Source organism: Ranitomeya imitator, chromosome 10, assembly GCF_032444005.1.
Source record: "Ranitomeya imitator isolate aRanImi1 chromosome 10, aRanImi1.pri, whole genome shotgun sequence".
Taxonomy (NCBI): Eukaryota; Metazoa; Chordata; class Amphibia; order Anura; family Dendrobatidae; genus Ranitomeya; species Ranitomeya imitator.
This window is the reverse complement of record NC_091291.1, coordinates 73,668,762-74,245,477: the sequence shown is the minus strand read 5'-3', so window position 1 is coordinate 74,245,477 and position 576,716 is coordinate 73,668,762. Positions and strand designations below refer to the sequence as shown.

At 44.6% G+C, this 576,716-nt stretch overlaps 6 protein-coding genes across 13 annotated transcripts in view; 3 read left to right on the top strand and 3 right to left on the bottom strand.

Annotated features, from left to right (window-relative positions):
- Positions 1-50,312, top strand: part of LOC138651574 (NXPE family member 1-like) — a 474,026-nt gene extending 423,714 nt beyond the window's left edge. For all 5 annotated transcript variants that reach the window (XM_069741869.1, XM_069741868.1, XM_069741870.1 and 2 more), the window contains one exon: positions 47,918-50,312. In XM_069741869.1, coding sequence (XP_069597970.1) covers positions 47,918-48,456 — 539 coding nt within the window. In that variant the 3' untranslated portion in view covers positions 48,457-50,312. The remainder of the gene's footprint in view (positions 1-47,917) is intronic.
- Positions 50,313-165,162: 114,850 nt separating this feature from the next.
- On the top strand, positions 165,163-230,767 carry DRC12 (dynein regulatory complex subunit 12 homolog). Of its 2 annotated transcripts, XM_069741393.1 has the most exons (9): positions 165,163-165,290; positions 181,895-181,962; positions 182,210-182,296; positions 187,427-187,495; positions 198,438-198,500; positions 204,051-204,170; positions 209,359-209,451; positions 226,381-226,511; positions 229,553-230,767. In XM_069741393.1, the coding sequence occupies exons 4-9, from the start codon at positions 187,429-187,431 to the stop codon at positions 229,679-229,681; spliced, it is 603 nt and encodes a 200-aa protein (XP_069597494.1). In that variant the 5' UTR covers positions 165,163-165,290; positions 181,895-181,962; positions 182,210-182,296; positions 187,427-187,428; the 3' UTR covers positions 229,682-230,767. The 2 variants fall into 2 exon arrangements, with proteins under 2 accessions (XP_069597494.1, XP_069597495.1); XM_069741394.1 differs by lacking the exon at positions 182,210-182,296.
- Positions 230,768-306,141: 75,374 nt separating this feature from the next.
- Positions 306,142-416,959, bottom strand: NHERF4 (NHERF family PDZ scaffold protein 4). 3 transcript variants are annotated; one of them, XM_069741198.1, is made up of 11 exons: positions 415,453-416,959; positions 377,851-377,878; positions 370,356-370,420; positions 354,062-354,273; positions 332,356-332,557; positions 330,997-331,133; positions 329,077-329,278; positions 323,333-323,529; positions 319,585-319,689; positions 316,533-316,628; positions 306,459-308,398 (listed from the first exon to the last, which is right to left on the bottom strand). In XM_069741198.1, the coding sequence occupies exons 1-10, from the start codon at positions 415,544-415,546 to the stop codon at positions 316,548-316,550; spliced, it is 1,323 nt and encodes a 440-aa protein (XP_069597299.1). In that variant the 5' UTR covers positions 415,547-416,959; the 3' UTR covers positions 306,459-308,398; positions 316,533-316,547. The 3 variants fall into 3 exon arrangements, with proteins under 3 accessions (XP_069597300.1, XP_069597299.1, XP_069597302.1); XM_069741199.1 differs by lacking the exon at positions 316,533-316,628 and having other exon boundaries at positions 306,142-308,398; positions 415,453-416,955; XM_069741201.1 differs by lacking the exons at positions 306,459-308,398; positions 316,533-316,628 and adding an exon at positions 309,120-309,504 and having other exon boundaries at positions 415,453-416,957.
- A 27,809-nt stretch (positions 416,960-444,768) lies between these two features.
- NLRX1 (NLR family member X1) lies at positions 444,769-550,534 on the bottom strand. The gene is made up of 8 exons (XM_069742126.1): positions 550,397-550,534; positions 507,207-507,395; positions 507,038-507,126; positions 459,926-460,542; positions 456,769-458,156; positions 456,092-456,178; positions 445,805-446,056; positions 444,769-445,350 (listed from the first exon to the last, which is right to left on the bottom strand). Exons 2-8 carry the CDS (start codon positions 507,353-507,355, stop codon positions 445,044-445,046), a joined length of 2,889 nt encoding a protein of 962 aa, XP_069598227.1. The 5' UTR covers positions 507,356-507,395; positions 550,397-550,534; the 3' UTR covers positions 444,769-445,043.
- LOC138652136 (uncharacterized) lies at positions 463,572-466,887 on the top strand. Its single transcript, XM_069742904.1, has 5 exons — positions 463,572-464,103; positions 464,183-464,257; positions 464,540-464,732; positions 464,903-465,065; positions 465,829-466,887. The coding sequence occupies exons 1-5, from the start codon at positions 464,059-464,061 to the stop codon at positions 466,583-466,585; spliced, it is 1,233 nt and encodes a 410-aa protein (XP_069599005.1). The 5' UTR covers positions 463,572-464,058; the 3' UTR covers positions 466,586-466,887.
- On the bottom strand, positions 467,354-469,111 carry LOC138651710 (uncharacterized). The gene is made up of 2 exons (XM_069742127.1): positions 468,613-469,111; positions 467,354-468,476 (listed from the first exon to the last, which is right to left on the bottom strand). The coding sequence occupies exons 1-2, from the start codon at positions 468,957-468,959 to the stop codon at positions 467,591-467,593; spliced, it is 1,233 nt and encodes a 410-aa protein (XP_069598228.1). The 5' UTR covers positions 468,960-469,111; the 3' UTR covers positions 467,354-467,590.
- Positions 550,535-576,716: the final 26,182 nt, after the last annotated feature.

Below are 576,716 nucleotides of genomic sequence, written 5' to 3'. Positions count from 1 at the left end.
GGAGGACATGCAGAGTGGGGACAGTAACACCAACATGACGGAAGTTGCCAGTCCAACTGATAGGTCTTCCCAAGTCTGGTTATTTTTTAAAGACTCTGTCAATAACCCCAAACACGCCATTTGCAACATCTGTCATGCCAGCATCAGTAGGGGTAGCAAAACTACCAGCCTTACCACCACCAGCATGATCAGTCACATAGCAGCAAAGCACCCGACTTTGTGGGCCCAACCCCAGGCTCCAGGAACAGTGTCTGCAAGTGACACAACTGCTTCCACTGTTGGAAGCCAATCCCCTGTCCACGGTGCATGCAAAGATGCCTCCTGCTCTGCACCTGAAGTTGCCCACACAGAAATAGCACCATCAGCAAACACGTCCACATTCTTGTCCCAGTGCAGCCTTCAGTTGTCCATACCCCAGTCATTGGAATGCAAGCAGAAATACACAGCCAACGCCCCACAGGCCACAGTAATAAATTCACACATTTCTCATCTGCTTGCGCTGGAAATGTTGCCTATTAGGCTCATGGAGATGGAATCTTTCCACAACCTGATGACGGCAGCCATACCAAGGTACTCGGTCCCCAGTCACCATTATTTCTCCCGCTTTGCCATCCTGGCATTACACAAACACATGTCTCACAACATTACCTATGCCCTCAACAATGCAGTTACTGGGAAAGTAGACCTAACCAGGGACACATGGACAAGTTCTTGTGGCCAGGGACGGTACATCTCGCTGACGGCACACTGAGTTAATATAGTGGAAGCCGGGACCCAGTCAGACTTTGGGATGGAACACGTCCTCCCAACACCAAGGATTGCGGGCCCTATGTCAATCAGGATTGCCCCCACACTCGACAGCTCCTGCACCTCCTCCTCTTCAGCCTCCATCTCTGAAATTAGCACATCAGTCCCAAGCTGGAAGCACTGCAGCACTGCCAAATCCAAGCGGCACAGTGTTGTGAATTCAGCTTTTGCCTTGTGTCAATTTGCCTTGCCTCAGCGCCGCTCTGAACTTAATGGACTTAGAATTTGCCAGACATTGTCGTTTTCCCTTGCAGCCTTTGCAGAACCCTATTCCTTTGAGGGGCATTGATGCTACACCGTTGGCTAAAAATAAGCCCCAGTTTTGGACACAGCTGACCATGCGCATGGCGCCAGCCCATCAGGAAGATTGTCGTTTTCTGGTGTTGCATAATTTGCATGATGATATTGTGCTGGGTTTTCCATGGTTGCAGCTACATAATCCGGTGTTAGATTGGAAATCCATGTCTGTGACTAGTTGGGGTTGTCAGGGGGTTCATGATCAGGTTCCTTTGATGTCAATTTCCTCTTCCCCCTCTTCTGAAATTCCTGAGTTTTTGTCAGACTTCCAGGATGTATTCGATGAGCCCAAATCCAGTTCCCTTCCACCGCATAGGGACTGTGATTGTGCTATTGACTTGATTCCAGGTTGTAAATTCCCTAAGGGCCGACTTTTCAACCTGTCTGTGCCTGAACATGCCGCCATGCGAAGCTATATTAAGGAGTATTTGGAGAAAGGGCATATTCGGCCATCTTCTTCACCGTTGGGAGCGGGGTTCTTTTTTGTTGCCAAGAAGGATGGCTCCTTGAGACCCTGTATTGATTATCGCCTCTTGAATAAGATCACGGTCAAATTTCAATATCCTTTGCCTTTGCTTACTCATTTGTTTGCTAGGATCAAGGGGGCTAGCTGGTTTACTAAGATTGACCTTCGAGGGGCATATAATCTTATTCGTATTAAGCAGGGTGACGAATGGAAAACTGCATTTAATACGCCCGAAGGCCATTTTGAATACCTTGTGATGCCATTCGGACTCTCTAATACCCCATCTGTGTTCCAATCCTTCATGCATGATATCTTTCGGAGTTATCTTGATAAATTCATGGCTGTATATTTGGATGATATTTCGATTTTTTCCAATGATTGGGAGTCTCATGTGAAACAGGTCAGGATGGTATTTCAGATCCTCCGTAATAATGCTTTATTTGTGAAGGGGTCAAAGTGCCTCTTTGGAGTGCAGAAGGTTTCTTTTTTGGGTTTCATTTTTTCTCCCTCATCTATAGAAATGGATCCGGTTAAGGTTCATGCCATTCATGATTGGATTCAGCCCACATCTGTGAAGAGCCTTCAGAAATTCTTGGGCTTTGCTAATTTTTATCGTCGTTTCATTGCCAACTTCTCCGCAATTATGATGTCGGCAATCGGGAGTTGTTGGCTATGAAGTGGGCATTTGAGGGGTGGCGACATTGGCTTGAGGGGCCAAGCACCGTATTGTGGTCCTGACCGATCATAGGAATCTGATTTACCTCGTCTACCAAACGGCTGAATCCTAGACAGGCTCGATGGTCCCTGTTTTTCTCCCGTTTTGATTTTGTGGTCTCGTACATTCCTGGTACTAAGAATGTAAAGGCGGATGCCCTCTCTAGGAGTTTTTTCCTGATTCCCCTGGGGTTCTTGAGTCGGTTGGCATTTTGAAGGAAGGGGTGATTCTTTCTGCCATCTTCCCTGATTTACGACGGGTTCTTCAGGAATTTCAGGCTAATAAACCTGATCGCTGTCCTGTGGAGAAACTATTTGTTCCTGATAGATGGACTACTAAAGTGATTTCTGAGGTTCATTGTTCTGTGTTGGCTGGCCATCCTGGGATTTTTGGTACCAGAGATTTGGTTGGTAGGTCCTTTTGGTGGCCTTCTTTGTCGCGGGATGTGCGTTCTTATGTGCAGTCCTGTGGGATTTGTGCGCCGGCTAAGCCTTGCTGTTCCCGCGCTAGTGGGTTGCTTTTGCCATTACCGGTCCCCGAGAGGCCCTGGACACATATTTCTATGGATTTTATTTCCGATCTTCCGGTTTCCCAAAGAATGTCGATTATCTGGGTTGTCTGTGACCGATTTTCTAAGATGGTTCATTTGGTGCCTTTGCCTAAATTGCCTTCTTCTTCTGATTTGGTTCCGTTGTTTTTTCAGCATGTGGTACGTTTGCATGGTATTCCGGAGAATATTGTGTCCGACAGAGGTTCCCAGTTTGTCTCTAGGTTTTGGCGGGCCTTTTGTGCCAAGCTGGGCATTGATTTGTCTTTTTCTTCTGCATTTCATCCTCAGACAAATGGCCAGACTGAGCATACTAATCAGACCTTGGAAACCAATTTGAGATGCTTTGTGTCTGCTGATCAGGATGATTGGGTGGCTTTTTTGCCATTGGCCAAGTTTGCCCTTAATAATCGGGCTAGTTCGGCTACTTTGGTTTCACCTTTTTTTTTGTAATTTTGGTTTTCATCCTCGTTTTTCTTCTGGGCAGGTTGAGCCTTCTGACCTTCCTGGTGTGGATTCTGTGGTCGACAGGTTGCAGCAGATTTGGGCTCATGTGGTGGACAATTTGGTGTTGTCTCAGGAGGAGGCTCAACGTTTTGCTAACCGTCGTCGGTGTGTTGGTTCCCGGCTTCGGGTTAGGGATCTGGTTTGGTTATCTTCCTGTCATGTTCCTATGAAGGTTTCTTCCCCTAAGTTTAAGCCTCGATTTATTGGTCCTCATAGGATTTCTGAGATTATTAATCCGGTGTCCTTTCGCCTGGCGCTTCCGGCCTCTTTTGCTATTCATAATGTCTTCCATAGATCTTTGTTGCGGAAATATGTGGAGCCCGTTGTTCCCTCTGTTGATCCTCCGGCCCCTGTGTTGGTCGATGGGGAGTTGGAATATGTGGTTGAGAAGATTTTGGATTCTCGTTTTTCGAGGCGGAAGCTTCAGTACCTTGTCAAATGGAAGGGTTATGGCCAGGAGGATAATTCTTGGGTTTCTGCCTCTGATGTCCATGCCGCTGATTTGGTTCGTACCTTTCATCGGGCTCATCCTGATGGGCCTGGGGGCTCTGGTGAGGGTTCGGTGACCCCTCCTCAAGGGGGGCGTACTGTTGTGAATTCAGCTTTTGGGCTCCCTCCGGTGGTTGTAGAGGGTAATGCAGTTGTGACTGGACTGCAGGATTGGACAGGTGTATCTACTAATTGCAAAACTGACTGGGGTATATAGCCTTGCTGGCCTACTTAGTCCCTGCCAGTTGTCCATTGTTTTTGAAGGATTCACTTCCCTGCTGGTCTCTCCAGTTTGCTGTGCTTTTCTACAAAGATAAGTCCTGGCTTTGTTTTTGCTGTTCACCTGCTGTGGACCTTAAAGTTTTGTGCATATTCATGTTTTTGTCTTGTTCAGCTTTGTCTGTGAAAGATTTTTTGGAGCTATGCTGTGTCTCTGGAGATGCAGATGTACCCCCCATGTCTTTAGTCAGATGTGGTGATTCGTATTTTCTGTGGTGGATATTTTCTAGTGATTTTATACTGACCGCATAGTACTCTGTTCTATTCTTTCTTTTTAGCTAGTATGGCCTCCTATGCTAAAATCTGATTTCATTTCTGCGTATGTTATTTCCCTCTCCTCTCACCGTCAATATTTGTGGGGGGCTATCTATCCTTTGGGGATTTTCTCTGAGGCAAGATAGGTTTCCTGTTTCTGTCTTTAGGGGAAGTTAGATCTTAGGCTGTGTCGAGGGGTCTAGGGAGTGTCAGGTACCCCCCACGGCTACTTTTAGTTGCGCTGCTAGGTTCAGGGTTTGCGGTCAGTACAGGGACCACCTTCTCCAGAGTCCGTCTCATGCTGCTCCTAGGCCACCAGATCATAACAGCACAGGCTGTGCTGAAACTAATATGCTTAGGTGACAAACCACACAATGCTGAAGAGTTGTGGACAGCTCTGAAAGAGCTGGCAAATCTGTAACTGACACCAGTGAACCTCCAGCCAGGCATGGTTGTGTGTGACAATGGCAGTAACTTGGTGGCGGCGCTGAGGCAAGGCAAATTGACACACGTACCATGCCTGGCCCGTGTCCTTAACCTCGTTGTTCAACGGTTTCAAAAAAGCTACCCGGAGCTGCCGAATCTGCTTGTGAAAGTACGCCACCTGTGTGCCCATTTTAGAAAGTCAGCTACAGCTTCAGCCACCTCTTGCTGTGCTTCAGCAGCGAATGCAGCTTCCGGCTCACAAACTGGTGTGTGATGTCCCCATGCGTTGGAACTCTACACTGCAGATGTTGGAAAGGATTTGTGAGCAGTTGTTGAATACCAGCATCAACAGGGCCGTCGTTATTCAGGTCAGACTCCACACATAAGACCTCAGGAGTGGACATGGATTGTCAGACATATGTATCATTCTCCAAAACTTTGAGGAGTCCACCAAGATGGTGAGCGGCAATGACGCCATAATTAGCGTCACCATCCTGCTTCCCTGCATTCTGAAAAGCTCTCTGCTCACAATGGAAGAGAATGCATTGCAGGTGGAGCAGTAGGACATGGAGCAAGGAACCATACAGTGTGATTGCACACAACTCAGCCTCATGTCATCCCAATGTGGATTGTTTAACAATGAGGAAGAGGAGGAGGAACCGGAGCTACTTTCATGCGCTGTAGACGGTACTACAAGCACAACTGTCATACCGTCTGTTCAGCGTCGATGGCCTGAGGACAGGGAGGAAGAGGAGGAGGAGGAGGAGGAGGTGGACATCTTAGTCAGTCATCCTGTTGGTAAGGACACAGAAGGCTTGCCTGTTACCAGTCTGGCACACATGGCTTACTTTATGTTGTGCTGCCTTTCTCTTGATCCTCAGGATTGTAAATATTTTGGGTGACAGTCATTACTGGATAGTGACACTTTTAGGCCCACAATACAAGGAGAACTTTCAATCTCTTCTTCCAAAAGCAGACAGGTGTACTAAAATGACGCATTACCAAAGGGTCATTGTTGCAGAATAAGTAAAAAAAATTCCCATCTCAAAACGCTGGCGGCAGACATAACAGTTCGTTGGACAATCAAGGAGTACAGGTGAGAGAGACAACTCCAATCCATCAGAGGCAGGGAAACCCTGGCAAAGTTCTGGGACAGTTTTTACAGACCCTCCCATCGCCCTGGCCCTGAGGCGTGGGGTAATGTCACAAGGAATGGAATGTTTTCTAAGATGCTGAGGGAGTACCTTGCTGACCGTACCAACGTCCTCCGTGATTCCTCTGTGCCTTTTAATTATTGGGTATCCAAGCTGGACACATGACATGACCTGTCTCTCTATGCCTTGGAGGTTCTGGCCTGCCCTGCCGTTAGCGTTTTGTCAGAGCGGGTTTTTAGTGCTGCTGGTGGAATTATCACAGATAGGCGCATTCGCCTGTCAACGGAAAATGCAGACAGGCTGACTCTTAAAAAAATGAACAAGGGCTGGATTGGGTCAGACTTCTCTATGCCAACAAATGACAGTGAAACATAACCTCCAATGCAGTGTCTTTTTGGGACGTGTATTCCCATGCACCTCTTCAAACCCACACATGGGTATACTCTTCCTGATTTTGGCTATTTGGTGTACTCCTCCTCCTTGTCCTCATACTCATCATCCACGACCACTGGAACACCAGGATGAACGTGTCAATTTTTTGGCAAGGGTAACTATGATCCTCATAAAAAATTTTAAAAAAATGTACCCCCATGGGGAAATGTTTGTCATTTGTCAGCCCATAAACTTAGTGTATGGGCATTAAAAGTCTAGGAGACCCGCTCCTTTAAATTGGGCCTATTTTTTAATGAGGCCTTCCTCCACGTCTCATCATCCACCACCACTAGATCACGAAGGTTAACGTGTTCCATGCTGCTACAGTCACTCTAGTTTTTTGCAAGGGTGTTTATGATGCCCAAAAAGATTTTTTTTTTAATTAACCCCCATGGGGAAATGTTTGTCAGCCCATAAACTTAGTGTATGGGCATTCCAAGTCTAGAAGACCCGCTCCTTTAAATTGGGCCTATTTTTAATGAGGTCTTCCTCCACGTTTCTTCATCCACCAACTCTACAGCCACAATAGTTTTGTGCAGGTGTGTTTATGATGCCCGTAATAAAAATATTTACATAGTATGTTGATGTGTACCCCCCCCCCCCCCCAGGAGAAAATGTTTGTTAGCCCATGCACATAGTGTACGGGCATTACAAGTCTAGGAGACCCGCTCCATTGTAATGGGACTGTTTTTTTATTATGGTTTGCAGAGAAGACGGTCACAGGATCGTCGGAAAGCGACTCAGACACTGGGATGAGGTTTAGCACAACGCGTTTCGATGGAGGCTCCGTCTTCATCAGGTAAAAAAAGTTCCACCTGATGAAGATGGAGCCTCCGTCGAAACGCATTGTGCTAAACATCATCTCAGTGTCTGAGTCTCTTTCCAGTGCTTCTGTGACCGTCTTCTCCGCAAACCATTGCTTCTATCCTCCCTTGTAGGTTTTCGGCTGGAGCTGCGGTGGGACCCAGCATCTTACAGTAATTATTCCCCAGGCTGCTTCCTGAGCACTCCTTTGTGACCGCTCTTTCACTGACCTTCAGTTTTTTTATGAGGCCCTCCTCCATGTTTCTTTCAAGGGGGGATTGGGGTGCGTAGAAATTTTGGTCAAGGCGGCCCTTGCATTCAATATATAAGGAAACAGTATGGCAGGACCAACTGAAGAATGTGAAGTGGGTTTTCCTATGGTCATCCAGTACTGGGTTCAAAGGCTTATTGGGGTGCATATGACTTGGTAGCAGGGCAGGCCTTGCAGTCAATGCATAAGAAAACAGTATGGGAGTACAAAATAATAAATAATAATAATCTTTATTTATATAGCGCCAACATATTCTGCAGCGTTTTACAGTTTAACAGTTTCAAACACAACAGTCATAAGTAACAACGTTAAAAATACAATAATTAAAGCAAAATAGGATGACCCTGCTCATGAGAGCTTACAATCTACAATGAGGTGGGGGAGATACAAAGTACAGGTGTGTATTTACAATGATGTATTTAAAATGATGGTCCAGCCATCTTCAGGGGGTGGGGGAGAGATGGAGATAGTGAAGGGGCTACACACACAAGCATAAAATTACATTGATTACTTTGATTAGTGAACGTGATAGGCCACTCTGAACAAATGTGTTTTGAGGGAGCACCTAAAACTATGCAAATTGTGGATGTTGCTAATATCTTGGGGTAGAGCATTCCAGAGGATTGGCGCAGCACGGGAGAAGTCTTGAAGTCGGGAGTGGGAGGTACGGATTAGTGCAGAGGTTAGTCAAAAGTCGTTTGCAGAGTGCAGTGGTCGTTTAGGCCAATAGACCGAAATGAGGGAGGAGATGAAAGGGGGTCCTGCACTGTGGAGAGCTTTGTGGGGGAGAACCAATACATTGAATTGGATTCTATAATGAATGGGCAGCCAGTGTAACGACTGGTGAAGAGCAGACACGTCTGAATACCAATTAGCTAAATGGACAACCCTGGCTGCTACATTAAGGATAGACTGGAGAGGGGAAAGTCGAGTAAGGGGAAGGCCAATTAACCCCTTCATGACCCAACCTATTTTGACCTTAATGACAAGGCCATTTTTTGCAATTCTGACCAGTGTCCCTTTATGAGGTAATAACTCAGGAACACTTCAAAGGATCCTAGTGATTCTGAGAATGTTTTTTCGCGACATATTGGGCTTCCTGTTGGCGGTAAATTTTGGTCGCTAATTTTTGTATTTATTTGTGAAAAAATTGGAAATTTGGCAAAAATTTTGAAAATGTTGCAATTTTCAAAATTTTAATTATTATTCTGTTAAACCAGAGAGTCATGTGACAAAAAATAGTTAATAAATAATATTACCCACATGTCTACTTTACATCAGCACAATTTTGGAAACAAATTTTGTTTTTGCTAGGAAGTTATAAGGGTTAGAATTTGACCAGCGATTTCTCATTTTTACAACAAAATTTACAAAACCATTTTTTTTAGGGACCACCTCACATTTGAAGTCAGTTTAAGGGGTCTATATGGTTGAAAATACCTAAAAGTGACACCATTCTAAAAACTACACCCCTTAAGGTGCTCAAAACCACATTCAAGAAGTTTATTAACCCTTCAGGTGTTTCACAGCAGCAGAAGCAAAAAGGAAGGAAAAAATGAACATTTAACCTTTTAGTCACAAAAATGATCTTTTAGCAACAATTTTTTTATTTTCCTAAGGGTAAGAGAAGAAAGTGGACCCTAAAAGTTGTTGTCCAATTTGTCCTGAGTATGCTGAAACCTCATATGTGGGGATAAACCACTGTTTGGGCGCACGGCAGGGCTCGGAAGGGAAGGAGCGCCATTTGACTTTTTGAATGGAAAATTAGCTCCAATCTTTAGTGGACACTATGTCGCGTTTGGAGAGCCCCTGTGTGCCTAAACATTGGAGCTCCTCCACAAGGGACCCCGTATTGGAAGCTAGACCCACCCAAGGAACTTATCTAGATGCATAGTGAGCATTTTGAACCCCAAAGGTGCTTCACAAATCGATCCGTAAAAATGAAAAAAAAGTACTTTTTTTCACAAAATTTTCTTTTAACCTGTTTTTTCATTTTCACATGGGCAACAGTATAAAATGGAACCTAAAATTTGTTGGGTAATTTTTCCTGAGTACACCGATACCTCATATGTGGGGGTAAACCACTGTTTAGGCGCATGGCAAGGCTCGGAAGGGAAGGAGCGCCATTTGACTTTTTGAATGGAAAATTAGTTCCAATCGTTAGCGGACACCATGTCGTGCTTGGAGAGCCCCTGTGTGCCTTAACATTGGAGCTCCCTCACAAGTGACCCCATTTTGGAAACTAGACCCCCCCAAGGATACAATGAGGAATCCAGCTCAACAAAGTGCTGAAAAAACTTTTCTTTATTCACTTAAAAGATGTGTTCGGTGGAGGATAAAAACATCAGCAGTAACAAAAAGTAAACTGCGATATCAACGCATTTCTGGTGACCAAGTACCCTTAGTCATGATCTCCAACATGTAGCTTGTTTTACACTTTTATATTGAGATCCAGTGAACACACTGGTATGATAATTAATGAACATAATTGCTGAACAAAGTGAAAACATGTGAAAGTGAATGCAAATTAAAAACAAGTACTTTGGCTGGATGGAGATACAATGTGAACCATGTATTATTTACAATATTAAACAGTTTTTGGATCCCGGATCCTATTAGATAAAAGTAGCAGCAAAAATATCTAGAATATATGAAATTTCATTTAACATCATTATTTTATAAACACAGAAAATTCACTGTAATTAATGGCACATCCAATATTAAAACAGGTCTGGTTCTAGCGATCAATTTTTATATCCAAGAACCAGACCTGTTTTTATACTGAATGTGCCATTAATTACAGTGAATTTTCTCTGTTTCTAAAATAATGATGTTAAATGAAATTTCATATATTCTAGATATTTTTGCTTCTACTTTTATCTAATAGGATCCGGGATCCAAAAACTGTTTAATGTTGTAAATAAAACATTGTTCACGTTGTATCTCCATCCAGCCAAAGTACTTGTTTTTAGTGTCTTGTTCCTCAGGCTTGCCATGATGTATGACCTGTGACATGAAAAGAGCAGGCTGGTGCGAGCTGCCCCACCCCCTCCCACGGACGGCGTACGAGGAAGCCATCATGACAGGGGGTTTGGAGCCAGGAATAGGTGAAGCGGGGGGGAGGGAATTACTGGAAGAAGGGGGTTATAGTGGTGGTGGGGGATGGAGCCTGTCACTTCCCGCTCAGGAGGCAGTTGAGCAGGACACCTGCACTAACCCAGGATGACTTCAATAGATCATGTGCTGTCACAGCTTCAGGCGGCTGCGGTTACCCAGACCCCCGGCTGGTTGGAGGCGCAGGTGACCGGCATCGTGGGCGGTAGCAGCGGGGATCCCATGGCGGCCGGTTCCTGGCAAGCGGTGATCCAGGCAAGTAAGGCCTCCGGAACGCCTATCCCCCGATTTGCCCCAAGCATCTCAGTGGCGGCGCAGGAGCCCCTCCAGGGACCCTCCGGACCGCGTGCCTGCTCGCAAATGTCCTAGCAGGCCACGGTCTGGGAGGAATCCACCAGCCACGCTGAGGCTTGCGGCGGCAGTCAGGCCTTCTCCCCCATCGCTCCAGGGGGTGGGGCCTGCATGCGCCAGATCCACCAACGGTCAGAGTGATGTCGCGGCGGGCCGCCGCGGTTATGGCCAGGCCGGGCGGCCTGCCACTTCCACCAGCACGGGACGGTGGGGGAGTATTCTGGAGGCAGCGGCAGGCAGTGCCCCAGATCCGGCGGAGCTGCTAGACCCGGCTAGGGATACCAGTTCCCTTCTTATACCTGCGACCGGGTCGGCACCTTTTATTTCGGTGGGAACGGACGGCAGTGGATTGAATGGTGGGCCTGGGTCTGGGGCTCCATTGCACCAGGCTGCACCTGTGGCTGACGGATTCATCATAGTCCCTTCTGCAGGGACCGGGACGGCGGGAGCTGCGTCGAGAGGTGAAATTCACATCCAGGAGGGCCTAAGGTTGGCATCGGGATCAAGAGACGGCTGGATGGCTACAGCATCTGTGGCTGGGTGGTCACAGCTCCCCTGTAGCCTGGTGAGAATCATTCTGTGTTTCGTTTGTCGCCGGCATTTTCGACGCCTACTTCAGTTACTGTAGATCGGGCTGGGGGGTCTGTGGAGCGGGGTGATGGAGTCGTATGCGTGCTGATGTGAGTTGTAAAGGGGTGGGGGAGCTGTTGTCGGGTGTGCGAGAGCTGTTGTCGTGATTGGGCGGTGGTAGGTCAGGGCCGTCCCCTTTGTCAGCCTGGGTGGGCTCTTCGGATGTTGGGTTTGAGTTGTCTGGTAGCGGTTCCATGGTGCAGGACAGGTCGGCCGAGCCAGTCTCTGTATCTGTACAGATGGAGAAGGAGAAGGAAGGGGGCATTAGCTTGGATGACAAGGCACGTGGTGGGGTATATGTCTGTTTTGAGGGGCCATTAGGGGCGCATTTGAAGAAGGAGGTGCGGGAAAAGATTTGGAAAGATGAGTACGTGGAGATATTTTCACTTTTGCCGTTGGAGAAATTTAATTTAGATAAGAGCAAGAAGGAGGATAGTAAGAAGGAGGACGAGGAAAAACAGAGATGGCGTCTTATTCCTCCGACTTTTGTGAATTGGCTTCAGGCATTTGCGATCTTGGCGAGTGTTATTGGTGAGAAGGCCCCCGAGAATTGCTCCGCTTTGTTTTGCTACATGGATTCTATAGGTGAGGTGCATAGGGCCTATGGAGGCCAAGCATGGTTGTGGTACGACGAACAGTTTAGACAGCGGAAGGTGGTTCGTCCTGCAATCCGGTGTGACCAGAACGACATTGGGTTGTAGTTGCGTGTTATGGCGCCAACGACGTTTGGTCATTCCTTTCAAAGTGGGGCCGGAGCTTCCGGCCAAGCCGCTTCGCAAGGTAGCTCCTCAGGTACCGGGGGTCAGTCAGGTCAATCTGGTGGTCAGAAACACGGCATGTGCTGGCAGTTCAATGAGGGCCAGTGTAAGTTTGGAACTGCAACGGTTCTTCCCATGGAGCGTCCAGATGTTTTAAGAAAAAAGGGAAGCCAGAGTGTAATTCCAAAGGGGGTGACACCGGTGAGGCTGGACACGATGGTCCCCTATCTAAATATCTAAATAGGTTCCCTGATATAGAGAGGGCGGAGCTGCTGCGGGCGGGTTTTAGTGTTGGTTTTGGCATACCCGCCCCTGATTTTGTTGTACTACCGAGTTTAAAAAACCTTAGATCGGCTGAGTTGCATGCATCAGTTGTGTCTGAAAAATTAAGTAAAGAGGTGGCTTTAGGTAGGATGTCTGGACCTTTTCCCATTCCTCCTTTGGACGACTTGGTTGTGTCACCTTTGGGTGTGGTTTCCAAGAAGGAGCCTAACAAGTTTAGGCTCATTCAGCATTTATCTTACCCAAAAGGGAGGTCTGTGAATGATGGGATCGATCCTGAGCTTTGTTCCGTGGTTTATACGTCGTTTGATGAGGCATCTAAGTGGATGCGTAGTTGTGGCAAGGGGGCGTTGTTGGCTAAGACCAATATTGAGTCTGCCTTCCGTTTATTGCCGGTTCACCCCGATAGCATGCGGTTGTTAGGCTGTTATTGGGATGGCGGGTTTTATGATGACAGATGTTTGCCGATGGGCTGTTCGTTATCGTGAGCTTATTTTGAGGCCTTTAGTTCCTTTCTTGAATGGACAGTACGGGATGTGTCCGGTTTGGATTCTGTGATTCATTAACTGGATGATTTCTTGTGCATAGGCCCGGATCAGTCTCAATGTTGTGAGGTCCTGTTGAGGACGGTTGTTTGGATAGCTGAGCGGTTCGGGGTCCCGCTGGCATCGGGAAAAACTGAGGGTCAATGTACCAGTCTGTCCCTTTTAGGCATTGTTATTGATTCAGTGAAATGGGAGTTTAGGTTGCCTGTCGACAAGGTGCTTCGTTTGAGGAATGAGGTGGCCTGGGCCAGACGCTTGAAAAAATTGCCGTTGCGCGAAGTGCAGTCGCTCATTGGGAAACTGAATTTTGCATGCAGGATTATCCCAATGGGGAGAGTTTTTTCACGCAGGTTGGCTAGTGCTACGGCTGGGGTTAGCACCCCTCATCATTTTGTTCATTTGTCGGCTGAACACAAGGACAATTTGGAGGTTTGGGACCATTTTTTGGCTTGTTACAATGGGCATTTATTGTTAATGGACGAAGTGGTGGGTAACGCTGATCTGGATCTCTTTACTAACGCGTCGGGCGGTATCGGTTTTGGGGCCTTTTTTGGGGGCCATTGGTGTGCCGCTAGATGGTTCGAAAACAGATTGGTAAGGAACAATACCTTGTTGGAAATTTTCCCGATTTTTGTGGCAGTGCATCTATGGAGCAATGATTTCCAAAATAAAAGGGTTCGTTTTAATTGCGATAATATGGCAGTTGTATGTGCTATTAACAGTTTGACAACATCCTCGCCCCCTGTGATCAGGGTTCTTCATCAACTGGTTCTGTCTTGCTTGTCCATGAATGCTAATGTTACGGCATCTCATGTGCCCCGTGTTCAAAATTGCATTGGCGACTCTTTGTCTCATTTCCAGTGGGAGCGTTTTCGGTCGCTGACTCTGGATGCCGAGGAGATGGGGCTGGAATGCCTGATGGAGCTTTGCAGCGTGGTGTCCAGGCTGCGGAACCTTTGATTCAGGCATCCTTGGCTCCTAGTATGTGGTCGGCTTATCGGTCGGTATGAAGTGATTGGGAGATGTCGTTGGTATCGTGCGGGATTGCTAATACAGGCCAGGATCAAATCGGGGCCTTGTTGTTATGGTTGAGACATGGGGCGGATCATGGATGGTCGACGGCAAAGGTCGACAGGATAATAGCGGCTTTGGCGTTTGGTTTTCGGCTTCGGGGTCTTCAGGATTTGACGAAGTCCTTTTTGGTGAAGCAAGCGGCAAAGGGGTTGAGAAGAGCATGTAGCCGAGGTGATCGTAAGCGCCCGGTGTCTTTTGAGATGTTGGAGCAGTTAGGGGCACGGCTGGATGATATCTGTGATTCCAGTTTCGAGGCTGCCGTATTTCGCCTAGCCTTTTCCCTTGCATTTTTTGGAGCTTTGAGAGTTGGGGAGCTGGTGTCTCCTACTACTGTTCGACAAGGGGAGCTTTGGGCTGGGTACGTCTTCGTTACCGGGGGGTCTTTGCAATTTTGGATTCGGAGGTCTAAGACGGATCAGGCGGGACGGGGTAAAAAGGTGGTATTGGGCGCCGTTCTGGGTTCGGTTATGTGTCCTATCCGTTGTTGGCAGGTTTTTGATAGCTTTCAACCGCGTAGAGATGGGCCTTTGTTGCGTCACGAGGACAGGACTTTTCTTTCCAGATACCAGTTTGTGGCGGTTTTTCGGCAGACATTAGTGGCCATTGGAATAGATGCTTCCAGGTTTGCCTCTCATTCTTTTTGGATTGGGGCTGCCATGGAGGCAGCGCTGGGTGGTTTCACTCCTGCAGTGGTACAGAGGATAGGTCGGTGGGAGTCTGGCCGATATCAGAGTTATGTTAGGCCTTAAGAGGTGTTGGCTGATTGTTGACTCGTTTGTTTTGTCTGCTCTTTTTTAAGTTGTTTATATTTCCAGGTGCAACCTCGCTGTTGGTTTGGATTGTCGGCCACTCCTACATTTATTGGGGCGTGAAGCAGGCAGATAGCTCGATTTTTCCAGGGTCGTGGCCGTTATCAGGTGGTTGGGTTTTCGGGGCTTGAGCTGGAACAGAGTCATGCAGAAGGTGCATAATCGAGTTCGCTTGGACAGGCCGCCTGATATCTTGGTGTTGCACATTGGGGGAAACGACTTGGGAGTCCGCCCTTGTCGCGAGTTGATTCGAGATATCAAGAATGACTTACTTAGATTATGGGTTTCTTTTCGGGAGATGTCCATAGTGTGGTCGGAGATTGTTCCGCGGAAGTCTTGGAGGCATGCTAGGTCGGTGGCCAAGATTAATAGGGCCCGCATCAAGGTGAATCAGGCAGTGTCTGGTTTTGTTGTTCGGAACGGGGGTCTGGCAGTTCATCATTTTGAGTTAGAACATGGGGGTGACTAATTTCTTTTGGGTGATGGTGTCCATTTGAACACCGTGGGCATGGATTTGTGGGCCCTGGGGCTGCAGAATGGAATTGAACGAGCCATAGCGGTTAAGGGTGGTGGCTTGAGGGGGTCAAGTACTCTCGTTGTGGCGGTGGGAGGGGTCCTTGGAGTTGGTGCTAAATTGGCCTGGGGGATCCATCGGGATATGGATTCTTCAGTTGGTATAAGTTTTGGCTTTGGGTCTGGTGATTTGGGGGAATCTAGGCAACGGTGGGCCAGATTCCTAAGTTGGAAGTGGACAATGGTAACCCTCCGGGGTATTTTTGGTGCTCTCGAGCCAGTGAGGTAACGGCTGAGAGTAAACTATGGTTGGTTTTTCTGTCCACTAGTTTATCCTATGGTTAACACCAGATTTTTAGCTTCAAGGACCCCTTCCCAGCTTATTATACTGTTATATGTTTGTTTGTTTATAATAAAGGCCGCTGTGGCCAATTATATCCAATTTGGGAGTCATGTCGTTATTTTAGGTTGGGGGAGAGGGTCAGAGACCCATGGGAGGGTGCTTATTACCTGGGTATCAACAATACCAATGTCATGGTCTTTCACAATCTCACCCAGAGTATGGCTGTTCATCACCCAGTTTTCACCCTCCTGCACAGTTTGTTTAAATTCATGAATATGTTTCAACCTATATATGGTGCTTAAGGCATATTGTTTCTCCTTGTAGAGTATTATAAACCAGCGTAAGGATATTTATAGGCCATTAAGTGCTTTTCTGGTCATTTAAATATGCAAAGATCCTCTTCATAAAGAAAGAGTAGTAGAACTCTATTGCTACCTATAGAAGTTAGCAATCCTAATAGTCAATATCAACTTTTTAATGAGACTTGCCACATGACTTAGGATAGCAAGCCAAATCAGGCATGTGATTCAAGGTGTTCCCCATCATCAGTGCAAAGCAGGAGGTCTAATATGGCTAGATGAGAAAATTCTGACAGGGGATCTAAGGGAGAAAGTTTCACCTTGTGGAGAGGCAAAAGCCGACATAAGGAGTTGTATAGGCCATGTAATTTTCAACGCTAAAGGGTCGATATTGACTTTTAACACCTTAACGACTTATAACTTACTATTTCCATAATAAGTCATCTCCCTACTTTTGATGTGGGCATGCACTAAGTATTTGTCCATCATTTGCCTTTAACCACAGCTGTTAACCTGTTAAATGCTGCTGTCACTCTGTGACAATGGCAATAAAAGTGCGCAGGAAGGGGAATGCGTCATTCTATCCCCTCATCAGCACTCTTGCAACATAATCACAGGACGCTGATGTTTTGCCATGGCAGCCAGGGGTCTACTGAAGACCATTGCTGGCATTTTTAGTAGACAGGGCCACCATCAGAGCATTACTGCCCTTAGTGGTGTTTGAGGCCCGGTGAGCAGAGCGGGCCCGGATCATTTGGCTCCAGCGGCAGGTTTCTGCAAGCTCAGTAACTGAACATGCATCCTCGGAAGCATGTTCAGTTAAAATCTATATTACCTGTTCAGGAAGTCTTCCCGCACAGCAACAGTTAACAGCCGCGAGCCAATCACAGGCCAGCAGCTGACATCAGCGCCCAAGTCACCGGCATATGACACCACTGCCATACGCCGGTGCGTCCGTGCCTCAGATGAATTGGGGAGAGGACACCGATGGAAGTCGAACAGGTGAGGAGAATCTTTTTTCTTTGTAAAGTCTTACTACGGGGGTCAGAATGTGGAGATATGGCGGCAGAATGGGGAGACATGGGGCAGTATGGAAAGACATGGCAGTGTGGAGAGACATGGGGCAGGATGGGGAGACATCAGGGAAGTATTGAGAGACATGGCAGTATGGAGAGACATGGGGCAGAATGTGGAGGCATGGGGCAGAATGTGGAGGCATGGGGCAGTATGGAGAGACATGGGGCAGTATGGGGAGACATGGGGCAGTATGGAGAGACATGGGGCAGTATGGGGAGACATGGGGCAGAATGGAGACACATGGAGACAGTATGGAGAGACATGGAGGCAGTATAGAGAGACATGGGGCAGTACTGAGACACATGGGGCAAAATGGAGACGACATGGGGCAGAATGGAGATGACATGGGACAGAATGGGGAGACATGGGGCAGTATTGAGAGACATGGGGCAGTATGGAGAGACATGGGGCAGTATGGAGAGACATGGGGCAGTGTGGAGAGACATGGGGCAGTATGGAGAGACATGGGGCAGTATGGAGAGACATGGTGGCAGTATGGAGACACATGGGGCAGAATGGAGAGACATGAGGGCAAAATGGAGACATGGGGCAGAATGGGGAGACATGGGGCAGAATGAGGAGACATGTGGCAATATGGAAAGACATGGTGGCAGTATGGAGACATGTTGCAGAATTTAAAGACATGAGGGCAGAATGGAGAGACATGGGGGCAGAATGGGAGAACATATGGGGATAGGAATGAGACACAAATGGCTAGGAGTGAGACACAAAAAGCTAGGAATGAGACACATGGGACCAGGCAATGAGACACATGGGGCCCAGAACGGCGTAAATATGGGAGCAGGATGTGGAACACTATTACTGTAGGAGCTAATTAAGGTATATTATTACTGCTGTGATATATTTTATTTTTGAGGATACTGTTTTCACTGAGGGGATCCTGTTTCTGTGCAGGGCAACACTGTCACTTTTTTCTTCATTTGGCGTAGTGTAGTAGTTGGGGAGAAATTGGGGAATATGCTGTAGATAACTGTGTTATTTTCTGCAGAGACGAGTCCTGGCTGGAAGAAGTGATGGCGGACTGTGCTGTATGAAGATGAAGGACTTCAACTAGAGACATCACTGGTGAGTCAGTGTGTAACCTGTACACTGACACTATATAAAGTACACTGTGTAAAGAACTCCTGTGTATAAAGTCACTGGTGATCCCTGTATTACCTTTACACTGGCAATACACAACGTATATTATGTACAGAGGTCCTGTGTATAATGTCACTGATGATCACTGTATTACCTGTACACTGACACTATATGCAGAGCTCCTACGTATAAAGTCACTGGAGATCCCTGTATTACCTGTACACCATATACAGATATGTGTATAATGTCACTAATGATCACTGTATTACCTATATAATATAGTATATACAGAGCTCCTGTGTACAGTGGGGAAAAAAATATTTAGTCAGCCACCAATTGCGCAAGTTCTCCCACTTAAAAAGATGAGAGAGGTCTGTAATGGACATCATACGTAGATCACAACTATGAGAGTACAAATGAGAAAACAAATCTAGAAATTCACCTTGTCTGATTTGGCAAGATTTGTTTTGCAAATTATGGTGGAAAATACGTAGAGGTTCTTCTCACTAAATTAGAATATCATCAAAAAGTTAATTTATTTCAGTTCTTCAATACAATTAGTGAATCTCATATATTATGTAAAATCATTACAAGAAGAGTGATCTATTTCAAGTTTTTCCTTCTGTTAATGTTGATGGTTATGGCTTACAGCCATTGAAAACCCAAAAGTCACTATGTCAGTAAATTAGAATACTTTATAACACCAGCTTGAAAAATGATTTTCAAATCTGAAATGTTGGCATACAGAAATGTATGCATCAATTACTGCATCAATATGGTATGGCATGTAGTCGATCAGCCTGTGGCACTGCTGAGGTGTTATGAGAGCGCAGGTTACTTTGATAACAGCCTTCAGCTCGTCTGCATTGATGGGTCTGGTGTCTCTCAATTTCCTCTTGACAATACCCCATAGATTCTCTATGGGGTTAAGGTCAGGCGAGTTTGTTGGCCAATCAAGCACAGTGATACTGCTATTTTTAAATCAAGTATTGGTACTTTTGGCAGTGTGGACAGGTGCCAAGTCCTGCTGGAGAATGAAATTTCCATCTCCAAAAAGCTTGTCGGCAGAGGGAAATATGAAATGCTCTAAAATTTTCTGGTAGATGGCTGTGCTGACTTTGGCCTTGATAAAACACAGTGAACCTACACCAGCAGATGACATGGCTCTCCAAACCATCACCGATTGTGGAAACTTCACACTAGACCTCAAGCAGCTTGGATTGTGTGCCTCTCCACTCTTCCTCCAAAAGTCTGATTAGTTCACTCTGCTTGACCATTAGTTTGGGGGTGGTAAGCGGAAGAAAAGTCTAGAGACACCTTCAAGAGTTTGCAAAAAGCCCTCCAAAAGTGAGACGTAAATTGAACTCCTCTGTCAGACACGATATGCTGTGGGAAGCCATGGAGTCTGAAAATGTTCAGGATGAAAATCTTCACCAACTCTGGAGCTGAAGGTAACCCGGGCAGAGAAACAAAATGAGCGATTTTGGAGAATCGATCTACAACCACAAGGATGACTGTACACGATCTCCAATGGTATAATTCCATTCGGATGCCGAAAATGCTTTAGAGTAGAAGCTACAGAGGACCATCCGACCGCTGAAGTCCTTTGAGAGAGCAGCACAGATCCGGCACCCGTGGAAGATGCGTTCACTTCTAGAATGAAAGGTTTGTTAACCTCAGGATGATGCAAGACCGGAGCGGTGGAAAAAGACTGCTTCAGAAATACAAAGGCCCTCTCCGCCTCCGGGGTCCACATTTTCGAGTTGGAACTTTTACGGGTGAGAGATAAAGGAGGTTGGATCACAGAGGAGAAATGAGAAATTAATTGCCTATAATAATTGGTGAGTCCAAGAAATCGTTGGATGGCTTTCACTCCGCAGGGTCGTGGCTAATTGACAATGGCATTCATTTTTTCAGAATCCATTTTAAGACCAGAATCCGAGATGATGTATCCAAGAAAAGGCAATGAGGCCTGCTCGAATAGACATTTCTCATACTTCATACATACATAGGTGATTCTCTCTCAGACGTTGCAGGACCATGCGAACACTTTTTCGATGGGATGGAAGATCAGTCGAAAAAACAAGGATGTCATCCAGGTGTACTACTACACAGGAGTAGAGAAGGTCTCGAAAAACATCATTGACAAATTCTTGGAACACTGCGGAGGAATTGCAGAAGCTGAAGGCATGACCAAATATTCATAGTGGCTGTCCCGGGTGTTAAAGGCGGTCTTCCACTCGTCACCGGAGTGAATTCGGACTAACTTGTAAGCACCCCGCAGGTCAAGTTTAGTGAAGATACGAGCTCCCCGGAGTCAGTCAGAGAGCTCTGGAATGAGAGATAGAGAGTACCTGTTCTTAACTGTGATGTTATTTAACCCTCGGTAATCTATGCAAGGACAAAGGGAACCGACTTCTTTTTAATGAAGAAAAAACCTGCTCCTGCAGGGGAGGAGGATTTTTGGATGAATCCTTTAGCCAGATTCTCCTGGATATACTCGGACATAGCCTGGGTCTCTGCAGGCGATAATGGATAGTTTCTACCCCTTGGCGGTGTGCAACCAGGGAAAAGCTCAATCGGGCAATCGTAGGGACGATCTGGAGGAAGATTCTGAGCCTCTTGGTTTTTGAAGACGTCTGCGAAGGACAAATAAGGAGAGCGTAATCCAACGGGAACAGAAGTGGACAGAGGAGGAATGACCGGACAAACAGACTGTAGGCACCGTTACTGACGAGTAGATCCCCAGCGAAGCACGCCTCCCGAACGCCAATCAAGGGTAGGCTCATGAATCCGGAGCCACGGTAACCCGAGTAATAGGGCATGGGTGAGGGTAGGCAGTATGTAAAAAGCAATCCTCTCGCGATGAAGAGCCCCAATTTGTAGTTCTACCTCTTCAGTTACCATGGTGATGGCCTCTTGCAAAGGTCTGCCGTCCACCGATGCTATAAGGCGAGGAGTGTCCAAAAAGAGAACTGGAATGCGAAGCCTCCAAACCGCCTCAAGACCGACAACATTGCCTGCCGCACCCGAATCCACATACGCAACCTCGGAGAATCGTCTCAGATTGAGAACCAATAAGACTGAGAGGGTCAAGGGTTGAGAGGAAACAGGGACAAGTAGGGAGGCTTTTCTTACCTGTCCTAGGAGGAGGAGTTTTCCTGCCTTTCAGGGCAGCTATGCAGCAAGTGAGCGGCACTCCTGCAGTAAAAACAGAGGCCCTGGGTACGTTTCTCCTTACGACACTGCTCCGCCATCTTTACTCGATCCACTTGCATGGGTTCAGGTGCAGAAGATGTAGAGGAAGCAGGGAGTCAAGGACTACCGGACTGGCGAAAGGGAGGCATAGAAGGATTAGATCTCCTCTCTCTAGCTGACTCACGAGATTGCTCTTGAAAGCGTAGGTCTATGCATGTGGCCAAGGAGATAAGATCCTCTAGGGAAGTCAGAGTGTCTCGTCCAGCAAGCTCATCCTTAATCCAGCTTGACAGACCCCGCCAGAAAGTGCCCACTAGAGCCTCATTGTTCCATTTTAGTTCAGAGGCGAGGGTACGAAAATGAATGGCATACTGACCTACTGACAGAGAACCCTGATGAAGGTTAAAGAGGGACTCCGTAGTAGAGGCAAAACGTCCAGGCTCGCCAAAAACCTTTCGAAAGGTCTCAAGAAAATCCATTAAGTGGGAGACTATGGGATCATCGCACTCCCACAAGGGATTAATCCAGGCCAAAGCCTTCCCCTCCAAATGATACACGACAAAAGCCACTTTAGCCCAATCCGTGGGGTACTGTTGGGGACGAAGCTCAAAGTGGAGACGGCACTGATTTAGGAACCCCCTGCAGAGTTTGGGATCCCCACTGAACCTCGGAGGCTTACCAAGACGAGGTGGAGGATGAGGTATGGAAGACAGACTGGAATCTTGGGAAGGTGCCTGGGCGGAGGCCGCAGGGACAGACTACAAGCTATATAAACGATCATCTATAGAAGTCATATAACTCAGCATGTGAGCCTGAGTATCTCACTGCTGAGAAAGCACCTGCTGAAGGCTTGCTAGTTGGGTAACATTAACCGGATTGGCTGTCTGTACCAACGTCAAGCGAGACTCCATATTCTTCATAAAAGACATTATGCGCTGCTGATTATCACGAAAATGGGCCAACTCCTTCTGGGGCGAGAATGGTGTACCAGTGGGGTCCATAGCCTGATTGTACTATAACGTTCAGAGACTAGGAATGAGAGTGGACCCTCTGGACCATGGAAAGACCTACCCCTGGGCGAGCGGACCTAATGGAAAACTGACCCCTATACATGGACCATCATGAGCAAGCCCAAAGGTCACTAATCCACGGTGGTAGTACCAAGAGGGACGGCTCAGAAGAAAGGAAGGAGACCAGGACAAGGGTGGACAGAGAACTGTGGAACGGAAACCTGGAAGGTAGAGCAAACTGGAGGACCAGGAAGGCGACGTCAGAACTGTACCACAGGAGATCCGGGATGGGAGAGGCTGCGGGAGAAAAGGAAGGGTTAAAGGAAGCACGGAGGAAGAGGCAAAACAAAGCTGAGAAGCAGAACTAGGAATACTTTGGACAAAAACGGACAAGACGTAGCAAAGGCACAGAGTCTCACAGTACTGGAGTACAAGACTCAAAGCACAGGAAAAGCGTATGGGCCAGACGCACAAGCAGTAGCTATGTGACAATCAGGCACCATAATGCAGGAAGGACGGCCTCTTATAGCAGAAGTCTTACCCAGATTGGCTGTAGGAATTCACCTGATCCTAGTGTTCAGGGGAAGGAGGAATGGCGGAGGTGCGCATGCGCCATCTGAAGAGCCCTGCTCGTCTGTGCCAACACCGGACCCCCCTAGGAGAGCGAGACCCCAGAAGTTGAGAGGAGGAGAACTGAGGATGAGCGTGCCGGGACCCAGAAGCAAAGCGGTGGGGACGCGCAGCGGCAGGAGGAGCAGACATCACCACAGCAGAGGAGAAGCCGACGCGTCGGGACCCGTAAGTGGAACGGCGAGGACGCGCACGAACGGTAACACCCATGTCCTGGATACGTCTGTGTGTGGTGGCTCTTGATCAATGACTCCAGCAGCAGTCCACTCATTGTGAATCTCCCAAAAAACTTTGAGTGGCCTTTTCTTAATCCTTTCAAGGCTGCGGTTATCCCGGTTGCTTGTGCACCTTGTTCTACCACATTTTTTCCTCCCACTCAACTTTCCATTAATGTGCTTGGATACAGCACTCTGTGAACAGCCAACTTCTTTAGCAATGACCTTTTGTGGCTTACCCTCCTTGTCGAGTGTGTCAATAACTGCCTCTGGACACCTTTCAAGTCAGCTGTCTTCCCCATGATTGGGAGCAATAATAAGAAAATGGAAGACATACAAGACCACTGATAATCTCCCTAAATCTGGGGCTCCAAGCAAGATCTCACTCCGTGGGGTCAAGATGATCACAAGAACGGTGAGCAAAAATCCCAGAACCACACGGGGGGACCTAGTGAATGACATGCATAAAGCTGGGACCACCGTAACAAAGGCTACCAACAGTAACACACTATGCCACCAGAGACTCAGATCCTGCAGTGCCAAATGTGTCCCCCTGCTTAAGCCAGTGCATGTCCAGGCCCATCTGAAGTTTTCTAGAGAGCACTTGGATTATCCAAAAGAGTATTGGGAGAATGTCATAAGGTCTGATGAAACCAAAGTAGAACTGTTTGGTAGAAGCAAAACTCATTGTGTTTGGAGGACACAGAATGCTGAGTTGCATCCAAAAAACACCATACCTACTGTGAAGCATGGGTGTGACAACATTATCCTTTGGGGCTGTTTCTCTGCAAAGGGGTCAGGATGACTGATCCATGTGCATAAAAGAATGAATGGAGCCATGTATCATGAGATTTTGAGTGCAAACCTCCTTCCATCAGCAAGGGCATTGAAACATGAATGGGTCTCTCAGCATGATAATGATCCCAAGCACACCACCAGGGCAACGAAGGTGTGGCTTTGTAAGAAGCATATGAAGGTCCTGGAGTGGCCTAGCAAGTCTCCAGATCTCAACCCCATAGAAATCCTTTGGAGGGAGTTGAAAGTCCATGTTGCCCAGCGACAGGCACAAAACATCATTGTTCTAGATGAGATCTGCATGGAGGAATGGGCCAACATATCACCAACAGTGTGTGTCATACTTGTAAAGGCTTACAAAAAACATTTGACCTCTGTTATTGCCAACAAAGGATATATAACAAAATATTGAGAGGAGCTTTTGTTAATGACCAAATACTTGTTTTTCACCATAATTTGCAAAAAAAAAATTCTTGTCAAATCAGACAATGTGATTTGTTTTCTCATTTTGATTCTCATAGTTGTGGTCTACCTATGATGTCAATTACAGGCCTCTCTGATCTTTTTAAGCGGGACAACTTGCACAATTGGTGACTGACTAAATACTTTTTTCCCCACTGTACAAGTACAGTAAGCTGCACACACACTGTACTAATTGTATTTGTCACTGACATCTACAGTATATGCAGTGGGTACGGAAAGTATTCAGACCCCTTTACATTTTTCACTCTTTATTTCATTGTAGCCATTTGGTAAATTCAAAAAACTTCCCTTTTTTTTCTCATTCATGTACACTCTGGACCCCATCTTGACTGAAAAAAGCAAAAATGTAGAAATTTTAGCAAATTTATTACAAAAGAAAAACTGCAATATCACGTGGTCATAAGTAGGGTTGAGCGAAACGGGTCGGCCATTTTCAGAAGTCACCGACTTTTGGCAAAGTCGGGTTTCATGAAACCCGACCCGACCCCTGTGTGGGGTCGGCCATGAAGTCGGCGATCTTCTGAACTGGAATCGGAATTCCGATACCGATTCCCGATATGTTTAAGATATCGGGAATTGGTACCGGAATTCAGATTTAAGTGTAAAATAAAGAATAAACATGACATGGGCGCCACGCGACCAATCACAAGCCGCGACGTCATCTAAGGTCCTTCAGGCGCTGATTCTTAGGAAGGAAGGCTGCGGGTTACAACCAGGGCGCGTCCGAGGGTGAGTATATTCCTAATAGGTATATACTCACCCTCGGACGCGCCCTGGTTCTAACCGGCAGCCTTCCTTCCTAAGAATCAGCGCTTGAAGGACCTTAGATGACGTCGCGGCTTGTGATTGGTCGCGTGACGCCCATGTGACCACTCACGCGACCAATCACAAGCCGCGACGTCATCGAAAGGTCCTTCAAGCGCTGATTCTTAGGAAGGAAGGCTCCCGGTTACAACCAGGGCGCGTCCGAGGGTGAGTATAGCATTATTTTTTATTTTGATTCTTTATTTTACACATTAATATGGATCGCAGGGCCTGAAGGAGAGTTTCCTCTCCTTCAGACCCTAGGAACCATTAGAAACCCAATGCACTGCATTGGGTCTCGTGTTTCGGCCGACCCCGACCCCGACTTTTCTATAGGATCAGCCGATTTCACTCGACCCGACTTCTGAAAAAGTCGGGTTTCGTGAAATCCGACCCGATCCTATAAAAACAAAAGTCGCTCAACCCTAGTCATAAGTATTCAAACCCTTTGCTCAGTATTGAGTAGAAGCACCCTTTTGAGATAGTACAGCCATGAGTCTTCTTGGGAATGATGCAACAAGTTTTTCACACCTGGATTTGGGGATCCTCTGCCATTCTTCCTTGCAGATTTTCTCCAGTTCCGTCAGGTTGAATGGTGAAGGTTGGTGGACAGCCATTTTCAGGTCTCTCCAGAGATGCTCAACTGGGTTTAGGCCAGGACTCTGGCAGGGTCTGTCACAAATGGTAACAGAGTTGTTCTAAAGTCACTCCTTTGTTATTTAGCTGTGTGCTTAGGGTCATTGTCTTGTTGGAAGGTGAACCTTCAGCAAAATCTGAGGTCCAGAGCACTCTGGAAGAGATTTTCATCCAAGATATCTCTGTACTTGGCCGCATGCAGGTTTCCTTCAATGACAACCAGTCGTCCTGTTCCTGCAGCTGAAAAACACCCCAATAGCATGATGCTGCCACCACCATGTTTCACTGTTGGGATTGTATTGGGCAGGTGATGAGCAGTGCGTGGTTTTCTCCACACATACCACTTAGAATTATCACCAAAATGGTCTGTCTTTGTCTCATCAAACCAGAGAATCTTATTTCTCATAGTCTGGAAGTCCTTCATGTGTTTTTCACAAACTCTATGTGGCTTTTATATGTTTTTCACTGAGGAGAGGCTTCTGTAGGGCCACTCTGCCATAAAGGCTAGTGGAGGGCTGCAGTGATAGTTGACTTTGTGGAACTTTCTCCAATCTCCCTAATGCATCGCTGGAGCTCAGCCATAGTTATCTTGGGGTTCTTCATTACATCTCTCACCAAGGCTCTTCTCCCATGATTGCTAGTTTGGCTGGACAGCCAGGTCTAGGAAGACTAATGTTAGGAGTCGAGTTTCCTCTGCTGCACAGGGGGAATCTCGATCCGTGTCTGCTGCAATCTCCCATTCTGCTTCGGCCGCAGTGGGCTCTGCTCAGCGGAGGCGTCGCTCCCAGCGTCTTGCTGGGACTGATTCTGTGCAAAGGGTTACTGCTGCCTTTTCTGGCTCTCCTGTTGTACCATGCACTGATCTGCGGCGAGCGGGCTTCTCTGGGACTAAGTCCTTATTTGCACACACTGAGCATTCCCAGGGCAAGATCTCCCATAGGAGATCGAGGGTCACATGCTCAGGTACTGCAGCACATTCCATTGGTCCTCTTGGCAGGTCCTGAAAGGGCAAAACTTCTGGAGCTGCTTCCTGTGCTGCAACTATATAAACTGCGCATGACCGCACGGCCATGCGCTAGTATTGTCTTGTTATAATGTGTGTGTGTAGATGGATGTATGTCGATGGATGAAAGCTCCTAAGTATCCCTTCCTACTGTTGTTGACTGCTCGTGGATGATGGTAGCTATCTAGCGCCCGACTAGCCATCTGCACGTAACACACATCACAGCGTCCAGTTGCTGTGTCCACCAGTACGGCGCCGTGCGCTTCCTCTGCGCTTTTCTTACCCAAGCCTGGGTGGTTAGTGGTGTCCGTCAGTGCGGCACCGCATGCACTCTCGTGCCTTTATTCACTATTTTATTAGTTTCCTTACACACCCAGTTGCGGTGTTGTGCCAGCAAGTGGTCTAATCGGACTTCAATCCTGAGTTGGGGTTGTGTTCGCTGACTTCTTGCTCGCGCTCTATGTGCGGTATCACAGTCCTGTGACTCAACAGGATCGCTTCCTTCACGCAGGGTGAAGTTAACCCGTGCGTGTATACTTATAGTACCGCCATATAGTCCGTCTTAATAGCAGCAGGGTTTTTACCTGCACGGTGGACCTCGGACTGCGAACGCACCTAGTTTCATATCATCTATAATTGGTGCGTTCCCGCCAGTCCTTAACATAATACTAGCGCCAAGGTCTGGCTAGTAATGACGGACGATCAGCGTCTACAGCAGTACGTCCAGCAGCTGGAGGGAAGGTTGGCGGCTCTAGAGCGTTCAACCTCAGCTGTGGACGTTACTGCTGTCGCTGTTCAGGCTGCAAGTGTAGCTGCAGCTACCTTGTCCACTGCCGCCCCTGTACCGACGCTATCTCGCTTCCCGCTACCAGAGAAATTTTCTGGTGACAGTAAGTCCTGTAGGGGTTTCGTGAGTCAGTGCTCAATACATCTCGAGCTTCTGGCTTCTCGTTTCCCTACAGAGCGGCCTAAGGTGGGCTTTATCATATCCTTATTGTCGGACAGGGCGTTGCAGTGGGCTACGCCGCTGTGGGAGCGTGGCGATCATGTGGTGCAGAGTGCTCCGTTATTCCTGAGCACTCTGAAACAGGTTTTCTTAGGACCTAGTGTCACCCATGATACGGTGCTCCAACTGTTGGCATTGACTCAGGGCTCGTCCTTGGTCAGCCTTTTTGCCGTCCACTACCGCACTCTAGCATCTGAGCTGGAGTGGTCGGATAAAGCCCTTATCCCTATATTTTGGAGGGGGCTGGCTGACCACATTAAGGACGCCCTGGCCACTAGGGAGATTCCCGCCACACTGGAAGAATTAATAACAGTATCTACTCGTATTGACCTCCGTTTTCACGAGCGGAGGTTAGAGCGAGCCCAGTGTAGGCAGAAGTTTCGGCTGGCTCCCACCTTCGCCAAACCTTTGGAATCTCCAGTTCAGGCTCTTGAGTCCCATGAACCTATGGTAGTGTCACGAGCGGGATCTAAGTCCCGGACCGCTCGTGCACTCCAGGTTTGCCATGTATGCCAACAGTCAGGACATCTTGCCACCAGATGTCATCAGCGGTCGAGGAAACGTCAGCGTCTAGTGGTAGTAGGTGGAGGTGCACTAGACACTGCGACGTTTGCCTCCAAATTGTCCTTTAAGGGGACAATTACTTTTGGCTCATTCTCCCACTCGGTAGAGCTCTGCGTGGATTCTGGGGCGGAGGGCAATTTTATGTCTTCTGCCTTCGCCCGACGTCTCGCAATACCCCTGGTTATGCTATCTCAACCAGTAACGGTACGAGTGGTGAATGGGTCGACACTCCCCGCACAGATAACACATCAGACCATTCCTTTTACTCTGTCCATGTCACCATCCCATCATGAGATTATATCTCTGCTCATCATTCCTGAGGGGATTGATGAGGTCCTGTTGGGGATACCTTGTTTACGGTACCACTCTCCTCACATCGAGTGGTCCTCTGGCAGAATTCTGGGATGGGGTGAATCATGTGGGGGTAGGTGTCACCGAGAGTGCGTTCAGGTTGCTACTACTGAGGTACCTGCAGATCTATCCTCTCTCCCCAAGCAATATTGGTCTTACGCAGACATGTTCTCCAAAAAGGCGGCGGAGACCCTTCCGCCCCATCGCCCCTATGACTGTCCTATCGATCTCTTGCCTGGTGCGGAGCCTCCCCGGGGTCGAGTTTATCCATTATCTCTCCCGGAGACGGAGGCCATGTCTCAGTACATTCAAGAGAATCTGGCAAGAGAGTTTATCAGGAAGTCAGTGTCACCTGCTGGGGCAGGGTTCTTCTTCGTGCAGAAGAAGAATGGGGAACTACGTCCATGCATAGACTACAGGGGTCTTAACGCTATCACCGTTAAGAACAAGTATCCTTTGCCCTTGATATCCGAGCTCTTCGATAGGCTTCGGGGAGCTAGAGTGTTTACTAAATTAGATCTGCGGGGTGCTTATAACCTGATTCGCATCCGTGAGGGGGACGAATGGAAAACGGCGTTTAACACCAGAGATGAGCACTATGAGTATCTGGTGATGCCCTTTGGGCTCTGTAATGCCCCAGCTGTTTTCCAAGACTTTGTCAACGACATCTTCCGGGATACGCTTTCCACCTGAGTTGTAGTCTATCTGGATGATATTCTCATTTTTTCTCCAGATATTGACTCCCACCGGAGAGATGTTGGCAGAGTCTTCGACCTCCTACGGGCAAACTCTCTTTATGCTAAGTTGGAGAAGTGTATGTTTTAGCAGGAGTCTTTACCGTTCCTGGGCTATATCATCTCCGCCCAGGGATTGGCTATGGATCCTGCCAAACTACAGGCTGTGATGGACTGGCAAGAGCCCCATTCTCTTAAAGCGGTGCAGCGTTTTATGGGGTTCATTAACTATTACCGCCAGTTCATTCCCCACTTCTCAACTCTGGTAGCTCCCTTGGTAGCCCTCACCAAGAAGGGAGCGAATCCCAAATTGTGGTCGGAAGAGGTCTCCAAGGCCTTCACTTCTATTAAGTCCCACTTTGCTAGCGCTCCTATCTTACATCGTCCCGATGTGGATAAGCCATTCCTAATGGAGGTGGATGCCTCATCCGTTGGTGCTGGAGCAGTCCTCTATCAAAAGGATGCTCAAGGTCGGAAGCATCCATGCTTCTTCTTCTCTAAGACCTTCTCGCCAGCGGAGAGAAACTACTCCATCGGGGATAGGGAGTTGCTAGCAATGAAGTTGGCCTTTTCAGAGTGGAGACATCTTCTGGAAGGTGCGCAGTTTCCCTTCCAAGTTTACACGGACCACAAAAATTTGGTCTACTTGCAAACAGCCCAGCGGCTAAATTCTCGCCAAGCCAGATGGTCCTTGTTCTTTTCCCGGTTCCACTTTTCCCTTCATTTTCTCGCCGGGGAGAAGAATATTCATGCTGACTAGTGTTGAGCAATACCGTCCGATACTTGAAAGTATCGATATCGGATAGTATCGGCCGATACCCGAAAAATATCGGATATCGCCGATACCGATATCCGATACCAATACAAGTCAATGGGACACCAAGTATCGGAAGGTATGCTGATGGTTCCCAGGGTCTGAAGGAGAGGAAACTCTCCTTCAGGCCCTGGGATCCATATTAATGTGTAAAATAAAGAATTAAAATAAAAAATATTGATATATTCACTTGTCCGGCGGCCCCTGGACATCACGCTGCTAACCGGCAGGCTTCTTTGTTTAAAATGCGCGCCTTTAGGACCTGAGAATGACCGCCACGCGACCAATCAGAAGCCGTGACGTCATTCGCAGGTCCTCAATTCCTAGAATTAGGAGTTTAGTGAATGAGAATGACGTCGCGGCTTCTGATTGGTCGCGTGGCGGTCACATGAGCAGCACGCGACCAATCAGAAGCCACAACGTCATTCTCATTCACTAAACTCCTAATTCTAGGAATTGAGGACCTGCGAATGACGTCACGGCTTCTGATTGGTCGCGTGGCGGTCACATGGGCGGCACGCGACCAATCAGAAGCCGGGACGTCATTCGCAGGTCCTGAAGGCGCGCATTTTAAACAAAGAAGCCTGCCGGTTAGCAGCGTGATGTCCAGGGGCCGCCGGACAGGTGAATATATCAAAATTTTTTATTTTAATTCTTTATTTTACACATCCCTATGGATCCGATACCGATACCCGATACCACAAAAGTATCGGATCTCGGTATCGGAATTCCGATACCGCAAGTATCGGCCGATACCCGATACTTGCGGTATCAGAATGCTCAACACTAGTGCTGACGCTCTCTCTCGCTCCCTTATGTCAACTGAAGAGGAGGAAGAGGAGCCTCGGCTTATTGTCCCTTCTGAGAGCCTGAGAACCGTAGCGCCGGTTTCGCTGGAGTCTGTGCCACCGGGCAAAACTTTTGTGCCCATTAACCCCTTCATGACCCAGCCTATTTTGACCTTAAAGACCTTGCCGTTTTTTGCAATTCTGACCAGTGTCCCTTTATGAGGTAATAACTCAGGAACGCTTCAACGGATCCTAGCGGTTCTGAGATTGTTTTTTCGTGACATATTGGGCTTCATGTTAGTGGTAAATTTAGGTCAATAAATTCTGCGTTTATTTGTGATAAAAACGGAAATTTGGCGAAAATTTTGAAAATTTCGCAATTTTCACATTTTGAATTTTTATTCTGTTAAACCAGAGAGATATGTGACACAAAATAGTTAATAAATAACATTTCCCACATGTTTACTTTACATCAGCACAATTTTGGAAACAAAATTTTTTTTTGTTAGGAAGTTATAAGGGTTAAAATTTGACCAGCGATTTGTCATTTTTACAACGAAATTTATAAAACCATTTTTTTTAGGGACCACCTCACATTTGAAGTTTGAGGGGTCTATATGGCTGAAAATACCCAAAAGTGACACCATTCTAAAAACTGCACCCCTCAAGGTACTCAAAACCACATTCAAGAAGTTTATTAACCCTTCAGGTGCTTCACAGCAGCAGAAGCAACATGGAAGGAAAAAATGAACATTTAACTTTTTAGTCACAAAAATTATCTTTTAGCAACAATTTTTTTATTTTCCCAATGGTAAAAGGAGAAACTGAACCACGAAAGTTGTTGTCCAATTTGTCCTGAGTACGCTGATACCTCATATGTGGGGGTAAACCACTGTTTGGGCGCACGGCAGGGCTTGGAAGGGAAGGAGCGCCATTTGACTTTTTGAATCAAAAATTGGCTCCACTCTTCAGCGGACACCATGTCACGTTTGGAGAGCCCCCGTGTGCCTAAAAATTGGAGCTCCCCCACAAGTGACCCCATTTTGGAAACTAGACGCCCCAAGGAACTTATCTAGATGCATAGTGAGCACTTTGAACCCCCAGGTGCTTCACAAATTGATCCGTAAAAATGAAAAAGTACTTTTTTTTCGCAAAAAAATTATTTTAGCCTCAATTTTTTCATTTTCACATGGGCAACAGGATAAAATGGATCCTAAAATGTGTTGGGCAATTTCTCCTGAGTACACCAATACCTCACATGTGGGGGTAAACCACTGTTTGGGCACATGGTAAGGCTCGGAAGGGAAGGAGCGCCATTTGACTTTTTGAATGAAAAATTATTTCCATCGTTAGCGGACACCATGTCGCGTTTGGATAGCTCCTGTGTGCCTAAACATTGGCGCTCCCCCACAAGTGACCCCATTTTGGAAACTAGACCCCCCAAGGAACTTATTTAGATGCCTAGTGAGCACTTTAAACCCTCAGGTGCTTCACAAATTGATCTGTAAAAATGAAAAAGTACTTTTTTTTCACAAAAAAATTCTTTTCGCCTCAATTTTTTCATTTTCACATGGGCAGTAGGCTAAAATGGATCATAAAATTTGTTGGGCAATTTCTCCCGAGTACGTCGATACCTCATATGTGGGGGTAAACCACTGTTTGGGCACTCGGCAGGGCTCGGAAGGAAAGGCGCGCCATTTGACTTTTTGAATGGAAAATTAGCTCCAATTGTTAGCGGACACCATGTCGCGTTTGGAGAGCCCCTGTGTGCCTAAACATTGGAGCTCCCCCACAAGTGACCCCATTTTGGAAACTAGACCCCCCAAGGAACTTATCTAGATGCATATTGAGCACTTTAAACCCCCAGGTGCTTCACAGAAGTTTATAACGCAGAGCTATGAAAATAAAAAATAATTTTTCTTTCCTCAAAAATGATTTTTTAGCCTGGAATTTCCTATTTTGCCAAGGATAATAGGAGAAATTGGACCCCAAATATTGTTGTCCAGTTTGTCCTGAGTACGCTGATACCCCATATGTGGGGGTAAACCACTGCTTGGGCGCACGGCAGGGCTCGGAAGGGATGGCACGCCATTTGGCTTTTTAAATGGAAAATTAGCTCCAATCATTAGCGGACACCATGTCACGTTTGGAGAGCCCCTGTGTGCCTAAACATTGGAGATCCCCCAGAAATGACCCCATTTTGGAAACTAGACCCCCAAAGGAACTAATCTAGATGTGTGGTGAGGACTTTGAACCCCCAAGTGCTTCACAGAAGTTTATAACCCAGAGCCATGAAAATAAAAAAAAAAAATTATTTTCTCAAAAATGATATTTTAGCCTGCAATTTTTTATTTTCCCAAGGGTAACAGGAGAAATTTGACCCCAAAATTTGTTGTCCAGTTTCTCCTGAGTACGCTGATACCCCATATGTGGGGGTAAATCACTGTTTGGGCACATGCCGGGGCTCGGAAGTGAAGTAGTGACGTTTTGAAATGCAGACTTTGATGGAATGCTCTGTGGGCGTCACGTTGCGTTTGCAGAGCCCCTGATGTGGCTTAACAGTAGAAACCCCCCACAAGTGACCCCATTTTGGAAACTAGACCCCCAAAGGAACTTATCTAGATGTGTGGTGAGCACTTTGAACCCCCAAGTGCTTCATAGAAGTTTATAATGCAGAGCCGTGAAAATAATAAATACGTTTTCTTTCCTCAAAAATAATTATTTAGCCCAGAATTTTTTATTTTCCCAAGGGTTACAGAAGAAATTGGACCCCAAAAGTTGTTGTCCAGTTTCTCCTGAGTACGCTGATACCCCATGAGTGGGGGTAAACCACTGTTTGGGCACACGTCGGGGCTCAGAAGGGAAGTAGTGACTTTTGAAATGCAGACTTTGATGGAATGGTCTGCGGGTGTCACGTTGCGTTTGCAGAGCCCCTGGTGTGCCTAAACAGTAGAAACCCCCACAAGTGACCCCATTTTAGAAACTAGACCCCCCAAGGAACTTATCTAGATATGTGGTGAGCACTTTGAACCCCCAAGTGCTTCACAGACGTTTACAACGCAGAGCCGTGAAAATAAAAAATCATTTTTCTTTCCTCAAAAATTATGTTTTAGCAAGCATTTTTTTAGATTCACAAGGGTAACAGGAGAAATTGGACCCCAGTAATTGTTGCACAGTTTATCCTGAGTACACTGATACCCCATATGTGGGGGTAAACCACTGTTTGGGCACACGTCAGGGCTCGGAAGTGAGGGAGCACCATTTGACTTTTTGAATACGAGATTGGCTGGAATCAATGGTGGCGCCATGTTGCGTTTGGAGACCCCTGATGTGCCTAAACAGTGGTAACCCCTCAATTCTAACTCCAACACTAACCCCAACACACCCCTAACCCTAATCCCAACTGTAGCCATAACCCTAATCACAACCCTAACCACAACCCTAATTCCAACCCTAACCCTAAGGCTATGTGCCCACGTTGCGGATTCGTGTGAGATATTTCCGCACCATTTTTGAAAAATCCGCGGGTAAAAGGCACTGCGTTTTACCTGCGGATTTTCCGCGGATTTCCAGTGTTTTTTGTGCGGATTTTACCTGCGGATTCCTATTGAGGAACAGGTGTAAAACGCTGCGGAATCCGCACAAAGAATTGACATGCTGCGGAAAATACAACGCAGCGTTTCCGCACGGCATTTTTCGCACCATGGGCACAGCGGATTTGGTTTTTCATATGTTTACATGGTACTGTAAACCTGATGGAACACTGCTGCGAATCCGCAGCGGCCAATCCGCAGCCAAATCCGCACAGTGTGCACATAGCCTAATTCTAAAGGTATGTGCACACGCTGCGGAAAACGCTGCGGATCCGCAGCAGTTTCCCATGAGTTTACAGTTCAATGTAAACCTACGGGAAACAAAAATCGCTGTACACATGCTGCGGAAAAACTGCACGGAAACGCAGCGGTTTACATTCCGCAGCATGTCACTTCTTTGTGCGGATTCCGCAGCGGTTTTACAACTGTTCCAATAGAAAATCACAGTTGTAAAACCGCAGTGAAATGCGCAGAAAAAAACGCGGTAAATCCGCCATAAATCCGCAGCGGTTTAGCACTGCGGATTTATCAAATCCGCAGCGGAAAAATCCGCAGAGGACCAGAATACGTGTGCACATACCGAAACCCTAACCCTAGCCCTACCCCTACCCCTAGCCCTAACCCTACCCCTAACCCTACCCCTACCCCTAACCCTAACCCTAACCCTACCCCTAACCCTAACCCTACCCCTAACCCTACCCCTAACCCTAACCCTAACCCTATTCTAACATTAGTGGAAAAAAAAATGTCTTTATTTTTTTATTGTCCCTACCTATGGGGGTGACAAAGGGGGGCGGTCATTTATTATTTTTTTTATTTTGATCACTGAGATATAATCTATCTCAGTGATCAAAATGCACTTTGGAACGAATCTGCCAGCCGGCAGATTCGGCGGGCGCACTGCGTATGCGCCCGCCATTTTGGAAGATGGCGGCGCCCAGGGAGAAGACGGACGGGACCCCGGCTGGATCGGTAAGTATGATGGGGTGGGGGGGGACCACGGGGGGGGGGGGATCGGAGCACGGGGGGGGAATCGGAGCGCGGGAGGGGTGGAACGAAGCACGGGGGGCGTGGAACGGAGCACGGGGGGGCTGGAATGGAGCACGGGGGGGTGGAACAGAGCACCGGGGGGGTGGATCGGAGTGCAGGGGGGGGTGATTGGAGCACGGGGGGGTGATTGGAGCACGGGGGGAGCGGACAAGAGCATGGGGGGAGCGGAGCACTGGACGGAGGGGAGCCGGAGCAGTGTACCGGCCAGATCGGGGGTCTGGGGGGGCGATCGGTGGGGTGGGGTGGGGGCACATTAGTATTTCCAGCCATGGCCGATGATATTTCAGCATCGGCCATGGCTGGATTGTAATATTTCACCCGTTATAATAGGTGAAATATTACAAATCGCTCTGATTGGCAGTTTCACTTTCAACAGCCAATCAGAGCGATCATAGCCACGAGGGGGTGAAGCCACCCCCCCTGGGCTAAACTACCACTCCCCCTGTCCCTGCAGATCGGGTGAAATGGGAGTTAACCCTTTCACCCGATCTGCAGGGACGCGATCTTTCCATGACGCCACATAGGCGTCATGGGTCGGATTGGCACCGACTTTCATGACGCCTACGTGGCGTCATGGGTCGGGAAGGGGTTAATTTGCGACCGGAGGTTCTCTCTTGGGCTCATTCGTCCAGGGTGGGTGGACACTTTGGGACAAAGAGGACATCTGAGCTACTGGCGAGGACGTACTGGTGGCCGCATATGGTCCGGGATGTCAGGGATTATATTCTGGCGTGTGTCTCCTGCGCCAAAAATAAATCTCCGCGTCAAAGGCCAGCTGGGTTGCTCTATCCCTTGCCGGTGGCAGATAGGCCCTGGGAGATGGTCGGGATGGACTTTGTCATGGGTTTACCCAAATCTCGCGGCTGTACCATCATTTGGGTCATCACCGATCATTTCTCAAAAATGGTGCATTTGGTGCCGCTACCACGGTTACCTTCTGCACGGGCCTTTGCAGCGTTGTTCATTAAACACATCTTCCACCTACATGGTATGCCTGACAAAATTGTCAGTGACCGGGGTCCCCAGTTTGCGTCTCGGTTCTGGAGAGAGCTTTGTCGTCTTCTCAGTATAGAGTTGAATCTCTCTTCCGCTTACCATCCCGAGACGAATGGGTTGGTAGAGAGGGCCAACCAGACCTTGGTCACATACCTGCGACATTTTGTTTCAGGCAGGCAGGATGACTGGGCATCCTTGCTATCATGGGCAGAGTTTGCACTGAACAACGCCGTAGCCGACTCCACTGGACAAACCCCATTCCTCCTCAACTATGGTCAGCATCCTCGGGTACCAGTGCCTATGCCCTTGTCTTCCACCGACTCCAGGGTGTTAGACTGGGCTGTGGAGGCACGGGATATTTGGGACCGCACTCAGGATGCCATTCGGGCCTCTAAGGAGAGAATGAGGTCCTCCGCCGATGCTCATCGGCGCCCCGCTCCGACCTTTGCTCCTGGCGACTTGGTGTGGCTCTCCGCCCGTAACATCAGGCTGCGTGTTGAGTCCACTAAGTTTGCTCCTCGCTACTTGGGTCCCTTCAAGGTCCTCGAACAGGTTAATCCTGTGGTCTACCGTCTGGCCCTTCCTCCACGCCTTGGTATCACCGACACCTTTCATGTGTCCCTCCTTAAGCCCGTATACATGTCCCGGTTTTCTGAGTCATCTGCCGAGACATCGGGTTCGTCTACGGACGATTTCGAGGTGAACGCTATCTTGGGGTGCAAGGTGGTACGTGGCAAAAAGTTTTTTTTGGTGGACTGGAAGGGTTACGGTCCCGAGGATAGGTCCTGGGAGCCTGCTGAGCACATTCGGGCTCCGCAGCTTGTTGCTGCCTTCGAGCGTAGCGAGGCCCAAGGAGGGGGGGGCCCTGGGAGGGGGGGTAATGTTAGGAGTCGAGTTTCCTCTGCTGCACAGGGGGAATCTCGATCCGTGTCTGCTGCGGTCTCCCATTCTGCTTCGGCCGCAGTGGGCTCTGCTCAGCGGAGGCGTCGCTCCCAGCGTCTTGCTGGGACTGATTCTGTGCAAAGGGTTACTGCTGCCTTTTCTGGCTCTCCTGTTGTACCCTGCACTGATCTGCGGCGAGCGGGCTTCTCTGGGACTAAGTCCTTATTTGCACACACTGAGCATGCCCAGGGCAAGATCTCCCATTGGAGATCGAGGGTCACATGCTCAGGTGTTATGAACTGGTGATTCAGAACCACAATGGACCTAGTGGTTAAGAGCACACAAAGTGACCTGACAGTTACCAATAACATAGGACGAGCTCTGAGACGTGGGAACTCTGCTGACCGCAATCCCTAATCCTATCATACCACACTAGAGGTAGCCATGGAGCGCTCCTGACCAGTCCTAGGCGCCTCGGGCACAGCCTGAGAAACTAGCTATCCCTGAAGATAGAAAAATAAGCCTACCTTGCCTCAGAGAAATTCCCCAAACGAAAAGGCAGCCCCCCACATATAATGACTGTGAGTTGAGATGAAAATACAAACACAGAGATGAAATAGATTTTAGCAAAGTGAGGCCCGACTTACTGAACAGACCGAGGATAGGAAAGATAGCTTTGCGGTCAATACAAAACCCTACAAACAACCACGCAGAGGGCGCAAAAAGACCCTCCGCACCGACTAACGGTACGAAGGTGCTCCCTCTGCATCCCAGAGCTTCCAGCAAGCAAGAAAAACCAATATAGCAAGCTGGACAGAAAATATAGCAAACAAAAGTAACACAAGTAAAACTTAGCTTATGCAGGATAGACAGGCCACAAGCACGATCCAGGAGAGAGCAAAACCAATACTGGAACATTGACTGGAGGCCAGGAACAAAGAACTAGGTGGAGTTAAATAGAGCAGCACCTAACGACTGAACCTCGTCACCTGAGGAAGGAAACTCAGAAGCCGTAGCCCCACTCACATCCACCAAAGGAAGCTCATAGACAAAACCAGCCGAAGTACCACTCATGACCACAGGAGAGAGCTTGACCACAGAATTCACAACAGTACCCCCTCTTGAGGAGGGGTCACCGAACCCTCACCAGAGCCCCCAGGCTGACCAGGATGAGCCATATGAAAGGCACGAACCAGATCGGCAGCATGGACATCAGAGGCAAAGACCCAGGAATTATCTTCCTGACCATAACCTTTCCACTTAACCAGATACTAGAGTTTCCATCTCGAAACACGAGAATCCAAAATCTTCTCCACTATATACTCCAACTCCCCCTCAACCAAAACCGGGGCAGGAGGATCAACGGATGGAACCACAGGTGCCACGTATCTCCGCAACAATGACCTATGGAATACGTTATGGATGGAAAAAGACGCTGGAAGGGTCAAACGAAATGACACAGGATTAAGAACCTCAGAAATCCTATATGGACCAATGAAACGAGGCTTAAACTTAGGAGTGGAAACTTTCATAGGAATATAACGATATGACAACCAAACCAAATCCCCAACACGAAGTCGGGGACCCACACAGCGCCTGCGGTTAGCGAAACGTTGAGCCTTCTCCTGGGACAAAGTCAAATTGTCCACTACATGAGTCCAAATCTGCTGCAACCTGTCCACCACAGTATCCACACCAGGACAGTCCGAAGACTCAACCTGCCCTGAAGAGAAACGAGGATGGAACCCAGAATTGCAGAAAAACGGCGAACCAAAGTAGCCGAGCTGGCCCGATTATTAAGGGCGAACTCAGCCAAAGGCAAAAAGGACACCCAATCATCCTGATCAGCAGAAACAAAACATCTCAGATATGTTTCCAAGGTCTGATTGGTTCGTTCAGTCTGGCCATTTGTCTGAGGATGGAAAGCCGAGGAAAAAGACAAATCAATGCCCATCCTAGCACAAAAGGCTCGCCAAAACCTCGAAACAAACTGGGAACCTCTGTGAGAAACGATGTTCTCTGGAATGCCATGTAAACGAACCACATGCTGGAAGAAAAATGGCACCAAATCAGAGGAGGAAGGCAATTTAGACAAGGGTACCAAATGGACCATCTTAGAGAAGCGATCACAAACCACCCAAATGACCGACATTTTTTGAGAGACGGGGAGATCCGAAATAAAATCCATAGAGATATGTGTCCAAGGCCTCTTCGGGACCAGCAAGGGCAAAAGCAACCCACTGGCACAAGAACAGCAGGGCTTAGCCCGAGCACAAATCCCACAGGACTGCACAAAAGAACGCACATCCCGCGACAGAGACGGCCACCAAAAGGATCTACCCACCAAATCTCTGGTACCAAAGATTCCAGGATGACCAGCCAACACCGAACAATGAGCCTCAGAGATAACTCTATTCGTCCACCTATCAGGGACAAACAGTTTCTCCGCTGGGCAACATTCAGGTCTATTAGCCTGAAATTTTTGCAGCACCCACCGCAAATCAGGGGAGATGGCAGACAAAATTACCCCCTCTTTGAGAATACCCGCCGGCTCAGGCAAACACGGAGAGTCGGGCACAAAACTCCTAGACAGGGCATCCGCCTTCACATTTTTAGAGCCCGGAAGGTACGAAACCACAAAAGTCAAAACGGGAGAAAAACAGAGACCAACGAGCCTGTCTAGGATTCAACCGTTTGGCAGACTGGAGATAAGTCAAGTTCTTGTGATCAGTCAAGACCACCACGCGATGCTTAGCTCCTTCAAGCCAATGACGCCACTCCTCAAATGCCCACTTCATGGCTAGCAACTCTCGATTGCCAACATCATAATTTCGCTCAGCAGGCGAAAACTTCCTGGAAATGAAGGCGCATGGTTTCATCACCGAGCAATCAGAACTTCTTTGCGACAAAACAGCCCCTGCTCCAATTTCAGAAGCATCAACCTCGACCTGGAACAGGAGCGAAACATCTGGTTGGCACAACACAGGGGCAGAAGAAAAACGACGCTTCAACTCTTGAAAACCTTCACAGCAGCAGAAGACCAATTGACCACATCAGCACCCTTCTTGGTTAAATCAGTCAACGGTTTAGCAATACTAGAAAAATTATTGATGAAGCGACGATAAAAATTAGCAAAGCCCAGGAACTTTTGCAGACTCTTCAGAGATGGCGGCTGAGTCCAATCATAAATGGCCTGAACCTTAACAGGGACCATCTCGATAGTAGAAGGGGAAAAAATGAACCCCAAAAATGAAACCTTCTGAACACCAAAGAGACACTTTGACCCCTTCACAAACAAAGAATTCGCACGCAGGACCTGGAACACCATTCTGACCTGCTTCACATGAGACTCCCAATCATCCAAGAAGACCAAAATATCATCCAAGTATACAATCAGGAATTTATCCAGGTACTCTCGGAAGATGTCATGCATAAAGGACTGAAACACTGATGGAGCATTAGAAAGCCCGAATGGCATAACCAGGTACTCAAAATGGCCCTCGGGCATATTAAATGCTGTTTTCCATTCATCGCCCCGTTTAATACGCACAAGATTATACGCACCACGAAGATCTATCTTGGTGAACCAACTAGCCCCTTAATCCGAGCAAACAAATGAGACAGCAGCGGCAAGGGGTACTAAAATTTGACCGTGATTTTATTTAGAAGGCGGTAATCAATACAAGGTCTCAGCGAACCATCCTTCTTGGCCACAAAAAAGAACCCTGCTCCCAAGGATTCTTTTACGTAACTCCGCATAGCGGCGTGCTCAGGCACAGATAAATTAAACAGTCGACCTTTAGGAAACTTACTACCAGGAATCAAATCGATAGCACAATCACAATCCCTATGCAGAGGTAGGGCATTGGACTTGGGCTCATCAAATACATCCCGGTAATCTGACAAGAACTCTGGGACCTCAGAAGGGGTGGATGATGAAATAGACAGAAATGGGACATCACCATGTACCCCCTGACAACCCCAGCTGGACACAGACATTGATTTCCAATCCAATACTGGGTTATGGACTTGTAGCCATGGCAACCCCAACACGACCACATCATGCAGATTATGCAACACCAGAAAGCAAATATCCTACTGATGCGCAGGAGCCATGCACATGGTCAGCTGGGTCCAGTACTGAGGCTTATTCTTGGCCAAAGGCGTAGCATCAATTCCTCTCAATGGAATAGGACACTGCAAGGGCTCCAAGAAAAACCCACAGCGCCTAGCATACTCCAAGTCCATCAAATTCAGGGCAGCGCCTGAATCCACAAATGCCATGACAGACTAGGATGATAAAGAGCAGATCAAAGTAACGGACAAAAGAAATTTCGACTGTACCATACCAATGGTGGCAGACCTAGCGAACCGCTTAGTGCGCTTAGGACAATCGGAGATAGCATGAGTGGAATCACTACAGTAGAAACACAGCCCATTCTGACGTCTGTGTTCTTGCCATTCAGCTCTGGTCAAAGTCCTATCGCACTGCATAGGCTCAGGTTTACACTCAGATAATACCGCCAAATGGTGCACAGTTTTACGCTCACGCAAGCGTCGACCGATCTGAATGGCCAAAGACATAGACTCATTCAGACCAGCAGGCATAGGAAATCCCACCATGACATCTTTAAGGGCTTCAGAGAGACCCTTTCTGAAAATTGCTGCCAGCGCACATTCATTCCATTGAGTGAGCACAGACCACTTCCTAAACTTCTGACAATATATCTCTACCTCATCCTGACCCTGACACAGAGCCAGCAAATTTTTCTCTTCCTGATCCATTGAATTAGGTTCATCATAGAGCAATCCGAGCGCCAGAAAAAACGCATCAATATTACATAATGCAGGATCTCCTGGCGCAAGGGAAAATGCCCAGTCCTGAGGGTCGCCACGTAATAAAGAAATAATGATCTTAACTTGTTGAACTGGGTCACCAGAGGAGCGGGGTTTCAAAGCCAGAAACAGTTTACAATTATTTTTAAAACTCAGAAACTTAGCTCTATCTCCAGAAAACAAATCAGGAATAGGAATTCTTGGTTCTAACATAGAATTCTGAACCACAAAGTCTTGAATATTTTGTACTCTTGCAGTGAGATGATCCACACATGAAGACAGACCTTTAATGTCCATCACTACACCTGTGTCCTGAACCACCCAAATGTCTAGGGGAAAAGAAAGACAAAACACAGTGCAAAGAAAAAAAAATGGTCTCAGAACTTCTCTTTTCCCTCTATTGAGAAGCATTAGTACTTTGGGCCTCCAGTACTGTTATGAACTGGTGATTCAGAACCACAATGGACCTAGTGGTTAAGAGCACACAAAGTGACCTGACAGTTACCAATAACATAGGACGAGCTCTGAGACGTGGGAACTCTGCTGACCGCAATCCCTAATCCTATCCAACCACACTAGAGGTAGCCGTGGAGCGCTCCTGACCAGTCCTAGGCGCCTCGGGCACAGCCTGAGAAACTAGCTAGCCCTGAAGATAGAAAAATAAGCCTACCTTGCCTCAGAGAAATTCCCCAAAGGAAAAGGTAGCCCCCCACATATAATGACTGTGAGTTGAGATGAAAATACAAACACAGAGATGAAATAGATTTTAGCAAAGTGAGGCCCGACTTATTGAACAGACCGAGGATAGGAAAGATAGCTTTGCGGTCCACACAGAACCCTACAAACAACCACGCAGAGGGCGCAAAAAGACCCTCCGCACCGACTAACGGTACGGAGGTGCTCCCTCTGCGTCCCAGAGCTTCCAGCAAGCAAGAAAAACCAATATAGCAAGCTGGACTGAAAATATAGCAAACAAAAGTAACACAAGTAAAACTTAGCTTATGCAGGATAGACAGGCCACAAGCACGATCCAGGAGAGAGCAAGACCAATACTGGAACATTGACTGGAGGCCAGGAACAAAGAAATAGGTGGAGTTAAATAGAGCAGCACCTAACGACTGAACCTCGTCACCTGAGGAAGGAAACTCAGAAGCCGTAGCCCCACTCACATCCACCAAAGGAAGCTCATAGACAGAACCAGCCGAAGTACCACTCATGACCACAGGAGGGAGCTTGACCACAGAATTCACAACACTCAGGTACTGCAGCACATTCCATTGGACTTCAATCCTGAGTTGGGGTTGTGTTCGCTGACTTCTTGCTCGCGCTCTATGTGCGGTATCACAGTCCTGTGACTCAACAGGATCACTTCCTTCACGCAGGATGAAGTTAACCCGTGCGTGTATACTTATAGTACCGCCATATAGTCCGTCTTACTAGCAGCAGGGTTTTTACCTGCACGGTGGACCTCGGACTGCGAACGCACCTAGTTTCATATCATCTATACTTGGTGCGTTCCGCCAGTCCTTAACAACTTCTGGTGGTCCCAAACTTCTTCCATTTAAGGATTATGGAGGCCACTGTGTTCTTAGGAACCTTGAGTACTACAGAAATTGTTTTGTAACCTTGGCCAGATCTATGTTTTGCCACAATTCTGTCTCTGAGCTCTGTGGCCAGTTCCTTTGACCTCATGATTCTCATTTGGTCTGACATGCATTGTGAGCTGTGAGGTCTTTTCATCTATCTATCTATGTAATATATTTACATACAAATGTGTGTATATCACTGACATGATATATATATATATATATATATATATATATATACATATATATATATATATATATATATATATATATATATATATATATATATATAATGTGTATGGATGTCTTCCTGGAGCAGAACAATATTGTATCATACAATTATAAGGTTCTGTAGAAGGACGTAGATCTAGGGATTTATTATGATGGAATATAGGCTGAACTGGATGGACAAATGTCTTTTTTCGGCCTTACTAACTATGTTACTATGTTACTATGTTACTATTCTATGTGTATATACCTATTCTAACTTTTCTATTCTAACCTGTCACGCTGTGATTTTACTGAACGCCGCACATGAATTACCGGCTTTTATTCTATCTTTTACCGAATGTTACCGACTTTTTACAATTTTAAGAAAAATGCTCATGTTACCGATCACGAATCCGAATGTACCATATTTGTGCCAAATTTTGTTTGGCAATAGTTTTCTGAACATATTCGCTTATCTCTAGTAAAGAGCTCCTCGGAGTGTCCTAGTATGAAATCACTAGGCTCCTGCGACTCGACATGGTGGGAGGATGGAGGACCAGGGTAAGTACTAAGTGATCCAGATTCTTCGGTGGTGAGACTAGACCGTGTGTTAGACTGGGTGGTGCTTGCAAGCAAGCTGGAAGCATTATCTGATATCCAACCGGCAACCTCTCTGCACTGGTCTGGCTTTAGAAGTAGTGTCCCATGCCTCCCTGCAAAGTGCGACAGGAAATTATATCTTGTGGATGAGCATGTTGCTTGTTCTCCACCTGCACCACTTCCTCGCCAACGACATGAACCATCATCAGCTCTTCCACTTCCCCGCTTCTTACCGCATGCCTTACTTATTTTGGAATTGCACATTTTCTGAAAACCAAAGTTTCCTTGATTAATTGAAACTTTTTTTCTTAAAAAAAACTTAAATTTGGTCGCCTGTAGCAGGCCATGAGGTTTTTCAAACTTTTAAACCATATTAATGGATGACAGTAGTCAATTATTGGAACAAAAAGAAATTGTGAATTGTAGCTGTACAAGCGGTTTATAAAACTTTTAAACCACCACAATTTTACACAAAGTATGATAAACAGTATGGATAACAATACAGTAAATTTTTTCAGCAACACATAAAAACTAAATGTGGTCACCTGCAGCAGCTATACAGGTCCTTCTCAAAAAATTAGCATATAGTGTTAAATTTCATTATTTACCATAATGTAATGATTACAATTAAACTTTCATATATTATAGATTCATTATCCACCAACTGAAATTTGTCAGGTCTTTTATTGTTTTAATACTGATGATTTTGGCATACAACTCCTGATAACCCAAAAAACCTGTCTCAATAAATTAGCATATCAAGAAAAGGTTCTCTAAACGACCTATTACCCTAATCTTCTGAATCAACTAATTAACTCTAAACACATGCAAAAGATACCTGAGGCTTTTATAAACTCCCTGCCTGGTTCATTACTCAAAACCCCCATCGTGGGTAAGACTAGCGACCTGACAGATGTCAAGAAGGCCATCATTGACACCCTCAAGCAAGAGGGTAAGACCCAGAAAGAAATTTCTCAACAAATAGGCTGTTCCCAGAGTGCTGTATCAAGGCACCTCAATGGTAAGTCTGTTGGAAGGAAACAATGTGGCAGAAAACGCTGTACAACGAGAAGAGGAGACCGGACCCTGAGGAAGATTGTGGAGAAGGACCGATTCCAGACCTTGGGGAACCTGAGGAAGCAGTGGACTGAGTCTGGTGTGGAAACATCCAGAGCCACCGTGCACAGGCGTGTGCAGGAAATGGGCTACAGGTGCCGCATTCCCCAGGTAAAGCCACTTTTGAGCTACAGAGAAGCAGCACTGGACTGTTGCTAAGTGGTCCCAAGTACTTTTTTCTGATGAAAGCAAATTTTGCATGTCATTCGGAAATCAAGGTGCCAGAGTCTGGAGGAAGACTGGGGAGAAGGAAATGCCAAAATGCCTGAAGTCCAGTGTCAAGTACCCACAGTCAGTGATGGTGTGGGGTGCCATGTCAGCTGCTGGTGTTGGTCCACTGTGTTTCATCAAGGGCAGGGTCAATGCAGCTAGCTATCAGGAGATTTTGGAGCACTTCATGCTTCCATCGGCTGAAATGCTTTATGGAGATGAAGATTTCATTTTTCAGCACGACCTGGCACCTGCTCACAGTGCCAAAACCACTGGTAAATGGTTTACTGACCATGGTATTACTGTGCTCAATTGGCCTGCCAACTCTCCTGACCTGAACCCCATAGAGAATCTGTGGGATATTGTGAAGAGAAAGTTGAGAGACGCAAGACCCAACACTCTGGATGAGCTTAAGGTCGCTATTGAAGCATCCTGGGCCTCCATAACATCTCAGCAGTGTCACAGGCTGATTGCCTCCATGCCACGCCGCATTGAAGCAGTCATTTCTGCCAAAGGATTCCCGACCAAGTATTGAGTGCATAACTGAACATTATTATTTGTTGTTTTTTTTGTTTGTTATTAAAAAACACTTTTATTTGATTGGATGGGTGAAATATGCTAATTTATTGAGACAGGTTTTTTGGGTTATCAGGAGTTGTATGCCAAAATCATCAGTATTAAAACAATAAAAGACCTGACAAATTTCAGTTGGTGGATAATGAATCTATAATATATGAAAGTTTAATTGTAATCATTACATTATGGCAAATAATGAAATTTAACACTATATGCTAATTTTTTGAGAAGGACCTGTATATATAGCAACGGACTGCAAACCCTAAGCTCTGCCTTGAGGCTGTAGTCAGCCACTCTCTTTGTTTCAGCAGCTGTCCCTAGGCTAAATGTAGAATGTATTGCATAGAAAGAGAAAAAGAAAAAGATTAGCCCTTAGAAGGGCTTTTAGTATGATGGATCAGCATTAGTAGCACTTCTAGAGGACTCTGGTTCATTAAACTGTGCACAGACAAGCATGATGGACTATTCTCTCCCTCCAATCACAACTGACCTTGAGATGCGCAATGGCATCAGTGTGTCGAGCATGGCGGGGGCAGTTTTTTTATAACCTTTAATGAGGTAATGCGGTCAGCCAATCACAGTAATGCCACTACCAAGATGGTTATGGCATTACAGTGACTGGTAGGCAATCCCGCAATGTTTATTGGCTCTGTAACAGATGCCATACATACAGGGTGGGGATTCGAGCATTCGATCCGAGCACCAACCAATGCTCAATGAGTGCCAAACATATCTGAGCACCTAGATACTCGAGTGATATTCGGGTATCATTGAGCATGCTTGCGCATCACTATTTAGCAGTTTTCATGACAGCAAACTGCAAAAAAATATATTTATTATTAACGTGTTTATATTTAATTTGGTAATACGGATTTTCTTTTTACAGCACTTTCTCTTATGGACGTCTATGAAAAAGGGTGGGCACAGAAGCATTTAGGTGTGGACATAGAAAGGAATATACAAGTTATTTGGAAAAGACATGGAAGGCCATTTGTGTACTTGGGATTTGTATCTCTCAGAGAAGAGCGCTCTATCCCACGTGAAATCGACCTTATTGGAGGCAATGAGCATACTGTGATTGCACTAAACATTGGAGTACATTTCAGATTATTCCCTGCTCACCACTACATCCGAAGACTCCTCAACATTCGCCATGCTATAGAGCGTCTCTTCCTTAGAAGCCCAGAAACAAAAGTTATCATTAAGACTGAGAATACAAGTGGAATGGAAACTGAGTATGAAGGAATGACTGACTTCCATGCACATGTTCACTACTTCATAATGGAAATAGTCTTCAAAGATCTCAATGTTGGGTTTGTTAATGGCTGGGACATGACTACAGCATTTAATACAAATGAATTGCATCCGCCAGAACCCTATTTAAGAAACGAGGTGAACATGCTTATGACATATATATGTAGCTAATTTAAAATATATGTGGGAAAAATGTTGTGCCTTGTATACAATTTACAGAGAACTATACATTATTGATTAACTCATAATCTACGTAATCTATTCTTCATACCAAATACTGTAATTTAAGAAAAAGTTATCATAGCCAATATATACACTGCTCAAAAAAATAAAGGGAACACTTAAACAACAGATTATCACTCCAAGTAAATCAAACTTCTGTGAAATCAAACTGTTCACTTAGGAAGCTACACTGTGTGACAATCAATTTCACATGCTGTTGTGCAAATGGAATAGACAACAGATGGAAATTATTGGCAATTATCAAGACACACAATAAAGGAGTGGTTCTGCAGGTGAGGACCACAGACCACATCTCAGTACCAATGCTTCCTGGCAGATGTTTTGGTCACTTTTGAATGTTGGTTGTGCTTTCACACTCGTGGTAGCATGAGACGGACTTTACAAACCACACAAGTGGCTCAGGTAGTGCAGCTCATCCAGGATGGCACATCAATGCGAGCTGTGGCATGAAGGTTTGCTGTGTCTGTCAGTATAGTGTCCAGAGGCTGGAGGCACTACCAGGAGACAGGCCAGTACACCAGGAGACATGGAGGGGGCCGTAGGAAGGTAACAACCCAGCAGCAGGACCACTACCTCAGCCTTTGTGCAAGGAGGAACAGGAGAAGCACTGCCAGAGCCCTGCAAAATGACCTCTAGCAGGCCACAAATGTGCAAGTGTCTTCACAAACAGTTAGAAACTGACTTCATGAGGATGGTCTGAGTGCCTGACATCCACAGATGGGGGTTGTGCTCACAGCCCAACACTGTGCAGGACGATAGGCATTTGCCACAGAACACCAAGATTGACAAATTCACCATTTGTGCCCTGTGCTCTTCACAGATGAAAGCAGGTTCACACTGAGCACATGTAACAGATGTGACAGAGTCTGAAGACGCCGTGGAGAGCGATCTGCCTGCAACATTCTTCAGCATGACCGGTTTGGCAGTGGGTCAGTAATGGTGTGGGATGGCATTCCTTTGGAGGGCCGCACAGCTCGCATGTGCTCGCCAGAGGTAGCCTGACTGCCATTAGGTACCGAGATGAGATCCTCAGACCCCTTGTGAGACCATATGCTGGTGCGGTTGGCCCTGGGTTCCTCCTAATGCAGGACAATGCCAGACCTCATGTGGCTGGAGTGTGTCTCCAGTTCCTGCAAGATGAATGCATGCATTGAAGCTATCGACTGGCCCGCCCATTTCCCAGACCTGAATCTGATTGAACACATCTGGGACATCATGTCTTTCACCATCCACCAACGTAACGTTGCACCACAGACTGTCCAGGAGTTGGTGGATGCTAAAGTCCAGGTATGGGAGGAGATCTCTCAGGAGACCATCCGCCGCCTCATCAGGAGCATGCCCATATGTTCTAGGGAGGTCATATAGGCACGTGGAGGCTACACACACTGCTGAGCATCATTTCCTTGTCTTGAGGCATTTCCACTGAAGTTGGATCAGTCTGTAACTTCATTTTCCACTTTGATTTTGAGCATCATTCCAATTCCAGACCTCCGTGGGATATTAGTTGTGATTTATATTGATAATTTTTAGGTTTTATTGTTGTCAACACATTCCACTATGTAATGAATAAAGATTTGCAACTGGAATATTTCTTTCAGTGATATCTAGGATATGGGATTTTAGTATTCTGTTTATTTTTTTGAGCAGTGTACTATTTTTCAGCTTATTTGACACACGCAGTGGGAATTTCTTTAATGTAGAACTCTTTAATAAATTAATATTTTCTACCAAAATGTCAAACATATACAGTATTAATAAAAAATATTTGAAAGTTTATCAATTGCTAAAAAGATGAAAAACATTTTTTTGCTGGGATATATAGTATGTTCAACACAAACATAATTGTTTCCTTTAACTCCTTTACTCCCAAGCCTGTTTTCACCTTGCTGCCCATTGTGTGTACATATATCCCTTAAAATATAAGCTTAATAATGAACAATAAAAAACACCTAAAAGCATACACTCAGTGCACAACAATATTAAATATATATAACAAATAGTCCTTACTAGGGTTGAGCGAAACGGGTCGGCCAGATTCAGAAGTCGCTGACTTTTGGCAAAATCGGGTTTCATGAAACCCGACCCGACCCTGTGTGGGGTCCGCCATGAGGTCGGCGATCTTCTGAACTGGAATCGGAATTCCGATACCGATTCCCGATATGTTTAAGATATCGGGAATCGGTATCGGAATTCATATTAATGTGTAAAATAAAGAATCAAAATAAAAAATATTGAAATACTTACCCTCGGACGCGCCCTGGTTGTAACCGGGAGCCTTCCTTCCTAAGAATCAGCGCCTGAAGGGCCTTCGATGACGTCGCGGCTTGTGATTGGTCGCGTGAGCGGTCACATGGGCGTCACGCGACCAATCACAAGCCGCGACGTCATCTAAGGTCCTTCAAGCGCTGATTCTTAGGAAGGAAGGCTGCGGGTTAGAACCAGGGCGCGTCCGAGGGTGAGTATATTCCTAATAGGTATATACTCACCCTCGGACGCGCCCTGGTTCTAACCCGCAGCCTTCCTTCCTAAGAATCAGCGCTTGAAGGACCTTAGATGACGTCGCGGCTTGTGATTGGTCGCGTGACGCCCATGTGACCGCTCACGCGACCAATCACAAGCCGCGACGTCATCGAAGGCCCTTCAGGCGCTGATTCTTAGGAAGGAAGGCTCCCGGTTACAACCAGGGCGCGTCCGAGGGTAAGTATTTCAATATTTTTTATTTTGATTCTTTATTTTACACATTAATATGGATCCCAGGGCCTGAAGGAGAGTTTCCTCTCCTTCAGACCCTGGGAACCATTAGAAACCCAATGCACTGCATTGGGTTTCGTGTTTCGGCCGACCCCGACTTTTCTATAGGATCGGCTGATTTCACTCGACCCGACTTTTGAAAAAGTCGGGTTTTGTGAAATCCGACCCGATCCTATAAAAACAAAAGTCGCTCAACCCTAGTCCTTACGTATAAAGGTTGCCCATCACTTATGGGTAGCACTTCTCTGAAACAATATACTACACTATTATTTTTGTATACCCCATTACGCCTTTTGGGGCACAAAAATTAATTGAAGGGACAAGAAAAACATTGTAAAATACTGAAGTTTATTAATTCATCCAAAAAACTTTAAAATACAGGAACATAATGCTACTGGAGAAAATGGAGGTAGGTACAAGTCCTCGTGAATTAATTTCTATGGCAATATATCAATAAAGCTGCTATCACACTTTAATTACTCTTATTATTATTAGACATTAGCTAGGTATAATTCTAAAGTGCATATGCTGCATGGCGGAGAGAAGAGCCATGACATAAAGTATATGTGATTCAGCATATATTAATGAGATATGGTGTATAGAGTACCTGAGTGCCGCAGTCTTATGTATTGGTGCTGTTATCAAGACTTCCTGCCTCCAGTACCATTATGTTCCAGTATTTTTAAAGTTTTTTGGAGGAATTAACCCCTTAACCCCCAAGCGTGGTTTGCACGTTAATGACCGGGACAATTTTTACAATTCTGACCACTAACCCTTTATGAGGTTATAACTCTGGAATGCTTCAACGGATCCTGGTGATTCTGTTTTCTCCAGACATATTGTACTTCATGACAGTGGTAAAATTTATTTGATATTACCTGCGTTTATTTGTGAAAAAAACGGAAATTTGGCAAAAATTTAGAAAATTTCGCAATTTTCCAAATTTGAATTTGTATGCTCTTAAATCACAGAGATATGTCACACAAAATACTTAGTAAGTAACATTTTCCACATGTCAACTTTAGATCAGCATAATTTTGGAGCTAATGTTTTCTTTGTTAGGGAGTTATAAGGGTTAAAAGTTGACCAGCAATTTCTCATTTTTACAACACCATTTTTTTAGGGACCACATCACATTTGAAGTCACTTTGAGGGGTCTATATGATAGAAAATACCCAGGTGTGACACCATTATAAATGCTACACCCCGCAAGGTGCTCAAAACCACATTCAAGAAGTTTATTAACCCTTCAGGTATTTCACAGGAATTTTTGGAATGTTTAAAAAAAATGAACATTCAACTTTTTTTCACAAAAAATTTATTTCAGCTGCAATTAGTTTTATTTTACCAAGGGTAACAGAAGAAATTGGACCTTAAAAGTTGTTGTGCAATTTGTCGTGAGTATGCTGATACCCCATATGTGGGGGTAAACCACTGTTTGGGCGCATGCCAGAGCTCGGAAGGGAAGGAACGCCATTTGACTTGTCAATGCAAAATTGACTAGAATTGAGATGGGACGCCATGTCACCTTTGGAGAGCCCCTGATGTGCCTAAACATTAAAACACCCCACAAGTGACACCATTTTGGAAAGTAGACCCCCTAAGGAACTTATCTAGATGTGTGGTTAGCACTTTGACCCACAAGTTGCTTCACAGAAGTTTATAATGTAGAGCCGTAAAAACAAAAAATCATATTTTTCACAAAAATGATATTTTCGCCCGCAATTTTTATTTTTCCAAGAGCAACAGAAGAAATTGGACCCCAAAATTGTTGTACAATTTGTCCTGAGTACACTGATACTCCATATGTGGGGGTAAACCACTGTTTTAGTGCATGGCAGAGCTTGGAAGGGAAGGAGCACCGTTTGACTTTTCAATGCAAAATTTCACTATAGTTTATAAGGCAGTCATGGAAATAAAAATTCTTTGTTTCCAAAAAAATTAATTACTTTTTAGCCCCCAGTTTTGTATTTTCCCAAGGGTAACAGGAGAAATTAGGCCCTAAAAGTTGTTTTCCAATTGGTCCTCAGTATGCAGATACCCCATATGTGGGGGAGAACCACCATTTGGGTGCATGGCAGAGCTCGGAAGGGAAAGAGAGCCGTTTGGAATGCTGTTGTGAATTCTGTTGTTGAACTCCCTCCTGTGGTCGTGAATGGTACTTCGGCGAGTTCTGTCCATGGACTCCCTCTGGTGGCTGTGAGTGAAGCTGCTGCTTCTGAGGTTCCTTACACAGGTGACGTGGTTTATCCTTTGGTTGGCTGCTCTATTTAACTCCACTCAGATCGTTACTCCATGCCAGCTGTCAATGTTCCTACATTGGTTCAGTTCGCTCTTGGATCTTTCTGGTGACCTGTCTACTCCAGCAGAAGCTAAGTTCCTGCTTGTTATTATTTGTTCATTGTTTCCTTGTCCAGCTGGTTATCATGATTTTGTCTTGCTAGCTGGAAGCTCTGGGATGCAGAGTGGCATCTCCGCACCGTTAGTCGGTGCGGAGGTCTTTTTGCACACTCTGCGTGGTCTTTTGTAGTTTTTGTGCTGACCGCAAAGATACCTTTCCTATCCTCTGTCTGTTTAGTAGGTCTGGCCTCCCTTTGCTGAAACCTGTTTCATTTCTGCGTTTGTGACTTTCATCTTTACTCACAGTCAATATATATGGGGGGCTGCCTTTTCCTTTGGGGAATTTCTCTGAGGCAAGGTAAGCTTTATTTTCTATCTCTAGGGCTAGCTAGCTCTTAGGCTGTGAAGAGGCGTCTAGGGAGAGTCAGGAACGCTCCACGGCTATTTCTAGTTGTTGTGATATGATTAGGGGTTGCGGTCAGCAGAGCTCCCACATCCCAGAGCTTGTCCTGTGTGAGTTTAACTATCAGGTCGTGCCGGGTGCTCCTAACCACCAGGTCCATAACAGTACAGCTGGCCCAAAGTATTAATGCATCTCAATAGAGGGATAAGAGAAGTTCTGAGACCATTTTTTTTTCTTTGCACTGTGTTTTGTCTTTCTTTTCCCCTAAACCTTTGGGTGGTTCAGGACACAGGTGTAGATATGGACATTCAAGGTCTGTCCTCTTGTGTGGATCATCTCACTGCAAGGGTACAAAACATTCAAGATTTTGTGGTTCAGAATCCTATGTTAGAGCCTAGAATTCCTATTCCTGATTTATTTTCTGGGGATAGATCTAAGTTCTTGAATTTCAAAAATAATTGTAAACTGTTTCTAGCTTTGAAACCCCGCTCCTCTGGTGACCCCGTTCAACAAGTAAAAATCATTATTTCTTTTTTTGCGTGGTGACCCTCAAGACTGGCCATTTTCCCTTGCGCCAGGAGATCCTGCATTGCGTGATGTTGATGCGTTTTTTCTGGCGCTTGGATTGCTTTATGATGAACCAAATTCAGTGGATCAGGCAGAGAAAATCTTGCTGGCTTTGTGTCAGGGTCAGGATGAAGCGGAGGTGTACTGTCAGAAGTTTAGAAAGTGGTCTGTGCTTACTCAGTGGAATGAGTGTGCCCTGGCGGCAATTTTCAGAAAGGGTCTTTCTGAAGCCCTTAAGGATGTCATGGTGGGATTTTCCACGCCTGCTGGTCTGAATGAGTCTATGTCCTTGGCCATTCAGATCGATCGGCGCTTGCGTGAGCGCAAAGCTGTGCACCATCTGGCGGTATTCTCTGAGCATAGGCCTGAGCCTATGCAGTGTGATAGGACTTTGACCAGAGCTAAACGGCAAGAACACAGACGTCGGAATGGGCTGTGTTTTTACTGTGGTGAATCCACTCATGCTATCTCCGATTGTCCTAAGCGCACTAAGCGGTTCGCTAGGTCTGCCACCATTGGTAGGGTACAGTCTAAATTTCTTTTGTCCGTTACTCTGATTTGCTCTCTGTCGTCCTATTGTGTTATGGCATTTGTGGATTCAGGCGCTGCCCTGAATTTGATGGACTTGGAGTTTGCCAGGCGCTGTGGTTTTTTCTTGGAGCCCTTGCAGTATCCTATTCCATTGAGAGGAATTGATGCTACGCCTTTGGCCAGGAATAAGCCTCAGTACTGGACTCAATTGACCATGTGCATGGCTCCTGCACAACAGGAGAATATTCGCTTTTTGGTGTTGCATAATCTGCATGATGTGGTTGTTTTGGGGTTGCCATGGCTACAGGTCCATAATCCAGTGTTGGATTGGAAATCTATGTCTGTGTCCGGCTGGGGTTGTCAGGGGGTACATGGTGATGTTCCATTGTTGTCAATTTCGCCTTCCACTCCTTCTGAAGTCCCTGAGTTTTTATCAGATTACCGGGATGTATTTGAAGAGCCCATATCCGGTGCCCTACCTCCTCATAGGGATTGCGATTGTGCTATTAATTTGATTCCTGGTAGTAAGTTTCCTAAGGGCCGTCTGTTTAATTTATCTGTGCCAGAGCACGCCGCTATGCGGAGTTATATAAAGGAATACTTGGAGAAGGGTCATATTCGCCCGTCGTCGTCACCATTGGGAGCAGGGTTCTTTTTTGTGGCCAAGAAGGATGGCTCTTTGAGACCTTGTATTGATTACCGCCTTCTTAATAAGATCACAGTCAAATTTCAGTATCCTTTCCCGCTGCTGTCTGATTTGTTTGCTCGGATTAAGGGGGCTAGTTGGTTCACCAAGATAGATCTTCGAGGGGCGTATAATCTTGTGCGAATTAAACAGGGCGATGAATGGAAAACAGCATTTAATACGCCCGAGGGCCATTTTGAGTACCTGGTTATGCCATTCGGGCTTTCTAATGCTCCATCTGTGTTTCAGTCCTTTATGCATGACATCTTCCGAGAGTACCTGGATAGATTCATGATTGTATATTTGGATGACATTTTGGTCTTTTCGGATGATTGGGAGTCTCATGTGAAGCAGGTCAGAATGGTGTTCCAGGTCCTTTGTGCGAATTCCTTGTTTGTGAAGGGGTCAAAGTGTCTCTTTGGAGTTCAGAAGGTTTCATTTTTGGGTTTCATTTTTTCCCCTTCTACTATCGAGATGGACCCTGTTAAAGTTCAGGCCATTTATGATTGGACTCAGCCGACATCTGTGAAGAGTCTGCAGAAGTTCCTGGGCTTTGCTAATTTTTACCGTCGCTTCATCGCTAATTTTTCTAGTATTGCTAAACCGTTGACTGATTTGACCAAGAAAGGTGCTGATGTGGTCAATTGGTCCTCTGCGGCTGTAGAGGCTTTTCAGGCCTTGAAGCGTCGTTTTGCTTCTGCCCCTGTGTTGTGCCAGCCAGATGTTTCGCTCCCGTTTCAGGTTGAGGTTGATGCTTCTGAGATTGGAGCAGGGCTGTTTTATCGCAAAGAAGTTCTGATGGCTCGGTGATGAAACCATGTGCCTTCTTTTCTAGAAAATTCTCGCCTGCTGAGCGCAATTATGATGTTGGCAATCGAGAGTTGTTGGCCATGAAGTGGGCATTCGAGGAGTGGCGACATTGGCTTGAAGGAGCTAAACATCGCGTGGTGGTCTTGACGGATCACAAGAATTTGACTTATCTTGAGTCTGCCAAACGGTTGAATCCTAGACAGGCTCGATGGTCGCTCTTTTTCTCTTGTTTTGATTTTGTGGTTTCATACCTTCCGGGATCTAAGAATGTGAAGGCTGATGCCCTGTCAAGGAGTTTTGTGCCTGACTCTCCGGGTGTTCCTGAGCCGGCGGGTATTCTCAAACAGGGGGTAATTTTGTCTGCCATCTCCCCTGCTTTGCGGCGGGTGCTGCAGAAGTTTCAGGCTCATAGACCTGACCGTTGTCCTATGGAGAAACTGTTTGTCCCTGATAGATGGACTAGTAGAGTTATCTCTGAGGTTCATTGTTCGGTGTTGGCTGGTCATCCTGGAATCTTTGGTACCAGAGATTTGGTGGCTAGATCCTTTTGGTGGCCTTCTTTGTCACGGGATGTGCGTTCTTTTGTGCAGTCCTGTGGGACTTGTGCTCGGACTAAGCCCTGCTGTTCTCGTGCCAGTGGGTTGCTTTTGCCCTTGCCGGTCCCGAAGAGGCCTTGGACGCATATTTCCATGGATTTTATTTCTGATCTCCCTGTTTCTCAAAGGATGTCGGTCATTTGGGTGGTTTGTGATCGCTTCTCTAAGATGGTCCATTTGGTACCCTTGCCTAAATTGCCTTCCTCCTCTGATTTGGTGCCATTGTTTGTCCAGCATGTGGTTCGTTTGCATGGCATTCCAGAGAACATCGTCTCGGATAGAGGTTCCCAGTTTGTTTCGAGGTTTTGGCGGTCCTTTTGTGCTAAGATGGGAATTGATTTGTCTTTTTCTTCGGCTTTCCATCCTCAGACTAATGGCCAAACCGAACGAACTAATCAGACTTTGGAAACATATCTGAGATGCTTTGCTTCTGCTGATCAGGATGATTGGGTGTCCTTCTTGCCTTTGGCTGAGTTCGCCCTTAATAATCGGGCCAGCTCGGCTACTTTAGTTTCTCCTTTTTTCTGTAATTCTGGTTTCCATCCTCGTTTCTCTTCAGGGCAGGTTGAGCCTTCGGACTGTCCTGGTGTGGATACGGTGGTGGACAGGTTGCAGCAGATTTGGACTCATGTGGTGGACAATTTGACATTGTCCCAGGAGAAGGCTCAACGTTTCGCTAACCGCCATCGCTGTGTTGGTCCCCGACTTCGTGTTGGGGATTTGGTTTGGTTGTCATCTCGTCATGTTCCTATGAAGGTTTCCTCTCCTAAGTTTAAGCCTCGTTTCATGGGGCCATATAAGATTTCTGAAGTTCTTAATCCTGTATCATTTCGTTTGGACCTTCCAGCTTCTTTTTCCATCCATAATGTGTTCCATAGGTCGTTGTTGCGGAGATACGTGGCGCCTATGGTTCCCTCCGTTGATCCTCCTGCCCCGGTGTTGGTCGAGGGGGAGTTGGAGTATGTGGTGGAGAAGATTTTGGATTCTCTTGTTTCGAGACGGAAACTCCAGTACCTGGTCAATTGGAAGGGTTATGGTCAGGAAGATAATTCCTGGGTTTTTGCCTCTGATGTTCATGCTGCCGATCTAGTTCGTGCCTTTCATTTGGCTCATCCTGATCGGCCTGGGGCCTCTGGTGAGGGTTCGGTGACCCCTCCTGTGGTCGTGAATGGTACTTCGGCGAGTTCTGTCCATGGACTCCCTCTGGTGGCTGTGAGTGAAGCTTCTGCTTCTGAGATTCCTTACGCAGGTGACGTGGTTTATCGTTTGGTTGGCTGCTCTATTTAACTCCACTCAGATCGTTACTCCAAGCCAGCTGTCAATGTTCCTGCATTGGTTCTGTTCGCTCTTGGATCTTTCTGGTGACCTGTCTACTCCAGCAGAAGCTAAGTTCCTGCTTGTTATTATTTGTTCATTGTTTCCTTGTCCAGCTGGTTATCATGATTTTGTCTTGCTAGCTGGAAGCTCTGGGATGCAGAGTGGCATCTCCGCACCGTTAGTCGGTGCGGAGGTCTTTTTGCACACTCTGCGTGGTCTTTTGTAGTTTTTGTGCTGACCGCAAAGATACCTTTCCTATCCTCTGTCTGTTTAGTAAGTCTGGCCTCCCTTTGCTGAAACCTGTTTCATTTCTGCGTTTTTGACTTTCATCTTTACTGACAGTCAATATATGTGGGGGGCTGCCTTTTCCTTTGGGGAATTTCTCTGAGGCAAGGTAGGCTTTATTTTCTATCTCTAGGGCTAGCTAGCTCTTAGGCTGTGAAGAGGCGTCTAGGGAGAGTCAGGAACGCTCCACGGCTATTTCTAGTTGTTGTGATAGGATTAGGGGTTGCGGTCAGCAGAGCTCCCACATCCCAGAGCTTGTCCTGTGTGAGTTTAACTATCAGGTCGTGCCGGGTGCTCCTAACCACCAGGTCCATAACAGAATGCAGACTTAGATGGAATGGTCTGCAGGCGTCACATTGCGTTTGCAGAGCCCCTGATGTACCGAAACAGTAGAAACCATCCACAAGGGACCCCATATGGGAAACTAGACCCCCCGAGGAACTTATCTAGATGTGTTGTGAGAACTATGAACCCCCAAGTGTTTCACTACAGTTTATAATGCAGAGCCGTGAAAATAAAAAAACTTTTTTTCCCACTAAAATGATTTTTAGCCCCCAAAATTTTTATTTTCCCAAGGGTTACCAGAGAAATTGGACCCCAAAAGTTGTTGTCCAATTTGTCCTGAGTACGCTGACACCCCATATGCTGGGGTAAACTTGTTTTGGCGCACGGGAGAGCTTCGAAGGGAAGGAGCACTGTTTTACTTTTTCAACGCATAATTGGCTGGAATTGAGATCGGATGCCATGTCGCGTTTGGAGAGCCCCTGATGTGCCTAAACAGTGGAAACCCCCCAATTCTAACTGAAACCCTATCCCAAACACACCTCTAACCCTAATCCCAACCCTAACCATAACCCTAACCACAGCCCTAACCAGAACATGCCCCTAACCCTAATCCCAACCACACGCCTAACCCCAACACACCCCTATTTCTAATCCCAACCCTAACCACGCCGCTAACTCTAACACACCCCTAACCCTAATCCCAACTATAACCCTAGCCACACCCCTAGTCCTGAAGCACCCCTTACCCTAATCCCAACCCTAATCCCAACCGTAAATGTAATCCAAACCATAACCCTAACTTTAGCCCCAACCCTAACTCTAACCTAAACCCTAACCCTAACTTTAGCCCCAACCCTAACCCTAACATTAGCCCCAACCCTATCCCTAACTTTAGCCCCAACCCTAACCCTAACTTTAGCCCCAACCCTAACTCTAACCCCAACCCTAACCCTAACTTTAGCCCCAACCCTAATCCTAACTGTAGCCCAACCTTAACTGTAGCCCCAACCCTAACCGTAACTGTAGACCCAACCCTAACCCTAGCTGTAGCCCCAACCCTAACTTTAGCCCCAACCCTAACTTTAGCCCCAACCCTAACCCTAACTTTAGCCCCAACCCAAACCCTAACTTTAACCCAACCCTAACCCTAATGGGAAAATGGAAATAAATACATTTTTTAAATTTTATTATTTTTCCCTAACTAAAGGGGTGATGAAGGGGGGTTTGATTTACTTTTATAGTGGGTTTTTTAGCAGATTTTTATGATTGGCAGCTGTCACACACTAAAAGACGCTTTTTATTGCAAAAATAGTTTTTTGCGTCTCCACATTTTGAGAGCTATAATTTTTTCATATTTTGGTCCACAGAGTCAAGTGAGGTCTTGTTTTTTTGCGGGAAGAGTTGACGTTTCTATTGGTACCATTTTCGGGCATGTGACCTTTTTTGATCGCTTTTTATTCTGAATTTTGTGAGGCAGAATGACCAACAAATAGCTATTCATGAATTTCTTTTGGGGGGGGTGTTTATACCATTCCACGTTTGGTAAAATTGATAAAGCAGTTTTATTCTTTGGGTCAGTACGATTACAGCGATACCTCATTTATATAATTTTTTTATGTTTTAGCGCTTTTATACGATAAAAACTATTTTATATAAAATATACTTATTTTTGCATAGCTTTATTCTGAGGAATATAACTTTTTTATTTTTTCGCTGATGATGCTGTATGGCAACTCCTTTTTTGTGGGACAAGATGACGTTTTCAGCGGTACCATGGTTGTTTATATCTGTCTTTTTGATCGCGTGTTATTCCACTTTTTGTTCTGCAGTATGATAATAAAGCGTTTTTTGCCTCATTTTTTTTTTACAGTGCTCACTGAAGAGGTTAATTAGTGGGACAGTTTTATAGGTCGGGCCATTACGGATGCGGCGATACTTAATATGTGTACTTTTATTGTTTGTTTTCTATTTAGATTAAGAAATGTATTTATTGGAACAATATTTGTTTTTTTTTCATTATTTAGGAATTATTTTTTTTTTACACATGTAAATATTTTTTTTTTACTTTGTCCCAGTGTGGCACTTCACAGTATAGTGTCAGATTGCTGATCTGACACTTTGCAAAGCACTGTCAGATCAGCGTTCTGACAGGCAGTGCTCCAGGCTTGCCGGCACCTGCTCTGAGCAGGCGCTTGCAAGCCACCTCCCTTCAGGACCCGGAAGGAGCCCCATGACCATGCAGAGAGGAGGCGCTCGGAACAACGCGCATAGTGCCGGATGTCAGCTGTAATAATCAGCTGACACCCACAGCGGCGATTGGCCGCGCTCCCCCCATGAGCGCGGCCGATCGCCTATGACGTACTATCCCATCCCTGGGAACTAAGTCCTAGGTCACCTCGACGGGATAGTACGTCATATGGGATTAAGGGGTTAATAACCTTCAGTAGTTTACAATTTTTTTCTTGTCACTTCAATTAATTTTTGTTCCCCAAAAGGTGTAACGGGGTATACAAAAATAATAGTATAACAATTAAATAGATGTATGATAACAAATTATATTGTGGCACCATGTTAGCCAGAAAAATCGATGGGAATAATTTTCTGCCCAATGACGACAAAAGTATTCTGGGAGTGATACCTTTATTGGCTAACCAGAAAATAATATGTTTTCAAGCTTTCAGAGCACAGTGGCTCCTTCTTCAGGCAGAATTATAAATAGATTAATAAGAAAAAAGCACAACATTTAAAGAATACTACAGTAGGACATTTGTTAAGGGGTGGGAAGTGTGATGAGTCCATAGATAAGCCAAGGAAATCAAATTAGATGAAGTAAAAATGGACCGGTCATATGGAGCGCAAGCGACACAGTTCAGCTGGTATTAAAAAGTCTCCATTTAATATTAAATGGAGACTTTTTAATACCAGCTGAACTGTGTCGCTTGTGCTCCATATGACCGGTCCATTTTTACTTCATCCAGTCTTATCCTCTTCTGAGGCATCCGGCCGGAGCTGCAGCGTGCTATCTGCACTAAAAATCTCCCATCACCAGCTTGGCGCTCCTGTGAAGCCGCCTATTCTGACTCTGTTCACAAGGAAATCAAATTAGGCATTCTCTTAAAAAATGGAGAGGCTGTGGGAATAATGTTCTTAGTTATCTGGAGCCCATCTGGTGGAGGTGTGAATTGTATCCATGTAGTGACTCATAAATCCAAGTGTTAAATTGAGTCCTAGTGTTAAAGAATTGAATATTTTCATTAGTTTGTATTCCCAAATTTTTCTTTCTCTGTCATCCTTAAAATAACCTTTCAGTATTAAGACTTTTAAATCTGTCATACTGTGTCCAGGTCCAGAGAAATGTTTTCCCACAGGAGTGTCCATTTCATTCCTGATTGTGTCTGTGTAGATTCAGCCTAGTTTGTAGTTTTTGCATGGTTTCCCCAATATAGATGCTTCCAGAGCACCTCGTACATTGTATTATGTACACCACGTTGGAGGATGTACATGAAAAAGAGTCCATGACCTTATAGTCCTGATTTGTGTTTGGCACGTGGACTATATTTGTTGGTAATATGTGGGTACACATCTTGCATTTTTTATTGTCACAAGGGAATGTGCCAGTCACTGATGGTGATGAGAGGACTCTTCTGACAAGCAGATTCCTTAAGTTACCGTCAAGCTCTGAGGTATATTCGGATCTGTTCAGACAGTACAGACAGGGAACTACAGCTGTGATCACTGAGGAATACATTCCTACAACATGGATGCCATCCACTGAGAGGGGATAACAACAGGGTGCCTCTGGTGGTCACATCCAACCCCCACATGAGCATCCTAAGGAAAATTGGTGCTGATATCCAACCCATATTCAACAGAGACCAGAAATTAAAAGCCATATTCCCAGAACTACCACTTCTCTGCTATAAACAGCCCCCTAACTTAAGGAATCTGCTTGTCAGAAGTGTCCTCTAATCATCATCAGTGACTGGCACATTCCCTTGTAACAATAAAAAATGCAAGACGTGTACCCACATATTACCAACAAATATAGTCCACGTGCCAAACACAAATTAGGACTATAAGGTCATGGACTCTTTTTCATATACATCATCCAACGTGGTGTACATGATACAATGTACGAGGTGCTCTGGAAGCATCTATATTGGGGAAACCATGCAAAAACTACAAACTAGGATGAATCTACACAGACACAATCAGGAATGAAATGGACACGCCTCTCCATTTGTAAGAGAATGCCTAATTTGATTTCCTTGGCTTATCTATGGACTCATCACACTTCCCACCCCCTAACAAATGTCCTACTATAGTATTCTTTAAATGTTGTGCTTTCTTCTTATTAATCTATTTTTAATCTTGCCTGAAGAAGGAGCCACTGTGCTCTGAAAACTTACAAAAATATATATTAGTTAGGACTGCTCTGATATGGGTATACCTTGACGTTTGGTAGAGCGGCTTAATATACATTTTTTGCAAAAAATGTATCAACCAAATACCCTGTTTTTTCCATCTTTTTACTAGCACTTGCTGTCCACTGTGATTTTTTTGCAACAGTGTGTTTTTGGTTTTACTGTGCTTTTTTGTGTTTTCAAGTCTCTTGGTGGTGTGAACATGTCTCTACGGGCTTGTTCACTGTGCGCGCAGCTCATGTGTTCTGGTTTCATATAATTGTTTTCTTGTGTCCACAAGACTGGGGAGGCCTCCACCCCTCTTTTTTTGAGCTGTGCGCACAGGAGCCGTTCTGTCCAGCGTGTCCACATGGACATTCCTTTTCTGAATCCTGCTCATACAGGTATTGTACATATGACCAGGTTTTAAATACATCAGATAGGGATTACATACATTAGTTAGGACTGCTCTGATATGGGTATACCTTGACGTTTGGTAGAGCGGCTTAATATACATTTTTTGCAAAAAACGTATCAACCAAATACCCTGTTTTTTCCATCTTTTTACTAACACTTGCTGTCCACTGTGATTTTTTTGCAACAGTGTGTTTTTGGTTTTACTGTGCTTTTTTGTGTTTTCAAAAATATATATTTTCAGGTTAGCCAATAAAGGTATCACTCCTAGAATACTTTTGTCGTCATTGGGCAGAAAAGTATTCACATCAATATTAAATAGACATATACACAGTCTCAAATGTAGACCAATAAATCACCGTTATAATTATCTATAAACAGAAACTAGAATGGAATGCAACTCCCTATGTCTCTTCCTTGAAACACTCCAAAGATATCAGAGGAAAAAATGTTTTAAATATCAGGAAGGGCTAGTGTACTAGATAAGTTCCATGGGAGAGGTCCCAAGTACTACCATACCATAGGTGTCCTCTAAAACATCCCTGCCTACCAGCGGAGGTTGGCATCCTAAATACGATCTTAATATACAGTGATTTATTCGTCTTCATTTGAGACCTACAAAAATGTTGCCTAAGACCCATATTTTTCATTTTCACAAAGGTATCGAGAGATACTGGACCAAACAATTTGTTGTGCAATTTCGCAAAAGTACTCCGCCCCACCCCCTCATATGTGGTGGAAAACAAAATTATTTCTCAGTCCACATGTTTTAATTTTCACAAAGGTAACAGGAAAAACTGGAGCAAACAATTTGTTGAACAATTTCTCCTGCGTCCATTGATATCATATATGTGGTGGAAAACTACTGTTTAGGAGCATGACAGGGCTCGGAAGGGAAGGAGCACAATTTCACATTTGAATTGCGAAACTGTCTGGAATAGATTGAAAAATATTTAGAATTGTAAGTCCTCAATGGTTGATACCTTTTAACCCCTTAAGTCCCGAGGGTGGTTTGCACGTTAATGATGGGCCCAATTTTTACAATTCTGACCACTGTCAGGTGTTTCACAGGAATTTTTGGAATGTTTAAATAAAAATTAACATTTAACTTTTTTTCACAAAAAATTTACTTCAGCTTCAATTTGTTTTATTTTACCAAGGGTAACAGGAGAAAATGGACCCCAAACGTTGTTGTACAATTTGTCCTGAGTACGCCGATACCCCATATGTGGAGGTAAACCACTGTTTGGGCGCATGACAGAGCTCGGAAGCGAAGGAGCGCCATTTGACTTTTCAAAGCAAAATTGACTGGAATTGAGATGGGACGCCATGTTGCGTTTGGAGAGCCACTGATGTGCCTAAACATTGAAACCCCCCACAAGTGACACCATTTTGGAAAGTAAACCCCCTAAGGAACTTATCTAGATGTGTGGTGAGCACTTTGACCCACCAAGTGCTTCACAGAAGTTTATAATGCAGAGCCGTAAAAATAAAAAATCATATTTTTTCACAAATATGATATTTTCACCCCCAGTTTTTTTCCCAAGGGTAAGAGAAGAAATTGTACCGCAAAAGTTGTTGTGCCATATGTGCGGAGTATGCCGATACACCACATGTGGGGGTAAACCACTGTTTGGGCGCATGGTAGAGCTCGGAAGGGAAGGAGCGCTGTTTGACTTTTCAATGCAAAATTGACTGGAATTGAGATGGGACACCATGTCACGTTTGGAGAGCCCCTGATGGGCCTAAGCATTGAAACCCCTCACAGTTGACACCATTTTGGAAAGTAGACCCCCTAAGGAACTTGTTTAGCTGTGTTTTGAAAGCTTTGAACCCCCAAGTGTTTCACTACAGTTTATAATGCAGAGCCGTGAATATAAAAAATAAAAATTTTCACAAAAATTATTTTTTAGCCCCCAGTTTTGTATTTTCCCAAGGGTAACAGGAGAAATTTGACCCCAAAAGTTGTTATCCAATTTGTCCTGAGTACGTTGATACCCCATATGTGGGGGGGAACCAGCGTTTGTGTGCATGGCAGAGCTCGGAAGAGAAGGAGCGTTATTTGGAATGCAGACTTAGATGGATTGGTCTGCATTTGTCACGTTGCATTTGCAAGGTCCCTGATGCACCTAAACAGTAGAAACCCCCCAGAAGTGACACCATTTTGGAAACTAAACCCCCCAAGGAACTTATCCAGATGTGATGTGAAAACTTTGAACCCACAAGTATTTCACTACAGTTTTTAACGCAGAGTCGTGAAAATAAAAAAATCATTTTTTTTTCACACAAATTATTTTTTAGCCCCCAGTTTTGTATTTTTCCAAGGGTAACAGGAGACACTGGACCCCAAAAGTTGTTGTCCAATTTGTCCTGAGTACGCTGATATCCCATTTGTGGGGGGAAACCACCGTTTGGGCGCATGGCAGAGCTCGGAAGGGAAGGAGCGCCATTTGGAATGCAGACTTAGATGGATTGGTCTGCAGGCATCACGTTGCATTTGCAGAGCCCCTGATGCACCTAAACAGTAGAAACCCCTCACAAGTGACACCATTTTGGAAACTAGACCCCCCAAGGAACTTATCTAGATGTGTTTTGACAGCTTTGAACCCCCAAGTGTTTCACTACAGTTTATAACGCAGAGTCGTGAAAATAAAAATTATTTTTTTTCCCACAAAAATGTTTTTTTTGTCCCCCAAATTTTTATTTTCCCAAGGGTAACAAGAGAAATTGGACCCCAAAAGTTGTTGTCCAATTTGTCCTGATTATGCTGATACCCCATATGTTGGGGTAAACCCCTGTTTGGGTGCACGGGAGAGCTCGGAAGGGAAGGACCACTGTTTTACTTTTTCAATGCAGAATTGGCTGGAATTGAGATCGGACGCCATGTCGCGTTTTGGAGAGCCCCGATGTACCTAAACAGTGGAAAACCCCAATTCTAACTGACACCCTATGCCAAACACACCCCTAACCCTAATCCCAACCGTAATCCTAACCACACCCCTAAACCTGACACACCCGTAACCCTAATCCCAACTATAACCCTAACCACACCCCTAGTCCTGAAGCACCCCTTACCCTAATCCCAACCCTAATCCCAACCGTAAATGTAATCCAAACCATAACCCTAACTTTAGCCCCAACCCTAACTCTAACCTAACCCTAACCCTAACTTTAGCCCCAACCCTAACCCTAACTTTAGCCCCAACCCTAACTCTAACTTTAGCCCCGACCCTAACCCTGACTTTAGCCCCGACCCTAACCCTGACTTTAGCCCCAACCCTAACTTTAGCCCCAACCTTAACCCTAACTTTAGCCCCAACCCTAACACTAACTTTAGCCCCAACCCTAACTTTAGCCCCAGCCCTAACCCTAACTTTAGCCCCAACCTTAACTGTAGCCCTAAGCCTAGCCACAAAACTAACCCTAGCCCCAACCCTAGCCCCAACCCTAACCCCAACCCTAGCCCTAACCCTAGCCCCAACAATAGCCCCAACCCTAATCGTAGCCCTAACCCTAGCCCTAACCCTAACCCTAGCACCAACCCAAGCCCTAACCCTAGCCCCAACCCTAATCCTAGCCCCAAACCAAACCCTAGCCCTAACCCTAGCCCTAACCCTAGCCCTTACCCTAGCCCTAATCCTAATGGGAAAATGGAAATAAATACATTTTTTACATTTTTTTGTGTTTCCCTAGCTAAGGGGGTGATGAAGGGGGGTTTGATTTACTTTTATAGCGGGTTTTCTAGCGGATTTTTATGATTGGCAGCCGTTGGCCCATTACACCAGCACCTCGCCTCTAACTGGCTGAGTGCCCGCCAAATAACCCCTCTATACTACTTTGGTTGGCGGTTGCACCGGCTTTTCCTTTTTACATCATTGCGAATTTTCTCATGTCTACCGACACTTTTGCATATGATGTGGCCACTAGCTCTGATATACTGTCCCATGTGACAGGTTCTAGCGAATTCCTCCGGACCCCAGTACACGAACTGAGGACCAGGGATTTCGCAAAAGAAAAACGTAGGCTCATTTCCTACGATTTACATTGCACCACTTTAGCCGAGTACCATAGGCAAAACAAGATACCAAGGGGACTCAGGTGCAACTTACATCCCACCCTCTTTTCTGATAATCCAGAATACTGTGAAAAATATAAAAAAATCCTCAACAAGTGCTCTCTGGATATCATCGTACTTACAATAGAATTCCTTCAGAAGGCAATAGCGGAGACTAAACAGAATATTCAGAATATAGAGGCACAGCTTTCTACTACCCTTTCTTCCACGGAGTGGTCTTCTCTTAAGACCAAAATGGATAAGGCACTCGCTGACCATCAAAAGGTCCTGCAGGAACGGAAAAGACTGAAATTTCAACGTGACTCTGAGGACTACGCGAACAACAGGGTCTACAAATGGACCGACTCCTCTACCTCCACCTGGCGCCGATCCCGTTATTCACGCAGAGATGGATCCCAAAGCTCCGAAAGCGATTCCTCGACCAACTCCAGCCGCAAGCGTTTTTTATCCAAGGGACCCAGAGGAGGACACCATCAAGGAGACCCTGTAGGCGAGCAAATCGAAAGAATGGCAACAAGATCACAGGTGAGACCCCTAACCTAGTGATCAATATATCTGATCACCTCCTCTCCCCGGCAGAATTTTCAGTACTCCAGAAGGGACTTTCTTTCTGCCCAACTCCAACTTGGTACGCCTTGCAACTCAAAAAGGACTTGGAGAGGTTTTATCGGTCAATCAGACTTAAGACTCATTTTGGACTAAATAAAGACATTACTCGTATTCCGATACCTCCACCGATGGATGCTATACCACCTACGTTATCCATTACTAACCTTGGGCTCCGTAATCGGAGCAATTTTTGTCCTCCTAAGATCTACCATGCTACGGAAACGTTCATTTCTTTGGTTAACTGGGAGGTCGATTCTCTTATGCATCAACAAGGGTTGGGTCTTTTTCCTTCTCATTCTAACCTCACCTCTACTGAGAAGCAAGCTCTGTCCTCTCTCCACACTAATACATCTATTGTAGTGAAACCAGCTGACAAAGGGGGAGCAATTGTGGTGATGAACCGTACACAGTACATGGGTGAGGTGTATCGTCAACTGGCAGATACTAATACCTATGATACCATATCTAGGGATCCGGTCACAGCCATTAGTCACAAAATCAAAATCGTTATTGACAAGTATCTGACTCGCCATACTATTGATCAAAAAACGGCATCATTTCTCACTAATCCCCATTCGGTAACACCAGTGTTCTATGTATTACCCAAAATCCATAAGTCACTACAAAATCCTCCTGGCAGACCGATAGTTGCCTTGACAGACTCCATCTTGTCTCCCCTATCTGTCTTATTGGAAAAAATCCTCACACCACTGGTCAAAACCACTCGATCTTTTCTGTTGGACACTGGACATTTCCTTGACATCATTAACCGACTTGCCAGGGTACCTTCTAGTAGCACCCTAGTTACACTTGACGTTTGTAGCCTGTACACGTCAATCCAGCACACTAAAGGTATTGAGGCTACTAAACACCTACTATGCCAATATTCAATATTGGAAGATGCCATCCAGTTCTGCCTGGACCTACTTACTCTAGTGCTATATGAAAATTACTTTCTGTTTGAGGACACCTTTTATATACAGAAATGTGGTACCGCTATGGGTTCGAACGTTGCGCCGGCCTATGCCAACGCGTTTATGAACCATTTCGAAATAAATCATGTATTCACGAATAGTCTGTTCTTACAACATGTAACATGTTACCACCGATACATCGATGACATTTTTCTCATCTGGACTGGTACCACTGACACACTCTTATCCTTTCATTCTTATTTAAATTCCATTCTTCCAGAACTTCAATTTACCATTCATCACAGTACCAATTCCGTACCCTTTCTAGACACAATGGTCCTCAAAGACTCTAACGGAGGTCTAACTACTGATATTTATTGCAAATCTACAGACTGTAATAGTCTGCTTCTTTACACTAGCTGTCATCCACGCTCATTGAAAGATAGCCTACCACGCTCCCAGCTTAGTAGAGTAGCACGCATTGTTTCTGACCCCAGAACACTTAATGACAGATTGGATGAAATGACTTCCAAATTCCGAGCTAGACATTATCCTCCAAAACTCCTTATAGAAGAAAAAGCACGTATTCTTTCGCCCCCGTCACCTAGACCTCCGAGAAACACACAAGAAAGGATTCCATTTGTACATGGATTTCATCCATTAGTACCAAAAGTTCATTCCATCATTAGGAAACACTGGCCTCTTTTAAACAAATCATACCCTTCCATCCCTCCTTTCGAAGAACCAGTCCTGATGTGCAATAAAAGACCCCCCAACATTAAGGATAAACTCGTGAGGGCGGATATTGGCAGCAAACGACCCACTACCACGCAGAGACTATTGGGCACTAGACGTAACGGTACCTTTCCTTGCCTCAATTGTGCTAGCTGCTCAAATGTCATCAAAACAGATACCATCACTCACCCAAGGACAGGTAAATCTTATCCAATACGGGGCTTTCATACATGTGACTCGAATTTTGTTGTGTACCTTATAAAATGCCCATGTGGCCTCCTATATATAGGGGAAACCACGCAGCACATCAGGGACAGAATTGCCAGCCACAAGTCTACAATCAGATGCGGCAAAAACTGGCTACCTCTACCAGATCACTTTACAAAATTCAGACACACAGTAGCCCAACTAAAATTTCAAGTCATCGAACATGTCCCTCGCCCCAGAAGAGGGGGCGACCATATCAGACTTCTTAGAGCACGCGAGACCTACTGGATATATAAGCTAGATACCCTGACTCCTAAAGGACTCAACAGAGAGATTGACTGGTCAGCATGAGCCTTGTTGATTGAATTTATCTCACTTTGATATTCCCTCTTTTTCAGACCCGCTAACTCATGACTACACAAGATCTATTACTATATTGGGTGAGTTGCCCTGGGCCCTCTAACTTGTTAATACTTGTAAATAGTTTTCCCCTTATTTTCCCTGATTTTTTCATTTTCTTTCCCTTTAGTTTCTTAATTTTAGTACCGATAGATAATATTATCCCATTGATCATATTATCCTGCAGGTGATAATTCACACTTGGTATGTCCACTACACATTCATTCCCTGTCGGAGCCTTCACCGGGGCTGTATTCTCAGCCACACACAGCACACAGTCAGTCACGGAGGCGGCGCATGCGCTTTAGGACCCTATTCAGTAGCGGTATGTCATTTCCGGTCCGCACCGCTCACTTCCGGTGCGGCGGATATTTACCTCACACACGCCGTCCTAGCGGCAGACCGGACACACGCGGCATTGGAGCACAGCGCGGGAGCGCCGCTCTTTCTCAGGTAAACTACAGACGCCACTAACATCCTCCTTGGCAGGCAGTATACTCATTCTACAAGGATACATCGATATTATTTACTCTATACAGGTCCATACCATCCACCAGTGAAAACGCAGCAATCACATTACTTTAAGGTACTCAGGTAGTTCCTACGGGCACGGCTATCTACACTATCCCATGTACCCTTATGCACTATTCCTTCCTGTATTACTTAAAGGTATCACCAACATACCTTTTACTCTACACAGGTCCACATTTCCATAAGGGAGCCTCTGCTTACTTACTAAAGATATTGCTCAAGGTATATTTTTTCAGATTCTATGGGCACGGCCTTTACAACTTGTCCAAGCTAATTTCCATCTAATGTTTTCTACAGAACTGACACTCCATTGCTGGGATTTTTTCCTGTCTGCACTATATTCCATCATTGGAATAAGATAACTACCTATGCTACTATTTCTGAGTATGGGCTTGAAACCCTTTGGTCTATACTACCACTGTGATATTGTATATCAGCTGCATTTTATCTGGATTTTCTCCTTTCTCCGACGTATGTTAATGTTGAAGTATACTCACTATAATATCCCTACCCGCAGGATACGCAGGACCCTTTTGCACCCTATCCTGACACTCGATCCCTGATCCATCACTTCCATTGACGTCCCTGTATGTCTGTTGGTAGACATGTATCTCTTGATCTCTAGGACGACCCATTGTTTGTTTTGTTATTTTATTCTAGTTATCTTACTTATGTTGTTTATTTTATTGTATTTTTCTTTGCATATTTTTCCACAGCGATACGTGATCAAGGCTTAGGTTAAGCCGAAACGTTGTGTTCATCGCATATACTGCAATATTCTGTTGTGCTCCTAGTTTACACTAATAAATGTACAGAACCTTTGCATAATTAATCAAAAGAGAGTGCGGTGAAATTTGTTACTTTACTGCTATTGGGCCATTGGCCCATTACACCAGCACCTCGCCTCTAACTGGCTGAGTGCCCGCCAAATAACCCCTCTACACACTAAAAGACGCTTTTTATTGCAAAAAATATTTTTTGAGTTACCACGTTTGGAGACCTATAATTTTTCCATATTTTGGTCCACAGAGTGATGTGAGGTCTTGTTTTTTGCGGGACGAGTTGACGTTTTTATTGGTAACATTTTCGGGCATGTGACATTTTTTGATCGCTTTTTATTCCGATTTATGTGAGGCAGAATGACCAAAAACCAGCTATTCATGAATTTCTTTTGGGGGGGGCGTTTATACTGTTCCGCGTTTGGTGAAATGGATAAAGCAGTTTCATTTTTCGGGTCAGTATGATTACAGCGTTACCTCATTTACATCATTTTTTATGTTTTGGCGCTTTTTATACGATATAAACTATTTTATAGAAAAAATAATTATTTTTGCATCGCTTCATTCTGAGGACTGTAACTTTTTTATTTTTTGCTGATGATGCTGTATGGCAGCTCGTTTTTTGCGGGACAAGATTACATTTTCAGCGGTACCATCGATATTTATATCCATCTTTTTGATCGCGTGTTATTCCACTTTTTGTTCGGCAGTATGATAATAAAGTGTTGTTTTTTGCCTCGTTTTCTTTTTTTTTTACGGTGTTCACTGAAGGGGTTAACTAATGAGACAGTTTTATAGGTCGTTACGGATGCGGCAATACTAAATATATGTACTTTTATTTTTTTTTATTATTTAGATAAAGAAATGTATTTATGGGAACACTATATATATTTTTTCTTTATTTAGGAATTTTTTTTTTTTTTTTACACATCTAAAAATGATTTTTTTTTACTTTTTTACTTTGTCCCAGGGGGGACATCACTGTATAGTGACAGATCGCTGATCTGACACTTTGCAGAGCACTGTGTCAGATTAGCGATCTGGCATGCCCTGCTCCTTGCTTACCAGCGCCTGCTCTGGACCCGGAATTAGTCCCTGCAGGACCCGGATGTAGCCCCGTGGCCATTTTGGATCCGGGGCCTGCAGGGAGGAGATGCTCGGTACAAGGTGAGCACATCGCCTTGTACCGATCGTCTCAGGAAGCCTGCAGGGAGACCCCTCCCTGCGTGATGCTTCCCTATGCCCCCGGAACACTGCGATCATGTTTGATCGCGGTGTGTCGGGGGTTAATGTGCCGGGAGTGGTCCGTGACCGCTCCTGGCACATAGTGCCGGATGTTAGCTGTGAAAGTCAGCTGACACCCGGCCCGATCGCATATGACGTACTATCCCGTCACTGGGAATTAAGTCCCATGTCACCTTGACGAGATAGTACGTCATATGGGATTAAGGGGTTAATGGCTAAGTGAAAAGAAAAGAAAAGGTAACAAATTGCAATCTTTCGCGACTACTCAGGTATCTTCATCAGGCAGGGACTAAAAGAAATTCTGGAGAATCACATATTTATGCACAACACATCACAGAAAAAATAACATGGATAAGACAGGTGACATGAAGCAGAATTACCATGAGTGATAAACAGTTATGTCCATAAATTTTTGACCAGTTCTTAGATAAGGAATGTTTTATTGTCCTCTGTTTGGGGTCTGGTTCTGTTGTGATGACCCCACATGGTCTAAGGGGCAAATTCCTTAGTTCCTTAATTGATGTAAAAAGACATAAATCCATGTGACACATTCATTCCTGCACTAAGACTGTCAAAGGTCATCATCAGTTTATATTCCCAGATTCTTCTGTCTCTTTGAGATTTGAAGTTACCTTTTAAAACAAGTAATTTCATGTCCATAATGTTATGATTGGGGAGACTAAAATGTATTGCCACAGGTAGATCCATTCTTTTTTCTCTTATTGTGTGGCGGTGAGAATTCATTCTTGTTCTAAGCTTTTGCCCTGTCTCCCCCATGGGCATAACTGTTTACCACTCATGGTAATTCTGCTTCATGTCACCTGTTTTATCCATGGTTTTTTTTTCTGTGATGTGTTGTGCATAAATATGTGATTCTCCAGAATTTATTTTAGTCTATGCCTGATGAAGAGACCTGAGTAGTCTCGAAAGCTTTTGCAATTTGTTACCATCTTTTCAGTTAGCCATTAAAAGGTATCAACCACTGAGGACTCTCAAATCTAAATATTTTTCTATCTACTGGCTAACACTATACCAAGATATATATCTTTCCTGTATTGGAATAGATTGACGATGCCATATCACTTTAAGAGCTCCTAAAATGCCAAAACAGTAGAAATTTCCACACATGACACCAATTTTGAAACTACACCTCTAAAGGAATTCATCTAGGGGTGTAGTGAGAATTTTTACCCCTCAGGCAACTCACAGAATTGTATAACATTGGGCTGAATAAGTGGAAAATTACCATTTCTCCCACAAAAATGTTGCTTTAGCCACAAGTTTTTCGTTTTCAACAGGAATAGTATAAGAAAATGAACAGTACAATTTATTATGCCCTTTCTTCTGAGTATGCCTGAGTATGTGCAGGAATAGCTACTCTGCAGCGACTGGCATTGGACCAGAAAAACACAATCACAGACTCACTTTCTGCAAGCTACTGCGGCTAGGCAAGTCTTTATGGGCTGGGATATTCTTCACCTGCTACCGAAGTGGAGGGGATCTTTACGCAGCCCTTCCCAGACTGCTGTCACTGGTGACGCAAACGATATGGAGTCAGGTACAGGTGTAAACCCCGGAACAATCTATATATATAATTGTCTAAGGGTTTTTCCGTCTGTCTGTCTGTCTGTCTGTCCTGGAAATCCCGGCTCTCTGATTGGTCGAAGCCGCCAGGCCTCGACCAATCAGAGACCGGCACAGCATCGACGTAGAAATCCCGCGTCTCTGATTGACACTTCTATATTGATCAGTCCTCCTGACACTTCTATATTGATCAGTCCTCCTGACATTCTATATTGATCAGTCCTCCTGATACTTCTATATTGATCAGTCCTCCTGACACTTCTATATTGATCAGTCCTCCTGACACTTCTATATTGATCAGTCCTCCTGATACTTCTATATTGATCAGTCCTCCTGACACCTCTATATTGATCAGTCCTCCTGATACTTCTATATTGATCAGTCCTCCTGACATTCTATATTGATCAGTCCTCCTGACACTTCTATATTGATCAGTCCTCCTGACATTCTATATTGATCAGTCCTCCTGACACTTCTATATTGATCAGTCCTCCTGACACTTCTATATTGATCAGTCCTCCTGACACTTCTATATTGATCAGTCCTCCTGACACTTCTATATTGATCAGTCCTCCTGACACTTCTATATTGATCAGTCCTCCTGACACTTCTATATTGATCAGTCCTCCTGACACTTCTGTATTGATCAGTCCTCCTGATACCTCTATATTGATCAGTCCTCCTGACACTTCTATATTGATCAGTCCTCCTGACACTTCTATATTGATCAGTCCTCCTGACACTTCTATATTGATCAGTCCTCCTGACACTTCTATATTGATCAGTCCTCCTGACACTTCTATATTGATCAGTCCTCCTGACACTTCTATATTGATCAGTCCTCCTGACACCTCTATATTGATCAGTCCTCCTGATACTTCTATATTGATCAGTCCTCCTGACACCTCTATATTGATCAGTCCTCCTGACACTTCTATATTGATCAGTCCTCCTGACACTTCTATATTGATCAGTCCTCCTGACACTTCTATATTGATCAGTCCTCCTGACACTTCTATATTGATCAGTCCTCCTGACACTTCTATATTGATCAGTCCTCCTGACACCTCTATATTGATCAGTCCTCCTGATACTTCTATATTGATCAGTCCTCCTGACACCTCTATATTGATCAGTCCTCCTGACACCTCTATATTGATCAGTCCTCCTGACACTTCTATATTGATCAGTCCTCCTGACACTTCTATATTGATCAGTCCTCCTGACACTTCTATATTGATCAGTCCTCCTGACACCTCTATATTGATCAGTCCTCCTGACACTTCTATATTGATCAGTCCTCCTGACACTTCTATATTGATTAGTCCTCCTGACTCTTCTATATTGATCAGTCCTCCTGACACTTCTATATTGATCAGTCCTCCTGACACCTCTATATTGATCAGTCCTCCTGACACTTCTATATTGATCAGTCCTCCTGACACTTCTATATTGATCAGTCCTCCTGATACCTCTATATTGATCAGTCCTCCTGACACTTCTATATTGATCAGTCCTCCTGACACTTCTATATTGATCAGTCCTCCTGACATTCTATATTGATCAGTCCTCCTGACACTTCTATATTGATCAGTCCTCCTGATACCTCTATATTGATCAGTCCTCCTGACACCTCTGTATTGATCAGTCCTCCTGACACTTCTGTATTGATCAGTCCTCCTGACACTTCTATATTGATCAGTCATCCTGACACTTCTATATTGATCAGTCCTCCTGACACTTCTATATTGATCAGTCCTCCTGACACTTCTATATTGATCAGTCGTCCTGACACTTCTATATTGATCAGTCCTCCTGACACTTCTATATTGATCAGTCCTCCTGATACCTCTATATTGATCAGTCCTCCTGATACCTCTATATTGATCAGTCCTCCTGACACTTCTATATTGATCAGTCCTCCTGACACTTCTATATTGATCAGCCCTCCTGACACTTCTATATTGATCAGTCCTCCTGACACTTCTATATTGATCAGTCCTCCTGACACCTCTATTTTGATCAGTCCTCCTGACTCTTCTATATTGATCTGTCCTCCTTATACCTCTATATTGATCAGTCCTCCTGACACTTCTGTATTGATCAGTCCTCCTGACACCTCTATTTTGATCAGTCCTCCTGACTCTTCTATATTGATCAGTCCTCCTGACACTTCTATATTGATCAGTCCTCCTGACACCTCTATTTTGATCAGTCCTCCTGACTCTTCTATATTGATCAGTCCTCCTGACACTTCTGTATTGATCAGTCCTCCTGACACCTCTATATTGATCTGTCCTCCTGACACTTCTATATTGATCAGTCCTCCTGACATTCTATATTGATCAGTCCTCCTGACACTTCTATATTGATCAGTACTCCTGATACCTCTATATTGATCAGTCCTCCTGACACCTCTATATTGATCAGTCCTCCTGACACTTCTATATTGATCAGTCCTCCTGACACTTCTATATTGATAAATCCTCCTGACACTTCTATATTGATCAGTCCTCCTGACACTTCTATATTGATCAGCCCTCCTGACATTCTATATTGATCAGTCCTCCTGACACCTCTATATTGATCAGTCCTCCTGACACTTCTATATTGATCAGTCCTCCTGACACTTCTGTATTGATCAGTCCTCCTGACACTTCTATATTGATCAGTCCTCCTGACATTCTATATTGATCAGTCCTCCTGACACTTCTATATTGATCAGTCCTCCTGATACCTCTATATTGATCAGTCCTCCTGACACCTCTATATTGATCAGTCCTCCTGACACTTCTGTATTGATCAGTCCTCCTGACACTTCTGTATTGATCAGTCCTCCTGACACTTCTATATTGATCAGTCCTCCTGACACTTCTATATTGATCAGTCCTCCTGACACTTCTATATTGATCAGTCCTCCTGACACTTCTATATTGATCAGTCCTCCTGACACGTCTATATTGATCAGTCCTCCTGACACTTCTGTATTGATCAGTCCTCCTGACACTTCTGTATTGATCAGTCCTCCTGACACTTCTATATTGATCAGTCCTCCTGACATTCTATATTGATCAGTCCTCCTGACACTTCTATATTGATCAGTCCTCCTGACACTTCTATATTGATAAATCCTCCTGACACTTCTATATTGATCAGTCCTCCTGACACTTCTATATTGATCAGCCCTGCTGACATTCTATATTGATCAGTCCTCCTGACACCTCTATATTGATCAGTCCTCCTGACACTTCTATATTGATCAGTCCTCCTGACACTTCTATATTGATAAATCCTCCTGACACTTCTATATTGATCAGTCCTCCTGACACTTCTATATTGATCAGTCCTCCTGACACCTCTATATTGATCAGTCCTCCTGACACCTCTATATTGATCAGTCCTCCTGACACTTCTATATTGATCAGTCCTCCTGACACTTCTATATTGATAAATCCTCCTGACACTTCTATATTGATCAGCCCTCCTGACATTCTATATTGATCAGTCCTCCTGACACCTCTATATTGATCAGTCCTCCTGACACCTCTATATTGATCAGTCCTCCTGACACTTCTATATTGATCAGTCCTCCTGACACTTCTGTATTGATCAGCCCTCCTGACACTTCTATATTGATCAGCCCTCCTGACACTTCTATATTGATCTGTCCTCCTGACTCTTCTATATTGATCAGTCCTCCTGACACTTCTATATTGATCAGTCCTCCTGACACTTCTATATTGATCAGTCCTCCTGACATTCTATATTGATCAGTCCTCCTGACACTTCTATATTGATCAGTCCTCCTGACACTTCTATATTGATCAGTCCTCCTGATACCTCTATATTGATCAGTCCTCCTGACACTTCTATATTGATCAGTCCTCCTGACACTTCTATATTGATCAGTCCTCCTGACACTTCTGTATTGATCAGCCCTCCTGACACTTCTATATTGATCAGCCCTCCTGACACTTCTATATTGATCTGTCCTCCTGACTCTTCTATATTGATTAGTCCTCCTGACACTTCTGTATTGATCAGTCCTCCTGACACTTTTATATTGATCAGTCCTCCTGACATTCTATATTGATCAGTCCTCCTGACACCTCTATATTGATCAGTCCTCCTGACACTTCTATATTGATCAGTCCTCCTGACACTTCTGTATTGATCAGTCCTCCTGACACTTCTATATTGATCAGTCCTCCTGACATTCTATATTGATCAGTCCTCCTGACACCTCTATATTGATCAGTCCTCCTGACACTTCTGTATTGATCAGCCCTCCTGACACTTCTATATTGATCAGCCCTCCTGACACTTCTATATTAATCTGTCCTCCTGACTCTTCTATATTGATCAGTCCTCCTGACATTCTATATTGATCAGTCCTCCTGACACTTCTATATTGATCAGTCCTCCTGACACTTCTATATTGATCAGTCCTCCTGACACTTCTATATTGATCAGTCCTCCTGACACTTCTATATTGATCAGCCCTCCTGACACTTCTATATTGATCAGTCCTCCTGACACTTCTGTATTGATCAGCCCTCCTGATACCTCTATATTGATCAGTCCTCCTGACACTTCTATATTGATCAGTCCTCCTGACACTTCTGTATTGATCAGTCCTCCTGACACTTCTTTATTGATCAGTCCTCCTGACATTCTATATTGATCAGTCCTCCTGACACCTCTATATTGATAAATCCTCCTGACACTTCTATATTGATCAGCCCTCCTGACACTTCTATATTGATCTGTCCTCCTGACTCTTCTATATTGATCAGTCCTCCTGACATTCTATATTGATCAGTCCTCCTGACACTTCTATATTGATCAGTCCTCCTGACACTTCTATATTGATCAGCCCTCCTGACACTTCTATATTGATCAGTCCTCCTGACACTTCTGTATTGATCAGCCCTCCTGACACCTCTATATTGATCAGTCCTCCTGACACTTCTGTATTGATCAGCCCTCCTGACACTTCTATATTGATCAGCCCTCCTGACACTTCTATATTGATCTGTCCTCCTGACTCTTCTATATTGATCAGTCCTCCTGACATTCTATATTGATCAGTCCTCCTGACACTTCTATATTGATTAGTCCTCCTGACACTTCTATATTGATCAGCCCTCCTGACACTTCTATATTGATCAGTCCTCCTGACACTTCTGTATTGATCAGCCCTCCTGATACCTCTATATTGATCAGTCCTCCTGACACTTCTGTATTGATCAGTCCTCCTGACACTTCTGTATTGATCAGTCCTCCTGACACTTCTATATTGATCAGTCCTCCTGACATTCTATATTGATCAGTCCTCCTGACACTTCTATATTGATCAGTCCTCCTGACACTTCTATATTGATCAGTCCTCCTGACACTTCTATATTGATCAGCCCTCCTGACACTTCTATATTGATCTGTCCTCCTGACTCTTCTATATTGATCAGTCCTCCTGACATTCTATATTGATCAGTCCTCCTGACACTTCTATATTGATCAGTCCTCCTGACACTTCTATATTGATCAGCCCTCCTGACACTTCTATATTGATCAGTCCTCCTGATACCTCTATATTGATCAGTCCTCCTGACACTTCTATATTGATCAGTCCTCCTGACACTTCTGTATTGATCAGTCCTCCTGACACTTCTATATTGATCAGTCCTCCTGACATTCTATATTGATCAGTCCTCCTGACACCTCTATATTGATAAATCCTTCTGACACTTCTATATTGATCAGTCCTCCTGACACTTCTATATTGATCAGTCCTCCTGACACTTCTATATTGATCAGTCCTCCTGACACTTCTGTATTGATCAGTCCTCCTGACACTTCTATATTGATCAGTCCTCCTGACATTCTATATTGATCAGTCCTCCTGACACCTCTATATTGATCAGTCCTCCTGACACTTCTATATTGATCAGTCCTCCTGACACTTCTATATTGATCAGTCCTCCTGACACTTCTGTATTGATCAGTCCTCCTGACACTTCTATATTGATCAGTCCTCCTGACACTTCTATATTGATCAGTCCTCTTGACACTTCTATATTGATCAGTCCTCCTGACACTTCTATATTGATCAGTCCTCCTGACACTTCTATATTGATCAGTCCTCCTGACACTTCTGTATTGATCAGTCCTCCTGACACTTCTATATTGATCAGTCCTCCTGACACTTCTATATTGATCAGTCCTCCTGACACTTCTATATTGATCAGTCCTCCTGATACCTCTATATTGATCAGTCCTCCTGATACCTCTATATTGATCAGTCCTCCTGACACTTCTATATTGATCAGTCCTCCTGATACCTCTATATTGATCAGTCCTCCTGACACTTCTGTATTGATCAGTCCTCCTGACACTTTTATATTGATCTGTCCTCCTGACACTTCTATATTGATCAGTCCTCCTGACACTTCTATATTGATCAGTCCTCCTGATACCTCTATATTGATCAGTCCTCCTGATACCTCTATATTGATCAGTCCTCCTGACACTTCTATATTGATCAGTCCTCCTGATACCTCTATATTGATCAGTCCTCCTGACACTTCTGTATTGATCAGTCCTCCTGACACTTCTGTATTGATCAGTCCTCCTGATACCTCTATATTGATCAGTCCTCCTGACACTTCTGTATTGATCAGTCCTCCTGACACCTCTATATTGATCAGTCCTCCTGATACCTCTATATTGATCAGTCCTCCTGACACTTCTATATTGATCAGTCCTCCTGACACCTCTGTATTGATCAGTCCTCCTGACTCTTCTATATTGATTAGTCCTCCTGACACTTCTATATTGATCAGTCCTCCTGACACTTCTATATTGATCAGTCCTCCTGACACTTCTATATTGATCAGTCCTCCTGACACTTCTATATTGATCAGTCCTCCTGACACTTCTATATTGATCAGTCCTCCTGACTCTTCTATATTGATCAGTCCTCCTGACACTTCTGTATTGATCATTCCTCCTGACACTTCTATATTGATCAGTCCTCCTGATACCTCTATATTGATCAGTCCTCCTGACACTTCTATATTGATCAGTCCTCCTGACACTTCTATATTGATCAGTCCTCCTGACACTTCTATATTGATCAGTCCTCCTGACACCTCTATATTGATCAGTCCTCCTGACACTTCTGTATTGATCAGTCCTCCTGACACTTCTGTATTGATCAGTCCTCCTGACACTTCTGTATTGACCAGTCCTCCTGATCTATATATATAATTGTCTAAGGGTTTTTCCGTCTGTCTTTCTGTCTGTCTGTCTGTCTGTCTGGGCACAGCGACGATGATGTCATAAAGGACGTAGACATCTCACGTTTCTGATTCAGCGATGGGCACAGTATCGATGTAGATGTCATAATGGTTGCCATGGCGACGATGATGTCATAAAGGTTGCGTCGACCAATCAGCGACGGGCACAGTCTGCCGCGAATTCTGGAATCATCATTGTCCATATATTACGGGGACATGCATATTCTAGAATACCCGATGCGTCAGAATCGGGCCACAATCTAGTAACTAATAAAGAACTAATAATGACCATTAGCAACTACTGAGAAACAACTAGAGCTCAGCTAGTAAGCACTCACCAAACCACTATGCAAAGGAACTGAATAAACAACACTAAGCTGGATTAGAAGCAGGACTTATACAGCCAGCCCAAATCCAAGAATAACAATCAGGTGATGCATTCCTCCCAGTTATGTCCAGAGAGCCACTCACTGCTCATCTGAACAGCGATTTGCACAAATTCCCAGTATTTCCTAACACCAGTCAAAGCAGCATCCTGCATTGCCTAGTAATCAGGAGACACAGCTTCAAATGCGCAACCAGTGGGAAGTATGGCATCCTGTGTTCCCACATTGCTCACGACTAACACACATGAGGCATCACCATGTGTATTCGCACCACCCAAGTGCGTGCAAGTTGCTCCCCCAGCGTGGACAGTGCAGCGGAGCAGTCTGGAAACTGGAGGAGGACGATTGCGTCCATGACAGGTATTCCTAACAGCAGTCCCTGTTTAAGAGAGACCTACAAACTCTCACTACGCTCCTTATTCTCCTTATTCCTTATGCCCCTAATAGATTTCAGTGATAAGGCGATCAACATGAATTCTGTTTCTTGAGACCCAGAATGTCTCCAACAGACAGTACTCCATCCGTCGGATTAAATTTTGGACAGAGGTCTGAATTTTCAGGGAGTCCTCAATACTCTCTACTAGAGATGAGGGAACCTTTCAAGGTTCTGTTTGGATTTGCCGAATGGATCACTGTTTGCTGAACGGTTCGGTGAACGTACCCGAATCCCATTAGATTCAATGGGAGGCAAAACCAAACGCATAGACATAACCTTAAGGGTGACAAAAAACTTCCCAAACAGCTAAAATTAGGGGCAGACACCATGAAAAGTGGCATCAATTGACCCAAAGTAGAAATTTGCAAATGGCGCAGCAGCAGTCAGCCATGGGCCATGCATGAGGTATCAGGGTCTGGGACAGCATTTACAGCTTAGAATTGAAGTCTCAATGTGGTTAAGGGAGCAGTGTAAGCCTTCTTAGCTGGGAGATATCACACCTCGTGCAACACCTTCAATTTTTTTTAATATTACAGCCACACTCAGATGGAACAAACATCAGTTTCATACAGTAATATTGGTTGAAAAATGTAAGAAAAGTCACACGTAGTTGATTGAAAGTAAGTGCAGGCCTGCCTGTCTGGGAGCCCTACTTACACGGGCAACACACCTGATGGAGACCCATCTTGAGTCTCCACATTTCAAAAAATAATTCTCACACGGCACAAAAGTGCCATCAATTTCCACAGAGTGGAAACAGTATAATAGGCCTCTGACACACCTTCTACTACAGGCAACCTGTCAGATGGAGACCCTTCTTGGAGTCTCCACATTTCAAAAAATTGTTTGGAACATCAGCAGCAGTAAAAACAGCAGACACAGAAGACACCACAAAGATGGCACAGACTGCAATAACGCGAGATCAATAGATTACACTAAAAACTACACCATTGCCTAGACTGTTCAATCTGGAATGGGGTGCAAAAGTCATTGAAAATCCATGACTTGTTCATTTTAATGAAAGTTAGGCAGTCTACACTTTGAGGAGACAGCCGGATGTGCTTATCTGTCAGGACACCACCGGGAGCACCGAAGACACGTTCTGAGAGAACGCTGTCTGCCAGTCATTGCAAAACGTTCAAGACGTTACAGGTGAACTCTTGCCATTCTTCCATTTTTGAAGACTAAATTGTAAAAGGGTGCAAACCCCTTTTATGGCATTGATTTTGAGCTCCAGATACTACTGCACCATCCTCCCCAGTCATTCACAACGTGTCAGACTTGTACTCTGTTCTGCTGATTTATGGGCTGGTCCAAAAAATGTGTTAAACGACTCACAGAAATTGCTTATGCCACTTACACTGCTGCTAAAGTTTTTGCGATGACACCTTGACGTTCCCAGGGTTGGGAGGCACACTGTGTGTCTAACTGCTGTCTTGGGGAAAATCATTCTTATGATTCTCTACAAGCGTGTTTCAATACTCCAGAATGCGTGCATCCCTACCCAAAGCAGGAAGCATCTGGCTAAACGTACTCTTTTACAGTGGGTCACACAGAGAGGCAACCCAGTAGTCACCACTATTTCTAACCCTACGAATATAGGCATTATGTTGAAGATAGTGCAGCATAAAGGCGATCATGTGCCGAGTGCTTCCATGAGGTCCAGGTCCATGGTGTGTTGGTGGCGAGGTAACACTCAAGCTTGATTCCTTCTTCCCCTCCCGCCAACCACAGACAACAGAGAGGGCATCATTATCCTATTCATCTCCTTACTGTTGCGCATCCATCACCCTATTCTCCTCCATTTGTTACTTGGCTCCTGCACCTTCACTAACAGTTTTTCTTGTACCTTGAGCCCCCTCGATCGCTGTAATCTACCCTTGCATGGTACCTGCCTGTGTAAAGACAGTCCGGAACGTTGAGATATATTTATCCCTTACGCATCCTCCCCTGCTTCTACCTCTTCTTCTGGGACCACCAACTCCTCACACAGACTATTCAAAATCTGCTCCAGCATGTATATGACTGGAATAGTGATGCTGATGATGGCATCGTTAGCGCAAACCATGCTAGCAGCCATTTCAAAACTGTGCAGAAGGGTGCAAAGGTTCTGCATCCGTGCCTACTCCGCAATCGTGATTTTCACCACATCCGTACTGTGTCAGCCCAATCTATGCAAGATGTAATGCCCTGGCCCAACTGGGAAACTGGTATTGGGGGACTGCAACGGCCATAAACTTTCAGAAACCATCTGTATTCACCGGGCGTAAAGATAGCATTTCCAAGGCCAACAGCTTGGAGATGGTGAAGTTCAGGCTCTTAGCTTTGGCATGTGTAGGAGTAAACATTATTTTACATGACCACAACTGCAAGACTGAGGACTGGCTGGTGTGCTGAGAGAGGGTGGAGTGGGGTGAACAGGACAAATTGCTGGACTGTGAGTATGAGTGAGGTGCAGATGGAGATGTTATGGTGGATTAAGAAAGATGTGTTGTGCTAGTTGACCAAAAAACAACAGGCATGTCCGTTTCCGTAACAGCTCACACACCTCAACTGTAGGTGGTATACAAGTGGACGCTCTGATGCTGGAGACCTATGTAAGAACACTTGGCATGGTGATGGAGGTGGAAGAAGCAGCAAATTTGGTTGATGGGACAGCCAGTTGTTGGCAAGACCCGCTAGTCAGCATTTTAGTGCAGTGAAATTCCCAGACTAAGGCATATTGATTGCGCATGTGCCGTTTGATGCATGTAGTTGTCAAATTATTGCAGTTTTTGCCTCTACTGTGTTTTTTTTTCTTGCAAATTTTCCAGATAACTTAAGTTGGGTCATCCTTTGCTGTCTCAAAAAACGCCCAGGCTAAGTAACCCTTTCCACTCCTGCAAACTGCTCACTTGCAACTGGTGCTGGCCACAGCCAGAGTTGGGACTGATGATGCAGTGCTTGTCATGTTTGCATCACTTTGTGTCTGTGTGGGAAGCCGCAACTTAACCTCCTTGTCTTCCTCCTCCTATGTCTACTCTGCTGAGCTGCTCAGCTGCATACCTCTGGGTTCGCACCAAGAGGGATCTACAACCTAGTCGTCATCCTCTCTGTTCTCACACTACTCACCCTGAGAGTCACCCTCCTCCTCTTCTTTCACTGACACCACAGTACAGTCCACGTGTGTCTCTGGTATCTGAGACTTATCAAGATCACCTCCACCCCCAGTTGTTAACATCTGGTGACAAGGGTCTGGATGTTGCTCGGACCCTACTTTATCCTGTGACCCGGATCCAACATGAAAACATTTTGGGCATCAGTGCAGATGCTTTCCTCCTCTGGATTCTGTGATTCTTCTGAGCAGACCTCTGATGCCCATGGAATGGAATATGTTAACAGCTCTGCAGAATGGCCCGACTATGGCTCACCTCAGTCAGTTGGATGTTTGGAAATTTGTGGTGCAGGTGGCAAGCGTAATTGGGATGCCAACTCTGAGCATTGTACTGTGTGTGATGTTAATGTAAAGGAAGAGGCAGAGGGAGAGATCACTTGATGTAGCGCTTGCCATCCACTGCAGCACATGCTCTTTCTGAGCCTTATCTGCAAGGCGTAACACTGTGCGGCTGCCAAAGAGAGTTGAGTAGCCCGTCCTGTAACAGTTGTTGTTAGTTGTCTTTGGATAGGATGAGACGGTGTTTGATCAGCTGAGTTTTCATTCACATTAACACCTAACCAACATACACATCGAACACCAAGCCTATTCCCTCTTCCAACACAACCTCGCTTTTTCTCACTCATGTTGTAAGAAGCCTTCCCCTCTTGAAACCTGCTGTTTCACAACCTTAGGCCTACAGCTGTTAGTCACCTGTCACTAAATTAACAATCACTATATATTTTCTTAGATAGTGTGCCTGAACAACACTATTATGCCTAAAGATTTTTAAGTGGAAATCTGGCCTTCTGATTTGCTACTGAAACACGGTTTCATCACAAATGATTTGGAGTAGCTAATTGGCCAGTTTGCTAATCCAAATAGTTAGTGAGAAAACTGTCTGCAGTGAGAAATCAGAAGGCCATATCTCATCTTAAAAAATGTTAGGTAAAACAGTGTTGTTCAGGCACACTATCTAAGAAAATAAATAGTGATTGTTCATTTAGTGACAGGTAAGTAACAGGTGGAGACCTAAGGTTGTGAAACAGCAAGTTACAAAAGGAAAAGGCTACATACAACATGAATAGGAATAGGCTTGGTGTTCGACGTTTATGTGGGCTAGGTATTAATGTTAATGAAAGCTAAACTGAAGAAACACCGTCTCGTCCTATTCAAAAACAATTAACAACATATGGTACTGGACAGTCTATTCCACGCCCTTTCTTTGGCAGCTGCATAGAGGTACGCCTTGTAGATGAAGACCAGAAAGAGCATGTGCTCCAGTGCAGGGGCGGGCACAAGCAGCAATGGGCCCCTGTGCAGGAAATACAATTGGGGCCCCCCTCATGCATGTACACTGTATATAAAATACCTATAATAACATATGTGTATACACAGCAGTATACACACACATACTAGCCCTATACACAGACAGCAGTATACACACAGCAGAAATTACACACACTAGCCCTATATACACACACAGCACTGCAGTATACACACACAGCAGTATACACACACATACTAGCCCTATATATACACACACACAGCAGTATACACACACATACTAGCCCTATACACAGACAGCAGTATACACACAGCAGAAATTACACACACTAGCCCTATATACACACACAGCACTGCAGTATACACACACAGCGGTATACACACACATACTAGCCCTATATACACACACACACATACACAGCAGTATACACACACATACTAGCCCTATATACACACACACACATACACAGCAGTATACACACACATACTAGCCCTATATATACACACACACAGCAGTATACACACACATACTAGCCCTATATATACACACACACACAGCAGTATACACACACATACTAGCCCTATATATATATACACACACACAGCAGTATACACACACAGCAGTACACACATATACTAGCCCTATATATACACACACATACTAGCCCTATATATACACACACAGCAGTATACACACTAGCCCTATATACACACACAACAGTATACACACATACGAACCCTATATATACACACACACAGCAATATACACAAACACACACACACACACCAGCAAAATATATATATATATATATATATATATATATATATATATATATATACACACACAGCAGTATACACACACACACTAGCAATATACAGTCATGGCCAAAAGTATTAACACCCCTGCAATTCTGTCAGATAATACTCAGTTTCTTCCTGAAAATTATTGCAATCACAAATTCTTTGGTATTATTATCTTCATTTAATTTGTCTTAAATGAAAAAAACACAAAAAGAATTGTCTTAAAGCCAAATTGGATATAATTCCACACCAAACATAAAAAAGGGGGTGGACAAAAGTATTGGCACTGTTCGAAAAATCATGTGATGCTTCCCTAATTTGTGTAATTATCAGCACCTGTAACTTATTTGTGGCACCTAACAGGTGTTGGCAATAACTAAATCACACTTGCAGCCAGTTGACATGGATTAAAGTTGACTCAACCTCTGTCCCGTGTCCTTGTGTGTACCACATTGAGCATGGAGAAAAGAAAGAAGACCAAAGAACTGTCTGAGGACTTGAGAAACCAAATTGTGAGGAAGCATGAGCAATCTCAAGGCTACAAGTCCATCTCCAAAGACCTGAATGTTCCTGTGTCTACCGTGCGCAGTGTCATCAAGAAGTTTAAAGCCCATGGCACAGTGGCTAACCTCCCTAGATGTGGATGGAAAAGAAAAATTGACAAGAGATTTCAACGCGAGATTGTGCGGATGTTGGATAAAGAACCTAGACTAACATCCAAACAAGTTCAAGCTGCCCTGCAGTCCGAGGGTACAACAGTGTCAACCCGTACTATCCGTCGGCGTCTGAATGAAAAGGGACTGTATGGTAGGAGACCCAGGAAGACCCCACTTCTTACCCCGAGACATAAAAAAGCCTGGTTGGAGTTTGCCAAAACTTACCTGAAAAAGCCTAAAACGTTTTGGAAGAATGTTCTCTGGTCAGATGAGACAAAAGTAGAGCTTTTTGGGCAAAGGCATCAACATAGTTTACAGGAGAAAAAAGAGGCATTCAAAGAAAAGAACACGGTCCCTACAGTCAAACATGGCGGAAGTTCCCTGATGTTTTGGGGTTGCTTTGCTGCCTCTGGCACTGGACTGCTTGACCGTGTGCATGGCATTATGAAGTCTGAAGACTACCAACAAATTTTGCAGCATAATGTAGGGCCCAGTGTGAGAAAGCTGGGTCTCCCTCAGAGGTCACGGGTCTTCCAGCAGGACAATGACCCAAAACACACTTCAAAAAGCACTAGAAAATGGTTTGAGAGAAACCACTGGAGACTTCTAAGGTGGCCAGCAATGAGTCCAGACCTGAATCCCATAGAACACCTGTGGAGAGATCTAAAAATGGCAGTTTGGAGAAGGCACCCTTCAAATATCAGGGACCTGGAGCAGTTTGCCAAAGAACAATGGTCTAAAATTCCAGCAAAGCTTTGTAAGAAACCGGAAGCGGTTGGTCACAGTTATTTTGGCTAAAGGTTGTGCAACCAAGTATTAGGCTGAGGGTGCCAATACTTTTGTCTGGCCCATTTTTGGAGTTTTGTGTGAAATTATGAATGTTTTGCTTTTTGCTTCATTCTGTTTTGTGTTTTTTCATTTAAGACAAATTAAATGAAGATAATAATACCAAAGAATTTGTGATTGCAATCATTTTCAGGAAGAAACTGAGTATTATCTGACAGAATTGCAGGGGTGTTAATACTTTTGGTCATGACTGTATATACACACACAGCAGTACACACACACTAGCAATATATATACACACAGCAGTATACACACACACTAGCTATATATACACACACACTAGCAATATATATACACATAGCAGTATACACACACACACACACACACTAGATAGATCAACATACATCACATGGAATATGTACAGTACCTACAGAGAGTGCAGTTGCAGGGAGCTGGTCAGGCCCAGAGGAAATGAGCAGGGGAGACATGGAGCCTGTCTAGAATGTCAGCACTCATCCCTGCAGACTCCCGGCGGGCCAGGCCTTCTCCTATCTCCTACCTAGAATAGTAATTCCTCCTCCCCTCCCCCTATTTTCATGTGTATCCACTATCCCAGTCCTGCCGATCACTGTCACTGAGACTCTGGGAAGAATGCGCACCTGAACAGCAGCGAGTCAGAGACTCATCTTCAGTGACTCCCTCACTCCTCTCTTCCAGCGTCTGCCGCCCCTCACCACACTGCACCAGTGACAGCCGGATAGCAGCATAATGTATGCTAACAGGTGAGGTCAGGCAGGGGGCCCCTTTTGACCGTCATATCACGTGTGCAGCAGAGCGGGCCCCCTACTTCTCCTGTTATCAGTAATCCTGCCACCGGCGTTCATTCACCGCCCTGCTTTCTCGGTCCTTCAGGGGCCCCCTCCGGCTCTGGGCCCTGGTGCATTTGCACAGGTCGAACCGGCGGTATGTCCGTCCATGCTCCAGTGGATTGCAATTGTTGCATCAAGTGGACACTCCTCCTCTTCTTCCTCCTTAACATCTCACACACACTACAATTCTCAGAGGTGGCACCCCAATCATACTTGTTTCCCACCACGTTACAAATTTCCAAATGCCCAACTGACTGTTGGGAACCACAGATGAACCATTCTACAGAGGTGTTCACAGATTCTATTCTATTCCATAGGTAACAGAGGTCTGCTTCAAAGATTTAAAAAATCCAGAGGAGGAAAATGTGGCACCCCTAGAGGTATTTGCCACAAATATAGTTACTGACACTGAATACAAATACTAAAATAGCAAGACTGCACTACCTCCTCCGGCCAGAAGGGGGAGCTCCAGAGACTCCCCTTGATCCATTCTGGTCTGAGAGAAGAACTGGCAGTTGGGCAGTTGGGCTAAGGAGCTGAAAGTGAGAGGTCATACAGCTGAATTTCTAACAGCCCTATGACGGTTTCCAGGTCCAAATCACCGGCCTGAGGAGAAGAGGGATAGAGAAAAAGGACATTGTGAGAATCGGGTAGCATTAATCACTACTCAGAACAGGCGCAAAGACGGATACCGGATCCGTGGCTGTATTCATTACATATAATACAGCAACCGGAAAAACGTGAGGTGATATCCGCTTCACTAGGGTCGGACGCAGCAACAGACACAGAGTTCAGCGGTACTCCCGGAGGGGGTAAGCCGATAAAAGGACTCGGGTTGCCCGTCGAACCAGGACCCGGAGGGGACAGATTGGGCCGGCAGCCAGTTCACATACAGCAGCAGGGCCACACAGATATTGCGTACAATAAGAGGCGAAGACCCCGGCAGGGTCAAAGTAACTCAGAGTTCCCATACAGACTCCGGTGACAGGACTGGTTGTAAATCCTTTTATGTTAAAGTAAACTGGTTAAACGTTTCAGTGCCTCAGTCTTTCATTTGGACAATAGCCATCTATCCAGGATTGGGATCATCACCGCTGGGAGAACCTGCTGCTGATCAAGTAAGTGCCTGTTCCCTCACGATACCCTTTACACTGTGCATTGCCTGAGGCCACAGCACCGGGTCAAGCCACCCGTGACATCCCCCTCAAGAGACAGACCCCATTGGTCCGGTGCTGGGTACCCCGGTCTCTCGGGCGTCACAATTGGCGTCACGAACAGGATAAAGCCAGCCCATATACCGGGTATTGTGTGCCGTGATTGGAGCCCAAAACTTTGAAAACTTGGATGAAAAATCGTGAAAATTGACTTTATTAAAGAAAATTCCATTTCCCATTAAAAACTATTGAAAGTGACTTTTCCCCATTGGTTATAATGGAGTAAAGATGGCCGCCATCCCCTGAGGTAATCACCTCATAACCGTTAGGCGCGAGACTGTTAATTGAGCTACGCCATTACCTTGAGCCCCAGTCTAACTGAAAAACTTCAGAATCCGCCATTACAGAGTGCGCTGCGGGCGGGAGCAGCAGGGGGCGTGTCATTGTGGGTGGCACCAAGCTGAGCGCTCTGACGTCAGAGCAAGGGGAAAACCAATCCTGCTGCACAGCAGAATGAATCTACACTATCCCGACGGAAGCGGAGGACCGGAAGGGTCCGGATTAACTAAGGGGGCACAGTATGTCGCAGCACGGAGACGCCGCAGCACCCGGCGGCGCTAATGCAGCTGAAAGACAGAGTGTCGATAGAGCGTCTGGTAGCGCAGCGGTGCAAGGAGTGGCGCCCATCATGCCGGTGCTGATGCCATATACCCCAGGTGGCCCGTGGCTTCCAATGTATGAAGGTGAGCCTAATACCCTTGACGATTTCAGAGAAAAGATGCTGGCCCATTTTAACATGTTCCCCGTGGGTGAAGTTCAGCGTGTTAGTCTCCTGATGATGCAGTTAAGTGGCCATGCTAAGCGAGAAGTCACAGCATGGGCAGCTGATCTAAAAGGCACTGTTGAACGCATATTTGCTGGATTAAAAGCTACATTTGAAACCACTACCAGCAGCAATGCTAAAATACGATTCTTTAATTGCAAACAAAAAGTTAATGAGGGCGTGAGAGACTTTGCCTTAAACCTGCAGGAAGCCCTTAAATCACTTACACTGGCTGAACCCATTTTTAACACCGGAGCGGATAAACTGCTAAGAGATCAATTTATGGAGGGACTCTACACCCCTTCTCACCGGGGGCATGTGAGCATGCTTGTTTTTAAGAACCCTGAATTGACATTTGCTCAATTAAAGGAGAGCGCTATACGTCTCCAGCTGGCAGAGGCACCTCGGGATCAGGATCCTGCGCAACCTATGGCAGAAGCACCTCAACAACAGGGAGTGCCAGTGACATCAGCTATGTCCGGGGCCATTGCTAAGCCCCTGGGGCCCAGTACTAATGAGGCTCTTCAACAAAAGCTTGACTCTTTAACTGATGTTTTTGCTTCAATGGCTAAAACCATGCAGGAGATGAGAGGACCCAAGATAGAGTTCGCAAACCGTAGAGAGGATGTTCCATGGATGAGACCCCGGAGATACCCGACATGGAGAGGACGACCCCGCGACCGCTACCAACCGGATGGACAGCCCATTTGCCGCCGTTGCCAGCAGCCAGGCCACTTTGCACAAGATTGTGATTTAAACGGGAATCCCCTGTGAATGCGGGCCGCTTCGCAGGAATGAACTTTCAAGGCCCAACACCCTGGCACGACAGGTACATCGGAGGACGACCCATTATCCCTATCGTGCTGGACGGAATTCCCCTCAACTCTTTGCTGGACACAGGTTCCCAGATTTCATCTATACCGTATATCCTTTATAAGAGGTACTGGGCTGATGCAGATATTGATAAAGGGCCCTCTGATGTTGAACTAGATATATGGGCCAGTAATGGTAAGTTGGTACCGAAACGAGGATTCAGGGAGATGACCATAAAGATTGGTAAAGTAGAATTGAAGAAACAGGGTATAATTGTTGTTGATGTTGACCGGCGGAAATGTGAACCAACTGTATTGATAGGAATGAATGTGTTAGAGAACTGCTTTTCCGAAGTTATTTCTGTCTTACAGCAAATTGCTGAAACTGCCCAATCCTGCCAGCAGAGAGTTCTCCAAAGGGAAATAAAAGTATTGATGTTAAGGCAACAGGTAGAAGTTGCAGGTGGAGAAATCGGCAGTGTGAGGGTAAGTGATCCAACATCTATTGTAATCCCACCAAAAACAGAAATGCTGGTATGGTGTAGAGCAGCCATTGGTACTAAGGGACGAGATTATCAAGCCTTAATAGAACCAGTGTACACCGACAGCAGGCCCACTATACTCACAGCACGAGGGGTAGTCGAGGTACACCGGGGACGAGTGCCGGTACGACTTTTGAACTGTGGAGAGGAAGAGGTCACTTTGCCAAGGTATGCTACAGTGGCAAAGCTATATACTGTTGACAACAATGCCATCACAACCATTGAGCCCTTAGAACCAACCTGTCAGGTGGAAGGCAACGGCTCAGACGGAGAATTGGAGGATTGGTGTCAACAGCTACACGTGGGCATAAATTCAACACCTACCCATCAAAAACAAGGGGTGTATAGGCTAGTGACGGAATATGAACAAGTCTTCAGTAAACACCCATTGGACTTCGGACGGATAGAAGGGGTGGAACACACAATCCCCACCAGTGACCATCCCCCAATAAAAGAAAGATATAGACCCATACCGCCCGCTCACTATCAATGTGCAAAAGATATGCTGAGGGAGATGAAACAGGCCGGGGTAATAAGAGACAGCTGTAGCCCCTGGGCGGCCCCTCTAGTGCTTGTCAAAAAAAAGGACGGAACCATGAGAATGTGCGTAGACTACCGGCGGATTAATAACATCACCCATAAAGACGCCTACCCCTTGCCTAGGATAGAAGAGTCCTTGACTGCTTTGAAATCTGCTAATTATTTTTCCACCTTAGACTTAACAAGCGGGTATTGGCAAGTCCCTGTGGCTGAGAGAGATAAGGAAAATACGGCATTCACCACACCAATGGGTCTATGTGAATTTAATCGCATGCCATTCGGACTCTGCAACGCATCCGTACCTTCCAGCGGCTGATGGAATGCTGCCTCGGACACAAGAACTTCGAGACCGTCCTCCTGTACCTAGATGATGTGATCGTCTACTCAAAGACTTACGAACAACACTTAATAGACCTGGCAGAAGTGTTCAAAGCCTTATCCAGGTATGGCATGAAAATCAAGCCATCCAAATGTCACCTTCTCAAGCCAAAGGTACAGTACCTGGGACACATCGTGAGTTCGGAGGGAGTAGCACCGGATCCCGAGAAAATAAGCGCCATAAGGGATTGGCGAAGACCTACCCAGAGACTCCCCTTGATCCTTTCTGGTCTGAGAGAAGAACTGGCAGTTGGGCAGTTGGGCTAAGGAGCTGAAAGTGAGAGGTCATACAGCTGAATTTCTAATAGCCCTATGACAGTTTCCAGGCCCAAATCACCGGCCTGAGGAGAAGAGGGATAGAGAAAAAGGACATTGTGAGAACCGGGTAGCATTAATCACTACCCAGAACAGGCGCAAAGACGGATACCGGATCCGTGGCTGTATTCATTACATATAATACAGCAACCGGAAAAACGTGAGGTGATATCAGCTTCACTAGGGTCGGACGCAGCAACAGACACAGAGTTCAGCGGTACTCCCGGAGGGGGTAAGCCGATAAAAGGACTCGGGTTGCCCGTCGAACCAGGACCCGGAGGGGACAGATTGGGCCGGCAGCCAGTTCACATACAGCAGCAGGGCCACACAGATATTGCGTACAATAAGAGGCGAAGACCCCGGCAGGGTCAAAGTAACTCAGAGTTCCCATACAGACTCCGGTGACAGGACTGGTTGTAAATCCTTTTTTGTTAACCCCTTTCTGACATCGGATGTACTATCCCGTCCATGTGGGGTGGGCCCCTATGACCATGGACGGGATAGTACGTCCAGCGCGATCGGCGGCGCTCACGGGGGGAGCGCCGCCGATCGCAGCCGGGTGTCAGCTGCCTATCGCAGCTGACATCCGGCACTATGTGCCAGGAGCGGTCACGGACCGCCCCCGGCACATTAACCCCTGGCACACCGCGATCAAAGATGATCGCGATGTGCCGGCGGTGCAGGGAAGCACCGCGCAGGGAGGGGGCTCCCTGCGGGCTTCCCTGAGCCCCCCGCAGCAACGCGATGTGATCGCGTTGCTGCGAGGGTCTTACCTCCCTCCCTCCCTGCTCGAGCCCCGGATCCAAGATGGCCGCGGATCCGGGTCCTGCAGGGAGGGAGGTGGCATCACAGAGCCTGCTCAGAGCAGGCACTGTGAAGGCTGCAGCGCTGCATGTCAGATCAGTGATCTGACAGAGTGCTGTGCACACTGTCAGATCACTGATCTGTGATGTCCCCCCCTGGGACAAAGTAAAAAAGTAAAAAAAAAAATTTTTCAAATGTGTAAAAAAAATAAAAAAAAATATTCCAAAATAATGAAAAAAAAAAAATATTATTCCCATAAATACATTTCTTTATCTAAATAAAAAAAACAAAACAATAAAAGTACACATATTTAGTATCACCGCGTCCGTAACGGCCCGACCTATAAAACTGGCCCACTAGTTAACCCCTTCAGTAAACACCGTAAGAAAAAAAAAAAAAAACGAGGCAAAAAACAACGCTTTATTATCATACTGCCGAACAAAAAGTGGAATAACACGCGATCAAAAAGACAGATATAAATAACCATGGTACCACTGAAAACGTCATCTTGTCCCACAAAAAAAGAGCCGCCATACAGCATCATCAGCAAAAAAATAAAAAAGTTATAGTCCTGAGAATAAAGCGATGCCAAAATAATTATTTTTTCTATAAAATAGTTTTTATCGTATAAAAGCGCCAAAACATAAAAAAATGAATAAATGAGGTGTCGCTGTAATCGTACTGACCCGAAGAATAAAACTGCTTTATCAATTTTACCAAACGCGGAACGGTATAAACGCCTCCCCCAAAAGAAATTCATGAATAGCTGGTTTTTGGTCATTCTGCCTCACAAAAATCGGAATAAAAAGCGATCAAAAAATGTCACGTGCCCGAAAATGTTACCAATAAAAACGTCAACTCGTCCCGCAAAAAACAAGACCTCACTTGACTCTGTGGACCAAAATATAGAAAAATTATAGCTCTCAAAATGTGGTAACGCAAAAAATATTTTTTGCAATAAAAAGCGTCTTTCAGTGTGTGACGGCTGCCAATCATAAAAATCCGCTAAAAATCCCGCTATAAAAGTAAATCAAACCCCTCTTCATCACCCCCTTAGTTAGGGAAAAATTAAAAAAATGTATTTATTTCCATTTTCCCATTAGGGCTAGGGTTAGAGTTAGGGCTAGGGTTAGGGCTAGGGTTAGTGCTAGGGTTAGGGCTAGGGCTAGGTTTAGGGTTAGGGCTAGGGTTAGGGTTAGGGTTAGGGTTAGGGCTAGGGCTAGGGTTAGGGCTAGGGTTAGGGTTAGGGCTAGGGTTAGGGCTAGGGTTAGGGTTAGGGCTAGCGTTAGGGCTAGGGTTAGGGCTAGGGCTAGGGTTAGGGCTAGGGTTAGGGCTAGGGTTAGAGCTAGGGCTAGGGTTAGGGCTAGGGTTAGGGCTAGGGTTAGGGCTAGGGCTACAGTTTGGGTTGGGGCTAAAGTTACAGTTAGGGTTTAGATTACATTTACAGTTGGGAATAGGGTTGGGATTAGGGTTAGGGGTGTGTCTGGGTTAGAGGTGTGGTTAGGGTTACTGTTGGGATTAGGGTTAGGGATGTGTTTGGATTAGGGTTTCAGTTATAATTGTGGGGTTTCCACTGTTTAGGCACATCAGGGGCTCTCCAAACGCGACATGGCGTCCGATCTCAATTCCAGCCAATTCTGCGTTGAAAAAGTAAAACAGTGCTTCTTCCCTTCCGAGCTCTCCCGTGTGCCCAAACAGGGGTTTACCCCAACATATGGGGTATCAGCGTACTCAGGACAAATAGGACAACAACTTTTGAGGTCCAATTTCTGCTGTTACCCTTGGGAAAATACAAAACTCGGGGCTAAAACATATTTTTTGTGGGAAAAAAAAAGATTTTTTATTTTCACGGCTCTGCGTTATAAACTGTAGTGAAACACTTGGGGGTTCAAAGTTCTCACAACACATCTAGATTAGTTCCCAGGGGGGTCTAGTTTCCAATATGGGGTCACTTGTGGGGGGTTTCTACTGTTTAGGTACATTAGGGGTTCTGCAAACGCAATGTGACGTCTGCAGACCATTCCATCTAAGTCTGCATTCCAAATGGCGCTCCTTCCCTTCCGAGCTCTGCCATGTGCTCAAACGGTGGTTTCCCCCAACATACAGGGTATCAGCGTACTCAGGACAAATTGGACAACAACTTTTGGGGTCGAATTTCTCCTCTTACCCTCGGGAAAATACAAAACTGGGGGCTAAAAAATAATTTTGGGGGGAAAGATTTTTTTTTTTAATTTTCACGGCTCTGCGTTACAAACTGTAGTGAAACACTTGGGGGTTCAAAGCTATCACAACACATCTAGATGAGTTCCTTAGGGGGTCTAGTTTCCAAAATGGTGTCACTTGTGGGAGGTTTCTACTGTTTAGGTACATTAGGGGCTCTGCAAATGCAATGTGACACCTGCAGACCATTCCATCTAAGTCCTCATTCCAAATGGAGCTCCTTCCCTTCCGAGCCCTCCCATACGCCCAAACAGTGGTTCCCCCCCACATATGGGGTATCAGCGCACTCAGGACAAATTGGACAACAAATTGTGGGGTCGAATTTCTCCTGTTACCCTCGGGAAAATACAAAACTGGGGGCTAAAAAATAATTTTTGTGGGAAAAAATTTTTGTTTTATTTTTACGGCTCTCCATTATAAACTTCTGTGAAGCCCTTGGTGGGTCAAAGCACTCAGCACACATCTAGATAAGTTCCTAAGGGGGTCTACTTTCCAAAATGGTGTCACTTGTGGGGGGTTTCTACTGTTTAGGTACATTAGGGGCTCTGCAAACGCAATGTGACACCTGCAGACCATTCCATCTAAGTCTGCATTCAAATGGCACTCCTTCCCTTCTGAGCCCTCCCATGTGCCCAAACAGTGGTTCCCCCCACATATGGTGTATCATCGCACTCAGGACAAATTGGGCAACAAATTTTGGGGTCCAATTTCTCCTGTTACCCTCAGGAAAATACAAAACTGGGGGCTAAAAAAATAATTTTTGTGGGAAAAAAATTTTGTTTTATTTTTACGGCTCTGCATTATAAACTTCTGTGAAGCACTTAGTGGGTCAAAGTGCTCACCACACCTCTAGATAAGTTCCTTAGGGGGTCTACTTTCCAAAATGGTGTCATTTGTGGGGGGTTTCAATGTTTAGGCACATCAGTGGCTCTTCAAACGCAACATGGCGTTCTATCTCAATTCCTGTCAATTTTGCTTTGAAAAGTCAAACGGCGCTCCTTCCCTTCCGAGCTCTCCCATCCGCCCAGTGGTTCACCCCCACATATGGGGTATCAGCGTACTCAGGACAAATTGTACAACAACTTTTGGGGTCCAATTTCTTCTCTTACCCTTGAGAAAATAAAAAATTGGGGGCGAAAAGATAGTTTTTGTGAAAAAATATGATTTTTTATTTTTACGGTTCTACATTATAAACTTCTGTGAAGCACTTGGTGGGTCAAAGTGCTCACCACACCTCTAGATAAGTTCCTTAGGGGGTCTACTTTCCAAAATGGTGTCACTTGTGGGGGGTTTCAATGTTTAGGCACATCAGTGGCTCTTCAAACGCAACATGGCGTCCCATCTCAATTCCTGTCAATTTTGCATTGAAAAGTCAAACGGCGCTCCTTCCCTTCCGAGCTCTCCCATCCGCCCAAACAGTGGTTTACCCCCACATATCGGCTATCAGCGTACTCAGGACAAATTGTAAAACATCTTTTGGGGTCCAATTTCTTCTCTTACCCTTGGGAAAATAAAAAATTGGGGGCGAAAAGATAATTTTTGTGAAAAAATATGATTTTTTATTTTTACGATTCTACATTATAAACTTCTGTGAAGCACTTGGTGGGTCAAAGTGCTCACCACACCTCTAGATAAGTTCCTTAGGGGGTCTACTTTCCAAAATGGTGTCACTTGTGGGGGGTTTCAATGTTTAGCCACATCAGGGGCTCTCCAAACGAAACATGGCATCCCATCTCAATTCCAGTCAATTTTGCATTGAAAAGTCAAACGGCGCTCCTTCCCTTCCGAGCTCTGCCATGCGCCCAAACAGTGGTTTACCCCCACATGTGGGGTATTGGCATACTCAGGACAAATTGTACAACAATGTTTGGGGGTCCATTTTCTCCTGTTACCCTTGGTAAAATAAAACAAATTGGAGCTGAATTAAATTTTTTGTGAAAAAAAGTTAAATGTTCATTTTTATTTAAACATTCAAAAAATTCCTGTGAAGCACCAGAAGGGTTAATAAACTTCTTGAATATGGTTTTGAGCACCTTGAGGGGTGTAGTTTTTAGAATGGTGTCACACTTGGGTATTTTCTATCATATAGACCCCTCAAAATGACTTCAAATGAGATGTGGTCCCTAAGATAAAATGGTGTTGTAGAAATGAGAAATTGCTGGTCAACTTTTAACCCTTATAACTCCCTAACAAAAAAAAATTTTGGTTCCAAAATTGTGCTGATGTAAAGTAGACATGTGTGAAATGTTACTTTGATAACTCCGTTGGAAAAATGGAACTAAATTCTTGGACACAAAGTGCAGTGCCTTTCCTAGTACCTTCAAGGATAGAACTGTATTAATGGACGCTATTTGAAGTGACTTTTTACAGAACTCTATTTTTGTTTCCTTGAGTGGTTTTTGTAACTTTTCATTTTTAAGACTCTGTACATATTAATTGTTATTTCAAAATGTTATCGTCCCACAGTCCCGGAGTACTGTTCTTAACTAAGGGGGAATGTGGCACCCCTAGAGGTATTTGCCACAAATATAGTTACTGACACTGAATACAAATACTAAAATAGCAAGACTGCACTACCTCCTCCGGCCAGAAGGGGGAGCTCCAGAGACTCCCCTTGATCCATTCTGGTCTGAGAGAAGAACTGGCAGTTGGGCAGTTGGGCTAAGGAGCTGAAAGTGAGAGGTCATACAGCTGAATTTCTAACAGCCCTATGACGGTTTCCAGGTCCAAATCACCGGCCTGAGGAGAAGAGGGATAGTGAAAAAGGACATTGTGAGAACCGGGTAGCATTAATCACTACCCAGAACAGGCGCAAAGACGGATACCGGATCCGTGGCTGTATTCATTACATATAATACAGCAACCGGAAAAACGTGAGGTGATATCCGCTTCACTAGGGTCGGACGCAGCAACAGACACAGAGTTCAGCGGTACTCCCGGAGGGGGTAAGCCGATAAAAGGACTCGGGTTGCCCGTCGAACCAGGACCCGGAGGGGACAGATTGGGCCGGCAGCCAGTTCACATACAGCAGCAGGGCCACACAGATATTGCGTACAATAAGAGGCGAAGACCCCGGCAGGGTCAAAGTAACTCAGAGTTCCCATACAGACTCCGGTGACAGGACTGGTTGTAAATCCTTTTTTGTTAAAGTAAACTGGTTAAACGTTTCAGTGCCTCAGTCTTTCATTTGGACAATAGCCATCTATCCAGGATTGGGATCATCACCGCTGGGAGAACCTGCTGCTGATCAAGTAAGTGCCTGTTCCCTCACGATACCCTTTACACTGTGCATTGCCTGAGGCCACAGCACCGGGTCAAGCCACCCATGACATCCCCCTCAAGAGACAGACCCCATTGGTCCGGTGCTGGGTAGCCTGGTCTCTCGGGCGTCACAATAGCATCTGCACCGATGCCCCAAATTTTTACATGCTGGATCCAGGTCCGGACGAAGTAGGGTCCAAGCAGAATCCAGACCCTTGTCATCAGAGATTAACCACCAGGGGTGAAGGTGAGCCTGATGAGACTCGGATACAAGAGGCGTATGTGGACTCTACTGTGGTGTCAGGGTAGGAAGAGGAGGAAGGTGACTCAAGGTGAGGAGTGTGAGAACAGATAGGATGATGAAGAGGTTGTAGACCACATTTGGTGTAAACCCAGCTTAGTAGCTCAGCAGAGGAGCTGGAGGAGGAGGAAGACGAATAGGTTATGTTGCTGCTTTTCACACAGAAACAAAGTGATGTGTTGTGAATTCTGTTGTTAAGCTCCCTCCTGTGGTCATGAATGGTACTTCGGCTGGTTCTGTCCATGGGCTTCCTCTGGTGGTTGTGAGTGGGGCTGCGGCTTCTGAGTTTCCTTCCACAGGTGACGAGGTTAATTCGTTAGCTGGCTGCTCTATTTAACTCCACTTAGATCATTGCTCCATGCCACCTGTCAATGTTCCAGTATTGGTCTAGTTCGCTCCTGGATCGTTCTTGTGACCTGTCTTCCCAGCAGAAGCTAAGTTCCTGCTTGTTTTTCTCTTGTTTGCTATTTTTCTGTCCAGCTTGCTATTTTGATTTTTGTCTTGCTTGCTGGAAGCTCTGGGACGCAGAGGGAGCGCCTCCGCACCGTGAGTCGGTGCGGAGGGTCTTTTTGCGCCCTCTGCGTGGTCTTTTTGTAGTTTTTGTGCTGACCACAAAGTTACCTTTCCTATCCTCTGTCTGTTCAGTAAGTCGGGCCTCTCTTTGCTATATCTATTTCATCTCTGTGTTTGTAATTTTCATCTTAACTCACAGTCATTATATGTGGGGGGCTGCCTTTTCCTTTAGGGAATTTCTCTGAGGCAAGGTAGGCTTTATTTTTCTATCTTTAGGGCTAGCTAGTTTCTTAGGCTGTGACGAGTTGCATAGGGAGCGTTAGGAGCAATCCACGGCTATTTCTAGTGTGTGTGATAGGATTAGGGATTGCGGTCAGCAGAGTTCCCACGTCCCAGAGCTTGTCTTGTATTATTAGTAACTATCAGGTCATTCCGTGTGCTCTTAACCACCAGGTCCATTATTGTCCTTACCACCAGGTCATAACAGTGATGCAACCACAAAAAGGGTCTGGACAACCACCATCTGTCCAGTCAACCACATCTGCTGCTTCTTCCTCCTTAACCGTTCCAAGTCTTCTCACACAGATCTCTGGCTGCAGAAACTCCACTTGTTTACTCCCTATAGTCAGGTTAAGTGAGAGCCTGTCAACTATTAGGGAAGTGGACATGCATGCTGTTTTTGTGTCACCTAGCGCAACACATCTTTCTCAATCGACCATAACATCTCTGCCTGCACCTCACTTCCAGTTTATCAGTTTCTCCTGTTCTCCATATTCCACCCTCTCTCAGCACATCACCAGCCCTTGATCCCGCAGTTGTGGCAACGGAAAAGAATATTTAATCCTACACATGTTAAAGGCATGAACTTGAACTCCACCATCTCCAATCTGTTGGCCACGGAAATGCAGCCTTTCCATCTGGTATATACAGACGGTTTCTGAATGCTCATGGTCATCGCAGTCCTCCTGTACCCGTAGACCATTACTTCTCTAAGCTGTTCTTGCACTACACCAGTATGTTGCATACAACAACACCCTTTCCCTGAAAAAATCTATGTTTTCCTGGGTGCATTTCACCACTGGCATGTGGATGAGCACACATGGGCAGGAGAGTTACATCTCGCTGACAGTGCATTGGGTGACTTTAGTGGCTATGGTGGCAGGTAGTCAAGGGGCTGTTTAACAAGTCTTTGAACCCCCAAGACTTGTGGGACAAACCTCTGTATCTAACACTTCTGTCACTGCTTCTGGCTCCTCCACCTCCTCAAGCGCCTCCACCTGTGCCCTCAACCTCTCCCTTAATCAGACACATGTCCCAACAGTGCAGATAGAATCCCCCACACCTCCGTACTGTGCACCTATTGTTCACCACAATCAGGCAGTGTTAAAATTAATATGCTTTTGAGATTGCAGTCACACATTTTAAGAGTTGTGGACAACTATCCTGGCTGAGTTAGAGCAATGGCTGCCTCCACTGAGCATGGGGCCAGGGAAGGCCATGTGCTATAAAAGTGCAATCCTGGTGGTGTCCCTATGCCGGTACAACCTCACACACATGCCTTGCACAGCTCATGTCCTCAATCTGGTGGTACAGCAATTTCTCTGACACTATCCTAACCTAGATGCGCTGCTGCAGAAAGCAGTCGCTGTGAGCTCACTTCTGATGATCACACCCAGCAGGTCATCAACTACAGAAGTCGTTTGGCCTACCGGTTAACCCTTTTATTTGCAATGTTCCAACACGGTGGTATGCCACTATGCACATGTTGCAGCAACTGTGGCAGCAATGATGATTCCTTGTGCAGTATGTCTTTTTGCATAGCCTGGGCCAACGCAGTATGGATGTGGTAGAAATCTCGCTTGTGTAGTGGGCACAAATGAAGGACTTCTGCACTCTTCTGCACAGGTTTGAAATGGCTGCTAAGATGGTTAGTGCTGACAATGCAGTCATCAGCATCATTATTCCGGTCATCTACATGCTGGAGCACACTTTGAATAGTCTGCCACTTTGAATAGTCTGCATCAGGAGGTGGTGGTTCCAGATGAAGGGGTAGAAGCAGAGGCAGAAGCGGAAGGGATAACAATATCTCAATGTTCCAGACTGTCATCTCACAGGTGGGTGCCATGGGAGGGTGGCTTACAGCAATCGAGAGGGGCTCATAGTACCAGATAAACTGTTAGTGAAGGTGCAGGAGCCGAGGAACAAATGGATAAGAATGAGAAGAGGTGATCGACGAGCAACAGTCACCAGATAAAGAGGATAATTATCCCCTCTCTGTTGTCTGTGGTTGGCGGGAGGGGACTGAGGAAGCAACTTTGCATGTTAGCCCACCACCAACACACCATAGACTTGGATCTCATGGAAGCGCCCGACTCATGAGCCCATTCTTGCTGCACTATCTACAACATGATGCCGGTATTCTTAGGGTTAGAAATAGTGGCGACTACTGGGTTGCCATTCTGTTAGATCCACGGTACAAGAATACATTTAATCAGTTGCTCCCCCCCCCCCAGAAAGGGACATGCGCATGCTGGAGTATCGAAACACACACTTGTAGACAATCTTAAGAGTGGTTTTCCCCAAGACAGCAGTGAGGCACACAGTTTACATTGTGCATTTTTCTACTAATAGCACTGTATGAAACTGATGATTGTGCCATCTGAGTGTGGCTGGAGACAAAAAGTTTGGAAGTGTTGCATGAGGTTTTAGGGTTCCCAGCTAAGAAGGTTTAAGTCGCTCCCTTAACCATCAGGTCCTCAGTGAAACTTCAATTTAAAGCTGTAAATATTGTCCCAGACCCTGATACCTCATGCATGGCCCATTTCTGACTGCTTCTGTGCCATTAGAAAAGGTTCTACTGGGATAAGTCAACTACCTGTGTTACTTCCCTTACATTTTTCTACCAGTAGTACTGTATAAAACTGATGTTTGTGCCATTTGTGCGTGATTTGAAAAAAAATAGAGGTGTCGCATGAGGTATCAGGGCTCCCATCTAAGAAGGCTTACACCACTCCCTTAACCACAAGGTTCTCAGTGAAATTTCAATTGAAAGCTGTAAATGCTGGCCCAAACTCTGATACCTCATGCATGGCCCATGGCTGACTGCTGCAGTGCCATGTGCAAATTTCTACTGTGGGTCAATTGATGCCACTTTTCATGGTGTCTGCATCTAATTCTAGCTGTTTGGGAAGCTTTTTGTCAACCCTTTAGGCGGTGTGTTTATGTTTGGTTTGGCCTCTCATTGAATTTAATGGGGTACAGGTACATTTGTCGAACTGTTCGGCGAACATTTAGACATTCGTCAAATCGAACCGAAACTAACCTTCCAAGGTTCGCTCATCTCTACTCCTGAGACTCCAACACAATTTTAATACAATCTACTTAGATGCTGGAAGATCGATTTCACACAGTATAGGATCCTATCTAGGTAACTGACAAGTTCACTTGAAGCAGTAGCAGGAGTGACCTCTCTGCACTGACACTGAAAAAATGGCACCAGCAAAACAATCTGTCCGCTTTTTATATGGACAGGGACATGTGATTTCGGCAGCCAATCACAGAAGACTTTGTGTCATGACATTGTGGATGGTTTCTGCACCCTGATTGACTGCCAGAATGTACAGCCATTAAGTTATTAACCCCTCTCCGACATTGGGCATAACAGTATCCCCATGTCAGACTCCCCGTTTGGTTCGGGCTCCAGCACCTTTCTGGGCACATGACAGTTGATTTATACAACTGACATATGTCCACTATAGCCGCGGGTGGAATCGCGATCTACCTGTGGCTATTAAAAAGTTAAATGCCGCTGCCAATCTCTGACAATGTCATTTATCTTGCGCTTACTGGAAGTGTGTCCCTAATCCTGCTCATCAGTGACCCCATCACATGATCGCGGATCACCAATGGGTCGGCATCAGAAGTCTCCAGCAGTCCTTTATTGTTGTCATTGCCAGATTATTATGAACACCACCTAGTGACTATTGAAGCATGCAATAAGTAAAAAAAAATGTTTTTAAAAATATTTAAAAAAAATATAAAAGTTCAAATCATCCCCCTTTCGCCCCATTCAAAATAAAACAATAAAGGAAAATAAAAATAAACACATATTTGGCAACGCAGGGTTCAGAATCGCCCAATCTATCAATATAAGAAAATAATTAACCCAATCGCTAAACAGAGTAACGAGAAAAAATTAAAAACGCCAGAATTATTTTTTGGGTCGCCGCTACATTACAATAAAATGCTATAGCGGGCAATCAAAAGATCATATCTACACTAAAATGTTATCATTAAAAATGTTAGCTCAACATGCAAAAAATAAGCCCTCAGCCAACCCAAGATCACGAAGAACTGAGATGCTACATGTCTCAGAAAATGGCGCCTTTTTAAAAAAAAAATTTGGAATTTGTTTTCACCATTCAAATAAAAAAGAACCTAGACATGTTTGGTGTCTGTAAACTCGTAATGATCTGGAGAATCATAATGGCAGGCCAGTTTTAGCATTTAGCGAACATGGTAAAAAAAAAAAAACAACTGTGGAATTGCACTTTTTGCAATTTCGCCACACTTGGAATTTGTTTTCATTTTCTAGTACACGATATGTTAAAACTAATGGTGTCATTCACAATTACAACTTGTCCCACAAAAAAGAAGTACTAACATGGCCACATTGACTGAAAAATAAAAAAGTTATGGCTCTGGGAAGAAGGTGAGCAAAAAATAGAAATTCAAAAACTGAAATAATCCTGGTCAATAAGGGGTTAAAGATAAAAAAAGGAAAAGAAAATTACACTCTCCTCCTCTCCTCTGACCTAGGCACACTTCTCCCCTCATCAATCACGTCCTCTGTCCCCACCACTCAAACAGCACCACTATCCTAGCAAAGGTAATAACAAAAGCATTAGTGGAAATGATTTACTGAACTATGACCAAATTTTGCCGACTTTGAGTACAACAACGAACACGAATCCAAATGAGCTATGAATTTGAGCTTGCCGAATGTTTTTCGAACAAGCTCACTCATCTAGTCTAGAGTACCTCTTCCTTGGAAAACAATCCTCAAAAAACTTCTTCAAAATGTATTGGTATTAGATTGCTCATCCATAGGGTATTATATCAAGTTGGGTAAATTTTGTGGCTATAAAAGCGTCAGAAAACTGTTTAAAATGTATCGGTACTATATTGCTCATCCATAGGGTGTATTCTTGGGTAAATTTTGTTGGTATATAACCCTCAAAAAATATTCAAAACTTTAAGCTGTGTACACATTTCAATGCAAAAATTCCCAGACTTATATTGTTCAGTATGCCAAGCAATTGATGCCTAGCTACTTACATACCACTCCATCATAATTATATTCAAAAGGGAGAAACATTGGAGTTTTTGGCAAAATTCTATAACAACCTTTATTGAAACAGACCATCAAACATATATTAACAAACAAGATTTAAAAGATGTGATTAAAAAGGACACCAACACTGGCCGCACTCAGTACTAAATGTAATACTAAAGGGCTTCAATCAACATGATATTTTAAGAGGAAAAATCCGTATGCACTACCAGGAGTGGTGCCCAAGAAGGGTCCAAAACCATATATAGTGTAACATAAATTTAGGCACTCAACTTAAGTGTAGTTTTTTGCCATTTATTGTAGTCATCAAATAAACGTTTTGGCCTTAATGTACGGCCTTCTTCAGTAACAATAACTTCAGGAAATAAGAGTGCTTTCATGAACGTAGAGAAGCATCAGCGGCACAATTGCAGTAGCTGCTGCAGATAGATATTATGTCCACGTTGGAGTGTCCAATATAAAGTGGGAGGCCCTGAGAGAACTTTTATTTGATGACTACAATAAATGGCAAAAAACTACACTTAAGTTGACTGCCTAAGTTTATCTTACACATGATATTTTAAGGACCCCATCACCTACAATGTTCATCCACCTGCTCACAAAGGTTAATGGAGGGAGGACATTAATCAATATAGCCCAGTGGCTGTTGTAGAATCTTTTCTGGGGATTCTTCTCCCATACTGCCCCCTTAATACATATGGTCACAAAATTCAACCTATGTTAAGTTGAATAAAAGGGACATCTTGCCCAGACTGAGTCACACCGCTGGACGCACCCTGATGCACGTTTCTCCGCTCTATACGAACCACATGCTGGAAAAAATAATGGCACCAAATCAGAGGAGGAAGGCAATTTAGACAAAGGTACCAAATGGACCATCTTAGAAAAGCGATCACAAACCACCCAAATGACCAACATCTTTTGAGAGACGGGAAGATCCGAAATAAAATCCACAGAAATATGCGTCCAGGGCCTCTTCGGGACCGGCAAGGGCAAAAGCAACCCACTGGCACGAGAACAGCAGGGCTTAGCCCGAGCACAAGTCCCACAGGACTGCACAAAAGAACGCACATCCCGTGACAAAGACGGCAACCAAAAGGATATAGCCACCAAATCTCTGGTACCAAAGATTCCAGGATGCCCAGCCAACACTGAACAATGAATCTCAGAGATAACTCTACTAGTCCATCTATCAGGGACAAACAGTTTCTCCGCTGGGCAATGGTCAGGTCTATCAGCCTGAAATTTTTGCAGCACCCGCCGCAAATCAGGGGAGATGGCAGACAAAATTACCCCCTCTTTATGAATACCCGCCGGCTCAAGAACACCCGGAGAGTCAGGCACAAAACTCCTTGACAGGGCATCAGCCTTCACATTCTTAGAGCCCGGAAGGTACGAAACCTCAAAATCAAAACGGGAGAAAAATAACGACCATCGAGCCTGTCTCGGATTCAACCGTTTGGCAGACTCAAGATAAGTCAAATTCTTGTGATCCGTCAAGACCACCACGCGATGCTTAGCTCCTTCAAGCCAATGACGCCACTCCTCGAATGCCCACTTCATGGCCAACAACTCACGATTACCAACATCATAATTACGCTCAGCAGGCAAAAACTTTCTAGAAAAGAAAGCACATGGCTTCATCACCGAGCCATCAGAACTTCTTTGCGACAAAACAGCCCCTGCTCCAATCTCAGAAGCATCAACCTCAACCTGAAACGGGAGCGAAACATCTGGCTGGCACAACACAGGGGCAGAAGAAAAACGACGCTTCAACTCCTGAAAAGCCTCTACAGCTGCAGAAGACCAATTGACCACATCAGCACCCTTCTTGGTCAAATCAGTCAACGGTTTAGCAACAGTAGAAAAATTAGCGATGAAGCGCCGATAAAAATTAGCAAAGCCCAGGAACTTTTGCAGGCTCTTCACAGATGTCGGCTGAGTCCAATCGTAAATGGCCTGGACTTTAACAGGGTCCATCTCGATAGTAGAAAGGGAAAAAATGAACCCTAAAAATGAAACCTTCTGAACTCCAAAGAGACACTTTGACCCCTTCACAAACAAGGAATTCGCACAAAGGACCTGGAACACCATTCTGACCTGCTTCACATGAGACTCCCAATCATCCGAAAAGACCAAAATATCATCCAAATACACAATCAGGAGTTTATCCAGGTACTCTCGGAAGATGTCATGCATAAAGGACTGAAATACTGATGGAGCATTGGAAAGCCCGAATGGCATAACCAGGTACTCAAAATGGCCCTCGGGCGTATTAAATGCTGTTTTCCATTCATCGCCTTGTTTAATACGCACAAGATTATACGCCCCTCGAAGATCTATCTTGGTGAACCAACTAGCCCCTTTAATACGAGCAAACAAATCAGACAGCAACGGCAAAGGATACTGAAATTTGACTGTAATTTTATTAAGAAGGCAGTAATCAATACAAGGTCTCAAAGAACCATCCTTTTTGGCCACAAAAAAGAACCCTGCTCCTAACGGTGATGACGACGGGCGAATATGGCCTTTCTCCAAGGATTCCTTTATATAACTCCGCATAGCGGCGTGTTCTGGCACAGATAAATTGAACAATCGGCCCTTAGGAAACTTACTACCAGGAATCAAATTAATTGCACAATCACAATCCCTATGAGGAGGTAGGGCACTGGCTTTGGGCTCATCAAATACATCCCGATAATCCGACAAAAACTCTGGAACTTCAGAAGGAGTGGAAGACGAAATAGACAAAAATGGAACATCACCATGTACCCCCTGGCAACCCCAGCTGGACACAGACATAGATTTCCAGTCCAATACTGGATTATGAACCTGTAGCCATGGCAACCCCAAACCGACCACATCATGCAAATTATGCAACACCAGAAAGCGGATATCCTCCTGATGTGCAGGAGCCATGCACATGGTCAATTGGGTCCAGTACTGAGGCTTATTCTTGGCCAAAGGCATAGCATCAATTCCTCTCAATGGAATAGGATACTGCAAGGGCTCCAAGAAAAAACCACAGCGCCTAGCATACTCCAAGTCCATCAAATTCAGGGCAGCGCCTGAATCCACAAATGCCATAACAGAATAGGAAGACAAAGAGCAAATCAGAGTAACGGACAATAGAAATTTAGACTGTACCATACCAATGGTGGCAGACCTAGCGAACCGCTTAGTGCGCTTAGGACAATCGGAGATAGCATGAGTGGAATCACCACAGTAAAAACATAGCCCATTCCGACGTCTGTGTTCTTGCCGTTCAGCTCTGGTCAAAGTCCTATCACATTGCATAGGCTCAGGCCCATGCTCAGATAGTACCGCCAAATGGTGCACAGCTTTACGCTCACGCAAGCGTCGATCGATCTGAATGGCCAAGGACATAGACTCATTCAGACCAGCAGGCATGGGAAATCCCACCATGACATCCTTAAGGGCTTCAGAGAGACCCTTTCTGAAGATTGCTGCCAGGGCACATTCATTCCACTGAGTGAGCACAGACCACTTTCTAAACTTCTGACAACATATCTCCGCTTCATCCTGACCCTGACACAGAGCCAGCAAGATTTTCTCTGCCTGATCCACTGAATTAGGTTCGTCATAAAGCAATCCAAGCGCCAGGAAAAATGCATCAACATCACGCAATGCCGGATCTCCTGGCGCAAGGGAAAATGCCCAGTCTTGAGGGTCACCACGTAACAAAGAAATAATAATCTTTACTTGTTGAACAGGGTCACCTGAGGAGCGAGGTTTCAAGGCAAGAAACAATTTACAATTATTTTTGAAATTCAAGAACTTAGATCTATCACCAAAAAACAAATCAGGAATTGGAATCCTAGGCTCTGACATCGGATTCTGAACCACAAAATCTTGAATGTTTTGTACCCTTGTAGTGAGATTATCCATCCAAGAGGACAGACCTTGAATGTCCATGTTTACACCTGTGTCCTGAACCACCCAGAGGTAAAGGGGAACAGAGAGACAAAACACACTGCAAAGAAAAAAAATGGTCTCAGAACTTCTCTTATCCCTCTATTGAGATGCATTAGTACTTTGGGCCACCTGTACTGTTATGACCTGGTGGTCAGGACAATAATGGACCTGGTGGTTAAGAGCACACGGAATTACCTGATAGTTACTGATAATAAAGGACGAGCTCTGGGATGTGGGAACTCTGCTGACCGCAATCCCTAATCCTATAAAACACACTAGAAATAGCCGTGGATTGCGCCTAACGCTAGTTATGCAACTCGGCACAGCCTAAGGAACTAGCTAGCCCTGAAGATAGAAAAATAAAGCCTACCTTGCCTCAGAGAAATTCCCCAAAGGAAAAGGCAGCCCCCCACATATAATGACTGTGAGTAAAGATGAAAATACAAACACAGAGATGAAATAGATTTAGCAAAGTGAGGCCCGACTTACTGAACGGTCTTTGAGGATAGGAAAGGTTACTTTGCGGTCAGTACAAAAACCTACAAAAAGACCACGCAGAGGGCGCAAAAAGACCCTCCGCACCGACTCACGGTGCGGAGGCGCTCCCTCTGGGTCCCAGAGCTTCCAGCAAGCAAGAAAACAATAAAAAATAGCAAGCTGGACAGAAAAATAGCAAACCAAAGAAATACATGCTGGAACTTAGCTTCTGCTGGGAAGACAGGTAACAAGAACGATCCAGGAGTGAACTGGACCAATACTGGAACATTGACAGGTGGCATGGAGCAAAGATCTAAGTGGAGTTAAATAGAGCAGCCAGCTAACGAATTAACCTCTATATGCTCTATAGCCTTGCTTTCTCAAAGGGAGGTGTGTTAATGGTCTCCTAACAGGACCTTTTATATCCATGGTAACCGGTTATGTGTGTATCACATGACCGGCCACTGCTGGGCTGTGTATACACGGCGCATGCGCCCGGGGCTGGCAGCATCATACCCACGTGACCCAGCACATCGCCGTACAACATCCGAGTGGAGACCAAACCCCCAGACAGACGATAGCGACGACAGAACGCTGAATGACACGGGGCAGCAACAGACCGCAAGCCGGTGCATGCGCACCACAACCACAGTGGTCATATAGAAAAAACACATAATCCGATAAAGATATTGTAATGTGCATGCATCAAATAAATATTACATTTTTTTTACAATTTTTTTTTTTTTTACATGCTTTTAAGATCATTGCAACAGTAGATGAGAATACAAGAAATGGGATTTTTTTCCATATCTTTGTGGTCCCATTCCGCAAAAGAATGATTTCTTCATAGGGCATTCCAGGGAAATAACGAGGTCAGCGATATGACAATCAGGTAAAGTCCATCATACTGCAGAAAAGAGACTAAAATTTAAAACTATACAAGAAAAAAACAATAATTAAAATCAAAATCAAGACACACAAAATCCAGTTAAAATATACAGTCAGAAGGGATTGGATGCAGGAGAAATATGAATTATATACAGTATAAATCCTTTTACAATTTATAAAAACGGCGCGAAGTTCAAAGAGTCATTTAGCCCAAATGGTTTCATGGTCCCCAATGTAATGATCCACTAAAGTTCTCGTTGTGCCATCAATTTTTTAACATTGCCTCCCCTTACGCCTGTGTGGACAACATCAATCCCCCTTATCATAAGTCCTCTAGGGTCACAATTGTGAGCCAACCTAAAGTGCCTTGGGATTGTTTTTAATTCCGAAGGATCCTCCACCGACCGGACTGCACCAATGTCCTGCACGTGTTCCCTGTTATGACCTGGTGGTCAGGACAATAATGGACCTGGTGGTTATGAGCACACGGAATGACCTGATAGTTACTGATAATAAAGGACGAGCTCTGGGACGTGGGAACTCTGCTGACCGCAATCCCTAATCCTATAAAACACACTAGCAGCCAGCTAACGAATTAGCCTCGTCACCTGAGGAAGGAAACTCAGAAACACCCACCAGAGGAAGTCCATGGACAGAACCAGCCGAAGTACCATTCATGACCACAGGAGGGAGCCCGACAACAGAATTCACAACAGTTCCCTCACTCTTATCCTTAGTTCTCTCAATGTCAACCCTATGTAAACCAATGAGCACCTACATGTGGCATAATATATCACATTAACACTACCACAGTTGATATATTCTAATTTTAGTTAGATCATATCTATTTGTCAATCTGATGATATAACAATTGGAATTCAACACAGTCATAAAATCCTCAAGCTGCTGCACCGTCCCACACCAAACTAAAAAAATATCATCTATATAGTGCATAAAGCTTAGCACATGGTCTGCGGCCCCCGCTCCCGTGTCACCAAAAACCAACCTCTCCCCGTACCCTATAAAGAGGTTGGTGTATGCGGACGTACAGGGCGCACCCATGGCCGCGCCGCCCTTTTGATGATAAAAATTATCTTTAAATGTAAAAAATTATGTGTTAGGACGAAGTGCAGCAGCTCGAGGATAAACTCATACAGAGGGCCGTCCAGATCGGAGGCCTCAAGGAAGAAGCGAACCGCCCGCAGCTTATCCGTATGATTGATGCAAGTATACAGCGTCTCCACATCTGCAGTGACCAGCAGTGTCTCAACCTCCACACAGACGCCGTCAACCCTAGTTAGGACATCCGTCGTGTCTTTCACATAGGATGGCAAAATTTCCATCAATGTTTTTAAATAGTGGTCGATAAATTTACATATTGGGTCAGATAATCCGCCCATTCCTGACAAGATCAGACGCCCCGGTGGGTTGACTGCGTCCTTGTGTACCTTCAGAAGTAAGTAGAAGGTTGGGACTTTACAGAATGGTACTGTCAGACCCTCTAACACCTTTTTGTCAATTATCCCTTGGTCAAATGCCTTCTGGAGGATTATCTGAAGTTCAGCTGAGAAGGAGGCCATCGGGCTATGGCTTAATTTGTCATACACCGAATCATCACGTAACTGACGAAATGCCTCTCGTTCGTATTTAACTGGGCAGAGTGACAAAGGGGGGAACTTCATAGATCTGGGAAAAAATTGATTTTGGAAACCCACCTTCTCTTGTTGGAGCTTGCTCCTCCAATCAATCCTCCAACACCCGAATGGCATCTGTCTCTGCCAAACTCCACTTTTCTTGTTCATGTCCACCCTTAGAATGCATTTTTTTAAGAATTAATTTGTGTGAAAACAGATGGAGATCTTTTAACGCTGAAAAATATTTAAACCCATTAGTGGGAGAGAAAGATAATCCTTTACTTAACACCTCTAACTGGGTGACAGAAAGCACATGACTAGAAAGATTGATTACCTGTAACCCTCCCTGGGACATGATCTCAGATTGAGAGCGTGACACATTTTTATAAAAAGGGCGGGATCTCTTGCTTGAATTTCTCCATTTGTATGTTTTATTAGTATGCTTATCATTCACATCCCATTGGAATTTTTTCGACTTACCTAATTGTATATCATTGGCCCATTTCTGCACATCCTCATCTATTTCAGCATTGAATTTCCTCAGGACCTCATTTGACAATTCCTTTTTAATGATGCTCTGTAACCCTTCGATTTCCGCTTCCATTTCTCTCAGTGAATTCGCGTTCATTTCTTTGAGGATTTCCATGAAACCCCTTGAACATAAATTTGCACATCCCTCCCATCTTTCACGAATACTTGCATTATCAACTGGAAATGACGGGAACACCTGCACCCTTAGTCCCCTCGGGATTAACCCTTTTTGTAAATATCTATCCAAAAATGCATGATTCTGCAGCGCCCCAGAGTCCTGGTTCGTTGCAGTAATGTTATTCTTCCACCAGGGGGAGTGATGTTACATCTGAAGGCAATGAAGGAGATCTTCTTTCCAGGTATCACAGCCACACACACACTTCACACACCAGTCCACCAGGGGGAGCAAAGGTTTCTATCTAATAGGCCACTCCTCACATAGGGTAAAACTGGTGGGTTGGGGAAGAAGTGAGAGAGAGTTCCTGGCTGGGGTATGACAAGGAAAGGTCTCCAGGTCGAGCTGGCTGGAGTGATCTCCAGTCAAATCCAGACTAAGGTCTGAGGAGGACGAGGGTACACGGAGCTGCGCCTGCACCCCATGCGGTAGCATCCTAGGAAATGACTCAAAGAGAATTGTGCTGTAGTGAGTGAGAAGAGAAGTCATAGCAACAGGAGTGAAACATCAGTGGGAGACCAGCTAGAAGCAGGCTGCCTCCATCTGAAGCGCAGATCCGGTGGCCAGAACACCGAGGGAGTAAAGAGCTCTATGCCGTTACTTCAGAGACTGGCAAGACAGTTAATTTCACGTTAGCTGCCCGACCTTAATACCTAAGAAGACACTGTGGCAACTTGTGGAGGCCGGGCGTCTCTAGGGTCCCTATAAAAAGCCTCAGGCCATCAGTCATACGGGTTTGTTCTATCCGACTATGGGGAACAGTGAGAGGAGTAATAACAGTGAGGACCTTATTGGAACTTATGCAAGTAGGGACCTACTGTGTTACTGTGCGCTAGGGAAAGGCTATTGAATTCCTCCTGGATAAGGGAACTCTGGATTTGCCTTCAGACCGGCCAGACTCTGCCTACCCTGTGGTCCCTACCCTGGACTGTGGATGCTGAAGCCTTCAGTAAAGGTAAAGAGACTGCACCCTTGTGTCCTTGTTATTCACTGCGCCTTGCACCATCCACCATCTACACGCTGGGAAGCCCTGGGGACATACTTCACCTGTGGGAAGGTATACCATCTAGCTGCCATAACATCACCCCAGTGGACCCCTAAGCAGCGTCAGTCACCCTGACCGAATACCACAGGTGGCGTCACGAACACTATCTCTTTTAAAGACATTTCCCCATTTCTCTATGGATGTCCCCAGGGCCACGGACCGGGTCAGCCACCGTGACATCCCCATTGACTACAGAAAGACCCGGTACCGAGGACCCCATGGCCCATGGGGGCGCTCCAAACTTTGGCATCACAAACAGGATCTACTTAAGCCTGAAAAATCGGGTCATGTGCGCCTAGGAACTGTGCCAGAATCGTATTTGAACTGCTTGTGCTTAAGGACTGAGTATTGCCATTTGCTGCCCAAATTCCCGCCAAAACCACCGCCATTACTGCACCACGAGGAGCGCTGGAGAAGAAGAAGGGCGTGGAGTTGTGGGCGTGAACGAACTGTGAAGTGCGAAAAACAATGGCCGCCCAGTCTAAATATTTCTGTACTTTGTTGATGTGTGCGTCAGCAGCCGAGATACGCCTCCTGATCCTCAATGGCGGGCGGAGACAAAGAAAGCGGAACCGCCCTGGGAGAAGAGAGCGAGAAAAAGACAAGGAAGTGAGCCACGCGGAGGACGCCATGGCCAGCACTCCGGAGCCAGAGCGTGGGATCAGAGCAGAGGACTCCCCCAGCTACCCGGGAGGGCACCGCAGCCAAACCTTCACTGCTGACGCTGACTCGCTACAGATTGGGATGGAGGAGCTGATAGACCAACTCCTGCAGCTGCAGGTGAAGACCAAGGCCTCATACCAGGTGTGGCCTGTAGAAGATCCACTGGCGCTGACATCACTCCCTGCACCGCTACCGGAGCCACTACCGACACCATCGTGGACACCGCCGCCGGCAGAGCCAGTTGACACTCAGGACACCATGGTGGCAGGTAAGGATGCTGACCCTGCCCCAGTGACTAAGGACCTACTAGTGGGCCCTGTCGCAGCACCACCTCCCCGTGGTACTCACCGCCTCCAGCGTCTCGATCCCTGGGACCAGGCCACGGGCATGGAGCAATTCCTGAAGGCCCCAATTTCGCCCACCACCCTACCGGGTGAGGTCAATGCGGAGCAGACTGTATACCGCTGGGTAAATCCCGGATCGGATTTCATGGGGTTTCCTGGGGCAGAATGGCAAGAGGGAGAGACAGTGGAAGTACTCAGTTGGGAAGAATACCAGGCCCAACTTGCCCGAAAGTGGGAGGAGAAAGAGGTGGAATACCAGGCCCACCGCCAGGCTCATGACCAAAAAGACCTAGCGGTCAAGGCCAAGGCCCGCAAGGACCGCAGCACCCACCAGGCCCCGCGTAAGCAGGGCAAAGTCATAACCTTCAAACTCCGGGGAGGTTGGGGCTTCATTAAAGAGCCCGGACTGTACGCGGAGGTGTTTGTTAACCGCCGGGGCGTGGAGTCGCATCTCTTGGAGGGACACCCTGATCGAGACCTTTACTCGGGAGACACCGTTACCTACACCAGTCACTTTGGTGAGAAGGGCTGGTTTGCGTTAAACATGCACAAAAACAGAGACCCTGCGGTGCACCATGCTAAAGCTCCAGCCCAATCGTCTCCTGTGGCAACAGTGCCACCTTGCGTCCAGGCTACTGCCATTACCAAGACCACAACTGTTACCCCGACATGTACCATCACCAGGACCACAACGTGCACCGTCGCCACTACGACAACTGTGGTAGCAAAAGAGATGACTTCAGTGATGGTCTGTACCCCAGCTGCTCCTAAGGCCAGTCTCACACGTCCAGATAATTCCGGTACCGGAAAAATCGGTACCGGAATTATCTATGTCCGTGTGTCCGTGAGCTCACATAGGCCATCCGTGTGGCACACGTGCGGCACACGTGTGCCGCCCGTGTGCCGACTGGGTACCACACGGAGCGTGCAGGAGACAGCGCTAGAGATAAGCGCTGTCCCCTGCATCTGGTGCCATTCATATCTTCTTTCCAGCAGCGTTCACTGGAGAGAAGATATGAGAAATCCTTTTTTTTCTCGTGTTCAAAATAAAGATCCCTGTCCCCACCCTCCTCCCACCCCCTGTGCGCCCCCCCGCTGTTAAAAAAATACTCACCCGGCTCCCTCGCAGCGTCCTGTCCTCGCCGCAGCTTCTCCTGTATGAGCGGTCACGTGCGGCTGCCCATTACAGTCATGAATATGCGGCTCCACCCCTATGGGAGGTGGAGCCGCATATTCATGACTGTAATCGGTGTCAGCACCACGTGGGGGGGACAGCGCTTACTGTAGCGCTGTCTCCTGCACAGCACACAGACTGCACACGACAGTGTTCGTGTGCGGTACGTGTTTTACACGGACCCATTGAATTTAATGGGTCCGTGTAATCCATGCGCTCCCACGAACACTGACATGTCTCCGCGTTTTGCACACGGACACACGATCCGTGAAAACACGCTGACATGTGCAGAGACACATTGATTTTAATGTGTCTACGTGAGTCAGTGTCTCCGGTACGTGAGGAAACTGTCACCTCATGTACCGGAGCCACTGACGTGTGAAACCGGCCTAAACAGAAGACTGTGGGTACACAAACCCCCATCTGGAGTGAGGGAGCCCCTATGTAACACCTGGTAGCCGCCAGTATCCGGCTGGGCTACCTTGACCATTGCTACCGCCAGAACTTGAATAAACCTTGGAAAACCGCAACATGTAAATAGTTAACTGGTTATCTTTTGCTGCTTTAATACCCGTCTAGGGTTAACACTCAAAGGGATCCCTTTGTTTACCCGGGATCCCTATTGTTTCCAGTTAATCATTGTTTCCAAAGAACATTGGAATCATGGACTGTGAATGGTTCACAAACTGTCCCCTGTACATAGTTTACACCTTCTTAAAGGTGCTCTCTACTGGTTTTACAAGAAGAAGACTTTGCGAAGAAACTGTTCCTGATGATGACGTGAAAGTTTCTATTGTCTTAACCCTTATCCGGCTGAATAGGTACAATTGTAACTATTCCGTTTTAAAATTGCAATAACTTTTTTTTGAAAAGACGTAGAGGGCTGAAATTTCGTGACATCTCTACATTTTTGGTCCAGAATATATTGGCCAAATTTCAATAAAATATCTCCACCCGCTTCCGAGATAAGGGGTCGAGATCTTTTTGCATCCATAACAAGCTGCATAGGTACAAATGTACCTCATATATTTTGAATGAAGATAATGCAAGGGAAAAAGCATAAATTTTTTTTTAATGATAATGCTATTTAACTATTATAAACAAGTAAAAAACTGTTCATTTACATTATAAAAGAAAATGTAAGAAACTTTTTTTTATTGATTTTCTTTGCAAGTAATGCATGTTGGCTTTGCTACAGAGTGTTCATCGCAAATGGGTTTCACACAAACCACACAAGACTTTCTAGTCTTGCGTTGTTTTCGCCTCAGGTCTCTGCAGACATAGCAACTACCAACAACAGGGGAGGGTCCACGACTACCATGAGGTATTTTGGGGCCAGCTGCTGGCTGCGATGCTACCACAATGCATCGTCCAAGCACCATTTCTACTGCACCTCGAAGAAAATGGTTTCTCATTATCATTTTGTTTGTACTACGATCTTCAATTGCAATCATACACAGCTGATTTGCGAGATCTTTCAGGAACTTTCTTCGTTGATCCTTTGCCCTGAAGCTTGGATTGTGTTCTCTGTAGATGATGTAGGATGCTAACCCACTGACATCAATCATATTGTAGAAAAATGCCAAAGTCCAACGTGATGTTCGTCGTTTCACAGTGTACTCTCCCAACATTTTATCCATAACATTAACGCCACCTTTTGTTATGTTGTAGTATTTTATTATCTCTGGCTTGGCTGCTAGTGTCTCTTCAACTTCTCCCGTCATGTGCATAGATGATAGAAGCACGACTGATTTGTTCTTCTTTGGTACATATGAACAGACTGTTGCATCATGATTGTAGGCAAAATTTGTCGAGTATACAGGCCTTTCTTTGGCAGGCTGCATGTTGTTAGGTAGGAACCTTTTGTTTTTTCTCACTGTACCAACTAGTGTCATGTTCCAGGAGTTCAATACCTTAGCTAGTTCCATGGTTGTAAAGAAGTTATCGGTGGTGACATTTCTTCCAGAGCCTTTATACGAGCTCACTAGGTCCAATACTGTTCGTTCTCCAATGTTTACTTGTCGAGGACCATCAGTTGGTTTCCCAGTGTAGAGCTGACCTTGTAAAGGGTAGGCATTTGATGAGTCACAAGCCCAGAAAATCTTTATGCCATATTTAGCTGGTTTTGAAGGTATATACTGGGTAAATTTAGTATGACCTCTAAATGGAAATAATTGCTCGTCGACGGTGATACAATGATATGGCTTGTAGGCTCTCTCCAGATTACTGTTCAGCATTGTCCAGATGTCCCGTATTGGTGCAGCTTTATCTGTTTGCACACGTTCTGCACGTGTATTTTCGTTGTCAAACCTGATAAATCTGAGTATCATCTTGAAGCGGTCACGAGACATGGCTGCACGTATAAGAGGCAGAGCAGCAACATTCCACATTTCCTCCAGATTCTCTTTGTTGGCTCTGTGCACACCAGCAGCAATCAGTATGCCCAAAAATGCATGAAGTTCAGTTTCAGTAAATTGCTTGAATGTTTTTTGTGGTGGCCGTTTGGAAGAATCAGGAAAACGTTGTACCAGTTCGTTGTTGTAAGCATCACAAACTCTCTTGGCCTTTCGATTCGTTTCCCGTAATATGATGTCACACATCTCGGGAGTCATGATGGACTTGAATAGCTCTTTTGCTGTATATAGGTTGCTGATTGCTGCAGGGCCACCTCTTTGTCGTAGGACATTACGAGATTTTGTTTGTGCATTTGGCAGTGGATTACTGCACCATTGAGTTTCATCCTTAGCAGTCCAAATGTCGCCTGCACTTTGAGGCACAGAATCATCCTCAACACTTTCGTCTGATTCGTATTCATTTTCATGCTCTATGACCATTTCTTGTTCAATGTCTGAATCTTCTTCAGTAACATCCACTTGTGGTACATAGTTTTCATCATCAGATGGAACATATGGTTCATCCTCATGCTCAGAATCAGATTCTTCTAGCATTCGCATTATTTCGTCAGACGTAAATCTGTAAATATGAAAAAATGTAAAATAAATAATTTTCCGAAATACTACATTATTGGCTTTTCACAAAATTATACTAACCTGCAAACACGTTTTCTTGGATTATGGCGGAAACTAGATCCAGCATTACTATCACTCATGATGACTTGCTAGATGAATTTTGGCTTCGTATTTTGTGCTGAATATAAATAAAACATCGTAAAACAATATGTAGATACTAATTATTATCCATTTTTCGTATAAAAATTATACCTATAGTGATAAGTTTCATACAAAATATATGTAAGCCAAGTCCAGGCTGAAAGACAATTTGACTGTTCTGTCCCCACATAATGAGAATAAAGGTATAACTGGCTGTTAGATGCTGTGAGACTTTCCTACCTTCGTTTCCAAGAAATTGAAGACTTCACAAGCCTAGAAATGTGTGCTCACAGCAATGAGATGAACAGCAAAATGGCTAATAAGAGGAGGGAGGCAGGAAGACAAGTAGAAGCCACTCCCAGTTTGAATTAACTTAATTGACAGCAACATAAGTGACCAGTAACAACACTGAACAATAGATATCAGCATAACATTTGTAGCTGAATGAACGTTAGTTTCTGAAACCAAGTAAAGTCTTCCCACAGTGGAGGTATATGTGAAGGTACAATTGTACCTATGCAGCCTGTTAAGGTTGTAAAATTATGCAGCCTGACAAGGGTTAAAGTTTATAAGTGACTTGCATATTGGTTGTTTGCACTACCTCAGAGAAAGACTTGAGTTTCCCTCTTAAAGGGAATGTTTACTTGTTGCACTTTTACTAAAGAAAGTAACAATGTTCACATAGCAGATATGTAGTTAAAATGTTAAACTGATGTACTTTAAATAAAATGATAGGTTTTAAGAAAGAAATGCAGTAGGCCCGTGGGGGTAGACAGATAGACAGATATCGACAGATATGTAGAAGAAAGATAAGGAAAATGTTGATTAGCACCTTAAGGGTTAATGATAGTATACCCTTAGAGGGTACTTGCACTTAGTAAGATAGAATACTTGTATGGGTAATTGTGTTTCATAGATAGAAAGTAATTGTTTTTCAATTTGCCTTTGAAAGTTGTACGCACAATGTAAATATGTTATTGTTTGCAACGTTCAAGTGTTCTCACCTCCCATAAAGGGAAGCTTAATATATATTAATTTGTTTTATTAGCATTTCAAAAATTTTGCATGTCTTTTGCTGATGTATTGTTGTTTTCTTTTTCCCAGTCCGGGAGTACTGGATTTAACAGGGGGGGTGGGGCAGCGCCCCAGAGTCCTGGTTCATTGCAGTAATGTTATTCTTCCACCAGGGGGAGTGATGTTACGTCTGAAGGCTATGAAGGAGATCTTCTGTCCAAGTATCACAACCACACACACACTTCACACACCAATCCACCAGGGGGAGCAAAGGGTTCTATCTATTAGGCCACTCCTCACATAGGGTAAAACTGGTGGGTTGGGGAGGAAGTGAGAGAGAGTTCCTGGCTGGGGACCGACAAGGAAAGGTCTCCAGGTCGAGCTGGCTGGAGTGATCTCCAGTCAGATCCAGACTAAGGTCTGAGGAGGAATAAGGTACACGGAGCTGCGCCTGCACCCCATGCGGCAGCATCCTAGAAAAGGACAAGAAGAGAATTGTGCTGTAGTGAGTGAGAAGAGAAGTCATAGCAACAGGAGTGAAACATCAGTGAGAGACCAGCTAGAAGCAGGCTGCCTCCATCTGAAGTGCAGATCCGGTGGCCAGAACACTGAGGGAGTAAAGAGCTCTATGCCGTTACTTCAGAGACTGGCAGGACAGTTAATTCCACGTTAGCTGCCCGACCTTAATACCTAAGAAGACACGGTGGCAACTTGTGGAGGCCGGGATGTCTCTAGGGTCCCTATAAAAAGCCTCAGGCCATCAGTCATACGGGTTTGTTCTATCCGACTACGGGGAACAGTGAGAGGAGTAATAACAGTGAGGACCTTATTGGAGCTAATGCAAGAAGGGACCTACTGTGTTACTGTGCACTAGGGGAAGGCTATTGAATTCCTCCTGGATAAGGGGACTCTGGATTTGCCTTCAGACCGGCCGGACTCTGCCTACCCTGTGGTCCCTACCCTGGACTGTGGATGCTGAAGCCTTCAGTAAAGGTAAAGAGACTGCACCCTTGTGTCCTCGTTATTCACTGCCCCTTGCACCATCCACACGCTGGGAAGCCCTGAGGACATACTGCACCTGTGGGAAGGTATACCATCTAGCTGCCATAACATCACCTCAGTGGACCCCTAAGCAGCGTCGGTCACCCTGACTGAATACCACAGGTGGCATCACAAACACTATCCCTTTTAAAGACCTTTCCCCCTTTCTCTACGGACGTCCCGAGGGCCACGGACCGGGTCAGCCACCGTGACATCCCCATTGACTACAGAAGGACCCGGTACCGAGTACCCCACGGCCCACAGGGGTGCTCCAATTCCACCACACTTTTGTCCTTTTCCTCAGGAAATCTTTAAACCTCATCATTGTCTGCTGTACATCTTTTGTGTTCCCTTCCGTACTTGTATCATTAGTGTCTTTAAACACATCATTTATTTGGGTGAGCCATGCACTCATTGTAGATTTGGTGTGTTTTTGCCACTTTTTTTCTGCGCAGATTTGTGACAAAACCTCAAGCAAAACTTGATGCCAGCAAACTGAATAAGAAACTTGAAATGTCATGCACACGTTGAGAATTTTTGACTTGCAGATTTGGCACAGAAAATAATCTATAACGCCTATAAATATGAAACAACAACCAAAGATTTTTTACTAAAATATAAATTTTATTATAAACATAATGATCACAATATTAAAATTAGGGAAAGGACCACCAGGTGGCAATAGAGTGCAGATTATCATCAAAGAGTATGTCTAGTAAATTATGTTCTCCAATTTAATATTAATTAAATTCTAGGGTAAACAAAAATCAAATCATACCATGGATATAAAAACCTCACCATAAATAAGCAAATTAATAAAGGTTGAGGTATATTTTCTTTCATTACACTGTTCACATTTCATAGTATATTACATATAGCAAAATAGAAAATAAAGTGAACGTTGTGCATGTATCAAGATTAATGTTACAGGTGAGTACTCAAATCAAAAATAGATACAGTGTTAAGATCAAAATAAAGTTTACCCAAAAAAATCTAGGGGCCCCGGCACTTGCGATACTTACCTCTCCCCACTCCACTGCTGTGGCATCATTCGGCTCTTTGCCCTCTGACGTCCAGGTCAGAGGGCGCGATGACATTACTACTGTGTACCCTCTGCCTGAACAATCACAGTGCAGGGACCTGGAAGAAGCCGACGCCGAGCAGTCCAAGGCAGAGCAGCAGCTAGCAAGGAGAGGGGAGTATTTCATTTTTTCTTTTAACGTTTGGAGCAATATATGGGACTCATTATACACTGAAGTACCATATATGGGGCCCATTATAGACTATATCATCAAATATGGGGCCCATTATATACAGAGCATTATATATGGGGCCCATTATACACTGGAGCATCATATATGGGGCCCATTACATATGGAGCATTATATGGGGCCCATCATACACTGGAGCATCATATATGGGGCCCATCAAATACTGAAGCATCATATGGGGCTCATTATATATGGATCATCATATGGGGACCATTATATATGGAGCATCATATGGGGCCCATTATATATGGGGCCTATTCTCTATAGAGCATTATATGGGGATCACTATTTTGTATGGAGCACTATGTGGTCCCCATAATACTGTATGGAAGACTATACTGTCCAGTTTCTGAGCTATTGCAATGTAAGAATTGAAATCTTTGACATTGTACTACTGTCATGATTAGAGTTGAGCGACCTTGACCTTTTTAGAGTCGAGCCGGGTTTTGCGAAACCCGACTATGTCCAAAGTCGGGTCGAGTGAAATCGGCCGATTATGACGTAAAGTCGGGATCGACCGAAACACGAAACCCAATGCAAGTCAATGGGGCAGCATAGTCGGCAGTGAGTGGGGGCCAGGAAAACACCTAGAGTGCCCATTTTAATGTCAAAACCATCCATTCTTCTTAATGAAGCTTGTCAAGCGTAATTTACCTTAAAATAATTGGAAGGCATTTGAAATTGGGGGTCATTTGGCTAAAGTTGTGGGGGGTAGGGCTGGTTCAAGTAATTAGTGGGCCCAGGAAATCTGGACCACGTCACGGCAGTGGAGCAGGGAGAGGTAAGTATTTCAACTTTGCAAGTGCTGTGATCCTGAGCAAGCAGGGGGGGCCCACTCGTTGGCATTGGCACTGGCACAGGGCCCCTCAAAGTACAGCGGTGTGTTTGCACGGCGGGGGCGCCTCCCACCGGCAGCAACACTTTTGCGTACTATGAGAGGCCCTGTGCCAGTGACGTCGCCAACTAGTATTCCTCCCCCCACCTGATGAAGGAACCTGCACTTTCATCTGCACCTTCCTCTTTGTCCCCGTGTAAGGTGGTATGGTATGCGGGAAGAGCAACCTGACTTTCAGCAGGGTCACAATGTTGTTGTGTAGCGTGCACGGGGAATGTTGCGTTATGGGTCAATGTACCAGCAGACTCATCTATCACTGGCTGGGCAATGGGCACGATGAAGTGGAAACACAGATATAGGCCCAAAGAAGAAAGTGGGCTAAATGCAGTTCAAAATTGGTAACACAGGAATAACCAGGGGGCATTGCAGTGGAGGACAACTGGAATGAGAGGCTGACACAGAGAGTAGGGCCAAATCAGTAAGTAGTCGAAATGCAGTTCAAAATTGGCAACCGTAGTAAACAGGCGGCACAGCTTTGTTCAGTGGAGGAGAACAGCAAGGAGTGGCAGACACCGATAGTAGGCCCCAACCCAACTAGTAGGCCAAATGCAGTCTAACATTAACAACTACTTAACGAGAGGCTGAAAATGGAATTTCAGGACAGGAAACCAGGAGAACAGCAAGGAGTGGCAGACACCGATAGTAGGCCCCAAACCAACTAGTACGCCAAATGCAGTTGTTCCATTTAACCACAATTTAATGAGAGCCTGAAGATAGAAGCTCAGGAAAGGCAACCTGGGGAACACCTTGGAGTCTAACACACCATCTCTCTCCACCCCATACCCATTTTGTAGGCCTAATGCTGTGTACTTTTCTACAACTACTAAACGAGAGTCGGAAGACCGAAGCAATGGCAAGGAAACCTGGGGAACACCTTGGAGTGTAACACACCATCTCTCTCCACCCGATACCCATTTTGTAGGCCTAATGCAGTGTAGTTTTCTACAACTACTAAACGAGAGTCGGAAGATCGAAGCAATGGCGAGGAAACCTGGAGAACACCTTGGAGTGTAACACACCATCTCTCTCCATCCCATTCCCCATTTTTTAGGCCTAATGCAGCCTACTTTCCGACACCTACTAAACGAGAGCATGAAGATCGAAGCTCAGGAAAGGCAACCTGGGGAACACCTTGGAGTGTAACACACCATCTCTCTCCACCCCATACCCATTTTGTAGGCCTAATGCTGTGTACTTTTCTACAACTACTAAACGAGAGTCGGAAGACCGAAGCAATGGCAAGGAAACCTGGGGAACACCTTGGAGTGTAACACACCATCTCTCTCCACCCCATACCCAATTTGTAGGCCTAATGCAGCCTACTTTCCGACACCTACTAAACGAGAGCATGAAGATCGAAGCTCAGGAAAGGCAACCTGGTGAAAACCTTGGAGTGTAACACAACCTGTCTCTACACCCCATACACAATTAGTAGGCCTAATGCAGCGTAGTTTCCAACAGCTACTAAACGAGAGCCGGAAGATCGAAGCTCAGGAAAGGCAACCTGGGGAACACCTTGGAGTGTAACACACCATCTCTCTCCACCCCATACCCATTTTGTAGGCCTAATGCTGTGTACTTTTCTACAACTACTAAACGAGAGTCGGAAGACCGAAGCAATGGCAAGGAAACCTGGGGAACACCTTGGAGTGTAACACACCATCTCTCTCCACCCGATACCCATTTTGTAGGCCTAATGCAGTGTAGTTTTCTACAACTACTAAACGAGAGTCGGAAGATCGAAGCAATGGCGAGGAAACCTGGAGAACACCTTGGAGTGTAACACACCATCTCTCTCCACCCCATTCCCCATTTTTTAGGCCTAATGCAGCCTACTTTCCGACACCTACTAAACGAGAGCATGAAGATCGAAGCTCAGGAAAGGCAACCTGGGGAACACCTTGGAGTGTAACACACCATCTCTCTCCACCCCATACCCATTTTGTAGGCCTAATGCTGTGTACTTTTCTACAACTACTAAACGAGAGTCGGAAGACCGAAGCAATGGCAAGGAAACCTGGGGAACACCTTGGAGTGTAACACACCATCTCTCTCCACCCGATACCCATTTTGTAGGCCTAATGCAGTGTAGTTTTCTACAACTACTAAACGAGAGTCGGAAGATCGAAGCAATGGCGAGGAAACCTGGAGAACACCTTGGAGTGTAACACACCATCTCTCTCCACCCCATTCCCCATTTTTTAGGCCTAATGCAGCCTACTTTCCGACACCTACTAAACGAGAGCATGAAGATCGAAGCTCAGGAAAGGCAACCTGGGGAACACCTTGGAGTGTAACACACCATCTCTCTCCACCCCATACCCATTTTGTAGGCCTAATGCTGTGTACTTTTCTACAACTACTAAACGAGAGTCGGAAGACCGAAGCAATGGCAAGGAAACCTGGGGAACACCTTGGAGTGTAACACACCATCTCTCTCCACCCCATACCCAATTTGTAGGCCTAATGCAGCCTACTTTCCGACACCTACTAAACGAGAGCATGAAGATCGAAGCTCAGGAAAGGCAACCTGGTGAAAACCTTGGAGTGTAACACAACCTGTCTCTACACCCCATACACAATTAGTAGGCCTAATGCAGCGTAGTTTCCAACAGCTACTAAACGAGAGCCGGAAGATCGAAGCTCAGGAAAGGCAACCTGGGGAACACCTTGGAGTGTAACACAACCTCTCTCTACACCACGGAAGGGCTGATTCTTAGGAAGGAAGGCTGTTGTAAATAAGCATTGCGCGTCCGAGGGTGATTATATTCTTATTCGGTATCTACTCACCCTCGGACGCGCCATGCTTCTTGATTTGTAATTAATGTTTATTTGCAATGTGCTTTTGACTTACTCAATTATTTTTTTAATTATTGATTTTATTAAATTAATAGTTTAACATCTTATTGGAAATAATTTAAAGGAGACGCGACAGGACAACACTCGGTGGATGCCATATCTGTGTTAACAACTCCAAAAAACTTTCAGTTAACTTCTTGCAGGAGAAAGAAATTGTAGCTGTTGGACCTTTGTAGTACAGTTCCAGATATTTGTTGTGTGTTTGTTTTGATTGTTAAAATGTCTGCATTTGAGATCTCAACACGATCTTATTTTTTATAATCAAATTAATTTTTTAAATATTTTATTAGGTTGGTTCAAGGGGTACACGGGCCGCAGTAGACAGGTCAGTGGAGGCCTAGTGGAAGGAGGGACCGCAGATGCGCCACTGTTTCACCCATACACAATTAGTAGGCCTAATGCAGCGTAGTTTCCAACAGCTACTAAACGAGAGCCGGAAGATTGAAGCTCAGGAAAGGCAACCTGGGGAACACCTTGGAGTGTAACAACAACCTCTCTCTACACCACGGAAGGGCTGATTCTTAGGAAGGAAGGCTGTTGTAAATAAGCATTGCGCGTCCGAGGGTGATTATATTCTTATTCGGTATCTACTCACCCTCGGACGCGCCATGCTTCTTGATTTGTAATTAATGTTTATTTGCAATGTGCTTTTGACTTACTCAATTATTTTTTTAATTATTGATTTTAGTAAATTAATAGTTTAACATCTTATTGGAAATAATTTAAAGGAGACGCGACAGGACAACACTCGGTGGATGCCATATCTGTGTTAACAACTCCAAAAAACTTTCAGTTAACTTCTTGCAGGAGAAAGAAATTGTAGCTGTTGGACCTTTGTAGTACAGTTCCAGATATTTGTTGTGTGTTTGTTTTGATTGTTAAAATGTCTGCATTTGAGATCTCAACACGATCTTATTTTTTATAATCAAATTAATTTTTTAAATATTTTATTAGGTTGGTTCAAGGGGTACACGGGCCGCAGTAGACAGGTCAGTGGAGGCCTAGTGGAAGGAGGGACCGCAGACAGGCATCGAAGGCCTAAAATAATCACACATGGCTGTAGGCAATTTTAAATTGGTTCCAGGGGTACACGGGCAGCAGTGGTGTGGTCAGTGGAGGCCTAGTGGAAGGAGTGACCACAGACAGGCATCGAAGGCCTAAAATATTAACACATGGCTGTAGGCAATTTTAAATTGGTTCCAGGGGTACTTGGGCAGCAGTGCCCTGGTCAGTGTAGTAGTAGTTGAAAGAATGGACCGCAGACAGGCATCGAAGGCCTAAAATAAAAAAATTGGGCTGGCTGTAGGCAATTTTAAATTGGTTCCAGGGGTACACGGGCAGCAGTGGTGTGGTCAGTGGAGGCCTAGTGGAAGGAGTGACCGCAGACAGGCATCGAAGGCCTAAAATAATAACACATGGCTGTAGGCAATTTTAAATTGGTTCCAGGGTTACACGGGCAGCAGTGGTGTGGTCAGTGGAGGCCTAGTGGAAGGAGTGACCGCAGACAGGCATCGAAGGCCTAAAATAATCACACATGGCTGTAGGCAATTTTAAATTGGTTCCAGGGGTACACGGGCAGCAGTGGTGTGGTCAGTGGAGGCCTAGTGGAAGGAGTGACCACAGACAGGCATCGAAGGCCTAAAATATTAACACATGGCTGTAGGCAATTTTAAATTGGTTCCAGGGGTACTTGGGCAGCAGTGCCCTGGTCAGTGTAGTAGTAGTTGAAAGAATGGACCGCAGACAGGCATCGAAGGCCTAAAATAAAAAAATTGGCCTGGCTGTAGGCAATTTTAAATTGGTTCCAGGGGTACACGGGCAGCAGTGGTGTGGTCAGTGGAGGCCTAGTGGAAGGAGTGACCGCAGACAGGCTTCGAAGGCCTAACATAATAACATAGGGCTGGCTGTAGGCAATTTTACATTGGTTCCAGGGGTACACGGGCAGCAGTGGTGTGGTCAGTGGAGGCCTAGTGGAAGGAGTGACCACAGACAGGCATCGAAGGCCTAAAATATTAACACATGGCTGTAGGCAATTTTAAATTGGTTCCAGGGGTACTTGGGCAGCAGTGCCCTGGTCAGTGTAGTAGTAGTTGAAAGAATGGACCGCAGACAGGCATCGAAGGCCTAAAATAAAAAAATTGGGCTGGCTGTAGGCAATTTTAAATTGGTTCCAGGGGTACACGGGCAGCAGTGGTGTGGTCAGTGGAGGCCTAGTGGAAGGAGTGACCGCAGACAGGCATCGAAGGCCTAAAATAATAACACATGGCTGTAGGCAATTTTAAATTGGTTCCAGGGTTACACGGGCAGCAGTGGTGTGGTCAGTGGAGGCCTAGTGGAAGGAGTGACCGCAGACAGGCATCGAAGGCCTAAAATAATAACACATGGCTGTAGGCAATTTTAAATTGGTTCCAGGGGTACACGGGCAGCAGTGGTCTGGTCAGTGGAAGTCTAGTGGAAGGAGTGACCGCAGACAGGCTTCCAAGGCCTAACATAACAAAATTGGGCTGGCTGTAGGCACTTTAAATTGGTTCCAGGGGTACATGGGCAGCAGTGGTCTGGTCAGTGGAAGTCTAGTGGAAGGAGTGACCGCAGACAGGCTTCCAAGGCCTAACATAACAAAATTGGGCTGGCTGTAGGCACTTTAAATTGGTTCCAGGGGTACATGGGCAGCAGTGGTCTGGTCAGTGGAAGTCTAGTGGAAGGAGTGACCGCAGACAGGCTTCCAAGGCCTAACATAACAAAATTGGGCTGGCTGTAGGCACTTTAAATTGGTTCCAGGGGTACATGGGCAGCAGTGTATGGTCAGTGGAAGTCTAGTGGAAGGAGTGACGGCAGACAGTCTTCGAAGGCCTAACATAACAAAATTGGGCTGGCTGTAGGCACTTTAAATTGGTTCCAGGGGTACATGGGCAGCAGTGTATGGTCAGTGGAAGTCTAGTGGAAGGAGTGACCGCAGACAGTCTTCGAAGGCCTAACATAACAAAAATGTCAAAACAATGGTATTGTCAGTGCCAGGCATTGAAGGATGTCAGCGCCTAGACTACACATTGGTGAAGCTGTGAGAGATAATTTTGCTAGTGGTAGAGCACTGTTTGAGCTGGGGGGGGGGGAACTGGCTTGTGGCCGGCGGTACAGGCACAGGGCCCCTCATATTACAACGGTGTGTCTGACGTTGGGTGCGCACCACCACCGCCAGAGACACTTTATTGTACTATGAGGGACCCAGTGGCAGTGCCGTCGACCAAAAGCGGCCACACCCACCTCTTCAGACAAACAGCACTCTCAAGGGTCCAAGCGCAAAGTGGCGATAGCACGACCCCGTGTGGGGAGTTTGGCCATTTCGTGAGGTGGAAACATGTCGTATGCTGGACAATCAGGTGAAGAAAATTACGAGATTGGAAAAGTCATTCAGAATAGTCCACAGGCAAGACCTTTTCATAGGAAAGCTAGGTGTCAGCCGGGCAGGGTGGGGCAAAAGATTTTGAAATCCAGTTGTGGTTCATTTTAATGAAGGTTAGATCATCTACATTTTGGGTAGCCAGACGAGTCCTTTTTTCTGTTAGTATTGAACCTGCAGCACTGAATACTCTTTCTGATAGGACACTAGCTGCCGGGCAAGCAAGCTCCTGCAATGCATATTCTGCCAATTCTGGCCAGGTGTCTAATTTGGATGCCCAGTAATCAAATGGGAATGACGGTTGAGGGAGAACGTCGATAAGGGATGAAAAATAGTTTGTAACCATACTGGACAAATGTTGTCTCCTGTCACTTTGAATTGATGCTGCAGTACCTGTCCTGTCTGCGGTCATAGAAAAATCACTCCACAACCTGGTCAGAAAACCCCTCTGGCCAACGCCACTTCTGATTTCTGCCCCTCTAACACCTCTGGTCTGCTGGCCCCTGGAGCTCGTGTGAGAACGATCACGGGCGCTGTGTGCAGGGAATGCCAGAAGCAAACGGTCAACAAGAGTTGATTGTTTTGTTGCTAATATTAGTTCCAAGTTCTCATGTGGCATAATATTTTGCAATTTGCCTTTATAGCGAGGATCAAGGAGGCAGGCCAACCAGTAATCGTCATCGTTCATCATTTTTGTAATGCGTGTGTCCCTTTTGAGGATACGCAAGGCATAATCCGCCATGTGGGCCAAAGTTCCCATTGTCAAATCTGCGGTTGTGCTTGGTTGAGGGGCAGTTGCAGGCAAATCTACGTCACTTGTGTCCCTCAAAAAACCAGAACCCGGCCTTGCCACGCCACCAATTTCCCGTGCCCCCGGGAAAGCTTCCTCATTAAAAATATACTCATCCCCATCATCCTCCTCATCCTCCACCTCCTCTTCGCCCGGTACCTCGTCATGTACACTGCCCTGACCAGACAATCGCTGACTGTCATCAAGGCTTTCCTCTTCCTCTGGTGCAGACGCCTGATCCTTTATGTGCGTCAAACTTTGCATCAGCAGACGCATTAGGGGGATGCTCATGCTTATTATGGCGTTGTCTGCACTAACCAGCCGTGTGCATTCCTCAAAACACTGAAGGACTTGACACATGTCTTGAATCTTCGACCACTGCACACCTGACAACTCCATGTCTGCCATCCTACTGCCTGCCCGTGTATGTGTATCCTCCCACAAAAACATAACAGCCCGCCTCTGTTCGCACAGTCTCTGAAGCATGTGCAGTGTTGAGTTCCACCTTGTTGCAACGTCTATGATTAGGCGATGCTGGGGAAGGTTCAAAGAACGCTGATAGGTCTGCATACGGCTGGAGTGTACAGGCGAACGGCGGATATGTGCGCAAAGTCCACGCACTTTGAGGAGCAGGTCGGATAACCCCGGATAACTTTTCAGGAAGCACTGCACCACCAGGTTTAAGGTGTGAGCCAGGCAAGGAATGTGTTTCAGTTGGGAAAGGGAGATGGCAGCCATGAAATTCCTTCCGTTATCACTCACTACCTTGCCTGCCTCAAGATCTACAGTGCCCAGCCACGACTGCGTTTCTTGCTGCAAGAACTCGGACAGAACTTCCGCGGTGTGTCTATTGTCGCCCAAACACTTCATAGCCAATACAGCCTGCTGACGTATGCCAGTAGCTGCCCCATAATGGGAGACCTGGTGTGCAACAGTGGCAGGTGCGGATGGAGTGTTTGTGCGACTGCGGTCTGTGGACGAGCTCTTGCTTCTGCAGGAGGACGAGGAGGAGGAGGAGGAGGAGGGGGTGCGAACGGCTACAGACAACTGTTTACTAGACCGTGGGCTAGGCAGAACTGTCCCAAACTTGCTGTCCCCTGTGGACCCTGAATCCACCACATTTACCCAGTGTGCCGTGATGGACACGTAACGTCCCTGGCCATGCCTACTGGTCCATGCATCTGTTGTCAGGTGCACCTTTGTGCTCACAGATTGCCTGAGTGCATGGACGATGCGCTCTTTAACATGCTGGTGGAGGGCTGGGATGGCTTTTCTGGAAAAAAAGTGTCGACTGGGTAGCTCGTAGCGTGGTACAGCGTAGTCCATCAGGTCTTTGAAAGCTTCGCTTTCAACTAACCGGTAGGGCATCATCTCTAACGAGATTAGTCTAGCTATGTGGGCGTTCAAACCCTGTGTACGCGGATGCGAGGCTAAGTACTTCCTTTTTCTAACCATAGTCTCATGTAGGGTGAGCTGGACTGGAGAGATGGAGATCGTGGAACTAGCGGGGGTGCCGGTGGACATGGCAGACTGAGAGACGGTGGGAGATGGTATTGTTGCCGCCGGTGCCCTAGATGCAGTGTTTCCTACTACGAAACTGGTGATTCCCTGACCCTGACTGCTTTGGCCTGGCAAAGATACCTGCACAGATACAGCAGGTGGTGCGCTAAATGGTGGTCCTACACTGCCGGAAGGGATGTTGCGTTGATGACTAGCTTCATTGGCCGAGGGTGCAACAACCTTAAGGGACGTTTGGTAGTTAGTCCAAGCTTTCAAATGCATGGTGGTTAAATGTCTATGCATGCAACTAGTATTGAGACTTTTCAGATTCTGACCTCTGCTTAAGGAAGTAGAACATTTTTGACAGATGACTTTGCGCTGATCAATTGGATGTTGTTTAAAAAAATGCCAGACTGCACTCTTTCTAGCATCGGATACCTTTTCAGGCATTGCAGACTGAGCTTTAACCGGATGGCCACGCTGTCCTCCACCAGGTTTTGGCTTTGCCACGCGTTTTGGGCAAGATACGGGCCCGGCAGATGGAACCTGTGGCGATGTTGATGCCTGCTGCGGCCCCTCCTCCTCCTCTGCTTCAGAACTGCTGCCGCCTGCACCCTGTTCCCCCAATGGCTGCCAATCGGGGTCAAGAACTGGGTCATCTAATAACTCTTCTTGTACCTCCTGCGCAACTTCGTCTGTGTCACCGTGTCGTTCAGTGGTATAGCGTTCGTGATGGGGCAACATAGTCTCATCAGGGTCTGATTCTTGATCAGCACCCTGCGAGGGCAATGTTGTGGTCTGAGTCAAAGGACCAGCATAGTAGTCTGGCTGTGGCTGTGCGTCAGTGCACTCCATGTCAGATTCAATTTGTAATGGGCATGGACTGTTAACTGCTTCACTTTCTAAGCCAGGGACGGTATGTGTAAAGAGCTCCATGGAGTAACCCGTTGTGTCGCCTGCTGCATTCTTCTCTGTTGTTGTTTTTGCTGAAGAGGACAAGGAAGTGACTTGTCCCTGACCGTGAACATCCACTAACGACGCGCTGCTTTTACTTTTACCAGTTTCACGAGAGGAGGCAAAAGAGCTAGAGGCTGAGTCAGCAAGATAAGCCAAAACTTGCTCTTGCTGCTCCGGCTTTAAAAGCGGTTTTCCTAATCCCAGAAAAGGGAGCGTTCGAGGCCTTGTGTAGCCGGACGACGAACCTGGCTCCACAGCTCCAGACTTAGGTGCAATATTTTTTTCCCCACGACCACCTGATGCTCCACCACTACCACTACCCTCATTACCAGCTGACAATGAACGCCCCCGGCCACGACCTCTTCCACTAGACTTCCTCATTGTTTTAAAAACGTAACCAAACTAACGTTATTTGTTGCAGTCACACAACTTACACGGTGAGCTATAACTTCAGTATGATTTAGCTACCCCTTTACAGGTTGGTGAGACCACCGCGAAAATCAGGCACAATGTTACACACTCTTTTTTTGGTGGCTGCAAATTAGAGAGATGCCCCACACGCAGGACTGTCACTGAAGCACAAATGTTAATATTAATGTCACACTATTATTTGTTTTTTATTTTTATTTTTTTCAGGAACACTTTAGAAACCCCCCCAAAAAAAAAAATTTGATTTTTGCAGGGAGAATTTAGAAAACAAATGTAACAAACTATATGCTTTCTATGGGCCACTGAGTGAGAGATGACGCACACAGGAATCAGGAGTGGCACACAAGCCCAGAGGCCAATATTTTTCTACCAATGATTGATGGAGTTATTTTCTCTGGTAGATTTTGGAACCCAAATCAAGGAAAAAAAATATAGGCTTTCTATGGACCACAATTGGAGAGAGAGAGAGAGAGAGAGAGAGAGAGAGAGATGGCACACCCAGGAGTCAAGACTGGCACACAAGCAGAAAGGCCAATATTAATCTCCCACTGTTTTTTTTTTTTTTTTTTTTTTTTCAGGGAGACTTTAGAAAAAAAAATAATAAAAAAAATATGATTTTATCATGAAGAATTTAGAAACCAAATAAAATAAAATGATTTTTTCAGGGAGAATTTAGAAAACAAATAAAACCAAAAATAGGCGTTCTATGGCCCACTGACTGAGAGATGACGCACACAGGAATCAGGAGTGGCACACAAGCCCAGAGGCCAATATTTTTCTACCAATGATTGATGGAGTTATTTTCTCTGGTAGATTTTGGAACCCAAATCAAGGAAAAAAAATATAGGCTTTCTATGGACCACAATTGGAGAGAGAGAGAGAGAGAGAGAGAGAGAGAGATGGCACACCCAGGAGTCAAGACTGGCACACAAGCAGAAAGGCCAATATTAATCTCCCACTGTTTTTTTTTTTTTCAGGGAGACTTTAGAAAAAAAAAATAATAAAAAAATTTTTATCAGGAAGAATTTAGAAACCAAATAAAATAAAATGATTTTTTCAGGGAGAATTTAGAAAACAAATAAACCAAAAATAGGCGTTCTATGGCCCACTGACTAAGAGAGAGAGAGAGAGATGGAACGCTTAGTACTGGCACACAAGCCCAAACGGCAATATTAATCTCCCTTTTTTTTTCCAGGGAGAATTTCTAAAACCCCCCCCAAAAAAAAAATAGGCTTTCTATGGCCCACTATTTGTGAGAGAGATGGGACGCTCAGGACTGGCACAGATGGCACACTCAGGACTGGCACAGAAGCCCAGAGGCCAATATTAATCTCCCTTTTTTTCTGGGAGAATTTATAAAACCAAAAAAATATTTAAATAGGCTTTCTATGGCCCACTATTTGTGAGAGAGATGGCACGCTCAGGACTGGCACAGATGGCACGCTCACAACTGGCACACAAGCCCAGAGGCCAATATTAATCTCCCTTTTTTCAGGGAAAATTTATAAAACCAAAAAAAAAATTAAATAGGCTTTCTATGGCCCACTATTTGTGAGAGAGATGGCACGCTCAGGACTGGCACAGATGGCACGCTCACAACTGGCACACAAGCCCAGAGGCCAATATTAATCTCCCTTTTTTCAGGGAAAATTTATAAAACCAAAAAAAAAATTAAATAGGCTTTCTATGGCCCACTATTTGTGAGAGAGATGGGACGCTCAGGACTGGCACAGATGGCACGCTCAGGACTGGCACAGAAGCCCAGAGGCCAATATTAATCTCCCTTTTTTTCTGGGAGAATTTATAAAACCCAAAAAAAAATAAAATAGGCTTTCTATGGCCCACTATTTGTGAGAGAGATGGCACGCTCAGGACTGGCACAGATGGCACGCTCACAACTGGCACACAAGCCCAGAGGCCAATATTAATCTCCCTTTTTTCAGGGAAAATTTATAAAACCAAAAAAAAAATTAAATAGGCTTTCTATGGCCCACTATTTGTGAGAGAGATGGCACGCTCAGGACTGGCACAGATGGCACGCTCAGGACTGGCACACAAGCCCAGAGGCCAATATTAATCTCCCTTTTTTTCTGGGAGAATTTATAAAACCCAAAAAAAAATAAAATAGGCTTTCTATGGCCCACTATTTGTGAGAGAGATGGCACGCTCAGGACTGGCACAGATGGCACGCTCACAACTGGCACACAAGCCCAGAGGCCAATATTAATCTCCCTTTTTTCAGGGAAAATTTATAAAACCAAAAAAAAAATTAAATAGGCTTTCTATGGCCCACTATTTGTGAGAGAGATGGCACGCTCAGGACTGGCACAGATGGCACGCTCACAACTGGCACACAAGCCCAGAGGCCAATATTAATCTCCCTTTTTTCAGGGAAAATTTATAAAACCAAAAAAAAAATTAAATAGGCTTTCTATGGCCCACTATTTGTGAGAGAGATGGGACGCTCAGGACTGGCACAGATGGCACGCTCAGGACTGGCACAGAAGCCCAGAGGCCAATATTAATCTCCCTTTTTTTCTGGGAGAATTTATAAAACCCAAAAAAAAATAAAATAGGCTTTCTATGGCCCACTATTTGTGAGAGAGATGGCACGCTCAGGACTGGCACAGATGGCACGCTCACAACTGGCACACAAGCCCAGAGGCCAATATTAATCTCCCTTTTTTCAGGGAAAATTTATAAAACCAAAAAAAAAATTAAATAGGCTTTCTATGGCCCACTATTTGTGAGAGAGATGGGACGCTCAGGACTGGCACAGATGGCACGCTCAGGACTGGCACAGAAGCCCAGAGGCCAATATTAATCTCCCTTTTTTTCTGGGAGAATTTATAAAACCCAAAAAAAAATAAAATAGGCTTTCTATGGCCCACTATTTGTGAGAGAGATGGCACACTCAGGACTGGCACACAAGCCCAAAGGCCAATATTAATCTCCCACTGTATTTTTATCAGGGAGAATTTATACACCCCACAAAAAAAAATACAGAAAAATGAAAAGGCTTTCTATGGCCCACTATGTGAGAGAGATGGCACACACAGGGATGGCACTCTAGCAGAAATGCCAAATTGCCAATCTTAATCTCCCACCAAAAAAAAAAAAAAAAACAGGGAATGTCCTACAATTACTATCTCCCTGCCTGCAGTAATCTCAGCCAGGTATGGCAGGCAGCTACTATCTCCCTGCCTGCAGTAATCTCAGCCAGGTATGGCAGGCAGCTACTATCTCCCTGCCTGCAGTAATCTCAGCCAGGTATGGCAGGCAGCAATAAGGAGTGGACTGATGCACAAATGAAATAAAAAGTGTGGACAAACAAAAAAGATAGCTGTGCAGAAAGGAAGGAACAAGAGGATTTGTGCTTTGAAAAAAGCAGTTGGTTTGCACAGCGGCGTACACACAGCAATGCAGCTATCAGGGAGCCTTCTAGGGCAGCCCAATGAGCTACAGCGCTGAGGGGAAAAAAAAAAAAAAAAAACTTCCACTGTCCCTGCACACCGAGGGTGGTGTTGGACAGTGCAAATCGCTGCAGCACAAGCGGTTTTGTGGTTAATGGACCCTGCCTAACGCTATCCCTGCTTCTGACAAAGCGGCAGCAACCTCTCCCTAAGCTCAGATCAGCAGCAGTAAGATGGCGGTCGGCGGGAACGCCTCTTTATAGCCCCTGTGACGTTGCAGACAGCAAGCCAATCACTGCAATGCCCTTCTCTAAGATGGTGGGGACCAGGACCTATGTCATCACGCTGCCCACACTCTGCGTTTACCTTCATTGGCTGAGATATGGCGCTTTTCGCGTCATTGAAACGCGACTTTGGCGCGAAAGTCGCGTACCGCATGGCCGACCCCGCACAGGGGTCGGATCGGGTTTCATGAAACCCCGACTTAGCCAAAAGTCGGCGACTTTTGAAAATGTTCGACCCGTTTCGCTCAACCCTAGTCATGATATGTACTTTTGCCCTGTCCTGTATTTGAATAATATGCCATTTGATGTATGTAACTGTTCTCTGGTTTCTTTTAGCTGTAATTTATGTATTTTCTTGTGCTGGGAGTTCACCTGTAATAATATGTCTCCTTCCCCCAATACCTGCAGCCCTCAGCTCTAATGTAATTAAGCTTTGTCAACATCACTAGTGGAGGAATAGCCATTCTTCCTCACAGCGGGTGGCTAGTCAAATGTACATACTACATAGACTACATGGAGCCCACCAGTCTAGAATCTTCTGGTGGACCCAACCATTGAATAGAAGGTGTGACCCCTACCCCCCTTCATGGGCAGATCCCAGGAGCTCAGACAATCCATTCTTATTTTGAGATCAGATGTGAGTTTATCTTTAAAGGAGAAGGAGTGGGGATTCTTAGCTGAGGCAAGACCCCAAGCCCATGTGGGACTGCGGAAGCGAACGGGGCGAGACTTGAGCTGAGGACATATCTCATTGTTCGTGAGATTGTTTTGGGATCCCTTGGACTCGTGTGGACTATTGCTTTGTTAGCTGGCACAAGGATTATCGGGAGGTGCCCCCGAACCTGTTCCATTGGACTAATTGTGGACTATTGCTTTGTTACCTGGCACAAAGATTATCGGGAGGTGCCCCCGAACCTGTTCCGTTGGACTAATTGTGGACTCTGTAGATCTACCTGCATGTGTTGTTCCAGCGTTCTTGATAATAAATCTGTGGAATCATCCGATGGCCTGTTGTCCCTTCTTGCTCTGCCGTACACCCCGTCACAAACTGGTTGGCAGCAGAGGGACCAGAGCAGAAGGAATGGAGGACAAAGGCCCATCAACATCGGGAACCAACACCGCAGAGTACAAGAACTGGACTTTGGGGAGCCTACAATCAAAGGCCCGTGAAGTAGGAGTCCGTTTTAAGGGACTCTCCAAGGAGCAGCTTATTGAGGCTTTGGAAGGAGTTCGCCTGCAAGATGACGCTGAGGAAGGATCCTCACAGCAAATGGAGGAAAGACTGCAGCCGGAGGTAAATACCCAAAAAAGTCAGTGGGTTATGTGGTACGAGGAGGAGTTGGCATTGCTGGGAGAAGAGGCCACCATAGACTATAAGCAAGAGGCCATTCACCGAGCTCAAGAGAGGGAGAGGGAGGCCATTCACAGAGCTGAGGAGAGGGAGAGGGAGGCCATTCACAGAGCTGAGGAGAGGGAGAGGGAGGCCATTCACAGAGCCGAGGAGAGGGAGGCCATTCACAGAGCCGAGGAGAGGGAGGCCATTCACAGAGCCGAGGACAGAGCTCAGGAGATGGCATTGCTGGAGAGGCAGATCACTTTGGAAGCAGCTGGAAGCTCCAGACAGACTCTAACCCCAGCACCCACCATGAATGAACTCCCCAGAGTGTCTCGCAAAGACTTCAAGCCCTTTCATGAGGCTGCAGGCAACATTGAGGGCTTCTTCCAGGACTTTGAGCATCAGTGTCGATTAATGGAAGTCCCAGAAAGGGACCGAGTCCGACATCTGGTGGGGCTCTTAGAGGGTGGAGCTGCCGCAGCCTATAGAGCTATGGACCCTCAAGGGAACTGTGAGTATGCGGAGATTAAACGGACTATTCTAGAACATTATGCTGTTACGCCAGACACTTACAGGACTCAGTTCCGTACTTTAGCCTGTGATGAGGAAGTGTCTTTCAAGATGTATGCCCACAGACTCAAACAGATATGTCGTCGCTGGCTGGAGGCAGAGGGGGCCTTAACCTGGGAGACCTTCCTCCAGGTTATCCTAAAAGAGCAGTTTTACTTCAAGTGCCCTGCTGAGATCCGGGAATGGGTGCGTGAAAGGAGACCAGCCACTGTGGAGGAAGCTGCAGCTCTAGCTGATGAGGCTCTCACCATCAAGCCTCAGTGGAGGATTCTGTTGGAGGATGGAGAGAGGCCTACCAGCTCCACAACACCGGTGGCCCCCTGTTCTTCTGTCCCCATTGTTCCCCGTTCCTCTAAGCCACCACCTCATGCTGATACCCGTGTAAATGTGCCTCCAGTTGCTTCTACTGCGTTTTCTGGAATACGACGAGGAGAGGAAGTAGCAGAGCGCAGGTGTTATGGTTGTGGGCATCTGGGGCATCTGCAGGCCTCATGCCCAGCCAGCCCATGGAGGAGTCGTCCTCAAAACCCTACAGCACCTTCAGGTGGGGGCCGGCCTCCAGATTCCCTTACCCCTCGCCCAAGAGGACGCCTTGGATGGAGTGAGACCCAGCACAGATGCTATCGATGTGGACAGCCGGGGCATCTGCAAGCCTCCTGCCCAGCTGTTCAAATGAGGATTGATCCTGTACCCAGTCGTATTATTAATTATGTACAGCCAAGTGCCATGGAGGACGACGTGTCACCACTACGGGAGGACTGGCCTTGTGCCTCACCCACCCATGTTGCACCACTAGGAGTTTATGGTGTGCGACCTGCAGCTATGACGACTTCTGCTCATCGAGGTAAGCACTTGCAGGAGGTCGTGCTGGATGGACAGAGACTTATTGGATTTTGTGACTCAGGGGCTTTCCTCACACTGGCTGATCCCCGAGTGGTTCGGCCTGAGGCAATCCATCGAGGTCCTGGGATTGTCATTGAACTGGCTGGTGGACAATGGAGGACTATTCCCACAGCCACTGTGGATCTGAACTTTGGTTTTGGGGTCAGGCGATGTGTGGTTGGGGTGATGGGTGGTCTGCCTGCAGATGTTCTCCTGGGCAATGATGTGGGAGAGCTACGATGCCAATTCGTGGCTGCATGAAGTCACATGTAAGTTACGCTCTGCCTGTGTGTACTTAACCAGCGACCTGTAGAGGTCCCTGGTACGTACACAAATTGGGAGGGGAAGGGATTGTCATGATATGTACTTTTGCCCTGTCCTGTATTTGAATAATATGCCATTTGATGTATGTAACTGTTCTCTGGTTTCTATTAGCTGTAATTTATGTATTTTCTTGTGCTGGGAGTTCACCTGTAACAATATGTCTCCTTCCCCCAATACTTGCAGCCCTCAGCTCTAATGTAATTAAGCTTTGTCAACATCACTAGTGGAGGAATAGCCATTCTTCCTCACAGCGGGTGGCTAGTCAAATGTACATACTACATAAACTACGTGGAGCCCACCAGTCTAGAATCTTCTGGTGGACCCAACCATTGAATAGAAGGTGTGACCCCTACCCCCCTTCATGGGCAGATCCCAGGAGCTCAGACAATCCATTCTTATTTTGAGATCAGATGTGAGTTGATCTTTGAAGAAGGAGTGGGGATTCTTAGCTGAGGCAAGACCCCAAGCCCATCTGGGACTGCGGAAGCGAACGGGGCGAGACTTGAGCTGAGGACATATCTCGTTGTTCGTGAGATTGTTTTGGGATCCCTTGGACTCGTGTGGACTATTGCTTTGTTAGCTGGCACAAGGATTATCGGGAGGTGCCCCCGAACCTGTTCCATTGGACTAATTGTGGACTATTGCTTTGTTACCTGGCACAAGGATTATCGGGAGGTGCCCCCGAACCTGTTCCGTGGGACTAATTGTGGACTCTGTAGATCTACCTGCATGTGTTGTTCCAGCGTTCTTGATAATAAATCTGTGGAATCATCCCTTGGCCTGTTGTCCCTTCTTGCTCTACCGTTCACCCCGTCACAACTACACCTATAGTTCTCTGGCGTATCTGTGCATCATGAATTGTGGTGTGTGTTAGAGGGGCCCACTGAGACTCTTTCGCCCGGGTCCCATGAAAACCTGGAGCTGGCCCAAGTCATTATGTTAGGAGCATGACCTGTATTTTGTTTTCTGCTCATTTCAATCTTTTCCTTGCCATAGTGAGCCAACACCAGACAATCTAACGGGTGAGTTCAATTTTGAGATCTCAGCCTCAGAATTATGAGTAGTGCCCCTTTCCATTATTGATAATTACCATTCATGTTCTTTATAGATGGGATGTCATTGTTTTCTTGATGTTCACATTTAGTAACAGGGTTCTCTACATCTTCAATCATGTGAGATTTAGGGTTCGCTCACACGGCCATCAAAAGAATTGGTCCGATTATGGTAATGTCACTCGGCTCAAATTCTCCTTGCACTGTAGCAAAGTTTAACTGTATCGGCACGCTGTACTCACCGATACAGTTAGTTGTAGAGTAGCTCCAGGTGGGCTCCTCAGAGCACGAGGCCCGGGGCGACAGCACCCTCTGCCCCCAATGGTAGCTACACTACTGCACGCACCTATAGACTTGTATGGTTACATATGATCCGAATATCGAATACACTTGTACCATGCTGCCATTGTTTTAATAATTGCACACCTGCACTGCCCCATAGTATAACAATGGGCCGAGTGCAATCTGATGCAACATCACATAGCTCTCAGCTGTGTTATTTTCTTGTGTGAGTGAACCCATAAAATATAGTTCCTGGTCTGTGTGGTGAGCTGCTTATTAGGCCTCATCTGCACTGCCATATTTTCGTCAATATTTTGAAGAATAAATGTCAATCTTATGTCCCATGTGGTGTAGCATATAGAGGATGTGTCCCGTGTGTTGTTGTATAAAGAGCAGGACTCCCTAACCTGTAGCTCGGGAGCTACATGTGGCTCGCGGCACCATGAATTGTGGCTCGCGACTGTCAGCTTGATGCATTAGGTCCAGGTGTAGCAAACAGCTATGAAAAACACATCTCAAAATGGTGAATTTTGTGAGTAGCCCTGCACAGAATTGCAGATCTGGATGCACATTTACTGGTCTTAGGGGTTTAGAGATGTTTTATGTACGCTGGGGGTTTGTACTACCTGTTAGAGGAGGTGCTCAAAACTGGATGTGACAGTGTGTTTGGAGAATACTGAATGGAGGTATTGTGGGAACCCCCGGATCTCTGTGTACTGCTCTGGAGTGATTTCTGTGGAAAAGCTTTGGTTATGATTATACCTGTAATGGGGCGTTGGTTGACACTACTTTGAAGGGGGTGGGAGCTGGATGTGGCTCGCGACCCTCTCAGTGCTGAATGTGGCTCGCAACCCTCTCTCTAAGCTAAATGTGGCTCTCAAGGTCAGAAAGGTTGGGGACCACTGATATAGAGGATGTGTCCTGTGCGGTGTAGTATTATTATTATTATACATTTTTATAGCGCCATTTATTCCATGGCGCTTTACATGTGAATACGAGGCAAATATAGACAAATGCATTAAACATGAGCAGATAACAAGGCACACGGGTACATAAGGAGGGAGGAGGGAGTATATAGAGGACGTGTCCTGTGTGGTGTAGTATATAGAGGATGTGTCCCGTGTGGTGTAGTTGTGACACCCCAGGGTCCTGGTCATCACAGTGGCAAGGCTTTCCTAATGGGGAGAGTGATGTCACGCTTGGAAGCGATGAAAGATCTCTTTTATCAGGTAATCACATACACACAACATTGTTATGATCTGGTGGCCTAGGAGCAGCATGAGACGGACTCTGGAGAAGGTGGTCCCTGTACTGACCGCAAATCCTGAACATAGCAGCGCAACTAGAAGTAGCCGTGGGGGGTACCTAACACTCCCTAGACCCCTCGGCACAGCCTCAGAACTAACTTCCCCTAAAGACAGAAACAGGAAACCTATCTTGCCTCAGAGAAAATCCCCAAAGGATAGATAGCCCCCCACAAATATTGACGGTGAGAGGAGAGGGAAATAACATACGCAGACATGAAATCAGAATTTAGCATAGGAGGCCATACTAGCTAAAAAGAAAGAATAGAACAGTACTATGCGGTCAGTAAAAAACACTAGAAAATATCCACCACAGAAAATACAAATTACCACACCTGACTAAAGACATGGAGGGTGTATCTGCATCTCCAGAGACACAGCTTGGCTGCAAAAATCCTTCACAGACAAAGCTGGACAACACAAACATGAAAATGCACAGAACTATAAGGTCCACAGCAGGTGGACAGCAAAAACAAAGCCAGAAAAGCACAGCAAACTGGAGTGACCAGCAGGGAAGTGAATCCTCCAAAAACAATGGACAACTGGCAGGGACTAAAGAGTCCTGCAAAGCTATATACCCCAGTCAGTCTTGCAATTAGTAGATACACCTGTCCAATCCTGCAGTCCAGGCACAACTGCATTACCCTCTACAACCACCGGAGGGAGCCCAAAAGCTGAATTCACAACAGTACCCCCCCTTGAGGAGGGATCACCGAACCCTCACCAGAGCCCCCAGGACGATCAGGATGAGCCCGACGAAAGGAACGAACCAAATCAGCGGCATGGACATCAGAGGCAGAAACCCAAGAATGATCCTCCTGGCCATAACCCTTCCATTTGACAAGGTACTGAAGCTTCCGCCTCAAAAAACGAGAATCCAAAATTTTCTCAACAACATATTCCAACTCCCCATCGACCAACACAGGGGCCGGAGGATCAACAGAGGGAACAACGGGCTCCACATATTTCCGCAACAAAGATCTATGGAAGGCATTATGAATAGCAAAAGAGGCCGGAAGCGCCAGGCGAAAGGACACCGGATTAATAATCTCAGAAATCCTATAAGGACCAATAAATCGAGGCTTAAACTTAGGGGAAGAAACCTTCATAGGAACATGACGGGAAGATAACCAAACCAGATCCCCAACCCGAAGCCGGGAACTAACAAACCGACGATTAGCAAAACGTTGAGCCTCCTCCTGAGACAGCACCAAATTGTCCACCAAATGAGCCCAAATCTGCTGCAACCTGTCGACCACAGAATCCACACCAGGAAGGTCAGAAGGCTCAACCTGCCCAGAAGAAAAACGAGGATGAAAACCAAAATTACAAAAAAAAGGCGAAACCAAAATAGCCGAACTGGCCCGATTATTAAGGGCAAACTCGGCCAATGGCAAAAAAGCCACCCAATCATCCTGATAGGCAGACACAAAGCATCTCAAATAGGTCTCCAAGGTCTGATTAGTTCGCTCAGTCTGGCCATTTGTCTGAGGATGAAATGCAGAAGAAAAAGACAAATCAATGTCCAGCTTGGCACAAAAGGCCCACCAAAACCTAGAAACAAACTGGGAACCTCTGTCGGACACAATATTCTCCAGAATACCATGCAAACGTACCACATGCTGAAAAAACAACGGAACCAAATCAGAAGAAGAAGGCAATTTAGGCAAAGGCACCAAATGAACCATCTTAGAAAATCGGTCACAGACAACCCAGATAACCGACATTCTTTGGGAAACAGGAAGATCGGAAATAAAATCCATAGAAATATGTGTCCAGGGCCTCTCGGGGACCGGTAATGGCAAAAGCAACCCACTAGCGCGGGAACAGCAAGGCTTAGCCCGCGCACAAATCCCACAGGACTGCACAAAAGAACGCACGTCCCGCGACAAAGAAGGCCACCAAAAGGACCTACCAACCAAATCTCTGGTACCAAAAATCCCAGGATGGCTAGCCAACACAGAACAATGAACCTCAGAAATCACTTTACTAGTTCATCTATCAGGAACAAACAGTTTCCCCACAGGACAGCGGTCAGGTTTATTAGCCTGAAATTCCTGAAGAACCCGTCGTAAATCAGTGGAGATGGCAGAAAGAATCACCCCTTCCTTTAGAATGCCGACCGGCTCAAGAACCCCAGGGGAATCAGGAAAAAAACTCCTAGAGAGGGCATCCGCCTTAACATTCTTAGTACCAGGAATGTACGAGACCACAAAATCAAAACGGGAGAAAAACAGGGACCATCGAGCCTGTCTAGGATTCAGCCGTTTGGCAGACTCGAGGTAAATCAGATTCTTATGATCGGTCAGGACCACAATACGGTGCTTGGCCCCCTCAAGCCAATGTCGCCACTCCTCAAATGCCCACTTCATAGCCAACAACTCCCGATTGCCGACATCATAATTGCATTCCGCAGGCGAAAATTTCCGAGAAAAGAAGGCACACAGTTTCATCAAGGAACCATCAGAATTCCTCTGAGACAAAACGGCCCCTGCCCCAATCTCAGATGCGTCAACCTCAACCTGAAATGGAAGAGAAACATCTGGCTGACGCAACACAGGGGCAGAAGTAAATCGGCATTTAAGCTCCTGAAAGGCAGAAACAGCCGCGGAGGACTAATTCGTCACATCAGCACCTTTCTTTGTCAAATCGGTCAGAGGTTTAACCACACTGGAGAAGTTGGCAATGAAACGACGATAAAAATTAGCAAAGCCCAAGAATTTCTGAAGGCTTTTCACATATGTGGGCTGAATCCAATCATGAATGGCCTGAACCTTAACCGGATCCATTTCTATAGATGAGAGAGAAAAAATGAAACCCAAAAAAGAAACCTTCTGCACTCCAAAGAGGCACTTTGACCCCTTCACAAATAAAGCATTATTATGGAGGATCTGAAATACCATCCTGACCTGTTTCACATGAGACTCCCAATTATTGGAAAAAATCAAAATATCATCCAAATATACAACCATGAATTTATCAAGATAACTCCGAAAGATATCATGCATGAAGGACTGGAACACAGATGGGGCATTAGAGAGTCCGAATGGCATCACCAGGTATTCAAAATGGCCTTTGGGCGTATTAAATGCAGTTTTCCATTCGTCACCCTGCTTAATACGAATAAGATTATATGCCCCTCGAAGGTCAATCTTAGTAAACCAGCTAGCCCCCTTAATCCTAGCAAACAAATCAGTAAGCAAAGGCAAAGGGTATTGAAATTTGACCGTGATCTTATTCAAGAGGAGATAATCAATACAGGGTCTCAAGGAGCCATCCTTCTTGGCAACAAAAAAGAACCCTGCTCCCAACGGTGAAGAAGATGGCCGAATATGCCCCTTCTCCAAAGACTCCTTAATATAGCTCCGCATGGCGGCATGTTCTGGCACAGACAGGTTGAAAAGTCGGCCCTTAGGGAACTTACAACCTGGAATCAAGTCAATAGCACAATCACAGTGCCTATGCGGTGGAAGGGAACTGGATTTGGGCTCATCGAATACATCCTGGAAGTCTGACAAAAACTCAGGAATTTCAGAAGAGGGGGAAGAGGAAATTGACATCAAAGGAACATGATCATGAACCCCCTGACAACCCCAACTAGTCACAGACATGGATTTCCAATCTAACACCGGATTATGTAGCTGCAACCAAGGAAAACCCAGCACAATATCATCATGCAAATTATGCAACACCAGAAAACGACAATCTTCCTGATGGGCTAGCGCCATGCACATGGTCAGCTGTGTCCAAAACTGAGGTTTATTTTTAGCCAACGGTGTAGCATCAATGCCCCTCAAAGGAATAGGGTTCTGCAAGAGCTTCAAGGGAAAACCACAACGTCTGGCAAATTCTAAGTCCATTAAGTTCAGAGCGGCGTCTGAATCCACAAATGCCATGACAGAAAATGATGATAATGAGCAGATCAAGGTCACAGATAACAGAAATTTAGGTTGTATAGTACTGATGGTAACAGAACTAGCGATTCTCTTTGTACGCTTAGGGCAATCAGAAATAACATGAGCAGAATCGCCGCAGTAAAAACACAACCTATTCTGACGCCTGAATCTTTGACGTTCAGCTCTAGACAAAATCCTATCACACTGCATAGGCTCAGGGCTCCGCTCAGAGGAAAACCCCACAGTGTGCACAACTCTGCGCTTGCGCAAGTGCCGATCAATCTGAATGGCCAGAGACATAGAATCACTCAGACCAGCAGGTATGGGGAACCCCACCATAACATCTTTAACGGATTCAGAAAGACCCTTTCTGAAAATTGCCGCCAAGGCATCCTCATTCCATTTAGTCAGTACAGACTATTTTCTAAATTTCTGGCAATACGATTCTGCCGCTTCTTGACCTTGACACAGGGCCAACAAGATTTTCTCAGCCTGATCCACAGAATTAGGCTCATCATACAATAACCCCAATGCTTGAAAGAAAGAAAGAATCAACATTAAGCAAAGCAGGATTGCCAGTTTCCAGGGAAAATGCCCAATCTTGTGGATCACCACGCAGCAGAGATATGTTGATTATAACCTGCTGAATAGGATCACCAGAAGACCGGGGTCTTAATGCAAAAAACAGTTTACAGTTATTTTTGAAACTCAAAAATTTGGATCTGTCACCAAAGAATACATCAGGAGTGAGAATCTGAGGTTCTAAGGCAGGAGTCTGCACAATATAATCTGAAATACCCTGTACCCTAGCAGCAAGCTGATCCACCTGAGAAACTAACTCCTGAACATTCATGTTAATACTAGATTCCGTAGCCACCCAGAGATTAAGAGGGAGGATAATACAAAACAGGCTAAGGAAAAAAAATGGCTCAAAAGTTTCCCTCCCTTCTTCTGAGATGGAATTAACTCATTGTTGGCCAGTTGTACTGTTATGATCTGGTGGCCTAGGAGCAGCATAAGACAGACTCTGGAGAAGGTGGTCCCTGTACTGACCGCAAACCCTGAACCTAGCAGCGCAACTAGAAGTAGCCGTGGGGGGTACCTAACACTCCCTAGACCCCTCAGCACAGCCTCAGAACTAACTTCCCCTAAAGACAGAAACAGGAAACCTATTTTGCCTCAGAGAAAATCCCCAAAGGATAGATAGCCCCCCACAAATATTGACGGTGAGAGGAGAGGGAAATAACATACGCAGACATGAAATCAGAATTTAGCATACTAGCTAAAAAGAAAGAATAGAACAGAGTACTATGCGGTCAGTAAAAAACACTAGAAAATATCCACCACAGAAAATACAAATTACCACATCTGACTAAAGACATGGAGGGTATATCTGCATCTCCAGAGACACAGCTTGGCTGCAAAAAATCCTTCACAGACAAAGCTGGACAAGACAAACATGAAAATGCACAGAACTATAAGGTCCACAGCAGGTGGACAGCAAAAACAAAGCCAGGACTTATCTTTGTAGAAAAGCACAGCAAACTGGAGAGACCAGCAAGGAAGTGAATCCTCCAAAAACAATGGACAACTGGCAGGGACTAAAGAGTCCTGCAAAGCTATATACCCCAGTCAGTCTTGCAATTAGTAGATACACCTGTCCAATCCTGCAGTCCAGGCACAACTGCATTACCCTCTACAACCACCGGAGGGAGCCGAAAAGCTGAATTCACAACACAACATGTTCATACTCCAGGCCAGAAGGGGGAGCTCTGACCCCGGATTGCCGGGAACTTCCTTGATATATTCTGGCTGGAGGGGAAGTGAGTAGTCAGTCTGTCGGAGGACAGAGAAGAAAGCAGTCGGACAGTGAGTCTCAGAGAGACTGAAGGGGCAGTGTAGCCAGAGTTGCTACAGCTCCTGTAGAACGAGAACAGCTCCTGTAGAACGAGAACTTAGCAGGAAAGGTCAGTTTATGGAAAGTGTGCAGGAGAGAAAAGGCACAGGAGAGTGACACCAGGGGAGCAGAGCAGTGACCCGGCTACCTCCCTGGCTGAGCGCAGGTTCCGGTAGCCGGAAGACTGAGGTCATGTTGGACTTTAAGAGGCACAGCAGAAACAGGCAGAACAGCTGAACTTTAAGTTACCTGTCTGCCTTTATACCCAGGAGGCACAGTGACACATAGAGCCCGGGTTGTGATTGAGACCCTGTAAAAAGGCTCGGGTCACCTGTCATACGGGTCTATGTCGTAACCCATATGGGGGACAGAGAGGAACTGTGAGGACCTTATCAGAAGCCATAGGAAGTAAGGGACTACAACACCACCATGCTTTGAGGAAGGCTTTTATCTCCACCTGGTAAAGCTGACTTTGGATTTGTTTCCAAGCTGGCCAGACCCTACCTGTACCTGTGATCTGGTGCCCTGGACTGCAGTTGCCTGAAGCTACAGTAAACCAGGTAAAGAGACTGCAAACCTGTGTCCTCGTTTCTTACTGCACCACTCACCATCTTCATCTAAAAAACTGGGAGCCCTGGGGATCCAACTTCACCTGTGGGAAGTTATACCATCTAGCTGCCATAACATCACCCCAGAGGACCCCTTTAAGCAGCGTCGGTCCCCACTGACCGAATACCACAGGTGGCGTCACGAACACGAACTTTATTCATAAAACCCACAAAATCTTTCCCTTTAATTGGCGCCCAGGGCCACGAACCGGGTCGCAGCCACAGTGACATCCCCTTTAAGTACCGAACCGGGTACCGGCACCCCACGGCCCTGGCGGGCGACTCATAGTATATAAAGGGTGCATCCCACGTGGTGTAGTATTTAGAGGATGTGTCCCATGTGGTGTAGTATATAGATGATGTGTCCCATGTGGTGTAGTATATAGAGGATGTGTCCCATGTGGTGTAGTATATAGAGGATGTGTCCAGTGTGGTGTAATATGTAGAGGATATGTCCCATGTGGTGCAGTATATAGAGGATGTGTCAAGTGTGGTGCAGTATATAGAGGATGTGTCCCGTGTGGTGTAATATATAGAGGATGTGTCCTGTGTGGTGTAGTATATAGAGGATGTGTCCCGTGTGGTGTAGTATATAGAGAAAATTGGTTTTCGTTGTGTCAATTGTTTTTATTGTACATATTCTTTTGTTTGTTTTTAATTATCTTACTTTATATCTCTATAGTTGCCAGTTTTTGAACTCCTCGCCATGCTGTCGATTTTGTCTGGATATGAAAGAAGTTTCCTTGTACACATGCTTTTTGCACTCAAATCAAGAATTCTTGTTATATATTTATTGTATACAATTTTATGTATTTTTGTATAATTACAGTATATACTCGAGTATAAGCCGAGATGTTCAGCCCATTTTTTTAGGCTGAAAGTGCTCCACATGGCTTGTCTCGAGTCATTGTCCCAGGGGGTCAGTGGGGGAGCGGCATGCTGTCACATCATACTCAAACTCCCAGCGTGGTCTCTGCAAGTCCCTGCTTCTCAGATTGTCTCCGGTGCTGGCAACTCTTCCTGTGTTCAGCGGTCACGTGGTACCGCTCATTAAAGTAATGAATATGGACGCAACTTCACTCCCATAGGTGTGGAGCGCATATTTATTACTTTAATGAGTGGTACTATGTGACCGCTCAGCACTGGAAGTAGCTGCCGGCCCAGGACGAAGGAGAAGCAGAGATGTGCCAGGAGGGGATGAGTATGATGGGGGAGGGTGAGCCATGCGCTATTCACCTGTCCCCGCTCCACCGCCGGGCTTGGTCTTCCGTGTCCTCTAGCTGTGATGTTCAGGTCAAAGGGCAAGATGACATAGTTAGTGTGCGCCCTCTGCATGAACAGTCACTGCAGAGACCCGGAAGACACAGGGGCGCACGGCAGTGGAACGGGGACAGGTGAATATCGCAAGTGCGGGGGCCTGAGCCAGCGACGACTCTGGCACCTGACCCCCATAGCGTGGCTGGGTCCCCTCCTGCTCAGGCCCCCGACACTCAGTGCCCAGCGATGAGAGGTGAGTCGCATGTATTTTTTTTTTTAATCACAGCAGCAGCATACGGGGCATATTATGCTATGGAGCATCTTATGGGGCCATCAACCTTTATGGAGAAGCATATGGAGCATATTATGCCATGGAGCATCTTATGGGGCCATCATTAACCTTTGTACTGCATTATATGGGGTATATTTTTGTATGGATGATATAGACAAAAAGAGGACCGAGTCAATGCTAGTTTAACATGCACAATGAACAATATTTTAATATAAACCCATAAATCACACAAAAGTCAATTTGGTACAAAAGTTAAAAAAGCAACGTATAGAGCAGTGTAGGAAAGAAGTATATATACTGGGTCAATGATAAAAATCCAAGATGATGAGTGCCGCTAACAATGCAGAGCACCGTGGGTAAGTTTAAAGAAAATAGAGTTACGGCTATAAGTACTATATCACTAGTGGCTAATGAATTGGCTCAGCTGAGAGGCCTATAGCGGTCATAATGGAAATCTCATCGGTGCAACCAGCTACCAACCAAAAGTCCAAAAAGGACCTCTTAACCCTGAAAAAATATATAATGGGCACATATGCTAAATATCACACAGTATTATTTGGTCCCAGTTACCTCCTCTAATCGGGGGTTTAATTCTATCGATCCCTATGAAGGAAATTTTTTTGATATTCCCCTCATGATGTCTATTAATGTGGTTAGCCACTGACATGTCCCTCTTATTCTTGATGTCTCGTACGTGCTCTCCTACTCTTTTACAAAACTCTCTTTTAGTCTTTCCTACGTACTCTAGTCCACACCCCTTGTTTGGCAGTTGATAAAATGCCTGATTTGATAAGCCCTGCCTGTGTTATTTCCCATAAATGTTTTACTTGTTTGTATGGAGGCACATGCTTTGCACCTCCCACACTTATAACAGCCAGCCGGCTGCGTGCCTAGCCATGAGTGGTTTTGTTGGCCTTGATAGTGGCTATGGACGAGTCTGTCTTTGATGGTTTGCCCCTGCGAAAAGTAATCTGGGGTGCCAAGTTAATGGTATCCTTGATGTCTGGGTCCATATACAGGACTGGCCAGTGTCTTTTTAGAATTTTTCGGATCTCATTAGCCCCATTGGAGAAACGAGTTATGAATCGTGTGATACCTTCTTCCGCCTTTTGAGGTTTCTGTACAATCAGATCACTACGTTCTCTCCCGAGCGATGATCTGTACGCCTCTTTAAGTGTATGGTCAGGGTACCCTCTATCCCGGAACCTTCCTCTCAAATCATCAGCTTGTTCTTTGAAATTAACTAATTCGGAACAATTCCGGCGAAGTCTTAAATACTGTCCTTTAGGTATATCCTGCTTCAAAGGTCTGGGGTGGACCAACTTTCTTTTGCTTCCTTCCTCTAATATAGGGAGCAATAGGGTACCCAGAGAGGGATAGCCGTCGTCGAGAGGGGGCGCCACGGCGTAGGTTTGTAGGGTAAGGTAGAATAGGGCACCCTAGGTTCATAACAGGATTTCATTTTGTAATCTCTTTTCCATCTGCGTCTATCTCTTCCATGCCCCCTCCCTCCTGAGTATATGGGTATCTCATTTTATTCTATATATTATAAACAATGATTGGATCTTTTGGCCAAGTGTCCCCGAGGCAGTAAATGTACTAGATCTGCACATTCATCTGTCCAAGAATAGCAAAAGCTGTTATAGAAGTGTCTCACCATAAGAGAAATTATCCTGTACATATAACAGTGGTAAAATATGGATGTATGGTGTACATGCCTTTTGTCTAGTAGCATCCAGGCCATACGGCCATGTCCATACTAAGCGCAGTGTAATTATATTAGAACATGCTTTGCAAAAAGGAAAAAAAAAGAGCATGAACCGCACATCCCAAAATCATACGTTGATCTAAAGCCGCTAGGCAAAAATTAATATAACTGAATATGAGGTTTTCAGTTTAACATTCTGATCAGACTGTATGAAGCCCACTGCCACTTCACGGCAAACCTCGTAGTGGGTCCTATCGCCCTAACGGAGCGGAGCCGTGCGGCGCCCACCGCCACAGCGGCCATGCACCAGCAGGGCGGACGGCCTGTTGCCCCACAGCACCCATGCTGCGAGACTGAGCCCCCATGACTCCAGACTGCGCCGCCCCACCAGCACAAAGCCACAGCAACAATGGCCGCCACACAGCACCAACACCAAAATGAAGGGAGCACTTAAACTCACCTTCCTCATATTCAGTTATATTAATTTTTGCCTAGCGGCTTTAGATCAACGTATGATTTTGGGATGTGCGGTTCATGCTCTTTTTTTTTCTTTTTTGCAAAGCATGTTCTTGTCTTCTTCTTGGACCAGCACTCCTCCCATTTGGCACAGGTGATTTTAATTAGCAGGAGACTGCAAAGTAAGGGGTCTAGCCCATTTTGGCTCTCACTGAAGAGCTGGAGGAAGGTGAGTTTAAGTGCTCCTTTCATTTTGGTGTTGGTGCAGTGTGGCGGCCATTGTTGCTGTGGCTTTGTGCTGGTGGGGCGGCGCGGTCTGGAGTCTTGGGGACTCAGTCTTGCAGCATGGGTGCTGTGGGGCAACAGGCCGTCCGCCCTGCTGGTGCATGGCCGCTGTGGCGGTGGGCGCCGCACGGCTCCGCTCCGTTAGGGTGATAGGACCCACTACGAGGTTTGCCGTGAAGTGGCAGTGGGCTTCATACAGTCTGATCAGAATGTTAAACTGAAAACCTCATATTCAGTTATATTAATTTTTGCCTAGCGGCTTTAGATCAACGTATGATTTTGGGATGTGCGGTTCATGCTCTTTTTTTTTTCTTTTTTGCAAAGCATGTTCTAGTCTTCTTCTTGGACCAGCACTCCTCCCATTTGGCACAGGTGATTTTAATTAGCAGGAGACTGCAAAGTAAGGGGTCTAGCCCATTTTGGCTCTCACTGAAGAGCTGTAGGAAGGTGAGTTTAAGTGCTCCTTTCATTTTGGTGTTGGTGCTGTGTGGCGGCCATTGTTGCTGTGGCTTTGTGCTGGTGGGGCGGCGCGGTCTGCAGTCTTGGGGACTCAGTCTTGCAGCATGGTTGCTGTGGGGCAACAGGCCGTCCGCCCTGCTGGTGCATGGCCGCTGTGGCGGTGGGCGCCGCACGGCTCCGCTCCGTTAGGGCGATAGGACCCACTACGAGGTTTGCCGTGAAGTGGCAGTGGGCTTCATACAGTCTGATCAGAATGTTAAACTGAAAACCTCATATTCAGTTATATTAATTTTTGCCTAGCGGCTTTAGATCAACGTATGATTTTGGGATGTGCGGTTCATGCTCTTTTTTTTTTCTTTTTTGCAAAGCATGTTCTAGTCTTCTTCTTGGACCAGCACTCCTCCCATTTGGCACAGGTGATTTTAATTAGCAGGAGACTGCAAAGTAAGGGGTCTAGCCCATTTTGGCTCTCACTGAAGAGCTGTAGGAAGGTGAGTTTAAGTGCTCCTTTCATTTTGGTGTTGGTGCTGTGTGGCGGCCATTGTTGCTGTGGCTTTGTGCTGGTGGGGCGGCGCGGTCTGCAGTCTTGGGGACTCAGTCTTGCAGCATGGTTGCTGTGGGGCAACAGGACGTCCGCCCTGCTGGTGCATGGCCTCTGTGGCGGTGGGCGCCGCACGGCTCCGCTCCGTTAGGGCGATAGGACCCACTACGAGGTTTGCCGTGAAGTGGCAGTGGGCTTCATACAGTCTGATCAGAATGTTAAACTGAAAACCTCATATTCAGTTATATTAATTTTTGCCTAGCGGCTTTAGATCAACGTATGATTTTGGGATGTGCGGTTCATGCTCTCTTTTTTTTTTCTCTCTCTCTCTTTTTTTTTCTTTTTTGCAAAGTAATTATATTAGAGACAAACTTATGGCTAGGGTCTTTAAACATTGCGCTCGGATCACCCCGATTGGCGTGTGCGCGGAAGGATTGTTTACATTCAGGGAGAAGTGCACTGCATGGCTGACGTAATCTCCAGTCGGCTGAGCGGTCCGATGATCTCACATCCGGTCAGGCGGCCGGCTGAGCGCAGCACACAGACCGGATGCCGATAAGCAAGGCGCCAGATACAATAAAAAGCAAGCGGACATGCCGCACACCACGCGCATGGATGGCAGCGTCGGCTGGACGGTCATGAACACGCAACCCCAAAGTTCATCCCCTGATGAGTGGTAAACGAAACGCATTGGGACGAGAGGGGAGGACGCTCACCGCCATCAGCTGGGCTGAGTACCCACGACATAATATGGTCGGAGGCGGGTGAGATCGTTCTATAATTTTATATTCCAGCCACAGCTATTGAATATGCTGTAATAGAGGCATGCACAGTCTCAGGTGGACTGAAATACGGTGCAATATCAGCAATTCTTTGGGAGAATTATTTACTTTAAGTGCAGTGTATTAATATATGAGTGTACTGCACGAGGGTTATAATTCTACAGTGGTGTTATAGGTATCTGTACCTGAGTGGTGAGGACAACTGTTTCTCTGCACCCAATCAATCAAGTACAGGTTCCTGTAGTAGGGTTTGCGCATACATATCCTAATATAGTGCTTTAATGATACGCTGGTAAACTGATAGTTTGTATGCAGCAGCAATTTAACGCTATATAAACCGGTCTGGATAGCGCAACCTACACATCCATGTGTATGTATGTTCGTTTGTTCTTTTGTGTATGCACTTTGCACTTTTGTTGGGCTGTTTTTAATAATATTCAGTAAAAGTTATATTTTATCCCACAACGTATACTAGTGAGTATATCCATATTTATTATTTTTATTCTTTATTTTTTACATTAATATGGATCCCTGGGAACGACACACACCGCACACGCCGAAGATGACTAGGAACTTCCGATTCCGATATCACAAAAATATCGGAACTCGGTATCGGAATTCCGATACAGCAAATATCGGCCAATACCCGATACTTGCAGTATCGGAATGCTCAACACTAGTCATGATTCTCTTCTCCTGTATCCATTGGACACAAACTGAAGAGACAATCACTGTCACACTATCTATACTCATCAAGTCAGGTGTCAGAAATAATGAATTCATGATAAACATATACAGGCTCATGAATTCACTATTTCTGACACCTGTGCAGGTGAGCATAGATATGTAGCGTGTGACCACCATTGTCCCCTCAATTTGTGTGTAATAGATTATGTATAAAGAAGAGAAAATGGTGGTTATGCAAGGCAGTTCTCTACTCAACAGGTCAGGTGTCATAAGTAATGAGTTTTTTGACACCTGACCTGTTCAGTAGAGGTCTGCACTGTATTTCCACCATTTTCTCTTCAGACTGCCACACTAGGCACAGACAACAAGAGATTATGGAGATACATGTAATATTTTTTGGCCGACCTCATATCTGTATACTAAAGACACACAAAGCTGCAGTCTTTTTATTTTTAACTACTGGAGATATGATGTGGCCCAAAAAGTAAGTGTGCGGCGACGTTTCTTGGCGCACGGTGTGTGTTGCCGGCGGCAGAAGACACAATAAACCAAACATAATTGTGGCAAATCAAACTTTTTTATTTTGTTAACAACTCAAAAAAATTTTTTTAACTGCGCCGGCTTGGGGTAGAGTGATGTAAACGGGGGGTGTGAAGAACTGAGGCCTGGCTAACCGTGGACGACACAGAGGTGGCAGGAGAAGGGGCAATGAAACTAGAAGGGTCTGGAAGTTCGGGGATGGGCCTTGACACATGAGAGGCTTGAGACGCACTGGAAGGGTGAGACAAACCTGACATTACAGACACATTGGTAGGTGAAGGGGGAGGAATGCTAAGAGTCTTCTGTTTTTTGACGCAGGTCCTTGTTGAAGCGGTCCTTCATCGAACGCCAACGTGTTTTGACTTTGCCCACTGTTAAAAAAAAAACATTATGGTAAGAAAATGGACTTTTTGCCGTGCTCACACAACTGTGTGTGATGAGAGAAACTCCTGAGAGTTTCTTTCATCACACACAGACGAGTGAGCACTGCCAAGGCCTCTGCTGCTTCACACTGCAGTGCAATACTTACCAAATACAGTTCGGACCCGTGTCGGGGCGTTGTCCCAACCATCCCACATTGCTTGGGCCACCACATTCCATAACCGCCGGATCGTGATGTTGTTCGTGTGCAGTGGATCCCGGCTGTCCCACAACGGGACTCGCTCCTGGACCAGGGTGATAAGAAGGTCATTCTCTATCAGATCATCGTCCCGTTGTGAAACCTAAAAATTAAAGAAAGTCATAAAAGTTTGCTCAATTACATAAGGAAAAGAAAGAAAAAAGATGCTGAGAAATGGCATGAATAGGAAAGACAACATACAAAAGGATTCCAGAAGAAAAAAGTAAAGAAATACGAGTGGAAAGAAAGGAAGATTCAAGAATATTACACTGAGGACAGTCAGCCTTGTATACGTACCCGCTGCCGTCTTCCCACCGGACCTTGACTCCGCTGCTCCTGCCCTGTCTCTGCCGCAGTAGAAGAGCTCTAAAAAAAAGGAAAAATCAAATTGTCACATGTGTCGATGTGACAGTGAATACTTACCGATCTGACGAGGCAAATACTCACCTCACTGACATGCTCCACTTCCGACTGTCCTGGCCGAAACTCCTCACCAGATGAAGAATCCGAAGAAGACATTCTGATGCATGTAGAAAGAAAGACATGGCAGAAATTAGGACATGTAGAGACAGAAAATAGAAAAGAAAGGCATTGGCTAAGATATACTCACATTGTTCAGGGTCTTGTTATCCTCCAAGATGTAGCCTGTCTGTGTCTCGTCTGCTTCAGAGTCTGGTGAGAAGTGACCTGCAACTGTCCACACCCTCCCTTTTATCACCTTGATGATGGGGGGTGGCTTATCAGTGTCTAGACATGGTTTTCTCAATTGAAACGCATGCGTTCAAAAACGCAACCAAACGCATGTGCTTAAAAATGCATGCGTTTACATAGACAGCAATGCATTTTTTTGATGCAAACCTTGCGCAATCAACCGCATGCGTTTCCTGGCGGCAAATAGACGCCTCTAGACATTACTACATGTTGCATTTCCACGCCAAGCCGCAAACGACTAAACAACGCATGCGCCGTCAAACGCGGCAAAACGCAAACAAAAAAAACGCATGCGTTTTTAATGTTAAATATAGGAATACACGACGCATGCGTTTATATGCGGTACAAACGCTGCGGGAACAACCGCAAATGTGAAATCAGCCTAACCTACTGTTGTCTCAATTAATTTTACTTTTATTGGTATCTATTTTTATTTTTGAAATTTACCAGTAGCTGCTGCATTTCCCACCCTAGGCTTATACTCGAGTCAATAAGCTTTCCCAGTTTTTGTGGCAAAATTAGGGGTCTTGGATTATACTCCGATCGGCTTATACTCAAGTATATACGGTACTAATCTGGTATTGCCGTGGGGTCTCTTCGGACCGGAGGCCGGGACATGAATCCTCCATCGGAAATGGCACATGCGTATAGCTCACTTCAGGCACAATTTTGTAAGTTACGCATCTGGGGATGAGGGTTGTGTCCCCTGGAATCGGCGCCTGCGCAGTTCAAGCTTTTTGGCGCCATTTTTATACTGAATCTATATATAAAATATGTCAGTGGAGCAATCCAGCCACTTTCTACTGAATATATATAGAAAATACATAAGCGCAGCAAGCCAGTGACTTTTTACTGCATATGACAGAATGGGGGCAGCACATGACAGAATGGGGGCGCAGAATGAGAGCAGCACATGACAGAATGGGGGCACAGGATGGGAGCAGCACATGACAGAATGGGGGCGCAGGATGGGAGCAGCACATGACAGTATGGGGGCGCAGGATGGGAGCAGCACATGATAGGATGGGGGCGCAGAATGAGGACAGCACATGACAGAATGGGAGTGCAGGATGAGATCACCACATGACAGGATGGGGGCACAGAATTGGAGTAGCACATACCAGGATGGGGGCAGCACGTACCAGAATGGGGGCGCAGGATGGGAGCAGCACATGACAGAATGGGGGCGCAGGATGGGAGCAGCACATGACAGAATGGGGGCGCAGGATGGGAGCAGCACATGACAGGATGGGGGTGCAGGATGGGAGCAGCACATGTCAGAATGGGTTGCAGGATGAGAGCACCACATGTCAGGATGGGGGCACAGAATTGGAGTAGCACATACAAGGATGGCGGCAGCACATACCAGAATGGGGGCGCCGGATGGGAGCAGCACATGACAACATGCGGGTGCAGGATGGGAGCACCACCTGCCATGATAGGGCGCAGGATGGGAGCACCACATGACAGGATTGGGGTGCAGGATGGGAGCACATGAGAGGATTGGGGCTCAGGATGGGAGCACATGACAGGATAAGGGCACAGGAAGAGAGTAGCACATGACAAGATGGAGGCGTACAAAACAGGATGAGGGCGCAGGATGGGGGCTGCACATGACAGGATGGGGGCGCAGGATGGTAGCAGCACATGACAAGGATGGAGACCATATACCAATATAAATGCTCGCCACTTGGGCATAGAACGGGTTCAGTAGCTAGTAGTTGTATAACCTGAGCCCCATACAAGATGTCACACAGTATAATTGTATAACATGAGCCCCATACACGGTGTCACACGGTATAATTGTATAACATGAACCCCATACAGGGTGTCACATGGTATAATTGTATAACATGAGCCCCATACACGGTGTCACACTGTATAATTGTATAACATGAGTCCCATACACGGTGTCACACAGTATAATTGTATAACATGAGCCCCATACACGGTGTCACACTGTATAATTGTATAACCTGTACCTTATACACGGCATCACACAGTATAATGAGCCCCATACAGTGTCACACTGTAATATATAATTGTATAACATGAGCCCCATGCACCGTGTCACACTGTATAATTGTATAACATGAGCCCCATACACGGTGTCACACTGTAATATATAATTGTATAACCTGAGCCCCATACACGGCATCACACAGTATAATGAGCTCCATACAGTGTCACACTGTAATATATAATTGTATAACATGAGCCCCATACACGGTGTCACACTGTAATATATAATTGTATAACATGAGCCCCATACACGGTGTCACACTGTATAATTGTATAACATGAGCCCCATACACGGTGTCACACTGTATAATTGTATAACATGAGCCCCATACACGGTGTCACACTGTATAATTGTATAACATGAGCCCCATACACGGTGTCACACTGTATAATTGTATAACATGAGCCCCATACAGGGTGTCACACGGTATAATTGTATAACATAAGCCTCATACAGGGTGTCACACGGTATAATTGTATAACATGAGCCCCATACACGGTGTCACACTGTATAATTGTATAACATGAGCCCCATACACGGTGTCACACTGTATAATTGTATAACATGAGCCCCATACACGGTGTCACACTGTATAATTGTATAACATGAGCCCCATACAGGGTGTCACACGGTATAATTGTATAACATAAGCCTCATACAGGGTGTCACACGGTATAATTGTATAACATGAGCCCCATACACGGTGTCACACTGTATAATTGTATAACATGAGCCCCATACACGGTGTCACACTGTATAATTGTATAACATGAGCCCCATACACGGTGTCACACTGTATAATTGTATAACATGAGCCCCATACACGGTGTCACACTGTATAATTGTATAACATGAGCCCCATGCAGGGTGTCACACGGTATAATTGTATAACATGAGCCTCATACAGGGTGTCACACGGTATAATTGTATAACATGAGCCCCATACACGGTGTCACACTGTATAATTGCATAACATGAGTCCCATACACGGTGTCACACAGTATAATTGTATAACATGAGCCCCATACACGGTGTCACACTATAATTGTATAACCTGTACCTTATACACGGCATCACACAGTATAATGAGCCCCATACAGTGTCACACTGTAATATATAATTGTATAACATGAGCCCCATACACCGTGTCACACTGTATAATTGTATAACCTGAGCCCCATACACGGTGTCACACTGTAATATATAATTGTATAACATGAGCCCCATACACGGTGTCACACTGTATAATTGTATAACATGAGCCCCATACACGGTGTCACACTGTAATATATAATTGTATAACCTGAGCCCCATACACGGCATCACACAGTATAATGAGCTCCATACAGTGTCACACTGTAATATATAATTGTATAACATGAGCCCCATACACGGTGTCACACTGTATAATTGTATAACATGAGCCCCATACACGGTGTCACACTGTATAATTGTATAACATGAGCCCCATACACGGTGTCACACTGTATAATTGTATAACATGAGCCCCATACACGGTGTCACACTGTATAATTGTATAACATGAGCCCCATACAGGGTGTCACACGGTATAATTGTATAACATAAGCCTCATACAGGGTGTCACACGGTATAATTGTATAACATGAGCCCCATACACGGTGTCACACTGTATAATTGTATAACATGAGCCCCATACACGGTGTCACACTGTATAATTGTATAACATGAGCCCCATACACGGTGTCACACTGTATAATTGTATAACATGAGCCCCATACACGGTGTCACACTGTATAATTGTATAACATGAGCCCCATACAGGGTGTCACATGGTATAATTGTATAACATGAGCCTCATACAGGGTGTCACACGGTATAATTGTATAACATGAGCCCCATACAGGGTGTCACACGGTATAATTGTATAACATGAGCCCCATACACGGTGTCACACTGTATAATTGTATAACATGAGCCCCATACACGGTGTCACACTGTATAATTGTATAACATGAGTCCCATACACGGTGTCACACAGTATAATGAGCCCCATACAGTGTCACACTGTAATATATAATTGTATAACATGAGCCCCATACACGGTGTCACACTGTATAATTGTATAACATGAGCTCCATACACGGTGTCACACTGTCTAATATATAATTGCCTAGAATACTACTTCCTGCAATTTGTGCCAACTTCCGTGGCTTTGTCCGGAGCTAATGTCCGGAGCTAATGTCCGGAGCTAATGTCCGGAGATTAATTGCCTAGAATACTACTTCCTGCAATTTGTGCCAACTTCCGTGGCTTTGTCCGGAGCTAATGTCCGGAGCTAATGTGCGGAGATAATGTCCGGAGCTAATGTCCGGAGCTAATGTCCGGAGATAAGTGACGTCAACAGTGTCCAGTGTCTGATTGGTTGCCGCCTGCTGCGAGCGACCAATCAGAAACGTGCCGTACTGTGACACACTCCGCCCGCCATTTTGGTGTGATTTTTGAATTTTTACCTCACAGCAAGTTTCTACTGCGTGGAGGCGGGCCCAGTGACGTTGCTCTTCAAGCTCCTGCCGAATTTCGTCAAAAAAATGATAATACCATTTACCAAAACTATATATATTTAGTTGTGAAGTGGTTCAGTGACATTTTCACACCAATTTTGAACTTTTGTTTGGTGTTTTCTCCATATACTGCCTATTATTTTTGTTCTTTCTTACTATTATTTATTAATTGTATTATTCTTACATTTGAATAAATAAAGTATATATGGATTCTAGACTCCCGATTCTTTAGAATCGGGCTGCCATCTAGTCTAATATATAATTGTATAACATGAGCCCCATACAGGGTGTCACACTGTAATATATAATTGTATAACATGAGCCCCATACAGGGTGTCACACTGTAATATATAATTGTATAACATGAGCCCCATACAGGGTGTCACACTGTAATATATAATTGTATAACATGAGCCCCATACACGGTGTCACACATTCACATGTCCTGACAGGAATCAGATTGAGAACTCACAGGCTGAGTGCCTATAGATATTAGTCCAGGACACTGTCCTCACAGCACAGGAGATATGTGCTACCTCTCCTCACCCTCCTATGTCTGCACAGGGCGCCACCCCATGCCCTTTATAACAATGAGCTTGTATGTTTTCAGAGTCCTCTGTCGCCATGGTTGTGTTCCCTTATACACCGCGTCCTCACAGTCTTCACAGCAGCTTTATGAAGGGAGAGACAGCTAACAGGACATGGTGACCGGGCACAACACCAGGCCCTGCCCTCAGTGGAACGTGAGGTAATTTTGCAGCCTTATACGGGCTGTTTTGTGAAGTATACAGTGTGGCGAGGGCAGTATATAGTGTATATCCTTATTTGTGCGTGATTATAATGATTATATCCCTGCAGTGTAATCCCACAGCTAGTTTATGCAAAATATAATCTCTGAATGGACCAGAGATGAAAGGTGAGAAGATTCCAGCAAACCAGTGCAATAGTGCAGGGTTTCTGTGGGGTTATGCAGATTTTTTTAATTTATTTATTAATCCACATCACAGAACAAGTGTCTGAGAGGTCAGAGAGCGGGTCGTAACAAGTCCGCCACTAACACTGGTTTCCATATAGACTCCACTTTTCAGAAGCAGGAACAGACATATAAAACCTCTCTGCAAGAACAATATATGGGCCCTTTGCAGTCTAATTGCTCGTTATAATGCACAATTCCACCGCTTTGTATGTAAAAGTGCCCCCTTACTTCCTGGGCCCCTGTGTGGATGCATAGGTTGCATCAATATTTAGAATTGAAAGTCCTCAGTGGTTGATACCTTTTAATGGCTAACTGAAAAGATGGTAACAAATTGCAAGCTTTCGACACTACACAGGTCTCTTCATCAGGCAAAGACTAAAACAAATTCTGAAGAATCACATATTTATGCACAACATAGCACAGAAAGAAAAAAAAAAAAAAAGGGGGAAAACAATGGATAAGACAGACCATGGATAAGACAAGTGACATGAAGCAGAATTACGTACCATGAGTGATAAACAGTTATGTCCATAAATATTGGGCCAGTTCTTAGATAAAGATTGTTTTATTGGGGTCTGGTTCTGTTGTGATGACCCCTCATAGTCTGAGGAGCAAGTTCCTTAGTTGATGTAAAAAGACATAAATCCATGCGACACATTCATTCCTGCAGTGAGAATGTCAAATGTCGTCATCAGTTTATATTCCCAGATTCTTCTGTCTCTCTTAGATTTGAAGCTACCTTTTAACACAAGTAATTTCATATCCATAATGTTATGATTTGGGAGACAAAAATTTATTGCCACAGGTAAATCCATTCTTATTTCTCTTATTGTGTGGCGGTGAGAATTCATTCTTGTTCTCAGTTTCTGCCCTGTCTCCCCCACATACAGACCCCCAGTTGGACATTTAGTACAAATTATTAGGTACACAACATTAGAAGTGACGCAGCTGAATGTACCTGGTATCTTGTAGTCCTGATGTGAATTGAGGATCTTTATCTTGTCCGTGGTCATTATAAATGGACAGGTTTTACATTTTTTCTGGTTGCAAGGAAAGGTACCTGCAGCTGTTGGAGAGGACAGGGAGCTCTTGACAATGATGCTTCTTAGATTTGGGGGCTGCCTAAAACACAGTAGTGGGGGGTCTGTAAAAATGGATTGTAAGCGGGCATCTTTTTGCAGTAAAGGTTGTAATTTCCGTGCAGCTCCCCTTAGCACCTCCAGATTTGGATTGCAGGTAACTACTAGAGACACCCGGTTATTTTCTTCTTTAGCTTTGTAATGTAGCAGGTGATTCCTTGATATTCTGGTTACTCTTGTAACATAGTAACATAGTAACATAGTTAGTAAGGCCGAAAAAAGACATTTGTCCATCCAGTTCAGCCTATATTCCATTATAATAAATACCCAGATCTACGTCCTTCTACAGAACCTAATAATTGTATGATACAATATTGTTCTGCTCCAGGAAGACATCCAGGCCTCTCTTGAACCCCTCGACTGAGTTCGCCATCACCACCTCCTCAGGCAAGCAATTCCAGGATCTCACTGCCCTAACAGTAAAGAATCCTCTTCTATGTTGGTGGAAAAACCTTCTCTCCTCCAGACGCAAAGAATGCCCCCTTGTGCCCGTCACCTTCCTTGGTATAAACAGATCCTCAGCGAGATATTTGTATTGTCCCCTTATATACTTATACATGGTTATTAGATCGCCCCTCAGTCGTCTTTTTTCTAGACTAAATAATCCTAATTTCGCTAATCTATCTGGGTATTGTAGTTCTCCCATCCCCTTTATTAATTTTGTTGCCCTCCTTTGTACTCTCTCTAGTTCCATTATATCCTTCCTGAGCACCGGTGCCCAAAACTGGACACAGTACTCCATGTGCGGTCTAACTAGGGATTTGTACAGAGGCAGTATAATGCTCTCATCATGTGTATCCAGACCTCTTTTAATGCACCCCATGATCCTGTTTGCCTTGGCAGCTGCTGCCTGGCACTGGCTGCTCCAGGTAAGTTTATCATTAACTAGGATCCCCAAGTCCTTCTCCCTGTCAGATTTACCCAGTGGTTTCCCGTTCAGTGTGTAATGGTGATATTGATTCCCTCTTCCCATGTGTATAACCTTACATTTATCATTGTTAAACCTCATCTGCCACCTTTCAGCCCAAGTTTCCAACTTATCCAGATCCATCTGTAGCAGAATACTATCTTCTCTTGTATTAACTGCTTTACATAGTTTTGTATCATCTGCAAATATCGATATTTTACTGTGTAAACCTTCTACCAGATCATTAATGAATATGTTGAAGAGAACAGGTCCCAATACTGACCCCTGCGGTACCCCACTGGTCACAGCGACCCAGTTAGAGACTATACCATTTATAACCACCCTCTGCTTTCTATCACTAAGCCAGTTACTAACCCATTTACACACATTTTCCCCCAGACCAAGCATTCTCATTTTGTGTACCAACCTCTTGTGCGGCACGGTATCAAACGCTTTGGAAAAATCGAGATATACCACGTCCAATGACTAACCGTGGTCCAGCCTATAGCTTACCTCTTCATAAAAACTGATTAGATTGGTTTGACAGGAGCGATTTCTCATAAACCCATGCTGATATGGAGTTAAACAGTTATTCTCATTGAGATAATCCAGAATAACATCCCTCAGAAACCCTTCAAATATTTTACCAACAATAGAGGTTAGACTTACTGGCCTATAATTTCCAGGTTCACTTTTAGAGCCCTTTTTGAATATTGGCACCACATTTGCTATGCGCCAGTCCTGCGGAACAGACCCTGTCGCTATAGAGTCACTAAAAATAAGAAATAATGGTTTATCTATTACATTACTTAGTTCTCTTAGTACTCGTGGGTGTATGCCATCCGGACCCGGAGATTTATCTATTTTAATCTTATTTAGCCGGTTTCGCACCTCTTCTTGGGTTAGATTGGTGACCCTTAATATAGGGTTTTCATTGTTTCTTGGGATTTCACCGAGCATTTCATTTTCCACCGTGAATACCGTGATCTGCTTTTCAATTGTTCTTGGATGGTAGCCCTGGTTCAAAAAGGTCTTTCTGAGGCGACCAAGGTGTTCATCCCTATCCATTGGGTTGGAACATATACGATTATATCTGATGGCTTGGCTGTAGACAATAGAGTTTTTTATGTGTTTTGGATGGAAACTGTCCCATTTAAGGTATGTTGGACGGTCGATTGGCTTCTGATACAGGGATGTCTCTATTATATTGTTCTGCAGCCTAATGATGGTGTCCAAAAAGTTTATTTCAGTGCAGGAGTAGTTGAGTGTCAAGTTGATGGTAGGATGAAATTGATTGAACTGTTCATGGAACATCTTTATCTGTGGCTCAGACTCTGTCCAGATGATTAAAATGTCATCAATGTAGCGGTAGTACGCCAGAGACATCACAGATTAGGCCCCTTTCACACATCAGTTTCTTGCTATCAGTCGCAATCCGTCAAATTTAGAAAAAAACAGATCTGGCAACTGATGCTGCCGGATCCATTTTTTCCTCATAGACTTGTTTTAGCGACGCATGGCCTCACGTTTCATCCGTCGTTCGCCGGATCTGTTGAAAATTATTTGTCTGGTGGCCTGAGACAATGGACAAAGTAAAGTTTTTTGTCTCCATCGAAAAAACGGACAGCGACGGATCCGTCCCGTCCAGTCGTTTGCTAGAATGGAAGACTATGGGCGCCAGATCCATCAAATGACGGAATACGGAGATGGATTCCGTTTTTTTTTAACTGAGCATGCTCCGCTTTTTCGGATCCAATTAGCCAGCCCCCCTAGTCGGATCCGTCGAAAAAGACAAACCCGTTGCATCGGTTTTTCACATTCTGCGACGGATCCGTCTAGCCAACGGATTGTGACTGATGGCAAAAAACTGGTGTGTGAAAGGGGCCTTAAGACTATGTTCCTACTTTGAGTTTGTGCAGCATTTTTAATTCAAATTAAATTGATTGTGCCACCTGGTTACTGTCTACTTTGGATTTCCGAATTTGGCAACCACTTTCTTCTCCATATACAAAGAAACTGCTTTTTACATTTTTACAGTCCCAGCAAAAGCTATGAGATTTCAGAAATGTAATAGATAGTCTTGGGTTTTCTACTCTTGAGAACCGCAGTGTTTTGGAAATTAGCAGCATGTTAGGCCGGCATCACACTCAGCGTATGAAAATACGGTCCGTTTTTTACAGCCGTAATACGCAGAAATGTTCCCCAAATTATGATCCGTATGTCATCCATAGGCAGGGTGTGTCAGCGTATTTTGCGCATGTCATCCTCCGTATGTAATCCGTATGGCATCCGGACATACAATGGATCCATAGGCTCAAATATTCATTAAAACATATATACTGTCAATATATATATATATTTATATTAATATTTCATACAGTGCTAGATAGCAAAAGCCGGCAATTGAATTACTGGCTTTTATGCTATCTCCTTCCAAAACCCGACATGACGACATGATATGAGACATGGTTTACATACAGTAAACCATCTCATATCCCTTCTTTTATTACATATCATATTCCTCGTTAGTAATGTAAGAAGTGTCTTTGTGTAAAATTTGGGCACTCTAGCTATTAAATTAAAGGGTTAAATCGCGGAAAAAATTGGCGTGGGCTCCCGCGCAATTTTCTCTGCCAGAGTGGGAAAGCCAGTGACTGAGGGCAGATTTAATATCTGCCCTCAGTCACTGGCTTTCCCACTCTGGCGGAGAAAATTGCACGGGAGAGGGTCCATGGTTATTGCCCCCCCCCCCTGGCTAAAAACATCTGCCCCGAGCCCCCCCAGAAAAGGCACATCTGGAAGATGCGCCTATTCTGGCACTTAGCCTCTCTCTTCCCACTCCCCTGTTGTGGTGGGATATGGGGTACTGAAGGGTTAATGTGACCTTGCTATTGTAAGGTGACATTAAGCCAGATTAATAATGGAGAGGCGTTAATTATGACACCTATCCATTATTAATCCAATAGTACGAAATGGTTAATAAAACACACACACATTATTACAAAGTATTTTAATGAAATAAAGACACAGGGTGTTTTAATATTTTATTAGACTCTTAATCCAACTGAAGACCCTTGTCACCTGAAACAAAGTTAAACAAAACAAACAACAATATTCCATACCTCTTCGATGCTCAGTCATGTCCCACGCTGTAAATCCATCTGAAGGGGTTAAATCATTTTACACCCAGGAGCTCTGCTAATGCAGCTGTGCTCGTGGCTGTAAAATCCCACGCAATGAATGGAATGCAGGGGAATGACCTGTAGTTACCTCGAGTTGCGGTGATGCGCCTTCTGCTCGATGTCCTCATATGAACTCGAGCCTGGGAAAATATTCAGAAAAGTTCCAAGGCTCAAGTTCATATGAGTACATCCAGCAGAGGGCGCATCACGGCAACTCGAGGTATCTACAGGTCATTCCCCTGCATTCCATTCATTCCCCGGGATTTTACAGCCACCAGCACAGCTGCATTAGCAGATCTCCTGGGTGTAAACTAATATACAACATGATTGGGATGAGCAGGACATCTTTTAACGTAAGCAGTGTTTCTGTGTGTATCAAATTTTAGTCAGGTGTGTGTTTGAGTGTTTGGGCTCCTTTCCACTTGTGAGATAAACGTCCGTGTCTCGCATGTGAAAACCAAGTTGTGGCACCGGCACTCCAGAGCGGAGAGTGCGACTGCATAGCAATACATGCAGCCGCACGCTCCACTCCTAAGTGCCGGCGCCAAAGCTTGGTTTTCACATGCGAGACACGTACGTTTATCTCACAAGTGGAAAGGAGCCCAAACACTCAAACACACACCTGACTAAAACTAATTACTACAGTATATTTTTACTGTTTCTAATATAAACTATTTTTTATTCAATTCTTTTTTTTCAAACACACAAAAAAACCTCACACATGAAAAACAACAACCGGAGGATGTGGTGCAAAAAGAGTGCTAAAAAAAATAGGAAGAAAATAAGTCCTGGCCAAAAGTGAGTACGGGTGCCAATCAGTGATGTGCGTCTGGTCACTGTCTCGGCAGCTGTAGGTACGCAAAGTGGAATGGGAGAAAGATTAAAAAAAGTCAGAGAAAAAAGCAGAGATGTTTTACCTGCTGAAGCCTCCAACTGAATGCACCAGCAGGGCGCAGCGGACCAGATAAATGATGGCAAACACACAGGTGCAAAAAATACCGATGAAACATCCACTTTCAATACAGTGTTGGCTGTTTGGCATTAGTGCACAAAAAGATAAGAGATACTAGTCTGTATATGGCGTTGTTCACACAGGCAATGCAGAGCATCTGGTTTGCAGCCTATTAGTAACGCACATACAGGCGGGCTGCCCAGTGCTACAAAATGCATGCTGTGTGAATAGAGGCCTACAGTTTACAGAGCCATCTTGGTCCGACTGCCCCCTGCAAGATAAAGTGCAAAAAGAAAACCACATTTCAATATATGTAAGGTATTAGTTTATATTGGGGCCTCAATACGTAAGCTGGCAACCCGCGTCACGGGTCCTTACAATTTGCCAGTCCTAACGCTAAACATTGAATAAAAGCTCATCGACACAAAAAGAGAACTTAAAAAACCTCCAAAAAATTTTTAAGTCCTCTTTTTGTGTCGGTGAGCTTTTATTCAATGGGAGAAAGATTAGTTGGAAAAAAAGTAATGGGAAACAGCCAGCACGAGTGCCAATCAGTGATTTGTGTCACTGATCAGCACTCAGCGGCTGCAGGACACGTGAAAAAGAAAAAACTGCCAAAAATCGAGCAATCGAATACTGATCAGCGCTCATTGGTAAAAGGGGGTGGTGAGGGGGTGAAGGAGAAGAGGGATTGGGGTGGATTAGGAAAAAGCTAGGGATCAGGATTGTCTTTCTTCTTTAAGGAATTGCTGGAACACCAACAGCAACAATGGCACAGGCTTCAAAACGTCAGTGGCACCAAAAGGCCCAGCACAGCAAGACAGAACAGTAGTATGACCGCTCTGCACATGTCCAAAGCTATCTCTAAATAATGCCAGATTTGCATATTGATTGCATTTAGCTGAAAAACTTCATCACAAAAAGGGGTCATAATTCAATTAAAAATTAACAAACTTTCATTAAATTAAATTAAAACACAACTATTAGCGTTCTGAGACTTATTACTGGTGAAACAGTAATGACAGGGGGTGAACAATGCTATTTCTCAATATAATACTGTACATGTATCAGTTGTGCAGAAAATCACTGATATTAAGTGGTTGATCCTAGTAGCATCTACATCCACATAACAGGTGCGAGCCTGTGTGCATACATATAAAGTATTATTGTTTGTAAGATTATCCACAGACGCACATCTGATGCAAATGTATTAAACATATAAAAAATCACATGATATTAAGTGGATGCACTCAGCAACGTCTACAACCACACAACAGGTGTAGGCCTGTATGTAATATACAGGTCTGCACAAACACTCAGTCTAGGTTCACATTGCATTAGTGCAGTCCATTTAGCGCATACGCTAATGGACTGCGTTAACGCAATGCCCAAAAAGGATCGCGCTAGCGCAGATGCCCGTTCTGTGCTAGCGAGAATGGACCCAAAAACGCTGCAGACAGCGTTCGAGGTCCGTCACAAAATAACGGAACATCGCTAACACATGCCAAAAATGGCATGCGTAAGGGATGCGTTACATACATTGCGGTCAATGGGTGCGCTAACGGATCCGTTACATTGCGTTAGTGGTGCTATGTAACGGATTCCGTTAGCGGATACCCACTAACGCAATGTGAACCTAGCCTAACTTGTCTAAGTTGTTACTTTCTACTTCCTCTTCCAAGGCAGTTCTTGATGCCTGCAAGAGTCCTCCCAACTGAGGGTTTCTACCCAGTTTTCTCCCGCTTGGGCCTCCCCTGGAAACCCCATCAAATCTGTCCCCTGGTGCACCAAACAGATAACCACTCTTTCCCGGTGCACCTCCCAGGGCATGGGCTCAGGCCGAAGCGGAGCCGCCAGTTTATCTCCTATGTTGGCAGGCAAAGTTTTTACACACATGGCTGGGTTTTAGGGCTGGCGGGGGTTTTAAGGGCCCAACTAAGGTCTCCTAGGCCACTGGGGCAACGTTGGTACCTGTTTCCTTTCCGTTGCCGGTCTCCTCCTCCACTGCTTGTCGCGAGGCCACCCTCCGTTCAGACACTTTTTTGATCAGGGCCTCCTTCCACTTTGCAACCGCAGTAAGCTGCATCTCTAGAAGCTGGCAACTCAACTCGTGCACCTCGACTCCGAGGAACTCTGGGTCCACCACGGGCAGCTGGTCCAAGCCCTGCTGTCGGCTGGGGGAGTCCACTGCTTCCACCCCATGCTCCGGAGCCCTCCATCCACCACTCGCCATGGTGCTCACCGGGTAAGTTGTCGCCTCTCCCGCAGCACACTTTCCCGTGCATTCACACACGCTCCCTCCGTTCTCCATTCTTCGTGGGCAGATCCTTCTTCTTTTCCCACCAGCCATACCAGATGGCAGATCCCTCTCACTGACGGATAAGTTCTCTTTGCAATGAAGTCCTTACAGAGGGCGGGTACGGCTTTTCACGCCATTCGGTAACCCGGCCCATGATAGGCACAGAGACCCAGGTTTACTAGGTCAGTCCATCCTGTTGGTGATGCCAAATTGGAATGCCTGCTAGGGCCGAGGGGTACTCAGGCTGGATCCGACGGTTCTTCAGGTGTTGTCACGGTAGCAGTGACCTGGTCCTTGGCCCTGGGCGTCCAATGAAATTAATGAAATGAAGGGGAATAAAATTTATAGGGGATTAGTTCATGACGCCACTCATGGTGTTCGGCAATAGGAAAACGCTGCGATTCAGGTCCACTGGGGCGGTTGGTGACACAGCAGAGATGTTACAGTTCTCCATGGGTAGAGCTAGGCCCCAGGGCAGTTAAAGTGTTAAAGTCAATGATGACCTGGTGTAATGCAGGGTAGGTGATGCACTAATAATTCTGAGGACACAACAGGGTGCAGTTTTCTCACTTTACTCACAGTCAGATGGTTATAGTCTCCAGCCGGGTGCTGTGTCCTCTGGGTTTGTGGTCCAGCACTTGGGTGCACTTTTCTGAGACTCCCTTTCTTGTGTACCTTCCCAGGCCGTCTCACTGCACTGGCTTTGCCCTCCTGCCCTGCGCCTCACACACAGTGTCCCAAGCCAGCAGCCTCGGTTCCTGTTGGACGACCCTCTCCTGGTCCCCTTGATGCTGTATGGCTGCCTTTTCAGCAAATGTGTGTGGATTTGGCTGTAGCACATAGAGATACCACAGCCTCCAGTTTGCTAGCTGAGACTTGCAGTTCCTCCACTAGTCTGGAGTCGGTCCACTCTGCGCCTGGTCCTTCCACCCGACTACAGTCGGTGTGGATTCTGGAGCCACGGGTGGATTCTTCACTTCCCTGGCCCCTCTTCTCTCACTGGAGCTTCTTTCTTCACGTCTGCTCTCATCCACTTCTCCCAACTGACTGACTAACTAACTCCTCCCACACCCTTTACCTAGTTCCCCCTTAAGCCTGAGATGGAGCGAGCTCTGAAGGAAGTGGTAACTGTACTGACCGCAGTCCCTAAGCTCAACACAACACTAGAAGTAGCCGGGGAATGCTCCTAACTCTCCCTAGGCATCTCGTCACAGCCTAAGAGCTAACTACCCCTAAAGACAGAAGCAGGAAAACTATCTTGGCTCAGAGAAAATCCCCAAAGGATAGATTAGCCCCCCACAAATAATGACTGTGAGTGGAGAGGGAAAAGACATACACAGAATGAAACCAGGATGAGCACAGGAGGCCAGTCTAGCTTGATAGATAGGACAGGATGGAATACTGTGCAGTCAGTATAAAACATTACAAAAATCCACGCAGAGTTTACAAAAAAATCTCCACACCTGATTAAAGGTGTGGAGGGTAAATCTACTTCCCAGAGCTTCCAGCAAGACAGAATTAATTCATACTGATAACGCTGGACAAACATAGGAAGCACTGAACGGATAAGTTCACAATCTGTGAACAGAAAAGCGCAAGCAAAAACTTAGCTTTGCAGAACTGGTCAGGATAACAGGGAAATCCAAAGAGATGTGAATCCAACCAGGAACCATTTACAAGTGGCACTGGCTGAAGAAAGAGCCAGGCTTAAATAGTCGAGCAGAAGAGACGATAAGTGGAGGCAGCTGATGACAGCTAACTCCAAGGAGCAGCCATACCACTTGAAACCACAAGAGGGAGCCCAAGAGCAGAACTCACAAAAGTGCCACTTACAACCACCAGAGGGAGCCCAAAAGCGGAATTCACAACAGTACTACCCCCTTGAGGAGGGGTCACCAAACCCTCACCAGAGCCCCCAGGCCGATCAGGACGAGCCAAATGAAAAGCACGAACCAAATCGGTGGCATGGACATCGGAGGCAACAACCCAAGAATTATCCTCCTGGCCATAACCCTTCCACTTGACAAGATACTGAAGCCTCCGCCTCGAAAAACGAGAATCCAAAATCTTCTCAACCTCATATTCCAACTCTCCCTCAACCAACACCGGGGCAGGAGGGTCAACCGAGGGAACAACGGGCACCACATATCTCCGCAACAAAGATCTATGGAAAACATTATGAATGGCAAAAGAGGCTGGAAGAGCCAACCGAAAAGACACCGGATTAATAATTTCAGAAATTCTATAAGGACCAATAAACCAAGGCTTAAACTTAGGGGAAGAAACCTTCATAGGAACATGACGAGAAGACAACCAAACCAAATCCCCCACACGAAGCCGGGGACCAACACACCGACGGCGGTTAGCAAAACTTTGAGCCCTTTCCTGAGACAACGTCAAATTGTCCACCACATGAGTCCAAATCTGCTGCAGCCCGTCCACCACAGAATCAACACCAGGACAATCAGAAGGCTCAACCTGCCCAGAAGAAAAACGAGGATGAAAACCAAATTTACAAAAGAAAGGTGAAACCAAAGTAGCCGAACTAGCCCGATTATTAAGGGCAAACTCGGCCAACGGCAAGAAAGACAACCAATCATCCTGATCAGCAGACACAAAGCATCTCAAATAGGTCTCCAAGGTCTGATTAGTTCGCTCAGTTTGGCCATTAGTCTGAGGATGAAACGCCGCCGAAGAAAAAGACAAATCAATGCCCATCCTAGCACAAAAGGCCCGCCAAAACCTAGAGACAAACTGAGAACCTCTGTCAGACACAATATTCTCCGGAATGCCATGCAAACGAACCACATGCTGAAAAAACAATGGAACCAGATCTGAGGAGGAAGGCAACTTAGGCAAAGGTACCAGATGGACCATTTTAGAGAACCGGTCACAAACAACCCAGATAACAGACATCTTCTGGCAAACAGGAAGATCCGAAATAAAATCCATGGAAATATGCGTCCAGGGCCTCTCAGGGACCGGCAAAGGCAAAAGCAACCCACTAGCGCGGGAACAGCAAGGCTTGGCTCGGGCACAAGTCCCACAGGACTGCACAAAAGCACGGACATCGCGCGACAAGGAAGGCCACCAAAAGGACCTAGCAACCAAATCTCTGGTACCAAAAATCCCAGGATGACCAGCCAACACTGAACAATGAACCTCAGAAATCACCCTACTTGTCCATCCATCAGGAACAAACAGCTTCCCCACTGGACAGCGGTCAGGCCTATCAGCCTGAAATTCCTGAAGCACCCACCGCAAATCAGGGGAGATGGCAGAAAGAATCACCCCTTCCTTAAGAATGCCAACCGGCTCAAGGACTCCAGGAGAATCAGGCAAAAAACTCCTAGAGAGTGCATCAGCCTTAACATTCTTAGATCCCAGAAGATACGAGACCACAAAATCAAAACGGGAGAAAAACAGGGACCATCGAGCCTGTCTAGGATTCAGCCGCTTGGCCGACTCGAGGTAAATCAGATTCTTATGATCGGTCAGGACCACAACCCGGTGCTTAGCTCCCTCAAGCCAATGTCGCCAGTCCTCAAACGCCCACTTCATAGCCAACAACTCCCGATTGCTGACATCATAATTGCGTTCCGCAGGCGAAAACTTTCTGGAAAAAAAAAACACACTTTTTCATCAAAGAACCATCAGACTCCCTCTAAGACAAAACGGCCCCTGCCCCAATCTCAGAAGCGTCGACCTCAACCTGAAAAGGAAGAGAAACATCCGGCTGACGCAACACAGGGGCAGAAGTAAATCTGCGTTTAAGTTCCTGAAAGGCCTCAACAGCCGCAGAGGACCAATTCGTCACATCAGCGCCTTTCTTCGTCAAATCAGTAAGGGGCTTAACCACATTGGAAAAGTTGGCAATGAAACGGCGATAGAAATTAGCAAAGCCCAAAAATTTTTGAAGGCCCTTCACAGATGTGGGTTGAATCCAGTCATGAATAGCTTAGACCTTAACAGGATCCATTTCTATAGACAAGGGAGAAAAAAATAAAACCCAAAAAAGAGACCTTCTGAACTCCAAATAGGCACTTGGACCCCTTCACAAACAAAGCATTATCACGAAGGATCTGGAACACCATCCTGACCTGCTTCACATGAGACTCCCAATCATCGGAAAAAATCAAAATATCATCCAAATATACGACCATGAATTTATCAAGATAATTGCGGAAAATATCATGCATGAAGGACTGGAACACAGATGGAGCATTAGAGAGCCCAAATGGCATCACAAGGTATTCAAAATGGCCTTCGGGCGTATTAAATGCAGTTTTCCATTCGTCACCCTGTTTAATACGAACAAGATTATATGCCCTTCGGAGGTCAATCTTAGTAAACCACCTAGCCCCCTTAATCTGAGCAAACAAATCAGTAAGCAAAGGCAAGGGGTATTGGAATTTGACCGTGATCTTATTAAGAAGACGATAATCTATACAGGGTCTCAAGGAGCCATCCTTCTTAGCAACAAAAAAGAAACCCGCTCCCAATGGTGACGAAGACGGCCGAATATGCCCTTTCTCCAAAGATTCCTTAACATAGCTCCGCATGGCGGCATGCTCTGGCACAGACAGATTGAAAAGTCGGCCTTTAGGGAACTTACAACCTGGAATCAAGTTAATAGCACAATCACAGTCCCTATGAGGAGGAAGGGAACTGGACTTGGGCTCATCAAATACATCCTGGAAATCCGACAAAAACTCAGGGACCTCAGAAGAGGGGGAAGAGGAAATTGACATCAAAGGAACGTCACTATGTACCCCTTGACAACCCCAACTAGTCACAGACAGTTTTCCAATCCAGCACCGGATTATGTTCCTGTAACCATGGAAAACCCAGTACAACAACATCATGCAGGTTATGCAACACCAGAAAACGGCAATTTTCCTGATGTGCAGGAGCCATGTACATGGTCATCTGTGTCCAGTACTGGGGTTTATCCTTGGCCAATGGAGTAGCATCAATGCCCCTCAAAGGAATAGGGCTCTGTAAAGGCTGCAAGGAAAAACCACAGTGCCTGGCGAATTCTAAGTCCATTAGGTTCAGGGCAGCGCCTGAATCCACAAATGCCATGACAGAAAAGGACGACAATGAGCAAATCAGGGTCACAGATAAAAGAAATTTAGACTGTACAGTACTAATGGTAAAACAGACCTAGCGACCCTCCTAGTACGTTTAGGGCAATCAGAAATAACATGAGCAGAATCACCACAGTAAAAACACAGCCTATTCTGACGTCTGAATTCCTGCCGTCCTGTTTTATTCAAAATCCTATCACATTGCATAGGTTCAGGACTCTGCTCAGAGGACACTGCCATATGGTGCACAGCTTTGCGCTCGCGCAAACGCCGATCAATCTGAATGGCTAGAGACATAGATTCGCTCAAACCAGTAGGCGTAGGGAAGCCCACCATTACATCTTTAAGGGCTTCAGAAAGACCCTTTCTGAAAATAGCAGCCAGAGCATCCTCATTCCATTTAGTAAGCACAGACCATTTCCTAAATTTCTGGCAGTATAATTCTGCCGCTTCCTGACCTTGACACAAGGCCAACAGGGTTTTTCCTGCATGATCCACAGAATTAGGTTCGCCATACAATAATCTGAGCGCTTGAAAAAATGCGCCTACATTCAATAATGCCGGATCCCCTGGTTCAAGAGAAAAAGCCCAGTCTTGAGGGTCACCACGCAGCAAGGATATGATGATTTTTACTTGCTGAATGGGATCACCAGAAGAACGGGGTTTCAAAGCAAAAAACAATTTGCAGTTATTTTTAAAGTTCAAAAACTTGGATCTGTCTCCAAAAAACAAATCAGGAGTAGGAATTTTAGGCTCCAAAGCCGGAGTCTGGACAACATAATCTTGAATACTCTGCACTCTTGCAGCAAGTTGATCCACATGAGAAAACAAACCTGAACATCCATGCCAGAGCACAAATCCTGCCCCACCCAAAGGTCAAGAGGAAAAAAAAAAGACAAAAGAGAGCACAGAAAAAAAAATGGCTCAGAATTTTTTCCTTCTTTTGGGATACATTTAATTCATTTTTGGCCACTTGTACTGTTATGATGCGGAGGTTTAGGAGCAACATGGAACGAGCTCTGAAGGAAGTGGTATCTGTACTGACCACAGTCCCTAAGCTCAACACAACACTAGAAGTAGCCGTGGGATGCTCCTAACTCTCCCTAGGCACCTCGTCACAGCCTAAGAGCTAACTACCCCTAAAGATAGAAGCAGGAAAACTATCTTGCCTCAGAGAAAATCCCCAAAGAATAGATTAGCCCCGCACAAATAATGACTGTGAGTGGAGAGGGAAAAGACATACACAGAATGAAACCAGAATGAGCACAGGAGGCCAGTCTAGCTAGATAGATAGGACAGGATGGAATACTGTGCGGTCAGTATAAAACACTACAAAAATCCTCGCAGAGTTTACAAAAATCTCCACACCTGACTAAAGGTGTGGAGGGTAAATCTGCTTCCCAGAGCTTCCAGCAAGACAGAATTAATTCATACTGATAAGCTGGACAAACATAGAAAACACAGAACGGATAAGTCCACAATCTGTGGACAGAAAAGAGCAAGCAAGAACTTAGCTTTGCTGCACTGGTCAGGATAACAGGGAAATCCAAAGAGATGTGAATCCAACCAGAAACCATTTACAAGTGGCACTGGCTGAAGTAAAGAGCCAGGCATAAATAGCCGAGCAGAAAAGACAATCAGTAGCAGCAGCTGCTGACAGCTAAATCCAAGGAGCAGCCATACCACTTGAAACCACAAGAGAAAGCCCAAGAGCAGAACTCACAAAAGTGCCACTTACATTGACCGGAGGGAGTCCAAGAGCGGAATTCACAACAGAAAACCTTTGGAGGGAGTTGAAAGTCCGTGTTGTCCAGCGACAGGCCCAAAACATTACTGCTCTAGAGGAGATCTGCATGGAGGAATGGGCCAACTTACTACCAACAGTGTGTGCCGACCTTGTGAAGACTTACAGAAAACGTTTGACCTCTGGCACTGCCAAAAAAGGATAAACAACAAAATATTGAGATGAACTTTTGTTAATGACCAAATACTTATTTTCCACCATAGTTTGCAAAATAAATCTTGCCAAATCAGACTGACTAAATACTTTTTTCCCCACTGTAGATGATTTAAAAGACGAGAGTATAATCTAAACAGAATGAAGATTTGTCATTTCCTGTGAGGGACGTCTCAGGAGCCATGTGCTGAAGTATATAAAGCAGCTAGGAAGTTATTTGTCTGTCCTGGTGAAGGGGAAACCTGAAACTGGTAGATTTGTCTCTGTTTGTTTATTTGTTATTGGGTTGTAAAAGTTTTTTTATATATTAATTTAATTATGTGAGTCTCTGGATAGATTGGCAATCACTTCCGTATATGGTTTAAACTTCCACTTCATTGTTAAGTGTGCAAGGAGGAGAGGCTCCAAGGGGTAACTTTACTCCTTGTGAAGATTGACATGTCAAGCCTGACATGTTAAGGTGAGAAGACTTTTTAGCCTTGCAATGTTCCTCTGGGAAATTAAATATGCAAATTGTCTCTTCAGAGAGGAAGAGGACTAGAACTCTGGTGCCACATATTGAAAGTAGCAATCCTAAAAGTCAACATCGACCCTTTAGCAATCCTTGTTACATGACTTAAAATAAAAGCCGAAACCAGAATGTCAGTTTGCAGGCATTTCATGGTACTGCCTCTTATCAGTGCAAAGTCTGAGATCTGTTTTTTTTTGTGTGAGAGGTGTCTGTCCAGGATTCAAGGGGTAACGGTTCTCCTTGCAGAGAGTTGCATGTCAAGTCTGACATGTTAAGGTGAGGAGACTTTTAAGCCGCAATGCTCCTCTGGGAAATTAAAAATGCAAATTGTTTCTTCAGAGAGGAAGAGGACTAGAAAAGACAGTCCTGGAAGGAAGTGGGATAAGAATCTTCCTGCCCTTCACGAAGTAAGTGGAACTTCAATCCTTCAACTCCCCAACTCCTTGTGTGAAATCTTCGGCTTGTACTCCTTTTTTGTTTGTTTTTTTCAGTTGTTTAGAAAAATATCTGTTTTACTGCCCATAGCAACCAATCACAGGGCAGCTTTCATTTCTTATAATACTGAAGAAAAATGAAACATATGCTATGATTGGATGCTATGGACTCCACCACACTCTTTGAAAGCTGAGTTAACAATATCTTTTCTGCCCACAGCAGCCAATCGTAGCACAGCGTCCATTAATTTCTAACAAATCTAAAAGCATCAATATCATCCACCAAAGATCACGCAAAGGGATCAAAGTATGTTGCAAGAAAACGCCTATGGAGTCAGTATTTGTGAAAAGATTGTATGTGATGGAATTTTTTCAAAATTTGTAATGAGCTCATGATCGAAAGTATATAAAATCACCCTTTACTTTTCAAACAATATTACCCTTGCAAACCTGTACTGTTATCAATTCCTCATGCTGCTCTTCATAATGATGGAGCCCCACAAACATCATACAGTATGTCGTGAAGGGATTAAGGATAGATTAAACTTACATTTTTCTGCATAAGAATTCCTTTGGTGCCTTTGATTTTCTGGAATTCTAATATATGGATATGTTATAATGTGTTTAAGTTTTGTAAATAAAATCAGTCGGGCACTGTCCCCAATCTCTCTTCCAGTCTACCTATATTTTCTGTAAGCATGACGCCCAAACCCATAACCCCTTAAACGGGGAGTGGGCAACACTTCATATAGATCAAAAACATACCAGGAACACAAAAATTCAATTGTGATCCAAAAAGTGCAGCAGAAATATATTAAAAAACACAATCTTTTATTAACACATTAATAAAATACAAACATACATATAAATACTAAGGTGCCTCTATACAACCTAACAAGAAAAAGTGGACAGCTGGAGGAAGAAAATAATTTCAAGAGCCAATAGATGGGAACATGGGTGTTGAAAATAACAACAAATCAAGGAAAGGCCGGAGCGAACCGTGCCCCCCCCCCCCCCCCCACGGCGTAGGCGAAGGCCTGCATGACAAAAGGGGGGAGAGGGGTAGATAATATGGGAATGAGCAAGGGGAGGATCTAGCTCGGGGGTTTATGGGAGTTTGGGGGTGGGGCCCGTCACTTCCCGCTCTTGGAGGATCGTGAGCAGACATACCTGACATGTCTGGCAGCGACGCGATCCTCGAGGGCCTCGGGGCAGCGGCAGCGCTACATCTCCCTGGGTGGCTGCAGGAGCAGGTGGCCCACATCATGTCGGCGGCTGGGCCGTCCGGCGCTGCAGGTTCGCCGGGCGCTGCAGGATCGTCTGGTGCCGCAGGTTCGTCCGGTGCTGCGGCGCCGCTGGAGCGGCGTTCTCGGAGGACACGGCTCCCTGAGCGTCTTTCCCCGGACTCCGGTCCTCGAGCCCCCCGAAGGTGCAGGAGCCCCTCCCGGGACCCTCCAGGCCGGGCGCCGGTAAGATCAGCAGCGGCGCGGCCCCGGCCTGGGAGGAATCCATCTGCCGGTCGGGGCTCATCGGCGGTTATGAGGCCTACACCTCGCAGTGCAGCGGGGGCGGGGCCTCGGCGCGCCCGGCAACGACTGGGGCCTGTTAGAGCGGGAGGCCGCAGCGGTGTGGCTCCTGCCGCGCGGCTTGCCTCGGCCGCATCTGGTTGGACGGCGGTTCCAGCAAGCAACGTCGGGGCGGGCGGCCCGCGGCTGGACGGACCCGGGCTGGCTCCACCTTCAGCGGCAGGGTCCTTTCCTGCATCTGGGCAACAGGACGGCATAATGGCTGCGGCGGTCGGCGCTGGGACAAATGTGAGCTTGTGCGCTGCCAGCTCGTCCACGCAGGCACCTTTCTCCCCGGGAAGTCAGAGTCTGGACCCCTTATCTGCCATGCCTGTACCTGGACAGGGCACGCAAGTGGACCTCACGGGACTTCAGGGTCGGGCGGATTCGGGCGGATCTTTCGCAGACATGGCGAGTCAGGGACGCCTGAATGCCAGCACTTTGGCTGGGGGGTCCACAGATCCCTTGCAGCCCGGTGAGTATGCGTCTGTGTCAGGTCTTTGTTCACCTAATCTGGCGTCGTAGTGTTGAAAGGGTCGCGGGTGATGCAGGTTCAGCAGGAGTTCGTGAGCTTTTGGGTAGCGTGCAGGATTTGTTATCTAGGTTGGAGCAAGGTATGTCTGCACAGCGGCATTTAGGGGCTTGGTTGAGCCCGCAGGTGGGGACTTTTGGGGCGGTGGTGGCGCCAGTAGCGGCGCCGGCGCCGATAGCGGCGCCGGCGCCGATATCGGTTTCAGTGCAGACGGAGAAGGAAAAAGAGTGTAGGGTGCATTTAGATGACAGGGCCCATGGCGAAGTTTATGTGTGTTTTTAGGGCCCGTTGGGGGCGCATCTAAAAAAGGAAGTTAAGGAAAAGATTGTGAAGGATGAATATGTCGAGATATTCTCGTTACTTCCGTTAGAGAAATTTAATTTGGATAAGAAGAAAAAGGAGGAGGGTAAGAAGGAAGACGAGGAAAAGCGGCGATGGCGCCTGATTCCTCAGACGTTTGGTAACTGGCTGCAGGCTTTTGTCATTCTGGCTAGTGTGATTGGAGAAAAGGCGCCCGAGAATTGCTTGGGTCTGTTCTGTTACTTGGATTCAATTAGCGAGGCTCATCGGGTTTATGGTGGTCAGGCGTGGCTCAGGTATGATGAGCAGTTCAGACAGAGGGAAGCGGTTCAGCTAGCAATTCGCTGGGATCAAAAAGATATTAGGTTATGGTTGCGGGTTATGGCGCAGTACAAGTTCAGCAACCCCTTTCATGGGGGAAGCCGGAAGTTCCGGCCAGGGTTTTCAGTCCAGTACCGCGGGGTCCTCTAGTTCAGGCAGTCAAGCAGGGGGTCAAAAATTGGGTGTCTGTTGGCAGTTTAACGAAGGCCAGTGTAGATTCGGGGCTAACTGCAAGTTTAAACACTTGTGTTCACACTGTAGCGGCTCCACACATGGCGCCGCAAAATGTTTTAAAAAGGGTAGAGGTAAGTCAGGAAGCGGTAATACCCATGGGGGTGACACCAGTGATCTGGGAAAAGATGGTCCCTTATCTAAGTAGATATCCAGATAAGGAAAAAGCAGAGTTATTGTTGGCAGGTTTTCGGGAGGGTTTTGTAATCCCGTCCCCTTCTTATGATGTTCCTTGTGTTAGGAAGAATTTGCGGTCGGCTTTGTTGCATGCCGATGTGGTTTCCGAGAAGTTGCGGAAGGAGGTTGCGTTGGGTCGGATGGCGGGCCCGTTTGAGTCACCGCCTTTTGTGGATTTGGTGGTTTCCCCGTTGGGGGTCGTGCCTAAAAAAGAGGTGGGGAAATTTCGTTTGATTCAGCATCTGTCTTATCCCAGGGGTATGTCAGTTAATGACGGGATTGACCCGGGGCTGTGCTCTGTTGTTTACGCGTCGTTTGACACGGCGGTAGAATGGTTTCAGAAATCCGGGAAAGGGGCCCTAGCTAAGACAGATATAGAATCCGCTTTTCGGTTGTTGCCTGTTCATCCAGATAGCGTTCGGCTGCTGGGTTGTTTTTGGGAGGATCGCTTTTTTGTTGACAGGTGTTTGCCTATGGGGTGTTCGCTATCTTGCGCGTTGTTTGAGGCGTTTAGTTCCTTTTTGGAGTGGGTGGTTCGTGATGTTTCGGGGTGTGATTCTGTCATTCATAATCTGGATGACTTTTTGTGCATCGGCCCGGCGGGGTCTGACCGTTGTAAGACGCTTTTGAGAGCAATTGAATTGGTGGCGCATCGCTTCGGAGTTCCGTTGGCTCCGGGTAAAACGGAAGGGCCGAGCACGTGTTTGTCTTTTCTGGGTATCGTAATCGATACTATTCAGTGGGAGTTCAGGTTGCCCATCGACAAAGTTGTGAGTTTGCGCGAGGAGGTGTTGCGGGCTTGTCGTTTGCAGAAGTTAACATTAAGGGACTTGCAATCGCTCCTCGGAAAGCTTAATTTCGCTTGTCGAGTTATGCCTATGGGCAGAGTTTTTTCTAGGCGATTGGCCATGGCTACGGCAGGAGTTAGTGCTCCTCATCATCTTGTGCGGTTGTCAGCTGACCATAAAGAGGATTTGACGGTGTGGAGTAAGTTTTTGCAGAGCTACAACGGCCGTTGGTTGTTTCAGGAGGGAGTGTTTGATAACGAGTCGTTGGATTTGTTTACGGACGCATCCGGGGGTCAGGCTTCGGGGCGTATTTTCAGGGACAATGGTGCGCAGCTACGTGGCCGCCATCGTGGATTTCTTCTGGCCTGGTTCGGAATATCGCACTTTTGGAAATTTTTCCTATCTTGGTGGCGGTGCATTTGTGGCAGCAGGCTTTTCGGAACAGGCGTGTTCGTTTTTACTGCGACAACATGGGAGTGGTTTGTGCGATAAACAATCTGTCGGCTTCATCGCCTCCTGTTTTGCGGGTGTTGAGACAGCTGGTCTTGTCGTGTTTGAGTTTGAACGCACAGGTGACTGCAACTCATGTTCCTGGTGCTCATAATTCCATTGCTGACGCTCTTTCTCGTTCACAGTTCGAACGTTTTCGGTCGCTGGCTCCGGAGGCGGAGGTCGTTGGGTTGGAATGCCCTGCAGAGCTTTGGCTGGTGGCGTCCGAGACGCGGAGGCGTTGATCAAGTCGTAGTTGGCTCCCAGAACGTGGGAGGCTTACCAGGCTACTTGGGTGGCGTGGATGGAGGTGTTGGGGGCTGCTGGGTGTGGGTCGAGCGGGACAGGGGGCTTATCACGCTTTTTTGTCCGGGGCGTATGGCAGCATTAGCTACAGCGGACATTATATGGCGGTGGTTGCAGGTGAATTTGAATCAATATTGTGAGTAGTATGGGATATATCTTGCTAGTCTTGCACCCGTAATTAGCTACATGTAACTGGGACATTTATGGTGGTCAGGGAACTATTGGCATGGCTTGCTATTACTCTAATTAGATACACTCCCAGTTTTCTCTGCTCCTGTAACCAGCGGTGTTTGAATTCAGTGATTTATACGCATGATTTGTTGTTATTTTCAACACCCATGTTCCCATCTATTGGCTCTTGAATTTATTGTCTTCCTCCAGCTGTCCGCTTTTTCTTGTTAGGTTGTATAAAGGCACCTTAGTATTTATATGTATGTTTGTATTTTATTAATGTGTTAATAAAAGATTGTGTTTTTTAATATATTTCTGCTGTACTTTTTGGATCACAATTGAATTTTTGTGTTCCTGGTATGTTTTTTACCTATATTTTCTAAAGTGTAGAACACTGGATCATTGTTAATCACAAAAAAAGGAAGCTTTATTTTCCATGCCTGTCTCTTTATTATTTTTTTTTCAGAAAAAATATTAAATATATAATGTCGGCAGCACAATTATAATAATAAAGATTTAGTAAAGTAAATATTACTGTGCATCGCTGTCTCTTGTAGACATGCCACCGAAATTAAAGGCAAAGTCACCAAAGAAAAAGAAAGTGAAGAAGTCGAAGGGTGGGACAGGTATGGTACATCCCATGTCATGAATGAGACTGGTAGCGTTAGTTGTGTCATTATACCTAGGTGTATTAAACAGACCATTATTTACTTATTGATGCCTAATAGATAGTATAATTATTATTATTATATTATTACATATTCTGTGCCTAAATAATGGTTTAGTCACATTGCAACATACATTGTAACAATAACAATGATGGTTTTGGTAATGCTTAATAGATGCATGACGTAATCTGTGCCACAATATGTTTATTGTTTGCATAACTGAAAACATCTAGGAAGGCTGATAATTATAGATCTATACTTTTCTAAGTGTGTATGGATAAGTAAAAACAAACCCAACATCACTATGCTTAACCCCTTAGCGACCGCCGATACGCCTTTTAACGGCGGCCGCTAAGGGTACTTAAACCACAGCGCCGTTAATTAATGGCGCTGTGGAAAAAGTCAATAGCGCCCCCCAGAGGCAGATTTTCTCGGGGGTCTCGGCTGCCGAGGGTAGCCGAGACCCCAAAGAACATGATTCGGGGGGTTTTTAACCCACCCCGCATTTGCGATCGCCGGTAATTAACCGTTTACCGGCGATCGCAAAAAAAAAAAGCGATCTCTTTTTAATTTCTCTGTCCTCCGATGTGATCGCACATCGGAGGACAGAGAAAAGGGGTCCCAGGTGGCCCCCCAATACTCACCTAGCTCCCCCGATGCTCCTCGTGTCTCCCGGTGGGCGCCGCCATCTTCAAAATGGCGGGCGCATGCGCAGTGCGCCCGCCGGCCGGCACCGGGAGAATCTTTGGGGTCTCGGCTGCCGGGGGTAGCCGAGACCCCAAAGAGCATGATCGGGGTCGGTATTACCGACCCCTGTTTTGCGATCGCCGGTAATTAACTGTTTACCGGCGACCGCAAAAAAAAAAAAAAAAGTAAAGTGTAATTCTCTGTCCTCTGATGTGATCGCACATCAGAGGACAGAGAAATAGGGGGATTCGGGGACCCTACAATAATCACCTGTGTCCCTGGATCCTCTTGCTGCTCCTCCTGGCCGCCGGCAGAAGAACATGGCGGACGCATGCCCAGTGCGCCCGCCATCTGTCTCCATCTGCCGGCCGGCAGGAGAACAGCAGTTGGGGCTAAAATTAGGGGTAGGGGTAGGGGTAGGGTTAGGGGTAGGGTTAGGGGTAGGGTTAGGGTTAGGGGTAGGGTTAGGGTTAGGGGTAGGGGTAGGGTTAGGGGTAGGGGTAGGGTTAGGGGTAGGGTTAGGGGTAGGGTTAGGGTTAGGGGTAGGGTTAGGGGTAGGGTTAGGGGTAGGGCTAGGGTTAGGGCTAGGGTTAGGGCTAGGGTTAGGGCTAGGGTTAGGGCTAAATTTAGGGTTAGGGTTGGTGCTAAATTTAGGGTTAGGCTTCTTTCACACTTACGTCGGTACGGGGCCGTCGCAATGCGTCGGCCCGACATACCGACGCACGTTGTGAAAATTGTGCACAACGTGGGCAGCAGCTGTAGTTTTTCAACGCATCCGCTGCCCAATCTATGTCCTGGGGAGGAGGGGGCGGAGTTACGGCCACGCATGAAATGGCGGATGCGAGGTATAAAAAAACGTTTCATTGAACGTTTTTTTGTGCCGACGCTCCGCCAAAACACAACTGATCCAGTGCACGACGGACGCGACGTGTGGCCATCCGTCACGATCCGTCGGCAATACAAGTCTATGGGCAAAAAACGCATCCTGCGGGCACATGTGCAGGATCCGTTTCTTGTCCAAAACGACGGATTGCGACGGAATGCCAAACGACGCAAGTGTGAAAGTAGCCTTAGGGCTAGGGTTAGGGTTGGGGCTAAAGTTAGGGCTAGGGTTGGGGCTAAAGTTAGGGTTAGAGCTGGGATTAGGGTTAGGGTTTGGATTAGGGTTGGTATTAGGGTTAGGGTTGGCATTAGGGTTACGCTTGGGATTAGGGTTAGGTTTGGGATTAGGGTTAAGGTTAGGGTTGTGATTAGGGGTGTATTGGGATTAGGGTTAGGTTTGGGATTAGGGTTGAGATTAGGATTAGGGGTGTGTTGGATTTAGGGTTTTGATTAGGGTTATGGTTAGGGTTGACATTAGGGTTGTTTTGGGGTAAGGGTTGTGATTATGGTTAGGGTTAGTGATTAGGATTATGGATCAGGTTGGGATTAGGGTTAGGGGTGTGTTGGGGTTAGGGTTGGAGCTAGAATTGGGGGGTTTCCACTGTTTAGGTACATCTGGGGGTCTCCAAACACGACAGCCAATTTTGCGCTCAAAAAGTCAAATGGTGCTCCCTCCCTTCTGAGCTCTGCCGTGCGCCCAAACAGTGGGTTACCCCCACATATGGGGCATCAGCGTACTCGGGATAAATTGGACAACAACTTCTGGGGTCCAATTTCTCTTGTTACCCTTGTGAAAATAAAAACTTGGGGGCTACAAAATCTTTTTTGTGAAAAAAAAAAATATTTTTTATTTTCACGACTCTGCATTCTAAACTTCTGTGAAGCACTTGGGCATTCAAAGTTCTCACCACACATCTATATAAGTTCCTTGGGGGGTCTAGTTTCCAAAATGGGGTCACTTGTGGGGGGTTACTACAGTTTAGGTATATCAGGGGCTCTGCAATCGCAACATAATGCCCACAGACCATTCTATCAAAGTCTGCATTCCAAAAAGGCGCTCCTTCCCTTCCGAGCTCTGCCGTGCGCCCAAACAGTGGTTTACCCCCACATATGGCACATCAGCGTACTCGGGATAAATTGGACAACAACTATTGCAGTCCAATTTCTCCTGTTACCCTTGTGAAAATAAAAACTTGGGGGCTACAATATCTTTTTTGTGGAAAAAAAAAATATTTTTTATTTTCACGACTCTGCATTCTAAACTTCTGTGAAGCACTTGGGCATTCAAAGTTCTCACCAGACATCTAGATAAGTTCCTTGGGGGGTCTAGTTTCCAAAATGGGGTCACTTGTGGAGGGTTTCTACTGGTTAGGTACATCAGGGGCTCTGCAAACGCAACATAATACCCGCAGACCATTCTATCAGTCTGCATTCCAAAACGGAGCTCCTTCCTTCCGAGCTCTGCCGTGCGCCCAAACAGTGGTTTACCCCCACATATGGGGTACCAGCATACTCAGGACAAATTGGACAACAACTTTTGGGGTCCAATTTATTTTGTTACCCTTGTGAAAATAAAAACTTGGGGGCTAAAAAATCTTTTTTGTGGAAAAAAAAATATTTTTTATTTTCACGGCTCTGCATTATAAACTTCTGTGAAGCACTTGGGCATTCAAGGTTCTCACCACACATCTAGATAAGTTCCATGGGGGGTCTAGTTTCCAAAATGGGGTCACTTGTGGGGGATTTCTACTGTTTAGGCACATCAGGGGCTCTCCAAACGCGACATGGCGTCCGATCTCAATTCCAGCCAATTCTAGATTGAAAAAGTAAAACGGCGCTCCTTCACTTCCAAGCTCTGCGGTGCGCCCAAACAGTGGTTTACCCTCACATATGGGGTATCGACGTATTCAGGAGAAATCGCACAACAATTTTTGTGGTCTAATTTCTCCTGTTACCCTTGTGAAAATAAGAATTTGTGGGCGAAAGATCATTTTTGTGTAAACAAAAGCGATTTTTTATTTTCACGGCTCTACGTTATAAACTTCTGTGAAGCACTTGGGGGTTCAAAGTGCTCACCACACATCTAGATAAGTTCCTTAAGGGGTCTAGTTTCCAAAATTGTGTCACTTGTGGGGAGTTTCCACTGTTTAGGCACATCAGGGGCTCTCTAAACGTGACATGGCGTCCGATCTCAATTCCAGCCAATTCTGCTTTGAAAAAGTCAAACGGCGCTCCTTCACTTCTAAGTTCTGCGGTGCGCCCTAACAGTGGTTTACCCCCACATATGGGGTATTGGCGTATTCAGGAGAAATTGCATAACAAAATTTATGGTTACATTTCTGTTTTTACACTTGTGAAAATAAAAAAAATGGTTCTGAATTAAGATGTTTGCAAAAAAAAGTTAAATGTTCATTTTTTCCTTCCACATTGTTTCAGTTCCTGTGAAGCACGTAAAGGGTTAATAAACTTCTTGAATGTGGTTTTGAGAACCTTGAGGGGTGTAGTTTTTAGAATGGTGTCACACTTCATTATTTTCTATCATATAGACCCCTCAAAATGACTTCAAATGTGATGTGGTCCCTAAAAAAAAAATGGTGTTGTAAAAATGAGAAATTGCTGGTCAACTTTTAACCCTTATAACTCCCTAACAAAAAAAAATTTTGTTTCCAAAATTGTGCTGATGTAAAGTAGACATGTGGGAAATGTTATTTATTAACTATTTTTCGTGACATATCTCTCTGATTTAAGGGCATAAAAATACAAAGTTTGAAAATTGCTAAATTTTAAAAATTTTCGCCATATTTCCGTTTTTTTCATAAATAATCGCAAGTAATATCGAAGAAATGTTACCACTAACATGAAGTACAATATGTCACGAAAAAACAGTCTCAGAATCAGCGGGATCCGTTGAAGCGTTCCAGAGTTATAACCTCATAAAGGGACAGTGGTCAGAATTGCAAAAATTGGCCTGGTCATTAAGTACCAAATTGGCTCTGTCACTAAGGGGTTAAAGAAGCTCTCTCATAAATATTTTTATTTGTTTGCAAGTTGCATAGTGTAAGTGTGTTAAAATACTCACTTACTGCTGCTCTCTCTGACATCCATCATAGTTCTGCTCCTCTTCTCAGTGACATCACTGCTCAGCATGACCGGGAAGTGGCTTTTTATAATGGAGTGTCAGGATGAAGCTCCCTAGAATTACATTGTAAAAGAGACTTAAGGCTCATACATAGACCATAGAGTGAAGCAGAGAGTCTGAAGGGTGGTGACATTACTGAGAAGAGGAGTGGGACAGTGCTGGATCTCAGAGAAAGTGGCGGTAGATGAGTATATTAATACACTCACACTACACTACATGCAAATATACAATTGTGTGAAAAAGTGTTTTCTCCCTTCCTGATTTCCTATTCTTTTGCATGTTTATCACACTTAAAGGGAACCTGTCACCCCCAAATTCGAAGATGAGCTAAGCTCACTGGCATCAGGGGCTTATCTGCAGTATTCTGTAATGCTGTAGATAAGCCCCCAATGTATCTTGAAAGATGAGAAAAAGAAGTTAGATTATACTCACCCAGGGGCGGTCCTGCTGTGGTCCCAATCCGATGGGTGTTGCAGTCCGGTTCGGGGCCTCTCATCTTCTTACGATGACGTCCTCTTCTTGTCTTCACACTGCGGCTCCGGCGCAGGCGTACTTTATCTGCCCTGTTGAGGGCAGAGCAAAGTACTGCAGTGCGCAAGGGCTGGGAAAGGTCACAGAGGCCCAGCACCTGCGCACTGCAGTACTTTGCTCTACACTCAACAGGACAGATAAAGTACGCCGGAGCCGCAGCGTGAAGACAAGAAGAGGACATCATCTTATGAAGATGGGAGGCCCCGGACCGGACTGCGACGCCCATCGGACCCAGACCGCAGCGGGACCGACCCTGGGTGAGTATAATCTAACCTCTTTTTCTCATCTTTCAGGTTACATTGGGGGCTTATCTACAGCATTACAGAATGCTGTAGATAAGCCCCTGATGCCGGTGGGCTTAGCTCATCTTCGATTTTGGGGGTGACAGGTTCCCTTTAAATGTTTCGGATCACCAAACAAATGTAAATATTAGAGAAAGATAACACAAGTAATCACAAACTGCTGTTTTTAAATGAAGGTATTTATTATTAAGGAAAAACGAAATCCAAAAGGGCCCTGTCTGAAAAAGTGATTGCCCCGTAAACCTAATAACTGGTCGGTTCACCCTTAGCAGCAACAACTAATCAAGTGTTTGCTCTAAATAAAGTGCAATGAGTATTGTAAGTTTCTGGAGGAATTGCAAGTCTCTGGGGGGTAATCACTTTTTCCCACAGGGACCTATAGGTTTGGATTTATTTTCCCTTAATAATAAAGACCTTCCTTTAGAAACTGAATTTTGTGTTTACTTGTGTTATCTTTGTCTAATATTTAAATTTGTTTGGTGATCTGGAACATTTAAAGGGAACCTGTCAGCAGGATTGTGCTGAATAGCCTACAGACAGTGTCAGGTCGGCGCTGTTATACTGATTAGAAAGATACCTTGGCTGATGAAATCCGTTTTGGGGGTTGTTGTGTAATCTTTATTTTCAGTTTTGAGTTAAATGATATGCCCGTACTCCGGGGCGGCCTGTGGGGGTCTGTATGTGGTTCTCTGTTTAGCTATTCATCTGTATGGCTTCTGACAGGTCACGGATCCCTAAGTGACCTGCCTCCTATTTTACATAATGAATATTAAATATGTTAAAAAAGAAAACAAAATCACCTGCAGCCGGCAGATGGTGTAAAAGGTGCATATGGTAATTATTATATTTCATGCTATAAATAAATTCATTAATAAAATGTGTCTCAAAATGGCATCGGCCTCACCTGCGCAGTAGCATCTATTGGCGATCGCCGATGGCTACTACTGTGCAGGCAATGGCGGAGCCATCTTGGAGAATGCAATTTTTTTTAATGAATATAGGTTTAGCATGAAATAAAATAATTATATGCACATTTTACATGCGATTATGCTGCAGCGCAGGCAACGGCACCAGAGCCTGCCTGCTGCAAGTGATTTTTTTCTTCTTTTCAATATATATAACTAGATGGTGGCCCAATTCTAACGCATCAGGTATTCTAGAATATGCATGTCCACGTAGTATATTGCCCAGCCACATAGTATATTGCCCAGCCATGTAGTATATTGCACAGCCACGTAGTATATTGCCCAGCTCACGTAGTATATTGCCCAGCCACGTGGTATATTGCCCAGCCACGTAGTATATTGCACAGCCACGTAGTATATTGCACAGCCCACGTAGTATATTGCCCAGCCACATAGTATATTGCCCAGCCACATAGTATATTGCCCAGCCACGTAATATATTGCCCAGCCACGTAATATATTGCCCAGCCACGTAGTATATTGACGAGTGACGTATTATATTGCCCAGCCACATAGTATATTGCCCAGCCACGTAATATATTGCCCAGCCACTTAGTATATTGCCCAGTGACGTAGTATATTGCGCAGCCACGTAGTATATTGGCCAGTTACGTAGTATATTGCCCAGTCACGTAGTATATTGCCCAGCCACGTAGTATATTGCCCAGACACGTAGTATATTGCCCAGCCACGTAGTATATTGCCCAGACACGTAGTATATTGCCCAGTGATGTAGTATATTGCCCAGCCATGTAGTATATTGCCCAGCCACGTAGTATATTGCCCAGCCACGTAATATATTGCCCAGCCACGTAGTATATTGCCCAGTGACATAGTATATTGCGCAGACACGAAGTATATTGGCCAGTTACATAGTATATTGCCCAGTCATGTAGTATATTGCCCAGCCACGTAGTATATTGCCCAGACACGTAGTATATTGCCCAGTGATGTAGTATATTGCCCAGCCACATAGTATATTGCCCAGCCACATAGTTTATTGCACAGCCCGCAAAGTATATTGCCCAGCCACGTAGTATATTGCCCAGACACATAGTATATTGCCCAGTGACGTAGTATATTGCCCAGCCACGTAGTATATTGCCCAGCCACGTAGTATATTGCCCAGTGACGTAGTATATTGCCCAGACACGTAGTATATTGCCCAGCCACGCAGTATATTGCCCAGACACGTAGTATATTGCCCAGTGATGTAGTATATTGCCCAGCCATGTAGTATATTGCCCAGTCACGTAGTATATTGCCCAGCCACGTAGTATATTGCCCAGTGACATAGTATATTGCGCAGCCACGTAGTATATTGGCCAGTTACATAGTATATTGCACAACCACGTAGTATATTGCCCAGCCACATAGTATATTGCACAGCCCACAAAGTATATTGCCCAGCCTCGTATTATATTGCCCAGACACGTAGTATATTGCCCAGTGACGTAGTATATTGCCCAGCCATGTAGTATATTGACCAGCCACGTAGTATATTGCACAGCCCACGTAGTATATTGCCCAGCCACGTAATATATTGCCCAGCCACGTAATATATTGCCCAGCCACGTAATATATTGCCCAGCCACGTAGTATATTGCCCAGTTATGTAGTATATTGCCTAGTGACGTAGTATATTGCCCAGCCACATAGTATATTGCCCAGCCACATAGTATATTGCCCAGCCACGTAGTATATTGCCCAGACACATAGTATATTGCCCAACCACGTAGTATATTGCCCAGACACGTAGTATATTGCCCAGTGATGTAGTATATTGCCCAGCCATGTAGTATATTGCCCAGCCACGTAGTATATTGCCCAGCCACGTAGTATATTGCCCAGCCACGTAATATATTGCCCAGCCACGTAGTATATTGCCCAGTGACATAGTATATTGCGCAGCCACGTAGTATATTGGCCAGTTACATAGTATATTGCCCAGTCATGTAGTATATTGCCCAGCCACGTAGTATATTGCCCAGACACATAGTATATTGCCCAGTGATGTAGTATATTGCCCAGCCACGTAGTATATTGCCCAGCCACGTAGTATATTGCCCAGCCACGTAGTATATTGCCCAGACACGTAGTATATTGCACAGCCATGTAGTATATTGCCCAGACACGTAGTATATTGCCCAGTGATGTAGTATATTGCCCAGCCACGTAGTATATTGCCCAGCCACATATATTATGTGGCTGGGCAATATACTACGTGGCTGGGCAATATACTATACTATACTATAATAATAATACTATAATATTGCCCAGCCACGTAGTATATTGCCTAGTTACGTAGTATATTGCCTAGTGACGTAGTATATTGCCCAGCCACGTAGTATATTGCCCAGCCACGTAGTATATTGCCCAGCCACGTAGTATATTGCCCAGCCACGTAATATATTGCGCAGCCACGTAGTATATTGCCCAGTGACGTAGTATATTGCGCAGCCACGTAGTATATTGCCCAGCCACGTAGTATATTGCCCAGACACGTAGTATATTGCCCAGTGACGTAGTATATTGGCCAGTTACATAGTATATTGCCCAGTCACATAGTATATTGCCCAGCCACGTGGTATATTGCCCAGACACGAAGTATATTGCCCAGACACGTAATATATTGCCCAGTGATGTAGTATATTGCCCAGCCATGTAGTATATTGCCCAGCCACGTAGTATATTGCCCAGCCACGTAATATATTGCCCAGCCACGTAGTATATTGCCCAGTCATGTAGTATATTGCCCAGCCACGTAGTATATTGCCCAGTTACATAGTATATTGCCTAGTGACGTAGTATATTGCGCAGTCACGTAGTATATTGGCCAGTTACGTAGTATATTGCCCAGTCACGTAATATATTGCCCAGTCACGTAATATATTGCCCAGTCACATAGTATATTGCCCAGTGACATAGTATATCGCACAGCAATGTAGTATACAGCACAGAGCCACGTAATATATTGGCCAGTAACGTAGTATATTGCCCAGTGACATAGTATATTGCACAGCAAAGTAGTATACAGCACAGAGCCACATAGTATATTGGCCAGTCACGTAGTATATTGCCCAGTTACGTAGTATATTACCCAGCCAGGTTTGTCACAGGTGAAAAAATGAAAAATAAACATATACTCACCTTTCCGAAGGCCCCTTGTAGTCCACGGCAGCTTCCGGTACCAGCGTTGGTATGGGCGCAGGACCTGTGATGACGTTGTGGTCACATGACCGTGACGTCATGGCAGGTTATTCTAGCGGAGGCGCGCAGGGCCTATGATGACGTCGCGGACACATGACCGTGATGTCATGGCAGGTCCTTGTCGCGCAGGCGCGCAAGGCCTGTGATGACGTCGCGGTCACATGACTGTGACATCATGGCAGGTCCTTCTGCCATACCATCTTTGCCAACGGAAACTGCAGCGGAAGATGGCGGCCGGCGAGAGCGGCTCAGCGGACTACAGAGGGTGACTATAGCAGGTTTATTTTTCTTTTATTATTTTTAACATTACATTTTTTGCTATTGATGCCGCATAGGCAGCGTCAATAGTAAAAAGTTGGGGACACACAGGGTTAATAGCGGCGGTAACGGAGTGCGTTACCCGCTGCATAACGCGGTCTGTTACCGCCGGCATTAACCCTGTGTTAGCGGTGACCGGAGGGGACTATGCGGGCGACAGGCACTGACTGCGGGGAGTAAGGAGCGGCCATTTTCTTCCGGACTGTGCCCGTCGCTGATTGGTCGCGGCAGCCATGACAGGCAGCTGGCGAGACCAATCAGCGAATGAATAACCCGTGATAAAAGGACAGACAGACAGACGGAAGTGACCCTTAGACAATTATATAGTAGATATTCATTATGTAAAATAGGGGGCAGGTCAGTGAGGGATCAGTGACCTATCAGAAGCCATACTGATGAATACCTAATCAGAGCACCACATGAAGACCCCCCACAAGACCCCCCAGAGCATGAGCATATCATTAATAGAGATGAGGGAATTTGATTGGGTCCCTGCTTATTCGGCAAGCTATAGCGCTTTCCGAATAAGCTGCAGAGGGAATCCGGCTTCCTGGAGCGCTCCTGCTGATTAGCTGTTCGGCCTTTGCAGTTTTTTCTTTCTTTTTTTAAACAATATACGATAAAATTAAAGGTGTATTTTTAACTTATAACTTGGCCCACAAAAACACAAGCCTTCATATAGCTATGTTGATGCAAAATTTAAAAAAAGTTATGGCTCTTGAGAGCATTGGCAGAAAAAAGGAAACACAAAAAAATAAAAATAGCCCAATATGAAGGACAGAAACTCTTATTATTGTTTAGGTGCTTTTTGTCAAATAAAACACGCTACCCTCCTGAAGTCATGTGTTGCTGATCCCTTCTTTTAGGTTCATTGGAAGAACAGTTTCGTAAAGCAACTCTTGAGGTGGATGTTTTGCAAGACCATCTTGGTAAGTCTCTGTGGACTTTCTGTTGTGTTCTCTTTATCTTCTGTACCGATAGCACACTTACCACGGTCACTCATGATCAACTAACACCTTCGGGATCAGCCATCTTTAGTGGTCTGTTAGGCCATCTAGTTCAAGTTCTAACTCCTACCTTGCTGGCGTGATACTATGTTTTGCAGAGCATTAGACCAGTGATCAGACTAATGTTTCTGATACTTCGACTAAAGAGCAAATGTGAACAATTCGTATGGGTACATAGAAGGTATTTTAGGTATAAATATTAGTAAATAAATTTGTACTCAAAGAATTAGACAAATGGGAGGTCATGCACTAAAAATCGTTCAGGGATCATATAGAAAAAGAGGTGCAAAGAAGGACCATATAGCAGGATAGTAATCAAATACACAGTAGGTCTTTATTAAACAAATTGAAAATACAGCTGGACCAAAGATTAAAAAGCACCAGTACCAGCAATTGGTACAATAGTAAATAAATATGAATTGCTTGACACGATGTGCAAATTGAGCAGAGAGTTGATTATATAAACATGCATAAGCAGAGGAGGGCAAGTGCAAATAGTACCAGACAGTGGTATTGCAGAAGATTAATGGACATCCTATACAGAATCAAACTTACTATGCACAGTATCTATGCTAGCAAAGTAGAAATAGAGGTAAAAGTGAAGCAATAACAGGTATTATCATAAGTTCAATTACCAGAGCTGGGAGTGTGCCAGGTCCCCTACACACGTTTCGACCCATGCCTTATTCAGGGAGAAGAGGTCATCCTGCTATATGGTGCTTTTTTGCTTCGACTAAGGGTTAGCTCACACTTTCGTGTAAAAATCAGCCCCATTCTCATCCAGGAGAGTGGGATGATTTTTTCTCACTTATCTGTGTGCTCTCCGTATACAATCTGTTTTTTTACTCAGCTGCTATTAATCTTTGAGAAGATAATTTACAGTTTTCTATACTACAGAATTGTAATTTTTCCGTAAATTCGGATGCCATATGGTCAGTATGGCATGTAATTTTTTTTCTCATGCTAAATACAGCTGAGAAGAAATGGGCAGATCAACACTGTCTCATTGAATAACATTAGTCCGAGTACAATCCGATTTTTTGGGGGATTGCACTCGTTCGGTTTAGAAGTGTGAGCAAAGTAAAAAAATTGCACTCATTACTTACATCAGAGCAGGAGGCAGAGGCTGCGGTCACTGTTACAGCCCCTGCCAGTCCCTAGTGACACCGCTCTGTTCCCTGCTTATAACAATTCATATAAGCAGACAACAAAGCGCACACTGGAAAGACTGCGCACATCGCACAGGGGAGACAGTACACGGGGAAACACAGCAGGGACAGCACTACCTCTTGAAACAAGCATCACTGATGACACTTTGTTTCAGGGAGGAGATAGAGGCTGTGACAGTGACCACAGCCACTGCCTCCTGCTTTGATGATGCTTTGTTTGAGTATCCAAGCATGCACTGGTATACTGAAACGAATTGTCATCACACAGGAAGTAGAGAAAAAAAATAGGGAACTTTTTAAACAAGTATGACATATTAGAAAATAGCCTATATAATAGAGTGGGGGAAACAAGTATTTGATCCCTTGCTGATTTCGCAAGTTTGCCCACTGACAAAAATATGAACAGTCTATAATTTTAAGGGTAGGTTAATTTTAACCTTGAGAGATAGAAATTAAAAATAAAATCCAGAAATCACATTGTATGAATTATATAGATTTATTTTCATTTTGCAGTGAGAAATAAGTATTTGATCCCCTATCAACCACTAAGAGTTCTGGCTCCTACAGACCAGTTAAACCAGTGTTCCCCAACTCGAGGCCTCAAGGCCCACCAACAGGTCATGTTTTCAGGATTTCCTTAGTATTGCCAGGTGATAATTGCATCACCTGCACAGGCAATAATTCCACCACCTGTGCAATACAAAGGAAATCCTGAAAACACGACCTGTTGGTAGGCCTTGAGGACTGGAGTTGGGGAACACTGAGTTAGATGCTCCTAATCAACTTGTTACCTGCATTAAAGACAGCTGTCTTACATAGTCACCTTTATAAAAGACTCCTGTCCACAGACTCAATTAATCAGTCAGACTCTAACCTCTACAACTTGGGCAAGACCAAAGACCTTTATAAAGATGTCAGGAACAAGATCATAGACCTGCACAAAGCTGGAAAGGGCTAAAAACCATAAGTAAGATGCTGGGTGAGAAGGAGACAACTGTTGGTGCAATAGTAAGAAAATGGAAGAATTACAAAATGACTGTCAATCAACATCGATCTGGGGCACCATGCAAAATCTCACCTTGCGAGGTATCCTTGATAATGAGGAAGGTGAGAGGTCAGCCTAAAACTACACAGGGGGTGTTAGGAGTCGAGTTCCCATCGCTGTCCAGGGGGAATCTTGAACTATGTCCGCTGAGGTTTCCCATTCTGCATCAGCCGCAGTGGAACCTGTTCAGCGGAGACGTCGGTCCCAGCGTCTTGCTCAGTCTCACTCTGTGCAAAGGATTACTGCTGCTTTTCCAGCTTCTGCCATTGAAGCCAGTGCTGGGCAGCGGCGAGCAGACGCTTTTGGGACTAAGTCCTGCTTTTCCCCTTCTGAGCATGACCAGGGCAAGATCTCCTGTTGGAGATCGAGGGTCACATGCTCAGATACTGCAGCAGATCCCATTGGTCCTCCAGAAAGGTCATGAAGGTGCTCAAATTCTGTGGCAGCCTCCCATTGGTCCTTCTGGGAAGGTCCTGTACATGCTGCAGCTATAAAAGGTTTGCATGACTGCACGGCCATGCGCTAGTGTAAACTATGTATGTGTTCAGCACCAGTGTGGTCGTGTGTGTGCAGTCAGGGACCCGGCTGAAATAAGCCCCTAGAATGCTGGCACCTCCAGCGAGGAGTTTCATGTGTGTGGATTCAGGGCTGGCTAATAGCCATTAGAATTCTGGCTCCACCGGAAAGGAGTTGCGTGTTTGCATTTGACTGCATGACCTGTTATGATGTGGTGGTTTAGGAGCCACATGGAACGAGCTTTGAAGGAAGTGGTATCTGTACTGACCACAGTCCCTAAGCTCAACACAACACTAGAAGTAGCCGTGGGATGCTCCTAACTCTCCCTAGGCACCTCGTCACGGCCTAAGGGCTAACTACCCCTAAAGATAGAAGCAGGAAAACTATCTTGCCTCAGAGAAAATCCCCAAAGGATAGATTAGCCCCCCACAAATAATGACTGTGAGTGGAGAGGGAAAAGACATACACAGAATGAAACCAGAATGAGCACAGGAGGCCAGTCTAGCTAGATAGATAGGACAGGATGGAATACTGTGCGGTCAGTATAAAACACTACAAAAATCCACGCAGAGTTTACAAAAATCTCCACACCTGACTAAAGGTGTGGAGGGTAAATCTGCTTCCCAGAGCTGCCAGCAAGACAGAATTAATTCATACAGATAAGCTGGACAAACATAGAAAGCACAGAACGGAAAAGTCCACAATCTGTGGACAGAAAAGAGCAAGCAAGAACTTAGCTTTGCTGAACTGGTCAGGATAACAGGGAAATCCAAAGAGATGTGAATCCAACCAGTAACCATTTACAAGTGGCACTGGCTGAAGGAAAGAGCCAGGCAGAAATAGCCGAGCAGAAAAGACAATCAGTGGAAGCAGCTGAAGACAGCTAAATCCAAGGAGCAGCCATACCACTTGAAACCACAAGAGGGAGCCCAAGAGCAGAACTCACAAAAGTGCCACTTACAACCACCGGAGGGAGCCCAAGAGCGGAATTCACAACAATGACCACTGTTGGCTCTACTAAGTAGCTGTGTTTCCCTGTGAGCTAAACAGGGCACAGCGTTCTCTTTGCTAATGGACCCTGTGAAGTAACAGAGTTCGTTTATACTAATATACTTCACCGCCTTATTTAGCAGCAGGTTCTTTCCTGCACGGTGGATCCCAGATTGCGAACACACCTATTGCTACTAATAAATATATTCGGTGCGTTCCGCCAACCCTAACAGGGGGACTTGTTAATGATCTCAAGACAGCTGGGACCACACTCACCAAGAAAATCATTGGTAACACATTACGTCATAAAAGTTTAAAATCCTGCAGTGCCCGCAATGTCCTACTGCTCAAGAAGGCACATGTGCAGGTCCATCCCCAGAAACCTGGATGATTCTGCGAGTGATTGGGAGTGCTGCGGTCAGATGAGACAAAAATTGAGGTCTTTGGCATTAACTCAACTCGCCATGTTTGGTGGAAGAGAAATGCTGCCTATGACCCAAAGAACACTGTCCCCACTGTCAAGCATGGAGGTGGAAACATTATGTTTTGGGGTGCTTCTCTGCTAAGGGCACAGGGCTACTTCACAGCATCAATGGGAGAATGGATGGAGCCATGTACCGTACAATCCTTAGCGACAACCTCCTTCCCTCCGCCAGGACATTAAAAATGGGTCTTGGCTGGGTCTTCCAGCAAGACAATGACCCAAAACATACAGCCAAGGCAACAAAGAAGTGGCTGAAAAAGAAGCACATTAAGGTCATGGAGTGGCCTAGCCAGTCTTCAGATCTGTATCCCATAGAAAACTTATGGAGGGCGTTGAAGCTCCAAGTTGCCAAGCGACAGCCTCAAAATCTTAATGATTTAGAGATGATCTGCAAAGAGGAGTGGACCAAAATTGCTCCTGACATGTGCGCAAACCTCAGCATCAACTACAAAAACGTCTGATTGCTGTGCTTGCCAACAAGCATTTTTTCCACCAAGTATTAAGTCTTGTTTGCCAGAGGGATCAAATACTTATTTCTCACAGCAAAATGCAAATAAATGTATATAATTTATACAATGTGATTTTCTGAATTTTATTTTTTATATTCTGTCTCTCAGTGTTAAAATTAACCTACCCTTAATGGGACTCTGTCACCTGAATTTGGAGGGAACAATTTTCAGCCATAGAGGCGGGGTTTTCAGGTGTTTGATTCACCCTTTCCTTACCCGCTGGCTGCATGCTGGCTGCAATATTGGATTGAAGTTCATTCTCTGTCCTCCGTAGTACATGCCTGCACAAGGCAATCTTGCCATGCGCAGGCGTGTACTATGGAGGACAGAGAATGAACTTCAATCCAATATTGCAGCCAGCATACAGCCAGCGGGTAAGGAAAGGGTGAATCAAACACCCAAAAACCCCGCCCCTATGGCTGAAGATAGTTCCCTCCAAATTCAGGTGACAGGGTCCCTTTAAAATTATAGACTGTTCATGTCTTTCTTTGTCAGTGGGCAAACTTATATCATTTATAGTTGGTAAATGTACAACTTATTGAATCCCCTTAATGATGAATTCTTCCTTACAATTGCTTCCCAACAAAGCAAGTAGAGCAGCACAACCTGCAGTACAAAGCGTAAGGCCTCATGTAAAGTAATTGCTAACTACTTGCATCAGTTTATGGTATAATTTGATCAATTTGTGGTATTTTGATTGCTTATTAACATTCACGGTCTGCCATTGGAACCACGTGTGTTAATAGTCTAAATCATTAGCATTACAGAGGCAAGTGACACGGCAGGCTCAACAGCGCAAATATGAAATACATGGGAAACTCCAAGAATTGCATGAAGATATACAAGATGAAAGAGATGAAAAACAGGCCATATATAATGGTATGAGCTGGTGAAAGAAACTGGGTGGAAGTGCAGGTAGTAATTTCAACTGTTGTAATCTTAGAATGTCTTTTATCTGAAACTAGCTGCACAACACCTCGTCTATTAACACCTATCTATCATTAGTTTCTACAAGCAAATACGATGATTTTATTCTAAGTTTCTTGTAGTCTACATGCCCATTTACAAGGACAGATAATCTGCAAATAAGCATTCATAAGAACGCTCAATCACGATCAGTGATCAATGTAAAGGCGCTTCCGATCAGCTAAAGAAAGAGCAAAAGACTCCAAAACTGATTGGATTAAATGATAGTTGTAGACAATTCTTCATCTGATAACTGATGCATGGGTGGCAAAACAATCATTTAAAAGCGACCCTCCGTCCTGAGACTGAATGATGACTTCTTTCATTGCTCATCTATAATAGTCCTACTTCGTTCCCTCCGTTTGCCTCATAATTCCTCTTCTGTTGATACTCCTCTTGGTATCTATTATGTACTGTGTTTTTGTTACGCTGTAATGTCTATTGTCTGTACAAATCCCCTCTATAATTTGTAAAACGCTGCGGAATATGTTGGCGCTATATAAATAAAATTATTATTATTATTATATTGGCATTCCGTACCTTCTGCTTCCAGGATGGCCATCACAGTGGTATAATTAGCTGAGTGCTCCCCAAGGCCAATGTGTGAGCCATCATGGAGGCATTAGGAACAGAGTAGTGATGAGCGAATATACTCGTTACTCGAGATTTCCCGAGCACGCTCGGGGGTCCTCCGAATATTTTTTAGTGCTCTGAAATTTAGTTTCTTGCCGCAGCTGAATTATTTACATCTGTTAGCCAGGCTGAGTACATGTGGGGATTCCCTAGCAACCAGGCAACCCCCACATGTACTTATGCTGGCTAACAGATGTAAATCATTCAGCTGCGGCAAGAAAAACTAAATCTCCAAGCACTAAAAAATACTCAGAGGACCCCGAGCATGCTCGAGAAATCTCGAGTAACGAGTATATTCACTAATCACTAGAACAGGGCGTTGATCTGAGCAGATGTAGCGGGAGGCAAATGGTGAGTACCAGGTAGTGTGACTACACATGAGCAATGTATGGTCACATTTTAGTCCCAGAGTGGTGGATTGTTTTGATTATTGTTCTTTCTCCACACCATATACAGTATATCTGCCCATGTGAATGGGCTATAAATGAGCGATCATCAATCAGAAATACACACTTCAACATATACAGTGGGTACGGATAGTATTCAGACTCCTTTAAATTTTTCACTCTTTGTTTCATTGCAGCCATTTGGTAAATTCAAAAAAGTTCATTTTTTTCAGGTTAATGTAAACTCTGCACCCCATCTTGACTGAAAAAAACAGAAATGTAGACATTTTTGCGAATTTTATAAAAAAGCAAAACTTAAATATCACATGGTCATAAGTATTCAGACCCTTTGCTCAAACACTCATATTTAAGTCACATGCTATCCATTTACTTGTGATCCTACTTGAGATGGTTCTACTCCTTCACTGGAGGCCAGCTGTGTTTAATTAAACTGATAGGACTTGATTTGGAAAGGTACACACCTGTCTATATAAGACCTCACAGCGCATGTCAGACCAAATGAGAATCATGAGGTCAAAGGAACTGGCCAAGGAGCTCAGAGACAGAATTGTGGCAAGGCACAGATCTGGCCAAGGTTACAACAGAATTTCTGCAGTACTCAAGGTTCCTAAGAGCACAGTGGCCTCCATAATCCTTAAATGGAAGAAGTTTGGGACCACCAGAAGTCTTCCTAGACCTGGCTGTCCAGCCAAACTGAGCAATCGTGGGAGAAGAGCCTTAGTGAGAGAGGTAAAGAAGAACCCCAAGATCACTGTGGCTGAGCTCCAGAGATGCAGTAGGGAGATGGGAGAAAGTTCCACAAAGTCATCACTGCAGTCCTCCACCAGTCAGGCTTTTATGGCATAGTGGTCTGCAATTCCTGACCTCCTTCTCTCCTCCATGCTTATTTGCTCCTCACCCAATCGCCTCCAAGACTTCTCCCGAATATCCCCCATCCTCTGGAATCATGTTCCCCAACACGTCCGGTTATCCACCACATTTGGATCCTCAAAAGTATCCTGAAAACCCACCTCTTCAAAGAAGCTTACAGCCTGTAATGACCAAACGGCCACCTCAACACTATCGGAGCTACTGCAATCCCCGACCTACTGTCTCCTTCCCCATAACCCTATAGAATGTAAGCCCGAAAGGGCAGGGTCCTCTTCCCTCTTTACCAATCTGTCATTGTTAGTTTGTTTACTGTAAGTGATATTTGTATTTTGATGTAACCCCTTCTCATGTACAGCACCATGGAATTAATGGTGCTATATAAATAATAATAATAGTGGCCCAACGGAAGTCTCTCCTCAGTGCAAGACATTTGAAAGCCCGCATACAGTTTGCTAAAAAACACACGAAGGACTCCCAGACTATGAGAAATAAGATTCCCTGGTCTGATGAGATGAAGATAGACCTTTTTGATGATAATTTTAAGCAGTATGTTTGGAGAAACCAGGCACTGCTCATCACCTGCCCAATACAATCCCAACAGTGAGACATGGTGGCAGCATCATGCTATGGGGGTGTCTTTCAGCTACTGCAATCCCCGACCTACTGTCTCCTTCCCCATAACCCTATAGAATGTAAGCCCGAAAGGGCAGGGTCCTCTTCCCTCTTTACCAATCTGTCATTGTTAGTTTGTTTACTATAAGTGATATTTGTATTTTGATGTAACCCCTTCTCATGTACAGCACCATGGAATTAATGGTGCTATATAAATAATAATAATAGTGGCCCAACGGAAGTCTCTCCTCAGTGCAAGACATTTGAAAGCCCGCATACAGTTTGCTAAAAAACACAAGAAGGACTCCCAGACTATGAGAAATAAGATTCCCTGGTCTGATGAGATGAAGATAGACCTTTTTGATGATAATTTTAAGCAGTATGTTTGGAGAAACCAGGCACTGCTCATCACCTGCCCAATACAATCCCAACAGTGAGGCATGGTGGCAGCATCATGCTATGGGGGTGTTTTTCAGCTGCAGGGACAGGACAACTGCTTTTCATTGAAGGAAATATGAATGCGGCCAAGTTCAGAGATATCCTGGATGAAAACCTTTTCCAGCGTGCTCTGGACCTCAGACTTGGCTGAAGTTTCACCTTCCAACAAGACAATGACCCTAAGCACACAGCTAAAATAACAAAGAAGTGGCTTCAGAACAACTCTGTGACCATTCTTGACTGGCCCACCCAGAGCCCGGACCCAAACCCAATTGAGTATCTCTGGAGAGACCTGAAAATGGCTGTCCATCAATATTCACCATCCAACCTGACGGGACTGGAGACGACCAGCAAGGCAAAGTGGCAGAGGATCCCCAAATCCAGGTGTGAAAAACTTGTTGCATCATTCCCAAGAGGACTCATGGCTGTACTAGATCAAAACGGTGCTTCTACTCATTACTGCGTAAAAGGTCTGAATACTTATCACCATGTGATATTTATTTTTTTAATTTAATACATTTGTAAAAATTACAAAATTTCTGGGGGGTTTTTCAGTAAAGATGGGGTGCAGAGTGTACATTAATGAGAAAAAAATGAACTTTTTGAATTTACCAACTGGCTGCAACGAAACAAAGAGTAAAAAATTAAAGGAGTATGAATACTTTCCGTACCCACTGTACATGTTAAAACAAGCTCCCAGAGGCTGATACTGTGCACATAGAGATATGGAAAATCTATAGGTAGATAGACCAAATTTATATCAGAAGGATACTCCATTGTCATATGTCTGTGTAATACAAGCATTGCGTTATACATCTAAAATAGAAGGAGTGTTTAGCTTACTGAACACTAAATTCTGAAGTCATAGGTAGCTATGAGTCAATACTGTAGCTATATGTTCCTTCAATTACGATTCAATTCGATTACTGCAACATTTTTTCAAACTGAGTGTTTTTGGTTTTACTATTCTCTTTTGTGTCTTCAGGTTTCTTGGTGGTGTGTGAACATGATCATACAGACTTGTTCACTGTGCAAGTAGCCCATGTGTTCCTGTTTCCATAATTGTTCTCTTGTGTCTACAAGACTGGGGAGTTCCACCACTCCTCTTGGGCTATCTGCACAAAAGCGTTCTACCCTGTATGCACACATGGATTTTTCCTCTCTGAACCCTGTTCACACAGGTTATATACAGATGATCAGGTTTTTAAATACATCAGATAGGGATTGCATACATTAGTTAGGACTGCTCTGATAAGGGTATACCGTGAAGATTGGTAGAGCAGCTTAGTATACATTTTTGGCAAAAAACGTACCAACCAAATACCCTGTTTTTTACATCTTTTACTAGCACTTGCGGATTACTGCAACATTTTTTCAAACTGAGTGTTTTTGGTTTTACTATTCTCTTTTGTGTCTTCAGGTTTCTTGGTGGTGTGTGAACATGATCATACAGACTTGTTCACTGTGCAAGTAGCCCATGTGTTCCTGTCTCCATAATTGTTCTCTTGTGTCTACAAGACTGGGGAGTTCCACCACTCCTCTTGGGCTATCTGCACAAAAGCGTTCTACCCTGTATGCACACATGGATTTTTCCTCTCTGAACCCTGTTCACACAGGTTATATACAGATGATCAGGTTTTTAAATACATCAGATAGGGATTGCATACATTAGTTAGGACTGCTCTGATAAGGGTATACCGTGAAGATTGGTAGAGCAGCTTAGTATACATTTTTTGCAAAAAACGTATCAACCAAATACCCTGTTTTTTACATCTTTTACTAGCACTTGCGGATTACTGCAACATTTTTTCAAACTGAGTGTTTTTGGTTTTACTATTCTCTTTTGTGTCTTCATGTTCCTTCAATTGTATATAGAGGCACAAACAGTACTAGATGACTTACATCTCAGAAAACCGGTGACATGCAGCATCATGTATTGTAGTGCTACCTCCTACAGGGGACACTTGAGCACCAGTGTTCTTCCTCTTGGAGGGAAGATAATTTACATTACTTTCCTATAGCTACTCCATCTGCCATGGTATAAAGACTATGCACTCTAATATCGCACCCATACATGTTATGTGGGGGAACATTGACATCTAATATTCAGAGAGCTTTTCACATTGTTTGTTGCACCACAGAAATGACACGGCAGCATCAAGATTTGGAGCAGCGGAACTCAGCCCTTATACAGCACTTGGAGGAAGAGGTAGCAGAACTAAATCTGCAGTTAAGTGAGTATACTTCTCATGTACAGAGGTGAATTTTGACTACATATGCAGTTAGGTCCAGAAATATTTGAACAGTGATTGAATCTCTGTGATTTGGGCTCTGCATGCCACTATGATTTGAAATGAAACAAACTGAGATGCAATTGAAGTAAAGACTTTCAGGTGTTCGTCCTTTATAGTCGAATATGACCATGACTTCAGGCTTAGAACGGAGTTAGTAGTTATGGGTCCGGAGGTGGCTGTTGAGTCCAATCCAGGCCCTGAAGGTTTGCCCACATACTTGACGTAAGGAAGCAGATGTGGTCAGTACACCAGATTCTACTTGTGCCTTGCAGACAGCGCGCTTTCTTTTTGTGTCAAAGATTTTCCTATCTTCTGCTGCACGTGCTCCTGAGGTGATCCTGCCCCACCAACCTAGACGATCCAGGGCAAGCTGTTCCCATTCATTGGTGTTGACTTCCAGGTTTTTGAGAGACACCTTAAGGCAGTCTTTATAGCGCTTCTTGTGCTCACTAACTGCTCACTTTCCTTGGCACAGTTCTCCGTACAGCAGTTGTTTTGGTAGTTGGCTGTCAGGCATTCTAAACACGTATCCAGCCCACCTAATGTGGAGGAGTCTGCAGCGGCAACTCATGTGGAAATGATTAAGCTGTTTGGCATGCCGGCTGTACACTGTCCAGGTCTCGCTAGCATAGAGAAGTGTGGTGAGGACCACCGCGCAATAGACCTTCAGCTTGGTGGTAAGGCTGAGTCCCCTTCGCTCCCAGACGTTCTTATGCAGTCTCCCGAAGGCAGCACTGGCTTTGGCAATTCTGTTATTAACCTCAGCATCTATGGTTACTTCACGGGAAAGTGTGCTGCCTAAGTAGGTGAAGTTATCAACTGCTTTGAGTTTTTTTTCCTTCACCATGATACGTGGCTCCTTTGTTTAGTTTTCCTGGAACCGGTTGATACATGACTTCGGTTTTTCCAATGTTGATCTCGAGACCAAAACTGTGGTAAGCTTGCGAAAAACAGTCCATTTCATGCTGCATCTGCTGTTCCGTGCTAGCATTAAGTGCACAGTCCTCAGCAAATAGTAATTCACGGATAACAGTCTCATGCACTTTCGTAACCACCTTCAGGCGTTTTGGGTTGAATAGCTTGCCATCAGTCCTGTACCTAAACTGGATTCCAGCTTCACAGTTGTTAAAAGGCATCACTTAACATTGTAGAGAATAGCATACAGCCTTGTTTTACACCGTTTGTTAGTGGGAAAGCCTCAGATTCGTCTTTATCGTTCAGAACCTTCATCATCATGCCATCATGGAACTGCCGGACGATTGAGATGAACTTGCTCGGGCAGCCGAATATTGCCATGATCTTCCACAGGCCGTCTCTACTGACTGTGTCGAAAGCCTTGGTCAAATCAACAAAAGTTACATAAAGGTCACGGTGTTGCTCCTGGCACTTTTCCTGAAGTTGACATGCTGAAAAGACCATATCTACTGTTCCACGTTTAGCAACGAAACAGAGGCGTAGCTAGAGCTTTTGCCGCCCGGGGCTGTTCCCGAGTTTGGCGCCCCCCCCCCCCTCCCCCGGCTCAATACACACAAAGGTTACCAAAAATGGTTTTCCTGTTTTGTAGAACTTAAACTGGGCCTAATGGTGTCACCCCCACATGCCAAACCTGTGACTTAATACCACCACACCGTGACCAGACCACATAGTGACCGAATAATACTACATACAAGGGACAAATACCACAACACCATTTCCAGACCACATATTACCACCACATAGTGACTGAATACTACAATACTGATCAGTAATAAAAAAAAAAAAACACAATACTATCACTATAAGTGCCAGTATTCACAGGAGATCTGTACTTAGTATGCAGTGTCTGTGTAGAGGTAATACAGAGATCACTGGTGACATTGTACACAGGACCGCTGTATATAGTATACAGTGTATAGTGTCAGTGTATAGGTAACACTGACTCACCAGTGACGTCTCTAGGTGAAGTCCTTCATCTTTCATCCAGCACAGACAGCCATCATTCCTTCCAGCCAGGACTCGTTTCTGCAGGAAATAACACAGTAATCTCGAGCTCCGCTTGCAGAACACATTACTTAATTTTTCACAACTTCTACATTACACCACATGAAGACAAAAAGGCGATATAGTGTCACTCTGCACAATAACAGTACCGCCCCCCCATTTAAAACAGTATACTCAAAAAATAAAATAAATACATCACTGCAGTAATAATATCCCTTAATTAGCCCCTATGGTAACACTATTCCCCACCCTGGCCCCGTTTATCTCATTCCTGGCTCCAGCCATATGTTCTCGTATCCTGCCCTCATGACTATCCATTCTACACCATATGATCTCCCCATCCTGCCCCATATGATCTCCCCATCCTGCCCCACCAGCCTCCATCGTATCCGTCCTGCCCCATGATCCAATCCTGCCCCGTGTCTCCAATCATGCCCCATGTCTCCAATCATGCCCCAAGTCCTGCCCCCAGTGTGTCCAGCAATCTGCCCCAGTGTGTCCAGCATATTACCCCCATGTTGTCCAGCAATCTGCCCCAGTGTGTCCAGCATATTACCCCCATTGTGTCCAGCATATTACCCCCAGTGTGTCCAGCATATTACCCCCAGTGTGTCCAGCAATCTGCCCCAGTGTGTCCAGCAATCTGCCCCATGGTCTCCTGTATTGCCCCAGTGTGTCCAGCATTCTGCCCCATGGTCTCCAGTATTGCCCCAGTGTGTCCAGCATTCTGCCCCATGGTCTTCAGTATTGCCCCAGTGTGTCCAGCAATCTGCCCCATGGTCTCCAGTATTGCCCCGGTGTGTCCAGCATTCTGCCCCATGGTCTCCAGTATTGCCCCAGTGTGTCCAGCAATCTGCCCCATGGTCTCCAGTATTGCCCCGGTGTGTCCAGCATTCTGCCCCATGGTCTCCAGTATTGCCCCAGTGTGTCCAGCATTCTGCCCCATGGTCTCCAGTATTGCCCCAGTGTGTCCAGCAATCTGCCCCATGGTCTCCAGTATTGCCCCAGTGTGTCCAGCAATCTGCCCCATGGTCTCCAGTATTGCCCCAGTGTGTCCAGCAATCTGCCCCATGGTCTCCAGTATTGCCCCAGTGTGTCCAGCAATCTGCCCCATGGTCTCCAGTATTGCCCCGGTGTGTCCAGCAATCTGCCCAATGGTCTCCAGCATTGCCCCCAGAGTCAGACATAAAGAAAAAAAAAAAGTAAAATCCTCACCTCTCCCGTTCCTAGTGCAGGTCCGGTGCAGTCAGCGTCTCTCCGGCTCTGCGACGCTCAGGATAGAGAGGCAGAGCGGCGCGCACAGTAGTGACGTCATCGCGCCCTCTGCTCTGAGACGTCGCAGAGTCAGAGGACGCTGTAGCTGCCGGCGCCGCAGGAACCAGGAGAGGTGAGTATAGAGCGGGGGGCGGGGGCCCAGGGGCGGGGGGAGCCTGGTCGTGGCGGCGGACGGCGCCGCCCGAAGATTTAAAGGGGCGTCTTTTTTTTTTTTTTTCCTTTCTCCTGCAGCGCCGGCCGCCCCCCGCATTGTGCTGCCCGGGGCGGGCGGACCGCCCCCCCCGCACCCCTCTTCCTACGCCACTGCACGGAAACCACACTGGCTTTCGGGTAATATGCCTTGCTCAAGGTGATGTAAAAGGCGGTTGAGCACGAGACAAGCCAATATCTTGCATGCAGTGGACAGAAGGGAGATGCCTCGATGGTTGTCACAAGATTGGCGATTACCTTTCCTCTTGTATATGTGAATTATGCTGGCATCTTTCATCTCATCTGTTGCGGAACCTGTTCCTTTTTCCACATATACTGGAATAGTTTGGTCACCGTTTGCATTAGAGCAGGGCCGCCAGCTTTATATACCTCAGCAGGTATAGCATCATTTCCGGGTGCTTTTCCACAAGAAAGTTGTTTTACTGCTTTTCTGACTTCAGCTCCACTTGGAAGAACTTCAAGGTCCTTGTTGATTTCTACCTGGAGCAAGCAAGCAATAGCCTCATTATTGATATTGGCAGGGCGATTAAGAATATTATTAAAGTTATTATTAAAGTTCTCAGCCCACCGTTCCAGAATTTGTTTATTTTCTGTCAGTAGCTTAGTTCCATCTGCGTTAAGCAGAGATGAAGAGCTTGATGACTGGGGTCCATATACAGCTTTGAGCACATCGTAGAAGCGTTTCTGGTCATGGGTATCTGCATAGCCCAGAATTTCATTGGCCGAACCAGTCTTGATTATTTCTGGCTGCTGATCCGAGATGCTCCAGAGCAGTATTATAAACAGCATCTCTCAGAATTGTCCACTGTTCCTCAATGCCAATCTCCTCTGCCTACAGTATATTTAACAGTCTGCCATCAAGGTCATTGGCAAATTCCCTTGCAATTCTTTTATTTTGCAGCTTATAGATATTCAGCCTCTTTGTCATTTTCTGCCATTGGGGTCTCCTCATAGGCAGGATGCGGAGCCTGCACTTAGACACAATGAGGCGATGGTCAGTCCAGCAGTCTGCACCACACATGGCCCTCGTCACTCTAAAGTCCATCTCATCCCTTTTCCTGTCAATGATGTAGTCAATGAGATGCCAATGCCTCGAGCGTGGGTGCATCCATGATGTCTTCTTGCGTGTGGTTAAGCGGAATAAAGTGTTGGTGATGACAAGGTCATGTGTGGCACACATCTTGAGGAGCAGCAGGACATTACTGTTACACTTGCCAGTGCCATATCTCCCAATGACCCCTTCCCAGTTTTGATGGTCTGTTCCCACTCTGGCATTAAAGTCTCCAAGTATAATGAGCTTGCTCCCGAGCAACCAATGCCGTTCTTCTCTCTGGTCTGTCTGTCTTAGTATTATCCAGCAGAGTTCTCACATTCCATGTGCCAAGGTTGAGTACCATCATTTTCTTTTTCTTTATTGTGTTGACTGCTGGGAAACCCGCCTGCTGCGGTAGGCTGGCCAGGTGAAATGAAGCAGACTATGTTTGAGGCACCTTTTCTAGCCCAGTCCTCAATTGAGGTGAGCAGAGTGATCCTGAACAGGACTGCTCAGACACCCAGGAGGCTGCCGAACTCCACTACTGCTTTGGTCCAGTGGGGAGCTGTTGTGAATTCCGCTCTTGTGCTCCCTCCGGTGGTTTTAAGTGGAATGGCTGCTCCTTGGATTTAGCAGTCTGCAGCTGCATCCACTGATTGTCTCTCTGCTCGGCTATTTATGCCTGGCTCTTCTTTTCAGCCAGTGCCACTTGTCAATGGTTCCTGGTTGGATTCACATCTCTCTTGGATTTCCCTGATATCCTGACCAGTTCAGCAAAGATAAGTCCTTTCTTTGCTCTTTTCTGCCCACATGTTGTGGACTTATTCGTTCTGTGCATTCTATGTTTTCTCCAGCTTGTCAGTATGGATTAATTCAGTTAAGCTGGAAGCTCTGGGAAGCAGATTTACCCTCCACACCTTTAGTCAGGTGTGGAGATTTTTGTAAACTCTGTGTGGATTTTTGTAGTTTTTAATACTGACCGCACAGTATTCCGTCCTGTCCTATCTATCTAGCTAGACTGGCCTTCTGTGCTACATCCTGGTTTCATTCTACGTATGTCTTTTCCCTCTCCACTCACAGTCATTACTTGTGGGGGGCTATCTATCCTTTGGGGATTTTCTCTGAGGCAAGATAGTTTTCCTGTTTCTATCTTTAGGGGTAGTTAGTTCTCAGGCTGTGACGAGGTGCCTAGGGAGTGACAGGAGCATCCCACGGCTACTTCTAGTGTTGTGTCGAGCTTAGGGACTGCGGTCAGTACAGATACCACCTCCTTCAGAGCTCGTTCCATGTTGCTCCTAAACCACCAGATCATAACAGGGAGCGACCATATGGCCTGGTGTTGTGAATTCTGTTGGCAAGCTCCCTCCTGTGGTCATGAATGGTACTTCGGCTGGTTCTGTCCATGGGCTTCCTCTGGTGGTTGTGAGTGGAGCTGCGGCTTCTGAGTTTCCTTCCACAGGTGACGAGGTTAATTCGTTAGCTGGCTGCTCTATTTAACTCCACTTAGATCATTGCTCCATGCCACCTGTCAATGTTCCAGTATTGGTCTAGTTCTCTCCTGGATCGTTCTTGTGACCTGTCTTCCCAGCAGAAGCTAAGTTCCTGCTTGTTTTTCTCTGGTTTGCTATTTTTCTGTCCAGCTTGCTATTTTGATTTTTTGTCTTGCTTGCTGGAAGCTCTGGGACGCAGAGGGAGCGCCTCCGCACCGTGAGTCGGTGCGGAGGGTCTTTTTGCGCCCTCTGCGTGGTCTTTTTGTAGTTTTTTTGTGCTGACCGCAAAGTTACCTTTCCTATCCTCTGTCTGTTCAGTAAGTCGGGCCTCACTTTGCTAAATTTATTTCATCTCTGTGTTTGTAATTTTCATCTTTACTCACAGTCATTATATGTGGGGGGCTGCCTTTTCCTTTGGGGAATTTCTCTGAGGCAAGGTAGGCTTTATTTTTCTATCTCTAGGGCTAGCTAGTTTCTTAGGCTGTGTCGAGTTGCATAGGGAGCGTTAGGAGCAATCCACGGCTATTTCTAGTGTGTGTGATAGGATTAGGGATTGCGGTCAGCAGAGTTCCCACGTCCCAGAGCTCGTCCTATATTATCAGTAACTATCAGGTCATTCCGTGTGCTCTTAACCACCAGGTCCATTATTGTCCTTACCACCAGGTCGTAACAGTACAGGTGGCCCAAAGTATTAATGCATCTCAAAAGAGGGATAAGAGAAGTTCTGAGACCATTTTTTTTTCTTTGCAGTGTGTTTTGTCTCTCTTTTCCCCTTTACATCTGGGTGGTTCAGGATACAGATGTAGATATGGACATTCAAGGTCTGTCCTCTTGTATGGATAATCTCACTGCAAGGGTACAAAACATTCAAGATTTTGTGGTTCAGAATCCGATGTTAGAGCCTAGGATTCCAATTCCTGATTTGTTTTTTGGGGATAGATCTAAGTTTCTGAATTTCAAAAATAATTGTAAATTGTTTCTTGCTTTGAAACCTCGCTCCTCAGGTGACCCTGTCCAACAAGTGAAAATCATTATTTCTTTGTTACGTGGCGACCCTCAAGACTGGGCATTTTCCCTTGCGCCAGGAGATCCGGCATTGCGTGATGTTGATGCATTTTTTCTGGCGCTCGGATTGCTTTATGATGAACCTAATTCAGTGGATCAGGCAGAGAAAATCTTGCTGGCTCTGTGTCAGGGTCAGGATGAGGTAGAAATATATTGTCAGAAGTTTAGGAAGTGGTCTGTACTCACTCAGTGGAATGAATGTGCCCTGGCAGCAATTTTCAGAAAGGGTCTCTCTGAAGCCCTTAAGGATTTCATGGTGGGAATTCCCATGCCTGCTGGTCTGAATGAGTCTATGTCTTTGGCCATTCAGATCGATCGACGCTTGCGTGAGCGTAAAGCTGTGCACCATTTGGCGGTATTATCTGAGCATAGACCTGAGCCTATGCAATGTGATAGGACTTTGACCAGAGCTGAACGGCAAGAACACAGACGTCGGAATGGGCTGTGTTTTTACTGTGGTGATTCCACTCATGCTATCTCCGATTGTCCTAAGCGTACTAAGCGTTTCGCTAGGTCTGCTACCATTGGTACGGTACAGTCGAAATTTTTTTTGTCCGTTACTCTGATTTGCTGTTTGTCATCCTATTAGAATGTAAGCCCGCAAGGGCAGGGTCCTCGCCCCTCTGTATCAGTCCGTCATTGTTAGTTTGTTTACTGTATGTGATATTTGTAACTTGTATGTAACCCCTTCTCATGTACAGCACCATGGAATCAATGGTGCTATATAAATAATAATAATAATAATAATAATTCTGTTATGGCATTTGTGGATTCAGGCGCTGCCCTGAATTTGATGAACTTGGAGTTTGCTAGGCGCTGTGGTTTTTTCTTCGAGCCCTTGCAGTATCCTATTCCATTGAGAGGAATTGATGCTACGCCTTTGGCCAAGAATAAGCCTCAGTACTGGACCCAATTGACCATGTGCATGGCTCCTGCACATCAGGAGGATATTCGCTTTTTGGTGTTGCATAATCTGCATGATGTGGTCGTTTTGGGGTTGCCATGGCTACAGGTCCATAATCCAGTATTGGATTGGAAATCTATGTCTGTGTCCAGCTGGGGTTGTCAGGGAGTACATGGTGATGTTCCATTTCTGTCTATTTAGTCATCCACCCCTTCTGAAGTCCCGGAGTTTTTGTCGGATTACCGGGATGTATTTGATGAGCCCAAATCCAGTGCCCTACCTCCTCATAGGGATTGTGATTGTGCTATCAATTTGATTCCTGGTAGTAAGTTTCCTAAGGGCCGACTGTTCAATTTATCTGTGCCAGAGCACGCCGCTATGCGGAGTTATGTAAAGGAATCCTTGGAGAAGGGTCATATTCGCCCGTCGTCGTCACCATTGGGAGCAGGGTTCTTTTTTGTGGCCAAGAAGGATGCTTCTTTGAGACCTTGTATTTATTACCGCCTTCTTAATAAGATCACAGTCAAATTTCAGTACCCTTTGCCGCTGCTGTCGGATTTATTTGCTCTGATTAAGGGGGCTAGTTGGTTCACCAAGATAGATCTTCGTGGTGCGTATAATCTTGTGCGTATTAAACAGGGTGATGAATGGAAAACAGCATTTAATACGCCCGAGGGCCATTTTGAGTACCTGGTTATGCCATTCGGGCTTTCCAATGCTCCATCAGTATTTCAGTTCTTTATGCATGACATCTTCCGAGAGTACCTGGATAAATTCCTGATTGTATATTTGGATGATATTTTGGTCTTCTCGGATGATTGGGAGTCTCACGTGAAGCAGGTCAGAATGGTGTTCCAGGTCCTTCGTGCGAATTCTTTGTTTGTGAAGGGGTCAAAGTGTCTCTTTGGAGTTCAGAAGGTTTCATTTTTGGGTTTCATTTTTTCCCCTTCTACTATCGAGATGGACCCTGTTAAAGTCCAAGCCATTTATGATTGGACTCAGCCGACATCTGTGAAGCGTCTGCAAAAGTTCCTGGGCTTTGCTAATTTGTATCGTCGCTTCATCAGTAATTTTTATAGTGTTGCTAAACCGTTGACTGATTTGACCAAGAAGGGTGCTGATGTGGTCAATTGGTCTTCTGCGGCTGTGGAAGCTTTTCAGGAGTTGAAGCGTCGTTTTTCTTCTGCCCCTGTGTTGTGCCAGCCAGATGTTTCGCTTCCATTTCAGGTCGAGGTTGATGCTTCTGAGATTGGAGCAGGGGCTGTTTTGTTGCAAAGAAGTTCTGATGGCTCGGTGATGAAACCATGTGCCTTCTTTTCTAGAAAGTTTTCGCCTGCTGAGCGCAATTATGATGTTGGCAATCGAGAGTTGTTGGCCATGAAGTGGGCATTCGAGGAGTGGCGGCATTGGCTTGAAGCAGCCAAGCATCGCGTGGTGGTCTTGACGGATCACAAGAATTTGACTTATCTCGAGTCTGCCAAACGGTTGAATCCTAGACAGGCTCGTTGGTCGCTATTTTTCTCCCATTTTGATTTTGTGGTTTCGTACCTTCCAGGCTCTAAGAATGTGAAGGCTGATGCCCTGTCAAGGAGTTTTGTGCCCGAATCTCCGGGTGTTCCTGAGCCGGCGGGTATTCTCAAGGAGGGGGTGATTTTGTCTGCCATCTCCCCTGATTTGCGGCGGGTGCTGCAAAAATTTCAGGCTGATAGACCTGACCGTTGCCCAGCGGAGAAACTGTTTGTCCCTGATAAATGGACTAGTAGAGTTATCTCTGAGGTTCATTGTTCGGTGTTGGCTGGTCATCCTGGAATCTTTGGTACCAGAGATTTGGTGGCTAGATCCTTTTGGTGGCCATTTTTGTCGCGGGATGTGCGTTCTTTTGTGCAGTCCTGTGGTACTTGTGCTCGGGTTAAGCCCTGCTGTTCTCGTGCCAGTGGGTTGCTTTTGCCCTTGCCGGTCCCGAAGAGGCCCTGGACGCATATCTCTATGGATTTTATTTCGGATCTCCCTGTCTCTCAAAAGATGTCGGTCATTTGGGTGGTTTGTGATCGCTTCTCTAAGATGGTCCATTTGGTACCCTTGTCTAAATTGCCTTCCTCCTCTGATTTGGTGCCATTGTTTTTTCAGCATGTGGTTCGTTTACATGGCATTCCGGAGAACATCGTTTCGGACAGAGGTTCCCAGTTTGTTTCGAGGTTTTGGCGAGCCTTTTGTGCTAGTATTGGCATTGATTTGTCTTTTTCCTCGGCTTTCCATCCTCAGACATGGTCAAACCGAACGAACTAATCAGACTTTGGAAACATATCTGAGATGCTTTGTTTCTGCTGATCAGGATGATTGGGTGTCCTTTTTGCCTTTGGCTGAGTTCGCCCTTAATAATCGGGCCAGCTCGGCTACTTTGGTTTCGCCTTTTTTCTGCAATTCTGGTTTCCATCCTCGTTTCTCTTCAGGGCAGGTTGAGTCTTCGGACTGTCCTGGTGTAGATACTGTGGTGGATAGGTTGCAGCAGATTTGGACTCATGTGGTGGACAATTTGACATTGTCCCAGGAGAAGGCTCAACGTTTCGCTAACCGCCGGCGCTGTGTGGGTCCCCGACTTCGTGTTGGGGATTTGGTTTGGTTGTCGTCTCGTTATGTTCCTATGAAGGTTTCCTCTCCTAAGTTTAAGCCTCGTTTCATTGGTCCGTATAAGATTTCTGAGGTTCTCAATCCTGTGTCGTTTCGTTTGACCCTTCCAGCTTCTTTTGCCATCCATAATGTATTCCATAGGTCATTGTTGCGGAGATACGTGGCGCCTGTGGTTCCATCCGTTGATCCTCCTGCCCCGGTGTTGGTTGAGGGGGAGTTGGAGTATGTGGTGGAGAAGATTTTGGATTCTCGTATTTCGAGACGGAAACTCCAGTACCTGGTCAAGTGGAAGGGTTATGGTAAGGAAGATAATTCCTGGGTCTTTGCCTCCGATGTTCATGCTGCCGATCTGGTTCGTGCCTTTCATTTGGCTCGTCCTGGTCGGCCTGGGGGCTCTGGTGAGGGTTCGGTGACCCCTCCTCAAGGGGGGTACTGTTGTGAATTCTGTTGGCAAGCTCCCTCCTGTGGTCATGAATGGTACTTCGGCTGGTTCTGTCCATGGGCTTCCTCTGGTGGTTGTGAGTGGAGCTGCGGCTTCTGAGTTTCCTTCCACAGGTGACGAGGTTAATTCGTTAGCTGGCTGCTCTATTTAACTCCACTTAGATCATTGATCATTGCTCCATGCCACCTGTCAATGTTCCAGTATTGGTCTAGTTCTCTCCTGGATCGTTCTTGTGACCTGTCTTCCCAGCAGAAGCTAAGTTCCTACTTAGTTTTTCTGGTTTGCTATTTTTCTGTCCAGCTTGCTATTTTGATTTTTTGTCTTGCTTGCTGGAAGCTCTGGGACGCAGAGGGAGCGCCTCCGCACCGTGAGTCGGTGCGGAGGGTCTTTTTGCGCCCTCTGCGTGGTCTTTTTGTAGTTTTTTGTGCTGACCGCAAAGTTACCTTTCCTATCCTCTGTCTGTTCAGTAAGTCGGGCCTCACTTTGCTAAATCTATTTCATCTCTGTGTTTGTAATTTTCATCTTTACTCACAGTCATTATATGTGGGGGGCTGCCTTTTCCTTTGGGGAATTTCTCTGAGGCAAGGTAGGCTTTATTTTTCTATCTCTAGGGCTAGCTAGTTTCTTAGGCTGTGTCGAGTTGCATAGGGAGCGTTAGGAGCAATCCACGGCTATTTCTAGTGTGTGTGATAGGATTAGGGATTGCGGTCAGCAGAGTTCCCACGTCTCAGAGCTCGTCCTATATTATTAGTATCTATCAGGTCATTCCGTGTGCTCTTAACCACCAGGTCCATTATTGTCCTTACCACCAGGTCGTAACAGCCTGGGCCGCCTGCGTGCAGGTTCATGACTACAGCTTCCAGTGACTCCACACCTGCTGCTTTGCCACACTTCCATCGCCACAGGACTTTAGAGATGCTGTAGTTGAAGTCATGACTTGCGCTTGACTTGGATTAAAGTGAGGGAGAGTTGCGCAGTTGTCTGCCTCACTCTCTCACCCGTACCTATCGAGCCCCAGTGGCAAGAACTAGGCGAGACAACTAGAGATAAGTCAGGGTGCAGTGGATGGTCAGCAGTGTCCTATATGTGTCTCGCTGCACCCTCTCAGTGCTCCACAACGCTGCGCTGGGAATCACTTGTCTGTCCGTTGAATCTTGGTTTCTTCCGCACAGTCTGCCATATCCAGTCTTCACATGCAAGGGTAGGTAAACCCTTGAAGATCACCGTAGGTCTCAAAGAAACCCAACAGCTACCCTCGCCTGTTTGGCCCACGTGACGAGGTGGTGTTCCGGGGAGAACTCACTGCCGCATGCTAGCAGCTACTTGGAGGTACAGGTGAGAGTTGAGCATCAGATGAGGATCAAAGATGCATGAGCTGTCCAGAAAGGGCACGGCAAGCCCTCCACCAGAGGTGCTACCTCTATCTAGATACCCCATATACTGGTGCAATAATATGCTCACGTTGGACTCCCTCACGTTAGAGTCCAACGTGAGCAGGTGCAATAATATGCTCAAGTTGGACTCCCTTCCTTTGATGTGGGCTCTGGGCTGAGCCCACATCTTTCCAGGCATATGTCAGCTGTTTTGAACAGCTGACATGTGCCTCTAACAATCTCTGACAGTAGCATTTAACTCGCGCTTCCATGCAGCACGCCAGAAATCCCGCCTATCGGTGACCCATTCACATGATCATGGGTCACCAACGGGTTGGCATGATAACCAGAGGTCTCCAGCAGACCTCTTCGGTTGTCATAGCCAGATTGCTAAGAGCGCTGCCCGTTGGTTGGCGCTCATGGCAAGTGAGCATTTCTGCTACCTACATGCATTCTAATCATCGTCTGTATGTAGCAGAGCCGATTGGACAACTGCAGCTTCGAGTCTTCCATGGAGACTATTGAAGCATATCAAAAAAAAAAAAAAAGTTTAAATCACCCCCCTTTCGCCCTATTCAAAATAAAACAATGGAAAAAAAAATCAAACATACACATATTTGGTATCGCCGCTTTCAGAATTTCCCAGTCTATCAAAATTAAACAGGAATTAACCCGATCGCTAAATGGCGTAACGAGAAAAAAAGTCAAAACACCAGAAATATGTTTTTTTGGTCAACGCAACATTACATTAAAATGCTATAATGGGCGATCAAAAGATTGTATGTGTACCAAAATTGTATCATTAAAAATGTCAGCTTGTTATGCAAAAAATAATCCTCAGCCAGTTTCAAATCAAGTCAAATAGAGACGCTATGGATCTTGGAAAATGGCGCCATTTTTTTTTACAAAGTTTGGAATTTTTTTACCACTTACATAAAAAAGAACCTAAACATGCTTGGTGTCTATGAACTCGTAATGACATGGAGAATCATAATGGCAGGTCAGTTTTAGCATTTCGTGAACATGGTAAAAAGAGAAAAACTGTAGGATTGCACTTGTTTTGCAATTTCACCGCACTTGGAATTTTTTCCAGTACACGATATATTAAAACCAATGGAGTCGTTAAAAAGTACAACTCGTCCCGCAAAAACAAGCCCTCACATGGCCATTTTTACCCAAAAAAATTAAAAAGTTATGGCTCTGGGAAGAAGGGGAGCAAAAAATGAAAATACAAAACCATAAATACCTGTGGTCATTAAGGGGTTAAAAGGGTTAAGCAAAAATAGCCTATGAAACTTTTAGGTATTGCAAAAGTTTTTTAAACAAAGCAGTAATTAATTTTATGAAAAATAAAATGTTAATTTTTACTTAAAAAAAAAAACCTCAGCCAGGCTCTGGACGATACAAGTACAAGATGCACAGAATCGGATGAAAATACAGTGAAAGAAGAATCGATCTAGCTTGAAGGAACTTAGCAAAAATTTACTGGAGAGAGTAAAAAAGTGCAAAGAAGCTATTTACTGAGAAAGCATAGCAGCAATAACCACACAACATTTAAATGAGCCCACACCAATAGAAAAACATACACAGCATCACACGATCAACATTAAAATCAATACAATCACAAGGTGTCAATAAAATACAGGAAAAAGGAAATTATGTAGAACCCACTAAATGCATAACAGGATAATTCCTAAAGCATGGAAAGCACAAAGGTGCATAGATATTTTAATAATGAAGCATCAGCTTATTGCATACATTCAACCCATTTGGGCTGCAAGTGTCGAGATGACACATCCAATAGGCTTCACGATCACGGGACCACTTGCTGCTATCTCTGCCCCTCTGAGTAAAGAAAGCTTTTTCTATCGCAAATGGAGTCAAAATAATCACTACAACTGTAGATAAATTCACAAAGGGGTATAATTTCCAAAATGTGGTCACTTGAGGGCAGATTTTCCTCTTCTAGCACTTATGGGCTGTTTATATGGAGTCTGCAAACTATTTTTGGAAAATCTTCACTTGACAAGTCACATAGCTCTATGTCCCTCTCGAATCACACTGTATGGCTAAGCAGTACTGTACAGGCACATATGGGGTATTTCTACATTCAGCAGACATTTTGGTGCCATTTTTACCTATTTCCCAGTGTGAAAATGTAAAATCTGAGGCTAAAACTAAATTTGGGTGGTAAAAATGTAATTATTTTTCTTCACTGCCCAATGGTATAAAATTCTGTGACCCACATGTGGGGTAAGTATGATCACTGCACCCCTTGATGACTTAATTGAGTGGTGTAGTTTGTAAAATGGAGTCTATTATGGGGGTTTGGGGGTTCTGCTCTTCTAGCACCTCAGGGGCTCCTCCAATGTGACTTGGCACTCTCAAACGAGTCCAACAAAATCTAGACTCCAATAAGGCGCTTCTTCCCTTCTGAGCGTTGCACTGTGCCTCAAATTAGTTTTCGAGCACATATCAATGAACTCAGGAAAAATTGCGCAATAAATATTGGGGTCCTTTTTCTTCTGCTATGCTTGTAAAAATGAAAACATTTGGGGGCTAAAAGAAAATTTTTGTGGAAATTTTTTGTTTCATTTTTACATACCAATGTTGTAAAATTCTGAGAAGTACCTGTGGGTTTGTTCAGTGTGCTCACCCCACATCTAAATAAATTCCTTGAGGGGTCTAGTTTGCAAAATGGGGTCACTTGTGGGAGGTTTTCCACTGTTTAGGCACATCAGGCGCTTTCCAAATGCGACATTACTCCCCCAGACCATTTCAATAAAAACTCTGCATTCCAAAAATGTCACTCTTTCTTTTCTGAACCCTGCTGTGCCCAAAAATTTACTCCCACATATGGAGTATCTGCATACTCAGGAGAAATTGTACAACACATTTTGGGTTTCATTTTCCCCTGTTACCCATGTGAAAATAAAAAAAAATGGGGCTAAGAAAACATTTTTGGGTGAAAAATTTGATTTTTTTTTCATTTTCACTGCTTAATGTTATAAACTTCTGTGAATCACCTTTCACATTCAAACATTCAAATGGAGCTCCTCTCCTTCCGAGCTCTGCCATGTGCCCAAACAGTGGTTTTCCCCCATATAAGGGATATAGGCATGCTCAGGAGAAAATGCACAACAAATTTTGGGGTCCATTTTTTCCTATTACCCTTGCAAAAAAAAAAAAAATGGGTCTAAAGGAATATTTTTGTGACAACATATTAAATGTTCATATTTCCCTTCCACATTCCATTAAGTTATGTGCAGCATCTGAAGGGTTAACAAACTTTTTGAATGTGGTTTTGAGCACATTAAGGGGTGAAGTTTTTTGGAATGGTGTCATTTTTCTATATTTTCTGTCATATAGGTTCCTCAAAGTCATCTCAAATGTGATATTGTCCCTAAAAAATGGTTTTGGAAATTTTGTTGGAAAAAAGAGAAATTGCTGGTCAAGTTAAAAAAATTATGCTGAAGTAAAGTAGACATGTGAGAAATGTTATTTATTAACTATTTTGTGTAACACAACTTTCTGATTTAAGGGTATAGGAATTGAAAGTTTGAAAATTGCAAAATGTTCGCCAAATTTCTGTTATGCTCATAAATAAACGCATGTCATGTCGAAGGAATTTTACCACAAGCATGAGGTACAATATGTCACGAAAAACATTTGAAAATCAGTGGGATCTGTTGAAACGTTCCAGAGTTACAACCTCAAAAAGTGACAGTGATCAGAATTGTAAAATTTGGCCAGTTCAGGAGTTCAGGACGGTGAAAACAGGCTCAGGGCTGAAGGGGTTAAAGAGCTGTAATTCCTAAACCTTTACTCCAATTAGGATGTGAATATGCTCAAATTAAAACTGTGAGTCTGCACATTAACTGCATATTGATTATATATCTGTATCTTGAATATGTTTTGGTAAATAGTAGTGATGAACTAATATACTTGTTACTCGAGATTTCCCGAGCACACTCCGGTGCCCTTCAGGTATTTTTTTAGTGCTCGGAGATTTAGTTTTTCTTACCGCAGCTGAATGATTTACATCTGATAGCCAGCATAATTACATGTGGGGGTTGCCTGGTTGCTAGGGAGTAACAAGTATATTAGCTCATCACTAGTAAACAGCTAAAATGCCAAAACTTGTGTCACTGTCCAAATATTTCAGCACCTAAAGGATATTATACTCACAATTACTAATATGTAGCACTGTTTTTATCAGATGAACAATAACAGTGAAATTAAACTCTATAAAATATATTCTTAGCCATTTGTTTGTATTTTGAGCATTGATTCTATTGGATATCCAGCAATGGTTCTTGATAAGTCAAAGAAATATTGAATGTCAGCACAAATGCAATCATAGCCCAGACCATTAAAGTGTCAGATCCAGGGCTGATGTGCATAATATTCCTGTTATATAATATCCTGGGCATCTAAGATTTTCATCTGTTTTCTTCCTGGAAGCACAGACGACTCCCAGCAAGCCTTTCAGCTACTTACTGAGGAATCACTGCGCATAGCCAAAGAGAAAGAGACAGAAATTGAAGAGTTAAAGAAACAAGTAGAAAACATGGAGACAGAATATGAGAAGATCCTTCATGTAAGCTATTTTTTATATTCATCAACTTTATTAAAGGGAACCTGTCATGAGATTTTGCTGCTATAAGATGCGGCCACTGCCTTCCAGGGCTTATCTACAGTGTAATGCTATAGATAAGCCCCCGGTCCAACCTGCAAGTGAAGAAAAATAAGTTTTATTATACTGAACCCGGGGGGGGCGGTCGGGTGCGGGGCGGTCCGATTGGTGTCACAGGTCTGGGTCCGGTGGCTCCCATTTTCTTGAGAAGACGCCCTCCTGCTTTCTTCATGGCTCCCTGGCATCGCACTCCTGCACTCCACCCATCAGACCGGACGGCCCACCGGGTGAGTATAATATAACTTATTTTTCTTCACTTTCAGGTCAGATCGGAGCTTATCTACAGCATTACAGAATGTATATCAGCCCTGAAAGGCAGTGGTCGCATCTTATAGCGGCAAAATCTGCTGACAGGTTCCCTTTAAAAATGTTTAAAGTAAAATTCCAAGTGGGGGAAATTGCGAGAAAAAAAACGCAATTTAGTTTTGTGGTTGACGGAGCTGTGTGTTTTTTCCAGGGTGACCTGATGTTTTTATATAATCTATTTTGGGGTTGCTGCAACATTTTGATCACTTCTTATTGCATTTTTTTTAAGAGCTGTGGCAATAAAAAAGAAGCCATTCTGGCATTTCATTTTGTTCTATTATATTGAGGGCTAATTAATTATATATTTTGAAAGAAATGAATTTTATGGCTCAACCACATATGTATATGTATATATGTATATATATATATACATACATACAGTACAGACCAAAAGTTTGGACACACCTGTCATTTAAAGATTTTTCTGTGTTTTCATGACTATGAAAATTGTACATTCACACTGAAGGCATCAAAACTATGAATTAACACATGTGGAATTATATACTAAACCAAAAAGTGTGAAACAACTGAAATTATGTCTTATATTTTAGGTTCTTCAAAGTAGTCACCTTTTCCTTTGATGACTGCTTTGCACACTCTTTGCATTCTCTTGATGAGCTTCAAGAGGTAGTCACCGGGAATGGTCTTCCAACAATCTTGAAGGAGTTCCGAGAGATGCTTAGCACTTGTTGGCCCTTTTTCCTTCACTCTGCGGTCCAGCTCGCCCCAAACCATCTCGATTGGGTTCAGGTCTGGTGACTGTGGAGGTCAGGTTATCTGGTGTAGTACCCCATCACTCTCCTTCTTGGTCAAATAGCCCTTACACAGCCTTTAGGTGTGTTTGGGGTCATTGTCCTGTTGAAATATAAATGATGGTCCAAATAAACGCAAACCTGATGGAATACCATGCCGCTGCAAGATGCTGTGGTAGCCATGCTGGTTCAGTATGCCTTCAACTTTGAATAAATCCCCAACAGTGTCACCAGAAAAGCACCCCCACACCACCACACCTCCTCCTCCATGCTACACGGTGGGAACCAGGCATGTAGCGTCCATCCATTCACCTTTTCTGCGTCGCACAAAGACACGGTGGTTGGAACCAAAGATCTCAAATTTGGACTCATCAGACCAAAGCACAGATTTCCACTGGTCTAATGTCCATTCATTGTGTTCTTTAGCCCAAACAAGTCTCTTCTACTTGTTGCCTGTCCTTAGCAGTGGTTTCCTAGCAGCTATTTTACCATGAAGGCCTGCTGCACAAAGTCTCCTCTTAACAGTTGTTGTAGAGATGTGTCTGCTGCTAGAACTCTGTGTGGCATTGACCTGGTCTCTAATCTGAGCTGCTGTTAACCTGCGATTTCTGAGGCTGGTGACTCGGATAAACTTATCATCAGAAGCTAGGTGACTCTTCGTCTTCCTTTCCTGGGGCGGTCCTCATGTGAGCCAATTTCTTTGTAGGGCTTGATGGCTGTTGCCACTGCACTTGGGGACACTTTCAAAGTTTTCCCAATTTTTCGGACTGACTGATCTTCATTTCTTATAGTAATGATGCCCCCTCATTTTTCTTTACTTAGCTGCTTTTTTCTTGCCATAATACAAATTCTATTCAGTAGGACAATCAGCTGTGTATCCACCAGACTTCTGCACAACACAACTGATGGTCCCAACCCCATTTATAAGGCAAGAAATCCCACTTATTAATCCTGACAGGGCACACCTGCGAATTGAAAACCATTCCTGGTGACTACCTCTTGAAGCTCATGTAGAGAATTCCAGGAGTGTGCAAAGCAGTCATCAAAGCAAAAGGTGACTACTTTGAATGACATAGAATATAAGACATAATTTCAGTTGTTTCACACATTTTTGTTAAGTATATAATTCCACATGTGTTAATGTTAATTCATAGTTTTGATGCCTTCAGTGTGAATGTACAATTTTCATAGTCATGAAAATACAGAAAAATCTCTAAAGGAGAAGATTTGTCCAAACTTTTGGTCTGTACGCTATATATATATATATATATATATATATATATATATATATATACATACAGCTCTGCTAAAAATTAAAGAGACCACCAAACAAAACCCTTCCATGGGCCGCCCAATCTCCAGACCTGAACCCCATTGAAAACCTCTGGAATGTAATCAAGAGGACGATGGATACTCACAAGCCATCAAACAATGAAGAACTGCTTAAATGTTTGTGCCAAACGCAGTGTAAATGACTGGTGGAAAGCATGCCAAGACGCATGAAAACTGTGATTAAAAATCATGGTTATTCCACAAAATATTGATTTCTGAACTCTTCCTGAGTTAAAACATTAGTATTGTTGTTTCTAAATGATTATGAACTTGTTTTCTTTCCATTATTTGAGGTCTGAAACCACAGGTTTTTTTGACCCTTTCTCCTTTTCAGAAAAAAATGCAAAATTTATTGATTGGAAATTCGGAGACATGTTGTCAGAAGTTTATAGAATAAAAGAACAATTTACATTTTACTCAAAAATATATCTATAAAGAAAAAAATCCAATAAACTGAACATTTTGCAGTGGTCTCTTAATTTTTGCCACAGCTGTAGATGTTAAACCAGTTTTATTCTCATGTTTAGAAAAGCTTCTGTTGTATCTCCCCAATAGTCCTCTCTGGATAGGATACTGTCTAAACTCACTCTAACTGGACAACAATGGGAAAAAGAATCCTTAACCATTCATCAGCAACACAAACATATGCTTCAAGAATGTGGCCTAAACCCTTTGGACATCTGAGTTTGGTCAGTTTGTCTTACCGTCAGAGACTGGTCGGAGTTCCAGCAGTATTTGGGTATGTGCAGATAATGTCTTTTTCAGATTGGACTCGCTGGAAAAAAAAAAAAAACAGAAACCACTAAAATGAATGCATTTCTATATAAATACGACTTGCTGTGCTTATGTTAAGGCTTTTGAATGCTCTTTAACCTTCAGGTTTTTAAAAACTCCAAGTAGTTAAGAGAAGTGATCTGTATTCTTCTGGCATTTTCTGCTCAGAAGATTCTCTGTATTTTACAATAAAATTAAATAGGAAAACTCAAAAATGCCAAGAAGACACTCAGACATTTGTCGAGCATTTTGCCATTGTTTTGCATAAGAAACACCAGCAGTTTCTTCATTATTCAACGGAGTGGGAAAAAACAACCAGAAGACAACAGTAAAGCAACACATTACAAAAGCCATCAGAAAACCCTCCAAACTGACCAAAACTGTCAAAAAATGCTCAGGAAACAAATGACGCTTCAGAAAAAGAATGTCAGTTTCCTGAAGGGTCATCTGCTCTTAAAACTGGGTGGGTTTGCCTAAGTTTAAAAGATGCCCTGTGCTCAGAGGAAAAAGAAACTGATGGAGTTTTTAAGGACCCATAGATTTGCAATGGCAAGTTTGATCCAAGACTGGAATTAAAACCGGACCTGTCTCAATGATTTTGCATGGACCACTCTGGCTTCAAAAATACATGGACATGTGAACAGTCTCAAAGCCTATAATACATTCTATCTGTGAACATTATGGATAGAAATCATACAAAAAAAAACGATGTCTCAATGAGGCCTTAGTGAAGTTACCTTAGCAGTATGGCTAAGAGTGTTGGTGCTGCAATTTATACTTGCTTGCTCTTTTAATAATTTATCCATCTAATAACCTGAATAAATTGTATGTCTTGTTATAACTTGGGTCTCACACCAACATCTACAAGCAAGCAAGCAATTATAAACAGGTTGGATGACAGATACAGAGAAGACCAGATAGATTATGAACAATGGAGTGCCAATTATGTTTAGAATAGCTTTGTTTGTTATTATAATAAAGTTTGTTTTGAGGTGGAAAAAAAGTGATTTTTGTGATTTTTCCTTTTTATATATATATTTACAATATTTATTATTCCCACCAGATTATTATTATTATTATTTATTATTATTATAGCGCCATTTATTCCATGGCGCTTTACATGTGAGGAGGGGTATACATAATAAAAACAGGTACAATAATCTTGAACAATACAAGTCACAACTGGTACAGGAGGAGAGAGATGATTTGAATATTCAATTTTTGACAAATTAGCTCTACTAATGGAATACTGTGTACAATTTTTGGGTTCTAAATGGAAATATCTGAATTAGGGTGCAAAGAAGATTAACCAAGATTAACTAAGAGGAGCATGGAGATTTATGAGTTCTAATGGAGTTTGGCGTAAAGAGCCTCAAAGTCATTACATTTAACTATTTTTTTTTGTTTCATCCTTGAATGTGTGTTTTTCTACGCGGTATGATGTTATCATGTATACGCCCTTTTTGCTGCAAGGTATAGCTTTCTTTGTCTGTATCATATATAAAAATCCCCTGTTACTGTTGTTCGGGGCCATTACATCGCCAACCAGCTGCCATGTCACAACATGAACATTACATCAAAGTATAATAGAAGAGAAGAAAAAATGCGGCACTCACCCCGAGATAGCTGTGAAGATTGTGGTCTTTATTGGAGAACAAATGAAAATAACATCCGTCAGGACATCAGGTATGTATGAGGGTGCGGTATAGGAGCTCGGACGACGGCCGTTTCGCACACGCAGGTGCTTCGACGGGTCCGGACCATCGCCAGATGTCCCAGCGTCACTTTGTCTCTCTGGACCCCTGTTCATGCTCGCATGTTTTATTTGTCTGAGTATCCATGTGCTGTCCTGCTGCGAAATCTCTGAATAAACCTCGGTCTTGGCTTGATAAAAGGTGTTGTCGACATATTTTTCCCGGCTCTTCCAGCTCTCAGTAAGGACTTTCTTACAGTGTGACACATAAGCAGACACATCTTGTTTCATTTATGAAGGAGGGACTCTTAAAGTCACAGAGCCTATTTTTAAAGGGCATCAGGCGGCATTAATCTTCTTAAAGGGCCATTAAACAGTGGGTCTCCTATACTGGTATTGCCTATGCAGTGAGTGGCTGGGCTGCCAAAAAATAGGACGCACCCCAATACCTCTTTCACGAGACGTACAGGAGGGCCTCCTAAAAAATGTTGCATTGAATGCAAGGCCTGGCCTGCCCCAAAGTTACATGCAGCCCAATAACCGTTTCAGCAGACGTACCTGAGGGCTGACAAAATTATTCCCATTGAAAGAAATTGTGCCTCACATACTGTTTGCTTATGCACTAAATGCAAGGCCTGCCCTGCAACAATGTTACATGCACCCCAATAACCCTTTCAGCAGACGTACTTGAGGGCCTCAGGACAAAATTTGTCCCATTAGAAAAAAGTGTGTCTACCATACTGTTTGTTTATGCATTGAATGCAAGGCCTGCCCTGCACCAATGTTACATCCACTGCAATAACCCTTTGAAACCACGTATTGGATAGCCACATGAAACAAAAGTTCCCATTATTTTATTTTATTTTATTACCATAAATTTTGTCCATGAAGTGAATTTAAGGCCTGGCCATAATTTGCACACACCACGATCCCCCTTGGAAGAAACGTGGAGGAGGGTCTCATAAAAAAAGTTTCACATTACAAAGGCGCGCTTCACCTATACTCCATGTCCTCATGCTCCGCCTGCATTGCGTCCTCTTTCATTATGAGCAGGAGCTTTTTAGAATGCAGAGAAGAGGGATGGTGACACTAATTATGGCGTCATCACTGCTCACCATCTTGGTGAACTCCTCAAAGATTTGCAGGATGGTACAGATGTCTGACATCCATGTCCACTCCTGAGGTCTTATGTGTGGAGTCTGAACTGAATAATGATGGCCTTGTTGATGCTGGTAGTCAACAACTGCCCTCTTCTGCTCACAAATTCTTGCCAACATATGCAGTGTAGAGGTCCAATGCGTGGGGACATTACAGAAGCTGCAAACGCTGCTGAAGCACAGCAAGGGTGGCTAAAGCTGTAGCTGACTTTCTAGAATGGGCACACAGTCGGCGTACTTTCATAAGCAGATTCGGCAGCTCTGGATAGGCTTTGAGAAAGTGCTGAACCACAAGGTTAAGCACAAGGGGCCAGGCAAGGCACATGTGTGAGCTCGCCTCGCATCAGAGCCGCCACCAGGTTCCGGCTATTGTCACATGCCTGGCTGTAGATTCAGCTGTGTCAGCCAAAGATCTGATTGCTCTTTCAGAGCTGTCCACAACTCTTCAGCATTGTGCGGTTTGTCACCTAAGCAGATTAGCTTCAGCACAGCCTGTTGGCACTTGGCTGAGGCAGTGCTGCAGTCCTTACAGCTTGTGACTAATGTGCTACTTTCAGAAATGGAAGCTGAAGAGGAGGTTGAAGAGGAGGTGCAGGAGATGTAGACAGTGAGGGCCACCCAGATTGATGTAGGGCCTGCAATCCTTGACCCATCGCAAGGTCCGAATGGGTCCCGGCTTCCACTATGTTAACCAGTGTGCCATCAGCGAGATGTACCATCCCTGCCCACAAGCACTTGTCCACATGTCTGAGGTTAGGTGGACTTTCCCAGTAACAGCATTGTTGAGGGCATGGCTAATGTTGTGGGACACGTGCTTGTGTCATGTCAGGATGGCACATCGTGAGAAATATTGGCGGCTGGGGACTGAATTCCTTGGGACGGCCACTGCCATCAGGTTGAGAAAGCTTCCGTCTCCACGAGCCTAAAAGGCATCATTTCGAGAGCAAGCAGGCGAGAAATTTGTCCATTTAGTACTGTGGCCTGTGGGGCGTTGGAGGCGTACTTCCGCTTGCGTTCCAATGACTGTTGTATGGACAACTGGAGCCTGCGCTGGGACAAGGACATGGAATTGCTCGATGATGGTGCTAGTTGAGTCTGGGTAATGGCAGGTGCAGGGCAGGAGGCATCTTCGCATGCACTGTGGACAGGGGATTGGCTTTCACGCACAATAGTGGAAGAATGATTGGTGTTACCAGCAGACACTCTTCCTGGTGCCTGTGGTTCGGCCCACAAAGTCGGGTGCTTTGTTGCCATGTGCCTGATCATGCTGGTGGTGGTTAGGCTGGTAGTTTTGATACCCCTGCTGATGCGGGCATGGCAGGTGTTGCAAAAAACAACCAAACTCAGGAAGACTTTACAGTTGGACTGGCAACTTCCGTCATGTTGGTGTTGCGTGGAACGGTTGCCTTCCTTCTGTCTGCAGACAACAAACAGCGTCTTCCTGTCTGTTGGGGTGCTTATGCCTTCATCCCCCTGGGTGCTGCTTTCCTCGCTCTGCATGTCCTCCTGCCAGGTTGGGTCAGTTATCCACCACCTCTTCTTCCACTTTCGCACCCTGGTCCTCCTCCTGAGTTTCTGGCAATTGTGTCTCATCATCGTCCACCTCTTGTGACACGTTAACACCGTAGCCTTCGTGTGAATGTGGCTGCTCAAATATATGGGCATCGCTACATGGAATCTCATCTTGCCTCGCTTCAAGTGGACCCGGAGAGAGGCACAAATCGATAAATGAACACTCCGAATAGTTGTTCCCTTTTGCACGTGTTGGATCAGTTGTCTCAGGGCACTCAGCATAGTGGGAGGAAGGAGGATCAGGGTGAGGAATATGCGGTTCAGAGTCATGGCTACTCAGAATTGACCATGTGGAAGACAGGGTGCTTTTGGTGGTGGCAAAAGTGACTGGAAGCATTATCCGCCATCCAACCAACTACCTTTTCACGCTGCTCTGCTGTCAAGAGTGCTATTCTGCCGTGCCATATGAACTCTGACAGGAATCTGTTGCGAGAAGATGTGTGTGTTTGTTGTAGCCCACTTTCAGCTTGCCCACGGCCTCAACCTCTGCATGCACCATAACCATCATGTCCACTTCCCCGTCCCTTGCCCCTTGCCTTGCCCATTTTAATAAAATGGGCCTAACCCTGAGTAGGCTGATCCCCGCCACCATAAAAACTGTGCTTTGTGATTAGTGATGAGCCAATTTGTTCAGAAAATGATCGTCAAACATAAATTCAGCACGAATATAGAACATTTGAATTCGTGATCGGAAACACGAGCAAAATTTTATAAAATCGGAAAAAATCGGTAATATTCGGTAAAAGTGCGGGAAAATATTTGCGTTGCCACAAAAGTATTTTCAGCACTTTAGCAATGATAATGGTGTTGTATCATGAGCGTTTGAGGAGAAGGGGTTTGCTGAGCTCAGAGGCGTTCTTTAAACAGTCATTTTTTCCCTAACTTTGTGTGCAGATTACGGATAGCCAATCAGGGCGCAGGAAACACCCACAATGTCCTGACACAACGGCTTGTGTCATTGGCTGCTGAAATCACATGTCCCTCTCCATATAAATAGCGGACATCTTGTTTTAGTGCCATTTTGACACTGTAACAGCGCAGAGAGGCTGCTCCTGACGCTGGCACTGTAAGCAGCAAGATTTTAGCTAGTTAGCTAGGCGGTTGTGTATCAGTCAGATGGCATAGCTGGCTAGTATCCAGTGTGGTTGCTAAATTTACCTTTCAACAATTTTTTTGCCATTACTGAGGTCCGCAGACAAAACCAGCAGGGCATATTTCATACAAGTGTGTTGTGCACTGCTTCTATTGTGCTCCATGCACAAGTATCCTATTCTAAATAATATTTTTTCACTATCTAAATGTGAAACAGCCTGCTGTGTCCCATGTTCTCATTTTGTGGCAGTGATATGAACCTGCCTGCAGACCTAACGCGCATTAAAAAAAGTTTTAATTTTTTCTGTTGCTGAATATGATACAGCCAGCCGTGTCCCACGTTGTCATTTAGAGCTGTGGTGATAGAATACTCTCTGCAGACCTAAGGCACATTAAAAAAATATAATTTTTCAGTTGCAAAAAGTTAGACAGCCCGCCGTATCACACTTTCTCATTTTCTTGGGTTGAAATTACGCTGTAGAGGCCTGATCCAGAGGCCACCAAATAATCCTTATGTTCCTAGTGTCAGACAGTAGGGGACCTGACTTTAAAATAGTTTGTAGCATCTAGTGTGTTATATAGGCCTGATCCAGAGGCCACCAAAATCCTTCTGTTCCTAGTGTCAGACAGTAGGGAACCTGACTTTAAAACAGTTTGTAGCATCTAGTGTGTTATAGAAGCTTGATCCAGAGGCTATAAAAATTGTTCTGTTCCTAGTGTCATACAGTAGGGGACCTGACTTTAAAATAGTTTGTAGCATCTAGTGTGTTATAGAAGCCTTATTCAGAGGCCACCAAGAATCCTTCTGTCACTAGTGTCATACAGTAGGGGACTTGACTTTAACCTCTTTACCCCCGAGGATGGTTTGCACGTTAATGACCAGGCCAATTTTTACAATTCTGACCACTGTCCATTTATGAGGTAATAACTCTGGGACGCTAAAGTAGGTCCTGGTGATTCTGAGAAAGTTTTCTCGAGACATATTGTAATTCCTGATAGTGGTAAAATTTATTTCATATAACTTGCATTTATTTGTTAAAAAAAACGGAAATTTGGTGAAAATTTTGAAAATTTCGCAATTTTGCAAATTTGAATTTTCATGCCCTTAAATCAGAGATATGTCACACAAAATACTTAATAAGCAACACGTCCCACATGTCTACTTTACATCAGCACAATTTTGGAACCAAAATTTTTTTTTGTTAGCAAGTTAGAAGGGTTAAAATTTAGAGATGAGCAAATATGTTTGGAAAACGATCGCCAGACATAAATTCGTCACGAATATGGTACATTCAGATTCATGATCGGTAACACAAGCATTTTTCTTAAAATAGAACAGCGATTTCTCATTTTTACAACACCATTTTTTTTTAGGGACCACATGACATTTGAAGATACTTTGAGGGGTCAATATGATAGAAAATACCCAAAAGTGATACTACTCTAAAAACTGCACCCCTCAAGGTGCTCGAAACCACATTCAAGAAGTTTATTAACCCTTCAGGTATTTCACAGGAATTTTTGGAATGTTTGAAAAAAATGAACATTTAACTTTTTTTCACAAAAAAATTGACTTCAGCTCCAATTTGTTTTATTTTACCAAAGGTAACAGAAGAAATTGGACCCCAAAAGATGTTGTGCAATTTGTCCTGAGTACGCCTATACTCCATATGTGGGGATAAACCACTGTTTGGGTGCATGGCAGAGCTCGGAAGGGAAGGAGCACCGTTTGACTTTTCAATGCAAAATTGACAGGAATTGAGATGGGACGCCATGTTGCGTTTGGAGAGCCCCTGATGTGCCTAAACATTGAAACCCCCCACAAGTGACACCATTTTGGAAACTAGACTCCCCCAGGAATTTATCTAGATGTGAGTTGAGCACTTTGAACCCCCTAGTGCTTCACAGAAGTTTATACCATAGAGCCGTAAAAATAAAAAATCATATTTTTATCTAGATGTGTGGTAAGCACTGTGAGCCCCAAAGTGTTTCACAGAGGTTTATACCATAGAGCCGTAAAAGTAAAAGTTTTTGGAAATAGACCCCCCCAGGAACTTATTTAGATGTGAGTAGAGCACTTTAAACCCCCAAGTGCTTCACAGAAGTATATAACGTATAGCCATGAAAATAAAAAATCATATTTTTTCCACAAAAATAATCTTTTTGCCCCCAATTTTAAACCTAACCAAGGGTAACAGGAAAAATTGGACGCCAAAAGTTGTTGTGCAATTTCTCTTGAGCATGCCGATACCTCATATGTAGGGGAATACTACTTTTGAGGCACAGTACAAAGCTCAGAAGGGCAGAGGCACCATATTGGAGTTCAGATTTTGCTGTAATGGTTCGAGGGTGCCACGTCACATTGGCAGAGCCGCTAAGGTACCAGAACAACAGAAACACCCTATAGGGTGTTCATAGGGTCATTTTACAAACTCCACTCCCTAATAAATTCATATTGAGGTGCAGTGATTATATTAACACCACATGTGCCTTACAGAATTTTATACAACTGAGCGATGAAGAAAGAATAAATTACATTTTACCACTAAAATGTTGTTTAAGCCTCAGGTTTTTAATTTTTCTAAAGGCTAATGGGAAATTTTTTTACAACAAATTGAGGTCCTTTTTTCCTGAGTGTGCCAATACCCTACATATTATCGGGAAATATTTTTTAGGCACAGTGCAAAGCTCAGAAGGAAAGGAGCGCCAGATTTTACTGTTAAGCTATCTGCCCACGTTGCAGTATCTAAGCAGAATTTGCCTCATCAAAACCGGACTCACTTGCCAGAAAATCGGCTTGCATTTTTCTAGCGTTTTTTATGTGTTTTTATCACGTGTTTGTCAAGTTTTTCTTGCATTTTTAATGCGTTTTTTTCCATGCATCCCAATACAATTATATAGTGGCAAAATCGCTGTGATTCTGCAAAATTAATGAACATGCTACATTTTTTTATGCATTTCCGCTGCGGGAAAAAAACGCAGCATGGGCAGAACAATGCGGAATTCCATTAAGAATAATGTGATGCGTTTTTTAAGCGGAAAAAACGTGGGAAAAATGCTTAAAAACGCAACATGGGTACATAGCCTTATGGTTTTCAGGTGCCATGACCCACTGGGAGAGCCCATGAGGTGCCAGAACAGCAGAACCCCCTATACGTGACCCCATTTTATGAACTACACCTATCAATGAATTATCTAGGGGTGCAGTGAGCATATTGACACCATGGGTGTGTCACAGAATTTTATACCATTGGGCAGTGAAGACAAAATAGCTACGTTTTTAACATCAAAATTTTTGTTTTAGCCAAAGATTTTACATTTTCACATAAGTGGGTAAAAATGGCACCAAAATTTGTCCCACAATTTCTACTGAACGTGGCAATACCCCATATGTGGCTGTACAGTACTACTTAGCCATACGTAGAGACTCGGGAGGAATGGAACCCTATTTGCCTACTCAAGTGAATGGGTCTGTGCACATATTAGTGTGTTTCCATGGACCGTGTGTCCATGGGCAAAACACGCTGACATGTCTGTTTTTTATGTCAGTACGGGCCACAAAACGTCCCCCACACGTGTATATGCATAACACACACGTATGTCATCCATGTGACACACATCGGCGATGGAGAAAAAGCGTTACAGTAAGGGATGTTCCCGGTGCCGGGTGCTGAACATGGCTCTCATCATTCTCCCCTGCTCTGCCGACGATCGGCATAAGCAGGCGTGAATGATGAGAGTTACATTTAAGTGATAAAAGAGACAGCAGGCGGCGGCTGGTGGGATTATTGCTCCTACCAGCCTACCCCTGCTGCTGCTAATAACAGTGACAGCAGGACTGGCTGATGGGGGTACTCATCAGCCACTGCCTGCGCTATGAATAAATAAATGAAAAAAAAACGTCATGTGTTCCCTTGTATTTTCTATAACCAGTCAGGCAAAACTTTAGTAATGGAAAACCGTCTATAAGACACCTATCCTACTAAACCTATAGTTACATGGTAAATTAAGACACAGCCATAATAAATTCTTTTAATAGAAATAAAACTAAACAGTTTTACTTTTTTATTTAAACATAACAAGCACAGTTATACTTACCTAACACGAATTGCACCAAAGCCCTCGTTCTCCTGTAAAAAAAACAAAAATAAAAAAAATCAATATACTGTACCATACCTCTCGGTCGTTCTGTCCCACACCGTAATCCATGTCTGGGGGATAATTAGTTTTCAACCTGTGGTGAGATCCCCCGGTGAGCGCTTATGGTGCTAGCGGGGATCTCACCGAAGTCACCGCAGTTCATCCCGGCTGGGAATAGAGCCTCAGTGACCGGAAGTAACCTCTATGACGTCACCCCTGGTCACTGACACTGCGTTCCCAGTAGCTCATTCACCAGTGGTTCTCAGCCTCAACGGTCGCATCTTAGCACAGTCCAGGTAGAAAAATAATTATCCTCCAGACATGGATTACGGCATGGGACAGAACGACCAGTAGCTATGGTATATTGTTGTTTTTTTATTTTTGTCTTTTTATGGAGATTGAAGGCTTCGGTGGAATAGGCATTAGGTGAGTATAACTATGGTTTTTATTTTTAAATAAAAAAGTAAAACTGTAATTTATTTTAATTCTAATACAAGACTTTATTCTGGCTGTGTCTTTATTTACTATGTAACTATAGGATTAGTAATGGATAGGTGTATTTTAGACGCTTCTCCATTACTAAGCTGTGGGCTTTATGTCACCTGACATTACAAAGGTGGCACCAACCCCAGAAATATGAACCCCATTTGCCATCGCTAAAGGGCAAGTGAGAAGAGCCAGGCAAAGTGCCAGAATTGGTGTATCTAATAGATGTGCCTTTTCTGAGCAGCTGCGGGCTGCTATCTTTAGGCTGAGGGGGTCAATATCCATGGCCCCTTCACAGCCTAAGAATACCAGCACCCAGCTGTGAGCTTTAGTAAGACTGGTTGTTAAAAATGGGGGGGGCCCAATGCCGTTTTTAAAATTATATATTTAAATAATTTTAAAAAAACAGCGTGCTGACCCCTCTATTCTTGATAACCAACCTTGCTGAAGCAGTCAGCTGAATGTTACAGCCCCCAGCAGTGAGTTTTGCCTGGCTGGTTATACAAAATACAGGTAAACCCATGGCTTTATGCTGCGCCCCCTGGTAGCATAAACTTATATGAACTCTAGCGTGGAAATTTTTCTGAATATTTTCTCACGCTAGAGTTCATATGAGTTTATGCCACCAGGGGGTGCGGCACCACAAGTCAACGGAGCTGCATTCCATTCATTCCCCAGTTATTACGCCAGGGGTGGCTGCATTAGCAGGCTCCTGGTTGTATATTTATTTAACCCCTTCCGATGGATTTACATCGTGGGACATGACTGTACAGCGGACAGGTATGGGATATTGTTGTTTTTTTATTTTTCCTTTTTTTTTCAGAAGAACGAGGGTCGTCAGTTGGATTGAGCATGCAATAAAGATATTAAAACCCAATGTGTTTATTTATTTCATTAAAATACTTTATTCATAATGTGTGCATGTTTTTTTAACCTTTTATTAATATTGGATTAATATCAGATAGGTGTCTTATTGACATCTCTTCATTATTAACCTGGCTTAATGTCACCTTACATTAGCAAGGTGACATTAACCCTTTATTACCCCATATCCCACCGCTACTCGGGAGTGGGAAGAGAGTGGCTAAGTGCCAGATTAGGCGCATTTTACAGATGTGCCTTTTCAGGGGTGGCTGGGGGCAGATGTTTTTAGCCGGGGGGAGGGGGGGCAATAACCATGGTCCCTCTCTAGGCTATTAATATCTGCCTCACTGGCTTTCCCACTCTGGCGGAGAAAATTGCGAGGTAGCCCATGCCAGTTTTTTCCATGATTTAACCCTTTATTTTAACACCTAGAGCTCCCAAATTTTGCACACACAATTAGCATTATTAGTGAGGAATATGTAAAAATATAACGGATAAATGGTTTACTGTATGTAAACTATGTCTCATATCCTGTCGGGTTTGGTAACGAGATAGCAAAAGCCGGCAATTAAATTACCAGCTTTTCTGCTATCTATCGCTGTATGAAATATATATATATATATACACTGTGTGCAGAATTATTAGGCAAGTTGTATTTTGATCACATGATACTTTTTATACAGTAAAGACTAAAAAAGTTGGACACACCTTCTCATTTAAAGATTTTTCTGTATTTTCATGACTAAGAAAATTGTACATTAATACTGAAGGCATCAAAACTATGAATTAACACATGTGGAATTATATACTTAACAAAAAAGTGTGAAACAACTGAAATTATGTCTTATATTCTAGGTTCTTCAAAGTAGCCACCTTTTGCTTTGATGACTGCTTTGCACGCTCTTGGCATTCTCTTGATGAGCTTCAAGAGGTAGTCACCGGGAATGGTCTTCCAACAATCTTGAAGGAGTTCCCAGAGATGCATAGCACTTGTTGGCCCTTTTGCCTTCACTCTGCGGTCCAACTCACACCAAACCATCTCGATTGGGTTCAGATCTGGTGACCGGTGGAGGCCAGGTCATTTGGTGCAGCAACCGATCATTCTCCTTCTTGGTTAAATAGCCCTTACACAGCCTGGAGGTGTGTTTGGGGTCATTGTCCTGTTGAAAAATAAATGATGATCCAACTAAACGCAAACCGGATGGAATAGCATGCCTCTGCAAGATGCTGTGGTAGCCTGTTATGAAAGGTAATTCAGTACCACAATGGACATAGAGGTCAGTGCACATACAGTGACCTGGCAATAACCCAAAAAACAAGAACGAGCTCTGAGACGTGGGAACTCTGTTGACCGCAATCCCTAATCCTAACCAACCACACTAGAGGCAGCCGTGGATTGCGCCTAACGCTGCCTATGCAACTCGGCACGGCCTGAGAAACTAGCTAGCCTGAAGAAAGAAAATAAGCCTACCTTGCCTCAGAGAAATACCCCAAAGGAAAAGGCAGCCCCCACATATAATGACTGTGAGTTAAGATGAAAAGACAAATGTAGAGATGAAATAGACTTAGCAAAGTGAGGCCCAACTTTCTGAACAGAGCGAGGATAGGAAAGGTAACTTTGCGGTCAACACAAAACCCTACAAAAACCACGCAAAGGGGGCAAAAAGACCCTCCGTACCGAACTAACGGCACGGAGGTACACCCTCTGCGTTCCAGAGCTTCCAGCAAGCAGAAAAAACAAATTGACAAGCTGGACAGAAAAAAAACAGCAAACAAATAGCAAAGAAGAACTTAGCTATGCAGAGCAGCAGGCCACAGGAACGATCCAGGAGGAAACAGGTCCAATACTAGAACATTGACTGGAAGCCAGGATCAAAGCACTAGGTGGAGTTAAATAGGGTAGCACCTAACGACTTCACCATATCACCTGAGGAAGGAAACTCAGAAGCCGCATACCACTTTCCTCCACCAACGGAAGCTCACAGAGAGAACCAGCCAAAGTACCACTTGTGACCACAAGAGGGAGCTCTGCCACAGAATTCACAACAGTAGCCATGCTGGTTCAGTATGCCTTCAATTTTGAATAAACCCCCAACAGTGTCACCAGCAAAGCACCCCCACACCATTACACCTCCTCCTCCATGCTTCACGGTGGGAACCAGGCATGTAGAATCCATCCGTTCACCTTTTCTGCGTCGCACAAAGACACGGTGGTTGGAACCAAAGATCTCAAATGTGGACTCATCAGACCAAAGCACAGATTTCCACTGGTCTAATGTCCATTCCTTGTGTTCTTTAGCTCAAACAAGTCTCTTCTGCTTGTTGCCTGTCCTAAGCAGTGGCTTCCTAGCAGCTATTTTACCATGAAGGGCTGCTGCACAAAGTCTCCTCTTAACAGTTGTTGTAGAGATGTGTCCGCTGCTAGAACTCTGTGTGGCATTGACCTGGTCTCTAATCTGACCTGCTGTTAACCTGCGATTTCTGAGGCTGGTGACTTGGATAAACTTATCCTCAGAAGCAGAGGTGACTCTTGGTTTTCCTTTCCTGGGGTGGTCCTCATGTGAGCCAGTTTCTTTGTAGCGCTTGATGGTTCTTCTCTGCGCCTCTCACCATCCACCATCTACACACTGGGAAGCCCTGGGGACATACTTCACCTGTGGGAAGGTATACATCTAGCTGCCATACCATCACCCTAGTGGACCCATAAGCAGCATCGGTCACCCTGACCGAATACCACAGGTGGCGTCATGAACATTAGCCCTTTAAAGGCCCTTTTTTGCAACGGACACCTCTAGGGCCACAAACCGGGTCAGCCACCATGACATCCCCCTTGAGAACCGAAGGGCCTGGCTCCGAGTATCCCACTGCCCTTACGGGGGCGATGCACATGGAGAAAAGAAAGAAGACCAAAGAACTGTCTGAGGACTTGAGAAACCAAATTGTGAGGAAGCATGAGCAATCTCAAGGCTACAAGTCCATCTCCAAAGACCTGAATGTTCCTGTGTCTACTGTGCGCAGTGTCATCAAGAAGTTTAAAGCCCATGGCACTGTGGCTAACCTCACTAGATGTGGACGGAAAAGAAAAATTGACAAGAAATTTCAACGCAAGGTTGTGCGGATGTTGGATAAAAAACCTCGACTAACATCCAAACAAGTTAAAGCTGCCCTGCAGTCTGAGGGTACAACAGTGTCAACCCGTACTATCCGTCGGCATCTGAATGAAAAGGGACTGTATGGTTGGAGACCCAGGAAGACCCCACTTCTTACTCGAGACATAAAAAAGCCAGGCTGGAGTTTGCCAAAACTTACCTGAAAAAGCCTAAAACGTTTTGGAAGAATGTTCTCTGGTCAGATGAGACAAAAGTAGAGCTTTTTGGGCAAAGGCATCAACATAGAGTTTACAGGAGAAGAAAAGAACATGGTCCCTACAGTCAAACATGGCGGAGGTTCCCTGATGTTTTGAGGTTACTTTGCTGCCTCTGGCACTGGACTGCTTGACTGTGTGCATGGCATTGTGAAGTCTGAAGACTACCAACAAATTTTGCAGCATAATGTAGGGCCCAGTGTGAGAAAGCTGGGTCTCCCTTAGAGGTCATGGGTCTTCCAGCAGGACAATGACCCAAAACACACTTCAAAAAGCACTAGAAAATGGTTTGAGAGAAAGCACTGGAGACTTCTAAGGTGGCCAGCAATGAGTCCAGACCTGAATCCCATAGAACACCTGTGGAGAGATCTAAAACTGGCAGTTTGGAGAAGGCACCCTTAAAATATTAGGGACCTGGAGCAGTTTGCCAAAGAAGAATGGTCTAAAATTCCAGCAGAGCATTGTAAGAAACTCATTGATGGTTACCGGAAGCGGTTGGTCACAGTTATTTTGTCTAAAGGTTGTACAACCAAGTATTAGGCTGAGGGTGCCAATACTTTTGTCTGGCCCATTTTTGGAGTTTTGTGTGAAATGATCAATGTTTTGCTTTTTGCTTCATTCTCTTTTGTGTTTTTTCATTTAAGACAAATTAAATGAAGATAATAATACCAAAGAATTTGTGATTGCAATCATTTTCAGGAAGAAACTGAGTATTATCTGACAGAATTGCAGGGGTGTCAATACTTTTGGCCACAACTGTAATTCCACATGTGTTAATTCATAATTTTAATGCCTTCAGTGTGAATGTACAATTTTCATAGTCATGAAAATACAGAAACATCTTTAAATGAGAAGATGTGTCCAAACTTTTGGTCTGTACTGTACATGTTGTCCTACTCCAAGCTGTTCAGGCTTGAGAGCCAACTACCAATTAAGTAAATCAGGTGATGTGCATCTCTGTAATGAGGAGGGGTGTCGTCTGATGACATCAAAACCTTATATAAGGTGTGCTTAATTATTAGGCAACTTACTTTCCTTTGGCAAAATGGGTCAGAAGAGAAATTTGACGTGCTCTGAAAAGTCCAAAAGTGTGAGATATCTTGCAGAGGGATGTAGCAGTCTTGAAATTGCCAAACTTTTGAAGTGTGATCAACGAACAATCAAGCGTTTCATGGCAAATAGCCAACAGGGTCGCAAGAAGCGTATTGGGCAAAAAAGGTGCAAAATAACTGCCTATGAATTGAGGAAAATCAAGCGTGAAGCTGCCAAGATGCCATTTTCCACCAGTTGTGCCATATTTCAGAGCTGCAATGTTTCTGGAGTACCAAAAAGCACAAGGCGTGTGATACTCAGGGACACGGCCAAGGTAAGGAAGGCTGTAAAGCGACCACCTTTGAACAAGAAACATGAGATAAAATGTCAAGACTGGGCCAAGAAATATCTTAAGACTGACTATTCAAAGGTTTTATGGACTGATGAAATGAGAGTGACTCTTGATGGGCCAGAGGCTGGATCAGTAAAGGGCAGAGAGCTCCACTCCGACTCAGACGCCAGCAAGGTGGAGGTGGGGTACTGGTATGGGCTGGTATCATCAAAGATGAACTTGTGGGACCTTTTCGGGTTGAGGATGGAGTGAAGCTCAACTCCCAGACCTACTGCCAGTTTCTGGAAGACAACTTCTTCAAGCAGTAGTACAGGAAGAAGTCAGTATCGTTCAAGAAAAACATGATTTTCATGCAGGACAATGCTCCATCACATGCCTCCAACTACTCCATAGCGTGGGTGGCCAGGAAACGTCTTAAAGAAGAAAAAATAGTGACTGATGACCCCCTTGTTCACCTGATCTGAACCCCATAGACAACCCGTGGTCCCTCATAAAATGTAAGATCTACAGGGAGGGAAAACAGTCCACCTCTCGGAACAGTGTCTGGGAGGCTGTGGTGGCTGCTGCACGCAATGTTGATCGTAAACAGATCAAGCAACTGACAGAATCTATGGATGGAAGGCTGTTGAGTGTCATCATAAAGAAAGGTGGCTATATTGGTCACTAATTTTGGGGGGTTTTGTTTTTGCATGTCAGAAACGTTTATTTCTAAATTTTGTGCAGTTATATTGGTTTACCTGGTGAAAATAAACAAGTGAGATGGGAATATATTTGTTTTTTATTAAGTTGCCTAATAATTCTGCACAATAATAGTTACCTGCACAAACAGATATCCTCCTAAGATAGCCAAATCTAAAAAAAAAAATCACTCCAACTTCCAAAAATATTAAGCTTTGATATTTGTGAGTCTTTTGGGTTGATTGAGAACATAGTTGATGATCAATAATAAAATTAATCCTCTTAAATACAACTTGCCTAATAATTCTGCACACAGTGTATATCTAATATATAAAGCTGAATGTGTATATGTGTGTGTGTGTGTATGTATGTCCGGGATTTGCATCTGCACCGTCGCAGCTACAGCCACAAAATTTTGCACAGTCACACGTCTGGACCCCGAGAGCGTCATAGGCTATGTTGTGAGGCGAAATTTTAACCCCGCGCGTTCCAATTCACCAAACAATTTTGCCCCTATCTACATAATGGGGAAAAAGTGAAATGAAAAGTGTTGGAGGCGTCGCAGCTACAGCCACAAAATTTTGCACAGTCACAGGTCTGGACCCCGAGAGCGTCATAGGCTATGTTGTGAGGTGAGATTTTAACTCCGCGCTTTCCAATTCACCAAACTATTTTTGCCCTATCTACATAATGGGGAAAAGTGAAAGGAAAAGTGTTGGAGGCAAATTGACAGCTGCCAGATGTGAACAAGGGGGACTTAAAGAATGAGAGCGATGGCGCCAAAGAGTATATACCGATCAGTTGCTAAGGTGGGGCCCCGACATGAGATACTCACCACACATGGGGATATGAACACACACACAAAATGCGCCACACACTACCACGTGCTTGAACACATATACCACCCTCAGCACACATTTCACCACACATACACCAACCTCGCCACATAAAAGTCGAAACACAAAAGTCGCCGCTCAAAACTCGCCACGTGCAAAACTCGCCACATGCAAAAACTAGGCTCACACAAAAATCACCACAAGTGCAAAACTCACCTCATGGAAAACTCGCCACACGCAAAACTTGCACACACGCAAAAATTGCCACATGCACAAAAGTTTCAACACATGCAAAAGTTGTCTCACACAAAACTTGCACATACTCAGAAGGCACCACACATAAAACTCGCAACGTACAAAACTCGCCATGCGCAAAACTTGCTGCACACAACTTGCTACACTAACCTGTCACATGCAACTCGACACACAAAAAGTTGCTACACGCATGTTGCCACACAAAACTCATCTCACAAAAGTCGCTACATGCATGTCGCCACACGCAACTCAACACACACAACTTGACAAACGAAACTCGCCCTAAAACACACACAAGTCTGGTATTATCCTTCAAAAATAAAAATCTGATTAATAAGCAGACAAACTACAAGAGCAACAAATGTAACATATAGGAAATACGGCAGCTGTCAGTCACATGACCTGTCTATTATGTGTACTGTATGTGTGAGCTAATATATACTGCCAGGGGGGAGGGCTTCCTGTTGCCTGGGGATTTATCAGGCTGCCAATTTAGCTTACAAATACTGAGGTAAAAATACTGAGCAAATAACGTGTGAACGAGGTCTAATACAGGAGGAGATGACACACAGGTATATACTATATACAGGGGAGATGACACACAGGTATATAATATATACAGGAGGAGATGACATACAGGTATATGCTATATATAGAAGATGACATACAGGTATATACTATATACAGGAGGAGATTACACACAGATATATACTATATGCAGGGGAGATGACACACAGGTATATACTATATAGAGGAGGAGATGACATACAGGTACATACTATACAGGAGGAGATGACATACAGGTATATAATATATACAGGAGGAGATGACATACAGGCATATGCTATATATAGAAGATGACATACAGGTATATACTATATACAGGAGGAGATTACACACAGATATATACTATATGCAGGGGAGATGACACACAGGTATATACTATATATAGGAGGAGATGACATACAGGTATATACTATATACAGGGGAGATGACACACAGCAGGTATATACTATATACAGGGGAGATCACATACAGGTATATACTATATACAGGAGATGACATACAGGTGTATACTATATATAAGGGAGATGACAAACATGTATATACTGAGGTGAAAATGAAAAGGTGTGAGTGCAAAATGAGAGGAGTGAGGGAAAATAGTGGAGTGATTGGAAAATGACATGTGAGGTCGAAATGACAAGTGTTAGGGGGGAATGAGAGGAGTGAGGGAGAAAATGAGAGGTGTGAGGGAGACAATGAGAGATGTGAGGGGGAAAATGAAAGATGTGATTGGGAAAATGAGGCGTGATGGGAAAATAAGAGAAGTGAGGTGCTATAACTAACCACAGATATTTACTATGCCCAGGCAACGCCGGGCTCTTCAGCTAGTCTAGTATATAAAGCTGAATGTGTGTGTGTGTGTATGTGTGTGTGTGTATGTCCGGGATTGGCATCTGCACCGTCGCAGCTACAGCCACAAAATTTTGCACAGTCACACTTCTGGACCCCGAGAGCGTCATAGGCTATGTTGTGAGGCAAAATTTTAACCCCGCGCGTTCCAATTCACCAAACAATTTTGCCCCTATCTACATAATGGGGAAAAAGTGAAAGGAAACGTGTTGGAGGCAAATTGACAGCCAGGAGGAGATGGCATACAGGTATATACTATATACAGGGGAGATGATATACAGCTATATATTATATACAGGAGGAGATGACATGCAGGTATATACTATATACAGGGGAGATGATGGAGCACCCCCAGACACAAGGCCGTGGGGTACTCGGTCCTGGGTTGTCACGGTGGCTAGACCCGGTCCGTGACCCTGCTAAGGGGCGTCCAATAAAAGGTGATAGTGCGTAGTGCAGAACGCGAGGAATAACAAGGACACAGGGTTGCAGTTTCTTTACCTTTTTACTGAAGGTTTCGGGATCCGCAATCCAGGGCACTGCTAATAGGGCTGGCTGAAACCGGCCGGTCCGAAAGCACATCCAGAGTTCCCTTTGCAGGCGGAAATCAGTGTCTACCTTCTAGCGCCTGTGTGTTGTAGTCCTTCCCTGCTGAGCACCATGAGATAGTCCTCACAACTCTCGTATCTGTCCTCTCTCCTCTCACCGTCCCCCAGTATGATATGGCTAGGACGCACCCGTATGACAGGTAGGCCTGGAGTTATTCTGGGACCCTAGCGATGCCCCTCTCCCACGATTGCCTCCTATGTCCGTTCAGGTGATTTAAGTTAGACAGCCAACCTGTAGTTAACTGTCCTGCCACTGTTTGAAGTAATGCGTAGAGTCTGTTACTTCCTTGGTGCTCCGGCCACCGGCTACGCGCTTCAGTAGGATGTTGCCGTTCTCGGGGCATGACTCCTACTGGCTCTATCTCCTTTGTACTCTGATCCCGTTTCTAACTGCTCCACAGTATCCTTCTCTCCGTGTCCTTTCTAAGATGCCGCCGCAAGGTAGTGCAGGTGCGGCTCTGTAACAATCGGTCCTTTCTGCTAGGTCCCTGTCAGGAACAGACCTCTGACAGGTCCTCCCTGGAGCTCTCCCAGGTCACTTTCTGTCCTAACTTCCTATCCGACCCCTAGTTTTAGCAGTGTGAGGAGTGACCTAGTAAATAGTGCCTTTTGCTCCCCCTAGTGGCCGGAGTGTGAAGTGTAATGTGTGCTTGTGATACTTGGTCAGATGAACTCCTTTAGTGCAATCCGACATAACATCACTCCCCTTAGCGGCAGAGCGACATTACTGCAACGACCAGGACTCTGGGGCGCTGCACTTCCCCCCGGTTAAATCCAGTACTCCCGGACTGGGAAAAGAAGAATAACAAGACATGTTAGTAGAAAACATACAAAAATTTCCAAATACTATGAACAAGTAAATATAACAGTGCTTCCCGTTATGGGAGGTTAGGACGCTTGGACGTTGCAAAAGGTTGGCCATGCATAGTTCATGACTCTCAGTTCAGTAGGTGCAACCTTGAAGTAGCAGGGACCCCGGGTAAACAAAGGGGCCCCTGAAAGTTTTGGAGCGATTCACTGTCCATCACACCATTGTCCATTCTTAAACCATAACAAAGATATTTACACAAACATTTTCAACCAAATAGCAACTATCGTTAATATCTCCAAGTTTTATAGCGAAGTGGAGTCTGATTCTTAGTGCTACGCGTGGACCTCCGCAGCGCAGGGGTTGCTACTGGCCTAACAGGGTCCGCTACGCTTGCTATCGCTAGTGTAGTGCACTGTCTTCTAGCTACACTTCTAGTGAGTCTGGGCAGCACTGGCATGCTGGAGTCCTCAGAGCTGTCACTACTAATGGTGGGCATGGCAGATCCACCGATAGCAGAGGGAGGGCTTGCTGGTTCGACTGTTGGCATCGCATCTTCTGGTGGGGTCGGCTGCGCTTGCGGGTCCGGATGCCCTGGCACCACGTCTAGCTCTGGCGGTTTCAGTTGACGAAACGTTAAGACAGGTACCACAATGGCCTGATTTATTTGAGTCCACGACTGGGTAAAATCGCCAAGGACAGTGTGTATCATCTCCTCTTCCATGGGCGGAGAAGTCTCGGGATCTGTTTCCCCATCTCTCAGCTTATCAGGGCATATTTTGAGGTGGTCTCTGGATATGGCCGTTGAGGTTTCCCCTCCGTCTTTACTGATGAGAAAGACCTTCGTATTGTCGAAATCGGAGGGCAGAATGGTATACGGTTCTGCTTCCCATTGGTCATCAAGCTTGTGTAGTCTCCTCTTTCGTTTGAGTACCTGCTCACCGGGTGACAATGGAGCCGTGGGAGCATACTGATTGTAGTCCCTTTCTTGTTTTTGTCTGGCTTGGGTGAGACTTCTTTCTACACATTCCTGTACTTCGCTGTACCGTTGCTGCCTCTCAGTATCCCAATCCGCATCTGGCGATATATCTTCGGGGGTCAGGACCCACATGTCCAGATCGACGGGCAACTTGCTAGACCTTCCTCGCATCAGGTACGCTGGGGTGCAGTTGGTGGAATTCACCGGGATGTGGTTGTACATGTCTACCAAGTCTGGTAACTTTGTGGGCCACAAGTTCTGCTCCTCTACCGGTAAGGTCTTCAGTAAGTCGATCACCACTTGGTTCATCTTCTCACACATCCCGTTGGTTTGTGGATGGTACAGCGTGGTTCTGATCTTCTTACACCCGTACAAATTGCAGAACTCCTAGAACATCTCCGCTTCAAATACTGATCCCTGATCGGTTAGCACCTTCTCCGGGTACCCATGGGGTCTACAGAAGTACTGCTGGAAGGTTTTGGCAGCTGTCCTAGCCGTTAAATCTTTGACCGGTACGACTACCAGGAATCTGGAGTAGTGGTCCACAATGGTGAGAGCGTAGAGATAACCTGACCAGCTAGGTGTTAGCTTCACGTGATCCAGCGCGACCAATTCAAGCGGCCGTTTCGTGATGATGGGCCGCAAGGGAGCCTGTTGGCTGTCACGATCCTTCCAGCGTAGGCTACAGGGGCCACACTCTCGACACCACTTCTCGATGGCTTTCTTCATGCCAATCCAGTAGAACCTCCCACGGAGTAGCCGCTCCAGTTTTCTCCACCCGAAGTGTCCTGCCCCATCGTGGTACGCTCCCAGGACCATTGGCACATCTTGTCTTGGGACTGCGATCTGCCATACCAATTCATGAGTGCGTGGGTCGATGCTCCTCCGGCACAGCTTGCCATCGTGGATAAACAGTTTGCCCCTCTCCTTCCACAACTGTAATGCCTCTGGTGGATCATCCGGGCCGCGATGCAAACCTGCCTGCGTCAGGAGCTCTTTCACTCGACGGACCGCAGGGTCGCCATCCTGGTTCTCTGTCCACCTATGATGGGGCAGGGGATCCAACGGGGCGCCTTGGTGATTCCTGCGCCTGTTCTTCACTTGATGAGAACACTGGGTTGCCTTGGGGCGATGGAAAGCGGGCAGCTCTACCTCTTCAAATGCTTCTGGATCCTCTTCCGTTTCAGGCAACTGAGGCATCCGGGACAATGCATCGGCATTCGCATTCTTGTGCCCCGCCCGGTACTTGATGGTGAAATCGTAATTGGACAACCGGGCCATCCACCGCTGCTCCAAGGCACCGAGTTTTGCTGTGTCCAAGTGCGTTAGCGGATTATTATCCATGAAGATGGTGAATTTTGCTGAGGCTAGGTAGTGCTTGAACCTCTCCGTCACGGCCCAAACGACAGCGAGGAACTCCAGCTTAAAGGAACTGTAGTTGTCAGGGTTTCTTTCAGTGGGGCGAAGTTTCCTGCTGGCATAGGCAATCACTCTTTCCTTGCTCTTCTGGACCTGGGACAGCACAGCTCCCAGCCCCACGTTGCTGGCATCCGTATACAATACAAACGGCTGGTCATATTCAGGGCAGGCTAGTACCTCCTCTCCCGTCAGCGCAGACTTTAAGCAGGTGAACGATTCTTCCAGTCCGTCGTTCCAATCAAATGGGGTATTCTTGCCCTTGGGCTTCTTGGGTTGGCCCACCAACAGGTCTTGCAACGGTGTGGCCTTCTTGGTTTAATCTTTGATAAACCTCCGGTAGTAACCTACCAACCCAAGGAACTGTCGGACTTCGTGGAGGTTACCGGGCTGCGGCCATTCCCTTATCACCGTGACCTTGTCGGGGTCTGGGGCCACTCCTTCGGCACTCACCACATGCCCCAGGTACTGCACTTTGGGTTTCAGCAGATGGCATTTGGACGGTTTCACCTTTAAGCCAAAGTTGGACAGGGCTTCAAACACCTCGGCCAGGTGCTTCAAATGGTCTTCATAGGTCTTGGAGAAGACAATGACATCGTCCAAATATAGCAACACGGTCTCAAAGTTCTTATGTCCCAGGCAGCACTCCATCATCCTCTGGAACTTCCCTGGGGCGTTACACAATCCGAAGGGCATGTAGTTGAACTCGCAGAGACCCATTGGCGTCATGAAGGCCGTCTTTTCCTTGTCCGCCTCTGCCATGGGAACCTGCCAGTACCCACTGGTGAGATCCAAGGTAGAGAAGTAGTTAGCAGACTTTAAGGCAGCCAAGGACTCCTCTATCCTAGGCAGGGGGTATGCATCCTTATGTGTAATGCAGTTTAGTTGCCTATAATCCACACACATCCTCATGGTGCCATCTTTCTTCCTAACGAGAACTAATGGAGCTGCCCAGGGGCTACAGCTGTCTCTCACTACCCCAGCCTCCTTCATCTCTCGTAACATGTCCTTGGCACACTGATAATGAGCTGGGGGTACAGGACGGTACCTCTCTTTTATGGATGGGTGATCTCCTGTGGGAATATGGTGTTGAATCCCTTTTACCCGCCCAAAATCAAGGGGGTACTTGCTGAATACCCGCTCATACTCGTGAACCACCCTGTAGGCCCCCTGTATCTGGTGAGGTGGAGTAGAATCAGTGCCCACATGTAATTCTTGACACCAATCCTTCAATTGCCTTCCAGAGCCATTGTCCTCTGCCGGATTGGACGGGACCAAGGGCCCAGATGCCTGTATCACGCTGTTATTAACAGTAAACAGCTTGGCAAGTGTGACATATTTGGTTAGGTAGACTTCTTCCTCCCCACAGTTAAGGACACGTACTGGCACCCTCCCCTTGCGGACGTCAACCACCCCTCTGGCTGTCAGGAGGGTAGGCCTATTCTCCGAATACACAGGTTCTACTAGGGCCTGATAGTCTTTGCCTCCGAGACCTATGGCTGCCCGACACCATATTAACATTTCACTCCTGGGGGGGTACTGCAATGGGGTTCGAATCACTCACTGTGACCCGGCCAATTTCACCACCAGTCAGCTCCACCTGCTGTCTCCGCATTAGGGCTCTGATTTCTTTCTGCAGGGCACGTTGTTCACTGTAACCGGCTGTCTCTGCTACCTGCTGCAACAAGACAATAACTTCTGCAAGACAATTTTCTATGACATTAGTATCGATGGTCATCATGGGGTTACATTCACGTCGGTCAATATCAACAATGACAATTCCCTGGGCCTTCAATTCTACCCACCCCAAATTAATGGAGACCTCTTTATACCCCACTTGCGGCAGTGGCTGACCATTACTAGCTATTATAGTAAAATCATCATAGGGCCACGGGAAATGTCGGTGTTCTCCCAATAACGTCTATAGAGGATGTAGGGCATAGTTGTCACCTGGGAACCAGTGTCCAGCAAAGCGTTCATGGGGATACCATCGATCACGATGGGGAGAACTGGTCGCCCTCCGATGTATTTAGCTCTCCAATTCTGCGGGCCTGACCGTCCTACTCCTGGGGGTTGGCCCTCTGCCTCAGGGGTTGCTCGTTTAAATTACAGTACCTTGCAAGATGGCCCACCTGGTGGCAGCAGCGGCAGATGGGTCGTCCATCCCATGAAAGCGATCGTCGTCTCTGCCTCTGGTCGACGGGACTCTCCTTGGTCGCTGCCAGGGGACGTCTTCCGGTCTGGAAGCCAACTGGATCTTCTCCTTGGGGGCCTCCTTTAGGGATTGGACGGTCCGGGCTAGGGCAGCAACGCTCCTGGTCAACTCCTGTATCTGGAGGCGCAGTCCTGCAGGGGAGTCGTCTTCCAGGGTCTGGGCATCGGCCTCGGCAGAGACGAGTGTGTCCGGCGCCACTTCCTGGTGGTACGTGAGGGCTTGACGCCTGGGAAGTGTGGCACGGCTGGGCTGTCGCTCTGGTAGTGCCTGGATGGCTTTATCTTTAAATTGCGCAAAAGTCAGATCTGGATTCTGCATGGCCAGGAAGTGTAGCTGGGCCCTTTGGTTACTGCACAGGAGTCCTTCGACGAACCGCTCCTTCAGGAGTTTATCTTCATCTTGCATGCTGTTTGGGTCACTTTGCTTGATGGCCCACATTGCCTCCTGCAGATTAAGGGCATAGTCCCGTAAGCTATCCTCCGGCCGCTGCTTGCACCCATAGAACGTCAATTTAATTTCCGTAGCGGTGCGGGTGTCAAAGGTGGTTTTAAGCTTTGCAAATACCTGTTGCGCAGTTCTCTTATAAGCAACGGGCCAGGACTTCACTTCCCTCAATGCCGCTCCAAAGAGTTGGCCGATTATCATATGAACTTTCTGAGGCTCTGTCAAGGGATAAAACTCGAGCAGGCTACAAATCCCCTCTTTAAAGTCAGTTAACGTATGGGCTTCTCCGGAGTATAGCGGAAGCCAGGCGGCTCCTGGTAGGTACGGCATAGAGAAGGGCATTATGGCTGTCGTAGCTGCGGCAGTGTCCGGCTGGCTGATGGGAGCCGCAAGCCCCGCGGCATCTAGCGGTGATACCGTGTTGCTGGCTGCGTCCATCACGGAATCTGGAAGTGCCCCTGAGTCTGCAGCGGTGGCCGCTGCCTCCGCTCCCCCGGGATCCGACATGACCGTTCCTCCCCTTGCTAAACTGCCGGGGTTGGGATTCTTCTTCCGGGATCGGCGCCGGGGTCGGGGTTCCTCTTCCGGGATCGACACCTCACTGCGACTTCTCGCTCCGCGCTCTTTTCCAGCCGGCTCCACCCACAAAGCTATGGCTCCTCCCCTCTCGTTCCACACGGCGCGGCAATGGTGGATTTTTGGCGGCAAATAGCGATACACAGTCTTTGCAATAAGTCGCAGCTCAATCACAGTTCCACGGCACACATGACCTGATCCTTCAGGCTTAAGTAGATCCTGTTCATGACGCCAAGATGTAGCGCCCTCAGACACAGGGCCGCGGGGTAGTCGGTCCTGGGATGTCACGGTGGCTAGACCCGGTCCGTGAGCCTGCTAAGGGGCGTCCAATAAAAGGTGATAGTGGGTAGTGCAGAACACGAGGAATAACAAGGACACAGGGTTGCAGTTTCTTTACCTTTTTACTGCACTGCTAACAGGGCTGGCTGAGACCGGCCGGTCCGAAGGCACATCCAGAGTTCTCTTTGCAGGTGGAAATCAGTGTCTACCTTCTAGCGCCTGTGTGTTGTAGTCCTTGGCTGCTGAGCACCACAGGATAGTCCTCACAACTCTCGTATCTGTCCTCTCTCCTCTCTCCATCCCCCAGTATGATATGGCTAGGACGCACCCGTATAACAGGTAGGCCTGGAGTTATTCTGGGACCCTAGCGATACCCCTCTCCCACGATTGCCTCCTATGTCCGTTCAGGTGATTTAAGTTAGACAGCCAACCTGTAGTTAACTGTCCTGCCGCTGTTTGAAGTAATGCGTAGAGTCTGTTACTTCCTCGGTGCTCCGGCCACCAGCTACGCGCTTCAGTAGGATGTTGCAGTTCTCAGGGCACGACTCCTACTGGCTCTATCTCCTTTGTACTCTGATCCCGTTTCTCACTGCTCCACAGTATCCTCTCCGTGTCCTTTCTAAGATGCCGCCGCAAGGTAGTGCAGGTGCGGCTCTGTAACAATCGGTCCTTTCTGCTAGGCCCCTGTCAGGAACCCACCTCTGACAGGTCCTCCCTGGAGCTCTCCCAGGTCACTTTCTGTCCTAACTTCCTATCTGACCCCTAGTTTTACCAGTGTGAGGAGTGACCTAGTAAATAGTGCCTTTTGCTCCTCCTAGTGGCCGGAGTGTGACGTGTAATGTGTGCTTATGATACCTGGTCAGATGAACTCCTTTAGTGCAATCCGACATAACGTCACTCCCCTAAGCGGCAGAGCGACATTACTGCAACGACCAGGACTCTGGGGCGCTGCAATGACATACAGGTATATACTATATTCAGGGGAGATGACTTACAGGTATATCTAATATATAAAGCTGAATGTGTGTGTGTATGTCCGGGATTGGCATCTGCACTGTCGCAGCTACAGCCACAAAATTTTGCACAATCCTCGGACCCCGAGAGTGTCATAGGCTATGCTGTGAGGCGAAATTTTATCCCCGCGCATTCCAATTCACCAAACAATTTTGCCCCTATCTACATAATGGGGAAAAACTGAAAGGAAAAGTGTTGGAGGCAAATTGACAGCTACCAGATGTGAAGAAGGGGGACTTAAAGAGTGAGAGCGATTGTGCCAAAGAGTATATATACGGTGGGGCCCCGACATGGGATACTCACCACACACGGGGATATGAACACACACACACAAAATGCGCCACACACTACCACGTGCTTGAACACATATACCACCCTCAGCACACATTTCACCACACAACCTCGCCACATAAAAGTCGAAACACAAAAGTCGCCGCTCAAAACTCACCACGCGCAAAACACGCCACGTGCAAAACTAGGCTCACGCAAAACTCGCCACAAGTGCAAAACTCACCTCATGGAAAACTCGCCACACGCGGTAAAATTGCCACATGCACAAAAGTTGTAACACATGCAAAAGTTGCCTCACACAAAACTTGCACATACTCAAAACGCACCACACATAAAACTCGCCACGCGCAAAACTCGCCATGCGCAAAACTTGCTGCACACAACTTGCTACACAAACCTGTCACATGCAACTCGACACAAAAAGTTGCTACACGCATGTCGCCACACAAAACTCATCTCACAAAAGTTGCTACATGCATGTCGCCACACGCAACTCAACACACACAACATGACACATGAAACTCGCCCTAAAACACACACAAGTCTGGTATTATCCTTCAAAAATAAAAATCCGATTAATAAGCAGACAAACTACAAGAGCAACAACTGTACCATATAGGAAATACGGCAGCTGTCAGTCACATGACCTGTCTATTATGTGTATGTGTGAGGTAATATATACTACCAGGGGGGAGGGCTTCCTGTTGCCTGGGGATTTATCAGGCTGCCAATTTAGCTTACAAATAATGAGGTAAAAATACTGAGCAAATAACGTGTGAACGAGGTCTAATACAGGAGGAGATGACACACAGATATACAGTATACTATATACAGGAGGAGATGACACACAGGTATATACTATATACAGGGGAGATGACACACACATATATACTATATACAGGGGAGATGACACAGGTATATACTATATACAGGAGGAGATGACATACAGGTATGTGCTATATACAGGAGGAGATGACACACACATATATACTATATACTGGAGGAGATGACACACTGGTATATACTATATACAGGGGAGATGACGTACAGGTACATACTATATGCAGGGGAGATGACACACAGGTATATACAATATACAGGGGAGATGACACACAGGTATATACTATATACAGGGGAGATGACACACAGGTATATACTATATACAGGAGGAGATGACACACAGGTATATACTATATACAGGAGCAGATGACACACAGGTATATACTATATACAGGAGGAGATAACTTACAGGTATATACTATATACAGGAGGAGGAGATGACACACGTATATACTATACTTGGCGATTGGTGGAGCAGCTTAACATACTTTTTTTGCAAAAAAAAATATTAACTAAATACCCTGTATTTTTTCATTTTTTGACTAGCACTTGCTTATTTACTGTGACTTTTTTACAACAGAGTATTTTTTTACCTCTCTCTGCGCTTTTGTGTTTTCAAGTTCTTTGGTGGTGTGAACAGGTTTCTACAGACTTGTTCGCTATGCAGGTGGCCCATGTGTTTTTGGTTTTATAATTGTTCTCTTGTTTCTACAAGACTGGGGAGTTCACCACTCCTCTGTGGGTCATTTGCTTTGTAGCTGTTCCATCTCGCATGTTCAACGTGGATATTTTCTCTCTGAGCCCTGTTCATACAGGTACTATATGGATGATCAGGTTTTTAAATACATCAGATAGGGATTATATACATTAGACAGGACTGCTCTATTATGGGTATATCTTGGCGATTGGTGGAGCAGCTTAACATACTTTTTTGGCAAAAAAACGTATTAACTAAATACCCTGTATTTTTTAATTTTTTGACTAGCACTTGCTTATTTACTGTGACTTTTTTACAACAGAGTATTTTTTTACCTCTCTGTGCGCTTTTGTGTTTTCAAGTTCTTTGGTGGTGTGAACAGGTTCCTACAGACTTGTTCGCTATGCAGGTGGCCCATGTGTTTTTAGTTTTATAATTGTTCTCTTGTTTCTGCAAGACTGGGGAGTTCACCACTCCTCTGTGGGTCATTTGCATTGTAGCTGTTCCATCTCGCATGTTCAACGTGGATATTTTCTCTCTGAGCCCTGTTCATACAGGTACTATATGGATGATCAGGTTTTTAAATACATCAGATAGGGATTATATACATTAGACAGGACTGCTCTATTATGGGTATACCTTGGCGATTGGTGGAGCAGCTTAACATACTTTTTTTGAAAAAAAACGTATTAACTAAATACCCTGTATTTTTTCATTTTTTGACTAGCACTTGCTTATTTACTGTGACTTTTTTACAACAGAGAATTTTTTTACCTCTCTGTGCGCTTTTGTGTTTTCAACTTGCTACACAAACCTGTCACATGCAACTCGACATAAAAAGTTGCTACACGCATGTCGCCACACAAAACTCATCTCACAAAAGTCGCTACATGCATGTCGCCACACGCAACTCAACACACACAACATGACACATGAAACTCGCCCTAAAACACACACAAGTCTGGTATTATCCTTCAAAAATAAAAATCCGATTAATACGCAGACAAACTACAAGAGCAACAAATGCACCATATAGGAAATACGGCAGCTGTCAGTCACATGACCTGTCTATTATTTGTAGGTGTGAGCTAATATATACTGCCAGGGGGGAGGGCTTCCTGTTGCCTGGGGATTTATCAGGCTGCCAATTTAGCTGACAAATACTGAGGTAAAAATACTGAGCAAATAACGTGTGAACGAGGTCTAATACAGGAGGAGATGACACACAGATATACAGTATACTATATACAGGAGGAGATGACACACAGGTATATACTATATACAGGGGAGATGACACACACATATATACTATATACAGGGGAGATGACACAGGTATATACTATATACAGGAGGCGATGACATACAGGTATGTACTATATACAGGAGGAGATGACACACACATATATACTATATACAGGGGAGATGACACACAGGTATATACTATATACAGGAGGAGATGACACACTGGTATATTCTATATACAGGGGAGATGACATACAGGTACATACTATATGCAGGGGAGATGACACACAGGTATATACTATATACAGGAGGAGGAGATGACACACGTATATACTATATACAGGAGGAGATGACATACAGGTATATACTTTATGAACGAGGAGATGACATATAGCAGGTATATACTATATACAAGGGAGATGACATACAGGTATATGCTTGTAGATTGTGAGCCTTCGTGGGCAGGGTCCTCTCTCCTCCTGTACCAGTTATGACTTGTATTGTTTAAGATTATTGTACTTGTTTTTATTATGTATACCCCTCCTTACATGTAAAGCGCCATGGAATAAATGGCGCTATAACAATAAATAATAATAATAATAATATACTATATATAGGAGATGACATACAGGTATATAGTATATATAGGAGGAGATGACACACACATATATACTATATACAGGGGAGATGACACACAGGTATATACTATATACAGGAGGAGATGACATACATGTATATACTATATACAGGGGGAGATGACACATATATACTATATACAGGGGAGATGACACACAGGTATATACTATACACAGGAGGAGATGAGACACAGGTATATACTATATACAGGAGGAGATGACTTACAGGTATATACTATATACAGGAGGAGATGACACACAGCAGGTATATACTATATACAAGGGAGATGACGTACAGGTATATACTTGTAGATTGTGAGCCTTCGTGGGCAGGGTCCTCTCTCCTCCTGTTCCAGTTATGACTTGTATTGTTTAAGATTATTCTTACTTGTTTTTATTATGTATACCCCTCCTTACATGTAAAGCGCCATGGAATAAATGGCGCTATAACAATAAATAATAATAATAATATACTATATACAGGAGATGACATACAGGTATATACTATATATAGGAGGAGATGACATACAGGTATATAGTATATACAGAAGAGATGACATACATGTATACACTATATACAGGAGGAGATGACACATAGGTATATACAAATACAGGAGTAGATGACATACAGCAGGTATATACTATTTACAGGGGAGATGACATACAGGTATATACTATATACAGGAGATGACATAGAGGTATATACTATATATAAGGGAGATGACAAACATGTATATACTGAGGGGAAAATGAGAGGTGTGAGGTGAAAATGAGGGGTGTGAGGTGAAAATGAAAAGGTGTGAGTGCAAAATGAGAGGAGTGAGGGAAAATAGTGGAGTGATCGGAAAATGACAGATGTGAGGTCGAAATGACAAGTGTTAGGGGGGAAAGAGAGGAGTGAGGGGGAAAATAAGAGGAGTGAGGGGGAAAATGAGAGGTGTAAGGGACAAAATGAGAGATGCAAGGGGGAAAATGAGAGTTGTGATGGGAAAATAAGAGAAGTGAGGTGCCATAACTAACCACAGATATTTACTATGCCCAGGCAACGCCGGGCTCTTCAGCTAGTATATGTGTATATATATATATATATATATATATATATATATATATATATATATATATATATAGAAAAAAAGACCACAGCAGCACATGTACATGAATCGGCCATGTGAAAACACAGACAAATATACATTTCACAAAAATATTTTTTCATAAAAATTTTCTCAAAGAATTTTTTTTTCATAAAACTTACAGTTAAGTTTGGTGGTGGTAATCAACTCTACCTGCCCATAAATTGTAGGTTTAGCCCAGAGTGACATGTTTGTCCGAAGTTGTAGGCTGGTGGCCCAAGAGTGGCATGTACAGTAGAGTAGGACCCATCAGGGGGAGATCACCTTGCCGTGGTTGATGGGCACACATGAATTGGCCAATTTATGCGCTAAGAATCTCCATTTTAACTGTAAGTTTTATGAAAAAAAAAAATTTTGAGAAAATTTTTATGAAAAAATATTTTTGTGAAATGTATATTTGTCTGTGTTTTCACATGGCCGATTCATGTACATGTGCTGCTGTGGTCTTTTTTTCTGTGTGTTGCAGTTTGCAGCTTGCACGTGTTCACATTGGGAATGCTGATTTGTTTTTTTTTCCTCTATTTGTATGGATGTGGCAACATCCAGACTTATCTTGCACTCCCCCTATTGACCTTGCAGGTGGTGGTAATCAACTCTACCTGCCCATAAATTGTAGGTTTAGCCCAGAGTGACATGTTTGTCCGAAGTTGTAGGCTGGTGGCCCAAGAGTGGCATGTACAGTAGAGTAGGACCCATCAGGGGGAGATCACCTTGCCGTGGTTGATGGGCACACATGAATTGGCCAATTTATGCGGTAAGAATCTCCATTTTAACTGTAAGTTTTATGAAAAAAAAATTTTAAAAAAATTTTTTTATGAAAAAATATTTTTGTGAAATGTATATTTGTCTGTGTTTTCACATGGCCGATTCATGTACATGTGCTGCTGTGGTCTTTTTTTCTGTGTGTTGCAGTTTGCAGCTTGCACGTGTTCACATTGGGAGTGCTGATTTGGTTTTTTTTTCCTATATATATATATATATATATATATATATATATATATGTGTGTGTGTGTGTGTCTCTCTGACATATAAATATATATAGAGACTGTATATATGTTTTCACGAATATTTGAGCCCATGGATCCATTATATGTCCATTTTGCAAGCCGCGTATGGATGCCATACAGATGACACACGGATAATTTTTGGAGAAAAAAGTCGCATCCTCACATTGAATTCGGATCACTGTTCAGGAACTTTTCCGCGTATTTCGGCCATAAAAAACGGACCGTACTTTGATACGTTCATCTGACCCTGGTCTAATAGTCTCATCAGCTGCCACCTGCTGTCTTTTTTATCACTTAAATATAACTCTCATCTTTCTCCCCTGCTCGCGCCAATCGCCGGCAGAGCAGGGGAGAATGATGTGAGCCAAGTTCCGTACCCTGCGCAGTGGAACAGCGCTTAATGTAACGCCTCTTCTCAGGCGCCAGTCTATGTGGTACTGATGTGGCACACAGGCGGCACATGGATGCCATACTTGTGCCACAAGTATTACACACACGGACACCGCATGTCCGGTACTGGAAATATCGGGACGTGTAACAGAAGCTTTACAGCGGGTTTTTATGTTTGGCTACTGTCACACATTAAAAGACGCTTTTTATTGCAAAAAATAGTTTTTGTATCACCACATTTTGAGAGATATAATTTTTCCATATTTTAGCCCACAGAATCATGGAAGGTTTTATTTTTTGCGGGACGCTTTGACAATTTTATTTGTACCATTTTCGGACACATGACATTTTTTTGCTTTCTATTTTGATTTTTGGAAGGCAGAATGAACAAAAACCTACAATTCATGAATTTCTTTTGGAGGGGTTTATGCCACTCTGTGTGTGGTAACATTGGTAAGGCAGTTTTCTTCTTCGGGTCAAAGCGATTACAGCGATACCTCATTTATATATTTTTTTATGTTTTGGCGCTTTAACAGAAAAAAACTATTTTATAGAAAAAAATATTTATTTTTGCATCACTCTACTCTGAGACCTAGAACTTTTTATTTTTCCACTGATGGAGCTGTATGGTGGGTTATTTTTTTGCTGGACAAGATGACATTTTCAGCGGTACCATGTTTATTTATATCAGTCTTTTTGATCGCGTCTTATTTCACTTTTTGTTCCTCGGTATGATGATAAAGCATTGTTTTTTGCCTTGTTTTTTTAATGGTATTCACTAAAGGGGTTAACTAGTGGGACAGTTTTATAGGTCGGGTCGTTGCGGATGCGGCGATACCAAATATGACTACTTTTATTGTTTATATTTGTTTCATTCAAACATATATTTAGAGATATAATATACTGTATATTTATTTTTTTATTATTATTTTTGTTTTAAAATATTTTTACAATTATTTAAAACATTTTTTTTTTACTTTTTACTAACTTTTTTACTTTCTCCCACTATGGGACAATCATTTTTTGCAGGCTGACCGCTTCTATAGCATATACTGTAGATGAAGCAGCATCTGCATGTTACAGAAGCTGTCAGCTCAGAGAGACTTGCTGATCATGCACTGCGCATGATCAACGAGTTTCCTAGCTCTGATGACTCAGATGTCGTCATGACGACATTAGGTCACCATTTAAATTATCGGGACCCTGTGTCACGCCGCGGGGTCTCCGATCCAAAGGCAGGGGGGCTGTCAGCGATCTGTTGGCATCCAGAATGCTGCGATCATGTTCAATCACAGTATTTGGGGGGTTAAAGTGCCAGGAGTGGTCTTTGATCACTTAGTCTGATCTGTCCATGGTCTCATAGGACCAGGGCATATGGACAATTATTACATCCATTGTCCGAAAGATGTTAAAATAGTTTTTAGTATCTAGTGTGTTATAGAAGCCTGATCCAGAGGACACCAAAAATCCTTCTGTTCCTAGTGTCATACAGTAGGGATTCTGACTTTAAAATAGTTTTTAGCATCTAGTCAAGTGTGTTATAGACGCCTGATCCAGAAGCCACCAAAAAATTATTGTGTTCCTAATGTCATAGAAATTGTTTGTAGCATATCTTCTTTGTCTTACAGGCCTCATTCACACTCAAACAATTCTTTCTTCAGTGACTAACACGATACAGCATGCCATATTTCACCTTGGAATTTACTGTCGCTGAGATTCATCTGTTTGCAGAGGTGGTGCAGAGTTTAAAATCTAATTTTTTGTTTCTAATACTGTGCTCCTACCACACTATCTGTGCAACATGACAGGGAAAAAGTGAGGCCGTGGTGGAAAAGGAATTAGGCTTGATGTTCAAATTTTATGTGGGTGTAGGTGGTAATGATTGTGAAAGCACTAGTGAACCAACATCACGTCCTATGCAAAGACAACTGCCAACTTCTGTTACTGGATGGGCTACTCCACTACCTTTCTTTGGCAGATGCACAGCGGTACACCTTGTTGATGAGACCCAGAAAGAGTATGTTGTCGAGTGGATGACAAGCTCAGCTTCAAGTGGCCTCTCCTCCTCTTCCTCCACCTCAACATTACTACACCAGTACAGTCTACAGAGGTGGCACCCAAATTCCCCTTGCTTCTCCCACGTCCCAACTCTCCAACTGTAAAACTGACTGTACGGAACCACAGATGGGTGAGTCTGAAGAGCTGTTCACAGATTCTGTGCCAGGGTCATCAGAAGTGTACTCAAAAGATTCACAGAGGCAAGATGAGGAAATCTGCACTGATGCCCAAAATTATTTTAGCTTGGATCAGGGGCAGGATGAAGTAGAGTCGGAACAGCTTCCGGACCCTCGTCATCAGACATTAACTCCTGGGGGTGAGGTGATCCTGATGAGACTCAAATATCTTAGGCTCACACTGACTGTACTGTGCTGTCAGGGAAGGAAGAGGAGGAGGGTAGTTATGGACCTGGTGGTTAGGACTGTTATGGACCTAGTGGTTAGGAGCACCAGGAACGACCTGATAGTTAAAACAATACAGGACAAGCTCTGGGAAGTGGGAACTCTGCTGACCGCAACCCCTAAACCTATCACACACACTAGAAATAGCCGTGGATTGCTCCTAACGCTCCCTATGCAACTCGTCACAGCCTCAGAGCTACCTAGCCCTAAAGGTAGAAAATAAAGCCTAACTTGCCTCAGAGAAATTCCCCAAAGGAAAAGGCAGCCCCCCACATATATTGACTGTGAGTTAAGATGAAAGTCACAAACACAGAGATGAAATAGATTTCAGCAAAGAGAGGCCCGACTTACTAAACAGACAGAGGATAGGAAAGGAATCTTTGCGGTCAGCACAAAAAACTACAAAAACCACGCAGAGTGTGCAAAAAAGACCTCCGCACCGACTGACAGTGTCACCAGAAAGATCCAGGAGTGAACTAAACCAGTACTAGAACATTGACAGCTGACATGGAGTAACGATCTAAGTGGAGTTAAATAGAGCAGCAGCTAAAGAACAACTTAAGTCACCTGTGGAAGGAACCTCAGAAGCAGCAGCTCCACTCACAGCCACCAGAGGGAGTCCATGAACAGAACTCGCCGAAATACCATTCATGACCACAGGAGGGAGCTCAATAACAGAATTCACAACAGTACCCCCCCCCCTTGAGGAGGGGTCACCGAACCCTCACCAGAGCCCCCAGGCCGACCAGGATGAGCCAAATGAAAGGCACGAACTAGATCGGCAGCATGAACATCAGAGGCAAAAACCCAGGAATTATCTTCCTGACCATAACCCTTCCACGGATCAACGGAGAGAGAAAATGGCATTGGAGGATTTGAGACAAAATACAGATATAGTAATAAGGCAAGCTGATAAAGGAGGGGGAGTAGTTGTGCAAAACAGATCTGACTATATTGAGGAAGCTTTGAACATATTGTCTGATATGAGATATTACAAAATTCTAAAAGAAGATCCTACACAATCCTTTGTTCGGGACTATCACCATATGATTAAGGAAGCCTATGAGAGGAACATTCTCAATAAAACAGAAAAAAGGTTTTTATCAAATCCTGCACCAACCATGGCGTTATTTTATCATCTACCAAAAGTGCATAAGAACTGTGAAAAACCACCTGGTAGACCAATTATATCAGGAATAGGGTCTTTAACTTGTCATCTTTCTCATTATATTGACCTGTTTCTACAAGATCTAGTAAAGTCTCTTCCTTCATATTTGAGAGATTCCACACAATTAATCGAGGAGCTGAGGGATATTGAATGGGAAGATAATTATTCCTTTATCTCATTGGATGTTAATTCATTATATTCCAACATAGATCACGAAATGGGGGTAAATGCAGTGGGTTTTTATTTAGCAAAGACAGAGATGCTCCCCGAACAAAGAGATTTTCTGTTAAAGGGTCTGAAATTCATTCTTGAACACAATGTGTTCATTTTTGAAGGCGTACTGTACTTACAGTTGCTCGGCACCGCGATGGGGACTCGGGTCGCGCCAAGTTTCGCAAACTTATTCATGGGGCGATTCGAGTCCTCATCGTCACTTTCTAAGCCTGTTTTCTATGACAAAATAAGGCTTTATAAGCGCTTCATAGATGATCTGATTATCATATGGAAGGGGACAGAGGAGGAAGCGGCACAATTCATAAAGGAGCTCAATAATAACACCTGGGGGATTACCTTTACATCACAAATTAATAAAGAAAAAATGGTATTTCTTGATTTAGAGATCAGCCATAGTGGTAAAAAAATCATCACGAAATCCCACTTCAAAATAGTGGATTCAAATGGCTTTTTAGATTTCAATAGTGCACATTACAAGAAGTGGAAGGTTAATATACCCCACAGCCAATTTTATCGCATCAGAAAGAATTGTACGAGAGAATCTGATTATGTAGCTCAGTCTAAAATTCTAAAAAGAAAATTTAAAGAAAAAAGATACCCGAAAAATTTGATAAATGGTGCATATAGGGACAACAAAATAAAAACACAGGAAGAATGTTTAAAAGGAAAAACCAGGAAGGGGGACATTTTGACTACTGGTAAGGAAAAAAGTGATGATCGCTGGAAATTGAATTTTGTGACAACATTCAATAGGGGCAATAAAATCATAAGAACTGTGCTTTCTAAATATTGGTACATCTTGAAGCGTGACCCTGTCTTGGGAAAACATCTCCCTGATAAACCAGGGATTACATATAGAAGGGGGAAAACTTTGAAAAATTTGGTGGCCCCCAGTAAATTAAAAAAACAGTTGGATCCAAAAAGAAAAAACATTTATAAAAATAAGGATCAAACTTTATGTGGAGTTCTTCAAGGCACCGGAGTTTTTAAATGTAACTCCAAAAAATGTTGCACCTGTGGGATCCTAGATCATGGGGCTAAAACTATTAAATGCAATAATACTGGTGATGTCTTTGAAATCTCACAAAGACTCACCTGTAGTAGTGATCATGTTGTATATGTCATCACATGCAGTTGTGGCTTGCAGTATGTGGGACGCACTGTACAGACACTGCGGTCCCGCATTAATGGCCACAGAAATAGAGCAAAAAATGGCTTTTTAAAACATAGTCTCTCAAGGCATCTACTACTTAAACATAATAAAATTTTTAACATAAAAGTAACTCCAGTGGAGCAGATACCCTCTGGAGTTGCAAACAGGAATGCTCTTTTAAACAGGAAAGAAACGTTTTGGATATATCGTTTGGGAACATTATTTCCAAATGGATTGAATGATATCATAGAGAGAGTTTAAAGGATTTTTTTTTTTTTTTTTTTTCTTGTGATTTTTTTTCCTTCTTCTTGTGTGTTTTTTTTTTTTTTTTTTTTTTTTCCCCTTTGATATATATTTTTTTATTTTTTATTTTTTTAATTTTTTTTTCTCTCTTCCTTGCATCAATGTTAACAAGGCTGTATCAATCAGTGGGTGTTTTCCTGAACTTGGTCCACACCCCAAATCAAGTTTCTGAGACTGGGATAAAAGGTGTGATACTATATATAAGTGTAATTGAATTTTATACTAGTAGGATTTGTACTGTGTTTTTATGAAACCTGAAGAAGGATATATACTGTATCCGAAACGCGTTGTATCTCTTCTATTTTAAGTTATGAAATAAAAAAATATGAAATATCATCTTTGAATGTGAGTCCTGGGAAGCGCTGCCATTCATGGGCTGGATGTGCTTTTCTTGAACTACTCATCCTGTGTGAGCCTTACTCTGGCTCTCTCACTTGGATCCACCCGAGGCAAGCTGCAAGCCCTGTATATTGAAAAGTATCTCAGAGGGAATTTGGAGGATACACGATCTAAAGCCATTTTAGTCTTTTATCAGGTGAGTGCATAAAATTGTGCACCCTTTAAAGACTATAATATTGTGTTTACGCACTTAGGGCGCCGCGATTTGTCTGTTCTTCTCTCCCAAACAGGGTTTTTTTGTATATTGTTACCGAAAGGAGTTCTTCCTAATCGGTTGAAGATCGACACCCCAGACAGCAAAGGGGAGCGAGCAGCCTAGAGTGAAAATGGAGTATTATAACAACAGAATTGAGAGGAGAAAGGAGCTGTTATCATCCATTAAGAACATGACTAATACAAGGTTGGATAATTCTTGTACTGAACCTGTGATTGATATTGAGACAAAAAGGACCATCACTGGTCTTTTTTTGGACTTTGAAAAACATATGAAGATGGAAATAAGACATCAGATTGATGCAGAATTTCTAGGTATTTGTATTCATCAAAAAATTGTTCCAAATGGTTTGAAGATACATTTTAATAGTACTTTTTCAGATGACAGTAATTTTACCAATAATTGGAATAATATTTTAAATGATTGTTCTTATAGTCTTATGAGTTTGTTAGTGGAAAAGCGTTCTGAGCTAGCCAGTAAAGCCACAATGATTTGTGAAAAGAAATTACTTGAACTTGAAAAGTTTAAAAGTTTACATTTTTTTAATTTGGTGAATGATGACATTACCAGGAAACTCAAAGTATTTGAAAATGATCTAGTAGATGTAAAAATAAAAAAATTTCGTAGGGATACTGTTAAAACTAAACCAATGTCAAAAGAACCAATCAGGAATAAAAACCTGATAGGTATCAATGGACCAACAAAGAAAAAACCTACTAATTTAAGAACAGAAGTCCTGGTCCCACAGGAATTAGGTTTAAAACAAACAAGGACTATAATCAATTCAAATATAAAAAATATACATGATATTGAAACAACTATATCTCAAATTAAATTACCTCTAAATACATCTACCCCAGAGAACATTCACACCATATTGAATAAAAATGCAAAAAAGAAAAAACCTCCACCCATTGAAAAAAACATTCCATTAGAGCCCAGGATCATTATAATGAAAAATGCTCCAACATTACCTCTCCCTAATCCTGGACTTCCCCCATTGGAAATTCCTACTGCTTCCCACAGGTTGGAAATTTCCAATGTTGAATTTGATATAAATGAACTAACTATCCATGATCATACAGAATCCCCATCTACATTCACCACAGTATTACAAGCGCCCACTCCATCACCATCTTCAGTAGTATCCAACATCTCTTTTTTAGAGATAGGTCCCACACGTCCAAGTGTTTCAGAAATAATTTTACCACCACTAATCAGTTCTTCACAAACAGCTCAAATTTTCAGTCCAATACAAAAGAATCATATTACAAATTACTTCGCACCAACTGTAATATCAAGATCCAAAAAAAGAAAAGTAGAGCAAGAGGAAAAAGAGGAAAGGGATCTAATAGAAATCTGAGAATATGTAAAAAAACAAGGAACCCTGAAACTTATAAACAACTAAATCCGCCTCTGGTTAAAATATTTAATTTGTCGTCCCATATTTTATCCTCCTCAGAAATGGAAATTTTAAGTAGGGGACTAAATTTCTGCCCTGCTCAAGATATGAATGCATTCGATCTTTTTCTCGATTTAAATGCATACACTCGTAAACTCACTCTTAAAAGGCATTTCTTGTTGAACGAAAAAAATGGGGACATTGGGGATCCCCCAAAAATACTGATCCCAATAGAGACAAACAAAGAAAGGGAATATATCCATAAGGAGGTACACCCAAAATCTCTATTTAATCCTCATCAACACCGAGGACCAAATATAGATACCTTTTTTTCATTAGTATCTGAAGAATTTAGGAAATGGGAAAATAATAATAATAAACATAAAATCCAAAAGCATGGAACTGGAAAAAACAAGATAAAAAAGGAGAACAATATCTCTAAAAGAGAGAAAATGGCATTGGAGGATTTGAGACAAAATACAGATATAGTAATAAGGCAAGCTGATAAAGGAGGGGGAGTAGTTGTGCAAAACAGATCTGACTATATTGAGGAAGCTTTGAACATATTGTCTGATATGAGATATTACAAAATTCTAAAAGAAGATCCTACACAATCCTTTGTTCGGGACTATCACCATATGATTAAGGAAGCCTATGAGAGGAACATTCTCAATAAAACAGAAAAAAGGTTTTTATCAAATCCTGCGCCAACCATGGCGTTATTTTATCATCTACCAAAAGTGCATAAGAACTGTGAAAAACCACCTGGTAGACCAATTATATCAGGAATAGGGTCTTTAACTTGTCATCTTTCTCATTATATTGACCTGTTTCTACAAGATCTAGTAAAGTCTCTTCCTTCATATTTGAGAGATTCCACACAATTAATCGAGGAGCTGAGGGATATTGAATGGGAAGATAATTATTCCTTTATCTCATTGGATGTTAATTCATTATATTCCAACATAGATCACGAAATGGGGGTAAATGCAGTGGGTTTTTATTTAGCAAAGACAGAGATGCTCCCCGAACAAAGAGATTTTCTGTTAAAGGGTCTGAAATTCATTCTTGAACACAATGTGTTCATTTTTGAAGGCGTACTGTACTTACAGTTGCTCGGCACCGCGATGGGGACTCGGGTCGCGCCAAGTTTCGCAAACTTATTCATGGGGCGATTCGAGTCCTCATCGTCACTTTCTAAGCCTGTTTTCTATGACAAAATAAGGCTTTATAAGCGCTTCATAGATGATCTGATTATCATATGGAAGGGGACAGAGGAGGAAGCGGCACAATTCATAAAGGAGCTCAATAATAACACCTGGGGGATTACCTTTACATCACAAATTAATAAAGAAAAAATGGTATTTCTTGATTTAGAGATCAGCCATAGTGGTAAAAAAATCATCACGAAATCCCACTTCAAAATAGTGGATTCAAATGGCTTTTTAGATTTCAATAGTGCACATTACAAGAAGTGGAAGGTTAATATACCCCACAGCCAATTTTATCGCATCAGAAAGAATTGTACGAGAGAATCTGATTATGTAGCTCAGTCTAAAATTCTAAAAAGAAAATTTAAAGAAAAAAGATACCCGAAAAATTTGATAAATGGTGCATATAGGGACAACAAAATAAAAACACAGGAAGAATGTTTAAAAGGAAAAACCAGGAAGGGGGACACTTTGACTACTGGTAAGGAAAAAAGTGATGATCGCTGGAAATTGAATTTTGTGACAACATTCAATAGGGGCAATAAAATCATAAGAACTGTGCTTTCTAAATATTGGTACATCTTGAAGCGTGACCCTGTCTTGGGAAAACATCTCCCTGATAAACCAGGGATTACATATAGAAGGGGGAAAACTTTGAAAAATTTGGTGGCCCCCAGTAAATTAAAAAAACAGTTGGATCCAAAAAGAAAAAACATTTATAAAAATAAGGATCAAACTTTATGTGGAGTTCTTCAAGGCACCGGAGTTTTTAAATGTAACTCCAAAAAATGTTGCACCTGTGGGATCCTAGATCATGGGGCTAAAACTATTAAATGCAATAATACTGGTGATGTCTTTGAAATCTCACAAAGACTCACCTGTAGTAGTGATCATGTTGTATATGTCATCACATGCAGTTGTGGCTTGCAGTATGTGGGACGCACTGTACAGACACTGCGGTCCCGCATTAATGGCCACAGAAATAGAGCAAAAAATGGCTTTTTAAAACATAGTCTCTCAAGGCATCTACTACTTAAACATAATAAAATTTTTAACATAAAAGTAACTCCAGTGGAGCAGATACCCTCTGGAGTTGCAAACAGGAATGCTCTTTTAAACAGGAAAGAAACGTTTTGGATATATCGTTTGGGAAAATTATTTCCAAATGGATTGAATGATATCATAGAGAGAGTTTAAAGGATTTTTTTTTTTTTAAGTTTTTTTTTTTTTTTTTTTTCTTGTGATTTTTTTTCCTTCTTCTTGTGTGTTTTTTTTTTTTTTTCTCCCCTTTGATATATATTTTTTTATTTTTTATTTTTTTAATTTTTTTTTCTCTCTTCCTTGCATCAATGTTAACAAGGCTGTATCAATCAGTGGGTGTTTTCCTGAACTTGGTCCACACCCCAAATCAAGTTTCTGAGACTGGGATAAAAGGTGTGATACTATATATAAGTGTAATTGAATTTTATACTAGTAGGATTTGTACTGTGTTTTTATGATACCTGAAGAAGGATATATACTGTATCCGAAACGCGTTGTATCTCTTCTATTTTAAGTTATGAAATAAAAAAATATGAAATATCATCTTTGAATGTGAGTCCTGGGAAGCGCTGCCATTCATGGGCTGGATGTGCTTTTCTTGAACGGATCAACGGAGGGAACCATAGGCGCCATGTATCTCCGCAATAACGACCTATGGAACACATTATGGATGGCAAAAGAAGCTGGAAGGGCCAAACGAAATGACACAGGATTGAGAACTTCAGAAATCTTATACAGACCAATGAAACGAGGCTTAAACTTAGGAGAGGAAACCTTCATAGGAACATAACGAGACGACAACCAAACCAAATCCCCAACACGAAGCCGGGGACCAGCACAGCGCCAGCGGTTAGCGAAACGTTGAGCCTTCTCCTGGGACAATGTCAAATTGTCCACCACCTGAGTCCAAATCTGCTGCAACCTGTCCACCACAGTATCCACACCAGGACAGTACGAAGGCTCCACCTACCCTGAAGAGAAACGAGGATGGAAACCAGAATTACAGAAAAAAGGCAAAACCAAAGTAGCCGAGCTGGCCCGATTATTAAGGGCGAACTCAGCCAAAGGCAAAAAGGACACCCAATCATCCTGATCAGCAGAAACAAAGCATCTTAGATATGTTTCCAAAGTCTGATTAGTTTGTTCGGTTTGGCCATTTGTCTGAGGTTGGAAAGCCGAAGAAAAAGACAAATCAATGCCCATCCTAGCACAAAAGGACCGCCAAAACCTCGAAACAAACTGGGAACCTCTGTCCGAGACGATGTTCTCCGGAATGCCATGCAAACGAACCACATGCTGGAAAAACAATGGCACCAAATCAGAGGAGGAAGGCAATTTAGACAAGGGTACCAAATGGACCATCTTAGAGAAGCGATCACAAACCACCCAAATGACCGACATCCTTTGAGAAACAGGGAGATCTGAAATAAAATCCATAGAAATATGCGTCCAGGGCCTCTTCGGGACTGGCTAGGGCAAAAGCAACCCACTGGCACGAGAACAGCAGGGCTTAGCCTGAGCACAAGTCCCACAGGACTGCACAAAAGAATGCACATCCCGTGACAAAGAAGGCCACCAAAAGGATCTAGCCACCAAATCTCTGGTACCAAAGATTCCAGGATGACCAGCCAACACCGAACAATGAACCTCAGAGATAACTCTACTAGTCCATCTATCAGGGACAAGCAGTTTCTCCGCTGGACAACGGTCAGGTCTATCAGCCTGAAACTTCTGCAGCACCCGCCGCAAATCAGGGGAGATGGCAGACAAAATTACCCCCTCTTTGAGAATACCCGCCGGCTCAGGAACACTCGGAGTCAGGCACAAAACTCCTTGACAGGGCATCAGCCTTCACATTCTTAGAGCCCGGAAGGTACGAAACCACAATCAAAACGGGAGAAAAACAGCGACCAACGAGCCTGTCTAGGATTCAACCGTTTGGCAGACTTGAAATAAGTCAAATTATTGTGATCCATCAAGACCACCACGCGATGCTTGGCTCCTTCCAGCCAATGTCACCACTCCTCGAATGCCCACTTCATGGCCAACAACTCTCGATTGCCAACATCATAATTGCGCTCAGCAGGCGAGAACTTTCTAGAAAAGAATGCACATGGTTTCATCACCGAGCCATCAGAACTTCTCTGCGACAAAACAGCCCCTGCTCCAATTTCAGAAGCATCAACCTCGACCTGAAACGGAAGCGAAACATCTGGCTGGCACAACACAGGGGCAGAAGAAAAACGACGCTTCAACTCCTGAAAAGCCTCCACAGCCGCAGAAGACCAATTGACCACATCAGCACCTTTCTTGGTCAAATCAGTCAACGGTTTAGCAACACTAGGAAAATTAGCGATGAAGCGACGATAAAAATTAGCAAAGCCCAGGAACTTCTGCAGGCTCTTCACAGATGTCGGCTGAGTCCAATCATAAATGGCCTGAACTTTAACAGGGTCCATCTCGATAGTAGAAGGGGAAAAAATGAAACCCAAAAATGAAACCTTCTGAACACCAAAGAGACACTTTGACCCCTTCACAAACAAAGAATTCGCACGAAGGACCTGGAACACCATTCTGACCTGCTTTACATGAGACTCCCAATCATCCGAAAAGACCAAAATATCATCCAAATATACAATCCGGAATCTATCCAGGTACTCTCGGAAGATGTCATGCATAAAGGACTGAAATACTGATGGAGCATTAGAAAACACGAATGGCATAACCAGGTACTCAAAATGGCCCTCGGGCGTATTAAATGCTGTTTTGCATTCATCGCCCTGTTTAATACGCACAAGATTATACGCCCCTCGAAGATCTATCTTGGTGAACCAACTAGCCCCCTTAATTCGAGCAAACAAATCAGACAGCAGCGGCAAAGGATACTGAAATTTGACTGTGATCTTATTAAGAAGGCGGTAATCAATACAAGGTCTCAAAGAACCATCCTTCTTGGCCACAAAAAAGAACCCTGCTCTGTTGTGAATTCTGTGGCAGAGCTCCCTCCTGTGGTCACAAGTGGTACTTCGGCTGGTTCTCTCTGTGAGCTTCCGTTGGTGGAGGAAAGTGGTACTGCGGCTTCTGAGTTTCCTTCCTCAGGTGATGTGGTGAAGTCGTTAGGTGCTGCTCTATTTAAGTCCACCTAGTGCTTTGATCCTGGCCTCCAGTTAATGTTCTAGTATTGAACCTGTTTTCTCCTGGATCGTTCCTGTGGCCTGCTGCTCTGCATAGCTAAGTTCCTCTTTGCTATTTGTTTGCTGTTTTTTCTGTCCAGCTTGTCAATTTGTTTTTTTCTGCTTGCTGGAAGCTCTGGGACGCAGAGGGTGTACCTCCGTGCTGTTAGTTCGGTACGGAGGGTCTTTTTGCCCCCTTTGCGTGGTTTTTGTAGGGTTTTGTGTTGACCGCAAAGTTACCTTTCCTATCCTCGCTCTGTTCAGAAAGTTGGGCCTCACTTTGCTAAATCTATTTCATCTCTACGTTTGTCTTTTCATCTTAACTCACAGTCATTATATGTGGGGGCTGCCTTTTCCTTTGGGGTATTTCTCTGAGGCAAGGTAGGCTTATTTTCTATCTTCAGGCTAGCTAGTTTCTCATGCCGTGCCGAGTTGCATAGGGAGCGTTAGGCGCAATCCACGGCTGCCTTTAGTGTGGTTGGAGAGGATTAGGGATTGCGGTCAACAGAGTTCCCACGTCTCAGAACTCGTTCTTGTTTTTTGGGTTATTGCCAGGTCACTGTATGTGCGCTGACCTCTATGTCCATTGTGGTACTGAATTACCTTTCATAACACTGCTCCCAACGGTGATGACGACGGGCGAATATGACCTTTCTCCAAGGATTCCTTTATATAATTCCGCATAGCGGCGTGCTCTGGCACAGATAAATTGAACAGTCGGCCCTTAGGAAACTTACTACCAGGAATCAAATTAATTGCACAATCGCAATCCCTATGAGGAGGTAGGGCACTGGATTTGGGCTCATCAAATACATCCCGGTAATCTGACAAAAACTCAGGGACTTCAGAAGGATTGGAAGACGAAATTGACAGCAATGGAACATCACCATGTACCCCCTGACAACCCCAGCTGGACACAGACATAGATTTCCAATCCAATACTGGATTATGGACCTGTAGCCATGGCAACCCCAAAACGACCACATCATGCAGATTATGCAACATCAAAAAGCGAATCTCCTCCTGATGTGCAGGAGTCATGCACATGGTCAATTGGGTCCAGTACTGAGGCTTATTCTTGGCCAAAGGCGTAGCATCAATTCCTCTCAATGGAATAGGATACTGCAAGGGCTCCAAGAAAAAAACACAGCGCCTAGCAAACTCCAAGTCCATCAAATTCAGGGCAGCACCTGAATCCACAAATGCCATAACAGAATAGGATGACAAAGAGCAAATCAGAGTAACGGATAAAAGAAATTTAGACTGTACCATACCAATGGTGGCAGACCTAGCGAACCACTTAGTGCGCTTAGGACAATCGGAGATAGCATGAGTGGAATCACCACAGTAAAAACACAGCCCATTCCGACGTCTGTGTTCTTGCCGTTCGGCTCTGGTCATAGTCCTATCACATTGCATACCGACAAATGGTGCACAGCTTTGCGCTCACGCAAGCGCCGATCGATCTGAATGGCCAAGGACATAGACTCATTCAGACCAGCAGGCATGGGAAATCCCACCATGACATCCTTAAGGGCTTCAGAAAGACCCTTTCTGAAAATTGCCGCCAGGGCACACTCATTCCACTGAGTAAGCACAGTCCACTTTCTAAACTTCTGACAATATACTTCCGCTTCATCCTGACCCTGACACAAAGCCAGCAAGATTTTCTCTGCCTGATCCACTGAATTTGGTTCATCATAAAGCATCCAAGCGCCAGAAAAAACGCATCAACATCACGCAATGCAGGATCTCCTGGCGCAAGGGAAAATGCCCAGTCTTGAGGGTCGCCACGTAACAAAGAAATAATGATTTTTACTTGTTGACCAGGGTCACCTGAGGAGCGAGGTTTCAAAGCAAGAAACGGTTTACAATTATTTTTGAAACTTTTTTTCAGGAACTTAGATCTATCCCCAGAAAACAAATCAGGAATTGGAATCCTAGGCTCTGACATCGGATTCTGAACCACAAAATCTTTAATGTTTTGTACCCTTGCAGTGAGATGATCCACACAAGAGTACAGACCTTGAATGTCCATATCTACACCTGTGTCCTGAACCACCCCGGGGTTAAGGGGAAAAGAAAGACAAAACACACTGCAGAGGGAAAAAAATGGTCTCAGAACTTCTCTTATCTGTTATGAACTGGTGATTCAGAAACACAATGGACCTGGTGGTTAAGAGCACACAAAGTGACCTGATAGTTACTAATAACAGAATTCACAACAGAGGGTGACTCCAAGGTCGAGGAATGTGATAACACAAAGGATGATGATAATGAGGTGTTAGATCCCAGTTGGCGTGAACATAAAGGCACACAGCTGAGTAGGTCATCTGAGGAGGAAGACGAGGAGGTTACGTTGCGCCGTACTTTGCAGACACGTAGTGATGCAACCATGGCGAGCAATCCATTCTCAGCCACAACTATGCCTGTGACCAGCAGAATTCACGGATTTGCAGCTCACAGGAGTGGCAAGAGTTGCCTAGCCTGGGCCTTTTTTAACACTGCAAAGGATGAGCCAACTCATGTACTTCGCCAACTTTGCAAAAAAAAAATGAGTAGAGGTAAAAAGTGCAATAATTTGACTACTACATGTATAAACCTTAACATGTGTAAACTTGCGTTACTCTGGGAATCTCACTGCACTAAAATGCGGACCAGCGGACTTCAACAACCATCAGCCGCACCATCAGTCGCATGTGCTGCTTCTTTATCCTCCTCTGTTACCGTGCCAACTATTAAGATGCAGGTCTTCGACGGCAAAACCTCGGGTTCTTTACACCAGGGGTCCCCAACTCCAGTCCTCAAGGCCCACCAACATGTCATGTTTTCAGGATTTCCTTAGTCTTGCCCAGGTAATAATTGCATCACCTGTGCAATGCAAAGGAAATCCTGAAAACATGACCTGTTGGTGGGCCTTGAGGACTGGAGTTGGGGACCTCTGCTTTACACGATCCAGTCAAGCTGACTGAGAGACCTCCATCAGCTGTAACGGTTGCGGACATGCCTGCTATTTTTGACTGATGTCAGAGACTGAGCACTCCTCAACTTTCTCAATCCTCCCTAACACTTCTGCCTGCACCTCTCTCACGGTCCAACAGTTTGTCCCATTAATAGTACTCCGCCCTCTCTCAGTACTGCAGCCAGCCCACGGTTCCGCAGTTGTGGTCATGAAAAAGATTGTTTCCTCCTACGCATGACAAAGCTAAGAGGGTGAACTCCACCATCTCCAATCTGTTGGCCACGGAAATGCTGCCTTTCTGCCTGGTAGATACAGATGGTTTCCAAAAGCTGATGGTCGTCGCAGTCCCCCAGTACCAATTGCCCAGTCGCCATTACTTTTTAAGAAAGCTTTGCCTGCGCTACACCAGCATGTCGCAGACAACATCACCAGTTCCTTGACTAAATCTCTGCCTTCAAGGGTTCATGTCACTACAGACACTTGGATGAGTAAGCATGGCCAAAGCATTACATCTCACTGACTGGGCACTCGGTGACCCTGGTGGTTGTGGGGGCAGGCGCTGCTCCACAAGTTTTGGAAACCTCAAGGCTTGCATGACAAACATCTACATTTAACACTTCCTCCACTGCTTCTGCCTCCTCCTCTATCTCCTCTAGGATCTCCACCTGCTCCCTCAACCTCTGCCATAATGAGACATATGTTCCATCAGAGCAGAGCGAATCCGCACCACCTCCGCTCCGTACTGTGCAGCCAGGGCTCACTGCAATCAAGCAGTATTAAAATTTATATGCCTTGGAGATTGCAGTCATACAGCTGAAGAGTTGTGGATAGCTCTCCAGGCTGAGTTTGATCAATGGCTTTCTTTCTTTCTTATCCAGGGAATGGCGTGTCTGATAACGGTGCGAACCTGGTGGTGGCCCTACGGCGAGGCAAGTTCACACACGTGCCGTGCATGGCTCACGTCCTCAACATGGTGGTATAGCATTTTCTCCACCACTATCCTGGCCTGGGTGAGCTGCTCCAGAAAGCACGTAAGCTGTGTGCTCATTCCCGCCGTTCGTACCCCTCTGCTCGTCGACTTGCATTGATCCAGAGGTCTTTGTCCATGACATTTAACAGGTTGATATGCGATGTGCCGACACAGTGGAATTCTACTTAGCACATGCTACAGCCACTCTGGCAGCAGCAATGATCCCTGACGCAGTATGTCATGTCGTATAGCTTGGCCAATGGAGTACGGACGTGGCGCATATCATGTTTACAGAGTGGGCATAGATTAAGGACCTCTGCACCCTTCTGCACAGTTTTGAAATGGCTACTAAGATGGTTAGCGTTGACGACGCCATCATCTGCATCACTATTCCGGTCATCTATATGCTAGAGCAGACTTTGAATAGCCTGCAGAAAGAGATGGTGGTCCCAGAAGAGGAGGAAGCAGAGGAGGATGCGGAAGGGATAACATTGTCTCAAAGTTCCAGACTGTTGTCACACAGGCTTGTGCCAAGGGAAGGTGGATTACTGCGATCAAGGGGGGCTGGTGATAACAGACAAACTGTTATCGAAGATGCAAGATCCGAGGAACAAATGGAGGAGAAAGAGGTGATGGCGTTCAACTGCCAGATGAAGAGGATAAGCCTTCCCTCTCTGTTGTTTGTGGTTGGGAGAAGGGGATGGAGGAAACGAGCCTCATTGTTATCCAGCCACCAACACAGCATGGGCTTGTACCTCATGGTAGAGCCCGACATATGAGTGCCTTCTTGCTGCACTATCTGCAACATGATCCCCCATATTGTTATGATTAGGAATACTGCTAACTACTGGGTTGTCACTCTGCTAGATCCACGTTATAAAACTAAATTTTGCCAAATTCTTCCCGCCCTGGAAAGTGACCCTCGAATGCTGGAGTATCAAAACACGCTTTTACACAACCTTTAGGCAGCATTTCCCCAAGACAGCAGTGAAGCACACAGTTTGGATGGCAGCTCTAGACTTCAAACCTGTGGCACGTCAATTTATCAATGCCAAAACATCAGCAGCAGCAGTTGTGTAAGTGGAAGAAGCAGTTTCTGTGAGTCCTTTGACATTTTTTTAGACCAGCCAGTGCACCCGCACAACAGAGTCCAAGTCTTTCACGTGGCAAATGAATGGAGAGGATGGTGCAGGAGTATCTAAAACTGAATATTAATACCATCAGGGAGGGTTTGGACCCTTTTACAGATTGGTCTTCCAAAATGGATGAGCGGCCTGAGCTCGCCTCACACGCCTTGGAGGTTTTATCATGCCCGGCATCCAGCGTTCTCTCAGAACATGTCTTCAGCACTGCTGGTGGTGTCCTGACAGATAAGCACAGCCAGCTGTTCCCTGAAAGTGTAGACCACCTAACTTTCATCAAGATAAACAAGTCATGAATCTCCAATGACTTTTTCACCCCAATCGCAGACTGTACAGACTAGGTGATATTGCATTTTTTTGTGGGATGCATTAATGTCACGTAACTGCACTCTGTGATATCTTTAGTGTAGCTTCTGTGCCGCTGCTGCTGCTGATGTTAACACAAATTTGTGGAAATGTGAACATTCATGGTTGGTCTACATCTGCTGGGTTAGCTGTAGTGGAAGACGTGTCGGTCCCAATTATACTATTTCTATTTTCGTGCCAGTTATTCCACTTCAGTGGTGTCATTTTTTAAAATGTGAAAACTCCAGGTTGGGTGTCCATCTGCTGGATTGGGTGTAATGGAAGACCTGTCGGTCCCTATTATACTATTTCTACTGTGGTGAAATTGATGCCACTTTGGTGGTGTCTGCCAATAATTTTTGGAAATGTGAACACTCCTGGTTGGGTATCCATCTGCTGGATTGGGTGTAGTGGAAGATCTATCAGTCCCTATTATACTATTTCTACTGTGGTGAAATTGATGCCACTTCTGTGGTGTAAGGCCCATATTTGTTTAAATCTGTACACTCCTGGTTGGGTGTCAATCTGCTGGATTGGGTGTAATGGAAGACCTGTCAGTCCCTATTATACTATCTATACTGTGGTGAAATTGATGCCACTTTGGTATGTCTGCCAATAATTTGTGGAAATGTGAACACTCCTGGTTTGCAGGAAAATGAAGGGCGGTATCACAAATGCGCTGCAGAGATAAAAAAAAAAGTGCTTAAAATCAATTCATTTATTTGAACAGGTTTAAAAGTCGACACGTTTCAAGATCACGCAGGATCTCTTCATCAGGACAAACCTGGTGGAACTGTATAGTATAGCTATCTTTAATACTGTAATTCTTGAAGAAAAAAACGCCAAACCGGGCACATGGTGTGTCAAAGTTCAAATATGCCACGAGGATGAACACCACAGATATCGGAATACATTTGCAATGTCCCAACAGAAATTAGACGATAAAGAAAAATTCATTAATGAACATGGAAAAAAACAATCCATGTATCGCTGGATGCTGCCAAGGCCTTCGACTCCCTTGAGTGGCCCTTTCTATCTGCACGTTTGCAAACATATGGTGATAAATTCTTAAAATGGGTTGGTATACTATATATGAAAGCTAGAGCCTGTGTAATTGCAAATAGCTCCATTTCTAAGCCCTTTTCATTATATAGGGGGACTCATTAGGGGTGTCCCCTTTCTCCGGCCCTTTTCGCCCTTGCGATAGAGGCACTGGCGATACGCATAAGGTCTTTCCCTGACAGAGGTATAGGCGTAGCTGGTCGTGTAGATACCATCACTTATACGCTGATGATATGGTGATATTCATGGACAGGTCAGAGGAAACACTACCTCAAGTGATTGCCACTGTAGATACATTTTTTAATTATTATTATTATTATTTATATAGCACCATTAATTCCATGGTGCTGTACATGAGAAAGGGGTTACATACAGAGTTATAGATAACGTTTACAGTAAACAAGTTTACAGTGACAGACTGGTACAGAGGGGAGAGGACTGTTATGAAAGGTAATTCAGTACCACAATGGACATAGAGGTCAGCGCACATACAGTGACCTGGTAATAACCCAAAAAACAAGAACGAGCTCTGAGACGTGGGAACTCTGTTGACCGCAATCCCTAATCCTCTCCAACCACACTAAAGGCAGCCGTGGATTGCGCCTAACGCTGCCTATGCAACTCGGCACGGCCTGAGAAACTAGCTAGCCTGAAGATAGAAAATAAGCCTACCTTGCCTCAGAGAAATACCCCAAAGGAAAAGGAAGCCCCCACATATAATGACTGTGAGTTAAGATGAAAAGACAAACGTAGAGATGAAATAGATTTAGCAAAGTGAGGCCCAACTTTCTGAACAGAGCGAGGATAGGGAAGGTAACTTTGCGGTCAACACAAAACCCTACAAAAACCACGCAAAGGGGGCAAAAAGACCCTCCGTACCGAACTAACGGCACGGAGGTACACCCTCTGCGTCCCAGAGCTTCCAGCAAGCAGTAAAAAACAAATTGACAAGCTTGACAGAAAAAAACAGCAAACAAATAGCAAAGAGGAACTTTGCTATGCAGAGCAGCAGACCACAGGAACGATCCAGGAGGAAACAGGTCCAATACTAGAACATTGACTGGAAGCCAGGATCAAAGCACTAGGTGGAGTTAAATAGAGAAGCACCTAACGACTTCACCACATAACCTGAGGAAGGAAACTCAGAAGCCACAGTACCACTTTCCTCCACCAACGGAAGCTCACAGAGAGAACCAGCCGAAGTACCACTTGTGACCACAGGAGGGAGCTCTGCCACAGAATTCACAACAGTACCCCCCCCTTGAGGAGGGGTCACCGAACCCTCACCAGAGCTCCCAGGACGACCAGGATGAGCCATATGAAAAGCACGAACAAGATCGGGAGCATGGACATCAGAGGCAAAGACCCAGGAATTATCTTCCTGAGCATAACCCTTCCACTTAACCAGATACTGGAGTTTCCGCCTTGAAACACGAGAATCCAAAATCTTCTCCACAATATACTCCAACTCCCCCTCCACCAAAACCGGGGCAGGAGGATCAACAGATGGAACCATAGGTGCCACGTATCTCCGCAACAATGACCTATGGAATACGTTATGTATGGAAAATGAATCTGGAAGGGTCAGACGAAAAGACACAGGATTAAGAACCTCAGAAATCCTATACGGACCAATAAAACGAGGTTTAAACTTAGGAGAGGAATATGACGAGAAGATAACCAAACCAAGTCCCCAACCCGAAGTCGGGGACCCACATAGCCTTCTCCTGGGACAAAGTCAAATTGTCCACTACATGAGTCCAAATCTGCTGCAACCTGTCCACCACAGTATCCACACCAGGACAGTCCGAAGACTCAACCTGCCCTGAAGAGAAACGAGGATGGAACCCAGAGTTGCAGAAAAACGGTGAAACCAAGGTAGCCGAGCTGGCCCGATTATTAAGGGCGAACTCAGCCAAAGGCAAAAAGGACACCCAGTCATCCTGATCAGCAGAAACAAAGCATCTCAGATATGTTTCCAAGGTCTGATTGGTTCGTTCAGTCTGGCCATTAGTCTGAGGATGGAAAGCCGAGGAAAAAGACAAGTCAATGCCCATCCTACCACAAAAGGCTCGCCAAAACCTCGAAACAAACTGGGAACCTCTGTCAGAAACGATATTCTCTGGAATGCCATGTAAACGAACCACATGCTGGAAAAACAATGGCACCAAATCAGAGGAGGAAGGCAATTTAGACAAGGGTACCAAATGGACCATCTTAGAGAAGCGATCACAGACCACCCAAATGACTGACATCTTTTGAGAGACGGGAAGATCTGAAATAAAATCCATAGAGATATGTGTCCAAGGCCTCTTCGGGACCGGCAAGGGCAAAAGCAACCCACTGGCACGAGAACAGCAGGGCTTAGCCCGAGCACAAATCCCACAGGACTGCACAAAAGTACGCACATCCCGCGACAGAGATGGCCACCAAAAGGATCTAGCCACTAACTCGCTGGTACCAAAGATTCCAGGATGACCAGCCAACACCGAACAATGAACCTCAGAGATAACTTTATTCGTCCACCTATCAGGGACAAACAGTTTCTCCGCTGGGCAACGATCAGGTTTATTAGCCTGAAATTTTTGCAGCACCCGCCGCAAATCAGGGGAAATGGCAGACACAATTACTCCCTCTTTGAGGATACCCGCCGGCTCAGATACACCCGGAGAGTCGGGCACAAAACTCCTAGACAGAGCATCCGCCTTCACATTTTTAGAGCCCGGAAGATACGAAATCACAAAGTCAAAATGGGCAAAAAACAACGACCAACGAGCTTGTCTAGGATTCAACCGCTTGGCGGACTCGAGATAAGTCAAGTTCTTATGATCAGTCAAGACCACCACGCGATGCTTAGCTCCTTCAAGCCAATGACGCCACTCCTCGAATGCCCACTTCATGGCCAGCAACTCTCGATTGCCCACATCATAATTACGCTCAGCAGGCGAAAACTTCCTGGAAAAGAAGGCGCATGGTTTCATCACCGAGCAATCAGAACTTCTCTGCGACAAAACAGCCCCTGCTCCAATCTCAGAAGCATCAACCTCGACCTGGAACGGAAGCGAAACATCTGGTTGACACAACACAGGGGCAGAAGAAAAATGACGCTTCAACTCTTGAAAAGCTTCCACCGCAGCAGAAGACCAATTGACCAAATCAGCACCTTTCTTGGTCAAATCGGTCAATGGTTTAGCAATACTAGAAAAATTGCAGATGAAGCGACGATAAAAATTAGCAAAGCCCAGGAACTTTTGCAGACTTTTCAGAGATGTCGGCTGAGTCCAATTATGGATGGCTTGGACCTTAACAGGATCCATCTCGATAGTAGAAGGGGAAAAGATGAACCCCAAAAATGAAACCTTCTGAACACCAAAGAGACACTTTGATCCCTTCACAAACAAAGAATTAGCACGCAGGACCTGAAACACCGTTCTGACCTGCTTCACATGAGACTCCCAATCATCCGAGAAGATCAAAATGTCATCTAAGTACACAATCAGGAATTTATCCAGGTACTCTCGGAAGATGTCATGCATAAAGGACTGAAACACTGATGGAGCATTGGCAAGTCCGAATGGCATTACTAGATACTCAAAATGGCCCTCGGGCATATTAAATGCAGTTTTCCACTCATCGCCTCGCTTAATACGCACAAGATTATACGCACCACGAAGATCTATCTTGGTGAACCAACTAGCCCCCTTAATCCGAGCAAACAAATCAGATAACAGCGGCAAGGGGTACTGAAATTTAACCGTGATCTTATTTAGAAGGCGGTAATCTATACAAGGTCTCAGCGAACCATCCTTCTTGGCTACAAAAAAGAACCCTGCTCCCAATGGCGACGATGACGGGCGAATATGCCCCTTCTCCAAAGACTCCTTCACATAACTCCGCATAGCGGCGTGCTCAGGCACAGAAAAATTAAACAGTCGACCTTTTGGGAATTTACTACCAGGAATCAAATCGATAGCACAATCACAATCCCTATGCGGAGGTAGGGTATCGGACTTGGTCTCATCAAATAAATCCCGGTAATAAGACAAGAACTCAGGAACCTCAGAAGGGGTGGATGATGAAATAGTCAGAAATGGGACATCACCATGTACCCCCTGACAACCCCAGCTGGACGCAGACATGGATTTCCAAATCTAAAACTGGATTATGGACTTGTAGCCATGGCAACCCCAACACGACCACATCATGCAGATTATGCAACACCAGAAAGCGAATAACCTCCTGATGTGCAGGAGCCATGCACATGGTCAGCTGGGTCCAGTACTGAGGCTTATTCTTGGCCAAAGGCGTAGCATTAATTCCTCTCAATGGAATAGGACACTGCAAGGGCTCCAAGAAAAACCCACAACGCCTAGCATACTCCAAGTCCATCAAATTCAGAGCAGCGCCTGAGTCCACAAATGCCATGACAGAATACGATGACAAAGAGCAGATCAAGGTAACAGACAGAAGAAATTTTGACTGTACCGTACCAATGGTGGCAGACCTAGCGAACCGCTTAGTGCGCTTAGGACAATCAGAGATAGCATGAGTGGAATCACCACAGTAGAAACACAGCCCATTCAGACGTCTGTGTTCTTGCCGTTCAACTCTGGTCAAAGTCCTATCGCACTGCATAGGCTCAGGTTTAAGCTCAGGTAATACCGCCAAATGGTGCACAGATTTACGCTCGCGCAAGTGTCGACCGATCTGAAAGGCCAAAGACATAGACTCATTCAGACCAGCAGGCATAGGAAATCCCACCATGACATCCTTAAGGGCTTCAGAGAGACCTTTTCTGAAAATAGCTGCGAGCGCACCTTCATTCCACTGAGTGAGTACGGACCACTTTCTAAATTTCTGACAATATACCTCTATTTCATCCTGACCCTGACACAGAGCCAGCAAATTCTTCTCTGCCTGATCCACAGAATTAGGCTCATCGTACAGCAATCCGAGCGCCAGGAAAAATGCATCGATATTACTTAATGCAGGATCCCCTGGCACAAGGGAAAATGCCCAGTCCTGAGGATCGCCACACAAAAAAGAAATAACGATCCTAACTTGTTGAACTGGGTCACCAGAGGAGCGAGGTTTCAAAGCCAGAAATAGTTTACAATTATTTTTGAAACTCAGAAATTTAGTTCTATCTCCAAAAAACAAATCAGGAATAGGGATTCTCGGTTCTAACATAGAATTCTGAACCACAAAGTCTTGAATACTTTGTACTCTTGCCGTGAGCTGATCCACACATGAAGACAGACCTTTAATGTCCATTGCTACACCTGTGTCCTGAACCACCCAAATGTCTAGGGGGAAAAAAAGGCAAAACACAGTGCAAAGAAAAAAAAATGGTCTCAGAACTTCTTTTTTCCCTCTATTGAGAATCATTAGTACTTTTGGCTTCCAGTACTGTTATGAAAGGTAATTCAGTACCACAATGGACATAGAGGTCAGCGCACATACAGTGACCTGGCAATAACCCAAAAAACAAGAACGAGCTCTGAGACGTGGGAACTCTGTTGACCGCAATCCCTAATCCTCTCCAACCACACTAAAGGCAGCCGTGGATTGCGCCTAACGCTGCCTATGCAACTCGGCACGGCCTGAGAAACTAGCTAGCCTGAAGATAGAAAATAAGCCTACCTTGCCTCAGAGAAATACCCCAAAGGAAAAGGCAGCCCCCACATATAATGACTGTGAGTTAAGATGAAAAGACAAACGTAGAGATGAAATAGATTTAGCAAAGTGAGGCCCAACTTTCTGAACAGAGCGAGGATAGGAAAGGTAACTTTGCGGTCAACACAAAACCCTACAAAAAACACGCAAAGGGGGCAAAAAGACCCTCCGTACCGAACTAACGGCACGGAGGTACACCCTCTGCGTCCCAGAGCTTCCAGCAAGCAGTAAAAAACAAATTGACAAGCTGGACAGAAAAAAACAGCAAACAAATAGCAAAGAGGAACTTAGCTATGCAGAGCAGCAGGCCACAGGAACGATCCAGGAGGAAACAGGTCCAATACTAGAACATTGACTGGAAGCCAGGATCAAAGCACTAGGTGGAGTTAAATAGAGAAGCACCTAACAACTTCACCACATAACCTGAGGAAGGAAACTCAGAAGCCACAGTACCACTTTCCTCCACCAACGGAAGCTCACAGAGAGAACCAGCCGAAGTACCACTTGTGACCACAGGAGGGAGCTCTGCCACAGAATTCACAACAGAGGACCCTGTCCTTGCGGACTTACATTCTATGGGGTATTGGGGAAGAGGCAGAAGGTAGGGGCGAGGCGATGGCGAGGCGGCGGCTCTGGCGATGGCGAGGCATCAGCTATGGCGAGGCGGCAGAATGGTTACTGCAGGCTGTGTTCTCTCTTGAAGAGATGGGTTTTCAGGTTCCGTCTGAAGGATCCGAGGGTGGTGGATAGTCGGACGTGTTGAGGCATGGAATTCCAGAGGATGGGGGATATTCGGGAGAAATCTTGGATGCGGTTGTGTGAGGAACAAATAAGTGTGGAGGAGAGTAGGAGGTCTTGGGAGGATCAGAGATTACGGGAGGGAAGTTATTGGGAGATTAGTTCAGAGATATAGGGAGGGGACAGGTTGTGGATGGCTTTGTAGATCAATGTTAGTAGTTTGAACTGGATTCGTTGGGGAATTGAGAGCCAGTGGAGGGATTTGCAGAGGGGAGAAGCAGGGGAGTAGCGAGGAGAGAGGTGGATTAGCCGGGCAGCAGAGTTGAGGACAGACTGGAGTGGTGCAAGAGAGTTAGCGGGGAGGCCACAGAGGAGGGTGTTGCAGTAGTCGAGGCGGGAGATGATGAGGGCATGCACAAGAGTTTTGGTAGATTGTGGACTGAGGAAGGAACGGATTCAGGCAATATTTTTGAATTGGAGGTGACAGGAGGTGGCAAGAGGTTGGATGTGCGGTTTGAAGGACAGGGCAGAGTTGAGAGTTAGTATTATTTAGTAAATATTCGGGCTTATACATAAATTGGGACAAATCCGTGCTGATGCCCCTCTCCCACATCCCAATGCTACATCTTGAAACTCTTTCCTCCCTCCCGATTGTAACAAATTTCAAGTATTTGGGCATCCACATATCTCAATATAGTAGATCCGATTTACAACTTAATATATTTCCTGTTGTGAATTCTGCTCTTGGGTTCCCTCCAGTGGTTGTAGGTGGGAATGCAGTTGTCTTTGAGTCACAGGCCTGGCCAGGTGTTTCTGTTAATTGCTGTTCTGACTGGGATATTTAAGTGTGCAGGATTCATTAGCCCTTGCCAGTTGTCAATGTTTCTTTGGAAGTATTGGATCTCTGCCTGGCCTCACCTGCTTAGCTGCCAGTTCAGCAAAGATAAGTGTATGTTCCTTTCTCTGAAGCACACTTGCTGTGTGCTTATTTTCAGTGCTGATCTTTTGTTTCTATTTGTCCAGCTTAGACTGTGTCAGCTGTTTTTTTCAGTCTGGTTGGATTCTCTGGAGTTGCAGTTATACTCTCCACGTCTTTAGTTAGATGGTGGAGTTTTTGTATTTTCTGCTGTGGATATTTTGGAAGGGTTTTAATACTGACCGCACAGAACTCTGTCCTGTCCTTTTCTATTTAGCTAGAAGTGGCCTCCTTTGCTAAGCCTGTTTTCTGCCTGCGTGTGTCTTTTCCTCTCCAACTCACAGTCAATATTTGTGGAGGGCTGCCTATCCTTTGGGGGTCTACTCTGAGGCAAGATAGTTTTCCTATTTCCATTTTTAGGGGTATTTAGTCCTCTGGCTGTGTCGAAGTGTCTAGGTTTTGTTAGGTACACCCCACGGCTACATCTAGTTGCGGTGTTAAGATCAGGGTTTGCGGTCAGTATAAGTTACCACCTACTCCAGAGAAGGTTTTCATGCTGCTCCAAGGCCACCTGATCATAACAGTACAACTGGCCAACAATGAGTTAAATGCATCTCAGAAGAAGGGAGGAAAGGTCTTGAGCCATGTTTTTTTCTTCAGTCTGTTTGGTCTTCTCCTCCCTCTTTATCTCTGGGTGGCTGAAGAGCCTTGTGTTAGCATGAATGTTCAGGAATTAGCTTCTCGTGTAGACCAGCTTGCTGATAGGATACAGGGTATTTCTGATTATATTGTTCAGACTCCTGCTTTAGAACCGAAGATCCCTACTCCTGATTTGTTTTTTGGTGACAGGTCCAAATTTTTGAGTTTTAAAAACAACTGTAAACTGTTTTTTGCATTGAAACCTCGATCCTCTGGTGATTCCATTCAACAAGTTAAAATCATCATCTCCCTGTTGCGTGGTGATCCACAGGATTGGGCATTTTCCCTGGAATCTGGGGATTCTGCTTTGCTTAATGTAGACTCCTTCTTTCAGGCGTTAGGATTATTATATGATGAACCTAATTCGGTGGATCAAGCTGAGAAGACCTTGTTGGCCCTGTCTCAAGGGCAAGAGGCGGCTGAATTGTATTGTCAGAAATTCAGAAAATGGTCTGTGTTGACTAAATGGAATAATGATGCTTTGGCGGCAATTTTCAGAAAGGGTCTTTCTGAATCCGTTAAAGATGTTATGGTGGAGTTTCCCACACCCTCCAATCTGAGTGATTCTATGTCTCTGGCCATTCAGATTGACCGTTGCTTGCGGGAGCGCAGAACTGTGCGCGCTATGGCGTTATCCTCAGAGCAAATTCCTGAGCCTATGCAATGTGATAGAATTCTGTCTAGAACAGAACGACAAGGTTTCAGACGTCAGAATAGGTTGTGTTATTATTGTGGCGACGCTTCTCATGTCATTTCTGTCTGTCCTAAGCGGACAAAGAGGATCGCCAGTTCATTTACCATCAGTACTGTACAACCTAAATTTCTGTTATCTGTGTCCTTGATCTGCTCATTGTCATCATTTTCTGTCATGGAGTTTGTGGATTCAGGCACTGCCTTGAACTTAATGGACTTTGACTTTGCTAGGCGTTGTGGTTTTCCCTTGCAGCCTTTGCAGAACCCAATTCCTTTAAGGGGCATTGATGCTACACCCTTGGCTAAAAATAAGCCCCAGTTTTGGACACAGGTGACCATGCGCATGGCGCCAGCCCATCAGGAAGATTGTCGATTTCTGGTGTTGAATAATTTGCATGATGCTATCGTGCTGGGTTTTCCCTGGTTACAGGTACATAATCCTGTGTTGGATTGGAAGTCCATGTCTGTGACTAGTTGGGGTTGTCAGGGGGTTCATAATGATGTTCCTCTGATGTCTATCGCCCCTTCTTCCTCTTCTGAAATGCCGGAGTTTTTGTCTGATTTTCAGGATGTATTCCATGAGCCCAAGTCCAGTTTCCTTCCACCGCACAGGGACTGCGATTGTGCTATTGACTTGATTCCAGGCTATAAGTTTCCTAAGGGCCGACTTTTCAACCTGTCTGTACCTGAACATACCGCCATGCGGAACTATATTAAGGAGTCTTTGGAGAAAGGGCATATTCGGCCATCTTCTTCACCGATGAGAGCGGGGTTTTTTTGTTGCTAAAAAAGATGGTTCCTTAAGACCCTGTATTGATTATCGCCTCTTGAATAAGATCACGGTCACGTTTCAATATCCTTTACCTTTGCTTTCTGATTTGTTTGCTAGGATTAAGGGAGCTAGTTGGTTTACTAAGATTGACCTTCGGGGGGCTTATAATCTTGTTCGTATTAAACAGGGTGATGAATGGAAAACTGCGTTTAATACGCCCGAAGGCCATTTTGAATACCTTGTGATACCATTCGGACTCTCTAATGCTCCATCTGTTTTTCAGTCCTTCATGCATGATATCTTCCGGGATTATCTTGATAAATTCTTGATTGTATATTTGGACGATATTTAGATTTTTTCCGATGATTGGGAGTCTCATGTGCAGCAGTTCAGGATGGTATTTCAGATCCTTCGTGACAATGCTTTGTTTGTGAAAGGGTCTAAGTGTCTTTTTGGGGTGCAGAAGGTTTCCTTTTTGGGCTTTGTTTTTTCTCCCTCGTCTATAGAGATGGATCCGGTTAAGGTTCAGGCCATTCATGACTGGATTCAGCCCACATCTGTGAAGAGCCTTCAGAAATTTTTGGGTTTTGCTCAATTTTATCGCCGTTTCATTGCTAATTTTTCCAGCGTGGTTAAACCCTTGACTGATTTGACGAAGAAGGGCGTTGATGTGGCGAATTGGTCCCCTGCGGCTGTCTCTGCCTTTCAGGAACTTAAACGTCGTTTTACTTCTGCTCCAGTGTTGCATCAACCGGATGTTTCTCTTCCGTTTCAGGTTGAGGTTGACGCTTCTGAGATTGGGGCAGGGGCTGTTTTGTCTCAGAGGGATCCTGTTGGTTCCTTAATTAAACCGTGTGCCTTCTTTTCCCGTAAGTTTTCGCCTGCTGAACGCAATTATGATGTCGGCAATCGGGAGTTGTTTGCTATGAAGTGGGTGTTTGAGGAGTGGCGACATTGGCTTGAGGGAGCTAAGCACCGTATTGTGGTCCTGACCGATCATAAGAATCTGATTTACCTCGAGTCTGCCAAACGGTTGAATCCTAGACAGGCTCGATGGTCCTTGTTTTTTTCTCGTTTTGATTTCATGGTCTCGTATTTTCCGGGTTCTAAGAATATTAAGGCTGATGCCCTCTCTAGGAGTTTTTTGCCTGATTTTCCTGAGGTCTTAGAGCCGGTCGGTATTCTGAAAGAGGGGGTGGTCCTTTCTGCCATTTCCCCTGATTTACGACGGGTTCTTCAGGAATTTCAGGCTGACAAATCTGACCGCTGTCCTGTGGGGAAACTGTTTGTTCCTGACAAATGGACTAGTAGAGTGATTTCTGAGGTTCACTGTTCCGCGTTGGCTGGTCATCCTGGCATTTTTGGTACCAGAGATTTGGTTGGTAGGTCCTTTTGGTGGCCTTCATTGTCACGTGATGTGCGTGCTTTTGTGCAGTCCTGTGGGACTTGTGCGCGGGCCAAGCCTTGTTGCTCCCGTGCTAGTGGGTTGCTTTTGCCGTTGCCGATCCCTGAGAGGCCCTGGACGCATATTTCTATGGATTTTATTTCCAATCTTCCTGTTTTCCAGAGGATGTCGGTTATCTGGGTTGTTTGTGACCGATTCTCTAAGATGGTTCATTTGGTTCCTTTGCCTAAATTGCCTTCTTCTTCTGATTTGGTTCCGTTGTTCTTTCAGCATGTGGTCCATTTGCACGGTATTCCGGAGAATATTGTGTCTGACAGAGGTTCCCAGTTTGTTTCTAGGTTTTGGCGGTCCTTTTTTGCCAAGCTGGGCATTGATTTGTCTTTTTCCTCTGCATTTCATCCTCAGACAAACAGCCAGACCGAGCATACTAATCAGACTTTGGAGACTTATTTGAGATGCTTTGTGTCTGCTGATCAGGATGATTGGGTGGCTTTTTTGCCATTGGCCGAGTTTGCCCTTAATAATCAGGCTAGTTCGGCTACTTTGGTTTCGCCGTTCTTTTGTAATTTTGGTTTTCATCCTGATTTTTCTTCTGGGCAGGTTGAGCCTTCTGACTGTCCTGGTGTGGATTCTGTGGTTGACAGGTTGCAGCAGATTTGGGCTCATGTGGTGGACAATTTGGTGTTGTCTCAGGAGGAGGCTCAGCGTTTTGCTAACCGTCGTCAGTGTGTTGGTTCCGGCTTCGGCTTGGGGATCTGGTCTGGTTGTCTTCCCGTCATGTTCCTATGAAGATTTCTTCTCCTAAGTTTAAGCCTCGGTTTATTGGTCCTTATAGGATTTCTGAGATTATTAATCTTGTGTCTTTTCGACTAGCGCTTCTGGCCTCTTTTGCTATTCATAATGTCTTCCATAGATCTTTGTTGTGGAAATATGTGGAGCCCGTTGTTCCCTCTGTTGATCCTCCGGCCCCTGTGTTGGTTGATGGAGAGTTGGAATATGTTGTTGAGAAGATTTTGGATTCCCGTTTTTCGAGGCGGAAGCTTCAGTACCTTGTCAAATGGAAGGGTTATGGCCAGGAGGATAATTCTTAGGTTTTTGCCTCTGATGTCCATGCTGCTGATTTGGTCCGTGCCTTTCATCTGGCTCATCCTGATCACCCTGGAGGTCCTGGTGAGGGTTCGGTGACCCCTCCTCAAGGGGGGGGGTACTGTTGTGAATTCTGCTCTTGGGTTCCCTCCAGTGGTTGTAGGTGGGAATGCAGTTGTCTTTGAGTCACAGGCCTGGCCAGGTGTTTTTGCTAATTGCTGTTCTGACTGGGATATTTAAGTGTGCAGGATTCATTAGCCCTTGCCAGTTGTCAATGTTTCTTTGGAAGTATTGGATCTCTGCCTGGCCTCACCTGCTTAGCTGCCAGTTCAGCAAAGTTAAGTGTCTGTTCCTTTCTCTGAAGCACACTTGCTGTGTGCTTATTTTCAGTGCTGATCTTTTGTTTCTATTTGTCCAGCTTAGACTGTGTCAGCTGTTTTTCTCAGTCTGGTTGGATTCTCTGGAGTTGCAGTTATACTCTCCACGTCTTTAGTTAGATGGTGGAGTTTTTGTATTTTCTGCTGTGGATATTTTGGAAGGGTTTTAATACTGACCGCACAGAACTCTGTCCTGTCCTTTTCTATTTAGCTAGAAGTGGCCTCCTTTGCTAAGCCTGTTTTCTGCCTGCGTGTGTCTTTTCCTCTCCAACTCACAGTCAATATTTGTGGGGGGCTGCCTTTGGGGGTCTACTCTGAGGCAAGATAGTTTTCCTATTTCCATCTTTAGGGGTATTTAGTCCTCCGGCTGTGTCGAGGTGGCTAGGTTTTGTTAGGTACACCCCACGGCTACATCTAGTTGCGGTGTTAAGATTAGGGTTTGCGGTCAGTATAAGTTACCACCTACTCCAGAGAAGGTTTTCATGCTGCTCCAAGGCCACCTGATCATAACAATTTCCATTACTAGAATTGGTCAAATCTAAATTTGCAGCTTGGAATAAACTCCCGTTTTCTGTAGCCGGTCGTATTAATCTAATCAAAATGATACTGCTCCCCAAGCTCAGTTATTGTCTTCAACACAGTGCTGTGATAGTGCCTAAATCCTTTTTCGCGAATTTGAATTACCAAATCACATCTTTTATATGGGGGAGGTCTAGACCCAAGCTTAAGTTATCTACTCTGCAGAGACCAAAGCAGAAGGGTGGAGCAGCGCTACTGGATTTTTATCCATATTACTTGGCCGGTCAGGCTAGAGCAATACGTAAATGGATGCCCAATAATTATCTCCCTAACTCTGAAAGTCACTTGCTTCATTCTGCCCAAGTTGACTGTCCACTAAATTTCCTGGAACAGGAGAAAATTAGCGCCCCCCGTTTACTATCTTTACTTCGACTAGCACGATCAGTTTGGAGGCAAATTAAGAAAACTATTGGATTTATTGATATTATAGCAGAAATGCCCTTGTGGAAAAATAATTATTTACCAGTTTTGTTAAATCACCCATCCACGGACTTTTGAATTTTACATGGTGTCTCCTCAATAGGTGATATATACGATGGGGGGATCTTTGTGTCTTTTGAGCAATTGCAAACTAAACATGGTATACCGAGATCCAAATATTTCCGATATTTACAACTAAGATCAGCCTTTCAATCACATATGAGACATACAGGTGCAGGCCGAGCTATCTCATCTCTAACCTTGATAGGAATTCTTAACTTGCAGGGTCCTCAAGGCCTTATCTCCTCTCTATATACTTATATGCTATCATCGGGAGCTGAATCAACCGTAAGATCTATTAAGGGGAAATGGGGGGGACTTCTTACCGATATGCAAGAAGAGGAATGGGAAGAGATTTTAGAATCTCCAATTAAGGTATCCCCATCAGTCAATAATAGGATGACCCAGCTATACATAATACATCAATCGTATTTAACTCCGATATGACTATTTAAAATGGGTCGATTCCAAACACCAGAATGTCTGCGAAGTCACTCACTAGATGCAGACTTTCTTCACATGATATGGAAGTGCCCTACTATTCTTCATTACTGGAAAGAGGTGATGTCACTATTAACATCTCTGCTATCAATTCCTGTTCTCCTTGATCCATTAACTTGTATATTTGGAGTATGGGAAGAGGAGACTTGGGATCATTATATCGGTATTTTCTTACGAGAGACGCTTTTTATGGCACGGAAGGTATTGGCACTGCGATGGATGGGGGGCTCATGTCCAACTCTTAGAACTTGGATTGAACTGGTAAACTCGGTTATTCCGTATGAACGCACACTGAATCAGAATAGAGGTTGTCCGGGCAAATTTGAAAATATTTGGGGTAGATGGAAATCTTTCCATCTAACCCTATAGATACACCATAATCGGGCCTTGATGCCTGTTTTTGGGGGCATCGCATGAGGGACAGATATGATGCAAAGTTTCCTTTCTTCTAGTACGGCGAATTAGTAGTTATTGTAGGTGTAGTTATAACTTAGGATTTATGATTCTATGTTTCTATTTCCATAACACATTGGTGCAAGTGACCTGACATGCACAAATTGTTATGAAAGATAACACTTGTTATAAATAAAGATACGTATTTTTTGTTGTATGTTTAACAATGCATATAATTATATGTACATTAGATTACGTTCAACAATAATGGATACACATGTGCATGTACCATGGTTTATTTTGTTGTTAATAAACGAATGAAAAATAAAATCCATATACCGTATATACTCGAGTATAAGCCGAAATTTTCAGCCCATTTTTTTAGGCTGAAAGTGCTACTCGGCTTATACTCAAGTCATTCCCAGGGAGTCGGCAGGGGAGGGGGAGTGGTGGCTGTCATATCATACTCACCTGCCCCTGATAACGTTCCTGCTTCTCCGATGCGATGGACTCTGGGCGCCGCAGCTTTTCCTGTGTTCAGCGGTCACGTGGTACCGCTCATTAAAGTAATGAATATGGACGCAACTATACTCCCATAGGGGTAGAGTGCATATTCATTACTTTAATGAGCGGTACCAGTGACCACTGAACACAGTAATAAGCTGCCGGCCCGGGACGACGGAGAAGAAGGGACCGCGCCGGGAGGGTGAGTATATTGGGGAGACAACCCAACCCATTAAGGAACGTTTTAGTAAACATAAATCCACCATCAGGCGCAAAAATACATTATTACCACTACCATACCACTTTACTACCCTGGGACATACTATACCACAACTAAAGTTCCAGGTAATCGAGCACATCCCCATACCCAGACGTGGTGGGGACCGCATCCATATTCTCAAGAGAAGGGAGGCCTTTTGGATACATGAATTGGAAACTTTATCACCAAAATGTCTTAAGAGAGAGTACTATTTATTATCCTTCCTTTGAACTAACTTTAATGTTATTGTCTATGTCCTGATTACTTATGTTACTGCATCCTAATGCTCTATAGGTTATGATTCAAGCACCTCATGTTATGGACACTCGCCCTTATGATGTTACTTCAATGTCCTTTGTATTTTGAAATAGATATTCAGTATACTTGTTTATATGTTTGCTTTGTTGAATGTTCAAAAAACATGTATTAATATATTGTCCTTTTTCCACAGAGCCGTCTTTATTGAAATGACATCATGCAATTGTACCTCCTGGTCCTCCTCCCCCTTGGATTTCCCCTGTCCTTCCCTTCTTATACCTGCTATCCTGAATCCACAACACCTAGATCACCTAACCTAATACCGCCCCTTTCCTATTTTATTTACACAAGCAGAGCGTGACGCATCTCTTTCTGCCAGTGGAACGCACACTGAGTGCTACTTCCGGCTATTTCATGAGTGGAACGCATACTCTAGCGCAGAGGTCCCCAACTCCAGTCCTCAAGGCCCACCAACAGGTCATGTTTTCAGGATTTCCTTTGCATTGCACAGGTGATGCAATTATTACCTGGGCAGTGGGCAAGACTAAGGAAATCCTGAAAACATGACATGTTGGTGGGCCTTGAGGACTGGAGTTGGGGACCTCTGCTCTAGCGCAACGTTACATCACTTCTGGCATAGTTCTGGACAAAGCGGGGACACTTAGCCCGCCCCAGACTACAATTTACAAGTGCTCCCCACATGTGCTGCCTGCAAACTACCACCCACCACCGTTAAGACACACTATTTCACTGTTTCATATTAGGACTACCTTATCATGCACTTCATAAGGATACCAATTTCCTCCTTTTAGGTTACCCACCACATGTCTTGGTCCTATTGGTAGCATCAGCTGGTCACTGTACACTAACGGTAGGTTTGGCTTCTTTCACACTTCCGTTTTTAGAATTTCCACAGGATTCGTCAAAATGTTGAAATTACAGATCCTGTGCAGATTGTAAAAAACGGGTGCACTGGGCCCCTTTTTCTGACAGACCCGTCAAGGCTATGTGCACCTGTTGTGTATGCTTCATCGCAGCGGTTTTCCGCTACGAAAACGCATACACAACACAGGTTAAAAATAATTTAAAAAATAAAAAAAATCGCAATATTCTTACCTTTCGGCGTCCCGCACAGTGTTACCGATGCTCGCGATGTTCCCGGCAGCTAGCGTTCCCAGTAATGCCTTGCGTGCAATGATCTCTGATGATGTCGCGGTCTCACGAGACCACGACATCATCAGGTCATTTTGCAATACATTACTGGGAACGCTAGCTGCCGGGAGCCTCGCGAGCATCGGTAACACTGCGCGGGACGCCGGAAGGTAAGAATATTGCGATTTATTTTTTTTCTTATTTTTAACATTATATCTTGTTACTATTGATGCTGCATAGGCAGCATCAATAGTAAAAAAGAGAGAGAGAGCGAGCAACAGAGAATTTCCGTGCATGCTCAGTTTGAAAAGACCGCTTCCGTCGCTGGATTCCTGCTTTTCATAGTCAGCGACGGATCCTGTGCCCATAGGCTTCCATTATAGCCAACGACGGGCAGTGCAGGACCCATCGCTGAGCGATTTTCCTACGTGCAGAAAAAACGATCCTGTTTTTTCAAAAATCAACGGATTTCAATGGGATCTCAAAGACGGAAGTGTGAAGGAGACCTTACTGTATTGCACTGGTATATATTTTCTATTTATCGAGTACTTACCTTATCACATTATTTCATCACCATAGACTCATCCAGTACTCTGGTTTCTGTCGGAGACACACTTACCTGTGGACACAGGTCCTTCACTACTGGCCCTATACTGACAAACCTGAGTGATAGTGATTTTTATTTCTATAAAATGTACGACACATATGGTTTTATAACATTAGCTCATTGCCTTAACATATCTTATTGTACATTCAAGGAAACAGTGCAATGTTATTCCTTTACACGTGACCTGACGACACATGGGACCGGTTACAAATTTTCTTACATCATGCTAGGAGTATTTTTCTGTAAGCTTCCCTTGTGTGAGCTGAAATTTCATTATATCACAACTAGTTCTACGGACGCTTTAATCAGCATACAATTAATATTGTTATAGGCTATTTTAGTCCCAATACGGGTGTTATAGGAGCAGTTTGGTATGTGCCCTTCCTTTCCTTCCCCTACATTTTCCCTCACCATAATTGCACCATGGGTTTGATTATACTGCTTTATTTCAGTATGTCTCTTCATATGACTGTACATGACTGTATATGGTTGTCTTCTATTCTTGATTTGCAATTTTGTTATACTTTGATCATTGCAGTGTATTGATGAAGGTCAATCTACAACCAAAACGTTTACTTTGACTGCAATAAAAAATTCTATTTCATCACACATTCAGAAGTTGAGTGCCAAATTTAATTTATTATTGTTCTGGTGTGGGAACCTATTTGAGCACCAACACGGCTGTGCCACGATATACTTCACACATATCTCTTGGAGATAGTCATCTCGAAATGCCTACAGTAGACCTGGTGTCTCATCTTTTGTATGTGATTTTAATCTCCCCTTCGGAATTTTACATAATATAATAAATGCGACGTTTACATTTACTTATTTTTGAGGCTGCTGGCATTTTTTCTCCTTTCTCATGCTTCAGACATTCAAAAACGAGCCTGAGGCTGCCGTGCACTGCACCCTACTTTAGGATATTTTCCTACCTGTTGAGCTAATGCTTCTGTTTTTTTATTTTTACCAGATCCTTATAGAGCTGAAAGGTCAATTATAATCCGCATAAAGAGATACATGTACTAAATTTAAAATGAACAAACACATGGATCTATAAAAAAAAAAGCGTGAATAGTTCTATAAAACTATGGGTCCATATGTTGCCTACATTAAAAAATAAATACGGTAAATATAAAGGATAGCACATGGATGAGAATGACTGATGTGTAAATTTGTTCTAATCGTGCTATGAAATCAACAGAAACAACAACATGAATGCCATAATGTGAAAAAGGTAATAAAATCTTTCCATTAAAAGCTTTTTATTAACGAATGCAAGTCATTACATATTTCACCTTCATTTTTGCTCATTAATTATAAAGAACCACTTTGTATTTCCAAGAAATCACAAAAATCCATCACATAAAGAATTGGATTGCATGTATTCATTTTATTACAATTCTTTTGAAACCACACAGAATTAATGTTAAGGCATGGATCTTCAGATGGCAGCAGTACTGATGTGTGGTGAGAGGTATAATAACATACTCTCTTGGTAGATTCCTTAAAGACAATCCATCTCCCCCTCAAAACTCAAATTCTACCATTTATGCATTTATATAGGAGACTTAGCCCCTGTAAAATGATACTAATATTGAACATTTTGTCATGTTTAATAATTTTTTTAGATATGTAAATGTTGCGCCTTCGGTGTACTCATGGCTTAACCAAGAGTTCAGTGCACCATTCCGACCCCTAAATTCCCATCATCTTCCCCTACCCTTATAACAATCAACAGCGCTTGATTTGGAGCTCTGCCTGATCTGAATCTCCAGCCTGCATGTACTGACACTAAAAAAGGCCAAGAGCAGCCAGAATGGCAGTGTGTTTTTTCAAAAGGAGTAGAAGAAAAACAGCACTCACCCCATTTGACTATGTATCAGTCTATTTTTATTTTCAGTTAATTCAGGACAACTGCATGAAGTGCAATGGTGCTAGCCACGTGAAGACAGGGGCAGGGATTTCATGAGAGAGACATGACAAACAATGAACATTTCGCACTCAACTTGCGCTTCTATTGGTCCATGAACATGAATAAACATGGACCAGTAGAAGCGCAAGTTTAGCGCAAAACGTTCATTGTCCTTCCTGTCTCTCTGATGAAATGAAGAAAAAACTTGCTCCAGCTCCATATTCGTAAAATTCAGGCTTGATACTTTATTATTCCAATTAAAAACAGTGGATGTGTAGCTCTCCAAAAGCACAACGGGAAAAGAGCGACGCGTTTCGATCACTAAAGATCTTTGTCAAAGCTATATACAAAACGTCAGATCCACAATAAATGGACACCATTGACCAATGAGAAAAAAAAGACAAGAAAATTAAAAACATAATGTACAAATATGTTTTGACACTAAGAGTGATACATCAATTCATTACGTTTGGCGAGACCAACTGGAAACCGGGTGTTAAGATAATAAATCCAAAATGCCTCGCGTGTGAGAAGACGCCGTCTAGCGTTACCCTCACGTAAAGGTCTGTTCACATGTTCTATGCCATGTATGTGAAAATGCTTAGTGCTACGGGCATGTTGTGTGATGAAATGTCTTGAAGCTGCTTAGACGACTTGAATCTCCAGTGTTACCTATGTCATAAAGATGTCCAGTAATGCGTACCTTAAGTTTGCGTGATGTACATCCGATGTAGGATAAATGACATGCAGTACAGTCAATTTTGTAGACCACATAGGTGGTGTTGCAGTTGATATATTGTTTAATATTGAAACTTGCTGAATTGTCAGAATTATTAAAGATTTTGGTAATAAATGCATGTGTTCAAGTTTTACAGTTATTTGAACTGCATCTATAAAAACCAATACAATCTAACCATGTCTTGTTTTTGTTTCTGTTTGCACAAAACATGCTTGGCGAAATTTTATTGCCAATAGTTGGAGCTCTCCTAGCTACTACATTGACTCCTGCTTTCAAAATTCTAGCCAAATTTTCATCCTCATATAAAACTGGGAGAAATTTGTTATCAATTCCCTTGATCTCATAAAATTGAGGACTGAATTGAAAACATACAAAAGGTTTTTTGCCTATGTCAGTTCTAGGATTGGAGGATGCCATTTCTGTTTTGGATGCAATGAGATCTTCGCGTTTTTTATGGGTTAGAATTTTACGTGCTCTATTCAAAGTCCATTGTGGATAATTGCGACGTTTTAACTTGCCGGATACCATGTCGATTTCTCTGTTTAGATCCATGTCATTACTGCAATTGCGTTTGACTCTGGTAAATTCACCTATGGGGACTGACCGGATTGTGTGTCTAGGGTGATCACTATTGGCATGTAGAATGGTGTTACCACTTAATGATTTGTGATGTGTCTTAGCTGAAATTAATTGATTCGCTGTACCACTCAAATTCAGATCCAAAAAATTAATTTGACTGGAATCTTGTCTATAAGTGAAACGAGTATTATAACTATTAGAATTAAGATAATCCACAAAATTTGGTATGGCAGATACATCGGCACCCCAAATTATGAGCAAATCGTCGATGTATCTGTCATACCACACGAGAAAAGGATTGGAGACAGAAAATATGAATTCATGTTCCCAAAATGCCATGACCAGGTTTGCCAAAGAAGGTGAAAATTTGGCACCCATGGCCACACCTGACTTCTGCAAAAAATAATTACCAATTTCCAACAGATTCTCCATGTAGAAAGGAGAAAAACCGAGGCATACATAAGATAAAAAAATGTCCAAAAATTGTTTTTATTAGAAAAATTCTCTTACAAAAATTGATTAACCAACAGGTTAAATCCATACAATGGGAAACTCAATTAAAAACAAGCAACAACGGGCAAGAATAGAAACTGAACCTACTAAGTAGCATGCAAGGTATATAGAAATATTATGATATAATTATGACATTCAATTTACCCTATGATAGATCACATCATTTATAATAATTGTAGTAAAATGCAAAACTTTGCTGCGGACCTATGTCATTCCATGGACATGTGAAATATCAGCAAATACAATTATACAAGAAAAAAGGGGGGAATGATCATAAACAATTTAGAACTGGAATCCAAGCTATGAAAAAATGTACAAAATCGCAAAAAAAGTGCAAAGTGCTGAAAGTCAATAGTCTTCAATAGAACTATTGATCACTTTTTGAGGCAACAATAAGTGTCCATAGTTAAATGAACTTAAGACAAAATGCATTAAATACATATGCAAACATTTCAAGACCTACTCCATAGCTCAGACCCAGTTAAATTTATATGAAGTGAATATAACTTACATGTTAAGTCAGAAAATGAACATATTGTGCCCGTGCCGCCACCCCCAAAATGAAAATTTGGCACTGATGGCCACACCTAACTTCTGCAAAAAATAATTACCACCAAAGGAAAAAAAATTATGTGTCATTAGAAAAATAATAATATAACTATTGATCAATCTTATAATTCCTCAACCAAGAATCCATATTTTTATCCGATCCAAACTAAATCTGAGTGCATGGACAAGTTCCAGGAATTGGTTGAAAGAGAATTAAGGACTTTAAATAATGAAATAACATCTAATGAAAAAAAGACTGCTAATAATTTTTCATATAAACAATGGAAGACACTACAGGAATTAAAGGACATGAAAGACATAGTAATAAAAATGTCTGATAAAGGAGGAATAGTGGTGGTCTTGAATTCTACAGATTACCACTCAAATAGCATGGAATTGCTATCTGACCTATCCACATATGAAAAGTTAAGAACAAATCCTTCAATTAAAATCAAGGACCAAGTGGACAAAATCAGTGAAGAGGGTTACAATTTAGGGGTTCTAACAAAAAAACAAGCGGAATATTTGGTTGTAAAAAGCCCGGTATGCCCGATTTTACACGGGCTCCCAAAAGTTAATAAAAATGAAGCCATTCCTCCTATGAAGCCAATTGTGTCTGGAATTGGCTCGGCCAATGAACATTTGTGTGAATGGGTAAATTCATTATTGCAGCCTCTTGTTTGTAGAATCCCGGGATACATCAAAGATTCTAAGGAGGTGTTAAGAGTTTTTTTGGACAAATTGTGGTTATCCAATTATTCATGGCTCTGCTGTGATGTGATTTTGTTGTACACGTGCATTCCACATAGTTTGGCCATGCAAGCTCTTCAGTTTCATCTTGATAAATTCAGCAATTACTCAGTGTATTTAAGTAATTTTATTTTAAAAGCCACATTTTTTCTGATGACACATAATTTTTTTTCCTTTGACGGTAAATATTTTTTGCAGAAGTCAGGTGTGGCCATGGGTGCCAAATTTTCACCTTCTTTGGCTAACCTGGTCATGGCGTTTTGGGAACATGAATTCATATTTTCCGTCTCCAATCCTTTTCTTTCTTGTGTGGTGTGGTATGGCAGATACATCGACGATTTGCTCATAATTTGGGGTGCCGATGTATCTGCCATACCAAATTTTGTGGATTATCTTAATTCTAATAGTTATAATATTCGTTTCACTTATAGACAAGATTCCAGTCAAATTAATTTTTTGGATCTGAATTTGAGTGGTACAGAGAATCAATTAATTTCAGCTAAGACACATCACAAATCATTAAGTGGTAACACCTTTCTACATGTGATCAATAGTGATAATAGTGATCACCCTAGACACACAATCCGGTCAGTCCCCGTAGGTGAATTTACCAGAGTCAAACGCAATTGCAGTAATGATCTAAACAGAGAAATCGACATGATATCTGGCAAGTTAAAACGCCGCAATTATCCACAATGGACTTTGAATAGAGCACGTAAAATTCTAACCCATAAAAAACGCGAAGATCTCATTGCATCCAAAACAGAAATGGCATCCTCCAATCCTAGAACTGACATAGGCAAAAAACCTTTTGTATGTTTTCAATTCAGTCCTCAATTTTATGAGATCAAGGGAATCGATAACAAATTTCTCCCAGCTTTATATGAGGATGAAAATTTGGCTAGAATTTTGAAAGCAGGAGTCAATGTAGTAGCTAGGAGAGCTCCAACTATTGGCAATAAAATTTCGCCAAGCATGTTTTGTGCAAACAGAAACAAAAACAAGACATGGTTAGATTGTATTGGTTATTATAAATGCGGTTCAAATAACTGTAAAACTTGAACACATGCATTTATTACCAAAATCTTTAATAATTCTGACAATTCAGCAAGTTTCAATATTAAACAATATATCAACTGCAACACCACCTATGTGGTCTACAAAATTGACTGTACTGCATGTCATTTATCCTACATCGGATGTACATCACGCAAACTTAAGGTACGCATTACTGGACATCTTTATGACATAGGTAACACTGGAGATTCAAGTCGTCTAAGCAGCTTCAAGACATTTCATCACACAACATGCCCGTAGCACTAAGCATTTTCACATACATGGCATAGAACATGTGAATAGACCTTTACGTGGGGGTGACGCCAGACGGCGTGTTCTCACACGCGAGGCATTTTGGATTTATTATCTTAACACCCGATTTCCAGTTGGTCTCAACAAACTTAATGAATTGATGTATCACTCTTAGCGTCAAAACATATTTGTACATTATGTTTTTAATTTTATTGTCTTTTTTCTTTTTTCCACTGAAAGTATGTCTGTATATTTGTCTTTAGTCAATTTGTTAATCATTATTGTTTTTTGTACATCCAGGACCTTTGACTTGTCATGTGATTCGTGTTTAGATTCTCATTGGTCAATGGTGTCCATTTATTGTGGATCTGACTTTTTGTATATAGCTTTGACAAAAATCTTTAGTGATCGAAACGCGTCGCTCTTTTCCCGTTGTGCTTTTGGAGAGCTGCACATCCAATGTTTTTAATTGGAACAATAAAGTATCAAGCCTGAATTTTACGATTATGGAGCTGGAACAAGTTTTTTTCTTCCTTTCTCACATATGACTGTGTGGATCAGCGTGGAGTTCCGTGCACCTGCACTGGTTGCTTGGTGAGCTGGCTTTACTCGCTTATTTATGATGAAATCCCTGCACCTGTCTTCACGTTCCTAGAACCATTGCACTTTATGCAGCTGTCCTGAATGAACTGAAAATAAACATGGACTGATACGCCGTGAAATGGGGTGAGTGCTGTTTTTCTTCTACCCTTTTTGAAAAATCACTATGTGTCTTTGAATTTACACCACCATGAAGAAATTTGACAAAGAGGTTGTTACCAAAAGAAGGGTCAGCACACACTGGTGAAAAGCTATAGAATTGGTACCTCAACACTTTTTTGCATAGAATGTCAGTGCGTTCACATGTTCTCATCACTTTCCTGTGTGTAACGGCTGCTCGCTGCACACAGTTTTACACAGCAGTAAACAGCCGATGCTGATAGGAGAGGGAGATAAGAACATGCACACGCGGACACTGTCTGTACTTTTGCCATCGGCAGTGTCAGAACGCGCACGGCTGCGGATTCAGATCAGGCATCGATCCAAAGCAAACACTGTCACTCAACATAATTGGATGTGTGAAGCATTAAAATTGGGGGAGCACAATGGTGTACTGAGCCCATGGCCATGAGAATCACTGAATCCCCTAATTTAATTTACATATCTAATAAAAATGTGTTTTAGATAAACACAATAAGTAAAATCTACATTGCAAGTATTATTTTTATAGGGGCTAAGACCCCTATAATGAATGTACAAATGATTCAATTTGAGTTTTGGAAGTGATAAACTCCATTTAAGAAAATTAACCAACCTATTTGTTAAATTTGGAGAGCAACTAGAGCTTATATCTGCTGTGTAACTATCAGTCTAAAGTCTAAGGTAGAATCCTGAGTCTATATGAAAGATGTCCATAGGAAAATCTCATCTACACGCTGAAGAAAAAGGTGAAATAATTTTGAAATCTACAGCACATTAATTCTTTCGGAGGTTTTTCATTACAAAATCTCCTCTTACAGCGCAAAAGGTGAAATATGTAGCAAGTCCTTGACAAAATCCGCTGTGGATACACTGCAGAAAATCCACAGCAAATTTCTTACGTGAGCAGGTACCCGAACGGCTGATTTGTGAGTAGGTATTAAAGTGCAGCTTTTAAATGACACATTGTGTAGATTATGTAACAATTTGTATCAGCAAAAGCAAATTAATATAAAAATGTCAATAATAAAATCAATATGATATGGTTGTAGGCAGGATCATAGGTCACATTGTGCTGTAGGAATGTAGATTAAGGGTATGTGCACACGTCAGGATTTCTTGCAGAAATTTTACTGACAAAAAACGGACATTTCTGCCAGAAATCTGCATGCGTTTTTACCGCGATTTTAACGCGTTTTTGACGCGTTTTTGATGCGTTTTTTGTGCGTTTTTTCCCAAATGCATAGAATTGTGGGAAAATGCAGAAAATCCGCAAAAATAATGAACATGCTCATTTTTTTACTGCGATGCGTTTTTTTCGCGGAAAAAAACGCATCCATGTGCACAAAACATGCAGAATGCATTCTAAATGATAGATTGCATAATGTATGCGTTTTTAATGAGATTTTATAGCGTTTTTAGCGCGAATGTGTGCACATGGCCTTAGTGTTTCTCTAATGACTATAAGTGATCACATCATCTACTATTGGCAGTGTTTGTAGTGTGTAGCCTTTGGTATAAAGTGCAGGTTCCATCTGTACAAGCCTGGTGCTCATATAATAACTGGAGCAGAGAGAACAAAAACATCATCAAGGACTGGAGTCATCTTCCGTAGTATAAACTCTCATGTTATTCCTCACTGCTCTGAGCAGTTGTACCTTCTCTCCCCATCTGTGCATGAGAGAATGTTTTTTCAACCTGTTTGAAAAATAGCATTATATCAATATCACGCTTTATTTTTTATCAGTCACAATAATCCCAGAGAAAATATAATGCTCGACACTTTGCTATTCATTTAACCGAAACACCTGAGAATAATAAATAACGATTCCAGCACATGAAGAGATTCCAGCAGGAATGATTAAAAAAATTGTACTAAGTAATTACGCAAAATAGAGCACGAAATAAAATGACAGGGAATAAACTTCCAAAATTAGAACACATAAATATCTGCAAAGCTAAAGAAATATAGTATAGATCCAGGTATTGATATTAAAAGTGCCAGTGCTGTGCTACATAGAAGGGTAAATTTACAGTATCCCTACCTCAAAGGCTACTCACATAGTGATCTCAGAAATAAAGCTGCCTCCTGGTGGCATACAGTGGCTTGCAAAAGTATTCAACACCTTGGCTGACCTCATTTTGTTGTAAAATTTTCTCCTGAGTACAACAATACCCTACATGTAATCCGGAAATACAGCTCTGGAAAAAATTAAGAGACCACTGCAAAATGTTCAGTGTGTCTGATTTTTCTCTTTATAGGTATATTTTTGAGTAAAATGTAAATTTTGCTCTTTTACTCTATAAACTTTAGACAACATGTCTCTGAATTTCCAAGCAATAAATTGTGTATTTTTTTCTGACAAAGAAAAATGGTCAATTTAAAAAAAAAAAAAACAGTGCTTTCAGACCTCAAATAATGCAAAGAAAAAAGTTAATAATCATTTAGAAATAACAATAATAATGTTTTAACTCAAGAAGAGTTCAGAAATCAATATTTTATGGAATAACCATGATTTATAATTTGTAAAGCACTGCGGAATATGTTGGCGCTATATAAATAAAAATTATTATTATTATTATTATTTTTAATCACAGCTTTCATGCGTCTTGGCATGCTTTCCACCAGTCTTTCACACTGCGTCTGGCACAAAAATTGAAGCAGGTCTTCTTTGTTCGATGGCTTGTGACTATCCATCATCGTCTTTGATTACATTCCAGAGGTTTTCAATGGGGTTCAGGTCTGGAGATTGGGCTGGCCATCACAGGGATTTGATGTGGTGGTCTCTTAATTTTTGCCAGAGCTGTATATAGGAAACAATAGGGATCTTTTCATACAAGTATATTAGAATATAGCTTAGATTACAGCACCAAATAGAGAGGGATTTAGAATAAAATTTAGTTTGAAGTCAAACCACGCCTGTAATACTATAAATGTCTTTTATATAATAGAATTGAAGCAAGAATGTTAAATATATATAAAGATGTAAAATTTGCCACAATAGAGATATGAGATAGCAAACATGCATGGAGGACTTATAGAGACGAGCTGCCAAGAATTGTAGCCAAGAAAAAAGAAGAAAAATAAGCAGCCATATGGTCCCATAAAATGTAAACTTTATTGAACAGCATTAAAGACCACCAAATCAAATACAATGATACAAACAGGGGAATAAACATGCATTCCAATGACCATAGCTAACGGGCCGGATCACCAACAAAGCCCTGCTATAGCATAGTATTAAGCCTCATTATGATAGATATCCATAGCTGCAAAATAAATATTGGACAAGTGCCACAGCTTTAGTAAAAATGATGTCAGCCATCAGGCATGAATACATACCTAATATGTGCAGGACAAATAGGTGACCGAGCCCGACCCCGACGCGCGTTTTGGAGCAAGCAGCTCCTTCATCAGGGGGCGTGTGTGGTATGTGTGGTGTGCGTATATGGGTGAGTTGCATATTTCCGGTTGGCGGTGTGTATATATACACCCACCATACACACCCCCTGATGAAGGAGCTGCTTGCTCCGAAACGCGTGTCGGGATCGGGCTCGGTCACCTATTTGGCCTGCACATATTAGGTACGTATCCATGCCAGATGGCTGACATCATTTTTAATAAAGCTGTGGCACTTGTTCAATATTTGTTTTGCCTATGGATATCTATCATAATGAGGCTTAATACTATGCTATAGCAGGGCTTTGTTGGTGATCCGGCCCGTTAGCTATGGTCATTGGAACGCATGTTTATTCCCCTGTTTGCATCGTCGTATATGATTTGGTGGTTTTTAATGCTGTTCAATAAAGTTTACATTTTATGGGACCATATGGCTGCTTATTTTTCTTCTTTTTTCTTGGCTATAAATGTCTTTTACAGAACATGGTCTCACTTCCTCTCATTTATGGAATCAGATGACTATGAGCCTATAATTGTTCCTGCGTGATCAGACAGCCTGCTCCTAGTTGACTCTATGTGTGGTTTGCTGTGAGAAAACATTGTGTTGGTTTTCATTTTTCCCTTTTTGTCATCTCATCACTCCACTGCTTAAATATTTTATATTTTGCTCAATTCTCATGGCTTTAGTTTCTTTGACAGCTTAATTTTCTCTTATGGCAAATACAGGTGCTTCTCACTAAATTAGAATATCATCAAAAAGTTAATTAATTTCAGTTCTTCAATACAAAAAGTGAAACGCATATATTATATAGAGTCATTACACACAGAGCGATCTATTTCAAGTGTTTATTTCTGTTATCCCCTTCACCCCAAAGCCTGTTTTCACCTAAGTGACAGGGCCAATTTTTACAATTCTGACCACTGTCACTTTATGAGGTCATAACTCTGAAACGCTTCAACGGATCCTGGTGATTCTGACATTGTTTTCTCGTGACATATTGTACTTTATGATAGTTGTAAAACTTCTTCGGTATGACTTGCATTTATTTGTGAAAAAAACAAAAATATGTCGGAAATTATGAAAATTTAGCAATTTTCAAACTCTTAGTTTATATGCCCTTAAATTAGAGAGTTATATAACATAATATAGTTAATAAACAACATTTCCCACATGTCTGCATTACATCAGCACAATTTTGGAAACATAATTTTTTTTTGTTAGGACGTTATAAGGGTTAAAAGTTGACCAGCAATTTCTCATTTTTGCAACAAAATTTGCAAAACCATTTTTTTACGGACCACCTCACACTTGAAGTGACTTTGAGGGGTCTATATGACAGAAAATGCCCAAAAGTGACACCATTCTAAAAACTGCACCCCTCAAGGTACTCAAAACCACATTCAAAAAGTTTATTAACCCTTCAGGTGCTTCACAGGAATTTTTTGAATGTTTAAAAAAAATTGAACATTTAACTTTTTTTTCACAAAATTTTTACTTCAGGTCCTATTTGTTTCATTTTACCAAGGGTAACAGGAGAAATTGGACCACAAAAGTCGTTGTACAATTTGTCCTGAGTACGCCGATACCCCATATGTTGGGGGGAACCACTGTTTGGGTGCACGGCAGAGCTCGGAAGGGAAGGAGCGCCATTTGAAATGCAGACTTAGATGGATTGGTCTGCAGGCGTCATGTTGCATTTGCAGAGCCCCTGATGTACCTAAACAGTAGAAACCCCCCACAAGTGACCCCATATTGGAAACTAGACCCCCCAAGGAACTTATCTAGATGTGTTGTGAGAGCTTTGAACCAACAAGTGTTTCACTACAGTTTATAACGCAGAGCCGTGAAAATAAAAAATATTTTTTTTTACACGAAAATGATATTTTATCCCCTATGTTTTTATTTTCCCAAGGGTAACAGGACAAATTGGACCACAAAAGTTGTTGTCCAACTTGTCCTGAGAACGCTGATACCCCATATGTTGGGGGGAACCACTGTTTGGGCACACAGGAGAACTCGGAAGGGAAGGAGCCCTGTTTTACTTTTTCAAAGCAGAATTGGCTGGAATTGAGATCGGACGCCATGTCGCGTTTGGAGAGCCCCTGATGTGCCTAAACAGTGGAAACCCCCAATTATAACTGAAACCCTAACCCCAACCCTAACCCTAGCCCTAACCCTAACCCTAACCCTAGCCCTAACCCTAGCCCTAATGGGAAAATGGAAATAAATACATTTTTTTACATTTTATTATTTTTCCCTAACTAAGGGGGTGATGAAGGGGGGTTTGATTTACTTTTACAGCGGGTTTTTTGGCGGATTTTTATGATTGGCAGCCGTCACACACTAAAAGACGCATTTTATTGCAAAAAATAGTTTTTGCATCACCACATTTTGAGAGCTATAATTTATCCATATTTTGGCCCACAGAGTCATTTGAGGTCTTGTTTTTTGCGGGACGAGTTGACGTTTTTATTGGTAACATTTTCGGGCAGATGACATTTTTTGATCGCTTTTTATTCCGATTTTTGGGAGGCGGAATGAACAAAAACCAGCTATTCATGAATTTCTTTTAGGGGGGGCGTTTATACCGTTCCACGTGTGGTAAAATGGATAAAGCAGTTTTATTCTTCGGGTCAGTACGATTACAGCGATACCTCATTTATGTAATTTTTTTATGTTTTGGCGCTTTTACACAATAAAAACTATTTTATATAAAAAAATAATTGTTTTTGCATCGCATTATTCTGAGAGCTATAACTTTTTTATTTTTCTGCTGATGATGCTGTATAGTGGCTTTTTTTTTGCGGGACAAGATGACGTTTTCAGCGGTACCATGGTTATTTATATCCGTCATTTTGATCGCGTGTTATTCCACTTTTTGTTCGCCTGTATGATAATAAAGCGTTGTTTTTTGCCTTGTTTTTTTTTTTTTTTTTTTGCGGTGTTCACTGAAGGGGTTAACTAGTGGGATAGTTTTATCGAGCGGGTCGTTACGGACGCGGCAATACCAAATATGTGTACATTTATTGTTTTTTTTTTTTTTTACATAAATAAATGGATTTATTGGGAAATGTTTTTTTTTTTTATTTGGGGATTTTTTTTTATTTTTTTTTACACATTCTATTTTTTTTTTTTTCACTTTCTAACATTGTCCCGGGTGGGACATCTCTGTATTAGATCAGATCGTTGATCTGACACTGTGCATAGCACAGTGTCAGATCAACGATCTGACAGGTAGTTTAGCTGGCTCTCCAGCGCCTGCTCTCAGCAGGCGCCGGCTAGCCAGGTCACTTCATGACCTGGAAGGAGTCCGGCGGCCATCTTGGATCCGGGGACTCCTTCCGGGTCACCGGAGCAACGCGATCTCATTGCGTTGCTCCGGTGGGAGAGCGCAGGGAGCCCCCGTCCCTGCGCAATCCCCCTCTATGCCGCTGTCACTACTGACAGCGGCATCAGAGGGGTTAAATGCCCGCGATCGGCGATAGCGCCGATCGTGGGCATTGCTGCGGGGTGTCAGCTGTCATATACAGCTGACACCCGCACCCGATCACCGCGGTGCTCAGCGCGAGACCGCGGTGATCGGTGCGCTGTACTAGTACTGCTGCTGGCACTAATGCAGTGCCGGCAGCGCAGTACTAGTACGGCGCATGTCACGAAGGGGTTAATGTTCAGATTATGGCTTACAGCGAATTAAAACCCAAAAGTTATTATCTCAGTAAATTATAATAATTAATAAAAAAAACTCCTGCAAAGCCTTCCTAAGCGTTTAGAAAGGTCCCTTAGTCTGTTTCAGTAGACTCCACAATCATGGGGAAGACTGCTGACTTGACAGATGTCCAGAAGGCAGTCACTGACACACTCCACAATGAGGGTAAGCCACAAAAGGTCATTGCTAAAGAAGCTTGGTGTTCACAGAATGCTGTATCCAAGCATATTAATGGAAAGTTGAGTGGAAGGAAAAAGTGTGGCAGAAAAGGTGCACAAGCAACCGGGATAATCGCAGCCTTGAAAGGATTGTTAAAAAAAGGCCATTCAAAAATTTTTGGGAGATTCACAAGGTGTGGACTGCTACTGGAGTCATTGCTTCAAGAGCCACCACACACAGACGTATCCAGGACATGGGCTACAAGTGTCGCATTCCTTGTGTCAAGCCACTTATGACCAACAGACAACGCCAGAAGCGTCTTACCTGGGCCAAGGAGAAAAAGAACTGGACCAGCGGTCCAGGTGTTGTTTTCAGATGAAAGTAAATTTTGCATTTCATTTCGAAATCAAGGTCCCAGAGTCTGGAGGAACAGTGGAGAGGCCACAATCCAAGCTGCTTGAGGTCTAGTGTGAAGTTTCCACAATCAGTGATGGTTTGGGGAGCCATGTCATCTGCTGGTGTAGGTCCAGTGTGTTTTATCAAGACCAAAGTCAGAGGAGCCGGTGACCATGAAATTATAGAGCACTTCATACTTCCCTCTGCAAATAAGCTTTTTGGAGATGGAAATTTCACTCTCCAGCAGGACTTGGAACCTGTCTACACTGCCAAAAGTACCAATACCTGGTTTAAAAACAACAGTATCACTGTGCTTGACTGGCCAGCAAACTCGTCTGACCATAATCCTATAGAGAATCTATGGAGTATTGTCAAGAGGAAGATGAGAGACACCAGACCCAACAATGCAGACGAGCTGAAGGCTGCTATCAAAGCAACCTGGGCTTCCATAACACCTCAGCAATGTCACAGGCTGATCACCTCCATGGCACGACACATTGATGCAGTAATTGATGTAAAAGGAGTCCCAGCCAAGTATTGAGTGCACAAGATCTTTTTCTGTACTCCTCTCTTATCTCCTCTTCCCACAATTGCATACAAGATTTCTCCCGTGCATCCCCCATACTCTGGAACTCTCTACCCCAACATATCAGACTCTCGCCTACCGTGGAAATCATCAAAAGGAATCTGAAGACCTACCTCTTCCAACAAGCCTACAGTAGATCTACCTCTTCCGACAAGGTTACAACCTGCAGTAACCACCAAACCGCTACACGACCAGCTCTACCCTCACCTACTGTATCCCCAACCATTCCCTTGTAGATTGTGAGCCCTCGCGTGCAGGGTCCTCTCTCCTACTGTACCAGTCGTGACTTTTATTGTTTAAAGGGAACCTGTCACCCCGTTTTTGAAAGATGAGATATAAATAGTGTGAAATAGGGGCAGAGCTGGGCTTTACATTAGTGTCCTTTTGGTGCCTTTATTCCCCCGGGATGCTGCTGAAATACCTTTGAGAAGTGTCCGTTTTGTCCTGTCAGTCAAGTTGGTCAGGTCGAATGGGCGTTGTAAAATAGCGGTTCCTCCCCCTGATTCTCGGCTTGTCTTTCGTAAACGCGATCCGTGAATAGCACAGATCGCGCTTTTTCTTAGCGCCTGCGCAGTGAATTTGCCTCCGGCGCCTGCGCATTATGTTTTGCCCATCTGTGGGCAAAGCATAATTGACATCATTGCGCATGCGCGGGCCTTCACTTTAGCCGGGGTGCCCCGGAAGTTGTCATATCGGCAAAGTGTTATTCTGGATGCCGTATCTCATCCCACACTGCGAGCGTAAGTTTTGTGCCAAGATCGCTCGCCTGCCTTACGCTCGCAGTGTGGGATGAGATACGGCATCCAGAATAACACTTTGCCGATATGACAACTTCCGGGGCACCCCGGCTAAAGTGAAGGCCCGCGCATGCGCAATGATGTCAATTATGCTTTGCCCACAGATGGGCAAAACATAATGCGCAGGCGCCGGAGGCAAATTCACTGCGCAAGCGCTAAACATAACGCCAACGGCGGAACTAAACTTCGCAGGGAATCGCATGAGGTGGGGGAGGAACCGCTATTTTACAACGCCCATTCGACCTGACCAACTTGACTGACAGGACAAAACGGACACTTCACAAAGGTATTTCAGCAGCATCCCGGGGGAATAAAGGCACCAAAAGGACACTAATGTAAAGCCCAGCTCTGCCCCTATTTCACACTATTTATATCTCATCTTTCAAAAACGGGGTGACAGGTTCCCTTTAAGATTATTGTACTTGTTTTGTATTATGTATACCCCTTTTCACATGTAAAGCGCCATGGAATAAATGTTGCTGTAATAATTTCACATTTTGCATTGAAATAAATTAACTTTTTGATGATATTCTAATTTTGTGAGAAGCACCTCTAACTTCTCGTCCCTTACCAATGACAGAGCCTGCCTCCTTTTTTTCTTTGGATTAGCTGTCTTTTCAGTATGGCCTCATTAGACATCTGCTTTTATCTCACTTGTGAAAAAAAGACAATTTTTTCAGAGTGCTGGATCCATTTTTGGTCCATGGTATGAATTTTCTCAATTTGTGTCATCTGTTTTTCTCATATGAAAAAAATCAATAAATAAAGAGGTTTCTTAAATCTTCACCTATCAGCTGCTCAGCTACTTGGATAACACATGGAGGCATATGAATGCTATCCTTTTTTGCCCATTGACCAAATCATTTGAATGAGTGAATTTTATCTGCAAATCAGAACAAAAATGGACATATCTCAATCATTATTTGCAGATCACTTTAATACAATAGGTGCATGTTCCATGCATGAAGAACAAATGGAAATAATGAACTTTCACTCCTGCACAGAGCTAAAACAGGTGAAAGTTGGTCTGTTTTTGCAAAACATAAAAAGCTGATGTCTTATCATACCAGGAAGAATCATTTCAGGACTTGTTCCACCTTTAATGATAATATACTAATCTGTACAAATACATTCAGAAATAAACTGAAATCTTTTTGAGTGGAAAAGGAAATATAAAGAACTAAAATAATATGGCTGCATAAATATGCACACCCTTAAAATAATAATTTGTTGAAGTACCCTTTGAATTTATGACAGCATTCAGTCTTTTTGGTAGTAGTCTATCAGCCTGGCACATCTTAAATTGGAAATCTTTGCCCACTCTTCCTTGCAGTAGCTCCATGCCTGTCAGATTGTGAAGGAATCTTCAAGTACAGCACCCTCTTCAAGCCACCAGATCACTCACTGATTTTCAATTGTATTCAGCTCTGGGCTCTGACTAGACCATTCCAAATTATAGATTTTCTTCTGGTAGAGACATTTTTTGGATGATTTAGAGGTATGCTTACGTTTCTTCTTGTGTTAAAACGTGAAATTTCTCTTCATTTTTAGCTTTTTAGCTCAGGCACGAAGGTTTTGTTGCAAAATTGACTGATATCTGGAATGCTTCATAATTTCCACCACCTTTGCAAAAACCTAGTTGCAGCTGCCAAAAAATAGCCCAAAAGCATAATGCTGCCTCCACCATGCTTCACTGTAGGTATGGTATTTTTGGTAATGTGCAGCGTTGGCTTCGAGTCAAACATAACTTTTAGAATTATGGCCAAAACATTCAACCTTGGTCTCATCAGAATATAACATGTTTTCCCTCATGCATTCAGCAGACTTAGTGTAGGTTGTGACAAAACATAGCTGGGCTTGGATGTTTTTCTTTGCAAGAAAAGGGTTCTGTCTTTACACTCTACCCCACAAACCAAACATATGGGGAATAAGGGAGATTGTTGTCACATACAATACACAACTAAATAGAAAGAGGCGTTCCAGCTCCGTAAAACTTCAATACTTTATTTCTCCATTAAAAGTGGATGCAACATGAAAGCTCCTTGCCTTAGTGCGAGTGTCCTAGTACAGAGTACATGCGACGCGTTTCGCTCGTGCCCGATCTTAGTCAATGCATGGTTACTTGGAGATTGCAGAGATTGTTAAGTGTTCATGAACCAATCCTATGAACAATCAAAGTCACATGACAATTGCCGCAGGTCCTGAACGCACAAACTCCACCGCAGCTGTAAAGAATTACATCTAACTTATGATAAAATAGCCTACAAAATACAAAATATACAGCTAAAAAATACAATGAATAATACATTGAACATGAACTAGAAGCTTTCTGGATCTATAATTTGCGAACTAGATATCCACTCGGTCTAAATCGAAAAAATGAAATTATGTATCATTATCGCTAGTTCACGTTCAATGTATTATTCATTGTATTTTTTAGCTGTATATTTTGTAGGCTATTTTATCATAAGTTAGATGTAATTCTTTACAGCTGCGGTGGAGTTTGTGCGTTCAGGACCTGCGGCAATTGTCATGTGACTTTGATTGTTCGTAGGATTGGTTCATGAACACTTAACAATCTCTGCAATCTCCAAGTAACCATGCATTGACTAAGATCGGGCACGAGCGAAACGCGTCGCATGTACTCTGTACTAGGACACTCGCACTAAGGCAAGGAGCTTTCATGTTGCATCCACTTTTAATGGAGAAATAAAGTATTGAAGTTTTACGGCGCTGGAACGCCTCTTTCTAATTCGTTATATTCACTCATCATGGTCCGAGATGAAGTTCCGTGCACCTGCATGGATCGGTGAGCTGGCTGTGGCTTTTTAGCTTATTTTCTTTGCGTAATACACAACTAGTACTTACCAGAAAATATTGCAGCTCCTGTAATGTTGCTGTTGGTCTCTTGACAGCCTCAGGGATCATTTTTATTCTTGTCTTTCGCTGATTTTTTGAGGGACATCTAGTTCTTGGAGATGTCACTGTTATGCAAAATTAAAGCCACGTCTTGAAAACTGACTTCACAGTGTTCCATGGTGTCTGATTACTTGTAGCATTTTTTGTACTCTTATCTTAACTAATAACTTTCAACAATGATATCCCTTTGCTGTGTTGTAAGCTGTTGACAGACTATGGCTTTAATGTAAAGTGTAAGTATAAGGTCTAAAATTTATATGCAATTAATCAAAATCCCTTTAAATGATGGTACCTGTGTGCTAACTACTATTTAACATGACTGTAAATTTGATTGGCTAATCCTAAACACATCCATATCCCCAATTATAAGAGTGTGCTGACACTTATGCAGCCAAACTATTTTAGTTTTGCTATTTTTATTTTCCGCTCAATATTATTTCAGTTTATTTCTAAAAGGATTTGCTTGGATTATTGGTGGAAAAAGTTCCGAAATTATTCTTCTTGGTACGATTTTTACATCACAAAAATCTGACATTTTAACAGGGGTGTGTTGACTTTTTCTACACACTGTATGCATAGCATTTATCTTGTATTTTTGTAGTTTCTGTTCAGTTTTTACTACATTAGGCCAGTGTTTTCCAAACTCCAGTCCTCATGGCCCCCGATAGGTCATGCTTTCAGGATTTCCATAGTATTGCACAGATGAGAGAATTCCTGATGCCTTGATGATACTTTCATCATCTGTGCAATACTAAGGAAATCCTGAGAACATGACCTGATGGGTGCCGTGAGGACTAGAGTTTGGGAAACACTGCATTAAGCCTTAGATTTCCACTACTGCTTGATACTATTTTGAAAATGCTTTTAGCAAATAATCTAAGAAAATAACATATTTGGGTACAAATAGAAAAATATATCACCTCTGTAACACTGGATGAGAGTGATTCTCTTTGATTTGAGTTATCACCTTCTGAAGCTTTAACTTGGCTGGTATCTTCATAAAAAAGCAGAGGTGAGGTTTCAATCTGATTGAAAGAAAACATGTAGCATAACATAACCAAATCATTTATGCCAAGTTTTTAAATCTACATCTAAATTAGTTTACTTTGATTTTCAGGTAAATAGGTTTTCAGAATCATTAAAACATTCATTAACTGATACATTTTTCCTTTTAAAGGGAATCTGTCAGTAGGAGCAACCCTCCTGAACCGTAACACAACAGTAGAACTGAACTTTGTCTCCTTACAAACACATTAGCAGCTGCAGTTCTCACAGCTCTGCTGTAGTTCAACACTATTGCAACCCTGTCTGCCTGAGAAATGGAAGCTGAGAGGAGCCTGCAGATGTGTCAGGTATAATCACACACAGCTCTGCAGTGAGATCAGGAGAGCAAGAGAGGCCATTACCTATTGTAACATCCCTGCCGGCATCAAAGTAGAGAAGAACAAGAGAACAAAGGAAAATGCCTACAGAATTGGGAACACCAAAATTCAGTAAAAAGTGAATTGTTTTTTTATTATTAGACAGATAACAGCACACACAAAAATCACAGTAAGACTCAATAAAAAACATTTAAAAACAAAAGATGAAAAAATGTCCAGTTATGCCCATGATATGGCAATAACTAACCCACAATAAATCCCCAACATCAATGTGAGTAACCACATATGGCTCCAAACAAAAAAAAACATATTATTTATGATGAGAAACAATATGCTCTGATACCGATGGTGCCAGTAATGTGAATGCAAATAAGCAAGACCGTATGTACATATTCACAGCACCATATTCAAAATAATACATATGTAATCATTATAAGCCAAGGTGGGCTGATCCACCGTATAACCACTAAATCAATAAACAAGATGTAAAGAGTACCGAATAGAAATCAAACCAATTCTTGTAGTATAGCAAAGAGGGGCAGCTCAAAAATTAGACCCAATGGTGGAGGAATGAAGGAAACATGGAGAGAGCCATGGAAGCTGGAGGAGAATAGGGGGATGCAAACCCCACGCGTATCGCCACAAACTAGTGTGGCTTCTTCAGGGGTAGATTCCTGCATGGCTTCCCATCCGGCATCACTGCATGGCTTCCTATCCCCACTATTCAGCTTTCTTTCGCCTACATGCCCATATAGACAGCTTGGGAGGGTAGATCCTAGAACAGATTCCAATTAAAGGGAACGTGTCACCCTCCCGGGCGTTTGTAACTAAAAGAGCCACTTGTGCAGCACTAATGCTGCATTCTGACAAGGTGGCTCTTTTAGTTCAGGGCCCTGGCACTGCTAAAATAATCGTTTTTTAAATGATTAGTGCAGCACAAAGTGGCTCTTTTAGTTACAAACGCTGGGGGGGTGAAAGGGGGGGTATGACAGGTTCCCTTTAATACTATGTATCATAACATATACTAGAGATTAGCAAATTTATTCTAGTTTCATTGAATTCTTCTCACATTTTACAAAAAATTGTATTCTCCAGAACACATATTATTTTGCAATTCTCCTAACACAAATTCAGCAATAAGGTTCCCAGTTGTGGCAGCCGTGTTGCTGAATTGTAGTTGGCAGTTAAAAAACATAATATTAATAATTCTCACTTCCCTGCTCATTTGTCCCTTTGCTGCCATACCTGAGAAGGTGAGCGGTGAGGTGAGTATTAAGAGCATTGCGAAGAACAATCAATTTGCATCCAATTCATTTAATGAGAATCAAACTTCCCTGAAAAATTTGTGTGATTTGCTACATTTGAATCTAGACAGATTCAATCTTGCCTTGCGCAGGCGTGTACTACGGAGGACAGAGAATGAACTTCAATCCAATATTGCGGCCAGCATGCAGCCAGCGGGTAAGGAAAGGGTGAATCAAACACACGAAAACTCCGCCCATATGACCGAAAACCGGTCCCGCCAAATTCAGGTCACAGGTTCCCTTTAACCTCTTTGAGACGAAGCCTGTTTTCATGTTCCTAACCCGGCCAAATTTTACAATTCTGACCACTGTCACTTTATGTGGTAATAACTCTGGAAATTTTCAATGGATCTCACTAATTCTGAGAAAGTTTTCTCATGGCATATTGTTCTTCATGATATTGTTAAAATTTCCTCATCAAAACTTGTGTTTATTTGAATAAAAAACGAATTTGGTGAAAATTTGGAAAATTTAGCAATTTTCCAATTTTTAATTAGAGTTATATAACATAAAATAGTTAATAAATAACATTTCCCACATGTCTACTTTACATCAGCACATTTTTTGAAACGTAATTTTTTTTGTTAGAAAGTTATAAGGGGCAAAAGTTGACCAGCGATTTCTCATTTTTCCAAAAAATTTATAAAACCATTTATTTTAGGGACCACATCACATTTGAAGTGATGTTGAAGGGCCTATATGACAGAAAATACCCAAAACTAACATGATTCTAAAAACGACAACCCTCAAGGCTATCAAATCCATATTCAAAAAATGTATGAACCCTTCAGGTGCTTCATGGGAATTAATGGAATGTGGAAGGAAAAAATTAACAATATTTTTGCAAGGATAATAAGAAGAGATGGGCGAACGCAAACAGTAAAGTTCAGGTCCGTACTGAACACCTACAGTTCGGGCACAGACCCCAAACACGGACTTCATTAGAAGTCCATGTTGCTGTTCAAGTTTGGCACTCCGAACATCAGTTGTTTCTCACGCTGTCATATGCATGACAGCCTGGCAAACACTGCTTCTGATTGGCGGTAAAATCATTACTGCAGGTCAGACAGTCGCGGTTCCCACACTGTCAAATGACAGTGTGAGCTGTTAGCTGTGATAGGAGGTAAAAAGTTTACTTCTGGTCACTGGCGTCGGCTGATGGGGTTACTACTCCCATCAGCCTATGCCTGCTGCTAATAACAGCGAGAGCAGGTGGCGGCTCATGGGAGTATTCATCAGCCAGTGCCTGCACTATGAACAATTTAAAAATAACAAAACAGTGGGGAACCCTGAATTTTTGATAACCAGCCAGGCAGACCTGACAGCTGCGAGCTGCAACCCTCAGCTGTCAGCTTTAGCAAGGTTGATGATCAAGAATAGAAGAGTCCAAGATATAAAAGACAGCTGGGGGCTGGAATTCTCAGGCTGTTAAGGAGCCATGTATATTGGTCCCCCCAGTCTAAAAATAGCAGCCCACAGCCAAACAGAAAAGGTGCATTTATTAAATGTGCCAATTATGGCACTTTGCTTAGCTCTTCCCACTTGCCCTGTGTCACTTGCCCTGTGGGGTTGATGTCACCTTTGTATTGTCTGGCGACATCAAGCCCAAGGCTTAGTAATAGAGAGGCGCCTATAAGATGCCTCTCCAGTTCTAATCCTATAGTTACAGTATGTCTGGACAATGCCATGCAGGGAGAAAAGTGCTCTTCCCAAGAGAAGAATCTCTCCTACCGTGATTGAGAGGCAAATTAGATTAGCAATGTATCAAGCCAATATCTTTGCAACGGAGATGGAAAATATAAAATACATCTTACTCAGCTCTGCCTCCACTATTACATGATGTGGGAAGTTTAACATGCTCATACTGGTTATAGGACCTCTTTAAATATCTGACTGTTTATTTTCACATGGCTGTCAACCTTTTCTCACATTTTTTGACCATTTTATTAATAATTGAAATCCCTTGACAGGCCTTTATTTACCTCACTGTAGAATCTGCCCCCTTCATTGCTGATGACAAGCAGAGTTACTTGTTTTCCACTTTCCTGAATGAGAGTGACAATGTCTTCATGTTCCAATCCCTCCACACTCTGTCCATTCACGCCCAATAGACGGTCTCCTTCACGCATTCCGGAAACTTCTGCTGGAAGTCCTGGATCCAACTCACGCAGAAACTGGCCTGGCAAAAAGAAGCATGATACTATAAAATCTGAAATATAATATTCATAACGACTATGTACATTGGTGCCAATTGAAGACCAGCCATCTTCATGCAAGACACCTTTAAAAAGTAAGATTTCAATCAATATCTTACTGAACACAACAGCAATTTTAAAAGTTTGACAAGACTGAGTTTCACAGAACATTTTTTTAATCTCATAACATGGAAGTAAGGTTTAGAATATACCTTTCCTTTCAAAATCTTCAGTTTTACTCAAAAATGAATGCACCCCACATGAAAAACTACTACATCCAATATTTTGTATCACCTCCATGTGTTTTAAGGAAAGCACCATGTTTTCTAGGCATGGAATGATCAAGTTGGAGACATATTGCAACATTAATGTTTTTTCATTCATCAATGTGACCTCTTTTAGAGCCTTGATACTGGATAGAGGGCGATGCTAATGCAGTAGTTATATAAAAACAAACTGAGTATTACTTACTAGTGATGAGCTAGCACTAAAATGTTTGGGTGCTCGTTGCTCGAATCAAGAAAAAGCGGACTGCTTGGGTGCTTGACTCGAGTAAAGCGGATAATGGAAGACAATGGGAAACCCTAAAAGGATGCCTGGACGGGGCAGGAAAATTGCTGAAATGGCTGCAAACAGCGCTCAAATGGAATGAGATCAGCACACGGAATACGACTGGATGCATCTGACTCCCAGGTCTCTGCTGGGAATAATGTTGTCAGAGTATTACTCCACTTTTACTGACTGGCAATATAAGACACAAAAACAAAGATAAAATGGATTTTACAGGAAAAAATGTGAGGAAATATTATTTAATGTATTATGACTTGTACATAAGGCGAAATTTAAAAAAAAGAAAGAGAAAAAAACACCACCTCCACCCCTTAGTAGCCAGGTCATCTCTCACTATATTTCACCGTCGCCTATAACTACAGTAGATTACATAGTAGAGGGGGAAATAAGAGTATACCCATTTATATATATATATATATATATATATATATATATATATATATATATATATACAAGAGAATTGTAGAGATAGGCCTCATACATATTCTGTAAAAATTATGAAGGAGGGCATCATACACTCCCTGAAAAAATTAAGAGCGAGGGTTGCGTATTGACCCTTTAAAAAATTTTGAGTTAGGGCCACCTGATAACCCTATAAAGATTTTGAGTGAGGGCTGTCTGATGACCCTATAAAGATTTTGAATCAGGGCCACCTGATGACCCAATAAATATTTTTAGTGAAGGCAGCCTGATGACTTTGTAAAAATTTTGAGTGATGGCTACCTGTTTACGTATAAAGAGTTTGAGTGAGGACCGCCTGATGACCCTATGAAGATTTTGAATGAGGGCAGCTTGACAATACTATCAAGATTTTGAGTGAGGGCTGCCTGACAACTCTATGAAGACTTTGAATAAGCGCCTCCTGATGACTCCATAAACATTTTGAGTGAGGGCTGCCTGACGACCCTCTAAAGATTTTGAGTGAGGGCTGACCCTACGAATTGGCTTTGTGTTCCACTGCTGTCATCGGGTGAAATTGAGAAGTCTGGCCTTGTTCATTTTGGTAAGAGTCAGCTTGTTCTCATTTTCAGTTGACAGGTGGATGCGCCTCTGACAAACCCACTCTGACAAAATGCTAGTGGCAGGTCAGCACCTACAAGGCGTAGAGGGACAGTTCATGCCACGTGTCCAACTTTGATACCCAATAGTTATACAGCACAGATGAATTACGGAGCAAGCTGGTACCATCAGCTAGGTACTCCTTCACCATTGTCCACAGCTTTTCCCTCCTTGTCAGACTACCCCGAACATCAGAGCTTGAGTGCTGGGAGGGTCTAATGCAACTTTCCTGGACCTTTAAGTCTATGTGCACACGTTCAGGATTTCTCGCAGAAAATTCCAGAGAAAAAACGGACATTTTCTGCAAGAAATCCGCAAGAATTCTGCATGCAGTTTTGCCACGTTTTCTTCCGGACATCTCCCAATGCAAAATTAATGAACATGCTGCGGTTTTTACCGCGATGCGTTTTTTTCGCGGAAAAAAACGCATCATGTGCACAAAACATGCGGAATTCATTCTAAATGATGGGATGCTTATTGTTTGCGTTTTTTTGCGGTTTTATAGCATTTTTATTGGGAAAAACCGCGAAAAAAACGCAACTTGTGCACACAGCCTTACACTGTTCCCCTGCCTCTGTTGGACCTGGTGTGTGTCTCCTTCCTCTCTCCTCCTTGGTTGCTCAAGGATCTATGACCTCTGCTGCCAGAGTTGTCAGGTGGGATTTTTTGTACTAATTGTCTGACTGGGGCCTTCTGGTATTACACAGTTTTACTAGCCTTCTCTTTCTCAGGAAGGAGAGATTGAAAGGTGTCCTTGTAGCATGGATCGAGAAGGGTTAACAACCAGTAATCGGCGTTGGCCAAAAAGCGCATAATGAGAGGGTCACGGGAATGGCAGTGGGACATAAAGTCATCCATGTGTGTATGCATGTCAGACTCCCAACAGGCAAGACTTCCCTGTCTCCACGAGGAGGACAACTCTCCATCTCCTCCTCCTTCTCCTCTTCAGCCCATGGACGCTGAACAGATGGGATGAAGCTAGTGTGGGTAATACCCTCTGTAGCGCAGGCAACCATCTCCTGTTCCTCCTCCTCAGCCTCCTCCTTCTAATTATCACCCAATCCGGGAATCTGGAACCGAACGATTCCTGCCCGATGTCTGCCGGTGACCCTGGGTCCAGATGTCCTGTCTGTACCCTGTAACCCTGCCTGTGTCCTGATTTCCTGATGTCCTTCCTGTGTCTGATGTCCTTCCTGTGTCCGATGTCCTGATGTAACAGATGCCCTGGGCTGCCACGCCAGTGTCCCAGCCGACTACCTGGGCTGCCACGCCAATGTCCCAGATGTCTATCCGGTATTCCTGATGTCCTGATACCCTGCCTATGTCCTGATGTCCTTAAGGCCCCGTCACACATAGCGACGCTGCAGCGATACCGACAACGATCCGGATCGCTGCAGCGTCGCTGTTTGGTCGCTGGAGAGCTGTCACACAGACAGCTCTCCAGCGACCAACGATCCCGAGGTCCCCGGTAACCAGGGTAAACATCGGGTAACTGAGCGCAGGGTCGCGCTTAGTAACCCGATGTTTACCCTGGTTACCATCGTTAAAGTAAAAAAAAAACAACCGCTACATACTTACCTATCGCTGTCTGTCCTCGGCGCTCTGCTTCTCTGGTCTGGCTGTGAGCACAGTGGCAAGAAAGCAGAGCGGTGACGTCACTGCTCTGCTTTCCGGCTGACCGGCGCTCACAGCCAGACCAGAGAAGCAGAGCGCCGAGGACAGACAGCGATAGGTAAGTATGTAGTGTTTGTTTTTTTTAACTTTTAGGATGGTAACCAGGGTAAACATCGGGTTACTAAGCGCGGCCCTGCGCTTAGTTACCCGATGTTTACCCTGGTTACCAGCGAAGACATCGCTGAATCGGCGTCACACACGCCGATTCAGCGATGTCAGCGGGACCTCAACGATCAAAAAATGGCCCAGGCCATTCCGACACGACCAGCGATCTCACAGCAGGGGCCTGATCGCTGGTACGTGTCACACATAGCGAGATCGCTACTGAGATCGCTGTTGCGTCACAAAACTCAGCGATCTCGCTAGCGATCTCGCTGTGTGTGACGGGGGCTTTACTGTGTCCGATGTCCTGATGTAACTGATGCTCTGGGCTGCCACGCCAGTGTCAATTTTGGAGGAAGTTTATGGAGCGCCCCCAGACTCAGGGCCGCGGGTTACTCGGTACTGGTCCTCTCTGTCTCAGTTCTAGGTTTGTCACGGTGGCTGGACCCGGTCCGTGACCCTGCTAAGGGACGTCCAATGAAAGGGGTGATGAAAGTCGGCTAAGGTTTCGTGACGCCACCTGTGGTATTCGGTCAGGATGACCAACGTTGCTTGGGGTCCGCTTGGGTTATGTGATGGCAGCTAGATGGTATACCTTCCCACAGGTGAAGTATATCCCCAGGGCTTCCCAGTAGTGTAGGTGGTGATGGTGTGAGGCGCAGTTAATAACGAGGACACAGGGTTGCAGTCTCTTTACCTTTTACTAAAGACTTCGGGATCCTCAATCCAGAGCACTGCTAACTGGGCTGTCTGAGAACGGACGGTCCGAAGGCACATCCAGAGTTCCCTTTGCAGGTGGAAATCAGTGCCTACCACTAGCGCCTGTGTGTTGTAGTTCTTCCCTGCTGAGCATTCGGGATGGTCCTCACAACTCTCGTGTTCGTTCTTTCTCTCTCTCTCTCCGTCCCCCAAGTTTATCTGGATAGGATGCACCCGTTTGACGGGAAGGCTCGGAGCTATTCTGGGACCCTAGAGACGCCCCTCTCCACGCTTGCCCCCTATGTCTTCTTAGGTGATGTATGGTAGACAGCCAACCTATAATCAACTGTCCTGCGGTATTTGAAGTAGTGCTTGGAGTCAGTTACTTCCTCGGTGTCCCGGTCACCGGCTACGCGCCTCAGTAGGATGTTGCCGTTCTCGGAGCACAACTCGTACTGGTTCTCCTTGTGCTTTGATCTCGTTTCTCACTTTTCCACAATATCCTTCTCTTCGTGTCCCTTTCTTAGGATACCGCCGCAAGGTAGTGCAGGCGCGGTTCCGTCACTTTCTACTCTTTCTGCTTCTGCTAGGCCCCTGTCAGGAACCCACCCCTGACAGGTCCTCCCTGGAGCTCTCCCAGGCTGCGTTCAGTTCTAACTTCCTATCCGACCCCCAGTTTTACCAGTGTGAGGAGTGGCCTAATACATAGTGCCTTTTGCTCCCCCTGGTGGCCAGAGTGTGAAGTGTAATGTGTGCTTGTGATACCTGGTCAGGTGAACTCCTTTAGTGCAATCAGACATAACATCACTCCCCTTAGTGGCAGAGCGACATTACTGCAACGACCAGGACTCTGGGGCGCTGCATTTACCATGGTCGTCCACTTGTAGGTTTGTCAGCTGTTCCATATCCTTCTTTTTCTTTCCTTATTATACGCGACGCTTGACTTTGAGAATAGTTGAATTCCTTAGCTAACTCTTTTTAGCTTTTGCCTGACTTCACTCTCAGAATAAAAAGCTTTCTCACATCTGGTCATAAAATGTTGAAGACTAACACATAAAGGGATAAAAGAATGTCAAACACAATTTTCATCCTTATAGCTGACAACCATTTGCTTTTAGCTTACTAAAATCACCAGGAAAATGGCATCACACCAACCAGACAGACGTAATCACACTTTTGAAGAAAATGCCAAACTTTTGGTCTCTACTGTACATGTTATGGCGGCGCTGTCACTTGCAACACCTTTTCAGAACATCAAGCTAAAGTGGTACGTGCTAGTGAAACATATGGCCATATTATAACTCAGGCCTAAAAAGTGGAGTCAGTATACATCTTTTCCATTAGTAGGGGCATATACATAATGCAAAAGCTGTGTTTTCCCTGTTGCTTGACTATTTGCAGTTGTTTCATCACATCAAATTGCTTACCATGTCCTCCTAAACACTTCTCTTGCCTTAAAAGGAACCCATATCCCTGTGGGCATCTCACCAAGTGAAGCTTTCGTGGATGGTACGGTAAGGAAGATGTATCAGCAAATGCTATGCTTGGTGTCACTCCATGAGACTCATACATCTCCCATGCAGACGATTCCAGAACTAGGAGGACTACTCGAGAGCCACTTTGATGTAGCTATAAAGAAGAAAACACATTTTTGTACACACATTTAGGCTATGTTCACAATGTCATATCGCAATCATACAACATATGACAACAATAACTTCTGTGTGACACTCCGAACAAAGTCAAATGCACATTAAAAGGCGTCTGTCGTAAATTGCATATTAAATTAATTACATATCTTTATAGTCGCCCTAATAAAAATTGTTCCCTTAGTTTATTAGGAGACTATTTCTGTCTCTCTCTTCTGACTCATAGAGCTTGTATCACCCAGACATGTGCTGTCTATAAAGGAAAGCGCATTCATGCATGTGCTTGCTCGCATACAGTCCTGTCTCCTGACGCTGTGTAGGGAAGACATGACTTGTGTTCAATAGCACACTTAGTTACTGACATAGCTAGCTCAGGCAATGCAAAGCGCTGTCAATCAGAAGACAGGAAGATGGAGGCATGCCACTACTAAGGGCGGAATGGTGCGCTGAGGCGCTAGGCCACGCCAAATATGCATCGGGCACACTAATTTGGATTAAGTTGTTATTCTTAACAAAGAAACAAGCTTTGAATCAATATGAATAAGGGATAAGTTCCTAATATGGATATGTATTTAGTTTACAATGAAATTCTATAAAGTACAAGTATCATTACCAAAACTGCAGCTCTGGTCAATTTTCACTGCAGGTTTTCTCCACAGGATGTGGAAGAGATTGCATAAAATCTGGGGTCCCCAGCAGTCAAAGCCATACTTTGTGGGCAGGAGATAAGATATAATCTTGGAAAAACTCATTGAAATTGAATTGCGACTTTTAATACAAAAGAAAGTTCTCAATGAAAAGGACGACTTAGAAGATATTTACTAAGATCTACAACACCATCCCATAGAGCCCTTGTATACTAATGACTCGTGTGGCTCAGTCCATCCACGAACACCAGGTATCATTAATAGGGTTGTCTGGTCTCAGAAGAAGAGTCTGCAGTTACTAAGTGAGGGGTGGCAAACACTTAACCTCTTCTTTCTTAAAAATAATGATAATCAATCCAAATGAAAAGTAATTTCATTAAACCTAAAATATTGGTTGTGAAGTTGCTAATGTAGGTTCACGACTGGTAACAAATATGTGGCAACAGTGGCATTATGGCTGAGGGGTGTACATTATGTAAAGCCGATTTCACTTTAACAACAATTAAATAAAAAGTAAAAAGCCCAAGTGGGATCCAGGAAATCTAGGTAGAATCAAGTCTCAAAAGCAAGCATGTGCAAATGGCCACTGTTTTCAGGTGGCGTATGTACTCGTCTAATATTAGGCGAGCAATGAAGGAGGCTCTAAACTGATTTTAACCAACGCACACACTCTGGTGGGTAAGCACTTGTGTTTAAGTTACAGAATTAGGGACGATTTCGTTTTTAAAAAGAAAATGACGCATCTCAAAACATAGCCTTGAATTCCGAATTTGGCAAGTATATTGAACAGGCTAGACAAATGCTCCGCATGGCACGTTTGGTACATGTAACAAGTGGAAACCCATTTTGCCCTATACATACAGTATATATACATAGATATTAAGAAATTCTAAGAAGCACCAAAACGATTATGTTTTGGGTATTACATACATTGCTTAGTCCTTAGTGATTAGTGCTATAATGCTGACCACCAGTGCATTACAAACACTGTGCGTAATACCAACAGCATACAGTATTAGTTTTCTGTCTGTCATGTTGTTCAGTATTTTACCTTTTTAGAGAGCTGACTCATTGTGAAGCTCACAATACTTTCACCGTTAACGTCAAGAAGTCGAGCTCCTTGAGGAATACCAGCCTTTTGTGCGGCCCCTCCATCTTCAACTGTGAGCAGGAATGTGCCACGTACACCTTGTACACAACAAGACGGGAATAATGAATAATTATATCAGCTCAACTACTGTGAATTATAGTCTTAGCCTCGGATTACACTTTTTCCAATTTTGTGGGAATTTCAGTTGTATAATTCACACTAAAATTAGAGAAGTACAGTACAATGTACAGTAAGGGAAGGTTTTGCCAAACCCTATTATCTAGCATCACAAAGAAGTAAAATAACCACAGCGAAGTTTAGGTATTGTGGAATTTACGTCTTTGTTATTTACCTCTTATTAGAAAATCATCTCCATTCTGAATAATGGAGGGATTTTAAATTCTATAATGTACAGCTTGTTGCCTAGGTTACCGGCCACCTTGCAGCCTAATAATTGCTGGTTTCCTAGGCAAGGAACCCGCACCACTCAGAAGCTGGCAGGATCAATGGGAAGCTTCCCCTGCTTGTAGAACGGGAGAGCACTTAGTTCGGGCCGGTGGCTCAGTCTCGCCTCTGGTCTGAACTGTCAATTTTTAAAGGCATTTTGCCTGCTAGAAGGCAGGAAGCCGGGAGGCAGAGGCGCGGAGCACTGCTGAAGACAGAAGATTACGCAGCCCCTTACATTTTTGTTAAATATTAGGACAGTAGTCCGTGTTTTTACTCTGGTTTGGAGTGAAAGGATAAACACTTTTTTTTTTAAAAGTAGCCCCAAAATGATTGAACTTATGTAAATTGGTAAAATCAGATAGTATCCACTCGCCCCTGTTCCAGCACAGATTTCCCACAGCTGTTTTTGGAATTTTGACTGCAGCGGTGGACAGCTCACATCACTGCAGCAGCCAATCACAGCTCAATAGCTCTGCCAATGTAGATGGTACAAGCCACTGAGCTTAGTGATTGGCTGCAGCAGTGATGTGAGATGTTGACACAGAATGGCACTGCTGCAGCCAAACACTGAGAAACAGCAGCGAAGAGTCTGTGCTGGACCTGGGGAAGGTGAGTACTATATGATATTAATATTTTAGATGAGTTCAATCGTTTGGGACCAATTTTTTAAAAATGGATATATTTACATATAACTGAAAACCAAGTTAGTGAATTATCAGGGCACAAATCTGTAATTCGGACTGTTTTTAGCAGAAATTAGGGAGGATTCACTGGGTTTTATTCAGACTGGTAAGAAAAATAATATTATGAAATCTGTTACCAGGATAAAGAATAATACATAAGGGCATTGTACATAATAGTGTCATAGCTTACCGCCTGTAGCACTGGCAGTGAACCCAAAGCCTTTTCCCTCATTCCGTACTAGGCACAGTTTGGGTCTGGGACATGACTCCGGGATATTATTAGTAAGGAGGGACAATGGTGAAATTCTATCAGCATGCAACTTTTCATAGCTGGGTTCATCAAGAACTGTTAGTGACAAGCGATGACCACTAGCTTTCACCTTCTGGACCACCTGATGATATATAAAATTCAAGAAAGGGAACTTCATGGAATCATACCACAAACAGAATAACGACATAATATTATATGAAGCTAAAAAATCCACTATGGCCAATATATGGGCTAAGCAGGTGCTGGACCCACTAATAGTAATACATATACAGTATATGTCATGGTTCCACCCCTCAGTGTGTCTGGGGTGCAGTTACTGACAGCTCGACCGTCCAATATTGTACAGGGGTGTGCTAAAGCTGTCAGTGTGTAGACAGCTGGACTATCCAATCTGACGCTGAGAGGCGTCGGCTGTCTCCAAGTGTTTATAATCCCAGGTGATTGCCATGCTACTTAACTGCGCTGTTTCTCCCAGACCACTGCCAGTGGTCTCACTGCTAGTGAGGTTTGTGCTTCCTGTGCCTTGAGTTCTGCATGATTGATCTTTTGTTGCCTGACCTTGGGATGCATTCTGACCATCCGTCTGTTTAACCCCTTCTGCTCTGATCCATTAGGGTAAGTTCACACAGGGCGTTTTTGCTGCGTTGTTTTTGCTGCGTTTTTTATGCTAATTTTCAGCTGCTTTTTACAGTACCAGCAAAGCCTATGAGATTTCAGAAATCTCATACAAACACATTGGGTTTTTGTTTGATCAGTATTTTGTGCTTTGCAGCGTTTTTTTGACATAGGGCACTTCTTTCAGCGTTTTTCCAGTGTTTTCCACCATTGACTTGAATGGATGGTGAAAAAAACGCTGCAAATAGGCAAGGTTGACTTTTCTTGCAGCGTATTTACTGCAGAAAAGTCAAGGAGACCAGGATGTGGTCACAATTGGTTCTGCTACATCTAGATGGCAGGCTGCATGAAGTGTCCATGCAGACTGTCGTCCAGCAGAGCGGACCCGATCCCCATTCACTTGAATGGGGTGTCCGACATTAGTGTTTGCCACTCTGTCATATGCATGACAGCGGGGCAAACACCGCTTTTGATTGGCGGGAAATCATCCCCGACGATCAGAGAGCTGCGGCTCCCATGTTGTCAGAAGACAGCGAGAGCGCTCAGCTGTGATCGGAGATATAAACTTCACCTCTGATCACTGGTGTCAGCTGATGTGACTACTGATCCTATCATCCGACACCTACAGCCGCTATTTACAGTGAGAGCAGGAGCGGCGGATGGGAGTTTTCATCTGCCGCTTCTGCACTATAAATAATTTTTTTTTCAAAACGGCGTGGGTTCCCCCCTAATTTTGATAACCAGCCAGACAAAACTCACAGCTGGGGGCTGCAATCCCCAGCTTCAGCAAGGCTAGTTATCAATAATAGAGGGGTCTTCATGCTTTTTCTAAAAATTATTTAAATTAATAATTTAAAAAAACGGCGTGGGGTCCCCCCCATTTTTGACAACCAGCCTTGCTAAAGCTCACAGCTGGGGGCTGGTATTCTCAGGCTGGTAAGGGGCCATTGATATAGGCCCCCAGCCTAAAAATAGCAGCCCGCAGCTGCCCAGAAAAGGCACATCTATTAGATCCGCCAATTCTGGTGCTTTGCCCGACTCTTCCCACTTGCCCTGTAGCAGTGGCAAGCAAGGTAATGAGGTGATAATGTCACCTTGCTATTGTAAGGTGACATTAAGCCGGCTTAGTAATGGAGAGGTGTCAATAAGACACTTGTCCATTACTAATCCTATACTAGTTAAAGGGTAAAATAAACACACACATGTATAAAAAAAAGTCTTTTAATGAAATAAAACAACACACAGTTTTGACCATTTTTTTTATTGTCCTGCCATTCCAAAGCAAAGCCCTCTTCTGTAATAAAAATAAAAAAATCAAAAGTATACTCCCTGATCCGTCGTAGTCCAATATAACGAGCGTCACAAGCAGTATCTGGAGGAGATAAAGCTTACAACCAGGAGTGCTGCTAATATGAACGCTCCCGGCTGCCAGCTACTGGGGAATTAATGAGACGGAGCATGTGCAGGCTCAGTAACTAGCGGTGACGTCACTGAGCCTGAGCTCCCTCACAGCCTGACCGGAGGTACCCTCTGCACTGTGGGAAAATGCCGGAAAAGAGGATACCGCAGGTAATGTTTCTATTCTATTCTATCAATCTATCTATTCAATCTATTAATTTTATCTATCTACAGGAAGTTGTGTTTTTTCTCTGTGTGCACTCAACTTTATTGGCATGCACAAAGAAAAAAAAACGCATGAAAAAAAGCAACAAAAACGCACCTAAACCTGCATTTTTGGCGCAGCTTCTTTCCTGCCAAGATGATCAGGTTTTGCTGCAGAAAAAAAAATGCAGCAAAAACGCCCTGTCTAAACTTACCCTTATCCTTCTGGTATTCCGACCACGGAAATTTATCAGACCACACTTTTTTCTCTTCCTTCTGTTTACTGTGTACCCGCCTGGCTTCTGACCTTGAACTCCTTGACTAATCTAACTCACGGCTTGGATGTGAGAAGTGACTATTGTGGCAACCCAGGAGTTTGGATACCACAGTGGTGCTGCCTTCCTCTCTCCTTACCGGGAGGGTAATGCCATCCTGGAAACAGGAGGGATCCCTTTGTCAGGTAATCTTACATGCAACATATTCTGACTACAGGCTAGAAGGGGGAGGTCTAAACCCGGTTTAAGGGGAGATTCCCTGATATATTCATCCTGGTCTGGAGGAGGGGTTAAAGAGTCTGGTAGAGACAAGAGACAGTGAAGGAGCAGAGAGGAACAGAGGAGCTTGAGGAGGCTGCAGTTGGGCCCCTCAAAGCTGAGCGCAGAAACCGGGCACCGGGAGCCTGCGGCTGTGTGGAACTCCAAGTCCCACAGCGGATCGGAGGGCAGAGAACTGAAAGTAACCTGCCCACATAAAACCTGAGGTACAGCAGCATTGCAGAGCCTGGAGTCACCATATAAAGAGACCTCAGAGAAACGGCTCAAGTTGCCTACCGTGCAGGTACTGTCCCAGGACAGGAGAGAACAAGGACCTTGTCAGGACACTACAGGCAGCAAGGGACTAATAATCAGTGCAAAGTGGAAGGCTCCCAACCTGACCTGTCAAAGGGGTTTCCACCTGTCTTCAGGCTGCCTGGACTCCATCTACACCTGTTGCTGGTTCCTTGGACTGAGACTGACTACAACAACAGTAAACCAGGTAAAGACTGCAACCCTGTGTCCTATTATTTACCGGCAACCCACCATCCTTGCCCACTACACTGGGAGCCCTGGGGACCCTGCTTCACCTGTAGGAAGCGTCACCATCTATCTGTGGATTCATTTAAGCAGAGTCAGTCCCCTCTTACCGAGAACCACAGGTGGCATCACAAACACAAACTTCATTACTACTCCTTTAAAAGAACTTACACCCTTTACTTGAGCACCCAGGGCCACGGATCAGGTCGCTGCCACCGTGACCACCCCTTTAACTGCGGCCATACCTGGTACCGAGTATCCCTACGGTCCTGGCAGGCAACTCACTAGCATCACAATGTACAGTTGTGCTAAAAAGTGTTCGCCTAATTCCGGATTTCCTATTCTTTTGCATGTTAGTCACACTTAAATGTTTTCAGATCACCAAAGAAATTTGGATATTAGACAAAGAAAACACAAGTGAACACAAAATGCAGTTTTTAAGTGAAGGTCTTTAGTATTAAGGGAAAAAGAAATCCAAACCTACAGTGCCCTGTGTGAAAAAGTGATAGCTCCTAAACCTAATAATTTGCATGGCCTCCCTTAGAAGCAACAAATGCAATGAAGCTTTTGCGATAACTAGCAATTAATCTTTTACAATGCTCTGGAGGAATTTTGGCCCACTCATCTTTGCAGAACTGTTGTAAATTAGCCACCAGCCAGGATCTGTATAAGTGCAGTTACCAAGTGGTATTGGATGCATGGAGGACGTGGAGACAAATGAATAGGAAAGAGCTGATTATGATTAACACTTACAAAGAGGCAACATGGGAGCATTAAGGTACCGTCACACTAGACGATATCGCTAGCGATCCATGACGTTGCAGCGTCCTCGCTAGCGATATCGTCCAGTGTGACAGGCAGCAGCGATCAGGCCCCTGCTGTGCTGTCGCTGGTCGGGGAAGAAAGTCCAGAACTTTATTTGGTCGATGGACTCCCCGCAGACATCGCTGAATCGGCGTGTGTGACACCGATTCAGCGATGTCTTCACTGGTAACCAGGGTAAACATCGGGTAACTAAGCGCAGGGCCGCGCTTAGTAACCCGATGTTTACCCTGGTTACCATCCTAAAAGTAAAAAAAAAACAAACACTACATACTTACCTACCGCTGTCTGTCCCCGGCGCTGTGCTCTGCACTCCTCCTGCTCTGGCTGTGAGCGTCGGTCAGCCGGAAAGCAGAGCGGTGACGTCACCGCTCTGCTTTCCGGCCGCTGTGCTCACAGCCAGTACAGGAGGAGTGCAGAGCACAGCGCTGGAGGACAGACGGCTGTAGGTAAGTATGTAGTGTTTGTTTTTTTTTACTTTTAGGATGGTAGCCAGGGTAAACATCGGGTTACTAAGCGCGGCCCTGCGCTTAGTTACCCGATGTTTACCCTGGTTACCAGCATCGTTGGTCGCTGGAGAGCTGTCTGTGTGACAGCTCTCCAGCGACCAAACAGCGACGCTGCAGCGATCCGGATCGTTGTCGGTATCGCTGCAGCGTCGCTAAGTGTGACGGTACCTTTAGGTTAGTGAGTTGAGGTGATAAGTAGTGATGAGAGAGTGTGCCAGTTGTTCGGGTTTTCCCAAGCACGTTCGGGTGGTCTCTGAGTATTTATGACTGCTCGGAGATTTAGTTTTCCTTGCAGCAGCTACATTATTTGCGGTTACTAGACAGCTTGATTACATGTGGGGATTCCCTAGCAACCAGGCAACCCCCACATGTACTCAGCCTGGCTAGTAGCTATAAATCATTCAGCTGTGGTGATGAAAACTAAACCTCCGAGCAGTCATAAATACTCGGAGACCACCCAAGTGTAATGACAGTTATGCCGGTCGCTGCTTAAGAACAGAATACGGCGCTGCTATGAATGACAATATGATATTAAACCAACTTATCTTTATAACTTATGCAAAAAATGACAGAATTTTCTCTCCCAGCACAATATGGGCCACAGCAGCCACAACTCACAGAATACAAGTTAGGCTACTTTCACACTAGCGTCGTTTTCAATACGTCGCAATGCGTCATTTAGGGGAAAAAATGCATCCTGCAAAGTTGTCTGCAGGATGCGTTTTTCCCCATAGACTAACATTAGTGTCGCATTGTGACGCATTGACACACGTCGCAACCGTCGTGCGACGGTTGCGCCGTGTTGTGGCGAACCGCTGGGAGCAAAAAACGTTACATGTAACTTTTTTTGCTGCCAACGGTCCGCCATTTCTGGCCACGCATGCGCGGACGGAACTCCGCCCCCACCTCCTAGCAACTCACAATGGTGCAGCGGTTGCGCTGGAAAAATGAATACGCTGCCCCCGTTGTGCGGCGCATCACTGCTAGCGTCGGTACGTCGGCCCGACGCACTACAACGGGCCGAGTATGACGCTAGTGTGAAAGTAGCCTTATGCAGCCTGAGAGACCCCAAGTGCCAGCTTCACAGACAGGAATCAGACTACCCCACAACTATACCACTCCCTCCCTTAACTGTAATGGGCCTGCACAGGGTTATACTGTGCCTGTGACACGTGGTCCCCTCAGGAATACAATCTTACACCCGCCTAATTTACAATAAATCACGGGTACCCAGTTTTTCCCAATATATATATATATATATATATATATATATATATATATATATAGATATATCTATATCTATATATATATATCACAGTATACACTCAGTGTATACGCAGTGCACTGTCTGATTGTTGAGTGCTCAGAGTGTACTCTTTTGCAATATATGCTTCAACGGTAAATCACTGAATTTGTTATACAGACGTCCAGCAGCGGATTAAATAGGTATTTGAGCCACCATATCTTCTGATGCAGATCCAGACAAAGTTCACAAATAATTCCAGGAATATCCCACAGCCAGAATCGTGAAGCGCAGGAATCCACACAGTGTCTATTAGTTATCATGCAATTCTTAATACAAGACTGTCCTTAATTAGGCTGTGATTCCTATCTAGGTATCCCTAGCTAACTACACAGTTGGTGACTGGTCACACTTCTCTGTTTACTCACAAGAATAGCTTTCTTGAAATCACACAGTCCCAAAACAGGAATGCCTCAAGATCTGGATTCTCCACTCTCCATCACCGCGCTGCTTCTTCTCAAACGCCCAGAAACTCTGAGGTAACTGTCCTGTTTCCAGAATCATCTTGTCTTTAACTCATGGGTGACCTCCGGTGGCTGAACAAAATTACTGCAACAACATTGTAATTATCCTGTCTATTACTCAAGTGTGACCTCCGGTGGCTGAACACAGTTACTGTATCAACACTGTTTATGATAGAAAAAAAAATCACCATTTTACACAAGCAACGAGCATACTCGCTCATCACTAGTGATAAGCTTTCCTAAAAAGATGTGTTTTTAAAGCATGCTTAAAAACATGGGGGCTAGGTGTCAGTCGGATCATTTGGGGTAGTGCATTCCAGTAGACTGGCGCAGCACGAGAGACAGATGTGCGAGGTTTGAATTATGTATGATGTTAGTCTTAGATCAGTTGCAGAATGGAGGGCACACATAGGGCAATAGACAGAAAAGAGAGAGGAGATATAGGATGGGGCAGAACTGTGGAGAGCTTTGCTGCTGTTATTTGTTGCATGATGAGTTTATATTTGATTCTGTAGCAAATGGGTAACTGGAGTAGTGACTGAAGTGGCATCTGTGTAGTCCACCCTCTCCAGGCTATTAATATCTGCCCTCAGTCACTGACTTTATCATTCTGGCAGAGAAAATTGCGCGGGAGCCCACGCCAATTTTTTCCTCGATTTAACCCTTTAATTTAATAGCTAGAGCACCCAAATTTTGCACATACACACTACTAACATTAGCAGTGTGGAATATGCAAAAAAAGGGATATGAGATGTTTACTGTATGTAAACCATGTCTCATATCACGTCGGGTTTGTGAAGGAGATAGGAAAAGCCGGCAATTGAATTACCGGCTTTTAAGCTATCTAGCTGTCACGGGGCTACCGCGACAGAGAGGTTCCAGAGAACCGCAGCGCTCTGGGCCTTGTTCACACACAGTGAACAGAAGCTCTTCACCTATATTCTGACCTGGCTGCTTTGTGCCAGCAGTGCAGGAGTTAACCTTATTGCTGAGTTGCTGAGAGCTGGGTCTTTCTCAGCTGAAGTGGATTTTGTAATTTGATCCTCTATATAGACCCAGTCCTGACTTCAGCTATTGTAAGTGATCAGTTCTACTGCCTGGCTTGGAGGTTGAAGGAGCGTAGTGTTGGTGGTTTATTTACAGAGATTGGTGTCTGCTGTTTTGGTTGCATGTTTAACCTGTTTTCCTTCCCAGTTTATTCCTTCTCTTCCCTTCTCTGTGTTTTCTCTGTGGTTGTGTGAGCATTTGGTGAGTTTGAGACTTTTAGTTACCTTGTCTGTATACCCTGTTATTTGTTGCATTATTACACTGGTGCAGTCCACCTCCTTTGGGGGGAGAGGGGGCCACTGATGGGGACTGCACAGGAGACAGGGATAAGCTGGCGGCTCGGGCCTCCTAACCATCATAGGTACCCCCGAGATAAGGGAAAGCCAGGGCCCCATTAAAGTGGTAGGGACAGGTGCGGGTCTGTTATGATCTGGTGGCCTAGGAGCAGCATGAGACGGACTCTGGAGAAGGTGGTCCCTGTACTGACCGCAAAGCCTGAACCTAGCAGCGCAACTACAAGTAGCCGTGGGGGGTACCTAACACTCCCTAGACCCCTCGACACAGCCTAAGATCTAACTACCCCTAAAGACAGAAGCAGGAAACCTATCTTGCCTCAGAGAAAATCCCCAAAGGATAGATAGCCCCCCACAAATATTGACTGTGAGAGGAGAGGGAAACAACATACGCAGATATGAAATCAGATTTTAGCATAGGAGGCCACACTAGCTAAAAAGAAAGAATAGAACAGAGTACTGTGCGGTCAGTATAAAAAACACTAGAAAATATCCACCGCAGAAAATACGGATCACCACATCTGACTAAAGACATGGGGGGTATATCTGCATCTCCAGAGAAATAGCTAGGCTGCAAAAAATCCTTCACAGACCAAGCTGGACAAGACACAAACATGAAAATGCACAGAACTGTAAGGTCCACAGCAGGTGGACAGCAAAAACAAAGCCAGGACTTATCTTTGTAGAAAAACACAGCAAACTGGAGAGACCAGCAGGGAAGTGAATCCTTCAAGAACAATGGACAACTGGCACTGACTAAAGGATCCAGCAAAGCTATATACCCCAGTCAGTTTTGCAATTAGTAGATACATCTGTCCACTCCTGTAGTCCAGGCACAACTGCATTACCCTCTACAACCACCGGAGCGAGCCCAAAAGCTGAATTCACAACACGGGTCCCAGTACGCCGTCCTGCCCCTTTAATGCTGCTTACAGCGTGAAAGTATCACTGACCTTAAAAAATTTTCTTGGTCCAATATGGACCCCATTGCTGCTTTAGCTGGACAAATGCAGCAACTCAGTCTAGAGGTGGCTGACCTCCGCTCGGCGGTTGTGCAGCGCACTCCAGTGGCCACTGCAGGGGTTGCTACACCTCCACAAGCTTCACTGGAGCCGAAAATTGCGTTACCTGACAGGTTCTCAGGGGGACGTGACAAATTTGTTACATTCAGGGAGGCCTGTAAATTGTATTTTATGTTGCGTCCTCACACTTCAGATTCAGAGGAGCAGACGGTTGGAATTATAGTATCGCTCCTACAAGGTGACCCTCAGGCCTGGGCATTTTCACTTCCCGCTGACGCTTTGCCGTTACGGACTGTGGAGGAGTTTTTTCAAGCCTTAGGTCAGGTGTATGATGATCCTGACCGCGTCTCCCTCGCTGAGTCCACAATACACCATCTTACACAGGGAGACCGGCCAGTAGAGGAGTATTGCTCTGAGTTTCGGAGATGGGCTACTGACACATTGTGGAATGACCCTACACTCCGCAGTCAATTTTATCAGGGCCTATCTGATAAAATAAAAGATGCCTTCGCCCTACAGGAGACACCAACCACACTGGAGGCAGCTATGTCTCTTGCGATCCGTGTGGACCGCCGCCTGCGCCAGAGACTTAATGAATCGCCGCTATTCAAAGGTAATTCAGATTTGGACTCACCAGAATCTGAGTCTCTAGGAGAACCTATGCAGTTGGGTGGCACTTCTCGTTCTAAGGGGGCTGCAGTAGTACGGCGTAAGGAAGGTGCATGTTTTTTTGTGGCAGAAGGGGTCATTATGTGAATGTGTGTCTTTCTAGAAGACAACCGCCGGAAAACTATTGAGCCTGGGTTGCGGAGAGGTTGGCAACTCGGGTGTACTAATTTCCTCCTTAGGTAAACCTCAATTTTTCCTACCAGCCGAGATTCGTCTTGGTGAAAATAGGTTCAATATCTCTGCCTTTCTGGACTCTGGGGCAGGGTTTAATTTAATTGATGCTGGGTTTGTTCAGGCACATGGCCATTGATTCTGCACCTTTGAGCCAGGGGACTTTCACTCAGATCGTCCGTGGGGTGAGCCTACAAATAGGGGCGTAACACTCTGAGTCATTAGATTGTTATGTGTTGGGGGGTTTGCCGTCACCTGTAGTTCTCGGTTTACCATGGCTGACGTTACACAACCCGGTGTTAGACTGGCAGACTCGGGAGATTACTAGATGGAGTGAGTTTTGTCAGGAACATTGCCTGGGTACTCGGCTGGTCGGATTGAGTTCTCAGGTTTTGCCAGAGTTCATCTCAGATTTTGAGGATGTATTCTCTGAGGAGGGGAGTCGAGAGCTACCTCCACACCGTCCTTATGATTGCACCATACGTCTCATTCCTGGTGCTAAACTGCCTAAGAGTAGGCTGTACAACATCTCTGCTCCAGAGAGACAGGCCATGAAGGACTATATCACGGAGAGTCTGGCCAAGGGTCATATCAGACCCTCATCATCACCCATTGCTGCCGGGTTCTTCTTTGTAAAGAAGGACAGGGGTTTACGCCCATGCTTAGACTTCCGTAAATTAAATCAGATTATGGTCCGGGATTCTTTTCCGCTCCCTCTTATTCCGGACCTCTTTAACCAAAGTGTGGGAGCTAAATGATTCTCCAAATTAGACCTCAGGGGGGCATATAATCTCATTCGGATGAAGGAGGGGATGAATGGAAGACAGTGTTTAATACTCCAGAGGGACATTACGAGAACTTGGTTATGCCTTTTGGGTTAAGTAATGCTCCTGCTGTGTTTCAACACTTTGTCAATGATATACTTAGTCACTTCATAGGTAGGTTTGTGGTGGTATATCTCGATGACATCTTAATTTATTCCCCTGACCTCGAGTCTCATCAGGATCATGTACGGCAGGTCCTTCAGGTACTCAGGGACAATAAACTGTTTGCCAAACTTGAGAAATGCATGTTCACGGTCAAAGAGATTCCGTTTCTGGGTTATTTCTTATCCTCCACAGGTTTTCGTATGGATCCGGCTAAGGTCAGGGCGGTCTTGGAGTGGGATCGTCCTGAGGACCTTAAGGCTTTACAGAGGTTTTTAGGTTTTGCAAATTTCTATCGCAGATTTATTAAAGACTTTTTAGTGGTAGCCAAACCATTGACAGACATGACTAAGAGAGGCACGGATTTCTCCGTATGGTCCAGTGCGGCCAGTAAAGCTTTTGAAACTTTGAAAAAGTGTTTTTCCACTGCACCCATATTAATACAGCCTGACATCACGCAGCCATTTGTGGTAGAGGTGGATGCCTCTGAGGTAGGTGTAGGAGCTGTATTGTCTCAGGGGATTTCTCCGAGTAAGTGGCGTCCGTGTGCATTTTTCTCGAGAAAATTATCTCCTACGGAGAAGAATTATGACATTAGTAACAGGGAGCTGTTGGCAATTAAATGGGCATTTGAGGAATGACGTCATTTTTTGGAGGGAGCACTTCACCCTGTCATGGTGATCACAGATCACAAAAATCTGTTATATATAGAATCTGCAAAGCGTCTTACACCTAGGCAGGCAAGGTGGTCTCTGTTGGGGGCGTATCCTAGCTGGCCATGTGAGCGGACGCAGGGAAGAGCGTTCCTGCTGCCAGAGAGATAAAGATCCTGTTTAAACGCCGATTTTCGGAATTTCTTGCCACATACCGGCTGGCTGACGGTCTGGAGAGCACAGCGGTGCTGAGCGGCGTTACCAGCATCAGAGGCAATGACCAGGCGGCGGCAGAAAGGCGCAGGAACTGAAGATGCAGGAGCCAGCGCCGCGCTTAGTAACCCGATGTTTACCCTGGTTACCATCCTAAAAGTAAAAAAACAAACGCTACATACTTACCTACCGCTGTCTGTCCTCGGCGCTCTGCTTCTCTGGTCGGGCTGTGAGCGCCGGGCAGCCAGAAAGCAGAGCGGTGACGTCACCGCTCTGGTTTCCGGCCGCTGTGCTCACAGCCAGACCAGAGAAGCAGAGCGCCGAGGACAGATAGCGGTAGGTAAGTATGTAGCGGTTGTTTTTTTTTACTTTAACGATGGTAACCAGGGTAAACATCGGGTTACTAAGCGCGGCCCTGCGCTTAGTAACCCGATGTTTACCCTGGTTACCAGCGAAGACATTGCTGAATCGGTGTCACACACGCCGATTCAGCGATGTCTACGGGGAGTCCAGCGACGAAACAAAGTTCTGGACTTTCTTCCCCGACCAGCGACAGCACAGCAGGGGCCTGATCGCTGCTGCCTGTCACACTGGACGATATCGCTAGCGAGGACGCTGCAACGTCACGGATCGCTAGCGATATCGTCTAGTGTGACGGTACCTTTAGAGATGTTGTTACGCTGATCTCCTCGTGCCAGCAATCCCTGAATTCCCTGGCCCTGCAGATGCAGGAGGTTAAAGGGGACACGGCACAGATTAATGCAGCCCTGCAAAAGATGGACAAACGTATGGGAGCAGTGGAGGAGAGGGAGAGCACGGCAGAAGACCACATAGTTAAATTACAAAAAGCGGAGAAGAAATTCGCCCAAGCAATAGCCGAGCTCGCTGCCAAAAATGAGGATCTGGAAAATAGATCCAGAAGGAATAATATGCGTATAGTGGGGCTGCCTGAAAAGACTGAGGGGAGAAACCCCACAGAGTTTGTTGAAAACTGGCTGCTGGAGAAAATTGGGAACACGGTACTGACAAAAGTTTTTGCTGTTGAAAGGGCTCATAGGGTCCCGCCGCAGCCCCCTGCCCCAGGAGCGAATCCCCGTACCATGCTTGCCAAAATACTGAACTACAGGGACAGAGACATTATCCTCAGAAAGGCTAGAGAGATGGAGGATCTGACGGCTGGAGGTCAAAAAATCGCCATTTACCTGGATTATTCCGCTGCGGTTCAGAAGCAATGGCTGAAGTTTACTGGGGTCAAGCGACGACTGAGGGAGCTGGGAGTGCAGTACTCTGTGTTGTTCCCCGCAAAGTTGAGACTGGTGGCTTTTAATAAGACCCATTTTTTTCTGACACCAGAGGACGCTACCCAGTGGATTGATACGAACGAGAAAAAACTTAAGGGAAAGGGTGACTCACATTTCGGCGAGATCCAGATGGGAATTGTTTTCTCTGTCGCTGGAAGAGGGATCTGCGCTTGTTAGCACATTGATTAAAGAGTTGAGCAACTGCTGAGGGTTTGGCTGGGCCATATTGAGTGATTGGCCGGAGGGGGCAGTACCGTCTACTAAGTATGGGGGAGGAGGGTTATGCCGGATACTGTAAATTGGTTTGGTAATTTTTCTACATGTTTATATAAGTTGGAATGTTAGGATAAAACAAAAGTTGTGGGAAATTCTGATTGTTACGGCAGCGGGACGTGAATGGAGAGGGTTAAGTAAGGGAGAGTGTTCGCAGTGGGCGGTGGAGCCCCACTCTTGATAAGAGGTAGAATGTGTTGTATTGGGTGGGTTAGGGGGGCAAGTAGGGGGTGGGAGGGTTTGGACAGCTCATACTTGAGAAACTGGATACTATGAAGGATGATGAGCCACATGATGGGGGATCGCATTAAAATATTGAGTTGGAATGTAAGAGGTCTGGCGGATAAAACCCGGCGGGCGGCAAGTCTGCAGTATGTTCGAGAACAGAGGGTCTCAATGATATGTCTGCTGGAGACACATTTAGTGCTGGAAAAGGTGGATGTATTGAATAGGTGCTGGATACAGAGGGCATATCATTCTACTTTCTCTACGTACTCTAGGGGTGTGTCGGTGCTAGTACCTGTGGGAGTGCAGTATGAAGAGGTAATGGTACAGGAGGATGTGGATGGTCAGTATGTGGTGGTGCAATGTAAAATAAATGGAGTGTTGATGTGTATAGCGGCAATGTATATTCCGCCCCCATACTCAAGTAAGAAAATTAGAGAGATGCTGGAGAGGGTGGAGCGATGGGGTCCGTTACCATTTCTAATTATTGGTGATCTTAATAATATATGTGATGACTTTTAGGATAAAAATAAAAACTCCCAGAATAGGACAGTGGGACACATTACTACGTTTGGGACTTATGTTCGAGAAGTAGGTATGATTGATCTATGGAAAGTTAGACATATTGGGGAAAGGGGGTATTCATGTTACTCGCCAGCTCACGGTACTTTGTCCAGGATTGATTTGGCGCTGGGTAATCGTCTGTTGGATACGATGGCTAATGGAAAGGCGCCTGGTGTAGATGGATTTCCTGCCGAAATTTATAAACATATGGGGGAAGTGCTGATCCCTAGATTAAAGGCGGTCCTGGAGGAGGCTAGGAGTAGAGGGAGTGTCTGCTGGCATCCATGAGAGAGGCCATAATAGCGGTGATTCCTAAGGAGGGGAAAGACTTGAAACAGCCGGATTCATACCGGCCAATCTCCTTGCTCACTATAGATGTCAAACTTCTGGCTAAGGTGTTGGCGATGAGGTTGACGAGTGTCATCTCCGGCCTGGTACACCCAGACCAATCTGGCTTTATGCCTAATAGGTCCACTGCGATCAACCTACGGAGGCTATTTATGAATCTGCAGCTTAAATCAGACAACTGTGGCCAGAGAGTTATTGCATCTTTAGACACCCATAAGATGTTCGATAGTGTGAAGTGGGGATATCTCTGGCAGGTGTTATGGAGTATGGGGTTTGGCCCTCAGTTTGTGTCTTGGATTCGGCTGATGTACTCAATGCCGATGGCCAGGGTCAGGGTGAACGGGGAGTTATCATGGACTATACAATTAGCTAGAGGGATGAGGCAGGGGTGTCCGCTCTCTCCTCTTTTGTTTGCTATGGCCGTGGAACCACTGGCTGCTAAGCTTCGACGGTCTGATGAGGTGTCTGGGTTTAAATATGGGATGACTGAAGAAAGGGTGGCGCTGTATGCGGATGACATTCTGCTATTTCTGGCTGACTCGGTTACTTCCTTGTAGGGGGCCATTGGGATTATTAAACGATTCGGCTCAGTGTCGGGACTAACGATAAACTGGAGTAAGTCTATCTTGTTTAAAGTAGATGACGCTGGGGAGGAGGGCAGTGAGCCGCTGGAGGATGGGCGACTGAAGGTGGTAAGCCAATTTAAATATCTTGGGATATGGGTATCTATGCCTGTTACGGATTACATACATAGGAACCTGACTCCGATCTTAGGCGTTCTTAAGGCAAAAGTGGATGCTTGGCTTAAGCTGCATTTATCTGTGGTAGGTAGGGTGAATCTTATCAAAATGATTTTGATGCTGAAAATACTATATATTCTTCATAATGCGCCAGTTTGGATACCGCGCGGGAAATTTAGGCAGATTAACTCTCTGTTTAGGAATTTGATATGGGGGAGACAACATCCACGTATCAAACTGGAGACACTTCAGCGACCCAAGGAAGATGGGGGCTTGGCATTGCCTAACCCTGAAATATATTTTCTTGCAGCCCAAAGTCAGCATCTAAAGGGCTGGGCGCATGAAGGGTCATCTGGGGCGGTACAGCAATTAATGGAAAAGGTGACAAAAAGAAGGCCAGTGGTACAATGTCTGGAGGATGGATCCCTGGGGGCTCTGGGGAAATTGTATCCGACTGTGTTATTGATATGTAAGCTGTGGGGTAGGCTGATATATATATATATGTGGGATTATGGGCTTGACCAGATTCTCCCCGTTATGGCATAACAATAATTTACAGGAGTTTGGGGCATTGGGAGTACTAACATAATGGCAGGCCAAGGGGATTGAATATGTGTATCAGATAACTGAACGGGATGAGTTGAAATCCTTTTCCCAATTGCAGGCGGAATTTGACCTCGGGCCTGTGGGGGAATATCAGTATTTGCGGATGAGACATGCTTTTGGAGCTCAGAATAGGGACAGAGGTATTAGAATTCAAAGGGATATAGTGTTAGAGTATGTGTGTAATGAAGGGACTACTGGGGGGGGTTATTTCTACTCTGTATAAAGACCTGTTGTACACTTTCCTCTTAGGGTTTCCAATAATGGCGAGACCTAAGTGGGAGAGGGATCTGGGCCCAATCAAGAACGAGACTTGGGAGTCAGTGTTAGAATGGGTCCCACGGCTGTTGCTGAGTGAACCGTATAGGCTGTCACAGCTTTATGTAATACACAGGGTTTACAGGTTTCCGAAAGTGTTGTATAGGGCAGGTTTGCGTGATGATTCTGAGTGCCCGAGGTATAAATCTACAGATGCTGATATTTTTCATATGATGTGGACATGTCCGAGACTGGCTGCTTTTTGGTTGGTTGTTTTGAGTCGTATGGAAGGTGCATATGGATGCACGGTGCCAAGGGACCCGGTGGTGTGCTTGTTGGGGTGCGTGGATGAGATTGGAGTGGATAACAACCTGAAGATAGCTATTGCCAGATTGCTGTACATGGCCAGGAAGGTAATAGCGCGAAATTGGATCAGGGAACAACCGCCTTCAAGAAGAGAATTCCTCCAGTATGTGAAGCAAGGCCTGGCACTGGAAAAGGGGTTTTATAAGAAAAGAGGGAAAATTGAAATGTTCAATAAATTATGGTCTCCGTGGATTGCCATAGGATAGGGGTATTATAGAAATTGAGTGAATTAAAGTCCTAAATTGATGAAAATGTGACATGTGGCCTACAATCTTAACTGAAGGATTAGTCACTCTATAGTTTTAATGATGGAATTGTTAAACAAGGTGAGCTGTCTTGTTGGGAGGGGGTGGGAGACGTTGGGATTGAGGGGGGTTGTTTGAGGGGAAAAACTTTGTATTGAAAACAAGAATGTAACATGTCAATTATAATGTTATTATTAATAAAAATTTATTTGAATTAAAAAAGGTGGTCTCTGTTCTTCGCCAGGTTCAATTTCTACATTACGTACCGGCCAGGAAATAAGAATGTCAAGGCTGATGCATTATCCCGTTGTTTCCCGGAGGGTGGGGATAATTGTGAATCAGGTCCTATACTGCAGAAGGGTGTAGTTGTCGCCGCAATTAATTCTGATCTTGAGAAAGAGGTGGTAGAGGCACAGGGGGACGCCCCAGCAGCCTGTCCGTTAGGTAAACTTTTTGTTCCAGCTAATCTCCGTCTCAGGGTCATAAATGAGCATCATGACTCGGTTTTGGACGGACACCTTGGAAGTAAGGTTACCGCGGACCTACTCACTCTGCGTTTTTGGTGGTCTGGAGTAAGACATGATGTACAGGAATATGTCGCTGCCTGCAGTGTGTGTGCGCATTCCAAGTCCTCTCGTTCTCGCCCGTCTGGGTCTCTCTAACCTTTGGAGATTCCCAATAGACCTTGGACTCATTTCTCAATAGACTTCATCACTGACTTACCGGTTTCGGAGGGTAATACAGTTATTTTAGTCGTAGTTGATAGATTTAGCAAGATGTCTCATTTCATTGCGCTCCCCGCATTACCAAATGCTAAGACTGGCACAGGTCTTTATCAATGAGGTTGTGAGACTGCATGGTATTCCTTCAGATATTGTCTCAGACCGGGGGGTGCAGTTTATTTCTAAGTTTTGGAGGGCTTTCTGCAGCCGGCTGGGGACTCATTTGTCGTTTTCTTCAGCTTTTCATCCTCAATCCAATGGTCAGACTGAACGCGTAAATCAAAATCTTGAGACTTATCTCAGCTGTTTCATCTCAGAGAATCAGGAGGACTGGGTTAAATACTTACCGCTAGCAGAATTTGCTATAAACAATCGTACTCATGAGTCTACTGGTAAGTCCCCGTTTTTCGGGGCATATGGTTTTCATCCTCAATCTAGTTCATTTAATAGGAGGGATTCCTCAGGTGTTCCTGAAGAGGAGAGGTTTTCTTCATCCATCACGTCCGTATGGCAAGGGGTTCTTGATAAATTAAAGAGGATGGGTTCCAGGTATAAGAATGCGGCTGATCGGAGACGTGTGGAAGGTCCGGACCTGTGTGTGGGATTGGGTTTGGTTGTCCTCGAAAAATATTAAGCTGAGAGTTCCCTCGTGGAAATTGGGCCCTAAGTTCATTGGCCCTTATAGGATTGTGGCCGTCGTGAATTCCGTTGCTTTTCGGCTGGCTTTGCCTCAGTCATTTAAGATCCATAATGTCTTTCATCGCTCCTTACTCAAAAAGGTTGTGGCGTCATCCAATCGGTCCCCTTCACCTCCATCTCCGGTCCTTGTTGATGATAATCCCGAGTTCCACATTTCCAGGGTTTTGGCTCGACGGATCCGTCAGATTGTAAAAAACTGATGCGATGGATCCATTTTTTTCAACGGATCTGACTAGGGGGGCTGGCTAAAGTATCCTAAAAAAATCAGAGCATGCTCAGATAAAAAAAAGAGCAAAGACATGAAGTGCACAGGCGCCGGGAAAGGTCAGAGAGGCCCAGCGCCTGCGCACTGCAGTACTTTACACTGCTCTCAACAGGGCAGATAAAGTATGCCTGTGCAGAAGCCATGGAAGGAAGCAAAGAAGAGGATGTCATCGTATGAAGATGGGAGGCCCCGGACCCGGACCACGACGCCCATCGGACTGCACCAGGACCGCCCCTGGGTGAGTATAATCTAACTTGTTTTTCTTAACTTTCAGGTTACACCGGGGGCTTATCTACAGCCTTACAGAATACTGTAGATAAGCCTCTGATAGCGGTGGCCGCAGTTCATAGGGCCAAAATGAGGTGACAGATTCCCTTTAAAATCCTGCAGTGCCCACAAGGTCCCCCTGCTCAAGAAGGCACATGTGTAGGCCCATCTGAAACTTGCCAATAAACACCTGGATGATTCTCTGAGTTATTGGGAGAAGGTGCTGTGGTCACATGAGACAAAAATTAAGATCTTTGGCATTAACTCAACTCGCCATGTTTGGAAGAAAAGAAATGCTGCCTATGACCCAAAGAACACCAACCCCACTGTCAAGCATGGAGGTGGAAACATTATGTTTTGGGGGTGCTTCTCTGCTAAGGGCACAGGACTACTTCACTGCATCAATGGGAGAATGGATGGCGCCATGTACAGTAAAATCCTGAGTGACAACCTCCTTCCCTCCACCAGGACATTAAAAATGGGTTGTGGCTGGGTCTACCAGCAAGACAATAACCCAAAACATACAGCCAAGGCAACAAAGTGGCTCAAAAAGAAGCACATTAAGGTCATGGAGTGACCTAGCCGGTCTCCAGACCTTAATCCCATAGAAAACTTATGGAGGGAGTTGAAGCTCCAAGTTGCCAATTGATAGCCTCAAAATCTTAATGATTTAGAGATGATCTGCAAAGAGGAGTGGACCAAAATTCCTCCTGACATGTGCACAAACGTCTGACTGCTGCGCTTGCCAACAAGAGTTTCGCCACCAAGTATTCAGTCTTCTTTGCCAGAGGGATCAAATACTTATTTCTCACTGCAAAATGCAAATAAATGTATATAATTTATATAATGTGATTTTCTGGATTTTATTTTTGAAATTCTATCTCTCAATCTTAAAATAAACCTACCCTTAAAATTATAGACTGTACATGCCTTTGTCAGTGGGCTAACGTACAAAATCAGCAAGGGATCAAATGCTTATTTCCACCACTGTACTTAGTTCAGGTCAAAGGTATCACATCGGTGGAAGTCGGACACACAGTATCACCACCGATCAGCTGTTACCAGATCTGGCCGATGTAAATAGAGCAGAGCACAGCCAAAGTTGGGGTGCTGGCTGATAGACCCCCTCTGATATGATATTGAGGACATCTTTGGGAAAGGTGATCAGTTTCATAGTAGTGGACAACCCCTTTACTAGAATGCTATACTCTGTAGCCCATTGACATGCAGAGATACATTATTTTGTATTTCCAGTAGGAGCTGTTAAGCCTGGGATTATATTTATCTGTCTGGCAGGGTTATCTTTGCTTTTTGGAGATATTCTATTGTGATGATTTATGTATGACTGTGAATTTGCAGTCCATATTCTAATATGTTGTTTCTTTACAGGCTGTAATATTCTGTTGATGCCATTTGTATTTATAAACTGTGTTCTATTGTGATGATATGAAACTATTTTATAAGTTTACGTTATAGCTTGTATATGACTATTATGTAGGCCAGCGTATTTATAAGTCATACTCTATTGCTATAGTGTCAGCACAGGGTTCCTGCGGACTTGTATGATTATGTAGCATGATTTCAGAATAATACATATGCATGCTGTAATCATAAGGGCTGATGTCACAAGAACTTAATTCTATCAAAATATATTATGGGAGGAGTTTATCATTAGATGTATCTAACAACTAAAAATAACCCAAAAGGCACCAAGTTTCTGGAGCAAATATTATGATAAATTCTCCCCTGTTTATATGCTTTTTCATCATGATATTAACATGTATTTTCCAGCATTTTCAGCCTGCTGTGCATTTGACTAGATAAGCGGCACTTGTCAGAATTTCCTCTGTGTCTGTCGACATACAACCAGGAAAAGTGTATCTTTGTACCATGTTGGGCAGTAAATAAAAACTCAAGAATCCTCAGTGGATGAAATGATATTGTGAGGAAGGGACCTAAGTAAGCTGGAACGTTCGATATTTCCCAGAATCTTTTCAGAAATCCTCTACAAGATGTCAACAACTGTGGACTCGCAATTCTTATTTTTACATGGAATAAGGAAGCAAAACCTTTAGAGAGAGTCAATATCGGAGCAAGGTAGGTGAGATGTCAATTGCATATTTTATTCATTTAACCCATGTTGAACTATCGTTAAAAACAAAATGATCCGTTTTTGATTTTTAATGCTTTTTACGTTGTGCTCTGCGGTCATAATGTCACTACAGTTGCCTATAAGCATGTGTGGATCTATGTGTCATCGCGTTAATCGTTGTATGCACTGATTTGCCAGCAGTTTGAATTTCCGAAATTTTCAGTGGATCTTCTCATTAAAAATGCAAGACATATATAAAACATTAAACTACTTGTTCTTGTTAGTGAGGATAACAAATACAATTGTCATACATCATTCAAGATGTGACAGACAAGCTAATCCCAGCAGAACTGAGAGAAGGTGGGTATAAGCGAATGACGTCTATGGCTAGAAGCTGCCTGTACTCTGCCCGCCATACTTGTACTTTACAGGATTATGTGCTGTTTGTTATAAAAAGGGGGCTTTTTAATATTGTTACAAATACCCAAAATACTGGGAAATAAACAGTGCTTTTTAGGGTATGTTTCCACGGTCAGTATTGGTGGCGGATTGGACCCTGCGTACAGCCACAGCGTCCAATCCGCAGCATCTAGATGTTACAGCATAATGGAGGGGATTTTATGAAATCCCATCTCCACTATGTGTTCAAAGACGCAGGTCTGCGTATACGCACATGCGGCGCGTCTTTATAGACCGCAGCATGTCTATTTATCTTGCGGAGACGCTCAGTCTTCGCAAGATAATTATCACTGTCCTACGTATAGGATGCGGTGATTCCGCACGGTTTAATGAGCACATGCGGAATCACCACGTGTACAAAAGCCGGCAGCACTTTGGACGGAGCACGTATCTGCTGCGTCCAAAGCACTGCCTTTACGGAACGTGGAAACATAACTTTATACTCCTTTCTTATAAGAATCATCACTTAGTTTTTCTTTGGTAGCGGCAAAGATGTCTTCTTATGACAACATAGGACTGGATATTTGGAATATGTCTGCATTATAATGCCCAATTGCTGCTCTGGGGTCTAAGAAGGGATGATAAAATCTGATGTTACACCACGTTCTCATAAATGTACGAGAAATGACTGATGAAAAATTTAAATATATTCTGTAGGACAATAAAACTAATAAAGATATGTGTATTGCATTTCTAGAGCAAAGTAAGGTTTCATTTGTGAAAAAAAAAATGATATACCTTTATCCATTGATACTGTATACAGATAAATTACACCATAGACATTGAATTCTGAACTGAAAATAGTCATGATCTCACCCTAATGTGCGCTTGTTCATGCACATATTCCCCATTGATCTGCAGCACTCGGTCTCCATCTTTAAGTCCTGCAAGATGAGCTGGTCCTCCAGGTACAACTTGACGAATAACATGGCCATCTCGTTCTATCTCCATGCGCAAATGAAATCCAAAAGTGCCGTTCACATCTTTTCTCAGGACACATACTCGAGCTGTCGGCTCAGGATTGGTGCCTTGAAAGAAAGAATGATTTGAATTTAAGGATTAAAAGGAAAATTGACTTAAAGGAAATTTGCCAGGAGAATCAACCCCTCTAATGCCCCTTTCACACATCAGTTTTTGCCATCAGTCGCAATCCTTTGTATTTTGAAAAAATCGGATCCAGCAACTGATGCCACCGCATCCGTTTTTTTCTCATAGACTTGTATTAGCGACGGATTGTGATGGATGGCCTCACGTTTCATTCGTCGTTCGCCGGACCCGTGAAAAATTGTTTGTCCGGCGGCCGGAGACAACGGACAAATTAACGTTTTTTGTGCATGTCAAAAAAACAGACAGCGACGGATCCACCGCCATCCGTCATTTGCTAGAATGGAAGCCTATGGTGCCGGATTCATCAAATGATGGAATCCAACGATGAATTCCATTTTTTCTAACTGAACATGCTCCAAACCAATTAGCTAGATCCGTTAGTCGGATCCATCCAAAAAACGGATCCGTCGCATCAGTTTTTCACAACCTGCGATGGATCAGTCGATCCATCGAGCCAACGGATTGTGACTGATGTCAAAAAACTGATGTGTGAAAGGGACCATCTATTATATACCGTATACACATATATAGGGCACACATGCTGCCCTAGGCACTTTAAGTGGTGAACCCTCTATTGATATTGATAAGTCAGACTAAGAGCTCATACTCACTTGAGCGAGACTCGGATGAGTCTCGCACGGCAATACCCGGCACTGCACCCAGCACTCAGATCGGAGCGTGTGACCGCATAGGAATACATGCAGCCGCACGCTCCGCTCCTCTGTGCCAGGTGCAGGGCTGGGTATTGCCGTGCGAGACTCATCCGAGTCTCACGCAAGCGAGCCCTAAGGGTATATGGACACAACGTCTATTTGAAACGGATCTGCGCCTTAACCTTGCTGAAAAAAAACACTAAATAAAAGCTCAAAAAAATAAATATATGCACCACAGTGTGAAAACGAATTCCTGAGCATATGTTCAGTCTTGTGAGCCACTTCAGGTTTTCAAAGACGCCAAGCAGTTATAAGAAATTATTTATGCCATACAATTTAAAAAATTGTTGCATAAAGATGTCAGAAAAGATGACTGAAAAGAGCAAAAAAAAGTTCTGAATCATTTCCACCTAAAAAACTTGCAGGGTTTGCAGATGAATAAAAGACATTTTGTTCACACAACCTAAAAATACCCATAACTTAGATTGTAGTTAAAACAAGCACACATTAGACAAAAGTTGGCCAAACGCAGAGATATCGACAGGCGATATTTTAATGTGTATGAGTGCCTCTGACTGATGATTGTCAGGGGAGATAACAATCTGGCATGTCCGAATTTGGCCTGTGGGTCCTTTTGTTTTCCAAGGGATAAGCCACAGACAGAGATGTCTAACAACGGCTTTCTCATATAGAGAACACCGACGTACTGGCTAGGGGCCGGACACGGTGCTTTTGCACCCTGCTCCCTCGTTTGCTGTGCAGCTGGATCAGCGTGAACACCACCCCTTCTTCCGAACTGCCCACATCATTCGAATGGCCTTGATTCCATGTAGGGTGTAGGATCTCAGCAATCCCCACTGCATCACTGTACCTCTTAAGTCTGTTCTTAACTCTACTGCCCTACTAATCCACTCCTGAACTCACTACTCCTTTTCTACTTCTCCCGTCTGCAAATCCCTTCATTGTCTCCCAACTCTGCAAAGTATCCACTGCAAGCTACTAACACTGTCCTACAAAGTTGTTCATAATCTGCCGCATCCATATACTGTATCTCTGAACAAATCTCCTGATATCTCAAACCATGTAAGCTCTGGTCCTCCCAAGACCTCCTTCTCTCTTACTCAATTGTATGTTCTTCATCCAACTGCCTGCAAGAATTCTCCCGAGTATCCCCCTTCCTGTAGAATTCTGTGGAATTCTCCCCTACATTTGGAACTTTCAAGCAGAACATGAAAACCAATGACTTTGGAACAGCTTACAGCCTGCAATATCCCAGCTGCCACTTCATGAAACACCGGAACTGGTGCAACTCCTGAACCTACTGTCACCTTCCCCATTATCCTGTAATTTCTTTATTCAACACCACCTTTTTCATGCTGATGCAGTGGCATCATGGGATTAGGGCTTGGTGTCTGTTAGCACAACGTCGGACCCCTGCCCTGACAATCAGGGTCTCCGGCGTGTTTGTTCACTCACCCATGCTACAGACAGTTCTTCCCTTCCACATGCGTGGCATGCTTCCAGCCGGTCCTCTAGCCATGTCCTTAGGGCACACGTGCGTTCTTATAGGGCCAGCGTGTGAACTTGCCATTTCCTCCCTAGCCAATGGCTGTGGGTCATTATGGATATATTGCTTCTTCCCCACTGGGGAGGTGCTTGAGCAACCTTCCTGTTTCGCACTCTAAATTGTGTAAGTTTGAATACCAGTCCCCGCTGCACTCAACTGCAGACCCTGCTTGCTGCACTCTAATGCAGATCCTGCCTGATGCGCACTCTAATGCAGATCCTGCCTGCTGCACTCAACTGCAGACCCTGCTTGCTGCACTCTAATGCAGATCCTGCCTGCTGCACTCTAATGCAGATCCTGCCTGATGCGCACTCTAATGCAGATCCTGCCTGATGCGCACTCTAATGCAGATCCTGCAGGCTGCACTCAACTGGAGATCCTGTCAGCTGCACTCTGATACAAACACTTTCTGCTGCACTCTGATACGAACTCTGTCTGCTGCACTCGGATGCTTACTGTCTGTTGCATTCTAATACAAAGTCTTGCAGCTGCTCCCTCTAGGCTGTCCTCTGGATCCAGCTGCTGCGCGTCGGTTGGCGTGTCCTGGAGTGGCACCTGGCGTTCATCGGGAGCCAGGTTTAACCTCAGCATCAGAGACTCTAGTGAACAGTCAGGTGTTTGTGGAGCGCCCGCTAGGACCATGGGGTACTCGGAACCGGGCCAGTTCATAAAGGGGTGGTCACAGTGGCAGTGACCGGTCCGTGGCCTTGGGTGTCCAGTAAAAGGGGGTTAATGAAAATGGGAATAAAGTCTAATATAGCAAAATTCGTGATGCCACCTATGGTATTCGGCCAGGGGTACCCGACGCTGCTTAAAGGGATCCTCTGGGGCTGATGGTTTTGCAGCTTAGATGGTATAGCTCCCCACAGGTAGAGTTTGGTCACCAGGGCTCTCGATGTAGCTGGTAAAAGGGATGGTTGATGGTGAAGTGCAGGAAAGAATTAGAGGACACAAGGTTGCAGTCTCTTTACCTTTTACTAGGTTCAGGTACATGTTACAGGTGGTCTTTGGAATCTGGGCAGCCTGGAAGCGATTCGGAATCCCCCTAGCCAGGTGAAGATGGAGGCCTTCCTTACTGTGCTGTGTTCTCAGTCCCTTGCTGCCTTAGGCTTCGTACAAGGTCCTCTCTCTTTGTCCCTTTAGACACTACTAGCATGGCAGGCAACTCGAGTCTTTTTACAGGTGTCTCTTCTCATGGTGACTCCGGGCTCTATCTGCTGCTGTGCCTTCGGCTGTAATGGTGGGCAGGAGACTTGGAATCTCCTGCCCACCAATTTCTGCTGTGGAGCATACAGTTATCCTCACAACCTTGGAATTCCGGTCTTCAGTTTCTGCGTTCGATCATGGAGTGAGCCCAATTGCAGCTCCACTCCAGTTTCTCTCTCTCCTCCTTTGCTCCTTCTCCCCTCACTGTCTCCTACAATGTGCCTGACCCTCCTGTCAGGAGCTGCAGAGCAGCAAGTCTGCTCAGCTCCATCTCTCCTTACAGACTCTATTAACTCCTCCTCCAGCCAGAATATATAGGGAATCTACGCTCAAACCGGGTTAATAGCACCCCCTTCTGGCCAGGAGTCAGAACAGTGTTGTATGTATGTGTTACCTGTTAAAGGGATGTTTGTCGCTTCCAGGCATGGCATCACCCTTCCCGTGAGGAAGGCAATACCACTGTAACAACCGAATTCCTGGGGTGTTACATTTGCTTCATCACGCCCCTCCTGGCTCTCAATGGTCCATGTTACAGTGGTTCCACAAACCAAGTCTGTGACAGTGTCAGCAGCTGTCATTGACACCTAGCCCTAGGCCTAGTAATGAAAAGGTGTCAGCCAGACACCCTCAATTCTAAGCCGATAAGTAAAGACAAACGCACACACAAACACACATTGTCACCAGCCTATGTAGGAGCTTTAACAGAACGAACATACATAGGCTGTATCCAAACAGCAACTGTTAATTTTAAAGAAAATAAATGAAAAAAAATGCGTGGGCTCATGTCTAATTTTAATAACCAGCAGAGGGAAAGCCGAGGGCTGGTGTGAATATTCTGGGAAAGAGCAAATAGTCTTAAAGTCATTACTGGCTAGTTTACAGGGGGACCCAAGAAAAAATTGACATAGGGTCCCCCTATAAAATCTGACTAGCAAAGGCTAGGCAGACAGTTGCCGACTGATATTAATATCCTAGGAAGGGACCATGGAGATTGGCCCACTCCCAGACTAAAAACATCAGATCTCAGCCGACCAAGGAAAGGCACATCTATAAGATGCACCAAATCTGGCGCTTAGCCTCGCTCTTCCCACTTGCCCTGAAGTGCTGGCAAGTGGGGTTTATATTTGTGGGGTTGATGCTACCGTGGCATTGTCAGGTGACATCAAGCCCAGAGGTTAGTAACGGAGAGGCGTATATAAGACACCTATCCATTAGTAACCCCATAATGATATTGTATAAAAAAAAACGCACCCAGAATAAAGTCCTTTATTTGAAATACTCCTTTAATAAATCTTAATTAAACAATACTCACTGAACGCCTAATCAACTGATGCCAACGTCTCCTGCAACAAAAATAAAATAATAAACCACAATATTCCCCAGCTGTCCACAGAGAAGATAAACACAACGATCCTGATGATTTTGAGAACATGGGAGCTGATCAGCTGATGAACTCCAGTGAACTCTCTCACGGCAGCTCAGTGATACTCTGCGGGAGCGATTACCTCCTGTCAGTTTATTGCCGGTGGCCGGGTAGAGAAGTCACATCTCTTGATGTGACTATTCTACAAGTGAGATCGCCGTGGGACACTCTGGATTACGTGGACTACGGCGGACAGGTGAGTATATGGCGGTTTATCATTTTACATTTTTTCTAGGAGACAAGGACATCAGGGATTTGGTGTTAGGTGAGTATAATGTTTTTTTTATTTTTATTTGAACATGTATGTAATTTTACTTTTTTTTAACTGAGAGCACAGGTGATGGCTGATGAGACTACATCTCCCACCAGCGGCTCCTGCTGTTACTATTATCAGTGACAGCAGACATAGCCCCGTGGGAGCAGTAGTCTCATCAGCCCATGCCTGCTGACCTGTGGTAAGCATTTTACAACAGGTTACCGCTACGGGTCACATCTGTGGGGACACGCTGACATCGGACAGCATGACCATGCAGCACTCTGACCGACAGTCTTACCGGCAGTAGCGTTACCGCAGGTCACAGTCACAGCTGCGGGGTCATGCTGACATCTGACAGTGTTAGCCCGCAGTGCGCTGACCAATGGTCTTACTGGCGGTAGTGTTATGGTGGGTCACAGTCACAGCTGCGGGGCACGCTGACATCTGACAGCATAACCCCACAGGGCTCTGACCAACGGTCTTACCGGCAGTAGCGTTACCGCAGGTCACAGTCACAGCTGTGGGGGTCACCCTAACATCTGATAGTGTAATCCTGCAGTGCTCTGACAGACAGTCTTAGGCCAGAGTCACACTAGACCGTGATACGGACGAGTGCAATGCGATAAAAAAAAAAAATCGCATAGCACTCGGCCCAATGTTAATCTATGGGGCACCTCCTATTATTCGTTGTTTTCTTGGCCGTATTCAGGATCCAAGTGAAATGGATACGCATGCTGCGATTGTCACCGTATCTCGGCCGAGAATCGCCAATGCAAGTCTATGGGTGCGAGAAAAAGAATCGGATTACACATCACATCAGTGTGACTTGCGAGAAATATGCACCGATGTTCTATAGAAAAGCCGGCAATTCATTGCGGTGTACAGTAAAATCACACTGACAGGTTAGAATAGAACAGATAAAATTAATGTATCCACATAGTATAGGTATATATATCTACTATATAATTGTCTAAGGGGTACTTCCGTCTTTCTGTCTGGCTCTGTCCTTCTGTCTGTCGGCAACTTCTGTCACGGAAATCCCATGTCGCTGATTGGTATCACCAGCTGCCTGTCCTAGCTGCCGTGACCAATCAGCGACGGGAACAGTCCGGACGAGAATTAGTCCCTCCCTACTCCCCTGCAGTCAGTGCCCGGCGCCCGCATACTCCCCTCCAGTCAGCGCTCACACAGGGTTAATGCCACCGTTAACGGACCGCGTTATGCCGCGGGTAACGCACTCCGTTAACGCTGCTATTAACCCTGTGTGTCCCCAACTTTTTACTATTGATGCTGCACAAAAAACCTGCTATTCTCACCTTCCGTAGTCCGCCCAGGCGCGCGCGGCTGCCACCATCTTCCGTTCCCAGAGATGCATTGCGAAATTACCCAGAAGACTTAGCGGTCTAGCGAGACCGCTAAGTCATCTAGGTAATTTCGCAATGCATCCTGGGACCGGAAGATGGCGGCAGCCGCGCGCGCATTGGCACAGCTTCGCTGGATCCCGGTGGGTGAGTATATAACTATTTTTTATTTTAACTATTTTTTTTAACAGGGCTATGGTGCCCACATTGCTATATACTATGTGGGCTGTGTTATATACTGCGTGGTTGCTATATACTACCTGGCCAATGTTAGATACTATATGGGCTGTTTTATATACTGCGTGGGCTGTGCTATATATTACGTGGCCAGTGTTATGTACTGCATGGTCTGTGTTACATACTGTTTGGGCTGTGTTATATACTGCGTGGGCAGTGTTATATACTGGTTGGGCTGTGTTATATACTGCGTGGCCACTGCTATATACTGCGTGGCCTGTATTAACGCATCGGGTATTCTACAATATGTATCTATATAGCAGCCACATAGTACAGGTCCTTCTCAAAAAATTAGCATATAGTGTTAAATTTCATTATTTACCATAATGTAATGATTACAATTAAACTTTCATATATTATAGATTCATTATCCACCAACTGAAATTTGTCAGGTCTTTTATTGTTTTAATACTGATGATTTTGGCATACAACTCCTGATAACCCAAAAAACCTGTCTCAATAAATTAGCATATCAAGAAAAGGTTCTCTAAACGACCTATTACTCTAATCTTCTGAATCAACTAATTAACTCTAAACACATGCAAAAGATACCTGAGGCTTTTATAAACTCCCTGCCTGGTTCATTACTCAAAACCCCCATCATGGGTAAGACTAGCGACCTGACAGATGTCAAGAAGGCCATCATTGACACCCTCAAGCAAGAGGGTAAGACCCAGAAAGAAATTTCTCAACAAATAGGCTGTTCCCAGAGTGCTGTATCAAGGCACCTCAATGGTAAGTCTGTGGGAAGGAAACAATGTGGCAGAAAACGCTGTACAACGAGAAGAGGAGACCAGACCCTGAGGAAGATTGTGGAGAAGGACCGATTCCAGACCTTGGGGAACCTGAGGAAGCAGTGGACTGAGTCTGGTGTGGAAACATCCAGAGCCACCGTGCACAGGCGTGTGCAGGAAATGGGCTACAGGTGCCGCATTCCCCAGGTAAAGCCACTTTTGAGCTACAGAGAAGCAGCACTGGACTGTTTGCTTTTTTCTGATGAAAGCAAATTTTGCATGTCATTCGGAAATCAAGGTGCCAGAGTCTGGAGGAAGACTGGGGAGAAGGAAATGCCAAAATGCCTGAAGTCCAGTGTCAAGCACCCACAGTCAGTGATGGTGTGGGGTGCCATGTCAGCTGCTGGTGTTGGTCCACTGTGTTTCATCAAGGGCAGGGTCAATGCAGCTAGCTATCAGGAGATTTTGGAGCACTTCATGCTTCCATCGGCTGAAATGCTTTATGGAGATGAAGATTTCATTTTTCAGCACGACCTGGCACCTGCTCACAGTGCCAAAACCACTGGTAAATGGTTTACTGACCATGGTATTACTGTGCTCAATTGGCCTGCCAACTCTCCTGACCTGAACCCCATAGAGAATCTGTGGGATATTGTGAAGAGAAAGTTGAGAGACGCAAGACCCAACACTCTGGATGAGCTTAAGGCCGCTATTGAAGCATCCTGGGCCTCCATAACATCTCAGCAGTGTCACAGGCTGATTGCCTCCATGCCACGCCGCATTGAAGCAGTCATTTCTGCCAAAGGATTCCTGACCAAGTATTGAGTGCATAACTGAACATTATTATTTGATGGTTTTTTTGTTTGTTATTAAAAAACACTTTTATTTGATTGGATGGGTGAAATATGCTAATTTATTGAGACAGGTTTTTTGGGTTATCAGGAGTTGTATGCCAAAATCATCAGTATTAAAACAATAAAAGACCTGACAAATTTCAGTTGGTGGATAATGAATCTATAATATATGAAAGTTTAATTGTAATCATTACATTATGGTAAATAATGAAATTTAACACTATATGCTAATTTTTTGAGAAGGACCTGTATATAGCACAGGCCACGTAGTATTTGACTGCTATATACTACATGGCTCTTATATACTACGTGGCCTGTGCTATATTCTATGTGGCTACTATATACATACATACATATTCTAGAATACCCGATGCGTTAGAATCGGGCCACCGATTTTATATATATATATATATATATATATATATATATATATATATATATATATATATATATATATATTATAACGCTGGGAGCGTCACTCTGTCTGAAGCCTTTATAGACTGCGCAAGCGCCGGCGCAGTCTGGACCCCACAGAGTGAGGCAGCCCAGGAGATCGCAGTATGCGTAAGCACTGAACGCACACCGCGATCTCCAACGGAGAAGCAGGGACGTGCCAGGAGGGTGAGTATGCTATACTCACCTGTCCCGTTCTAGTGCTGCGTGCCGCTCCGTCTTCCGGGTCCTCTGCCTGTGACGTTCAGTTCAGAGGGTGCGATGACGCGCTTAATGCGCGCCACCCTCTGACTGAACAGTCACAGCCAGAGGACCCGGAAGACGGAGCGGCACGCAGCACTGGATCAGGGCCAGGTGACTATAGCAAGTGTCGAGGGCCTGAGCTAGCGGCGACTCCGGCACCTGACCCCCCCACAGCGCGGCGGTGTCCCCGCCTGCTCAGGCCCCCCAGCACTCAGCACCCAGCAACGATAGGTGAGCATGTTATTTTTTTTATATATCGCAGCAGCATACGGGGCATATAATACTATGGAGCATCTTATGGGGGCCATAAACCTTTATGGAGCAGCATACGGGGCATATGCTATGGAGCATCTTATGGGGGCCATCAACCATAATGGAGCAGCATATGAGGCATATACTATGGAGCGCATCTTATGGGGGCCATCAACCATAATGGTGCAGCATATGAGGCATATACTATGGAGCATCTTATGGGGGCCATCAACCATAATGGTGCAGCATATGAGGCATATACTATGGAGCATCTTATGGGGGCCATCAACCATAATGGTGCAGCATATGAGGCATATACTATGGAGCATCTTATGGTGACCATCAACCATAATGCAGCAGCATATGAGGCATATACTATGGAGCATCTTATGGGGCATATGGATGGGAGCAGCAAATTACAGAACGGTGGCGCAGGATGGGAGCAGCACATTACAGAACTGTGGCGCAGGATGGGAGCAGCACATGACAGAATAGAGCAGCACATGACAGAATAGGGCAGCACATGACAGTACGGGGTGCAGGATGGCAGCAGCACATGACAGAACGGGGGTGCAGGATGGAAGCAGCACATGACAGAACGGGGGCGCAGGATGGGAGCTGCACATGACAGGATGGAGGCGCAGGATGGGTGCAGCACATGTCAGAATGGGGGCGCAGGATGGGAGCAGCACATGACAGAACTGGGGCGTAGGATGGGAGCAGTACATGACAGAATGGGGGCTCAAGATGGGAGCAGCGCATGACAGCATGAGGGCATTAGCAGGCTCCTGCTTGTAAAATTATTTAACCCCTTCAGATGGATTTACATCGTGGGACATGACTGGTCGCCGGAGAGGTATGGGATATTGATGTTTTTTATTTTAACTTTGTTTCAGGTGACAAGGGTCTTCAATTGGATTGAGCGTTTAATAAACTATTACAACACCCTGTGTTTTTATTTCATTAGAATACTTTTTTCATAATGTGTGTGGTTTTTTTAACCCTTTATGAACATAGGATTAATAATGGATAGGTGTCTTATTGACATCTTTCCATTATTAACCTGGCTTAATGTCATCTTACAATAGCAAGGTGACATTAACCTTTATTACCCCATATCCCACTGCTACTCTGGAGTGGGAAGAGAGCGGCTAAGTGCCAGAATAGACGCATCTTACAGATGTGCCTTTTCTGAGGGTGGCTGGGGGCAGATGTTTTTAGCCAGGGGGGCCAATAACTATGGTCCCTCTCTAGGCTATTAATATCTGCCCTCAGTCACTGGCTTTCCCACTCTGGCGGAGAAAATTGCGCGGGAGCCCATGCCAGTTTTTCCATGATTTAACCCTTTATTTTAACAGCTAGAGCCCCCAAATTTTGCACACACATACACTTCTGACATTACTAGTGAGGAATATGTAAAAAAAAAAAATAAGGGATATGAGATGGTTTACTGTATGTAAAACATGTCTCATATGCTGTCGGGTTTGATAAGGAGATAGCAAAAGACAGCAATTGAATTACCGGCTTTTCTGCTATCTAGCGCTGTAATAAATATAAATATATGCACGTATGTGTCTCACTGATATATATATATATATATATATATATATATATATATATATATATATATATATATATATATATATATATATATATATATATATATATATATATGACTGTATATGTGTTTATACGAATATTTGAGGCCATGGATCCATTCTATGTCCATTTTGCAAGCCGGCGAGAAAATCTCGCTGTACGGATGCCATACGGAAGACACACGGATAATTTTTGGAGAAAAAAATCGCATCCTCGCATTGAATACGGATCACTCTTCAGGAAATTTTCTGCATATCTCGGCCATCAAAAACGGACCGTAGTTTTATAAGTTGTGTGTGACTCCGGTCTTACAGACAGCCTTACCGACAGTAGCGTTACCGCCGATAAGAACCTTTGCGCGTTTCCCACGCTGTAACACAGATGACAGCATGGGAAATACATATACAAGAGAAAGAGTTGAGCGGGCACCACCACGGTATTAAACTGATTATATGCCCGGTGCTACCTATGCGCCTAGAATATCATGCACAGAGAAAGAAAAGAGAAGCGCAAAGAACGGTGCACACTGAGCCACAGTACTATAGGATAATGAAAATTTTATTGAGACCCAAAAAAACACACAGTGCTTGACATTAAAAACATTTATAACCATTTAAAACACAGCATAAAACATATGCCTGTACACATGTGGTAAACGTCCTCTAGATATGGGGACATAATGAACAGACAGACCATTAAGGAAAAATAATCCTAGGAAACATGCCTCCGTGAATATACATGCAAGGTAAGTCTATCTAGTGCAAGCAGATACCAGCAGGAAAGGCTCCGGCCAGATATATTAATAGATGAAATTTAGCATTCTAAAGAGAAATAAAATACAATATATAAATAATGCAAATCTTGCCAAGTGTCCCACTGGAAAATTCACTATGCAATATTCTAATATCAAATTTGAAAGCATAGGTGCGCATTACCATGTGGCGCAATACACTCGCTGTGTAGCGGCAGGTTGCCTGGCAACGTCATGCCAGTGAGCACGTGATCAGTAACTAGACAGCGCTCTCAGCTTAGTCTCTACAGCGCAAGCGCAGTATATAGTCCAGGACTTAGCCATTGCCTTCTAGCGCTTGCGTGGCCTTGCCCTGTCCTGCTATAAGTATTGGTTATATTTGATTTAGTACTCACGCATGGAAGGATTGCCTGTCCAGCCAGTATAGTTGTTAGAGCAGAACTCGCTATGTAGCGGCGGGTTGCCTAGCAACGTTTTGTCAGTTAGCACGTGATAAGCAACTAGACAGCACTCTCAGCTTAGTCTCTTCAGCGCAAGCGCAGTACATAGTCCAGGACTTAGCCATTGCTTTTTAGCGCTTGCGTGGACCTTTAGTACAGAGGCCTGCCCTGTGCAGTACGGCGCAGGTGCGGGGTTATATCGGCTGTGATTGGGCGTATGTCTCACTATCGCTCATTGGCTGGATAGACCTTTTGTGCAGCCGCATCTGTATGGATGGATGGGAGGGCATGTCGGAGGGGGCAAGTGCATACAGGCGCACAGACCAATGGAGGATGGGCTACATGTCGACTCGGGTAACAAATCAGCACAGATCTTTTTGATCCTGGTATAGACTTTTTGACTGTCACGCTGACCAGTAGTCACCGGACACAGGTGCCGGTGCTTACTGGCCAATTAGTAAGTGCACTTACGCTATATATGCCAGATGCAACCAGTAACATAGTAACATAGTTAGTAAGGCCGAAAAAAGACATTTGTCCATCCAGTTCAGCCTATATTCCATCATAATAAATCCCCAGATCTACGTCCTTCTACAGAACCTAATAATTGTATAATACAATATTGTTCTGCTCCAGGAAGACATCCAGGCCTCTCTTGAACCCCTCGACTGAGTTCGCCATCACCACCTCCTCAGGCAAGCAATTCCAGATTCTCACTGCCCTAACAGTAAAGAATCCTCTTCTATGTTGGTGGAAAAACCTTCTCTCCTCCAGACGCAAAGAATGCCCCCTTGTGCCCGTCACCTTCCTTGGTATAAACAGATCCTCAGCGAAATATTTGTATTGTCCCCTTATATACTTATACATGGTTATTAGATCGCCCCTCAGTCGTCTTTTTTCTAGACTAAATAATCCTAATTTCGCTAATCTATCTGGGTATTGTAGTTCTCCCATCCCCTTTATTAATTTTGTTGCCCTCCTTTGTACTCTCTCTAGTTCCATTATATCCTTCATGAGCACCGGTGCCCAAAACTGGACACAGTACTCCATGTGCGGTCTAACTAGGGATTTGTACAGAGGCAGTATAATGCTCTCATCATGTGTATCCAGACCTCTCTTAATGCACCCCATGATCCTGTTTGCCTTGGCAGCTGCTGCCTGGCACTGGCTGCTCCAGGTAAGTTTATCATTAACTAGGATCCCCAAGTCCTTCTCCCTGTCAGATTTACCCAGTGGTTTCCCATTCAGTGTGTAATGGTGATATTGATTCCTTCTTCCCATGTGTATAACCTTACATTTATCATTGTTAAACCTCATCTGCCACCTTTCAGCCCAAGTTTCCAACTTATCCAGATCCATCTGTAGCAGAATACTATCTTCTCTTGTATTAACTGCTTTACATAGTTTTGTATCATCTGCAAATATCGATATTTTACTGTGTAAACCTTCTACCAGATCATTAATGAATATGTTGAAGAGAACAGGTCCCAATACTGACCCCTGCGGTACCCCACTGGTCACAGCGACCCAGTTAGAGACTATACCATTTATAACCACCCTCTGCTTTCTATCACTAAGCCAGTTACTAACCCATTTACACACATTTTCCCCCAGACCAAGCATTCTCATTTTGTGTACCAACCTCTTGTGCGGCACGGTATCAAACGCTTTGGAAAAATCGAGATATGCCACGTCCAATGACTCACCGTGGTCCAGCCTATAGCTTACCTCTTCATAAAAACTGATTAGATTGGTTTGACAGGAGCGATTTCTCATAAACCCATGCTGATATGGAGTTAAACAGTTATTCTCATTGAGATAATCCAGAATAACATCCCTCAGAAACCCTTCAAATATTTTACCAACAATAGAGGTTAGACTTACTGGCCTATAATTTCCAGGTTCACTTTTAGAGCCCTTTTTGAATATTGGCACCACATTTGCTATCACAATTACTTCCCCTGACGAAGCCACCAAGAGCGGCGATACGCGTAGGGAGTTGACAGACCCTACCTCCTGGTGAGTATTAATATATGGTCATTGCATTTTTATATTAGGCAGTACCAGCAGAGATCACTCTGGCGATACTAGTTACCAGCTAAATGTATTGTGCCACATGGTAATGCGCACCTATGCTTTCAAATTTGATATTAGAATATTGCATAGTGAATTTTCCAGTGGGACACTTGGCAGGATTTGCATTATTTATATATTGTATTTTATTTCTCTTTAGAATGCTAAATTTCATCTATTAATATATCTGGCCGGAGCCTTTCCTGCTGGTATCTGCTTGCACTAGATAGACTTACCTTGCATGTATATTCACGGAGGCATGTTTCCTAGGATTATTTTTCCTTAATGGTCTGTCTGTTCATTATGTCCCCATATCTAGAGGACGTGTACCACATGTGTACAGGCATATGTTTTATGCTGTGTTTTAAATGGTTATAAATGTTTTTAAAGTCAAGCACTGTGTGTTTTTTTTGGGTCTCAATAAAATTTTCATTATCCTATAGTACTGTGGCTCAGTGTGCACCGTTCTTTGCGCTTCTCTTTTCTTTCTCTGAGCATGGGAAACACCATAGGACGCCGGTAAAAGGCAAGCAAAAATGCAGTAAATCCGTAAACATTTTCATACCTGCTGAGGATTTGACTGACTCAGTTGAAGTCAATGGGTGAAAAACGCTGCAGAAACGTACAAAGAATTGACATGCTGCAGAAAAAAAAACACACTGCGCCCATTGCCGAGCAGAAAAAAATTGAGAAAATGCATCAAAAACACACTGTGTGCATATAGCCTTACTCCCCTGTACCCATAAAAGTGAATACTGCAGTGTTCTTAAATGCACACTACCCCTTTGTTTATATATTTATCATCTGGTTTGGGGATAAATAAATAACCCCTTTAAGACACAATCTCCATCTCTCACATCTTGGAAGCTGGCATCAGGATTTTGGGAAAGCAATATTTTTGCTGTAAGAAATATATTTAGTCATATTGGAATAATGCTCATTATTGTACTATTTACTACTAATAATCACGGAGAAAATCGAGTCTACATAGCCAATAAAATTAGATCAAAATTTATTTCTACAAAAAATGTAACGCCAATACATAACAAATTGACCAAACATATACTATAGTACAATACATGGGTTTTTAGAATCAATAGGTGATTAAGTCCACAGGTGTGAAAAACTGAGGCTGAAGAAAGGTCAGGACATGGTACATGGCCGAGTTTAAGGCAGGACAAATCACCATTATGGGTAACTATTGCTTTACTTAAATATGTTTTCACATTGATGTTGTGGGCAGCAATGGTGATCGTTGTACCATGTGTCATGGCGGTCAGCTTGAGCACATTTAGTTATATGGATATGATATGCTGCAGTCCATGGTGACATATTATATATTTAGCAGCTGCACCGCACATATGTATATGTCCTGACCTTTCTTCAGCCTCAGTTTTTCACACCTGTGGATTTAATCACCTATTGATTCTAAAAACCCATGTATTGTACTATAGTATATGTTTAGTCAATTTGTTATGTATTGGCGTTACATTTTTTGTATCAATAAATTTTGATCTAATTTTATTGGCTATGTAGACTCGATTTTCTCTGTGATTATTTATAGTATAGCGAGTGGCCTTGTATATGGGTGTACGGCATTATACTAGTGGTATTTCATTTGTGGAACTACTATTTACTACTGTTTATTAGCGCATGGGTTTCTGTCTCCAGCAGTAGTGTTATATTGCCAATAATAAATTGTTAAAAGTTCCTGCTCACTGTGTGTGTGTAGTCGGAGCACATTTAACTTTCACTTTACCAGCTGACAGACAAAATGCTAAGATCCTAAGTTATAAGAAACACCAGTTGTAAGCTGTGTTATCTTTGTTCCTGAATAAATATATATTCACTGCTGAACGCCTGGATGGTGCAGATTAATCCGCTGTCAGCAAGTCACATACCTGGATCTTCCCCGAGGCACAAAGCAGGATTATCAATACCCAATTTTGGGTTGAATGGAAACTTTCTAGAAGAATAAAACATAAAAGTATTATAAATTCCATGATCTATGCATAATGAGGTACAATAAAAACATAGAGAGGCTTTAATAAAGCATTTGTTCAAAGGGGTGTTCCGAAACTAAAATTTACAGAGGCTTGCAAAAGTATCCTCCCCCCCACATGATGAGAATCGTGGGTCCTGATGGTTACCATAGTGCCCTGAGGTCAAGTGATGACCCCAGGGTATGGTGGCCTGTGAGATCCAGCAATAAGCTTGCTATCACAGGCACAGTCAGTGAGACGCTGACAGTCTCATACACTGCTGTACATGTCCCACAGTAAAAAAAAAGTGGAAAAAAGTGGGAACAAAAGTTAAATAAAACACAAAAAACACACACAAATAATGAAAATCCATTTCACCATTCAAAACGCAGCGTTTATGATAAAATAAAAATAAACAAAAAAGCACATATAATTAATATTGCAGTGTCCAGATCGACCCGATCTATAAAACTGGCATGTTATTTATTCAGTTTGGCAAAAAAAAAATTTAATGCTTTTTTTTCCCATCATGCTGACTCACAAAAAAGTGAATAAAACGAGATCAAAAAGTTAAATGTAAAAAAATAAATGGTACAAATGAAAACGCCAAACTGTCCCTCAAAAACAAGCCCCAATATGGCTCATTCGGCAGAACAAAATAAAAAAGGTACAGCTTTCAGAATATGATGATTCAAAAACATATTCATTTTGCTAAAATATTGTTTTTAGTGTGTAAAAGTAGCAAGGCATAAGAAAACATAAATCTGGTATCACTGTAATCGTATAGACCTGATGAACAAATGGGTCTTATCACTTTTACCGCACAATGAACGGTGAAAAAAAATGTAAAATAAAAACAATAACTGAATTCCTGTTTTTGTTCATTCTGTGTCTGAAAAATCTGAATAAAAAGCGATCAAAAAATATTATGTGCCCCAAAATGGTACCAAAACAATTTGCAACTCATCACGCAAAAAATAAGCCCTCGTACAGCTCTGCTTGCTAAAATTTTTTTTAAAAAGTTACTGTTCTCAGAATATGGCGACAAAAAAACCCACTTTTTTATAACAAAGCATTTTTACTGTGTGATAGCAGCAAAACCTAAGGAAAAAAAAAGATATAAATCTGGGATCACTGTAGTCGCACTGACACGAAGATTTAATCCGCCTCATCACTTATACCGCGTGGGGAACCGCACAAAAATAAAAATAAGAACTACTCTTGTACTGCTATCTATTTGTTCCTTCTACCTCCGAAAAATCAGAATGTGGTTCGGCTCACATTTATCTTGATCTCTCCGCTGAGCGGTTACGTCAGGTTTTCCGTATAAATTCCCCAAAACCCCGATTCAGACAAAACCCAGGGTGGAACCACTCAGTTATGAGACCGATAGAGTTACTTTGGACTGGTCTGTGTTCCAGTGGTGTTCCATAACTGTAGGCATCTTTTTAGCGCACAAGTGTGGGTGACCACAGATCTGTGCACGCCTAAAAGATGGATACCACCAGAGTAGATACCAAACGGAGTACGAAGTGTTTCCATCTGCCCCATTATGGTGGGTGGTTCCATTGGGGGTTTTGTCTGAATCGCATTTTTGTGGGATTCATACAGAAACCCAGAGGTAAGTGCTCACCATTGAACACAATAATGTGATCCCAGCCTTATACTGGAAGTGATCAAAAATATCATGTACCCCAAAATGTTATTCATAAAAATCCTGCCGAAAACTAGCCCATACTCAGGTCCCTCAACTGTCATTGGAACTATAGGGGATTACCACGTTACTGCTAGAACAAAGACTCTGGTCGATCCCACACAAAATCAGGCCACCACTCAGGTCCCTCAACTCTCACTGGAACTATAGGGGATTCCCACATTACTGGTAGAACAAAGATTCTGGAAAAGCGACATGACTCCCACCCCATCAAATAAAATCCTGTGAATTCTTTGCTCCCAAATCCAAATGCCGTTTTTGCATTCAAAAAGTCAAACGGTGCTCCTTCCCTTACGAGCCCTGCCGTTTGCTTAAATAGTAGTAACTCCCACATATTGGGTATCTGCGTACTCAGTAGAGATTATACAACAAATTCTGAGGTCCATTTTCTCTGTTACCCTTGTGAAAACAAAGAAATTGGGGCAAAAATACATTTTTGTGGGTAAAATGTGATTTTTTTTTTAATTTTCACAGTACTATGTTATGAACTACTGTGAAGCACCTGGCTCTTCAGGGTGCTTACTTCTCATTCCTTATGGGGTCAAGTTAGAAAATGGGGTCACTTGTGGGGGGTTTCCACTGTTTAGGCACATCAGGGGCTCTCCAAACCCAACATGACATCCGCTCTCAATCCCAGCCATCAGAATCAAATGGCACTCCTTCCCTTCCGAGCCCTGCCATGAGCTCAAAGAGTGATTTTCCCCCACTTATGGGGAATTGGCATACTCAGGAGAAAACATTTTGCTTAAAAAAATTGTGCTGATGTAAAGTAGACATGTGGGAAATGTTATTTATTAACTATTTTGTGTGACATACAGTACAGACCAAAAGTTTGGACACACCTTCTCATTTGAAGATTTTTCTGTATTTTCATAACTATGAAAATTGTACATTCACACTGAAGGCATCAAAACTATGAATTAACACGTGTGTAATTATATACTTAACAAAAAAGTGTGAAACAACTGAAATTATGTCTTATATTCTAGGTTTTTCACAGTAGCCACCTTTTGCTTTGATGACTGCTTTGCACACTCTTGGCATTCTCTTGATGAGCTTCAAGAGGTAGTCACCGGGAATGGTTTTCACGTCACAGGTGTGCCCTGTCAGGTTTAATAAGTGGGATTTCTTGCCCTATAAATGGGATTGGGACCATCAGTTGTGTTGTGCAGAAGTCTGGTGGATACACAGCTGATAGTCCTACTGAATAAACTGTTAGAATTTGTTTTATGGCAAGAAAAAGCAGCTAAGTAAAGAAAAACGAGTGGCCATCATTACTTTAAGAAATGAAGGTCAGTAAGTTTGAAAAATTGGGAACACTTTGAAAGTGTCCCTAAGTGCAGTGGTAAAAACCATAAAGCGCTACAAAGAAATTGGCTCACATGAGGATCGCCCCAGGAAAGGAAGACCAAGAGTCACCTCTGCTTCTGAGGATAAGTTTATCCGAGTCACCAGCCTGAGAAATCACAGGTTAACAGCAGCTCAGATTAGAGACCAGGTCAATGCCACATAGAGTTCTAGCAGCAGGCACATCTCTACAACAACTGCTAAGAGGAGAATTTTTGCAGCAGGCCTTCATGGTAAAATAGCTGCTAGGAAACCACTACTAAGGACAGGCAACAAGCAGAAGAGACTTATTTGGGCTAAAGAACACAAGGAATGGACATTAGACCACTGGAAACCTGTGCTTTGGTCTGATGAGTCCAAATTTGAGATCTTTGGTTCCAACCACCGTGTCTTTGTGCGACGCAGAAAAGGTGAACGGATGGACTCTACATGCCTGGTTCCCACCGTGAAGCATGGAGGAGGAGGTGTGATGGTGTGGGGGTGCTTTGTTGGTGACACTGTTGGGGATTTATTAAAAATTGAAGGCATACTGAACCTGCATGGCTACCACAGCATCTTGCAGCGGCATGCTATTCCATCCGGTTTGCGTTTAGTTGGACCATCATTTATTTTTCAACAGGACAATGACCCCAAACACACCCCCAGGCTGTGAAAGGGCTATTTGACCAAGAAGGAGAGTGATGGGGTGCTACGCCAGATGACCTGGCCTCCACAGTATCCAGACCTGAACCCAATCGAGATGGTTTGGGGTGAGCTGGCCAACAAGTGCTAAGCATCTCTGGGAACTCCTTCAAGATTGTTGGAAGACCATTCCCGGTGACTATGTCTTGAAGCTCATCAAGAGAATGCCAAGAGTGTGCAAAGCAGTCATCAAAGCAAAAGGTGGCTACTTTGAAGAACCTAGAAAATAAGACATAATTTCAGTTGTTTCACACTTTTTTGTTAAGTATATAATTCCACATGTGTTAATTCATAGTTTTGATGCCTTCTGTGTGAATGTACAATTTTCATAGTCATGAAAATACAGAAAAATCTTTAAATGAAAAGGTGTGTCCAAACTTTTGGTCTGTACTGTATCTCTCTGATTTAAGGGCATAAGAATTACGTTTAAAAATTACTAAATGTTCAAAATTTTTGTCAAATTTCCGTATTTTTCACAAATAAACGCAAGTCGCATAGAATACATTTTACCACTAACATGAAGTGCAATATGTCACTAAAAAACATTCTCAGAATCAGTGGGATACGTTGAAGCGTTCTAGAGTTATAACGTCATAAAGTAACAGTGGTCAGAATTGTAAAATTTGGCTTGGTCATTAAAGTCAAAACTGGCTCATTCACTAAGGGGTTATGGGTTGCATCAGTTCATGTAAAGAACTTGCCTACAACTGAACGTTTGATTTCCTTTTTTTGTGAAGCTAACAACAATTAGGACAAAATAGCTTAAAATGAACCTGTCAGCAGGATTGTGCCGAGTAACCTACATACACTTTCAGGTCAGTGCCGTTATACTGATTAATGAGACCTGGTGATGAAATCCGTCTTGTGGTTGTTGTGTAATCTTTACTTGCATTTTTCAGTTAATGATATGCTCGTGCTCCGGGGCGGCCTGTGAGCGGGGCTGTGGGCGAGGCTTCATGTGGAGCTCTTCTAACATATTCATCTGTATGGCTTATGGCAGTCGTTACTGATCCCTCACTAACCTGCCCCCTTTTTTACATATTGCATAAAATTATGGTTTGAAAAAAAATTAAAAAACTTCACATTCATCAGGCAGGCGACGGCAACTATGCTGTAACATGATAAGGTAGATAATACGCCTGTTTTCATTTTATTTAAACTTGCATAGTATTGTTGTAAAATAATCTCTAGCAAAATGGCGCCAGCGGCGGCAAATGCGCAGTAGCATCTATCGGAACATTGATAGATGCAACTGAGCAGTCGCCGGCACCTTTTTGATGAAGATATATATTTTTTTAACAACAAACTACAGTATATGTCTAAATAAAATGAAAACCAGCATATTATCCACCTTATCATGTTACAGCGCAAGAAGCTTCGATCATCTGATCGCCTGTGCTACACAGAGTGGGGCTTCAGTCCCGCTATGTGTTGCTAAAATGCTCATCTCCTATGTGCACTTGCAACAGGGCAGCACTTGTAGCTGTCCAGAAATGACAACCACAGGGGTCTCCTACAGACCCTGAGTTGTCATGCCAACCCATCAGCGACCACGGTCATGTGACTGGGGCACCACTGGGCGAAGCCAATGACGCACTTTATGCAATCATGTTAAATGCGGCTGTCAGAGATTGACAGGAGCATTCAACATGGTAACAGCAGTGGGTGGATCGCCATGCCACCCATGGCTGTTAGGGGCATATGTCAGCTGAGGTGTCATCAGTGTGTTTGTTTTTACCATCATTCATCAGTGTTTTTCACGGATGAATAAAGATGTAAATGACAAAGCTTCTTCTATACTTTGCAATGTTAATCATGGACAGCACACAGATTGTACACTAACGGCATCCATGCGCTGTATGTGTTTTTCACGAGCACAGAGACTTGTATTGGTCCTTGGCATCCACGCTCTTGTAAGAGGTGCACAAAGACTAGCTGTGCCCATTTTCTCTGACCCGCGTTATACGTCCCTGACAAACTGGTGTGTTTAACATGCACTGCTGCTATATTGTATGTAACTGTTGAATGTTGTGTATAGTAAGATTATTGATGCCATGTACACATGTTATTTTCTAGGGATAGTGTAGTATTCAAATTAGCCCACTAGCGGGGGGCACAATAGCATAAGACAGCAATTGGATAAGATGATAGGAACTAGTTAAATTAGGTGGAGTCAACTGGAGTAAGCTAGAAGGATTTCCTGTATTGAGTTAGAAGGGCCTCAGAGCCCGTGCAGGGCAGTTGAGCCACGTAAAGGAGATCAGCTTGTCCAGGGCCTAAGGATAATGTTTGCCAAGAAGCAGAGGAATTCAGAGCAGCTGTGTCATGATGGCGGTCAGTTACTTAGGAAGACGCCTGCGTGTCTGGTGCGAAACGGACCGTGAACTCCTACAGTTAGTCAGACAAGGTGCTGCAGTAGCGGGGACAACGGTGCAACCCGGTGGTATTATTACAGAGAAGAGGGATAGCACAGGGACAGAATATGATGTGTCTTGTGAAGTAACCTGTGCTGTACATAATTGTGAACTGGATGAGCCGAGATTGGAAACAAGTATAAATGTTTGTTTCAAGTTTGAACTTGCCTTTGTCTCTCTTTATCTGGAATCTAAAGAAAGAATCCCCCAGTGGATCACAGAGGACCCAGATGGACAGGAAAGCGAACAAGAAGGTACGTTACCACTGGGACTGGAAGTGCAGTAACTGAGCCATGATGAAATTCAGCTAGAGGTAGGCATGTATATCAAGCTTGAATCAAGGCATTATTTTTGGTAGGTGACATAAACCGAGCCCACCTCACAGACTGTAATGGGTATGTGATCTAATCATGAAAAACAGAAAGGACATGTACGTGCAGCATGGATATCTTTATGAGGCCTAATACTAAGGCCCCTTTCACACTGCACTTTGTCCCACATTCATTGGTCCCATTGGGGCTTACGTCCAAACCCTCCATAAAATGGGATTTGGGCATATACGCCTACTGGAAGCGAACACTCAAACGCAGTCTGTAGTGTCTGAGTGTCCATCTCCAGAAGACGTATATGCCCAAAAATGATGCACGACAGAGCACACAGTGACTCTGTCGGCCCCATTACAGTCAATGTTGCATACTCCCGGAATGGTTTTGCATGGTGTTCGGACGCAAGCCCCGACGGGGCAAAGCACAGTGTGAAAGAGGTCTTAGTATTAGGCCTTACTATGATGTCCGTGCTGCACGTATGCATCCTATCTGTGTTTTTCATGAATAGAACACATACCCATTATAGTCTATGGGGGTGGGCACAACTAATGTCACCTACCAAAAATAATGACTTGACTCAAGCTCAGTATTGAAGCCTGCCTACGGCTGAATTTCATAATGGGGCAGTTACTGCACCCCCTATACATAGCGCAGTGTGAACGCACCCTAAGAAATATAATTAGCAAATATTTCATAATATAGTCTAAATTGCGTTCCAGGTAGCAAGTAAACTTAAAGTTCTGGCAGAGACATCATAGAAACCAATGGAAAACTGTTCCTGAAAAGTTTGGTGAATAGTTCTAGTACATTGGAACATAAATACGGTAATTACCACAGTTACCTTTTTAGTTTGTAACACAGATTTCCACTTCACATTTCTTATGTTTATGTTATCTTAATTATACAATATAAATTCAAGTGAACTGACTTACATGGTTAACTCGAGACCTTCCTCAATGCCTGCAAAAGAACATAGAAATACTTAGGTTACCCGCAATGCTGATATTTGTCAGAAACACAACTTTCACATACTAAAATAACGAAGACATGACAAAATCATTGCAATAAAAAAGTAACGACATAATAATCTCCAGTTTGTAAACCTGCTTCCTTCAGTTTATAAATCCAGCAATCTGCGTCTTATGTCCACTATGCAAACTACGTCACATTTTATATCTAGATTTAATTTAATATAAAACTTTAATCAAACTGTGTTTGATTTAAATCTATTTCTTAACATCATATGAAGTTGCCTTCCGCTTTAACCTCTTAAGGACCAAGCAATTAGACATTTTTGATCTTTCGCTTTTTTATCACCTTTCAACAAGTACCACCATTTTTTTTATCTTTCTACCGACATGGCATGAGGCCTTGCTTTTTGAGGGATGGTTTGTACTTTTGAATAACATCATCGATTTTACTATGTGGTCTACTGAAAAGCAGGAAAAAAAATTCTAGTGCAGGGAAATTACTAAAAAATAAATAAAAAAAAAGAATTCGGCAATAACTTTTGATGTTTTGTTTCTATGATGTTTGTTGTGCTGTAAAGATGAAATGGCGATATGATTCTACAGGTCAGTACGATTACGGCGATGTAAAACTTGTACTTTTTTTTTCATTTAATTTGTGGGAAAAAAAATTGCTTGTGCTGCCATTTTTTTTTCAAGACCCGAAATGTTTTCATTTTTCCGTCACTGGAGCTGTGTGAGGGGCGGGCCATCAATTTAAATGGCAATATATGCTCCTGAATCTACATTCACTAGCACAGCAGAACAGAAGGAGCAGGATAATTCGTTAAAACTTAACTTTTAATGACTATGGTAAAAGCACAGTAAAGAAATAAAGTATATACAATGAGAAAGTGCTCAGTGATACCAGTGCCAGGAATAAAAGTTTAGATCTCACACAGTTCTTGTAAAGGACCAGAGTCATATACCAGACCAGGAGAAGGTGGCCAAAGGTGTGACCGGTAACCTAATGTCCCCTATCATGCCAATATAACGCCTGCCCTGACAAGGGCTGCACCCAAGTGTGACTTATGAATCTGTGAAAAATACCCCAAAAGAATATGACTCTGGTCCATTCAAGAATTGGGTGACATCTAAACTTTTATTCCTGTCACTGGTATCACTGAGCAATTTATTATTGTATAGGGTGGAGCGCGGTAATTTGCTTTTTTGCACTGCATGCTGTGGCGGCACTGTCGGTCGAAGAGAGGGGAGAGTGGGTGTGGCTTACAGTGGCTGATGGGAGATTTGTTTTCCTCTGCCTTTCAGTTGCCATCATGCAGTGGACACGTGAGGAGAGGTCATTTTGTGTTGAAGCGTATTTTTCAAATGCCCACTCGATCATTGCAGTGCAGCGTGCTTTTCGTTTACAATTCGCTGTTCCTCCACACGGACGTGTTCCTGGATGGCAATCAATTGTAAATTGGGTGAATGCATTCAGAACAGCAGGGAATGTGTCATGTGTACGAAGGGGACCTGAGAGAAGGATTACAACACCACAAAACATCGAGAGAGTTAGAGCAGCAGTACTGCAATCTCCGAAACGCTCTGCTCGGAAGCAATCATTTGCTCTTGGCATTTCAAGACGTTCTCTCCACCGGATTCTTCATGATGAACTGAATTTTCACCCGTATAAAATGTGCGTGGTCCAACATTTGTCAGCATGGGACTATTTGACACGGCGGACCTCTTGTGAAGACATGTTAGCAACGATACCCCGTGACGCAATTGTGTTTTTTTTTGATGAGGCACATTTTCACCTCAGTGGGTGTGTAAACAAACAAAATATGCGTTACTGGAGTGAAACAAACCCCAGAGAAGTTCACGAGAGACCTCTGCATTCGGACCGCGTCACTGTGTGGTGCGCCATATCACGAGTAGGCATCATTGGTCCTTACTTTTTTCAGGATAATGGTCGTGCCATAACTGTGAACTCCGAACGGTACTTGTCTATGATACAGGATTATTTTCAGCCGGCTCTTTAGGCAATGGAACTAGAGGATACATGGTTCCAACAGGATGGTGCCACTGCACACACAGCGAGGGTTACCATGAATTGTTTGAGGCAAATGTTTCCTGGACGGCTTATCTCTTTGAGGGGAGATGTGAACTGGCCAGCACGCTCACCAGATTTAGCCCCATGCGATTTTTTCCTTTGGGGTTACCTGAAGTCTAAGGTGTATATCAACCGTCCCAACACCTTGGAAGACCTAAGGAACAATATTGAAGCTGAAATTGGCAGAATACCAGTGGACATGCTTGTTAGAGTTCATGAAAACTTCAGAAAACGTATGCAGCAGTGTGTGGATAGCGAAGGTCGACATTTGCCAGATACACTATTTAAAACCATGTAATTTAAAAATTCCATTACTGTTCAGTATAATTAAAATCTAAAATACATTTTTGTAATGATCATAATTTTTTTATTTCATTCCCAAATCAGCAAATTACCGCGCTCCACCCTGTATATACTTTATTTCTTTATGGTGTTTTTCGAGCATATTCATTAAAAGTAAGGTTTTAACGAATCATACTACTCCGTTTCTTGTGCTGCACTAGCAATCATCTTGTAGTAGACCACAACGTTTTTTGTGGAGTAGAGACGACTGAAAAAAAACACAATTTTGACCTTTTGTTTATTTTTGCCATCACAACTTTTATCGATCAGGTTAATTAATTTTATATTTTGATAGATCAGACTTTTATAGAAGCCTGTATGTTTATTTTGTGTAATATGTTTATTTTTAGTGGGGGACAGGAGGTACAGGCTGGTCTCATAGCTGTAATGTCATAGCAGTCACGGGGTGTTCATTAGACCCCTGGCTGTCATAACAACCCATCTTAAAGGGACACTGTCTCCTGAATTTAGAGGGAACAATCTTCAGCCATGGAGGCGGGGTTTTTGGGTGTTTGATTCACCCTTTCCTTACCCGCTGGCTGCATGCTGGCTGCAATATTTAATTGAAGTTCATTCTCTGTCCTCCGTAGTACATGCCTGCACAAGGCAATCTTGCCTTGCGCAGGCGTGTACTATGGAGGACAGAGAATGAACTTCAATCCAATATTGCAGCCAGCATGCAGCCAGCGGGTAAGGAAAGGGTGAATCAAACACCCAAAAACCCCGCCTCCATGGCTGAAGATTGTTCCCTCCAAATGCAGGTGACAGTGTCCCGTTAACCCCAAAATCATGTTATGTGGGGCTGATTGGTGACTGGAATCAATGGCACTCTAAATGCCACTGTCAGAGGTTTACAGCATTTAACTGTTGTGAATTCCACTCTTGGGCTCCCTCCGGTGGTTGTAAGTGGCACTTTTGTGAGTTCTGCTCTTGGGCTCCCTCCGGTGGTTTTAAGTGGAATGGCTGCTCCTTGGATTTAGCAGTCTGCAGCTGCTTACACTGATTGCCTTTCTGCTCGGCTATTTATGCCTGGCTCTTCCCTTCAGCCAGTGCCACTAGTCAATGGTTCCTGGTTGGACTCACATCTCTCTTGGATTTCCCTGATATCCTGACCAGTTCAGCAAAGATAAGTCCTTGCTTGGCTCTTTTCTGTCCACTTGTTGTGGACTTATTCGTTCTGTGCATTCTATGTTTTGTCCAGCTTGTCAGTATGGATTAATTCAGTTAAGCTGGAAGCTCTGGGAAGCAGATTTACCCTCCACACCTTTAGTCAGGTGTGGAGATTTTTGTAAACTCTGTGTGGATTTTTGTAGTTTTTAATACTGACCGCACAGTATTCTATCCTGTCCTATCTATCTAGCTAGACTGGCCTCCTGTGCTACATCCTGGTTTCATTCTGTGTATGTCTTTTCCCTCTCCACTCACAGTCATTACTTGTGGGGGGCTATCTATCCTTTGGGGATTTTCTCTGAGGCAAGATAGTTTTCCTGTTTCTATCTTTAGGGGTAGTTAATTCTCAGGCTGTGACGAGGTGCCTAGAGAGTGACAGGAGCATCCCACGGCTACTTCTAGTGTTGTGTTGAGCTTAGGGACTGCGGTCAGTACAGGTACCACCTCCTTCAGAGCTCGTCCCATGTTGCTCCTAAACCACCAGTTCATAACATTAACATGTTAACAGTAGCAGGCATCGCTCAGCTTCACCCGCGGATGTTAGAGACAGATGATGGCTGAATAACAGCCATTGTCTGCCGGAAATAGTGTGCGGCCAGCTCCCGAGTCCACTCCATACAACAGATCCAGACGAGCTCAGTACATGTACGGTGCTTGTTGTTAAAGGGTTAAGGGAGTTAAATAGATTTTGAAATATAAATATGGTAAATTGTAAGGGTTAATAACTGAAATTCAGAGTTGGACAGCAGACTCAATGCTTAGGGTTCAATGCCAACCATTCCACTTCTCACAAGTCAGATCTTAGTAATGAAAAAACTATCTAGATACTTTCAGAGTAGTTTAATATGGAAATAACATTGCATATGCAAAACTGAGGATGGCCTTCTAAAAAGTACTAAGCTATTTTCTTTTTGAATCAGATCATTTTTATTACAGAAAACCACTTTACAGACAGTTTTTTGTTTTCTTTTTCCAAACAGGAAGAGGAAACAATAACATAAGATATTGACATAGTTACAGATTAGTTCAATATTTAGGCAATATTTGCATTTTGTGTCTGCGTGTGTCACACTAAGCATGGAGTACAGAAAGAAGAGAACTATGTGAGGACTTAAGAACCAAAATTATTGAAAAATATCAACAATCTCAAGGTTATAAGTTCATATCCAGAGATCTTGATGTTCCTTTGTCCACAGTGCGCAACATAATCAAGAAGTTTACAGCCAATGGCACTGTAGCTAATCTACCTGGATGTGGACTGCAGAGAAAAATTGATGAAAGGTTGCAATGCAGGATAGTCCAGCTCAGGGGTCCCCAACTCCAGGCCTCGAGGGCCGCCAACAGTGCAGGTTTTCAGGATTTCTTTAGTATTGCATCGGTGGTAATGTGATCATCTGCACAGGTGATGATTCCAACCCCTGTGCAATACTAAGGAAATCCTGAAAACCTGCACTGCTGGCGGCCCTCGAGGCCTGGAGTTGGGGACCACTGGTCCAGCTGGTTTATAAGCAGCCCCAATTAAGTTCCAAAGAAATTCAAACTGCCCTGCAGGCTCAGGGTGAATCAGTGTCAGCGCAAACTATCCATCTCCAATTGAATGAAATGAAACTATCTAGCAGGAGACCCGGCCCTCCCCCCCCCCCCCCATTGCTGAATCAGAAACATAAAAAGCTAGACGGAAGTTTGCAAAAATGTACACGAGTAAACTAAAAAACGTTCTGTAAAGCATCTTGTGGACAGGTGAGACCAAGATAGAGCTGTTTGGTAAAACACATCATTCTACTGTTTACCAAAAATGGAATGAGGCCTTCAAAGAAAAGGACACAATACCTACAGTAAAATATGGTGGAAGTTCAAAGATGTTTTGGGGTTGTTTTGCTGCCTCTCCCACTTATGGAGAGATCTTAAAGATGCTGTTGGGAGAAGGCGCCCTTCAAATATGAGAAACCTAGAGGGAATAGCAAAAGAGTGGTCCAAAATTCCAGTTGAGAGGTCTAAGAAGCTTGTTGATGGTTATAGGTAGCAATTGATTGCCGTTATTTATTCCAAAGGGTGTGGAACCAAATATCAAGTTGACAGTGACAACAATTTTTTCCAGCCCTTTTTGAGGTTTTGTGTGAAATGATGTCTAATTTGCCTTTTTTTCTCCCTGTTTTTTGTGTTGTTCCAATACACAGAAAGGAAATAAATGTGTATAACAAAACATGTGTAATTGTAATAATTTTCTGGGAGATCTACTTCATTTTTGGAACTTCAAGGGTGCCAACACTTTCAGCCATGACTGTATTTGTTGTGGGGCTTACTTCTCTTCTTTCGTCTCCACTTTGTGTTTATACATACATCTTTTTCAGGTGGGTCCGCTCTAAAACCTGCCAACTAAAACACTCATTAGAATGAAAATAATAATTTTGATATAAAAATTACATGCTTTTTTCACTGTTTTTCACATGTATGTTCAGACTTCTGAGAAATTATTAACAGCTACACGTTTCAAAAGATGTTAAGTAATAGATATGAGCAAACTTGTTCAGAAAATGGAAAACCTCAAATTCGACTGAAACGTAGCTCATTTGAATTCGGGTTCGGATTCTCGACCATTTCCCTCAAAGTCGGCAAAATTCGGACACAGTTCGGTTAATTATCTTGTTTCCACTAATGTTTTTGTTAAGACTTTGGCTAGGATAGTTGTGCAGTATGATGATCAGAGGAACATGTTTTATGGGAGGTGGGGATGGGTAGAGATTTGAGGAACGGAGGATTGTTATTTATTTATTTTTAATTAGCTTAATGTGTGCAGATTTCGGAAGCCAATCAGGGTGCAGAAACCATCCACAGTGTTGAGACACAAGGGCTTCTGTCATTGCCAAAGTCACATGTCCCTCTCCATATAAAAAGTGGACATTTTGCTTTGTTGGCACATTTTGCCAGTGCAATAGTGCATAGAGGCTGCTCCTGCTGCTGAAGGCTGTCAGATAGCATCCTGTGTGAAATCAACCTTTCAGCATCTAACTAGTTTGTGCTAATAGTGTTGTGCATGCAGGAGTCCACATTTCCTAATCTAAATAGCTTGGTCTAATATTGTGTTGCAGTCAGGAGCTCATATTTCCTAATCAAAATCGTTTGGGCTAATATTCTTGAGCAGGCACCAGGCCACATTTCGCAATCAAAAAACATTTGGGCTAATGTTGTTGTGCAATCAGTAGGCCACATTTCCTAATCAAAATCGTTTGGGCTAATATTGTTGCACAGGTACTAGGCCACATTTCCTAATCAAGAACCATTGGGCTAATGTTGTTGTGCAGGCAGGAGGCCACATTTCCTAATCAAAATCATTTGGGCTAATATTGTTGTGAAGGCAGGAGGCCACATCATCTCTACTAAGCAATAAAAGAAGTGACCCATCCATTCTTTTGCTGTCCCATTTTGAAGACACTTTATACTTTATAATACAAGGAGATGGGAAGGATCAAAAAGCTGCGGACAGCTAAAAATGACGAAAAAGTGCCCAGGAGACAGCAAAAACAAACAAACAAAAGACTCATCAAGAAAAAAAAAACACCACATTTTCCTGAACAGCCTTCTTCTTGGAAAACTAGGCAGGTTAACATGCCTGAAAAAATGTAGCGTGCACATAACCTTCAAATGTTTCTCTTATGTGTGAAAGCTAATGGACAGACATGATCCCTCTTGTACACAGGCAGTGAAGTCATTACAGATGAGAACTAGAATTCTTGACGTGGCCTCTTCAGTCCAACAATAAACACTGGACATTAGAGCGATGTGCTGAGGGACAGCATTGGGTGCTATAACATGTGGAAACTAGTAATATCTAGACGCAGGAACATAAAAATATCAGTTAAAAACTTTGGGTAATTTAACATAGTAAATTAATATTCAAGCATCAGACCAGGTCTGGCACAATATGTCTTGCGTGCCACATCTGGTCCTTTGGCTGTTTGTTTCTCTCCGGCCCATGCACTGGGACAGCAAAACGGCTATATGCCCTCAGATGCCCTTTCCACCTCCGTCCAGATTTCACCAGTATCTGCATCTTCAGTAAGAAGATACTGGTGAATTTAATGGCGGAGGAGAGAACCATCTGCTTCTTCCTCCACCATTCAGTCTATGTAGCTCAGCGTCTCAATGCAGCAGGGTTGATTTTGTCATTAGATTTCACCTGCTGTAGAGCTTCATTTTGCAGAACAAAGACTAGAGCAGTGTGTCTTGGGAAATGGTGGCGGGGTCATAATGCGGGGGGGGGGGGTAGGGAATTATACTGTAGGGGTCATATTCTGTGTTTAGGGACTGTAAGAGCTAATACTGTGGGGATCATCATTCTGTGATTTGGGATCTGTGGAGGTCATCATTCTTCTGTGTTTGGGGACTGTGGGAAATTATACTATGTTGTGGGTTCTATAGGGGTCATCAAATTGAGTTTGGGAGGTGGGGGAGTCATCACTATGTTTGAGGGCCCTGGTGGATAATACTGTGTGGGGAGCAATAGGGACCATCATACTATGTATAGTGGGTTGTGAAGGCCAGCATACTATTTGTGAGCTGTGGTGACCATCATAATGTGTTGGGGCTATGGAGGATCATACTGTGAGGGTAATCACTCTGCATATAGGGAACTGTAGGGGATTATCATTATGTCTATGGGATTAAAGTTCTTTGGGGGCTGTGGGGGTCAACATACTGTGTTGAGAGGCTGTAGTGGCATCAAACCATGTATGGGGGCTGTGGGATTCCAGTATACTGCAGACCTGAGCAAAGTGCGTCCCGATACAGCCGTGGGGCTGGAAACCAGAGGTCCATGTAAGGAGGTGGCGGTGACCCTCACGTGCCTCCTCTCTCCTAGTCACTGTTCACATATTACATGCGGCACACCATGGTGTATTAATGAGAAATGTAACGTTTATTATTATTATTTATTTATACAGCACCATTAGTTCCATGGTGCTGTACATTAGACGGGGTTACATCAAAATACAAATATCACTTACAGTAATCAAAACTAACAATGACAGACTGATACAGAGGGGCGAGGACCCTGCCCTTGCGGGCTTACATCCTACAGGATTATGGGGAAGGAGACAGTAGGTCGGGGGTTGCAGTAGCTCTGATGGTGTTGAGGTGGCTGTGTGGTCATTACAGGCTGTAAGTTTCTTTGAAGAGATGGGTTTTCAGGTTCTGTTTGAAGCATCCAAATGTGGTGGATAACCGGACGTGTTGGGGCACAGAATTCCAGATGATGTTTATACATGTTTACTGATGTTTGTGTATTGTAATGTGATGCATTTGTTATATAATGTGTGTAAGCTAAGGAATGGTATAGGACCATAGGGGAACTAGAATAGAGGAAGGCATCATAGAGGAAAGGAATAGAATAGGATACCATGGAATAGACAGGAGTGTTAGTGAGATACAGGCAGCATAGGGGTTAAGCAGTTGGGAGGAGTTAGAGCAGGGCAGTGCAGAGCCACAGGAATTTCCTGATTAGATGCAGATGCCCGGGCAGCCTTCCCAAGGGCAGGTCGTGAGAGCAGAGTATTACAGGCCATGGGGATAAATCTGTTGTAGCAGTAAGGGGCCCCAGGCTGGGAGTCATGCAGGAGGTCACCAGCAAGAATAGAAGCCAACCCGAAAAAGATCTGGGATCTAAGACCAGGGCAGGATGAGCTGAGATGACGATTCTGGCATCTTTCCCAATTGGAACCGGACCAGGGACTGGTAGGAAGCTGGTGGGCCTGGAGCACAAGTGGCAGAGTGATTGTCCAGAAGAGGGACAGGGATTGTCCAATAGTCGATCAGAAATTGACCAAGAGTGAGACAGAGGCTGCTAGGATATAGACAGAGGCTGCAAAGATATAGACAGAGGCTGCAAGGATATAGACAGAGAGTGCAAGGATGTAGACAGAGTTGACAGGAAGAACCGAGTCTGCCCAGAAGGCAGGGAAAGATAAGAAGATGCCTCTGTGTTTAACTTATGCTGCCTGTGTGATGAATAGACTGCTGTCTACCCTGTTTCCCCGAAAATAAGACATCCTCAGAAAATAACATCTAGCTGTGGTTTTGTAGAACTGCTAAATAGAAGGCCTCCCCTTAAAGTAAGACCTAGCAAAGTTGTTTTTTGGTAGCATGCCCTCTAGAACACTAGAGCGTACAGTTGTGATTCTTTTTAACCCGCCGCCTTTGTCCCCTACCTTCACTGTCCATTGCAGGACATGAAGACCGGCCGCCATCCCCGATGTTCCGTTCTGCGGCCATCATTTGTAAAGGTGCAGACAAGGCATCAAGAGGCCTGCCGCCTTCCTCGTTGTCAACTGTGCCTGTAGTGGGCCGCTCGATCTGTTCCTGCTTCCGGGGCACACCACGCAACTATGGGGTCCCCCTCCTGCAATGACGCCACATGGATATTCCCCTGTACTGTGCATGGAGAGCGGCCATCCTATCCCCACGCAGAAAGGCAGCACCGGCAGCCTCTGCCCGCAGAGCAGGAGCACACCCTCGGGGACCCATGCACAGACAGCTCAGAGTTATGACGTGTGCAGGCGCTGCGGTCACCCGACCACGAGGGGGCAGAAGCGCTCATTATCCCCTACAGCATCAGACAAGTGTGTGAGGGGCCGTGCCCCAATAGTGATTGCAAGACCCCGATGTATAATGTGATGAACTACAGGTACCAGAGAGCCCTGTACATGTGTGGGAAGAAGAGAGTAAACTGTATTACAGTATTGGGTGTTAAAATTCAACATGTGAAAGCCATAATGTGTATTGTATGGGGCCTAATGTGTGTGGAGCCTATTGTGTTTGGAGCCTAATGTGTATGGGTCCTAATGTGTGTGGGGCCTAATGTGTATGGGGCCTAATGTGTATGGGGCCTAATGTGCGTGAGACCTAATGTGCGTGGGGCCTAATGTGCATGGAGCCTAATGTGTGTGGGAGCTCCTAATGTGCATGGGACCCAGCTTCGGACTGGAGCACCTTGGGCCCACCAGAGAAAGTCATTCTTGGGGCCCACTATGTAGCTACATAGAAATAAATACAAGACCACCAAATGTGCGGTAAAACATGCTAATATCAGGGTATAATATAAGGTAGTACACGTCTTAATTATGTAGCAGGGGTTGGGGTAGCCCCCTTATAGGAAATAAAGTAGCCCCCTCATAGGGTTCAATGTATCCCCCTCACAGAATATAATGCAGCCCCCTATAGAATGTAATGTAGCCCCACGTAGAATATAATGCAACCAGCCTCAGAGTATGATGTAGCCCCCTTAGAGTATAGTGCAACCCCCCTCATAAGGTATAATGCAGCCCCTTCATGGAATATAATGTAGCCCCCTCATAGGGTATCATGCTGCCCCCTCTCATAGGGTATCATGCAGCTCACCCTCATAGGGCATCATACAGCTCCCCCCATAGGGTATCATGCAGCTCACCCTCCCCATAGGGTATCAGGCAGCTTATTCCCCCCATAGGGCATCATGCAGCTTATTCCCCCCATAGGGTATCATGCAGCTCACCCTCCCCATAGGGTATCATGCAGCTCACTCCCCCCGAGGGCCGTATTTGCCACTAGACACTTGAGGGCACGTGCCTAGGGCGGGACGATGTGGGGGGCGGCACCTGAGCAAGGTTTTTTTATTTTTTTTATTTATTTAAGTCCTGTGTCACCTCCTGACCGACCGCCTCCCCCCCACCCTCCTTGAAGACTAAATACTCACCCTGCTCCAGTGATGCCTGGTCTCAGCGTCTGCAGCTCGTCCTGAGTGATCGGTCACGTGGTAACGCTCATTAAGGTCATGAATATGGGCATATTCATGACCTTAATGAGCGGTACCACATGATTGCTCACTCAGGAAGAAGGTGCTGCGCCGGGAGTTGGGACAGAGCTAGAGGGATGTTCGGCGCGGCCACGCGGCGTGGGAAAGGGGAGTATGAGGGACGGGGGACAGGGGACGGGGGATGAAGGAGGACGGTAAGCCAAGCCATGCAAGATGGGAGCAGGAGCAGGAGCGGGAGGGTTGAGAGATTATGCATACGGGGGGGAATATGAGCCATGCATACAGGAGGGGTGGGGGAATATGAGCCATGCATACAGGAGGGGGGGGGGAATATGAGCCATGCATACAGGGGGGGAATATGAGCCATGCATACAGGAGGGGGGAATATGAGCCATGCATACAGGAGTGGGGAATATGAGCCATGCATACAGGAGGGGGGGAATATGAGCCATGCATACAGGGGGGGAATATGAGCCATGAATACAGGTGGGGGAACTATGAGCCATGCATATGGGATGGGAGGGAGATGAGCCATGCATACAGGAGGGGGAGGAATATGAGCCATGCATACAGGAGGGAGGGAATATGAGCCATGCATACAGGGGGGGAAGGGAATATGGGCCATGCATACAGGTGGGGGGGAATATGAGCCATGCATATGGGATAAGCCATGAATACAGGGGGGGAATATGATCCATGCACACAGGAGGGGAGAATATGAGCCATGCATATGGGATGGGAGGGAGATGAGCCATGCACACAGGAGGGAGGGTATGAGCCATGCATACAGGAGGGGGGATATGAGCCATGCATATGGGATGGGAGGGAGATGAGCCATGCATACAGGAGGGGGGATATGAGCCTTGCATACAGGAGGGGGGAATATGAGCCATGCATATGGGATGGGAGGGAGATGAGCCATGCATACATGAGAGGGGATATGAGCCATGCATACAGGATGGGGGGAGATGAGCCATGCATACAAGATGGGAGGGGGGCTTTGTACAGTATTGAGCATCATGTGGGGTCAGTATACAGTATGGAGCATCATGTGTGGCCATTATACAGTATGGAGCATCATATATGGCCATTATACAATATGGAGCATCATGTGTGGCCATTATACAGTATGGAGCATCATGTGTGGCCATTATACAGTATTGAGCATCATGTGGAGTCATTATACAGTATGGAGCACTGTGTGGCCATTATACCGTATTGAGCATCATGTGTGGCCATTATACAGTATTGAGCATCATGTGTGGCCATTATACCGTATTGAGCATCATGTGTGGCCATTATACAGCATTGAGCATCATGTGTGGCTATTATACAGTATGGAGTATCATGTGGGACCATTATACAGTATTGAACATCATGTGGGGTCATTATACAGTATGGAGCATCATGTGTGGCCATTACACAGTATAGATCATCATGTGTGGCCAATGGCCATTATACAGTATTGAGCATCATGTGTGGCCATTATACAGTATTGAGCATCATGTGTGGCCATTATGCACTATGGAGCATCATGTGTGGCCATTATACAGTATTGAGCATCATGTGAGATCATTATACAGTATGGAGAACTGTGTGTGGCCCTTATACAGTATGGAGCATCATGTGTGGCTATTATACAGTATTGGGCATCATGTGTGGCCATTATACAGTATTTGGCATCATGTGTGGCCATTCTACAGTATGGAGCATCATGTGTGGCCATTATACAGTATTGAGCATCATGTGTGGCCATTATACAGTATTGAGCATCATGTGGGATCATTATACAGTATGGAGAACTGTGTGAGGCCATTATAGAGTATGGAGCATCATGTGTGGTCATTATACAGTATTGAGCATCATGTGTGGCCATTATACAGTATTGGGCATCATGTGTGGCCATTATACAGTATGGAACATCATGTGTGGCCATTATACAGTATTAAGCATCATGTGTGGCCATTATACAGTATTGAGCATCATGTGGGATCATTATACAGTATGGAGAACGGTGTGTGGCCATTATATAGTATGGAGCATCATGTGTGGCCGTTATACAGTATTGAGCATCATGTGTGACCATTATACAGTATTGGGCATCATGTGTGGCCATTATACAGTATGGAGCATCATGTGTGGCCATTATACAGTATTGAGCATCATGTGTGGCCATTATACAGTATTGAGCATCATGTGTGGCCATTATACAGCATGGAGCACTTTGTGGCCATATTTTTTTGGTTATAATTATTGTATATGAAACAGTGTCATCAGCAGTGCTAAATGGGTGTGGTTGGGATGTGGATATGGGTGTGACTAGTTGTGAAATGGGTGAGGTCAGAGGCATGGCCTAAAATTTGCTGCAGCGCACTACGCGCGCCGCACACTTTATGCCTCTTTTCCTTCTTCAAAAGTTGGGAGGTAGGATACCGCATTTGCCAGATCACGGCAAGTGCCACAAATCCCATAGGGAATGAATGAGGCCAAACGCAGTGTTGCTGTAAGTGATCCGTTACGCGGCAGATGCAGAAAAACTGCCGGATCTGCTGCAAAAGGCGACTTTCACATCAGCGATTTTTGCCAAAGTCACTGCCGATAGTGTCATACTCACCAAAGGGGGAGGCAGCACTAAAAGTGCCTAGGGCAGCAGAAACTCTAAATACGGCCCTGCTCCCCCCATAGGGTATCATGCAGCTCACTCCCCCCATAGGGTATCATGCAGCTCACTACCCATAGGGCATCAGGCAACTCACTCCCCCCATAGGGCATCAGGCAGCTCACTCCCCCCATAGGGTATCAGGCAGCTCACTCCCCCATAGGGCATCATGCAGCTCACTTCGTCCATACGGTATCAGGCAGCTCACTCCCCCATAGGGTATCAGGCAGCTCACTTCCCCATAGGGCATCAGGCAGCTCACTCCCCCATAGGGTAACATGCAGCTCACTCCCCCATAGGGTAACATGTAGCTCACTCCCCCCGTAGGGCATCATGCAGCTCACCCTTGCCCCATATGACATCATGCAGCTCACCCCCCTTGCCCCATTGGGCATCATGCAGATCACCCCCTTGCTCCATAGGGAATTATGAAGCTCACCCCCTTGCCCCATAGGGCATCATGCAGCTCACCCCCATTGCCTTATAGGGCATCATGAAGCTCACACCCCCTTGCCCCATAGGGCATCATGAAGCTCACACCCCCTTGCCCCATAGGGCATCATGCAGCTCACCCCCTTGCCCCATAGGGTATCATGCAGCTCCCCCCTTGCCCCATAGGACATCATGAAGCTCACCCCCCTTGCCCCATAGGGCACCAATGCAGCTCACCCCCCTTGCCCCATAGGGCACCAATGCAGCTCACCCCCTTGCACCATAGGGCATCATGCAGATCACCCCCTTACCCCATAGGGCATCATGCAGCTCACCCCCTTGCCCCATAGGGCATCATGCAGCTCACCCCCCTTGCCCCATAGGGCATCATGCAGATCCCCCCCCTTGCCCCATAGGGCATCATGCAGATCACCCCCCTTGCCCCATAGGGCATCATGCAGCTCACCCCCCCTTGCCCCATAGGGCATCATGCAGATCACCCTCCCTTGCTCCATAGGGCATCATGCAGCTCACCCCCCATACATCCAGGACTCAATAATAAAAAAACACACAAAAAAAAGCACAATACTCACCTCTCCTCCCCGCTCCCACGCTGACTCCAGCAGCGGCTCTGCTCCGATGTCAGGAGCTGCGCTGCTGTCGGCCTCACACACAGCAGGTACGCGATGAAGTGAAGTCATCGTGCACCCGCTTTGTGTCTGCGGCGAGGGGAATCATGGGAGAGGGAGCATCATCTGACGCTCTCTCCCCATTAACGAGAATTGGGGGCGGCGTTGGCGCCGGGACCCGTAGCTTACGGCCCCATAGTGACCGTGTGTGCTGGAGGCCCCTGAGGGTACGGGGAGGCCCTGGCTCTGATAGCGGGTAGTGTTTATCCGCAATTTGCGGCAAACGCTGCCCGCTACTATAGTGAAATGAATTCACTCCTCTCCAAGCCCATGGGGGGTGGGGAAGCATGAATATTCATTTCACCTTAGCAGCGGGGTCAGGCTTAGGCTTCTTGTCACCGGCTGCTCCCCATAGCAGCTGCGTGGTGTGCGCTATTAGCGGCACCCCTCTTGCTGGGGGCCCCTGAAGCAGCGGGGGCCCTAGGCAGCTGCTGGCACTGTATGCCAGCAGGTGTCAGGGCCTGGGCCCACCGGAGAATCCTCCGGTTCTCCAGTGGGCCAGTGTGTGGGGCTCATGCAGTATATATATAAGGAGGCTGTGTGGGGCTCATGCAGTGTACATAGGGAGGCTGTGTGGGGCTCATGCAGTACATAGGGAGGCTGTGTGGTGCTCATGCAGTATATACTGTATAGGAAGGCTGTGTGGGGCTCATGCAGTATATAGGGAGGCTGTGTGGGGCTCATGCAGTATATAGGGAGACTGTGTGGGGCTCATGCAGTATATAGGGAGGCTGGGTGGGGCTCATGCAGTACATAGGGAGGCTGTGTGGGGCTCATGCAGTATATAGGGAGGCTGTGTGGGGCTCATGCAGTATATAGGGAGGCTGTGTGGGGCTCATGCAGTATATAGGGAGGTGTTATGACCTGGTGGTTAGGAGCACCGGCACGACCTGATAGTTAAACTCACACAGGACAAGCTCAGGGATGTGGGAGCTCTGCTGACCGCAGGCCCTAATCCTATCACAACAACTAGAAATAGCCGTGGAGCGTTCCTGACACTCCCTAGACGCCTCTTCACAGCCTAAGAGCTAGCTAGCCCTAGAGATAGAAAATAAAGCCTACCTTGCCTCAGAGAAATTCCCCAAAGGAAAAGGCAGCCCCCCACATATATTGACTGTGAGTAAAGATGAAAGTCACAAACGCAGAAATGAAACAGGTTTCAGCAAAGGGAGGCCAGACTTACTAAACAGACAGAGGATAGGAAAGGTATCTTTGCGGTCAGCACAAAAAACTACAAAAGATCACGCAGAGTGTGCAAAAAGACCTCCGCACCGACTAACGGTGCGGAGATGCCACTCTGCATCCCAGAGCTTCCAGCTAGCAAGACAAAATCATGATAACCAGCTGGACAAGGAAACAATGAACAAATAATAACTATCAGGAACTTAGCTTCTGCTGGAGAAGACAGGTCACCAGAAAGATCCAAGAGCGAACTGAACCAATGCAGGAACATTGACAGCTGGCATGGAGTAACGATCTGAGTGGAGTTAAATAGAGCAGCCAACCAAAGGATAAACCACGTCACCTGTGTAAGGAACCTCAGAAGCAGCAGCTTCACTCACAGCCACCAGAGGGAGTCCATGTACAGAACTCGCCGAAGTACCATTCACGACCACAGGAGGGAGTTCGACAACAGAATTCACAACAGTACCCCCCCCTTGAGGAGGGGTCACCGAACCCTCACCAGAGCCCCCAGGCCGATCAGGATGAGCCAAATGAAAGGCACGAACGAAATCGGCAGCATGAACATCAGAGGCAAAAACCCAGGAATTATCTTCCTGACCATAACCCTTCCACTTGACCAGGTACAGGAGTTTCCGTCTCGAAACACGAGAATCCAAAATCTTCTCCACCACATACTCCAACTCCCCCTCGACCAACACCGGGGCAGGAGGATCAACGGAGGGAACCATAGGCGCCACGTATCTCCGCAACAACGACCTATGGAACACATTATGGATGGCAAAAGAAACTGGAAGGTCCAAACGAAATGACAAAAAGGGAACATCACCATGTACACCCTGACAACCCCAGCCGGACACAGACATAGATTTCCAATCCAACACTGGATTATGGACCTGTAGCCATGGCAACCCCAAAACGACCACATCATGCAGATTATGCAACACCAAAAAGCGAATATCCTCCTGATGTGTAGGAGCCATGCACATGGTCAATTGAGTCCAGTACTGAGGCTTATTCTTGGCCAAAGGCGTAGCATCAATTCCTCTCAATGGAATAGGATACTGCAAGGGCTCCAAGAAAAAACCACAGCGCCTGGCAAACTCCAAGTCCATCAAATTCAGGGCAGCGCCTGAATCCACAAATGCCATAACAGAATAGGACGACAGAGAGCAAATCAGAGTAACGGACAAAAGAAATTTAGACTGTACCATACCAATGGTGGCAGACCTAGCGAACCGCTTAGTGCGCTTAGGACAATCGGAGATAGCATGAGTGGATTCACCACAGTAAAAACACAGCCCATTCCGACGTCTGTGTTCTTGCCGTTCAGCTCTGGTCAAAGTCCTATCACACTGCATAGACTCAGGCCTATGCTCAGAGAATACCGTCAGATGGTGCACAGCTTTGCGCTCACGCAAGCGCCGATCGATCTGAATGGCCAAAGACATAGACTCATTCAGACTAGCAGGCGTGGGAAATCCCACCATGACATCCTTAAGGGCTTCAGAAAGACCCTTTCTGAAAATGGCCGCCAGGGCACACTCATTCCACTGAGTAAGCACAGACCACTTTCTAAACTTCTGACAGTACACCTCCGCTTCATCCTGACCCTGACACAAAGCCAGCAAGATTTTCTCTGCCTGATCCACTGAATTTGGTTCATCATAAAGCAATCCAAGCGCCAGAAAAAACGCATCAACATCACGCAATGCAGGATCTCCTGGCGCAAGGGAAAATGCCCAGTCTTGAGGGTCACCACGCAACAAAGAAATAATGATTTTTACTTGTTGAACGGGGTCACCAGAGGAGCGGGGTTTCAAAGCTAGAAACAGTTTACAATTATTTTTGAAATTCAGGAATTTAGATCTATCCCCAGAAAATAAATCAGGAATAGGAATTCTAGGCTCTAACATAGGATTCTGAACCACAAAATCTTGAATGTTTTGTACCCTTGCAGTGAGATGATCCACACAAGAGGACAGACCTTGAATGTCCACCTCATGGCCAACAACTCTTGAATGCCAACATCATAATTGCGATAAGCAGACGAGAATTTTCTAGAAAAGAAGGCACATGGTTTCATCACCGAGCCATCAGAACTTTTTGCGACAAAACAGCCCCTGCTCCAATCTCAGAAGCATCAACCTCGACCTGAAACGGGAGCGAAACATCTGGCTGGCACAACACAGGGGCAGAAGAAAAACGACGCTTCAACTCCTGAAAAACCTCTACAGCCGCAGAGGACCAATTGACCACATCAGCACCTTTCTTGGTCAAATCAGTCAACGGTTTAGTAATACTAGAAAAATTAGCGATGAAGCGACGGTAAAAATTAGCAAAGCCCAGGAACTTCTGCAGGCTCTTCACAGATGTCGGCTGAGTCCAATCATAAATGGCCTGAACTTTAACAGGGTCCATCTCGATAGTAGAAGGGGAAAAAATGAAACCCAAAAATGAAACCTTCTGAACTCCAAAGAGACACTTTGACCCCTTCACAAACAAGGAATTCGCACAAAGGACCTAGAACACCATTCTGACCTGCTTCACATGAGACTCCCAATCATCCGAAAAGACCAAAATGTCATCCAAATATACAATCATGAATCTATCCAGGTACTCTCGCAAGATGTCATGCATAAAGGACTGAAACACAGATGGAGCATTAGAAAGCCCGAATGGCATAACCAGGTACTCAAAATGGCCCTCGGGCGTATTAAATGCTGTTTTCCATTCATCGCCCTGTTTAATTCGCACAAGATTATACGCCCCTCGAAGATCTATCTTGGTGAACCAACTAGCCCCCTTAATCCGAGCAAACAAATCAGACAGCAGCTGCAAAGGATACTGAAATTTGACTGTGATCTTATTAAGAAGGCGGTAATCAATACAAGGTCTCAAAGAGCCATCCTTCTTGGCCACAAAAAAGAACCCTGCTCCCAATGGTGACGACGACGGGCGAATATGACCCTTCTCCAAGGATTCCTTTATATAACTCCGCATAGCGGCGTGCTCTGGCACAGATAAATTAAACAGACGGCCCTTAGGAAACTTACTACCAGGAATCAAATTAATAGCACAATCGCAATCCCTATGAGGAGGTAGGGCACCGGATTTGGGCTCTTCAAATACATCCCGGTAATCTGATAAAAACTCAGGGACTTCAGAAGGAATGGAAGGCAAAATTGACAACAGTATTCACAACAGTTATCTACACCTGTGTCCTGAACCACCCAAAGGTTTAGGGGAAAAGAAAGACAAAACACAGTGCAAAGAAAAAAAATGGTCTCAGAACTTCTCTTATCCCTCTATTGAGATGCATTAATACTTTGGGCCAGCTGTACTGTTATGACCTGGTGGTTAGGAGCACCGGCACGACCTGATAGTTAAACTCACACAGGACAAGCTCAGGGATGTGGGAGCTCTGCTGACCGCAGGCCCTAATCCTATCACAACAACTAGAAATAGCCGTGGAGCGTGTTGTGAATTCTGTGGCTGAGTTCACTTCTGTGGTCACAAGTGGTATTGCAGTCTCTGGGCTTCCTCCCTCAGGTGTTTTGGTGAGCTCGTTGGCTGCCTTGCTATTTAGCTCCACCTGAGTCTGTCTTCCTTGCTCCTTGTCAATGTTCCAGTGTTGGATCTGAGCTACTGCATCTTTCCTTGGGCCTGCTGCTCTGCTAGATAAGTGCTTCTAGTTTGTTTTCTGTTTTTTCTGTCCAGCTTGTTATTATCTTTTGCTGGAAGCTCTGAGAAGCAAAGGGGTGCACCGCCGTGCTGTTAGTTCGGCACGGTGGGTCTTTTTGCCCCTTTGCGTGGTTTTCGTTTTAGGGTTTTTTGTAGACTGCATAGTTCTCTTTGCTATCCTCGCTCTGTCTAGAATATCGGGCCTCACTTTGCTGAATCTATTTCATTCCTACGTTTGTCTTTTCATCTTGCTAACAGTCATTATATGTGGGGCCTGCCTATTCCTTTGGGGTATTTCTCTGAGGTAAGTCAGGCTTGTATTTCTATCTTCAGGCTAGTCAGCTCCTCAGGCAGTGCCGAGTTGCATAGGTAGTTGATAGGCGCAATCCACTGCTGCTTCCAGTTGTGTGAGGATAGATCAGGTACTGCAGTCTACAGAGATTCCACGTCTCAGAGCTCGTCCTATTGTTTTGGGTTATTGCCAGATCTCTGTATGTGCGCTGATTACTGCACGCTGTGTTGCCTGATTGCCAGCCATAACAGTACAAGGAGCCAACCAATGATTTCCAATAGAGGGAAAAAAGAAATCCTGACATCATTTTTTTTTCTTAGCTCTGTCTTCAGTCTTTTTTTTCCCCTAGACATTAGAGTGCTTCAGGACACAGCTGTGGACATGGATATTCAGGCTCTGTGCTCCTCAATGGATAATCTCGTTGTAAATGTACAAAAGATTCAAGATACTATTGATCAGAAATCGATGCTAGAACCAAGAATTCCGATTCCTGATTTGTTTTTTGGTGACAGAACTAAGTTCCTGAGCTTCAGAAATAATTGTAAGCTATTTTTGGCCTTGAAACCTCATTCTTCTGGTAATCCTATTCAACAGGTTTTGATTATTATTTCTTTTTTGCGCGGCGACCCACAGGACTGGGCGTTTTCTCTTGCACCAGGAGATTCTGCATTGAGTAATGTTGATGCATTTTTCCAGGCGCTGGGATTGCTTTACGATGAGCCTAATTCAGTGGATCAAGCTGAGAAAAATCTGCTGGCTTTATGCCAGGGTCAGGATGATGTAGAAGTATATTGTCAGAAATTTAGAAAATGGTCAGTACTCACTCTGTGGAATGAATCTGCACTAGCGGCTTTGTTCAGAAAGGGTCTCTCTGAAGCTCTTAAGGATGTAATGGTGGGATTTCCTATGCCTGCTGGTTTGAATGAGTCTATGTCCTTGGCCATTCAGATCGGTCGTCGCTTGCGCGAGCGTAAATCTGTGCACCATCTGGCGGTATTGTCTGAGAGTAAGCCTGAGCCTATGCAGTGCGACAGGACTATGACTAAAGTAGAACGGCACGAACACAGACGTCTGAACAGACTGTGTTTCTATTGTGGTGATTCTACTCATGCTATTTCTAATTGTCCTAAACGCACTAGGCGGTTCGATAGCTCTGCCGTTATTGGTACTGTACAGTCCAAATTCCTTTTGTCCATTACCTTAATGTGCTCTTTGTCATCATATTCTGTCATGGCGTTTGTGGATTCAGGCGCTGCCCTGAATCTGATGGATTTGGATTATGCTAAACGTTGTGGATTTTTCTTGGAGCCTTTGCGGTGTCCTATTCCGTTGAGAGGAATTGATGCTACACCTCTGGCCAAGAATAAGCCTCAGTACTGGGCCCAGCTGACCATGTGCATGGCTCCTGCACATCAGGAAGTTATTCGCTTTTTGGTACTGCATAATTTGCATGATGTGGTCGTGTTGGGGTTGCCATGGCTACAAACCCATAATCCAGTATTGGATTGGAACTCTATGTCGGTAACCAGCTGGGGTTGTCAGGGAGTACATGGTGATGTTCCATTTTTGTCTATTTCGTCATCCATTCCTTCTGACATCCCAGAGTTCTTGTCGGACTTTCAGGATGTATTTGAAGAGTCCAAGTCTGATGCCCTTCCTCCGCATAGGAATTGTGATTGTGCTATCGATTTGATTCCTGGTAGTAAATTCCCTAAGGGTCGTTTATTTAATTTGTCCGTACCTGAACACACCGCTATGCGCAGTTATGTGAAGGAGTCCCTGGAGAAGGGACATATTCGCCCATCGTCGTCACCATTGGGAGCAGGGTTCTTTTTTGTAGCCAAGAAGGATGGTTCGCTAAGACCGTGTATTGATTACCGCCTTCTTAATAAGATCACTGTTAAGTTTCAGTATCCCTTGCCATTGATTTCTGACTTGTTTGCTCGGATTAAGGGGGCTAGTTGGTTTACTAAGATTGATCTTCGTGGTGCGTATAATCTGGTGAGAATCAGGCAGGGAGATGAATGGAAAACGGCATTTAATACGCCCGAGGGTCATTTTGAGTATCTGGTGATGCCGTTCGGACTTGCCAATGCTCCATCTGTTTTTCAGTCTTTTATGCATGACATTTTCCGTGAGTATCTGGATAAATTCTTGATTGTTTACTTGGATGACATTTTGATCTTCTCAGATGATTGGGAGTCTCATGTGAAGCAAGTCAGAATGGTTTTCCAGGTACTGCGTGCTAATTCCTTGTTCGTGAAGGGATCAAAGTGTCTCTTCGGTGTGCAGAAAGTTTCATTTTTGGGGTTCATCTTTTCCCCTTCTACTATCGAGATGGATCCGGTTAAGGTTCAGGCCATCCAGGATTGGACTCAGCCGACATCTCTAAAAAGTTTGCAGAAATTCCTGGGCTTTGCTAATTTTTATCGTCGCTTCATCTGTAATTTTTCTAGCATTGCCAGACCATTGACCGATTTGACCAAGAAGGGTGCTGATTTGGTTAATTGGTCTTCTGCTGCCGTGGAAGCTTTTCAGGAGTTGAAGCGTCGTTTTTGCTGTGCCCCTGTGTTGTGTCAACCTGATGTTTCTCTTCCGTTCCAGGTCGAGGTTGATGCTTCTGAGATTGGTGCAGGGGCGGTTTTGTCACAGAGAGGTTCTGGTTGCTCAGTGTTCAAACCATGTGCTTTCTTTTCCAGGAAATTTTCTGCTGCTGAGCGTAATTATGATGTGGGCAACCGAGAGTTGCTGGCCATGAAGTGGGCATTCGAGGAGTGGCGTCATTGGCTTGAGGGTGCTAAGCATCGCGTGGTGGTTTTGACTGATCATAAGAACCTTACTTATCTTGAGTCTGCCAAGCGCTTGAATCCTAGACAGGCCCGTTGGTCGTTATTTTTTGCTCGTTTTGATTTTGTGATTTCATACCTTCCGGGCTCTAAAAATGTGAAGGCGGATGCTCTGTCTAGGAGTTTTGTGCCCGACTCTCCGGGGTTATCTGAGCCGGCGAGTATCCTCAAGGAAGGAGTCATTGTGTCTGCCATCTCCCCTGATTTGCGGAGAGTGTTGCAGAAATTTCAGGCTAATAAACCTGATCGTTGTCCGGCCGAGAAACTGTTCGTCCCTGATAGGTGGACTAGTAAAGTTATCTCTGAACTTCATTGTTCGGTGCTGGCCGGTCATCCAGGAATCTTTGGTACCAGGGAGTTGGTTGCTAGATCCTTCTGGTGGCCATCTCTGTCACGGGATGTGCGTGCTTTTGTGCAGTCCTGTGGAATTTGTGCTAGGGCTAAGCCCTGCTGTTCACGTGCCAGTGGGTTGCTTTTGCCCTTGCCGGTCCCGAAGAGGCCTTGGACACATATTTCGATGGATTTCATTTCTGACCTTCCCGTTTCTCAAAAGATGTCTGTCATTTGGGTGGTCTGTGATCGCTTTTCTAAAATGGTCCATCTGGTGCCCTTGGTTAAATTGCCTTCCTCCTCTGATTTGGTGCCTTTGTTCTTCCAGCATGTGGTTCGTTTACATGGCATTCCTGAGAATATTGTTTCTGACAGAGGTTCCCAGTTTGTCTCGAGGTTCTGGCGAGCCTTTTGTGGTAGGATGGGCATTGACCTATCTTTCTCCTCGGCCTTCCATCCTCAGACTAATGGCCAGACCGAACGAACCAATCAGACCTTGGAAACATATCTGAGATGTTTTGTTTCCGCTGACCAGGATGATTGGGTGTCATTTTTGCCGTTGGCTGAGTTCGCCCTTAATAATCGGGCCAGCTCGGCTACCTTGGTCTCTCCATTTTTCTGCAATTCTGGGTTCCATCCTCGTTTCTCTTCAGGACAGGTTGAGTCTTCGGACTGTCCTGGTGTGGATTATGTGGTGGACAGGTTGCAGCGGATCTGGACTCAGGTAGTGGACAATTTGACCTTGTCCCAGGAGAAGGCTCAGCTTTTCGCTAATCGCAGACGCCGTGTGGGACCCCGACTTCGTGTTGGGGATCTGGTTTGGTTATCTTCTCGTCATATACCTATGAAGGTTTCCTCTCCTAAATTTAAACCTCGTTTTATTGGTCCGTATAGGATTTCTGAGATTCTCAATCCGGTGTCTTTTCGTCTGACCCTCCCAGACTCCTTTTCCATACATAATGTATTCCATAGGTCGTTGTTGAGGAGATACGTGGCACCTATGGTTCCATCTGTGGAGCCTCCTGCCCCTGTTTTGGTGGAGGGGGAATTGGAGTATATTGTGGAGAAGATTTTGGATTCTCGTGTCTCTAGACGGAAACTCCAGTATCTGGTCAAATGGAAGGGTTATGCTCAGGAAGATAATTCCTGGGTTTTTGCCTCTGATGTCCATGCCCCAGATCTTGTTCGTGCCTTTCATGTGGCTCATCCTGGTCGGCCTGGGGGTTCTGGTGAGGGTTCGGTGACCCCTCCTCAAGGGGGGGGGTACTGTTGTGAATTCTGTGGCTGAGTTCACTTCTGTGGTCACAAGTGGTATTGCAGTCTCTGGGCTTCCTCCCTCAGGTGTTTTGGTGAGCTCGTTGGCTGCCTTGCTATTTAGCTCCACCTGAGTCTGTCTTCCTTGCTCCTTGTCAATGTTCCAGTGTTGGATCTGAGCTACTGCATCTTTCCTTGGGCCTGCTGCTCTGCTAGATAAGTGCTTCTAGTTTGTTTTCTGTTTTTTCTGTCCAGCTTGTTATTATCTTTTGCTGGAAGCTCTGAGAAGCAAAGGGGTGCACCGCCGTGCTGTTAGTTCGGCACGGTGGGTCTTTTTGCCCCTTTGCGTGGTTTTCGTTTTAGGGTTTTTTGTAGACTGCATAGTTCTCTTTGCTATCCTCGCTCTGTCTAGAATATCGGGCCTCACTTTGCTGAATCTATTTCATTCCTACGTTTGTCTTTTCATCTTGCTAACAGTCATTATATGTGGGGCCTGCCTATTCCTTTGGGGTATTTCTCTGAGGTAAGTCAGGCTTGTATTTCTATCTTCAGGCTAGTCAGCTCCTCAGGCAGTGCCGAGTTGCATAGGTAGTTGATAGGCGCAATCCACTGCTGCTTCCAGTTGTGTGAGGATAGATCAGGTACTGCAGTCTACAGAGATTCCACGTCTCAGAGCTCGTCCTATTGTTTTGGGTTATTGCCAGATCTCTGTATGTGCGCTGATTACTGCACGCTGTGTTGCCTGATTGCCAGCCATAACAGGAGCGTTCCTGACACTCCCTAGACGCCTCTTCACAGCCTAAGAGCTAGCTAGCCCTAGAGATAGAAAATAAAGCCTACCTTGCCTCAGAGAAATTCCCCAAAGGAAAAGGCAGCCCCCCACATATATTGACTGTGAGTAAAGATGAAAGTCACAAACGCAGAAATGAAACAGGTTTCAGCAAAGGGAGGCCAGACTTACTAAACAGACAGAGGATAGGAAAGGTATCTTTGCGGTCAGCACAAAAAACTACAAAAGATCACGCAGAGTGTGCAAAAAGACCTCCGCACCGACTAACGGTGCGGAGATGCCACTCTGCATCCCAGAGCTTCCAGCTAGCAAGACAAAATCATGATAACCAGCTGGACAAGGAAACAATGAACAAATAATAACTATCAGGAACTTAGCTTCTGCTGGAGAAGACAGGTCACCAGAAAGATCCAAGAGCGAACTGAACCAATGCAGGAACATTGACAGCTGGCATGGAGTAACGATCTGAGTGGAGTTAAATAGAGCAGCCAACCAAAGGATAAACCACGTCACCTGTGTAAGGAACCTCAGAAGCAGCAGCTTCACTCACAGCCACCAGAGGGAGTCCATGTACAGAACTCGCCGAAGTACCATTCACGACCACAGGAGGGAGTTCGACAACAGAATTCACAACAGTACCCCCCCCTTGAGGAGGGGTCACCGAACCCTCACCAGAGCCCCCAGGCCGATCAGGATGAGCCAAATGAAAGGCATGAACGAAATCGGCAGCATGAACATCAGAGGCAAAAACCCAGGAATTATCTTCCTGACCATAACCCTTCCACTTGACCAGGTACAGGAGTTTCCGTCTCGAAACGCGAGAATCCAAAATCTTCTCCACCACATACTCCAACTCCCCCTCAACCAACACCGGGGCAGGAGGATCAACGGAGGGAACCATAGGCGCCACGTATCTCCGCAACAACGACCTATGGAACACATTATGGATGGCAAAAGAAACTGGAAGGTCCAAACGAAATGACAAAAAGGGAACATCACCATGTACACCCTGACAACCCCAGCCGGACACAGACATAGATTTCCAATCCAACACTGGATTATGGACCTGTAGCCATGGCAACCCCAAAACGACCACATCATGCAGATTATGCAACACCAAAAAGCGAATATCCTCCTGATGTGTAGGAGCCATGCACATGGTCAATTGAGTCCAGTACTGAGGCTTATTCTTGGCCAAAGGCGTAGCATCAATTCCTCTCAATGGAATAGGATACTGCAAGGGCTCCAAGAAAAAACCACAGCGCCTGGCAAACTCCAAGTCCATCAAATTCAGGGCAGCGCCTGAATCCACAAATGCCATAACAGAATAGGACGACAGAGAGCAAATCAGAGTAACGGACAAAAGAAATTTAGACTGTACCATACCAATGGTGGCAGACCTAGCGAACCGCTTAGTGCGCTTAGGACAATCGGAGATAGCATGAGTGGATTCACCACAGTAAAAACACAGCCCATTCCGACGTCTGTGTTCTTGCCGTTCAGCTCTGGTCAAAGTCCTATCACACTGCATAGACTCAGGCCTATGCTCAGAGAATACCGTCAGATGGTGCACAGCTTTGCGCTCACGCAAGCGCCGATCGATCTGAATGGCCAAAGACATAGACTCATTCAGACTAGCAGGCGTGGGAAATCCCACCATGACATCCTTAAGGGCTTCAGAAAGACCCTTTCTGAAAATGGCCGCCAGGGCACACTCATTCCACTGAGTAAGCACAGACCACTTTCTAAACTTCTGACAGTACACCTCCGCTTCATCCTGACCCTGACACAAAGCCAGCAAGATTTTCTCTGCCTGATCCACTGAATTTGGTTCATCATAAAGCAATCCAAGCGCCAGAAAAAACGCATCAACATCACGCAATGCAGGATCTCCTGGCGCAAGGGAAAATGCCCAGTCTTGAGGGTCACCACGCAACAAAGAAATAATGATTTTTACTTGTTGAACGGGGTCACCAGAGGAGCGGGGTTTCAAAGCTAGAAACAGTTTACAATTATTTTTGAAATTCAGGAATTTAGATCTATCCCCAGAAAATAAATCAGGAATAGGAATTCTAGGCTCTAACATAGGATTCTGAACCACAAAATCTTGAATGTTTTGTACCCTTGCAGTGAGATGATCCACACAAGAGGACAGACCTTGAATGTCCACCTCATGGCCAACAACTCTCGAATGCCAACATCATAATTGCGATAAGCAGACGAGAATTTTCTAGAAAAGAAGGCACATGGTTTCATCACCGAGCCATCAGAACTTTTTGCGACAAAACAGCCCCTGCTCCAATCTCAGAAGCATCAACCTCGACCTGAAACGGGAGCGAAACATCTGGCTGGCACAACACAGGGGCAGAAGAAAAACGACGCTTCAACTCCTGAAAAGCCTCTACAGCCGCAGAGGACCAATTGACCACATCAGCACCTTTCTTGGTCAAATCAGTCAACGGTTTAGTAATACTAGAAAAATTAGCGATGAAGCGACGGTAAAAATTAGCAAAGCCCAGGAACTTCTGCAGGCTCTTCACAGATGTCGGCTGAGTCCAATCATAAATGGCCTGAACTTTAACAGGGTCCATCTCGATAGTAGAAGGGGAAAAAATGAAACCCAAAAATGAAACCTTCTGAACTCCAAAGAGACACTTTGACCCCTTCACAAACAAGGAATTCGCACAAAGGACCTAGAACACCATTCTGACCTGCTTCACATGAGACTCCCAATCATCCGAAAAGACCAAAATGTCATCCAAATATACAATCATGAATCTATCCAGGTACTCTCGGAAGATGTCATGCATAAAGGACTGAAACACAGATGGAGCATTAGAAAGCCCGAATGGCATAACCAGGTACTCAAAATGGCCCTCGGGCGTATTAAATGCTGTTTTCCATTCATCGCCCTGTTTAATTCGCACAAGATTATACGCCCCTCGAAGATCTATCTTGGTGAACCAACTAGCCCCCTTAATCCGAGCAAACAAATCAGACAGCAGCTGCAAAGGATACTGAAATTTGACTGTGATCTTATTAAGAAGGCGGTAATCAATACAAGGTCTCAAAGAGCCATCCTTCTTGGCCACAAAAAAGAACCCTGCTCCCAATGGTGACGACGACGGGCGAATATGACCCTTCTCCAAGGATTCCTTTATATAACTCCGCATAGCGGCGTGCTCTGGCACAGATAAATTAAACAGACGGCCCTTAGGAAACTTACTACCAGGAATCAAATTAATAGCACAATCGCAATCCCTATGAGGAGGTAGGGCACCGGATTTGGGCTCTTCAAATACATCCCGGTAATCTGATAAAAACTCAGGGACTTCAGAAGGAATGGAAGGCGAAATTGACAACAGTATTCACAACAGTTATCTACACCTGTGTCCTGAACCACCCAAAGGTTTAGGGGAAAAGAAAGACAAAACACAGTGCAAAGAAAAAAAATGGTCTCAGAACTTCTCTTATCCCTCTATTGAGATGCATTAATACTTTGGGCCAGCTGTACTGTTATGACCTGGTGGTTAGGAGCACCGGCACGACCTGATAGTTAAACTCACACAGGACAAGCTCAGGGATGTGGGAGCTCTGCTGACCGCAGGCCCTAATCCTATCACAACAACTAGAAATAGCCGTGGAGCGTTCCTGACACTCCCTAGACGCCTCTTCACAGCCTAAGAGCTAGCTAGCCCTAGAGATAGAAAATAAAGCCTACCTTGCCTCAGAGAAATTCCCCAAACGAAAAGGCAGCCCCCCACATATATTGACTGTGAGTAAAGATGAAAGTCACAAACGCAGAAATGAAACAGGTTTCAGCAAAGGGAGGCCAGACTTACTAAACAGACAGAGGATAGGAAAGGTATCTTTGCGGTCAGCACAAAAAACTACAAAAGATCACGCAGAGTGTGCAAAAAGACCTCCGCACCGACTAACGGTGCGGAGATGCCACTCTGCATCCCAGAGCTTCCAGCTAGCAAGACAAAATCATGATAACCAGCTGGACAAGGAAACAATGAACAAATAATAACTATCAGGAACTTAGCTTCTGCTGGAGAAGACAGGTCACCAGAAAGATCCAAGAGCGAGCTGAACCAATGCAGGAACATTGACAGCTGGCATGGAGTAACGATCTGAGTGGAGTTAAATAGAGCAGCCAACCAAAGGATAAACCACGTCACCTGTGTAAGGAACCTCAGAAGCAGCAGCTTCACTCACAGCCACCAGAGGGAGTCCATGGACAGAACTCGCCGAAGTATTATTCACGACCACAGGAGGGAGTTCGACAACAGAATTCACAACAGGGAGGCTGTGTGGGGCTCATGCTGTACATGGGGAGGCTGTGTGGGGCTCATGCAGTATATAGGGAGGCTGTGTGAGGCTCATGCAGTATATATAGGGAGGCTGTGTGGGGCTCATGCAGTATATATAGGGAGGCTGTGTGGGGCTCATGCAGTATATAGGGAAGCTATGGGGGTATCATGCTGTACATGGGGAGGCTGTGTGGGGCTCATGCAGTATATATAGGAGGGCTGTGTGGGGCTCATGCAGTATATAGGGAGGCTGTGTGGGGCTCATGCAGTATATATAGGGAGGCTGTGTGGGGCTCATGCAGTATATAGGGAAGCTATGGGGGTATCATGCTGTATATAGGGAGGCTGTGTGGGATTCATGCTGTATATAGGGAGGCTGTGTGGGGCTCATGCAGTATATATAGGGAGGCTGTGTGGGGCTCATGCAGTATATAGGGAAGCTATGGGGGTATCATGCTGTACATGGGGAGGCTGTGTGGGGCTCATGCAGTATATATAGGAGGGATGTGTGGGGCTCATGCAGTATATAGGAAGGCTTTGTGGGGCTCATGCAGTATATAGGGAGGCTGTGTGGGGCTCATGCAGTATATATAGGGAGGCTGTGTGGGGCTCATGCAGTATATAGGGAAGCTATGGGGGTATCATGCTGTACATGGGGAGGCTGTGTGGGGCTCATGCAGTATATATAGGAGGGCTGTGTGGGGCTCATGCAGTATATAGGGAGGCTGTGTGGGGCTCATGCAGTATATATAGGGAGGCTGTGTGGGGCTCATGCAGTATATAGGGAAGCTATGGGGGTATCATGCTGTATATAGGGAGGCTGTGTGGGATTCATGCTGTATATAGGGAGGCTGTGTGGGGCTCATGCAGTATATATAGGGAGGCTGTGTGGGGCTCATGCAGTATATAGGGAAGCTATGGGGGTATCATGCAGTATATGGGGAGGCTGTGTGGGGCTCATGCTGGATATGTGCATATATGCCGCATATAAGGGGCTGTTTGGGGGGCTCATACCATATACATAAGTGGCTGTACTTGGGTTTAAATGTTATATAGGGGGTGTCAGTATACTTAATTATGCTCAATATTAATCAATAAAATGATCAATAATATAATAATTATAATATATCAATGTTAATATACAGCAGAATTAATTTTGGCCTATTGGTTCGGCCCTCCACAACAGTCACGGTCTCTCATGTGGCCCCTTGGGAAAACTAATTGCCCACCCCAGGTATACTGTGTGGTGATCTGTGTGTGGGGGCCATGGGGACAGCATATTATTTTTGGGGAGCTGTTGATCATAATACAAAAGCTGAATAACAGGAGCAGTAGGTTGTATTATTTTTTTATAGACTATAAAAATCAGTAAATTATATCATTTTGACCTGCTCAATAATAAACAATAAAAATAATATGTTATTGTTTAATATTGAACAGAATTAATTTCAATGTATTGGTTCGGTCCTCCGCAACAGTCCCAATCTCTCATGTGGCTTATTGGGAAAATTAGTTGCCGACCCCTGCACTAAACTAATAAGGAGGTAACCTATTTTGATACTTTATTACGTAGGCCAGGGATGGACACTGAATGCCAAAAAAGCCTGTGCAGAAAGTGACTAACCCTGCTCCATCATGCCCCTCTAATAATCCTTTTACTGACAGAAATTTTAATATTGTACTTTTCAAGTAGCAAAAATAATTTGTTTTTAACTTCCTATGGTCACATGAGGTTTTAATGTCTATGAGGTGCCATTTTGTCACCACATATCGTATGTAAGAGTTACATTTACATAAACTTTTAGAATGAGTTAAATGCTTGAAAAACAATTGCACCAATTTTTAAATTTATGCCAACTACCAGTCACTATAAGTGTGTTCACTTTATTTGTAAGATATATACTGTGTATATGTATAACCTGTCAGTGCTGCACTGCCCATGATATAACTAACTTCTTAGAGCCTAGTGACCCGCATGTCGGACATCGGGTCACCATGGTAATGATCGGGCCCCCACTATGACGTCGCGGGGGCGCCGATCCAAGGAAGGAGGGGCTTTCTTCCCTCTGCCTGCTATCCACAATGGTCCCTGATCGGCTGCACTTGCTGGATGTTTGCCCCTGACCTACACTAGATGGGCTTCACGTCTCAGGTGAGAACAGGTCTACCTACACTCTTCATTCACTCAAAGGGCCTTGAGCACAAGGAGCAATTGAAATATAAAGTATGTAAATAAAGTTGCAAAACTTTATACAGTAAGTACACTTTAACCCCTTAGGGTACTTTCACACTAGCGTTTTTTGTAAATCCGTCACAATGCGTCGTTTTGCAGAAAAAACGCATCCTGCAAAAGTGCTTAAAGGATGCGTTTTTTCCCCATAGACTTCTATTGGCGACGCATTTGCGACGGATTTGCACACTTCGCATCTGTCTTGCGACGAATGCGTCGTGCTTTGGCGGACCGTCAGGAAAAAAAAACCCTACATGTAACGTTTTTTTCTCCCGACGGACCGCTTTTTCCGACCGCACATGCGCGTCCGGAACTCCGCCCCCACCTCCCCGCACCTTACAATGGGGCAGCGGATGCGCCGGAAAAATGCATCCGCTGCACCCATTGTGCAAAGTGTTAAACGCTAGCATCGGAATCTCTCCCCGACGCATTGCGACGGGGAGATTCCGACGCTAGTGTGAAAGAAGCCTTCGTGACAGAGCCAATTTGGTACTTAATGACCGGGCCAATTTTTGCAATTCTGACCACTGTCCCTTTATGAGGTTATAACTCTGGAACACTTCAACGGATCCCGCTGATTCTGAGATTGTTTTTTCGTGACATATTGTACTTCATGTTAGTGGTAACATTTCTTCGATATTACTTGCGATTATTTATGAAAAAAACGGAAATATGGCGAAAATTTTTAAAATTTTGCAATTTTCAAACTTTGTATTTTTATGCTCTTAAATCAGAGAGATACGTCACGAAAAATAGTTAAAAGATAACATTTCCCACATGTCTACTTTACATCAGCACAATTTTGGAAACAAAATTTTTTTTTGTTAGGGAGTTATAAGGGTTAAAAGTTGACCAGCAATTTCTCATTTTTACAACACCATTTTTTTTTAGGGACCACATCACATTTGAAGTCATTTTGAGGGGTCTATATGACAGAAAATAATGAAGTGTGACACCATTCTAAAAACTACACCCCTCAAGGTTCTCAAAACCACATTCAAGAAGTTTATTAACCCTTTACGTGCTTCACAGGAACTGAAACAATGTGGAAGGAAAAAATGAACATTTAACTTTTTTTTGCAAACATCTTAATTCAGAACCATTTTTTTTATTTTCACAAGTGTAAAAACAGAAATGTAACCATAAATTTTGTTATGCAATTTCTCCTGAATACGCCAATACCCCATATGTGGGGGTAAACCACTTTTTGGGCGCACCGCAGAACTTGGAAGTGAAGGAGCGCCGTTTGACTTTTTCAATGCAGAATTGGCTGGAATTGAGATCGGACGCCATGTCACGTTTAGAGAGCCCCTGATGTGCCTAAACAGTGGAAACCCCCCACAAGTGACACCATTTTGGAAACTAGACCCCTTAAGGAACTTATCTAGATGTGTGGTGAGCACTTTGAACCCCCAAGTGCTTCACAGAAGTTTTTATTTTCACAAGGGTAACAAGAGAAATTGGACCCCAAAAGTTGTTGTCCAATTTGTCCTGAGTATGCTGGTACCCCATATGTGGGGGTAAACCACTGTTTGGGCGCACGGCAGAGCTCGGAAGGAAGGAGCGCCGTTTTGGAATGCAGACTTTGATAGAATGGTCTGCGGGCATTATGTTGCGTTTGCAGAGCCCTGATGTACCTAACCAGTAGAAACCCTCCACAAGTGACCCCATTTTGGAAACTAGACCCCCCAAGGAACTTATCTAGATGTGTGGTGAGAACTTTGAATGCCCAAGTGCTTCACAGAAGTTTAGAATGCAGAGTCGTGAAAATAAAAAAAAATTTTCCACAAAAAAGATATTGTAGCCCCCAAGTTTTTATTTTCACAAGGGTAACAGGAGAAATTGGACTGCAATAGTTGTTGTCCAATTTATCCCGAGTACACTGATGCGCCATATGTGGGGGTAAACCACTGTTTGGGCGCACGGCAGAGCTCGGAAGGGAAGGAGCGCCGTTTTGGAATGCAGACTTTGATAGAATGGTCTGTGGGCATTATGTTGAGATTGCAGAGCCCCTGATGTACCTAAACAGTAGTAACCCCCCACAAGTGACCCCGTTTTGGAAACTAGACCCCCCAAGGAACTTATATAGATGTGTGGTGAGAACTTTGAATGCCCAAGTGCTTCACAGAAGTTTATAATGCAGAGTCATAAAAAAAATATATATATATTTTTAAACAAGAAAGATTTTGTAGCCCCAAAGTTTTTATTTTCACAAGGGTAACAAGAGAAATTGGACCCCAGAAGGTGTTGTCCAATTTATCCCGAGTACGCTGATGCCCCATATGTGGGGGTAACCCACTGTTTGGGTGCACAGCAGAGCTCAGAAGGGAGGGAGCACCATTTGACTTTTTGAGCGCAAAATTGGTTGTCGTGTTTGGAGACCCCCTGATGTACCTAAACAGTGGAAACCCCCCAATTCTAGCTCCAACCCTAACCCCAACACACCCCTAACCCTAATCCCATCCTGATCCATAATCCTAATCATTAACCCTAACCATAATCACAACCCTTACCCCAAAACAACCCTAATGTCAACCCTAACCATAATCAAAACCCTAAATCCAACACACCCCTAATCCTAATCTCAACCCTAACCTCAAACCTAACCCTAATCCCAATACACCCCTAATCACAACCCTAACCTTAACCCTAATCCCAAACCTAACCCTAATCCCAAGCGTAACCCTAATGCCAACCCTAACCCTAATACCAACCCTAAGCCAAACCCTAATCCCAACTCTAACCCTAACTTTAGCCCCAACCCTAGCCCTAACTTTAGCCCCAACCCTAACCCTAGCCCTAAGGCTACTTTCACACTTGCATCGTTTGGCATCCGTCGCAATCCGTCGTTTTGGACAAGAAACGGATCCTGCAAATGTGCCCGCAGGATGCGTTTTTTGCCCATAGACTTGTATTGCCGACGGATCGTGACGGATGGCCAACACGTCGCGTCCGTCATGCACTGGATCAGTTGTGTTTTGGCGGACCGTCGGCACAAAAAAAGTTCAATGAAACGTTTTTTTTGTACGTCGCATCCGCCATTTCTGACCGCGCATGCGTGGCCGTAACTCCGCCCCCTCCTCCCCAGGACATAGATTGGGCAGCGGATGAGTTGAAAAACTACAGCCGCTGCCCACGTTGTGCACAATTTTCACGTGCGTCGGTATGTCAGGCCGACGCATTGCGACGGCCCCGTACCGACATAAGTGTGAAAGAAGCCTAACCCTAAATTTAGCCCCAACCCTAACCCTAAATTTAGCCCCAACCCTAACCCTAAATTTAGCCCCAACCCTAACCCTAAATTTAGCCCCAACCCTAGCCCTAACCCTAACCCTAGCCCTAACCCTAGCCCTAACCCTAGCCCTAATTTTAGCCCCAACTGCTGTTCTCCTGCCGATCAGCAGATGGAGACAGATGGCGGGCGCACTGCGCATGCGCCCGCCATTTTATTTTGCCGGCGGCCAGGAGGAGCAGTAGGAGGACCCAGGGACACAGGTGAGTATGGCAGGGTCCCCGAATCCCCCTATTTCTCTGTCCTCTGATGTGCGATCACATCAGAGGACAGAGAATTACACTTTACTTTTTTTTTTTTTTTTCGATCGCCGGTAAACAGTTAATTACCGGCGATCGCAAAACAGGGGTCGGTAAAACCGACCCCGATCATGCTCTTTGGGTTCTCGGCTACCCCCGGCAGCCGAGACCCCAAAGATTCTCGCGGGGCCGGCCGGCGGGCGCAATGCGCATGCGCCCGCCATTTTCAAGATGGCGGCGCCCACCGGGAGCCACGAGGAGCATCGGGGGAGATAGGTAAGTATTGGGGGGCTACCTGGGACCCCTTTTCTCTGTCCTCCGATGTGCGATCACATCGGAGGACAGAGAAATTTAAAAAAGATCGCGTTTTTTTTTTGCGATCGCCGGTAAACGGTTAATTACCGGTGATCGCAAATGCGGGGTCGGTAAAAAAAACCCCGAATCATGTTCTCTGGGGTCTCGGCTACCCCCGGCAGCCGAGACCCCAGAGAAAATCCGACTCTGGGGGGCGCTATTTACTTTTTCCACAGCGCCGTTAATTAACGGCGCTGTGCTTTAAGTACCCTTAGCGGCCGCCGTTAAAAGGCGTATCGGCGGTCGCTAAGGGGTTAATAGCAAAAACCAGAAACATTATTTTAATTGAGTAAGGACGGTTTTATTTGCTCATATGGCCACATCTTCAATTCCATATAATGACTGCAACACAGCACTGAAAAACTCTATTGTGTTTTAAGCCTCTGTTCATGGCGGATCTGGATACAAAAACTGTATAAATGTTACAAAGCTGGCACATTGCAGTGGTGTGAAACTAGTCTTAATCATTAGTGATGAGCAAGTGTACTCAGTACTCGGGTGTTCTCCTTGGGCGTGCTCGGAGATTATGTTTGAGTCCCCGTAGCTGCATGATTTGTGGCTGTTAGACAACCTGAACACACGTGGGGTTTCCCTAACAAACAGGCAACCCCCACATGTATTCAGGTTGTCTAACAGTCGCAAATCATGTAGCTGCGGGGACTCAAACATAATATACGAGCATGCCCAAGATACTCGGAGAACACCCGAGCATGCTCGGAAAACCCAAGTCCATCACTATTGATCACGACTGCAGCTAATCACCTTATTTAGAATAACACCGTCTGGTGTAATGACAGAACTAAACACAGATACACAATGTATCTGATATTATATGATTTGTCTATTTCCAGATATCAAGAGAAAAGATAAAAGAAAAACGTGAACCTGCAAAACCATTGAGGATACAAGCCACAAACGTCAGTATTAGGCTAGGTAGAGCTCCCCTTTATTACATACAACTCACAGGTCAGTAACCGTGATCACAAGATACAAAGTTCAAGAATAAGATCATAAAATCAGTGGTTTTGTAACACAGACACCAGTGACTATGGAAACTGAAGACCATCAATGACGGCGATGATGGACAACGTACAGAATAACTATTGTACATACAAAACACAACAATGAAAGGTCAAAAACCAAAAGGAAACACATTTCTCCTCCTATGTTACAAAGTGTTTTATGTTAACATCTAGCATTTCCTTAATTGAACGATTCATAAATGATCAATAAAGAACTTTACTTACAACTATTGTCCTGAAATATCTGTAATGTCAAATAACCTCTTTCTATACTCCGTAAATAATCCCAGGATTTCATGTTGGGTACATTTTAACACAAATATTAAAGAAAGTGAAAGGCCATTTTCCCATGGCAAGCAGTATTTTGGTCACTACGTTGTGTCTGCATTGATAAGCCAACATAGAATGGATCCAAATCTTTCCATGAGAGTTTTTCTCTCTTTAGATTCCACTGCCAGATCTAGCTCCAAGTACAGATGCAAGATTCTGACCCAAATACTGCGGGGTAGAAATAGGCGAAGGATAACGAACCAATTATAGGGGTTTTGTGTGTATTCTATACCTGAATGTTTCTTCATTTCTCCTTCAAATCTTCTCAGATCTTCCTTCCAGAAGGTCCAAAGTACATCTTTGTTCAACACCTTCTCTAATCCCATATCCTCTTTTTCCAACAAGACACTCAAGTTAATATTCAATCAAAGAGGAGTTTTCTTCCTGCTGGTTATGTGCAGGTTATGCTCCCTCCCCCCTACTGAGGAGTGTCAATTATGAGGGAAGAGTGTGACCGACACATTTTCCTAGCCTGTGACCAAACTGTTCATTGAGGGGATTTTGATGAGGATAACGACAACAATCCGAGTTTCTCAGTGTAAATTATCTATGTGCAGTGCATGATAGCGCTGAAGTCATTAGTGTAACATCTACAGTGGCTTCACAGTCTTAAGAACATGATGTCAGGGTCATGTTCAAACATAAAACTGGGTGTTTTCTGCAATATACAACAGCTAAGCCTGCCGCACTGTCCTGTTATAGACAGATTAGGAACAGATCTTTTGATCAACAATGAAAGTCAACGGCACATCCATGTTTGGTTTTGTCTAAAGACAACAATGACAAAGACAAAAGAAAAGAAATCTCTACTTTGCTGCCATTGAAAAAAATCCATCAAAATAAATATTTACTTTATAGTATTGAATACTTTTTGGAATCCTCAAAAAAGTATACAGTTGGTATATACCGTTATATTCCACAACTGTTCTTAGCCAGAATATTGCAAGAAGCACTCAACTAAGTAAACAGGAACAACAGCACCATTACTTTATGGCTATGTGCCCACAATTCGGAACTAGCAGCGCTTTGGAAGTGTACAAAGTGCTGCCTTCTACTGAACGCAGGTAAATCCGCATGTGATCACTGAATCATGCGGATTTACCTCATTTAATACATTCTATTGATGTAATTTCTCTTGCGGACACTAGCATCTACGCAAGAAAAATTAACATGCTGCAGTCTGGAGAGATGCACCGCAAGTCAGTGTCCGCGAGTGATCCGCAGGCATCTGTGGACGCATAGTGGACTTGAGATTTCGAGAAATCCCATCCACTAAACTGTCACAGCTGACCGCTACGGATTTGACGCTGTGTGATTACACTGCGTCAAACCCGCGGCAGTTCCTTTTCGTGAGCACATACCCTAAGACATGAATATCAGGTAACCCCTTAACTCCCAGGCCATCTTCGCATTTTCGTTTTTTACATCGTTGGTCTTACCATATCGTGTACTGGAAAATGGGAAAAAATTCAATGTGTGGCGAAATTGAAAAAAAAAGTACAATTCCCCAGTTGTTTTTTTTTTTTTTTTTATTTGATCATGTTCATTAAATGCTAAAACTGACCTGCCATTATGATTCTATGAGGCTCTTTTTTATTTTAGTGGTGAAAAAAAGTCCAAACTTTAGTAAAAAAAAAAAAATGGCGCCATTTACCGAGATCTCCATTTTTCGTGATCTGGGGTTGGCTGAGGGCTTATTTTTTGCGCGCCAAACTGACGTTTTTATTGATTAAATTTTGGTGCAGATATGATCGCCCATTATTGCATTTTATTGCAATGCAACGGCAACCAAAAAAATTTAAATTCTGATGTTTTGACTTTTTTTCTCGTTACGCCGTTTAACACTCGGGTTTTATTTTTTTATATTGATAAGATTGGGTGATTCTGAACGCGGCGATACCAAATATGTCTGTTTGATTTTTTTATTTATAGTTTTATTTTGAATTGGGTGAAAGTGGGTGATTTGATCTTTTACCTGCAGTCTGATTTCCTCTGATTCACTAAGTGGACAAGATGGAGACATTTTGTTCTCCATCTTCTCCTCATAGTGTGTAATTTGCATCATTGCACTGATTCCCTTGGATGAGAATCTATGGCCGTTTGACCGTAACCTAAGACTGACAATTTCAACAGGACAACTTTAGATCTGTACTAACAGGTGATAAAACTAGTTTAGGCATCTGAATTATAGTGACATTTTGCATTAACAAAATCCTTTATGCAGGCTTATCCCTATCAAAGCGATTATTGTAGCTGGGGGTTACTTTCTTTCCCAGAAATCAATTGAGGTTAAAAAACATGCATTTAGTGATCTTTAATCTACTGGAGCCATTAGTTGCAGGATCAAGCTCCTAGGAGCAAGAGTGATGTTTGATAATGGTGTGAACATTACTCCTCTAGCTTTCATTGTACTGCTTCAGTGTGACACTTATCACTACTAGTACTCATGGACAAGCCGTGAGGCTGGCTAATCAAGAGGTCCGTGGTCAAAAGCCAGGAGGGTACATCATAGACAAAGCGGTGAGAAAAAGGTGTAGTCAGATCACTGTCTAGAGTCAGAATTCCAAGAAAGTAGCGCATCACAAGAAAAGTGCTAGGCAAATGCAACATCAAAGGTAAATCCAAGATCGGGCAACAAAGATCAGAATACAAGACTATGAGCAAAGAGCACACACACCTCTTGAGAAAATCTACAAATGGCAGTAAGAGAGCTGACTAAATAGCCAGGTAATTACTCCGAACAGGAGACACATGAAAGAACCTGGAATCATGACATGGTGTAAGCCAGCAAAAAGAGTACACCTGTAAAATAGCAGACTTTTAAGGAAGCTCTCTCTAAAAAAAGAGCTTGAATAACTCAGTAAAAGCTCTGAAACTTACTGACAGGGCAATGATGAAATGCTTTATTGGGAATACCATTACTCCAACCAGCAGCTTCTTCAAAGAAGACTATTATCAACAAGTCCTTCAAGACAGAAAAAAGGCTCTCTTCATCTACACTAATGATTCCAGTAAGTTTCCAGCAAGAAACCTTGTTCTGTGTATTTGGATCTGCAGGATGCCAAAATGCAAATGACTGAAAAGGCAATTCCACCTTTCACTTCTTTCTACCTCCCATTTGGAAAGGAGCTGGCAGGTAAAGGTAGAACACGGCCAATGTTCATTGACTATAAATATGCAATTGAAAGAGGGTGTACAGTACCAACCCACAAAAGCCTAAAACAAGGAGAGTATGTGCATATACATCATAACATAGTAGTAATATGTATTGAGTGGAGAATGGTCTATACACAGAGAAATGAGTGGCTAACCACTCGGAAATAGATGATACACGCCAACCAAAAAAGAACCAAGGATAAATAAAAAATAAATAATAAAAAATAAAAAATAACAAATAATAAAAAATACTCAAATAGAAGGACAAAAATAATATATAAACAGTGCCTTTATTAAAGTATATATGGCAATGGCACCAACACTGTGCCTGTACTTGGAGACAAGAAATATATAAATAAAACACTAAAATTCTTTAAAAAAAAATATATATATACATGTGTTTCCTTGAGGACGGACTAATTAAATAGGAGTTTAACCATAGACTAAGACACATATAAGCCCTAGAAAAAAGCTATCCAAATAACCACCAATACATATGCAAAATACCGGCCAGGGGTATTAATTAAATATGTGCAACTATGCAAGAAAAAAAGTGCATAGTGCATATGAATTCAACAAAATGAATAATCATATCTCCATCATAAAAGGCCCAGCAATAAAACAAAAACAAAGGTGTGCAGATTTATGCAAAAATTATCCAAGCACAACATATAGAGCTGTGCCAAAAAACAGAAAAACGGTGAGAGTGAAATAACTCAAAAAAAGAAAACCAGATTATGTGTAATACATCAAAAAATATAAAATAAGTATATGAACAATAATCAAGAATATATGTGTAATAATGTGAGGTAGGGGCTTAAAAAGATGGAATAATAAAGTGACACAAAAGATAATAATACTAATGGGAGGTATGAAGCATCCAAATAGGGTGGTGGGATCTGCCTATATTATAAATGGGACAACGCTAAGGAACTATATGCGGTGTCAATCTATAGGGCTGTGTGCCAAAGGAAGGTGAGGCTCAAAGTAGCAGGCTATACTAAAAATCAATACTGATACCTGAACCCGTCCGTCCCTCCAAGATACAGAGCACCTGTGCTCTGTATCTTGGAGGGACGGACGGGTTCAGGTATCAGTATTGATTTTTAGTATAGCCTGCTACTTTGAGCCTCACCTTCCTTTGGCACACAGCCCTATACACAGCCCTATATTGATTTTTAGTATATCCTGCTACTTTGAGCCTCACCTTCCTTTGGCACACAGCCCTATAGATTGACACCGCATATAGTTCCTTAGCGTTGTCCCATTTATAATATAGGCAGATCCCACCACCCTATTTGGATGCTTCATACCTCCCATTAGTATTATTATCTTTTGTGTCACTTTATTATTCCATCTTTTTAAGCCCCTACCTCACATTATTACACATATATTCTTGATTATTGTTCATATACTTATTTTATATTTTTTGATGTATTACACATAATCTGGTTTTCTTTTTTTGAGTTATTTCACTCTCACCGTTTTTCTGTTTTTTGGCACAGCTCTATATGTTGTGCTTGGATAATTTTTGCATAAATCTGCACACCTTTGTTTTTGTTTTATTGCTGGGCCTTTTATGATGGAGATATGATTATTCATTTTGTTGAATTCATATGCACTATGCACTTTTTTTCTTGCATAGTTGCACATATTTAATTAATACCCCTGGCCGGTATTTTGCATATGTATTGGTGGTTATTTGGATAGCTTTTTTCTAGGGCTTATATGTGTCTTAGTCTATGGTTAAACTCCTATTTAATTAGTCCGTCCTCAAGGAAACACATGTATATATATATATTTTTTAAAAAATGAGTATTTTTTATTATTTATTATTTGTTATTTTTTATTATTTATTATTTATTATTTATTTATCCTCGGTTCTTTTTTGTTTGGTGTGTATCATATAAATATGCAAATTGCCTCTTCAGTGAGAAAAGAGGACTCTGTAACGGGGTCTACCAAGCTGGGGTACCTCTTTCAGTACCACCCCGTGTTTCAGGAGGTCCACTCTGCTTTTGCTGGATTCTGAATGAAGGACGCTGGCTGGAATTCCTTGATTACGTGAGAGCATATAAAAGCTGACTGCTACTCCACGTATTTCCAGTCTAAAAGAACACACTTTATTTTCAGCAAACAGAATATATAACACAGATACACAGGGCAGGCCAATAGAAAAAGCAGGCCAGACATACATTACAATAGCTGCAGGGGGCCGGAGCCTGCTGATATTTACTGTGGGAATTAGAAAGGTGGGGGAGGACAAAAGGGGAATATCGTGTCCCCTCTGCCCAGGGGCGCAGCCTGTGGACTGATGCATTTCACATGGAACCTATTATACATAATATATACTGCGTAACATATTCTTGGTGCTGGGGGTTCTGTAACACGGCTCCCCTTTTCAGCGACGCGATCGGCATACACAGTCTGATCCTTAACGGATCGGTTTGGGGATGACCGAAGTTTATGGGGTTGGTACAAGTTCCGTTTGTCAACTTAGTCCATCGGCATTACCGTTTTGTTTGCCGAGTCTGTAGTGGATGGTGAAGTCCAGAGGTTGTAGGGCTAAACTCCACCGCAGTAATCTGGCGTGGTCTCCGGAGACCCGATTAGCCAGACTAGGGGATTATGGTCCGTCAGGACGGAAAACTGTCATCCATACAAATACGGTTGTAACTTTTTGAGTGCCCATACTATTGCCAGGCACTCCTTCTCGATGGCCGCATAGCTCACTTCACGGGGCAGTAGTTTCCGACTCAGGTAAGCTACCGGGTGTTCTTGGCCGTCCGGCCCGAATTGGCTTAGTACTGCCCCCAATCCAAACATAGAAGCGCCTGTGTGAACAAGGAAACGTTTAGTTGGATCGGGTGCGGCCAATACAGGGGTATTGGTGAGGGCGTCCTTTAGCTGGCGGAAGGCTTCCTCACACTCTGGGGTCCAGGTTACTCGGCGGGGTTGGTTCTTACGGGTCAGATCAGTGAGGGGCTTGGCCACGCTGCTGTAATTGGGAACGAATTTCCTATAATACCCTACTGTCCCTAGAAACGCCATGACCTGGGTTTTAGTGCGTGGGGTGGGCCATTTGGCTATGACCTCAATCTTGGCTGGTTCTGGTCTCTGTTTCCCACTTCCCACCCAATGCCCTAAATACTGAACCTCTGCTTTGCCCACGTGACACTTGTTTGGGTTCAGGGTGATTCCGGCATTGTGGATCCTGTCTAATACTGTCTCTAGGTTATTTAGATGCTCTTCCCATGTCGCGCTGTAGATGGCGATGTCATCCAGGTAGGCACATGCATAGTCCTGGAGACCATCCAGAAGCCTGTCAGCCAGCCTCTGAAAGGTCGCCGGGGCAGTCTTCAACCCGAATGGCATAACTCGAAACTGGAATAAGCCAAACGGGGTGACAAATGCCGACTTGGGAATAGCATCAGGACTAAGGGGAATCTGCCAGTAGCCTTTGCATAGATCGATGGTGGTTAAATACTTTGCCCCTGCCAGCCGGTCTAACAAGTCATCCACACGCAGCATGGGATACGCATCCGTCACTGTTTTCTCATTGAGCTTACGATAGTCTACACAAAACTGTGTAGTCCCATCCTTCTTGGGCACTAACACTATGGGGGATGCCCAGGGACTATCTCTTCAATGACCCCTAAACGCAACATCTCTTGTATCTCTTGTCGCATCCCTTCTCGTACAGACTCAGGGATGCGGAAGGGGGGTTGTCGCAGGGGGGTCTGATCCTGGGTCTCAACCTTGTGTTGTGCCAGGTGAGTGTACCCGGGTTTCCCCGAAAACATCCTCTGTCACTGCCTCAACAACTTCTCCGCCTGCTGTCTCTCCCGGGGACCTAAGTCTTCACCCCAGTGTACCTGGTCCCATGTTTTAGACTGAGTCCTCTCCCCTAAGACATCAGGCAAGGGAAGTCCAGCTAAATCCTCTGCTTCAGGTGCACAGATGGCCACTACCTCTTCAGGGCGCTCCCGATAGGGCTTCAGCATATTCACGTGGAACATGCGGATAACCCTGGGGTCGTCACAATTGGTGACATTATAGGTGGTGTCGGCTATTTTCCCCACTACCTGGTAGGGCTCCTGCCATGCAGCTTGGAACTTGTTCTGCCTAGCGGGCTCTAACACCAGGACCTTCTGCCCTATTTCCAAGGTGCGCTCTCTGGCCCTCCGATCGTACCATACGCGCTGGCGCCGCTGGGCCACCTGCATGTTCCCACGTACAGCCTGGGTCAGCTCCTGTAGGCGGTCCCGGAATTCCAGCACATAGGGTACAATAGGTACCCCTTCTATGATGCCCTCCCCTTCCCAGTGTTCTAGCACTAAGCCTAGGGGTCCCCTTACCCGTCTCCCATATACCAGTTCGAATGGGGAGAACCCCATGGATTCTTGGGGCACCTCTCGATAGGCAAACAGGAGGTGAGGCAAGAATTTCTCCCAGACCCTGTGGGTCCTGGTAAAAGTCCCAATGAGTTGTTTTAACGTCCCGTTAAAGCGTTCACACAACCCATTGGTTTGTGGGTGGTACGGGGCACTACTAATGGACTTTACGCCGCACAGCTTCCACAGTTGGTTGGTCACCTCTGCTGTAAACTGGGTACCCTGGTCTGAGATAATCTCCCGGGGAAATCCAACACGTGAGAAAGCCTGGAGCAGGGCAGCCGCCACCGTCTCTGCCAGTATGTTAGGTAACGCAACCGCCTCTGGATACCGTGTGGCATAATCTACCACTGTCAATATATACCTTTTCCCTGACAGACAGGGTTTGGCTAAGGGCCCTATCAGATCGACTGCTACTCGGCTAAATGGTTCCTCCACAATGGAGAGGGGGCGTAATTTGGCCGTGCATCGATCTCCCCTCTTGCCAATGCGCTGGCAACTGTCACAGGTCTGGCAGCATGGTGGCGCAGTGGTTAGCACTACAGCCTTGCAGCGCTGGGGTCCTGGGTTCTAATCCCACCCAGGACAACATCTGCAAAGAGTTTGTATGTTCTCTCCGTGTTTGCGTGGGTTTCCTCCGGGCACTCCGGTTTCCTCCCACATTCCAAAGACATACTGATAGGAATTCTAGATTGTGAGCCCAATCGGGGACAGTGATGATAATGTGTGCAAAACTGTAAAGCGCTGCGGAATATGTTAGCGCTATATAAAAATAAAGATTATTATTTATTACTATTATTGACGAACATCATAGGTTACCCCCGGCCAAAAGAAGTTTTGTGTCAGACGATGCCTGGTGCGACTGACGCCGAAGTGCCCGGCGAAGGGTATGTCATGAGAGATTCGCAGTAACTCCTGCCTATACTTCTTGGGAACTACCAGCTGTCGTTTGATAGTAGGGCTCGTCCCTGTGTGGTGCTGCTCTGTGATCCGGCAGAGGAGTCCCTGCTTCCATATAAACTGTTCCCCTTCCAGTACCCCTCTCCCCTCCTGTGCCTTCCCACAATATCCCTCCAATGAAGGATCCTCAAGTAACTCCCTCTTAAATTCATCTGGGGTGGCCCAAGAAATGTGTCTGGCTATGGGAAAACGTGTAGGGCTGGGATGTCTTACCTGGGCCTCCTCTGACTGTGATTCCGCCTCCGCAGCTCGAGCTTGACTGTGGGTGGTCACAGGATATGTCTCAGCCAGAGGAGCAACCGAGAAGGCAGACAACATGGGCCCCAAGTCATTCCCCAGCAAAACGTCTGCAGGCAAATCCTCCATCAAGCCGACCTCAACAAGGCCATCCCCAACTCCCCAGTTCAGGTGAATCCTGGCAGTGGGTAGTCGATGTATGGCTCCCCCTGCTACACGGACTGCCACTGTCCGGTCCGTCTTCTCTTGGTCCCGGACGATATGAGGCTTCACAAGGGTCAAAGTTGCTCCGGAATCTCTTAGTCCCTGCATGCGTTTCCCATTAACCCACACGACCTGTCGATGCTGTTGTCAATTATCTACCCGGGCTGCCTGCACGAGGTCTACTTCATGCAGCACTTCCTCCATGTCTTCCACCCCTTGGTTAGTTGTAGCCCCCAATGCCGGGTCAGCTTCACCTTGGTAGCAGTGTACAGCGGCCCGGCGGAAGGTAGCTGTTCCCACCTTTGGCCACTGGGTATGCTGAGTCCGGTTGGGACATTGTCTTTACAGGTGGCCCAGCTGACGGCAGGTGTGGCATCGCGCCCCAGGGGAACTGTGGTAGGCCGGGTTTCTAGCTGGTCCCCCTACAATCTTCGGTGGTTTGGGGCCCTCCAGGTCCATGGGTGGACCCCTAGTGACCATCTTTGATCCGGACAACTGAGGCCTCCTGGCATCATGATGTTCATCGGCCAGACGAGCGGCTTCCTCAAGAGTCATTGGCCGCCTGTCCCGAAGCCATTCCTGTGTCTCGGGGTTTAGTCCATTAACCCTTATCCGGCTGAATAGGTACAATTGTAACTATTCCGTTTTAAAATTGCAATAACTTTTTTTTGAAAAGACGTAGAGGGCTGAAACTTCGTGACATCTCTACATTTTTGGTCCAGAATATATTGGCCAAATTTCAATAAAATATCTCCACCCGCTTCCGAGATAAGGGGTCGAGATCTTTTTGCATCCATAACAAGCTGCATAGGTACAAATGTACCTCATATATTTTGAATGAAGATAATGCAAGGGAAAAAGCATAAAATTTTTTTTAATGATAATGCTATTTAACTATTATAAACAAGTAAAAAACTGTTCATTTACATTATAAAAGAAAATGTAAGAAACTTTTTTTTATTGATTTTCTTTGCAAGTAATGCATGTTGGCTTTGCTACAGAGTGTTCATCGCAAATGGGTTTCACACAAACCACACAAGACTTTCTAGTCTTGCGTTGTTTTCGCCTCAGGTCTCTGCAGACATAGCAACTACCAACAACAGGGGAGGGTCCACGACTACCATGAGGTATTTTGGGGCCAGCTGCTGGCTGCGATGCTACCACAATGCATCGTCCAAGCACCATTTCTACTGCACCTCGAAGAAAATGGTTTCTCATTATCATTTTGTTTGTACTACGATCTTCAATTGCAATCATACACAGCTGATTTGCGAGATCTTTCAGGAACTTTCTTCGTTGATCCTTTGCCCTGAAGCTTGGATTGTGTTCTCTGTAGATGATGTAGGATGCTAACCCACTGACATCAATCATATTGTAGAAAAATGCCAAAGTCCAACGTGATGTTCGTCGTTTCACAGTGTACTCTCCCAACATTTTATCCATAACATCAACGCCACCTTTTGTTATGTTGTAGTATTTTATTATCTCTGGCTTGGCTGCTAGTGTCTCTTCAACTTCTCCCGTCATGTGCATAGATGATAGAAGCACGACTGATTTGTTCTTCTTTGGTACATATGAACAGACTGTTGCATCATGATTGTAGGCAAAATTTGTCGAGTATACAGGCCTTTCTTTGGCAGGCTGCATGTTGTTAGGTAGGAACCTTTTGTTTTTTCTCACTGTACCAACTAGTGTCATGTTCCAGGAGTTCAATACCTTAGCTAGTTCCATGGTTGTAAAGAAGTTATCGGTGGTGACATTTCTTCCAGAGCCTTTATACGAGCTCACTAGGTCCAATACTGTTCGTTCTCCAATGTTTACTTGTCGAGGACCATCAGTTGGTTTCCCAGTGTAGAGCTGACCTTGTAAAGGGTAGGCATTTGATGAGTCACAAGCCCAGAAAATCTTTATGCCATATTTAGCTGGTTTTGAAGGTATATACTGGGTAAATTTAGTATGACCTCTAAATGGAAATAATTGCTCGTCGACGGTGATACAATGATATGGCTTGTAGGCTCTCTCCAGATTACTGTTCAGCATTGTCCAGATGTCCCGTATTGGTGCAGCTTTATCTGTTTGCACACGTTCTGCACGTGTATTTTCGTTGTCAAACCTGATAAATCTGAGTATCATCTTGAAGCGGTCACGAGACATGGCTGCACGTATAAGAGGCAGAGCAGCAACATTCCACATTTCCTCCAGATTCTCTTTGTTGGCTCTGTGCACACCAGCAGCAATCAGTATGCCCAAAAATGCATGAAGTTCAGTTTCAGTAAATTGCTTGAATGTTTTTTGTGGTGGCCGTTTGGAAGAATCAGGAAAACGTTGTACCAGTTCGTTGTTGTAAGCATCACAAACTCTCTTGGCCTTTCGATTCGTTTCCCGTAATATGATGTCACACATCTCGGGAGTCATGATGGACTTGAATAGCTCTTTTGCTGTATATAGGTTGCTGATTGCTGCAGGGCCACCTCTTTGTCGTAGGACATTACGAGATTTTGTTTGTGCATTTGGCAGTGGATTACTGCACCATTGAGTTTCATCCTTAGCAGTCCAAATGTCGCCTGCACTTTGAGGCACAGAATCATCCTCAACACTTTCGTCTGATTCGTATTCATTTTCATGCTCTATGACCATTTCTTGTTCAATGTCTGAATCTTCTTCAGTAACATCCACTTGTGGTACATAGTTTTCATCATCAGATGGAACATATGGTTCATCCTCATGCTCAGAATCAGATTCTTCTAGCATTCGCATTATTTCGTCAGACGTAAATCTGTAAATATGAAAAAATGTAAAATAAATAATTTTCCGAAATACTACATTATTGGCTTTTCACAAAATTATACTAACCTGCAAACACGTTTTCTTGGATTATGGCGGAAACTAGATCCAGCATTACTATCACTCATGATGACTTGCTAGATGAATTTTGGCTTCGTATTTTGTGCTGAATATAAATAAAACATCGTAAAACAATATGTAGATACTAATTATTATCCATTTTTCGTATAAAAATTATACCTATAGTGATAAGTTTCATACAAAATATATGTAAGCCAAGTCCAGGCTGAAAGACAATTTGACTGTTCTGTCCCCACATAATGAGAATAAAGGTATAACTGGCTGTTAGATGCTGTGAGACTTTCCTACCTTCGTTTCCAAGAAATTGAAGACTTCACAAGCCTAGAAATGTGTGCTCACAGCAATGAGATGAACAGCAAAATGGCTAATGAGAGGAGGGAGGCAGGAAGACAAGTAGAAGCCACTCCCAGTTTGAATTAACTTAATTGACAGCAACATAAGTGACCAGTAACAACACTGAACAATAGATATCAGCATAACATTTGTAGCTGAATGAACTTTAGTTTCTGAAACCAAGTAAAGTCTTCCCACAGTGGAGGTATATGTGAAGGTACAATTGTACCTATGCAGCCTGTTAAGGTTGTAAAATTATGCAGCCTGACAAGGGTTAAATAATCGTTCTAACAAGAAGAGCTGGAGGACGTCCTCCTTAGTGGTTGCTTGGCTCCCTTGCACCCACTGTAGCAGTGACCGCCGTAATTTACAGGCCCATTCAGCGTGGGTATCGGTTACTCGTTTTATAAGTCCGCGGAACTTTTGGTGGTATGCCTCTGGTGTCAGCGCATACCAGGCCAAGATCACTTCTTTGATCCACTCATAGTCCATACAGTCCTCATCAGGTACCGTGCGATAGGCGTCCGCTGCCCGGCCTGTCAGCTTGCTGGCCAGAATCTGAACCCGTTCCTCCGGCTTCACTTGATGAAGGGTACACAGCCGCTCAAAGTCCTGCAGAAAGCTATCAATGTCTTCCTCTGCCTCCCCCAACTGTCGGAAGGCATTATACTGGATCTTTTTGTGGCTTACTGTTGAAGGTACCTGGGCGGAGGCCAGAGCTCCCCCTGCTTGCTGACTCTCCTCTCTCCGCTCTGCCATCTCCATCTTGGCCAGCTCTATCCTGTTCCGCTCGGCCATCTTTTCCTTCAGATCAGTACACACATCAGCCATCACCTCTCGTATGATCTCTACTGCAGGGTTTGGGCCATAGAACACCAGTCTGTTCTTTACCTCCCTCTGAAATTCAGTCTCCTCCACATTCACATTGGGGGGCGCTGCACTGTCGTGTTCCATGATGGCTGCTATCAAATCCGCTTTTGTTTTGTTGCTGGCGATTAACCCTCGGGCTTCCACCAGATCTTTTAATGTAGTCCTCTTTAACTTCTGGTAGTTGTCTTCCATTCATTCCTTTTCTCCTGTAGAAGGGGTATCCCGCTGTCTGCCACCAGTGTAACGGGGTCTACCAAGCTGGGGTACCTCTTTCAGTACCACCCCGTGTTTCAGGAGGTCCACTCTGCTTTTGCTGGATTCTGAATGCTGGCTGGAATTCCTTGATTATGTGAGAGCATATAAAAGCTGACTGCTACTCCACGTATTTCCAGCCTAAAAGAACACACTTTATTTTCAGCACACAGATTATATAACACAGATACACAGGGCAGGCCAATAGAAAAAGCAGGCCAGACATACATTACAATAGCCGCAGGGGGCCGGAGCCTGCTGATATTTACTGTGGGAATTAGAAAGGTGGGGGAGGACAAAAGGGGAATATCGTGTCCCCTCTGCCCAGGGGCGCAGCCTGTGGACTGATGCATTTCACATCATGTCGTCATGACAACATCCAGGTCGCCAGAGCTAGGAAACATGCTGATCATGCGCAGCGCAGAGCTCTATGGCATGGCAATGCTGCTTCATCTCCATGCTATAGAAGTGATCAGCATGCAAAAAATGATTGTCCCATAGTGGGGCAAAGTAAAAAAGTTAGAAAAAGTAAAAAAAAAAAAATGTCTAAACAACTGTAAAAATATTTTTTAAAAATCTAAAATAATAATAATAAAAAATACATACTATCTCTAAATAAATATTTAAATGAAAAAAATCAACAATAAAAGTACACATATTTAGTATCGCCGCGTCCACAACGTTCCGTTGCAGCAGTCCCCCACTGATAAAGGCAACGGCAGCATAGGTGCAAGTTACTGATAAAAACAGCCACCCACTCACTGAGCAAATTATGGAGGGGTTGGCTGCCTAGCAGCAAAAATATTTAGAATTGAGAGTCCTCAGTGGTTGATACCTTTTAATGGCTAACTGAAAAGATGGTAACAAATTGCAAGCTTTCGAGACTACACAGGTCTCTTCATCAGGCAAAGACAAACAAATTCTGAAGAATCACATATTTATGCACAACATAGAGAAAGAAAAAAAAGGGGGGGAAACAATGGATAAGACAGGTGACATGAAGCAGAATTATCATGAGTGATAATGTTAGCAGCGAGTTAATCAGCGTGATGTCCACAACGAGCAACAGAGAATGTTCATTTATTAAGAATTAAGAATATCCAGCTTAAAACATGAGAACAGGATCAATCTGGTTTCTGAGAGAGAGAGAGATCTGCTGTGAGTCCTTCTGCTTCTGCTACACACAAGAAATGTGCTCACAGGGAAGGGGAGGAGGAACATCCTGTCTGTAAATGAGGACTCCTTTTTTTTTTTTTTTAACTTTGTTGACATGTGAACAATATGCATGCAGATATATAAATCACATCATATTAAACAAACAATAGTTGTTGCAATACATACAGATCAATATGCATTAGGCCAACACCCCCACTCAACAACTACTTATTATGTCAGTCCCATAGTGGTTCTCAATTCTTGGAACCTAGGTCGTGGCAATGGCTTGGTCAAAATATCAGCTAACATTTTATCAGTTTCACAATAAACAAATTGAATTACGCCACGATCTATTAAATCACGTAGATGATGACATCTGACGTCGATGTGCTTAGTTCTAGCACTGATCTTTTCACTGCATGCAAGTTTAATGCATCCTTGGTTGTCCTCATATATCACCGTTGGCTGAGTTAACGGTTTACCAAGATCGTCCATCAGTTGTCTTAGCCAAATGATCTCCTGACTTGCATAGGCTGCGGATACATACTCAGCTTCTGTAGATGACAAAGCAACAGACACTTGTTTTCTACTAGACCAGGAGATTGAACTTTCTCCAAGTTTAAATACATATCCGCTTGTGGATTTACGATCTTGCGAATCATCAGCCCCATCTGAGTCAACATAGCCGGTGAGTTTTAGATTTCCTGCTGCAGATATTTTTAAATTTACACCTTGTGTCCCTTTTAAATATTGGAGAACTCTTTTAACGGCATTCCAGTCCTTTTGGCGTGGTTTCTCCACATATCTGCACAATATTCCAACTGCTGTTGTAATATCCGGTCGAGTCGTAGTTGATATATATAGAAGTGCCCCCACTGCCTGTCGATATTTCTCGTTGTTAGGCAACAGGTCATCTTCTTCCAGTTTCAGGTAGGATGATTCCATTGGTGTTCATACACCTTTGGCTTCCGTCATTCCGAACTGATCCAAAATTGAATTAATCTTTGCACTTTGATTTAAAAGAAAACTTCCATCTTCCTCTCTCTAGATGTGGATTCCTAGATAATATGTCACATTTCCTAGGTCTTTCGTTTCAAAATGCTGGTTCAAAATGTTAGTAATTTTCCCAATTTCAGCTTCTTCTTGATGAACTACAATTACATCGTCCACATATAAGAGAATACAGGTCCTTCTCAAAAAATTAGCATATAGTGTTAAATTTCATTATTTACCATAATGTAATGATTACAATTAAACTTTCATATATTATAGATTCATTATCCACCAACTGAAATTTGTCAGGTCTTCTATTGTTTTAATACTGATGATTTTGGCATACAACTCCTGATAACCCAAAAAACCTGTCTCAATAAATTAGCATATCAAGAAAAGGTTCTCTAAACGACCTATTACCCTAATCTTCTGAATCAACTAATTAACTCTAAACACATGCAAAAGATACCTGAGGCTTTTATAAACTCCCTGCCTGGTTCATTACTCAAAACCCCCATCATGGGTAAGACTAGCGACCTGACAGATGTCAAGAAGGCCATCATTGACACCTTCAAGCAAGAGGGTAAGACCCAGAAAGAAATTTCTCAACAAATAGGCTGTTCCCAGAGTGCTGTATCAAGGCACCTCAATAGTAAGTCTGTTGGAAGGAAACAATGTGGCAGAAAACGCTGTACAACGAGAAGAGGAGATCGGACCCTGAGGAAGATTGTGGAGAAGGACCGATTCCAGACCTTGGGGAACCTGAGGAAGCAGTGGACTGAGTCTGGTGTGGAAACATCCAGAGCCACCGTGCACAGGCGTGTGCAGGAAATGGGCTACAGGTGCCGCATTCCCCAGGTAAAGCCACTTTTGAACCATAAACAGCGGCAGAGGCGCCTGACCTGGACTACAGAGAAGCAGCACTGGACTGTTGCTAAGTGGTCCCAAGTACTTTTTTCTGATGAAAGCAAATTTTGCATGTCATTCGGAAATCAAGGTGCCAGAGTCTGGAGGAAGACTGGGGAGAAGGAAATGCCAAAATGCCTGAAGTCCAGTGTCAAGTACCCACAGTCAGTGATGGTGTGGGGTGCCATGTCAGCTGCTGGTGTTGGTCCACTGTGTTTCATCAAGGGCAGGGTCAATGCAGCTAGCTATCAGGAGATTTTGGAGCACTTCATGCTTCCATCGGCTGAAATGCTTTATGGAGATGAAGATTTCATTTTTCACCACGACCTGGCACCTGCTCACAGTGCCAAAACCACTGGTAAATGGTTTACTGACCATGGTATTACTGTGCTCAATTGGCCTGCCAACTCTCCTGACCTGAACCCCATAGAGAATCTGTGGGATATTGTGAAGAGAAAGTTGAGAGACGCAAGACCCAACACTCTGGATGAGCTTAAGGCCGCTATTGAAGCATCCTGGGCCTCCATAACATCTCAGCAGTGTCACAGGCTGATTGCCTCCATGCCACGCCGCATTGAAGCAGTCATTTCTGCCAAAGGATTCCCGACCAAGTATTGAGTGCATAACTGAACATTATTATTTGATGGTTTTTTTGTTTGTTATTAAAAAACACTTTTATTTGATTGGATGGGTGAAATATGCTAATTTATTGAGACAGGTTTTTTGGGTTATCAGGAGTTGTATGCCAAAATCATCAGTATTAAAACAATAAAAGACCTGACAAATTTCAGTTGGTGGATAATGAATCTATAATATATGAAAGTTTAATTGTAATCATTACATTATGGTAAATAATGAAATTTAACACTATATGCTAATTTTTTGAGAAGGACCTGTATACATCCATTTTCCATCTGTATATCTCGTGTACAGGCATGGATCCGCTAGACCTCTTAAATCCTTCTTCTAACAAGACTTTGTTCATTTTAGAGTTCCATGCTCTCGCATATTGCTTAAGACCATAAAGAGATTTTTTGTAGTTTGCAAACAAGATTCTGTTCACCTTCCTTTACATAACCTTCAAGTTGAGTCATGTATAAGTCCTCCTCAATGTCACCATTTAAAAATGCAGTTTTGATATCCAAATGTCTGACAAACATCCTTTGTACTGCAGCTACCGCCAACAATGCTCTAAATGTTGTCTGCTTAGCAACGGGGGAAAAAGTAGCATCATAGTCTTCGCCATATTTTTGAGAATATCCTTTTGCGACCAACCTCGCTTTAAATCTGTGGACTTTACCTTCAGAATCATATTTGGTTTTAAATACCCATTTACACTTAATTGCCTTTTTATCCTGTGGTAACTCAGTGAGTTTCCAAGTTTGAAGTTGATGAAGCGAGTTAATTTCTTCATTCGCGGCATCGATCCACTTTGTTCTTTCATGGGCGGGTAGTTTCTGCATTTCATCCCATGACTGTGGTTCTGACTCAGGCAGTGTCTTCACAATGTAGGATAAACGTTTAGCTGGTATTCCGTTGTTTGATCTTGACGACCGTCTAATTTCAGGTTCACTTAGGCCTTTTGTTGTTCCTTCAGTGGTTGAAGAGTCCAGCCAGACTTCTACATTATTTTCTTTGTTGTCTTGTAATTGTGATTGAGATTGTTGTTGTTTCATCTGGACTACTGGCATAATGTCATAAAACTTGGGTGACACGAAGTTTTCATCAAACACTACATCTTTACTTATTGTGACCTTGTTTGTCTCTGGGTGTAAAATTCTATAACCTTTCTGGGTTTCACTGTAGCCTACCAGGATGCCTTCCTTGGCATGAGATTCCCACTTAGTTCGTTTTTCTTTGGGAACATGTGCAAATGCTTTACTTCCGAAAATCCTTATGTGTTGTAGTTTTGGTTTTGTACCATTCCATTGCTCAAATGGAGTTTACTCTGTCGCTTTACTTGGTAGTCTGTTCTGAAGATAACAAGCCGTCATAATAGCTTCGCCCCAATATACTGTAGGCAAATTAGCATCAAATAACATACTCCTTGCGCTTTCACAGAGTGTCCGGTTCCTTCTTTCTGCTACACCATTTTGCTCAGGGTTGTATGGTACAGTAGTTTGAAATATGATTCCATTTTTCTTTAAAATGCTCTGTTTCATTACTTGTATACTCAGTTCCATTATCTGCACGTAAAGTTTTTGGCATTCTTCCAAACTTGTTGTGTACTTCAGCTAGATATATTCCAAGTTTCTCTGGAACTTCATTTTTGCTGTGAAGTAAATAGACAACTGTATATCTTGAATTGTCATCAATAAATGTAAGAAAATAGCTCTTCTTTCCAGGGGTCTGAGTACGCATTGGACCACAGATATCCGTGTGTACTAAATCTAGTGGTTGTTCTGTTCTTGTAGTACTTTTCTTAGGAAAGGCCTTTCTGGACATTTTCCCTTTGATACAGCTGGAACACCTCATTGTCTGATTACATTAATCAATTGTAATATTATCAGCTAATTGTTCTTGAAATAACTTTCTTATTGCTTCTGGGTCTCTATGCGCAAGCCGCCTGTGCCATACATGAATACAGTTCTTGTGCAGTTCTTGCTTAGCTGTGCATACACACTCTTTACATTTCAACTGATACAGTTCATCTCTGATTTTTCCTTTTGCTAATGTGTGAGCCTCCGTTGAGATGATGCAGCTATCTTCCTTAAATGTAACTTCATTACCTTGTTTTGTGAGCTTTTTCACAGATAATAGATTACTTTCAAGACTAGGCACATATAGTACATCTTTCACATGGATCCATCTACTTTGTGTTGCAGAGATGTTACAATCAATATAACCGTCTCCTATGCCTTCTGAGTTCATGCACTTACCGTTTGCCATTATCACTTTCTCTGACTTATTTTGGTTAAGCTTAGTAAAGAAGTCTCTGTCATTGGTCATGTGACTGGTTGCACCAGAATCTATACACCACGCATGCTTTGATTTAAATGCATTGACTGATGTGAATGCAGCTTCAGTATTTGCCGAATCATTGTTTCCAGATACAGCACTCTTAACTCTCTGTTGGCTGTTTTGCTTTTTCAACTGACTCATTTTATCTTTCCAGACTCTGCATTCAGCTTTTAAATGACCTGGCTTCTTGCATACAAAACATTCACGTGTCTCTTTAGGGTGGTTTTGGCTGGTGGGTACATAGTGTGTTTGTAAAGCAGTTTCCTTGTTACATATCTTGTTGCTCACATTTTCTGCCTTTCTCTTATATTCATCTACAAGCTTTCCTCTGACGTATTCCAATGTCAGCTCATCATCTGGGCGTGCATCTAGTGCAGTTACCAGAGTGTCATAGCTTTCTGGGAGACCACTAAGTAATAGTGCTGCTACATGGAAGTCCTTCATATCTTCCCCAATGCCCCGCAGGCGCTCTACGGTCTCCAGAGTATTTCTAATGTAGTCCTGCATGTCCTGGTCATTGTGTAGCTTAGACTGATACAGCTTTCTCATTAGATAGAGTTTATTACTTAAATTTATTCTCTCATGTACTTTCTGCAACTGCTCCCACATTTCCTTTGCAGATTCACACTTACACACATGCACAATCTGATCATCCTCTATACTGAGTGATATGGTGCTCTGTGCTTTCTGATCCATTGCTAGCTATTCTTGTGGTACTGGGTCAGGCTTAGGGTCCTGAGTGTATTTCCACGTACCTTCTCTTATCAGCAGCATCTTCAACTTGAATTTCCAGGATTGGTAGTTCTGGTTATTCAGGCTGGGCACTGTAAACTTTGTGGAGTTGCCGCTGGTGGCCATTTTACTTCTTCTCAGTTTGCTGTTGTCTTTCAATCTCTGTGCTCTGGAGGTTTGGGATTGCTTTGACTCCTGGGCCCATAACCTGTTAGCAGCGGGTTAATCAGCGTGATGTCCACAACGAGCAACAGAGAATGTTCATTTATTAAGAATTAAGACTATCCAGCTTAAAACATGAGAACAGGATCAATCTGGTTTCTGAGAGAGAGATCTGCTGTGAGTCCTTCTGCTTCAGCTACACACAAGAAATGTGCTCACAGGGAAGGGGAGGAGGAACATCCTGTCTGTAAATGAGGACTCTTTTTTTTTTAACTTTGTTGACATGTGAACAATATGCATGCAGATATATAAATCACATCATATTAAACAAACAATAGTTGTTGCAATACATACAGATCAGTATGCATTAGGCCAACATTAAACAGTTATTTCCTTAAATATTGGGCCAGCTCTTAGATAAGGAATGTTTTATTGTCCTCTGATTAGGGTCTCTGTTGTGATGACCCCTCATAGTCTGAGGGGCAAGTTCCTTAGTTGATGTAAAAAGACATAAATCCATGCAACACATTCATTCCTGCATTAAGAAATGCAGGAATGAATTCTTAATGCAGGAATGAATGTGTCGCACGGATTTATGTCTTTTTACATCAACTAAGGAACTTGCCCCTCAGACTATGAGGGGTCATCACAACAGAGACCCTAATCAGAGGACAATAAAACATTCCTTACCTAAGAGTTGGCCCAATATTTATGGACATAACTGTTTATCACTCATGATAATTCTGCTTCATGTCACCTGTCTTATCCATGGTTTTCCCCTTTTTTTTCTCTATGTTGTGCATAAATATGTGATTCTTCAGAATTTGTTTTAGTCTTTGCCTGATGAAGAGACCTGTGTAGTCTTGAAAGCTTGCAATTTCTTACCATCTTTTCAGTTAGCCATTAAAAGGCATCAACTACTGAGGACTCTCAATTCTAAATATTTTTCTATCTACTGGCTAACGCATAAATAGGGCTTGCATAGACTGCCAGTCACACAGGTAAGTGTGATGCAAAGTGTGTGGATAACAGCCTATTAATATTAGCAGGCGGGCTGCCCAGCACTATAGTATGCAGCACACAGGGACAGACGCCCCTGTACATAATACCAACATTTTCCTATGGTATGTTTTTCTGAATTTTTCTATGTTTGTTGTTTTTGAAATTCGTTTTAGGACTCACAAGCATGAGCACCATGCATGGTTAGTACCTAGTAGCACCCCCTTTTGCAAGTATCATAAATTGTAATTTTTTTTTTAGCCAGACAAGAGCCTTTCAATCCTTGTTCAAGGGACTTTCATCCATTCTTGAATTTTGGAAAATTCTTCCAGTTCTGTGAGATTCCATGGTTGTCTTGCATGTACTGTTTTGAGGTCTAGCCACAAATTTTCAATGATGTTCAGATCAGGGAACTGTGAGGACCATTGTTAAACCTTCAATTTGCGCCTCTTGAGGCCGTCTATGGTGAATTTTGACACGTGTTTAGGATCATTATCCATTTGTAGAAGCCATCCTCTTTTCATCTTCAGCTTTTTTACTGATGGAATTATATTTGCCTCAAGAATTTGCTGAAATTTCATTGATTCCATTCTTGTCTCTACCTGTGGAATGTTCGTCGTGCCATTAGCTGCAACACAACCCCAAAGAATGATTGGCAAGATGTTTTTTTCCTGAAATTCTGTGCCCTTTTTTTCTCATTTTTTTTGCGCAGTACCCAGAGACAGTGTCTGCAAATTGAGATTATTGTTTGGCCTACGTCATGTGACAAGGCTTATTAAAGAGTCGACATTTACTTTTAGGATTGCTACTTCCAATAGGTGGCACTAGAGTTCTAGTCCTCTTCCTCTCTGAGGAGACAATTTGAATCCTTTTTACTGCACACATAACTATGATCATCCGGACTTGTTTCCAAAATGCATCAGGTTACTTTAGATGTTCTTTTGCATACTTCTGAGGCTAAATTTTATGGTGAGGACTAGGGAAAGGCTTTCTTCTGATGGATCTTCCATGAAAGCCATATTTGTGAAGGTGTCTCTGAACAGGACAAAAATGTACCACACACCCAGTCTGCTAAATCTTTCTAAAGTTCTTTTGCAGTTAAGCAGGGGTTCTGATTTGCCTCTCTAGCAATCTTATGAGCAGCTATCACTGAAATTTAGCTTTGACTTCCAGACCTCATCTTGACATACTGTATATATATTATATCGTATTTTATACAATATAAAATTAGAAAAAAACAGGCAGCACTCCAAAAAGCCTTACTGATCCATTAGTAGCAATGTTTCGGCAGATTTCTCTGCCTTTCTCAAGCCATATATATATATATAACATATATACGCTGTTCAAAAAAATAAAAGGAACACAAAGGAACACAAACAACATAATATTATTCCAAGTAAATAAAACTTCTGTGAAATCAAACTGTCCACTTAGGAAGCAATACTGTTTGACAATCAATTTCACATGCTGTTGTACAAATGGAATAGACAACAGATGGAAATTATTGGCAATTATCAAGACACACTCAATAAAGGAGTGGTTCTGCAGGTGGGGACCACAGACCACATCTCAGTACCAATGCTTTCTGGCTGATGTTTTGGTCACTTTTGAATGTTGGTTGTGCTTTCACACTCGTGGTAGCATGAGACGGACTCTACAATCCACACAAGTGGCTCAGGTAGTGCAGCTCATCCAGGATGGCACATCAATGCGAGCTTAGGCAAGAAGGTTTGCTGTGTCTGTCAGCGTAGTGTCCAGAGGCTGGAGGTGCTACCAGTAGACAGGCCAATACACCAGGAGACGTGGAGGGGGCCGTAGGAGGGCAACCACCCAGCAGCACCACCACTACCTCAGGCTTTGTGCAAGGAGGAACAGAAGCACTGCCAGAGCCCTGCAAAATGACCTCCAGCAGGCCACAAATGTGCATGTGTCTGCACAAACGGTTAGAAACCGACTCCACGAGGATGGTCTGAGTGCTCAACGACCACAGATGGGGGTTGTGCCCACAGCCCAACACCATGCAGGATGCTTGGCATTTGCCACAGAACACCAGGATTGGCAAATTCGCCACTGACACCCTGTGATCTTCACAGATGAAAGCAGGTTCACACTGAACACATGTGACAGACGTGACAGTCTGGAGAAGCCGTGGAGTGATCTGCTGCCTGCAACATCCTTCAGCATGACCGGTTTGGCAGTGGGTCAGTAATGCTGTGGGATGGCATTTCTTTGGAGGGCCGCACAGCCCTCTATGTGCTCGCCAGAGGTAGCCTGACTGCCATTAGGTACCGAGATGAGATCCTCAGACCCCTTGTGAGACCATATGCTGGTGTTGTTGGCCCTGGGTTCCTCCTAATGCAGGACAATGCCAGACATGTGCCTGGAGCGTGTGAGCAGCTCCTGCAAGGTGAAGGCATTGAAGCTATGGACTGTCCCGCCCGTTCCCCAAACCTGAATCCGATTGAACACATCTGGGACATCATGTCTCACACATCCATCAACGTCATGTTGCACCACAGACTGTCCAGGAGTTGGCAGATGCTTTAGTCCAGGTCTGGGAGGCGATCCCTCAGGAGACCATCCGCCTCCTCATCAGGAGCATGCCCAGGCTTTGTAGGGAGGTGGCCACACACACTACTGAGCATCATTTCCTTGTCTTGAGGAATTTCCACTGAAGTTGGATGAGCCTGTAATTTGATTTTCCACTTTGATTTTGAGAATCATTCCAAATTCAGACCTCCATGGGATTTTAATTTTGATTTACATTGATCATTTTTATGTTTTATTCTTCTCAACACATTCCATTATGTAATAAATAAAGATTTGCAACTGTAATGTTTAATTCAGTGATATCTAGGATGTGGGATTTTAGTGTTCCCTTTATCTTTTTGAGCAGTGTACAGTGTCTTGCGAAAGTATTCGGCTCCCTGGAACTTTTCAACCTTCTCCCACATATCATGCTTCAAACATAAAGATACAAAATGTAAATTTTTGGTGAAGAATCAACAACAAGTGGAACACAATTGTGAAGTTGAACAAAATTTATTGGGTATTTTAAATTTTGTGGAAATTCAAAAACTGAAAAGTAGGGCATGCAATATTATTCGGCCCCTTTACTTTCAGTGCAGCAAACTCACTCCAGAAGTTCATTGTGGATCTCTGAATGATCCAATGTTGTCCTAAATGCCTAATGATGATAAATATAATCCACCTGTGTGTAATTAAGCCTCCGTATAAATGCACCTGCTCTGTGATAGTCTCAGGGTTCTGTTTGAAGCACAAAGAGCATCATGAAGACCTAGGAACACAACAGGCAGGTCTGTGATACTGTTGTGGAGAAGTTTAAAGCCGGATTTGTATACAAAATGATTTCCAAAACTTTAAACATTCCAAGGAGTACTGTGCAACCGATCATATTGAAATGGAAGGAGTATCATACCACTACAAATCTACCAAGACCCGGCTGTCCCTCTAAACTTTCATCTCAAACAAGGAGACTGATCAGAGATGCAGCCAAGAGGCCCATGATCACTCTGGATGAACTGCAGAGATCTACAGCTGAAGTGGGACAGTCTGTCCATAGGATAACAATCAGTCATACACTGCACAAATCTGGTCTTTAGGGAAGAGTGGCAAAAAGAAAGCCATTTTTCAAAGATATCCATAAAAAGTGTTGCTTAAAGTTTACAACAAGCCACCTGGGAGACATAGCAAACATGTGGAAGGTGCTCTGGTCAGATGAAACCAAAATTGAACTTTTTGGCAACAATGCCAAATGATTTATTTGGCGTAAAAACAACACAGATCATCACCTTGAACACACCATCCCCACTGTCAAACATGGTGGTGGCAGCATCATGGTTTGGGTCTGCTTTTCTTCAGCAGGGACAGGGAAGATGGTTAAAATTGATAGGAAGATGGATGGAGCCAAATACAGGACTATTCTTCAAGAAAACCTGTTGGAGTCTGCAAAAGACCTGAGACTGGGACAGAGATTTGTCTTCCAACAAGATAATAATCCCAAACATAAAGCAAAATCTACAATGGAATGGTTCACAAATAAACGTATGCAGGTATTAGAATGGCCAAGTCAAAGTCCAGACCTCAATCCAATTGAGAATCTGTGGAAAGAGCTGAAAACTGCTGTTCACAAACGATCTTCATCAAACCTCACTGACCTCGAGCTGTTTGCCAAGGAAGAATGGGCAAGAATTTCAGTCTCTCGATGTACAAAACTGATAGAGACATACCCCAAGCGAAATTTGCTCCTAAGTCTGTTGGTCTATACTTATACAGACCAACACATATCATTAATCCTTTGACGGTCAAGCACCAACTCCCAGTTGCGTGGAGGATTAATAATTCCTTCCATTCCTCGCTTAAAAAGTTTGAGGGGACACAGAGTCCTCAGGACATAATTGAGGAGGACAAAGAGTATGAGTTGGAACAAGTTTTGGTTTCTACATGTGTCAGACATCGACAGCAATATCTCATTAAATGGAAGGGTTTCGGTCCTAAGCATAATTCCTCGGTTGATGCAGAAGATTTATATAAAGATCGCCTAGTTAGGGAGTTCTGTAATTGGCATCAGCATTTGGGGATCTCAGTGGGTCCTGTAGCCCTTCGTAGAAGGGGGGGTACTGTCATGCATCTGCGTTTCAACGCTTGTATCTTTGGTTTGTGGTCGGCGTCTCTGTCCACCGAGCCACAGCAGATACACCTTTCCCCTGGCCTTTCAACTGCTGCTATTCATGCTTCAGTCTTTTTAGGATAAAAGGTATTTTCATTTACTCTTGTCTGCCCTGACACCTTTCGGGTGCGGCTTTATATACTTTCCCCTTGCTGGTATTTCGGCTGGTGATAACCTCATTTGGATGTCCAGCCATACTTCTGTAGTTTAAGCCAGTTAGTGAAAGACCAGTAAGGGTTTATTTCTTTGCTGTTTATGTTCTTTTACCTGCATCCATCTTCTTTCGGTTTCTTTTTAGGAAGTAGGCGGCATATTTTCTAACAGGTCATACTTAACCCTTTATTTTGTATTTCATGGTTTATTTTATTCACTCTGGAATCTCTTTCTATTTCAGTACACTGTGGGTATGTGCACACGTTGCGGATTTTGCTGCGGATCCGCAGCGGATTTGCAGCAGTTTTCCATGTGTTTACAGTACCATGTAAACCTATGGAAAACAAAATCCGCAGTGCACATGCTGCGGAAAAAAACGTGCAGAAACGTAGTGTTGTTTATTCCGCAGAATAACAATTCTTTGTGCGGATTCTGCGGCGGTTTACACCTGCTCCATAATAGGAATCCGCAGGTGTAAAACCGCATGTGAAATTCACACAAAATCCACAAAAAAAAACGCGGTAAATCCACGGTAATTCCGCAGGTAATCTGCAGTGCGGTTTACCTGCGGATGTACCAAAATCAGTCCAAAAAAATCCACAGGACTTCCCGCAACGTGCGCACTAACCCTTTCTCTTCTATATGTAATTTACACTCTGATCTTCCATCCATTTCTTTAGGAGGAACGTGAAGCGCTCAACAGCCTTTCAGGCAGCATAAAGTCCAAGATGCCATCATCTAGTCTGTGGTTAGGGCTATCTCGCCTGTACTAGAGGCTGCGGGATCAGGATCGCTAGTCTGTACAGGAAACGGCAGGGTCAATTGCAGTTTTTTTTTTCAGGGTGTAACCTATTTTCCCGAATGAGTTGCTTCTCTATCATACCAATGTATTCCAAAACAATACCAACAAAAGCTAAGGCTTTGAACACAAAAAAACAAATCCCCAAAACAGCTCTATGGAAAAAGAAAAAAAAAAGGATCTTCAAAGATGGAATTGGAGGCAAAAAGCAAATATTTGTTAACAAAATGTAAGATTTTTTATGCGGTAGTAGAAGAAAACAAACCAACAACTAAAGGTTTGGTATCACCATAATTGCACTGACCCTAGTAATCACCAGGGTGCGCGCTGTAAATGCTGACATTCATAAGTCAATGTATGAAATGCAAAGGGTACAATGAGAGGTAAATCTATACCATTTTTTGCAATGAATTCTGCACCAGTATTTACCACTTGTTTTTTTCAGACTGACTTTATTCTTCCTGTTAGGATCTCTTTGCAGAGTATGGGCTGATTCATATTGCATTTCCACAAGTATTTTGGTGTTAATATTTCTCAATTATTGACTTACTGATTTGATTCATCAAATGACTTTGTGCCTTTTTTCAAGTTGTCTTTGTAGTTTAGTTAGTTTTGTGACTTTTAAGTCAATGTGGCTTTTCCAGACGATTTAGATTAATTCATGAAATGAAAAATTTGGAGCAATTTTACTCCAATCCCCCCATGTACAAATGCAAACAGACTATGGAACTCTCTGCCGTATGATGTTGTAATGAGTGATTCATTACTTAAATTTAAGAGGGGACTGGATACCTTTCTGGAAAAGTATAATGTTACAGGGTATATACACTAGATTCCTCGATAGGGCGTTGATCCAGGGAACTAGTCTGATTGCCTTATGTGGAGTCAGGAAGGAATTTTTTCCCCAATGTGGAGCTTACTCTTTGCCACATGGGTTTTTTTTTGCCTTCCTCTGGATCAACATGTTAGGGCATGTTAGGTTAGGCTATGGGTAGAACTAGATGGACTTATAGTCTTCCTTCAACCTTAATAACTATGTAACTAATGTACGGCAGGTATTTTGGCGCATTTTCTTGCAACATATCATGAAACCAAATGGGTAATCGTTTACCAACTATAATTGTGTTATTTGTATAGCGTGCACCAGAAACGTACCGTACACTTCATAATAGACTGCGCATCACAGCGTTTCCACTAGATTGCTCCCTTGCCATAATCTGTTATAGGGTAATAAATGGAACAATCAGACATAAGAAAGCTAGTTGATGCTGGTATCTCTTGCGTAGTTTGATAAAATTCATCGATGGTCCACATCATTATTATTATGTAATCCTGACCAAGCCTCCAGCCACTGTTCATTCATTTCACCTATGGATCACAACCTTTTATACCCATATACATTTTTATATTGTATATGTTTACCATTGATAACTTTTTTGGAATGATAAAATCTTTATAATTTTTATATGACTCTGGATCTCCTTTAAAAATATTTCATGACATTTTTGACTTTTCCCACTAAAGTCTCAAAACCTGTTGAAGACAATTTGGGCTTTGCGTAAAGTTTATGAATTATCACAATTTTGATGAATTTGGTGCAAAAAATGTTTTTGTTTTCCACCTTACTGACATCCGCCATATACTGTATGTACAGTGCAAATCAATAGTGGGTTTATGAGCGGAAAATAATGGCTTTGCCCATGACTGTTAACCTGTTAAATGCTGCTGTCAAACTCTGACAGAGGCATAAACAGCACACAGGCATGGGGGCGATCTATTCTATGAGCCAACCAGCACCCCTGTGCCGCGATTTTGGGGCGACTATGGATTTCTATTGCTGTCTGTGGAAGACCCCTATGCTTGTCATTATGGAGCTTTCTTGAAACCCAGCCTGCAGCCAGGCTTCAAAGGACACTGTGATTTTTATTATATGCTGCAATACTGTTGTATTGGTTTATAGAGCAGAAGAGGAGATCAGACAATTGCAGGTTCAATAGAAGAAAGAGACAGCGTCCAATTCAGGTGAAAAAAACTGTAAGGTTCCATTTATGGTTCCATACATGTGATGTTTCATCCTGCCATAGATCTTTTTCAAGCATGTTTGAATTCTATTGAATTTTTTGTAAGTGGAATCACTGGAACTTTTTTGACAATGCGTCCTTTTCATGCCTGTGTGCCCTTTGTAATTGTCCAATATTGGAGTGCTGCGAGCTGCATTTATTTTTAAATTGCAGGTTCAAGTACCCTTAGAGGACTAGTAAAAACTGTAAAAAAAATTAAAAAAAAGTTTTAAAAATTATTTTTTTTTTTTATTTTTACAAATTTTGATTTTTTCACCACCAAAATAATTAAAAAAAAAACTTGAGACGTTTGGTATTGTCTTAATTGTACTTACGTGGAGAATCATATTGCCAGGTCTTTTTTACCATACATTGTACACTATAAAAATAATTCCCCAAAAACAATATCCGAATTGTGGAGTGTTTTTTTGTACTTGTAATTTTTTCCTCATTTTTCAGCAAATTATGTGGAAAAATGAATGGTGTGTCTGATTGGACAGAAAAATAAAAAAGTTATCGCTCTTGGAAGAAGGGCAAGGAAAAATGAGAATGCAAAAATTGAAAAGTGGCCATGTCGGGAAGGGGTTAATTCCGAATTTGATAGCTATGGTTGCTGTATATTCAGTGTGTGCATATGTGAGCAAAGAACATGAGAAGACGGCACAAGTGTAATAATAAAGAAGGCATTTATTATTTATGTACAGTGCAGAGGATCGATACAGCAGACAACCTGTACAAGCAGCATACAAAGGTAAAACACACCTTTACATATAGTCATCTGAACTGTAACCTTGTTTCCTTGAGCAAAAAACATAGGAAAATAAATAGAAATCCTGCAAAATAAAAGTGGAATTCCAGTAAAAACCAGTGATCACCTATCACTACTTGATCAGTGGTGGTTTGTTCTTACTGGGATACACCTTTAAAGGCACAGTCGGTAACTCATAGCTTCCCTTGATGTATACGGCTCAGCATAAGTTTGACCTCGGTCTCCACACGTAGAATACGTGCTTTACGCCACCAGTTTCCAGTCAGTGCCCGGCTGCTTTGTAGATCCCGCAATAGCAAAGTGAGGTGTGAGCCCATCCGTGCCTGGTCCCAGCCTCCAGCATTGGCCTTAAGCTCCCTCAGGATCAGAGACCAATGACGTGATGCATCTGATCCTTCTGAGAGAGATACAATAACTCTGACATCACCTAAAGTCTGCAAGGCACGGAGACCACTGTCCGAAACTTCATTAAAATACAGACTGAAAAAAACAAACAAAACAGTAAAATATTTTTTCTTCAAAACTGAAAACAATATTAATCTTGTACTTCCCACGCAATACCCAAATCATAATTTAATTTCAGCTGAAGTTACATTTTAACGATTGTTGACAAACTGCATAATAGGTTAAATTAAAGGCCACCGCAATAATATAAATGACACCGCGACGATCAGCTGATCACCAAGGATCTGACTACAAAGACCCCTGGGAAACAGCTGATCTTAGCAAGAGAAGTTGACAGTGCCTGCAGTATTACAAGACAGGTACATGACCATCCATGTTCTACATGGATGGCCCGAGTACACCATAATGAGATCTACTGCTTGTAGATCCTTTCTGATGGAACAAGCCCTTTAAGCTCCAAAATATGCAATAACTAGTCTTCTAGCACTTTATCAGTCTATTACACTCTTTGATGGATGATGGTACTTACTGAACTCTGCCAAGTGTTGGGTGACGTGAAGCCTCTTCCACCAGCCTAAGTGCAGCCTGGTCATGGATCCCATTGTATGCTAGGTTTATTTCTTGGAGATGTTTATTTTTTCCAAGATTATTTGCCAGAATTTCAGCACCCTCATCTCCAAGATCTGTGCGGAGTAGAGACAAGTGCTTTAATGAAGTGTTATCAGCAAGTCCCTCCACAATTAACTGTGCTCCCTCCGGTGCCAAAGGGTTGTTACATAACCTAGGACAAAGGTATGAGAATTTATGAATGCGGATACTTTAAACCATATGTACACCAAGTAGACAACACAATTCTACCACGTAAGTTAACATTCAAGCAGGTTTACAGTGCAAAACCCTCCTACAATATTAAGCATCCTACTCGAATATCATCTCAGACGGTCTGCATGGTCTAATATGTCTGACCTATCATGGAGGCAAATCGGTTACGGTATTGTAACGGTTAAGGTTGTGTCCAAGTACAGGAAAACGTATTTTTTAGTCTTGAATGTTGAAAACAACACTGCGCCATACAGCACTATTCATAATGTGATTATTGTATTTAATTTAACTCTCGTAGGAGTCTCAAAGGGTTTCTCCCGTTTTCATTGGCGGCCATGATGAATTAGTGCTTGCAAAAAAAGCCACTTTCCAGTTTATAGTTTAGTAAAATTCCTTCCCACTCTCCTGATAAATTACAATTTTATTTTTCATTGCTCATGACTCGTTGCCTAGGTAACCAGCCACTAGCAGAAGTGGCTAAGGTCACGATACAAGTATTTAGCAGTAGAGCTTGTTAGTATTGCTCAAAAGCTGGCCAGAATCTCCGGAGTGCAGTTAGCTCCTGATCCCAGCCAACTTCAATGCTACAGTGCTCCTCCGATGCCCGAGAGGTAAACTGCCTCGGATTTTAGCATCATATGATACTCAGTTTGGGTCGGTGGTGCTGCATTCTTGCCACCCTAAACTGTCAATTAAGCAGGCGCACATTGTCCTCAAGCAACCAGTAAGCGGAGGCTGGAGAGTAGTGCGTCTTAAAGAACATAAGACAACTCTTTTAATTATTTCTAAAGTATGTGTTTTCTTTGCACATTTCATGCTTACGATCAATGAATCACCTCAATAACAGCCATACATATCCCCACCCCATTATTATAGGAAACTTTATTATGAGATCTCAAATCTGTCACATATTCGATTACATGTACTAATATGTAGACAGGTAATCAGCCTCTGACTGCCCACATCAACCAATCATACAGCAGCTTTCATTTTGTATTCTTCTCTTGACAAATGAAAGCAGCGTTGTGATTGGTTGCAACTTTAATTTTGCTTAGGTAAAATGAAAATTGCAATGCAATTGATTTATTTCCTGTTAAGACATTTTCATAAATCTGTTCTATGATTTCTGCTTAACCCCTTTACCCCCAAGGGTGGTTTGCACGTTAATGACCAGGCCAATTTTTACAATTCTGACCACTGTCCCTTTATGAGGTTATAACTCCGAAACGCTTCAACGGATCCTGGTGATTCTGACATAGTTTTCTCGTGACATATTGTACTTCATGATAGTGGTAAAATTTCTTTGATAGTACCTGCGTTTATTTGTGAAAAAAACGGAAATTTGGCGAAAATTTTGAAAATTTCGCAATTTTCAAACTTTGAATATTTATGCAATTAAATCACAGAGATATGTCACACAAAATACTTAATAAGTAACATTTCCCACATGTCTCCTTTACATCAGCATAATTTTGGAACCAATTTTTTTTTTTGTTAGGGAGTTATAAGGGTTAAAAGTTGACCAGCAATTTCTCATTTTTACAACACCATTTTTTTTTAGGGACCACGTCTCATTTGAAGTCATTTTGAGGGGTCTATATGATAGAAAATGCCCAAGTGTGACACCATTCTAAAAACTGCACCCCTCAAGGTGCTCAAAACCACATTCAAGAAGTTTATTAACCCTTCAGGTGTTTAATAGGAATTTTTGGAATGTTTAAATAAAAATGAACATTTAACTTTTTTACACAAAAAATTTACTTCAGCTCCAATTTGTTTTATTTTACCAAGGGTAACAGGAGAAATTGGACCCAAAAAGTTGTTGTCCAATTTGTCCTGAGTACGATGATACCCCATATGTGGCAGTAAACCACTGTTTGGGCGCATGGGAGAGCTCGGAAGGGAAGGAGCGCTATTTGACTTTTCAATGCAAAATTGACAGGAATTGAGATGGGACGCCATGTTGCGTTTGGAGAGCCACTGATGTGCCTAAACATTGAAACCCCCCACAAGTGACACCATTTTGGAAAGTAGACCCCCTAAGGAACTTATCTAGAGGTGTGGTGAGCACTTTGACCCACCAAGTGCTTCACAGAAGTTTATAATGCAGAACCGTAAAAATAAAAAATCATATTTTTTCACAAAAATTATATTTTTGCCCCCAATTTTTTATTTTTCCAAGGGTAAGAGAAGAAATTGGACCTCAAAAGTTGTTGTCCAATTTGTCCCGAGTACGCCGATACCCCATATGTGGCAGTAAACCACTGTTTGGGCGCATGGGAGAGCTCGGAAGGGAAGGAGCGCCGTTTGACTTTTCAATGCAAAATTGACAGGAATTGAGATGGGACGCCATGTTGCGTTTGGAGAGCCACTGATGTGCCTAAACATTGAAACCCCCCACAAGTGACACCATTTTGGAAAGTAGACCCCCTAAGGAACTTATCTGGATGTGTGGTGAGCACTTTGACCCACCAAGGGCTTCACAGAAGTTTATAATGCAGAGCCATAAAAATAAAACAAAATTTTTTTCCCACAAAAATTATTTTTTAGCCCCCAGTTTTGTATTTTCCCTAGGGTAACAGGAGAAATTGGACCCCAAAAGTTGTTGTCCAATTTGTCCTGAGTACGCTGATACCCCATATGTGGGGGGGAACCACCGTTTGGGCGCATGGGAGGGTTCGGAAGGGAAGGAGCGCCATTTGGAATGCAGACTTAGATGGAATGGTCTGCAGGCGTCACATTGCGTTTGCAGAGCCCCTAATGTACCTAAACAGTAGAAACCCCCCACAAGTGACACCATTTTGGAAAGTAGACCCCCTAAGGAACTCATCTTGATGTGTTGTGAGAGCTTTGAACCCCCAAGTATTTCACTACAGTTTATAACGCAGAGCCATGCAAATAAAAAATATTTTTTTTTCCACAAAAATTATATTTTAGCCCCCAGTTTTGTATTTTTCCAAGGTTAGCAGGAGAAATTGGACGCTAAATGTTGTTGTCCAATTTGTCCTGAGTACGCTGATACCCGATATGTGGGGGGGAACCACCGTTTGGGCGCATGGGAGGGCTCGGAAGGGAAGGAGCATCATTTGGAATGCAGACTTAGATGGATTGGTCTGCAGGCGTCACATTGCGTTTGCAGAGCCCCTAATGTACCTAAACAGTAGAAACCCCCCACAAGTGACCCCATATTGGAAACTAGACCCCTCAATGAACTTATCTAGATGTGTTGTGAGAACTTTGAACCCCCAAGTGTTTCACTACAGTTTATAACGCAGAGCCGTGAAAATAAAAAATCTTTTTGTTTTCCCACAAAAATTATTTTTTAGCCCCCAGTTTTGTATTTTCCCAAGGGTAACAGGAGAAATTGGTCCACAAAAGTTGTTGTCCAATTTGTCCTGAGTACGCTGATACCCCATATGTTGGGGTAAACCCCTGTTTGGGCACACAGGAGAGCTCGGAAGGGAAGGAGCACTGTTTTACTTTTTCAACGCAGAATTGGCTGGAATTGAGATCAGACGCCATGTCGTGTTTGGAGAGCCCCTGATGTGCCGAAACAGTGGAAACCCCCCAATTATAACTGAAACCCTAATCTAAACACACCCCTAACCCTAATTCCAACGGTAACCCTAACCACACCTCTAACCCTGACACACCCCTAACCCTAATCCCAACCCTATTCCCAACTGTAAATGTAATCTAAACCCTAACCCTAACTTTAGCCCCAACCCTAACTGTAGCCCCAACCCTAACCCTAACCCTAGCCCTAACCCTAGCCCTAACCCTAGCCCTAACCCTAACCCTAGCCCTAACCCTAGCCCTAACCCTAGCCCTAGCCCTAACCCTAGCCCTAACCCTAGCCCTAACCCTAGCCCTAACCCTAGCCCTAACCCTAGTCCTAACCCTAGCCCTAACCCTAGCCCTAATGGGAAAATGGAAATAAATACATTTTTTTTTATTTTTCCCTAACTAAGGGGGTGATGAAGGGGGGTTTGATTTACTTTTATAGCGAGTTTTTTAGCGGATTTTTATGATTGGCAGCCGTCACACACTGAAAGACCCTTTTTATTGCAAAAAATATTTTTTGCAATACCACATTTTGAGAGCTATAATTTTTCCATATTTTGGTCCACAGAGTCATGTGAGGTCTTGTTTTTTGCGGGACGAGTTGACGTTTTTATTGAAAACATTTTTGGGCACGTGACATTTTTTTATCGCTTTTTATTCTGATTTTTGTGAGGAAGAATGACCAAAAGCCAGCTATTCATGAATTTCTATTGGGGGAGGCGTTTATACCGTTCCGAGTTTGGTAAAATTGATAAATCAGTTTTATTCTTCGGGTCAGTACGATTACAGCGATATCTCATTTATATCATTTTTTTATGGTTTGGCGCTTTTATACGATAAAAACTATTTTACAGAAAAAATAATTATTTTTGCATCGCTTTATTCTCAGGACTATAACTTTTTTATTTTTTTGCTGATGATGCTGTATGGCGGCTCTTTTTTTGCGGGACAATATGACGCTTTCAGCGGTACCATGGTTATTTATATCTGTCCTTTTGATCGCGTGTTATTCCACTTTTTGTTCGGCGGTATGATAATAAAGCGTTGTTTTTTGCCTCGTTTTTTTTTTTTTTTTTCTTACGGTGTTTACTGAAGGGGTTAACTAGTGGGACAGTTTTATAGGTCGGGTCGTTACGGACGCGGCGATACTAAATATGTGTACTTTTATTGGTTTTTTTTTTTTATTTAGATGAAGAAATGTATTTATGGGAATAATATTTTTTTTTTTTTTTCATTATTTTGGAATATTTTTTTTTATTTTTTTTACACATTTGGAAAATTTTTTTTTTACTTTTTTACTTTGTCCCAGGGGGGGACATCACAGATCAGTGATCTGACAGTTTGCACAGCACTCTGTCAGATCACTGATCTGACATGCAGCGCTGCAGCCTTCACAGTGCCTGCTCTGAGCAGGCTCTGTGAAGCCACCTCCCTCCCTGCAGGACCCGGATCCGCGGCCATCTTGGATCCGGGGCTCGAGCAGGGAGGGAGGTGAGGAGACCCTCGCAGCAACGCGATCACATCGCGTTGCTGCGGGGGGCTCAGGGAAGCCCGCAGGGAGCCCCCTCCCTGCGCGGTGCTTCCCTGCACCGCCGGCACATCGCGATCATCTTTGATCGCGGTGTGCCAGGGGTTAATGTGCCGGGGGCGGTCCGTGACCGCTCCTGGCACATAGTGCCGGATGTCAGCTGCGATAAGCAGCTGACACCCGGCCGCGATCGGCCGCGCTCCCCCCGTGAGCGCGGCCGATCGGCTATGACGTACTATCCCGTCCAGGGTCAGATAAGCCCAGGGCACCTCGACGGGATAGTACGTCTAAGGTCACAGAGGGGTTAATATGCTTAACATGAAAGGGCAGGGATATAGCAGAGATATTGTATGTGACAATGAAGCTGCATCACACAAGATACAGACTCTGCAGTATATATCACATAGGATACACTGAGATTGCTGTACATACATCACATAGGATGCACTGAGACTACTATATACAGCTCTGGCAAAAATTAAGAGACCACCACATCAAATCCCTGTCATGGGCAGCCCAATCTCCAGATCTGAACCCCATTGAAAACCTCTGGAATGTAATCAAGAGGATGATGGATAGTCACAAGCCATCAAACAAAGAAGAACTGCTTAAATTTTTGCGCCAGACACAGTGTGAAAGACTGGTGGAAAGCATGCCAAGACGCATGAAAGCTGTGATTAAAATCATGGTTATTACACAAAATATTGATTTCTGAACTCTTCCTGAGTTAAAATAATAGTATTGCTGTTTCTAAATGATTATGAACTTGTTTTCTTTCCATTATTTGAGGTCTGAAAGCACAGGTTTTGTTTTTATTTTGACCATTTTTCTTTGCCAGAAAAAAAATACAAATTTTATTGCTTGAAATTTAGGAGACTTGTTGTCAGTAGTTAATATAGAATAAAAGAACAATTCACATTTTACTCAAAAATATACCGTATTTTTCGGACTATAGGACGCACCATACCATAAGACGCACCCCAAATTTGGGGTGAAAATTGCAGAAAAAAAGATTTTTTATAAGATGGGGGTCCGTCTTATTGTCCGAATCTAAGATATCTTACCTGAGAGCAAGCGGTGGCAGCAGGGTCACAGGAGGCATGGTGTCAGCAGAGGTGTGGTGATGCTGAGGCACGGTGGGCGGTACGGCATGCACCTGAGCAGGGTCTCTTCCTGCTTAGGTGGGCGACGCCATGGCCTGGTGTCCATGGGGGGGTTGCGGCAGTGCTGTGGCGGCGGCAGATGTGCGGTCACTTCCTCAGGTGTGGTGATGCCGTGGCCCGTTATCCAAGGTGAGCAGCAGAGCTGTGTTAATCACCAGTTTCTCAGTGGCGGCGGCCATCTTCCTGAGGCCGCGCGTGCACAGATTGAGTACTCTGCTTCCCAAGGCTTCAGGAAAATGGCCGCGGGAGGCCGCGCGTGCCCAGAGGGAGATCGCGGCAGCCATTTTCCTGAAGCCGAGATCTCAATCTACGAACTCGGCTTCAGGAAAATGGCCGCCGCAATCTCAATCTGCGCACGCATGGCCTCCCGCGCTGATTTCCTGAAGCCCCAGGAAGCAGAAAACTCAATCTGCGCACGTGCGGCCTCAGGAAGATGGCCGCCACCACCGAGAAAGCCGTGATTCACCCAGCTCTGCTGCTCGCCTTGGAAACCGGGCCGCGGTGTCACCTCACCCATGGAAGGGACCCTGCTCACGCCATACCGCTCACCACGCCTCATCATCGCCGCACCTCTTCCGCCGCCACACTGCCGGTAAGCCTGCATTCCAACTATGAGACCCAATCACAGCTTCCCCCAGCCCCCAAAACCCCCACCCCCCCTCGTGTTCCTCACAATTTTTTTTGGGGGGGAAAGTGCATCTTATAGTCCAAAAAATACGGTACCTATAAAGAGAAAAATCTATATACAAACTTCTGTTTACATCACATATAATGCGTTGAGACTGCTATATATGGATCACAAAGGATACACAGACTCTGCTGTACACATCACATAGGATAAACTAAGTCTGCTGTGTACATCACATAGGATACACTGAGACTACAGTATTTACATTACATAGGATACACTGAGACTTCTGTATACATCACATAGGATACACTAAGACAGCATTGTACATATAGAATAAACTGACTCTGCTGTATACATCACATAGGATACACAGACTCTGCGGTATACACATCATATAGGATACACTGATACTACTGTATACGTCACATAGGAAACACTGATACTGCAGTGTACATCACATATGAAACATTGAGACTACTGTTTATAGATCACACAGGATACACAGACTCTGCTGTACACATCACACAGGATACACTTAGACTGCAGTGTACACAGAATATACTGAGACTGCTGTCTAAATAACATAGGATACACAGAGAATGCTCAAGATTATGCCTATATACAGATGGGTACTGGTTTGGCACATGAAGAGGTAGGACATTAGTGATAGGGAGCATCAACATTGAGCTACACCTTGGAGAGGTTGGTTAGTTTTTTGCATTCTTTACCAAAAAATTACTACCTCACTTGTTTAACATTTACAGAAGTATTAGAGTTCATGTATTCAGTAGTCGCAGTGTGCTGATGAATCATTTATGCATATGTTTATATATTTGCCACATAGCATATTTGTTAATATTGCTTATATTAAGTATATTAATTTAATAGTAAAGATGCTTGGTCTCTTTTTTTTCTGTATATAAATCTATGTATATTCTGTGTATATATATATATATATACAGTGGGGCAAAAAAGTATTTAGTCAGTCAGCAATAGTGCAAGTTCCACCACTTAAAAAGATGAGAGGCGTCTGTAATTTACATCATAGGTAGACCTCAACTATAGGAGACAAACTGAGAAAAAAAAATCCAGAAAATCACATTGTCTGTTTTTTTAACATTTTATTTGCATATTATGGTGGAAAATAAGTATTTGGTCAGAAACAAACAATCAAGATTTCTGACTCTCACAGACCTGTAACTTCTTCTTTAAGAGTCTCCTCTTTCCTCCACTCATTACCTGTAGTAATGGCACCTGTTTAAACTTGTTATCAGTATAAAAAGACACCTGTGCACACCCTCAAACAGTCTGACTCCAAACTCCACTATGGTGAAGACCAAAGAGCTGTCAAAGGACACCAGAAACAAAATTGTAGCCCTGCACCAGGCTTGGAAGACTGAATCTGCAATAGCCAACCAGCTTGGAGTGAAGAAATCAACAGTGGGAGCAATAATTAGAAAATGGAAGACATACAAGACCACTGATAATCTCCCTCGATCTGGGGCTCCACGCAAAATCCCACCCCGTGGGGTCAGAATGATCACAAGAACGGTGAGCAAAAATCCCAGAACCACGCGGGGGGACCTAGTGAATGAACTGCAGAGAGCTGGGACCAATGTAACAAGGCCTACCATAAGTAACACACTACGCCACAATGGACTCAGATCCTGCAGTGCCAGACGTGTCCCATTGCTTAAGCCAGTACATGTCCGGGCCCGTCTGAAGTTTGCTACAGAGCATTTGGATGATCCAGAGGAGTTTTGGGAGAATGTCCTATGGTCTGATGAAACCAAACTGGAACTGTTTGGTAGAAACACAACTTGTCGTGTTTGGAGGAAAAAGAATACTGAGTTGCATCCATCAAACACCATACCTACTGTAAAGCATGGTGGTGGAAACATCATGCTTTGGGGCTGTTTCTCTGCAAAGGGGCCAGGACGACTGATCCGGGTACATGAAAGAATGAATGGGGCCATGTATCGTGAGATTTTGAGTGCAAACCTCCTTCCATCAGCAAGGGCATTGAAGATGAAACGTGGCTGGGTCTTTCAACATGACAATGATCCAAAGCACACCGCCAGGGCAACGAAGGAGTGGCTTCGTAAGAAGCATTTCAAGGTCCTGGAGTGGCCTAGCCAGTCTCCAGATCTCAACCCTATAGAAAACCTTTGGAGGGAGTTGAAAGTCCGTATTGCCAAGCGAAAAGCAAAAAACATCACTGCTCTAGAGGAGATCTGCATGGAGGAATGGGCCAACATACCAACAACAGTGTGTGGCAACCTTGTGAAGACTTACAGAAAACGTTTGACCTCTGTCATTGCCAACAAAGGATATATTACAAAGTATTGAGATGAAATTTTGTTTCTGACCAAATACTTATTTTCCACCATAATATGCAAATAAAATGTTAAAAAAACAGACAATGTGATTTTCTGGATTTTTTTTTCTCAGTTTGTCTCCCATAGTTGAGGTCTACCTATGATGTAAATTACAGACGCCTCTCATCTTTTTAAGTGGTGGAACTTGCACTATTGCTGACTGACTAAATACTTTTTTGCCCCACTGTGTGTATATATATATATATATATATATATATATATATATATATATATATATATATATATAATTTTAGATATTCTTTTTTTCCCCTCAGTATATACATCACAGGATACACTGAGACTGCTATATACATTACATGGGATACACTGAGACTCTGCTACATATATCACATGGTATACATTGAGACTGCTGTATATACATAATATAGATACACTGAGACTGCTGTAAATCGATCACAGGATACACAGACTCTGTTAAATAAAGTCATCAATGTTGATTTGCCTGTATACTCACTTATCATACTTGACTTATGTATCCCCTCTTGCTTAGGTGCTGTGGTATGTGCCAACCATGAACTAAAGCCGCTCTGCATGATCGGACACAGCAAATAACAGTATATAGCAAGGGCACATTTATATTATTTCAGCACAAGAAGATTTTTGTGGAACTCATTATTATTCCAAGATCTATTGATTCAAATTTACTTTGTTCATGGAACAACCACTCTAAATTTTGAAATGGCTTGGTCTCCCTTTTAGAATCGCTTACCGTAAACTGCTGATTGCACAGTCCGGGTGTAACAGCAGATCCTTTATTTCTTTGCAGGAATCAGGACCTAGTGAGTTCATGTGGAAACTGTAAACAACAAGGTCATATGGTAAGTAAAACTATACCTTATTCTTTACAGATAATACATTTAATAATAATGTATTTGGCCTTAATTTGGAGAGTTGTGCTCTAGCCAAGGGCTTCTTATTCTTTTTTTCTACTGGAACCTGACCAACCAGAACAAAATGAGGACAATGACAATGATGCACCTGTACCTTTCTATTGGTTGTAGTCTATATCGAAAGTTTCAAAATTATCTCAGTGCATTTTTATTTTTTTTCTTCCTAGTGAAGCTAATAAAACATGGGTATTTATGTTTCTAGATCCAATTGGTGAGACCAGAGAAAAGCCTGTGCAGCAGAAAGAAAATCTGTCAAAATGGCCTATAGCTACGCCTTTCTATCAAATTAAATAAAGCTCTACCTAAGTTTGAGGAGCTCTACTCTTGCCCACAGTAAGCTCCTAGTCAATGTCACAACAGAAAAGTCAACCTAAACATGTAGAATTGTTCCAGTAGATTTGGAAATCATGGTCTCCCAACAACCTTCTTCAGTAAAAGGTGTACGACCTCACCCCTTCCACATGAAATAATATCACCCCTTTCTAACGGTCCTCACTTCACATTCTGGCATCTTCGGAGTACAGGTGCCAACGTATGAATGGCATCTGGATCTAGGTGACAGGAGCTAAGGTTGGCGTCTGTCAGTACTTTCCCTCCGATTACTGTGGCAACCACATTACATTTAAGTGGTGTCATGCGAACAGTGGAGAGATCCAAATCTCGGAGTGAATTCACGAGTCCTGCTGTGAAATCTTGATTTTGAAACTCATACAGAAAGAAGAGAAAGTCCATCAGCTCAGAAGGTGGCAATCTACGAAGACTGCATCGCAACAGATGTTTCTTCAGAGCACGAGTGATTTTTAGAGCATCCATGTTCATAATAGTGCAGCCCAGCTGGTCAAGCATAGCTCGATTCCGACGGGACAGAAGCCCTGCCATAAAAATGGGAAACAATTCAAATGCTTCTTGTTCGCTGTAACTATCCTCCTCTGCTGGCTGTAACGGTCCCTCAACGCCAAGAATGCTAGAGTTTATTTGGTCTAACACATCATCATTATAGGAATCCTCTTCTCGAAACATTTCCGCAGTCATTGTTTGAGCTATATTTTCACGACTCTGTCCACTCACTCTGCCATAAAGACGTGGCACTACACGTAAAAGGTTAAAAAGCGTGAAGATGCGCAGAGGAAGAAATTTAGACAAAACGTTGACAACAGCAACCACGTCTTCTCCAGCTTTGCTGATGATCTCAGAAAGCTCTTTCCCCAGCCGTTGCAATACTGTCTTATTTTCTCCCAACACAACATATAGGGCTGCTAAGTATTCCTGCATAGCAGGTATAGTGAAGACAAAGAGGCTTTCTTGGCCTGGCTGGACACAGGGAGTGAGGAAAAAACGAAAAGCATCAGATCTGAAGACAGTAAGAAGGTTGAGTTCTTCCTCGCTGTTCATCTGCAAATGAAAACACTTTGAGATATCAGCTTCACTGAATTTGGTACGGCGAGAATTACATCCCTCATATGCCAATTTGCCTACAGTCCGTGCCACATAAAGCATTAAAGATATTTTAGAAGGGTGTGTGATATCCAATACTTCACCAGCAAAGTTTAACCGTAAAAAAGTAGTGTAGATGCCGGTCAGAGTGGTACACGACTCATCGTCCTTTGTGTAATACAGCAAGTGTAAAGTAGCACAAGTCAGCCAACAATAGGAAGGCAGGAAACATGCAGCTGATAATTGGCTGTGATGCTCCAGATTGCGGCTTAACATTTCTGCCAAGTTCTCAGTTTCACGGGGATCTGCATCCTTGTGGCCCAAACGTAACTCGAAGTACATCTTTTGTAGCTCTGTGTCTGAAAAGCCACAGATCTCAGCATACCGACCTACATACTTCCGTGGAATTCGTTTCAGTGCTGAGGGTCGAGTTGTCACCAACACATTTGCCTGAAAGAGAAAGTAAGTAGAACTTACATCAACTTTTTTTCTTTTTGAACATTCTATTTATAAAAACTATTATAGTAAAGTGGTTGTCTTGTGGTCAGTCTTAAGGAACACACCACTCCCCCTGCCATTCTGCTGGGTGGGGACGATGCACTCCCGATGACTGACACTAAGGAGTGGCGGCATTGGCACGGCGCACACTCTCTGATGTCACTAGCAGAGGCAGCATTGGAGAAGAACAAGAGCACTGGCCAGCTTCAGAGCAGCGCTTCCATGCTATATAGCAAACAGCTTGCAAGCGCTGGCTCCTTACCTCGGATACTGGCCACATGCATTTTTGATAATGGAAAGGATTTTTAACAAGAGGTAAATTGTAAAGTTGTTTGTTTTTACAAGCATTCTGCAATTTTACCAATTTAATAAGATAAGATAATCCTTTTATAGGCAAAGTCTGCAAAATAGGATATTTACCATAATATTTTAGTTAGAATTTAAAGTGGTTATTGTTCCCTTTAATTTTTAACTCCTTCATGACATGAGAATGTACACATACACCGCATGCTGGTGGCAGGAGTATAGAGTAGACTCAGAAGCTGAGCCCTCTCAATACACAGCCATTAGCAGCCATTAACACTAGCTCTGATCACTAATGTTTAACCCATTGTCCATGTGGCCTCTTTCAATTTTTTTTTTCATTTTTGTTTTGCCTTCTCTTTTTCAAAGAGCTATGAGTTTTTTTATTTTTCTGTCCAGAGATGAAAGATGAGTTTTAAGTTTAGGGACATCGTTCATTTTACCACATAGTGTACTGGAATACTGAAAAAAATTCCAAATGCAGTGAAATTGTAAAAAAAAGTCATGACATTGTTTTTTGGGAATTGTTTTTATGACATACATTGTCTGGCAAAAATTACATTTGATTATGACGATAAACTTGTCTAGCTTTTTTTGTTATTATTTAAATTTCAGAACTTTGAGAAATATTGTTTTGAATGTGTCGCCATTTTACAAGACTAGTAACGTTCTAATTTTTCTCCTGATAATCCCTCCCCGGCTCTATTTTTCTTGCACGGTGAGACATCGTTTATAACTATAGCATGTTGGGATAGATAAGAACTTTTGGTCCATTAATCCAGCGTTTTTTTGTGGTATTGCAACAACCCAAAAAAAATTTAAAAAAACTTAATTTTAGAGTTTTCTAATTTTTTTTCTATTTATGGTGTTTACGAATCAGGTTAATTATTTTATATATATTTTGCTATATCGGACTTTTCTGAGTGCGGAAATTTTAGGGATTTTTCTTTTAATTAAAAAAGTTAAAGGGAATCTGTCACCCCCAAAATCGAGGGTGAGCTAAGCCCCCCGGCATCAGGGGCTTATCTACAGCATTCTGTAATGCTGTAGATAAGCCCCCGATGTATCCTAAAAAAAAAATAAAAAATCACTGTATTAGTGCCCTTGGGGGACTTGAAACTGTGATAGCTTGTACTAAATACAGCAATAAGAAGTATTGCTGATTGTAGTAAAAAAAAAAAAAAAAATCACAGTCTACTTCAAAGCCCAGCCACAAGCAAAGTTTCAAAGAAGCTCTGAATTGACAATCACGGAAGTCTTCAACAGACCCCGGCTGCCATATGCACCCTGTGATCACGTCAGAGTTTGACATCATTTAACAGGTGAAACAAACCTTTACCATTTTCAAAATAGAGTTAATGCATTCTCAATCCCATCTGTGCCTGTAGGAGTCAATGCGTTGTCAGCATGCTGCTCACCTCCGGAAGCAGGTATCCTCTTATAAGATTTACAAGGATAGCTGCTGGTGGCATTGGATCATTCGGATCACTACATAGCTCAGTGTTGGCCATTCTGAAATCTAGATTCATCCATTCTAGGCTGTTGAGTATGAAGAGCACGCCAGAATAATGTTGCAGTGAGGGTAACAGTTCCCGAAGATGAAGGTACTTCTTGTTGATGAGCCGCGTAAGTGATACAGGAGTGGTAACTTGGGACAGATCTTCACAAGAAAGGGGAATGATTAACTGAAACTCACTGCTACGTCCATGGCACCAATCCAGTACAAGTTTTCGAATTAACGTGCTCTTTCCAGTACCAACCGTGCCAAAAAGAACCACATTTCTAACAGATTTTCCAGATGAGTCTGGTTGGAATAGCTGAGACACAGGCATACTCTGAGGATAGAGTGGGCTTTGCAATTGAGCTTGCAACGTTGGCTCCGACAGTGGGCGCAGAATATCTTCTGGAGAACTCTCACGGATAACAGGATCAACATGAATGGAGTCTAGGGCAAAGGAAGGTCCAAAACTCCTTTCTTCAGTAGGCAAACAACTAAACCAAGCTGACAGGCGTTGGCGATGCTCTTCTATTGGATCTTTGAAAAATAAAATCATAAGATTTATCTTAGCCACTTAGAAACAAGGCTGTAAAACTTTGAGAATATGCGTTACAATGTGAAATAATAAAAAAAAAAGTTATACAAGCTTTTATATACCATCTCATTAAACCCCATAATGAACTTGCACAAAAAATTTCTTTTTATGTTTGTCCTTACCCATGTACTCATGTTATTGCTGAGCAATAATAGTGGAACCGAATCAAGTATCCTCAGCTACAAGTTACATAAATTCTGCACACTTAATTTGACCTGGGGCACAGATTTTAACCGGAAAAAAAAAACCTTTTATATATAATTGAACAATGGAGAAACGTATTGCTAATAAAAAAAAATGCTTAATTATGTTATAATATATGAAAATTAAAAAATGCATATAATATTGGCATTGCAAAGTGAATGCTATAAAAATATAATTCTTTCTTTTTTGTTCCCATGCCCACCTGACAAAAAGGAAAAAAAAAAACTAAAAAAAAAAAAATTACGACACTAATGAAAAGGCATCTCAAACAGCAAAAACAAGCCCTCACTTTATCACGGCTCAATGAAGAGCAACATTTATAAAAAAAAGTCTTAGTAGAGTCAGGCAGATGGTTGGAGACTTGAACTTGCCAGCTTCAATTAATTTATCCCAAATATTTGATTTGTGATGAATAAATTTACTGAGATCTCATAGAACGCTATTGAGCCCCTTATAAGAAATAAGACGGCTCACGACAAGCGTATACATAAGACATATATGTGGAAGGGGCTAATGGCTAGGTTCTTATTAAACTAGTTACATACAAAATGAAATGTAGCATATATCTATCAAATGCACCAATCTACTAGATAATTGTCTAAGGGTCACTTCCGTCTGTCCTTCTGTCTGTCGCGGATATTCATTGGTCGCGGCCTCTGTCTGTCATGGAAATCCAAGTCGCTGATTTGTCGCGGCAAAACAGCCACGACCAATCAGCGACGGGCACAATCTGTCGGCAAAATGGCCACTCCCTCCCCGCAGTCAGTGCCCGCTCCATAATCCCTTCCAGTCAGCGCTAACACAAAGTTGATGGCAGCGCTAACGGACCACGTTATGCCGTGGTGTTACGCACTCCGTTAATGCTGCTATTAACCCTGTGTGACCAACTTTTTACTATTATGTAGCATCAATAGTAAAAAGATCTAATGTTAAAAATAATAAAAAAAATAAAAAATAGTTATATACTCACCGTCCGTCGGCCCCTCCTCGCGACGCTCCGGTGACCGCTCCATGCGTTGCGATCTCGCGAGATGATGATGTAGCAGTCTCGCGAGACCGCAATGCACTCTTGAGACCGGAGCGCGTGAGGAGCGTCGGTAACCACTTCGCTATGATCCGGGGGCCAACGGAAGGTGAGTATATAACTATTTTTTATTTTAACAGGGATATGATGCCCACATTGCTATATACTGAGTGGGCTGTGCAATATACTACATGGGCTGTGCAATATACTACGTGGGCTGGGCAATATACTACGTGGGCTGGGCAATATACTACGTGGGCTGTGTAATATACGTGGGCTGTGCAATACGCTGTGCAATATACTGCGTGGGCTGTGCAATATACTACGTGGGCTGTGCAATATACTACGTGGGCTGTGCAATATACTACGTGGGCTGTGCAATATACTACGCGGCCGGCCGCGAACAATCAGCAACAGGCACAGTCCAGCCGCGAATTGGCGCGGGATTTGAACCACGCTTCGCTATTGGTCACGGCCGGCCGAATCCTGTGTATTCAATGTATTATTCTAAAATCTTCATAAATAAACTACATACATATTCTAGAATACCCGATGCGTTAGAATCGGGCTACCATCTAGTAAATGGATAAATACTTAGGGTACGTTCACATTTGCGGTTTGCGCCGCAGCGTCGCCGCCGCAACAAAACGCATGCGTCGTGCGGCCCTATCTTTAACATTGGCGCCGCATGGGGCCGCATGTGCATGCGTTGTGTTGCGTTTTACGCCGCATGCGGCGTTAGGGCGCACCGGTCTGGGCGCGGCAAACGCAACATGTTGCATTTTTCTGGCGGCGCCGACCTTTTAAAAAACGCATGCGTCGTGTTTGCGTCGTGTTTGCGTCGTCGATGCGCCTTTTTTCCCATTGACTTGTATTGACAACGCAGACGACGCAAGTACTTGCGTCGTGGTGCGTTGTACGACGCATGCGTTTTCCAATAAAAAATGCAAAACATTGTCTAGACTTTGTCTAGACACAAAAAAAACAACCTATATATATAAAGAAACGAGGGGTTTGCCATTGTCTTTCACAAGTCATCACACAAGACAAGACTGAGAGGAGAATCTGCTTTCCAAACTTGTAAGTATATATTTCTCTTTGCACATTTTGTATTCTGTGTTTTATTTCTTGATTTGTCTATATTTTTGTAATGTTTGGTCTGTGCTATTACGGTTATGGGTTGTTATTGAAAAATTGTTTTTCTGGTTCTGATGTTCTTCTGGGTTAATAGGATTGCATTTATTTTCTTTTTTTTTTTTTTATTTTATTTTTTTACGTTAGTTTGGGTTTGGTTATGTGTTTTGTTCTTGTGTCATGTGGTTGTTCAATGTATTGATTTTTGCTCATTTTGTCTTGTAAAATTTCTGGTGCATGTTTTTCTGGTTTCTATTGTTGGTGGTAACTGTGTGGCATTTTCTTGGCTCATGTCTTGCTGTGTTTTGGATTATGCTGTTGGCTTTATTTTTTCTTTCCTTGAGTGTATTTTCTTGCTGGTGGGGGGGCAACATTTATGATGTCTTTGTATTGTATAGTTCCGTGCTGCTGCTATGCCATTATAGTTTCAATTGTACTTTCCCTTTATTTTAAAAAATATCGCTGATGTTTTTACGTCGTTTTCCGTATGGCATATATCTTCCTTCATTGACTGATTGCATTGCGAAGTGTGTAGTATAATTTTTATTTGTTTATATTATTTGTGGTGGTGGCCTTTTTTAAAAATTCCATGTGTTTTCTTTTCTATTTGGCTATGGTTTATGTTTGGGTTGCTGTATATTTTTACAGCGGTTGTCCCGTAATGTTTATTGCTTGTTATCTAGAATGGTTTTTATTGCCTTTTGTCTTTCTGTGGTTAGATGTCACAAGATGTTGTTTTTTAGGATCATGTCTTGTTGCAATTGTAAAGTATTGCGTTCATTATTTTGCTCTTTCATTGTATTTTTGTGCCTGTAATGTTTTTTCCGAAAGTTTTGATATGTCCATTTTTGGACATAGGTGTCTATTTTTGCTTTTTGGTTTGGGTCTATTCTTGTATAGTTTCTTCTATTGATTGTCTTCTCTTGCAATGTATGGCGTTGTGGTGTCGCTTTCTTATTTTTGCTTTGTCCGATCAGTCAAAAGTCAATTGTGGTTGTTGTAAAAAATTTTGGGCATATTTTATTGTATGTGCCATATTTAGGTTTAGTTTTGATTTTTTTTTTTCATTTTTTCATGCCAGAACAAACGTGCTACAATGGCCACTGTGTCAGAATCGAGCCAATCGGCGCAGGGGAGTGTGGTGAGTAATTATGTCAATTTCCTTACTATTCGCAGTCATTTGTAGTTTTTAAAATAATTTCTTTATACAATTTTTACAGGCTTCTTCAAGTGAGGGTGAAGGAAGTCAGCGGGAGCAGAGAGGTCAGGGCCAAGGTGTGGCGTCAGCACGGCGAGTGAGTATTTTTATTAAACAATTTCTTTTTTTTTTTTATTATTAGCATCCTGCTTTCACTAGGGATGTTTAGTAAGCTTACATTCAAACTTTTCAGGGTAGCAAGTATTGGGGGAAGGTAACAAAGGTGAAACAACCAAAACATTCAAAAATACAGGTGTAGAAACCATCAATATACATATATCAAATGACAAAGGATAGGGCCAAGGTACATATCATGACAGGTGCTGGTGTTTGTTAATATTTGCATATTTGTAACCTTTTCTGTTTGTAATTTTTCTAGGTTTCACAACGGGACCATGGAGTCATTGATGTGGAGCTCCTCATATCAAGCATCCAGGAGCGTGGCCCGTTGTGGGACAGCCGTGACTCCCGGCACATGGACCAGGTGGTGTTGAGGCGTTTGTGGGTAGAGGTGGCAAAGTCGCTGTGGGAGGGCTTTGACATAGCTCCTGCAAAGGACAAAGCCAACTTTGGTGAGTATTGCTGATACGCCGTGCAGATACGTTGCTATGACCCACCATCTTTCCAGGATAAACACAACCGTGTGTGATGCAATAAACGCCTAAAGTTTTGCATCGCACACGGTTGTTTTATCCATTTCAAATGCTACATATGTAACCTTTTTTTTCCTTTGCATTCACAGTTAAAAGGTTGAGGATCAGATGGCGATCCATCAAGGACCGTTTCAATAAGGGGCTACGGGCAGAGGAGGAGCGCTCGAAGAGTGGTGCTGCTGCGGCCAAGTCTGTGCCCTATAAATATTCAAAATGTTTACAGTTCTTAAGACCAGTCCTTGGCCGCCGTCAGTAAGTATTTTGTCCACAAAACATATTGCACAGCCCCATTACAGTGCCCAGCCACATAGCCTACTGCACAAACACATAGTACATTGCCCAGCCACGTACATTGTGCATCCATATAGTATATTGGCAGGTAACAATATCGCAGCCACATAGCACACGTTCTAGCCACGTATCCACATAGTATATTTCCCAGGCACATACTGTATTGCCCATCCATGTAGTCAGCGTAACATATTGGCCATCCACGTAAATGTATCCCTATTAAAATGCTATATAGGCCATTAGTTAATTTTTTGGGTTAAGCGTGAGTCCTTGTAGTCCATGACAGGTTAAGTTCTGAGTCAGGGTAGTTCTGATTGCAGGAATAATGATGAAGTCTCGATCACATGATCCTAACATCATGGTCGTTCCTGCAATCAGATCAGTGAAATCACTGGGTTTTTTTTTATTTAATTTTTTATCTTGACATTAAATTTTCAACTATTTTTGTGGCATAGGCAGCTTCCAGAAAGAGTTTTCGATTACAAAATTTTTATACCCACAGTGGTATACGGTCAAAATGCTTTGACAGCGGGAATGTTCATGATTGTTATCGTCGGCCCTAACGGTCAGCTGGCGATAACAATCAGAAATTAATTATTGGCCACACAGACTGTGAGACCGAGGATTTGTATTATTGTGTAATGTAATGCTATTTTTATTCCAGGAGTTGGCGTATGGGAGAGGTTATTCATTGAAGACTAATTTTTTCATTATCTTTTCACAGGACACACAGCAGCACCCTCGAGAGAGCTCGCCCCGCAGAAGCGGTCCTTCATGAATCGCCATCTGATCCATCACAGCCCTCCCACAGCGACAGCAGGCTTGCACCACCATCTGGTGAACCGGCAGCCGGTACATCAGGTGTTCCCCTGGCCGAGGCCTCTGGCGCACCTTCGTTTGGGTATTCCCGACAGCGCCAGCGGGCCTCGGACAGGCCAACCATGCCCGAATTTTTGCATTTGAGCACGGTTTTCCAGAACTGTTTCAAGGCGTTGAGCGATAACATGGACACTCGTCTGTCCAATATCGACCGGCGCCTTGAAACAATTGAAACCGAGCTCTCAAATCCGGCAAAACATTTTTTTAGTACCATTGCTAAGGGCATGGTGGAACACCTTACGCCGGAACTACAGATTTCAGTGATGCAGTCCTGCAACACTTCCTACGTGAGGGCTCTCCAGCAGGCTGGGGTCATGCAGTCAGCGACAATGGCAGTAGTGCCGTCGCTGGCAAGCATGACTCCCACTCCTGCTGGAGAGCCACTCCAGCCACCCCACCGTGGTCCACGTGCCGAGCGACGCCACCACAGGCACCATAACATAGTGCCGCCGACTCCTGCTCCTGCCATGCCTTCATCCTCCCGTAGGCGTCATCATGCTGGGGAACCTGCCACAGGACCCAAAAAAAAAAAAGAGGAAACACAGACGGGCACACAAAGAGGCTCTGGTTGCTGTTCCAGTGACAACACCAACTGTCCGTAGGGGCTCGAGTCGCAGTAGGAGCAGCCAGGGCCAAACAAGGCTTGTGTTGCCTCCTCCCTCCCCTACAGAGGTGGCGGTTTCCTCCCCAGTATACCCTGGGGAGGGTTTGGATCTCCCATCAAGTCTACTTGACTATGTATCCTCCTCTTCGCCATCATCGTCATCTTCTCCATCATCCTCCCATTGCTCTCACCATTCCAGAGAAGACACCTACCATTCCCCCCTGGTGGCACAGGTGGAAACCCCCTAAGTTTAAGAACCCTTTTTGTTTTCTGTTTTCCCCCAATAAAAAATGTTATTTTAAAAAAACACTATTTGTTATTATTTATGCTATTATTTTCCAGAATTTATCTCGGCAAATCACGCCATGTGCTGTCTACACATATTTTGTGCTTCAAACACCTCATATATGCAATGTCAGACACTATTTTTTCAATTTTTAGTTTGCCTTTTTTTGGGTGTCTCTCATTGCTGTATGAGGTGTTCACACTTAATGCAGCAGCGAAACAGACAATGATGCAGATCACTGCAGCGTCCGCTGGTTGGTCCCTGGAGAGCTGTCACAGACATCTCTCCAGCGAACAACGATGCAGAGGCCCACGTACATCATGTTGATAAGCGCAGGGCCACGCTTCAGATATTTACCCTGGTTTCAATTGGAAAACATCGCTGTTATCGTTGCTTATCAGGTAAAACACAAAGATGCAGGTCGATCAGACAAACAAGTATATGTAATATTATGGTATAAAAATTGTATTTGAATCGGTATAGAATTTAAAAACTTTTTTATTTAATATTTTAAAAACAACAGGTTCAAGTTTTTATAGGAACATTAAATTTGTGAACTATACTTAGATGCAAAATTTGACATATACCAAACCAACCTAAACGGAACTTTTATTGCACATTTAACGGAAAATTATTTTTTTTTAATATATTTCTAACTGTCACAGTAGAGGTATTATTGGTGTAGTTACAATCAGAAGACAGCCAAAAGTAACATTACTACACCATTTGATCTTGCCATGACACACGGCCAACATCTGACACAAAATAGGCCGCAAAACGATCACGCATCTGCGCAATTTCCACACTTGTCCTCAGAGGATGATCATGGTAATCGGGCAATGGGTTGGCTATGGGTTCATCCAGTTCAACATTTATTCTCTCTTTGGCCATAATGAAATTGTGGAGAACCACACAAGCCTTCATCACCTCATCCACTGTTTCAATTTTAAGATTAATGGCCGATCCCAATATCCGCCATTTGGAAACGAGGATGCCAAAGGCGCACTCCACAGTCCTTCTGGCCCTGGACAGTCTGTAATTGAAAACCCTTTTTGTATGGTCCAAGCCCCGACTGGAGTAGGGTTTCAATAGGTTGGCAGACATTTGGAATGCCTCATCCCCTACCACAACAAATGGCATCGCAGGGCCTTCGGTGTGGGGAAGAGGTCGTGGCTGTGGGAAATTAAAATTGTTTCCATATAACTTTTGGCCCATATCCGACTCTTTAAATGTGCGCGAGTCATTTGCACGCCCAAATGCACCAATGTCCACTGCGAGAAAACGGCAGTCCGCACCGGCAATTGCCATGAGAACAGTTGAAAAGTATTTTTTATAACTGTAGAAAAGGGATCCACTTTTCGCAGGCTTGGTAATCCGAATGTGCTTTCCATCGACAGCGCCAATACAGTTTGGAAAATTACACACTTGGTTGAATTTCTGTGCATTGGCCTCCCAGATTGCACTTGTAGGGACAGGTAAATATTCCTCCCGGAGATTATCCCACAAAGCGCGGCATGTCTCTGCAATAATTCCTGAAAGTGTGGAGACTCCAATCCGGAATTGAAAATGAAGTGACCTCAACGTTTCTCCGGGAGCCAGGAAACTGCAAAGAAGATAAAGAAATTTAGAATAAAGCACATTATAATTTATAAAAGTACATTGACCATTACAATTGAAAAAAATTAATAAAATAAAATAAAAAGTAAATACATATCACAGTCATTCAAACAGCAACGTACCGTAGAGTCACCAGCAGCCGTTCCTCTGCGGAAATAGCTCTCCGGAGCTGCGTGTCCTGCCTGCTAATGGATCCTTCCACCCGACGCAGAAGATAGCGGAAGCTCTCCTGTGACATCCGGGTATATTCGAAATATTTTTCCCGGTTGTCATTCAGTTCGCCAAACAAGCAATGGTATGCTCCACGACTCTCCCGGACTTCAACTATAGGGTGGATCCAAAAGCGGCGACGACTCCATCTCCGTTTTTCCCTTTCCCTTTCATTAAAACAGGCAACAGCATAGGCATGAGCCAAGGCAAATTCCATCTCCATATCCATGTAGATACTGTTCATGGTTCGCTCCATCATGAATACCAGCAAAATGTGAGGAATTCATCTCTGCCAGGGTATATACACATTTGTTAACACCAACCCTCTTCTAGCCATTGGTGGTTCTTTATCTATTGTGTAGACACTTTTTATTGTGGGTGGGGGATGATGAATGACTCACTGCACTAAAAACGCATGCGTCTAAAAACGCTGCGTTTTTTGGTAAAAACGCAACTGCGTTTCAAAAACCCGCAGCGTTTTGCGACGCATGCGTTGAATGCATGCGGCGCAAAACGCTGCGTTGTACATGCGTTTTGGTGCGTTTTTGTTTGCGTTGTGCGTTGCGGCGACGACGCTGCGGCGCACAACGCAAATGTGAACTTAGACTTAAATGGATAAATAAATACACTGCATATACATACTACAAAAGTGACATACCATAAAAGAGAAAGATGCCATGTGATACAGGACCCCAGAAATCCGACGAAATGTCACAGCAGCAGTACTGTACAGCACTATAATACACAGAGGGCAGCCAGGTAACGTGTGGCTGGAGTGGCTCTGAAGTGGCAAAAGCCGAACAGTAGGGAATTAGCTTGGGGCAAACAAGATGATGCGTGCAGTGTAAAGCTAGCAACGGCAACCCCTGCATCAGCAGTACTGCAGTGTAAATGTCATGATGGGCAGGAAGTAGATGACCAGAAGAGCATGAGACATTTTAACTTGTGTCAGCAGATAATGGACGGATAGTCAGGTGAGCAGACAGATGATTTAGCAAATGTAATTTAGGGCATTAGCCGTCGGTGAAGGAAAATCATCACTGATCCATACCGGATTCATTTTGACAAATGTAAGATTTTCCGCGCTTGCCACCGGCCTGGTGATCACCCTTTCTGACATTGCCCTGAACACTGGACATTATAGTACGCCCATAAAACCTGGCTGTTTTTATATGATGTGTCTCTGTTTGCTAAAATGCCTCAGGTTGTGGCAATGGCAAATAAAACATCTGGTCCATCATTTCAAATGTAACAAGAAGCCATGATCTCTCTGGAGAACTCTTCCAGGATGTGCCATTAATGAGGAGAGACTGCCATCTGCTGGCCAGCTGAAATCAAGCAGAACCAAAGTGTGCTGGAAGATTTGCAGGGGGAGCGACCTCATGTGCTGGACTGGATCACGAGTCCCACAGGAAACACTTTCTTGATATAAAGCACTGCATGCACAACCACTAGGAGATCTGGCATCAATGAAGAGAGCAGAGCAGATGTGTTCCAGAGACACAGCTGAGACATGTGACAGGCTTCAGTTGGAAGTCTGCGCCTCCCTGGTGCCAGCCATTGCCTGGCAAGGTCAGGATTCCCCAAAGATATCCAAGTACCACTTACACTGGTCAAAACCAGGATCTGCACCTTACACTTCTCAAGCCTCCGAGACCCGATGACACCTGTCAAGAGTTGAGGACCCGTCCATTCCGCCTAGAGCCTGAGAGACTTCCACTGACGGTCAAGAAGAGCAGTGCAGAGGCAGCAACAGGAGGGGCACACCTGTTATTGAGGAGGAACAGCACAAGTGAGCAGGGTCGTCACTTCCAGTTATCACCTACGGTACCGGGGTTGGTTGGCGGTAAGATCATTACCGTCGCTCAGAGAGCTGTGGTTCACGTGCTGTCAGATGACAGTGAGCCAACAGTTGTGATCAGTGGCAAAAAGGTTACTGCTGGTCACAGGCATTGGATGATGAAAGAGTATTACTCCCATCAGCCTACGCCTGCTGTTGCTGAGAACAGCGAGAGCAGACACCGCCAATGGGAGTATTCATCAGCTGGCGCTTGTGCTAAAAATAAATAATAATAGAACAGACCCTATGTCATTTTTTTTATTTTTGATAACGAGCATGGCAAAACTGACAACTGTGGGCTAAAACCCTCAGCTGTCAGCTTTATCATGGATGGTTATCAAGAATATAGGGGTCCCACACAGTTTTTTTTTTTAAATTAAATCATTAATTTAAAAAAAAAAAAAAAAAAACAATACGGGGTCCCCTTTATTTTTGACAACCGGCCAAGCTAAAGCAAACAGCTGGGGGCTGGTGTTCTCAGAAATATTATATATATATATAATTGCCTAAGGGTTTTTCCGTCTGTCTGTCTGTCTGTCCTGGAAATCCCGCATCTCTGATTGGTCGAGGCCCGCCAGGCCTCGACCAATCAGCGACGGGCACAGTATCGACCAATCAGCGACGGGCACAGCGACAATGATGTCATAAAGGACGTAGAAATCCCGCGTTTCTGATTCAGGTACGGGCACAGTATTGATGTAGATGTCATAATGGCTGCCATGGCGACGATGATGTCATAAAGGTTGCCTCGACCAATCAGCGACGGGCACAGTCTGCCGCGAATTCTGGGATCATCATTGTCCATATACTAAGGGGACATGCATATTCTAGAATACCCGATGCGTTAGAATCGGGCCACAATCTAGTATATATATATATATACTAGATTGTGGCCCGATTCTAACGCATCGGGTATTCTAGAATATGCATGTCCCCGTAGTATATGGACAATGATGATCCCAGAATTCGCGGCAGACTGTGCCCGTCGCTGATTGGTCGAGGCAACCTTTATGACATCATCGTCGCCATGGCAACCATTATGACATCTACGTCGATACTGTGCCCGTCGCTGAATCAGAAACGTGGGATTTCTACGTCCTTTATGACATCATCGCCGCTGTGCGGCCTCGACCAATCAAAGACGCGGGATTTCCAGGACAGACAGACAGAAAAACCCTTAGACAATTATATATATACTAGATTGTGGCCCGATTCTAACGCATCGGGTATTCTAGAATATGCATGTCCCCGTAGTACATGAACAATGATGATTCCAGAATTCGCGGCAGACTGTGCCCGTCGCTGACTGGTCGAGGCAACCTTTATGACATCATCGTCGCCATGGCAACCATTATGACATCATCGTCGCTGTGCCCATTGCTGATTGGTCGAGGCCTAGCGGCCTCGACCAATCAGAGACGCAGGATTTCTACGTCCATGCTGTGCCCGTCTCTGATTGGTCGAGGCCTGGTGGCCTCGACCAATCAGAGAGCCGGGATTTCCAGGACAGACAGACAGACAGACGGAAAAACCCTTAGACAATTATATATATATAGATGTGGCCCGATTCTAACGCATCGGGTATTCTAGAATATGCATGTCCCTGTAATATATTGACAGTGATGATTCCAGAATTCGCGGCAGACTGGTGGCCTCGACCAACCAGAGAGCCGGGATTTCCAGGACAGACAGACAGACAGAAAGACAGACAGACGGAAAAACCCTTAGACAATTATATATATATATATATATATATATATATATATATATATATATATATATATATATACACACACACAGTGGGGCAAAAAAGTATTTAGTCAGTCAGCAATAGTGCAAGTTCCACCACTTAAAAAGATGAGAGGCGTCTGTAATTTACATCATAGGTAGACCTCAACTATGGGAGACAAACTGAGAAATAAAAATCCAGAAAATCACATTGTCTGTTTTTTTAACAATTTTTTTGCATATTATGGTGGAAAATAAGTATTTGGTCAGAAACAAACAATCAAGATTTCTGGCTCTCACAGACCTGTAACTTCTTCTTTAAGAGTCTCCTCTTTCCTCCACTCATTACCTGTAGTAATGGCACCTGTTTAAACTTGTTATCAGTATAAAAAGACACCTGTGCACACCCTCAAACAGTCTGACTCCAAACTCCACTATGGTGAAGACCAAAGAGCTGTCAAAGGACACCAGAAACAAAATTGTAGCCCTGCACCAGGCTGGGAAGACTGAATCTGCAATAGCCAACCAGCTTGGAGTGAAGAAATCAACAGTGGGAGCAATAATTAGAAAATGGAAGACATACAAGACCACTGATAATCTCCCTCGATCTGGGGCTCCACGCAAAATCCCACCCCGTGGGGTCAGAATGATCACAAGAACGGTGAGCAAAAATCCCAGAACCACGCGGGGGGACCAAGTGAATGAACTGCAGAGAGCTGGGACCAATGTAACAAGGCCTACCATAAGTAACACACTACGCCACCATGGACTCAGATCCTGCAGTGCCAGACGTGTCCCACTGCTTAAGCCAGTACATGTCCGGGCCCGTCTGAAGTTTGCTAGAGAGCATTTTGATGATCCAGAGGAGTTTTGGGAGAATGTCCTATGGTCTGATGAAACCAAACTGGAACTGTTTGGTAGAAACACAACTTGTCGTGTTTGGAGGAAAAAGAATACTGAGTTGCATCCATCAAACACCATACCTACTGTAAAGCATGGTGGTGGAAACATCATGCTTTGGGGCTGTTTCTCTGCAAAGGAGCCAGGACGACTGATCCGGGTACATGAAAGAATGAATGGGGCCATGTATCGTTAGATTTTGAGTGCAAACCTCCTTCCATCAGCAAGGGCATTGAAGATGAAACGTGGCTGGGTCTTTCAACATGACAATGATCCAAAGCACACTGCCAGGGCAACGAAGGAGTGGCTTCGTAAGAAGCATTTCAAGGTCCTGGAGTGGCCTAGCCAGTCTCCAGATCTCAACCCTATAGAAAACCTTTGGAGGGAGTTGAAAGTCCGTTTTGCCAAGCGAAAAGCCAAAAACATCACTGCTCTAGAGGAGATCTGCATGGAGGAATGGGCCAACATACCAACAACAGTGTGTGGCAACCTTGTGAAGACTTACAGAAAACGTTTGACCTCTGTCATTGCCAACAAAGGATATATTACAAAGTATTGAGATGAAATTTTGTTTCTGACCAAATACTTATTTTCCACCATAATATGCAAATAAAATGTTAAAAAAACAGACAATGTGATTTTCTGGATTTTTTTTTCTCAGTTTGTCTCCCATAGTTGAGGTCTACCTATGATGTAAATTACAGATGCCTCTCATCTTTTTAAGTGGTGGAACTTGCACTATTGCTGACTGACTAAATACTTTTTTGCCCCACTGTATATACACACACACATACACACACACACATAGTAGCGGGCACAAGAAATCAAGCAGCAAATTTAAATATCTACTTCATGGATCAACCTAATGCATGCTAAAGACTAGAAACTAAAGAGAAACAAGAAGTATGCATACAACCAGGGATCACCTAAACAAAATAGTTATTATTTATACTTAGATACACAAAAAGACATAAATATACAACAACAATAAAAACATTTAAAAATGCCAAAGAAGGCTAGCAAAACCTGACCAGATAAGGTCCTCCCCAGGACATAAATAAGGTAACACCATAAAGCACAATAATGCGTGTCCAGATTTCACAATGTGACTACAAGCATAAGAATGAAATTGATAACAAATGCAAGTAAGTATTGAAAATCAGATCACATTGAAAAACGCAAATGGGACGATGGTGTACATCTTACAGACGCCTCTCCATTACTCACCTGTGGGCTTGATGTCAGCATCCATAAAACAGCGGACATCAACCCCACAACTATTACCACCCTTGTCACTGCACCAGGGTGGTAATAGTTCCAAGTTGGAAGAGCCGGGCAAAGGGCCAGAATTGACGTACCTAATAGATGTGCTTTTTCTGGGGCAGCTGCTATTTTTAGGCTGGGGGGCGGGCAACACCCATGACTCCTTACCAGTCGGAGAACACCAGCCCCCAGCTGTTTGCTTTAACTTGGCTACTTGTCAAAAATTATGGAGACCCCATGTCATTTTTTAAAATTATTTAAATAATTTAAAATAACGGTGTGGGATCCCTCTATTCTTGATAGCCAGTCATGATAAAGCCGACAGGTGAGGGTTGCAGCCCGCAGCTGTCAGTTTTGCCTGCTCTGGTTATCAAAAATAGAAGAGACCTCAGGTAATTTTCTTCATTCATTTATAGTGCAGATGCTGGCTGATGAATACGCTCATCAGTGGGGCCTGCTCTCGCTGTTACCAATGCTCTTTCATTAGCCGACACCTGTGACTGGAGGTAACCTTTACACCTGACAGCGTGTGAACCGCAGCTCTCTGACCGGCAGTAATGATCTTACTGCCATTCAGAGCCACCGGTGTTTCTCACGCTGTCATGTGTGGGAAACAGCCGATGTTTGGCAGCCAAATACGAACAGTAACGCAGACTTTCTGAAGAAGTCCATGTTTGGGGTCCATGCCCAAACACTAGGTGTTCTGTACAGACCCCGAACTTCACTCTTTGGGTTCGCCCATCTCTAACTAAGACTACCACTCCCATTTTCAATCCGCTTCAGCCCAGCAGTAGCACACAACAGTTAGATTAGGCTTTTTCTATACTTACTGTCATGGCTGAAAGTGTTGGCAACCTAGAAATTGTTCTACAAAATGAAGTATTTCTCTCAGAAATGTACTGCAATTACATTTATTTTATTTTACACATTTCTTTTGTGTGTATTGGACCAAAAAAAACAAAAAAAAAACAGGAAAAAAAATGGTATATTGGACATAATTCCACACAAAACCCTAAAAATAGGCTGGACAAAATTGTTTCCACCCTCAACTTAATATTTGGTAGCACATCCTTGGGAATAAATAATTGCAATCTGTCGCTTCCTATAACCAGCAACAAGATTTTTACATCTCTCAACTGAAATTTTGGACCACTCTTCTTTTGCAACCTGCTCCAGGTCTCTCATAGTTGGAAGGTGCCTTCTCCCAACAGCAATTTTAAGATCTCTCCACAGGTATTCAATGGGATTTAGATCCGGAATCATTGCAGGCCACTTCAGAACTCTCCAGTTCTTTGTTTACATCCATTTCTGGGTGCTTCTTGAAGTATGTTTGGAGTCATTGTCCTGCTGGAAGACCCAAGATCTATGAAGTAAACTCAGCTTTCTGAGACTGGGCACTACACTACACAATCCTTCAGATTTGATGATGCCTTGCACACAGTGAAGGCACCCACTGGCAGAGGAAGCAAAACAACCCCAAAACATCTTTGAACCTCCACCATATTTAACTGCTAGTACTCTGTTCTTTTCTTTGAAGGCCTCATCCCGTTTTCAGTAAACAGTAGAATGATTTGCTTTACCAAAAAGGTCCATCTTGGTCTCATCTGTCCACAAGACACTTTCCCAGAAGGATTTTGACTTCCGTACTTTTTGCTACATTCTAGCTTTTCTACGTGCTTGTCTCAGTGGGGCCCTCCTGGGTCTCCTGGCATTGCATTTAAATGTTGACGGATAGTTGTTGCCGACACCGAATCACCCTGAGCCTGCAGATAAAATTTATTTGGCACTTGATTGGGGCTGCTTATTCACCATCTGGACTATCCTGAGTTGCAACCTTTTATCAATTTTTCTCTGACGTCCATGTCCACGAATATTAGCTACAGTGCCATGGTTTGTAAATTTCTTGATTATGTTGCGCACTCTGGACAAAGAAACATCAAGATGGATTTGTAACCTTGAGATTGTTGAAATTATTCAACAGTTTTGGTTCTCAAGTCCTCAGCTTTCTTCTCTTTCTGTTTTCCAGGTTTAGTGTGGCACACACAGACACACAATGCAAACATTGAGTTAACTTCACCCCTTTTTATATGCTTTCAGTTGTGCTTTTCATATTGACCACACCTGTTACTTGCCACAGGTGAGTTTGAACGAGAATCACATGTTTGAAACAAAGCTGTTAACCAGCAATTTTGGAAATGTGCCAACAATTTTCTCTGGACCAATTTTGAGGTTTTGTGTGAAAATATCTCCCATTTACCTTTTTAGTGATATTCCAATACACACAAAGGAAATAAACATGTGTTCAACAAAACATTTGTAACTGCAATAATTTTATCAGAGCAATACTTAATTTTCTGTAACCACTTCAAGGGTGCCAACACTTTCAACCATAACTGTGTGGAATTTGCCGTGTGCTCTGACCTCCTATTAATTTGCTAGAAAAGTTTAAAATGCTTTGCCAACTCAACTTTTATACTGGTTGTGATAGCCCCGATTGGCTGCGCTAGACCTAGCTCACGGGGCATTAGTGGGAAGATTGTAGGGTCGTGCCTGACATCATTAAGCCTGCTCTTCGAGACTTTTCCTTTTTTTTGAGATTCTAGGGAATTGAATTGCAAAGTGTTTGAATTTGAGGGAACCTGTGGATTTGAAGAAATTTTCCTTTTGGGTGCTAAACACAACGAAACCTTCAACACCCTTCACCTGCCAACTGCTGGAAAATACCGTATATACTAGAGTATAAGCCGAAATTTTCAGCCCAAAATTTTGGGCTGAAAGTGCCCCTCTCGGCTTATACTCGAGTCACGGTAGCGGTGGGTTCGGAGGGGGAGAGGGCGCTGAGGCATACTTACCTAGTCCCAGCGATCCTGGCGCTCCCCCTGCCCGTCACAAGCTCTTCCTGTCAGCGGTCACCGGCACCGCAGATTAGAGAAATGAATATGCGGCTCCACCCCTATGGGAGGTGGAGCCGCGTATTCATTTCTCTAATGAGCAGTCCCACGTGACCGCTGACAGGAAGAGCTGCAGCACCGAAGACCGTGTGACGGGCAGGGGGAGCGCCAGGATCGCTGGGACTAGGTAAGTATGTCATATTCACCTGTCCCCGTTCCACCCGCCGGGCGCCGCTCTGTCTTCGCGTCCTCTTGCTCTGACTGTGCAGGTCAGAGGGCGCGATGACGCATATAGTGTGCACGGCGCCCTCTGCCTGATCAGTCAGTGCGGAGAGATGCCGGGACGAGACGCCAGGAGCTGCAAGCAGCGAGGTGAGTATGGCATTTTTTTTTTATTGCAGCAGCAGCAATGGCACAGCTTTCTATGGCACAGCTATGGGGCAATACTGAACGGTGCAGAGCACTATATGGCAGCTATGGGGCAATACTGAACGGCGCAGAGCACTATATGGCAGCTATGGGGCAATACTGAACGGCGCAGAGCACTATATGGCAGCTATGGGGCAATATTGAACGGCGCAGAGCACTATATGGCAGCTATGGGGCAATACTGAACGGCGCAGAGCACTATATGGCAGCTATGGGGCAATACTGAACGGCGCAGAGCACTATATGGCACCTATGGGGCAATAATGAACGGCGCAGAGCACTATATGGCAGCTATGGGGCAATAATGAACGGCGCAGAGCACTATATGGCACAGCTATGGGGCAATAATGAACGGTGCAGAGCACTATATGGCAGCTATGGGGCAATAATGAACGGTGCAGAGCACTATATGGCACAGCTATGGGGCAAGAATGAACGGTGCAGAGCACTATATGGCACAGCTTTATATGGCACATCTATGGGGCAATGATGAACGGTGCAGCGCACTATATGGCACAGCTTTATATGGCACATCTATGGGGCAATAATGAACGGTGCAGAGCACTATATGGCACAGCTATGGGGCAAGAATGAACGGTGCAGAGCACTATATGGCAGCTATGGGGCAATAATGAACGGTGCAGAGCACTATATGGCATCTATGGGGCAATAATGAACGGCGCAGAGCACTATATGGCAGCTATGGGGCAATAATGAACGGCGCAGAGCACTATATGGCACAGCTATGGGGCAATAATGAACGGTGCAGAGCACTATATGGCAGCTATGGGGCAATAATGAACGGTGCAGAGCACTATATGGCACAGCTATGGGGCAAGAATGAACGGTGCAGAGCACTATATGGCACAGCTTTATATGGCACATCTATGGGGCAATGATGAACGGTGCAGCGCACTATATGGCACAGCTTTATATGGCACATCTATGGGGCAATAATGAACGGTGCAGAGCACTATATGGCACAGCTATGGGGCAAGAATGAACGGTGCAGAGCACTATATGGCAGCTATGGGGCAATAATGAACGGTGCAGAGCACTATATGGCACAGCTATGGGGCAATAATGAACGGTGCAGAGCACTATATGGCACAGCTTTATATGGCACATCTATGGGGCAATAATGAATGGTGCAGAGCACTATATGGCAGAGCTTTCTATGGCACATCTATGGGGCAATAATGAACAGTATGGAGCATTATATATGGCACAGCTTTATATGGAGCATCTTATGGGGCAATAATGAACGGTATGGAGCATCTATTTTTATTGTTGAAATTCACCGGTAGCTGCTGCATTTCCACCCTAGGCTTATACTCGAGTCAATAAGTTTTCCCAGTTTTTTGTGGCAAAATTAGGGGGGTCGGCTTATACTCGGGTCGGCTTATACTCGAGTATATACGGTACTTTAGCTATTGGCTTGAACAGAACTCGAGCTCTTTACTTATGTATATACCATATTGTAAACCTCTGCAGGTCCCTTTCCTTATTCATCAGCTTAAGTTTTATAGATCATTGTAAGAATGCAATCTCAATCCCGACTTACAAAGATTACAATTTAGCTAGGCTTGACTTCCTCTACAGCCTTCTCATGGCGATACCCAAAGTGATAGTTACCTCAAAAGGTATCCAAAAGTATGAAACGTCATGTGTATGTGTTATATATATATTAACATGTCTTATTCATTACTAAGTAACGATTTTTTCTGAACATATCACTTGTATAATAACTAGATGGAGGCCCGATGCTATCACATCGGGAGGGCAGTAATGTCACGATGGGACAGGCTTTGCAGCATTGAGAATCTCTCCCCCCATGTACTCACCCACCTATCCACTCTCTCTTTCCCTTTTGTGAGGTAAAATATTGTTTAAAAACAGTCAGTGAAATATTTTACCTCACATAATGAATCCTCTGTGATCCCCTGCTGTAATGTCAGTATTGTCTTTTGCTTCCTCCCCTGCCCAGGAGATGTGGAATGCTCCGTACACGGTCAGACACAGGCAAATTTTAAAATGAACTTTCGTTCATGGGAAAACCCCTTTAATGTGACCGGCTTCCTCTGCCTGTTGACACGTCGCGCATCTGCCGCCGGGATCAGCCGAATAATTTACTGTGCCTGCGCGTAATTCGCGCAGGCGCAGTAAATCAGACCGCCTCCATCTTTGTGCAGATAGATAACAGTGTTCCGCTGGTGGTACCGTGCAAGAGGCTGGTACCACCACCAGTTTCCATATTGAGACACCCATCACTTGTTGGTGAACTTCCGCTGCTTGGAATTCTGGGATCCAGACACATCTGGACGGAACAGGATGTGAAGACATTACAAGGTAAGTATATATTAAGATGGTTTTTGAAACTGGTGCAATTTTGGATCCTTCAAGCCAATATAATGCATTTTACTTCCTGCATACTTTTGAAGTACCATATGTAAGAACAGTCTACAATGTTTAATTACATTCTCTTGCAAGTGTGAAGTTTGCCAACACTGCATCTTCTAACAACAGGTTTTTTTTTACTGCACAGCACATTTTCCACTTGACTACGTGATTTTAATATATTTTAATATATCACTTAGAAACAAACTCTTTAAAGACTTGTACAATGAGTCTTCTGCAGTCTACAGGGCACCATAGACTTTGCCCTAGTTATCGGCCATTGCCTGCGGAGAACAATATGTTATCAACAACTTTTTTTTACCCTTTTCAAACCAAGTGAAACAATCAGTGGTAGAATAACCCATCAATTGCTACAGGATCTCTCATATATGCAACTTTAATGCAGTTTGAGTCAAAACGAGGTTATTAAAACAATAAAAAATTAGAATCTTATCTATAAAATAATTTGCATTTTCTGGTTTCATAAAGACTAATTTAAATGATTTAATAAACAGGCATTTATTTTGTCTTTGTGCTTTTTCTGCTCCTTGTTCTAAACGCCATAACTTTATAAATGTATCCATCCACATATCCATAGGAGGACTTATTATGTTGTGGGATGAGTTTAGTTTTGAATTACAATATTTATTTACCACACAATGTACCGTATATACTCGAGTATAAGCCGACCCGAGTATAAGCCGACCCCCCCTAATTTTGCCACAAAAAACTGGGAAAACTTAATGACTCGATTATAAGCCTAGGGTGGGAAATGCAGCAGCTACTGGTAAATTTCAAAAATAAAAATAGATACGCAAAAAAGTAAAATTAATTGAGACATCAGCACGTTAAGTGTTTTTCAATATCCATATTGAATCAGGAGCCCCATATAATGCTCCATAAAGTTTATGATGGGCTCCATAAGATGCTCCATATTAAAATATGCCCCATATAATGCTCCACAAATGTGGATTATGGCCCCATAAGATGCTCCATACAGATAATTGCCCCATATAATGCTACGCATGGCCCCATAAGATGCTCCATACAGACACTTGCCCCATATAATGCTCCACAAACGTTAATTATGGCTCCATAAGATGCTCCATAAAGATATTTGCCCCATATAGTGCTGCACAAACGTTATGGCCCCATAAGATGCTCTATACAGACACTTGCCCCATTATAGTGCTGCACAAACGTTAATTATGGCCACATACAGACACTTGCCCCATTATAGTGCTGCACAAACGTTATGGCCCCATAAGATGCTCCATACAGACACTTGCCCCATTTGCTGTTGCCGCGATAACAAAAAAAAAAATCACACTCACCTCTCCGTCGCTCAGGCCCCCGGCACTTCATTCTTCAGTGTCTCCTGCACTGACGTTCAGGCAGAGGGCGTGCACTAACCACGTCACCGCACCCTCTGACCTGAGCATCACTGCAGAAGACGTTGAAGACGGAGCGGCGCCGGAACGAGGAGGTGAGTATTGCGCAGCGCAGCGCTCCCCTCCCCATTATACTCACCTGCTCCTGGCGCTGTCCCTGCAGGTCCCTGGCTTCCCAGGCACTGCAGCTTCTTCCTGTACTGAGCGGTCACATGGTACCGCTCATTACAGTAATGAATATGCGGCTCCACCCCTATGGGCGCAAACGTACAAAGTATAATAAGACAAAAACAAAGGCATTCAAAACATTGAAGGCCGAAACATCGAAAATAGCATTTCAGGAGAATAAAGGTATCAGTAAGTTATGTAAAAGAGAAATAAAACTAGCAAAATTATGTAGAGAGAAACAAATCACCAAAGACATTAATATAAATCTACAAAAATTTTATAAATCCATCAATGTCAAAAATGAAAAAAACAATAGTATCGGCCCCTTAAAGGGAATCTGTCACCCCAAAAATGGTATATGAGATAAGGCCACCGGCATCAGGTGCTTATCTATAGCATTCTGTAATGCTGTAGATAAGCCCCGATGTAACCTGAAAGGTAAGAAAACAGGTTATATTATACTCCCCCAGGGGCGGTCCCGCTGTGGTCCGGTCCGATGGGCGTCCTATCTTCATACGATGACGTCCTCTTGTCTTCCTGCCGCGGCTCCGGCGCAGGAGTACTTTGTCTGTCATGTTGAGGGCAGAGCAAAGTACTGCAGTTCGCAGGCGCCGGGCCTCTCTGACTTTTTCCGGCGCCTGCAACAGGGCAGACAAAGGACGCCTGGGCCGAAGCTGCAGCAGGAAGACAAGAAGAGGACGTCATCGTATGAAGATGGGAGGCGCCAGACCCGGACCACGACGCCCATCGGACCGGACCGGGACCGCCCCTGGGTGAGTATAATATAACCTGTTTTTCTTACCTTTCAGGTTACATCAGGGGCTTATCTACAGCATTACAGAATGCTGTAGATAAGCCCCTGATGCAGGTGGCCTTAGCTCATATACAATTTTTGGGGTGACGGATTCCCTTTAAAAGTTCATAAGAACAAGACAATTATAGAGGACAAAAAAAAAAAAGGCTGAGATATTAAACAGGCACTTTTTATCCATGTTCCCCAATGACTTGTCTGTTCCAGTGATCTTTCAACAAGGCAAAAATCAATTTAACCACGCGATATTATTAGTTTAGCACAAGAAGAAGTAAGCCTGCGTCTGAGCAAATTAAACATTGACAAATCCCCCGGTCCAAATGGCATTCATCCACGAATAGTGAGGGAATTGAGCTCACTAATTAACAGACCACTGTATCTCTTATATTCTTAGACTCTCTAGTAACACGTCCCCAGAAGAAGCTGGCAGTGAAATGCGCGTCAGGGTAACGGAACACTGAGGTGACTACTTCCAGCAGGGTCTGCACTGTCACTTTGTATTCAGGTAAAACGCCACAGAGCACTTTATTACTTAGATGTATTATTATCTGCTATTCATTTCAATGGCCTCTGGGTAACAAATTTAAATGTATAGAAATCTAGGGGAAGTGCACTGGTTCAAATATACTCCACTTACCTGCATATTGCAGTGTTTTATATTGCCCAACTGGGCCTCTACAACACTTTTCTGGAGGTGTCCCCTGATCATTGATAGGCCAACATATTATATACTGTACTTGTTTTATTATTTACTATACATCAGCTTGTGTCTTATACCTGCAACCTGTTGTACTACAAGGATATAGGAATACACGATGTCATAGTACCATTTAAATACATAATTGTCTTTATCCCATCCTTGTCTATCCTTTAGCACCCATCAGCATCCCCCTTTTTGGCATCTCTGCTTATAATTTTTATTGTTGATTTTTTTTTATATTTGTGATTTACGGTAATAAAAATATTTTTTTATCATGGATCTCTTCTCCAGTCAATTCTTTCCATCTATGGTTTGTCTTTTAACAGGGTTGGTGCCACAGGATTGGAGGATGGCTGATGTGGTACAGATATTAAGATAGGTAAGAAGGTGGATCCAGGCGACTACCGTCCAGGGCATTATAAGAGACTAGATGGTGGCCCAATTCTAATGCATCGGGTATTCTAGAATGCACAGCCACATAGTATATAACACAGCCCACGTAGTATATAACATAGCCACGTAGTATATAACACAGCCACATAGTATATAACACAGCCACGTAGTATATAACACAGCCACGTAGTATATAACAGAGACAACCACGTAGTATATAGCACAGCCACGTAGTATATAACACAGCCCACGTAATATATAGCACAGCCCACATAATATATAGCACAGCCCACATAATATATAGCACAGCCCACATAATATATAACACAGCCCATGCAGTATATAACATAGGCCACGTAGTATATAACACAGCCCACGCAGTATATAACACAGCCCACGTAATATATAGCAGCCAGGCAGTATATAACAGCCCACGTAATATAGCACTGCCCACGTAGTATATAACACAACCCACGTAGTATATAACACAGGCCACGCAGTATATAACACAGGCCACGCAGTATATAACACAGGCCACGCAGTATATAACACAGGCCACGCAGTATATAACAGTGTGGGCACCATATTCCTGTTAAAAAAAAAAGTTACAATAAAAAATAGTTATATACTCACCCTCTGGCGTCCACCGAAGCTGTCCCAATGCGCACGACGCTGCCGCCAGCTTCTGTTCCCAGTGATGCATTGCGAAATTACCCAGATGACTCGCGAGACCGCGAAGTCATCTGGGTAATTTCGCAATGCATCACTGGGAATGGAAGCTGGCAGCAGCATCGCGCACATCGGTGGACAGCGGAAGGTGAGAATAGCACGATTTTTTATTTTTTTTTTAATTATTTTTAACATTATATCTTTTTACTATTGATGCTGCATAGCCAGCATCAATAGTAAAAAGTTGGTCCGGGATGGGGCGACACACTGGCGCTAACTAGAGGGGATTATGAAGGGGGCACTGACTGTAGGAGAGTAGGGAGGGGCCAATTCGCGGCCGGACTAAGCCTGGCGCTGATTGGTTGCAGCCTACCGGCTGCGACCAAATAGTGACACAGAATTTCCGTTACAGACAAACAGACGGAAGTACCCCTTAGACGATTATATAGATAGATGACCTGCAGAGATATATTGTAAATAATATAATAACTGACAACCAGCATGGATTCATGAAGAATAAGTTGTGTCTAACCAACATGTTGGGTTTCTATGAGGAGGTGAGTGCAAGTCTGGATGTAGGTAATGCGGCTGATGGGATTTATCTGGACTTTGCAAAGGCATTTGATACTGTACCACATAACAGCCTTATACTGAAGCTACAGAAGCACGGACTGGGGGACACTATAAGCAGATGGATAAGGAATTGGCTAAATGAAAGGAACGAAGTTGTCATACATGGTACGTTCTCTGAATGGGGTATAGTCCGTAGTGGGGACCGCAGGGATCTGTACTGGGAGCAGTGGGGATCGCAGGGATCTGTACTGGGAGCAGTGGGGACCACAGGGATCTGTACTGGAAGCAGTGGGGACCGCAAGGATCTGTACTGGGAGCAGTGGGGACAGCAGGGATCTGTACTGGGAGCAGCGGGGACTGCAGGGATCTGTACTGGGAGCAGTGGGGGCCGCAGAGATCTGCGATAGGACCGATTCTTTTTACTCTCTTTATTAATGATCTTGTGGATGGGATTGAGAGTAAAGTGTCAGTCTTTGCTGACAACACCAAACAATGTACAATACTAAAATAACATTACAATATTGCAAAACAATCTGAATAAGACGACTGAATGGGCAAACACTTGGCAAATGAGGTTTAATGTAGATTAATGCACCTGGGATGGAGTAATCCTATTGCTACATGCACATTAAATGGGACCATATTCAGGACTACAGAACAGGAGACGGACTTGGGTATTCTGGTTACAAGTAAGCTGAGCAGCAGCACTCAATGTCAAGCAGCAGCCACAAAAGCAAACAAGATTTTAGGGTGATCCCAACAGATTGTTACCCCCTTTATAATTACTGATGAAGCCACATCTAGTATATGGGATCTAGTTTTTGGCTCCACATTTTAAAAAGGATATTCAGGAATTAGAATCAGTTGAAAGGCGGCAACTAGATTATTACAAGGGATGGAGGCCACTCATAAGAGGAGAGGTTGGTAAATTTGGGCTTGTTTAGTAAAAAAAAAAAAAGCCTCAGAAGAGATCTCATCTATATGTATAAATATACTAGATGGTGGCCCAATTCGTTGCGGTCACATGACCGTGACGTCATGGAAGGTCCTTGTCGCATACCATCCTTGCCACCAAAACCTGCCGCTTGCATGGAGCAGTCACCGGAGCGTCGCGAGGAGCGGGAAAGGCACCGGAATGTGAGTATATGATGATTTTTTATTATTTTTAACATGAGATCTTTTTACTATTGAGGCTGCATAGGAGTTACACCGCGGCATAACGCGGTCCATTAGCGCTGCCATTAACCCTGTCTGAGCGCTGACTGGAGGGGAGTACGGAGCGGGCACTGACTGCGGGGAGGAAGGAGCGGCCATGTTGCCGCCGGACTGCGCCCGTCGCTGATTGGTCGTGGCAATGGTCTTGGGCGTTTTGCAACGACCAATCAGCGACTTGGATTCCATGACAGACAGAGGCCGCGACCAATGAATTTCCGTGACAGACAGAAGGACAGAAAGACGGAAGTGACTCTTAGACAATTAAATATGTGTGGTCAGTAGTGTTGAGCGATACCGGCCGATATTTGAAAGTATCGGTATCGGATGGTATCAGCCGATATCCGAAAAATATCGGATATCGCCGATACCGATATCCGATACCAATACAAGTCAATGGGACACAAATATCGGAAGGTATCCTCTATGGTTCCAGGGTCTGAAGGAAAGGAAACTCTCCTTCAGGCCCTGGGATCCATATTCATGTGTAAAATAAAGAATAAAAATAAAAAATATTGATATACTTACCCTCGGACGCGCCCTGGTTGTAATCGCTGCAACCGCCATGCTTCTGTTCCTAAGAATGAGCGCGTGAAGGACCTTCGATGACGTCGCGGCTTGTGATTGGTCGCGTGACCGCTCATGTGACCGCTCACGCGACCAATCACAAGCCGCGACGTCATCGAAGGTCCTTCACATGCTCATTCTTAGGAACAGAAGCATGGCGGTTGCAGCGGTTACAACCAGGGCGCGTCCGAGGGTGAGTATATCAATATTTTTTATTTTTATTCTTTATTTTACACATGATTCTTCTTCCCGATACCAATTCCCGATATTGCAAAAATATCGGAACTTGGTATCGGAATTCCGATACCGCAAATATCGTCCGATACCCGATACTTGCGGTATCGGAATGCTCAACACTAGTGGTCAGTCTAAAGGATCGGTACATGACTTATTCCTTCCAAACACTACACTAAGGACCAGGGGGCAGTCATTATGGGTGGAAGAAAGGTGATTCCAGCAGCTAAATAGGAAAGTGTTCTTTACAGTTACAGCTGTGAGACTGCGGAATGCCGACCACAAGAGGTAGAAATGGCTGACACTAACAGATTTTCAAAACGGGATGGGTGATTTCCTTAGGAATGGCATTGTGGATTATTGATAATTTAGTGACAAACAATGTATAACTGGCGGAGAAAGGTGATGGACCAGAGTCTTTTTTCAACCTACAGTATACAGTTAAGTCCATATATATTTGGACAAAGACAACATTTTTCTAATTTTGGTTATAGACATTACCAAAATGAATTTTAAACAAAACAAGTCAGATGCAGTTGAAGTTCAGACTTTCAGCTTTCATTTGAGGGTATCCACATTAAAATTTTATGAAGGGTTTAGGAGTTTCAGCTCCTTAACCTGTGTCACCCTGTTTTTCAAGGGACCAAAAGTAATTGGACAATTGACTCCAAGGCTATTTCATGGACTGGTATGGGCAATCCCTTCGTTATATAATTCTCAATTACGCAGATAAAAGGCCTGGAGTTGATTTGAGGCGTGGTGCTTGCATTTGGAAGGTTTTGCTGTGAAGTAAACATGCGGTCAAAGGAGATCTCCATGCAAGTGAAACAAGCCATCCTTAAGCTACGAAAATAGAAAAAACCCATCCGAGAAATTGCTACAATATTAGGAGTGGCAAAATCTACAGCTTGGTACATCCTGAGAAAGAAAGAAAGAAAGCACTGGTGAACTCATCAATGCAAAAAGACCTGGGCGCCTATGGAAGACAACAGTGGTGAATGATGGCAGAATAATCTCCATGGTGAAGAGAAACCCCTTCACAACAGCCAACCAAGTGACCAACACTCTCCAGGAGGTCGGCGTATCAATATCCAAATCTACCATAAAGAGAAGACTGCATGAAAGTAACTACAGAGGGTTCACTGCACGGTGGAAGCCACTCATAGGCATCAAGAATAAAAAGGCTAGACTGGACTTTGCTAAAAAACATCTAAAAAAGCCAGCACAGTTCTGGAAGAACATTCTTTGGACAGATGAAACCAAGATCAACCTCTACCAGAATGATGGAAAGAGAAAAGTATGGCGAAGGCGTGGTACAGCTCATGATCCAAAGCATACCACATCATCTGTAAAACACGGCGGCGGCAGTGTGATGGCTTGGGCATGCATGCAGGGCAGTGTCAGCACCCGGCGTAACCGGACAAGTGCCGGGGCCCTGAATAAATGGGGGTCCCACTTGTGGCCAGGACACCAGGGGGTCCGGGCCGCTCCCCCAGCAGCTTCGGCACTACTTGAGCTCAGCCGTCACTTAAACAAACATGGCCGTGTGGCAGCTGTGTCTGCTAGTAGTGACACGGCCGGGCCGACAAAAAAGCAAAGTTAAAGGCACAGTGCCGGCCCGACCGCATCATTAGTAGCAAACACAGCTGCAGAGTGCAATGTGCGCGGCTATGTCTGTTAGTGATGGCCATCAAGCAGCGCGCCCTCCATAGCCACATGCCAGAGGAGCCTGATGGGTGACAAGCCAGGTGGAGGCGAGTGACGCTTGTGTCTGTCTGAATGTCTGTGTATGCATGTATGATGTGCATATCTGTGTATATCAGTGTGTCTGACTGTATATATTTATGTATTTTTCTGTATTTGTTTTCAAATATACTGTATGTATGTACATACCTGAGTATTGTAAGTGTGCATGTCTGTGTATTGTACCGTATGCGTGTGCATGTCTGTGTACTGTATGCATGTGAATGTCTGCGTATTGTATGCGTGTTCATGTCTGCGTATTGTACTGTATGTGTGTGCATGTCTGCGTATTTTACTGTATGCGTGTGCATGTCTGTGTACTGTATGCATGTGAATGTCTGCGTATTGTATGCGTGTGCAGGTCTGCGTATTTTACTGTATGCGTGTGCATGTATGCGTATTGAATGTGTTTGTATGTCTGAGTACTGTATGTGTGTGCATGTCTGAGTACTGTATATGTGCATATCTGTGTCCTGTATGTGTGTCTATGTCTGCGTACTGCATGCGTGTGCATGTCTGCTTATTGTATGTTTGTGCATGTCTGCGTACTGTATGTATGTGTATGTTTATGTATTGTATGTGTGCATATCTGCATACTGTATGTGTACATGTCTGCGTATTGTGTGTGTGTGTGTGTGTGTGTGTGTGTGTGTGCAGATCTGCCTATGTGAAGAATGAGGGGGAAGGCTAGGCCCTGTGTAGTATATCTATATTTCTCCGCCGTATCTGTGCATCATAAATCGTGGTATGTGGGCCCACTGGGACTTTTGACCGGGACCCACAAAAGCCTGGAGCCGGCCCTCCGTGCATGGCTGACAGTGGCACTGGGTCACTAGTGTTTATTGATGATGTGACACAGGATAGAAGCAGCCGAATGAATTCTGAGGTATTCAGAGCCATACTGTGTGCTCAGATCCAGCCAAATGCAGCCAAACTGATTGGTCGTCATTTCATACTACAGATGGACAATAACCCAAAACATAAAGCCAAAGCAACCCAGGAGTTTATTAAAGCAAAGAAGTGGAATATTCTTGAATGGCCAAGTCAGTCACCTGATCTCAACCCAATTGAGCATGCATTTCACTTGGTAAAGACTAAACTTCAGACAGAAAGGCCCACAAACAAACAGCAACTGAAAACCACCGCAGTGAAGGCCTGGCAGAGCATCAAAAAGGAGGAAACACAGAGTCTGGTGATGTCCATGAGTTCAAGACTTCGGGCAGTCATTGCCAACAAAGGGTTTTCAACCAAGTACTAAAAATGAACATTTTATTTAAAATTATTGAATCGGTCCAATTACTTTTGGTCCCTTTAAAAACAGGGTGGCACATGTTAAGGAGCTGAAACTCCTAAACCCTTCATCCAATTTTAATGTGGATACCCTCAAATGAAAGCTGAAAGTCTGAACTTCAACTTCATCTGAATTGTTTTGTTTAAAATTAATTGTGGTAATGTCTATAACAAAAATTAGAAAAATGTTGTCTCTGTCCAAATATATATGGACTTAACTGTATAACTATGATTATGCCATTGTTTTGGGGGGGGTTTGTTTTTACAACATTTATAGTTCCGTACAAAGAACCTGGCAACGTGACTGCCTATTGTTACCATTTCTGCCGCTGCGCGTCCTCGCCACTCTGCTGCCAGGTCTGGGCGTGCCAGCTTCTCTCCCTCTGCCGCGGTGTCTGTTCCTGCTGCTGCGCGTCGCCGCCGCTCTGCTTCCGGGTCCGGGCACGCCAGCTTCTCCTCTTCTGCCACGGTGCCTGCTTCTCCTACCATGGCGCGCTCCCGCCGCTCTGCTTGTACGTCCGGGCTCAGTCCTCTCCCTCTCTACTTCCGGTGTCTCGCTCTCCCAAAGGGGTCCGGTGTCTGCGCAGGTGCTCTGGGCTCTTCAGAGGGAGCAGGCGCACCTTCCCCATTTCTCCTTCCTGTGGTCACCAAGGTCAGTAATTCCCAGCAGCCAATCCGGGTAAGGCCTCTACTATAAGAGGCAGTCCATCCTGCATCTAGGTGCCTGATTGTCACATAGACTAGCTTGTGCGCCTGGCCCTTATTCTTTCCCTGTGCTTCATACCTTGTAACTCAGTACTGTCAGAGTCTGTGCCTTGCTACGTTTAGTCCGTTTGGTCCTTAGTAGTCCTTAGTTCCATTTTCCCGGCTTCTGTTTATCTTCCTTCTGTGTTCTCTAAACTTCTTTTTGTTTCCACAGCCTTCCTCTGTTCCTGCTCTCCTGCTCTCTGGTCAGACTTCCGCCTTCCTGGATCCCCGTTTGGTACCTACTACTAGGTCTTTCTGTCTGCCTTCCTTTGTCCCTTCTTATCGTCTTCTTCCTTTTCGGAGCCGTCGTTGGTGACCTCTGGGCCTGCCCCCGACGGTCCCTGTATAGGGGTCGGTACATCACTAGGTCCGCTCGCCCAGGGGTAGGTCTTTCCACGGTCCAGAGGGTCCACTCTTGTTCCTCTTTTCCAAACGTTATAGTACAATCAGGCCATGGACCCCGCTAGTACCCCATTTTCGGCCCAGAAGGAGTTGGCCCATTTACGTGATAAATCGGCAGCGCATAATGGCTTTTTTGAAAACAATGGAGTCTCGCTTGACCTCGTTACAAGCAGCTGACCCAGTTAATGCCACCCAACTGGCAAGCCTTCAGCAGGAGCTCTCCCAACAGCGAGATACTCAGGCTCGCATGCTGAGTTATATGGCTTCAAATTGATGATCGCTTGTTTTGTTTAATCTGTCCCTGTTGCTTCCGCTCTGGCACCTTCCCAAGATTCCAGTCTGTCATCCACACCCCATCCTCCTCCTCGTCTTGGTAAACCTCCCAGGTTCAGTGGTGATCCCAAACTCTGCAGAGGGTTCCTGAATCAATGTCGTCTCCACTTCGAGCTTCTGCCCCAGCAGTACCCCACGGATGGAGCTAAAGTAGCTTTTGTTGTGTCTCATTTGGAGGGGGAGGCTTTTGCCTGGATTAATCCCTTGTGGGAGCGCGATGACCCCCTAGTCTCCCACTTAGAGGATTTTCAAGAGACCTTTCGTAGGGTTTTTGATGAGCCCGGACATTTAGCCTCTACAACAGAGTCTCTCTTTAACCTACATCAGGGTTCCCGGTGAGTAGGTCAGTATGCTATCCGCTTTCGTACCCTGGCTTCAGAACTAGGATGGAATAATGAGGCTCTTGTTGGCGCTTTCTGGTGGGGTCTGTCGAGCCGGATTATGGATGAGCTTGCTGGACAAGACACTCCGACGTCTTTAGAGGATCTTATCTCCTTGGCCACCCGCATAGACTTACGCTTTCAAGAGCGATCTCGTGAGTCTGCTAGAGAGAGGAGACCTAATTCTTCTATGCCTTCCTTCCGTCAGTCCAGTAGTCCTCGACTCCCCGCTACCTCTACTTCTTCTACACCTGAACCCATTCAAGTGGATCGAGTAAAGATGGCGGAGCAGCGTCGTAAAGGGACATACCCAGGGCCTCTGTTTTTATTGCGGAAGTGCCGCCCACTTGCTACGTAGCTGCCCTGAAAGGCCGGAAAACTCCTCCGCCTAGGACAGGTAAGAGGCCTCCCTAGGTGTCCCTGTTTCCTCTCAACCTTTGATTCTCTCAGTCTTATTTGTTTTCGATCAGTGTCGGTTCTCCGAGATTGCGTATGTGTATTCGGGCGCGACAGATAATTTTATCAGTCTTGAGGCGGTTCAGATGCTTCACATTCCAGTTTACTCTCTGGACACTCCACGTCTTATTGCATCGGTGGTAGGGAGACCTTTGCAAGAGGCCATTTCTTTGGTTACAGAAGAAGTGGAATTAGAAATCGGGGTTCTTCATCATGAAAGGATTGCTTTTTATGAACTGCCGAATCTCTCTCATGCCTTATTGCTCGGTCTACCGCGGCTCCGAGTCCATGAGCCTACTCTTAATTGGCATTCTGGAGACGTGCTACACTGGGGGTCTACTTGTCAAGATCGGTGCCTATGGTCTGTTTGCCCAGTCATTCCTCCTCTATCCACTTCTGTTCCCGCAGGATTACTTTCCCCTTACAGGTCCTATGCAGACGTCTTCAACAAACAGGAGGCCAAAAATCTTCCTCCACATCGTTCCTACGATTGTCCGATTAAGCTCCTCTCTGGTTGCACACCACCTAGAGGAAGAATCTACCCTTTGTCGGCTGCAGAGACCCAGTCTATGTCTGAGTATATCCAGGAGAATCTGGCCAAAGGATTCATCCGAAAATCTTCCTCCCCTGCTGGAGCGGGATTTTTCTTCGTTAAAAAGAAGGATGGTTCCCTATGACCTTGTATTGACTACCGAGGGTTGAATAACATCACAGTCAAGAACAGGTATCCCCTGCCTCTCATTCCGGAGCTCTTCGACCATCTTCGAGGAGCTCGTAGCTTCACTAAGCTTGACTTGCGGGGTGCTTTCAACTTAGTCCATAGTCGCTCCGGTGACGAGTGGAAGACCGCCTTTAACACCCGGGACGGTCACTATGAATATTTGGTTATGCCTTTCGGCTTCTGCAATGCCCCCCGCAGTTTTCCAAGAATTCATCAACGATGTTTTTCAAGACCTTCTCTACTCCTGTGTAGTAGTATACCTGGATGACATCCTTGTTTTTTCATCAGATCTCCCATACCATCGAAAAAGTGTTCGCATGGTCCTGCAACATCTGAGAGAGAATCACCTGTATGCTAAGTACGAGAAATGTCTATTCAAGCAAACTTCCTTGCCGTTTCTTGGATACATCATCTCGGATTCCGGTCTTAAGATGGATCCTGAAAAAGTGAATGCCATTGTTAATTGGCCGCGACCCTGCGGGGTGAAAGCCATCCAACGATTTATAGGATTTGCCAATTATTATAGGCAATTCATATCACATTTCTCTTCTGTGATCCAACCTCTTTCATCTCTCACCCGTATAAGTTCCTGCTCAAAGGTGTGGACCCCGGAGGCTGAGAGAGCCTTTGCATTTCTAAAGCAGTCTTTTTCCACCGCTCCGGTCTTGCATCATCCAGAGGTTAACAAACCATTGATTCTGGAAGTGGATGCATCTTCCAAAGGGGCCGGAGCAGTGCTCTCTCAAAGGAGTTCTGAGGGTCGGATGATTCCCTGTGGCTTCTACTCTAAAGCATTTTTTACTTCTGAACGAAATTATTCCATTGGAGATCGTGAGTTGCTAGCAATTATATTGGCTTTAGAGGAGTGGAGATATCTGCTAGAAGGATCTGTACATCCATTTGTGATTTTCTCTGATCATAAGAATCTTGCATATCTTCGAACTGCGCAAAGTCTAAACCCTCGACACGCCAGATGGTCTCTGTTCTTTGCCAGTTTTGAGTTTGAGCTACGCTTTCGGCCGGGCAATAGGAACATTAAAGCAGACGCGCTGTCTAGGTCATTTCAGCCGCTAGATACTGAGGAGGAGCCAGCATACATCAAAGATCCCTCCAAAGTCATTACCGTGGCACCTTTGCGAATGATTCGTCCACCACCTGGTAAAACCCTTGTTTCGGACAGTGACAAAGAGAGTGCTATGTTGGGGCCATTCATCTAAATTGGCTGATCACGCAGAATTGAAGAAGACGTTTCTTCTCATCTCTCATTATTATTGGTGGCCAACGTTACGTCTGGACGTCAAAGAATTTGTCGCCTCTTGCCCTTCCTGTGCCAGGAACAAAGTACCCAGACAGTTACCTTTTGGTAATTTACTACCTCTTCCAGTTCTGTCTGCGCCTTGGCAGCATATTACCATGGATTTCATTACTGACTTACCATGTTCTTCCGGTTGTACAGTCATCCTTGTGGTTGTGGATCGATTCTCCAAAATGGCTCATTTTATTTCTCTACCCGGATTGCCCTCTGCTCCTGAGTTGGCGAAGGTTTTCATCCAGAACATTTTCAGACTCCATGGCTTTCCTCTACACATCGTGTCCGACAAAGGAATTCAATTTACATCCTGCTTTTGGAGGGCTTTGTGCAAACTCCTGAAGGTGCCTCTAGATTTTTCTTCCGCTTATCACCCTCAAATTAATGGTCAAGCTGAGTGAACTAACCAGACTTTAGCTGCCTATCTGCGACACTTCACTAATGCTCATCAAAATGATTGGGTCAGTCTGCTCCCTTGGGCTGAGTTTGCTTACAATAACCACTACAGTGAAGCTTCTGCGAGAACTCCTTTCTTCATTGCATTCAGACAGCATCCTGGTTTGCCCCTACCAGTCTCACCAGCCTCTGGCGTACCAGCAGCCGACTCACTAGCTTTGAAGTTTTCCACGATCTGGGGCGAGGTTAAAGAAACACTCCATAAAGCATCTTTAAGGATGAAAAGACATGCCAACAAGAGACGTTTAGATTCTCCTCCTTTTATGCCTGGTGATAAGGTTCGGCTTTCTTCGAAATTCATCAGACTCAAGATACTATCTTACAAAATTGGTCCACGCTACACTGGTCCTTTTGAGATTCTGAGTCGGCTCAACAATGTCGCCTACAAGCTGAGATTGCCTGCCTCGCTCCGTATTCCCAATACCTTTCATGTCTCTCTGCTTAAACCTGCTATCTTAATCTGCTTCCATCCTTCGTCTAGTACCTCTTCTCAACCAATCAGTGCTGACAACATATTTGAGGTGAGGGATATTTTAGCTTTTAAGAAGGTTCATGGGAGGGATTTTTTCTTGGTTGATTGGAAGGGTTTTGGTCCTGAGGAGAGATCCTGTGAACCTTTGGAGAACATTAATGCTCCTCGTATTCTTAACAAATTTATTTCCAATCTGTGTAGGGGGAGTTGTAAGGAAGGGGGTACTGTTACCATTTCTGCTGTTGCGCGTCCTTGCCACTCTGCTGCCGGGTGTGGGAGTGCCAGCTTCTCTCCCTCTGAAGCGGTGTCTGTTCCTGCTGCTGCGCGTTGCCGCTCTGCTTCCGGGTCCGGGCGCGCCAGCTTCTCCTCTTCTGCCACGGTGCCTGCTTCTCCTGCCGCGGTGCGCTACCGCCGCTCTGCTTGCGTGTCTGAGCTCAGTCCTCTCCCTCCCTACTTCCGGTGTCTCGCGCTCCCAAAGGGGTACGGTATCTGTGCAGGCGCTCTGGGCTCTTCAGAGGGAGCAGGCGCACCTTCCCCATTTCGCCTTCCTGTGGTCACCAAGGTCAGTGATTCCCAGCAGCCAATCCGGGTAAGGCCTCTGCTATAAGAGGTAGTCCATCCTGCATGTAGGTGTCTGATTGTCACATAGACTTGCTTGTGCGTCTGGCCCTTACGCTTTCCCTGTGCTTTGTGCCTTGTAACTCAGTACTGTCAGAGTCTGTGCCTTGCTACGTTTAGTCCGTTTGGTCCTTAGTAAGTAGTCCTTAGTTCCATTTTGCCTTCCTTCGTCCCTTCTTATAGTCTTCTATCTTTTCAGTGCCGTCCCTTTTGGTACTTCCACCGTGGGTTAGTGACCTCTGGGCCTGCCCCTGACGGTCCCTGTATAGGGGTCGGTACATCACTAGGTCCGCTCGCCCAGGGGTAGGTCTTTCCACGGTCCAGAGGGTCCACTCTCGTTCCTCTTTTCCGAACGTTATATCTAGATTAGTACATAGTAGATTATTAGTATGATTTACAAGAAGAAAAAATGGTTTATATTTTTCTGTTGATGGATCTGTGTGAGGGCTTGGATTTTTCTTTTGCAAGGTAAAATAACATTTCTGTTGATACTATTTTGGGGAACATAAGACGTTTTGTTCTCTTTAGATTATATTTTATAGGGATGTGAGGTAACAAATAATCTACACAATTTTGGAGTTTCAGTTTTTTCTTTTACAGTGTTTACCATATGAGTTAATATCTTGATTGGACTTTTACAGATATTACAATACTGAATATGCTTTATTATTTTAGGTGTTTATCATTAAATAGGGAAAAGTGGGTCGATTTAAATTTTTATATACTGTATTTTCTGGCGTATAAGACTACTTTTTAACCCCTGAAAAACTTCTCAAAAGTCGGGTATCGTCTTATACGCCAGGTGTCGTCTTATAGGGCAGGTGCGGAGTAATCTGCGGTCGCCGCATATTGCGGGGTGAGTGACCCCAATGACGAGGTGAGGGGGCACCTCACCGGGAAGGTGTAAGTGGAGCAGAGAAGGAGATAATAGGATACAAGGGCGAGCCAGATGAGTGAAAGAGGAGTGTTTTTCTAGACACAGCATCGCTCTCTCTCTTTTTTGCATAACCCTGGAATCCCAGACGCTGACAGATTGCTTCACTTACACCTTCCTGGTGAGGCGCTCCCTCACCTCGTCATCGGGACCACTCCCCCCCACTATATATGTCGACCGCAAATTGCTCCGCACCCACCCTATAAGACGACACCCGGCATATAAGACAACCCCCGACTTTTGAGAAGATTTTATATTTTAACTGGAAAAGTTGGGGGTCGTCTTATACGCCCAGTCGTCTTAAACGCCGGAAAATAAGGTATTTTTTATATTACTTTTTGAAAACTTTTTTTTACTTTATATTTTAATCTCCTTAGGTGTCATGAACCTGCAATCACTTGATCTATATCGTGCAGTGCTATTATTTTACAGTATATACTTAAAATAGTGTTCTCCTTTGAGTCTAGGCAAGAGAATAGACTTTGAAGAACTAAGATGGCTGCCAAGGAAGACTTTAGCAAGTGAAGGTTGCTAATGACAACCCACTGGCACCCTGCAATCACATTGTGGGTGGGAAAGGAACTGCTGCATGTATGCACTGATATTCACGCTACATATATGCTGTTGTTACTGATTGACAGTAGCATGTAAATGGTCAAACAGCAAAGATCGGAGCTAGCTCTGGTTGCTGCTGTTACAAGTAAATAGCGGCTGTGCATCACAGCCGGCATCTCCTACCATGGTGCGGGTTCAGTTCCTAAGTCATCTCCATACACGACAGGTAATGTCCTATTCTGTCATGTCATGAAGGGATTAAAAAAAAAAAACTGTATCAAAATGGTACATGTAAAAGCACACACAAAGTTTCCCCAATGCGTTTCCCACCCCAAACTTAAATTTCCTCTGTTTATTAATCTGTCTTTACCCTGTGCCCAGAATTGGAAATAAAAAATTCATAAACCTCAGATCTGTGCACATTTCAACTCTATTTTGTATGATGTTGAGACACCTGAATACCAAAGCGTTATCCTGCAGATCAGCAAATACTTGTATGCAATGCAGTTGTCCAAAGGTTCATCTATTTTACAGCCTTTATATATGTACTATGTTATAGTTCCCAATTTGATGTTTTTTATACCCTGCAGACGTGTGGTTCCTTTTGTACCTACAGCAAACCTAGTACAGGAAAACAACTACTGTGTGCACTGTACTGTATCATGGGTCACACATTAAAACATACCGTAGTGCAGGTGCCATGACACAGCTGTCGGGTGATCCGGGACCAGGGGCTCCTTCCCTGTCCCTAACACTATGGGGGTGCCCTAGCTCGTCCTATTTTCCGGGATACTTCTGAAGGTGAAGATGCCGGGGCTGCCACCCTTGCCTTATCTCCTGAGTTAGCCCTCCGTCTGTTCTCTTCCCCCACCCAGGGAAGTGGGGTGCTGCTGTGCACAGTAGTACACCAACCCAACAAACAAGGCTACACAGACAAGGGATAACTGAAAACTCCAGGCATACTAAATATTCACTCACATATAACAGAGGAATACACTGGGGTGTGAAGGTAGGGGAATAAGCAATAACAGAGAAGGATAAGGAATTACCACGCATACAAACCAAACAACAGTCACAGAAAACTCCTCCAACTCTCCTTCTTATATGAACTCCTTTCCCACTGTTAGCCATACAGCAAATGCTAGCTCTGACAAGGATTTGTAACAGACCCCAGATTATAAAAGGGAAGGAGTGGCTAACCGAGTTCAGCTGTGAGCACAGGTATTTCCATCATGGCCGATTAACCTGTTCTGCCAGACTGCACTGACAGTGAGCGCCAGCCGGAAAGCACAGCGGTGACGTCACCGCTGTGCTCTGCTTTCTGGCCGGCGCTTACACAGTGCAGAGAAGCACAGCGCCGGGGGACAGACACGGAATGTAAGTATGTAGTGTTTGTTTGTTTTTTACGTTTACGCTGGTAACCAGGGTAAACATCGGGTTACTAAGCGCGGCCCTGCGCTTAGTAACCCGATGTTTACCCTGGTTACCAGTGAAGACATCGCTCAATCGGCGTCACACACGCCGATTCAGCGATGTCTGCGGGAGTCTAGCGACGAAATAAAGTTCTGGACTTTCTGCGCCGACCAACGATGGAACAGCAGGATCCTGATCGCTGCTGCCTGTCAAACTCAACGATATCGCTAGCCAGGACGCTGCAACGTCACGCATCGCTAGCGATATCGTTCAGTGTGACGGTACCTTAGGGGGTGATCTTATTTTAATGTATAAATATATGAGGGGACAGTACAAAGACCTTTCTGATGATCTTTTTAATCATAGATCTGAGACAGGGACAAGGGGGAATCTTCTATATCTGGAGGAAAGAAGGTTTAGGCATAATAACAGATGCGGGTTCTTTACTGTAAGAGCAGTGAGACTATGGAACTCTCTGCCGTATGATGTTGTAATGAGTGATTCCTTACTTAAATTTAAGAGGGGACTGGATACATTTCTGGAAAAGTATAATGTTACAGTGTATATATACTAAATTCCTTGTTAGGGTGTTGATCCAGGGAACTAGTCTGATTGCCGTATGTGGAGTCGAGAAGGAATTTTTTTCCCCAAAGTGGAGCTTACTATTTGCCACATTTTTTTGCCTTCCTCTGGATCAACATGTTAGATTAGGCTATGGGTTGAACTAGATGGATTTAAAGGGACTCTGTCACCTGAATTTGGAGGGAACAATCTTCAGCCATAGGGGCGGGGTTTTCGGGTGTTTGATTCACCCTTTCCTTACCCACTGGCTGCATGCTGGCTGCAATATTGGATTGAAGTTCATTCTCTGTCCTCCGTAGTACATGCCTGCACAAGGCAAGATTGCCATCTTTTTGGAGATGGAAATTTCATTCTCTAGCAGGATTTGGCACCTGTCCACACTGCCAAAAGAACCAATACCTGGTTTACAAACAACAGTATCACTGCACTTGATTGGCAGCAAACTCGTCTGATCATAACCCAGAGAATCTATGGGTATTGGTCAAGAGGAAGATGAGAGACACCAGACCCAACAATGCAGAGGAGCTGAAAGCTTCTATCCATACCATGCCGCATTGATGCAGTAATTGATGCAAAAGGAGCCCCGACCAAGTATTGAGTGCATTTACTGAACATACATTTCAGTAGGCCAACATTTCGGATTTTAAAATCATTTTCAAGCTGATATTATAAATTATTCTAATTTACTGAGATAATGACTTTTGGGTTTTCATTGGCTGTAAGCCATAATCATTATAACATTAACAGAAACAAACACTTGAAATACATCACTCTGTAATGACTCTACATATTATATGAGCTTCACTTTTTGCATTGAGGAACTGAACTAAATTAACTTTTGGATGATATTCTAATTTAGTGAGAAGCACCTGTATGTCTTTGCAAGGTGGTAACAATTCAGTAGCAAAGACATAGGAGATACATCCTGGCTGCTAAAGGCCATATTTCAGGATTATTCGCTGATACAGGAGCAATTCTCAGCTTAAAAAAAAAGAGACCAGAATCATAGCTTGAAATGCAGTTTTATGATTGTTTCACATACAAATTTGGAAAAAAAAAGACTATCAAAAGGCGTCATGCACCTCCCAATTGTACTAACAAATAATACTATTAATTACACAAAAAAGAATCCCTCATATAGCTACATCAACAAAAAATAAAATAAACTTAAGTTTACAATATAGTGACATAAAACATAAGTTTTTTTTATTTTGATTTTATTCTAAAAGGGATAAAATATAAATAAACTATGCATATTTGATATGACTGTTTCTTAATGAACCCAACTATGAAAAGATCATACTGTTTATCCTGCCATAAAAATACATTAAAAAATGCATATAGTCATATATACCATGTAATCGTAAGAACAAAGATAAAATGTTTCTTTAAAAAATAATCCCTCAAACAGCTCTGTCAAGAGAAAAATATAAAAGGTTACGTCTCCCAAAATATGGTGACAAGAAAAATATTTTTAACAAAGTATTTTTAAAGGGAAACGGTCACATACAGAAATGCTATTTGGAGACCTGAAGGTATTTAGCATTTACGGTAAATCCTGTTTTGTATACCAGGACATACAATGAAGGAAATAAGTATTTGATCCCTTGCTGATTTTGTAAGTTTGCCCACTGACAAAGACATGAACAGTCTATAATTTTAAGGGTAGGTTAATTTTAACATTGAGAGAAAGAATATCAAAAATAAAATCCAGAAAATAACATTGTATAAATTATATTATAAATATAAATTATATAAATATATTTACATTTTGCTGTGAGAAATAAGTATTTGATCCCCCACCAACCATTTATGCTATATTTGCATGTTTCGTTAAGGCAGAACTTTTGGACGCAGCAGATATTCACTCCTTCCAAAGCGCTGCCGACTTTTATAAGCGCGGTGATTCTGCGCGTGTTCATTGAACACATGTGGAATCACCGCATCCTATACATTGGACAGTGCTATTTATCTTGGGTCTCCGCAAGATAAATAGACATGCTGCGGTCTATAAAGACGTGCCACATGTGCGTGTACACAGGTCTACCACCTGCGTCTTAACGCATAGTGGAGAAGGCATTTCATAAAATCGCCTTCAGTATACTGTAACATCTGGCGGCTGCGGATTGGACACTGTGGCTGTCGGCAGCGTCTAATCCGCAGCAAATACTGAACGTGTAAACATACCCTAAGAGTTCTGGCTCCTACAGATCAGTTAGACGCTCCTAATCAACTTGTTACCTACAATAAAGACATCTGTCTGACATAATCACCTTTATAAAAGACTCCTGTCTACAGACTCAATTAATCAGTCAGACTCTAACCTCTACAACATGGGCAAGACCAAAGAGCTTTCTAAGGATGTCAGGGACAAGATCATACACCTGCGCAAAGCTGGAATGAACTACAAAACCATAAGTAATATGCTGGGTGAGAAGGAGACAACTGTTGGTGCAATAGTAAGAAAATGGAAGAAATACAAAATAACTATCAATCGACATCGATCTGGGGCACCATGGAAAATCTCACCTCGCGGGGTAACCTTGATCATGAGGACGGTGAGAGATCTGCCTAAAACTACACGGGAGGGAAATGATTAATGATCTCAAGGTAGCTTGGACCTCAGTCACCAAGAAAACCATTGGTAACACATTACACCGTAAAGGTTTAAAATCCTGCAGTGCCCACAAGGTCCCCCTGCTCAAAAAGGCACATGTGCAGGCCCATCTGAAGTTTGCCAATGAACACCTGGATGATTCTATGAGTGACTGAGAGAAGGTGCTGTGGTCAGATGAGACAAAAATTGAGGTCTTTGGCATTAACTCAACTCGACGTGTTTGGAGGAAGAGAAAGCTGCCTATGACCCAAAGAACACCATCCCCACTGTCAAGCATGGAGGTGGAAACATTATGTTTTGGGGGTGTTTCTCTGCTAAGGGCACAGGACTACTTCACCGCATCACTGGGAGAATGGATGGAGCCATGTACCATAAAATCCTAAGAGACAACCTCCTTCCCTCCCCCAGGACATTAAAAATGGGTCGTGGCTGGGTCATCCAGCAACACAATTACCATATTTTTCGCTTTGTAAGACACTCCGGATTATAAGACGCACCCCAAATTTTGAGGAGAAAAAAAGGAAAAAACTTTAATAAATTGGTGGGGCGTCTTATAATCCATGCGTCTTATTACTTACCAGGGGTTGTGGCTGCGGTGGATCAGGGTCCCAGTGTCGTTGCTGGAGGCAGGAGTGGAGCATTGCTGCAGGCTGGGATGAGGGGGTCTGCAGGGAGGCTTCTGTGCTGCAGGCTGGGATGAGGGGGTCTGCAGGGGGGCTCCGATGCTGCAGGAGGCTCCTGTGCTGCAGGGGGCTCCTGTGCTGCAGGCTGGGATGAGGGGGTCTGCAGGGGGGCTCAGGTGCTGTCTCCAGTGCTGCTGGGGGCTCTGGTGACATTTTGTGAAAGACCAAAGCCCCCTGGCAGTTCGTCCATGCATTCCTGTATGACTGACTCCAGGAAAATGGCCGTCGGAAGCTCGAGAGATGAGATCTCAGCGCCAAAATTTCATCTCCCAAGATTTCGGTGGCCATTTTCCCAGAGCCATACAGGAACGCATGGACGAACTGCCGGGGGGCTCTGGTCTTTCACAAAATGTCGCCAGAGCCCCCTGCAGCACTGGAGCCTCCAGCATCACCCGGGGCAGCAGCGGTGGCGAACGAGGTGACAGCGGCAGTGGGCGGCAGCGGACACCCCCTCATCCCAGCCTGTAACGGTAAGTGGTATATCTGCTTTGTAAGACGCACCCCCATTTCCCCCCCAAATTTGGGGGAAATAAAGTGCGTCTTACAAAACGGAAAATACGGTACCTAAAACATAAAGAAAAGGCAACAAAGGAGTGGCTCAAAAAGAAGCACATTACGGTCATGGAGTGGCCTAGCCAGTCTCCAGTCCAAAGAAAACTTTTGGAGGGAGCTGAAGCTCTGAGTTGCCAACAAGTCTTGTTTTCCAGAGGGATCAAATACTTATTTCTCACTGCAAAATGCAAATAAATTTATATAAATTTATAAAATGTGATTTTCTGGATTTTATTTTTGATATTCTATCTCTCAATGTTAAAATTATAGCCTACCCTTAAAATTATAGACTGTTCATGACTGTCAGTGGGCAAACTTACAAAATCAGCAAGGGGTCAAATACTTATTTCCTTCACTGTACAAGGTAATCAGAAAAAACGGCAAAAATATCTGGGGCAGTTGGATTCTATTACTCCTTTTGAAAATGAAAGTTTGAACCAACTTTTGCCATTGTAATGGCAATGGCATTTTGCCATTGTAATGGCAAAAAAAATGAATTTTTCATTTATTCACTTAATTTTGAGATACATCATGTAAAGCGTCAGAAGAGTTAAACTTACTAAACACTTCTTTGAATATTATAAGTGGTGCATTTAAAGTAATGGTGTATCTTGAGAGTGGAGGGGATAATTTATTGGCTTCTCAAAGGCATTTAACAACTGAACTGGAAGTTCCAAAAATGATCTAAGTTTTTTTCCTCACATTACCACCAAGCAGCAGTTATCTAAGATTGGGCTGCCTTTGTTTGCTCATCATACAGTAGGCTGGAGTACGCAGGTTTACATTTGTGAGAGTCCCACAATGAAAAAGGATTTTTGGTGCTCACCATAAATCATTCCTTGAAGTCTATGATGTGTGCTACGACTATCTGTTTTAACCCTTTCTCGACAAGCAGATTTGATTCTCCATTTTTTTGCAGTTTTGTTTCTCCCCTCCACTTTTCCCGAAAGTCATAACTTTTTTTTTTTTTCCCGCTGAAATAGCTGAGCTGTTTTTTGCGGAACGAGTTGTACCAGACACCATCCATTTATTTGTGTAACATACTGGAAAGAGGGAAGAAAAAAATTCCAATTGCGGAAAAACATAAAACGTGCATTTCCTTCATTTTCTTTTGATTTTTTCTTTAGTGTTCATTATATTGTAAATACGACCTGGAAATAGGAATCCCCAAGTCAGTACAGTTCTGGTGATAAAAAAAAAAAAACTATGCATGTGGATAAGTGAAAACTAAATCGGGAATTTACAAAAAAAAAATAGCTTCTATCAGTATTTTCTGAGAGCCTTAACATTTTCAATCTTCAGGTTATGGAGTTGTGAGGGAATGTTTTTGGCCATTTGGGGTTAGAGATAATGTTTTCATGGCCTCATATTACATTTTTTGGGGGCTGTTGCGGCGTCTGAAAAACACTTTTGGATAGTTTGATTTTTTTTTCTCATACCGCCACTTACAGATTGGATTAATTAATTTTGTATCTTCATAAAATCAGGCTTTTATGCATACATACGTGTATTCTTTTTCATTTCTTAATTTTTAATGGGGGAAAAGAGGGCGATTCTAACATTGTTTTTTTTGTTTGTTTTTTTTAAACTTTTGCTGTATTTGTAGTGACCACAGAGAACTGCGGCTGTATGAGTAACATTTCTGGAGAGACAGGCTACTGACAAGAGACATCAAATTCATTAAATGGTGTGCTTCTCTTAATCAGTCTGGCGCATTTTATTCCAACATGCCCCTTAATGAATCGCCAGACTTAAGGTACCGTCACACATAACGATATCGTTAACGATATAGTTGCTTTTTTGTGACGTAGCAACGATATCGTTAATGAAATCGTTATGTGTGACAGCGACCAACGATCAGGCCCCTGCTGGGAGATCGTTGGTCGCTGAGGAAAGTCCAGAACTTTATTTTGTCGCTGGATCTCCCGTGGACATCGCTGGATCGGCATGTGTGACACCGATCCAGCGATGTCTTCACTGGTAACCAGGGTAAACATTGGGTTACTAAGCGCAGGGCCGCGCTTAGTAACCCGATATTTACCATGGTTACCAGCGTAAACGTTAAAAAAACAAACACTACATACTTACCTCCCGGCCGCTGTCTGTCCCCGGCGCTCTGCTTCTCTGCACTCCTCCTGCATCCTGTGTCAGCGCCGGCCAGCCGGAAAGCACAGCGGTGACGTCACAGCTCTGCTTTCCGGCTGACCGGCACTGACAGTGCAGAGGAAAGCAGAGCGCCGGAGGACAGACAGCAGTAGGTAAGTATGTAGTGTTTGTTTTTTTAACGTTTACGCTGGTAACCATGGTAAACATCGGGTTACTAAGTGCGGTCCTGCTCTTAGTAACCCGATGTTTACCCTGGTTACCCGGGGACCTCAGGATCGTTGGTCGCTGGAGAGCTGTCTGTGTGACAGCTCTCCAGCGACCAAACAGCGACGCTGCAGCGATCGACATCGTTGTCGGTATCGCTGCAGCGTCGCTTAGTGTGAAGGTACCTTTAATGAATTAGGCCTTCGTCTTTACAGTTGTGATGATTTTATAAAGATACATAAAATGTAGACAGAGAACTCAGAAGTAAAGATAATTTTCAAATTTATTTTAATCAGTAGATCTTGGAATAATATAATAGTATAAATATAGATAAAATATAGATAAAAAGAGTAAAATTTTACAAACACACACACAGACTCGGACAAAATTAAATAGAGGAAATGATGTGGGATGTAACAACCTAGTTATAGCCATCTCATGCTTCCCTCTGCCAAAAAGCTTTTTGGAGATGGAAATGTCATCCTCCAGCAGGACTTGGCACCTGTCCACACTGCCAAAAGTACCAATACCTGGTTTACAAACAGTATCACTGTGCTTGACTGGCAGCAAACTCATCTGACCTTAACCCTATAGAGAATCTATGAGGTTTTGTCAAGAGGAAGATGAGAGACACCAAACCCAACAATGCAGACAAGCTGAAGGCTGCTATCAAAGCAACCTGGGCTTCCATAACACCTCAGCAGTGCCACAGGCTGATCGCCTCCATGCCACTACGCATTGACGCAGTAATTGGTGCAAAAGGAGCCCCAACCAAGTATTGTGTGTACTTACTGAACATTCATTTCAGTAGGCCAACATTTTGGATTTTAAAATCATTTTTCCAAGCTGGTGTTATAAAGTATTCTAATTTACTGAGATAATGACTTTGGGGTTTTCATTGGCTGTAAGCCATAATCATCAACATTAACAGAAATAAACACGTGAAATAGATCGCTCTGTCTGTAATGACTATCATATAAGAGTTTTACTTTTTGTAGTGAAGAACTGAAATATATTGACTTTTTGATGATATTCTAATTTTGTGAGATGCACCTGTATCTCCATCTAAGAAGGTCGGGGCACGTCTGCCCTTTACAGTAGGAACACAACTCCATTATTTGGTTGCTTCTTTCACACAATCTATGTTCAAAAGGTCATTTGAAATTCATTTGTTATCTGATCATTTCGTTTTGAATTGTTTTTATTATTGTCTGTTCTGTGACCACTTGTTTATCTATTTCTGAGCACACAGGCGTCGGTGCTTTATGTGACAGCGGCTCCACATATGATCTTCCAGTGCGAGGAGGCTACATTAGATGTGGTGTGAACCTGACCTAACGACCAGACAAATGGCGCGATCATCATGTGTGATCACCTCGTCACTGGGGTGGAGCAAAAACTGAAAAATCAATAAGGGCACTATACTGCTCAGTAAAAAAAACAGGCAGCAGGACGCACAGAATGTTCCTAGGCGAGGTATGACTGTGAGCCAGGAGACAGAACGGACCACATATTTTTACATTTCTGTTCACTAATGCCTCTTACAAATGACTTTTCCTACCCAGCAGAAAGATATGGACATGGGCTTCCATTCTTACCCTTCACTGTCCCGCTCTGACTCCTCTGAGATGCCAAACTGTACAATAACCCAGGTGACTTTGACAGGAGGAACACAGATCGATCAGACCTAAAGAGACAGAGAGAAAACCACAGATTGCATAAGACACGGTCCCAGGATCCCAAAATGTCCTCCATGCAGGTCCTCACCTGTAGGGGTCTTTACTGAGAACCGAGTGACACACATATTGCTGGCACCTACGAGGCCCAATGACAGCACCGTGCAACAACTTCTCCCGGACTAAGTGGCTCCTTCGCCTTAAGACACTCAGTCGTGATACCAAGCGATGGCACTGCATGTTTCCTCGGACGGCTCAACGTTTTACCAACACATAACACCTGCAGATACAAGGAAGTTACAGTAGTTCTACACAGAAGCCAAGACATCAACCCGAATCACTCCACCCCACACTATATTTACTGTACTGCGCAAGATAAACACAACATCTTGTTAACGGGAATAGGTCATCTAAGAGCAGCATAATGTAGGGGCAGAGACCCTGCTTCCAGTGATGTGTCACTTACTGGTCCGCATGCTGTCATTCTGGTGCAATCACAGTTTTCCCCGCTACAGATCTAGCAGGTCTCTAAACACTGAGCTCTGCATAACCCGGCCCACACCACTGATTGGCAGCTTTCTGTGTACACTGTTCATAGGCAGAAAGCGGCTAATTAGTGGTGGAGGCGGGGTTGCACAGAGCAGTTGACTAGGAGGCATGAGACAACCAGTCCTATTGTGAATCTCCTGTTGATAAAACATTGGATTTCATTGAAACAGCAACACCCAGCCTAGTATGTGACAGATCAATGGAATCGGGGTCTCTGTCCCTACCTCATGCTGCTCTTGGATGAAGAAGTCTCCTCAATTTCCAAGACATTCAGCAGAGAGTGACGGCCGGGACGCAGGCAAGGAGATGAGAGATGCGAGTCACGACACCGCTCTCTGCCTGCTCCCCGGCCATCACCCCTCTCCCCTCTCCACTCAGTTGTATTTGCCTCTATCAGACGTGAATGCAATTGCTGTGCGCTCCGCCCAAGAACGAGCAGAGGAGCGGTCATCTCCCCTGCAAGACATAGGCCACTTTTGGTATGCGCCTTGCTGGAGAAGGCGCGCACAGATTGAGGGGCAGCCAAGCTGATGTGGGCCATTCCATATTCATCCCCCCTCCCCCCAAACCTGTCTGATTTTTTCCTCAGTTTGACTTAGCCTGAGGAAAAAAAAAAAAAAATCACAACATGCACAATTTGTCTCCGAGAATCAGATGGCCCTTACTCATTCAACTCTATGGGTCCATGGGGAAAAAATAATCAAAAAAAAAAAAAAATCGGACCTCATGACATCAGAGTGCAGTCCAATTTTCACGGAATTAAACTTTTTATTTCTCCACGTTAAAAATTCGGATCACACCCTGATCAGCGTGATTAGCATAATAGAACCAATCTTCTTAGATGACAGAAAAAACGTGGTGTGACCCTAGCCTTACAGCCAGGTTTCATCAGGTGACGCATGTATGGAAGCTATAAGCCACAAGAGAGACACTGGGGGAGATCTATCAAGCTAAATTAGCTACAATTGCAGCATAATTTGACCTAGCAAATGTTTTTTATGGCTTGCCCCATATTTACAATGTGTTTTAGCCAAGGTGGAGGAAGCATGGAGGAGACAGTTTAAGGCTAGGTTCCCATGATGAGCTTTTGGGGCATTTATGACGCTGCATATTTTTGCAGTTCTAGCAAAGTAGATGGGATTAAGGCTATGTGCACACGTTGCAGATTATTTGCTGTTTTTTAGCGTTTCTGTGCTATAAAAACGCTATAAAACCGCAAATAATCTGCATACATTAAGCATCCTATCATTTTTAATGAAATCCGCAATTTCTGTGCACATGATGTGCGTTTTTCCGCGTGAAAAACGCATTGCGGAAAAATAATGAACCTGCTCATTAATTTTGCGGGTTTTTCGCAGTTTTCCCACTGTCTAATGCATTGGGAAATGTCTGGGAAAAACCGCGCAAAAAACGCGTCAAAACCGAGTCAAAACCGCGCAAAAAAATGCATGCGGATTTCATGCGGAAATCTGGCAGAAATGTCCGGATTTCCCCAGGAATTTTCTGCATGAATTCCTGAAAGTGTGCACATAGCCTTATAGATATCTCCTGCCACTGTGCTTTGTTTTAACGCTGCGTAAGCTCACCTGCGGCGTGTGTTTAAAATCCGCAACATGTCGACTTCTATTGAAATTATATGCGGAATTTCCCCATAGACTTGCCTTAAAAGCAGAAAATCTGCAGCAAAAAAACACATCTGCACCTAAGTATTAGCAATGAGCAAACGTGCTCGGATAAGGTGTGAACTGAGTGACTTCAGGGTGCTCAAATAAGATGTTCGAGTCCCTGCCTGCATGTGTCAACAGGCAAAACATGTGCGATGTATACCTTATCTTATTGGGTGCAGCAGTTTTTCTGCAGCTACTGGGAATGCTGTGCCCTATATAACCCCAATCACAGCACTGATTAGCAGCTTTCTGTGTACGTTGTATAGTGGTGGGGCTGGACTAGAAGGTACGAGGCAGCTAGTCCTGTAGCCATAATCTCCTGCTGATAAAACACTGATTTCATTAAAACAAATAACACAGCTCAGTAAGTGACACATCGCTGGAATCAGGGGATTTGCTCCTACATCATGCAGCTCTCAGATTACATGGCTAAAGCCTGCTGATAGATTCCCTGTAAAATTAGATTTATCAAACAGCATGAACCACTTTAATAAATTTGGAAAAAATGTTGGCTGTCTAATTAAGTTTGCACGGTTTAAGAATTCGATATTTCTGATAAATATGCCCCATTGTGTCTACAATAGCTCCATACTAGTGGCGGAGGCAGACAGAAGGGGACCATTGTAGAAGAACAATATATGGGCCCTGGGCAGCTCCTCATAATGCACAATTCCACCGGCTCGGAGATGGAAGTGGCCCCTGAGCGGCTGCACAGCTTGCACCAATGACATGTCCGCCTCTACCCTATCCACACAGTCAGTGTTGCGTGTGTCACATTTCTAGGAAGAAAAACAATATGAATGTTAAGCCCCCCGTCTGATAGAATAAGGGGGCTCATGGGAATATTGGATTTCATACATGAGTATAGCATTTGGGCACCTTTTGTTGTTAACTCTTGTTTTTCTGAGTTTACACTAGGGGTTAAAGTAGTCCTGAAAGCCAAGCTCACCAGGTTAGTGGGCAGAATTAGGAGGGTTGGCGTGCGTTCTAACCCATCTTTATTACAGGGCACAGGACGTTCTGTGTCACCGTCAGCAAGAACCGGAGATCTCCCGTCCACCATCCCTCCTCCATGGCTTATTTCCTCACAGTGCTTTATTGGAGGGTGGTAACAGCCAGCTCTGTGGCTGCGGGGTTAAGTATTTAGGAATGGACTGGATGATCGGCCATTGTTGTTGTTATTATTGAAGTTTTGTACTGGTTTTCAGTGATTATTTATTGGTTGTACTGGTGATTATTCAGCATCATTACTCCGTAATAAAGCATTGCGGACGGTTGTTCTAAGTCTTTACGGTCAATTTAGATAAGAATGGTCCAGATCGTCCAATGATCATTCCAAGTAAACCTGGAGACATACTATAAGGGGCTAGTAATAAAGCTTCACACAACTTGGAAGACCTCCAAATCATGGCGTTACCATTACTAACCCTGCCGGCCTTTATAATGAGGCGACGGGAGGTGTCAGCATATTGTGAAGCTCTGTGACCAAAGTAAAAACTGCACAAATTCAGGACATTCTTCCAATGTTGTTTATTATGCGCAGTTTATACCATATATGGAGGTGAGAAGGACACTCTTCTGGCCTCTGATGAGTTAACGCCTTCCCGACCTTTGACGCCACGTAGGCGTCATGAAAGTCGGTGCCAATCCGACCTATGACGCCTATGTGGTGTCATGGAAAAGATCATGTCCCTACAGATCGGGTGAAAGGGTTAACTCAAATTTCACCCGATCTGCAGGGACAGGGGGAGTGGTAGTTTAGCCCAGGGGGGTGGCTTCACCCTCCCCCCCCCCCCGTGACTATGATCGCTCTGATTGGCTGTTGAAAGTGAAACTGCCAATCAGAGCGATTTGTAATATTTCACCTAACCCCCCCACCGCCACCGATCTCCTCCCCGGTCCTCCAACCGGTGCTCCGCTCCCCTCCGCCGTCCTGTCTGCTCCCCCGTCCTCCTGCCCGCTCCCCCCATGCACCGATGCCACCCCCCATCCTCTGATCCACCCCCTATGCTCAGATCTCCCCCCCTTATACTTACCGGGCCTCCCGGTGTCCGTCCGTCTTCTCCCTGGGCGCCACCATCTTCCAAAATGGCGGGCGCATGCGCAGTGCGCCCGCCAAATCTGCAGGCCAGCAGATTCGTTCCAGGTATATTTTGATCACTGTGATATAACCTATCGCAGTGATCAAAATAAAAAAAAAAGGAAATGACCCCCCCCCCTTTATCACCCCCATAGGTAGGGCCAATAATAAAATAAAGACATTTTTTTTTCTTTTTCCACTAGGGTTAGGGTTAGAACTAGGGTTAGGGCTATGGTTAGGTTTAGGGTATTTGCACACGGTGCAGATTTGGCTGCGGATCCGCAGCGGATTGGCCGCGGATCCGCAGCGGATTGGCCAGGGATCCGCAGCGGATTGGCCGCTGCGAATTCGTAGCACTTTTCCATCAGGTTTACAGTACCATGTATACCTATGGAAAACCAAATCCGCTGTGCCCATGATGCAGAAAATACCATGTGGAAACGCTGCGTTGTATTTTCCGCAGCATGTCAATTTTGTGCGGATTCCGCAGCGTTTTACACCTGTTCCTCAATAGGAATCCGCAGGTGAAATCCACACAAAAAACACTGGAAATCCGCTGTAAATCTGCAGGTAAAACGCAGTGCCTTTTACCTCCGGACTTTTCAAAAATCGTGCAGAAAAATCTCACACGAATCTGCAACGTGGGCACATAGCCTTAGGGTTAGGGTTGGAATTAGAGTTAGGGTTGGAATTAGGGCTAGGGTTGGAATAAGGGCTAGGGTTGGAATTAGGGTTAAGATTAGGCTTGTGGTTAGGGTTATGGATAGGGTTAGGGGTGTGTTGGGGTTAAAGTTGTGGTTAGGGATGGGATTAGGGTTAGGATTAGGGTTGGGATTAGGGTTACGGGTGTGTTGGGGTTAGGGTTGTGATTAGGGTTATGGCTACAGTTGGGATAAGGGTTAGGGGTGTGTTGGGGTTAGGGCCGTGGTTAGGGGTGTGTTGGGGTTAGGGTTGTGATTAGGGTTATGGCTAGAGTTGGGATTAGGGTTAGGGGTGTGATGGGGCTAGTGTTGAAGTTAGAATTGAGGGGTTTCCACTGTTTAGGCACATCAGGGGTCTCCAAACGCAACATGGCGCCACCATTGATTCCAGCCAATCTTGCGTTCAAAAAGTCAAATGGTGCTCCCTCCCTTCCGAGCCCAGATGTGCGCCAAAAAGAGTGGTTTACCCCCACATATGGGGTACCAGCGTACTCAGGACAAACTGGGCAACAACTATTGGGGTCCAATTTCTCCTGTTACCCTTACGAAAATAAAAAAATGCTTGCTAAAACAATTTTTGAGGAAAGAAAAATGATTTTTTATTTTCACGGCTCTGCGTTATAAACTTCTGTGAAGCACTTGGGGGTTGAAAGTGCTCACCACATATCTAGATAAGTTCCTTGGGGGGGTCTAGTTTCCAAAATGGGGTCACTTGTGGGGGGTTTCTACTGTTTAGGCACATCAGGGGCTCTGCAAATGCCCGCAGACCATTCCATCAAAGTCTGCATTTCAAAACGTCACTACTTCCCTTCCGAGCCCTGACGTGCGTCCAAAGAGTGGTTTACCCCCACATATGGAGTATCAGCGTACTCACGACAAACTGGGCAACAAATATTGGGGTCCAATTTCTCCTGTTACCCTTGTGAAAATAAAAAATTGCTTGCTAAAACATCTTTTTTGAGGAAAGAAAAATGATTTTTTATTTTCACGGCTCTGCGTTGTAAACTTCTATGAAGCACTTGGGGGTCTAAAGTGGTCACCGCACATCTAGATAAGTTCTAGATTAGTTCCATGGGAGGTCTAGTTTCCAAAATGGGGTCACATGTGGGGGAGCTCCAATGTTTAGGCACACAGGGCCTCTCCAAACGCGACATGGTGTCCGCTAATGATTGGAGCTAATTTTTCATTCAAAAGTCAAATGGCGCTCCTTCCCTTCCGAGCCTTGCCGTGTGCACAAACAGTGGTTTACCCCCACATGTGAGGTATCGGTGTACTCAGGAGAAATTGTCCAACACATTTTAGGATCCATTTTATCCTGTTGCCCATGTGAAAATGAAAAAATTGAGGCTAAAATAAATTTTTGGTGAAAAAAAAAGTACTTTTTCATTTTTACGGATCAATTTGTGAAGCATCTGGGGGTTTAAAGTGCTCACTATGGATCTAGATAAGCTCCTTGGGGGGGGGGGGTCTAGTTTCCAAAATGGGGTCACTTGTGGGGAAGCTCCAATGTTTAGGCACACAGGGGCTCTCCAAACGCGACATGGTGTCCGCTAAAGATTGGAGCCAATTTTTCATTGAAAAACTCAAATGGCGCTCCTTCCCTTCAGACAGTAGTTCCCCCCCACATGAGGTATCGGCGTACTCAGGACAAATTGTACAATAACGTTTGGGGTCCAGTTTCTCTTTTTACCCTTGGGAAAATAAAAAAAATTGTTGCTAAAACATCATTTTTGTGACTAAAAAGTTAAATGTTCATTTTTTCCTTCCATGTTGCTTCTGCTGCTGTGAAGAACCTGAAGGGTTAATAAACTTCTTGAATGTGGTTTTGAGTACCTTGAGGGGTGCAGTTTTTAGAATGGTGTCACTTTTGGGTATTTTCAGCCATACAGACCCCTCAAACTGACTTCAAATGTGAGGTGGTCCCTAAAAAAAATGGTTTTGTAAATTACGTTGTAAAAATGAGAAATCGCTGGTCAAATTTTAACCCTTACAACTTCCTAGCAAAAAAAAAAAAAATTGTTTCCAAAATTGTGCTGATGTAAAGTAGACATGTGGGAAATGTTATTTATTAACTATTTTGTGTCACATAACTCTCTGGTTTAACCGAATAAAAATTCAAAATTTGAAAATTGCGAAATTTTCAAAATTTTAGCCAAATTTCCATTTTTTTCACAAATAAACGCAAAAATTATTGACCTAAATTTACCACTAACATGAATCCCAATATGTCACGAAAAAACAATCTCAGAACCGCTAGGATTCGTTGAAGCGTTCCTGAGTTATTACCTCATAAAGGGACACTGGTCAGAATTACAAAAAACGGCCAGGTCTTTAAGGTCAAAATAGGCTGGGTCATGAAGGGGTTAAGGTCAAAATAGGCTGGGTCATGAAGGGGTTAATAAAGTTCTATGGATACAGTCGATGTACACCCAGAAACTTTACCAGGCAAACACGACAAACGTTGGGCTGAATGCAGTCTGTACAGCGCCTAACTTCTTATATTCCCTTCACCATCAAAAATGGGACTGGGGAGAAATGAAAAGTCCCAACAAAGGACTCACATTTGTCTTCTGCTGACTCACATTTGTCCACACCAAGCAACTTCTTGAAACAAGCTTAATGAACATTCTCAGAGGATTTTTTAATGATTTTCCTTGCAAGCTCTTAACGTTTTAGTTCTTTCTGTGAACTCCACCCTGCACTTACATGGCTTCTAAATGCAAGGTGTGGTGGAAACCTATGATTAAACGCTCATACTCTTCCTATATGAAGCAATCATATATACCAAACCCAGTGAGCTCACAAACTAGCTCAACACGTTTGCTTCAAAAATTGTGGGAGATATTAAAAGATGAAAATAAACGCAGTCTAAAGTAATGTAAAAACGACGGCGTGCACGTGTTCAATCTTGGGTGACTCCTTTTAACAGCTTCAGGAGGCGGCTTTATTTGGATGGTGTCCATCCTTCATAGTGAAAAGTACCAGCCTCCGGAAAGAAAAAAAAAAAGAAGAAATAGCACAACCGTCAGTGAAGGCCGGCTTTTCGTAACACAGCTGCGCCTATGAAATCTATGGGTATGTTCACACAATGTCTTTCAGCCTTGAACACACCTGAAAAAGCACCGCAAAACCCAAGCAAAAAATCTGCATAGCGCACAGCAATGTAAAATCCACAAAGCGCACAGCAATGTAAAATCCACAAAGCGCACAGCAATGTAAAATCCACATGTTGCACAGCAATGTAAAATCCACAAAGCGCACAGCAATGTAAAATCCACATGTTGCACAGCAATGTAAAATCCACATGTTGCACAGCAATGTAAAATCCACATGTTGCACAGCAATGTAAAATCCACATGTTGCACAGCAATGTAAAATCCACATGTTGCACAGCAATGTAAAATCCACATGTTGCACAGCAATGTAAAATCCACATGTTGCACAGCAATGTAAAATCCACATGTTGCACAGCAATGTAAAATCCACATGTTGCACAGCAATGTAAAATCCACATGTTGCACAGCAATGTAAAATCCACATGTTGCACAGCAATGTAAAATCCACATGTTGCACAGCAATGTAAAATCCACATGTTGCACAGCAATGTAAAATCCACATGTTGCACAGCAATGTAAAATCCACATATTGCACAGCAATGTAAAATCCACAAAGCGCACAGCAATGTAAAATCCACATGTTGCACAGCAATGTAAAATCCACATGTTGCACAGCAATGTAAAATCCACATGTTGCACAGCAATGTAAAATCCACAAGTTGCACAGCAATGTAAAATCTACATGTTGCACAGCAATGTAAAATCCACAAGTTGCACAGCAATGTAAAATCCACATGTTGCACAGCAACGTAAAATCCACAAGTTGCACAGCAACGTAAAATCCACAAGTTGCACAGCGATGTAAAATCCACAAGTTGCACAGCAATGTAAATACCACATAGCGCACAGCAATGTAAAATCCACATGTTGCACAGCAATGTAAAATCCACATGTTGCACAGCAATGTAAATACCACATAGCGCACAGCAATGTAAAATCCACATGTTGAACAGCAATGTAAAATCCACATGTTGCACAGCAATGTAAAATCCACATGTTGCACAGCAATGTAAAATCCACATGTTGCACAGCAATGTAAAATCCACATGTTGCACAGCAATGTAAAATCCACATAGCGCACAGCAATGTAAATACCACATAGCGCACAGCAATGTAAAATCCACATGTTGCATAGCAATGTAAAATCCACATGTTGCACAGCAATGTAAATACCACATAGCGCACAGCAATGTAAAATCCACATGTTGAACAGCAATGTAAAATCCACATGTTGCACAGCAATGTAAAATCCACATGTTGCACAGCAATGTAAAATCCACATGTTGCACAGCAATGTAAAATCCACATGTTGCACAGCAATGTAAAATCCACATAGCGCACAGCAATGTAAAAAAATTATTTCTGTGCACATATTAAGTCTTTTTTAACTATGTTATGGTTTCCAAACCCTGAAGAGGGCAAGGAGTCCATCTGCTAATCATAATTTAAAAATATGGAAAAAAAACCAAAACAGCAATATCAGCTCCACCAGCAAAAGCACCAAGGACTCTACAAGGCTGCTGAGTGAAGTGGGGAAGGAATTTTAAAGGGAACCTGTCATGTCCTTTGTAGCATGTAAACTGTCCCCAGTGCCTTGATAGTGATGCAATGTGGATCACTAACACGTTATTTTCATTAAAAACAGCACCGTAATAATGTGCAAAAAGCACTTTATATGGTTAGATTGTGCCTGGTTATTTAGTCATAGGTTCATGCTTCATTTTATTCAGTCACGGTTGTCTCCGCCAACAAAAATTTAATGATTTTCCCGGGGTTGCACCGACATCACTCGAATCCTTTCTGAAAAATTCTGTGCTTGCGCAGTCTATCGGGGAAGCCATCTATGCCCTGCGCTTGCGCAGTGACGAGAGGCTCTGGCGGCAGTCAGTGGAGCTGGGTACGTCACACAGCTTCAGCATACATCCTCTGGGAGCCGCTCATCATGGCGAATGCGGAGCTCCCCTATTGACACTGTGCAAGTGTGACTCCACGTTACACATTGCGCAAGCACAGAATTTCTCAAAGCAAATTAGAAGCAGAAAATACATAGAAACAAAAACAGTGCAAAAAACAGCACTTTGGGCACGTATCAATGATGAGCTTTTGGTGAGTTTTCGCCAATGCAGAATTTTTGCACCTTTTAGGCCTTGTGTACATGTTGAGTTTTTAAATTGCGCTTTTTGTGTGCGTTTTTAACATGCATTTTTATCTAGTTTTTGACGCTTTGTTTTTTGTCTCTGGTGTGTCATGCTTTAAATAAAGCTACTTTGCTTTTTATACGTAATTCCTGGTATTTGGCTTTGAGCAAAAACTTTATTGACATACCTAAGTGCGAATTACATGCATTTTTGCTGCGCTAATAACGCATTTGCTTTTTTTTTTTCCTGTGGATTTTCCGCATCTAATTCAAATCTATAGGGAAAATCCACACACAAAACTCAGTGTCCCACAAGAGAAACAGTGATGAATATGCCTATTACAGTGATGAATATGCGGCTCCACCTCCCGTAGGGGTGGAGCCGCATATTCATCACTGTAATGGACGGCACCACGTGACCGCTCATACAGGAGAAGCTGCGGCGAGGACAGGAAGCAGCGCCAGCGAGGGAGCCGGGTAAGTATTTTATTAACAGTGGGGGGCGCACAGGGGGTGGGAGGGGGTTGGGGACAGGAATCTTTTTTTAAACATAAAAAAAAAAAAAAAAAGAGTTTTCATATCTTCTCTCCAGCGAACAATGCTGGAAAGAAGAAATGATTAGCGGCTTCAGCACCACGCGGGGGGGACAGCGCTTACAGTAGCGCTGTCTCCTGCACGGCACACGGACTGCACACGGACAACATCCGTGTGCGGTACGTGTTTTACAAGGACCCATTGACTTTAATGGGTCCGTGTAATACGTGCGCTCCCATGAACACTGACATGTCTCCGTGTTTTCAAAACGGACACACGGTCCGTGAAAACACACTGACATGTGCAGAGACACATTGATTTTAATGTGTCTATGTGAGTCAGTGTCTCCAGGACGTGAGGAAACTGTCACCTCACGTACCGGAGCCACTGACGTGTCTAACCGGCCTAAGGGTATGTGCACACAGCATCATTTTCAGGTAGATTTTGCCCAGAATCCACCTGACAAAGCACCCCATAAATGAACATAAAGCACAGCAATGTCCAAACCACAGTGTGCACATGTTCCATCCTCAGGCACGTCTAAACTTTGCATGTGCGAAGGTATCTACTGTAAAAGATGCTGCATGTACATGACCTAACAAAAAAGAACTAAACAAATGTCTAGGATAAGTCCCCAAAGAGTTTTTATCCAAAATAATCTGTAAAAAAAATTCACGCAAAATATTTTAGGCCATGTTCACACCATCCATTTTTTAATGCGGAATCGCCGCGATTTTCCCGCTGCGGGTCCGCAGCTGTTTTCCATGCAGGGTACATTACAATGTACCCTATGGAAAACAGGAACTGCTGTGCCCGCATTGCGGAAAATCCCGAAAAAAGCCGCGCTGAATAGCTGCGGTAAAAAAGAAGTACCATGTCACTTCTTTTTGCGGAACTGTAGCGGTTCTGCATCCAAAGACCTCCATTGTGAGGTCAAACCCGCAGTAAAACCCGCAGATGAAAAAAATATCTGCGGGTTTTCTGCGGTTTGTGGTGCAGAACCGCTGCAGTGTGGCTGCCCCCCCGTGCCCCAATCCCACCCCCCCATGCTCCGATGCCACCCCCCGTGCTCCGACCCCCCCCGTGCCCTCATCTCCCCCCCTTATACTTACCCGGCCTCCCGGTGTCCGTCCGTCCGTCTTCTCCCTGGGCACCGCCATCTTCCAAAATGGCGGGCGCATGCGCAGTGCGCCCGCCGAATCTGCCGGCCGGCAGATTCGTTCCAAAGTGCATTTTGATCACTGAGATATAATCTATCTCAGTGATCAAAATAAAAAAAATAGTAAATGACCCCCCCCCCCCCTTTGTCACCCCCATAGGTAGGGACAATAAAAAAATAAAGAATTTTTTTTTTCCACTAAGGATAGAATAGGGGTAGGGTTAGGGGTAGGGGTAGGGTTAGGGGTAGGGTTAGGGGTAGGGTTAGGGGTAGGGGAAGGGATTGGGTATTTTCAGCCATTTTAACCCTAAAAACTTCCTAGAAAACACACAGACTCTGCATAGAAAACTGCATTAAAAAACGCACTAAAAAACGCATCAAAAAACGCACCAAAAATGCATCAAAAAAAGGACCTGCGTTTTCTGCCAAGAGCTGCGGTTTTTAGTCCTGAAAAAAAGGAGGGAAATCAGGAACGTGTGAACATAGCCTTAAAAAGTTTTCTGGGCCATTATTGAACACTTTCTTTGTTTATGGGACAAGCTTTGCTTCAATTAATTTAGTAGTCAAATATGGGCGCTTTTTCCAGAGAGACAAAAACACACTGGGCAGAACAGGTTCTGAGGCAACCGTCTGAAGATGAGGGAGTGTCCTGCATTGGTCCTATTGTGATTAATGGATACCATGTATAATAACCTGTTCAGACGTCTTTTTTTTGTTTTTTAGGATATGAGAAAAATCAGACAGTGTGAAACCAGCCAGGGGGTGATTTCAGCAGTCAGTGATTTTTCACACTGATGCCACCTGCGCATTCTCTCGGATTCCATAAACTTGTATACGGTAGATAAATTTGATTTTGATGAAAAATGGAGGTCTCTGTGACTTTTTGGGACTTTTCGGCGCACAAACGGCCGTGCGTGCAGCCTCATAGAACAAATACCCATCATAGCCTATCTGTGAAATACACAGAACATGTACGTGACTCACAGATGTCTGAATGAGGCCTAAGGTGAATTCACATGCAGGAGATCATTTCTATAGATTGCAGTAAAAAAATAAAAAAATCACAGAATCCATCTGAACAAGGTTTGCAAATCTCCATGGCCCCAACGTGACAAAGTGCTTACACCAATTCTAGAGTAAAACAGATTAAAAAGTCACAATAATTATATAAAAAATATATAAAATAAATTATAATTATAATTATTATAAATTATTACAATATTTTTTGCACACTGTGGAGTTGCTCAAAAATTTGCAACTTTTGACATTTTCATGCCAGTTTGGGGCACTTCCGTCAAAATGGGTGGTGCAGGGGAGGAGTTGGGTTGGGGCTTGGCCATACCCAGCTGTCAAGTTCAAAGGTGGCGGCGTTTCTTACCTCAGAAATGGTACTCACCGAAGCAGCATTTCTGGCGAGGCACGAGCCACTGAGAAGATGCGAGAAAATCATTAAGTCCACTTCTTAATGAATTCGGGGCATCTTATTCCTGCACACCATCATTAATATGAAACACCAGGCTTAATAAATGGCATCCCATATGCTTGCTTTATCCATCTATGAACGAAGCTACTACGAGTTTTTCAAAAACATGGACTCCTGAAGCATATTGTCCCAGCAATCTACTTACACTATGATAGGAGAGTGTGCAGCAATAACACAGGCCGCAGAGGGTGTAGGGGGTTCTTACCAGCCCAATAAAGAGGAAGCCGCTATAACGGAACAGGGAGTAGACTGAAGATAACAGTATATACATATATCGTGGAGGCGCTGCGGTCCTCACAGGATCATTCTTCTTCTGACACAGCAGATTAAGCTACATCTTAGATCTCATAATGAGATGGATCTGGGCCTGGCCCAAGAACAGGGCCGCTCCTGCTGCAGATATGCTGCCAATTTCTCTAAGTGCTTTCTATTAATCATAATGGAAGCAAAACTTGTGCAGATATCCTGCTACTGCAGGCGGGTTACCGAAGATTTCTGATCACATAGCCATTACCTCATATGTGCGTTTACATTATCCAGAGACATCACTAAAAACCCCTTTTCAAAGTTGCAAAAAAATTCGAGAACTGAAGTTTTCATCTTTGTCGTGTGCTGTGTTATTACAAAACAGGGGTTGGAAGGAATAAAATAGTATATGCCACGCCAAAAGCACAATAGGAATTGCAGGGGTCAAAAACATCGGGGAAGATTTGTTTTGTGCTTATTTTTTTTTTTTAAGTTGTGAATAGTAAAATTTGTTTCTTTCAATCATAATTTAGGACTGGAACCCAATATTGGGTCATAGACAAGGCACGTTTATAAAGTTTGCTGCATGTATACATTTTTATTCCATTTGTGTTGTCTCACAGAGCAGCGGTCCTCTGTCCTGACACATCTTTTTTTGTAAGGCCCTTTCACACGTCTGTGTCTCCGGTACATGTGGTGACAGTTTGGACAAGTACCGGGGACACGTACACACATAGACCCATTCAAATGAATGGCTCTGTGCACATGTCAGTGTGTTTTCACGGACCATGTGTCCGTGGGCAAAACACGATGACATGTCCATTTTATACCGTCAGCACAGACGCCAAAATGTCCCGCACATGTGCACACGGAGAACACACATTGATGTCCTCTGTGTGACACGCATCGGCACAGGGGAAGAAGCGCTAGTGTAAGCGCTGTTCCCCGGCGGCTGGTGCTGAAGCCGACTCTCATCATTCTCCCCTGCTCTGTTAAAAAAAACAGTGTGGGAACCCCTCTATTCTTGATAACCAACCTTGCAGAAGCAGACATCTGGGGGTTGCAGCCCCAAGCTGTGAGTTTTGTCTGGTTGGTTCAATAAAATAGGGAAGAACCCCCGTTGGGTTTTTCATTCATTTATTTCCGAACAATCGCAGCCGGCAGCTGTGGAATACCCCGATCCTCCGCATCTACTGTCACTGTTATTAGCGGCAGCAGGTGTCGGATGATAGGGTTGAGAGTCCCAAAAGCCACCACCTACTGCCGTTCGGACTTTAATATAACGCTCATCATTCTCCTCTGCTCGCCGGCAGAGCAGGGGAAAATGATGAGAGATGGCTTCAGCACCTGCCGCCGGGGAACAACGCTTGCAGTAGCGCTTCTTCCCCGGCGGCTGTCCGTGTGGTACTGATGCGGCACACGTAGTAAACACACACATATCTCCGGTACCGGAAATAAACGGACAAGTGAAACCGGCCTAAATGAAAGCTCAAATAAAAGGGGCTAAGCATTGTCACTTCAACAGGACTGACATCAGGTGAGCTTTATAGCGCTAAGGCCATGTTCACACGTTCAGTATTTGGTCAGTTTTTTACCTCAGTATTTGTAAGCCAAAACCAGGAGTGGGACAATCAGAAGAAAAGTATAATAGAAACACGTCACCACTTCTGGATTTATCACCCACTCCTGGTTTTGGCTTACATATACTGAGGTAAAAAACTCACCAAATGCTCAATGTGTACATGTGGCCTTTAGGGCGGTTTCCACTACTGAAAGTCATCCTCTATCCATGTTGCCTACCCTCAAGGAAATCTCCTTAGCAATTCTGAGTAGGAATTTGATGGAGTGGAGGTGTGCATGCTTAACCTCTGCTCCTCTCATTGTCTATGGGACTACAACAGACATTGAACAGAGCAGAATCTCTCAAGATCCGGAACCTTGGTCTCAAAATCTCTAGCAGTCTAGAAAGTGCATTATTGCCAATTGTAGAAATGCCACTTTAAGACAGATTGCTCAAAAATAGGGAATGGCAGAACGGTGGATGTTCAAGTCCGTCAGGTTCTGCTGAACTTTGTAAAAAAAAGTTTGGTTCGGGAACCAGAACAGTACCCGAACCCCATTCAAGTGGATGGGGGGCCCAAACATCCAGCGGTTCCCACTCTGTCATCTGCAGAAAAGATAGGCTCTGACCAGCGGTAACCATACTGAAGGCCCCGACGGTCACAGCCACTGGGTATCGTGGACCAATGCGGGTTCCCACACCGTCACACAAAGGACAGCGTTTGAGCCAGTGGCTGTAACTGGCGGTGAAAAGGTTACAGCCCATCAGATGTTGTCTGACAACTACTACTCTCACCGTCGTGTGCCTGGTCTCACTGACAGCAGTGAGAGCAGGCAACACTGATGAGAATATTAATCAGCTGGCGCCCGTGCACAGTAGGAAATATGTCAGCGAGTGTGTGTGTAGCTTGCTTACTACATATGTATCTAGATAATAAAGAAATAAAAGAAAAACTGGTGTGGGGTCCCCCTTATTTTCAATACCCAGCTGAGAGAAAGCAGACAGCTGGGGACTGGTGTTATTCTGGGAAGGGGGCAATACACATGGAGCTTCCCAGGATATTAATATCAGCTCACAGCTCTCTGCATAGCCTTTACTGGTTATTAAAAAGGGGGTCCCTCTTATTTTTAATGACCAGTAAAGTCTAAGCAGACAGCTAGTGGCTGACTTTAATAGACTGGGAAGAGGTTGTGGATATTGTTCCCCTCCCAGACTAATAACACCAGCCCACAGACACCCCAGAAATCGGGCATTCATTAGATGCGCCAATTTTGGTGCTTTGCCTCAGCTCTTCCCGCTTGTCCTGGTGCGTTGGCAAGCGGGGTAAAAGTTTTGGGTTTGATGTCAGCTGTGTAATGTCTGCTGACATCAAGCCCAGGGTTAGCAATGGTGAGGCATCTATCAGACACCCCCATTATTAACCCCGTACCCAAAAGAAATAAACACACACACACACAGAAAAGTCATTTAACTGTAAAAAGCACTCCAAGACAATTACCCTATTTTACGCATTAAGTTTAAAAAAGTAAAATAATCCAAAAGAGTCCGCCATAAATCTATTCCACGTCCCACGATGATCCCCAACTCTGCTATAATCGGCTGCCGTGCTGAGCATTCACTGCATCTGGATATAGCAGTCGAGGATCGATTTACGTTGGACCCCTTTATTTTATTTTTTTTAAAGGCAATAAATGGGTAAAAGAAGGTTGGGGAGTGCTTTTTACAATTAAAGGATTTTTCTCTGTATGCGTGTTTATTGCTTTTGAATACAGGGCCAGTAATGGGGGTGTCTTATAGACACCTTTCCATTAATAATCCCTTGACTTGAGGTCAGCGAACATTACACAGCTGACATCAACCCCAAAATATTAGCCAGCTTGCCAGAGAAAGAGAGAAGAGTCAGGCAAAGCACCAGAATTCGTGCATCTAATCTATGCCTTTACTGGGTGGCTGCGGACTGCTATTTTTATGCTTTAGAGGGCCAAATATCAATGATCCTTCCCAGCAACAGAATAGAACCATTGCTGTTATCACAGATGGGGGGGGGAACAATAATTAAAAAATAAACAACTCGTGGACGCCCCTCTGTTTTTGATAACCAGCCAAGACAAATCAGACAGCTGAGTTTTGCAATTTTCAAACTTTGAATTTTTATGTACTTAAAATTAGAGTTAAGTCACCCAGATTAGTTAATAAATAACATTACCCACATGTCTATCTTACATCAGCATAAATTTTGAAACATTATTTTTTTTGTTAGGAAGTTAGAAGGGTTAAAAGTTGACCAGTGATTTCTCATTTTTCCAACAAAAGCTACGAAACCATTTTTTAAGGACCACATCGCATTTAGGCTGAGATCACACAGGCGAGAAACACGGTCAGTCTCGCATGTTAATACGCAGCACTGCCGCCAGCACTCAGGAGCAGCGGGGCGGCAGCATAGCAATACATGGAGCCGCACGCTCCGCTTCCGAATGCCGGGTGCAGTGCCAGGTATTAACATGCAAAACTTGGCCGTGTTTTTAGCATGTGTGATCCCAGCCTTAAAGTGACTTTCACTGGCCTATGTGCCAGAAAATACACAAAACTGACATCATTCTAAAAACTGCACAACTAAAGGTGCTCAAAACCACATTCAAGAAGTCTATCAACCCTTCAGGTGCTTCACAGGAATTAATTTTTTTCTTTTCACATTCCATTAACATTTAATTTTTTTTTTATAAAAATTTTAATTTAGACCCATTTTTTTATTTTTGTAAGGGTAAAAGGAAAAAATGGACCCAAAAATGTGTTGTGCAATGTCTGCTGAACATGTCGCTACCCCATATGTGGGGGAAAACCAAGGTTTGGGCACATGACAAAGCTTGGAAGGGAAGAAGTGCCATTTGACTTTTTGAATGTAAATTTTGCTGGAATAATAAGCGGATGCAACATTGCGTTTGGAGAGCTCCAATGTGCCTAAACAGAGGAAACCGCTCACAATTGACACCCTTTGGGGAACTAAACCCCTTAGGAAACTTATCTAGATGGGTGGTGAGTACCTTGAATCCCCAGTTGCTTCACAGAAGTTTATAACATTGAGCCAAAAAAAAAAAAAAAAACACATTTTCACCTCGAAAATGTCCTTTTAGCCCCCAACTTTTTTTTACAAGGGTAACAGGAGAAAATTGACCCACAAATTTGATGTGCAATTTCTCCTGAGTACGCTGATTTCTCATATGTAGGGAAAAACTACTGTTGGGTGCATGGCAGGGTTCAGAAAGGATGAAGTGACGCTTTGCAACACAGGTTTTGATGAAATGTTGTGCGGGTGTCATGTCGTGTTCGGAGAGCCCCTGATGTGCCTAATCATTGGAAATCCCCCACAATGTACCCCATTTTTTGAAAGTAGACCCTCAAGGAATTTATATAGGTGTGGGGAGCACATTGAACCCCCAAGTGCTTCATTGAAGTTTATAACGTTGAGACAAGAAAATAAAAAAAATACATTAATTTAAAAAATTACATTTTTTCCACAAAAAAATGTTCTTTTAGGCCCATTTTTTTATTTTCACAAGAATAACAGGAGAAAATGGATGACAAAAATGGATGGGCAATTTCTCGTGAGTACAGCAATAAGCCATATGTGGTCGAAAACTACTTTTGAGACACAGTAGAAAGCTCAGCAGGGAAAAAGGGCCACATTGAAGTTTAGCTTTTGCTGGACTGGTTTGAGGGGGAAATATCACATTGGCAGAACCCCTAAAGTGCCAGAACAGCAGAAGCCCCCATAAGCGACCCCATTTTACAAACTATACCTGTCAAATTCATCTAGGGGTGCAGTGATCAGATTGACACCACAGGTGTGTCACAGAATTGTATACCATTAGGAAGTGAAGAAAGAATAATTACTGTATATACTCGAGTATGAGCCGAGATTTTCAGCCCCCAAAAAATGGGCTGAAAGTGCCCCTCTCGGCTTATACTCAAGTCATGGTCGGCGGGTGAGGGGGAGCAACGACTGTCAAATACTCACCTGCTCCTGGCGCGCTCCCTGCATGTCCCACGGTCTTCGGGCACGGCAGCTTCTTCCCCTGTTCAGCGGTCATGTGGTACCGCTCATTAAAGTAATGAATATGGACTCCACTCCCATAGGGGTGGAGCTGCATATTCATTACTGTAATGAGCGGTACCATGTGACCGCTCACTACAGGAAGAAGCTGCCGCGCCCGAAGACCGTGGGACATGCATGGACTGCGCCAGGAGCAGGTGAGTATTTCATATTCACCTATCCGCGCTCCACTGACGCTCAGTCTTCCGCGTCCTCTTGCTGGGACTGTTCAGGTCAGAGGGCGCGATGACGTATTAGTGTGCGCGCCGACCTCTGCCTGAACATTTACTGCGGAGAGACGGGACGCTGAGGAGCAGCGGGCAGCGACAAGAGGTGAGTATGTCATTTTTTTTAAAGTGCAGCAGCAGCATTACACATGTGGCACAATGTTATATGGGGCATCTTTGCGGCCATAATGAACTGCATGGAGCATTATATTGGGCATCTATGGGGCCATAAAGAACTGCATGGAGCATCTATGGGGCCACAATGAACTGTATGGAGCATTATATGGGGCATCTATGGGGCCATAAAGAACTGCATGGAGCATTATATGGGGCATCTATGGGGCCATAAAGAACTGCATGGAGCATTATATTGGGCATCTATGGGGCCATAAAGAACTGCATGGAGCATTATATGGGGCCATAAAGAACTGCATGGAGCATCTATGGGGCCACAATGAACTGTATGGAGCATTATATGGGGCATCTATGGGGCCATAAAGAACTGCATGGAGCATTATATGGGGCATCTATGGGGCCATAAAGAACTGCATGGAGCATTATATGGGGCATCTATGGGGCCATAAAGAACTGCATGGAGCATTATATGGGGCATCTATGGGACCATAAAGAACTGCATGGAGCATTATATGGGGCATCTATGGGGCCATAAAGAACTGCATGGAGCATTATATGGGGCATCTATGTGGCCATAAAGAATTGCATGGAGCATTATATGGGGCATATTTGTATATGGAGCATCTTATGGGGCCATAAAAAAACTGTATGAAGCATTATGTGGGGCATATTTTATTATGGAGCATCTTATGGGGCCATAATGAACTGTATGGAGCATTATATGGGGCTCCTGATTCAATATGGATATTCAAAAACACTTAACCTACTGATGTCTCAATTAATTTTACTTTTATTGGTATCTGTTTTTATTTTTCACATTTACCGGTAGCTGCTCCATTTTCCACCCTAGGCTTATACTCGAGTCAATAAGTTCTACCAGTTTTTTGTTGCAGAATTAGGTGTCTCGGCTTATACTCGGGGCGGCTTATACTCGAGTATATATGGTACATTTTTACCATAAAATGCTTATCAAAACATTTACAAAACATCCTGCATTTTACTGCTATACCCAATTTGTAACAATTTTTTTTTTTTTCTGCACTCATGTGCGGATTATACGTGTGTTTCCCCTGCAGATTTTCCGCATTAATGCAATTCTAGAAAAATCTGCACATAAAACACCGCGTAACTGCAAAAATAATTGTCATGTTGAGGATTTGAAACCCGTAAAGCAGCGACACTGAGTAAATAAGCCCAGTGGGCAGGAGATTTCTATACATACCATCCACTTTGCAGGAAATATAAGATACTGCGTTTTTTTGCAAAAAAATACAGTGTTAGGGTAAGTTCACACAGGGCATTTTTGCTGCTTTTTTTCTGCAGCAAAACCTGATCTTCTTGGCAGGAACAAAGCTGCGTCAAAAACGCAGGTTTAGGTGCGTTTTTGGTGCATTTTTTTGCTGCTTTTTTTTTTCTCTTTGTCCATGCTAATGTCCTTGGATTTTCAGCAGCAAAAACGCAGCAAATAATGATACTTGTGTGTGCATGAGATTTCTGAAATCTCATAGGCTTTGCTGGTATTGTAAAAAGCAGCTGAATATTAGCATAAAAAAACGCAGCAAAAAAATGCAGCAAAAACGCCCTGTGGGAACTTACCCTAAGGCTGCTTTCACACATCAGTTTTTTGCCGTCAGGCACAATCCGGCAAATTTTGAAAAAAACGGATCCGGCAAAAGTTGCCACCGGATCAGTTTTTTTCTCAAAGACTTGTATTGGCGACGGATGGCCTCACATTTCATCTGTCGAAAATTCGTTTTCCAGCGGCCGGAAAAAACGGACAGAGGAACGTTTTTTTTGTCCGTCGAAAAAATGGACAGTGACGGATCCGTCGCCGTCCGTCGTTTGCTATAATGGAACCCTATGGCACCGGATATGTCAAATGATGGAATCCGGAGACGGATTCCGTTTTTTTTAAGTAAGCATGCGTTTTCCATTCTTTGGTCTCTCACTCGCTCTCTCTCCTAGCCTGAGGATCAGCTAGTCGGATGAGGCAAAATACCGGATCCGTTGCATCAGTTTTTCACAATTTGTGACGAATCCGTTTTATAAAAATTTGTCGGATTCAGCCTGACGGCAAAAAACTGATGTGTGAAAGTAGCCTTACAAACTCACTGTGATAATTGAACCATAGCGTCTCTGCCATATGACTGCCTCCAACACATTAACCCCTTCCCGACATTTGCAATATATGTACATCATGATCAGCAGATGAAGCCGCCATACAGCTCCATCAGCGAAAAAATTTAGAAGTTATAGCTCTCAGAATAAAGCGATGCAAACTAAATAATTTTTTCTATAAAATACTTTTTATTGTGTAAAGGCGCCAAAACATAAAAAAAATATATAAATGTGGTATTCCTGTAATTGTACTGACCTGAAGAATAAAGCTTCCTTATCAATTTTACCAAATGAGGAACGGCATAAAAAAAAATAAAAAAAACAGAAAACAACTCCTAAATTCCTGGTGTACGTTCAATCTGCGCCCCCTGCTGGCATAACCTCAGATGAACTCCAGCATGAGAAAATATTCAGAAAAATTCCCACGCTCGAGTTCATCTGAGGTTGTACCAGCAGGGGGCGCAGCAAAGCAAGTCTAGGTAGCTACTTTCCGGGTTTTTACAGGCAGGGCGGCTGCATTAGCAGAGCTTCTGCTTGTAAAATTATTTAAAGTGAACCTGTCACCCCGAAAATCGCGGGTGAGGTAAGCCCACCGGCATCAGGGACTTATCTGCAGCATTCTGTAATGCTGTAGATAAGCCCCCGATGTTACCTGAAAGAGGAGAAAAAGACGGTATATTATACTCACCCAGGGGCGGTCCCGCTGCTGATCAGGTCAGATGGGCGTCTCTGGTCCGCTGCGGCGCCTCCCATCTTCATTACAAGACGTCCTCTTCTGATCTTCAGCCACGGCTCCGACGCAGGCGTACTTTGCTCTGCCCTCTTGAGGGCAGAGGATAGTACTGCAGTGCGCAGGCGCCGGAAAGGTCAGAGGCCCGGCGCCTGCGCACTGCAGTACTTTGTCTGCCCTCAACAGGGCAGAGCAAAGTACGCCTGCGCCGGAGCCGTGGCTGAAGATCAGAAGAGGACGTCTTGTAATGAAGATGGGAGGTGCCGCAGCGGACCGGAGACACCCATCCGACCTGACCAGCTGCGGGACCGCCCCTGGGTGAGTATAATCTAACGTCTTTTTCTCCTTTTTCAGGTAACATCGGGGGCTTATCTACAGCAATACAGAATACTGCAGATAAGCCCCTGATGCCGGTGGGCTTACCTCACCCGCGATTTTCGGGGTGATAGGTTCCCTTTAACCCCTTCAGATGGATTTACAGCGTGGGACAAGACTGAACGACGGAAGGTATGTGATATTGCTGGTTTTTTATTTTAACTTTGTTTCAGGTGACAAGGGTCTTCAATTGGATTGAGAGTATAATAAACTATTACAACACCCTGTATCTTTATTTCATTAAAATACTTTTTTCAAAATGTGTGTGTGTATTATTAACCCTTTATTACTATAGGATTAATAATGGATAGGTGTCTTATTGACGCCTCTCCATTATTAACCTGGCTTAATGTCACTTTACAATAGCAAGGTGACATTAACCCTTTATTACCCCATATCCCACCGCTACACGGGAATGGGAAGAGAGTGGCCAAATGCCAGAATAAGCGCATCTTCCAGATGTGCCTTTTCTCGGGTGGCTGGGGGCAGATGTTTTTAGCCGGGGGGGTCCTATAACCATGGTCCCTCTCTAGGCTATTAATATCTGCCCTCAGTCACCGGCTTTCCCATTCTGGCGGAGAAAATTGCACGGGAGCCCACGCCAGTTTTTTTCCGCGATTTAACCCTTTATTTTACCAGCTAGAGCGCCCAAATTTTGCACATACACACTTCTAACATTACTAAAGAGGAATATGTAATAAAAGAAGGGATACGAGATGGTTTACTGTATGTAAACCATGTCTCATATCCTGTCGGGTTTGGGAAGGAGATAGCAAAAGCCGGCAATTGAATTACCGGCTTTTCTGCTATCTAGCGCTGTATGAGATATATATATATACAGTGGGGCAAAAAAGTATTTAGTCAGTCAGCAATAGTGCAAGTTCCACCACTTAAAAAGATGAGAGGCGTCTGTAATTTACATCATAGGTAGACCTGAACTATGGGAGACAAACTGAGAAAAAAAAATCCAGAAAATCACATTGTCAGTTTTTTAACATTTTATTTGCATTTTATGGTGGAAAAAAAGTATTTGGTCAGAAACAAAATTTCATCTCAATACTTTGTAATATATCCTTTGTTGGCAATGACAGAGGTCAAACGTTTACTGTAAGTCTTCACAAGGTTGCCACACACTGTTGTTGGTATGTTGGCCCATTCCTCCATGCAGATCTCCTCTAGAGCAGTGATGTTTTTGGCTTTTCGCTTGGCAACACGGACTTTCAACTCCCTCCAAAGGTTTTCTATAGGGTTGAGATCTGGAGACTGGCTAGGCCACTCCAGGACCTTGAAATGCTTCTTACGAAGCTATTCCTTCGTTGCCCTGGCGGTGTGCTTTGGATCATTGTCATGTTGAAAGACCCAGCCACGTTTCATCTTCAATGCCCTTGCTGATGGAAGGAGGTTTGCACTCAAAATCTCACGATATATGGCCCCATTCATTCTTTCATGTACCCGAATCAGTCGTCCTGGCCCCTTTGCAGAGAAACAGCCCCAAAGCATGATGTTTCCACCACCATGCTTTACAGTAGGTATGGTGTTTGATGGATGCAACTCAGTATTCTTTTTCCTCCAAACACGACAAGTTGTGTTTCTACCAAACAGTTCCAGTTTGGTTTCATCAGACCATAGGACATTCTCCCAAAACTCCTCTGGATCATCCAAATGCTCTCTAGCAAACTTCAGACGGGCCCGGACATGTACTGGCTTAAGCATTGGGACACGTCTGGCACTGCAGGATCTGAGTCCATGGTGGCGTAGTGTGTTACTTATGGTAGGCCTTGTTACATTGGTCCCAGCTCTCTGCAGTTCATTCACTAGGTCCCCCCGCGTGGTTCTGGGATTTTTGCTCACCGTTCTTGTGATCATTCTGACCTCACGGGGTGGGATTTTGCGTGGAGCCCCAGATCGAGGGAGATTATCAGTGGTCTTGTATGTCTTCCATTTTCTAATTATTGCTCCCACTGTTGATTTCTTCACTCCAAGCTGGTTGGCTATTGCAGATTCAGTCTTCCCAGCCTGGTGCAGGGCTACAATTTTGTTTCTGGTGTCCTTTGACAGCTCTTTGGTCTTCACCATAGTGGAGTTTGGAGTCAGACTGTTTGAGGGTGTGCATAGGTGTCTTTTTATACTGATAACAAGTTTAAACAGGTGCCATTACTACAGGTAATGAGTGGAGGAAAGAGGAGACTCTTAAAGAAGAAGTTACAGGTCTGTGAGAGCCAGAAATCTTGATTGTTTGTTTCTGACCAAATACTTATTTTCCACCATAATATGCAAATAAATTGTTAAAAAAACAGACAACGTGATTTTCTGGATTTTTATTTCTCAGTTTGTCTCCCATAGTTGAGGTCTACCTATGATGTAAATTACAGACGCCTCTCATCTTTTTAAGTGGTGGAACTTGCACTATTGCTGACTGACTAAATACTTTTTTGCCCCACTGTATATGTATATATATATATATATATATATATATATATATATATATATATATATATATATATATATATATATATATATATATAATGTGTGTGTGTGTCTCACTGACATATATATCTATAATATAACGCTGGGAGCGTCACTCTGTCCGAAGCCTTTATAGACTGCGCCGGCGCAGTCTGGACCCCAGAGAGTGACGCTCCAAGGAGATCGCGGTATGCGTAAGCACTGAACGCACACTGCGATCTCCAACGGAGAGGCAGGGACGCGCTAGGAGGGTAAGTATGAGCTATATTCACCTGCCTGTCCCGTTCCAGCGCTGCCCGCCGCTCTCTTCCGGGTCCTCTGCCTGTGACGTTCACAGTTCAGAGGGTGTGATGACGCGCTTAATGCGCGCCGCCCTCTGACTGAACAGTCACAGCCAGGGGACCCGGAAGAAGCGGCGGGCAGCGCTGGATCAGGGCCAGGTGACTATAGCAAGTGTCGGGGGCCTGAGCTAGCGGCGACTCCGGCACCTGACCGCACAGCGCGCCGGTGTCCCCGCCTGCTCAGGCCCCCCAGCACTCGGCGGCCAGCGACGATAGGCGAGTATGGTATTTTTTTTTTTTATATATCGCAGCAGCATACGGGGCATACAGTGCCTACAAGTAGTATTCAACCCCCTGCAGATTTAGCAGGTTTACACATTTGGAATTAACTTGGCATTGTGACATTTGGACCGTAGATCAGCCTGGAAGTGTGAAATACACTGCAGCAAAAAAGAATGTTATTTCTTTGTTTTGTTTTTTTTAAATTGTGAAAAGTCTTTTCAGAGGGTCATTTATTATTCAACCCCTCAATCCACCAGAATTCTGTTTGGTTCCCCTAAAGTATTAAGAAGTAGTTCAGGCACAAAGAACAATGAGCTTCACATGTTTGGATTAATTATCTCTTTTTCCAGGCTTTTCTGACTATTTAAGACCCTCCCCAAACTTGTGAACAGCACTCATACATGGTCAACATGGGAAAGACAAAGGAGCATTCCAGGCCATCAGAGACAAGATCGTGGAGGGTCACAAGGCTGGCAAGGGGTACAAAACCCTTTCCAAGAAGTTGGGCCTACCTGTCTCCACTGTTGGGAGCATCATCTGGAGGTGGAAGGCTTATGGAACTACTGTTAGCCTTCCACGGCCTGGACAGCCTTTGAAAGTTTCCTCCCGTGCCGAGGCCAGGCTTGTCCGAAGAGTCAAGGTTAACCCAAGGACAACAAGGAAGGAGCTCCGGGAAGATCTCATGAGAGTGGGGACATTGGTTTCAGTCAATACCATAAGTAACGTACTCCACCGCAATGGTCTCCGTTCCAGACGAGCCCGTAAGGTACCTTTACTTTCAAAGCGTCATGTCAAGGCTCATCTACAGTTTGCTCATGATCACTTGGAGGACTCTGAGACTGACTGGTTCAAGGTTCTCTGGTCTGATGAGGCCAAGATCGAGATCTTTGGTGCCAACCACACATGTGACGTTTGGAGACTGGATGGCACTGCATACGACCCCAAGAATACCATCCCTACAGTCAAGCATGGTGGTGGCAGCATCATGCTGTGGGGCTGTTTCTCAGCCAAGGAACCTGGCCATCTGGTCCGCATCCATGGGAAGATGGATAGCACGGCCTACCTGGAGATTTTGGCCAAGAACCTCCGCTCCTCCATCAAGGATCTTAAGATGGGTCGTCATTTCATCTTCCAACAAGACAACGACCCAAAGCACACAGCCAAGAAAACCAAGGCCTGGTTCAAGAGGCAAAAAATCAAGGTGTTACAGTGGCCTAGTCAGTCTCCTGACCTTTACCCAATTGAAAACTTGTGGAAGGAGCTCAAGATTAAAGTCCACATGAGACACCCAAAGAACCTAGATAACTTGGAGAAGATCTGCATGGAGGAGTGGGCCAAGATAACTCCAGAGACCTGTGCCGGCCTGATCAGGTCTTCTAAAAGACGATTATTAGCTGTAATTGCAAACAAAGGTTATTCCACAAAATATTAAACCTAGGGGTTGAATAATAATTGACCCACACTTTTATGTTTACAATTTATAAAAATTTAACTGAGCAACAAAACTTTTTGGTTTGTAAGATTTATGCATCTGTTAATAAATCCTGCTCTTGTTTGAAGGCTCTAACTTATTTGCATCTTATTAAACCTGCTAAATCTGCAGGGGGTTGAATACTACTTGTAGGCACTGTATAATACAATGGAGCATCTTATGGGGCCATCAACCATAATGGAGCAGTGTTCGGGGGCATATACTATGGAGCATCTTATGGGGGCCATCAACCATAATGGAGCAGTGTATGGGGACATATACTATGGAGCATCTTATGGGGGCCATCAACCATAATGGAGCAGTGCATGGGGCATATAATATGGAGCATCTTATGGGGGCCATAAACCATAATGGAGCAGTGTACGCGGCATATACTACGGAGCATCTTATGGGGGCCATAAACCTTTATGGAGCAGCGTATGGGGCATATGGATGGGAGCAGCAAATTACAGAATGGTGGCGCAGGATGGGAGCAGCACATGACAGAACGGGGGCGCAGGAAGGGGGCAGCACATGACAGAATAGGGCAGCACATGACAAAACGGGGGCGCAGGATGGGAGCAGCACATGACAAAACGGGGGCGCAGGATGGCAGCAGCACATGACAGAACGGGGGCGCAGGATGGAAGCAGCACATGACAGAACGGGGGCACAGGATGGAAGCAGCACATGACAGAACGGGGGCGCAAGATGGGAGCAGCACATGACAGGATGGGGGCACAGGATGGGAGCAGCAAATCACAGAATGGAGGCGCAGGATGGGTGCAGCACATGTCAGAACGGGGGCGCAGGAAGGGGGCAGCACATGACAGAATAGGGCAGCACATGACAAAACGGGGGCGCAGGATGGGAGCAGCACATGACAAAACGGGGGCGCAGGATGGCAGCAGCACATGACAGAACGGGGGCGCAGGATGGAAGCAGCACATGACAGAACGGGGGCACAGGATGGAAGCAGCACATGACAGAACGGGGGCGCAAGATGGGAGCAGCACATGACAGGATGGGGGCACAGGATGGGAGCAGCAAATCACAGAATGGAGGCGCAGGATGGGTGCAGCACATGTCAGAATGGAGGCGCAGGATGGGTGCAGCACATGTCAGAATGGAGGCGCAGGATGGGTGCAGCACATGTCAGAATGGAGGCGCAGGATGGGTGCAGCACATGTCAGAATGGGGGCGCAGGATGGGAGCAGCACATGTCAGAATGGGGGCACAGGATGGGAGCAGCACATGACAGAATGGGGGCGCAGGATGGGTGCAGCACATGACAGGATGGGGCGCAGGATGGGAGCAGCTCATGACAGGATGGAGACGCAGGATGGAGCAGCACATGACAGGATGGGGGGCGCAGGATGGGAGAAGCACATCACAGAATGGGGGCGCAGGATGGGTGCAGCACATCACAGAATGGGGGCACAGGATGGGAGCAGCACATGACAGAATGGGGGCGCAGGATGGAGCAGCACATGACAGGATGGGGACGCAGGATGGAGCAGCACATGACAGGATGGGGACGCAGGATGGAGCAGCACATGACAGGATGGGGACGCAGGATGGAGCAGCACATGACAGGATGGGGACGCAGGATGGAGCAGCACATGACAGGATGGGGACGCAGGATGGAGCAGCACATGACAGGATGGGGACGCAGGATGGAGCAGCACATGACAGGATGGGGACGCAGGATGGAGCAGCACATGACAGGATGGGGACGCAGGATGGAGCAGCACATGACAGGATGGGGACGCAGGATGGAGCAGCACATACCAGGATGGACACCATATACCAATATAAATGTATAAATATATATATATATATATATATATATATATATATATATATATATCTTCTATATATATAATTGCCTAAGGGTTTTTCCGTCTGTCTGTCTGTCTGTCTGTCTGTCTGTCTGTCTGTCTGTCTGTCTGTCTGTCTGTCTGTCTGTCCTGGAAATCCCGGCTCTCTGATTGGTCGAGGCCGCCAGGCCTCGACCAATCAGAGACCGGCACAGCATCGACGTAGAAATCCCGCGTCTCTGATTGGTCGAGGCCGCCAGTCTGATTGACACTTCTATATTGATCAGTCCTCCTGACACTTCTGTATTGATCAGTCCTCCTGACACTTCTGTATTGATCAGTCCTCCTGACACTTCTATATTGATCAGTCCTCCTGACACTTCTATATTGATCAGTCCTCCTGACACTTCTATATTGATCAGTCCTCCTGACATTCTATATTGATCAGTCCTCCTGACACCTCTATATTGATCAGTCCTCCTGACACCTCTTTATTGATCAGTCCTCCTGACACCTCTAGATTGATAAATCTGTTATGCTGTGCTATCAGGCAACACAGTGTGCAGTAATCAGCGCACATACAGTGATATGGCAATAACCCAAAAACAATAGAACAAGCTCTGAGACGTGGAATCTCTGCAGACTGCAATACCTGAACCTATCCTCACACAACTAAAAGCAGCAGTGGATTGCGCCTAACACTACCTATGCAACTCGGCACTGCCTGAGGAGCTGACTAGCCTGAAGATAGAAATACAAGCCTGACTTGCCTCAGAGAAATACCCCAAAGGAATAGGCAGCCCCCCACATATAATGACTGTTAGCAAGATGAAAAGACAAAACGTAGGAATGAAATAGATTCAGCAAAGTGAGGCCCGATATTCTAGACAGAGCGAGGATAGCAAAGAGAACTATGCAGTCTACAAAAAACCCTAAAGCAGAACCACGCAAAGGGGGGCAAAAAGACCCACCGTGCCGAACTAACGGCACGGCGGTGCACCCTTTGCGTCTCAGAGCTTCCAGCAAAAGAGAATAGCACAGCTGGACAGAAAAAACGGAAACAAAAACAAAGTAACACTTATCTAGCAGAGCAGCAGGCCACAGGAAAGATGCAGTAGCTCAGAACCAACACTGGAACATTGACAAGGAGCAAGGAAGACAGACTCAGGTGGAGTTAAATAGCAAGGCAGCCAACGAGCTCACCAAAACACCTGAGGGAGGAAGCCCAGAGGCTGCAATACCACTTGTGACCACAGGAGTGAATTCAGCCACAGAATTCACAACAGTACCCCCCCCTTGAGGAGGGGTCACTGAACCCTCACCAGAACCCCCAGGCCGACCAGGATGAGCCACATGAAAGGCACGAACAAGATATGGGGCATGGACATCAGAGGCAAAAACCCAGGAATTATCCTCCTGAGCATAACCCTTCCATTTGACCAGATACTGGAGTTTCCGTCTAGAGACACGAGAATCCAAAATTTTCTCCACAATATACTCCAATTCCCCCTCCACCAAAACAGGGGCAGGAGGCTCCACAGATGGAACCATAGGTGCCACGTATCTTCTCAACAACGACCTATGGAATACATTATGTATGGAAAAGGAGTCTGGGAGGGTCAGACGAAAAGACACCGGATTGAGAATCTCAGAAATCCTATACGGACCAATAAAACGAGGTTTAAATTTAGGAGAGGAAACCTTCATAGGAATATGACGAGAAGATAACCAAACCAGATCCCCAACACGAAGTCGGGGACCCACACGGCGTCTACGATTAGCGAAAAGCTGAGCCTTCTCCTGGGACAAGGTCAAATTGTCCACTACCTGAGTCCAGATCTGCTGCAACCTGTCCACCACAGAATCCACACCAGGACAGTCCGAAGACTCAACCTGTCCTGAAGAGAAACGAGGATGGAACCCAGAATTGCAGAAAAATGGAGAGACCAAGGTAGCCGAGCTGGCCCGATTATTAAGGGCGAACTCAGCCAACGGCAAAAATGACACCCAATCATCCTGGTCAGCAGAAACAAAACATCTCAGATATGTTTCCAAGGTCTGATTGGTTCGTTCGGTCTGGCCATTAGTCTGAGGATGGAAGGCCGAGGAAAAAGATAGGTCAATGCCCATCCTACCACAAAAGGCTCGCCAGAACCTCGAGACAAACTGGGAACCTCTGTCGGAAACAATATTCTCAGGAATGCCATGCAAACGAACCACATGCTGGAAGAACAAAGGCACCAAATCAGAGGAGGAAGGCAATTTAACCAAGGGCACCAGATGGACCATTTTAGAAAAGCGATCACAGACCACCCAAATGACCGACATCTTTTGAGAAACGGGAAGGTCAGAAATGAAATCCATCGAAATATGTGTCCAAGGCCTCTTCGGGACCGGCAAGGGCAAAAGCAACCCACTGGCAGCAGAAGACCAATTAACCAAATCAGCACCCTTCTTGGTCAAATCGGTCAATGGTCTGGCAATGCTAGAAAAATTACAGAAGAAGCGACGATAAAAATTAGCAAAGCCCAGGAATTTCTGCAGACTTTTCACAGATGTCGGCTGAGTCCAATCCTGGATGGCCTGGACCTTAACCGGATCCATCTCGATAGTAGAAGGGGAAAAGATGAACCCCAAAAATGAAACTTTCTGCACACCGAAGAGACACTTTGATCCCTTCACGAACAAGGAATTGGCACGCAGTACCTGGAAAACCATTCTGACTTGCTTCACATGAGACTCCCAATCATCAGAGAAGATCAAAATTTCATCCAAGTAAACAATCAGGAATTTATCCAGATACTCACGGAAAATGTCATGCATAAAAGACTGAAACACAGATGGAGCATTGGCAAGTCCGAACGGCATCACCAGATACTCAAAATGACCCTCGGGCGTATTAAATGCCGTTTTCCATTCATCTCCCTGCCTGATTCTCACCAGATTATACGCACCACGAAGATCAATCTTAGTAAACCAACTAGCCCCCTTAATCCGAGCAAACAAGTCAGATATCAATGGCAAGGGATACTGAAACTTAATAGTGATCTTATTAAGAAGGCGGTAATCAATACACGGTCTCAGCGAACCATCCTTCTTGGCTACAAAGAAGAACCCTGCTCCCAGTGGTGATGACGATGGGCGAATATGTCCCTTCTCCAGGGATTCTTTCACATAACTGCGCATAGCGGTGTGTTCAGGCACGGACAAATTAAATAAACGACCCTTAGGGAATTTACTACCAGGAATCAAATTGATAGCACAATCACAATTCCTATGCGGAGGTAGGGCATCAGACTTGGGCTCTTCAAATACATCCTGAAAGTCAGACAAGAACTCTGGGATGTCAGAAGGAATGGATGACGAAATAGACAAAAATGGAACATCACCATGTACTCCCTGACAACCCCAGCTGGTTACCGACATAGAGTTCCAATCTAATACTGGATTATGGGTTTGTAGCCATGGCAACCCCAACACGACCACATCATGCAGATTATGCAGTACCAGAAAGCGAATAACTTCCTGATGTGCAGGAGCCATGCACATGGTCAGCTGGGCCCAGTATTGAGGTTTATTCTTGGCCAAAGGTGTAGCATCAATTCCTCTCAACGGAATAGGACACCGCAAAGGCTCCAAGAAAAATCCACAACGTTTAGCATAATCCAAATCCATCAGATTCAGGGCAGCGCCTGAATCCACAAACGCCATGACAGAATACGATGACAAAGAGCATATCAAGGTAATGGACAGAAGGAATTTGGACTGTACAGTACCAATGACGGCAGAGCTATCGAACCGCCTAGTGCGCTTAGGACAATTAGAAATAGCATGAGTGGAATCACCACAGTAGAAACACAGCCTGTTCAGACGTCTGTGTTCTTGCCGTTCAACTTTAGTCATAGTCCTGTCGCACTGCATAGGCTCAGGTTTACTCTCAGACAATACCGCCAGATGGTGCACAGATTTACGCTCGCGCAAGCGACGACCGATCTGAATGGCCAAGGACATAGACTCATTCAAACCAGCAGGCATAGGAAATCCCACCATGACATCCTTAAGAGCTTCAGAGAGACCCTTTCTGAACAAAGCTGCCAGCGCAGATTCATTCCACTGAGTGAGTACTGACCATTTCCTAAATTTCTGACAATATACTTCTACATCATCCTGACCCTGGCATAAAGCCAGCAAATTTTTCTCAGCCTGATCCACTGAATTAGGCTCATCGTAAAGCAATCCAAGCGCCTGGAAAAACGCATCAACATTACTCAATGCAGGGTCTCCTGGCGCAAGAGAAAACGCCCAGTCCTGTGGGTCGCCGCGCAAAAAAGAAATAATAATCAAAACCTGTTGAATAGGATTACCAGAAGAATGAGGTTTCAAGGCCAGAAATAGCTTACAATTATTTTTGAAGCTCAGGAACTTAGTTCTGTCACCAAAAAACAAATCAGGAATAGGAATTCTTGGTTCTAGCATAGATTACTGATCAATTGTATCTTGAATCTTTTGTACATTTATAACGAGATTATCCATTGAGGAGCACAGAGCCTGAATATCCATGTCCACAGCTGTGTCCTGAAGCACTCTAATGTCTAGGGGAAAAAAAAAAAAAAAACTGAAGACAGAGCTGAGGAAAAAAAAAAAATGATGTCAGGACTTCTTTTTTCCCTCTATTGAGAATCATTGGTTTTGGCTCCTTGTACTGTTATGCTGTGCTATCAGGCAACACAGTGTGCAGTAATCAGCGCACATACAGTGATATGGCATTAACCCAAAAACAATAGAACAAGCTCTGAGACGTGGAATCTCTGCAGACTGCAATACCTGAACCTATCCTCACACAACTAAAAGCAGCAGTGGATTGCGCCTAACACTACCTATGCAACTCGGCACTGCCTGAGGAGCTGACTAGCCTGAAGATAGAAATACAAGCCTGACTTGCCTCAGAGAAATACCCCAAAGGAATAGGCAGCCCCCCACATATAATGACTGTTAGCAAGATGAAAAGACAAAACGTAGGAATGAAATAGATTCAGCAAAGTGAGGCCCGATATTCTAGACAGAGCGAGGATAGCAAAGAGAACTATGCAGTCTACAAAAAACCCTAAAGCAGAACCACGCAAAGGGAGGCAAAAAGACCCACCGTGCCGAACTAACGGCACGGCGGTGCACCCTTTGCGTCTCAGAGCTTCCAGCAAAAGAGAATAGCACAGCTGGACAGAAAAAACGGAAACAAAAACAAAGTAACACTTATCTAGCAGAGCAGCAGGCCACAGGAAAGATGCAGTGGCTCAGAACCAACACTGGAACATTGACAAGGAGCAAGGAAGACAGACTCAGGTGGAGTTAAATAGCAAGGCAGCCAACGAGCTCACCAAAACACCTGAGGGAGGAAGCCCAGAGGCTGCAATACCACTTGTGACCACAGGAGTGAATTCAGCCACAGAATTCACAACATAAATCCTCCTGACACTTCTATATTGATCAGTCCTCCTGACACTTCTATATTGATCAGTCCTCCTGACATTCTATATTGATCAGTCCTCCTGACACTTCTATATTGATCAGTCCTCCTGACACTTCTATATTGATCAGTCCTCCTGACACTTCTATATTGATCTGTCCTCCTGACACTTCTATATTGATCAGTCCTCCTGACATTCTATATTGATCAGTCCTCCTGACACTTCAATATTGATCAGTCCTCCTGACACTTCAATATTGATCTGTCCTCCTGACACTTCTATATTGATCAGTCCTCCTGACATTCTATATTGATCAGCCCTCCTGACATTCTATATTGATCAGCCCTCCTGACACTTCAATATTGATCAGTCCTCCTGACACTTCTATATTGATCAGTCCTCCTGACATTCTATATTGATCAGTCTTCCTGACCCTTCAATATTGATCAGTCCTCCTGACACTTCTATATTGATCAGTCCTCCTGACACTTCTATATTGATCAGTCCTCCTGACACTTCTATATTGATCAGTCCTCCTGACACTTCTATATTGATCAGTCCTCCTGACACTTCTATATTGATCAGTCCTCCTGACACTTCTATATTGATCAGTCCTCCTGACACTTCTATATTGATCAGTCCTCCTGACACCTCTATATTGATCAGTCCTCCTGACATTCTATATTGATCAGTCCTCCTGACACTTCTATATTGATCAGTCCTCCTGACATTCTATATTGATCAGTCCTCCTGACATTCTATATTGATCAGTCCTCCTGACATTCTATATTGATCAGTCCTCCTGACACTTCAATATTGATCAGTCCTCCTGACACTTCTATATTGATCAGTCCTCCTGACACTTCTATATTGATCAGTCCTCCTGACACTTCTATATTGATCAGTCCTCCTGACACTTCTATATTGATCAGTCCTCCTGACACTGCTATATTGATCAGTCCTCCTGACACGTCTATATTGATCAGTCCTCCTGACACTTCTATATTGATCAGTCCTCCTGACACTTCTATATTGATCAGTCCTCCTGACACTTCTATATTGATCAGTCCTCCTGACACTTCTATATTGATCAGTCCTCCTGACACTTCTATATTGATCAATCCTCCTGACACTTCTATATTGATCAGTCCTCCTGACACTTCTATATTGATCAGTCCTCCTGACACTTCTATATTGATCAGTCCTCCTGACACTGCTATATTGATCAGTCATCCTGACACTTCTATATTGATCAGTCCTCCTGACATTCTATATTGATCAGTCCTCCTGACACTTCTATATTGATCAGTCCTCCTGACACTTCTATATTGATCAGTCCTCCTGACACTGCTATATTGATCAGTCCTCCTGACACGTCTATATTGATCAGTCCTCCTGACACTTCTATATTGATCAGTCCTCCTGACACTTCTATATTGATCAGTCCTCCTGACACTTCTATATTGATCAGTCCTCCTGACACTTCTATATTGATCAGTCCTCCTGACACTTCTATATTGATCAGTCCTCCTGACACTTCTATATTGATCAGTCCTCCTGACACTTCTATATTGATCAGTCCTCCTGACACTTCTATATTGATCAGTCCTCCTGACACTTCTATATTGATCAGTCCTCCTAACACTTCTATATTGATCAGTCCTCCTGACACTTCTATATTGATCAGTCCTCCTGACACTTCTATATTGATCAGTCCTCCTAACACTTCTATATTGATCAGTCCTCCTGACACTTCTATATTGATCAGTCCTCCTGACACTTGACGATGATGTCATAAAGGACGTAGATATCCCGCGTCTCTGATTCAGCGACGGGCACAGTATCGACGTAGATGTCATAATGGTTGCCATGGCGACGATGATGTCATAAAGGTTGCCTCGACCAATCAGCGACGGGCACAGTCTGCCGCGAATTCTGGAATCATCATTGTCCATATACTACGGGGACATGCATATTCTAGAATACCCGATGCGTTAGAATAGGGCCACAATCTAATATATATATATATATATATATATATATATATATATATATATATATATATATATATATATATATATATATATATATATATATATATATATATATATATATACCTATACTATGTGTAGACATTTATTTGAGCTATTCTATTCTAACCTGTCAGTGTGATTTTACTGTACACCGCACTGAATTGCCGGCTTTTCTATAGAACACAGCTGCGTATTTCTCGCAAGTCACACTGTTGATCCGTGTGTAATCCGTATTTTTGTCGCCCCCATTGACTTTCATTGGCGGATTTTTTTGTGCAATACGCTGACAAACGCAACATGCTGTGATTTTCTACGGCCGTAGAAGACCGTATAATACGGATCAGTAAAATACGGCAGATAGGAGCTGGGCCATAGAGAATCATTGTACCGTATGCAAACCGAATTTTCTGCGCCTCTCATACGTCCGTAAAACTCACTAGTATGACGCCGGCCTTACATTCTGAGCCCTGTAGTGTGCCCAAACAAAAGTTTCCCCCCACATATGGAGAATCTGCGTGCTCAGGAGAAATTGAACAACAAATTTTGGGTTTCATTTTCTCATATTGCACTTGTGAAAATGCAAAATTTGGGGTTTAAATAACATTTTTGTGGGAAAAAAAAGATTTTTTATTTTCATGGCCCAACATTATAAACTTCTGTGAATCACCTAGTGCTCAGAACACATAAAGTTCAGTGAGGGGTGTAGTTTCCAACATGGGGTCACTTGTGGGGGGTTTCCACTGTAAGGCCGGCTTCACACTCAGCGTATGAAAATACGGTCCGTATATTACGGCCGTAATACGCTGAAAAGTCCCGAAAATAGTGGTCCGTAGCTCCTCCGTAGGCAGGGTGTGTCAGCGTTTTTTGCGCATGGCATCCTCCGTATGTAATCCGTACGGCATCCGTACTGCGTGGTTTTCTCGCAGGCTTGCAAAACCAACATACCGCTATAGAAGTGATCCATGTGTCCCAAAAAGAAAAATATATATATATATATATACTATATATATAAATATATATATATATATATATATATATATATATATATATATATATATATATATATATATTTATATTTATATATGTCAGTAGACACATATATGTATATATATTAATATTTATTCCAGCGCTATACAGCTTGAAAGCCGGTAATTCAATTACCGGCTTTTTCTTTCTTCTTCCTAAAACCCCACATGATTTGAGACATGGTTTACATACAGTAAACCATGTCTTCTCTCCATTTTTTTGCAGATTCCACACTACTAATGTCAGTAGTGTGTATCTGCAAAATTTGGCCGTTCTAGCTCTTAAAATAAAGGGTTAAATGGCGGAAAAAATTGGCGTGGGCTCCCGCGCAATTTTCTCCGCCAGAATGGGAAAGCCAGTGACTGAGGGCAGATATTAATAGCCTGGAGAGGGTCCATGGTTATTGCCCCCCCCCCTGGCTAAAAACATCTGCCCCCAGCCACCCCAGAAAAGGCACATCTGGAAGATGTAACCCAGGCTTTCTAGGTAAGGTCCCACGATCTAGGAACAGCCAGCAGAGGGCGCCTCACCGCAAATGAAGCTAAATATAGATCATTGATCTATATTTAGCCTCATTCCCCGGGGTTTTGCAGCAAGGAGCAGCCTGCATTAGCGGAACTCCTTGCTGCAAAATATTTTAACCCCTTCAGAAGGATTTACATCGTTGGACGTTACAGATCTGCGGAAGGTAAGTATATTGTTGGTTTATTATGTTTTTTTACTTACAGAACGAGGGTCTTCAGTGACTGGATTGGGCGTAGAATAAAATACTCCAACAACCATTGTTTTTATTTCATTAAAATAATTTTAAATAATGTGTTTGTGTTTTATTTAACCCTTTACTACAATTGGATTAATAATGGATAGGTGTCATAATTGACACCTCTCCATTATTAATTTGGCTTAATGTCACCTTACAATAGCAAGGTGGCATTAACCCTTCATTACCCCATATCCCACCGCTACACGGGAATGGGAAGAGAGTGGCCAAGTGCCAGAATAGGCGCATCTTCCAGATGTGCCTTTTCTGGGGTGGCTGGGGGCAGATGTTTTTAACCAGGGGGGGGGCAATAACCATGGACCCTCTCCAGGCTATTAATATCTGCCCTCAGTCACTGGCTTTCCCATTCTGGCGGAGAAAATTGTGCGGGAGCCCACGCCAATTTTTTCCGCCATTTAACCCTTTATTTTAAGAGCTAGAACGGCCAAATTTTGCAGATACACACTACTGACATTAGTAGTGTGGAATCTGCAAAAAAAATGGAAAGAAGACATGGTTTACTGTATTGATCAGTCCTCCTGACACTTCTATATTGATCAGTCCTCCTGACACTTCTATATTGATCAGTCCCCCTGACACTTCTATATTGATCAGTCCTCCTGACATTCTATATTGATCAGTCCTCCTGACACTTCTATATTGATCAGTCCTCCTGACACTTCTATATTGATCAGTCCTCCTGACATTCTATATTGATCAGTCCTCCTGACACTTCTATATTGATCAGTCCTCCTGATACCTCTATATTGATCAGTCCTCCTGACACTTTTATATTGATCGTCCTCCTGACACCTCTATATTGATCAGTCCTCCTGACACTTCTATATTGATCAGTCCTCCTGACACTTCTATATTGATCGTCCTCCTGACACTTCTATATTGATCAGTCCTCCTGATACCTCTATATTGATCAGTCCTCCTGATACCTCTATATTGATCAGTCCTCCTGACACTTTTATATTGATCGTCCTCCTGACACTTCTATATTGATCAGTCCTCCTGACACTTCTATATTGACCAGTCCTCCTGACACTTCTATATTGATCAGTCCTCCTGACACTTCTATATTGATTAGTCCTCCTGACACTTCTATATTGATCAGTCCTCCTGACACCTCTATATTGATCAGTCCTCCTGACACTTCTATATTGATCAGTCCTCCTGACACTTCTATATTGATCAGTCCTCCTGACACCTCTATATTGATCAGTCCTCCTGACACCTCTATATTGATCAGTCCTCCTGACACTTCTATATTGATCTGTCCTCCTGACACTTCTATATTGATCAGTCCTCCTGACATTCTATATTGATCAGTCCTCCTGACACTTCAATATTGATCAGTCCTCCTGTCAGGAGGACTGATCAATATTGAAGTGTCAGGAGGACTGATCAATATAGAAGTGTCAGGAGGACTGATCAATATTGAAGTGTCAGGAGGACTGATCAATATAGAATGTCAGGAGGACTGATCAATATAGAAGTGTCAGGAGGACTGCCCTCAGTCACTGGCTTTACTACTCTGGCGGAGAAAATTGCGCGGGAGCCCACGCCAATTTTTTCCGCCATTTAACCCTTTATTTTAAGAGCTAGAACAGCCAAATTTTGCAGATACACACTACTGACATTAGTAGTGTGGAATCTGCAAAAAAAATGGAGAGAAGACATGGTTTACTGTATGTAAACCATGTCTCAAATCATGTCGGGTTTAGGAAGGAGAAAGAAAAAGCCGGTAATTGAATTACCGGCTTTCAAGCTGTATAGCGCTGGAATAAATATTAATATATATACATATATGTGTCTCACTGACATATATATATATATATATACCTATTCTATGTGTACACATTTATTCTACCTATTGGACTGTAAGCTGTCAGTGTGATTTTACTGTACACCGCACTGAATTACCGGCTTTTCTCTCTAACACCGCTGCGTATTTCTCGCAAGTCACACTGCTTGTCCGTGTGTAATCCGTATTTTTCACGCTTCCATAGACTTTCATTGGCGTTTTATTTGCGCAATACGGTGACAAACGCAGCATGCTGCGATTTTGTACGGCCGTAGAAAGCCGTATAATACTGATCAGTATAATACGGCAGATAGGAGCAGGGGCATAGAGAATAATTGTGGCGTATTTTTTGCGAGTTTTACGGACGCAGTTTCTGCGCTCTTACGTCCGTAAAACTCGCAAGTGTGAAGCCGGCCTAAGGCTATGTGCACACTCAGGATTTCTCGCAGAAAATTCCTGAGAAATACCGGACATTATCTGCAAGAAATCCGCAAGAAAACCGCATGCGTTTTTGCCGCGGTTTTGCCGCGGTTTTTTCCGGATACTTCCCAATGCATTTTGTAGTGGGAAATCTGCAAAAAAAAACACAAAATTAATGAACACGTTGCGGTTTTTACCGCGATGCGTTTTTTTTGCGGAAGAAAACGTATCATGTGCACAAAACATGCGGAATTCATTCTAAATGATGGGATGCTTATTGTATGCGGTTTTTTAGCGTTTTTATCGGGGAAAAAATGCGAAAAAAACGCAGCGTGTGCACACAGCCTTAGGCACATCAGGGGCTCTGCAAATGCCACATGGTGTCCGCTAATTATTCCAGCAAATGTTGCATTCCAAACGTCAAATGGCGCTCCTTCCCTTACAAGCTCCGCCGTGCGCCCAAACAGTGCCCCAGTCCACTCATATGGAGCATTGGCCTGCTCAGGAGAGATTGCACACCACATTTGGGGGTCTATTTTCTCCTGTTATCCTTGTGAAAATTGAAAAAATTGGGTCTAAAAGAAACATTATTGTGAAAAATAAAGTTAAATGTTCTTTTTTTCCTTCCACATTGCTTTAGCTCTCATGAAACACCTGAAGGGTTAATAAACTTCTTGAATGTGGATTTGAGCACCTTGAGGGGTGCTGTTTTTAGAATGGTGTCACACTTGGGTATTTTCTATCATATAGACCCCTCAAATGACTTCAAATGTGAGGTGGTCCCTAAAAAAAATGGTTTTGTAAAAATGAGAAATTGCTGGTCAACTATTAACCCTTCTAAGGCTACGTTCACATTAGCGTTTTGCGTGTTTGCGTCGGGCGACGCATGCGTCAGGCGCCCCTATATTTAACATGGGGGACGCATGGACATGCGTTGTGCAGCATTGTGCAACGCATGCGTTTTTGCCGCAAGCGTCGGGCGCAGAAAACACAACAAGTTGCATTTTTCTTGCGTCCAAATTTCAGCAAAAAACGACGCATGCGTCGCAAAACGCAAATTCGTTTTTATTTGCGTTGTGCGTTGTGTCGCCGACGCAGCGGCGCACAACGCAAATGTGAACGTAGCCTTACTTCTGAACAAAAAGAAATGATGTTTCCAAAATTGTGCTAATGTAAAGTAGACATGTGGGAAATGTTACTGAATAACTAATTTGGGTGACATATCTCTGTGGATCTCTGTGGATTCAGGGCACAAAGATTAGAAGTTTGAAAAACTGCAAAAATGTGTCAGATTTCTGTTATATCTAGAAGAAATGTTCCGGCTGTCATGAGGTGCAATGTCAGGAGGAAGCAGTGTCCGAGCAGCCCCGGGGACTGGGCGTCCAGAGCCTCGTGTGACAGGGAGCCTCGTGTGACGGGGAGCCTCGTGTGACGGGGAGCCTCGTGTGACGGGGAGCCTCGTGTGACGGGGAGCCTCGTGTGACGGGGAGCCTCGTGTGACGGGGAGCCTCGTGTGACGGGGAGCCCCGTGTGACGGGGAGCCTCGTGTGACGGGGAGCCTCGTGTGACGGGGAGCCTCGTGTGACGGGGAGCCCCGTGTGACGGGGAGCCTCGTGTGACGGGGAGCCTCGTGTGACGGGGAGCCTCGTGTGACAGGGAGCCCCGTGTGACAGGGAGCCTCGTGTGACAGGGAGCCTCGTGTGACAGGGAGCCTCGTGTGACAGGGAGCCCCGTGTGACAGGGAGCCTCGTGTGACAGGGAGCCTCGTGTGACAGGGAGCCCCGTGTGACAGGGAGCCCCGTGTGACAGGGAGCCTCGTGTGACAGGGAGCCTCGTGTGACAGGGAGCCCCGTGTGACAGGGAGCCCCGTGTGACAGGGAGCCCCGTGTGACAGGGAGCCTCGTGTGACAGGGAGCCCCGTGTGACAGGGAGCCCCGTGTGACAGGGAGCCTCGTGTGACAGGGAGCCTCGTGTGACAGGGAGCCCCGTGTGACAGGGAGCCTCGTGTGACAGGGAGCCTCGTGTGACAGGGAGCCTCGTGTGACAGGGAGCCCCGTGTGACAGGGAGCCCCGTGTGACAGGGAGCCCCGTGTGACAGGGAGCCTCGTGTGACAGGGAGCCTCGTGTGACAGGGAGCCTCGTGTGACAGGGAGCCTCGTGTGACAGGGAGCCCCGTGTGACAGGGAGCCCCGTGTGACAGGGAGCCTCGTGTGACAGGGAGCCTCGTGTGACAGGGAGCCTCGTGTGACAGGGAGCCCCGCGTGACAGGGAGCCTCGTGTTACAGGGACCGTGCTCAGTAGATGTGGCCGCCGGGGCGTGAAGGGGTCGCCCCCCGCACGGCTGCGTCTGATTATTTTGGGGTCACACATGATGATAATAGCACAGCTGTGCGCCCGGTGACGTGGCTCACACATCCCGGGCAATGAGGGGAAAAAGTTCCCGAGAAACTTCCCACACAGAAGGTCTCGGTCCCCTGGGGGGAGTTATCCATTAACCCGCCGCCTCCCAGCAGCCACTGCTGTGTGACATAGTTACCAGCGCAGCCGCCGTCCTCCGCTCCCGTGTAATCAGTGCCCGCAGCCCCGCACTGCCCGGCGGCCACCACCACGTCCACAGGCTGCTGCACGGGCTCTCACTTCCTGAGTGCTCAGCCAGCGCTGTCATAAATCTCCTGGTTACAGGCCAGTGTGCAGAGCAAAGGGAGGCGGGAGAGGGGAAAGTAAAAACAGCGCGGCAGGGCTCACTAGGCGGCCTATAATAGGAACATTCTCTGCCCGTGAAATGGCAGCCATAGCGAAGCAACCTGACTGTGACAAGCGGCATTAGTGTCCTGAGGCCCCAGACGCCATTACCAACAGCTTACAGACCCGGCCTAGTGTCATGGCTGCTGCTCTGTATACTATTCCATAGGAAGCCTAAACTACCTACAATGAAACACTGGCCACGTCCCCAACCAGGGGTCCCGCTGCTGTACCCAGAGGCAGGCTGTGAGGTGGCGACCCCCATCCGTGTCCAAATACCACCACTGTCCAAACATAGATGAGAGCCGAGGAGCGAGCCGTGACCAGGGAGACACCGCGGAGGGGCCTAGGTGTGCGCTCATGGCCCCCATACCGCAGCAATACCACCCATACCGCTACCGCTCATACCGCAGTAATGTCACCCTTACCGATACCACCTCATACCGCAGTAATATCACCCATACCGCTACCGCTCATACCGCAGTAATGTCACCCTTACCGATACCACCTCATACCGCAGTAATATCACCCATACCGCTACCGCTCATACCGCAGTAATGTCACCCTTACCGATACCGCCTCATACCGCAGTAATATCACCCATACCGCTACCGCTCATACCGCAGTAATATCACCCATACCGCTACCGCTCATACCGCAGTAATATCACCCATACCGCTACCGCTCATACCGCAGTAATGTCACCCTTACCGATACCGCCTCATACAGCAGTAATGTCACCCTTACCGATACCGCCTCATACCGCAGTAATGTCACCCATACCTCAGTAATGTCACCCTTACCGATACCGCCTCATACCGCAGTAATGTCACCCTTACCGCTACCGCTCATACCGCAGTAATGTCACCCTTACTGATACCGCCTCATACCGCAGTAATGTCACCCTTACCGATACCGCCTCATACAGCAGTAATGTCACCCTTACCGATACCGCCTCATACCGCAGTAATGTCACCCTTACCGATACCGCCTCATACCGCAGTAATATCACCCATACCGCTACCGCTCATACCACAGTAATGTCACCCTTACCGATACCGCCTCATACCGCAGTAATATCACCCATACCGCTACCGCTCATACCGCAGTAATGTCACCCTTACCGATACCGCCTCATACAGCAGTAATGTCACCCTTACCGATACCGCCTCATACTGCAGTAATGTCACCCTTACCGATACTGCCTCATACCGCAGTAATGTCACCCTTACCGATACTGCCTCATACCGCAGTAATATCACCCATACCGCTACCGCTCATACCGCAGTAATGTCACCCTTACCGATACCGCCTCATACAGCAGTAATGTCACCCTTACCGATACCGCCTCATACAGCAGTAATGTCACCCTTACCGATACCGCCTCATACCGCAGTAATATCACCCTTACCGCTACCGCTCATACCGCAGTAATGTCACCCTTACCGATACCGCCTCATACCGCAGTAATATCACCCATACCGCTACCGCTCATACCGCAGTAATGTCACCCTTACCGATACCACCTCATACCGCAGTAATATCACCCATACCGCTACCGCTCATACCGCAGTAATGTCACCCTTACCGATACCGCCTCATACCGCAGTAATATCACCCATACCGCTACCGCTCATACCGCAGTAATATCACCCATACCGCTACCGCTCATACCGCAGTAATGTCACCCTTACCGATACCGCCTCATACAGCAGTAATGTCACCCTTACCGATACCGCCTCATACCGCAGTAATGTCACCCATACCTCAGTAATGTCACCCTTACCGATACCGCCTCATACCGCAGTAATGTCACCCTTACCGCTACCGCTCATACCGCAGTAATGTCACCCTTACTGATACCGCCTCATACCGCAGTAATGTCACCCTTACCGATACCGCCTCATACAGCAGTAATGTCACCCTTACCGATACCGCCTCATACCGCAGTAATGTCACCCTTACCGATACCGCCTCATACCGCAGTAATATCACCCATACCGCTACCGCTCATACCACAGTAATGTCACCCTTACCGATACCGCCTCATACCGCAGTAATATCACCCATACCGCTACCGCTCATACCGCAGTAATGTCACCCTTACCGATACCGCCTCATACAGCAGTAATGTCACCCTTACCGATACCGCCTCATACTGCAGTAATGTCACCCTTACCGATACTGCCTCATACCGCAGTAATGTCACCCTTACCGATACTGCCTCATACCGCAGTAATATCACCCATACCGCTACCGCTCATACCGCAGTAATGTCACCCTTACCGATACCGCCTCATACAGCAGTAATGTCACCCTTACCGATACCGCCTCATACAGCAGTAATGTCACCCTTACCGATACCGCCTCATACCGCAGTAATGTCACCCTTACCGATACTGCCTCATACCGCAGTAATGTCACCCTTACCGATACTGCCTCATACCGCAGTAATATCACCCTTACCGCTACCGCTCATACCGCAGTAATGTCACCCTTACCGATACCGCCTCATACCGCAGTAATATCACCCATACCGCTACCGCTCATACCGCAGTAATGTCACCCATACCGCTACCGCCTCATACCGCAGTAATGTCACCCTTACCGATACCGCCTCATACCGCAGTAATGTCACCCTTACCGCTACCGCTCATACCGCAGTAATGTCACCCTTACCGATACAGCCTCATACCGCAGTAATGTCACCCATACCGCTACCGCTCATACCGCAGTAATGTCACCCTTACCGATACCGCCTCATACCGCAGTAATGTCACCCTTACCGATACCGCCTCATACCGCAGTAATGTCACCCTTACCGCTACCGCTCATACCGCAGTAATGTCACCCTTACCGATACCGCCTCATACCGCAGTAATGTCACCCTTACCGATACCGCCTCATACAGCAGTAATGTCACCCTTACCGATACCGCCTCATACTGCAGTAATGTCACCCTTACCGATACTGCCTCATACCGCAGTAATGTCACCCTTACCGATACTGCCTCATACCGCAGTAATATCACCCATACCGCTACCGCTCATACCGCAGTAATGTCACCCTTACCGATACCGCCTCATACAGCAGTAATGTCACCCTTACCGATACCGCCTCATACAGCAGTAATGTCACCCTTACCGATACCGCCTCATACCGCAGTAATGTCACCCTTACCGATACTGCCTCATACCGCAGTAATGTCACCCTTACCGATACTGCCTCATACCGCAGTAATATCACCCTTACCGCTACCGCTCATACCGCAGTAATGTCACCCTTACCGATACCGCCTCATACCGCAGTAATATCACCCATACCGCTACCGCTCATACCGCAGTAATGTCACCCATACCGCTTGTCACGATTCCCCTGACCGCTGTCACCACTGGGTCAGGATTCACACCGTGACCGTCACCCCTACGTCACGGATCAGGGTGACTTTAGGCCAACAGACGGCTATCACATGTGCAGGGGGGCTTATCTTAGTTATCCCTCCACTGCTAACAATGTGATGAAAAACCACACACAAGGCTATTGACCTCTTAGTTTACAGCAGGGGCTTATTCTAGGTATCCCACTGCTTTTCTATATACCACGAACTGCAGGGATTTATGTATATCCCGCTTACAGTTCCACTTAACACTTGCAGCTCTCTGGCGCCCCCTTAGTCTCAGGTCAGATTAGGTACTGCACCCTGGGTAATTAGTCGCCAGAAAGGCTGCCTGCTATGTACTGGCTATTGGGCACGCTGCAGCGACGCGATAACTACTCCCACTCAGGCAGGAACAATAATTATTAAAGCCGCAGCCGCTACCACATAACCCAAAAGTCTGCACACTATCGGTTTCACTGCCACCAGCTTCGATTAAACGGGTCCGAAGCTAACCCAACCCAACAGTAACAGTAGCGTATTTCACTTCAGAAGACTGGGTAAGTGTAGAGCATGGAGAACTGAACTAACATATAATAGTATGTCCCCTTAAAAATAATTAGGCCGTGCTTTATCAAAAATAGTTTATAAAGATGTTACAAATGAGACAATTGCAAATATGTACATGGGTAATTATAACATAAAGGGAATAAATGAGAAAAGATAACACTCACATATTAAAAGCATTGCAGGCATCCAGGCTAGTGCAGTTTCCATACATCCCAGTCCATGGGATGTACCAGCTCTTCCAGGACAATAGGACAAAGCAGTCCAGAAGGAGAAATCAGCAAAAAGTGACTCCTCAGAGCCTGCCAGACACTTAAAACATTAAGGCTGTGACATCACAGAAAGGCTGGCTTATCCAGACCCTCCTCTCTCTACATTCTGCCTACTTTTAAACTATTCTCTCTAATTTCTATAACTTCACTACAAAACATGACAGAGTCATACCAAACCCATAATTCATCTCGGATTAACGTGAGCATTCTAATGAGATCAAATATGTCCTATCTGGGATACATATTTACAGAGAAAACCCTACTTCTTTACCAGATGGAGTTAGAAGCCCGAGATTCATGGGATGTGTAAATACACGGAGTGAGACTAAGAATATATATTTTCGTATTTCTAGCTTAAATCGTTTGCCTAATATCTAACAAAAACTAAACAAAGAATCTTTCATGAATTTTTGGAGCCATTTTCCTGTTCTAGCTGGAGCGAGATTCTACCCTGGCCGTAAATTCCTCTCGGCCATAAAACTTCCCCCAGTGCAGGGGCAAAGCAGCTCTTGGCTGAATGAAAGGGAAGGGGGGCTTGTTAGCCCACAGCCTTGAGCAAGAGAACTACTTATGATATTTCATACCATATCGTGACACCTCCCCCTTTTGGTGTGCGCTAGGGAGGCAGGACCTGATGGTTCTCCTCCATGCGCACCTCAGCAGGTTCACCCTGGTGGGCCAACCCATCACCATTGCCATGCTCTGGCTCCATGGTGCCTTCGCCTACCCGGTGCCCCAGGTAGGGAACCTCCCTCATGCCCATCTGACACTTTCCCGGCTTGATAGTCAGTCCTGCTTGGTGAATTCGCCTGAGCACCTCCTCAAGATGCTGCAGGTGTTCCTTCCAGGAGGGACTGAAAATGGCAATGTCATCCAAGTACGCCACGGCGTACGTCTCCAGTCCCTGAAGCAGGAGGTTGACCATCCGCTGGAAAGTGGCAGGGGCATTCTTCATGCCGAAGGGCATGACCGTGGACTCGTACAGTCCAAAGGGTGTGATAAAGGCGGACTTTTCCTGCGCCTCGGGGCTCAGGGGAATCTGCCAGTATCCTCGACTCAGATCCATTATTGTTAGGTAATCTGCGACAGCTAACCTCTCAAGCAGGTCCTCCATGCGCGGCATTGGGTGCGCATCCGAGGCTGTGATGGCGTTGAGCCCCCTGTAGTCCACGCAGAACCGGGTGGTCCGGTCCTTCTTTGGCACGAGAACTACAGGTGATGCCCACGCGCTCTTTGACCGCCGAATCACCCCCAGCTGTAACATCTCATCGATCTCTTGGCGCATAGTCTGCTGCACCTGGTCAGAGATTCGATAGGGTGTTCGCCGTAGTGGGGCGTGATTCCCGGTGTCCACCTCGTGGACTGCTAACTCAGTCCTCCCAGGTCGGTTGGAGAACACGACCCGGAAAGGTTCCAGGGTGGTTTGCAACTGCACCCGCTGGGGTTCAGTTAACGAGGCGCTTACCTCCACATCCTCGATGGACCCATTGGCCTTGGCTTGGGCCAGCAAGTCCAGGAGGGAGTCTTCCTCACCGTCTTCGGGCAAGCTGCAGACCGGTAGGACGAAAGGTTCACGTTCGTGATGAGCCTTCATCATGTTGACGTGAAAGGCCTTTCGCCTACCCCGAGCGTGGTCAAGCGTGACCACGTACGTGACCGGGTTGAGCTGTTGGTGGACGACGTACGGGCCCTCCCAGGCTGCCTGAAGCTTATCCGTTGGTACGGGGACCAGCACCCACACCTTTTGACCCACGTGGTAGGTCCGCTCCCGGGCGTTCTGGTCGTACCAGTGCTTCTGATCAGCCTGAGCCTGCGTCATGTTGTCATGCACCAACTGCGTCAAGGTCTGCATCTTGTCACGGAAGCGCATGACATACTCCACTATGGACACTTCAGAAGGGTTCGGCTCCTCTTCCCAGGATTCTCTTACCAACCCAAGGGGTCCCCGAACTCGCCTGCCGTACAGGAGCTCGAAGGGGGAGAACCCCGTCGAGGCCTGCGGAACCTCTCGGTAAGCGAACAGCAGGTGTGGGAGGTACCGCTCCCAGTCGCGCCCTTGAGTCTCAACCAGCATGCGTAGCATCTGTTTGAGGGTACCATTGAAGCGTTCACACAAGCCATTGGTCTGTGGGTGGTACGCACTCGATACCAGGTGCTTCACCTGCATTTTCTTACAGAGAGCCTCCATTAGGCGAGACATAAATTGGGTCCCTTGATCAGTAAGCATTTCCCTGGGAAATCCTACACGTGAAAAGATGGCCAACAGGGCATCCGCCACCTTATCTGCCCTAGTTGACGACAGAGCTACTGCCTCTGGGTACCGGGTAGCATAGTCTACCACAGTAAGGATGTATTGCTTTCCAGAGCTGCTGGGGACGGCCAGCGGGCCCACAATGTCCACCGCGATCCTCTGGAAAGGCTCCTCTATCACTGGCAAAGGGATCAGGGGAGCCTTAAGAGCAGGCCCTGCCTTCCCCACTCTTTGACAGGTGACACAGGAGCGGCAGTAGTTTGACACATCTGTCCCCATCTTAGGCCAATAGAAGTGTTGAGACAGCCGGGCCTTAGTTTTGCTGATCCCCAAGTGTCCAGCTAGCGGGATCTCATGGGCAATCCGCAACAACTCACCCCGGAATTGCTGTGGGACGACCAGCTGTCTTTCCCTCAACCACTCCTTTTGTGATTCTCCGGGTACTGTCTCCCGGTACAACCTTCCTTGTTCCCAGAACACCCTCTCCTTATCAGTCACGGAGGGGGGCGTCTCGGCGAGTTGTCTCAAACTCTCTAGGCTCGCATCTGTGTGCAGAGCGGCCTGAAACTCCTGGCTAGGGGAAGCCAAAAGCGACGTCAGGGTCCCTTCCCCACGGGAACCCTCTTGGACCTGCTCTGGGTCCACCTCTGGTTCAGTCACAGTGGTGACTGAGGAGGGTCCGGAAGGCAGACAGTTATCTGCGTTCCGGGCACTCTGACTGCGGGTGACAGCAGCTACGTAGGCTGTCTCCCCGGGGGTTTCTACAGGCCCATCAGCCGGCGCTGCTATGGGCTCTACCTCCCCATCCACCCCCAACACTCCAGGGGCTGTGCTACTTATGGGCCAGTTACCTTCCTCGGTGGCACTGGTCACTTTCATGGCGTCACCTTCCTCACGGTTCCCATGCATCTCCCCATTTCCTGTAGCACCGACACTTGCCCCTGTTAGGGGTTCCTCAGCCGTCTCACTCCGCAGAGCGACGTGGCTGGGCACACCTGTACCTATGGACACATTAACCTTCACAGAAAAATCATTATCAGGTTCAGCTGGCACAGGTACAACATTTTCACCATCAATCCTAGGGAAAAAATCATTAGTAGATGCATCAACACAAGATAAAGCATGGTCAGGTAACACATGCGATTTCCCATCATCATCATCATCAGGGTTAACTTTACCCTCATTAGTAGATTGGGGAGGGGTGTCAGGGACGTAGTATGCATACATCCTCCCCAAATCAGTCCCCAACAAAACATCAGTGGGCAAATTATCAGACAGCCCCACTTCCTTCACCCCGCTCCCAGCACCCCAATCAATAAAAACCCGGGCCATTGGTAAGGGACAGCTGATGCCCCCAATCCCAGTGACAGTTAGGGTTTTCCCCGGAATGATTTCTTCAGGGGCCGCCAGTTCGGGTCGGATGAGGGTTCGTTCAGCCCCGGTGTCCTTGAGGCCTGTAGCAACATGGCCTCCCACAGTGACGGGCTGTACGTTGTCACACACCCTCCCAACCACACCACCCACAAAAAGAACTGCTGCATTAGGCCCTGGGGCCTTGGCTGGGGGGTTCTTCGGCCTGTCTGGACAGAAGGTACTGATATGCCCAGGCCGCTTGCAGGTGTGACACGTGCGAGGTTCGGTGGTAGGTCTGGTGCTGTTGGCCACAGGGCCAGGACCTCGGGTGTGCTGGCTGGCAGGGGCACTGGCGTTGGTTGCAGGCTTACCCCCTCTCCAGCTGGTGGTGACTGGCTTCCGCGCTTCCGATCTACGGTTGGCCTCATAGGCATCGGCAATCTGCGCTGCTTTCGTCACGTCTTTGGGTTCTCTGTCCATCACGAACTGTCGCACCTCAGCTGGGCAAAGATGAAAAAACTGGTCTTTGATCATCAGGTCTCGCAGCTGTGCAAAGGTGGTCACTGACAGTCCTTGGGTCCACTGGTCAAAGTGGGTCCCCAGTCCATGCACCACATCACTGTAACTGTCGTGTGGGCCACGTTGGAGGGTCCGGAACTTTCTACGGTACACCTCGGGTGTAAGCTGGTACTTGGCTATCAGGGCCTGCTTGATGGCCTCATAGTCACCATCTTGTTCTTGAGGGAGGGCAGCAAACGCCTCCAGAGCTTTACCTTTCAGCCCTGGTGTCAGGTATCGGGCCCATTCATCTGTAGGCAGCTGGTACTGCCTGCAGGCTTTCTCAAAGGCCCGCAGAAAAGTGTCCAAATCTCCGTCCTTCTCCATAACAGGAAAGTGATCAGGCCGGGGCTTCGGTGTCTGAGCGCTGCTAGGCTCACGGTTGGTCTGAGACAACCCCTGCATTTGCAGTCGGGCTAACTGCAGCTGGTACTCCCGCTCAGCTTGCCGCTCGGCTCGCTGGGCCTCTCTCTCAGCTCGGGCCTCTCTCTCGGCTCGCTCCTGGTATTGCTGGATCAGCTGCAGACGTCTCTCATGGTCGTCAATGGGGAATTCTTTCAAGGCCGCCTGCAGGTGGGGGTCCAATTCGCCCGGATTGCTAACAGGGCCAGCATTCAGTGGTTGGACCTCTGCTGCAGCACCATGTTCGCTGGTGCTGGCTTCTGCGGCCTCTGAGCTCTGAGATTGGTCTCGAGCGGCTTCCCATTGCACCAGATCTGCGACCAGTTGGGCTTTGTTTTTGCTTGCAAAGTCAATGTGCTGTGTCTTGCATAAGGCAACAAGGGTGTCTCTGGTCTGCTGCTCATAAAAGGTTTCTCCCAGCCCAACCATGGTTGCCAAATAAAAGATAGGATAGAAAAACGAAGAGAAAGGGAGGGGATAATTACCAGTACACAATTGTCTCACAACTAAAAAGCACTGAGTTCGTTCTCCAAACTTATTTGCGCAGAGTCCTCGCAAGAACTTTCTGCAAGTTTTTAGTGAGAGGAATGATTACTCAAACCAAATCACTAATGCTCTAAGATATCCCACCGCCTTGCCACCAATTGTCACGATTCCCCTGACCGCTGTCACCACTGGGTCAGGATTCACACCGTGACCGTCACCCCTACGTCACGGATCAGGGTGACTTTAGGCCAACAGACGGCTATCACATGTGCAGGGGGGCTTATCTTAGTTATCCCTCCACTGCTAACAATGTGATGAAAAACCACACACAAGGCTATTGACCTCTTAGTTTACAGCAGGGGCTTATTCTAGGTATCCCACTGCTTTTCTATATACCACGAACTGCAGGGATTTATGTATATCCCGCTTACAGTTCCACTTAACACTTGCAGCTCTCTGGCGCCCCCTTAGTCTCAGGTCAGATTAGGTACTGCACCCTGGGTAATTAGTCGCCAGAAAGGCTGCCTGCTATGTACTGGCTATTGGGCACGCTGCAGCGACGCGATAACTACTCCCACTCAGGCAGGAACAATAATTATTAAAGCCGCAGCCGCTACCACATAACCCAAAAGTCTGCACACTATCGGTTTCACTGCCACCAGCTTCGATTAAACGGGTCCGAAGCTAACCCAACCCAACAGTAACAGTAGCGTATTTCACTTCAGAAGACTGGGTAAGTGTAGAGCATGGAGAACTGAACTAACATATAATAGTATGTCCCCTTAAAAATAATTAGGCCGTGCTTTATCAAAAATAGTTTATAAAGATGTTACAAATGAGACAATTGCAAATATGTACATGGGTAATTATAACATAAAGGGAATAAATGAGAAAAGATAACACTCACATATTAAAAGCATTGCAGGCATCCAGGCTAGTGCAGTTTCCATACATCCCAGTCCATGGGATGTACCAGCTCTTCCAGGACAATAGGACAAAGCAGTCCAGAAGGAGAAATCAGCAAAAAGTGACTCCTCAGAGCCTGCCAGACACTTAAAACATTAAGGCTGTGACATCACAGAAAGGCTGGCTTATCCAGACCCTCCTCTCTCTACATTCTGCCTACTTTTAAACTATTCTCTCTAATTTCTATAACTTCACTACAAAACATGACAGAGTCATACCAAACCCATAATTCATCTCGGATTAACGTGAGCATTCTAATGAGATCAAATATGTCCTATCTGGGATACATATTTACAGAGAAAACCCTACTTCTTTACCAGATGGAGTTAGAAGCCCGAGATTCATGGGATGTGTAAATACACGGAGTGAGACTAAGAATATATATTTTCGTATTTCTAGCTTAAATCGTTTGCCTAATATCTAACAAAAACTAAACAAAGAATCTTTCATGAATTTTTGGAGCCATTTTCCTGTTCTAGCTGGAGCGAGATTCTACCCTGGCCGTAAATTCCTCTCGGCCATAAAACTTCCCCCAGTGCAGGGGCAAAGCAGCTCTTGGCTGAATGAAAGGGAAGGGGGGCTTGTTAGCCCACAGCCTTGAGCAAGAGAACTACTTATGATATTTCATACCATATCGTGACACCGCTACCGCCTCATACCGCAGTAATGTCACCCTTACCGATACCGCCTCATACCGCAGTAATGTCACCCTTACCGCTACCGCTCATACCGCAGTAATGTCACCCTTACCGATACAGCCTCATACCGCAGTAATGTCACCCATACCGCTACCGCTCATACCGCAGTAATGTCACCCTTACCGATACCGCCTCATACCGCAGTAATTTCACCCTTACCGATACCGCCTCATACCGCAGTAATATCACCCATACCGCTACCGCTCATACCGCAGTAATGTCACCCTTACCGATACCGCCTCATACCGCAGTAATGTCACCCTTACCGATACCGCCTCATACCGCAGTAATATCACCCATACCGCTACCGCTCATACCGCAGTAATGTCACCCTTACCGATACCGCCTCATACCGCAGTAATGTCACCCTTACCGATACCGCCTCATACAGCAGTAATGTCACCCTTACCGATACCGCCTCATACTGCAGTAATGTCACCCTTACCGATACTGCCTCATACCGCAGTAATGTCACCCTTACCGATACTGCCTCATACCGCAGTAATATCACCCATACCGCTACCGCTCATACCGCAGTAATGTCACCCTTACCGATACCGCCTCATACAGCAGTAATGTCACCCTTACCGATACCGCCTCATACAGCAGTAATGTCACCCTTACCGATACCGCCTCATACCGCAGTAATGTCACCCTTACCGATACTGCCTCATACCGCAGTAATGTCACCCTTACCGATACTGCCTCATACCGCAGTAATATCACCCTTACCGCTACCGCTCATACCGCAGTAATGTCACCCTTACCGATACCGCCTCATACCGCAGTAATATCACCCATACCGCTACCGCTCATACCGCAGTAATGTCACCCATACCGCTACCGCCTCATACCGCAGTAATGTCACCCTTACCGATACCGCCTCATACCGCAGTAATGTCACCCTTACCGCTACCGCTCATACCGCAGTAATGTCACCCTTACCGATACAGCCTCATACCGCAGTAATGTCACCCATACCGCTACCGCTCATACCGCAGTAATGTCACCCTTACCGATACCGCCTCATACCGCAGTAATGTCACCCTTACCGATACCGCCTCATACCGCAGTAATATCACCCATACCGCTACCGCTCATACCGCAGTAATGTCACCCTTACCGATACCGCCTCATACCGCAGTAATGTCACCCTTACCGATACCGCCTCATACCGCAGTAATATCACCCATACCGCTACCGCTCATACCGCAGTAATGTCACCCTTACCGATACCGCCTCATACCGCAGTAATGTCACCCTTACCGATACCGCCTCATACCGCAGTAATATCACCCATACCGCTACCGCCTCATACAGCAGTAATGTCACCCTTACCGATACCGCCTCATACCGCAGTAATGTCACCCTTACCGATACCGCCTCATACAGCAGTAATGTCACCCTTACCGATACCGCTCATACCGCAGTAATGTCACCCTTACCGATACCACCTCATACCGCAGTAATATCACCCATACCGCTACCGCTCATACCGCAGTAATGTCACCCTTACCGATACCGCCTCATACCGCAGTAATGTCACCCTTACCGATACCGCCTCATACAGCAGTAATGTCACCCTTACCGATACCGCCTCATACAGCAGTAATGTCACCCTTACCGATACCGCCTCATACCGCAGTAATGTCACCCTTACCGATACCGCCTCATACAGCAGTAATGTCACCCTTACCGCTACCGCTCATACCGCAGTAATGTCACCCTTACCGATACCGCCTCATACCGCAGTAATGTCACCCTTACCGATACCGCCTCATACAGCAGTAATGTCACCCTTACCGATACCGCCTCATACAGCAGTAATGTCACCCTTACCGCTACCGCTCATACCGCAGTAATGTCACCCTTACCGATACCGCCTCATACCGCAGTAATATCACCCATACCGCTACCGCTCATACCGCAGTAATGTCACCCTTACCGATACCGCCTCATACCGCAGTAATGTCACCCTTACCGCTACCGCTCATACCGCAGTAATGTCACCCTTACCGATACCGCCTCATACCGCAGTAATGTCACCCTTACCGATACCGCCTCATACAGCAGTAATGTCACCCTTACCGATACCGCCTCATACAGCAGTAATGTCACCCTTACCGCTACCGCTCATACCGCAGTAATGTCACCCTTACCGATACCGCCTCATACCGCAGTAATATCACCCATACCGCTACCGCTCATACCGCAGTAATGTCACCCTTACCGATACCGCCTCATACCGCAGTAATGTCACCCTTACCGATACCGCCTCATACAGCAGTAATGTCACCCTTACCGATACCGCCTCATACAGCAGTAATGTCACCCTTACCGATACCGCCTCATACCGCAGTAATGTCACCCTTACCGATACCGCCTCATACAGCAGTAATGTCACCCATACCGATACTGCCTCATACCGCAGTAATGTTACCCTTACCGATACCGCCTCATACTGCAGTAATGTCATCCTTACCGATACCGCCTCATACCGCAGTAATATCACCCATACCGCTACCGCTCATACCGCAGTAATGTCACCCTTACCGATACCACCTCATACCACAGTAATGTCACCCTTACCGATACCGCCTCATACCGCAGTAATGTCACCCTTACCGATACCGCCTCATACCGCAGTAATGTCACCCTTACCGATACCGCCTCATACTGCAGTAATGTCACCCTTACCGATACTGCCTCATACCGCAGTAATGTCACCCTTACCGATACGCCTCATACAGCAGTAATGTCACCCTTACCGATACCGCCTCATACTGCAGTAATGTCACCCTTACCGATACTGCCTCATACAGCACTAATGTCACCCTTACCGATACCGCCTCATACAGCAGTAATGTCACCCTTACCGATACCGCCTCATACTGCAGTAATGTCACCCTTACCGATATCGCCTCATACAGCAGTAATATCACCCTTACTGATACGCCTCATACCGCAGTAATGTCACCCTTACCGATACCGCCCCATACAGCAGTAATGTCACCCTTACTGATACCACGCCCATACAGCAGTAATGTCACCTTTACCGATACCGCCCCATACAGCAGTAATGTCACCCTTACCGATACCGCTTCATACAGCAGTAATGTCACCCTTACCGATACCACCTCATACAGCAGTAATGTCACCCTTACTGATACCACGCCCATACAGCAGTAATGTCACCTTTACCGATACCGCCCCATACAGCAGTAATGTCACCCTTACCGATACCGCCTCATACAGCAGTAATGTCACCCTTACCGATACCGCCCTATACAGCAGTAATGTCACCCTTACCGACACCGCCTCATACAGCAGTAATGTCACCCTTACCGATACCACGCCCATACAGCAATAATGTCACCTTTACCGATACCGCCCCATACAGCAGTAATGTCACCCTTACCGATACCACCTCATACAGCAGTAATGTCACCCTTATCGATACCGCCCCATACAGCAGTAATGTCACCCTTACCGATACCGCATCATACAGCAGTAATGTCACCCTTACTGATACTGCCTCATACAGCTGTAATGTCACCCTTACCGATACCGCCTCATACAACAGTAATTTCACCCTTACTGATACCACGCCCATACTGCAATAATGTCACCCCTACTGATACCGCGTCATACCACAGTAATGTCACCCTTACCGATACCGCCCCATACAGCAGTAATGTCACCCTTACCGATACCGCCTCTGTCAGGAATCCCATGACCGCTGCCACCAATTTGTCAGGATTCACACCGTGACCGTCACCCCTACGTCACGGATGGGGTGACTTTAGGCCAACAGACGGCTATCACATGTGCAGGCGGGCTTATCTTAGTTATCCCTCCACTGCTAACAATGTGATGAGAAAAGAAGGCAAGAACAATAATTATCAACGCCGCAGTCGCTACAGCATCACTCAACAGTCTGCACACTATCGCTGCCACCAGCTTCGATTAAATGGGTCCGAAGCTAACCCCACACAGTAGCGTAATTCTCTTCAAGAGACAGGGTAAGTTTAGAGCATGGAGAATGAACTAACATATAATATATCCCATAAAAAATTAGGCAGTGCTTTATCAAAAATATTTTATAAAGATGTTACAAATGAGACAATTGCAAATATGTACAAGGGTAATTATGAAATAAACAGGGATTAAATGAGAAAATGTAACACTCACATGTTCAAAGCATGGCAGGCAACCAGGCTAGTGGCGTTTTTTCCATACGTCCCAGCTCATTGGACGTGCTGCTGGCTTCAGGAGAAGACAAGAAGTCAAGAAGAAGTCTGAGCTGGGGAAGCCTGCCACAAACTTAAAACTTTAAGGCTGTGACATCACAGAAAGGCTGGCTTATCCAGACCCTCCTCTCTCTACATTCTGACTAAACTTTAAACTATTTTCTCTGATTTCTATAACTTCACTACAAAACATGTCAGAGTCATAACAAACCCAGCATTCATCTCGGATTAACGTGAGCATTCTAATGAGATCAAATATGCCCTATCTGGGATACATATTTACAGAGAAATCCCTACTTCTTTACCAGATGGAGTTAGAAGTTCATGTTTACAGCGGTTGACAGCTCCGCCGAGTGACGTTAAGGAATATATATTTTTCCTATTTCTAGCTTAAATCGTTTTCCTAATATCTTACAAAAACTAAACAAAGAATCTTTCATTGATCCTCAAAGTTTCTACTTCACTTATAGCTGGACAAGAGCTTACACAGGAAATGCCGGTCGTAAATACTTCTGCTCTCCGAGCTAGAGGTAATAAACTCTTCTTCCCCCATCTACATTGGCAAAGCAGCTCTTGGCTGAGTGAAAGGGAAGGGGGGCTTGTTAGCCCACAGCCTTGAGCAAGAGAAGCTACTTATATGATATTTCATACCATATCGTGACACCTCCCCCTTTTGGTGTGCGCTAGGGCAGGGGTCCCCAACTCCAGTCATCAAGGCCCACCAACATGTCATGTTTTCAGGATTTCCTTAGTCTTGCCCAGGTAATAATTGCATCACCTGTGCAATGCAAAGGAAATCCTGAAAACATGACCTGTTGGTGGGCCTTGAGGACTGGAGTTGGGGACCCCTGCGCTAGGGAGGCAGTACCCCACGGTATGCCTCCATGGGCACCTCAGTAGGTTCACCCTGGCGGGAGAGTCCATCTGCATTCCCATGCTCTTTGCCCGTTTTGTGTTCAATGGTGAAGTCAAACTGCTGAAGGGCAAGGCTCCAGCGTAGCAACCTGCCGTTGGTTCCACAAATGGCGTTTAGCCAGCGCAGAGGGTTGTGGTCGGTCACCACAGTGAAGGGGCGACCGTAAAAGTAGGGCTGCAAGCGCTGCAGGGCCCAGACTATGGCCAGGCACTCCTTCTCGATGGTGGAGTAGGCCACTTCCCTCGGCAAAAGTTTCCGGCTCAGGTATAACACGGGGTGCTCTTGGTCCTCCGAGTCAACCTGGCTGAGTACAGCACCAAGGCCAAACTCGCTGGCGTCGGTCTGCACCAAGAACGGTCGACTGCTGTCGACTGCTTTCAACACAGGGGCGTTGCACAGTGCGGTTTTCAACGCCTGGAAGGCCCCCTCACAGCCATCCGTCCAGTTGACAATGTGGGGTAGCTTCTTCCTGGTGAGGTCCGTCAAAGGTTTTGCCAGGCTACTATAGGGCTGTACGAAGTGCCTATAGTACCCTGCAGTGCCCAGGAAGGACATCACCTGTTTCTTGGTCACGGGAGTGGGCCAGTTCACGATCGCGCCCACTTTCTCCGGCTCTGGCTTCAGGGTGTTCCCGCCTACCCGGTGCCCCAGGTAGTGAACCTCCCTCATGCCCATCTGGCACTTTCCCGGCTTAATAGTCAGTCCTGCTTGGTGAATTCGCCTGAGCACCTCTTCGAGATGCTGCAGGTGTTCCTTCCAGGAGGAACTGAAGATGGCAATGTCATCCAAGTACGCCACGGCGTACTTCTCCAGTCCCTGAAGCAGGAGGTTGACCATCCGCTGGAAAGTGGCAGGGGCATTCTTCATGCCGAAGGGCATGACCGTGGACTTGTACAGTCCAAAGGGTATGATAAAGGCGGACTTCTCCTGCGCCTCGGGGCTCAGGGGAATCTGCCAGTATCCTCGACTCAGGTCCATTATTGTTAGGTAATCTGCGCCAGCTAACTTATCCAGCAGCTCCTCGATGCGCGGCATTGGTTGCGCGTCGGAGGCTGTGATGGCGTTGAGCCCCCTGTAGTCCACGCAGAACCGGGTGGTCCGGTCTTTCTTTGGCATGAGCACTACAGGTGATGCCCACGCGCTCTTTGACCGTCGAATCACCCCCAGCTGTAACATCTCATCGATCTCTTGGTGCATAATCTGCACCTGCTCAGAGATTCGATAGGGCGTTTGCCGTACTGGGGCGTGATTCCCGGTGTCCACCTCGTGGACGGCTAACTCAGTCCTCCCATGTCGGTTGGAGAACACGACCCGGAAGGGTTCCAGTGTGGTTTGCAACTGCAACCGCTGGGGTTCAGTTAACGAGGCGCTTACCTCCACGTCCTCGATGGACCCATTGGCCTTGGCTTGGGCCAGCATGTCCAGGAGGGTGTCTTCCTCCCAGTCTTCGGGCAAGCTGCAGACCGGTAGGACGAAAGGTTCACGTTATTGATGAGCCTTCATCATGTTGACGTGAAAGGCCTTTCGCCTACCCCAAGTGTGGTCAAGCGTGACCACGTAAGTGACCGGGTTGAGCTGTTGGTGAACGACGTACGGGCCCTCCCAGGCTGCCTGAAGCTTATCCGTTGGTACGGGGACCAGCACCCACACCTTTTGACCCACGTGGTAGGTCCAACTCCCGGGCGTTCTGATCGTACCAGTGCTTCTGATCAGCCTGAGCCTGCGTCATGTTGTCATGCACCAACTGCGTCAAGGTCTGCATCTTGTCACGGAAGCGCATGACATACTCCACTATGGACACTTCAGAAGGGTTCGGCTCCTCTTCCCAGGATTCTTTTACCAACCCAAGGGGTCCCCGAACTCGCCTGCCATACAGGAGCTCGAAGGGGGAGAACCCTGTCGAGGCCTGCGGAACCTCTCTGTAAGCGAACAACAGGTGTGGGAGGTACCGCTCCAAGTCACGCCCTTGAGTCTCAACCAGCATGCGTAGCATCTGTTTGAGGGTACCATTGAAGCGTTCACACAAGCCATTGGTCTGTGGGTGATACGCACTCGATACCAAGTGCTTCACCTGCATTCTCTTACAGAGAGCCTCCATTAGGCGAGACATAAATTGGGTCCCTTGATCAGTAAGCATTTCCCTGGGAAATCCTACACGTGAAAAGATAGCCAACAGGGCATCCGCCACCTTAGCTGACCTAGTTGATGACAGAGCTACTGCCTCTGGGTACCGGGTAGCGTAGTCTACCACAGTAAGGATATATTGCTTTCCAGAGCTGCTGGGTACGGCCAGCGGGCCTACAATGTCCACCGCGATCCTCTGGAAAGGCTCTTCTATCACTGGCAAAGGGATCAGGGGAGCCTTAAGAGCAGGCCCCGCCTTCCCCACTCTTTGACAGGTGACACAGGAGCGGCAGTAGTTTGACACATCTGTCCCCATCTTAGGCCAATAGAAGTGTTGAGACAGCCGGGCCTTAGTTTTGCTGACCCCAAGTGTCCAGCTAGCGGGATCTCATGGGCAATCCGCAACAACTCACCCCGGAATTGCTGTGGGACGACCAGCTGTCTTTCCCTCAACCACTCCTTTTGTGATTCTCCGGGTTCTGTCTCCCGGTACAACCTTCCTCGTTCCCAGAACACCTTCTCCTTATCAGTCTCGGAGAAGAGTGTCCCGGCAAGTTGTCTCAAACTCTCTAGGCTCGCATCTGTGTGCAGAGCGGCCTGAAACTCCTGGCTAGGGGAAGCCAGCAGCGATGTCAGGGTCTCTTCCCCACGGGAACCCTCTTGGACCTGCTCTGGGTCCACCTCTCGTTCAGTCACAGTGATGACTGAGGAGGGTCCGGAAAGCAGACAGTTATCTGCGTTCCGGCCACTCTGACTGCGGGTGACAGCAGCTACGTAGGCTGTCTCCCCGGGGGTTTCTACAGTCCCATCAGCCGGCGCTGCTATGGGCTCTACCTCCCCATCCACCCCCAACACTCCAGGGGCAGTGCTACTTATGGGCCAGTTACCTTCCTCGGTGGCACTGGTCACTTTCATGGCATCACCTTCCTCACGGTTCCCATGCATCTCCCCATTTCCTGTAGCACAGACACTTGCCCCTGTTAGGGGTTCCTCAGCCGTCTCACTCCGCAGAGCCACATGGCTGGGCACGCCTGTACCTATGGACACATTAACCTTCACAGAAAAATCATCAGGTTCAGCTGGCACAGGTACAACATTTTCACCATCAATCCTAGGAAAAAAAATGGTTATTAGATGCATCGTTACAAGATAAAGCATGGTCAGGTAACACGTGCGATTTCCCATCATCATCATCATCATCAGGGTTAACGTTACCCTTATTAGTAGATTGGGGAGGGGTGTCAGGGACGTAGTATGCGACCAACCTCCCCAAATCAGTCCCCAACAAAACATCAGTGGGCAAATTATCGGACAGCCCCACTTCCTTCACCCCGCTCCCGGCACCCCAATCAATAAAAACCCGGGCCATCGGTAAGGGACAGCTGATGCCCCCAATCCCAGTGACAGTTAGGGTTTTCCCCGGAATGATTTCTTCAGGGGCCGCCAGTTCGGGTCGGATGAGGGTTCGTTCAGCCCCAGTGTCTTTGAGGCCTGTAGCAACATGGCCTCCCACAGTGACGTGCTGTACGTTGTCACACACCCTCCCAACCACACGACCCACCAAAAGAACTGCTGCACTAGGCCCTGGGGCCTTGGCTGGGGTGTTCTTCTGCTTGGCTGGGCAGTAGGTACTGATATGACCAGTCTGATTGCAGTGGTAACACTTTCGAGGTTCGGTGGTAGGTCTGGTGCTGTTGGCTACGGGGACAGGACCTCTGGTGTGCTGGCTGGCAGGGATACTGGCGTTGGTTGCAGGCTTACCCCCTCTCCAGCTGGTGGTGACTGGCTTCCGCGCTTCCGATCTACGGTTGGCCTCATAGGCATCGGCAATCTGCGCTGCTTTCGTCACGTCTTTGGGTTCTCTGTCCATCACGAACTGTCGCACCTCAGCGGAGCAAAGATGAAAGAACTGGTCTTTGATCATCAGGTCTCGCAGCTGTGCAAAGGTGGTCACTGACAGTCCTTGGGTCCACTGGTCAAAGTGGGTCCCCAGTCCATGCACAATATCACTGTAACTGTCGTGTGGGCCACGTTGGAGGGTCCGGAACTTTCTACGGTACACCTCGGGAGTAAGCTGGTACTTTGCTATCAGGGCCTGCTTGATGGCCTCATAGTCTCCATCTTGTTCTTGAGGGAGGGCAGCAAACGCCTCCAGAGCTTTACCTCTCAGCCCTGGTGTCAGGTATCGTGCCCATTCATCTGTAGGCAGCCGGTACTGTCTGCAGGCTTTCTCAAAGGCCCGCAGAAAAGTGTCCAAGTCTCCGTCCTTCTCCATAACAGGGAAGTGATCGGGCCGGGGCTTCGGTGTCTGAGCGCTGCTGGGCTCACGGTTGGTCTGGGACAACCCCTGCCTTTGCAGTTGGGCTAACTGCAGCTGATACTCCCGCTCCGCTTGCCGCTCGGCTCGGGCCTCTCTCTCGGCTTGCTTGGCCTCCTGCCGGTATTGCTGAATCAGCTGCCGACGTCCCTCATGGTCGTCAGTGGGGAATTCTTTCAAGGCCGCCTGCAGGTGGGGGTCCAATTCGCCCGGATCGCTAACAGGGCCAGCATTCAGTGGTTGGACCTCTGCTGCAGTACCATGTTCGCTGGTGCTGGCTTCTGCGGCCTCTGGGCTCTGTGACCTGGCTTGGTCGGCTTCAAATTGCACCAGGTCAGCGACCATTTGAGCCTTGGACTTGTCCTGGGGGTTCAGGCCGTGGTACATGCATATCCCAGCAAGAATGTCCTTCTTCTGCTGGTTGTACCAGGCTTCCCCTTTCGCAGCCATGGTTGCCAAATAAAAGATAAGATAGAAAAACGAAGAGAAGGGAGGGGATAATTACCAGTACGCAATTGTCTCAAGACTAATAAAACACTGAGTTCGTTCTCCAAACTTATTTGCGCAGAGTCCTCGCAAGAACTTTCTGCAAGTTTTTAGTGAGAGGAATGATTACTCAAATCACTAATGCTCTAATATATCCCACCACCTTGCCACCAAATGTCAGGAATCCCCTGACCGCTGCCACCAATTTGTCAGGATTCACACCGTGACCGTCACCCCTTCGTCACGGGTTGGGGTGACTTTAGGCCAACAAACGGCTATCACATGTGCAGGGGGGCTTATCTTAGTTATCCCTCCACTGCTAACAATGTGATGAGAAAACACACACAAGGCTATTGACCTCTTAGTTTACAGCAGGGGCTTATTCTAGGTATCCCACTGCTTTCAATATACCACCAACTGCAGGGATTTATGTTTATCCCGCTTACAGTTCCACTTAAAACTTGCAGCTCTCTGGCGCCCCCTTACTCTCAGGTCAGATTAGGTACTGCACCCTGGGTAATTAGTCGCCCTGGGCACGCTGCAGCGACGCGATAACTACTCCCACTCAGGCAGGAACAATAATTATCAACACCGCAGTCGCTACAGCATCACTCAACAGTCTGCACACTATCGCTGCCACCAGCTTCGATTAAACGGGTCCGAAGCTAACCCCACACAGTAGCGTAATTCTCTTCAAGAGACAGGGTAAGTTTAGAGCATGGAGAATGAACTAACATATCATATTATATCTCATAAAAAATTAGGCAGTGCTTTATCAAAAATATTTTATAAAGATGTTACAAATGAGACAATTGCAAATATGTACAAGGGTAATTATGAAATAAACAGGGACTAAATGAGAAAATGTAACACTCACATGTTCAAAGCATGGCAGGCAACCAGGCTAGTGGCGTTTTTTCCATACGTCCCAGCTCATTGGACGTGCTGCTGGCTTCAGGAGAAGACAAGAAGTCAAGAAGAAGTCTGAGCTGGGGAAGCCTGCCACAAACTTAAAACTTTAAGGCTGTGACATCACAGAAAGGCTGGCTTATCCAGACCCTCCTCTCTCTACATTCTGACTAAACTTTAAACTATTTTCTCTGATTTCTATAACTTCACTACAAAACATGTCAGAGTCATAACAAACCCAGCATTCATCTCGGATTAACGTGAGCATTCTAATGAGATCAAATATGTCCTATCTGGGATACATATTTACAGAGAAATCCCTACTTCTTTACCAGATGGAGTTAGAAGTTCATGTTTACAGCGGTTGACAGCTCCGCCGAGTGACGTTAAGGAATATATATTTTTCCTATTTCTAGCTTAAATCGTTTTCCTAATATCTTACAAAAACTAAACAAAGAATCTTTCATTGATCCTCAAAGTTTCTACTTCACTTATAGCTGGACAAGAGCTTACACAGGAAATGCCGGTCGTAAATACTTCTGCTCTCCGAGCTAGAGGTAATAAACTCTTCTTCCCCCATCTACATTGGCAAAGCAGCTCTTGGCTGAGTGAAAGGGAAGGGGGGCTTGTTAGCCCACAGCCTTGAGCAAGAGAAGCTACTTATATGATATTTCATACCATATCGTGACAGCCTCATACAGCAGTAATATCACCCTTACCGATACCGCCCCATACAGCAGTAATGTCACCCTTATTGATACCTCCTCATACAGCAGTAATATCACCCTTACCGATACCGCCTCATACAGCAGTAATGTCACTGATACCGTTACCGCCTCATACAGCAGTAATGTCACCCTTACCGATACCGCCCCATACAGCAGTAATGTCACCCTTACCGATACCGCCTCATACAGCAGTAATGTCACTGATACCGATACCGTCTCATACAGCAGTAATGTCACCCTTACCGATACCGCCTCATACAGCAGTAATGCCACCTGTTGTGAATTCTGTTGTCGGGCTCCCTCCTGTGGTCATGAATGGTACTTCGGCTGGTTCTGTCCATGGACTTTCTCTGGTGCCTGTGGGTGTTTCTGAGTTTCCTTCCACAGGTGACGAGGCTAATTCGTTAGTGGGCTGCTCTATTTAACTCCACTTAGATCTTTGCCCTATGCCAGCTGTCAATGTTGTACTATGGCTCTAGTTCGCTCCTGGATCGTTCTGAGTTCCTGTTGCTCCAACAGAAGCTAAGTTCCTCTGTGCTATTTTGCTTGTTTGCTATTTTTTCTGTCCAGCTTGCTTTTGTCAATATTGCCTTGCTTGCTGGAAGCTCTGGGACGCAGAGGGGCGCCTCCCGCACCGTGAGTCGGTGCGGAAGGTATTTTTCCCTGCACTCTCTGCGTGGTCTTTGTAGGTTTTTGTGCTGACCGCAAAGTAACCTTTACTATCCTCGGTCTGTTCAGTAAGTCGGGCCTCACTTTGCTAAATCTATTTCATCTCTGTGTTTGTATTTTCGTCTTTACTCACAGTCATTATATGTGGGGGGCTGCCTTTTCCTTTGGGGAATTTCTCTGAGGCAAGGTAGGCTTGTTTTTCTATCTTCAGGGCTAGCTAGTTTCTTAGGCTGTGCCGAGTTGCATAGGGAGCGTTAGGCGCAATCCACGGCTATTTCTATTGTGTTTTGATAGGTTTAGGGATTGCGGTCAGCAGAGTTCCCACGTCCCAGAGCTCGTCCTTATTATCAGTTACGACCAGGTCCATTATTTGTCCTAACCACCGGATCATAACAGCCACCCTTACCGATACCGCCTCATACACCAGTAATGTCACCCTTACTGATCCCACGCCCATACAGCAATAATGTCACCCTTACTGATACCGCCCCATACAGCAGTAATGTCACCCTTACCGATACCGCCCCATACAGCAGTAATGTCACCCTTACTGATACCGCCTCATACAGCAGTAATGTCACCCTTACCGATACCGCATCATACAGCAGTAATGTCACCCTTACTGATACCACGCCCATACAGCAATAATGTCACCCTTACTGATACCGCCCCATACAGCAGTAATGTCACCCTTACCGATACTCCCTCATACAGCAGTAATGTCACCCTTACTGATACCACGCTCATACAGCAATAATGTCACCCTTACTGATACCGCCCCATACAGCAGTAATGTCACCCTTACTGATACCGCCTCATACAGCAGTAATGTCACCCTTATTGATACCGCCTCATACAGCAGTAATGTCACCCTTACTGATACTGCCTCATACAGCTGTAATGTCACCCTTACCGATACCGCCTCATACAGCAGTAATGTCACTGATACCGATACCGCCTCATACAGCAGTAATGTCACCCTTATTGATACCGCCTCATACAGCAGTAATGTCACCCTTACCGATACCGCCTCATACCGCAGTAATGTCACCCTTACCGATGCCGCCTCATACAGCAGTAATGTCACCCTTACCGATATGCCTCCTACAGCAGTAATATCACCCTTACCGATACCGCCCCATACAGCAGTAATGTCACCCTTACTGATACCACCCCAGTACAGCAGTAGTACCGGCCATTGGCCCAACTAGAAGCCTATAATGAGGGCCATCTGGGCAATCACCCAAGCCAGTAAAGTAATTTATACAGGCAGTGTAAATTTGTATTAAAGGGGTTGTCCTATACTAGTGGCATAGCTAGAGTCCAAAAATGTCACCAGTAACCCTATAACGACCGCCGACTTGCTTTTTTAACGGGACACAGCCTGAATGGAGGCCCATTTATAAGGCAAGAAATCCCACTTATTAAACCTGACAGAGCACACCTGTGAAGTGAAAACCATTTCCGGTGACTACCTCTTGAAGCTCATCAAGAGAATGCCAAGAGTGTGCAAAGCAGTCATCAAAGCAAAAGGTGGCTACTTTGAAGAACCTAGAATATAAGACATATTTTCAGTTGTTTCACACTTTTTTCCACATGTATTAATTCATAGTTTTGATGCCTTCAGTGTGAATTTACAATTTTCATATTCATGAAAATACAGAAAAATCTTTAAATGAGAAGGTGTGTCCAAACTTTTGGTCTGTACTGTATGCTCAGTATGAGCTCCCTTGTCACTGTGCAATATTCTTTTCAATGCACAGTGACAGTGCACTCTCTTTCCGACTTATGTGAAGTGACGAGCCGTCAAGCGGGAGATGTAAGCCAGCAAGAGGAAAGCATGCAGCGAGTAGGGACCAGGCCCACCCAGAAAATTATGTCTATTTTGGGGACATGGCTGACCTTTGCTCTCCTTGCATGCTCTCTTTACAATGCACTGTCTTGCCAACTCATCACTTCTCATTAGAGCCAACAAGGAAGGGCACTGTAACTGTGCATTAAAAAAAATATTGCACAGTGACAGGGAAGTTCATACCAAACATACGTCAAAATTGACAACCGACACATTCTCACTAATCCAGCCACTGAAACGGACGTCACTGATTAGGATTTGTTTCAGGGTGGGGACAGAGGATGCAGAAATGACCGCAGCCTCTGCCCCTTAATGACATGACCATTTCTTCTATCCATAAAGCGTCTCTGTAAAATGTAGCACCCAATCATCTTTAGCTTACTGCTTTATGGTTTTCCTAAAGATGTAGGAATGTGCTCGACATTCCAGCACCTCTATGTAAACCATATAGTGCTATAAACTTTGTGCCCGGTATAGTAATAGTACCAGGGGCATAATGACCGTGGGCACAAAGATTGCAACCATGCTCATGCGGGTGATAGGCCCACCAGTGCAAACTTCAATTGGATGTGTGTCAGAGACCCATTTTCACTCTCGCAGGTTGCGCAAGTGGTTTTGGACCCACGGTGTCATGTGGCTCAGGCTGGTCTTGCCTGGGAGGGGTGTAGCTAATCGGCTACCTGGCATTCCCTAGAGCTCCTGCACGTGGAGTTAAGCTTGAGCTGCAGGTAACTGCCAGGTAGCAATCACAGGTAGTCCCCGGAACCGCAGCTGCCGATCCCAAGGGGTCGGGTTCGTGGGACAAGGAGACGTGACGAGAGTAAGTAGTGAGCTGGATTCGGAGACTGATGGAAAGTCCAGATAATATGGATCTTGAAGATAAGTTGTCGTCAGACACGCAGTTTATCAGAAAACAGTTCAGGTACTACCGACA

Coding starts and splice junctions, on each gene's coding strand:
- DRC12 (XM_069741394.1), top strand. CDS start 187,429: ATGCCACCGAAATTAAAGGCAAAGTCACCAAAGAAAAAGAAAGTGAAG. Junction 187,496..198,437: donor GAAGTCGAAGGGTGGGACAG/GTATGGTACATC, acceptor CCCTTCTTTTAG/GTTCATTGGAAGAACAGTTT. Junction 198,501..204,050: donor TGTTTTGCAAGACCATCTTG/GTAAGTCTCTGT, acceptor CTAAATCATTAG/CATTACAGAGGCAAGTGACA.
- NHERF4 (XM_069741198.1), bottom strand. CDS start 415,546: ATGGGATTAGAGAAGGTGTTGAACAAAGATGTACTTTGGACCTTCTGG. Junction 354,274..370,355: donor GTGCCTCGGGGAAGATCCAG/GTATGTGACTTG, acceptor CTTTCTTTCAAG/GCACCAATCCTGAGCCGACA. Junction 319,690..323,332: donor GGGGCAGATTCTACAGTGAG/GTAAATAAAGGC, acceptor TCTTTCAATCAG/ATTGAAACCTCACCTCTGCT.
- LOC138652136 (XM_069742904.1), top strand. CDS start 464,059: ATGGCCACTGTGTCAGAATCGAGCCAATCGGCGCAGGGGAGTGTG. Junction 464,733..464,902: donor AAAGGACAAAGCCAACTTTG/GTGAGTATTGCT, acceptor TTGCATTCACAG/TTAAAAGGTTGAGGATCAGA. Junction 465,066..465,828: donor CCAGTCCTTGGCCGCCGTCA/GTAAGTATTTTG, acceptor ATCTTTTCACAG/GACACACAGCAGCACCCTCG.
- LOC138651710 (XM_069742127.1), bottom strand. CDS start 468,959: ATGATGGAGCGAACCATGAACAGTATCTACATGGATATGGAGATGGAA. Junction 468,477..468,612: donor CGGCTGCTGGTGACTCTACG/GTACGTTGCTGT, acceptor TCTTCTTTGCAG/TTTCCTGGCTCCCGGAGAAA.
- NLRX1 (XM_069742126.1), bottom strand. CDS start 507,355: ATGCAGTGCCATCGCTTGGTATCACGACTGAGTGTCTTAAGGCGAAGG. Junction 507,127..507,206: donor CTCAGTAAAGACCCCTACAG/GTGAGGACCTGC, acceptor CTGTCTCTTTAG/GTCTGATCGATCTGTGTTCC. Junction 445,351..445,804: donor CCAACACTTGGCAGAGTTCA/GTAAGTACCATC, acceptor TGTTTTTTTCAG/TCTGTATTTTAATGAAGTTT.